This window comes from Amphibalanus amphitrite, unplaced genomic scaffold, assembly GCF_019059575.1.
Source record: "Amphibalanus amphitrite isolate SeventyFive unplaced genomic scaffold, NRLGWU_Aamphi_draft 000031F_arrow, whole genome shotgun sequence".
NCBI lineage: Eukaryota > Metazoa > Arthropoda > Thecostraca > Balanomorpha > Balanidae > Amphibalanus > Amphibalanus amphitrite.
This window is the reverse complement of record NW_024881527.1, coordinates 1-524,715: the sequence shown is the minus strand read 5'-3', so window position 1 is coordinate 524,715 and position 524,715 is coordinate 1. Positions and strand designations below refer to the sequence as shown.

At 51.7% G+C, this 524,715-nt stretch overlaps 26 protein-coding genes, 1 long non-coding RNA gene and 1 other non-coding gene across 57 annotated transcripts; 11 read left to right on the top strand and 17 right to left on the bottom strand.

The window, feature by feature from the left end:
* The first annotated feature begins 10,733 nt into the window (after nt 1-10,733).
* Nucleotides 10,734-24,107, top strand: LOC122367496 (tetraspanin-9-like). 2 transcript variants are annotated; one of them, XM_043340607.1, is made up of 7 exons: nt 10,734-10,905; nt 18,940-19,023; nt 20,676-20,777; nt 21,100-21,174; nt 21,926-21,994; nt 22,299-22,433; nt 22,839-24,107. In XM_043340607.1, exons 1-7 carry the CDS (start codon nt 10,783-10,785, stop codon nt 23,028-23,030), a joined length of 780 nt encoding a protein of 259 aa, XP_043196542.1. In that variant the 5' UTR covers nt 10,734-10,782; the 3' UTR covers nt 23,031-24,107. The 2 variants fall into 2 exon arrangements, with proteins under 2 accessions (XP_043196542.1, XP_043196550.1); XM_043340615.1 differs by lacking the exons at nt 20,676-20,777; nt 21,100-21,174 and having other exon boundaries at nt 10,742-10,905.
* Nucleotides 24,108-25,661: 1,554 nt separating this feature from the next.
* Nucleotides 25,662-32,559, bottom strand: LOC122367485 (vesicular inhibitory amino acid transporter-like). The gene is made up of 3 exons (XM_043340598.1): nt 32,227-32,559; nt 29,318-29,443; nt 25,662-28,887 (listed from the first exon to the last, which is right to left on the bottom strand). Exons 1-3 carry the CDS (start codon nt 32,497-32,499, stop codon nt 27,832-27,834), a joined length of 1,455 nt encoding a protein of 484 aa, XP_043196533.1. The 5' UTR covers nt 32,500-32,559; the 3' UTR covers nt 25,662-27,831.
* Nucleotides 32,560-35,623: 3,064 nt separating this feature from the next.
* Nucleotides 35,624-40,538, top strand: LOC122367470 (ankyrin repeat domain-containing protein 39-like). 3 transcript variants are annotated; one of them, XM_043340587.1, is made up of 3 exons: nt 35,624-35,806; nt 39,402-39,526; nt 39,634-40,538. In XM_043340587.1, exons 2-3 carry the CDS (start codon nt 39,403-39,405, stop codon nt 40,107-40,109), a joined length of 600 nt encoding a protein of 199 aa, XP_043196522.1. In that variant the 5' UTR covers nt 35,624-35,806; nt 39,402; the 3' UTR covers nt 40,110-40,538. The 3 variants fall into 3 exon arrangements, with proteins under 3 accessions (XP_043196522.1, XP_043196512.1, XP_043196502.1); XM_043340577.1 differs by lacking the exon at nt 35,624-35,806 and adding an exon at nt 36,502-36,831 and having other exon boundaries at nt 39,634-40,527; XM_043340567.1 differs by lacking the exon at nt 35,624-35,806 and having other exon boundaries at nt 38,585-39,526; nt 39,634-40,527.
* A 52-nt stretch (nt 40,539-40,590) lies between these two features.
* LOC122367453 (cyclin-dependent kinase 12-like) lies at nt 40,591-58,420 on the bottom strand. Of its 4 annotated transcripts, none has more exons than XM_043340539.1 (14): nt 58,290-58,420; nt 54,058-54,820; nt 48,392-48,484; nt 47,907-48,150; nt 47,119-47,599; nt 46,581-46,717; nt 46,041-46,149; nt 45,533-45,696; nt 44,847-45,043; nt 43,049-43,250; nt 42,360-42,631; nt 41,926-42,081; nt 41,240-41,477; nt 40,591-40,944 (listed from the first exon to the last, which is right to left on the bottom strand). In XM_043340539.1, the coding sequence occupies exons 2-14, from the start codon at nt 54,771-54,773 to the stop codon at nt 40,756-40,758; spliced, it is 3,198 nt and encodes a 1,065-aa protein (XP_043196474.1). In that variant the 5' UTR covers nt 54,774-54,820; nt 58,290-58,420; the 3' UTR covers nt 40,591-40,755. The 4 variants fall into 4 exon arrangements, with proteins under 4 accessions (XP_043196474.1, XP_043196491.1, XP_043196481.1 ...); XM_043340556.1 differs by having other exon boundaries at nt 46,581-46,714; nt 58,290-58,413; XM_043340546.1 differs by lacking the exon at nt 58,290-58,420 and adding an exon at nt 57,452-57,699.
* Nucleotides 58,421-69,767: 11,347 nt separating this feature from the next.
* LOC122367444 (probable chitinase 2) lies at nt 69,768-89,222 on the top strand. The gene is made up of 7 exons (XM_043340518.1): nt 69,768-69,959; nt 82,545-82,754; nt 84,463-84,622; nt 85,854-85,950; nt 86,256-86,459; nt 87,356-87,670; nt 88,497-89,222. The coding sequence occupies exons 1-7, from the start codon at nt 69,899-69,901 to the stop codon at nt 88,776-88,778; spliced, it is 1,329 nt and encodes a 442-aa protein (XP_043196453.1). The 5' UTR covers nt 69,768-69,898; the 3' UTR covers nt 88,779-89,222.
* Nucleotides 89,223-89,691: 469 nt separating this feature from the next.
* Nucleotides 89,692-90,874, bottom strand: LOC122367272 (thioredoxin domain-containing protein 17-like). The gene is made up of 3 exons (XM_043340227.1): nt 90,727-90,874; nt 90,207-90,288; nt 89,692-89,839 (listed from the first exon to the last, which is right to left on the bottom strand). The coding sequence occupies exons 1-3, from the start codon at nt 90,872-90,874 to the stop codon at nt 89,692-89,694; spliced, it is 378 nt and encodes a 125-aa protein (XP_043196162.1).
* Nucleotides 90,875-94,398: 3,524 nt separating this feature from the next.
* On the bottom strand, nt 94,399-98,246 carry LOC122367435 (heterogeneous nuclear ribonucleoprotein L-like). Its single transcript, XM_043340509.1, has 2 exons — nt 98,041-98,246; nt 94,399-96,999 (listed from the first exon to the last, which is right to left on the bottom strand). Exon 2 carries the CDS (start codon nt 96,983-96,985, stop codon nt 95,387-95,389), a length of 1,599 nt encoding a protein of 532 aa, XP_043196444.1. The 5' UTR covers nt 96,986-96,999; nt 98,041-98,246; the 3' UTR covers nt 94,399-95,386.
* Nucleotides 98,247-98,416: 170 nt separating this feature from the next.
* LOC122367407 (beta-ureidopropionase-like) lies at nt 98,417-104,502 on the top strand. Of its 6 annotated transcripts, none has more exons than XM_043340478.1 (7): nt 98,417-98,477; nt 99,928-100,045; nt 100,319-100,423; nt 100,767-100,921; nt 101,244-101,338; nt 101,870-102,076; nt 102,544-104,502. In XM_043340478.1, exons 2-7 carry the CDS (start codon nt 99,945-99,947, stop codon nt 103,039-103,041), a joined length of 1,161 nt encoding a protein of 386 aa, XP_043196413.1. In that variant the 5' UTR covers nt 98,417-98,477; nt 99,928-99,944; the 3' UTR covers nt 103,042-104,502. The 6 variants fall into 6 exon arrangements, with proteins under 6 accessions (XP_043196413.1, XP_043196405.1, XP_043196421.1 ...); XM_043340470.1 differs by having other exon boundaries at nt 98,437-98,445; XM_043340486.1 differs by having other exon boundaries at nt 98,448-98,464.
* Nucleotides 104,503-134,173: 29,671 nt separating this feature from the next.
* LOC122367399 (lysine-specific demethylase 3A-like) lies at nt 134,174-172,279 on the top strand. Its single transcript, XM_043340444.1, has 7 exons — nt 134,174-134,608; nt 153,785-153,953; nt 162,855-163,215; nt 163,658-165,834; nt 167,071-167,193; nt 167,702-168,637; nt 171,250-172,279. Exons 1-7 carry the CDS (start codon nt 134,202-134,204, stop codon nt 171,691-171,693), a joined length of 4,617 nt encoding a protein of 1,538 aa, XP_043196379.1. The 5' UTR covers nt 134,174-134,201; the 3' UTR covers nt 171,694-172,279.
* A 36,168-nt stretch (nt 172,280-208,447) lies between these two features.
* Nucleotides 208,448-222,390, bottom strand: LOC122368184. Its single transcript, XM_043341890.1, has 4 exons — nt 222,290-222,390; nt 214,114-214,221; nt 210,104-210,234; nt 208,448-209,217 (listed from the first exon to the last, which is right to left on the bottom strand). The coding sequence occupies exons 2-4, from the start codon at nt 214,214-214,216 to the stop codon at nt 209,143-209,145; spliced, it is 309 nt and encodes a 102-aa protein (XP_043197825.1). The 5' UTR covers nt 214,217-214,221; nt 222,290-222,390; the 3' UTR covers nt 208,448-209,142.
* Nucleotides 222,391-225,018: 2,628 nt separating this feature from the next.
* LOC122367268 lies at nt 225,019-253,000 on the bottom strand. Its single transcript, XM_043340226.1, has 10 exons — nt 252,898-253,000; nt 248,316-248,501; nt 241,991-242,204; nt 240,856-241,045; nt 238,866-240,254; nt 238,532-238,618; nt 238,057-238,221; nt 237,721-237,826; nt 233,334-234,419; nt 225,019-226,123 (listed from the first exon to the last, which is right to left on the bottom strand). The coding sequence occupies exons 2-10, from the start codon at nt 248,495-248,497 to the stop codon at nt 225,958-225,960; spliced, it is 3,585 nt and encodes a 1,194-aa protein (XP_043196161.1). The 5' UTR covers nt 248,498-248,501; nt 252,898-253,000; the 3' UTR covers nt 225,019-225,957.
* Nucleotides 253,001-262,565: 9,565 nt separating this feature from the next.
* On the top strand, nt 262,566-275,722 carry LOC122367261 (neurofilament heavy polypeptide-like). The gene is made up of 8 exons (XM_043340214.1): nt 262,566-262,626; nt 263,262-263,328; nt 265,580-265,787; nt 268,316-268,443; nt 269,365-269,473; nt 269,815-269,890; nt 271,926-272,768; nt 274,586-275,722. Exons 1-8 carry the CDS (start codon nt 262,566-262,568, stop codon nt 275,425-275,427), a joined length of 2,334 nt encoding a protein of 777 aa, XP_043196149.1. The 3' UTR covers nt 275,428-275,722.
* A 63-nt stretch (nt 275,723-275,785) lies between these two features.
* On the bottom strand, nt 275,786-278,307 carry LOC122368165 (dynein light chain 2, cytoplasmic). 2 transcript variants are annotated; one of them, XM_043341866.1, is made up of 3 exons: nt 278,147-278,307; nt 276,789-276,909; nt 275,786-276,201 (listed from the first exon to the last, which is right to left on the bottom strand). In XM_043341866.1, the coding sequence occupies exons 2-3, from the start codon at nt 276,894-276,896 to the stop codon at nt 276,040-276,042; spliced, it is 270 nt and encodes an 89-aa protein (XP_043197801.1). In that variant the 5' UTR covers nt 276,897-276,909; nt 278,147-278,307; the 3' UTR covers nt 275,786-276,039. The 2 variants fall into 2 exon arrangements, with proteins under 2 accessions (XP_043197801.1, XP_043197792.1); XM_043341857.1 differs by having other exon boundaries at nt 276,789-276,906.
* Nucleotides 278,308-279,932: 1,625 nt separating this feature from the next.
* On the bottom strand, nt 279,933-304,161 carry LOC122368206 (mucin-19-like). The gene is made up of 9 exons (XM_043341929.1): nt 303,855-304,161; nt 302,958-303,089; nt 302,587-302,803; nt 301,649-302,178; nt 301,312-301,384; nt 301,005-301,042; nt 285,944-286,024; nt 283,633-285,166; nt 279,933-281,019 (listed from the first exon to the last, which is right to left on the bottom strand). The coding sequence occupies exons 2-9, from the start codon at nt 303,084-303,086 to the stop codon at nt 280,952-280,954; spliced, it is 2,670 nt and encodes an 889-aa protein (XP_043197864.1). The 5' UTR covers nt 303,087-303,089; nt 303,855-304,161; the 3' UTR covers nt 279,933-280,951.
* A 487-nt stretch (nt 304,162-304,648) lies between these two features.
* On the top strand, nt 304,649-317,803 carry LOC122368190 (tubulin polyglutamylase TTLL4-like). 4 transcript variants are annotated; one of them, XR_006254200.1, is made up of 17 exons: nt 304,649-304,765; nt 306,888-307,578; nt 307,848-308,020; nt 308,250-308,362; nt 308,521-308,714; nt 309,009-309,120; nt 309,765-309,933; nt 310,176-310,278; nt 311,117-311,324; nt 311,838-311,964; nt 312,447-312,663; nt 312,948-313,208; nt 313,506-313,591; nt 313,770-313,965; nt 314,415-314,465; nt 315,428-315,531; nt 317,038-317,803. XR_006254200.1 is itself a non-coding variant. In XM_043341910.1 (16 exons), the coding sequence occupies exons 2-16, from the start codon at nt 306,922-306,924 to the stop codon at nt 317,411-317,413; spliced, it is 3,096 nt and encodes a 1,031-aa protein (XP_043197845.1). In that variant the 5' UTR covers nt 304,649-304,765; nt 306,888-306,921; the 3' UTR covers nt 317,414-317,803. The 4 variants fall into 4 exon arrangements, 2 of the variants coding, with proteins under 2 accessions (XP_043197845.1, XP_043197839.1); XR_006254199.1 differs by having other exon boundaries at nt 309,744-309,933; XM_043341910.1 differs by lacking the exon at nt 314,415-314,465.
* A 690-nt stretch (nt 317,804-318,493) lies between these two features.
* Nucleotides 318,494-365,364, bottom strand: LOC122368211 (diacylglycerol kinase eta-like). The gene is made up of 28 exons (XM_043341943.1): nt 365,252-365,364; nt 361,521-361,709; nt 359,333-359,443; nt 358,764-358,841; nt 358,242-358,346; nt 355,194-355,296; nt 353,024-353,160; nt 352,477-352,568; nt 348,345-348,475; nt 345,301-345,469; nt 337,651-337,753; nt 334,655-334,800; nt 333,850-333,999; nt 332,231-332,612; nt 330,903-331,205; nt 330,433-330,793; nt 328,744-328,872; nt 324,084-324,186; nt 323,608-323,782; nt 323,245-323,345; nt 322,832-323,019; nt 322,375-322,481; nt 321,971-322,104; nt 321,277-321,424; nt 320,891-320,986; nt 320,560-320,682; nt 320,065-320,309; nt 318,494-319,874 (listed from the first exon to the last, which is right to left on the bottom strand). The coding sequence occupies exons 2-28, from the start codon at nt 361,701-361,703 to the stop codon at nt 319,790-319,792; spliced, it is 4,188 nt and encodes a 1,395-aa protein (XP_043197878.1). The 5' UTR covers nt 361,704-361,709; nt 365,252-365,364; the 3' UTR covers nt 318,494-319,789.
* Nucleotides 365,365-365,901: 537 nt separating this feature from the next.
* LOC122367370 (protein AF-10-like) lies at nt 365,902-378,258 on the top strand. Of its 2 annotated transcripts, none has more exons than XM_043340392.1 (13): nt 365,902-366,216; nt 366,568-366,647; nt 367,746-367,910; nt 369,389-369,583; nt 369,860-370,252; nt 370,527-370,661; nt 370,967-371,166; nt 371,580-371,739; nt 372,006-372,167; nt 372,598-372,745; nt 374,886-375,039; nt 376,397-376,637; nt 376,964-378,258. In XM_043340392.1, exons 1-13 carry the CDS (start codon nt 366,108-366,110, stop codon nt 377,078-377,080), a joined length of 2,259 nt encoding a protein of 752 aa, XP_043196327.1. In that variant the 5' UTR covers nt 365,902-366,107; the 3' UTR covers nt 377,081-378,258. The 2 variants fall into 2 exon arrangements, with proteins under 2 accessions (XP_043196327.1, XP_043196335.1); XM_043340400.1 differs by having other exon boundaries at nt 365,913-366,216; nt 369,863-370,252.
* Trnav-uac lies at nt 372,203-372,275 on the top strand. The gene has a single exon. It is a non-coding gene; the product is annotated as a tRNA-Val (tRNA).
* Nucleotides 378,240-404,924, bottom strand: LOC122367379 (eukaryotic translation initiation factor 2A-like). 4 transcript variants are annotated; one of them, XM_043340433.1, is made up of 13 exons: nt 404,855-404,924; nt 385,203-385,266; nt 383,065-383,206; nt 382,524-382,642; nt 382,246-382,345; nt 381,682-381,865; nt 381,311-381,391; nt 380,880-381,030; nt 380,212-380,552; nt 379,672-379,843; nt 379,343-379,447; nt 378,932-379,128; nt 378,240-378,610 (listed from the first exon to the last, which is right to left on the bottom strand). In XM_043340433.1, the coding sequence occupies exons 2-13, from the start codon at nt 385,231-385,233 to the stop codon at nt 378,485-378,487; spliced, it is 1,749 nt and encodes a 582-aa protein (XP_043196368.1). In that variant the 5' UTR covers nt 385,234-385,266; nt 404,855-404,924; the 3' UTR covers nt 378,240-378,484. The 4 variants fall into 4 exon arrangements, with proteins under 4 accessions (XP_043196368.1, XP_043196348.1, XP_043196372.1 ...); XM_043340413.1 differs by lacking the exon at nt 404,855-404,924 and adding an exon at nt 392,087-392,111; XM_043340437.1 differs by lacking the exon at nt 404,855-404,924 and adding an exon at nt 392,005-392,029.
* Nucleotides 404,925-405,510: 586 nt separating this feature from the next.
* On the bottom strand, nt 405,511-409,012 carry LOC122367253. Its single transcript, XM_043340201.1, has 4 exons — nt 408,709-409,012; nt 407,888-408,041; nt 405,787-406,510; nt 405,511-405,527 (listed from the first exon to the last, which is right to left on the bottom strand). The coding sequence occupies exons 1-4, from the start codon at nt 408,948-408,950 to the stop codon at nt 405,511-405,513; spliced, it is 1,137 nt and encodes a 378-aa protein (XP_043196136.1). The 5' UTR covers nt 408,951-409,012.
* An 827-nt stretch (nt 409,013-409,839) lies between these two features.
* Nucleotides 409,840-412,164, bottom strand: LOC122367245. The gene is made up of 4 exons (XM_043340188.1): nt 412,154-412,164; nt 411,593-411,859; nt 410,294-410,655; nt 409,840-409,862 (listed from the first exon to the last, which is right to left on the bottom strand). The coding sequence occupies exons 1-4, from the start codon at nt 412,162-412,164 to the stop codon at nt 409,840-409,842; spliced, it is 663 nt and encodes a 220-aa protein (XP_043196123.1).
* A 426-nt stretch (nt 412,165-412,590) lies between these two features.
* Nucleotides 412,591-415,269, bottom strand: LOC122367360. The gene is made up of 4 exons (XR_006254048.1): nt 415,144-415,269; nt 414,581-414,664; nt 413,861-414,016; nt 412,591-412,704 (listed from the first exon to the last, which is right to left on the bottom strand). It is a non-coding gene; the product is annotated as an uncharacterized LOC122367360 (long non-coding RNA).
* A 2,150-nt stretch (nt 415,270-417,419) lies between these two features.
* Nucleotides 417,420-427,725, top strand: LOC122367336 (transmembrane protein 164-like). Of its 2 annotated transcripts, none has more exons than XM_043340380.1 (8): nt 417,420-417,438; nt 417,766-417,979; nt 420,092-420,224; nt 421,749-421,865; nt 422,533-422,611; nt 423,255-423,355; nt 423,728-423,883; nt 425,398-427,725. In XM_043340380.1, exons 1-8 carry the CDS (start codon nt 417,429-417,431, stop codon nt 425,629-425,631), a joined length of 1,044 nt encoding a protein of 347 aa, XP_043196315.1. In that variant the 5' UTR covers nt 417,420-417,428; the 3' UTR covers nt 425,632-427,725. The 2 variants fall into 2 exon arrangements, with proteins under 2 accessions (XP_043196315.1, XP_043196316.1); XM_043340381.1 differs by having other exon boundaries at nt 417,426-417,445.
* A 1,553-nt stretch (nt 427,726-429,278) lies between these two features.
* On the bottom strand, nt 429,279-430,967 carry LOC122367238 (leucine-rich repeat-containing protein 71-like). The gene is made up of 2 exons (XM_043340177.1): nt 430,704-430,967; nt 429,279-430,586 (listed from the first exon to the last, which is right to left on the bottom strand). The coding sequence occupies exons 1-2, from the start codon at nt 430,965-430,967 to the stop codon at nt 429,279-429,281; spliced, it is 1,572 nt and encodes a 523-aa protein (XP_043196112.1).
* A 588-nt stretch (nt 430,968-431,555) lies between these two features.
* LOC122367328 (lisH domain-containing protein ARMC9-like) lies at nt 431,556-450,599 on the bottom strand. The gene is made up of 18 exons (XM_043340369.1): nt 450,181-450,599; nt 449,703-449,873; nt 449,130-449,275; nt 446,796-446,913; nt 443,918-444,141; nt 443,571-443,727; nt 442,764-442,925; nt 441,387-441,589; nt 440,974-441,078; nt 440,266-440,482; nt 439,768-439,880; nt 439,440-439,554; nt 439,006-439,102; nt 438,342-438,624; nt 438,022-438,117; nt 433,304-433,626; nt 432,560-433,172; nt 431,556-432,236 (listed from the first exon to the last, which is right to left on the bottom strand). Exons 1-18 carry the CDS (start codon nt 450,229-450,231, stop codon nt 432,110-432,112), a joined length of 3,321 nt encoding a protein of 1,106 aa, XP_043196304.1. The 5' UTR covers nt 450,232-450,599; the 3' UTR covers nt 431,556-432,109.
* A 1,716-nt stretch (nt 450,600-452,315) lies between these two features.
* LOC122367295 (glyceraldehyde-3-phosphate dehydrogenase 2-like) lies at nt 452,316-462,671 on the bottom strand. 10 transcript variants are annotated; one of them, XM_043340300.1, is made up of 5 exons: nt 462,483-462,671; nt 455,003-455,106; nt 454,589-454,712; nt 453,465-454,191; nt 452,316-452,773 (listed from the first exon to the last, which is right to left on the bottom strand). In XM_043340300.1, exons 2-5 carry the CDS (start codon nt 455,078-455,080, stop codon nt 452,704-452,706), a joined length of 999 nt encoding a protein of 332 aa, XP_043196235.1. In that variant the 5' UTR covers nt 455,081-455,106; nt 462,483-462,671; the 3' UTR covers nt 452,316-452,703. The 10 variants fall into 10 exon arrangements, with proteins under 10 accessions (XP_043196235.1, XP_043196218.1, XP_043196270.1 ...); XM_043340283.1 differs by having other exon boundaries at nt 462,496-462,519; XM_043340335.1 differs by having other exon boundaries at nt 462,466-462,508.
* A 1,269-nt stretch (nt 462,672-463,940) lies between these two features.
* Nucleotides 463,941-467,058, top strand: LOC122367288 (DNA repair protein REV1-like). Its single transcript, XM_043340260.1, has one exon. The coding sequence runs from the start codon at nt 464,130-464,132 to the stop codon at nt 466,866-466,868; it is 2,739 nt and encodes a 912-aa protein (XP_043196195.1). The 5' UTR covers nt 463,941-464,129; the 3' UTR covers nt 466,869-467,058.
* A 430-nt stretch (nt 467,059-467,488) lies between these two features.
* LOC122368176 (vacuolar protein sorting-associated protein 13D-like) lies at nt 467,489-511,522 on the bottom strand. The gene is made up of 60 exons (XM_043341878.1): nt 511,386-511,522; nt 508,928-509,118; nt 508,400-508,582; nt 507,904-508,128; nt 506,711-507,660; nt 503,522-505,195; nt 503,205-503,431; nt 502,855-503,126; nt 502,050-502,642; nt 501,551-501,728; nt 501,085-501,223; nt 500,723-500,809; nt 500,274-500,496; nt 499,813-500,012; nt 499,356-499,591; nt 498,759-499,075; nt 497,098-497,263; nt 496,581-496,780; nt 496,246-496,345; nt 495,740-495,938; nt 490,141-490,292; nt 489,670-489,877; nt 489,311-489,476; nt 488,929-489,062; nt 488,515-488,648; nt 487,711-488,080; nt 487,389-487,495; nt 487,041-487,118; nt 486,708-486,901; nt 486,292-486,486; nt 485,792-485,905; nt 485,556-485,653; nt 485,137-485,288; nt 484,621-484,771; nt 484,055-484,243; nt 483,605-483,740; nt 482,878-482,948; nt 482,369-482,547; nt 481,647-482,051; nt 481,202-481,298; nt 480,854-480,984; nt 479,404-479,582; nt 478,761-478,905; nt 478,206-478,426; nt 477,819-477,909; nt 477,414-477,527; nt 477,011-477,191; nt 475,692-475,867; nt 475,115-475,256; nt 474,566-474,843; nt 473,243-473,334; nt 472,207-472,324; nt 471,657-471,839; nt 471,121-471,295; nt 470,672-470,865; nt 470,328-470,440; nt 469,925-470,065; nt 469,379-469,570; nt 468,911-469,052; nt 467,489-468,468 (listed from the first exon to the last, which is right to left on the bottom strand). The coding sequence occupies exons 1-60, from the start codon at nt 511,480-511,482 to the stop codon at nt 468,379-468,381; spliced, it is 12,885 nt and encodes a 4,294-aa protein (XP_043197813.1). The 5' UTR covers nt 511,483-511,522; the 3' UTR covers nt 467,489-468,378.
* Between the last annotated feature and the right edge of the window lie 13,193 nt (nt 511,523-524,715).

Genomic DNA, 524,715 nt, shown 5'->3' with positions numbered 1-524,715 from the left:
GCTTCAGGGTACTCGTGGGTGTTTTTCCCTTTTTTCCCAAGCTCCAAAATGTTATCAGCAGGGATGCGGAGCCGTGGAAATTTCAGACGGCTCCGGCTCCGGCTCCGGCTCCGGAGAAAAAATCGGCTCCGGCTCCGGCTCCGGCTCCGGGTGAAATGTTATGGCGGCTCCGGCTCCGGCTCCGGCTCCGAGTAAAATGGTCCGGCTCCGGCGGCTCCGGCTCCGACTCAGTACATCCCCTACGCAATCAATTAAATACGGGTGGAAGAAAAATTGGATTGGTTATACGCGTTACTCTTTGCCATGACCGGCTCACCGCGTCCCCGCGCAAACGCACCTCGGAGAGAACTGGCAGAACAAAGGGCTAGGAAGCGATGGCATTGGAAACGCAGTCGCCGCGAATCGGAGTTCAGCGAACCATCGTAAGCTGACACCCGTCTCGGCTGCATTGGGGGGTGAGGGGTGGGGGGTGTGTGGGATGAGACGGTGCTGGGAGTCGCAGTCCACTGCACTGGTTTGAAAACAATGGCCGTCACCTGATGACTGGTCCTCATGTTCTGGGGATGCAGTAGACGTGGGGGGGGGGGGAAGAGCAAACAGGAAGTTGTTTGCGTACTGTGGGATACTGGGGATATTCGGATTTTTTCATTCACTTGATGGCCCATGACGTAAGCACCATATGTTTTACTGCCTTGTACTGTCAAACCGAACTAGGTCAATTATTTTTTTTCCTCTTCAAAAAATAAAAAGGAGCCGGAGTCGCCCCTTTTTTTGGCGGCTCCGGCTCCGGCTCCGGCTCCGGGCTATATTGTTTCACGGCTCCGGCTCCGGCTCCGGGCAAAATATGCCGGCTCCGGCGGCTCCGGCTCCGACTCCGGCTCCGGCTCCGCATCCCTGGTTATCAGGCTTGCCATTTTCCTCGCATTAAAATGAAACGCATATTGTTCCGTCTATAGGTAGGTATGTCCGTGTATAGCGATCCAGTCCAAGACCAGCGAGGCTGCGACCAAGATTTAATAAGCTGAAACTTAGGTATCGCTAATGCCTACATATGATGCCTTCCTTTTCTTAGGCATTGGTTTATTTGATCTGCCGATTGACCACGGTTCTTTATTTAATTTCATATGCGCTTTATTCGGCTTGAGCATTGCACGGCAGAATACTTGGTGCACCTATTTCATTAGACCTGAGACCTGGCCAAGAACGTGAGCCTTTTTTGCAATGTAAACTCCCAGCAAAGCAATTTCTTAACCCTATTCCTGGCGGGCTCCGCCGGGACAAGAAACTGGCGGGGGGGGCCGATTCGGCCCCCCCCCCTGAGATCTCGAGAACGAAGCAAGATAGCGACAAGCGGTAAACGGCATCGGATACGCACGGCCAAGATCTACAATTTTTACTAAGATCATTTTCAGGTCAGGTCAAAGATGACGTCACAGGGGTCGAAAAAGTCAAAATGGCGGCACTAGATATGGAGAGAGTTTTTCTCGAATAACTTTCGAATTAGTCAAGATAGGAACAAACTAAGGGCATCATCGTGATCCTCTCGTCAATCCGCATCGAATGATATATATGTTGACCTCGAAAGGTCAAGGTCAAAGCTTGACCTCAGGTCACGTGACCTCGAGGTCATCATGTATATCATTCGATGCGTCTTGACGAGCTGAACACAATGAGACCATCCACGCGTCTGTATCTTGTTCCTGTACGGAGTTATTGGCCAAAAACCTTTTGTGACCTTTGATGACGTCACATGACCTCACAGCTGCCCAACAGCAAAACAGACCTCAAGGTAGTGAAGGTTGATCGTATATGAAGTCATGTATGGTATATGGGGCCATTCCGACCCGTTTTAGTGGTAAAAACAGGGAGTTGATTTTTCCCCCATTGACTTATAATGGGGAGGTCGCGAAATTGACCTGACCTTAGGTCACCGATATCAAAATTCCGAGATATACAAATTGCACATACTGGTACCCTAACTAAACCCTGAAGAGAAGAAATTGATCGGTCAAAAACTCTAGCTCTGGCGTGATTGCAAACTTTTCTGAGGTAGCGTCACCAAACCGCCTCTGGTGACCTGACCTGAGGTCAGATCAACTCAAAATTTTCAGACATGTTGCGTAGAAGCCTTTTAGGAAAAGTCAGAAAATTTGAGCTTCCTAGCTCAACGCGTTTGGGAGATATAACCAAAAAACCTCAGGGGGGGCTCCTGAGGCCCCCCCCCCCCCCCGCCAGGAATAGGGTTAATTCACCGCCACTGCTGAATACTGAATGGCGCGGGGACATTCCTTCACGCTCAATGTGCCTACGATAAGCGCCAACTGAAAAATGAGTAAACACTATCCGCACTCGGCACTTTTCATAAGGTCTTACAAATGACATTGAGATCGATGGAGAACAAATGCTTGTTGGAATCAATACTTTCTATTTCATTTTCGGTGACTATCTGACCGGTAACAAGTCGGATTAACGGACGCAGTACCAAAGCCTGGGAGATCGCAGTGACGAGCAGTCAGGACTCGCCTCTTATCCAAGGCTATAATAGAACTCCACAATACCTTTGCCTGGTAAGTCATGGGGATGAGATTAAAAGGTTCGCTGAGGTGTGTTGTTGCGAAGTTTTGAACGGGGTGGACCCATTGTGAGACAATTTTTCACGACGTCCATCTGGTACACATTTGGTGCACATCTGGTGCAGATCAAGTGCAGATTTGGTCAAATGAGGTTCAGTCTGTCTCTTAGTAGCTATCAGCTAGGGTTACTCTAATTGCTTATATGCCTCCTTTGTCGTATTATCAGAGAGCATCATCGATTAAAACACTGAGATAAATTCATAAAATGAAGATATTTGCTGTAAAAGAGATTAGGTGCAGAATTGGTCAAATTAGGTGCACTCCGCCGGATAAACCGTCGTAAAACGGCTAATATTTCTAATAATGATCGATATTCGATAGTTATTGGTACCTAGATGCTTCCCTTTGACTATTTATCTAGTACTCGTACACACTATTGTGTATTTGATTAAACCATCGTCATGAGACTATTGAATAGGTAGGTATAAGATAGGTAGAGGTACCTATTCTTCAATGACAAAATCGCTTTAATTATTGTTCGAAGCTAAAATCCTCACCAAATACCAAGCTGAGGAGCTGATGTTTCAGCTTTTTTTACGTTTTCGATATATAAAATCGCCTGTTAGCTCGATTTTTGACGATTTTTCAAACCTTTATCATTTTGTGACGCAGTATGACTCATAGTGGGGCTAGTAAAATGGGTAGGTATATCTCAAAGAAAATGTGATGTAATTGCATTAAACTTACACAACCAAGGGCGCACACAAGGGGGGGGCACACGGGCCCGTGCCCCCCCCCCCATTCGAGTTGGGGGGCCCACCTCGAAGGAATAGGGGCCCATTTGAGGCGGCCGAAGGCCGCCTCAAATGGGCCTCTAATTAATCCTTAGACCACCGAAGACCGTGTACAAAGGGCCCTCAAATGGCCTTAAAGGGCCCTCAGATGGTCTCAAAAGGCCCTCAGTTGGCCTCGAAGGGCCCTCATCGTCATAGGGCCCTCATCTGGTGTCAAAGGGCCGTTAGATGGTGTCAAAGGGCCCTCAGATGGCCTTAAGGGGCCCTCAGATGACCTCAAAGGGCTCTCAGATGGCATTAAAGGGCCCTCAGATGGCCTTTAAGGGCCCTCAGATGGCCTCAAAGGGCCCTCAGCTAACGTCAAACGGACGTCAGAAGGCCTTAAAGGGTGTCAAAGGTCCCTGAGCTGGCGTCAGAGGGCCATGCCCTTGCGTCAAACGGCTCTCCGAAGGCTCTAAAGGGTCCTTAGCTGGTGTCAGAGGGCCCCCAGCTGGTGCCAGATGGCCCACAGCTGGCGCCAAATTGCCATCAGAAGGCCTCAAACGGTCCTCAGCTGGAGTCCAACGGTCCTCAGCTGGCGTCAAGCGGCCCTTAAAAAGCCTCAAATGGCCCTTAGAAAGCCCCGAGGGGCCCTTAGAACACCTCAGTGGGCCCTCAGAAGGCCTTAAAGAGCGTCAAAGGACCTTGAGCTAGCGTCAGAGGGCCCCCCAGCTTATGTCAGAGGGCCCTTAGCTAGCGTCAAACTTAAAGTGCCCTTAGCTGGTGTCAGAGGGCCCCAGTTGGTTTCAGAGGGTCATCTATTGGCGTCTAATGGCCATCAGAAGGCCCAAAAACGATCCTCAGTTGGCGTCCAACGGTCCTCAGCTGACGTCAAGAGGCCCTCAAAAGGCCTCAAAGGCCCCTCGACTGCTCAAAGGGCCCTTAGCAAGGCCTCAATGGGAACTCAAGAGACGTTAAACGGCCCTCAAAAGGCTTGAAAGGACCATCTGCTGATGGCAAAGGGCTCGCACCTGAGTCAATAAGAGCCTTGTCAAAAACGGACCTGAGAAGCCTTGCCGGCCCTGGTTATCTGCGGGACTCCTACACTTACCTGAGTGGCCCCCGCTTACTGAGGGGCCCTGGTTATTGATGGGGTCCCTGGTTACTTGAGGGGCGCCTGGTTACCAGAGGGGCCCATGGTCACCTGGTGGGCCCCTGATCAATTGAAAACCCCTGGTCATCTGAAACGCCCCTGATTACCTAAAGGGTCCCTAATCACTTGGATTCAGTGACATAGCAAGGGAGCGAGGGGGTACGTGCCCGTTTTCGGGTTTAGGGTTCCTTCGAAACCGAGGGGCGCTGCAGCGCCAGTTGGTAGCAGAGGGTTCGCGCTGGCCGCACTTCAACTCGGAAGGACACCACAGGGCTTGTGGGGGGACGTTATTGGCTCCTATGTAGCCACAATTATCTTCATAAAGGCCCAATGCCGGTTTCTGAGAGACCTCAACGGCCGCTCAGGGCCCTAGTAACGGCCAACGAGGGATTGGCTGCTATGGCTCCACATCCGTCTGTGATAGACACACGGTCCACACCAGTGTTTCTAAAGGCACCCACAACGGCAACTGCGAGGCCCCTCGCCCCACCTCCAAGGGACCCCCACCAGCGCATCTTAAGGGCCTACATCGGCGGCTCTGAGAGTCCCCCACCGACGCCTCTGCGGGCCACGTACCAGTGACTCTGAGGGCCTCTTACCAGCCTCTGAGTGTCATTGCCAGCCTATGACGGGCCACTTTCCACTTGCAGGCCATTTTGCAGGGCCACACACTTGCCAATGATGGCCCCACCAGTGTCTCTAAGCCCTAAGACCCCGCAACAGTGCCTGTGAGGACCCAACACCAGCGCATCTGACGGCCTTTTACTGGCACCTCTGAGCGCGCCTCACACCGGTGACTCTGAGGAGCTCGCTCGCTTCGCTCGCTCGTAAAATACCATGTAAATTAGGCATTAGTGTACATTAGGCACACTCCTCGGACATAAATGATACTTTTGCTTGCCCATTTTCCACATTTTCTCATGCAAAGACCGTTTTAAAGAGACCCGTCTGCCAGTGAGACTGGACCCACCGTGCCTCCCTCCTCCCATCGAAAGGTCCTGGATACATAATGCCTGAGCTGACCCCGGGCCCCCGGGTGACTCGCGGGCCCGGGGTCAGGTGACCAGCAGGTGACCCCCTCTTGGGCGAAATTCTGGGTACGTGTCCGACATGCATCGTACATAGTCCTGTTGATTTGATTCATTGGTTAAACATTAAATATAAGTTATAAGCTGGATCTCTATTCTCTAGTCTGTGATCCCGCATCGTATCAGATATAATGACATTTCATGTCGATGTGCCTAAAAAAATATGCGAATATACGTAAAAAAGGAGTGCTGCTCCCGCTCCTACACATCCGGGCCAAACAGTGACCGGCCCCTGCTTCTAGCCACCCGGGGCCGGTCGGCCGGCCGGCAGTCAGTCGCTGCCCGGGGCTGATTTCTGAGGGACTTGTAAAATGTTTATTAATGAAATGTTTTACGTAATAAATTAGATGATTTTTGAAAATTAAGCTAGTACCGAAATAATTGTTTTACCATGCATTGACAAACCAATTGCTCAAGCTTCAAACCAACCTAAATATAGCCCCGTGAGCCGTATTTTTTTTTGGGGGGGGCCTTCGGCATGGGGGGCCCAGTTCGAAGGTCGTGCCCCCCATTCAAAAATCCTGTGTGCGCGCCTGTACACAACCCACGACAAATGGATGTAACAGAAGTTATGCATGCCACGTCTACGTTGCTAGTTCAAACGTTTCATGAAAAAAGACAGACGGGGTCGGATTCATTTCCCTCCTCCCCTTCCCCATGCGACGTCGTGGCTCAGAATTACCGCAAATCACGTTTTCAGTAAGAAAATCGATCAACTTACAGTGGCTGTCACCAATTTGCCCCCCCCCCCCCCGTGGTTTTTCCTGAATAGCAAGAAAACGGCGGTGCGCAGCGCCGCCAAATTTTATTACCTTCCCGGGCATTAATTTGACACCTTCACACCAAATTTCAAGTCTTAGGTCACCTTAGGTCAGGAGTTATTGAGGTCAAACTGAGGTCATGTTCGAGCAAAAATGAGCAAAAAGCATGCAATCTTGAAACGCTCACCAAATCTACAGTTACCAAGCAATTTCAAAGTTCTTTAGGTATATGGTCATGTAGACAAAAAGCGGCGCTACAAAACTGTTATCTCGGATTTTCAAAATTTTGGGTTTTTGACCCCCAAGAATAAAAAAATTGTTTTTTTAGAAAAACTCAAAAAAATCACACAAAAATCCGCATTTCGAAAAAAAATCGGAATATATGTGATAGTCCCTGCACTTTTCTATATACATACCAAATTTCAGATCGATATCTCGTGTTTTGGCCAAGTTATAGCGAAAAAAAAAACTGTTCAAAAATGATGACGTCAAATTTTTTAACTCAATTTTTAGCGATTCTAGACCACGTAGGGCAAAACAAAGACCACCATTGAACTCCCCGTGACGAGCTGCATCGAATCGATACCCATTTTATGCAAAAATATCAACTTTGAAATTTGACCTTATTTGACCTGACCTTGACCTGACCTTCACCAGAACATAATCTAAACTGACCCCAAAGGCTGCCTGACCCACATAATCGTATTTGGCATATAAAATGGACCATAATACATGCATCACATGATATTTTCATATTGTGACCCTCAGTGACCTGACCTCTGTGACCTGACCTGGTATCAGTGACCTCAGATAGCAAAATATGTGTTTGAAGAACATTCCCTTATCGATGATTTTCAATGAAATGCATTTTACTCGATTTTACAACGCATTTCTTGAAATGCCTGTAAACGGTGAAAATTCGACCTTTGACCTGACCTGTGACGTCATCGGTTTGACGTAGGTCAATGAAATTGGGTCACAAGGTAGTTCCCTGATGAGGCTATCCAACACCGTTTGCTGCTTGTCGCTACGTTGCGTGGTTCTCGAGATCTTGGGGGGCCAAATTGCCCCCCCCCCCCCAACATCGGCAGAGCCCAACGGGGAGTGGGTTATTTACCAAACCAAGCGCACCGATGGGACATAGGACCCAGCCGGAGGTCCGCGATGCGCTGCTCGCTGTTGTGACGCAGTTGGTGGCCGTGTTGCAGCGATGGACGCGCTGTCGGAGCCGGCTGTGTGCCGGTGCGTGGCCGAGCTAGTGGCGCGCCTCCACTGGGGCTCGGTGAGTCTGCAGGCGCCGCCGGGCGCGGCGCTGCTGCTGGCGCCGCTGCTGCTGGCCGTGGCGCGGCGCGGCGTGTTCGTCTCGGTGGCGCCGGACGCCGACCGGACCGTCGACGGCGCCGTGCTGCTGACCGACTCGCTGGCCGCCGTGGCCAACGGGCGCAGCCGGCCGCTGCTGGTGCTGGCTCTGCGCGGCGCCACCGAGCGCCGGCTGGCCGGCCTGCTGCGCCCGCTCGGCGGCGCGCTCGTGTACGACGTGCTGTCGAGCGCCGTGTACCGGACGGCCCGCTACGCCGACGTCGGTCCGCCGGTGCAGCGGCTCGGCACCTGCCACCGGCGCGTCGTACGGCTGAGCGACGATATCGGCCGGCCCTCTCCGATCGGCTGGCAGGACCTCCGACTGGTCAACACAACAATCAAAGCAGTGGGATACAAGTCGTTTAAACATATTGGTGACTTTGGCCACGGTTTAACTCTTAGCCTGACTGATATGATGACTGTATTGGAAAAGGTCATGCTTTTTAAGTTAGAATATTTGAATTCTCGCCAAATGACCTTCGCCGAGTCCCTCCTGAACATCAGAAACGGTAGCATTCACACAGCAGTCGATTACTTTATCAACACTCCGGAGCGACTTCCACATCTGAGATTCCCCTTATACCTGGGCGAAGTGCACATCTGTCTGTTTTTCGGTCAGCCGCCTGCCGTCAGCCGCGCGTCGCTGCTGGGCGGGCCGTTTGCTGAGGCCGCTGGGCGTCTGCTGCTGGTCGGCCTCACGCTGCTGCTGGTGCTGCTCAGCTACCTGGCTACCCGCGGCAGCAGCGGCGGCCCGGCCGGCAGCTGGCTGCAGGCGGTGGCCCTGTTCAGTAACCAGGGCCTGGCAGCGCGGCCCGGCCGGCTGTGGCAGCTGGTGGCCGCCGGTGTCGGCTGTCTGGCAGCCCTGCTGACGGCGCAGCTCTACACGGCCGGCCTTCTCAGCCGCGTCACCACGGAGGTCACCGAGCTGCCGTTCGAACAGCTGGACGATGTGCTGGACGCGCCCGGCTGGCAGTGGGGCTTCGTCAAAAGCGGCGCCTTGGAAGAGCTCCTGCCATATTCATTCCGCCCCGGTGCTAATTTCGCCGGGAGAACTGCTGCCATCATGAACAAGCCATACATGAGCTCCCCATGGACCTTTTTCGAGAAGAGCGAGCGAGAGAAGTTCGCCTTCTTTTACGACGATCAGATGATGGCTAACAGGTGTAGCTGGAAGTCTTGTCCGAAGCTCTGCTATCATCCTCAGATACTGGCTACGGTCAAGTACTCTGTGCCGTTTCACCGTGACGATCCGACCATCCCCGCCTGGTACGTGGCGTTCCTTCGTCTGTGGGAGACGGGCGTCTGGCACCGTCTGAAGCGCCAAAACGAACCGAGACTGGAGGGAGTGCAGCTGGCCTGCGACGTCGAGCCGCGGCCTCGCCAGCACTACGCGCCGCTGGGGCTGGAACAGTGTGTGGCCGCCTTCACACTGCTTCTGGGCGGCATAGCTCTCTCGTGTGGTCTCCTGCTCTGTGAGATGACGATCGCCAGGCTTAGCAGTTGTTTATACATCACATGCAACTGATTTTAGGTCCAGGCTGAAGTGACTGTTAAGTGTTGAGGTCCCACGATTGGTCTGAGAAAGTGTGCTGATATGTAAGGCTGCTTACATTCATGATATGTAACATGGAAGAGATAAAAATTAGCTAGTCGGTAGGTACATGCCGATGCCCACGAAAACAGCAACATACATATTTGTATAGCAATTAAAATCGCATTCCCCGGCCCCTGCAATTTCGCTCAAATTCATACAGGAAATTGTTATGGGACCCTCACGGGCCTCATCAAAACTGTGCAATGTCGTCCAAGTATAGTTATTTTCCGTTTCGAAGTCCGGCAACCGACCGACAGCCGGTGCCCGGCAATCGACAGCATACAGATTACACAGGCTACATATGTGTCGGCGTGAAAGATATAGGTAAGAATCGAATGGACTTTAGAGACATCCGAGAAGATAAAGCACTGTTAGCATCATCTGAGCGACGCTGCAACCGATGTAACAGAGTTTCGAAATTTGGTTTTGTTCAGGGGACAATGGCATCCTCGCGTTGCATCAACGTCAGTCGTCAACACGTCGTATTGAAACGGGACGATGAGCTATGCCATAACAGTGACACTACATACAAGATGTTTATCTGCAATTACACAACACACCATCATATCTATCCCGCGCAGCAAGCACGGGTTAGAAGCACGGGTTAGACAAGCGAAGGTGATGTGCTTCACTCATCAATCCGACTGTGATGGTCTGCAGACTCACGTTGCCAGTCACGGCCCTGTCAATGGCGCAACGGTCGTTAATAATGGTGTCCGTCTCTGACCAGCAGGAGGTCTCACTGGCGCGGCGACTAAACTGGGACACATGTAAACCCGATATTGGCATCCTTGGATAGGTCACCAGCCACACAAAGACGGCGGTGTCCCAGTGATACCTATAGGCTGTAGCCATAATGGAAAACCGCACTATCTGGCTGTTTTGTGATGTATGTCAGTTTCACTCACGCATACCTACCTACATGATCTTTAGTGATGTACTGATGTAGTGATGTACTGATGACATGATGTACTTTGCCATGATCGACATCATGTCAATATCTCATGTCTGATCACTCTGCATGCCAAATCCAGCCTTCATTTTGAGAGGCTTTGTGTTTCGGCTTTCGTGTCAATATATTTAATTCCCTAGTATATACATTATGGTATTATTTGACATGTGTACGTACCTACTACACACAAAGCCCATGGGTATCCAACTCTTTTTGGTGCCATCTTCTTTTTGCATTTGAGCAGTCCTGGTAAGGGCATTATATTGTGTTTCATATCACCCTCACTTATCACTCGCTCGCGTTATCCCATGACGCACTCGCAGAGCCGCACTCCCGGCTACTGTCCCCGCACTACACACACGCGCTCAGTCTCTGCCTGTCCCAGTCTGCTCGCCCCGGTCGGTAGCTCGCACCTGTCGAATTTTCACCGCGCGCGGCCGTGGCGGCGCGGCGCGGCGCGGCCGCCGGCAGCCGGTCAGTCGTCCGCCGCTGCTCGTGCTGTGTGCTGTGTCCGTCGGGACGTGCCGCCATGGGATCCAATTCGTACCGAGTGGGGGGCGGGTGCTCGCCCGGTTCGGCGCTACGCTGCGGCAGGAAGAGCCGCTTCGGATGGATGCAGCATGTCATCACCGTGCTGGCCTTCGTACTGTTCGTAAGTAGTCGATTTAACGTGGCACGAGCTGTTTTTCTTGTGTGTGCGTAGCTGTTTGAAGTGGCGTATCTGCCCGGCACATTTTTTGGGGCAGCGCCCACGGATATAACGCCTTGCTTCTAGATAATTTTGCGGTTTACAGTTTTCATCCATGCTTATTTGTCTTGCAATAATGAATCGTATGTGTCACATAACTGCGGCGCTTTATGGTTATTTGTTTGAGGCTGAGACATATGCAACTTGGTACAGATGTTCAGGAAATACTTCGATAGAGGATAATCATCACACCGTTGTGCGAACTTCGACAGTCGACATGTCATTAGTCATACACTACATACGCGGTGTATAACATACCCATTATACAACGCAGAACGCTTGTGAACAAAAAAAAAACAGAAGCAATGAACATAATGCAGAAAATATTTGTTTTTGCATATCAGGTAAAAGTTTTTATGTTACATCGCTCATTGCCCTGCTCAGCTGCTGTACTATATTTTCAAAATAATGGTCGATCGTGAACCTTTAAAAACTCCAGTCACCATTACAATTTACAAAGCATCATCATTTTCAACGTCATCAATCCTTCAAAATAGCCCCGTCTGAGAGGCGTCTGTTCTTCGTCTCGGCACGCTGAGCTGAGCATCGCTGAGCTGCATTTACGTCAGGTGGTGCACATTGTTCCGGCATCCGACCGTGCTGCTATTACGTTCTCCTCACCCGACCGTGGGACTCAATCTCAAAACGATCAATGCCATCCGCAAGCGGTTCTCTAGCACCGAGCCTGACGTGTACTGTGGGAAGGGAGGCCATTCCACGGCGCCATGTTACGACTACACACACTGCATGTCTCGGCGGTTTATAGGCCGACTTTCGCTTTTTGTAGTGGTTTGAGTGAGTGCCCAGTCGGTAGTCATCACTGGCATGTACCGCGTACCGTGACGTGTCGGTTCGTGGGCATGAAGAATCGAGCGTACCGGCAGTCACGTCTGCAATGTCCAAGCGTGCGTGGGCATTCGTGTGAACACCCCAACAGCCTGCCTGCTATAGGGCTGCTGAGATGCCGAGTCCGCCCATTATAGTGACCGTTATGAGTGTGTGCGTGACCTCGAGGAGGTGGCGTTTTTAGGGATAATTGAGGTAGCTGGTTTAAATCGAACGGAACGCATAAATATGTGTTGACCGATATGAGTTGACCGACCTTGTCAGGTGTCATCACTGGAAGCCAATTACGCATGGAGTCGGATCATTGAGCTCGTGGCATCTCCACACGTGTGTTACTTCCGTGTTTGTTTACGCAGACCTTATTTACAAAGATTTTATTTACATATCCATGCTCGTCTACGCATATACCTAAACCTATCCACGGGTGGAGAATTGTGCTGGACAGGGGGTGCTCGAGCTCTCCCAATTCCAGCCGGCTTGGCTTTGGGGCCGCGGCCGGGCGGCGCGGGTCAAGGTCACCGCTAGGCGGCGGCGGATTTGCTGCGCCCGAGCACCCCCAGCTGGTCACAATTCTCCACCTATGAACCTATCGTTGGAATGATAAAGTTAATTTAAAGAGTTCACAATATCAGATTTGCCGCTGGTTTTGACAAAAGAAAAAACTTTGTGTCCTTATTATAAGCAACAGTCGACTACTGTTTTCATCACAAACTTTCTGGGAAGTGGTGAAAGCAATTAGCTACCATTCGGGCACCAGTCCAGTCAGTGAAACTTTACAAGCCACTTTTCACAGTCAATCAGAGAAAACTCGTCTGAAGATAGGCGTTGTTCCCTTTCTCCAATCCTCAACTTCAATTCAATCAATCAAGTCAAGGTCTCTGTCCTTTTGGTGTGTTCGTGTCTCCACTTATAAGAAATCAGTCATCAGCCATCACTCAAAAGCACCCTACAATATATATATATATAATAATATTCCCTATAATAATGCCCTATAATATTTCACTGTTCTGCTTTAGGCTTTAACTTCCATCAGAAATTACTGGTTATCTTCTTAGGGAGAAGTGAAATCAGAATAGAACCTTTATTTTAGCGTATCATGATACACTTAACTGTGTCCGTCTGCCCGTCTAGCCGTCCGTCTGTCCGTCTGTCTGTCCGTTTGTTCGTCCGTCTACCCGTCTGCCTGCCTGTCTGCCTGTCTGTCCGTCCATCTGCCCGTCTATCTTCCCGTCTGTCCGTGCATCAGCCCACCCGTCCCCTCGGATCTATTCCAGCGGTCCCAATTCCCATGCCATGCTATCTGTCCGGAAGCTCGCCACCCGGCGCGCCCAGGGTCGCCCGCGCCGGTGTGTCGTGTGGCGTCCGGATGGGAGGGCGGGGCAGGCGGTATGTGGGGGCGGGGGAGGGATGTCACGGCCTGGTGGTTGCTGGGTGGCGGGTGGCACTGCCGCGACGGCTCACCCAGGCTCATAGCCGGCGGCTCACCTAGCTGCTCGCCCGGGCTTGGAGCAGGAGAGCTGGATGTGGACACTGGACAGTCACCTGCTGACTGATTAAAAGGACCAGCCATGCTCATTAGGTCATTCAGCGACTATTTTACTCTGAGTTATGATGAAAGGTGCAAGGTGACAACTTCTACCTATTTTAACAAAGTACCTTTATCCCTATCTTGCAATAGCTTCCCGACCAAAGTGAGGCCTTATTTGAAATTGAATAAAATCTGTTCAAGTGCTCATTTTCATATTTCACGAGTGAAATGCGTAATTGCTCGCAGTTAGAAAGCTGTCGCGCAGCAGTAACAGCATTGCCAGCCAGCCATATGGAACAATTTGATTTACCGCGTTATTATTCAAATGAAACTTTCCGCCACGAGCGGCGTCCCATTTGCATTCATTCAGCGATCCCAGCTGCTTTTAAACGGCCACATGAAACAGAAAGTCGTTTCCATCGTTCACGGTCGGCGGGCGTACAACTTTTGCACGGTATGGAGCGCGGTGGTCGCTGCGTACAGAGCGTTCCCCCCCCCCCCGCGGGAGGCAGGACCTGCGGCGGGCCCCGGCCGGCCATTCCGCGTGTGATCTCACCTGTGACAGCTCACCTACTCACGGCTCAGTTGGCCGTGACGACGCCGTGGAGAAACTGGCAGCCGCTACCGGCCGCGGTATCATAGATGGTGTGATGACCGACACACCGGATCGGGCCAGGCGGGACCGCACTCAGGCGGTGCATACAAACGTCGAAACAAATTGTCGATATAATTAATTTAGAGAATGGCACTAAGGTTGTATATCAGCGATTTTGAACGGATCACTGAAGATTGTGGAAGTCCAACGTCACGTCACTTTGTATCAAAATAACCGCATTGATGCTTGAAGTGCTCTAAGTCACTCCCTAAACATTTTGGTGCATTAACAATAGCATAATTCAAGAGAAACCTACTTATGCGCTGTGAAGAGGGGTGGCAACGTGCATGGCTTCAAACTATTCGTTGGAGGGGGGGGGGGGCATTGATATGACCATATATCGAGTGTTTATTCTAAATAGGTCATATATTACCGAAACAATGCATATCGGGTAATTTTTTAGTCATGAGACAAAAAAATGCCTACCTAGTTGAGAAAAATCTACACGTTCTGTACAATTTATATGATCATGATCTAGTGCTATACATGCTGCTATCCTGCCCAGATCTAAAGAAGCTTGTAAGACATGCAGGGGAGTCTCGAGTGAAACTGACCGTCAAAAGTAGCCTCTGCGCTTGGGTGCGCTAATCAGCAAACAAAGCAGTTCGGCCGGCCGTGAATAGTTTAGTGTTCCGTGACTAATTACGAGCACGTCCCGTGGTGACCAGCACACGCGCTAAACCAGCACAGTGAACTGCGTCCGTACGACGTTGCCATTGTGTGAAACTATCATATAGCATTGGTATTTTCAAGCCATGATTCGTACAGACATTTTGGTGCACTGCGAGCATTGTTTCAAGCATCGAAACGGCGTCATTTCACGGCGCGGTCGTATGGCGGACATCATTGCATATATAGCGGACATCATACCGATCCACACAGCTGCAGGAACAAGTGACAAGCCTTTTATTAGCCCAACTTGACAGAGACCAACAGGAACGTTGCAACCTGAACCTTTCAGCATATTTCACCCCTTGCGACGTGTCCATCGTTCGTGTAAGTGACAACAATCGGACTACTGGTGTAGGTCCGCACTAAAATGGATAAGAGCGGTACTTGGGAGGGCGTGGACGCGTACGGTCGACGTTGGTTGATGTCACGCACCTCTGACCTTTGTGGTTTGGGTGTGGTGGACCTAGCTATATTCAGCCATTGCATACGGCAGAATTGCTTGTGCAGTGCATGGTTAGAAATATACCTTTACATGCATTTATTGTGTGCACTTTCCTATTGTATGTCAGCACTTTCCTTCTGAAGGTGGTCATCCTTCGATTGTCCTCTTGTATTATGATCCATAATTTCCCGCCTTATTATCTGAGCTGTAATAATTCACAACTATACGACTGCATCCCTCGCATTAAAGGAAAAGGGCTACCTTCGTGAAATATGAAGATATCGTTGTTTTTCATTTTGACATTATTATTTTTCATTTTCTTTTTAAAACTGGTGCCAGAAGTGCACAATTCGCGAAAAAGTATTTAAAACTATTTAACATATTGGTACTATGTTGATACTCTCTACGGCACCTACTGTATGATGGCATAGCGATGACGTCACACTCAAGCCAATCAGCGTTCAGAAGACAGACTCGTCGGATTGTGTCAGATAAGCTGATTGGTTAAAGCTGAGCTGATTGGAGCTGATTGGTAAAAAAACCAAAGCCTCGCCGCGGGTGGCTGTATTAAAGGGTAAGGACGCATTCCTGGGATAAGGACGCATTCCTCTTTAAAAATTGCCGATACCTACGAATGGAAGCCGAAATCGGCCGTAAGGAGATAGACTGGAGGGTTTTCGGACACGGGCTACAAGATGGCTATCTCAGTTTCAATCCCCATGTTTAAGGTGGCCTTTTTCCTTTAATCTTTTGGTTGGTTCACTTTTAGCCAGGCGACCTCAAATCCACGTCTCGCTAGAACAAATCTCTCTCCGAGCATGACCTAATAGACCCGCTCCCGACAGCATTGTAGGACGTAGGCGGCATTAAACAACTCGATAAGAGGCACTGCAAGCAGCGGTAGGCGGCCATAGGCAGCGGTAGGCAGCAATAGGTAGCGGTGGGTGGCAATAGGCAGTGGCGATATATAAATGACAGCAATAGTAGAGCGTTCATAAGGAGCAGCTGAGCGTTGATAAGCAGCATTATGTAATGCAGAAGGCGTTCACAGGCAGCGTTTAGTGGCGATAGGCAGCGGTAGAGCTCTGATAAGTAGCGGTAGGCGGTGATAGGCATCACTTGGTAATCAATAGCTTAGATCTATACCATTGCAAGCGGTATTGGGCAATTACTTCCAGCATTATGCAGCGGCAAGCAGTCAAGGTAGCAGTAGGCAGTACTAGGCAGCGATAGGGAGGGCGATAAGCTACGGTAGGTAGTTGCCAAGCAGTCGTGGTTGGCATGGCCAACGCGGCTTCGTCTGTCATTTAATCTCGAATATGAATCACTACGGTTATTGAATCGACAGAAACGTGGCACGATCTCGGCAAATCGTTAGAATATGTTAAAACTGTAACTGTCGTAGCTTTTGTGCTAGCCAGTAATTATCGAGCATGACAATAGGTACGTATTATGCAGGCGCACGTTTGCTGGATAATCATTCTTAGATCTAAATTGAGCTAACCCTACGTACCTACCGTCGGTTGTGTCAACTTGCGTAAAAGGCTGCATCTAACTATATTGTGCTGTTTTTAAGCATATTCTTGGCACTTTCAGCTAAATCAAGCTTTGCTTTTATGCGACATTTGAAATTGAATGCAAAATACAGACTTCGATGTTTACAAAATGAAAATATCACGCTTTGTTGATTGATCGCAGCGCTCTTCATAAGTCGTTAACACTATAAAAGATCCTGGACAATTAGTAAATATTTATGAACTGTCATTGCCTTTATCAGCTTATGCAAGCAGAATCCAACAAACTGGAGTAGTCGAAAGATATCTTCACCATTGCATGTCTAAGAGCACTTACATACAGTGTGCACCTTACAGCCTGGGACGAGGGTTGGATAAGACAGGATCATCTCATGGAGAGAGCAGTCCAGCCCAGAGCTGATCTCCGAGAAACGGCGTGAAAACAAAGATCGAAATTTAGATTGGACCCACCGAGATCACTGTCGGCTGTTTGAAAGTGGACGGGCGGCTTTCGGGCGAGGGAAATGGCATCTCGTCCCACACATATCTATTGGTTCTCCACTCTCACTTTCAGTCGACCGCTAGTCCCATCGTCTCATTTATGTGCGAAGGGAACTTCGAGTTTCGATTGTGGAAACCTTGTTCGCCTGTTTATCTTCATACCAATGCGCCTCACGATCTTTCTATCCACAAGGCACAGGAAAACCATGGAATCGAAATATTTACTCGAGCGACACGGAGCCCGTTAGACATCTACCGTTCTCTGGCGATTCGTTACTATACACCGTGCAGTTGTTGACACTGCAGGTCTGTCTCACGCCTATCAGCGTGCACGGTGCGGTGCCACGCCACGGCAGTTAACACTTTCACCCAGCGACGTACTCGGCGTGGCCGGCCGGCCGTGGCCGCTGCCGACGCCTTGCCGGTTCGTTTCGGACCGCTTCGCATGGCAGACTTTCGCCGCGCGGATCCCGCCTCTGTCGACCCGAGCCATCAGTGGTGCGCTTACGTCAGCGAGGTCAGTGACGCGCAACGTCACACCACGTCAGATGAAGTCGCGTCACGCGGTGTTACGAATGTGTCTCGCAGCTGCTGTGGTGATGCAGCGTGATCGAGGTGCAGTGTGCCAACAGCGCCCAGTGGGGTGCGGTAAAGGGCGTGTCACCGTCTCCCCACTATACGGCACGCTCTGAGGCGATTGGAGACCTTGCGTCGTGCCCGTCCAATTAGTGTGAAATACCAAGACTGGCTTGCCTACTGGTTCAGTGTCGGGGCTGCCCAGCGATTAATCGAGCCCACGTGTATATGAGTTTGTTTTTACAATTAGGAAAATGCTATGATGTCAATACTAGTAGTCTGCTTGTTACTACTATCAGCCGTACATACATATGAAATTAGTTGTATTGTCTGTAACATCTTTATGCAGAACAGTTTCATTGAGCATCCTCGAGTCACGCCTTCAAAAACATTACAATTTACCTGCTGCATCCAATGTATGACCTTCACATAGCATTTCTCTTTTTTTACGGAATGATGGTCTGTCAATAGTAACAGATGGCACTGCATTTCGTACTTGTCTTCTGCATCACTGCGATGCAGCATGTCTGAGAACTTTCCCACGAGCCGTCTCCAGTCAGAGGCCCGACTATAGTCGCACGAGGCTTACCCCGACGCAGCCCAAGGGCAAAAATACGACTTTGGAGAATTCGAAACACTTGCCGTATACAGCGTTGTGTAAAATTTGGCTAGAGAAGACCATTTATCGATCCCGTGAAAATGTCACTGGAAGAATGTTTTACATTTATTTTCTCCGCCAGTTAACAGTGACTGAAACATAGCCATCGTGATAATTGCTTTGCATAGCGCAGATTTTGTACTAAGAAAAAGAGAGAGAAAACTTATCAACCCAGTGCGTGTCCCTTATGACAATGATTGACACCGCACCAAGTTTCGTGATATCCGGCATCAAACCACATTTTCCCACGCCATGAACTCGTGAGTGTGTTGCCCTCCAGATTGCTCCCACTATGCCTCGCCAGTCGGTGGCAATTTGAGTCAGATAACGGCTGACTCAACCCTGCACCCCACCCCTCGCTCCCGGCCTTCAGCCCGCCCAGTGCCGGCGGGCCGGGGCCGCCCGGTACCGCTGTGTGCCGGCCGGCTGACCCCCGGCCCGGGGCGGGGCGGGCGGGCGGGGCCGCGCGGCCGGGCGGTGCTGCCCGGACCGTTTCCGGTGTGTTGCCACGCTCCGCTGACCGCCACCACCCTGCCTCTGTTTCAGGTGGTCGGCTGTACGATGATCGGCTACATGGGCTGGGTGCTCTCCACGTCAGTGACCGTGGCGCGCTTCATGTCTGGAGAACTGGTCAGTGCTGCACGTTAGAGCAAAACACAAATAATTAACGTAGACTGGACCAAGAGCATGTTTCATGACATGAAATGTAGGTATGAAATAGTTAGATGAAGCTCTAGAACCCCATTCGGTGATTAAGTAGGTATGTGATCTGGAGTGGTTGATTTACGGAACTTTCCTCGATAGTTACTTCATTTCAAACGGAACAATTATCGTTATTGACGATTAATCTTTCCATGTCTTCCGCATATCGCATTCGATCCTTTGATATCGATCGAGTACAAATTATGCGACTCCGCCCGTTGTTATGGCGCGTTCTTCGATCGATATCATTGCCCCACCAGCCACCAATACCATTCGTGAATGAGTCGAAGGCAGCCTTCTTGTCACGACCCACACAAACAACTGGGCGTGGTGTCTGCATGGGTAAGACGCTTCTTGTTGCTCTGGATGCTCTCTGATCGCGAACACAAAGGAATGAATTGGATTAGGGTCAAAGTTTAACCCTATTCCTGGCGGGCTCCGCCGGGACAAGAAACTGGCGGGGGGCCGATTCGGCCCCCCCTTCAGATCTCAAAAACTACACATCGCAGCGACAAACGGTAAACGGCATCGGATACGCACGGTCAAGATCTACAATTTTTACAAAGGTCATTTTCAGGTCAGGTCAAAGATGACGTCACAGGGGTCGAAAAAGTCAAAATGGCGGCGCTAGATATGGAGAGAGTTTTTCTCGAATGACTTTCCAATTAGTCAAGATAGGAACAAACTAAGGGCATCATCGTGATCCTCTCGTCAATCCGCATCGAATGATATATACATATGTTGACCTCAAAAGGTCAAGGTCAAGGGTTGACCTCAGGTCACGTGACCTCGAGGTCATCATGTATATCATTCGATGCGTCTTGACGAGCTGAACACAATGAGACCATCCACGCGTCTTTATCTTGTTCCTGTACGGAGTTATTGGCCAAAAACCTTTGGTGGCCTTTGATGACGTCACATGACCTCACAGCTGCCCAACAGCAAAACAGACCTCAAGGTAGTGAAGGTTGATCGTATATGAAGTCTTGTATGGTATATGGGGCCATTCCGACCCGTTTTAGTGGTAAAAACAGGGAGTTGATTTTTCCCCCATTGACTTATAATGGGGAGGTCGCGAAACTGACCTGACCTTAGGTCACCGATATCAAAATTCCGAGATATACAAATTGCACATACTGGTACCCTAACTAAAGCCTGAAGAGAAGAAATTGATCGGTCAAAAACTCTAGCTCTGGCGTGATTGCAAACTTTTCTGAGGTAGGGTCACCAAACCGCCTCTGGTGACCTGACCTGAGGTCAGATCAACTCAAAATTTTCAGACATGTTGCGTAGAAGCCTTTTAGGAAAAGTCAGAAAATTTGAGCTTTCTAGCTCAACGCGTTTGGGAGAAATAACCAAAAAACCTCAGGGGGGCTCCTGAGGCCCCCCCCCCCCCCGCCAGGAATAGGGTTAAATGAAGCTTTGGACATGTCACAATGAAGAAATGAGCTTGTAGATTGCAAAACGCTAAAGCACTTAGTCGTTATTCTATGTGTTCAGGTGTCAGGTGTTCGTACTCTTCCTATAAGGTCCATCCTAATTAGCTGTTAACGTTGAGCATGCTTTATCGTATGTTTCAGATTTTCACCTACGTAGTCATCTCACTGGGCTTTGTTTATTTCTTCTCTGGCCTGGTCGGCTGGGTGTCGTCCTTCTCTGAAAACTACTGCCTTCTTCGACTGGTGCGTCGTCGTTATTATTCCGATAAGTTGGGCAGACTAGTTTCGGTAGGTAGCATTTTCAAAGTTCGAACTATGTATATAATTTCACTATGTATACAATTTCACTTATTTATTGATATAAGTCAGTGATCAGTATGAAGGAGATTTTGAAAATTTTGCGGTACTTGGACGGATAGAGCAGCGGCGCGCTATTTTGCTGTTAGCAGATTTCTTAAATGCGTCATTCGAGAACGTTTCTAGCATGCCACTAATGCTGTCATCTATAGAGACATATTGAAAATAATTGTTTTTAAATTGACCTGTGTTCTGCCGCTCTCCGCAGTTCATGTCTCTGGTTCTACTACTGGTAATTGGTCAAGTGGGAGGACTCATCACCCTTTACGCCATGCAATTCAAGGTCAGTACCTCCAACAGGGGCGTTGTTCTATAAAGATATAAAGTTATCGATATATCCAGGAACCTCAGTCCTTCTTAAGGTTTCTCTTTGTTTGAAAGGCAAAGAACAGACTGCTAAAGTTTATTGCTGGCATTATTTCTATTGTACAACTGATCTTATGTGAACCCTGCGGGATGTTTTCTCTGTGCCCTCTATATTATTCGTGCTCGGACCCTTTGTTCTGCACCGTAATCTACTTTCAGATTGGGCTGATAACCTCGGACCGCGGCCTTGACTGTTTTGCCCGCTGTTGTCCGTCTGAAGGGCCACTTACACACGTGCAGTGCAGGTGTTATTCTGCTGCAGGCACTGGCCCGCCCCAAAACAGTCCAACGGCTGGAACACCCCTCCCCTACTCCCCTCCCCACACACACAAACGTGTTGTCCGCTCACGGATCTCCGTACGATACGATCCCACGGTGGCCACGGTGTGGTAAGCACACAGCGTCAAACGGGCCCTGGGCGACGGGCGTCCCTACTGCTGATCTTAGTGGCCCTGTAACCGAAGCCACCGATCCTCGACCACCACACTCGGCCAATGGTGACACCGGTGGGGGCGAGAATGAGTTTCAGCCGCCGTGAGCATATTTTCAAAGTATATTTTAGCTTTGTTTTTTACACGTAACTGTACGAGAGACAAGACTGTGTTACCGTCAAGCCTGCACTGCTAAAGGCTGAAGTTGACTTTCCCGATTCTGTTGTGTGATTTCAGCTGTACGACATGCTCAGAGTAAGCTGGAACGAGATCAACCAGGATACCCGTAATTTCGTCCAAAAGTCGGTAAGAAGCTGTTGATTATTTGAAAAGGCTGCATGACAGAACAAAAATGTTTTAGCTGAAGACTGTAATTCCATATCACCGATTGCATAGTTTTATCGCTACTGCTTTACCTCCTTCTGCAGTATCTTTGCAAAGCAGCCCTTTGGCACACATGTGCACTGTTCTGTCGCCTGCAGTTCTGCTCGCTGGCCTGGCCGAATGCTGATTGACCGAATTCGAATGTTGGTGTGTCAAACCGTGCTCGACCAATCTTGGTGTGTCCAGGACGCTCTCACCGTCTGACCCCTCCCCCCCCCCCCCGTAGCTGGAGTGTTGCGGTTTCACGGGCCCCAAGGAGTTCGCCTACACGGACTCGCTGCTGGACAGCACGTGCTACGAGGAGACACCTCCGGAGGGAGTCTATACGAGCGAGACGCGGGCCGTCCAGGAGCTCCGTCAGGTGAGACCGGCGCCCGGCGCCCGGCGCCCGGCGCGTATAGAGGTCGCGCGCGGCGAACAGCCGCTGGGCCTCTCATGGGCGTGAGACGGACAAAAAGGCTTCGTATCGAAACTTACTGACGGATTTCCTTCGGAATATTTTTTCCTTATTCACCGGCGAATATTGCCGAATATGAAATATTTTACAGCTTAATGAAAATAAAGTCTATTTGTAGTTAAAAATCAATTTTTTAAACGTTTTGTATAGGTACCATTGAACGGTTCTTTTATTCGAATGTTAGATATAGTTTACTTAAATCCTCATTTCAGAAAATAAAGTTCTTTTTTAACATTCACTTCGTATCGCAACTCTCCTCGAAGAACCTACGCACACCGGTAATGACCTTCCCGTCTCTCGTCTGTGCAGGACGGCTGCGGCCCGCTACTGCAGAGCTGGCTCGAGACCAACAAGGTGACCTGGGTGCCGGCGCTGGCCTGTCTGGCCGGCCTGCAGATTCTCACTCTCTGCATCACCATCTACGTCATCAAGCGGAAGCGCAAGTCACACCGCGGTTCGAGGTCCAGTTCAACGCGGCAGCTGCACGATTATATCGAGTGAGACTGTATCGAGGTGGAGCGACGCCGGCAGTGACTGAGACGGAGTGGTATCTTAGTGATGTCGGTGGCAAAATGAGGACCCTGAGACAGCGTCAGGTGTGGTAGATGCTACAGAAATCATTGGCTGGAGCTGACCTCGTGCAGCTGCAAGTGGCTTAGTGGTTGGTGCGAGCTGCTGGAGATATGAACTACAGCGTGGAGTTAAACCTGATAAGTCCATGACACGGGGGCCTCACCGCAGATGCGAAACGCTCAAGGAAAGTGAATGTTGATGATGGAACACGGCGTGAGACGAAACTGATGTAATCGAAATCGACAGTGCTCTTTCTGAAAATAATCAGATAGATAAGTGATGTCGATATCTCTTCCTTGTAATGCGCTTACGGCACCCAAATTATTGCTAAAACATGACGATGGATTTTCGTTTATCAAATTCCATTATAACGGATATGCTGGCCTTTATAAGATAAAAATGATTTATAAACGCCATTTAAGGTGTATACAGCATCAAGTTGAGTGTATTGTATGCGAGTATTTTTTATCTAGGTTTTTTTTCACCGATCGATCTTTGTATTTATTAGCTCGTGATGATTTGGTGAACTTGTAAAGTCTTTCGTGTTCCGTCATACAGTCAATGATCGCTACTGAAATGTCCTTAATTTCATTTTGAGACATGACTTGTATTTATTTTGCACCAACCTCTCGTTACACATCCGCATGGTTTTGGCTTATGTGCATGCATATTGTAAATTAAGTGGAAATGGCGCACTGAAACTGTACAGTTAGCTATGCGTAAGTCCGATGGCCACTGTAAATATGTATGGCTTAGGGCCTGTCTTTGAATACGTCAATGAGATCATTGAAATGTAAATGAATGTGAAATGTATATTAGTTACGTATGCATGGTTCATCTCATTTTCATTTACTCCCCCCTCAACGAACTTCAACGAACCTGCAACATCCATATGTATGTTTGTGTGTGAATCTGTTGCATGGAAGTGTCTGAGGTGGTCGTCGCTTAGCGCCCGTATTTGCAAAATCTGTACCATAACTAATCTTAATAAATATGAGCTACTTATGAACGTTTTATCCTGTCGTCTTTCGCGTGTCAACTACTTATTTTCTTGTCAACATAAGGACTTAAGCTTGTGAGAATTAATAATGTCCCAAGCAAGACATTATAAGTTAATTAAATTGTTAGGGATTATCGGCCTTCTGAGAACCGACCGAAATTAGGGCATGAAATGAAAGCTAGACATAACACTTAAAAAAGCTCGACTCAAAGATGAAACTAATCATGGTGATTAGCGCCATTAGGTACATCGTGACTTCGCTCAACAATGCGTCTCAACTTGTCTGATATTTAACATAATAGATTCCTATAGAATAGAACATAATAGATGTATGTAACCACATTTCCCAACTAATGAAGATGAAACTTGAGCCTGCAGATGATGCAAGGACAGCAGCGTGGCGACACCAGAATAATGTTCCAAACGTGCGTCATATTTCAGACCAGAGAACTATGCAGTGGTCGGTCTAAGATTGGAGCTATTTCTGTAACATAACTCCCAGCTTGAGGACCGAAGTGCTCAAGTTACCATATCGCTTCTGTAACCATGCGCCCACGCACTGATGGCAAATGTCGCGCAGCTATTTCGAGCACGGGTCGAGGTCGTTAAATTTCCAAACTAGCCTCGCCCACTGGGCAACTTGTTGCCAGTGACCTTTGGGAACGCCCCCGCGCTGAGACTGCGTTCGGCTCATGGAAAGTGCGGGACACGGGTGGGCTAGGTATTCCAAGCAGACCAATTAAAATTATGAAGTGGATAAGGGTAGGGTTCAGAAGAAAGCTTGTTAAATTTGGAAGAGTTTGCGAGATAGCTTGTCTTATGCCGACTTTCATTTTGGTATCATAGCCCTAACGGCTAACACATACCTTATTTGTGGTAAGATCCTTTAGCTCTATGTATCAGTAGTCATTCGTGTATGTAATAGACGGCCATGGGCCAGTTTTTCTGGATGTTGTCGACCACCGACCAGTCAGTTAAGTCCAGTGATCCCGTTAATCCAGCTGATCTTTGACCGGTCATCCCTCTCCAATGACCCCGGTCAATCCAGTTTAACCGGTGACCGGTCAGCTGTCTCCAGTGACCCGCGGTCCACCCAGTTGACCTTTGCGGTCGGGTACGGGCGGGGTCGGGTCTCGTCTCGGAGAGCGGCAGCTATATATCCCACCGTCTGCTCCGGCCAATATCGGCGGTCCATTCATCACCGAAAATGGCACGACGGCTCCAGTTTAGAGAGCCGCCCTGTAGCATCATCGGCTCTGATGGGACCAGAGCTCGCATAGACAGACGGCTCCCTAGAACGCCCGGTTTAATCTATCACTATCGATGGTATGTTTCCGAGAAGGACGGCCAAATGTGGGCGGCCCACCCACGATCACGTTAGCTCACAAGATTGGCTGACACAGGCGCGATTATATACATGTGAGGCCTATATGTATTTGGAGTCGACCTTCGAGAGTTTCATTTATCACCCATGCTTCGAAGAGACTACTGAGTTTTGCAGTTCCATAAGGTGGAAGCGCTACATCGATAGTGATTCCCTCCATCCACGAAAACACGGGTCCATTTTGTGATTTTATTTGTGTTTTTTGTTTGGCGCTGACCCTGACCTGACCGCTGTCTACTGGGCGGCCAGTAGGCGGGGCTAGAGGGAGGGCGGGGCGTTAGTGGCGGTTAGACCACGCCCCATTGCCACACACACGCCAGGGCGGCCTGACCAGGCGCCGGAATGACACTCAACAAAACACCAAACATGAACAAATCCAGAGCTAGCCGAGATGAGAGGTCAACATGACCAATTCAGACTAAATAAGCCAAAACTTTAATGATAATTAAATGATTGATCCACCTAGGTTTAATTCCACATCACATCATCTCCATTCCATTATGATAGGTAGCAGGGTAGGTAGTGGAATGTTAAAAGGTCTTATGAAGAAGTTGCTGGTGGCTCCAAGATATCACAGTATCAAGATTAACTGACGTTGCACAAATCACTTACGCATTACAAGAACAAGTTGGATATAAAAGATAACGTGAATATGACACGACAGTAACAACTTTACAATAAATAATGAATATATGCGTATTATAAACTACATGACCATGATATTGCACTTATCAAAACGCTATACGCCCGTGTTTACATTCACATAACAGCGTCTAATTGTTATCGTCATGAAACACATCCACACAAACATACTTATTTTATGTGCCTTTACCAACGAAAAATTAAAATATCGAGAACAACCACTGCGCTGGCACCGTGTCACAATGCCTAAATGCCTGTAACACGCAGTAGCAATGGTTACTAGCGTGAACAGAATCATTAATCTAAATTTCTTTCAGTGTCAGAATCTGCAGCCGACTTGTAGCTGTCTTGTTCAGCCTTTTAGGAGCGGTTCAGCCATCATATTTAGCCGTAGCGGACAGGCGGGGGTCGGTTTCGAGCTGGCGACGGCGGATGGGCTGTGGACCACAGGCCGCGCTCGGGCGGCGGGCGGGGAGGTATCGACTCGCCTCGGGCGGGGTCGGGAGAGGCCGGAGAGGCTGGCAGAGGGCCCGGAGCGGAGGAGCCGGCTCCGTATTGATCTGCCGACGGTCGGGCGGTGGCACCAGCCTGCCGGGCGCCCGGCCGCCGGCCGACACCCGCCGCCGGCGCCGCGGGCCGCAGAGAGACACCTCTCGGAGCTCGGGCGCCACCCGGCGCCGGACCGCGGGTCTGGCCGGGCAGAGGAGGGGAGCAGGGCAGAGGAGGGAAGCGGGGCAGAGGAAAGGAGTGAGGCAGAGGAAAGAAGTAGGGTAGAGGCCGGTCTTAGGTTACATGAGATGGTATCTGATGCCCGGCTTGTCCCGCTGCGTCGATGGTCCTTCAGGACATGGCTCTTTGGGTCATTGACATGCTCGGCACTTGAGGGTGGGGAAAAGGAAAAACTGACGGCGATAGCAAGGGTAAGCTGTTACCAGTCACATATCCCCGGTTCCTTCTGGAGTTGGATGCAATTTATAAAAACTTCATCAAAAAGTTCCCTGCAACGTGCTATCAAAAATTGTCCTACCGACGCCTGTTAACAGCCCTACAGCGATGAACTCTAAGAAGTAAGCTCTCAGCGAGTCAGCGGAGATACTGCTGAGCCGGCTTGATAGCTGCACGGATTCTTGTCAGTCAATAAAGCGTCAAAGTTTTTTGCTCCAGCGCTTGGCCGGGCCGCGGACTCGAGAGTCCGGCGGCCGAGCCGCCCCTGTCAGTGTGCCCCCAGCCCGCACTGGCCCACCCTGGATATACAAAGTTCACAACGAGACACCAAGCATTCTACCATAGACATTACAACATCACACAGCATCACACTCAACAAAGGGAAGACTTCATTGCACTAATTCCTGGAAGACTGGTCCGGCAGCATGGCCACCTTTCTGCTTTGCGCACTTAAACTGCACGCAGTCGCACAATCCCAATCAACATCTGGAAGACTCGTTACCTGGAAGTCTCGAAAACTTGTGAGACTCAACTTGGAAGACGGTGTTACATGGAAGACTCGGTCTAGAAGACTAGACGCGTAGTCTGGAAGACTCATCGTGGAAGACTGATTGTCATTTCGGCAGCATATGCCTGCTTATTGCCGATTACTGCTTTCATGTTGCTTCAATCGGTCATTGCATTACTTCTTATCCCAACTTCAATCGGCCCAATCGCTTATCCTCCGCCACGGGCGGAAGCTGAAGGGCGCAGTGCCTCTAGAAAGGCAGTCCGATGCGGTAGGCCTCGACCAGGGCGCGCCCTGACGTGTAGATACCGCACAGGCCGAACAGCACGCCCAGAAAGATGACGAACATGTCGTACCCCCGCGTGAACCACGACAGCGACTCCCACTTGAGCTTCAGGTGGAAGTAGCAGGGCCAGATGAAGCTGAGCATGACGCCCGTGATGCTGCCGATGAAGCCCATCAGGATGGCAAAGTGCGGGATGATGACGGCCATGATGATAGTAAAGACGACCACGATGACGCGGAAGGCGAGTCCGATGGTGCGCAGCTCCCCGTCCAGCGCCCAGATGGACGGCAGCATCGTGTACGGCCGGCCCTGGAAGAAGGTGCGCTCCAGCAGCTCGCACGCCGCGTAGTACGGCAGCGGGTAGCTCAGCAGCGCCTTGACCACCAGGAAGAAGTTGATGAGCTGCTTGAAGCTCTGTGACGGCAGGTTGTTGGTGATGACCTCCTGGGTGGCGCCCTGCCACGTCAGGAAGCCGATATAGCCGAAGAGCGACTTGAAGGCGGCGGCGGCGATGTGGGACCAGTCGAGCATGCACTCGAACCGGCTCGGGTCGCGCATGTTTCCCTCCAGCGACGGCAGGAAGATCTGAGACGTGTACGAGAACACGATGATGCCCAACCCGATCGGGAAGTGCAGGAAGTCGATGCGCAGCTTTACCTTGGACCAGCCCCAGTCGCCGGCACAGGACAGGCAGTAGCAGAAGATGAGCACGTTGATGACCAAGTGCGCCATGGTGCACCAGAAGCTGAGTGTGCTTACGTGGTGGAGGTTCTTCAGAAATCCGCACGGGATGAGCAGCATTCCGCAGAGCATCATCCAGGAGCGGGTGTCGATCTGGCCCTCGGGGAACATGCCCACCAGCAGGTCGCCGCACAGCACCACGTACAGGATGCAGGTCATCAGCAGCTCGATCAGCTGAGCGCCGTTGACAATGCGCGCGCCCCACCGCGGGCCGAAGCACATCTTGGCGATGCTGACGTAGCTGTCCCGCACCCGCACCAGCTCGCCATCGGGAGTTTGCTGGCGGAGGAGAGAGAAAGAGAGGAGATGACGATAAGATCGTGCACCAGTGAGAGCATATTGCTTTCAACGATGACCACTTGATAATGATTAATGACCAATGATAACTACGTGGCTTACAGCGGATACGCGCTAATCGCATTGTATAAGGAGAGCAGAGTCGTCAGCTTCTTTTGATAGCAGCTGAATTTGTATCCATGGTTGCAGCACTTTAGCACTCGCTGGTGTATTTAAAAGAAACAGCTTGATTAGTAAAAGCATTTATGTAGTTATACCGGCTAAGCGCTTCCCTTTAGAGCTGGTACTGGTTGGCAGAACGTTTACCGCTTACGAATGTATTTTTACGTACAACACATGGCTGCTGCCGTACGAATAAGTGGCAGGAGTATTCTTAGGTATCCCTGTTGGCCGACTAGTGGATGGCACTTACCTCGTATAGGCAGTCGACCAGTATTTTGCCGGTGTAGCAGCAGATGTAGGCCACGCCTATCATGGCCACAATGGCCCAATAGCCGCCGTGTAGTACCGTGTACGGCAGAGAGACGATGAACATGCCCTGCAACACAGAGACCGATAAATCGCTGCAGTCACGTACACAGAATGGTGATGCCATTCACCCATGTTCCGACCACTTGGGTGGGATTAAAACAGTGGTTAATGCGACATTTTACACTGAAGAACATTGAAACCCCTTTTATTGTACCTATATGTTGATAATTAACGCTGAACGGTGTTTGTACGTTCATTTTTATTGCCTATCGTAGGCTAGGCATTTTTTCGTTGATTTCATATTTACAATGACATTCGATCAATTCGATCAATATAATGTTGGAAAAAGTCGGATGGCAAACTGCAATCCTGGAAAGCATTTTTTCTCCGTTAAGATTGGCTAAGTGGGTATACCTATTAGGTGCCTCAGCATACAGGTCAAGGAGGTATCCTATAGCGATGCAGCTCTAGTACACCGTATCTACGACAGTGCAGCTCATGGAGATACACCGTGCCGCAGTACAGCTCATTGAATAGGTACACCGTGCCGCAGTGCTGCTCAGGGGGCATACTGTCGCACGATACAATTTGGAAGGACTATACCGTCCCGCGGTGCAGCTTGGAGAGAGATACTGTACCGCAGAGCAGCTTATGGGGGATACTTTGCCGCAGAGCAGCTCATAGAGATACTGTGCCACAGTGCAGCTCGGGAGATGTGATATGTTAAATACATGCCGCAGTGCAGCTCATTAAGTTATACTGTGCCGTAGTGCAGCTCATGGAGGATACTGTGCCGCAGAGCAGCTCATTAACAATAGAAGTCCCCTTGCGAACAACAAATGCTTGAAATCAATTGTATGTCGGCTATTTCCACATTACATAACTTATGCTCTGTGTGCGGACTGCGGTGTGCCTATCATTGTAAAAATGTCAAGATGTGTTTGGAACGAACGTGTGGGATTGTCTTGTTAGAAATGAGAGAGCAGCCTGAATGTGATTGCGTATGACTGTTAGATGGATGGATGCTGGTCATCGTCATCGTCATGCGTTTTAGCAAACATCACCAAGGCCATTCTTTGACAACTGTGATTGTGTCGCATGAATATATGAATGGAGGATACTGTGCCGCAGCGCAGCTCGGAGAGAATTGTGCTGTAGTTGAGATCGCTCGATAGGTACTGTCCCGCAGTGCAGCTCATGAAGTTATACTGTGCCGTAGTGCAGCTCATGGAGATGCTGTGCCGCAGAGCAGCTCATGGAGCCTGAAGGATACTGTACTGCAGTCAGTTTAGTTAGGGAAATACTGTGCCGGAGTGCAGCTCAAGTAGATACTGTCCCGCAGTGCAGTCCAGGGAGGATACTGTGCCGCAGTGCAGCTCATAGAGATACTGTGCCACAGTGCAGCTCGGGAGATATTTATTGTGCCGTACTGGCGTAGTGCAGCTCAGAGAGCTTATGTGCCACATTACAGCTCATACTGTGCCGCAGTGCAGCTCGGAGAAAGATTGCGCTGCAGTGCCATTTTGGAGATAACTGTGCCGCAATGCACTTTATGGAAGTGTGTTTCGCGACAGTGCAGCCTTCACAGCTACATATTGCGCCTCGGTGTAGTCAGGATACCTGCCTCTCAATGGTCCCGCATTGAAGCCCGTGTAAATACTGTGCTGTTATGCAGCTCAGGGCGATAAGCTGTCACACAATAAACATAGTACCAACCTCCCCATTACTTCACCACGTCTTACTCTGTTTTATGGTGTCCCTCTTCCATTAAGTACGTCATTACCTAATATAAGTGGCAATTGATCTAATGGCCTAAAAATCAAAAGACAGCTACTTCACTTTTTCTGCGTGAGGGTTTTTGCCTTGAGCTCAACAATTCTCATGTCCAAAGAACGGTGAGCACTGAGCAGCATGGCATGTCTGCCATGATCGATGAAAACCGAGAGGTCTGGATTCGAGGATCATGCACGACTTCGCGGTAAGTTGGCTCAATCATCAGAATTTCCGTCGTCCGTCAGTCATCTCAAGAACATGACAGACATGCCAACATGAAAGCGTCGTATGATGTCCGTCTAGCGAAAACGGGCCACTGACACATAGCCGTCCATTTATAAAAGCCCGTCTTTCATCACAGAACCTCATATAAGCCCAAAAAGCAGGAGCCTGTACAAGACGACGTGCATACTGCATCAGCTTGACTCCAGGTGGCTGTCGTGGGACGTAAAATGCATACCACATTACGATTAAGAATATTGAATAATGAAAATATTGTATCTTTTAATGGCTGTCAAAGGCGGCGGAGCGGGAAAGAGGCACGGAGACCGTGACATACTACAATTTAAAATTTTACTGAAGCGTTTAGTGTATCGATATTACGACTTCAATTAGAGTAATTTACCTATAACTCATATTGCCTGCATATGATTACCTGCATATTGCCCTGGATGACGTTTTGTTCACGTTTCTAACCCTCGCCGGCCGAGAGTGCAGGTGCCACCCCTTTAGGTTTTTTTCGCGATATAGCTCAAAACGCGCCGGCGATAGAGAGTTGAAACTCCACACAACTGACGTTTGATTTAAGCCGGATCTTTTAACACCAACCGCATTTTCAGTTCAGGTCAGGTCATTGACCTATGACGTCATAAGTGAGCCTCTATACAGTCCTAAAATGTCGCAACTTCGCAATGCCCTCAGTGCCAGAGGAGCTTTCACAGGGAAATGAAACTTACAGGACAGTATCCTTCAGATGTCTTACAATTTGCAAATCTCGGACTTTTTTAAAGGTCATATGAGGTCAGGTCGCTCACGTGACCCCTGACCTGGATGGCGTTAATGACATCGGACACTGACCTGGATGGCGTTGGTGACGTTCCAGCCGGCCTGCCACTCGTCGATCTTGTCTCCGGACGAGCCGCCCTCGCCGAGCTCGTCGCCGGCGGCGCCGTTCGGACGGCCGCCGCCATCTTTGCCCAGGCCGGCCAGCTCTGTGTCGCCCGGCCGGCGGCCATACTTGGCAAAGTGCAGACTCTCGTCGGCACCAGCCAGACAGGAGTCGGGCAGGGCGGCGCGGGCGCGCGCCCACAGCGCGGCCACCTGCGGGCCCAGGTTGGGCACCAGCGGCATGGCGGCTGGCCGGCGCCCGGCTAGGTGACCATGCCGCGGCGCCCGCGGCGCCCGCCGAGTGACGCCCTCGGCCGCCGGCCGCCGCCGCCCGGCGCGCCGGTCGATCGCAGCTGCGCGCCTCGGAGAGGAGCTGCGCTCTGCAAGTCACGTGCCAGAGGACACGGCGACCGGCGTGTGACGTCTCCGTTTCCAGAGGACATGACAGACTGAATGTGGCGGTTTTCGTCTCGAGAGCACACGGCAGTCGGGATGTGACGGTTATCGCCGAGTTACCGCTGCCATCCGCTTATATACAATTCGCTTATGTTATAATTGGACGAACGGTGTTTAAGTTAAAGTGACAGTAACGAATACCGTTTCACTCTAAAGCCGGTAATCGAATTATCATCGTTGCCGTCATCAGAAAAGGTGCGGTAACCGGTGCGACGCTCACCACCGAATACGGTAACCAGCTCGGTTACTTATTACGACAACCGCCGGCACCGTGTGACGTTTACCGAGTATGACAAGCACCACAACCACCGCAAACAAAGCAAACGCTGGGTACCCAACGAGTATGGCAAACACCATGTACCTAAATCTATGGCAGCTGCCAGCTACCGTGTGACGGTTACCGAACATGGTAACTACCATACCTATAACGGCTACCGAGTGCGGAAACCACCTCGCTAAACATGGTTCATTGCGCTCGGATGTGCACTGTGCAGTGAACTGAAAATCAGTGCACGCGACCGTAACGCTACGTCGCAACTATAAACTATTGGAAGTTATACAGATTGCAGATAGGTATTCTTGACGCAGATTCGCATGGCTTGGATTTGCAGCTACGGGTAGGTACATTTCCAACTTGAAATAAAAAAGAATTATCACCTTCATCGTCCAATGCATGTTAACGCTTTTCTCAACTTCTTCCGAACTTCATTCTTCTTCCGACCTCCTGAAACCGTCCGGAATCCCGGCTATAACACGCTTCACCAGCGACGACGGTCGGCGAGCATGAGCAATGCGGCACAGCCTACAATCAGGCGTTACAGCTAGTGCCATCTAGGAAGAAGGAAGAGAAGTAGCAGTTGCGTGGCGGAGTGTCCATGACAAGCTGCTGCTGAAATGCACGTTGCATTCATTTCACCAGATAACGTCATGTGAACCAGCTATGGTTTTAAGCATGTTGGTTTGCGACTGTTGCTTCATCCAAACTGTAATAACGAAAAATCACTTCGCGAAAGTGTGAAAGAAATAGGCTCCTGTAATGGAGGCAAGCAGGATAAAATTAGGTTATGGCAGCATTTTTCTAATATGGACGCATTCATGATCGTTTGCAGATCTTGCGCATCTGCGACAAAATGTAACCACTGGAGCAATTCCTTCTACACTGACGGCTCATGTCTTTCAAACCAAACGGGCGCGGCAGCCGTGGGCCCGAATATTAGATACAAAATACGCCTGCAAGACCATGCCACTATTTTTTCAGCAGAAGTTCACGCTATTCAAACGGTAGTCCGTCATATACAAACACTTCACATTGAACAGGCAATAATCTGCACCGATTCCAAATCTGCCCTTCAGGCTCTAGAAAGAACTGATAACGTCACCCACTACTGCATCCAAAATATCCACAAAATGCTACTAGAACTAGACGAAAGTCAGCATATAACTTTTCTTTGGGTGCCAAGTCATTGTGGCATCGCAGGGAATGAGCTAGCAGACACCCTCGCTAAGGAAGGAGCAATGAGAGCAGACCCTAGTGGGGTGCCTCTCTCGATCGGGGACGTCAGCCACAAACTCCGAACAAAATTTAATACCTACCTACAAAACAAATGGAATCAAACCCACTCTCCTCATTTATATGCGATCAAGCAAAATCTTACATACTGGACAACTTGCAACCAGCCAAATAGGATTCGCGAGGTTACACTGGCAAGGCTACGATGCGGACATACTCGTTTCACCCACTGTCATCTTTTCGAAAGGACGGACCCACCAATATGCCAAACATGCAACACACGCATTACGGTTGAACACATTCTAATCGGATGCACAGCCCTCCGCAACGAACGAAAACATATCAACAACCACCTTACAAAATATCGCCTCAGAAACGATCTTCCGACTCTTCTCGGAGATGATCCAGCACTAACTGATCTAGTACTTGATTTTGTCTTAAACTCACCTTATTCCGACAAACTGTAAAGTATGCACCATGACTTGACATCCTTCTCGCTATCATCGCAAGGGACTGTCCACATACTCTGGGACTGTCCTTCACCCACTGCACAACGACGAGCAGCGGCCAAGGATTCTTCAGTCACGGACCCGGCCGCTGAACAGCGGCAGCGGCCGGGTTTGGATGACCACAGGCCCGGGTACAGCAATCGGCCTTCAACAACGGCAGCGACATATCCCCCACTCTTCAAACCATTCCTATCATCCAACTTTCATCGTAACATCGTAACCCTACCATTCACAAACTTCCTCCTTCCCTCCCCTCACAAACACCAATTTAACGGTAAGTCTCACTGTCATTTATGTGTCTTAACGTAAATTCATGGGTTTTTTCCCCATATTCATGGCATAGTACATGGATATGGGTTTTCCCATGTTGTCTTGCAGTAAAAGTGGCCACCGGTCTTAGTTAGGACGGCCGGTTTGTTTTGCGCGGCGTAGTTAGGTCGCCGCCCTCCTCGCGAGGCCGGTAACGTAAGTTAGGGCCACTAAAAAAAAAAAAAAAAAAAAAAAAATCCGTGTAAAGCCGCTTGCTTGTGTGTGTTGCTGAAATAAAAGTTGGGACCGTGTATATCACACCACGGTGAGATTTACACAATACCGGCCATTTGTGTAAATCACACCCACCCCGGTGTGATATACACAAAATCTACTACGTAGTGTAAATCACACCCGGGTGAGGAATACACAGAGAGGGCAGCTGTGTGTATATCTCACCACGATGCGACGTCATAGCAACGCTGAACGTCCATTGGTCAGAGCAGTGACTCTGCTCGCCCATTGGTCAGATCAGACTAAGCACTACGAATATTCCGGCGGCATTCCGGGCGTCCTCTCTCCCGGAATCAGCTGACCGCCTGGCCTAGTGGTGAAGGTGCTTGCACCATGATACGAATGTTGCGGGTTCGAGTCCCGTCGGTGCAGGCGCTTTTTCCCGCATTTTCGCTTTTCCTTGGTAGCGGTGGGTTCGCTGCCGACCGACAAGTTTAAAAGCACCAATACAATATGGAAAGCGACGTCTGAATGCTCGTGGCGAAGCGGTGCAGTGCCGAAGGCAATGCCTTAGGAGAGATTACAGGCAATGGTAAGTCAAATATTTTTAGGTTAAGTGGTTGTGTATCTGGCTTCAGGCCGAAGGCCTGAAGCCTGATGCACAACCACTTAACCTAAAAATATTTGACTTACCATTGCTTGCAATCTCTTCATGCGAGTACCTTCTTCCTCATCCACGGGTAGGCAAAAATCAGTAGGTCAGGTTAGGTTAGGTTAGGTTAGGTTAGGTTAGGTTAGGTTAGGTTAGGTTAGGTTAGGTCAGGTCAGGTCTAAGGTTTGGTTAAGTGTCTTGTTACCGTGCCTATTGTGTAAATCTCACCCAGGTGCTGCGTGGTTTGACACCCAGGTGTGATTTACCCACTACCGAGCACACAGTGTATATCACACCCTGGTGAGATTTACGCATTTGCCGGGCCTACTGTGTAAATCACACCCAGGTGCTGCGTGGTTTGACACCCAGGTGTGATTTACACACTAGGAGCACATTGTGTATATCACACCACGGTGTGATTTACGCATTGCCGGCCCACTGTGTAAATCACACTCCGCGTGGTGTGATATACACAAGAGTAGTGTATTGTGTAAATCACACCCGGGTGAGGTTTACACTACAGTGCGATGCATTATGTAAATCTCACCGTGGTGTGATATACACGCGTCCATAAAAGTTGATAGGTGGATGAATTTCCTATAGGCACAGTGATCGTTCTGTGTTATTATGAAACTGTTTATCCTGTGTGCCAGTGCCCAGCATCATCCCTACATATGAAGCCACTTACCAAGTTACCAATCCTACATCGACATCCCAATCATGGATTCACATCCCATTCGCCTTGCGCACTCCCGTCAACATAAACATGAATTGGCTGCATTCATAATTCAAATTCATGATTCAGATTTCATCAGTTTGTAGAATCCTGTCGGTGAACGTTCAGTGGTAGCTTCAGCTCTTGAATCCTCATCCATTTGTTCTTCATCATGGCATGTCAGCTGACCCTGCTCAGCATTTGTTTTTAATATTCATTCGGTTCTGCTGAGGCTATTTCACCTTCAATGGTATGACAAGGCCTGCTGGCTGCTGCATTACATTGTATTAAGGAAGATTTTTGTATCATTGGAATTTTATTTTACATTGGTACGTTGAAGGTGCAGAGGAGTCAGAGGCAACACACTTCTTCGAAGCCACACAAAATGCCTTTTTGAGCCAGCATGTTGATGTTGAGACCAGATTCAGAGAAGGATGTGTGGCATCGAGACTTGACCTGATATTCACCAACAGAGAGCATCTGGTTGATGAGTTGGAGGCTGGTCAGCCTCTCGGGAAAAGCGATCATGTGGTCCTGACTTGGAATTGTATGTACAATGAAGATAAAAAAGAAAAGCTCAAGCAAACAAAGGCAGCTGAAAGGCGCGACTACAGAAGAGCCAACTATGCTGGAATGCTGGGTAGCCTCAGAAATGTCGACTGGAACGCGCTGGAAATAATGAGCGTTGAAGAGACCTGGAGCTGCATAAAGGAGAAAATCAATGAGAATATTTTGATGTATGTGCCATGCATCAAAACTAAAGAGAGGCGTACAAAAACAAGATGGTGGAATAGAACACTTACTAAAGAAGTAAAGAATAAACATAGATTGTGGAAGAAATATGTACAGACCAGATCAGCAGAAGACCATGCAAAGTATGCTCAACAAAGAAATAGGACAACTAAGGCTATCCGTGATGCACGACATGCCTATGAGAACAATCTGGCGAGAAACCTGAAATCCGATCCACGGAAGCTGTACAGGTACATCAGATCGCAGCAGAGAGTGAAAGCTAGAGTGGGTCCGCTGATGACTAGCTCAGGTAAGCTGACCTCCAATGACAGTGAAGTTGCTGAAGAGCTTAACAGTTTTTTCAAGTCAGTGTTCGTCTCAGAGGATGCAAGTAATGTGCCCGACTTTACCAGGGAAACAGACAATATGCCAGTACTGCAGGATATTGATATTGATGTCATGGATGTGAAGAAGGAACTTGATATGCTTCAAATGGACAAAGCACAAGGCCCTGATGGAATCCCAACAAACATTCTTAAATGTTGTTCAGATGCTCTGGCATGGCCGTTAACAATTCTGTTTAAGAAGTCCCTCAGTGCAGGAGAGATACCGCATGACTGGAAGAGTGCTACAGTGATACCACTTTTCAAGAAGGGTAAAAAGTCATCTCCCAGTAACTACAGGCCTATTAGTTTGACGAGCCAAACAGGAAAGGTTATGGAGAGGATAATCAAGAAACGCATCATGCAGCATATAGAGGAAGCTGGATCACTATCAGTACACCAGCATGGTTTTGTACCCAGGCGATCCTGCCAGACCAATCTACTCGAAACTTTTGAGGAGTGGACTAAGATGCAAGATGAGGGCGAAGGAATGGATGTGATTTATCTGGATTATAGTAAAGCCTTCGATACTGTACCACACAAACGGCTTATCAAGAAGCTGGCTGGTTACAACATATCCGGAAATGTCTTGAAGTGGATAAGTGAGTTCCTTCATAACAGAACGCAAAGGGTTTCTGTCCAGAATTGTTATTCCGAATGGGCTGAAATTACAAGTGGTGTTCCCCAAGGTTCGGTGCTGGGGCCCGTTTTGTTTGCCCTGTATGTAAATGAGCTCCCTGACCTGGTGAAAAGCACAATGAAAATGTATGCGGATGACTCGAAGCTGTTTGGAAAGGCATCAACTGAAGCAGACGCATTGCAAATACAAGAAGACTTGGATGTTCTGTCCAAATGGTCGGAGAAATGGTTGCTTAAATTTAATGTAAGTAAGTGCAAAGTTATGCACTGCGGCCGGCAAAATCCAATGGTAAAGTATTACATGAAGCAAACAAATGGTGTTAACATGGAGATTGAAGTAACTGAATTGGAGAAGGACCTGGGAGTTTTCGTGTCCAATACTTTAACGGCCTCTGTCAACTGCGCAAGGGTGGCTAACAAGGCTATGGGAGCCTTGAGGCTGCTGCGGATATCATTTGACAGATTAACAGTTGAAAATTTCAAGCCATTATTCACAACTTATATCAGACCTCACTTGGAACATTGTTTACAAGCAACAGGGCCATACATGAAGAGAGACCTAAAGATGCTGGAAAAAACGCAAAGAAGGGCTACAAAGCTTGTGCAAGGACTACGGGACAAAACATATGAAGAAAGGTTGAAAATTTTGCAGCTCATCAGTATTGAGGAAAGGTACAGGCGTGGAGATATGATAGAAACCTACAAGATGTTGACAGGAAAAACCAATGTGGATCCGAATCAATTCTTTGTCAAGGAGCAAGGTCACATGACTAGAGGACACTGTTTGAAGCTCAAAGTGAACCGAGTAAAGACCAAAGTAAGGGCAAAATTCTTCTCAAACAGAGTGGTCCCTCTCTGGAACAGCCTCCCATCAGAAGTGGTAGAGGCAGAAACAACAAACGTTTTCAAGAACCGGCTCGATAAGTTGAAATATGGGTACCAGTGACGCTTTCCTATCTGTCTGATTCCTGATCATTAGTCTCCAAGTACTTACGATGTGGGCACTGAATAGCCTGCCTAAATCAGCCCACTATCCCTAATCTAATCTAATCTAATCTAATTTCAGCATGACTTCAAAGGATCATAATCATGGTGATGGGAGCAGCCACTGCTGCTCCGTCCAGTCAGCTGTCCCATCAGTTTCACAGACCATGGATGAAATGGACTGGGAGAGAGGAATCTGGCCAGCAGGTATGTGTTTCATTTCTAAATATTTTCAGATGGCTTTAGCTGGAATTAGTTTTGGCAGACTGTTACCTACAAACTACCCATGTGCTAACTCTGTCGTCTGTTCTCAGCTCTGGAGGGCGACACTGCCCGCCTGGAGCGTCTGCTCCGCTCCGGAGTACCCGCTGACCGGCCGGACCGCTCCGGGTACACGGCGCTGCACTACGCGGCGCGCGCCGGCCAGCTGGAGGCCGTGGAGCTCCTGCTGGCCGCCGGCGCCGCGCCCGACACCCCCACCGGCGGCGGCGCCACGGCGCTGCAGCGGGCTGCCGGCGCCGGCCGGCTGGCCGTGATCCGCCGGCTGACGGCCGCCGGCGCCTCGCTCACCGCCCGGGACCAGCGCGGTCAGACGGCGCTGCACCGGGCCGCGGAGGCGCAGAGGACAGACGCCTGCCGGCTACTGCTGCAGATGGAGCCCGCGCTGGCCGCCGTCAGGGACGAGCGGGGCCGCCGGCCAGCCGACCTGGTCACTGGCGACGGAGAGCTGAGGCAGCTGCTGATGGTTGAGCCCGAGGTGTCTCCCAACGGCTCGGCTGAACCCGGCTGATGAAACAAGGCTGCGTTGGGGGTCTGACTAATGCGTCCCGTGTTAGGAGACCGAGCTCCGACTGGGATAGAAACGACAAACCCATTCATTGCAGATGGAGACTGCCTTGCAACGTGGAACCTTTATTCGCATGAAAGTTACGCGCGCATGCGAATTAAGGCTACCTCGTACGTTTGAAGCATTTCTCTGGTTCAAGCCTTTTATGGCCTTCCTCGAGCCATAAGCTGAAGTAACGTCACGGCTGTGGTGACTGGACCCCATGGGGTCCATACTCCAAACTGTCTTATCCATACTGTCTTAGCTGGCAGCACGTCTTATCTGGGAACAGTTTTGTTCCAGTCGAGGTGATCAGAAGGCTCGTGCCGTAGCGAATTTGGTGTTCCGCTTTACAAAAAAAAGAATACATGAAGCACGTCACTTAAACATCGTGTGCAATGTGTATCGTGTATAGTGTTCGGGGGATGAACGCCAAAACCACTAGAACGCTTGCGGAGACGGCCGTCAACCAATTTATTAACACCTACGATACAGAGCAGTCACGCAACAAGCAAGAGAATGCAGTCCCGGGCGCCGCGGCTGTCGGCGCCCGCCGGATCATCACAATATAACAGTGCGGGGATGGGGGGGGGGACGGGCCGCCGGCCGCTCAGGGCGGCAGCGGACCCAACCCGCAGTGGCGCACTAGGGCTGCCAGCGCCAGGCGCAGCTGGGGCGCCGCCAGCCCGGTGCGGCCCAGCACGCGCAGGCCGGGCTCCAGGCGGGCGCCGGCCTCTGAGGCAGCCACCAACAGCTGGGCGTTCACCGGCTCCAGCAGCCGCTGGGTCACGGCGTCCACCTGGGAACAGACATACGCAGAGGTCAGGGTGGGGTGTCAGAGGTCGGAAACGATTTATGCCAGCAACGGGTGAGGCCCTTTGACATTCGGATCTGACGGTAATTAACGTTCAGCAACAATCTTATTACCGTCTTGTTACCCAAAAACGAAACGCAAAAAGGCAGCAGTTCCCCTTCCCCCCTCCCCCCCCCCCCAGCTTGATGTCAATGCAAAGCATTCATTTGTCATTCACTGCCTTCCAAGCAGTTTACAACGCTGGTAATGCGAGTCGCGGCGAACGTTGCTGGCGACTCACCTCACAATGCACAATGTTGGTGATGTGTTCGCAGGTGACCGGCTCGCCTTCTGCCAGCAGGTCTATGAGCTGCTGAAGCAGGGAGCGTAGGGATCCGCTGTCGGCGGCGGGCGGTGGCGGCGGCGGCGGTGCGGGCGCCGCCGGCGGGGGAGGTGTGTGTGGAGAGGTGGTGGTCGACACCGGCTGACTGTCAGAGTTGTCCCGCGACGACTCGGGCCGCGCCGACCGCGGCGACGTCCTGGTCGGTCACACAGAGGTCACAATAGACACAGCGGTACAGTGATGGATTAGTCACACAGTGGTAACCGGTACGGACGAATCGGACTCATCACAGATCGTCAAAGCGGTGGAGCAAAGTACACGCTCAAGGGCAGACGGATGCGGGGCGGGATCGTTGGTCCAAGAGGCTCATTTAGTACGGCAAACTGGCAACAGACAGACAACTGCCGCGATAAAGCAAGTACAAACACATAATTATGTGAACCGCGGCAGTCGTACCTATCAATATTGTAGCAAAGACGTGATCCAACGTGATCATGCGGATGGAGTGCGGACTCCTCACTCAATTCGCATAGAATATCCTCTTCCCTTTCGTCCCAATAGACACAGCCGATCCCACCATCACCGCGGCATCTCACCACCATTCCAGCCCCGTCCCGTCCGCGGCTGTCCGCGGCAGTTCTCACCGTGCCGAGTCGGTGGCCGGCGCCGCGCCCCGCTCCCTCGCCGAGGCGGCGCTGTCCGGTCGCGAGCCCTCCATCTGGTCCCGCTGCTGGCGGCGCCGGTTCTTGGACCACATCTCGTGACAGTCCTGGCCCTCGGGGAAGTTGGGAGGAGGCAGCCTGTCGACACGGAGGGTTGGGGTCAGTCATACGGAGAGAAAATGGGAGGCATAGCGGCCTCACGGTAAACGAACTAGCTAACTAGTTGAAATGTGGATCTGAGCAGTCGCATGGAGAGTCGGCCAGAGTGTTTAAAAATGAAGGGACCAAGTTGATCCCCGCATAACGTCGTGTGCAAACCATGAACAGTCACTCAGTCACTCTAATTTCGCATAATAACAAGCCTAACATCTCGTATTCAAGCATAAGTCCAACCCCGAAGACGGCCCATTCCTCACTTGTCCGAGTTGATGTTCTTCAGCCAGGGGCTCTTGAGCGCGTCATCGGCCGATATCCGATTCTTCGGATCGAGCTCGAGCATCTTGTCCATGAGGCTGAGCGCGGCCGAGGGCATGTGCCAGAACTCCTCCTTGAGGCGCCGCCGGTAGGGCTTCTTGGGTCGGAGGGTGCTCCACAGGGGTAGCCGGACCACCTCCGGCCAGACGGACGGACACGGGGAGCCGCACAGTCGGGAGATCATCTCCAGCTGGGCGATCTCCACGTTGGCGCCCTGTCAGACACAGGAGATGGTATAAGGTGGCCGTGAGTGCGGTCTAGAAGACCGGCGGAGGGTGAGTGCCTTTCGTCTCGAGGCAGCGGCCTAAGGAAAACACCACTTTCAAGCTACGTGAACTGTGACGAAATGGTGTTCAGGAACCGTGGGCAAAACAAAAAACAAAATACACGCTCGACATAACGAGCGTAGTTAAGGTACGACATACTCAAATATTACAGGCTGGCCAGTGGCGATTCATGTAACGCACAACTCTGCCACAACTAGCTGAACATCATCCAAACCGCATAGAACAAGTGCCCCATGTCGAACGATCTTTAGTTAATTCACTAATGCCAACACTCTATCACTCCACCCAGCAATTCTGTCCTCCACCCCGCCGTCCCACCGAGACGTCGCGCACCGTCCACCCACCTGGAAGAGCGGTTTCTTCTGGAAGAGTTCGCCGAGAATGCAGCCGCAGCTCCAGACATCGACTGCGGGCCCGTAGCGCTCCTCCCCGAGCAGCAGCTCCGGCGGCCGGTACCACAGCGTGATCACCTTGTTGGTGTACGGACGAGACTCTTCGGCGTTGTACAGCCGAGCCAGACCGAAGTCGCCCAGCTTCACGTGACCCCTGTGACGGCCAGCCAGGAAAATGCATGGTCATGGCGGAAATGACGACACAAATGGCTCATTAAGGAAACATCACGATACAGGGTGTCCCATAAGTTCGTTCTCACCTAAATTTTACGTTTTTAGGCTCTCTTGCTTAAAGGCACGCTGAAATTGGTTCGTAACTGAGCTTACGTGGTTGCCATGGCTGGTAGAAATATGCTCCACATTAGCTAATTTCTGTAGACAAAATAGTTTTTGCTATAGAGACCGCTTCCTACAGAGACGGCTAACGCCGCAACATAGAGGTCTCCGATACGGGTACGTCTCAGTATTTAGTCAGCACGTGACCATTCGCGACGATTGAGGGTGATTGAGGCCTACCAGTCTGTAGCCAATGCCCATCGCTAACTGGACGCACAGTCAGCAAGTGACGCCGATGATTTGTCGGGAGTCAGTCACTACAAGTTTATCCTCTTTCCAGTCAGCCCTCAGGAGTGAGCCAAGTGGCCAAAACTGTGTGGCGCCAAAGTGGCCATCAAAAAGGTCAAAGGGTTACAAAGTTGGTAAGCAGACTTTTCAGGATGGATTACCAGCTGTCTAAGAGTGTTCTTTCGGGGTACATAACTCAAGGTGACTTAAGCTTTGCTTAACGGAGGGCACAAAACAGTCAAAAACGTCTTAAAATGGCCAAACATGAGTTTCGTTATGTCTGAGGCTAAACAAAACAGAGGGCTGATGACATCAACCAGGTCATCAGGACTAACTAGTCCACGTTCGAGATGAAACACCCGTCCAAACCCGAATACAACCCCATAAGGGCGAAGGAGGAGGCCTCCGTTTCGTCCCGTTATGTTCCTATGCAAAAGGCCAGGTCACTGTGTTGTGGGGTTATAGGCGTTCTGGAGTTGACCAAGTTGCAAGTGGCAACCCAGAAACAGTTTTGAGAAACAGAATGCTTTTCCAAGAACATCTAGGAGGAGTTTCAGCCCTCAAGCTGAACTCGAACCGCGAGTATGAACATATTTATAGAGGAGAAAATGGCATCCGGGAGGTCGTAGGCCCATCTTCAGGCAAGACAGTGCATCAGTGCACAGGTCAAGCAAAGCTTAAAAGCGGTGCAAGGAGACTGTGACAGGCGTTTGTGGCAAGATCACATGCCAGGCACCTCATTGGATCAAAATTTCATAAAAATTTGTTGGTTATGCTGAAATTGAGGCTCGTCGAAGCGTAGCGCTGTTCCAGCCTCGAGGAGCTCACGGCGCATGTCAAGTCAGTCTGGGTTAACTTTAAGCCTGCTATGCAGCCAAACATGCCGTTTGGCATGCCGCAGCATGCATTCATGTGTTTGCCAATTAAATGGGGAGCACATTGAGGGGTCATAAATATATTAAAACGCAATGTACTCTGTTTCACATGCAAACATAATGTGAGAAGGAACTTATGGGACACCCTGTAGATAAAGAAAGTAAAAACGTTACGAAAGTATGTCTACAAATAAACTTGATGGCAGTAAATCGACACAGCACATGATCTAGGTCTGAACTGAAGTGATATTGGATGTGAAGAGAGCAGGAAATGCCTCACGCCCGCAAGATGACCACAGTAATTGGCTTACTTGTTGTTGAGCAGGATATTGCTGCACTTGATATCCCTGTGGAGGAAGTTTTTCCGGTGGCAGTAGTTGAGCCCCTCGAGCAGCTGTCGCATGATGCTGGCGTTGGACGGCTCGTCAAAGTCCACCATCCCTGACTCGAGCAGGCCCATCAGGTCGTGGTCCATGTACTCAAACACCAGGTAAAATGAACCCTTGTCCTGTAGGGAGACAGAGTGAAGGTGGGTGAGCGCGGAGCAGCGGGCAGACAGCTGGTGGTTATCGTCACTGGTAGAATTCAAACGTAGATACTCGGCATTAGGTCTGTCGGATCTCAGGACCATCAGGTCTCATCATTCAGGAACTGATGAGTTTGGCGTTTTGGACGCCCGGACTGCAGAAGTGCAGAGACAATGTCATTCATATGTGTGTTGAAAAGATCATGCTCGTCAAGACCGGTGAGCAGAGTATTAGGCACTAGCCGGCCGACTTTGTAGCATACATATTGCGCGACATTGCACACTTTGGCCAGGTAATAACGATGCCGCCTAAAAAAAAGAAAAATATGAGAGGCTGAAACTGGTGACGTCAAGTCATTAACATGCCACTGGCCCGGACCAAGTAAAAATACAGACAAGTGATATTGTTTCGTTGCACTGCACTGAGTGCACACCTGACAACCTATCACAGCACCGTGAGGCGGGACTTACCTTCCGGAAGTCCACCGCAGTCTGCTTGTCCGTAACAATCTCCTTAATATTAACTATGTTCTTGTGGTTTAGTTGTCGCAAGATCTTGATCTCTCTCACAGCCGTAATAGGAAATCCCTCCTTCTCATTCTCCAATCGCACTTTCTTCAACGCAACAACCTCGCCTGTAACGATAAAAGCATGTCACATACAGAAAATCGAACACGGTGAAAATGTTAACACCGCGACAACCAAAACAAGTGGGCAGAGTCGCACTACGAACACTCAAGTTAGGAAGCAACGCAACTTCAAACTACTCTGCCTCAGTCCTACGGATATACATGTATGTGTGAATACACCGCTGCCAACACGTTGCTGAGCAAGGAGACTGTGAGGCCGCGGCAAAACGTATGGTGGCTACGTCAGACCACGTCATAGTTGCAGTCAACGCCGACTAGTAACGGCACCATTATCCTTCAAGCACCCGGCCCTGACACAAAACAGACACTTTGTGTCGCTCTAAACTCACCGGTCTCGCAGTCCCTGGCTTTGTACACCTGGCCGTAGGTACCCTGGCCGACCTGGGCTATCAGCTCGAACGCATCCACACACCGATCACCCCACGTTTTGTTCTCACTCTGAGGATAGACAAAATATGGAGAAGGTTAACAGCGAGAAGTGGTTCATAATATCCCCTACGGACCAAGCGTAGGCATCATATGTGAGCCAGGTATGAATCGTAGTGTCCTAGGCAGTTCTTCGCAATACATATACGTAAGATGACCACAGAGCTGTTGTCATCGCACAAGCAAGCGTCTTTGGTTACGGATAATTCCACCTTTATTGCCACCTTCACAGGACTGAGTGCAGCGCGAGGGTGGACGGCATGGGTGTGAATTTCCGCCGAGCTGGGGTAGCCCGAGCTCTCCCAATGCCCCGCCGGCTTGGATTCGGAGCCGCAACAGACGGCGCGGGTCAAGGTCATCGCTAGGGCAGCGGCGGTTTGCTGCGCCCGGGCACCCCCAACTCAGCGGAAATCCACACCCATGGTGGACGGGACGTGGCTCACCTCTCGCCGCCTGTGTATGATGTTGGGCCGCTGCAGGCGGGGCTGAGGCGCGCGGCTCGCCGCTGCTGACGGCCGCGGCGGCGGCGGGGTCAGAGGCCCGTCCTCGTCCGGCGAGAGCTCCTCAGTACCGGGCACTACTGGGAGGAAATTGGGCGGATGGTCAGAAGGGACGTACAGGACAAATCAGGCATACAGCCACTGATATTTCTGTCATTCTTTGTTTGTTTATTGGGCTTTAGGGCGCGCCGACTGCAAATTTCAGTCATTCTTTTGAAAACATGTTTCACTAGAGAAAAGTAAACGCGAGCAATTTCGACGGAAAACGAGCGAGCAATTTCGACGGAAAACGAAACAAAAGCTAGTTCCCATCCTAAATTGATTTCTGGTGGCAGGCGACGGCTAATCCGAGTTCTGAAGCTCCAAAAACAGCTTCAATTATAGGATCAGACCTATCACCAGTCCATTTCTCATTTAATCAGTACATATGACACCTGTCACCAACGCACGGTCCTCCAGCGGCACACGGTCGGTGACTAACCTGGTCGGACGGCGGCAGAGCGGCCCTGGCGGTTAGGCGGAGGTAGCGGCGGAGTGCCTCCTCTCCTGTGGCTGGGAGGCGGCAGTGGCGGGGTGCCCCCTCTCCTATGGCCAGGAGGCAGCGGCGGAGTACCTCCCCGCCTGTGACTGGGCGGCAGTGGAGGCGTGCCTCCCCTCCTGTGACTCGGGGGAAGTGGAGGCGTTCCTCCCCGTCTGCCGGGCGGCAGGGGCGGTGTCCCGCCGCGCCGGTGCGAGGGCGGCAGCGGGGGCGTGCCTCCCCTCCTGTGTCCCGGCGGCAGGGGCGGGGTGCCGCCCCGTCGGCGGGACGGCGGGCTGCGCACGCGGCCGCGCCCCTCGGACCGACGCGGCTCCTGTTCGGGCGTGTACACCTCCGGCGAGGACTCGATGGTCTCCAGCTGGTCGGCGCCGTCAGCCAGGTCTCGGCCGGAGCCGTCCCCGTCCGGGTACACGTTCTCCTTCTCCTGAACGCACGAATGCAAGGGAAACGTCAGTGGCACACAATGAAGATTTTGCACTGCGCACAGAAACGGTGAACAAGTTTTACATAATCGGCTGCATATTGGGCCTAACCAAAGCACGCATTCGGAGAAGAAAACATCACATTCCCTGTCTTAGTCCTACAAGAATTAAAATACGACAATTAAACTGTTAAAAGCAATAACAGATTACACTAAGAAGCCATAACTCACTCAAATATCAAAGCGACGTAGCGATGACAGCTATGGCAGTTTGACAACTACTAGCTGATTTGACAGCCGGCTCCATTACCTTGCCATCATCCGACTGCTGGAAGCCAGACACCACACGGAGAGCCTTCTCTCGAATCTTCTTCTGCTTCACGAGCTCAGCGTACAGGGATGTCTCGGACATTTTGTTAAGCGTTTTGGCAGAGGTGGCGCCGCGACGACCGGACTGGGGCGGCGGCGGCGGCGGGGGCGGCGGCGGGGAGTACCGTCCGCCCCCGTAGGATGGCCGCCCTGAGTAGGCAGGGACGGGGGAGCGGGACCGCCGCCTGTTGACACAGACCCACACATACACCGGTCAGCGAGTTGAAGCTCCTTGAAGGCAGTTACAAACCGACAGCAGTGTGGAGTCACAAACCGCAGCAGATGTACGTACCCAATCATTTAACAATTAGCTACTCGAGACACATGTCTCAAATATTAATTGTTCACGACGTTCCCGTCACATAACAGAGTTAGCTGTATAAATATGGCAAAAACTGCTGAAAACATTTGAGAGTAGACTCCTACCTTGGCCGTTTTCTGTGGTAAGGAGAGCTGCGGGAGCTGCGCTTCCCTCTGCCGGGACTTCTGCTCCGAGATCGGGAGTAATTCCTCCTAAACCTGAAACACACAACCCAAGCGTGTTACGAAATTGCCTGATATTCATATTCGTAACAAAATATCAACCGGCCACGTACTACACCTTACGGTGCGACAGAAAAGAGAGCTAGGTAAAACAAAACACTCTTATAGGATGGAAAAGGAAACGAGGTCTTAAGTGATAAAACAGGTAAAAACAATTGAAGAAAAACATTCACCGATAATGATTAAATGCATTCGCAAGGTAAACCCAATATACCCTGAGGTAAACCTCCCTTGCTTCATAAAAAATGTCAACTATAAATTACGAAAAGAACAATCTTATTAGATAAGAATTCGAAACATTTGGTTCAGACTAGAAGCGATAAATAGAAGTGCACAAGGGACAGTGTTACAATTTTGCAGCATGCTTACGACATAACGCGTAGCGGAGCTAGCCTCTCAGTAGAAGGAATGCAATTCCAGCCAAACGCCAAAATAAGCATTGAAAGAAATGAACCACCAAACCGCAACATCTAATTCAAGAAAATGTAGCATGGAAAGCAGCTGGCATTCAAAAATAGTATTTGGCGTTTTATGCAGAATTGTCATATTTGCGCTGACCATGCTTTAGGAAAGCTATAAGAATACCAAGCCACAAAACTGGCAATAACTAGCGGCATATATAGGAAAAGAGAAAGGACTGGCAGGGCGCCCACCTGTCGGTGGAGGATGAGGCGGAGGAAGGCGGCGGCGAGTCGCACCGGCCCGCCGGCGACTCCTCGAACTGCGAGGCCGGGATCTCGTCCTCGTCGGGGGGAATATCGTCCTCATCGGCGCTCATGTGGGCCAGCGCCGGCGACGACGCACACATCCTGGTCAGCTGGCTGGACATGAGGTGTCGCGCGCGCTCCAACAGGCCGGCCACCGGCTCCGGATCACCGCACTCCGGACCGGGACTGCCTGGCGGGCTGGACCCTTCTGAGTCGCGTTCATCGAGAGGAGAGCTCGGACAGTCTGAGAGCTTGTGATGATCATCAGCGGTGGCAGGAGCGGCTTCTCCGCCCGCGTCCCGATGTGTTGCAATGTTATTGGTTGAAGCAGCTTCTGTATCGCAGGAAGTCAAATGATCGTCGGTTGATGAAGGTTCTCTCTTTTCACGAGCATGCCCTTCGTCTGCACCAAGTACTTGATCTTTTAAATCGTCAGAGGTACTCGGAGCTTTGGCAGAGTCGTTACTGGCAATTGATGACTTCTCACCGCAGACTTTGACCGACTTCGTTTCCTCAGGTCCCGAGCAATTCGTTTCATCTGCTTCAACTGCATCGTTTACGGACGCACCAGACGTATCGAGCTGACCCGTTCGCACATTAGCATTACTTTCAGACTCCCCCTGTCTGCCGACCTGTCCGACTTTAGGGCCGGGCTCGCTGCTCACAGGCAAGTCAGCAGTGCTGTCGCTCGGAACGGCGTCATCGTCGACCGGTGCAGTAACATCAGAGCCATCCTCCTGGCGAGGGCAAGGAACGACACTGTTCTCGGCAGTACTGGAGCGTGTTTCCTCTCGGCCTGTCACTGTGACGAGCAGCCCCTTTTCCTCGTCTCGCTCAGACATACCCTTTTCTGTCTGTTTTTGATCCGCATCCTCGTCTTTCAACACTGAGCTAACTGCACTTTCTGCAACTGCACCCTTGACATCACGTCTGGGCTCGCCTTCGGCTGTCTTGTCCATCTCCACTGGGCCGGTTGTCTTTGATAAATCTCCATCCGCCTCCAAGTCGCTCTCGGAAGGGTCCTTTAGGATATCCGTAACCGTCCAGTGTTCCGCCGATACTTCATCATCGTCGTCCTCGCCACTGACCGAGAGTGAGATGTTCGGACTGGGCAGGGACGCCGTGTGAGACTCGCTTTCACTGCTTGAAAAGCTCGCCTCCGATGAGCTACTGCCCTCAGAATCTTCAGAATCGTCCGACTCCGAGGTTGATGAGTCACTCTCAGTGTTGTTCTTGTCATCATTGCTGCTGTCACCACGGTTCTCACCTTGCTTTGATAGAAAACTTGTTTCCGTGTTCCAGCCGGAGCGACGAGACGACCGACGAGTTGGGCTGTCGGACGCGTCTCTTGTTCGACGTCTGGATTTCTTCTTGGAGGTAGAACGCATTCTGTCATATGGCCCATCTGAGTCTTGGTTTCCTACTTCAGTATCCAAGAAGTTGCGCTCCGACTGTGTCCACCTTTCTCTTGCCAGTCGAGGATCGGCGACCTGTCCTCTCTGACCAGCATAGTGCCGATCTCTGCCCCCATACATCCTTCCAGCGGTTTCGCGACCTGGTGACCCCAGTTCCTCAGCGAAGGGCTTTGAGCTGCTTCGTGTCCCCCTCCCCTGAGCAGGTGGAGGGCTCCGGCCTCCCTGAGGGTCCGACAGACGCCGTGACCTACTCCTCGTCAACCGGGCGCACGGCGTGTGCCCCTGAAGCCAGCGCTCCTCGGCATCGTCTCGTTCGGAAGGGCTTCTCCCACTGGAGTTGGTGCTTCGGACAATGCGTACAGAGCTGCGGAGACTTGTTGGACTATGAGGGCTGCAACCGGGACTAACTTCACCATGTCGAGAGCGGAGACCGCTCCTTCTACCGTTTTCCTGACGCTCATCGTCATTCGGGCTTCCCCAACGATCACGCGGCCCACCACGAAGAGACCAGTTTCGTGCGCCTCTAGGGAAGTAGCCGCGTCCTCTGCGACCTCGGTAGGACCCACGACCCCGTCTCCCTGTTGAGCTCTCCTCTCTCGCGTATCGCCTCGCACTTGCTCGAGGCGAGTCTCTATTCACATCCACTTCGATACGGTAGCTTTGAGTGTCTGTAGACCGTGTTCGATAAACTCTTCTTCTAAAGCTGGCGATTTCTCGATCATCATTCGAGTCTTGCTTTTCTCGCTTGTCCTGGCGTTCTTCAGACGATCTTCGCCTTTCTTCATCACTCCCGCGACGAGGACTAGCTTTCCTAGTTTTCTTGGCCTTCCAGCGCCAGGGATTTTCCGGGCTGTCTTCGCCTTCCGCACCACTGCGATTCCGACTTCCGGTCTCTCTATCGCGTCTCCAGTGATACGCGTCATTAGGCAAGCTGCTCTGCTTTGTCCGGCTCCTGGTTTCATACCAAGGGCCTCCATTGCGCTTCTCAGAGTTTTGCATTATTTCACGCGTCCTAAGTCTCGTTGTTATTCGCTCCGGCGTAGTTCTTCCCTCACGGCCAGAGTGTAGCTCCTGACGTCTCTCATCTCCCTGTAAGTTGTAGTTAGGCTCTCTCCCACGCGCAATCGTTCGTGGGTCTTGAGGAACGTTTGCAGGGGAAGCGCGCGGACCTGTTCGAGGATCTGTGCGAGGATCTGTGCGCGGATCTGTGCGAGGATCTGTGCGCGGATCTGTGCGAGGATCTGGGCGAGAAGCTGTACGAGGATCCATGCGAGGATCTGTGCGAGGATCTGGGCGAGGATCGGTGCGATGATCCGTGCGTGGATCTGTGCAAAGATCTATGCGAGGATCCGTGCGAGGATCCGTGCGAGGATCCGTGCGAGGATCTGTGCGAGGATCTGTGCGAAGGTCTGTTCGAGGATCTGTGCTAGGATTTATTCGAGAAGCTGTGCGAGGATCTGCGCGAGAATCTCTCCGATCTGTACGAGGATCAGTGCGAGTATCTGCGCGAGGATCTATGCGAGGATCTGTGCGAGGATCCGTGTGAAGATCTGTGCGAGACTGCTTGCGAGAAACCATCCGAATGTCTGAGCGATCATCTGATTTACTGTGCTGTTCTCCACTAGGATCTGAGCGAGAATTTTTGCGGACGTCTTTGCGAGGGGTTTCTGGAGACTTAATGCGAGGATCAGAACAAGAACCGCATGCACTTATGCAAGGATCTTTCTCAAGCGCTGCTGCTGGACTCTGTTTCCCCATTGTCCTTGGATCAAGTCTTCTTTCATTTACTTTTCGGTCTACTCTTGGCTCCACAAGACTTTCCATCTCTCCATCGCTATCTGACCGAGATCCTAGGTGTGTGTCTTCTCTTGTAATAGTTTTTGGCGCGCCACTTTTGTCCTTTGTCGAGGTTTTCTTCGAGCCTAATCCTTTGCCCGTCTTGCGACTTGTCTGAAGATCTGAGTTCGAGCGCTTCTTCGTCGATTTGAGACGCTTCTCAGGAGAGCGTCTGGTAGTATCTTCAACTGAATCGTCGTCTTCCGCTTCACCTTTTAACTCCTTTTTTGGAGAGCTCTCAGAATCCTCGCGGTTGTTTCTGCGTGCTTTTCTTCGCCGAGTTATTTTCGCACGGTCTCCTCCATCAGTGTTCTCTTGCTTGGTCTGCGAATCTCTGCGATCAGGCGACTCGGTCAAATTCGGCGAGTCTTTCGCCCTTCTACTCGACTTTTGCTCCGGTGAGCTAGAATGCATCTTCGAACTTCTGCGAGATTTGTGTGAAATCTCCTCCGAGCCTTCAGCCACAACCTCACACTGATCATCTGAAGACATTGCATCTGAATCTGTTCTATGACCTGACGATCTTTCCCTTTTCTTTCGCCGTTCCACCTTTTCCTCGTCTTTTCTCCTTTGTCCATCGTCTCGCGGGGAGCTTGAACGACCGTCTCTGTTCTTCTCTCTTCTACGTGAGTCATGATCGTGACTGCGATGTTTGTGCGAACGTTCGCGAGTGGAGCCCGACTCCCGGTTAGTGTCACACGGCGTCCCGAACTCCTCCGGCTCCGACTCTCGCTCTCGCTCTCGCTCCGGTTCCGGCCGATCTTGACCGTACCCGGGGGCGAACTGGGGTCGCGACGGCCAGCAAGGTCCACCGGGACCATAAGGACCACGCGGACCAGGCGGTCCGGGAGGACCAGGAGGACCAGGACCCATCGGACCGCGAAACGGCGGCCACGGTGCGCCCCAGCGCGGCCCGAACGGTGGTCTCGGCGGCCCGAACATGGGTCCGCGTGGTCCCATCGGGCCGGCCATTGGATGCATGAACGGTGGCAGGCGGGGATCGAGCGGGCGCGGCCCAAACGGACCGGGCACCCACGGCCGGCACGGTCGGAAGGGCAGCATGCCGGGCGGTAGAGGCGGCGGCGGCGGCGGGATCAGGAAGGGACCGTCCCGCTGCAGCGGCGGCGACGGCTCGCAGTCGTACTCGACGCGATGCCGCGACGATCGGCTATAACACAGCAATGTGAGCGAGGATTAGGCAGGAAAGGAAAGGCAGCGGATGAGTGGAAAACATTTGAGGTCGTTAATAACAAAATCATGGTAATTGGTTATGTGCAAACAACGATACAGAAAAGACATTGCAGTAACAGTTCACATTGAAACTTCGCTAACAAAACTAATTTCATCCCAAAAGGGCAGCCACACGGTGCAGTGCAGGTGAGGCATCAAATGGCAGGCCACGGTCAAACCAGATGCTTTTAATTCACGTTTCATATGGGCTTCACATCCACATAATAGAAATATGTGATGTCATACTTTGCACAACTTACTATGTGTTCTGTTTGAATTAGCTCTAAGAAATAGACGCCGGCAGACCTCAACATTAGACAGCACCGTTCAAAAGCCCTTCAGCACCTGACGATTCACTCACCTGGGCGAGCGGCTGCGACTGCGACTGACTGGTGAGCGCTTCCTCCGCTCGCGCTCGTGGCTGCGGGAGCGCGACTTGCGGCGCTTCTCGGCCGACGGTGGCGTCAGCCGCCGCCCGCGCCCGCCGCGGCCTCCGGCGTCGGCGTAGGACGGCGAGCGGCCGCGGCCCACCGGCCTGGCCACCTCACCGTTTGGCGAGTCGGGGATGCCGCCCTCCGAGTTGGAGCTGAACGGGCTGGCGCCGCCGAGACTGGCGCGGCGCCGTGCGGGCGGCGGCGGCTGCTGCTGCTCTGGGCTGAGCGCGCCGTCCCGCGGCGGCAGCGCCGAGCCGACGTCGTCCCCGGAGGAGATGGGACTGGCGCTGGGCAGCCGGGCGTCCGGGCTGGCCGAGTAGCGGCTCCGGCGGCGACGCCGCTTCGCGCTGCCGTCGCGCTCGCGGTGGCGTCGTTTGCGCTTGTCGCGCGCCCGCTGTCGCTCGGCGCTCGGCGAGCGAGACGGTGGCCGGCCATAGGCGCCTGGGGCGGGCCCCAGACCGGGGGCGGCCGGCGGCGGCGGCCGGCGCACCGGAGGCGGGACCGGCGAGCCGGGAGACACCTCCCCCTCCGACAGTTCGTCATGGACGCTGTCGTCACTCTGAATCTCGCCGGCCTCCGGCTCGCTCAGAGCCTCCGACGAGACGTCCGAATATTCGGCGGGAGATTTACCCACCTTCACCATGATTAGTGTGGCGACAGTCAGCCCTGGTGCATTTCAGGCTGCTGCACCTGTAAACAATACACACAAATGTTGTGAGTAGGATACCGGGGTCGATCTACGCCAATCACTCGACTGGATGCACCGACGGCGACGTTTGAACATACAGGGTGTCCCATAAGTTCGTTCTCACATTATGTTTGCATGTGAAACAGAGTACATTGCGTTTTGGTATATTTATGACCCCTCAATGTGCTCCCCATTTAATAGGCAAACACATGAATGCATGCTGCGGCATGCCAACCGGCATGTTTGGCTGCATAGCAGGCTTAAAGTTAACCCAGACTGACTTGACATGCGCCGTGAGCTCCTCGAGGCTGGAACAGCGCTACGCTTCGACGAGCCTCAACTTCAGCATAACCAACAAATTTTTATGAAATTTTGATCCGATGAGGTGCCTGGCATGTGATCTTGCCACAAACGCCTGTCACAATCTCCTTGCACCGCTTTTAAGCTTTGCTTGACCTGTGCACTGATGCACTGTCTTGCCTGAAGATGGGCCTACGACCTCCCGGATGCCATTTTCTCCTCTATAAATGTGTTCATACTCGCGGTTCGAGTTCAGCTTGAGGGCTGAAATTCCTCCTAGATGTTCTTGGAAAAGCATTCTGCTTCCCAAAACTGTTTCTGGGTTGCCACTTGTAACTTGATCAACTCCAGAACGCCTATAACCCCACAACACAGTGACCCTGGCCTTTTGCATAGGAACATAACGGGACGAAATGAAGGCCTCCTCCTTCGCCCTTATGGGGTTGTTTTCGGGTTTGGACGGGTGTTTCATCTCGAACGTGGACTAGTTAGTCCAGATGACCTGGTTGATGTCATCAGCCCTCTAGTTTTGTTTAGCCTCAGGCATAACGAAACTCATGTTTGGCCATTTTAAGACGTTTTTGACTGTTTTGTGCCCTCCGGTAAGCAAAGCTTAAGTCACCTTGAGTTATGTACCCCGAAAGAACACTCTTAGACAGCTGGTAATCCATCCTGAAAAGTCTGTTTACCAACTTTCTAACCCTTTGACCTTTTTGATGGCCACTTTGGCGCCACACAGTTTTGGCCACTTGGCTCATTCCTGAGGGCTGGCTAGAAAGAGGATAAACTTGCAGTGATTGACTCCCAACAAATCATCGGCGTCACTTGCTGACTGTGCGTCCAGTTAGCGATGGATATTGGCTACAGACTGGTAGGCCTCAATCACCCTCAATCGTCGCGAATGGTCACGTGCTGACTAAATACTGAGGCGTACCCGTATCGGAGACCTCTATGTTGCGGCGTTAGCCGTCTCTGTAGGAAGCGGGCTCTCTAGCAAAAACTATTTTGTCTACAGAAATTAGCTACTGTGGAGCATATTTCTACCAGCCATGGCAACCATGTAAGCTCAGTTACGAACCAATTTCAGCGTGCCTTTAAGCAAGAAAGCCTAAAAATGTAAAATTTAGGTGAGAACGAACTTATGGGACACCCTGTATATCTAACTGCATGTCAGCAAAAGGAGTAAACAACAAGCATTTTATAGAAATAATAGGGCATGGCTGAGATCCATTACCCATATTTGATGTTATTCAGCCTTCATCATAGCAAGAGCTAGACTCCATATGATAAGGATTAAATGAGATGACCAATACATGGATGAGGCTCATGAACAATGATGAGAGTTTGATGTTCAGATCTTCAAGAAAACCTCCAACTAGTTAGCAATTATCTAATTGATTATCAAATATATTAATCAATCAATTAATCATATTATCCAATCATATCCAATTTAGCAAAAGCATGTCAAAAACCTTCATTTTAAGCTTCAATACCTTTCTTAGCTATTTACAAAATGACCTAATAGGTATGTCTTTTTTCTCTCCTGAGCACAGCAAGGAGCAGACATTGGATACATCCATTACTTGTAGAGCTATTGACTGCTAATTGGTACATATGAACTAATAACAAGATATGTTCAACAAACTGGAATCTTTTCAAATTAAACTCAGGGATCCAAATAGAAGCTAATTGCCTTTTCTTTTCTGGTTCCGGGCAGAACAGCAATGCTTTTAAATAATGTAATTCTCTATGGACAAGTTTGCTACTGTTGCTTTCTACTCTTCCTTACCACTGTGTGTTGGATGTATAGCACAATCTGGCATTAGCCATGTTTATTTCATGTTTATTTCACATACTGATCTCAGAATATCTTAACACAGATTCAGCCCAACAACAGCTTTATGAGGTGCCACAGGTGAGAAGACTGCCAAAATCTTGAAAACATGATCCCTCTTTCAGTAATGGATAAAATATCCTGATGAATAGAGCATCCTCAAAGCCAAGAACTCCTAATTCAACTAGATAAAAAGGTCTTTTAAACTTTTAAATGTGTCATGAAACAGAGTAAAAAAGTAAAAAAAAAGGAAAATCCCTAAAAAGAACAAAGAGGAAACAACTTTGAAAAGTACTTAAATTAGGATGTAAGGTAATTTTTATTTGGTATGAAAACACAAAAGAAAATTGAACTGCCACTACCTGCAGTCTTTTATTGTGTGAGATACCCTCACCCTGTTTGAAGCAATATATGAAAGAGAAACAGGATACACATAACATAACTCTATAATGCAACCAATGTGTTTGATGAATTTCCATGCAATCTTGATATGTTATACCTGATAGGATGTGAATACATGTGTCCTTTGTGAGTTGGGCCTGGATCTTGGATGATCCCATTTCTATTCACAGGACTATTGACTTGCATAGGTTTTCTTTGAAATTATCTTTCCAATTGCCAAAACCTGCTCTATCATACAATACACCAGGCCAGGCAGTGCTTTCAAATCTAAAGTGGCTCTTGAATCTTGAAAACCTCCATCATCCGGAAATTTCTTATTTCAGCATATTAAGTCTTACAATCTGTAATATTTGATAAACCTAATAAATAATGGCTGAGTGGAGTACATTGAAAACTGCATATTTTTCAAATTGCTGCTTGGAATATTACATTGCTTGCAGCTCCAGTGCTTGCAAACTATCTTCGGGCAGGAGCTCTGGAGATTGTAAGATCCAGGAGGACGAGGAAATATGCTTGACGACCACCAGTCACCACTGCCTACTCTGACATAGTCTGAATTTGAATTAGTGGGCAACTTTTAAGGAATGAATTGCTTAAATTGTAACTTCATTGCAAGGCAATATTTAAGCTTTTGTATAAACACATTTTAAATGGATGCAACATACTCTCGGACTAAGCTGTACAGTCACAGTAAAGCTAATTAAGTTTTATAGTTATGCTGGTCTAGAAGCAGGCCATTCCAAAACAAATTATTTAAATGAAGCTATGGAATGTTCTTGTTATCATCCATGTTGCTGATTACCAACTTCAATTACTTATAAGACCTCTTAAATCATCATGAAAATCGTAGCCAAGAATGGCGCATGATGGCGCACTGATCCGCACCAGAACACTGAATGAAATGAGCAATGCAAAGTTTAAAGAGCAATACGTACCCTCAAAGTTAGGTACCATATATACAAAATCAATTATTTTTCTTGATTAGCAGACACTTGAACGCATCAAAGAATCTTTACAGAGAAGATCCCTACGGAATAACCGCAACCGCCTTGCCGCAACCACACACAACACGCAGCAGCTGACTCGATTGTTGTCCTCGTCAAGGTTCATGAATATCGGAACCGGTAATATTTCTTTGCTATTTTACTGCACTTTTTCAAAACGCGCAGCATGCGAAGTAAGAAGCCACAATCGTTAGATATTATTATCAGGGGTGTAATTTCATATCTCTTTGTGGGAGGCGATGCATCCAGTACCCAAAATCCAGAATTACGCCCCCTGTAATGATTAAAATGCACACACAAGTCTTTTACAACTTAGAAGCGCCCTTTCGAAATTCGAGAGCACGGCGCCCTTCGCATGCTCCTGGAACGCCGTCCTCCTGACGTCTCGCGCTCCTGGATAATATATTGTTTTTAATCACTCGGCGCCCTTTTCTTTTGGGAGAATGGCTCCCTTTTGACAGCACTGCGCCATTCTCATGGTCTAACGGCGCCCTCCTGACCGTCTCGAGCCCTTCTGTTTTTGTCCACCTTGTGAGTTGCGGCTTGCATCCCTCGACTGTTCGGCGCCCTTCTGGCCTCACAGCGCCCCTAAACCACATAACGTTTTCAATCGCTCGGCGCCCTTCTAGGAGAATGACAACCATGTTCATGGTCTCACGGCGCCCTCGTAACCGTCTGGCTTCCCGATGTCCCCACCAACTTAGCACTACTGACTGTTCGATGCCCTTTTAGGCTTCTAGCCTATCAGCGCCCCTGGACCACATAGCGTTTTCAATTATTCGGCGCCCTTCCAGGAGAATGGCAACTTTTTAATGTCCTCACGGCGCCCTCGTAACCGTCTGGCGCCCCTACGTCCCAACCAACTTAGCGTTACTAACTATGGCGCCCTTCTGACCTCTCTGCGCCCGTGGATCATATAGCATTTTTAATCACCTGTCGCCCTTCTGGAAGAATACTGACTGTATGGCGCACTTCTGACCATTCTGCGCCCGTGGATCATATAGCATTTTTTTATCACCTGTCGCCCTTCTTGAGAATGACGCCCTTTTGACAGCACTGCGCTCTTCTCATGGTCTAACGGCGCCCTAATGATCATTTCGCGCCCTTATGTCTCTGTCCACTTATGTCCCGGTTAACCTTCGCCCCAGTGGGGGGGGCATATGTTACCACCCTGTCGCGTTTTTCGCGTGTGAATAAAAAACCGCGGCGCGTAGCGCCGCGCCGCTTGGGGTAGCTTTTGGTACATCAATTTTGGACAATGTGTGAAATTTTTGACCCCAGGTCATGTCAGGTAAGGTCACCAGGTCAAGTTAACTGACCAAGCCTAAAATAAAGTTTGCAATCATGTCCAGCCTGCAGTGTTCGTCAGAAAGGTTTTAAACTTCGTGGATTGCATGCTGTTATGGGCGCCTACAATTTGTATATCTCGGATTTTTTATATCCGTGACCTAAGGTCAGGTCAGTGGCGTGACCTTTCCATTACAAGTCAATGGAGAAAAATGAAAATGCCTCTAGATCCGTGTGTACGCATAGGAACAGTCCAAATATTTCAGAATCACAATGATTTAGTCCACTCGTGATGACCAAGGTGTCATTTTTGCTGCTAGCCTCTAGAAAGGTCATCTGAGGTCATTTGAGGCTACAAACAGCTTTTTCCCAATAACTCGCGATTGGAAAGAGATAGAACGCTGGGGATGGTCTCATTGTGTTTGTCTCGTTGAGACGCATCGACTGATATGCAACATGACCTTTTCCGGTCAGGTCATGACCTTGACCTGAGGTCAAATTTTCAAGTTGACCTTTCAAGGTCAAATTATATTTCATTCGACGCGTCTCGGCGAGGGGAACACGATTCTGGCAATAGAAATGTCGTGGCTTTGTGTAGTCGAAAGTTATTGTCGAAAAACACTTTTCGTAAAAACAGCTATTTTTGGAGTTTTTGCCCTCTGGAGGCTAAACCGTTGACCTGAGGTCAATATTGATAATGACCTTTTCAAAAGAAGAGTTCAAAATCTATTGATTGCTCTTTCATGCGTTTTTCTAGCTACCATAGTTCCTGAGATAGCGGCATGTTTTCTGAAAAATATAATGACAATTGGCAAATTTTGACCTTTGAATACCTCTGGTGACCCCAATATTGCTCTAAGGTGAAAAATGACCGAAATACTTTCAAACGTACGCATTGAGAGCTATCGACTGCTTTTTACTGCGTCTTTCTAGCCCTCTTAGTTTTTGAGTTAGAGGTGGGTGGTAACATATGCCCCCCCCCCCCCCCCACTAGGGCGAAGTTGGCTGAGACCGCCACTGGGGCGCGGGTTAAACCGGGTTAAGGACTTAGTCTATGTTTTAGAGCCTTGACTTAGTCACTTAAAACGTGTGGTCTGATTTGAATAGGAAAAAAATGAGAAAGGCTCCGGGTCTCAGAGAAGGGTCGATGTTCTCACTTTTTTCTCAGTGTGCCTTCCAGCAATGAGAATGGAATTCCATCTCATACACGTCCGTGCACGGGTTTCACTTGAGATTGGTGATGCTGATTTGCAGACTCCTTGCGTAGGTAGGCTGAGGACACCATTCAAAGCTTCTATGATTTCTATCATAGAAGCGTTTCTATCAATACGGCCGGAAAGCTTCTATGATGACCCGTTCATGACCTGAGCATGATCGTTTTTTTAACCCGCGCATGACCGGGGTATTTTCCATAACGCGAGTGACTGAGGGGGGGGGGGGCTCTCCAGAGCCCTCTCCTATCTCCAAAACTACTGGGCCAATCGTCAAAATTCAAACGGCATCTGATAGCCCTGGAAAAACTGTCCAGCGAAACCTATTTTCATTGACCTCGAGGTCACCGATGACGTCACAGGTCAGGTCAAAGTAAAAATTATCGGCATTTTTGGTTGTATACAATCTAGGCTCTGGCCGCCGACTGACAAGTCCCATCAGGCTCATTTTTTGTTTACGCACTCCTTGATATATTATGCCTAAGATACCCTTAGGGTACCGAAATTTTACTTCGAATTTTTCAAGTCAAGGCCAGGTCATCTTAGGTAACGAAAATTGTATATGTATCGGTCACGTGACGCATGTTTTATGGTCCATTTTACACGTAGATTTAAAAAATAATGTCGTCTGTGTCATTTGAGGTCATTGTCATTGTCAGCTGAATTTACCGGAGGGCAGATTAATTTCAGGTCAGAAAAGGTCTAATTTTGGAAATGACATTTTTCAACAAAAAAGATGCCAATCAGATGCATTTTAAGCTCAGGAACACGATGGTGCCATTCATATTGCTGTACAATGTCAAAAACGTACTGAAAAATGGTTTTGAAAAATAAATAACAACAAAATTTTGACAATAATGCAAATGACTTGGCTATTTTTGAAGATATTGAGCTAAAACTTGCTAGAGTAGTTCATCATTGTGTGTTCTATCACATATATTCCGGTGTTTGCGAAAAATCAAAAACTTTTTTGAAAAAAAAATCAAAAAATATATTTTTGTAATTAAAAAAACATACCTATTTTTCCAACTTTTCAAAATTTCGAAAATTCGAGATAGCAGTTTGATAGCTACGTGTATTTGTAGTCCATTGATGCAAAGAAATTGGATCTAGCTTCAAAACTAAGCTCTTGAGAGCGTTTGCCGTAATTCAATATTTTGCATCAAAATCGGCCGACATGACGTCACTCTGACGTCATTTCCGGCCAAACTATGGTAGCTAGAAAGTTGAAATTTTGACAAAAGGTGTCAAATCGATGCTGCTGAGGGTACTGCAAGTTTCGTGTAGATCCGTGAAACAGTTTAGAAAATATTGCCGAAAAACGGGAGGGGGAGTTCTGTAGAGCCCCCCCCCCCCCAGTCATGCGCGGATTAAGGTGTGAAGCAGGGTCCGGACCACCCCAGCCGTTCGCCACGCCATATGTGGATCGCTCATGATTGTTAACACATGCATATATACATACATACATCTATGCATACACCGCCGAGCCGCCAGCGGGCCACCGCGCGGCGCGCGACTGGCACGGTCGCTGCCGCTGCACAGTGCACCGTGGGGACTTTTGCTATCCTAGCACGCATTTAGGGGCAAGTTACAGCATTTTGAATTCCACTTTTTTATTATCCATTCAACGTAGAATTCCCCAGTGCATCCGAGTTTGACCTTAAAACATTTTTAAAATGGTTGATTTTACCCCAAAATAGCTCACAAACTACAGTTCGAATGGCATGCATTGTACTGAAAAGCATGATGCTTCCCGGATTTAGCAAAAAATTACATGACAACGAAACGCCCGCCCACTCGTTCTTCGTTTGTTTATTGGGGCTTTAGGGTGCGCCGACTGCAAAGGTCATTTTGCGCCCATCCACTCGTTCTTCTGAATAGGAACTTAAAAGTTGCGATATACATATTTCTATTATCTGGAGCATGATAGTGTGCAAGAAACTTTCCAATGAAAAATCCGCAAAATATGATTAAAATTAAAATTGTTTTACCTGCAAGGTTGAATAAAATCAAGGAAACAATTGTGCCGTAAATAAGGGCACGAGGCGTTTAAATTGCACTAGGGGTCTTGTAGGGTTCTCCCCTACTCATCGGGTCTACCTCCACATTTTGTTTCTTGCAAGGATTTTAGAACGACTTGTCTACGAAACAGGTGCAATGGTGTTTCCTCTCACTGAATTACCTTACCTTTTTGGGAGGCGATAAACTAGCCTGACTCAAGGTCACCGGTATCTAAACGCACGTAGGGCCATAGGCGGCGGAACGGGGAGGGGACCGGGGCACCGTGCCCCCCTTTGATTTAGGCATTTTAGCATTAGCCCTATGGGCGTTGCATGGAAAGGATGGGACCAAAAGTCGGCAGTGCCCCCTTTAATTGAAGGTGTTCCGCCGCTACTGCGTAGGGCGTACGAAGTATAGGTACAGTCACCAGCAGTTGCTACCCATCACCCCCGGACGGCGGGGGAGCAAGCTACCACCGCCCCTGCGAGACTAGCGCCGCCATAGGGCAGGGTCACGTGATGGAGGGGTGGAGCATAGTAGCTTTTGCGCCCGACACTAACTGAAATGCGGCGCTGTGATTGGGCGCCTTAGCATGAATGAAGCCCCGACGCCAGAATCAGCCGTTCGCCTTATATGGAAAGTGAGCCTGTGCGTCTCACTGCTCTGTGTTGGTTTGAGAGCCACGGCACCATACGAATTGTGAGCCCCTTTGAACGGGTCACCGCCCGAGGCACTGAGGCGACGGCTGTGCCGAGCAGTGACCTGGCCCACCTCTCCTGGCTGGAGAGGTGGGCCAGGGCCCAGGAAAATTGCGATCGAGCAGCCACTGGGACTTGGATTGGTATTTGGTATTATTATCTAATCGCGGCAAACGATGTCAGCAGCCTCTACTTGTGTCATAGACAGACAACGTGGGCAGTGCCCAATCAAAAGCTAATAAACGATTCAGTCAAGAAGTTGGCGAGGTAACCAGACCCAATAAAAAAATTAATTCGATTTTGGTTGACAAATGACACACAAGCCCGCTGTGATGGACCAAAAAAAGGAGCTGAACAGTTCATACAACTTCTAAAAAGCTCAACGGTTTGAAAATTGTAAAGTTTAATGTTAAAATTCAGCCTGAATGCTTAAACTCTGGTCCGGAGCTGGCAGGAAGCTTATATCGCCACTTGCAATTCCACTGCGTTGTAATAGGTATACCTAACCAAGAGTTCTGTGAGAGCAGCAACTGAAAGCCTCGAGCCTCGTTGGGGGGGGGGGGCGCAAAACGGCCCCCTCTCTACTTTTCAGTCGATATCTCCTAAAGTGTAGCAAATGTCGCCACCAAACTTTCAAAACCCCTCCGGGCATCATTTTTACACCTTGTGACCAAATTTTTCCAGAGCTCTTATAAAAGGTTAGTCACAAATGACGTCAGAGTGATGTCATGTTCTGTCATTTTCGACCCAATAAAAGGTTTAGCGGGAAGAGCTGTCGCCTGTCACACTTACAGTTTTGAAGATAACAAAACCTATTCAGAGTCAAAAAGATGCAAAATAAACAGCGCTACAAAACTGCTAAATCTGATTTCTAAACAAAAATTGATTTTGACCATCAAACTACCTATAGAAGTATAACACCCCGAAAATACCAAAAACTTTCAAAATTTGAACTGAAATATATGTTATAGAACTATCTACTCTAGATATGCCAAACTTAAACTCGATAGCTCCATTTTTAGCAAAGTTATTGCAATAAAAAACTACTCAATTTATTACGTAAAGTTTTCAAATTCAATATTTAGCCGTTACAGAACACACAGACGAAGCCAAAGACCACCATTGGATTTCCCGTGATGAGCTGCATCGAATAGATACCCTTTTATGCAGAATATCAACTTTGAAATTTAACCTTATTTGACCTGGTCCTGACCTTGACCTGACCTCCACCAGAACGTAATCTTAACCGGCCCCAATGGCCGTCTAACCCACACCATTGAATTTTAAATGTAAAATTGGTCATAAAACATGTATCACACGACCCTTGCATAGTTGGATTCGTATTTTGACCCTTAGTGACCTGACCTCTGTGACCTGACCTGGCATCAGTGACCTCTTTAGGCAACATATGCATTAGGCAACCAACGCTCCATCGATGTTTTTCGATAGCATGCCTTTTATTTGATGTGTTAACTCAGTTAACCCGCGCCCCGTAGGGCTACCGGCGGACCCTACCACCCGTAGGGGGGGGGGCCGTTTCGGCCCCCCCCCTAAGACCTCGGAAAGTTACCGGCCGATTTTCAAAATTCAAACGGCGTTCGATAGCCCCACCCGGGAACTACCTTGTGACCAAATTTCATTGACCTAGGTCAAACCGATGACGTCACAGGTCAGGTCAAAGGTCAGATTTTCACCGTTCACAGGCGATTCAAGAAATGTGCTGTGAAAGCGAGTAAATTGGTAATTTATTGAAAACCATCGATGGTACATTGTTCGTCAAACACATACTTTGCTATCTGAGGTCACTGATACCAGGTCAGGTCACAGCGAGGTCAGGTCACCGGGGGTCACAATATGAATGTGTCGTGTGATACATGTTTTATGGTCCATTTTACATGACAAATGCGATTATGTGGGTTAGGCAGCCTTTGGGGCCAGCCTAGGTCATGTTTTGGTGAAGGTCAGGTCAAGGTCAGGTCAAATTAGGTCAAATTTCAAAGTTGATATTTTTGCATAAAATGGGTATTGATTCGATGCAGCTCGTCACGGGGAGTCTAATGGTGGTCTTCGTTTTGCTCTACGAGTTCTAGAATTGCCAAAAATTGAGTTTGAAAATTTGACGTCATCATTTTTGAACAGTTTTTTTCGCTATAACTTGGCCAAAAAACGAGGTATCGATCTGAAATTTGGTATGTGGATAGAAGACGGTAGGCACTATCACATATATTCCGGTTTTTTCGAAACTCAAAAAACTTTTTGGATTTTTTGGCGAATATATCAAAAAAATGCTTTTTTGATTTTTGGGGGTCAAAACTCAAAAATTTCAAAAATTCGAGATAGCAGTTTTGTAGCCCTGTCAATTCTACACCTTTTATGTTTGGATCATTTTTCTGTATCTTCAAAGCTGTAGTCCTGACAGGTCTTCTCGCGAAGGTCTTTTTTCGGTCGAAAATGACAGAACATGACGTCACTCTGACGTCATTTGTGGCCAACCTATCATAGCCCCTGAAAAAATTTTTGGTCACAATGTGTAAAATTGATGCCCGGAGGGGTCCTGAAAGTTTGGTGGCGATATCTCCAGCCGTTTAGGAGATATCGACCGAAAAGGACAGGGAGGGGCCGTTTCGGCCCCCCCCCCCTACGGGGCGCGTGTTAACTGACTGTAACGCATTCCCTAGACTAAATCGGTGAAAAACGCTACCTTTGACCTGACTTGTGACGTCATGGGTTGCACCTAGGTCAACGAAACCTGGTAACAAGGTAGTTCCCTGGTGGGGCTATCGAACGCTCTTTGAATTTTCAAAATCGATCGGTAACTTTCCGAGATCTCAGGTGGAGGGCGAAACGGCTGCACCACCCCATCAGGTGGTAGAGTCCGCCAATAGCCCAAGGGGGCGCGGATTATTTACTCACTCATAATGTGTCATTTATTTTGAGAACACCTTTCTCAAGCCATGACATGGTCCTCTTGTAATAGATCGAGATGAGGAGAGTGTTTTCACGCCTCCTTATGCACGGCTCTAGTGTCATTGAGCTATCAACTGTCGGCGGTTTTCGGACAATGAAGGAAGGCTTTGGGTCGTTTTTAGGTCAGATCTTTAGTCAGATCATTTTGCACCCATCTCAATTCGAATCCTTCAATAAATTTTGGTTAAGTGTGTTATTACAATTTCACGTCTTATTTTTTCACATCCGAGGCGCACTTTTCGTGAAAGAACCATGCTGCTTATCAGCTGATCTGTAATGATGATATGAGCACATCAGATGTCTTTTCATATGCCTTTTTATACATTGGATCTAGAGCTTAGAATATGCTTTGAACACGAATCTAGCGTATGTATTTAAAATTGCAGTATAAACAATCGCTCATGATCTTTCCTGACATTAGATGACCTAGGATGTAAAATAGGTCTCTCCCTCTCTCTCTATCGGTCTCCCTCTCTCTCTCTCTCTCTCTCTCTCTCTCTCTCTCTCTCTCTCTCTCTCTCTCTCTCTCTCTCTCTCTCTCTCTCTCTCTCTCTCTCTCTCTCTCTCTCTCTCTCTATCTCTATCTCTCTGCCTCTCTCTCTCTATCTCTCTCTATCTCTCTCCCTCTCTCTCTCTATCTCTATCTCTCTTCCTCTCTCTCTATCTCTCTCCCTCTCTCCCTCTCTCTCTCTGCCCCTCTCTCTCCCTCTCTCTCCTTTCCTCAGAATATTCTCGACTGTCACAGCGTTGTAGGGCTTGTTTCCAGACAGGTCCCGGCGCTCCCCACTCCGCAGGCCGAAGCCCACACGGCTCAACCGCCCAAATACCCTCCAGTGGATGACCTCTGACCTCGGCGACCTGACCCCAGCCGACCGATCGCGTCCCTCTTCACGCCTCCGCCCCGCTTCCCCCACTACAGCTGCGTAGTAATTGTAGCGTGTGCCAAAAGTCACGTGACATTATTTACTTCTGCGGTTTGTTCGGCTGACAAGAGATGGCACTAGTGGTCTGTGAATCAGAGGCGGGGCTAGGTTCTACGACTTCTTGGGGCACACTTTAGGGCAGAAAAGAGTTTTTTTGGCTCCTCATCCCAAAATGCTTCGAATATACAAAAACAAGTTAGATATTCGAAAATCAGAGGACCAAACCGATCGTTTGACGCATCTTGCTCGACTGAGAATTGATCGGTCTTCAAACTACTGAACAAAAACGAGGTGATTAGTAGCAAGTGCTGGTGACTGTACCTACACGCACGAAGTATGGACCGTCCGAACACTCCGGAATAAACACGTTTCAAGCATCTTGTCACCATCAATTATCAAAAGTGGTTACTGAAGCAACCGCGTTCATTCGATGTAGCTGGCGAAAGTCAATGCTCGTCGTGCGTGCACCGTTCGCGTTGCCACGTACCTAGTGCTAGCCTTCTGTGACAGAATGCAGTCTCTCTTCTATCCAGTGCTACTCTCTGATGTGAAGTTGCAGTCACCGTATTAGCTGGACAGACACAGGAGCGTCTAGTTCTCTCGGATAGTACAGCACACAGATATCATGTCAGCATTCTGTGATGTGCATAGGGCTCAGGCTGATTCAACAAAAGTACATCAAAGGCAACAAAGGCTGGTATATCGTATCAGCATTTATTTCATGTTAGTTATATTGCAGAATGCATCCATGATCCTTGCGTGGGCCTAGGTTGCAGCAGCCTATGTTCCGCACAGTGCACATACGAGTGTCGTTCCAAGTCATTTGAATTGGCTTCGCTTTGATTATAACCCGCGCCCTGTTAGGGTCTGATTATAACGCGATCCGGTGGGAGAGGGGGCGTTTTTTTTCTGCCCCTCCCCTCGTATCTTCGGAACTACTGGACGGATTTGCAAAACTAAAACGGCGTTCCTGTGAAAAATATCCAAGAAAAGTAATGTCATTGGCCTCGGGGTCATCGATGACGTCACAGGTCAGGTCAAAGCTCGCATTTTTCACCGTTTAGGCGGGCCTTCTAGGGAACGCGTTATAACATCGAGTAAAAGGTATGTTATCAAAAATCATCGATAGAGCGTCGGTTAGTGGTTACCTAATACATATGTTGCTTAAAGAGGTCACTGATAACAAGTTAGGTCACAGAGGTCAGCTGTCAGGTCACTGAGGGTCAAAATATTAACCCAACTATACTAGGGCCGTGTAATGCATGTCTTACGGCCAATTTTACATTTGCAATTCAATGGTGTTGATTAGACGACCGTTGGGGCCAGTTTACATTACGTTCTGTTGGAGTTCAGGCCAAGGTCAGGTCAAAAAAGGTCAAATTTCATAGTTCACATTTTGCATAAAAAAGGGTGTCTCTTCATTGTAGCTTATCACGGGTAATCCAATGGTGGTTTTAGTTTTACTCTACGTGGTCTATAACGGCTGAAAATTGAGTTTGAAAATTTAACGTCATCAATTTTGAGCAGTTTCTTCGCCATAACTTTGCCAAAAATGGAGCTATTGAGCTCAAATTTCGCATGTCGATAGCAGGCCAATAGTTCTGTGTAACATATCTTCCGTTTTTTCACAATTTCGAAGAAAACATGGCTTTTCGGGGTACCTATTGTATCTAAAAATTCACTTTTCTGAAATTGGGGGTCAAAATAAGATTAAAATAAAAATCCGATATAGAAGTTTTATAGCCCTGTTCATTTCATACTTTTAATTTAAACATTTTTCTCTAATTTCAAAACTGCAGGCGTGACAGCTCTTCTCGCAAACCCTTTTTGTCGAAAGTAGCAGAGCAGGACGTCACTCTGACTTCATCTATGACCAACCTATCACGGGCTTTGGAAAAACTTTTGGTCACAAGGCGTCAAATTCATGTACCTACAAGAGGGTACTAAAAGTTTCGCGACGATCGGCGCATTAGTTTTAGACATAGGTTTATGATCAATTAGGTCTATCTTATCAATTCCCTTTTAGTGTATTTTGACAAGGCCTTGCATTTAGCACGTGCATCTGGATGCATCTTGGTTGTATTTCATCGATGTTTCTCGGGTGTCACCCCCTGGACAGTGTGTCTGTGTCTGTGTGTCACTGAGAAGCAGCGGCGGCAGCGGGCCGGCCGGACCGCCCCAGTCGTCACCGCCGAGCCGGCAGCGGGCCGCCGTGCGGCGCGGCGCGCGACTGGCACGGCCGCCGCCGCTGCGGGCCGTCCGGCCGGCCCCAGGCGCCGGCCTCCGCGGGTCGAGCGCTGACGCAGCGGGCCGCCGCGGCAGTCCCGCCGCCGCCGCCGTCGCAGCAGCAGCAGCCGCAGCAGTGAGCTGATCGCAGACGGTCGCCGAGGTACAGCAGCGAGTCGGGCCGGGCGCGGAGGGCGCTGTCGCCAGTGACGGTGCAGACGGTGGAGATGACGCCTCTGGGCGTGCTGCTCGGGCTGCTGCTGACGCTCGCCGCCAGACACACGACAGGTGAGTACCTACATCTCACTGCTGTCTCACAGCAGTGAGTGAGACGGCCGCGGACGGAACATGGCGCCGCCCAGTCGCCCCGCGCCGCGCTCCCCGGACGCCGCGCCGGTGCCCGCGGGCTGCAGCTCGCATTCCGGCGGGACGCCGAGATATAGCGACTCTGTGTCCAGTCCGGTGGAGATGGTGACTCGGTGCCGGACCGGACAGCGCTGGCGATTCTAATATCCACCCGTCCGCGGGTCAAAGCCATGAATCATCGGCATCACTGGTCTCTAAGACTCTGAGTAGTCACCGATCCCCCACTCTTCGGGATCCGCCGCACCGCGCTGGCGGCGCTCTGCTGCCGGCGGCGCCCCGTGCCAGCGTGCGACGTCCGTTGCGCAAGTGGCGCAGTGGTTTCTCGCCTGCAGGCCGGCGAGCGGTGATTCACACCGGCAGCGCCTTTGTTTCTGGAGCTGCGCCGCCGGCTACGACGGCTCGGATCGGGCGAGCCCCGCTCTCCCTCGCGGTCAGCCTTGCGTCGACCGCTGACCCCCGACCAGGTCACCGACCTCGGACCGCCCCGCCCCGCCCCGCCCCCAACCGGCCATTACAGCACTTACGTGCTGCGCTGTTGTAATCTTCCGAAGCTCGTGAGATCACATTCGCTGTAGAGTGAACAGCAATGTTGTGGGCTACACCAAGAAGTTGGTAAACAGTGCCGTATCACCATGACTGTGGACGCGCGCTGACCTCTCAGCCGCTCACCGGGGCGGGTCACCGGGCGCGTTTCACCTGTCGATCTCTCCGCGCAAGGGCACGGCATGACACCCAACCCTGACCTGACGGCCTCCCACGCCCAAAGCTGTGGGCCAGGAGGCCTGCCTCGCGTACCTCCGGTGCCTCTCACACCCTCCCTATCGGTGTATCGCGACCGCCCGCGGCAGGCGGTGGCATCTCCGCCACTGAGGACGCCGAGACGCTCCGTCCCGCAGCCGCCGGAGATAGTCCGCGCGTTTCCCGAGCCGCCGGCGCGCAGAGCTTTCACCCGCGGCGGCCCGGCCGCACCGGCGCGGCGGCGCCGCGAGCCCGGTGCCAGCGCAGCACGAGGGAGGGACGGGACGGGACGGAAGTGGGTACGCAATGCCTGCAGAAAGAGCAGTGCGTGACCTCTCGACTGACATTGTTTGCAAAGCAGGGTAGCGTGCGTCAGTTGCAGACGCAACAGAGGAATATGGGAATTGCGAATATTTCTGCTTCGCAAACCACGCCAGCGATTTCATTTCACGTGCTATTCAATAGCTACTCTCAGTAAATGTTGATAAGAAAAGGGCTGGGTTCCTTTGCCTTTGCAATATCTATATAACCGCGGGATATCTGACCTCTTGCGGCGGTCTATTGCGTCCGATCAACGTGACACTGACCTCCACCCATTGTGTGCACATGGGAAAGGGTGAGAGGCGGGCACGGGCGATTGTGCCGGTGATAGTTTCACTGCGCGCCGATCGGCACCGCTGGCCACGCGCCGGGTGGGGCCGCCTGGGCGTGGCGAGGGCCGGCCCTGGCCACGCTGTCACGCGGGGAGGCGGGCCGCCGTTCGAGGACGGAGACGACAGGGACGGAGACGGAGACGGAGACATGAGGAGACTGAGGTTAAAAAAGGCGTTGGATACGGAGATAAATGAGGGAAAAGAGATGAGAGACGGATGAACTGAGACGATGGAACGGAAGCAAAGATACAGAAAAGAGATAAGAGAGACGGAAATGGGAGACAGCGCAACAGGAAAGGTGGAATGGAGACGCAGGAGACGTTGGTAGCCGCTTGACAGACTATTATAGAGGAGGCTGTCGTGCGGACACGGTGGTAGCCGAGAAAATCAGATAGGAAGAATATCGAAATGGAGAGAGATGATGTATCGAAACGGAGATGAAAGCGAAGTGAAAACAAAGGTATGACACAGATGCGTGTAAACAGAGAGAGAAAGGACGAAAATGAGACTTGGGCGTTGACAAGTTGAAAAATGGGTGAAGAATAAAGAGCTAAAGGGGTTAGGAAATGCTTATACATCCACTTTCATGCCCAACGTTGACTGAAAACCAGTATTTGTATTTGTATTTGTATTTGTATATTTAAAATCGCCAACAGACAATAAGTCCACTTAAAAGGCGAAGTCAAAGAGACAGTAAAACAGCACACACCCACACACACAACACACACACACCTACATACACACACACACACACTGAAGATAAAAACACGTAGGGTTATAAACACAGGAGATGTAAATAAATAAATAATAGCCTAAAAAGCCTAGTAAACAAGAAACACTAAAAGCACAGCGGATGCGATCACGCTGCTTCCAGCCCTTTCACATAGTTTAAAACGTGTCCTCTAAAAGTGTAGAAACTATCGCTAAAGACATCAGCGGGACTTCTAGTTAAAAACACGTTCATGGCCCTCGGTAGTGAACGTGTGAACGGGCGAATATCGAAAATGGAGGGTTATAAACGACTAGTTTCACCAGTGAGTTATAAGCGAATTATGCATACCTACGTTAAGTATTGACATTGAGGCGACATCACCCCTTGCCACTGCGTTAAACATGTCTTTAATGAGCCACGACTTCGTCCAGTTCTATCTATAGAGGAGCTGTGAGAGAGAGACAGAGTTGGAGCGAATCTAGCTCGTCATGTGGACAAACCATCTTGTCATCTGACGCCGCCGGCTAGTGCTTAGACATGACGTCCGGAAAGGGGTATTCACCCGTGCCCGTCGAGGAAAAGCGACGCCATCTGGCCCTGCCTGTTATGCAGAACACTCCCGACTAGTGACGGTCCGATGCAAAGCAAAACGGTCTGCATATTAGGCGTTGAAGCGTGAATTGTTCCAATTTAGTTACATAGCTTATATGTATAGCGAAGCATGTTTGATTGGGCTTAGGCCAAAAAAACGGCCGTATGCATCGTTTGAAGGGTCGTTTGTGCAAAAAAGAACATCTGCACAAATTCACAGGGCCTCCCAAAACCACGTGCTAACGTTGCTTATTTTGCCTCATGTGAATGCCTTGATGCCCCAAGCTGTGGTGAGTTCCAAGTTCCCCGCCAGTCGCCAACTTTCAAGTAATTTGGCGGAGAACAACAAGCCACATAGTAACAAGCCGTTGCGAGTATCCACACCAAAGGTGATGGAAGTCGATTTGTTTTGCGGCGTCAGATAGGCATAGTCAACGGGTAATGACGCTAACTTTGTATGCAAAGTTCCAATTTATTCATCTTTGTGGCGCAGATTGCCTGCCATGGCGGTGATTCCATAAGGTAGGTACTGCGAATCCGCTGTGTGGAAAACTTAGACGCATGCTGCGCCGCAATACACCTGCGTATTCCGGCACAGTAGTAACAGCTCTATCAACTCAGGAGCCTTGCTTACAAAATAAGTTGAATTAAGGTGTCGTTGGAGACATATCAAACCTGCTTCTGTTACGCGGCGTTTCCGATTGATATTTTTATTGATATTTCGATGTGATGTCGATGCTGATTTTTGTCGTGGTACCGTGATTTTCTTTCTGTTTTCTTTGTTCGACATCATCGCCGCCGCGTAACGCCTCTCACGCTCGCCCGTCAGTTTGTCGGCAGATCATTAAGCAGTTTAGATTCCCAAAGCCCAAAATGCATAAAAGCAACAAGCTGTCGTGACTGACTAATTTTGTTAAAGTCTGAATTGTGCCAATTTCCACTCTCATATCTCGGTAAACGTTCAGTGCCTACGCATCATAGGTAAATTAAACCAAACAAAGTGCCAATAATGCCAGGAAAACTCAATAGCCTCATGTACTGTTCCGCTACAAGCACGTTACGGAACTATGAAGACAGAGGGAGGGAGAGGAAGAGTGAAAGAGAAAGAATAAGAGTGAGTGAGTGAGTGAGTGAGAGAGAGAGAGAGAGAGAGAGAGAGAGAGAGAGAGAGAGAGAGAGAGAGAGAGAGAGAGAGAGAGAGAGAGAGAGAGAGTGGGAGAGAGGGAGAGAGAGAGAGGGAGAGAGAGAGAGGAGGCTGTTTAGTTTCGACAACTATCGATTCGGCGTTCATGCCATAAAACGGCTAGCGGACACGCCGAATGATCCCGGCCGCACCTGCTCAGTACTACTGTCTTACTTGTAAAACTTGTCGGCCCGGGTGACCTGACGAGACTTTGTTAGACGCGCGGAGAGAACAGGCTAAAAGCAAGTTACTAATTCGTTTCGTTACGAGCCAAAGTTGTATCAGTCAAGTACGTGGTGGTGACACTTGTCAATTCTGTACTGGGTGGAACGAGACAATAGTCACAATAAAATGACGCCTCGCCGGTCCTGCCGGCGCGCGCGGCTCGGCGCGGTTGTAAAACGATTACCGATTTGGATTGTTACCAAGCGATGAGTGCAGTGGCACCTGCGCATTGTCGGTCGGCCGTACTGAGAGCCGTGCTATTCTCTCTGGGGTTGAGTATCGATTTCACTGTTCAGCGTCATAAACGAGCAGCTGGTGATGCTGTGCGACTGGTGGACACGCCCGGGCAATACAGGCCCACTCAGAGCGGTCACAAACAATATCGATCAAGAGTAGTTCATCTGACTTTTTGGCAAGTGTTAAATGGTCGGGGTGGGCAGCTAGCATCATTATCTCTGGGCTTCCGCAACTGACATTATTACATGCATTCACCTCTCGTTCATTATCCAGGTCATCCTGGAAGCAACCTATAGCCGAAATTGACCACAGAGTCGGCCTACTCTGAGGGCAATTAGGAGCTTCCGGAACGAGCTAGTAATAATCACATTCGCACGACAACCATACTTCGGAAGTGGATCCCAGAAATTAGTAGCCCCCTCCAAGCGGCTAATCATGGCACCACCATGTAGCCCCGTTACATGAGATACCCTTTTGTCGTGATTCCTTAGACTCACGGAACTCTAACCACCTCGGGGTACGTCCGGAAAACCACAGCGGACTACTCCCGGAATCCGTAACGGGGTACGTCTGGAATACCACAGCAGACTACACCCGGAAAACCACATCGGGACTGTCCGGAATACCACAGCGGACTTAACCCAGCAACATAACGGGGAACGTCTGGAATACCACAGCAGACTACACCCAGAAAACCACATCGGGACTGTCCGGAATACCACAGCGGACTTGACCCGGCAACATAACGGGGTACGTCTGGAATACCACAGCAGACTACACCCGGAAAACCACATCGGGACTGTCCGGAATACCACAGCGGACTTAACCCGGCAACATAACGGGGTACGTCTGGAATACCACAGCAGACTACACCCGGAAAACCACATCGGGACTGTCCGGAATACCACAGCGGACTTAACCCGGCAACATAACGGGGTACGTCTGGAATACCACAGCAGACTACTCCCGGAAAACCACATCGGGACTGTCCGGAATACCACAGCGGACTTAACCCGGCAACATAACGGGGTACGTCTGGAATACCACAGCAGACTACACCCGGAAAACAACATCGGGACCGTCCGGAATACCACAGCGGACTTCACCCGGATATCTATCAACGGCGTCAGCGTGATGCATCACCCTACATCCGGGTTAGCTAATCAGGCACGCACCCTGCACCGCCGCTTCTCACCAGCGGCAGCACAGGCAATCGAACAACGACGCCTGCCCGTTTCACTGCCGGCTCACGACAGTACGGGCCCCCAAACTGGATCTGACCTTCAGCCAGCCAATGGCACGTCTCCAACCATTCGAAAATGTGTGGAGGCATGCAGGTGGTATCTCCATGCAACGACCAACACTGCCTTAAGTACAATCGCACTACCTTGACCGGGACAGGGAGGACAGCACTTATTTCTCATTCCCCGACAATTGAAAAAGTGTAATCCAGTCGATTGTGTATACTGTACCAACACGCTTCAGCTCGCTTCCATGGAGAGGTAATTACGGCCACGCATGGCCAGCCGTCGCTGTCTCATTTATGGGGGCAGTAAACCCAGCGCTCACAGAGCAGTCGGGAGATCTGGGCTGGTGCTGTAGAAACTTTACAGTAAATAGGCGTCATACACTATTGCATGTGTCCTAGAAGTGGACTCGTCGCAGCTCTCACTGGTGCGGGGCATGATGCCAATAATGACAATTAGTAGTAATAATCTACCCCATTCGATATAATGGTAACGACTGGACTATTTTCCTGGTAAGGGCGGCTGGTGTAACGCCAGGCCGTATATGTATCTCTTAACCACTACAATTGTTGTCCCGTAAATTAGTCGCTGAATAGAGGAATGGAGCCAACTGACAATGATTGTTTATCTTATTGACTTGGTCCCAAAATCGTTCGGTTATCTGCTGCACTAACAATTTACATAAATGATAACGATGCGGCGTCCCCTACTAAATGGCTGACGCTAAATAGGCGAACCGGCGCGCCTGGAATTCAGTTGAGTTTGGCGGAGTGATATTGACGTAGTTTACCAAATATGCCAGACGCACTGAATGTCAATTAGGTGAGTGGTCCTTCAGCAAGTATAGGACATTACTAAATGATAATGATACGGCGTCCCCGAAACTAAGCGGCTGCCACTAATAGGGTGAACGGCGCGTCTGGAATTTTCTGAATTAGGCAAAGTTATATTGACGTAATTAACCAAATCTACCAGTCACACTGAATGACGATTATAAGAGCGTTCTTCAACAAAGACAACAGAACAGGTTGACAATAGAATAAATTGACTTCTACGTAATGCCCCTTTGGCATCAATTTCACTGCTGAGAGCCACTGTACCGAAATGTAGCATTCATCACAAAATTAAAGCGGGCGTCGCTTTACGTTTTAAGGGGAAGTTAACTAGTAATAAAACTAGACACTATATCTGTTCCTGATCATGCGTTTTCCATGCCTGGGTTTCATCTAGAAAACGTGCCTTTACCGAGAATTATAGTAAGGTTGGAACCCAACGTACTCCGCACTTAACCATGCCGCATTATATGAAATAGAATGCAAAACGTTCAGCCGCAAAACATTGAATGCGTGAAAGGTGTTTCATTTTGGACCTCCTTGAGCTGTAATTGATGAATAAGCGAACTGAGACCTACTAGCAAGTAACAACTATCCGGATAATTGCGACTGCATACAGGAGAACTACCGTCAAATGGCATGCTGAGCACTGAAGATTTTTTTTTTTAAACAAGATATTGATTACTGAAATTATCTGGTATTGTCAGTTGACGTCATCCAAGCGTTAATATGAGCTAATGACGGCAGGTTAATAGCAAAGTAATAAAAGGACAACCCCCAGATCCTCAACGCTCAAATCGACCCACTCCCCTTGATATTTGACCGAGATATATCATTTGTTAGCCTTGCTACCCAATTATAGACCACAATTTCCGAACCCCGTTCTACTCTATCATCTACCCGACCTCGTCAACCCATTGCTTCGATCATCTCCCTTTCGTTATAGCCCCTCATTCGCCATCATAGTCTAGTTTCGTCAGTGGGTTATATTGTATGTTACGTGCTAATTTCAGGAGGAGGGAGTAGGGAGGGCAGTGGGAGCACGACATATTTGACATGCACAATCCGCATCATACACACGTGAATGCACACAGACATAAACTAACTTCAGAGCAAGCGAAGGCGTTATAGTGGGTACGAGATTTGCACAACTCTTTATGACGACGTTAACAGTACGCACACAAAAATGATGCAGAAGTCTGAACTCCACGAGTAAGTGACCATTTACCGAGATATTTGAATCAATTGACAGACTCAGATTTTATGTTAGTGGGCCAAAAATAAAGCATTCGATAGGCTGGAGAATCTAATGCCGCCGAATGACCGGCGACGCGCTGCCGGACTTACATGATAGTTGTCGGTCGCAGGGGGGGTCAAGAAGCCGACCAGTCAGCCCGGTATCGACGGCGATTCTCACACCGAACGATCACACACCGCGAATGACTGACAGTCCTCCAGCGTGAGTGAACGAATGCGTAGTGTCTTGACGTCCGGGACGAATGTCCCGGACCGAATGGTCCGGCGACCCACGCGGTGTACCGCCACCAGTAGAGTCCAGTGACGAGTGTCCGACTGAGAGACAGAGTGTGTGCGCGCTCGTGTCGCCGCTGCTTTTATAGGGAGCAGCGGAGCGTATCGATCGGCATCGATCGGCAATCGGCCAACACGGCTCGGAGATAGGACAGTGTGTTACATGAAATTCGGTTCGAAAGAAAGTACGGCGTGTCACATCAGAAACAATCTTGGAAAAATTCCGTCCTCGGAATTTCGAAAAAAAAGGTGGTAACATCGATATCGGAAGAAAGTACGGCGTGTCACACTTCCAAGTTAAAAAATTATACGCGACTGATAGCGAATGAGAAAGCCAGGGACAAGCCACCAGGGACCGGACCACCCATCCAGCCAGATTGACTCGGTGACTTGTCCCGTACCGTCCGGTTCGCTGTCGGGACTGCAGAGTCGTGTGTCGACGCGCCTCGCCGACACGGCCACGGGGTGGCCGGTTTTCCGTGACGGTTCACCGAGCTGACACCGTTAAGACACTGCGCCAGACGCCACTCGGTGAGAATCGACACCACTAAATTATTACTCCGTTTTGAGGATGGCGTTTTGATATTGTTTATGGGTTTTATTTATTTGGTACGTTTATGGCGTGTGAGTCTCTTTCCCGTCAACATATGAGTGTGTCGTTGGACAAGTCTACAATGAGCTTTCGCTCTACGATGTTTTGATAGATTTGGCACGGTAAGTACCTAACTATGTAACAACCATGACCAAGCAAATGGAGTTATAGGTAATGAACGTATCTTATAAGTACCTTCCTATAGCTATTTGCCTACGTAATTTTCCATCCATCAATTGTTTCTGTGGAAAATGATTCTACCATTGTTAGTGATAAGTTACCCTGTGCTAAAGAACATCATAACAAGTCCGTAATTAATTACTGAATAATAATCGGTGTTTTCTACTGGTTCATTAGGTCATAAATTTAAAAGACGTGACTCAGATGCAGTTCAATTGGACATTTGAAAGCATTTAATCCGTTTCACAGAATAACAAGCAAGTCAGGCGGGATTTTATCTGTAATTCCACGTACTGCAACACGCTCCTGCAACGGAACTAAGGAAACGTTATCACCAAGTGATTTCACAGCGTCATTTCCGCTGAGCCGGCGTGTCCTTTTCCAACTACGCTCGCATCAGCGCCGTTCCTCCGAAGTGTCGGCCGTTCCCGGCGGCGGCGGCTGCAGGGCGTCCCTCCGCCTCCGTCCGCCGGCCGGTATGTGCCGCCCCGCAGCCAAGGTCACAGACTGGGCCACTTTCATGTGCGGCGCGGCTCGGCCGGCCGGCCGGCACCTGACGGCAGCGGCAGCACAGTGGCTGGCCTTCGTCCGCCCCGCCGGTCCCGCCACAGCCGACTGTGACGTCATCACAGACACGGTGTGACGTCACTGGTACCGTGCTGCAGACAGGGAATGACGTCAGGGAATAGAGATAGCGTCACTGGTCTCTCTGGCGTCCAGCCGACGCATTCAGTTGCTGGCCTGCCTCTCGCAAATCCCCATCTTCTAGTTTCTACTTCGACCTCCTCGATCTCAAGCAATTCCCTCGCGACCAACAAAGATCTCAGTCCGAACTTAGTCTGGGCCCCAGTGCCAGTCAACTCAGTCCGATCAGTCTGTCTGACCCCAGTGACAGTCCCAGCTCCTCCGTCCAAGTGACGTTCCCAGCCGGGATTCCACCGATCGCCGCTCTCAGGGTGAGGCTCTGACTCACTGCAGTCAACAGTCGGCGGATAACCAGACAGATCAGCTGATTCATCTGTACTTGGACTGGTCTTCCCTCAGCACTCACTGCAGTCAACAGTCAGCGGATAACCAGACAGATCAGCTGATTCATCTGTACTTGGACTGGTCTTCCCTCAGCACTCACTGCAGTCAACAGTCAGCGGATAACCAGACAGATCAGCTGATTCATCTGTACTTGGACTGGTCTTCCCTCAGCTAGCCGTACAGAGGAGGTTGAGCGAACTCCAGCAATATGTGGTGACTGGTGGATGACAGAGGGCAAGATCTAAAGCTACCCAGAAGCTACTCTACGCTAGCGGAGCAATGAGTGAGAGATACAGGCAGCAGCTAGAGCAACCATCAGACAGCCGCCTATTTCATCTTCGCTCAAAAACCCAGACCTCTTCACCTCTTCATACCACACACCACACATGCACACCATCCGCCATCCGGACCGGACATCGCTATGGACCACGATCCGGACCGTGTAGGGACCGGACGGGACCGTGTAGGGACCGGACCGTGTTCGGACCGGACCGGACCGCGGACCACCACACCGGTCAGCTCGCGTCGGACCGTACCAGGCGGCGGACGGCACCGCGCGCCGTGCCACTAATTTGGACCGGCCGCCGGGGCGGTGGACGGCACCGCGCCGGTCAGCCGAAACGGTCGGCGGTGCGGCAGCTGGCGCAGCCGTGGGACCGTGTTGAACGGACCGGACCAAACCGGACCGATTGGACCAGACCGGTGTCACCAGCGCCGAGCCAGAAATAATGGCACAGATTTCACACGGATGACGATTGAACGGTAACGTAACGTGTCATGTGTATAACTTGATTAACGATAACGAGTGAGGCGGCCGCACAGAAGGTGCCCGTGGTCTCAATCGGCAGGAAATGGCGATCAAATGTGATCAGTGACGCAGTGTTGACATTATTTGACACTCTGTGCAAATGGAAACATACATATAGCTATGTGACAGCATCCATCAGCTAGGGCATGTCGACAGCATATTATCAGTGATACTATAAAGGCTTTCCCAAATGAAATGTTCATTGAAAATTCGGAGAACAATAAATGGAAATACTGACAACGCCGCTTTGTACAATAAAATCCATTTAGTTCCGGGACGACCTTCCGGGCAGAGATTCACACCATCCATGTGCGTCTCAAGGTTTCGGTGAGTTACAAAAAAGAATCAAAATCGCACAAAAACGTTCATTTCCTTTATCTTCTCCGCACTAGACATCACAAAAACAACCTCGAATCCCCGACCATTCCGTCGTCATAATTAGACGTAATATCGAAATGATTCGACATAACACCGAACCCTAAGTAAAGTCACTGAGTCGACCGTGCCCAGACTGAGGCGGGGATGCGCATAAACCAGGAAAACTGCCGGTCCCGCCGACCTTGGCTAGAATGAGGAAATAAGCGGGGTCGACTCGGACGACCGGCGGTGACTGCGATTGGGCACAGAACAGCAGCACCGGAGGTGAATCAGGGCCGCGCTCAGTCGCCGATATAACGAACTGATACAGCGTCGTGACAAATTGAGTTTTCCTTGTTCAGCAGACAGGTGCATATATGTGTGCGGTGTGCGCCATCCCTCCTCCCCCATACACACACGTGGAGCGGTGCGTGCCGCTGACATGATCACAGACACATGGTAGGGTTTACTGAGCGGCTGAAAATGCGTTCGGGGTTCACTGGGCGGTTGAAAATATGCCCGACACTTATCTCCTGACAGATCGTAAGGCCTACGACATCGTCAGACCGCCTCATTTTGTTAAATTAAATAAAAGGTCGTCATTTTAGCTTGTCAATGCAATTAAATTTGCATTTTAACTGCTCGTGAAATGTAAAGCACTGATAGCGATTAAAAGTGCGGACAACATTTTCGTGATGAGCTTATTTACATGCCATTAGCCAGCATTCGGTGTCCTAATTGTCCAAGGCTCAAAACCACAGCTCCTTGCAGCGCCGACTGGCTGTGGCGAGGCTAGCATGTGGTGGCACCAGGAATCGTCCTTGAGCAAAAACATCGATACATGAAGCCCTTCAGTTTTGTGCGGCCTCGACTTTGGCCTCAAATCACGCACGAGCTGCAGCAGGCCACGGATGATCGGCCGACCGCCACCAGAGGCCTGCCCAGGACGAGCGGTGCGACAGAGTCAAACTGCGCTGACGGTGTCACGGTGCCAGCCTCACGCTGTCCCACACATCGGCCGCCGAGCCAAACCTAGTCGGGCCTGATGACACCGGGAAAAGATAGCCACCCGATTCGGCGGCGGCGCATGCAAAGGCGCGGGCTTTTCCCCATGTCGATCGGCGACGATGGGCCACGTCGGTGCAAGGGGGAAGGGGGCGGGGTGTGCCCAGCACGAGGACAACCACCTAACGGTGTGGCCGGACCGGCTCTGAACGGCCGGCAGGCGCCGCCGTGCGGGCCGTTCGCACGGCTCTCGACGGACGAGGACAGGTCTCCGGAGCCCGTAGCGCCTATGAAAACATGTGTGTGCAAGTGTTGCATCGTAATGGCATTAGCACATTGAGCACACGTCGCTAGTTTGGTGTCTCCAGTGACTAACGCTGATAAAAGCTCATTTTTATATACGGCTCGTACAAAATTGGCGGTTTGTAATGAATGTGGCCAGTGGTGAATTGGTGATGCCACTATGCTGGTACTGATGTAGCACGTAAACAACCCAGGATCAGCCTGTGAAAGTCGCACCTCGCCAGTGATACCTAACTACCCACACTTCACCTCAGCTCTGACCCGTCCCTGTCGCCGTGTTTCAGGCCAGGATGTGACGACCCACGACCGGGTGGTGGTGTGCTACTTCGGCTCGTGGGCCTTCTACCGGCCCGAGGAGGGTAAATTCACCGTGGACAACATCGACCCGCAGCTGTGCACACACGTCGTGTACGCGTTCGCCGGTCTGGACGAGACCAGCCACAAGATCCGATCGCTCGACCCCAACCTCGACTTGGACGCCGGAGGAGGCCACGGTCAGTCAAAGCTGCAACATGATACCGGTGCTTATCTCTGACTTGAACGGAAGGGGGTGGGGTAAGGACTAAGGAGCGACCGTTCTGTATTATTTCCAAAATGTATCATCAGCAGGGACAGGTCAACAGTGTCGAACTTAGACATGGACTGTAAACATAGAAGTCCACAGTTTATTGCCAAACACCAGGCTGTAGGGTATCTTGTTTAATAGTTAGTTTGGCAGTGCACCAGAGCCAGGCGCATGGGTTGTACAAACATTTGTTCCTAACGGGGTATTATGAGCTGATTCACGAACTCAACAGGAATATACGTTCAGGCTAGCGATGTAGTAGGTACCTAAATTATCCGTCAGTTTTAATAACTGCACGAAAACGCGTGAAATGGGTCGAAAGGTATGCAGTTATGCCAAACTAAATCAGAAAAAATAGAAAGCAGTCCCCTAAGAAATGGATACGTCTAAGGGTGGCCTATAACTATTGCCAAAAAATATAGGATATAACTAATCAGCCAGCCTCCTACCGCCGCCCAGGTCATCATGTGACCGTTATAATACAGCCGGAATAAGTGCGTTTTCACGGCCCCACTGTCCCGCTATTCAGACGGCTATTGAGACGGCTGCGGCGGCGGTACGTAGCGGCGGAAGTAACAGTCGAGCGGCGGCGGGCGGCCTTCACCGCGGCCCGCTCCGCCGGCCGACTCAGTCAAGTGGGGGGGGGGAGGGGGACGGTACCAACCGGCACAGGCGGCCGACTGGCAGGGACGGTGTGAAACACGGACACCAGAGCTGGTAACAGGAACCAGACATTGCAAATTGTCAGGTAACTCTAGGTGAGGGGACAATCTTGCTAAGAACAAACTCAAGGTGGAGTCTGGAGATAAATAACATAAGCACTGAGAACAGCGAAAATGTAGCTAACAGGAGGACACCTACATAGATATCACCAATAAAGGTGAAGCCAGAATGGGATAAAGTGCACCGAAATTCGCCCTATAAAAATGCTATCAAAAAATTAACTCGCTGTTAGTGGGAAATATAAATGTCCATGATGCAAAGTGCAAACGAATGAATTCAAACCACATTAGCTGAAATTGTATTCATTTTCTAAAGCTATGAAGCTATTTCGCTAAATATCACGAACCAAACATTTTTCATATTTTTTTATAGGCGAACAGTTAGACGGTTTTCTCCCGAGTGTCGTATAGCGCAATAAACCAAATACCTACGTGTGCTAATGCATGTGCATTTGCAAGTCAATATATCACATAGGCACAACACGTGACAATTTGGGCTAGCCTGTTATTACGTCACTCACATAGCTAGCACGCTTGGCATGCTGGTAGTTCCGATAAGTAGTTACATGGATTATCCCAAATTGGAGCGCCCAATTTGGCAGCACAAGCCCATTTTTACGCTTGGTTCGCGTTTATGACAGACTTTTTGTACGGTTTATTCCTTGCCAGCAGCATTTTTGCAACAAAATCATTGCGCTACTTCAACTGCCTACTTTTGATTGTTACTCAAGGACATCTGATACCGAAAGTTCACCATTGCATGAAGACTGGTGGATGGCGTGATGTGTGTAACTATCATTGTATATGCAGGCAATGCCGGTGTTTGATTTGGTTAGTGTCGTAATGTCGTCTCCCAGTGTTCCACCATCAGCCAGTGTTTATTCTATTCACCCCTCTCCCCGTCCTCATTCGCAGGTTACTACCGTAAGTTTGTCGAGCTGAAGCGTCTCAACCCGCGACTCAAGGTCACCATTGCTGTCGGCGGCTGGAACGAAGGCTCCAAGAAGTACTCAGACATGGCCAAGGACCCCGTCAAGCGGGCAAAGTTCATCAACAGCACCATCGACTTCCTCACGTAAGCAGCCGCTGCACCCGTGATTGCTTTGTAGTTTGTACGACCTATTGTGTTTGCAGCTGCCGGGAGTAAATACCGCGGAATAGGGAGGTGCGAATTACGCCTCAGCAGTGTAGCGCCGCCACTGTATTGGACATCTGCTTGAGAAAGGTTTGGCCTCAAACTCCATACTCATTATCATAGGACGAGGTCGCTAAGTTTGGCGTGGAAAATACCCAGCAGCCAGTCATTGCTTACGGTGTCCGTTTCGGGTCATACGCTCGGACCTGACTCATCCTGCCGTCGTTCCCGCGGCTGCAGCCGACCTGGGACGGTGTACCGGCACTCAGTAGCGGCCGCGGCCACCTGCAGTCGCTGTCCTCCGCTCGGCGGCACGTGTGGACACTCCCCGGCCGGCCGGCGGTCAGTGCTCCCGGCGCAATCCTGTCCGTCCGCACACCCAGACGGCGCCAACCGGTTCCGATTTCCGCGCCAACAGGTCAGCCGTCTCGGCGCTGACCTAAAGAAGCACCGGCGCGTGCGAGATGTCAGAGGCTCGTTGTGCAACTGTGGCAGAAACAAGGCCGCAATAGATGAGCTATCTATCGGACGGCGAGCAAACTGCTGAGGCTGCAAGGGTGGCCCGCTCAGAACGGCTACCGGAGCGCCCACTGGAGTGACGTCATTCCACGCCACTTTTGACGTCATTGCACGCCACTTATGACGTCATTTCACGCGGTGCGCCGCATCCGTTATCACCATCGCGTGCTGCGCTCAACCGGACTAAATCGCGTCACCGTTTTCCGTTCTGGTTACTATTACCGGATCTTCACGTCCGTCAAAACTCAAACGACTTTTATGAGCTCCGCCATCCGCATCCACATCCGTATGGTGGCGTCTTTTAGCATGCCTCTCGTCGGTCTCCGTACTTTCCGTATTCCCAGCTGACTGCCCGCCCCGGATTCGGTGCTCAAACTCTTCACAATGCCGAATGCGGTGTGGTTCTAACTGGCTGGCTGGTTGGCTGTTGATCACCTTTAACTGTTCACCGTCCGCCTCTCGCGCCATCCCGGCCGACCTTCCTGTTCACCCGACCAGTCCTCTGTCCTGTCTTGCATCCTGTTCATCGACATCCTTCGAACAGCCAGTGAACGGACTAGCGCTATCCGTCGGTTATCGAACCAAACCTAGCCCGACTAATCAAACATTGCATAGTGACTAAAGGTCTTGAAAGGTGACTTTTCCGCCGCAGGACGCACGGCTTCGACGGCCTGGATCTGGACTGGGAGTACCCGGCCCGGCGGATGGGCATCCCCGAGGACAAGCAGAACTTCGTCAAACTCGTCGAGGTAGGTTACTGGCAGTGAACGGGCAACGTTGACCAGCGTCCGATATAGAAGGACCAGGAACAAGCAGGCTCAGAACAGATCACCCGGACGCCCGGAAATGTGAGGTCATTTTGCTCGCTTCTAACTTAAAATAAGGTCAGAATAGCTTTGGGAGGCTGGATCTCCCATTCTACAATTAGCGCATGCAAGTCATACGATCCGTCTTTCCTCGCTGTAAGGGGCCTCTAAGTTATCTCATAGCAACTTAGTCTGACTTCTGTCGAATCTCTGTCCGATCCCGTCTGACCTTTGACTTCTGACCTCAGGAGCTGCGTGAGGCGTACGAGCCGCGCGGCTGGCTTCTGACGGCTGCCGTGGCAGCGCCTCAGTCCATCATCAGCGTGTCATACGACGTGCCGAAGCTGTCCAAGCTGCTCAACTACATCCACATCATGTCGTACGACTACCACGGCAAGTGGGACCAGGAGACCGGCCACAACGCGCCGCTGACCGGCGAGGAACTCAGCGTGGTGAGTGGCAGCGAGACGGCCGGATAGTATGGGTGTTACCGTGTGTCCGCGAAATCCTTGAGTTCGCGGAGTCATTGGTTACGAAGTCACGGGTGCTGGGACTGCTGCAGGGAGGAGGGTGGAGGGTAGCTGTGGACAGCGAATAGCTTGCTGACGGCGGGATGGAGATGGGCTTTAGAGGAGCGTGGAGTGGTGGGATCGAATGGCAGAGGTATGGCGTAGAATAGAGTCAGGCCGCCCCACACTGGACCTCGCATGCGGGTTGCGAGTTTGCGGGTTTTGAGTTTGCGGGCATAATACTAATTCATAGAGTAATTAGACCGTATCCTAATGTTAACTTCATGAATGCAGTGAAGCCGGTACACCTTCAGAAAATTACATATAGTCGCAGTACCACCGCAACGAACCAAAATTCGACTCCAACGAAAAACCCGCAAGCCTCGCAGAACTCGGAGACCTCGCAGCGAGGAAAATCGAAGGTTGGCTCAAAATCAACTTTTGGAATGCGATGTAAGGTGGCTCGCAAGCCAAAAACATGCAGACTTGCTTGTTAGATGGTAGTGTGGGTCACTCAGCTTGTATTATTTGATTGTGAAGAAACTCGAAAACCCAAAAACTCGCAACCCGCATGCGAGGTCGCCTTAGCTGCAGCAGTGTAGAGCGTCACTGGTGTTTCAGTGGAATGCATCACCTTTGAGTGGAAGAGACAAGATTGGGTGGTATTGCGAGCTTAGAGCGAATGGTCCGAGACCAACCAATTACCAAGCTGTCCGTTGCTTACCACGAACGATATGTGGATCGTGACAGAGAGCATAGCAACGTTGGCAGATCGGGCCCAGCTTCACAAAGGACGAGCCATCTTCGCCATCTGTCTGACATCTCACATGTCTTCCCAGAACGCCACGCTGAACACCTACCTGGAGCTTGGCGCCGACCCTGCCAAGCTGGTCCTTGGCGTACCTCTTTACGGGCGCACCTTCAAACTGGTCGACGTCGACCGGCACGAAGTGGGCGACCCGACCGCCGAGAAGGCCTTCAAGGGCCCCTACACGCGCGAGGACGGCTTCCTCGGCTATAACGAGATGTGTGAGATGCGCGCGGCGGAGCCGATCGCCTGGACCACGCGATGGGATGACGAGGCCAAGGTGCCCTACGTGTTCCACAAGAACATGTGGGTCAGCCTCGACGACGAACAGTCCATCACAAACAAGGTGAGGGAGATGAGGGGACGGATTGGAGGGGAGACAGTGCAGGGGAGAGGGGGGGGGGCGGTCGCGGGATACGAACTATTTACTGGCGTGGACAGTGTGATGAGAAAGCGTACGAACGACGAGTATGACGCGGAGGAGAGCAGGATTTCAGATGTTCTGAGGTTCTGAGTGCTCTCGCTAATCAGAGAAGGAAAATGCTAAGCAGAGACTGTACTTTCATCGGTTGCCGTACGTTAATAGCTATATCTCTCGGGATATCGAGCATGTCCAACAAACCAACACAATCATGGGGGAAATTGGACTGCCCTCTGGTTTGATACCCGTGTTTGATCACCTAGCATGCCATGTGAAGCCCTTGAAATTTACATGTACGGTGCATGCCAGACGCACTATCACTGAAAACATCCTGAAAAGTATTCCGTCACTGCTGATGGCACGGCAAAGTGTTAAATATTTACCAACTGCCCATCACCGGCTCAGGCTCCGTCATAAACAGATCCTGCTGAGAGACTGTTGCCAACCGAGGCCCCATTCCCGACCCAATCACAGTCGCCCCACCTATCGGTGACAGTGGCTCATTGACATCCTAAACAACATCGTCATCCCATCCATCGAAGACAGAGCTCAACCTCTAACCAAATTCGACCAGCCCGTCCCCCGACTATTTAGTTTTCATGGTTTTCTGAAGTCGGGTTTGACTTCAGAAAAAGCGTGTGCAGTCGATGTTCTTCTCTACCTACAGTCCCCACAGTAAGTACTTTGGCCTTCCCGTCCCCCAGTCCGTGCCCTGCGGCCACATTCCACTGACGCCCGCTATGACCACCAGGTGGAGCTGGCGATGCGGTACGAGCTGGCAGGAGCCATGGTGTGGACACTCGACACTGACGACTTCCGTGGCAACTGCGGCACCAAGTACAAGCTGATGCGCGCCATCAACCACGCACTGAGCACGGCACAGCGCGGCACAGAGCCACCGCCCACCGAGCCGCCCACCACGCCCGAGCCGGAGCCGGAGCCGGAGGAGCCCAAGAGCACAGCCGCCGCCGCCGCCTGCCATCTACCGGCGCTGCTGGCACTCACAGTTCTCAGCCTGGCCGCCAGGGGGTGAGCAGCAGATCGGGAGACGAACTGAGGAGAACTGAGAGGTGCCCGTCCGCGGAGACTGAGAGGAGAGCAGAGGAGCGGCAGGTCACACAGCGGGCTCCGGGACGATAGCGACCCGCGCCGCCAGAGCGGCTGTGGCTGAGCAGCGAGGGTGGCGGCTGAGCGCCGGCGCGGCGGTCGTGCCGGGGCCGCCGGCGGGGCGGCGCGTCCGCCCCTGCTGTGATATCGTGATGGTGTGACATGACGTAGTGCCTGCGGAGTGCCGGTGCCGAGCGGTCCCGGCGAGCCCACTCGACTGCCACGGGCTGACAGGGACAGTCACAGTGTAACGCTAGAGGTTAACTCGCCTGCCGAGGCTCGTTCGATCGACGGTGTGACAGTCGAATGACCGAGTGGAGCATGTCGTGTGCGTGTGTCGGAGTTGAAAATATACTTATCTTTCGCTTCATTTTCCACCAGTGTCATATTCATAGAAGTGAAAAAACGAAATATGATTTCAGTGGCATGTATTTGGAATATAACTATCACATATTGTTGTAACAGTTCAATAGCGAAGCATATCCACGCCTATTCGTCTTAAAATTCACTTGAAGTGCACACTTACAGCACTCAATTGTTGATCTTTGTCAGAGCCAATATGGCATGATGGGTTCCAGCATAGCTGGGGATCAAGTGTCCAACTTTGGAACAAATCACCATCGCGTATCGTAGCGATCTTTGGGACGAGCAGGGTGACGATTGGAAGGGAACCAGGCGAGGCCGATCAGCTTATTAGGCAGCAGCCACCTAGCTGAACACAGCACGCACACAGCTCCGACCCAGCGAGCTGTCCCGTCCTCGCTCTGGCCTTGGGTCACCATCCACCTGTCCCTGAGGACACTGACTGTACAGTCGGCCCCAGATCTTCCCCAGCCCGCTCACTCAGAGAGCAGCATCTCCACAAGATCAGCCTTCATCAGCTGCTCCTCTGCCAGCCGTTCCGCGGTGCCCAGCTTCATCAGCGTCGGCACTGACTTCAGCCGAGTTCGCTCGTCGGTACGGAACACGCAGTTGGGGTCCTTCCAGCTGGACGAAGGTGGGGGGGGGGGGGGGGGGAGAGACTTGTTAAGAGGGGTTGATGCGAACGTAGTATTCTGTCAGTGAGTAGGCGTAATTCCGATCTCGGTGAACCATAAAGTGCATGAAACTTCACCGCTCGTTCTTCGTCCAAATACCCAAATGCCGATCTCGAGTGCGCGGGAACTCGATTTCCAATACAAGACTTAACTGATCAACAGCTGTTGTTGTTGATTGGGGCTTTAGGGCGCGCAGACTACTAAGGTCATTTTGCGCCCAGTAGCAGCTGTCCCGTATTTACAACCCATTATGCCTTCGTCAAACGACTACACACGTCAAAAAGTCCGCCCTTTGCTTCCCCGGCCCCGCTACTCACAAGTCACGCGGTCCGACGGACACATGCACGAAGACGGCATCTTCCGGCGCGGAGGCGAGTGCCTTCTCAATCACCGGCTCAGCTGCAAAGGGAAATCAGAAAGGACGTGTCAGAACTCAGGGTCTTGAAACACCGATCAGTGGACAAAACCTAATAGGAAGTAGTCACTAACATTACAGTTGGATAGAGCATAACAGGAAGACATCATATCTGTAGAGTTTCCGCTCCTAACTACATGGACGCTGCTGCATAACTGCTGTCCCCTGACACTGCAAAACGACGAAGACAGCGCGGACACCATGGCTCACTGGCAAAACGTACATCGAGCTACACATATGTTTGCTGTAAAGACGTAAGACATAGACGTGTTATGGGCTGATCATTGTTCGTCATTGCAGTGGGCAACAGCGTCACCACTCACCGTCGTCCGTCACCACTAACGCAGTCGGGGCCAGTATCACCACTGATACCACTGTCACCACTACACTGATGGACAGAGCACCAGATTGTCACCACTCACCACTGACGCAGTCGGGGCACCAGCTGTGCCCGGTGGCCGGGTCCACGGAGCCGCTGAACAGTATGAACACATCCTTATCGGAGCCGTTCAGCTCGGAGTACACCTGCTCGAACGCGGCGAACCCCTCGACCTGACGCCGCTGCACCATCGCTGCCGCTGCTGGAGACCACGCTGGGGACTATGACGCCCGCCTGGAACATCGGCAGGTGTCACACAGGGGACTGGGCCGAGAGGTGGCACACGGGGAGCCGCCAGGTGAAATAAAGTTGATAAGCCATAAAGATTCGCAAAGATAGAGCGGTCTATGGCTTGGCCGGACATGTGTGTTGCCGTGTGCGATTAATGACGAACTGATATTCCGGATATTTCAACTGGAAACGTTCCACCACAAAATATGCTGCATTGTGCACAGGCCTCTTAAGTTTAAACCCCAAAAGCACTTTTCTTTATCTTTGGTTTCAAACAAAGAGCATACAGATTAAAGGCATTCAGTCAGGGGAGGTTGGAAGAAACACTAGTGACTTTCAGTCACTAAACGCACAACAGCACACACATGTCTCGACCTTCCACACGACCATTAATCGCAAAAGCGAACAACTTTTGCCGATGATCAGATGGAAAAGGAATGATCAGGAATACAGATAAAGATTAATCATTTCCGTGGCCAGCAAGAAATGGTGGCCAGAAGGCTGAGAACAATCGGTGCTTTGAAGTAATTTTGTGTGGTGACTGGATAACGGCGAGCACTGAGCACCAAAATGCAAGAAGATAAGGTGGAAGTGTGAAGCGCCACTGTCCCTGGTCATCTGCTTATTGTGACTGATTGACAAATGGCTGCGATAGTGAATGTGGGCATGGATAATTGAAGACAGGACATCACCAGACATCAGCATTATACCGACGTGAGTAGACGTGACTACTGACTACAACATTGCCTGTGCCTACCCCACTGTACCCATCGAGCTTCGGCGAGCTTTCTAGCCCATCGCCGAGGGAAGCTGAAACATGCATTTGAGGATAAATGTTCCAGTAATCGCATATAGCCCACAAGTTAAGAATTTATCTGCGAAATGCGATGTCTCAAAGATGCATTAGTCATAGCTTGTCGCGCTGGGGTCTGCCAATGCATGTCAGAAGCTGGAGCGGCACCCTAGCTTACTGTACTAAGACGCTGCGGTGGCAGGGAGGTGCGTGCTCCGCTGCAGGGTCAGTTCGCGGGCGGCACTGGCCGGCGACACCGTACCTGGATGGTTGTGCTCGTGGCCGTGGCTGTGGCGCCGCAGTGACTCTAGTGCTGGCACACCGTGTGGCTGCCGCGGCGGACCCGTGTGGAAGACCGGCGAGGCTCCGTGCGCCCTCGTGGCAGGTGCAGACTGATACTGGGTGCAGGTAAGGAGCTGGGTGCATATTTGATTGGATGGACACCAGGGCAGGGTACACGATGCAAATTGGATTGAGTACAGACGGGGACTGTACAAAGACTGCGACTGGGCATAGACTGAGCATGAATCAAGACTAAAAATGGGCATAGATCGGTACTGGGCATTGGCATTAGGTGAACGGGTAAAGGATGAAAATGGCCATACACTGGAGGAAGTAGACAAAAATGGGGAATAGGTACAGTTTAATTACTGCGTTGAATAGGAGTTTGACACTTTACAGTGGACAAGGCACCACACGCTGAGACTAGGTGCAGACTAGACTGGGTGAAAACACGATTTAGTACGGTTTGTGACTGGGTAACTGGGTACGGATGCAGACTGGAAGTGACTGGGTGCAGACTGAACTGGGGGCAGACTGGGGACTGGCGCAGACTGAACTGGAGGCAGTTTGAGCAGCCGGTGTCCTGGCAATAGGGGTGTGGTTGACACGGGTGCAGGTCTTCATCAGTGTTCACTGTTCACTGCGCGGCCGCCCACTGTTTATGAGCCGGTCGAGGCGGCTGGAGCCGGGTCTCTCGCTTGGCCCGCTGTTCTGTGAGCCTGTCCACAGTGGAGTGCCGCACTCTGGTGACTGTCGGGACCCAGTGCCTCGCGCCCTGAGTTCCCTGGGCGTCTGGTGGTGCCGGCTGATGAGTGCTCCTGTGATCTGGATCTGTCAAAGCTCGTCTGGTGGCAGACGCGCATGTGACCTGGCAACTGGGAATCAGCATGGTAATGTTATGCATGGTGAGATGATAATGCAGCACAGTTCAATGCACACGATGTAAATGTCAGATGCGGTGAGAATTATCAGTAATGAGACATGCTGTAACAATGCGTTGATAATGCGATGACAGCGTAACATGTTGCAATAGAAGCATCAGCTAATGCAATGACAATGTATCAGAATGTCCAATAGTATGATTGTGAAGCGTAATAAAGGTATCTACGGTACGAGTACAATATGTTACCGTGTACTGTAGTGCGGCTGGTGCTGCGGCGAACGGTACTGGAACTGGCACTGGACTGGTCTAGCTGACGAACTGGAGTGGTCTGGTTGACGAACTGGAGTGATTATTCAGCTGCTGCTGCTGCCAAGTGCCAGCCGGGAGCTGGTGGGATTGAGTGACCGACTCAGGTGCCGACTGACAGCTCAGTGGTCTGCAGTGAGTGGTCACAGAGCTGCTGCTGCTGTCCTGAACTGGTCGCCCCATAGCCATACCCTTGCGTCTTCACTATGCATGGCGTAGTAACCCTGAACTAAAACTCAATAACCTAAATCGCTGTAACGCTGCTAATTTAGCGTAGATCCCGCCTTTGCATTTTCGAGCTAAAGGCCTGTCGCTGAACGCACGATAAGACACGCCTACCCACTACACTCAGATCGCGTACTTATCATGTAGTAAGTAGTTACAAAAACACAAATCTCAGTACCTACCGAAGATAAGCGATCGTGATCATCGACCGCAGGCCGGGTCTCAGACAACGTCCGTATCAGTCAAGACTCAAGACGCTCCACTGGATCTATCGCGCTTACAAGCTGCCTATTCGAATCACTATTTTCCCAGGAAGTATCCGTTTGGATAGGGCCCAAAGAAGCGTGCCGAAACTGTTTTGTAGCGGTGAGAAATCTATGCAAAGGTCCGTATGTGTATCTGCAAAATGCAGCAAAAAGAATAAATGCAGCGCAAATAAGATGGGTTGAAATGGATAACATCTTAATGAGACAAATAAAAGTAAGAAGGTGCGCGTCACCAATGAATGAGGCAATAAGTAATACGATAACTCAACTATGTAATTTATGGAATATTGAGTGGTTGTCGCCTGAAATTCATCACTTTCTCATCCGCCAATTACAGTGAATCGGCATCACGTTAGGGCCTTGGGCCTCACGCACTTCTGACGAACACTTCATTTTACGCGTCCGCGTCTCTGCCTCGGCCCATTAAACGTTTGAATTTATCCCCTCCCTCTTCGGGCCCCACCCACCTGCATAAGTAATAACACGTCTGAACCAGAGAGCCACGCCACCCACTAAAAACGGTGTTATCCGACATCCGCGATATCCCCTCCCCCCACGTCCAAATATGTGATCAATCTAGGCATGTCTAAATACGTGCAACTGCCCCGCCCAATAAACGAGCCGGAATCCGTGTCGCTGTCCCACCTAGAAACATGTCAGTCGTGATCCTGCCCCACAACTAGCCATAGCGTCAGAATCCGTGCCCCTGTCCCACCCAGAAAACATGTGTAAGCCGGCAGAGAGTGTAATGATCTGGCGCCACATGACAGTGTTACAAATTGACATGACAGGGAGGTGTTCGGTGCACCGTCAGCTCGTAAGTGATTCTGTATCCTGACGACGCACCAGTCAGTGTGAACAAAACCGCCAACGCGGACCGCCAGCGAGTGTGGTCTGTGAGACCGGACCGGTTCGCGTGACAGGTGGGAGCACATGCGCGGCTGGGTGGTCAGAATGGCGCGTCTCACGCAGTACGATACAGTGGATGGTTTGTCCGAGTCAGATGACAGTATGAGGCTGCAGCGTGTAACTACTTGCGCTCGTTCTCGCGTACATTGTCAAGCTGTCCGTGACCAGAGCAGTATTTTTCGAATGCTGCTTCTGTCCTGAACGGGAGAGTGAAGGATGTTGAAATTTGAATAGATATTATGTTTAACCCTATACAAAAAGCAATTAATAGGAAGTTAACGATTATAAGCGGCAAGAACAGGAAAGCTAATCAGGGGTGAATTTTTATCACTATACAACGAAATGGATGACTCAAATGGATGAAGTCAAAAATGGAAGGGCATCCGAACATGGGAGACATACAACACAAATGACGAACATCTATGGAGACTGCTCCTCTCCGCACACTATCCTAGGTTTCGCCGAGGCCTCCCGCAGACAGCTGGAGCCTCTACGGGGGCTCCGGCAGGTGGCCGACCCGCCCCAAAATGAGTCCAATGTCGGCGAGTAAAACTACCCAATCCGCACTTTCGACGAACCGTTCGGACGTCCCCGGTCGGTGGTTCGCAAATGACCATCCCAAATGATACTGTGGCACCTAGTTTTCCGTGCGCGACCCAGAGATGAATGATGACCCGCGATTGGGATAAGTTGGAGCCGGCGCGGCTCGGCAGGACAAAACTTTGTCCGCCGAGCGACTACATCTACCCCGCCCGAGTGGGGCGCCCCGAGCGGGCGCTCTAGGGCGCAGCGCGACCACACCTGGCGTCTAGTAGTACTGGTCGCCGTCGTCGCCGCCGCGGCCGCGGTCATCCCGGTCGTCACCGCGACCGCCGCGCCCCTCGCGCGGTCCGCCGCCGCCGCCGCGCGTGCTCGAGAAGCACAGCTTCAGCGTGTAGGGGAACTTGCTGTTGGAGTGCGGCACCGGCAGGTGGTTGATGACGGCTAGGCCTTCGACGGCCTCGGCCACCGAGGAGAACTCCATCAGGCCGCTGCAGCTACGCTCCGAGCGCGCCGGGAACATTTTGATGCTCTCGGGCGGCGCTAGCTCGTGGCTGGTGAACAGCTCGTTAATCTCGTCGTTGGACATGCCCGGCGGCATGTTGTAGAAGTGCAGGATGCGCGACGGCCCCTGGATGCGGTTCTTGCTGGCCTTGGCAGGGTCCAGGAAGCGGTTGTTGCGGTTGCGCGAGTAGTCGCCGTAGCTGGACGTGCCGTCGGGCAGAGTGTGCGGCTGCTGTACCTCGTTCAGGTACGGCTGCTTGCTGTAGCTCAGCTGCATCCGGCAGCCGAAGAACTCGACGCTGTTCAGGTTAGCCAGCGCGCGCTCCACAGCGATGGCGTCCTCCAGCTGGATCATAGCGCAGCCCTCCTTCGTCTTGAGGAACTTGATGCGCACCACGTTGCCGTACTGACAGAAGATGTTGAACAGCCGATCGGGGTTCATGCGGTCCTTGTCCATATCGTACACCATGAGGACGGCGCCCTGCTGCGGCCCGCCGCCGCCGCCGCCGCCGCCCATTCCCATGCCGCCGGCCACACGGTCGTCTCGGCCCCCGCGCCGGTCTCCCATGCGGCCGCCGTAGTCCTGGACGGGTCCACCGTACCCGCCGCCGCCGCCACGGCCGCCGTAGTCTGAGCCGCCGCCACGGCCGCCGTAGTCTGAGCCGCCGCCGCGGCCGCCGTAGTCGGATCCGCCGCCGCCGCCGCCGCCCATGTAGCGGTCCGAGACGCCGCCGTAGCCGCGGTCGGCGCCGCCGCCGTATCCGCCGCGATCCGAGAGCGGCGCGGCCATCCGGGAGCCGCGCATCGGCTCGGCTGGCGGCAGGCCGCGCGGCTCGGGCACGTACCCTCCGCCGCCGCCGCCACCACCGAACGCCGCCGGCGGCTCGGGCAGCAGCGGCGCCTTCTTGACGGGCGGCACGTCCATCTCCTGACCGGGCCCGGGCACTGTGTAGTCCCAGCTGCGCTGGTCGTTACGGCTCACGTTCAGCCGCTCCGGCTTGGCGAACTCGATTTTGAGCGTGCAGCAGCCCGAGTAGATGTCGGCGCCGTTGAGCGCCTCGCGGACGGCGCACGCCGCCTCCACCGACTCGAACTCGATCATCGCCTGGACGCCGTTCTTCTGGAAGATGACGATGCGGATGACGCGCGCGTGCGGCGAGCAGATGGTGTGCAGAATGTCCACCGTGATCGGGTACACCGGGTTCATCACGGTGAACAGCAGGATGTGGTTAGGCGGCATCGGTTCGAAGTCCTTGCGCTTGCGCGGCGGGCCGTGTCCGCCGTGCATGCTGTCGCCGTGGCTTCCCATCTCGTCGGAGCGATGCCTCTTGCCGCCGTAGCCTTCCATCTGCATGCCGTTCATGCCAGGCCGGAGATCTGCAAGGACGGACGGCCGGTCGACACACGCTCGCTCTCGGGACGGCTCGGGTCGGCGCGCAGTCCGGCCAGAGTCGGGCGGGTCACCTTTCCCGCACCGGCGGCAGATGTTGCTGCTCCCGTCCGAGAGTCCACACAAACACCCTATGACATCATGAATATAGAATAGTATTGTAAGTTAATCCTATGTTTATCCTATAAACATCTGGCCACATTTTATTCTTTCAGGCATATGATAAGTACCTATGGTGGAAAACAAGCCTCATAATGATGAGCATAAGTAAATAGATATTGCCTTCAAGGATTGAACTTTAACAAACAGGTGAAATCCCTCTTTTGCACCCTAGGTTACATGTGGTCAGGTGAAGCTTATATATGTTTTGTATAAGAAGTATTACAAGTATCAATGTGTTATCTCCCTTGTTAAGCTTAGGAGGATGTGTGCTTCCTACCATGTTCTTATTTTGCCAATTTGTCCAGTTAAAGAGGGTGAAAAAGGGAAAATGACCTTCAAATTGATTCATGGACTAGTTTGAACTTGTTTCATAGAGTAACTAACAAATCAAGATCTAATCAACTGATATGAAAATGATGATAATTAGGTACATATTTCAACAGTGGCAACTGGCAAGTAGCTTTCCTGTCATGCATTCTCACATTGCTGCACCCAGCCAATTGTATTTATTTAATTATTTTCTAAGATTGTTATCAAAATTCCCATTAGCATCCAGGTATTTACTACACAGAACGTCAAATTAAGATCACTTTCCGCACAGTCTGAGCATTCCGTGTTAACAATAACTGGCAGTCCATTAATTTAACCAATTGCGCAAAATCAGTTGTTTAAATACTCTTGAATGCTCAATTTTTTGAAATCATTGGAACCAAACCTACAAAAAACTAAATGGGGTCTGGAGAGGACAGACAAGCTCGAGAAACACGGGGCCGCTCGCTTGAGCCTTGGAAGCCGCTGAGGCCGTGGGTCCGTGGGTCCCTAAGTTCAAGTTTTCAAAAATAACATCAACATTGATTGATACATACCGATGCGTTTAGGTCGTTTGCTTGTCTTGAGCCTTCGAAGATAATAATTTCCTTTAAAAAACGTACAAATCCGGCTATAATGACAACCAATCGCACCACAAGCGGAACGGCAACAGAAAAGACTGCCGGGACGCCGGACACATTTTCATTAACTTCCGGTAAGGGATGGTTGACAACCTAAAATCACGTGACCTATTGGAAATATATTAGATATCCTTTTTTATTGAGTTTGATGACATTTCTACAAAACGTTTTTTGCTGTTTTCTTAAATTCTAGAAACAAAGTTTTATTCGAATTGAAACAAATAACATTAAAACACTCCAGCAAATATCTCATTTTTGAAATCCACGTGATCAACTACCAGAAAAAAATTATATACGAATGTAGCGCACGTAGCCAAGCACGTAGCGCATTGGAACTATTGTAACATATAAAGGTGTTTTGGCCTAAATCACTAATAATTCCACTTATTTGAAAATAACATTTGCGTGGGTTTCCCTATTCTGCCTTAAAAAGTGGCCACCGGTCTCGCTTCACGAGCCGGAAAGCCTCCTTGCGAGGCCGAGGATATGGGCCTGTTCCAGCGCCTCCAGAAACCTCCAGAAAGCTCCAGAAAGCTCTAGAATCCTCCAGAGAGCGTTCCAGCGCCTCCAGAAAGCTCCAGAAAGCTCTCGCCAAAGCTCCAGAAACCTCCAGTAGCCTCCAGAGAGTTGAGAGGTCCAAATTTCTCTGGAGGCTCTGGTCTACAATTATGGTGCACATGTGACAATCACGAATGTAAACAAAGGACATTTGACTGATTATTTTACAACTTGAATGTAAAGAAAATTACATTGCTATAATTTTATTTATCTTTTTAACTAAAATTGAAAACAAATTTTGCGTTTCAAGAGAGAACAATCGTCATTCTTTTGGTATCTATGACGCCAATCTCCAGAAATCTCCAGATTGCGTTCCAGCGCCTCCAGTAAAACCTCTGGTAGAGCCTCCAGTCAAGAATTTCTTCTGGAGGCGCTGGAACAGGCCCTATATAAGGCCACTAAAAAAAGGCCCTATATATCAAGGCTATATAAACCCTATATTGATATACCGTGTAGATCAAGGTGCAGATCGCATTATAAAAGAAATAAACCTCGTGAATTGTGGAGCCTCGTAAGCAACTCATAAGCAGCAAAAAAATAAACCATATGAGAACGTGTCAGTGCGGTTTTATTATGTTCCACGGACATTTCAATTTTGATGGAAACAGTCAACGCGTGAAGGTTAAATATTATATTTTTTCCTATCATGTTTAAAGATCCTTCAAAGGTTGTTGCTCTGAAATTTGCAATACAAATCAAATCAAAGCATTTTATAATTTATTTTGTTTGGTTGCCACAAATGATGATTGCTTGCCTTTATTTTTTCTATGATAAATAATTGAATAATAAACCTATGGACCCACTGGCGTCTTTTCCGCTTTATTGTTTAATAAGTGCAGATTGTATTTTGCATGGTTGGTTAAGACTTAAGTTGATATGCACAGCATTAAAAGTAGATCAAGATAGGTACCTACCTACTGAGGGCATATTAAATGGAGAAACAATCACAAATCTGTTGTAGGCCAGACCCAGTCCATGGCATAATTAGTGTTCTTACTCTTTTTCAAATTTTGATCTGCATGGTAAATGTAGCATTACCTATCAGTTGAGTTTTGGCTAACCATTCCAACTTTCATCTTGATTCTGGAAAGCTGTTTGTTGTGTGCTCTTTTTTCAGTTTCCAGACTTGGAAAAATCTAGGTTTTTGTTGGCATGTCCTGATACACTGAATATATCCACCATTATTTTGTTCGATGTTTTGTTTTGTTTTTGCAGAAATGTATGCATAATGCTCACATTTTTCAGATCATACATTTTTCAACATGGGTGATGTCATCAAGAGTGTTGAAGATGTTTTGAACAACAGATTGGAGGGAAATGAGCTCTCAGAAGTGAAAAGGATCTTGTATGGAAAAGACCTTGAGTGAGTAAATACATACTAGTTAGTATCATTCACATTTGTCATTTTCCAATCCATGATAGTTGACTAGGATATGTTATAATTTTTTTCACAATTTCATTCAAATTTGTTTGTCATATATGGCTGTTAAAATTGGAATGTGTGCAACAATTAGATGGTTCAACAGTAATGTAGGCTGACAATGGTGTGTTCACAGTTGCTCATTGATGATTGATATAATAACAGTGATATGCACCACATTTTCATCTGCACAAATGGCGCCATTTCTCCTGACAGGAAGCTGGATCTGCCAACTGAAGCCAGGGCGGAGGCGGAGAAGGGCTCGTTCGAGCTGGCCGGCTACCGGTTCACCGCCCTGACGGAGTCGACCCGGCCGCCCCGGTAGGTTCACGCTCATGTCACGGATGTATGAACGACCGCTGCATGTCAAGCCTCTGTGATAAATGGCAACTAACGGAGGTGGAGGCAGGCGCAAGATGCTCAGGCGAAATCGATCGCGTTTATCGTGACATACAATACAGCTCTGCATGTACATGTTATGTACAACACATTCCTTTTACAGTCAGCTGTTCCAGCATCCACCATTGGTGTTCACTCCTTGGCTTAGGGATCGATGTCTCGATTAGCTGCCGCTGAACTTTCGTACATACGTCTCCCTCGCCCTAGTCTTTCATACGTCCTAGGGAAGTGCGTCTCACCCGTCCCCTCTGCACCCCGTCCACAGCGTGGTGCGAGCCGCCGTGATCCAGAACCAGATCGTGCTGCCGACCACGGCGCCAGTGGCCGACCAGCGGCAGGCCATCTGGAACCGAGTGGCCGAGATGATAGCCACGGCCGCCCGCTGTCGAGTCAACGTCATCTGTCTACAGGAGGCCTGGAGTGAGTGGACTGCGGAGTGCGGGTGGCCAGTGGCAGGGAAAGAAATTTCTATCAAATCAAGGGGCGTTCAGAGGAGCCTGAGTGGGAATGAAGGTCTTGGGATTTTGTGGTCGTGACTGAGGGAGTTTTTTTTCTGAAAAGGATTAAAGTAGTCTGACCGAGTTTGATTTTGTAAGTATGTATCCATCGTTGTTGCGTCGATCACGCATTGTGTCACCACGCTGTCAAACATGTCTGGGTGCCGTTAAAGCTGCCCTGCTCAGTCCGGAAGCGTCCACGTGACACTGTTTGCGATGTAACCTAGCCTCGTCCCGTCCCGCAGCCATGCCGTTCGCGTTCTGCACCCGCGAGAAGCAGCCTTGGTGCGAGTTCGCCGAGAGTGCCGAAGATGGACCGACCACGCACTTTTTGCAAGATGTGAGCACGCTTTTGTTCATAAGGGGAGCTATTTATACGATTAAAATAAAATGCACTGCACAGATAACTTGCAGTATTAAATTTGAAAGTTCAGGACTCTATGAGTCGAAGAGTCTAGATTAAGCATCCAGCACAATATTCCTCCTATTGTTTTAGCTTATATAAAACCTGGCTCGTCGATTTTCAGGGGTCATAGATTGCAATTTGTAAGCGCCTTCGCATTGATAAGCTATCGTTGTTGCTACCCGTGCGCCCGACAATCATAGCGTTTTTTTTTCGGTACTTGCGTGTATAGCGAGCTGCTTAGACATGGGTAACTTGTTACATTAATGTTTATTTACCTGGTACCTAGCTAGCTCTGTAATAGATGTGTAGAGGTCATGTGTGGCTTATGCATGCTAGTGTGTAGAATCCTGTTGTTGATCATTTATAATTATCGGTAGCCATCCGTAGCGTTCTCTGCTTCGCTTCAGCACCCCGTTCAGAACCATCTGACCCAACTGACGCCGTCCGTCCCTCTCCCGTCCGCAGCTGGCGGCCAAGCACAACATGGTGATCATCTCGCCGATCCTGGAACGTGACGAAGCGCACGGTGACGTTCTGTGGAACACGGCTGTCATCATCTCCAACCACGGCCACGTCATCGGCAAGTCGCGCAAGAACCACATCCCGCGCGTGGGCGACTTCAACGAGTCTACCTACTACATGGAGAGCAACCTGGGACACCCCGTGTTTCAGGTGGGTGAGGGATGCCGGCTGGCAGGACACACATTTGGGAGCCATAGGGCGTGTTCGCTGTCTCCCGGGCGACGAAGATTCTACGTCGTTCGGCCATTCCCGTTCGATAGCCGCATCCCAGCCCCCGCCGACCTCGAACGCCATTGGCCGGACGACGTAGAATCTTCATCGTCCGGGAGACATCGGGTCCGGCCATAACCTTCGCAGTGCTCACCACCAAACCGCACCCCTGTCGGCGTACTAACTATGTACTTTTGGCTATGGTGATCACCTCACCGGATGATCTTGGCTATGTACATTTGGCCTTGGCCGTAGTTACTTCACGACTCGCCAGGTTTTATTGTAGGCGGCGCTTTTCGCCAAGCGGTGAGCCAGTGTCGTGCCTTCGGTACCCATCGGCGGCAGTTGGTAATCGCTATGTTCGATCAATCTGTCCCAGAACTAGCGAACACTCTGCCTTCCCTCAGACGGAGTTCGGTAAGATCGGTGTCAACATCTGCTATGGCCGTCACATGCCGCAAAACTGGATGGCCTACGGTCTGAACGGCGCCGAGCTGGTGTTTAATCCCTCCGCCACCGTCGGAACGCTCAGCGAGCCCATGTGGGGCATCGAGGCGCGCAACGCTGCCATCGCAAACTCCTACTTCACCTTCGCCATCAACCGGGTCGGCACGGAGACATTCCCCAACGAGTTCACCTCGGCCGACGGCCGGCCGGCGCACCGCGACTTTGGCCACTTTTACGGCTCGAGCTATGTGGCCGCTCCAGACGCGAGCCGCACGCCGGGTCTGTCGCGCCTGTCGGACGGTCTGCTGGTGGCCGAGCTCGACCTGAACCTGTGTCGCCAGGTGCGCGACAGGTGGGGTCTGCGCATGAACCAGCGGCTGGAGCTGTACGCTGACACGCTGGCTCGCGCCGCCAACCCCGACTTCCAGCCGCAGGTGGTGTATGACTACTCCGGCTAGGTGGGGCTGTCCACTCCACCAACCGACTGACCAAGGACTCCGGACGGACCAGCACTTTGAACTTGGACTCTGAACTGGATACGCGGATAGGTTATGACGCCACGGCGGACGGCTGTTTGCTGCCTCTGAGACTGCCATTCAACTCGCAGGGACTGCTTCCCGGCCTGCCACTCATTAGACCGGTGCGCGTTCAGTGGGCTCATAGACGGCAGGTATTTTACGCTCATTCAGACTGGATTCAAGATGGGTATGTATGGGAAAGGTATGAGGTAAGGGGTTGGATAAGGAAACAGAAGCCCTACAAAAAATACCCCAGCTTTGGGGTCGGCCATGCGACGCGTGCAGCGTAGTAAAAACGAAAGATCTGATGTTATTTCCAGTTGTCAAGGAGCGGAATGTATGCATTTTATGACAGTGCCAGCTTTTGACTTTCCAGCATGGCATAAGCATAACAATACGCCATTGTTAAAACGTTATGTGGAGATTCTTCATCTAGATGAGTCTCTAGCAGGTTAGCTCAATAACCACTCGAGGGATATTTGTCCTTAACTTGTATTTTGTACACTGAATGAACCCATTCCGAGGGTCAAGGGCAGTTAGAACTACTATCTCGCTCGAGAGCGTCAGCGGACTGATAACGAGGACGTACGGTATTGGGACCAAAACTGTAAATGGCCATGACAGCGGTTTTCTTAGTTCTAGGTGTGATGTGCCGTGAAATATGACCCGCTATCGGATGTGAGATCTTATTTGGGATCATGCCGTAACTGCGAGACTATCTAGGGCTTACAGTTGGTTCGTTTTGTCGGTTTAGTGTGGGTAGATCAGGTGGGAGCTTCCTGGTATAACCAATAATCATGCATGCGGTGTACTTTTATATACTATGCTGTGCATGCCTCGGGGATTGCCGCGACTAATGGGACCTGTTTGCAATGCGATACGAAATTGGGTAGTCTACAAGGTCAAGTTGAAGCGTCCTTGCTTGAATTACGTGTCATCTTTGCTAAAAAGATCTTATGCGTGAAATCAAATGTCAACTGTGGACAAATCGTGCTAGCCACGCTTACCGAGATATTTCGTTGTGATATTTCGAGGCTAAACGAAATGAAGTATTTCTACAGGCATGTTGATTGATCGTGGGTAGGACATAAGGTGATGTGTCGCGATCTTTCAGCAACTTTTGTATCAACTGTGGTGCTGAATTATCCAAAAAGGTACTGGATGTTCTATGCAAGTGTTTCAAGGGGTACATATTTGTATATTAAAGGCATTTATTAGACTTTATTATATTTGCTATTATCGGAGAATGTTGACTGATGCAGCGATATTATAACGTGCAATGATGTGCGCAATGATGCATGTGTGCAAGCGATTCATGAGTTTCATAATAGTGTACCATATGCCTGTTACACTCCATTGTGCTCATGAACTTGTAGAAATAAATAGAACAATGCAAGCAATGCGCTCTGTTTCCCGCATTTTACAGTAATCAGCAGGCCGAAGTCTGAAAGGGTACCGTGGGGAGGGAGGATCAGGCAGGGCATTCGAACATGCGGTTCGAGTGCCCACCTAAAAGCTACATTGGCATCTTTGTTACGGGCATGAGAGTTGCAGGTAATGGCACGAAGCATTTCAGAAGATTGGTGGCTCGTGATAGCTATCGATGTGCGTTATGATTGCTAGTCAGCGATCAATGGCCATCAAGTCGTTGATTCAGGATGTGGCATTCGGATTGAAGTAAGTATTCAGGATGTGTCAAAGCATAGATAACAGAATTCATGTATGGTATCTACCTATGGTCATAGCAATCGCAAATTGATGGAGCCGGTGATCATACACGATTGTTTTGAGTCATTTCGGTCCCCTTCTTTATGACTGTCGTCTCCCGGAAGAATTTTGGAATGCATGCCCGGCCGTCTTTCGCTGAATGAATGCGTTGTGGCGTAAGAAGTCAAGTGTAGTTTATTCGCTAATATACCTACCTACTTTTTCCGATTCGCTTACATATTATCGCTTATTTCGTGAAATGTATTACATCAGAGATCTCAGCGGAAGCCGCCTCCTCAATCGATATCTGACTGGCCACCTTTCAGTTGAGTCTTGGAGAGGCCACTGAACGGAGCACAGGCTGCAGCAAACAGGATTTACAGGGGTGGTTCGGGACCTCATAACGCCATACCATCCACGTGTGGCTATGCATTCAATATGATCTCAAACGGTTGTCCCCTTCTCATGGTCCTTGCAACTTACATATGTCGAGGTAGGATTGTAGAAATGGACAGCGAGCAGCAGGATACCTATCCCGATTCTTTAACCCGCGCACCGACGGGGGGGGCGGATATCCGCCCCCCCCCCCCCTGAGGTTTTTCGCGAATAGCGGGAAAACCGCGGCGCGTAGCGCCGCGAAATTTGGTATGACTATTCCCCTATCAATTTTACACATGGTGTGCAAGTTTGAACCTCCTACCTTTCAAGGTCAGGTCACCAGGTCACTTTGAATGACCCAACCTCAAGTCACTTTTTTGCAACTTTGTCACCGTGCCAGAGCTACAGTAGATGTCGGAGGCCTTTGAAAGTCGCAGGATGTTATTAGGTCATTAGTAGCTACAATTTGTATATCTCGGAATTTTGATATCGGTGACCTAAGGTCAGGTCAATTTCGCGACCTCCCCATTATAAGTCAATGGGGGGAAAAATCAACTCCCTGTTTTTACCACTAAAACGGGTCGGAATGGCCCCATATACCATACATGACTTCATATACGATCAACCTTCACTACCTTGAGGTCTGTTTTGCTGTTGGGCAGCTGTGAGGTCATGTGACGTCATCAAAGGTCACCAAAGGTTTTTGGCCAATAACTCCGTACAGGAACAAGATACAGACGCGTGGATGGTCTCATTGTGTTCAGCTCGTCAAGACGCATCGAATGATATACATGATGACCTCGAGGTCACGTGACCTGAGGTCAACCTTTGACCTTGACCTTTCGAGGTCAACATATATATCATTCGATGCGGATTGACGAGAGGATCACGATGATGACCTTAGTTTGTTCCTATCTCGACTAATTCGAAAGTTATTCGAGAAAAACTCTCTCCATATTTAGCGCCGCCATTTTGACTTTTTCGACCCCTGTGACGTCATCTTTGACCTGACCTGAAAATGACCTTAGTAAAAATTGTAGATCTTGACCGTGCGTATCCGATGCCGTTTACCGCTTGTCGCTATCTTGCTTCGTTCTCGAGATCTCAGGGGGGGGTGGTCATCCGCCCCCCCCCCCCGTCGGTACTAAGTTGGCGCAGACCCCCGTCGGTGCGCGGGTTAAAATGACGTTTACGATCTAAAATTTCAATCGAATATTAAAATTTGACTTCAAATGTGTAATGCAATATTGCCCAAGCGACAATCAGAGCTACGTTGACCCCACATATGTCGGCTGTCGCTGCTGCTCTAAAATCAACTTTGATTTGTAAAACTCGATGCCTCAAATAAATAAACATGTCGATCCGAATTCCGAATGTCACCAGCTGCTCCTAACCATTTCGCCAGCAAGACCGTGCCACCTTTTCCAGATTGGGCACTGGGCAGTTATGTTTCAGGATGATCATTTCTTATTTCCATTTAACATTTAACATCTGAAGACGGAATTTGCTTCGGGGCACCGTTTCATCTGACTTGTTATTCGAATCGCATAATCAAAGAACGTTTATGTCGTTTTCAGCGTATCCCGAGGCTGTCTAAGAATCCGCTATTCATGATGCTGTGACGATTCATAAGCGCATTGGAGTCATATAACGCCCCACTAATCTAATATTTCCGTTTCCGGGCCCGCCTGCCTCCAGTCCCGCTCAGTATCCCATGCCTCCGCCGCTGACTGACGTAGGCACACTCGCCGGCCCGGCAGACGGACCGACGGACCCCGGACGATCGGTCACGACTCGCTCCGTTTTGGCCTTATGATGCAATCACGGCCGCCGACCGTCCGTCGACAAAGGAAGAGAAGCAGACCAGTCTCCGATGGCTTATCACGGCCGTCATCGCGCTCCGGGCTGGACCTGCCGAATGCCTCCCCGGACCGGTTATGGCGGCCGCGGGCCGGTCTCGCTCGCCCGGCGCCGCTTATGGTGAACAGCGAAACGCTCCGGCAACGATTTCCAAGTGCATGTTTTTCACACAGAACGAATGTTTTTACACGAGTCGCATGCTTTACGAAATCAATACCTACTTATGAAAGTTTACAAGACTGGAAAGTTGACTGCGCCAATAGGCATTAGGTATGTGTCATGCTTTTACATTGAACTCGATAGCAAGTCCATAGTTTTAGGCTGGGGGGATCCATGTAATCGCAAGGCACCTCGCAGTTGCGATCAAACGTAAGTTGAATCGGAACAGATATTGGAGGGATCCATCACATCGTAGGCTAAGTAGATACGCAAGTTGTATCGCAAATGGTGAAGATACGAACTAACTTTACGAATCTTCTCGGTCGATCGGAAGGCCGATCGTAGCGAAGCTTTACCTCTTTCTCAAGAGAAAAATATAAGAAATTTTCAAAATTTTCACAAAACCGAAATATATGTTAAACAAATATGGTTGATGAACACGTGTGCAAAATTTGAAGTCGATTTCTTCAAAAATGGCTGCGCTAGAGCGTTTTAAATTTACACGTTGAAAACGGTCACTTTCACGTCCTTTTTGTACTTATTATTTTTTTTAATTTTGAAATTTAAAAAGTGTTTTAAGCAATTTTTCGCGTTAATTGCGAAAATCTGACCAAAACATGTATCGCACCATCAATGATCCGATACGCCATCAGAGGCCGCGCCGCGGACAGGTGGGCGCGGCGATACCTAGGCCGCGTGGGGGTTACACTGGTGTTCGGGAAGGGCTATGTCAACGCGAGGCAGGCCGCGGGGGAGCCGGTTGCGGCGCCGGTCCGTATTTGTCGGCGCCTAGCAGTGCAGCGGTGCGTTTATGGCGGAGGGAGGGGAAGCGGTGTAGTGTCGGCAAGGCCGCACACAGGAGAGGGCACACGGGCCTCCCCCCATTCGAGTTGGGGTCCCTAATCTTTAGACCGCCGAAGACCATGTAAAATGAACTGAAATGATGATTAAAAAGACCGGGAGGGCCCATCTCGTTCCCCAGCAGGCCCATACGAGTCCATAAATGCCCAGTAGCGCAGCCAGGGGTATTGTGGTGAAATTTCAATGGCCCTCAAAAGACCTCAAAGGGCCCACAGATGGGGTCACCGGGTCCTCAGATGGTCTCGAAGGGCCCTCGGTTAGCGTCAAATGGCCCTCATCTGGTGTCAAAGGGCCCTCAGATGGCCAAATGAAGGGCCACAAGATGGCCTCAAAGGGCCCTCAGATGGGTTCAAAGGGCTCTCAGCCAACGTTAAACCTACCTCAGAAGACCTTAAAGGGCGTCAAAGGGCCCTAAACCTGCGTCAGAGGGCCCTGAGCTCGCGTCAAACGACCCTCCGAAGGCCTTAAAGAGTCCTTAGCTTGTGTCAGAGGGCCCCCAGCTGGTGTCAGCCCTCCTCAGCTGGCGCCAAAAGTCCATCTGAAGGCCTCAAACGGTCGTCAGCTGGAGTACAACGGTCCTCAGATGCCGTCACGCGGCCCTCAAAAGCCTCAAGGAGCCCTTATAAGGTCTCAAAGGGCCCTCATTTGGCCTCAAAAGGCCCTCCGCTAGCGTTAACCGGACTTCAGAAGGCCTTAAAGGGCCCTTATCTGGTGTCAGAGGGCCCCCAGCTAGTGTCAGAGGGCCCCCCGGCCCTCAGTTGGCGCAAAATGGCCATCAGAAGGCCTCAAACGGTCCGTAACTGGAGTCAAACCGCAACGGTCCTCAGGTGGCGTCAAGCGGCCCTCAAAAAGCCTCAAAGGCCGCTTAAAAGGCAGCAAAGGGCCCTAATATGACCCCAAAGGGTCCTCTGCTGGCGTCAAACGGACCTCAGAAGGTCTCAAAGGGCGTCAAAAGGCCCTGAGCTCGTGTCAAATATAAAAGCGCCCTTAGCTGGTGTCAGGAGGCCCCCAGTTGGTGTCAGCGTGCCCTCAGCTGGTGTCAGAGAGCCCTCAGTTGGCATCTACTGGCCATCAGAAGGCCCCAAACGGTCCTCAGATGGCGTCCAACGGTCCTCAGCTGACGTTAAGAGGCCCTCAAAAAGGCCTCAAAGACCCCTCGGCTGCTGAAGAGGCCCTTAGCCTCAAAGGAAACTCAAGAGACGTTAAACGGCCCTAAAAAAGGCTTGAAAGGGCCCTCTGCTGGTGGCAAAGGGCTCGCATATGACATCAATAACAGCTTTGTCAAAAACGGACCTGAGAGACCTTGCCGGTCCCTGGTTATAAGGGACTCCTGTCTCTTGCAGTAACCTGAGTGGCCCACGTTTACTGAGGGGCCCCTGGTTATTGAAGGAGTCCCTGGTTACTGGAAGGACCCCTGGTTATCAGAGGGTTCCCTGGTCACCTGGTGGGTCCCTGATCAATTGAAACCTCCCGATCATCTGAGCGCCCCCTGATTGCCTTGGTCTTGGCGTTGGCGTACAATTTAAAGTCGTCGGCACACTGCGGCCTCCTCTTTCTCAACAAGTCCCTCTATTTCTTCTGCAGCGAGGGCGATTTCGTCAAAATACTCCTACATCGCGAAGCCTCGTGCGCAGACGCAGTCTTCGGGGCGCTCGCTGCGCCAACTCTTGACGCCAACTGACGGGCTCCAAATGGAACAGATGGACTCCGAAACGAACGTGGGAATGCCGACACATCATCCCTCCAAATTTACAGAGGAGGAGATGTCCCTGACAGCCCATTTGCAATAGGGGTCACTTTTACACTATAGACGTATGGGGAATTCGACCTTATCGACATGGTACTACGAGGTCAGCTGATCTGCTTGGCATTTAAATCGTAGTAAAACGGGCATTTAAACGCTGCGAAACAACTTACGTATAACGTAGCTCCGATTTGCCGCTCTTTCTTTTTCATCCCTCCGATTTTCTTCCGATCAAGAGAAGTTTCGTACCGAGAGAAGTTTCGCAGCCACGTCCGATATAACTTACGATAGCACGGATCCCCCCAGCCTTAGAGTAATATCGCTTTATAAAGTCTTGCCCTGAGTTCAAGTGCGATGTTAGAGGACAGGACCGAATCCCCTTTGTGGTTCACCTGACAGCACCACTCGGCCCAGATTCTCGTTCGGGCTGGTCGCCAGTCCAAGGCTGTTTCACATAACTCGTCCGGCCAAATGGCGTCGGTCTATCGGGTATTCCGTCGGCGCGCCGCCGGCTCGGTAATGCATTCCAATGGCGGCCTCTAGGGCCGACCGGGCCGACCTCGGAGTCAGGGCTCCTCCGCTTCCGGAGCCTCCGACACCGACTCCAACATTCGGTGCATCAGAGTCGCATATGAACCCGCGTATACCATCAGGGCCTTCAGCAAATCTGGCGCAAAATGACCGAACGTTTTATGCGCTGAGGCATTTGTAATCTGCTTTTCACATAAAGGACGACCTACGGACAGTCCGTTAAAGTATGTACATTGTACGTTGTTACTTTATTATACAATACATGGTCTTATTAGGCCACTTGAAATATTGACGGGCATTAGGTGATTTAGGCATTTATGCCCAGGTTTGACAGAGCTAAATACTTGTCTAAATAGGCAGCACTCGTTTAAGGTTTTGGCAATGTGGTGTGTTTGCATTTTGCAATGCAACTACGTCTGTCGAACGTTTAAACGCTGATACGAACGTTACGAACTTTAACGTAAACGTTTAACGTTTAACGATACGAACGTTTGAAGTTCACTCGGATCTAATACGTACGACTAACTTCAGGATCAGGCTTAGCGATCAATATGCGGTTACTGACGAAAAATGCAGTTGCGTGTATAAAACAAACTTCTAAAAATAGTAATTTTGCGAGTTCTTGTGAAAACCTTGAAACACATATTGGTAATGTTTGCGTGACTTCTTAGATCGGTTGCTTGCAACCATGTTATTTGTAAAGCGGATGATTCCAAATAGCAGTTGTCAGTTATCAGTCCAGCCCTCAACGGTGTGAATACCTATGACTCACTTTTGGGCCGCCATAGACCCAAATTCCTTCAAACACGTAAACGAACCGTCTTCTGTGTAAAACCATTTGATAGGAATTAGGTAAAGGCGCCTCAATATTATCAGTTTACTGCTAAGGACGCCTAACAAGGCCACCCAACAAAGGCTGGACCCATTTTATGGACCTGTCCCTTCGGCGAGTGAATGTGGAGAAACTGGGTCATGATATCCATATCATGTCGCGCCTGTCGAAGACACCGCAGCCGGCGCCGGATCGATTCCAGCCGGCGGCGAAACTTTCACTTCCCGTCTCTGCTCCACGTGGGGCGGCCCCGGAGCCAGTGGTTAGACACAGGCTCTCGACGATATGTCGTCAGACACGGACGGTGCTAATACGGCTCGCGCCAGCCGCCGGTTCGCCGGCGAGGGATTTTATGCATTATCCACCGCCCAGCGGCCCACCCAAGCCGTTTGTTGTCCATGTAAATAATTTATGCTATTGCGTTGCGACTCACTGCCATCGGACGACGGACATCGAAGCTACGGAGCGAGTGCGAGTAAAATGACTAGGCGCAAGATGACTAATAAAAAGTCATCCCGCTTTTTATGATCCCTCGGTTGTCATTCCAAGAGAGCTCGGCCAATCGATTACATTGACGTACCCGTTTGGGAGCTCAGCATGGGACGCATTTGACCGCGGGAGTGCGCCAGGCCTGAGGGGTGTTCACGGGCACCGCACACTGCTGCGTGCGGTGTGTGCGGTGCGTCCAGCAGGCGTGGGGGTAGGGGATGGGTAGGCGGCTCTGACGTCACGGCTGCGTGCGGTGGACGGTCCGCTGTGGCCAGTCCCGACCGGCCACAGCGGTCGCTGTGTGCGGTGACGGAATGCTGACGTAGGGACGCAGTGGGCGGAGCTTGGAGGCTGTGTGCGGTCCAACCACACACAGGGCCCGTGAACAGCCCTCAGGTAGATAGGCCCGGAATCTGCGGATGGTAACACCCGGTCATTACCATCGGGTCATAAACACAGTCGGTCCCGTCCCCCACAGATCACCGCCGGACCGGCCGGGACCAGCCGGCCGTCCGCCGACCGCCTGCTACAAATAAGGCACTGATCGCCACGGTACCTAATACTTTACCTATAGAGCCTTGGACCGATCGTGCTGGGGAAGGAGAGACAGGTGAGAGGTACCTGTAATGTTCTGGATTTCGGTAACGTGCAGGAAAGCTATACGGTCTCGTGTCTTTGAAATGAATCAATCAAGCTATCTTGGATTTATAAGCAATCTCATAAATTTTTTTGCATTCCTTTATGTTATGAGGGTCCCTAGGCCAGAAGCTCGGCTTTGTATGTGTGCTTAGACAAATGAAAAAAGGAGCACACTCTAGTCTCCCGAGCCAAATTTATTCCATCACGTCAAAATATCATGCTTTGATTCCTTTTTTTGTAGAATAGGCTTTCGCACCGGACCGGAAGCCGAGCTTACCTGCATAAATAGGTACATACCTGCCCTGCCTACTATGTATACATTCCATTCGAACTGGAATCGTAAATAGGCACTCGCGACTCACGACATTTGTTCAGAAATCACATCTGCCTATCCAGTTACGTGCGAATCAGTAACTTGCAAGTATCTTTCATTGCAAGTTATCAATCCCTTTATAATTTAAACGTTTCGAACGTTTCTCTGCCGTTAGTCGAATTATTAATTTAAACGGTATGTTAGTCGGTACCCGAGCATATTCGGCGGTATGCTGTGCGCATGTGTAATGTGAGCCTTTCGACTGGTTTGTGTGAATGTGATATAGCGGCGCACCATACACGCTCAAATCCAAACCATGTTCCTCAATCACAGGGAAGTCTCACATTAGCCGTGAGATTCTCCCGCGCTCATCCGTTGGGCCCGCCCGGGCGGTCTCACGGCAGTTGGCAACCATCCGGCCGATCACTGAGTCACCGGATCTCACGGCCGCTCGCGCAGCCGGTCGGTTCGTGAGCGATTATACCGGTGAGATCCTGACGCGATGGTCTCGGCTCACCACTCGGTCACGGCGTTTGGGCATTGCAGAGGATGTTTGGAATCGTGAGCCGCACGTATGCCGCTCTGCAGATCAACGCCAAACAATCTCCGCCGCGGTGTGCGATGCAGGTTGCCTGGAACATTATTTAGCGGGCTGTTTTCTATTCTTTTGCGTCACATGTCGTGCGAATTTGGATGTGGAGGAATACACTTTTCATTGGATAACAAAATATTGTGTTGATTAGGAGCGAGTCCCATTTAAGCATACAAAAGATCTCAACTTTGTCTGCGCTAAAATAAGAGACAGTTAAGTTTGTCGCACACCGTACCAGTTTTGGTCAGACGGATTTCGTCGTTCGCTCGCGCTCGCCAGGGTCGCTGCCCCGCTTCGCCTGTGAATGTGTTGAGCCGACAGCTGCTGCATTTCTCCCAGATTCCGTTAATTTGGGCCTGTTTGCAAGATTTCTGCCGCTGATATCTACAGTTCCTGTAAGTACCCTATTGGTGATCCTGAAGGTTTCGTTGCGCTGAGCCTGAGCTCAAAGCCCAGGCTGGGTCAGGGATTCTGATCCAAGCAAGGGCGCCAACTGCCTATCAGGCCGATTTTAGTTTCCCCTTGCTGTTATGAGTATATTTGTCATTTCATGAATGGTATGATAGAATGTACATTATAAAGACTCTAGCGTTGTGGTGGCACTGCAGTTAATGGTGCTGTCAGGGCTGAGTGTTTCTCTGGTCATACCGTTTACCTACCTAAAGGCTAAATGCTTGCTTTCCTACACTTTTCTGTAACTAAATCATGATGAAGCTGGCCTGGGATTGAATGCATTTGTCTGAGCCGTGTTCTATAGCCAACTTTTTTGACAAAGGGGGAAATTTCATTGGAAAGTCAAACGGCCTTTGGTTTTTGGCTTTCGCCAATCGGTTCCGCTGAGGTCCCTCCCGACGTGACCCCTGCCCCGGGCCGAAACCCAAGCCATACATCGGTTTCCATGGCAACACCTTGGTGTAAGTGGCTGTAGCAATATTTGTGTGATTTCGTGATGATTGACGGATCCATTTCACTGGTGCGACTATCCAGTGCGTTACATGGGGACTAGGCGACCGATGTCGTTTGAGACTGTTGTCCTCTGAAAGTAGGTTGCCTGCGGATCGCACGACCAATAACGAGCATATCGGATGGACGATCGAAACCTCTATCGTCCGATCTGTTGTCAATTAAGATTCGTATTTTTTTGTTAACAAGGAACACTAACCGAATGATTCACATAATTCAAGGCATACCTGCAACCCATTTCTTTTCGGTAATTGTCAGAGCAAGGCTGTCGATCAGCGATCGTTGCATACCAAACATGTTACATGTATTGATATGACATATAAGTGCATGTATGGCCTAAACTTAGGTATATGTCTCCGGCTCCGAAGGCCCTTTGACTTATATGTCACATCTGCTATTTGATAATCCTCAACATGTATTGATATGTTTAGCGTGGTGTCTGGTGAGTCCTTGACAGTTCACTTACCTGAATTATCCGTATACTTAATCGTTTGACATACCGCAGAGTGCAGTGTTAGCGAAACGTTGAGACTCGTGATGATTCGCGAACGGGCGAAACGGGTGAACACGAACGGTCTTGCTGACCTCAGCACCCGTCTATTTGTTGGCATGTTTCAGCGGCGGTTCTTCGTATTTCTCCCCTATCACCGGCCGTGTCCGGCATCTCCAAATGTTTGACTCCCCGTTCGACCCCGCGGTGCCGTTGGTGGAGGCGCCGGTGATGCCTCCTTTCAGCCGCTGTTTGGATGGCGCCTGGGCCTGGCTCGTTTGTTAGTGTTGGACGGCCGGGGCCATGCCGAACCGCACGTGCTGGCAGCCGCCGGTGCCGGCCGGCCGCTCAGCCCGGCCGCTGTGCGATCTGCATTGATCCCGTGACTCAGAGGCCCGCCAGAACGGCCGCCGACTGGTTTCATGCCCTAATCGCGGCCATATTTTCAGCGGCGTCGTCGTGTAGGGAAAACCGTGCCGTGTCCAGGCTGCATGCCCGCTCCACAACACGTTTTGACCAATTTTCCCCGTGAGCGCCTAACACCGCGCCAAGGCCGCGTCAGGCTAAAGAGGATGTGTCTGTCTTTTGTAGAGCCGGCCAAGCTAGCGACCATCTTTAGTGAGGATGAGTTTTGCTTATGCAGATTTATGTAAAATGGTTAAAAGTATGTTGCTGAGCCCTAGACTCGTGTTTATCCGTATTCACTATTTTACTTTTGAGTTGGAAATCTACCTCTTCACTTTCTTGGCGGATATCTTTTGCTATGTGCCTTTCACACTAAATCATAAGAATCCATTACGCAATCTGTGCGTGTTTTGGACTCGTGGATGGCATCAGCTTCTAACGATAGCAATCAGGACAGGCCTACACTCGAGCCTCGAGCTCTCAATCATGATTCCTCTCTCCCGCCGTGGACATAAGATAGCGCCCCACTCTCTCTGATATCCAGTAGGTATCGTGACGGCGCGCGATTACGTCGACTTGCGCTGAGATGACCGGCACTCCATCTCTCCATCTCGAGTAGCTCGGAGTATCTGCCGTGACCTGACGGCACGCCCGCGGCGACCACGGCCGGCGGGCCGGCGGCCTCCCGCTCCCGGGCCGTGTTTGTTGACCTACCGGGGTCTGGCCGACCTGTCGGCGTCGCATCGTTGCCGTGACGTCAGTCCCTGGCCACAGCCTCTCCATAAACACTGGCACTGCGCGAGGCTGGCGCCGGGAGGGCGGGGGAGGGGGACAAATCGGATAAATCCTACTGTCGAGTGTCGACCTGCGACCACTTGTCAGCGTGTTTGTCTCAGATGAAGATAAGCGATATGTTTCTTTATCCCGTTGGTAAAGGATTCCCATTTGCTAGGCGAACCTCGTTTTTGGTCACCTGAAGATTCACTTGCCAGGACAACTGTCGGAGTTGGCCCCTGGTCTGGATGAGCGGAAACCATCCACTATGTCTTTGGCTGCCACCCTCGAGGCAGGACGTACCTCGTCACTTCATGACGTCATTATCACGTCACGGTGGCGATCGAGGCCCGATATGCGTCTGTGAACATCGCGTGGCGCTTCAGCAATCTAGATGAGGGTCAGGAGGATGTCATCGGGTCATTGCATAGTCTAAAGTGACGCACCAATCGCGAAGCCAAGACGAGTGCGCTGGTGTGGTGCTGGTGCAGAGAGTCGCTGCGTGATGCCGGTGACCTTCGTGCCTGCGTGCTCCCCTCCCAGCCTGAGGCGGGGGCACGCGCTGTGCAGTGGTTGTCGAGCCTGAGAGGAGCTCGCTGGGGCTGTCGGGCCGGCCGGACTGGCTCCGAGAGGCCTGGTGGCGGTGTGACCTTGGTCGGTGGCCGGCTGGGATGGCCGTGGAGCTGGCTGCGGCGCTGGCTGCTACCCGACGGTGCCCCTCCGCCCGCGCCGTGCAGCGCAGCCACAGCACAACTCCAGCACCCTGTCTCCAGGTGGACCTGGCCGCGATGGCGATATTGATTCTGGAACGATGGTCCTGATCGATGAATGTATGTCATGCGGCTGTCAGTCCTCTTCTTCCCTGTTTGGATCTGTTTTACTCTCTTGTATCATGTATGAATCTGGTCTGGGCCTGGTCTGGTATGATCGTCTGGTCTGAATTTTGAACGTCATGAACTGACATGGCCTACTTTAGGCTACGTGTGATCTGAGCTGATCTCAGCAGCTTTGATGTGGCCTGGTGCTTTGTGATGTGGCCTGTGCGCCTGTGCCTTTGAAGGACAACGGAGGACTGTTGAACTTCAGACGTGCCAAACTTGTGTGTTGAGCTTGGGGCGTGTGCACTTTGCAGTTTGACAAGCCCTCCGATTATCGTGTGAGATCATCAGTCCACCCATCAGCTCGACTGCTGCTACTGTACCCGTCGGCTCGAACTGTGGAGCGCGCCTGCACTGAGGACAGCCCGTAGCCACTGCACCGCCGCTCGCGTGCGCGCTAATCTCACGGACCCCACAGGTCCGCCACTGCTCCGGCCGTGGTCCGACCACGGCAGCCCGGCTCACTCCGGCCGCTCGCTCGGGCGCCGCTCAATTTAGCGGGAATGTGCGCCGGCCAGCCCGGTTCGCTGGAAGCCTGTGATTAGGTGCGTCGTCCCGCCGGCGGCCGGCTGCTACACGGCCGGTTAGTTGTTCGCGGGCGGGCGCTGCATTGCCTGAGGCGACTGGGGTCCGCCTGCACACCCGACCGACCGACCGACCGGCCGGCCGGCGTCAGTCCGCCCCCTCAGACCAGGTGCAGTGCCGCTAACTGCCCCGCTGCTACCCCTGCTGCTGCTCGATGCACGATTTTCGATACTCGATGCTGCTCGATTCTCGATGCTCGATGCTCGATGCTGCTTGATTCTCGAATCTCGATGCTCGATGCTCCATCCTGTCCAGTGTCCACCCAGCCGAGCATGTTTCGTCCTCAGCGGCTGGTCTGATGTGTGCAGATAATCCCTGCTTATGCATTCAAATGCAAATGGATGAACTTTGCCTGATTGAAGTTCACTGTCTCGAAGTTTGTTTTCATTGTTTCATTTCGGGAACTGAGTCAGCCGGTGGACTGGAACGGCTGGTCGATGGCACCTGGTGGGCAGGACCGGCGCGGCGTCGGCGCGACCGGTACGACCCGTTGACCTTTCGTGGGAGCAGGCTGCGAGGAATGGCAGCGCTCGCGGAGCGCCGTCATCTGAATCCCGCCACCGGCTCTGAGGGCGACTGGGCGGGAACGGTGGATTTTAGATGGAGAGAATTGTCAGTTGGTGGGTTAGTAACATACTCGCACGCATGACGGGGTGTCGTAGCTAGAGTCGTATTAGTGCAACTGAAACCAATTACAGCTACATCACCACGGTCCGTCGGCCGTGACAAATTGAATTCCAAGTGCGGTGGAAATCTTGGAATGGCTGCAGCAATATCGTACTGATTGACTCACGCCCTACCGGGAACTGTGGACTGCACTACGATTGGCCTGTTCGAACTTGGCCACACGGCCTCAACAGTTGGCCGTGGCTGCGTCCTTCAGACTGTTGGCTGGTCTTTCAGTCGGGTGCCAATCACAGATCCAATCTGGACCGTTCGATTGACCTTCCTGGACGAGTTATGGCATCGATGCGTCACGGGGCTCAGTTCGACCCTGGATTCCAAGCATCGCCAGCATGGCGTCACTGCGGGAAGCTATGAATAGGACGCGGAAATTACTGCCATCCGAAGCGGCCCGGAGTTGGGCGACGGCGCGTCATCGTCGCGCCCGAGTCGCTGCTGTCTGGATGAGTCCGCTGAGCCGATGTAAGCCAGCGCCTCGGGCGGCCGCGCGATTCCGGTCAGGCGTCGCCGGCTGGCCGGCAACATTACGTCAGCCCCAGGCGCCGGCTGATTCGGCCCGGCCGATCGGCACCACTCACGCGCGACCCCGCTGACCCCCGTGACCCCGGCGGCGCCGAAGGTCACGCCACCGACCCGCTCCCACGGCCGGGTCACGACCCGGCACCGAGCCGGAGCATCGCGCCAACTTCGGTCATCTCAGGCAGCAGGGACGCAGCGCTCGCGGTGTCAGCGGCAGGCCGGGGACGCGGAGGGGAGGGGGAGGCCGCGGTGCCTGATTTGGATTCGGAGGCTGCAGCGCCGCCGGCCGACCGGTCCGGACAGATGGACAGATTGCGGCCGCCCCACGACAGATGACAGATGGCAGATGCCAGATGACAGGCGGCGGAGAGCCAGCCGACCGAAGCGCCGCCGGCGGAGCTCGGCACAGAGATGCCTACTGACCCGGCGGCCGGCCGGCCCTGGGATCCACTCTTGTCCTAACCCGAGTGGCCCTAGTTTCTGTGCTAGTCCTGTCGACCATAGTTTCTGTCCAGGTCTGGGCGCGGCCTTGGTTTTCACGCCGGTTTGAACCCACCCAGCCTGGTCTTTGTGATTGTCCCGGCGAGGACGGCCGCTGGACGCCGAGGTGACCTTGGTGTCAGCTGAACTGGTTTAGATATCGCCCAGCTGGTCAGCTGCTAGAGTCGTGAGCGGCAAGGGGAAGTCGTGAGTCGTGAGTCTTGAGCCGTGATCCAGGAGTGGCGTGGTTTATGTCTTGAGCTGACTTCCTGACGCCGGAGCGTGCGGACAAACATAACGCTCGATCATATCATTGGTTGGCTGCTGCTCGCCGGTGGCGCCTCGCCGGTCGCTATGGCCGCCGGATCGGTCCACTTTCTGCCCTCGATCTGCGCTGAATGATGCGGCCCTCCGGCTGACATCCGCTGGATTCCGATCGACACGAACTGCTGCTGTCTCGTGGCTCAGTAGACCATCGATCGGCTACTGTTGGCAGACGGAGAAACTGCCCCCAGATGACGCGGCGCCGAGCTTCCTACACGGCCAACATGTGAGTCTGCCACGGCTGGAAACTACTGTAGTTCCGTGGTGATACGTTTACCGGGATCGGACAGCTTTTAAATGAAAATGATTAATCGTTACGTGGCTTCAAACATGTGTCACACGTTTTTGAAGACATGGAAATCCGTGTTGTGAAAGCATGACTGGTATTCATGACATTGTGGCTTATCGATTTTTGTGCTGGTAGAATGGCAACGTCCGTTTATGGTGCCAGGACACTACCGACTCTCGGAAGCTTTTAGTGTGATTCCCGCTTTTATTGGAAGAACCAGTATGCAGTTTCCTTATAGGACTATTGGAGCGTTTTCCTCACCTGAGCGGCATCGTTAAGTTACCACACGATACTCGGTGCTATAGCACACGAGAGCCGCGGTGCGTTTGACAAGATAGATACTGTGAGCATCGTGGAATGCAGGTGCCTTTGAGGCTGCTGTAACCGGTTTAAAATCCCTGCAGCAGCATACGCATTACCCTTGTGCTTGTCCAATGTCCAATGCCCTTGTTATCTTCCGTGGCCTCCGCGACAAGGCATATTCACCTACGGTACGGCATCATGAAATCTCCCTTGCCCATCCATGTCCATTGTCTATTGTCCACTGTGTCTGTAATCGTTTCTTCAAATGGTATCTCAGCGTCCTAGACAGTGGATGTCCTCTACACGGCATCATGTAACTGTGGGGCGTGGAACCCACGTCAGCGGCCGTCAGTGGGCGGGGCGATGTGAATGTGACGCTGACTGACGCTGACTGACGCTCCCATTCACCGCTGGTGGACGCCGTCACACTCCATCTGATGTGCCGAGGCCGACCGGCCGGCCGCAGGCACCGCCGCGCCCACAGACTGACTGACTGACTGGGGCCGGCTGTCTGGAGGGCTGGGCACTGTCTGTCTGTCTGGGAGCCTGGCGGGCAGGCCGGCTGTCTGGAGGGCTGGACAGCTGTCTGTCTGTCTGGGAGCCCGGCGGGCCGGCCGGCTGTCCGTCTGGCTTTTCCGTAACGTCGGTCTGGCCCATCTGCGAGGCTCATTCCGGCTCGTTAGGCTGTCCAACTCTGCTCCACGGGACGCGACTGACCCTTGCTGCTGTGTGTTGCCCTTTACTCGGTCTGCAATCTCTCTCTCCTCTCTCTCTCTCCCTCTCTCTCTCTCTCTCGCTCTCTCTCTCTCTCTCTCTCTCTCCTCTCTCTCTCTCCTCTCTCTCTCTCTCTCTCTCTCTCTCTCTCTCTCTCTCTCTCTCTCTCTCTCTCTCTCTCTCTCTCTCTCTCTCTCTCGCTCGCTCTTTCAATACCGCAAGTTTTGTGCTCGCTCTCTTACTCCGCTCAGCCCACACATTCTTCCTCTCCCTCTTCCCTGTCGACCCGTTCTCTCCCGTTCCCTCAGCGCTGCTCACCACCTGCCTTAACCTGTCTAGCGTCTCCCACTGCGTCCCTTCATGCCCGCTTCCCTGGCGGAGCCTGGCGACAGCCGGCCTGCCCCACCGGTCCAGCCTGTCCGGTCCCCGCAGGGTCTGTCTGTCTGTGTCTGTCTGTCCGGTCGGTCGCTGCCCGCTGTCTCAGACAGTCTGGCCGGCGGAGGTGCTGGATTGGAGCAGAGCCGCGGGGCTGGACCCGCTAACGGGACCAGCCGACTGGCTGGCCCAGCGCGGCGCCGTCTGTGGGACGCGCCGTCAGCTGGGGCTGTTCACTGCGGGACTGGGTCAGCTGGTTTACAGGGCTGGGCGGTCAGGTCAGCTGGGGCTGCTGCCCGGACTGGGTCAGCTGGGCTTAAAGGGCTGGGCAGTCAGGTTAGCTGAAGCTGTTCACTGCGGGACTGGGTCAGCTGGTTTACAGGGTAGGGCTTAGTGGTTCATAGAGACCGCGCAGCCTGGTGTAGGCTAACTGACTATGGATGGCGGGGTCAACTTATATCAACTGCGGCTGCACAGGACCTGGCAGGGTTGCGCGGTCCAAATCACCATGAGATGGATGGGATCCGTGCTGGCACTATTCCACTACCAACGGGGCGCGGCCGAGGGATGGGACCATTTGGCATCACAACAGGAGGCCGGCTGGCCGGGGGAGAGGGCTGCTCCCGGGCTGGTGCGACTGGCGACGGGCCAGGCGGCCGGGTCGACCCCACGCGACTCGCTATCACAACGCAACGGTGCCGTGGCGCCGGGCCAGGACGCGAGCAGTGTGTGAAGGCTGCTGACTGGACGGAACTCTGCACGGAAGGGATTTGTGGCGTCTGGAGGAAATGACAAACTGATATGAGAGTGGGAGTGACGGTCGACGGATTGGGACGGATTTCCTCGAAATCTACTCAGGATATTTGCCCACTCGCTGCAGCGCATCCATGATCGCAGCGCATCGATATCGCAGGTAGTGCATCGGTTTAGCCGCACACATGTGCAATTCCATGAAACAAAGCTGCGGCAATATTCATCACATGGATGTAAAACTGTGTGCATGTGCAGCTTCTGACGCTCGGGCGGCAGTTTTCGACAATGGACGCTGCTGATCGTAGCGTGAGGCGTAAGCCCGGGATTAGGAGACACGACATAAGACGCTTTACACGTGCCAGTCTCCCTCACGACAGTGGTGTGATCCCGCCGAGCCGTGTCTGCTCTCTGCGGTCGGACTGCAGGATTTGATGTGTGCTTTGGTAACGCTCTGCAGCGACTAACAACACTAGTTGCATCGCAACTATTTTGCGCAACTATGGGCGCAAAATGACCTCTGCAGTCGACGCGCCCTAAAGCCCCAATAAACAACAAGTTGCATCGCAGCGATGTGTGATAACTGATGTCGCTTATTCTATGCTATCTGGATGGAGGAGGTGGAGTCGGCTACCTCTAGTCTCTACCTCGTAGCGAGTTACATATAGCGACCCAGTGTGACGTGGAAATGCACCGGAGTTCCACCATTGCGTGGGAGCTACTCAATTATTACAGCATGAGTCTGGTCTCTGGAAGATTTCTCACTACACTGAAAAAATTTTTTACTCACTTTTCTGAGTAATGACTGAGTTGCCATTTTGTCCAATGGTAAAACTCACTCTAAATCCGCGTACTCAGGTAAAACTCAGGGCGGAACGCAGGTAAAACTCGGGCAAAACTCATTGCAAGTGAGTAGCATGTGAGTAACAAAGTGAGTTGCCATTTTGTCCGATGGTAAAACTCAGATAAAACTCAGTAAGTACTCATGCGTAACTCATGTCCTACTCAGACAACTCAGGCCAAACTCAGGTATTAGTAAGTCATTACTCATGAAAAACTAGGAAGTAACTCACATGTAACTCAGCTGGTACTAATGTATAACTCAGGTGGTAGTACGGCCATAACTCAGTTGGAACTCATCGGTTATTCAGTGAAAACTAGGGCTGTACTCAGGACGTACTCACGTCGATAACTCATACGATACTCGGGTGTTACTCAGGCGCCGCCTGAAACGGCTGATCTGATTCGTTTTATATTGGCTCAAGCCAATGTATAGGCTCGCCGCCCATGATAACAGCTGCCGCATCAGCATTATGCAATATGCATGCATGATGCTGATACAACAGCCACTACCAGGCAGCTAGTCTATATATTGGGATTGGCCAATATATAACGAATCATTGCCCAAAACCAGCATACATATCTGTATTATACCATGCCCGACCAACGTCTAGTCTTGCACTATTCGCCCCAGCCCTTACAAGAAATACATGTTTGTAGAAACGGTCGCATTGCGCTGTATTTCAATTCTGACACACGCCAAACTGCGTCGGGGGGGGGGGGGGGATCGACTCCACGTCAGCTCAGCTTCACTCTTTTGCCAGCTTCTCGACCTCAGTCTTCGCGGCTACAGGTGGCTGGCGCTCAGCATTGAATGGTGTGTGGAGCACATGGATACACACAAACCACAGCGTGTTTCGCACTTTGTGCGCCGTTTGTTGACTGAGCACAAAGTGCGCCGTCGCCCACAGCAAAAGACTCCCTTCCAAACCATGGATCCCCACAAGACTTCCGTTCGCTCCACGATGAGGCGGCACCGTTCGTTTTCTTCGGACTTGTTATGATAGGGGTGATCCAAATTTTCGTCACCCGTGTACGCCACCACTAACGCCTTCTCCGCCAAGATGCAGAGGAGGCTCAATGGGCCGTTCCCTGAAAACACAATAAAAAAGTCAGATTTTCTTTTGCCAGTAAGAGAAACGGAAGTTATAGGGCATGCAAGGTGATTGAAATATCAAAAGTTATCAAGTTACTTCAGCTCAAAATTAATGTTAAACCGCGCCGTGCTGGTGCTCTGAGTTTACCGTGATGTACTGGGGGGAGGGGGTCGTCTTCACGTCCGCTCTTCTAACTCGGCTGTTGGGGTTGGGCCACGTAGCGACACGCCGTAAGCGGCTTTCGAAAAAGCATTAAAGATATTTAAGGAAATACTTGGGTAATTTTAAGGTCAAGTCAAGTGCCAGGTCACCAGAGGTCAGGAAAGGCCAAATTTTGCTTATTTCAATATTTCCGAAAAACTGGGGTTTAACTCGGAACCAAAAGAGCTGCCCGCGGAAAAATGCAGTCAAAAGCCCTTTCGACTTTTTTTTTTTGCTGGCGTTTGATCTCAGATTTGACCTCAGGTCAACAATTAAGCCTCCAGAGAGCAAAAACTCTAAAAAAGCCGTTTTTACCAAAATGTTTTCTGTAATACTTTCCACTCAAGAGTCACGACATTTATTTTGCCGTTAGCATGTGTTCCTCTCGTCGGGACGAATGAACTATAATTAGACCTTGAAAGGCCATATTTAAAACTTGACCTTAGGTTGACCTGACCAGGTCATGTTGCATATCAGTCGATCCAAACCGTCAAGCTGAACACATATGAGGTGTTTTATTGCACTAGCAAATATATTTTGTACATGCCGTAAGGTTGATACTTGAGACATGGTGATGGGACAGTATCAAAAACGCTATACAATGAAATCCGTTCGATATTTTTTTGACATTTTACCTCAAACTGGTGTGAAATCGAGCGGTGAATTCCCTGAGCGAAAATGACAAAAATATCGAACGGTTTCCATGGCACGTTGCGAACGGTGCGATCGTCAGCGACCATTGAAATTTTTCCGATGTTAAGTCATTTGACGTGACCTGACCTTGAACGACCTGGGTCTAAAATTTCTTCATATGCAGAAACAAATGTATGAGCAGGTGTGCCGAAAATGGTGGCGCTGCGCGCCGCCGTTCTGAGATATTCGCGAAAAACCTGAGGGGGCGGGGTGGGGGGCGTAAAACGCCACCCAGCACAGCGCGGGTCAAGGTCGGATGGTCACCTTAACAGTCGGGTTTTAGTCTCGCAAAACACTTCCATGGGCGTCCAATATTAAAATCAGCTTGAAACAATCACATAAAATGTGTTATACTTAACAGTAATGGAAATAAGTATGTCACGTCCAAACGCGTCTCGCCGCGGTATCTAATAATCTAATATGTAAGGAAGGTTGAAAATGCTCGCTGAAATCGAATAGTGTACGAAAATATGTGTGTAGGCATTAAAAAAACAGTCGGAAAAAATAATAACAGTGGAAAAATAATAAGCACAAACGAGACAAAAGAATCTTAAACGGTTCAGCGAGTGGAGACCATGGGCTCCACCACCGGGGGGGGGGGGGGGGAAGGGTACGGGGGACGTGTCCCCCAATATTTTACATTTTTAACATTGTGCCTATGGAATATGGATGCTGCATGGAAAGAATCGACTTCAAACAACCTTCGCCCCCCCCCCCCAAAAAAAAAACATCGGGTCGTGACGGAGTTCTTGTTTAAAGAAGTAAAAAGGGTCAAATGAACGTTCTTTTACGATAAGGACAACATTATCCCACAAACATGTTTTTTTTTTTAACCCTCGCATGTGTAGGGGGGGTCGGATTGACCCCCTTTCCCCATGGTTTTTCGCGAATAACTCGCGTAAAAAGCGGCTGATAGCGACGAAACTTTCAGTACCATCGCATTGATCAATTTTACACCTACCCTGAAACTTTCATGACCCTGACCCAAATGACCTTTGACCTGTGACCTCTTTTCCGAGACCATGTTTGGCCGGAATCGCGATTCGGCGTACGTCGGCTCGCATTAGCCGCGCGTTTGCAAGCTTTTCGTGGTTTCAAACGTTCAAACATGTGATTTGATGCTGCTCCCATGCATTAGGGTGGGTGTCAAGGTCACCTGAAGGTCAGGTCAGGTCATTGACCTTTGGTGACCTCGGGTGACCTCGGTTCACTTTTTCGAGTTTTACATGTTTCTAGGCTAGTTTTTGGAGCTGAATTCGAATTTAACAACCATTTGAACATTTACGAAGTAGTTTTGGTGCCTTCGTAACATGTTACGAAGCTGTCAGAGGCGGTTGACACGTACTACGAATACCCGTCACGACGCCTACTGATTGACCTGACCTGACCTGACCCGACCTGGTCTAAATGCTTAAAGACATCATCTGTGATCAAAACTAACACGATATTCATGATCAGTACCCCGAAAAACCCCTAAGCAGCCACACTTTACGACTTTCTAATAGGTCCCGATTTTCCCGACTTTGGGTCATTGACCTGACCTGGAAGGTCAACCAATGACCTAGGACCTTAAAATTGGGTATCATCGGCTTCCTCTCGTCACGGGCAACACGCTCGTTTTTTCCGCGAAGCTCTAGCTCGATCAGGGGCCAAACGGCAAGGGGGGGTCCAACCGACCCCCCCCCCCCCCTACACATTAGAAGCTGGAAAACGCCGTACACATGCAAGGGTTAAATTTAAATATAACATAACTCACCTCTTCTTTTTCGAACTATGCCGGGTAGGTATCCCTCAGTTTCTCGATCGATCTGCTCCGCCGTTCACGGTTGGCACCGACCTCCTGACCCCGGCGGGGAATGTCTGCTGGTCCATCAGTTCACCTCCCTGTTCTCCGCGGCGCATGCGATTGATAAAAGCTTCATCGACAATCACCGAGCTCTTCACAGATAACTTGCCCGTCCCATCCTTCGCTGCACGCCTTCCCCGCTCCTGCACTCTCCCGCACAATTTCACAATAGCCTCAACAATTCAACGTGAACTACGCGAGTCACCGCGCCACAACGGACTGAAGCGCGCGCCGCGGTTTTCGAACGCAACGGCTATAATACTCATCACGCGAACTCACGCATCACGCAGGAAACTCAACCTGCCGCGCATGCGCGCATCTTCAAGCCGGGGGTACCTCACGCACAACTGCACGTGAATTCGCGAGAACTCATGCATTGCGCAGGAAACTAGATTTGCCCAAGCAAAACTCATTTCCGACTCAGTTCGAATTCACGAAACTAAGCACTCAGAACTCACGCATAACGAAGTCACCCTGGTGATGTGAGTTAGATCAGCCAATAAGTGAGCACCACTATCGTATTCACTGAGTTTCTTCATGAGTTATTACTGAGTTATGCCTGGCCTGAGTAAATTTTTTTTTCAGTGTACCCTTTTCGGTCGCGCTGAAGTGCTCCTCGCGGTGCCCATCCCGCGATCTACAACGTGCACTGTGCAGTGTGCAGAATGCACTTTGCAGCGCTGCATGCCCGTCTCCGGCCGCCCAGCCCAGCCGGCCGGCCGTTTTTAGCTGAGGTCCGACAGTGCTGTCTGCTGCAGGCGAGCTCTGGCGTTGTGCTGGAGTAAATACGTGCTACATCACCCGGCTCGGTGACATCTCGTGTGTCGTCCGCTCTGTCCCCAGTCCCCGGCAGTCTGTCTCTGTGGTTGTACCGTTCCTAGCACTGCTCACACCGAACACCAAGGTCGGCAGTTACCGTCACAGTCTGCTGTTTGTTCCACAGTGCAGTCTTATAATTACGGCTATATTGTCATTTGAGCCTGAACGTTTCCATCTCAACCCTACTATCCGTTTCCAGCATTGCTCCGTCAGCCCCAGCTCAGCCTACCGCTCCCGTCCGTGAGTTGAGCTTTGTTGCGCCTGTCCAAGTCTGTGGCTCCCGACCGGTTCCTGGCTATGCTGGTCGATGACGTGATGTGAGGGCTAACCAGGGCAAAGCGTGTTTGTTTGTGTTTCACCTCTGTTCAATGCCAGACATGTTTCTGGTACTCTTGCTATGTTGGCTTAGCTCCGCCTGTAGTTCGCGGAAGATTAATCGGTCTGTAGCGTGCCTTCGGGTCGGTCGGGTCTAATCTCTGTGAGTGCCACTGGGAAGTTTTTTCATTTAGGTATGCTCTGTGAGGCCAGGTGGTTACAGTGGAGCGAAAGTGCCATCATGTGGTTCACCTTTACTGTATTGAATATCATCTGAAATTATCTGCCTGAAGAAATCCTTCGCTGCTAAGTGGCAGCATCCTTTGAGACCAGATAGCTGTCCCAAGACAACTCGTTCTGCGAGCCCCTGAAACAGCTACTCGAGAATCCTCAGAGCTGGTGTGCTCGAGATTCATAACAATTCAGTCTCACGTTGTGTGTGTATCATAACCAAACAGACTTCTGTATATTGTTCTGGGGGAATTTCCACTGAAGTTTCTCACCCAGAATGGCAACACTGTTTTTCTGCAACTGCTCCTAGTTTCCAAGTTTACCAAGTTGCGAGGCAGGGCTGCGGCGCATAGTTCTGCATTTTCCCCCGGGTGACTCTGCCGACTGGCCTGTTGTCCTGTTGACTCGCAGCTGCCGCCACCGCCGGCGGACATCGCCCCAGGCCGGAAACGTTAGGCCGTCGGCGCGCAAGGTGTCTCGCTCGGGGAAAGCCGCGCGCCATTGTCATGACGCGTTTTTCCCGCGCTCTCCGCGGCGCCGCGTTTTTGGCGCGCCGTTTTCCTGCGGCGGTCGTCCAGCGCGGCTCGCTCTGTAGGGACGGGGAGAGGGGGAGGGGGTGCACGCCGCACAATGTGGCCGCTGCTGCGGCGCCCGGCGAGCTGTGGCCTGGCCCGACCGGCCCGACCGGTACTGCCGGTTTGACGACCGCTCGGCGGCGCGGGCGGGGCGGAACCGGTCGGCCCGGCTCGTCCGCCGCGGCCGACCAGCCAGCCGCCCAGATGGCCGCGCTGCCGCCAGCTCCTCGGCCGGCTTTCGCCCCCTGTGGTCGGACCGGTCGCCGCGCCGGCCGGCTCGTGCTGCGCCTACTTTCCACGACGCTGGCGTCGCGTGGAACTGAGGAGCTCGTCTGTTTCCGAGCGGCCGTCGCCGCCAGGATTGATGAGCGTCGGCAGATGGTGGCTCCTCCGACTCCGGCTCCGGAGCCGACTCCGAGTCGGTCTGGAGCTCTGACTCGCCTTCTCACCACCGCGTCATGCGGGCACAATGACTGGTGCCGGCGCCGCGTGACGTGACGCCGGCTTTCCTGAGCACGTCATCAGGTGTCATCACGATGAGCCGACCGTCCTGAGCAGTCAGCCGAGTCAGCGTGGTGCTGAGTGTCCGACACCGGCGGCATGCCCCATTCGCCAGGTGCTGCCCATCCCGCTCCGACCCTTCCTCAGTGCTCTGTCCCCTCCGCCCCCGGCGCGGCGCCTCCCCAGCCATTAGCTCTCTCCGGCAGACCCGGACGCCACGTTCCTGGAGTCCCGACGGACGCTCCGAGCCGGTAAACACGGCGGTATTTGGCGGCCGGCGCTGCCTGCCGACTGCTCCCGGGAACAGCCGCCTCCAGACAGACAGAGAGAGGAGGGGGGGGGGGGGGGGGGCTGCAGCCCGGAGACGCCCTGGGAGGTCGCTCCGGCCGCCGCTGCGGGAGACGGCAGGTCGCACCGGCGCGGATGGGGCTCGGGGGCCCGCCACGGGCTGCCGTCGGCTCCGACAGGCAATCCACTCAGTGTGACGCAGTGCGCTGACACCCGGCGGCCTAGTGGTGCTCCGCCGCTGATATATCCGCTCCCAGCGGCCCGCCAACGGTCTTTCTCTCTCTCTCTCTCAGTAGGCCGAGATCGGTCGGCAGGCAGCCGCCAATACCATCCGCCGCGACCGCACGGTAACTGGGGCAGATGATAGCGCATTTTGCCAGATATATCCTAGTGCAGTTAACTTTGTAAGATTATCGCGCAACTCGTCACGCTTCGACCGCGGGCTGGAACAAACCCAAACGGCCAGCTCAGAACTTCCGGGTGAGTCATTATGTTGACACTGTCAGTAAATTGAGCGAAACTCCAACGCCGACGGTCGGTATGTTGAGTGAATTTGAGCGGCCGAAACTCGAGACGGTTGTGCGGCAGTGTGGGGAGACGGATCGTGGTGTCTTCTTTGTGTGATTCTCAGCTTTGTGAAGCTTCGAGTGCAGTTGAATTTCGCCGTTCGCTGTGGATTTATAAATCCAAGAGGCCGGCATATTTTGCTGATCTCTACATATTTGATACATGCGCGACCGTGTTCAATATAGACAGGTGTTGAGGTTTCCTGTGAGCGAACTTGTGGGTCATGTAAAATGTAAATCCGTAGAGGCAGCGATTAAACTATGCCGGCCCAGGGACGTGCCACGGACCTTATTTGGCCCTGATCTCTACCTGTGTCCCCAGGACACCTAGCGTTCCGCCGCCGCCCTCCCCGGTTCGGTGGTGAACAGCGGGAAGCCGGCGGTTCTGGGACGGCCACCGGGCGCCATCCCATCCCGCTGCCGCCGCCGCCAGTGCCCTGTTTACGGCGCTCAGTTCCCGCGAACCGTTGTCCGACGCCGTCCGTCCCGCTGACGTCAGCCACCGGCCAGCAGAGCGGCCGGATTTGCGCCCGCACGCCCGACGGACGCGCCGCTCGACTCTGTCGATCGCGCTTTTCCACGGTGTTCTGTGAACGCTTGGCACCGATGATTTTATGAGATATCACGAAAATGAGTATTGAATATAATGGGAGTTATTTTTGCCAAAATCGCTTTTATTTCCACTTGTCGGTTTGACTCGTCGGGTCTGGTGTTCGTCGTGGGGCAATACCGCCGGTCTGGGGCGCCGGCGGCGGCCGCCGACTGCGCGCCCGGCCGGCGCGGCGCGGCGCGGCGCCAGTGGTGCTGACGCGGTGTTGGGGAGACCACGACACCCGTCAACGCTCGGCTGAGACCGAATTGGTGCCGCTGAGACGCGCGCTCGGTGCTGTCGACTCCTGTGACGTACGTCTGCCCACAGTCCTCTGAGCTTGCTCTCTCGGGTGAGTGGTGTATTGGGGATGCACTGATGGCCTTTGGAAGAGGAGAGAGGTTGAGGTTACAGAGGGAGTGGGGGGGGAGGGGTGGCCCACCTCCTTCAGTGGTGGGCTATGGATGACGGGATGTAGATTGTCTTCCATGGTCAGATGACAGTGTTCGCTCGTGTTACTTTTAGTCTTATTCCGAGCGGCGGACTGGTCTGTGTATCGATAGGGGCATGTCGCGTCTCAGCGGTGTAGGGACGCCGGGCGGCGCCCGCCCGACTCGCGCTCCGCCGATAAGGCCTGCCGCGCCGCCGTGACGTGACGGACGAATCAATCTCGACCCGTCACACCTGCCGCGCCCGTCAGTCGTCACAGCCGTGACGCGTCACGCCGCGGACGAGCTGTCGGCGGTGACGGCACCGGTTCTCGGTAGGCGACCTCGGTCTCTGTGCCGCTATCGCGCTCTCTTCCACGGACCCGGGGGAGCGGCGGGAGAGGGGGAGGGAAGGGGAGGCAGACTCTCCACTTGACAGACTCCTCGTTTTATATCGCATAACCGTAGCTATATCGGTCGACCAGCTTTCATTATTCCTACCGATCGCGATCGGGACTACCGCCGTCCGTAGCGCCGTGTGATGACCAATGACCATCCATGCGGCTGCCGTTCAGTTTTCCCTGTCGGCGTCTTGCACGCGGCGGCGTGCACCGGGCTGACACGGTTGACAGAGTTCGCTAACCGCAGCCCACCAGGCAGCACCGGCCGACCACAACTGCGCAGCGGAGCTCGACCTTGGTGCAACGACAGCCGGCCGCCTGTCCGTGTGCCAGCCCAGCGCCTCGGCTGAGCTTATTTGATATACAAGCCGAACAAAGCTGGCGGTTCCTCTGGCTTCAACTATACGAGCTGTGGTGCGATGACGGGCGATGATAGCTGCGTTTTGAGCCACCGCTGTCATAAGGGATGGCTTTAAAACGACTGGAAAGATCAGACGGCAGACTCCTCGGCAGACTCACTATTCGACAACGGCAGCCATTTTGACCATTGTCTGCCGGGCTGGTTGTTGTTGGAACTCGCCTGGTCGGACGGACTGACACCGGGACCTCACCAGGCCTCTCGTCTGCTGTCAGCGTCTTATGTCGCTTGGTGGAGGGTCTCTAGTGTCGGCGTCGGCATCTGGACCGCTGTACTATAACCCTTCAGAGCCGGGGCAGCTGGTCGGCCGCTGCTGCCTCACGCGGCCCCGACATGTGACACGACCCGCGGCGTAGCGTCCGACGGACTTCCCATGCCGACGGCTGAGCGCACAGCTGGATTATTCAGCTTACGACGAACCACCGGCCACTTCAGGGCCCGCTCTGAGACCTGAGTCACGTCATGGACGCCATCACGATCTCGGGCAGGATTAACGGGGAACCCGTTGTCACTCGGACTATTTTTGTACATCAGCGAAAGTATCGTGCAGGTTCGGTTCTCATGAGATCCGCACTTCATCCGTAACTGGTGACGCTGCCCGATTTCTGTCTGCATGCATTTTCAATGATTGTGCACAGTGGACAACGAGCTCTAGTTTTCCTGATTCCGGTGTGTGAGCAGAGAATGTTGCCACACTTTCCGCCGGATCCGCCACAGTGAGTCAGTCCAGTCGGTAGTCGGTGTCGTCATAGTGTGTGTATGAGACCTAAACCAGTGTCCCGGCTCCCCAGCAGGGCTCGGTACCGGTAGGAGGGGGAGAGAGGGCCCGTCACGGTCGGCCGGGCGGCGCGGTCCCTATCGGCGGAGACCATCACCGGTCCGCGGTCCGGTCCGGCGACTGGTCCCTGCCGGCGGGCGGTCCGAGACGGTCCCCACACCTGCCCGGGCGGCATACCGGCGCTCCCCGTCCGCTCGCCCTCTCCCTCCCGGCCGACCGTTCCTGTAAACTGACAAAACACGAGGGAGAAAAGAACACGACTTCTATAAACATCCTGAAACGGTGGCATGTGCGATACATAAAACACTCCCAAGAAGCCTGTGGGCATTTTTCTGTTCCTAAGCTAGAAAGAAAAAAAAACCTGAATAAACAAAGGCATGTGGTCAGTATCGCTGCCGCGGCGGCAGCCGAGTTCCGTCCGTTTCAGGGAGCTGGCTGGCGGTTTTTGTGGCCGCGGCTCGAGGCCGTGTACCGGCCTGTGGCGGCCGATAGACCGGGGCAGAGTCCGAGGGACCCGCCGGCTGGTAGGATCCCGCTGGGTCGGAGAGAGCCCCGGTCTATCAATCGATGACCAGCCGTGCTGATTGCCTGGAGAGTGGGTCCGGTATCTCGCCGGAACACGGTCCTGGTGACGTCACCCCACTGCAGACCAGTGACGTCATCACAAAGGTCAGCGGCGGTGACGGGTGGCAGGAGGCCAACAGGATTATTCTGTCCCATTCCCAGAGGCGGAAGTTCAATCCGTCTTCTGGGACGAATCACTGCAGAATTTACCGACCATGAACTCCAGTAGTCTCAGTCGGGGCCGCTTTGCTCTTGATTATTTCCAAAGTTCAATATTTGCCAGTTAATTACGTCGCGCTCAGCGCTATCAACTGAGGCGGTGTTGGCTCGGCTCGGAGTGGGCCCATCCGTTGTCGGTCCGGTCGTCATTGGTCCCACGCCGGAGCGCCTCGGCAGCCTGTCGCGCGGTGGACCAACGCTGATGGACTCGGGTCGTTAGGTCGCCGTGTAAAATACGGCACCGTTTTTACGGCCGCTCACGGGCCGCTATCGCCGGCGCCGTGTGGCGGCCGCGCGCTGACGTCGGCCCGCTATCGGCACCGGCAGGTGCGGCGTCCCTCGGCCGGATACCGGTCCTGTCACCGGGGCGCCGTCAAGTGGCTGGGTTCGCCACGGCGGTCGTGACCGCTCCGAGTTTGTGAACTGGGTGAGTGTTTACGACTGGAACAGGTGTCTGCGGCTGGTCTCATAAACCACTGGCCGTGGCCGGGCCTCTCCTGGGAAAGTCAGCCGCTGCGCTCCCGGCGTTCGGGCGGTGAGATAGCGTCTGGCTGCCCCACTTCTCAGTCACGCCATATGGGTCAGCGGCTGCCGGTTACGGAGCGGCGGTCCTGAACGGCGCCTCCTCCCAGGGCGGAGAGCCCGCCCGCGGCACGGCCGCCGCCCGTTCAGCGTTTATGTGTGTGTCTGTGCCCGCGGTGTGTCGTGTTGTCGGTCCGTTTGGCGCTGTTATTTCGTGCCGTGTTCGTGCCTTTGTCCGAGCCGGCTGCTGGCTGAACCGGTTGGAGCGGCGACCGCCGACTCACCAGCGCGCAGCCACGTGCAACTGGTGCGCCGCGCGGCCTCAGAGAGCCTCGATCAATATTGGCCGCATGGCGCGCAGTGGGGCGCGGCGGCTGTGGCTCGGCGCCGCCGCCGCCGGAGCCAGAGCCGGGGGACGGGTGGGTCGGTGGAGACTGGAGAGACGGGAGTGTGACCCGCGCTGTTTGTCTGTTTGCAGGACGCCGGAGCTGCAGCCAACCGCGTGGCGCGGCTGTTACAGTGGACGTGCGCCGGCGTATGGCGCTCGGCGGCCGCGCCTCAGTGCAGTGACATGGCCGAGGACTTTTCCAAGTCGCGCGCGGCGCCGCCGGCCGGGCCGCGCGCCTATGAGCCGCCGCCGGCCGGCTGGCGGCCCGGCAAGCCCAACTCGCCGCTGACTGGCGAGCGGCCGGACAGCCGCGGCCAGGCGCCGCCGCCGCCGCGGCCGTACCCGGCGGGCGCCGGCGGCCTGCCGTTACCGCACCCGTTCCCCGGGTTGCCGCTGACGCACCTGATGCAGCACTGGGTGCCGACTCCGGTGTCGCGCGCCGGACTCTACCAGCTGCCCGGAGCGCCCGGCGGAATTCCAGTGGCCGAGGAGCTGCTGCAGCAGCAGCTGGAGCGGGATCAGCGCCTGCTGGCACAGCACCGGCAGCAGCAGGCGCAGCAGCAGCAGCAGCAGCCGCCGCCCATCTCCAGGTAAGTCCCACTCGTTGTCCGGGAGAGTTGTCGAGTGTCACCCCCAGCTGCAGTATGTCGGATACAGTCGCGGGCTGTGTCTCCCGCCGCGGTCTGCCGGTCGGACGGGCCTCGCGGTCGGCCTGCCGAGCGGCCTGGTGTATAAATAAACACAGCAGCGTCCGTCGGTCCGTCCGTCAGCCAGTCTGTCGTGTCTGCCAGCGCGGGTCCGGGAGTGGCTGGCCGCATCGCCACAATCCGTCCCTGGCCGGGAGCACGGGCCAAATACCCTCCCCTCACCCACCCCACCCGCTGTCGAGCTGAGGTCAGCCGTGGCGGCGGGCCGCGCTCCGGCGAGCAAAGCCTACCGGCTCTGCGGCGCCCTGCAGCGCCATGAGGCTGGCGTCACGGCCTGGCAGCTGGCCGTAAACTGTGGCCCTGTCGGGTGCCGAGTGGCCGGGGTCGGCGGCCGACTAACGACGGCGGCTCGTCACTCCACCGGCGGACAAAGTTCGCCGACGCGTCGTGTCAGGCAGGCGCTGCTGTCCTCTGCGACGGGGTATCGGCCGCGGCCGGAGAGAGACGGGGCGGATACACCGTCCCCGTCTGAACGAGCGTCACCCCGGCCACCAAACCGGTCTCACAGAGGCCCTACTGAGTCACGGCGCTGGGAGAGAGGGTGGTCGGCCGAGGAGAGAGGGCGGCTGGCCGAGGAGCAGCGGCCGCGGGTGAGGCGCTCCTCCTCTGGTGCAGCGGACGACTCGGTGCACCGCCGCGGCTGCTTTCATGGCCCGAGGGCGTGCCGTTGGGGATGACCTCTGACCGGCTGTCGAACCGCCCAATGAGTGGGTCTGTGGCTGTGCCGACGGCCGACCGTTACTTCCATCGCCGGCCCGGCCGCGCCGGTCAGCCCATCAGGCGGCGTTTGCGGCGGCCGCAGTGGCGGAGCGGGGCCCACCAAACGGCCGGCGCCTGCTGAAGACCGGCCTGGAATTAGTCGCCGCCACGGAACTTTTTCACTTCACGTTTGAAGTTTACCTGTCGTTTGCTCTGATAGCTGGAGCGCAGAACTTTGCCAAAAGTTAGGTGATAACAGTTCATAACTCGTGTGTCCCTTGTGAAATGCCGAAATTAGTTTCTCTGCTATGCTGTAGTGGAAATTTATTTCTGAAAATACCGTGTTGAGGCGTATTTCAGGTTGAACTCATCGTGGCTTGCATCATAGGATAGTTGCCAAGGAAGCGACAAAAGCCCTTGAAAGAAGTGCTCCAGTAAGCGGATTTGGAGCAGCATCAAAACCAGCAATAGAAAGCTCTTTAAAGCTTTTGAATGCATCAACCCACTCCAGCATGCAATGCGTTGTAATTTGTATCGAAGCTATTATCGTCTGCATTAGATTCGAGTTCCACCGTTTTCCCAATTTATAGCCTCTGGGACCAGAACTAACACCTACGCATCAGTCCAATGGAGCTCCGTCGTAGTCTGTGTGCTGTATGTCGAGTGGTGCTACATCGGTTTCGTGTCACTCCGATGTTGTATATTTACATCAGGGCCGGGCTGGAATCCGGCGGGCCCCTGGCAGCCGGCGGCCGAGCGGGCCCGCTGACACTGACCGGCCGCCGCTCGATAGCCGCCGCACAGTGGGCCGATATGCCATTCTAGCGCGACAGGACCTGAATCTTCGAACGGAACCCTCGGTTTTTCGCAAATAATTCGCGTAAAAAGCGGCCGATCGCAACGAAACTTTCAGTACCATCGCGATGATTAATTTCACAGCTAACCTGAAAATTTCATGACACTGACCTTATGATCTTTGACCTGTGACCTTCTTTTGAGACCATGTTTGGCCGGAATCGCGATTCAGCGTATGTCGGCTCGCATTAGCCGCGAGTTTGCAGTCTTTTCGTGGTTTAAAGCGTTCAAACATGAGATATTATGTTGCTCCCATGCCATGCATAAGGGTGGGTGTCAAGGTCACCGGAAGGTCAGGCAAGGTCATTGACCTTTGATGACCTTGGTTCACTTTTTCGAGTTTTACATGTTTCTAGGCTAGTTTTTGGAGCTGAATTCGAATCTAGAAACCATTTGAACATTTACTATGTAGCTTTGGTGCCTTGGTAACATGTTACGAACGAAGGTGTCAGAGGCGGTTGCCACCTACTACAAATACCCGGCAAAGCCCTTACTAGTTGACCTGACCTGACCTGACCCGACCTGGCCTAAATGTATGAAGACATCATCTATGATCATAAATAACATTATATTCGTGATCAGCACCCAAAAAAACCATAGCAGCCACCCTTTACCGTTTACGACGTTCTGACAGGTCCCGATTTTCCCGACTTTTGGATCATTGACCTGACCTGGAAGGTCAACCGATGACCTAGGACCTTACAATTGGGTATCATCAGCTTCCTCTTGTCACGGGCAACACGCTCGTCTTTTCCGCGAAGCTTTAGCTCGATCAGTGGCGAAACGGCAGGGGGGGGGGGTGTCCAACGGATCCCTTCTATACGTTCGCGGCTGGACAAACACCACTAGGGGCGAGGGTTAAGCCAAATCTGAGGGCTTATTTCAAAAAGACCGCTAAAAAAGCAATTGAATGCACTTTTCCGCGACGATGTAGCTCTATTGGTCCCCGAGGTAAGGGCCGGTGTTTCGAGAAATGTTGTATGCAACATTTTACCTTTGATGACCTCTGGTGACGTGACCTTTGACCTGACCTAGAAATGACTAATTACTCTATCTGGAATTTTGGGCGCTCTTTCAAATGTCACTTACTACGTGTCGCTATGTGGCCCAGGAGCCGAGTTAGAAGGGGAGTGTTCAATCAACACCTCCCGGCCCGGCGCGTTTGACGCCAAGCACCGGTCCGGCGCGGGTTGAAGTTTGGCTGCTGACATCCAAAGTCGCAAAAAGTCGCAAGAAATGATTGTTGGATCTCGTAGTGCAATGACTCATTGACATGTAGCGAGATTTTCGAAGCGGTACTCTGCGGTACTTTTTTTAAAAGTCTATTTGTGTGTGACATCAATGATGTGAAATTATATTTTCGTCTTTAAATCTTTGCGGTGCAAATACATCATAACCAAGTAAGAGCTCGCCTTTTTCATGTGGTTATGTGTGTTCTGCAGACCCGGAGCTATCGTTTGATGTATATTAATGTGGAATTCCTCCTCAAATTGTGATTGTTTTCGTGGATCAAAGATACGTTGTCGAAGAGTGCGGGGGACGAGTTCGGTCCAAACGATTCCGAAGTTCGTGTTTAAGCGGAGTTTTCGCCATGAAATAGCAATTGTGTTGGAAAACAAAGACCACAGCAATGTAGTATGATCATTTTTGAACAAATTGGTATAGGTTTCATTGCACATACACAACGTTCGATTTTTTTACCCATGTCGTGCTAGACCTGGCGATCGGCCCAGTGTGCGCCGGCCGGGCATGCCGTGCTTCTCGCCCTGTCTGAATAATGCATGCGGCCGTCCCACCTGGCCGAGCCGTGTTTGACGCCACGCTGTGCCCGAGCACGCCCCGCGGCGGGCCGAGGCCGCGCTCGGTAACCCGTGGGAATCACTCAGTTGGTCGGCCGCGCCGTATCGCCGCCCCGCCCGTCCTCGCGCGGCGAGGAGCGTGCCGTGGCCGGCGGACCGCGGCCGGCGTGCCGGGCGTGCCGCCGATAGCCCGGCCATGTTATCGGCGGCGCGGCTATCGCCCCGCAGCGCGGCCTCGCCCGTCGACTGTGTCGCCGTATCAAGACACTGACCTGCCTGTCCGCCGCCCCCCTCTGAGGGGGGGGGGGGGGACCGGTCGCGGCCGCTCGATGACAGCACATTGATTGCTGGCCCGGCCGGCTCGGCCAAGTAATGCACAGCACGTGACCGCCGGCGTGATACCCGGAAAGCGGATCGCATCAAGGATCGGCAGGGACGTCGCGATGGATGCTGCAATATGAACGGCGCATGTCCGCGAACGTGGCCCTTATTATGTGTCTCCGTTATTGAGCATGGAGTAATCGCGTCAGACATGATGGGATCTAGATCGGCGTGTCGTCAGATCAGTTGTTATATCTCATATCAGTCGTATGTCTACTAGCACGCCGCTCAAAGATCGTTTTACAAATCGGAGCAGCATTGACAACGCCAGCATTCTTCTGAACTCACTCATTGTGAAATCCGATTGCTGTAAGAAACGGTAAACAATGCAGAGCATTTCTCTATGCGCCCGCCTTATCCATTAGGCGTCCCATTTCTGTCGCGATATTGCTCGCGTCTCCCTATCGCTGCGCGATTGGGCCGTCCCGGCTCGCTGGTTACATTAGACGACTCTGCGTGTCGCCGCTCTGTGTGTGGAGGTGCGCGGATGGACGCGGCACCGCCTTTGTGCGGGGGCCGAGCGATGTACGCCGCGGCGCAGTCTCATCTCCCGGCGGTACGCCGAGTGGCGTATCGACCCGACCCGCCTGCCGGCCGACCGTCCATCTATTTCTGTCGACAGCTGTGCAGGTGCGTGACGGCCCCAGCGCCTGCCTGCCCGCCTGCCTGGCCGCCTGCCTGCCTGCATCTCTTGCCTTTCCATCGTGGCATGCCCTACCAGCACGCTGAGAGCGATGGCTGTCCGACTCTCCCCAGTTGTCACCAGCTGGAGACGGGCCGGTCCGTCGCCTTGGGCTTCACTGTAGTGGAGAGCGACGCGACCAGAGATACCACAGAGATGCGTGAGGCAGGCAGACAGCATTCCTCCTTACGTCGGGAAATTCCTTGTGGTTATTCTACCGCAGGCTCTGAAATTCTCCGGAGAGTTGACGTAGCGAGACAGTGTGGACTTCACGGAAAACTCGGCCGCCTTCTCTCGGAGCATTTGACGCGGATTTTCTCTCGTCATTTGACGCTGATTTTCCTCGTCCTGACGGCTGGTCTGGGAAGCTGGCCATATGGTCCTGTCCCAGACCGGCTGGGGCGTCCAAAAACCGGGCTGTCTGGATTCTGGAGGCACGTCGCACCTGGCTGCGGGTGCTGAGTCGGCTCTGCTGCGCGTGACGCAGCTCCGACCGGCCTCCCTCCAACTGGTCCGTGTCCGAAACTTTCCCTCGGTCGCCAGCTTCTTTGTGCGAGTTTCTCGGCGAGTTTTCGTAATCGTGATGTTGGCTTTCGTCACTTGTTCGCCATAATATCTCCTCGGGCAGGAAAGTCGCCCGAGCGGTTCCATCAAGGAAAAGAGCGTCGGTAAATGGACGTAGGATTACCTCTGGAGACCGCTTGTCATGCTGTGCCGTATCCCAGACTGAGCTCCGGGGAAGTCGCCGCCTGATTGGCATTCGCCGCAGCCGGCGGCGAAAGGCCGAGCACTCCTCTGAAAACAAGCCGCGTCGTCTCGGACGGCCGACGTGGCGGCGAGCGGCGAATCGATAGACCCGCCGACCACCGCACCGCGCGGTGCCGTGACGAGCTGTGTTGTGCTGTGCTGTGTTGTGTTTTGTTGCTGTGCTGTGCGGGTTGCACCGTGTAATGCTTTGCTGTGCCGTACCGAGCTTTGTGTGGCTTTCCGTTATGTGCCGTGTGCTGTGCTGTGCCGTGCTGAGTGCGCCGTGTCGCGCCGCGTCATCCGTCTGTTCGTCACTCGTCACGCCCGACTGCCGCGGCCGCAGGCGTTGACTGTACAGTGTACAGGTGGTGACACGGCGGTGGATCGAGGGAGCGGGCGGGGAGGGGAGGGTTACGACAGGCCCGTCCCGGGCCAGCCACACGTCTCTCCGCACCAAGGTCGGCTGCATGACATCAGCGACCATCTGTGCAGACGCGTGGTGCGGTAAACAGAGGGGCGACACCTGCCGCCGACGGCGCCGGGCGGTGGCCGACGGCGCCGTGTGCCGCAGACGGCAGGGGGGGGGGGAGGGAGGAGGCTGCTGGGTGACGGAGACGGAGAGGTGTTGTGTGGCAGAGACAGGGGCGAGTTGCTGGGCGAACAAAGACAGCGATGTTTGGGCGTATTTGAGAGTTCCACAATCCACACATCCATAGCGGCTTCCGAAGCGTTCGTCAATACGGCAGAAGCCTAATGAAAACATTACATGAATTAATACTGGCCGGTCAAAAGCCCCTACTCAGAGTTGGCCGGTCAGCAGCCGCCGCAGTGAGCCGGTACCATCAGCCCGTTGCTGAACGATAGGGGACGATATATGTCTGTAGCGTTGGGGAGGAGGGGGAGCAGTCGGCGGGCGGCTGACCGAGATGTATGGGCGCAGTGATCGGTGACTGACCGGGCGCGGCCCGTGTTTACGGCCGGCAGACGTCAGCCGCACCCACCCCGTTTGTGGCCGGTGCAGCACGCCCCAAACGCTTCCGGCTGCCTGGGCGACGGGCTCAGCGTCACGGGCTCAGCGTCACGGGCTCAGCGTCACGGGCTCAGCCCATTGTTGGCGCGTCTGTGTGACGCACCGGGAGCCGTGACGGACCGGTGTCAGCGAGCCGGGACCATGGCGGAGATACCGTGCGCTGGAACTGGGGCGTGCCGAGACCGCCGAGCACGGCCGCCCCGTCACGGCCGGCGCTCTGTCTCCAAACAGAGGTCGGAGGCCGCCGGCCGAGCAAACGGTACCGCTGGGTGTTTGTGACCGTCTGTCAGAGAAGAGCGCGGGTCACGCCGCCTGGGCTTTACTTCGTTATTTCTTTACTTGCTTGATTTAAGATTGAAGTGAAATAAACTAATAATTCAACAGCAAGGTTCATAAAACATTCCACCATGGTTTTAAACCACTGCGTATTATGTAAAACAAGCAATTCTATCGTATTGCGTCATTTCGTTAGCACCGATACATCCTTCCAACAAATCTCCCCACATACCACATCCTGTCATCCATTCTTTGTCGTCCACCGTGGTCAACCATCCCGCCCCTCCCCTCCCGTCCCCACTGGCCTCTATCCCGTGCGACCGTCTCCAACTGTCTCCTGTCTCCGTTATCGGTCTATGTGAGGAGCGCGGCGAACCGAACAGACGACCGAGCGACGGACGGCGCGGGCCGGGCAGGCGCTCTGCCGCAGCACACATTATGTGGGCTGGCTGGCGCCGGCAGCTGAGGTCGTCGACCGTGGACTGCACGGTGCCGGGGCCGAAACTGTGCCGGAGATGGGTCGAGAGCTGGGCCGAGAGAGGGGTGAAGATGGTCTCAGACGAGAGACTAGATCCAAAGTTGGGCTGAGAGGCCACACAGTCGGGCTGATAACTAGACCAGGAGGAAGTCGATGCTGGCCGAGGGAAAGAGAGGGGAAAGGAAGAGATAGAGAGGAAAGAGAGAAAGAGAGAGCAGTGGAGTGAGAGAGTGGCGAAACGTGCAGACCAGAAACGATCGTTGTATATTACCAGTCCAAGGCCGCCTTTCAACTGGGACTACATGGTGCATAATGCAGATAGGGCTTGGTGGCATTCAGCAGTTGACACAAGTGCATAATTCGTAGAACTCCACATGTGTGCACGGACTGGGAATGGCAGCTGCTACCTCTGCCTGGTTATACCTATTTATTCAGTCTCCAACAAACGTATGCGGAAGATGTGAACAAACCTTACCACCAAGGACCGTGTATTTCTTTCCATCCTTATTAGCCCTGCCGCGTCGGCCGTGTATTTTACATACACTCCCCAGTCGGACACGGTTCGCTGCTCATCTCTCCGTATCGAGGAGCGGCCGCTGATCCGGGCTGCCTCTGTCGGCTGCCACGCTGCTCGGCCCCATGACCCCTCCCCCCCCGGCCCCGGTGGAACCGGTCGGGCCGGGGCTGATGAACGGCGTGCCACTGCCGACCAAGGTCACGCCGGAGCGGCGCGGCGGCGGGCCGGGCGGGCCGGAGCTGGCAGCACGCCCGGACCGGCCGACCCGGGGCACGGGAGAGCGGCCGCGCTGGTACGCCGACCGATCTTGGTCCAGCTACTTGGACTAATTGGTCTAACCCACGAGATCTTGGTCTAGCCCATCAGTTCATATTCAACCGCTCCCGTACCCCGGTCATACCGATGATGGTTGATCAAACGGCAACAGTTCTCAGTCCTGTCCTGCACTGCTGTCCGGCTGCCATCCGATGTGTTTAGTTGACTGGTCGACTCCAGCCTGCTGCCGGTGATAGCTCTTCATAAAGACCGTGTCGCTGGGTCCGCGAGGCCCGCGTGTCTCCCGGACGCCGGTCTTTGGTCGCCGTCGTTGATCTATGGTGAGGGTGTGTTGCAGCTGAGTCGGTGGCCGCCTGTGCCGCCTCGCTGAACCCCGCCGCCGCCGGCGACCGCACCGACCAGAAATGGCGAGAGTCTGCGGCGCTCGGTTTTTGCGGTACGTTCGCTTTCAGCGGGAGTTCGGCCGTCTTCAGAAACAGGCGGCGTCTATATAGTCGGCACGATTCGCGAGCCAGCCCCGCAGTCTAGTGGCTCAGTATTTCACGGATGTCATGTTCCGGTTGTAACGGTGTTCGCAAATCGTGTCTAATTTGCAAGTGTGGGAAAGCCGTTGTCGTTAGCGTTTCCTGGTCGGAGGCGCTCGATGCGGTGGTTTCACACGTGGCGGCGTTGTTGCGTCACTGGATGGGCGGCCGGTGTGGAACTAAGGCCCCAAATTACGGGCCGCCACAGACGCAGCGGCTCGCTCAGCTTTTGTTGGAGGTAATAGCCGGCATCGTTACGAGTATGCTATCCTTGGCCGCGGGAGGCTTGGCTGATCGGGAAAATTGCTCCACGAGGACTGACAGCACTGCCCGAGCTGGCTGTCTTCGCGACGCTGATCTAATACTCCGTCAGCAGACCTCGGACGCTTCAATTCGACTGTTTATTTCTGGGCAGCAGTCCTTCTGGGAAGCCAGTGTTGTTGATTTGGTCGACATCTTGTGAGTGATAGCGTATGTGTTTGCCGGCCCCGACTCCCGCGGGACTGGTGCGCTGAGGCGGGCATACGGGTAGCTGCCCATCCCCTCTCCCTGCTTTCCGAGGTAATTCCCTCCCACCCGCCACAATGCACGCTCACCAGAGAGCCGGGGATAAGTTACATAACTCAGCACTGCAATGAACTGGACATCTGGCGATTGGGAGGCTGTTTGCCCGGATTTTAAATAGCTGCCGGCGGCGGGCGGGTCGGTTTGAATGGTGGGACCGTTGTGATTGTGTAGCGGCGGCGGGGCGGGCCGCGGTGGAGGGAGCCACAGGTGCTGGGCTCGGCGGCGGCGGCGCGCACCGCCGCCCGCGGCCGCTTTATGGCCCAGCGGCAGCTGGCGGCACCATTTCCCCGTCCGGCTGCGCCGTTTCCGCCGCACGCTCCAGCCGGGGACGGACGGACCGCGAGCACGCGACTGGCCGCCAGCTGCCCCTCCCCTGCCCCGGACCGAGTGCCGGCCGCAGCCGCCGCGAGCTGCCCCTCCGGACCGAGTGCCGGCCGCAGCGGCCGCGCCCATCTCCCCGACGATCGATCGGGTGCCGCCCACGCCGCTCCTCGGCAGAGCCGTGCCGCCCCCGCGGCGGCCCGCCCCGCCTCCGCTGAATGACATTTCGTGTCAAGGACGGCCCATTCGGCGCCAGCGAATGAAGTATGTCGGCGCGGGCTGGAGAAAGGCGGCGAGCGTTATCCACGATGGAAAAGGACGGGCTCAGAGCTGAAACGTAGCCAACTACGTTGCTTGTTGAGCCAGATCATGCATCATGCATTAAGTGCTGGTTAACGCGGAGTGCTGTTCACGGCCGTTTGGTGTATTTACTGTGATGACAAGTCAATCGTTAACTGATTAGCGTTGGCATTGAAAGTTCCTGGTAGGTAGCTGTGATAATCTGTTCAGTGTCTCTCAGGGCAGATAATTCTGGCTCTGACGTTATTGTGGTCTTATGAAGCCACATCGCTGCGCTGAAGCGCAGTGGGGCGGAATGTGCAGTTTGCGCGTGCAGTATGTATTATGTAATGTGCATTTTGCACCACTGTGCACCGTCGTTTAACTCATTCCTCGTGCGATGTCTGGAGAGCACCTGGCGGCACGTTACCTGGTGCCAAGCCGGTCCGGTCACGTACCCAACCCCAAACAAGGCGCGCCGGATCTCTGAGGGCCTCCGAGCAGCAGGTCCGGCCTCTCGGTCAGGCTGGGAGGGCTGACACGATCCCCTCCATTGCTGAGGCGGCGGCTGACGCTCTGCTATATGTTGGCAGCGCTCTCCGCCCCGGACGTGTCTCCCCTTCCCCTCGGGAGAGATCTGGCGCCGTGACAGCGCCTTCCCCTCCCTCGCCGAGCTGATTCACAGGTGACAGCCGCCAGCCAAGGTCAGAGAGACCGCCGCCAGTCACGGGCCGCGCTGTCGGTCACGTACCAAGGCTGTGTGCGTGAATGGCCCAGCCAATGGGATTCCTCCGCTGTCGGAGGTCAGCTCGCTCGGAAATGCCGTCTGTGTGGGACGATTAGTGAGAGCCTACGTGGTCGCGCTGCGCAAGGGATGGGGAGATTTATTTGAGCAGCTGTAGGCTTGATTGATGTTGCTCGGACTTGCTCAATGATTTCAGCGGTGTTGCTGGCTTAGCTCTTTGGACGGATGCCTTTTGCTGTGACCCTCAGTGGGTGTTCCTTTCTGAAACCCCGGTGGGTGTTTCTCGTTGTGACCCTGCTGGGTGCCCGTCGCTGTGAGCAGCTCAACCATCGACTGGTGCTCCTCGTTGTCGTGTTGGTCGGCCGCGGTGGTTAACGCTCCGTTTGGTTTGCCGTCGCTCGGTGTTTCATGTTTGGGTTAGCAGAGCTCGACAGGCAGTGGAACCATAACGTTTCCGCTGCGTCACGCAGCCGGTGTGGTGCGACGTGACGGTGCGTGACGCTCCGCGGTCACGTGACTCTGCACTGTCACGTGCTTTGGGAGTGGCGACTCACAGCGTTTACCGGGCCTGGCCACGTGATCACGACTACCGAAAGTTGCAGCTGTCCCGCCCCTGGCAGTTCGCCAGAAGCTAATAGTGAGACATTCATCGACTCAAAGTTGGACCACTGACACTAACGTCTCCAGGATTTATGGACAATATCAACGGAATTGTGCCGAGTGGATAAGAATTTGTGTTGGCGAAGTTCCTGAACTTGGAGCGTTGTAGTTGGACGCTTACGACCGGTAGGAAAATGTACGAGTTATGTTTGGACATGGTATTGTTGCACGACCGTACGATACACCACGCGGTTTGAATTGCTGCGATGGCTTGGTGATTGTTTTATGCTCATGAACTCAAACGACATGTGCTCGGTTCTCCACGTTCCATCATTGCGACTGACGGGATTTACCGGCTCAGCTTCACCCAAAGCCGCCGTCTGAACGCGGCGTGAGTACCATCTTTTGTCGGTGACGTGAAGGCGGACAGGATTTACGACTCTCAACCACCGGCCACATGACAGAGGAACGGCACGCTTCCACGAACGGTCGGCTGGCAGCGCGCCGGCTCTTAGAAGACCGCTATCAGTTACACGGCCGAGCGTGCCCCGCCGCTCCACGGACTGAGCTGAGCTCCGCTGTGGCCGAGCGGGTGTTGAGCGCCGGGACGGACCGGCTGTTTGGCGGCTGTTCCGAGCACCGCCCGCTGGGTAATCCGGCCGCGGGTACAGGGATCAGCCCAGCGCTCTCTGACCGGTTTGTTTGTGTGATTCTCGTGACCCTGTACTGGACCGGCGCGGCGGACGGGCCGGCCTGGAGCCCCGGCTGGCCGGCCGCCTACGCCGCCAGTTTCAGCTCTGTTGATTGCCTTCGTGCTGCAGCAGCAGCCGCGGCCGGCGGGGGCGTCACCCCACGACCCGTCCCCTGCTGACCCGGGGCCATTCAGAGGGCGGGACGGGCGGCCCGGGCGGACGCACCGTCAGCTGTCCGGCCGCGGCCGCTCTCACGCCCCCTCCCCTCCTCCCCATGCCGTGGGAGCGGCCGCCGCCGCGCTCTCACGCAACAAGGCCGGCGCGGCGCGAGTCCGCCGGGCGGCAGATCGCGCCGCGTGAGCCCGTGTGCCGTCACAGACCGGTTCGGTGGGTTACTCAGACGCGGACGTGCCGTGTCATTTCGAGAGGGGTGGGGATGGGATCGGAGCGAGCCTGCTTATCGGGAAGGCAGGGCTCGCCTGTGTGTTTGGCAGCTATATGCAGCAACACGCGGGGAGATCCAAGGACGCTGTTGATCGTACTGCTGTGTGGCGTGTGCGTGGTTATGAAGTGGATGAGAAACGTGCGCCGTGCAGTCCTGATCCCATAATGCTCACAAGTGAGCCGTGCTCAGTTGTGGGTACTTTCCGTCGAACCCGCGTTCAGACTTGGATCTGGAGACGTCGATCGACTGCTGACTAAACACTCCACGATCCCGCTTTAGTAACGTCTGCCTCCGTCCGCAGCCATGGGTCTGGATCAGCATAGAGGACAAGATAAAATAAACACATCGAATTTAAATAATCATACTGGACAGCACGCCGGTACAGTTGTCGGCAACCAGCCCTCGACGTGGGGATTATATAGTCGCAGTTTTTTTAGCGTCTCTTCATGACTGCGTCGCGTCACTTACTGTACCGTTCTGTATGCTGTCTGAAGCTCGACTGAAGGAGTGCCCACCGAGTGGAGTGCGAGGGCGCACTCTGACGCTGTGGCGCTGTGGCGTCATCCATGCGTCACCGTTGACCTCCGACCTGCCATCCGGCGTGTCGGCCCCATCTGTCTCTCTCCCTCCCCCTCCCTCCTCCAGTGGGGGTGGGTAGCGTGCAGTGGCGGAATGCACCCGTTGGCGCTCCTCCGGCCTCCGCCCAGTCACGCTGATGTAGACAGGTTTGCAGGGTAGAGCGGCTGAGGTGAGGAGAGAACAAGACACAAACTCTACCCGGGTGAATGAGTCATGCATTGTCGTAAATGTAACGCAAACACTGACTACCGCGGTGCGGTGCTTGGAACAACATCGCCGCGCCTGTAGCAACACTGCGCGGCGTACCGGGCGGCTGGCAGCCGGCGCGGCGGCCACCGTTGCGCCACGGGGCCTGTCGGCTGGCGGAGGAGCGGTTGTTTACCTGCCCTGCTCGGCTGGCAGTGGGGCGGAGGGAGGGAGGGGCTGAGCCCATTCCGCGGACTCGATCGGCCTTTGAACGGCGCCGGGTGGCTGGAGGAGGATGTAGGCGATGCTGAGTCTGAGGCTGTAGCGCTGCACTGAGTTAGTGCTGCGGAGGTTAGCTGCGGGCTGGAGCCAACTGCGGGCATCTGCTGAGCCGAGCAGCTGTGTCTGTATGGCTTCAGTAGCGCTGCTGAGTGTGCTGCTGACGACGCGGTCGGCGTGGTCGGCTGTGCTGACGGTGGAGCTGCGTCAGCGATCTCAGAGAGGCCGTCCGAACCCAGCCCAGACAGCGCCGGTGTCCGACCGTCTGAGACGGGTGGTCTGGTCGGGAGGCCGGCGATCCCGTCTCGAATATGAATACGCTTTATACACTAGCTGATATGTGACAAAATTTGGTACCGCGTGGTGCCGTGCGATGCCGTGTGGTGTCGTGCGGTGCCGCCTGTTGCCGTCTGAACAAACTGTCCGGCTTCTCTTGGTGCCATGTGATGCCGTCTGGTGCCCCTTCCAAGTCCAATGCACCTCACGATGCAGCCAGGTGCGGCCGGGTAGTCCCGCGGCGGCCGTTCGTCGCAATAAGTCGGCGTGATGGAGAGCGGGGTGTGCAGTCCCGCCAGCCTGGCCCGAGTGGCCAGCTAATGACGGGGAAGTCTGAGCTGACGGCGACGACGCCATCTCAGCGCCGACCGCGACGGGCTGGGGTGACATCACGGATGGCGGCAGCCAGAGCCGTAGATGGGGGAATGATTCAAGAGAAATCGATCAATGGCGGGGGCGCTGCAGCCTCCGGCTTGCAATAGAGCATGTGGTACGTCACATCCTTCAATGTTGTTGCTTCTGTGTTTTGATTGGCGTCTAAACTCATAACCAGTTGCGTCATCTGCCCTTCGCAATTCCGTTTTGTTATAAATCACATGACGTGGCTGGCTTTGTTTTGAGCTCAGTGACGCAGTAATCTCTCAAATCCTGCAGCGGCCGTATGTGTCAGTCGGCCGCTGCGGCCTCGGACACGGCCTATCCGCTATCACCGGCGCTGATTGATCATGGCAGCGGATGCTCCGGAAGCTGCCGCACCCCGCCGCTGGCCCGATTGGCCCGGCCGGCCGGCCGGCGATTGGGAGCCGAGCCAATGTCTCGGCGCCGCTCGTCGACGCTGATTAATCGGCCGAGTTGGACGGTCCGCCGGCGGTCACGGACGCTCTCTGGGGCTGCGGGTGTCGCCGGCCGACCCGGCTGACCCAGCCGACTCCAATCCCAAGTTCGGAACGCCACTGCGAGCATGCCGCTGGGGATGTATTCTGTCCGGAGCAGCGCGACGAAACGCCATCTGGAAACGTGCCATCTGTCTGGCTTAGGGAACGGCGGTGGCTCTGAGCTCATTGGCCTTGAAACTGTGATACACAGCCGACGAGTCCGGTCGAGGTTGATTTGGGCCAGTAGGTATGTAATCACCGACCACGCTGGGGGAGCGCCGTGTTTCGACGGCCGCTGCCGACTTTCGTGACTAGGGAACATGCATACTGGAGCCGCATGCCGACAGGGCTGTATTACGATCGAACTTTGCAGCGCCTGCTCCGAGTTGCTGGCAGTAGCACCGCTGGCGTAGGAAACTCGCGGCGGTTCTCTGTTGTATCGACATTTCCCGTGCGCTGCGCTGAACGGGAAATGGTGTGGCGGTTGGGTCGTGAGAACCGTCCGCCGCACGATAACGGGAACTGCTCGCCGACTCACCAATGGCAGGCGGCGCCCCACCTCAATGGTCAGAATCGGGCTATAATCGAACCTCAAAGCGGTCACCGATAAGCGGCAGAATACCGCGTCGTATTTATGTGATCCGGAGTTCTGCGACTGTCTCAGTATGAGGTATGCGATAGCTTTACCACAGATGAAGAATCCTTACAGAATGCGGGGGTAAAATGTTTCGTGTAGCGCTATCAAATGCTTCGTCATAACACGGTTGTAGAACTCCAAATAGCATAAACACGGTGAGCTATTATGGTTCGTTGTGATATACGGGGCTGAAAAAGTGGAGCATGTTCCACGTCGGATTATGTCAGCTTGTTGACAGGATAGAGGGTTTTGCCTCCGGTTCTGTCAGCGGTCGGTACATCAGCCCCGTGACGGGTGCATTAGTTGCCGACGTCGGCTGTCTTCCTAGCTGGACATGCTCCAAGACAGTCCGGCTTACGATCAATGCCGAATGGCTTTAGTCCGTGTGCGTGGTAGCCAATTATAGCCGGCGGCATAGCTGTCGTGTGACAGGCCGCACGGTGGACCATATTGGCACGATTGTTTTGTGCCCGTGCACATAGTGTGCATACACACGGTGTGTGACACGGTAGGGACCATTTGTCAGCGGAATCGCGTCCGACCGCAACGGCGTCTTGGCAACGGCACACAGCGGCCGCCAACACCTGACCGCCGGCTGACCCCCCCCCCCCCCCCCCCGCTCACCTGACACGCTGGCGCCGCGCCGGGCCCCTCTGGTCCAAGGTCGTCGGCTGAGTCACGGCCGACCGCCGCCGCTGTGACTTGTGACAACGCACTGCGGGCCGCTGCGCGCCGCCTGTCGCGACCACGGTAAATTGTGGCCCCGTTCGTAGAAGGCTGGCGCGTCTGGTGGCGCACCTGGCTCATCCTCTGGCTCTCCGGGGTCGGTTGCACCCAATCCCGCTGTTGCCGCTGCTGGCTGGCGCTGGGCGCTGGTTCAAGGCCAGGGGCCTTCCCGGGGCGCGGCGGGGGCGGTGTGGCCATCACTGACGACAGAGGCGCGTGTGAGTCGACCATCCGGTGTGCCAGCTCTCCCCGAGGGCCGCGTTCGACTCAGTCCGACCCCGCAGTGATCGGCTGAGGTCGGACCCGGGCACAGACTCTCAGCCTCGCAGTCTAGGACTTCGCTCAACGAACCCTGATGCGGTGAGAACGACTATATGGAACTCCAGTTTGGTAACGTATTCAAGCCTTCGTGGTCGGATTAGTCAGAAGTTTGAATGGGAACAGTCGTGTCCCAGTGAAAGGTGTGGGTTCCTCCGTGCATGACGCCTTTTGAGTGGCGTTTTTCAGCGCCGAGGTTCACTGGCCCGTCTTTCATCTACGGCGTGACTGGGTCCGGTGCCACGTCATTTCCATTCCTTTGCGGTCGGTCGTGGCGATGCTAATCGGGACGAGTGGATGGCGTGCCGTATCGCGGCTCTCACGCCACGCTCCGGTTTCGTTGTCTGCAGGTGGCCTTCAGTGTTAGCTCACATTCTCCCGTTATTGAGCTGAAATTTATTATTCCCTGGCTGACTTGTTTGTGAGCCGTGTGAGAGTTTTTAAGTGATAGAGTGGGTGAGGCTCCGAGTGTCATCGCTGCGGCGCTGCGTGTTGTGGCGGTGGATAAGGTCGCTACACACACGCATGCCGTGTTGCTCTTTATGTATGCCGATAGTGCAGGGTTTCTGTGCTCGGTGTCTGCTCGGCTCGGCCGGCTCAGGACTTAGCTAGTCAGTCGGGACAGGCCGAGCGCTGCACGCTGTGCACGTGTGCAGTGCACGCTGGCCGGTTACAACCCGCAGCACAGAGCCGGCCGGTTGTCCTTGAGCGTGCGATCGAGTGCCCCCCCCCCCCCCCCTCCCGGCCGGCGCTCGACAGTCACGGTCAGGGCAGTGCAGTGCCGATTGCATCTCGGCTCACTCCCTGTGCATTTGGCGTGACCGGCAGCGGTGGCGGCCTGACATTGCTGACAGTCATAGCACGCACGGGCACCGACCGCCGAGTGGCCAGCAGTCAGACCACCTGATGAGCGCGGAATGTTGCTGCTGGGTGGCCGGGCTATCTCACATGTCATCCGCGTGGAGCGTCCCGGAGCGACAGGACTCGGGGTGTGTGAGGGAGGGAGCGCCATGACCTGGTCCGCCATCGTCCCGGGGCGCCTCGCCTCCACGTGGCTGGCCGTCCAGGTGTGCTGACGTCACTGTGCTGTGTCATGACGTCACGCTGCTGTGTCACGGTCGCGCGAAAGGGCCAGTCACGGCCGCCTCTCTCCACGGGCGTCTCCGAGCTGAGGTCTCAGAACAAATTCTACCACAGTCTGCGTGCCGAGCGAGCGTGCCGGCTGGCGCAGCTTAGAGAAGGGCTGCTGCTTGATCTGTTGTGTCTGCTACGGCGTGTAGGCGGGCTCGCGTGAGTGCCGTCTGAGCTCTAAGCCGTTCTTCGAGTCGACCTCGCTCACGTCTTTTTGCCAGCCGACAAAACAACATATTTTTTCGCCAGTGGCTCTGACAGTTTGTGTTTCTATGCCGGTGTGGGGACACAGGTGCTTTGTTCCACTCTGACTAATTGAGCTCTTCTCTTGTTTATGAGTTGTTTTATGGTCCGTGACCCGCCCGAACGTGTCGTGCGGTGATGACGGCTGGCTGTGGCGTTTTCTACTCAACCTTCTCACTCGACGACCCGTTGAACCAGGGCGCAGGTGGCGCCCGGCCGCTGCCAGAGGTCGGGGGAGGGTCCCTGTCACAGTGCTGATGGATGTTCCCGAGCTGCGGCACAGGTCGTGCGCTCAGTCACTGTCGAGCGACGACCTCAGCTCGGTAGGACATCCGTCAGCGGCGAGCGCGGTCTGCACGTCGCGCGGACGACAGACCCGGCTCTCTGCAGGGTAGACAATATCCTCTTCTCTCGGACTCTGTGACCCTGACTACATCGCGGCAGACATGCCCACGGCGTTCGTAATAATGCATGACGGATGCTCGCGGTGAACCCCCGAGTTCCACTCTCTCGCCTGTCCCGCCGGGCGCTGTGGGTGACATCGGCGTGACATCCGCCCGCTCGTTCCTGCCCGTCTCTCTGCAGTTTGGCCGACGGGATGGGGGCGATACGTCTCCCGCTGCAGCCGGAGGGACAGGCGCCAGCTGGGACGGTCCGAGGACCACCAGCGGAGGCCGGCCTCCCGTCCGTGTGAGCGCAGCCGGCCGTGCCCGGCGGTGGTGTCGACGTGTGCAGCCGGCGCCGTGTGATACAACACGGCCCCGCGGGCCCGCGGGGCTCCACACTGCAGCGGATGGTTACCGAGCACGGAGTGGGATGTCAGGCGGCGCCGACCGGTGCAGAGAGCTCTTACAGCGTGGAGCCGCGGCGCCCACCAGCTGCTCGCAGCACCGACCGGCGTATGGAGAGCGGGCGGCGGCCTCCGCGGTCGTCTCTCTCTCTGTCGGCGGGAGGCTGTTTTTGCGGCAGGTGTCCGCCGCACGGCGCTGCCTGCCGATGGCACTGCGATGGAGAGCGTGATTGTCGGGCCAGATTGCTGGGTCAGATTGTCGGGTCTGAGTCGTGGAGATTGCTGTGTCAGTGACATGCAGTGACGCCGCGTGGCCCTGATCGGCCTTATTTATGACTTTGCACGAGCTTAAACCAACCATAATCGAAGTCTGTTCAGACCGGGGTAGCACTGGAGCATCCTTGACTCGTGACATTTTGTCTATCCCATCCCACCGCTGCCGTGGTCTCCGTGGTCTTGGTCTCGTGCAGCTCCATGACACTCACACCAGTCCTGCTAACACCGGCGTGCCGCGGCGCTGGTTCGATGCCTCTGAGTGTTTTCTGGGCGCTGTCGCCGTCCGTGCCGCCGCGTGTGCCGTAGCCGAGGCGGCGCACCCATTGTCCGCGCCAAGGTCGCTCGGGTGCCGATAGCGCGCTATCCTGCACTGCCGACGGCCCGGCCGTGGCGACAGTGCCGGTGCACGGGGTTCGGCGCCCGGCCCGCGATGGCCGCCGATACCGCGGTGATGTCGGGTCACGCCCCCCGATAACGGGGGATGGTATTACAAACCTGTGGGCGTGGCGTGTAAGCTGCAGGCGTGAAGACTGCCGAGTGGCTTTCGGTGGCGTGCTGCGTGACATGACGCCCGCTGGCGGCGGTTTGTGCTCCCACGGTGATTCCGGGACCGTGTGGAAATCGTGACGTCAGAGGGGCGCTGTCGGCTCCGCTGGATAATCGCATTATACTGTCATGCATGTTAATCCCATGTCATGCTAATGTCTCTGTTTGGCTTTGTTTATATCCAGCTTTAACGGCCACTTCCATGTTGATTGCGTGGTTAATGTGCTTTCAAAGTTCGCCAGTCGGTTTCACCCTCCTGACCCTGACGTTTCTCTCGTTCACAGTCGGGAAGCGGCCGAGAAGCAGCAGCGGGAGGCGGAGAAGCAGCAGCGCGAAGCGGAGAAGCAGCAGCGCGAAGCGGCCGAGCGGCTGCGTCAGGAGGAGGAGCGCAAGAAGCAGCAGCAGGCGGTATCGCAACACTTCGCTGAGAGCATGCGGCTCATGCAGCAGAAGGTAGGTGACCTTTTGAGAGCTGCAGCGGGGCCTTTTTCAGCCGGCAGACACGGGTGGGGGAGGAGGGGTCCGCCTGCAGCGGTCGCAGCCCGTCGGAGTCCGTGTATGGTTTGCGGCCGGCCGGTGAGGCCGCGGCGGTTGCGGTCAGTCCTGTTGACATGACCGCAGAGTGGACCGATTTGGACTGTCCGCCGGCTCTGTGTATGTCGTTCCGAGCCAGACAGCTGCACCGAGTGTGTTTGTGACTGTCGTATACCGAACCCGTCCGAGAAGAGACGGTCCAGACCCAGAGCGGACCGGCCGGCCGGCCAGCGCTGGCCGCGGTTTGGAAACGGCCCACCATGCGCCAGACCTCTACTTTGATACTTTGATTATGCTGATGCGGACTGATACCCTTGAGGCTCTGTTGGTCCGGTTTTGCAATATTGCTGGCAGCCAGCTGGTGCCGGTGGCGTGTTACAACGTGGAGTCATTCGTGCGGACGACTAGGGTGGACTCAATTGGATCACAGAAGTCACTGTGCTGCGTCATAACTATGCTGTCGTTACAGCTATGCTGCCACAGCGCAGTGCTGTCATTACCGCTGTGCTGCTGCGACCTTTGTCCCATCTGCAACGTACCCTGTGACACCGGGCAGCCCGGCCGGCGAGCTGGCCTGTCCCCCGGGAACGAATGGCTCCACTCCAACTGGCCCCGAGCGGGCGCGCCCATCAATCGGTGCCGAGACACGTGGCGGCCAAGGGGCGACCATGGGGAGGGCTGACGACCATGGACGGTCGTGGGTGGCATGTGTCAGCCTTGGGAGCCGCAGACGTTTTTCCGTTTAGAGATCGATTTGCGATTTCTAAATCGGGCTTTGTATATGACATCCGTGAATGTATTGCGCAGTTCGCCAGGCTGCGTTGGTGGAGACAGACCGCAGCCGTGGGAGGCGCATCGTCTCACGTCACCCATCGCGTCACGCGCGGCCGCCACGGCCACCGCCGCCGAGCCGCCACTTTCTCGGACCAGCTGGCGCACCGCCAGCGCGCCCGTGCGGAGCGGAACGGACCGCTCACGAGCGCCCGCTCGACGCCCGGCGGCGGCCGGCTTCCGCTCGTCATCGGCCGATTGCCGACGCGGTGGGACGCGTTGGCCGGCGCAGCTGGGACGCTCTAAGTGGCCGCCGCCGCGGTAGTTACACCCAGCTGCCCGACGGACCGCTGACAAGTTTGGCGACTCTGGGAACTAACTCTGTCCGGCTGCGGGAAGTTGGACCAAATGCCACCGGACTCGGCAATCTGCGAGTGTGGTGCTGAGGAGAGGTTTGTAGACTGGGAGAGTCCTTGTCAGACGGTCCGATGGCCAAAAGTCTGTTGAGTACGCGCGATGAGAGCGTCTGTTCGTCCGTCCGCTCTGATTCGTTCTCCATGCCCCGGAGGCCTGTGCTCGCTGCGGCGCACGGCATATCCGCCCACAGCGTGTCGGTCGTTACCATGACAACGGAGAGTAGCGAGAGACGCCGCCGGGGAAAGGTCATCGGCTGCGAGCTCCATCGCAATGGCCTGGGTCGGTCGGCCGCACCGGCACTCAGCGCGAGCGGTCCGGTGCGTCGCAGATCCTGTCTGCAGCGGGAGCGGATTCATCGGAGAGATGGGTCGCCCCACGCGCCGGACTCCCCCGTCATATTGATCAGGCGATAGTCTCCGGCGATGAGATTGACTGAGATGAGATTGAGAAACCTGAGAAATTTCCATCTATGGTGATCGTGTTTGATGCCGCTGAGCTGGCGGCCTTCCGTTCGGCCCGCTGTGAGCTTTTATCGGAGCACAGCTGTGTGCTAGCGGCAGGCGGATGCGAACCAGGCCCCCATGTAGGACGCGATACGCCGGACCCACCGGATGTTCAGCTCGCGGCTGAATCCCGGAACGGAAGGCGACGTTCGGACGGACCGGCGGCCCCGCGGGCAGGTGCACGTAGCGACGTGTGTCGACAAAGGCCGGCGGGCGGCGGACGGGTGACGGCCCACCGGCCCGGCCCCACCTGTTGCCGAACCGTGCCGCGGGTAGCTCGTCATCGCTGGTGATCCCCGGCTCTTATCGTGATGCGGAATTAGAGGTTGACTCGGGCACTCGGTCATTGTTTGGTCAGGAAGTCCGGTTGCGTCATCGCGGCTCACTACCGTGCGTGCGGCGCTTCGTGACGCGCCGTGCTACTCCGCTCGTGACTCTGTCACGCCGTTCGGTGATATTTGGACGACGAGCCGCGCTCGGCGTGGTCATGACATATCGTGCCGCCGTGCCGCGGCACGTCGCGTCGTTTCGTGTCGGGCGGGGTCGCGCCGGGATGGAAATGGTCGACCCGGCGGCACGGTAGCGCGGCAGCGGTGGCCGGCCGCCGGTCAATACGGCTCTGTGAGTCAGGCCGGCCCGGAAGTCGGCCCGTGGTTCGCCGGTCGACGCGCCGTGCTTCCGGGACCGTGAGTCACGCTGTTGGACAGCGTGGGGTGGCGTCAGCCAGTGGACGCTGCCGCTTAGGCGGACATGGGGTGAATATGATCGCCATATGATTGGCAGTTATTCGCGGCAGGTGGAGCTCAGCTGCCAGTCACTTCAGCAATCTTGTAACGCTGCTTTGCAAAATCAATATCCAGTGGAAGCTATTTACGACTGTGAGAGATATGTTGCTGACGATGCTTGTGTATCGTGCGGCTCGCCGCCTGTTCTGTACTAATCCGCCGCGCACCTGGCCCACGCGACCTACGACTGTCGAATTAGTCGACTGATTTTATCCGAGACCGGCCTGAGCAGAACAGGTTTGGCCGCCGATTGTGGGCTGATATACCCGAGCGCAGACCCTGTGTTTGTCCGGCTCGGTGCAGCTGAGGCTGGTGGATTTCCAGTCGTCCCTCCCCGCTCCCCACTCCCAGTGTCTCGAAAGGCTGTGTTCCATCTGCGTGGAAGGGTGCGAGCGGCAGCGTGCGTCTCCTGGCGCCCAGCTGTGCTCGGCTGGGGTTACGGATCGGTATGAGGAGGGGTGGCTGACCGCGGCCGGCCGACATACCGGCGCACTCCGCCCCTCATCCTCTAACCCTCCTCTCCACCGAGCGGCTGTGGTGGTGTTCGACCTCCCGTCCCTTTCTCTCCGGCTCGTTCTGTCTGGTGGCGGGGATGAGGCTCCACCGAGCGCCACTGATGACTCCACTGCCGGGGGCGTGTCGCAGTGACTCAGCGCGGCGCGGGCCGACTCCGATCGCCGCTGACCGGGCCGCTGCTGCTCCGGACAGGGCGCGGTGCCGACAGCCGGCGGCCGGCCGCTGCATACGAATGGCGTGTCCGGTCGCCGCCGGGCTCGAACAAAGGAGCGCGCCGCGCCGGAGGAGGACCGGCCGCCGCGTCCTGTCCCGATCTGCAGACCGCCGCCGCACGTGGCCGGTCCGCTGGGAGCGGGCGGGCCGCTCGGCGCAGCGCGGGCCCGTGTTGTGTTGTCGGTCGAACCGCTCTCCTTTTGTGGCCGGCCCAGCGACCGACTCCCCCGCACCGCACCGCGCCGCGCCGCGCCAGCCGGCAACAAAGACGGCCGGCCGGGGCCAAAAGTCAACGGCCTACTCCCGTGGGAGTCAACGCCGGCGGCGGTGGAAGCGGACCGAACGAGGCTGGGGCGGACGACGGCCGGGAACTGATGAGCTGGAGAGCTGGTGAGCCGGTGCTCAGCGCGCTCAGTGAGTCGTGTCGGTGCTGAGTGCCAACGCGGCGGCTGTGGTCGCCCAAATCACACCATGCCGGACCATATCAAACCGTCATGGTCATGACAGCAGTCTGCCGCGCCATCTCGCCGAATCGTCGTCAGCGCGGTCCATATTGAGCGGCTGACTCGCGCGGCGCGCTGGCCCCTCAGCAGCGACGACCTCGGGCAGCGCGCGGGCCGAATCGATGCGGGACGCGCCCGCGCCGCACGCCAATGGCATCGATTGTCGCACCTCGCAGTCGAGCCGGGCCGCCGACAACCCCTCCGCGTGATCCGTGGTGGGGAGGAGGGGAGAGGAGAGAGAGGGAGGCGATCAGAAGAGATGGGGAGATCGGGGAGAGGCGGGCACTTTCGCTGCCGACTCGGCGCCGGTCGTGTGCCGTTTCTCCGGCCGCCGGCGGCAGTGCTGACAGAGCAGTTCGAACGACGGACGCTGACGTGGCTGGCGGCGCCCCGCCGGAGCCTGAGAGGTGCACGGCCCAGAGCACATCACAGCGCAGCGCAGTATTGGGGCCGCTTGGCCGTGGACGCATTGAGGTCAATTCCGATAATTTGAAATAAACTGAAACTGTCCGAGCGAAAAGGTCTGTAATTGGTTTCCAGCCAGAGACTGAGATGTATGACCGATGCCTGCCTGTGTGGCAGATTAATGTCCGATGCACGGGTCGGACCGCAGCAGGGCACCTCCTGCAGGGAAGCCACTGCACGGCGGCGGTTACCATAGTTGAGCGGGAACCCAGTGGGCGGTGCCGGGAGGCGGGCCACCTCTCAGCGCCCCCGGCGCTCCTGGCAACTTGCCAACGCCGCACCACGGCCGCCGCGCGCGGCCGTCTCCGGTGACCTGTGGCCCCAGCGCGACCTGCGGCCCTAACATTACCTGTGTGACTGCCCTCACCTGTGGCCGGTCCGCAGGGATTGGCTCTGCCATGAACGTGTGGCCGTGTGAGCGCGGCGAGAATTTTCCACCGCGTCACGCGGCCAGCTGTGCCGTTCGGAGAAGGCGCTGTTCCGCTGACTAACGCCTCCCGCTGGCCGCTGCAGTGGGTATCGGTCAGCCGTCCCGTGCACCCTGCAGAACCCGCCCCTGCCAGCGGACCCCTGCCGAGCCCGACCGGTGGCTGACTCAGGAGGCGCTCCTCGCCGCGGTGACGGCCGCGGTGACGGTGGTTGTGTCTTAGGTCACCGATCGATGGGGAATCCCTTCCGCATGTGGCGCAGGATGCTGTCTGTGCGCCACCTGTCCTCGCTGCGGTATGGATGTTGATAATGCATCGCCCCGGCCCGTTTGTTCAGGTGCCGTGTGACATTTAACGCCATAGGTCGCGGTCAAGTGACGGCGCCATTGATTTGGTAACCTTTGTTTTACGGTGAAGTGGGATGCCTCCATATGGCCCTGGCTATGAGCTCTTCTGATGGCGCTGGAGTGCGCTGTGATTTGGAGCCGATCGATGGCCCAGTTTGGCAGCGACTCTCGCCCGCCTTATCAGCGCCGCGAGGAAGCCCGCTCCCGCCGCCTGGCTGGGACACTGAGCGTGGTTTTGAAATGTCAGCGATGTGCCACACTGGGTTCAGTTTACAGGCGTTGACGTGAGGTCGGCACGCCCGCACGACGGAGGCGGTGGCTCAGTGAGGAGCCTCACGCCGTGGCACGAGCGGGCCACGGACGGCGTGCGGCCGTGCATAATGGCACGTGGCAGGAAGGGCAGCGCACCGCCCCCTGTTGCCGGCCTCATTCACCCCACTCGGCTATCGATAAAGCACCACTCAGGCGTGAGTGGGACGGGGTCGGAGGGCGATATGCACCAGACACGGTATACGTAGACGGGCGTCTGAGGACGCGTCGGCTGAGCGACGGGAATGGGGACGCGCCGGGGACGCGTCACTTTGTGGCGGCTGTCAGTCCAGCAGTAAAGATCGGCCTCCGCCCCGTCCCCGTCCCCGCTCCCGCCCGGGCGTGGCTGATACCACATTCAGACGCCATGACGTTGGTAAACATCGGCCCCAGTGAAGACCGGCCAGAATGCATTCCTCGTTTATACACAATGAGGCCGCCGCGAGCGGCGCTTGCTGGAACGAAGAGCGACCGCCGCGCGACGCCGACTCGCCATTATTCATAATGAAATGGCACGTGCGACGCCTCCGAATACAAAGCGAGCCGAGTGCGTTCGATGGAGCCAAATGTGGACTGGCTCCAAATGGATGTCGCGCATACATAATGCATGTCGGTCTTAGGAAGTGTCGCGACACTACACCGCGATGGGGTTGGTGGAACGCGGTGTAAGAAATTAGAGCACCCAAGCACCTGTCATTGACAGACATTATGCGAGCTGCTACCTGCTGACAGGCCTGCTTCTATCGTTACAAATCGCATGCAAGATAGCAATCTTCGCTCCGTATTCGAGGGACGACGGTCTGCATGCGTGACCAAATATGGTCGCAGGCATCCAACAGCCGTCGGGTCCCAATTTCACTCGGCAAACGACACATAGAACGCCGGGCTCTCACCGTCTGACGAGCTCTCGGCGGGAACGGCGGGCCGCCGGCGGCCACCGACTGTGTGGTTTGTCCTTGAGCCGCTATCGGTCGCTCCATGGCCGTTGTCGGTTTCAGGACGCCCGTCCATTGCCGGCGTGTGTTGCGACATGACGCTACCGGCAGTGGTGAGGAGTCGCCGCTTGTGGGATAGAATGAGGAATCTGACAGGTCGCCTGGGAACGCTGCAGACTCTGGTGTGCCGGGCACAGTAGCCGTGGTTGGGGGGCTGTCAAGGAGGATGTCACCTGAATAACATGATAACAGAATCGTGCTGCTGGGTTTGATTATAATCCGTGTTTACTAACTGGCGATTGGCGCGCCAGTAAAACAGCAATATCAGCGAATTGCCGCGGCTTACACATTGGTGGTGTCTCTGTCAGTGTAACGTTATTTCAGTCCTCTGAAGGACAAAGGTGGCTCATTGACAGCCTTCACACGATCCTTGGATGATATCAAGCTCTCCAGCTACCTGAGCCGTCCAGGTCGGCTCCGACTGCCGTCCAAGGGGCGATGGGTTCACTTGTCCGCGCGGCAGGCCCTGGCTCCAATCTCAAGGCCCGGGTGAAGTCCACGGCGGACGCCTTACAAGCACCAGGCGGCACGAACCCAGCGCGAGGGTGTGTTTACTCCGGAGTGTACCAGAGCCTGTCAGCCAGTCACTCGCCCGACTCTCTCCAGGCGATCCGACGCACTTTCGAGCTGACAGACGAACGGAAGGTTTGATTACCTTGGTTAGCTTTCAAGTTGATAGATCGACTGGCGGTGGCGAATCTTCATGCGCAGACTGTTGTGGTGAGTTACGAGCGCCATATAACTTTATCGCTGCGCCAGCCCTGGCACACAAATCATCAGGTTGCAGCGAGTTTCGTTTGGGGTCGTCCAGGAACTGATAATGATGCTCGGTTGTAAAAGTCCACTATGTGACATTTCCTCGATATCAACACGGTCTGCTCCGTAGTGTGACCATTGACTGCGCTTTGACGGAACCGATGCTATAACACTGATCGGTCGGCATGCAACAAGTGCCCTGGAACGTCGTTGTTTTGCAGGCGGCGCCGCCACAAAAGAGAGATCTGTTTTTCCGCCGCCGACCGATTTCCTCGCTGGTGTTTTCCTATGGCGATAGCCTAGCAACTGGCCGACCGAAACTTCGCCGGCTAGACTGACTGGCTTCACAAGGAACTGACTGTGAAAACAGAATTGCAGCGGTGAAGCCACATGTTGGCCTGCTGAATATGAATATGTAACACGCTTATTTAGCGCGCAATAGCATCGCATTTTATGCTGTATTCGAGGGATGAATGCTGCGTATAGTGTGTAGCCACCTGGTCCGCCCGATTTCTGGTGTAAGGCGCAGTCCTTTGTTTCACTACCACGTGCCAGAGTGGGCGGGGTGCAGGTCTGCGCGCGCTCTGCCGTGTATCTGGGGTGGCGCTGACTCCTGCGCCCCGTCCGTCCCGACCCGTCCGACCGACCGGCGACCACTGCACGACCTTGGCTGCGATCGTCCGGTGTTTGTTTACCTGGTGCTCGGTTGGTGTCGGCGGCGCTGCCAGGCCAGTAAAAGCAGGACGAGGCGCTTTGTCCCCCCCCCCCCCTCGCCGCTGCTGAGGGCTCTTGACGACTGTTGTGGCGCCGACCAGCAGTGACTGCCAAGGTCGTGCTGTGTGCGTGAGGCGCACGGGGCACACGTCTGGCCGGCGTGCTGTCCGTCTCTCCTCAACTTTGTGACCCTGCCCCGGCTCTGTTGTCGGGCCCGCGGCGCCGGCGGGCCCAGCTGGCCTCGCTCTAAGTGCCCTGTTTACAAACGGGCTCGACCCCACGACCGAGTGAGCGCGATGCGGGCTCTCGGCGAAGGGCGTCTGCTCCGGTAAACCCTGGACGCTCGGAGATGATGTCGAGATACGGACAGGATCGGTGGATTGTGGAATGCGGACGGTGGGCGAGGTAGACTGGTGGAAGCGTGGTAATGATTAGACGATGCCCGGTTGTTAGTGGTTTTGCGCTTCTGAATTCGTCGATAGAGGGTCAACGGGTCCAGTTGAGTTTGGCCCATCAAAGTGTAGCAGAACTGACAGGTTCGGGGTTGCGTGAAATGTTGAGGAAATATCGGCATGCTTAGCTGCACCGAATAAGGCACTTGCATGTCTGAAACAATGCATCAGCAACAGAAATTTACCTGTCGATGTAATGAGTTACTGTTGCGTCAGTTACGAGACAGTGAGAAGGAAGATCGCCGAGCTATGTTGATTGGTGGTGGCTTTTGACGGACGGGCGCTGGGTATGGAGCAATATCCCAGTGTGGGTCAGCGGGCGGCCAGCCAGCCCCTGAGGACGGAATGAGCTCTAGGGTGTTAGTGCGTGCCTGCTTCTGTGTGAGTTGGTCTGTGTTCAGCGGCCTCGGTTCGACCTCTGTGCACCTCTAGAGTAGGGTGGGTCGCAGCGGACCGCGGAACCAGGCCGACACAGCCGGGGGCGCGTCTGTGAGTTTACGTTGTGTTGTTTGTATTGATCACCTCTGTTTGGACTGCGAGTTGTGGGAACCAGGCCAGCTGAGTCATGTGATCGCTGACTGGTGATGTTATTGTTGTGCAGTCGTGTGGTATTCTTCACTGACCTGTTTGCCTGTCTGTTCCTCAGGGTCGACTGGGCTCGGCTCCCCCGGGCTCGTCCGCCGGCGGCCTGCCGGGCTTGCCTCCCGCTCCCCCCAGCGGCCGGTACAGCGACCTCCGGCCGGGCGACGTCTCCTCTGAGCCGGAGCGGATGATCCACGACCGCATCCACCGGCTCTACCAGAGCACCGAGCCGGCCGGGCAGCACAAGCCGGAGCCGGCCGGGCCGGCGGCGGCCGCCGTCCGCCCCGGCTACCCGGGCCCCGACTACCTGGCCTCCTACTACGATCAACTCAAGGGTGTCCAGATGCACGCCGCCAAGCCGCCGCCGCCGCAGCCGCAGCCGGTGGCCGACCGTCACAGCCCGTACCTGCCAGCAGCCCCTCCCGGTACGTGCCAGGGCGCGCTCAGAGGCCGGGGATCTGCCGTGTGGTGGGAGGGAGCGGTGCCAGGTGGCGCCCCGGGTCTGGCGCCGCTGGGAAGGCATTGTACAGGTGGCGTGCTCGTCTCGGGGCTTGCCAGGGTTGGATAGCGAGGCAGATGGTGTCGTAACACGGATGTCACATAGCATACCAAAAGGTTTATGCTTTGTTTAGTTTCTTTTGCCGTTGGTATGCATTGGAAGTCTGTATATGGCTCAGAGCGCTCATGTTTATCGATCATGTGACTAAGGGATACGAATACCTTTGATCTGATTCATTGATATCATATCTACAGGAAGCGTCATCAGAATGCAGATAGTAGATCGGCTTTGCGTATGACGTGTAACTCGTGACGCGTGGTTTATCTATGCTGTGTTTCTGATTGTCGCCCCTCCCTCTCCATCCACAGGTCAGCCGAGCTACAAGCCGCCGATGTCGCACCCTCCGCACGGCCGCTCGCCGGCGCCACCGGAGGCCCGTCTGCCGCCGCCGCCGCGGCCGGTGCCGGCACACGGCGGCGAGCGCAGCTGCTCGCCGTACCTGCCGCCGGCGGTGCCGCCGCCGCCGCACCGCTCCGTGTACTCGCCGCCGGCCGGTCTGACGGGCGCCGGCAGCCGTCCGCCGCCGCCGGCTCACGGCGGCCGCCGGCCGGCCACGCCGCCTACTCAGCACCAGACACTCGACCTGAGTGTGGGCTCGCGCTCCGCCGCCGCCGGCCGCGAGTCGCCCAAGAGGCCGGCCTCCACCCCGGTGCTGAACCTGGGCGTGTCGCCCGCCAAACGGCCGCGTCCCGAGGAGCAGCAGTCACAGCAGCAGCAGCAGCAGCAGCAGCAGCAGCAGCAGCCGGCGAGCCGGCCCGACGAGCCGCTGGCTCTGGTGGCTAACCCAGTCCGCTCCTCGGCCAGCCCGGCGCCTGTGGTCCGCGAGCGCGACTCATGGTCGGCGCCGCCCGCTCCGCCGGCGCCGGCGGTCATCTCATCGGCCTCTGCGCCGCCGTCAGGCACCTCCTCGCCGGCGCCGGCCGACGTGGCTGTCAAGGTGGAGCCGGCCGACACCAGGCCGTCCACCTACACGCACAAACTGAAGAAGAAATGGCTGCAGCGTCACGCAGGCGGCGACACCGAGTCGACACCGTCCAGTGTGAACGGTTCGTCAAACCCACCGGCTGAGCTGCCCAACGGTAGCGCTGAGGGCGTCAAACCAGTCATCAAGGTGTCGCCACCGAGCAGTGTTAAGTCTGAGCCGGCCGAGTCGGAGGCTGCCGCGTCTCCGGCGCCCACCCCCACCGTCAGGTCGACCCCGCCGTCACCGCCGTCGGCGCCCGAACCGAAGCCGGCGGCGACAGTGAACGGTGACGGTGACTCGGATAGTTCCGACAGCACGCCGCCGGCCAAGCGTAAACCGGCACCCCGCCGCAAGCCGCCCAAAAAGGCCGCCCTGGAGATCGCTGCTGCAGTGACCCCGCCGCGTGAGGCCAAGCGCCAGAAGGTGTCGGACGCCAGCGATTCGGATAGTGATAAGGGTAGTGAGGAGGACGACACGCCCACCCGTGATGTCAGGAGACAGGACACCAAGTCGGCCAAGAAGCGCGGCCGACGCACCAAAGAGAAGCCGGCCAAGACACCAAAGCGTCCCGCGAAGCCGGAGAAGAAGGAACCGTCTCCGCCCAAGAAGGTAGAATCCTTCAAGAGGCCGTCGATATCCAAGCTGAAGAAGTCAGGCGCGAGTTTTGTGCAGAACCAGTCATGCTGCGACCTCTCGTCGAAATTACCCAAGTGTCGCGAGTGCCGTATCACACAGGGTCAGCGGAATAAGAAGCTGAGCAACTGCTGTCGGTTCACGTCGTTCCGCCGGCTGCGGTACACCAAGTCTGGCGTGCTGACTGTGGCCGGTTTCTGCGACCCGGAGAAGGACGCTGAGGAGGAGGACAAGCGTCTCTGGCTGCCGGCCGAGCGCGGCCAGTCGCCGCCGGCTCCGCAGATGCAGACTGAGGTGGCCCGCCTCCTGTTGAACCACGCCAGCAACCAGTTCTGCGAGCTGGTCGGCGTCGAGCAGGAGGCGGCGCGGAGGCACATGAACACCGACAAAACAGTCGCCTGGAAACGGGTCGTGCACGGCTACGGCGAGATGTGTGACGTGTGCGAGACGAGTCTGTTCAACGTGCACTGGGTGTGCTCCAAGTGCGGGTTCGCCGTGTGCATGGACTGCTACCGCACCCGGCAGGAGGGCACGGTGCGGGCCGGGGTCGAGCCGGGCCGCGACCGCGACCGGTTCCAGTGGATGCTCTGCAGCAGCCGGCAGCCGCACGACCAGCAGCGGCTGATGCTGACTCAGATTGTCACCGGTGACGCGCTCTCGTACCTGGGCAGCCGGGTGCATGACGCCCGCCGCCGGGCCGGCCTGGCGCTGGTGTGCCAATGTGAGTCGGCCCGCCGCCCGGAGCCCTCCGAGACGGCCGAACTGTCCAACGGAGCGCGCCACAAGCTGGACGAGTACGACGGCGGCGACCAGGACGACGACAAAAAGGGCTCGCCGCTGACCCTGCTCGCCAACGTGGCGCTCTACGACTCCAAGAAAAACTCTGACGTGAGTGGCCGTGCATATCATTGTCAATTTAATTTCTCTATACCTTTTTCTCTTTTTTTCTTCTGGATTTAGTTTTTCAGCGTCATTTTTTTCGCTCATGCCTATAATTCGCTTGCCACCGTGTTTTGACATTTGTTTGCTTGTTTTTTGTTTTGTTGGGTTAGGCCCTTTCGGTCCAATGAGACCATTTCAGAGCCGGGAGGATGATAGGATATAGGGGGAGACATTGGTCTGGGCAGGCACCCTTGTGAGTCGCCGGGGATGAGCCCGTCCAGAGGACAGGCCACCCAGCCCCAAGGCACTCACTGCACCCGGCTACGGGGTGCGCTCCCTCGGGAGCAGCGGTGCCGCTCCAAGGGAGCAGCCCGCATGAGATAAAGTTGCCTGTCCAGCCCGGAGAGGGTTGTGGCGTGGAGGAGAAGGATTTCAGCATCCTGAGGATAGAAGCACGGACGGGGGTGATGTTTTTTTTTTTACATTTGTTTGTTTGTTTGTTTTGTTGGGTTAGGCCCTTTCGGTCTGACAAGACCATTGCAGAGCCGGGAGGATGATAGGATATAGGGGGAGACATTGGTCTGGGCAGGCACCCTAGTGAGTCGCCGGGGCTGAGCCCGTCCAGAGGACAGGCCACCCAGCCCCAAGGCACTCACTGCACCCGGCTACGGGGTGCGCTCCCTCGGGAGCAGCGGTGCCGCTCCAAGGGAGCAGCCCGCATGAGATAAAGTTGCCTGTCCAGCCCGGAGGGGGGTTGCGGAGTGGAGGAGATGGATTTCAGTATCCTGAGGATAGAAGCACGGAACGGTGTTTTTTACATTTACCGGTTCAAGTATTGTCTAAACTCTGTTTGGTCTTTATCTTTCGTATCAGTTCAGGTCTATCACGTTTTTCCAAACTAGTTAATAACTTATCAAGCTGCGGCCATAGGAAGCACCCGCCGTGGCCAAAGTGGGCCAATTTCTGGACTTAACCGATGACAGGGCGGCGCCGATGTTGGCGAAATTGGATGCTTTATGGGTGTTGACGTGGCCCTCTGTCGGGTGGCGCTACCCATTTGTTTGGCGGCGCCGGCGGCGCCCGTGACACGGTACCATAACAGGTCTGTCGGCCGCTGATGGTCCGCGCCGGGCCGGGCACCGCGCGGCCGCCGCGCTGACAAATAGCGCCCGCCCGGCTGTGTGAGTGCCTGTCTCTGTGTCTATCTGTCTGTGTCTGACGTGTCCGTACCTCGCCCGGCAGGTCTCCAACAGTGAGAGCGAGACGGAGGGCGGCGACAAGGAGGTCGATCTGTCCACGCTGCGGAACCTGCTGCTAAGAACCACCGAGGGAGGCCAGCTACAGGAGAAACCCAACTCCAAAAATGTGAGAGACGCTCGGCTGTTGAAGGAGGGTTTGGGTGCCCGCATGCGGTGGCTTTTCAACGACTTTTTTGAGTGACTAGAAACCTGAGAGGTTAACGTTAACTTTGCCTGACTAGGTCAGCAAGTTTCGTGTGTATCACTCGACCCTTCAATGTAGCTGCATGAGTAATGGTAGCGGCGATTTGCTCCGGGCTTGAAGGGCTTAGGTTTTGGCTCCAGGGGTCGCCGTTGTCCCGCCGTGTGCCGGTGTGCGGTATTGCGTTCATTTGTCGCCGGCCTGGCACGCCCTAGCCGAGTCGTAACCGGGCCGATGGTCGCTCGGGAGTCATTACTGCGTGCGGGCTAAGCCCCTCTAGGCCGCCCTAACTTTGCGACCGATGCCCCGGCCTTCTAACCGCCCACGGGGTGGCTCGCGTCACTAACTTTGCGGGCGGAGGGGTGATTTACAGCGTGTTTACTGTTCCTTGTTGTGCTGACCGCGCCCTGACCAATACCTCCGCCTCTCGCAGGATCGCGCCAAGACACCGGGCGACGCGGCGCTCGCCGCGCTGGAGGAAACCTTTGATAAGTCACCGAGTGGTCAGCCGGGCTCGCCGGAGCAGCCCGAACTCAAGTACTTTGTGCGTCGGGATGCGCCTCGGCCGCGCGCGGCCCGCCTGCCGCCGCGGGTGATGACGCCGAGTGAGTCGCAGCGCCAGTATCCGGACGTGCGCCACGGCTGGCTGTGTGACGGCCGGCTGCTGCGGCTCACCGAACCGGACGCGGCCGGCGCGCTGCGCCTGTTCCGCGACCAGTGGCGGCGCGGCCAGCCGGTCCTCTGCTCGGGCGTCAGCAGTCGGCTGGACGCCACCATCTGGACGCCCGACTCGTTCTCCCGTGAGTTCGGCGAAGAGCAGTCGGAGACGGTGGACTGCACGAGCGGCGCGCCGCAGGCAGCGCAGCCGCAGCGCCGCTTCTGGGACGGCTTCACCGACCGTGCGCAGCGTCCGCGCGACGACGCCGGCCAGCCGCGCCTGCTGCGGCTCCGCGACTGGCCGCCCGGCGAGGAGTTTGCCGATGTGATGCCGGCGCGCTACAATGACCTGATGACCGCGCTGCCGGTCACCGAGTACACCCGGCGGGACGGCCGCCACAATCTGGTCGGCTGTGTGCCCGAGTGTTTCGTGCGGCCTGACCTGGGGCCGCGGCTGCACGCGGCGTACGGCAGCGCGGCCTCGGCGGCGGCCACCTGCCTGCGTCAGGACGTGTCGGACTCGGTCAATGTGCTGGCGTACGTGGTCGGCGCCGAGGCGAGCGGGGAGGATGAGGCAGAGGTTCAGCGCGCTGTCGAGGAGGCCGGCTGTGACCCGCTCACCAAGCGCCGCGTCAAGGAGGAGCGCGCCGGCGTCATCTGGCACATCTACCACGCGGCCGACGCTGACAAAATACGAGACCTGCTTAACAAGGTGAGAAACGCTTGTTGCACTGGTCTGTGCAGTGACGTTCGCGATAGTTGGGAGTGGGCCAGACTGGGAATGGCGAGATTTTGCGTCACGGTTGTGTTAGACTTTGTTGTTCCTCAAAAGTGTGATGGCTGTGAACAGGGTTATATTATTATGTAAGGCAGTCTCGCTTGCTTTAGCATTCGCTCGGATATTCTAACATCTTTGTGCGGTTTCGGTGAGTCCATTCCGTAAGGCGAGGGACCTTAAAATGGTGCATTGTGTGCGAGCGAAAAGTGCAGTATGCCGGACGTTATCCGAAGTGATGGGCGTTGTCCCATATGGTTATCACCTTAGCCGGAAATCTTTTCATTGATTTTGCAGTGAATAGCTGCAAATTGGCTGCTCAGTTATTCATAGCCATGGACGATGAGTGCCATGTTTTCCACAAACGCGACGCCATTGCGTGCAACCAATTTCCATATTGTGTGGTGACCTTCACGAAAAAAATGCGCATACCCGTTAAACCGACGCCGCGAAACAGCGAACTAGGTACTGTGTCTCTCCCCTGAGCCGGCGGCGCGGGTCTATTTCAGTTTACATGCCTATCCCCGAAGCCGTGTCCCTGCGAGCATGTAACGGCATATAGATTGGACATTGAGCCGCGGCGGCGGCCGATCTCAGCGGCCCATTTCGGCAAACAGCCCACTTGGCCGCCGCGCCGGCCTGGGGCGGTCCCCGACGGCGCTCCCCGGCGAACGGGGTCCCGGCAAGGCAGACAGATAATTTCCATGTAGGTAGTTGTGAATTCAGACTGGTGGGGTCTGCGGGCAGCGGCGTGCCTGTAGACTCCGGTGGTCGCGGGCGACGGCCGGCCGCCGCCCCCGGTTCCGGAGAGTGTCGCTGACGTCCAGCGGTTCCGCGTGTGACCGGCGGCCGTTCGTCTTGTGGGGACGTGCGCCGTCCGAGCTGAGCCAGCTGCTCCCGGCTGCTGCTGAACTCGACACGCACCGGCCGCCCCCGCCGCATGCCAAGTCACGCGGACATGCCAAGTCACACGGTGGGCGACGGTACATTTCTGGCGGCTGGTGAACACGGGTATTGAGTGGGTGTATCCACTGCGCTCTGCTGCAGAACGCAGACGATCAGGCATATATAATGAGCATTGTTTGCATATTTTCTGGTATTCGAAAGACTCTTCAACAAAGTTGAGAATGGTTGTTCTTACGCGCCCAAAATTGGTAATAATAGCCGGATCTCCTTTTGAGAAGCCAAAATCATCTGAACTATAGCGTACGTCCGAAACAAAGCCCGACATTTTGGGTTTGCTGACTCGGGCTCAGTGTTCTCAGTGTGGCCGTCCGTTCCGTCCGCTCCGTCTCTAGGCTGATGAGCCGGCGCTGGCGGTGGGCGTTTGACAGCTGCAGCGGTGATAGACTGGCCATCTCTCTCTGTCCTCGAGAGCCGGAGTGACTATAATGGGGGCCGGATCACCGGGTAGACGGCCCCGACGTCAGCGAAAACCGCCGGCTCCAAATGAACGGGCCCTACATGGGCTGTCCGGTGCGGGCGGATCGTAGAATTTGTGTGCCTCGCGGAGGACGGTGCTGTTGAACTTCACGCTGACCGAAAGCGACGCACCGGTCAGCGGCCGCTGGTGTCGAACCGTCCGCTGAAACTCGCGGTGACTCCGGTCCGGCGGCATTCTCATGCAGGTCGCGGTCTCTGCGACACCTCCAAGTCGGTCTGACGGTGACGCCTTGCGCGCTGTCACTGAATTATAGGTGCGCGGTCGCGGCGACCGGTGGCTGCATTATGTAGCCGTGTTAGCACCAGTTGTCCCCGGCGGGGCGTGGCGGGGTGGCCCGCTCAGATGACCTCCGACCTGTGACGAGCGGTGACCGCTGGGACGGCGGGGCGTGCCCCAGTGACGGGAAAGTGGAGATGGAAGCCGGGTTGAATACCAAGGGGGAGTCATGAGCTGCTGCTTTATGAGGCGTTTGCTGGACACTTTAGACGTCGCATATACTTGCCCCGGGCTGGGGATCAGGTCTGGCCGTATGCCCTTGGTGACTCACGAGTTTCGAGCCGAGCTACTAAAGCCTTCATCGTAGATACCTATATCACCAGAGGCAAGCATTTACCCTGGGCTAATGGCCTGAGGATGCTTTATAAGTTTATCTTTCATTGCTTTGGCGACTCGCACACAGGCGCCACGCTGCTTATATGCAAGATGGTAATCGTTGTGTAAAGATCGTAAACCTTGAATGCTGAATGCCATTACTGTAGAACGCTGCTTGCGTTTCTGTCATATTGCCGTATGCATTTAACGTATGACTGGTGAAGCCCCGTGACAACGAGCGTCCTTGGGACGTGCTGTGGTAGTTCACTGTAGCTCATTTATGCTGCCGCTCGTTGCGAACCCGTGTCAACTGCCTCATCGTTCTCAGCAGTCATCACAAATGCCGTGAACTTGGCTAAATGGGCTCATTTGATGGACTGTTGAGTGTGCCTGGCTTTAGGTCGATCGAGCGCGGTCGTCAAGCTCAAGAGTGGTTCCGTGATCCGGTCGACGGGCTGTCTGGCCGCCGCCGTGGGTAAATACCGTCGACTGACCTCCCATCGCCTCCCGTCAGGTGTCTGTGGAGCGCGGCGAGGAGGCCGACCGGGAGCACGACCCGCTGCTGGAGCCCACCTGGTACCTGGACGGACCGCTGCGGCGCCGGCTGCACGCAGAGTACGGCGTCTCCGGGTACGCGGTACTTCAGTGCCAGGGCGACGCGGTGTTCGTGCCGGCCGGCGCGCCGTACCAGCTGCGGCACCTGCGCTCCTGCATCAGCGCCTCGGTCGAGTTCGTCTCGCCGGAGAACGTCGGCGTGAGCTTCGAGCTGACGCAGCAGCTGCGCGCGGCAGCCGTGGCCGCGGCCGCTGCCGAAGGAGCCGGCGCGCAAACCGCCGGCCACGACGACAAGCGGCAGATCAAGAACATCATCTACCACGCCATGAAGGAGGCGGTGTCCTGCCTGCTGCGGGGCGGGGGCGGAGGCGGGGGCGGCTCGCCGCCGGCCGGCGCCAGCTAGGGATGATCTCTGGGCAGTGGAGGCCGCCGGCCGGCGCCCGGCCTGCCCCACCGGTGATCTCTCGCGCGCGGCCCGCGCACTGGCCGCACCGCGCGGCGGCGTACAAAATGGGGCCGAGCCGGGCGCGCGGCCGGCGGCCACAGGCAGTCTTTCAGCGCCCGCTGGCCGCGCTGGCGGTCGGACCGGCAGATTCCGTGTGTCCGTCGGCGCTACCATTGTACCGTGCTGTGTGTATGTATGTGTGGGTGCGTGAGTGTTCTGTGTGTTCGCGCGCGTCGCTGTGGGTTGTTTTCGCCCGGCCGCCGCCGGGGCCGGGTCGGGGAGTTGTTTCGATGTTGGGCCGCTGTCGTTTCCAGAGCCGGCGCTCGGCCGGCGGGCATTGTCGTTACGTTCTGCAGCAGATGTACTGCTGACGCGTGCTGTCGTCACGCCGGCCTGTACAATGTACAATGTACAGAACTCCGTGTATGTACCGGGCAAGGCCGCGCGCGCCGCGGCGCGCCGGTCACCGCCACCGTTCTGTCGTCTGTGTTCACTGTATAGTGTGGCTCGTGTAGTTTTCCAAAATATATGCTGTTCAATTGGACGTGCGCCGGTGGTGAATGGGCGTCGTTGGGTGGAGGAAACGAGGCAGCGAGCTGGGTACTGTAACGCGTCAGTGGCCCTTTGCCAGTGAAAACCAGCATTTCCAGCGGTCTTTGACAGAACTAGCCTCATGACGCATTTCAGCAGAGTCGCTATTGAGGCTTGGCTTTTGTCATTGGTATTGGTTCGTTTCTATGATCATTCGCAGCCATATTTCGGCCTATTACAGTCTCAATTCGCTTCGATACGTTTGGGGAGCCAGTGACCACAGTTACTGTATGGCGTAATAACCATTCGATCTTCATGCTTGAATGTGAGCACCGGCACAAATGCATACACTGTCAGCCATGTGATACATTAGACGACGAAATTTGGTATTATTTTGCTGACACATTTTTACTTTGCGCTGGCGTGGCTTTTGCATATATGAATGAAGAAATGAACGATGGAATGAAGGTGACGCGGCCTCTTTCAAGTAAGCTCGTCCTTGCTAGACAGGTGCTACGAAAACGGGCCTGCGATGTTTCCTTGGAATTGTTACCGTTGGTAGTTGCAACTGCAACAGCGTCAACTCATGCTGGTTATCACCGGACCATAAACAATTGAACATCGCGCAAGAAATGTTTTATTTCACTCACTACCAACTTTCTCGACTAACTTCCATGGCATATGATCTAGCTGTGGCATGTCCTGAAGCCGTAACAGGTTAGGCTGGTATGATGGCCGCTCCCCACCATCCACTGACCCGATATAGACCGACGATCGCTCACATATGCCAACCTTTACCCGCTGCATCCATTACCAATCTGCCTACTCGCTGCACGGGACGGAATATTATCATCGTTTTCCTTCATCCTACCGGCACGTTCAGCGAGAGAAGATGATGCATGCTGCCATGACGGTGTACCGTCCGATCGACCGGCAGACTCCCACACCAGACCCACTTTGTTGGCTCTGTGTTAGATGTTTCTGTCTGTGTGTATGTTTGGCGTTTGTCTGAGTGCGTCGTTCCCCAATCCCTCTGCCGGTCGACGGGCCGGGACAGTGTAACAAACTGCGATGGCGACTTCCCCGCCCGGTCACGTATTGCACAAACAACTCGGGACTCGGGAGGGCGTGACTAGGGCACGCGCTCAATTCGGCTGACAATTCACTTGCGCACAGGCAAATTGATGTCACGTCGGAAAGGATGGAAGTAATCAAGCTGAAAAAAATCGCCGTCCAAAAAAGATATATTCGCGATTTTTGTCGAGGCCCTCGTCCTGAATGCATGCTACCGTGGAACGATAGGTACGCACTATAGGTGCGATTGTCACCGCACGGGGACGATCGTGCCTCGTGGCCTCATCGTGGCCTCATGAATTTATGCTGCCCGCGCATCCAACTAGCGAGGCTGCACTCATATTATTATCGAGTAATGAGTGAATCGTAACGTAGGTACTTATTCTATCAAAAACGCTGCAGCTGTTTAGCAGGCAGTCTGGGTGAGGGGGAGGGGGGAAGGGGAATGGCGGAGGTGGGGAAAGGAAGGGGAAGGGAGGGGCACCGAGCGATCCCTTGCGCATGCGTAGTAAGCGCGAGTGTGTAGTTACAGGTGAAAATCGCATGTCACCGCACGCTACGACTCCCGAGTTTGTGTTGTGTGTCTGCTGGCGGACCGTGTCACCCGATTTTCATCTGTTTTGCGACGGGTTATTTGAGTCCCGTATTCTAGTGACTCGAATCTGATCCGGGACAAATGGTGAGTGTGAGCTGTGCCCTGTGAGAAACTGTAAGGAAGGCTGCGCTGCAGCCGACCTGAACCCGATGAGACGCCAAGTCGGAGACTCGAATGGACTTCCGGATGGATGGACCTCCAAAGGTAAGCCAGCCTTCTGCACTGACATGAAACTGAAACAACTTGATTGAACTTGAAGTGTTGAATGATTTTTTTTTCGTTCCTTCAGACTTGTTAAGACACATGTATGCCCTATGCCAGTACCTAATCCGGCCCTGTATTGCTCGAAAACGAAAATGCTATAAAAATAGACGCTTCGATAAGAAAGCATAAGAATTGAAGAAGTCAGGTCAAAAAAGGGAGAGGTACCGGGCTGGAACGCACACCGGGCTCGACTGCGGCCTCTCTCGGCCCGCCTGGCTCCATTCCGGTTGGCCCGCCCATCGCTCGACCCGCCTGGGCCATCGCCCGGCCCGCCTGGGCCATCGCCCGGCCCGGCTGGCCCATCGCCTCTCTCTCAGCGCTCTTACAGCGTCGACACTGTGTGCAATCTGCGCTAAAGGCGGATGGCCGTGATCGAGGCGCGCCGTTTGGTGGATTATGACGTGATTCGGTGAGAGCATGGCCACATGGTGCGCCATAGGCGTAGGAACGTTTTCGAAAGTGGGGGGGCCAGGGTTCCAGAGGTCCAAAACCTAACCTACCCCCAAATTCCAATTTCTCCTCGGATTTCGGCCACTTTGTTTTCGCAAACGGCAAACATGCTCAGAGATAAAAAAAAATCGAGACAAAAACAAAAACAAAATTGATTAAAATTTCAGGGAGACTCCCGTCCATAAACTCAAACTGATGGACGCGTTCCCCTGTCCTCCGCAGCCGTTGGCACCCGTGCAAATTCCAGAGGCATCCAGCAACTTTTTCATTACGAGCAAGCGTGAAACGTGCAAAGCGAGTCTTTTCAATATAGGTACCTATAAAAATCAGCATGAACGGCCCAGCTAGGCTCAGCCAGACCTATGACGTTTTTAGGAGGTTTTATATCAGCGACCACTGCAACTGGGCTGATTGACTATCAGAGGCCGGTGTGGGACTTTTAGAGGTCGGTCTGGGCCATCAGAGGCCAGTTTAACCCTCGACGGCCCGGATCTATAGGTTTTCTACATACGCGCCGGCCGAGAGGGCGGGGGGCGGGTACGACCCCCTCGCCGTTTCGCCCCAGGTGGAGCTAGCGCGTCGCGGAAAAACGAGCGTATGCGCCGCTACAAGACGCAGAGATCGATACCCGATTTTAAGGTCCTAGGTCAACCGGTGACCTCTGAGGTCAGGTCAAGTGCCTCAAGGCACGGATCCGTTTTTGGTGAATAACTTCGCAAAAAAACGGCCGCAGAGCGGCGATTTTGCCAGCATCGTGTTCGCCTCTCTCAGGCGCGTCGAATGATTACTTTTTGTTTGGGTGAGGTAAACTGAGGGTGTTGACCTCGGGTCACGGTCAGGTCAGCGCCCCCAGGTCACGAAATTGGTCGAAGGAGGTCATGTCGCATAGCATTCGATTCGGCAGGTCTTCCTGAGTCCATTGATGGCTTTCCCGACTCGCTAGCTCAATTTGATCGGTAGTTATTGACGACAAACTAATATGACCCTTATAACTTCATAAATGACGTCGCGCAAGGTCAACATTGCAAAAGTGACGCATCGAACCTTGCAAGGAGTGCATGAAATCACGATTCGGTGTGCTTGAGATGGTTGGAGATCGTTTCCGGCGCCAGAAAAAGTGTTCAGTTTATCCCCATTGACTTACACCTAATGGTGAGATCACGAAAATGAGCTGACCTCTGACCTCATATGACCTTTAGGAAAAATCCGAGATGTACAGGTTGTGAGACTCCTAATGGATACTAGGTCCTCTAAGGTTCATTTCCCTGTGAAATCTCCTCTGGCAGTGAGGGCGTTGCGAAGTTGCGACATCTGAAGACCGTGCAGAGGTTCACTTATGACCTCATGGGTCAGTGACCTGATCTGACCCGAAAATGCGGTTGGTGTCAAAAGATCCGGCTTGATTCAAAGGTCAGGTATTCAAAGCTTCAGCTCTCTATCGCCGGCGTGTTCGGGGCTATCGCGAAAAAAAGTATGGAGGGGCGGCACCCGCCCCTCCCCCCATCGGCCGGCGAGGGTTAAGGCCCTTAAAGGCCAGTACAGGGCCTGCAAAGGGCAGGATGAGGCCTTTAGATGCCGACTTGCGCCATCAGAGGCTAATGTGGGTCCTTACAGGCCAGCATGGGCCCTCAGAGGTCAGTGTGGGACCCTAAAATGCCGGCATGGGCCGGTGTTGGACCCCAGAGGCCAGCAGAAGGCCCTCAAAAACCAAGATGGGCCTCAGAGGCCAGCATCGGGTCTTCAGAAATATCCAGTGCAAGGCCCTCAGAGGCTAATGGGGGTCCTTACAGGCCAGCATGGGCCCTTAGAGGTCAGTGTAGGGCCGTAACAGACCGGCATGGGCGGGACCTGGAACCTAGAGACCAGCGGAGGGCCCTCATAGGCCAAGGTGGGCCCTCAGAAGCCGATACAGACCCTTAGAGACTGGCATCGGATCTTCAGAATCCAGTGCGGGGCCCTTAGAGGTCAATGTGGGACCCTAAAATACCGGCATGGGCCGGTGTTGGACCCCAGAGACCAGCAGAAGACCCTCAAAAACCAAGATGGGCCTCAGAAGCCGGCATCAGGTCTTCAGAATCCCGTGCAAGGCCCTCATAGGCTAATGTGGGTCCTTACAGGCCAGCATGGGCCCTTAGAGGTCAGTGTGGGGCCCTAAAAGACCGGCATGGGCCGGCGTTGGACCCCTAAGGCCAAGATGGACCCTCAGAGGCCGATGCGGACCCTTAGAGGCCGGCATCAGGTCTTTAGAATTCAATGCGGAACCCTCAGAGGCACCTAAAGGTTAGTCTTGGGACCCCAGAGACAGAAATGAGGCCACCAGAGGCCGGTGTGAGGTCCTCAGACGCCGGCTTGGCCCTTGAGGCCGGTTTAGGGGCCCTTTCAGCGGTCAATGTGGGCGCTTGACCGCCACTGAAGGGCCCTCCGAGATCAGTGTAGGACCCTCAAAGACTGGTTTGGGAGCTGTTAAATAGTTAACGTGGGATTCTTGAGCCTCGTGACAATCGAATAAAGGCCAGAGCCCCATACGCCCATGGGGGCCTATTGGTTGTTTGGGGGGGGGGGGGCAAAGGATATGATGGCCCCTTGATTAGCCTTTGGAGAGGGGAAGGGCATGGCCCTGATCCCCCCTCTGGGACCGCCACTGCACTGAAAAAGGAAGGGGGAGGGACAGATACAGACATTGCTGGCCCCCAGCCTGTTTGAGCCGAGGCGGGGTCACGGTCACCCTGGCCTCCAGCTAGTACGCCTTTGACGAACTATGCCGACCCCAAGCAGATCCGGTCAAGCCTTGGTCGTTTGTATACGCATTCTCCTGCACCGTGCTAGTATTGTCTTATACCTTTTCAGTGCTCGCTGTCCCGCGCCTCGCATTCAACAAAATGCTGTCACCAGGACCCACGGTCTTGTCTCTGATATGGTTTCCTTCATTGAGTGAAGGAAATTGCGGTCAATAACGCTGTAGAAACAAAAGGGAATCTTCATTAAAGGGCAAGCTGAATAGTTGTCAAGTTACCGGGTGGTAGGTACCGTAGGTACAGACACTTAAGTCAGCAAAAAGTGGGGGGGGGCAGTTAACATTGCTGGCCCCCCCACCTCCGAAAGTGGGGGGCCATGGCCCCCCCGGCCCCCCCCCTGTTCCTACGCCTATGTGGTGCGCGAAGGACCCGATCAGCCCATACAAGGGAAGAAACGACGGTAAAACGATATAATCCCGACCCGGTGTGCTCCATTAAAGGGACCCTCCCACCTTCAAAAAAGTTAATGAATTGGCATGAAAGTGATGTCGCTCGGTTCAGAAAGAGCAAAAACGAATATCTACCAAATTTCATCGAAAAATATTGACCGTTTTTCAAGATATTAGACTTTTATTTTTGCTTACTTTTTGGGATCTCCGCTGTTCCTAGCGACTTTATTTGAAAGTGCGGCATTTGTTGCGCGCAAAGCAGCATATACCATCGCGTGCTACAAAACGTTTTAGTCAAACATTTAAAAATCGTTAGATATCTGCGCTGACGTCACACATTCAGAGGGGTATTCCTATGCATTAGCCCCTCTGAATCAAAATGCTGCAATTTTGAAATTCAATATTTCCGATTTAAGGCATTTCTCGATGTTGTGAGTGCCGAAACCGGTAATTGTGAGCCAGGGACCCCATTTTGGCTATCTCAACTCAAATCTAATGTTAAGGTGGGAGGGTCCCTTTAACCAAACTGCCGTAACATTTGGAGCGAAACGGGCCGTAGCTGACTGACCCAAGATGCTGTTATGCAGAAATGATGTACCTAGGTAGGGCGGCATGTCAGCCTCAGGCAATGGCTCAGGCTAATCCGCCCAGCCGTCTTTTTATTCTGAGGACCAAACCATCTTCCCTCATACTTGATCGATGATAAATCATATTTGCCTGTTCCGGACGCGGGCCGACGGTCATCCCACCCTTTTTACCATCGTGACCGTTGGGCCTGCAGTTATGTGCGTCAACTGCAGTACAGCTGACTGAAGTTCACATATTTTCACTGGCAATATGTTCAGCTGTGAGACGTGTCGGGAGCGTTCATAAAGACCGCGCCTTCACATTCATAGGTCAGCGCTCTTCATAACTGGGCTGGCCGGCGAAAGGGCGGTATGGCCGGGGCGCGTGGCCCGGACGGACCGGGCGCTCCCGGTAAGGCCTCGCCCTCTCCCGTGGAGGGCTCGCCCTGTCCCGGTGAGGACTCGCCCTCTCCCCACCCTGCCCGGCGCTCGGCCGCCGCTCACACGGCCGGTAAATGTCAGAAACCATGGCGCCGGGGTGAGAGGCGATCAGCGAGAAGGTCCCAATATCGGCGACCGTAATCAGTCCAAATGGGATCCGCGAGGACGCTTAGATTTCATTTGCATTTTCCCGGGGCTCATCTCGGTTGGCGGCAGAAAGGTCAGCCATGCAGCAATGTGTGATCACACGGGCGAGGAGTGATCGTCATCTGTATAAATTTAGGGGAAGCCGGGGAAGCCCGGCATAGTAAGCTCTTTTTCATTTTTATTACATACCATACGTGCTGTATAAAATGTTGATATCCTGTTAGCTAGATAAGTTAATTGGCCGTGTTTTCCTAAAAATTTCGATTTCGTGGAAATAGTTTAAGGTTGAGAAAATCGAGTTTTAAAAAAGCATTGATTTTTCTGGGGTAAGCCCGGCATAGGGGTAACGCCGGCCACCTCCCTAGCGCTTTACAACGAGTTGATGAAACCATTATGTGTCTTCCAAATATTGACGGAAAGTGAAATATTAAGGTACTGATTAGCTCTGGACATCTTAGAGTTTATGTCACTACTGGTATTTTAGCTAGCATCTACCACATATACAGTACAGGTCGATGAAAATCGTGATGCAAAATTGACAAAAAATGTGTATTTCAAAATTCCTTAAAATTTATTTTTTCATTTATCTAAATGCATCATATTGCATATCATTCGCCTCGGCTGATGAAGAAGAACACAACGACACCATTTTTGAAGCTCTAGCTTCATTGTCTGTCGCGTTATCTGCAAAAACGTAGTTTGACCCTAGTTGACCTCAAGTGACATGACTGTTCCTGTAGCATACAAACATAATCTTAGTTACTTATTGATATAAACTGATGGAGGGTAACTGAAAACCGTTAAAATGGAGCGGATATCTCCCATATTTTACAGTAAAAACCAGGCAAGCAATCGCCCTTCATCCATACCTGATATTTATAGGCACTGGAATAGAGCGACAGGCCGAAGAGGCTTTGTCTATAACATGTTTATTTTCGAAATTTATCTTTGATCTAGGTGTAAGCCAAACCTACTCAGTACTTACCTCATGGAAAACAGTGGTTAAGTGGCATTGCTCTCGGTTGGGGGTAAGCTTGGCGACTCGCCCGGGGTTACCACAATGTGCTAATTTTTATTTTAGAACAGCGATGTTCGAAAAAATGTCATACTTAAGCCAGCCTGCCTCGTCACCCCTCACTACAAACACTTAAACGGTCCTTACATAACATTCTATGTAATACGAGAAGTAGTAGCCTTTGCTCATATTAATGTTCAAATAATGCACAAAATTGAATATATTAAAATAATACTGATATTTCGCCTTGCGGCATCATCAGAGTACACACATACAACTTTAGGTTTCACAAAATGCAAGAAAGAAAGAGACACGTGCGACTTTACCACGGGAACAAACGCCAGCCGATAGTCAAATCTTGTCCTATATAAGAACATTGGAAGAACCTATAACATACGTTGACTACATTTTATACATATGATAACAAATACATGTAACAGTACGGTAGAGCGAAGAACAAACACACAACAGCAATAGGAGACGATGTGCAGACTGTAGAGGCCAGAGACCTATACCACACACCATGTCGGTCAGACACCAGAGGGCTACCCTAGTAGAGGCCATGTATCTAACTGATTGTTCAGACTGGGACGCCTGTCCCGAATGGCCAAAGCCTCTGCTATCTTTCTGTCTGCTGCATCTTTGCACCGGCGTATGATGGAGACAGACAGCCGTGGCTCTGACACATTGGGGTGACACTGTTCCATATGATCACCAAATGGGGTCTGCCGAGTGCGATTCGCGCCGTCACGGAAATGCTCATCGAATCTATATCTGATACACCGTTTGGTTTCACCGATATAGATTTGCGGTGGTCCTCCCAAGTCAGCACATATGGTGCACGTGATTGTGTACACCACGTTCTTAGTGGTGCACCGACCCGTCAGACCACTGGTGCACGTGCGGCATGAACGCTTTCCAGCGCGGCATGGAGGTGGGTCTAACGCTGAGTGAACAAGGCGTCTTTGGATGGTGTTCTCGTTCTTCCAAGACGCCGTGAGACTCGGATTGACTGATTTTAAGGCAGCATCTACTCTCCTAGTCAGGGTGTCGTCTATGAAAGGAAGGGTAACGTATATCCTGTCTTTCTTCTGTGGTCGTTTTGCACTCGGCAGACCCCATTTGGTGATCATATGGAACAGTGTCACCCCAATGTGTCAGAGCCACGGCTGTCTGTCTCCATCATACGCCGGTGCAAAGATGCAGCAGACAGAAAGATAGCAGAGGCTTTGGCCATTCGGGACAGGCGTCCCAGTCTGAACAATCAGTTAGATACATGGCCTCTACTAGGGTAGCCCTCTGGTGTCTGACCGACATGGTGTGTGGTATAGGTCTCTGGCCTCTACAGTCTGCACATCGTCTCCTATTGCTGTTGTGTGTTTGTTCTTCGCTCTACCGTACTGTTACATGTATTTGTTATCATATGTATAAAATGTAGTCAACGTATGTTATAGGTTCTTCCAATGTTCTTATATAGGACAAGATTTGACTATCGGCTGGCGTTTGTTCCCGTGGTAAAGTCGCACGTGTCTCTTTCTTTCTTGCATTTTGTGAAACCTAAAGTTGTATGTGTGTACTCTGATGATGCCGCAAGGCGAAATATCAGTATTATTTTAATATATTCAATTTTGTGCATTATTTGAACATTAATATGAGCAAAGGCTACTACTTCTCGTATTACATAGTATATATAACGATGCTCATCACAGCCATCCATTTCATTTACATAACATTCGTATAAATATATAAAATTAACAGTGCAACATATCTCACTTTTTAGCTAAAAACCCTTAAAATATCGTTTTTGCTCTGTAACTTAAACAATATACAATTTTTGTTAGCTTTAACTTTTTAGCTGGCGTTACCTTAGCTGCCACGCTGAAAGGACAAACAGTTGAGCATTTTATTGTGAATAATTTAGCCGGAAACGGGGTGGCCGGGCTTCCCCCGCGCCCGGGCTTCCCCCGGCTTCCCCTACTCCTTTCCTTATTGCTGAAACGTCTCTATGTATGTACAAATGCTCACGGTCATCGGCTTGCCGTTTCCTTATCTGTATTCGTTTCATTATCTCGGGCTGTTGACCGATCTGCTCGGCGTCTAGCGCCTCTGCATTGACCGAGAGCCTAGGCACCAGGCACTAAGGAGATATCTTGAGACCTTATAACAGTAAGGGAAGCGCTGTAGCCCGTGGCAGTTTCGGCTTGAGAGGGAGAGACAGCGCCGTAGATATCGTTCTGTACAAGCTAGTTATGTGTAGCATCTCGTCCGGTATAAACAGGCGGTGTGTTGAAAGTTAACCCACGAATTGAGTAGTTATTACATAGGTAATACCTGCAGCCTTGCAACGCGTATTTTGAACTAAATGTTTTAAGAAACTTTGGTGTACAAGGTCAAGGTGCGAGAAGTGAGGCATTAGTAAAGAAGTTCAGCATTGAGTTTTAGGGTAAACTCCATGCTGGTAGCTATTTATTTTTATTTGAGTGTTCTTTCTTAGACGTTTGTGTAGGGGAGAGTGGGGTAATTTGGCCGTTTTTTTTTTAGAAAACGATGTAACTAAAAATCGACAACACATTTCTGCATTTTCTCAACGCTGCCAGGTGTGGCATACATTTTACTTTCCTGGACAGTAAACTTGAAATGATAGAGTAACTACTTATATTGAAATTGTGACGTACCTATTACAAAGGTCTGCAAAGCGGCCAAATTGCCCCACTAGCAGGGTTATTTGGCCGGGGGTGTGTGGGGCAATTTGGCCGGTGTTAGTTTCAGGCCATGATTTTTGTTAAAGGCGAGTCAGCTTCACATTCAGCAATGACGCGTGTCCTACGACGCATTTGAAGCATCTTGGAGGTTGACTCAGCCGTCACAGGGGTCGAAAATAGTCAAAATAGCGGCTCTAGATACGATGACAGTTTTTTACGAATAGCTTTTGAAGTAATCAAGCTAGGCCACAACTAAAAGTACCATCGTAATTCTCTCGTCATTCCGCATCGAAACATGTATGTGTTGACCTCGAGAGATCAAGGTCAAAGGTTGGCTTCAGGTCACGTTACCTCAGGTCGCTTGACCTCAAGGTTACGTGAGTTCAAGGTCATCATGTATATCATTCGATGCGCCCTGACGAACTGAACACAATGAGACCATTTGCGCAGCTGTATCTTTTTTCTGTAAGTATTTATTAGCAAAAAAGCGTTAGGTAACCTTTGATGACGTCACATGCCCTTACAGCTGTCCAATAGGAAATATGGCATCAAGGTAGTCAAAGTTGGTCATGAATTATGTCCTTTATGGTATAATTGACCATGACAACCTGGCCGTCCCAGCATAGTGACTCTGAGCGCACCGGCCAAGTTGCCCCGCTAGTCCCGGCCAAATAACCCCACATTGCCATTCTGAAAATTTTTGTCTATAAAGTCGTCATGGCTGTACAGAACTAGATGAAATTGCTCTTGGAACCGCTGAACACCCTCAAGAATGGCGCTGGCGCTATAATGTTGGAATTCGTTTACAGCCCAAATACTACATGTTATACAAATTTTTAAACTGAAGTAAAAGTTACCATTTTCTAACGAAATTCACGTTTTATTAATTTTGAATAAAATTAAGAGGGGAAAGTTTTGACATTTGTTCTGGAGTTAGTTCTGACGATGACAAATGAGTAGAGACTAAAGTTATTTCATTCACTTTTATCAGCTTTCGTACAGGTGGGGGCGGCCAATTTACACCACAGGCCAAATTACCCCACTCTCCCCTACTTTGTCCTGACTCAAAGCTCCATAATTGGTTGATGTTTTATAGGTGAGATTATATGAGATATTATATAGATTAGGTATGGCGTCAAAACGGCAATGGCATAAGCAAAATCGGCGTTGAACATTATCAGATCTTATCAAGCTGTAGTTTTCCCTCAGTTCACAACAGCAATCAAATGATATGGTAATGCATAGTGTATGTTCAATAGCTCCTTTCAATATCAAACTATGTCAAACTTCTCTAACATCCCACACGCTTTAGCTTCACCAGAATACCTAGAAGGCGACAAAGTGGTTGAACCGCGGATGCTAAGTTCTTAATTACTTGAGAGGTCGCCAAAGTGGATCACAGTTTCAGCACATTTGATCCCCTACGCCGTCGGTTAATGGTTATCAGTATTAATGTGATGAATTTCAAGTGTGTTTCAGACGAGATTATGTCGCTATAAACTGACGCTAATATTGTTTGTGCCACGCCGTCAATGATCCAGTTACTCGCTTGCTGTCGGCGCGCGTTCAAACTCGATATTAGCCGTTTTCACGACGGGCTATCCGGCGAGTGCACCTAATTTGACCAAATCTGCACCTAATCTCTTTTACAGCAAATATCTTTATTTTGGCCGTTTTCACGACGGAATAGCAGGCATCTATTTGATACCAATTTAATCCTTTGGTTCCTCAGGAATTTTAGTAGTTCTTTTTAGTAGGTTTACCAGCTTTCGAATGAATGGCGCGTTAGTTTGCTATTTTTCTATTAAATATCACATCGATTTACTTTATCTAAGGATTTATCACTAACATCAACATAAAGCGTAAGCACAATTATAAAATTATGAAATTATTAAATACTAGTACAATAGTTAAAAAAAGATACTGAGTTGCCACACTACAAAAGATATATTCATTCATGGCGCACGACAGACATTTAGAAAGCAGCGCCCTGTTTTATTGCACGCTGCTAGCCGCTTCCATTGGGTTTTGCAGGCCGACGTCATTGGTTGTTACACGTATGATGTCACGCGACTTGTGGCCTATCACGGCTCTTTAATGATCTCCACTAAATGAATGCAACAATGGCCTTTTAAGTTGATATCTGTGGCCATCTGTCTATGGAGCGACCAATATGAAAGTTAGATGAATTTACCGGGGTTACATGACTATGAGCAAGCAAATGTGTATCAGGAATGGATTCAGGTGGAGAATTGCGCTGGACCATGAGTGCTCGAGCGCTCCCAATTCCACGCCGGTTTGGCTTTGGAGCCGAGACAGACGATGCGGGTCAAGGTCACCGCTGGGGTAACGCTGGATTGGCTGCGCCCGAGCACCCGTAACGCGGCACAATTCTCCATCTATAGATTTTCCTATTCGCTCAGCATTGTGATACCTATGTAGGTGTTCGTAATAGCAATTACTCTGCTTATGTACTTATCCCCGGTTATTTAAAAGAAGTTTTTGTGAGGGGATATCACGTCTTTAGGTAGGTACTCAGTTGCCCTATTCACGACTTTCAAAGAATGCTCCGATATCTAAATACCGCACAGACCTACCGCATTGGTGAATCTGACAAAAGGTCTGTGGAATTACATTCCCCCTCACCACACCCCTAAAAACTCATCCAGTGTCCAAAATCACTTTTATCGACTCGCCAAAAAAAAAAACACACACACACACACAAAGCATGGGGCATGTCAGCTCTCAGTTCATTTATCATTGTCTTTACCATGGTTCAATTGCATTGCGCGATTCAAAGCACGTGAGTGCCTATATAGTATATATGTAGAAAATAATACCTACAGCAAAACATCAAAAATTACAAAGGCTACAATGCTTAAAAAGTAGGTTCATCAAGGAAGCCCATTTTAGCTTGCGTGGTGTTGCCAACCATGCGATTCCAACGCGGGCTATTCACAACGTCTGCAAAGGCACGTTAACAACTGACAAGCCGCCACCGCTGCCACTTATTCATAGATGGTTGATATCGCAGCTTGAGCGTCAGCAGCGCGGCCCACAACGCGTCGGCGCCAGCGCACGCAGCTGTTGGCACTCGGCAGCCGGTGTTGCGACTTAACGGCCGGCCGGCCCCATGAAGGAGAAGCTCTTGCTGAAGCTTTGTGATCGCCTCATAGCCGCCTTGGATGTCATCTTTCTTGGCAGATCCATCCGTTCAGATGGTACGGTGCAGTCTGGATAAAGGACGAAGTCCAACGCCGCTAACCCCGCGACCGCCACCCCAGAACGTGGCCGCAGACCGAACGGGCGTGAGGGCCGTAAGGGCCACCCCGCCATCCGGTAGGTGGCTGAGCAGCCGGGCGCAGCGGCGCCTGGGCGGCGGCCGCGCTGAGATGAAGTCCCAAACCGCCATGTCGCCATCACCGCCATCACCATTGCTGCAGCTGTTCCCAACCGCCTCCATTGCCGCCGTTGTCAGGTATTGCCAGCAGCCGCGCCGCGGGATGTCAGAAGCCGCGCCTCCAGCGCCCCTCTCCGCACGTGTGCAGGTGCTCTGCGGCCGCCGGGTCCGACGTCCAGGCAGAACATGATATTTCCATGCTGCTCCGACGGTGGGCTGGTCTTGTTTGGGTGTTCCTCCACTGTGACGTCGGTCACGCCTACCCCGGCCAGGGCGCAGAGGCCGACGTCTCACCATCCGGTTGCGGTCCTCAGTCGGGTCGCAGCGTGTACCTCTACCGCAGCGTGGAGCGCGCTCCCGCTGGGCAGCGATACAGCCAAACGTAACATGCGGGCGGCCAGCGCTGCGCCGGACAGCGGACCCATGCAGGGGGTATGCCGGTCTCGGCCATTAGCGGGGTCGTCGGGGCCGAGGCTGTACATACAGCTGGTGACCGCGTGAGCCGCCAATCGAAGCTCACGGCTTATAAGCTCGACGCGGGCATCACACGTTGTCCCGATGGGAGCTCCACGACGCCGCCGCGAACTCCAGCAGCGCGGCTCGCAGCGCGAAGACCGGTACGGACGGCCGGGGCGCAAACGGCGTGCGGGAGTCGCAGGCGACGGAAGACGTTCTGCGGACAGAAAGGGTTGGGCATAAGCTGGTCGGCAGGACACTCTTGAGCCGAGCCTTTGATGTAATTACAGATGATCCAGAAGCATGCACAAAAATTCATGACACACTATTCCCATTTATGTATTTGCTACATATGATATGATATACCAGCTCATGATCAGTGACGCATTCTGGGCAATATGTTCTAAAGTGAAGTAACTGAAGTTACAATTGACAGCTTAAAAAAACACACACACGCACACACATTCGATAGCTTATGAGAATAACATGCCTTGTCTGTTTAATGCAGGAAAATATTTTTCACTTTTTTAGAAACAGCAAAACCGTTGTCAACATGCCATGTCAACTATCAATTTTTATGGAAACTGCTCTCACCTGTTAAACTCACCTGTTAGGTTTCCACAACCTCGGCTCGTAAAGGAAGGAGAGGAAACCTATTGCGTGCAGAGACGCGCCAATTCCTTGGGTGGGCAGATGGCTGGACCTCAGGCAAGGAATTGGAATGGTGCGTCTGCATTTGGTAAAACACTGAAAAAAGAAAACTGGTGCGTGTTTTAAGTGCCAGAATCCTAGACAAGATGATCAATTATGTAAATGAGAAAAGAGGGTACCGAAATGTGATACGTTCTCGGAAGGAAAGGTCAGGAGGATAGGTAGCCTAGGTTAGTCCACCCGGTCCAGCTCGAGAAGGGCGGGCAGCAGCTACCTAGGGGGTAAGGGCGGAATATGATAGGTAGCCCAGGCGCGTATAACCCCGCCCCAACTTGGGAAGGGTGGGGCGCTTACCTGGGGGGGGGGGGGGATGAAGGATGAGATGTGAATCGTTTGCCTTCTCTTATCCTGTGTGTTCGAACAATCTACTTCCCAGTGCGGCTTTCAGTCCCTTTTTAAACTGCACCAGGGACTCCTCGTTCACCAGCCAATCTGGGAGGGCATTCCAATCGCGCACGACTCTGTGGGTGAAAAACCGTGACCTTGCATCTATGAGACTCCGACACGTTTTTATCTTTCTACTATGCCCGCGCGTTCTGTTGTCGGCCTCCAGATCCCAGAGGATCTCCGGGGATATCTGACTGTGGCCGTGAAAAATCTTCCAGCATTTGATAATATCGGCTCGAAGGAGGCGTCCCTTCACAGAGAATAGGTCAAGTTCCTTTAGGCGATCACCATATTCCATATTGCGGAGCCCAATCACATTGCGAGTCCAGAGCCTTTGAACAGACTCTAATCTTTTGAGATCCTGTACATAGCCACTGTTCCATATCGGTGACGCGTACTCGAGAATGGGGCGAATGTGAGATTTCAGTATATGAGTCATAAAGTCAGGCGAGCGACACCTGGTCGATTTCAAGAAATTGTGAGCAACTCCTCCAGCCTTCGCTGCTATGCTGGCACAGTGTTCATGGAATTTCATCTCGTTGTCGATGATAACACCCAGGTCACTACATGACGTAACGCAGGGAATTGTGTCACCAGCCAGTGTGTATGCACCGGGCTCGAAGTCATGGAATCGTCGCCTAAATCGTATGACGGCACACTTCCTGAGGTTCATGCTGAGACCCCAAGACTCTGCCGTAGAGTGGAGCAAGTCTATATCCTTTTGTAGTGCCTCTTCACTAGTGTTGTGTTTATCGTTGTCTAATTTGATAAATACTTTAAGATCGTCAGCAAAGATCTTATAACTGCACGACAAACTGGACGCAACGTGGTTGATGTAAACCAGAAAGAGAATGGGTCCTAAAACCGATCCTTGAGGAACGCCACTCCGAACCTCCGCAGCTGAGCTCGTGGTGCCCTTAACAAGAACCTGCATCGTACGCCCCACCAAGAAATCTGTCAGCCATGTGATAAGTCGCCCTTGGACACCGATTAACCGGAGTTTTTCTAGCAGAATGGTATGGCGCACCACATCAAAAGCCTTTGAAAAGTCGAACAGGACTAGATCAACGGGATGACCCAGATCCAAGGCTACAGTTACCTCATCGTAGGTCAGGAGTAGCTGGTCTTCCGTGGATCGTCCTGGACGAAAGCCGAACTGTTCGTCACTGAGGATCTGATTTGCAATGAAGAATGCGTAGAGCTCTTTGGAAATTATCCTTTCAAGACTTTTGCAAGATACAGACGTGAGCGATACTGGTCTGTAGTTCATTGGGTCGTTACGAGAACCCTTCTTAAATATCGGTACGACGAGCGAGGATTTCCACGCCGAGGGCAGCGCTCCCTCCAGAAGAGACTGCCTGTAAATCATGAGAAGTGGTGTGCATAAAGTTGCAGCACATGCCTTAAGCAGGGCTGGGTGCAAGCCGTCCTGGCCCATTGCTGAGTTCGGATCAAGGTTACTGAGTGTAGAATGTACGTCAATTAGGCTAATGTCAATGTCAGCCATGACAGTATCACTTCGCTGGTGAGCAGCTGGTTTATCTGGAATCGTCGTAGCGTGTATGCCAGTAAACACATCCAAAAAGCAGTCAGCCATCTCCTTGGGGTCGTCAGATTAAGTATATAATATAAGATCAGATTAAGCTCTAGCTAGCTTAAAGTTCCACAACGTTTCCGGAGCACTGTACCCAAACTCAGTTCATGTTGCAAGAAAAAACAGTAATAATGCCTCCTAATTTTGAATGAAATATAGGTATGAGTAATTTGATTTGGAAATTGGAAAGCAACAAATCTCCGCACATCATTTTAGCAAAATTACTATTTTCTTCAGCCAGCAGGTTTTGCACAAAACTATAGTAAACTTTATGATCTAGTTTACACAAAACCAAAGCCCCTTTTAACAAATGTTGAATAAATTTTAACAATTTTAAAAAATGTATCGTGGAAAAAATGAAAAGTGTAGATTTGTAAAGCCGGGATATTTCACGGATTAGGCACTTAAAGAAATATCTTCACCTTTCTTTGAGCCACCAGCCTTCACCAAGTTTTACACGAATGTAGTGAACCAGACAATGTGGCAACTCAAAATTGTGATGGTTTGAGATAATTACAACGGTAAAAGAAAAAGCAACACAAGGTTCCTTACCCTCGCTTTTTTCACTAGTCCAGATGAGGCTTCAACTGTTGCCGACCTGAGGAGCTATAGGGACTTGAGCTTTCCAAAACTCAATTTCTAAGGGCACTGAGCAGTGTTTGGGTTTCACACGTATGCGATCGTAAGTTATATTAAGTTGACAAAGCAAGCAAAGCAAAGCATGATGCCCCGCGCGTCCACCCGCGACCACGTCCCGCGTCCGACTCCCGACCGCCGCGTGACCCGAGGCTCCCGGCGGTCACGTGACCTACCGGCCGGGACTGCAAACGGCCTTCAACACCATTCTTGTATGACGTCATATCCTACTGAGGTGCTGATTGGTTATTTCCACCGTAGTTATTTTTGTTTCATTGTTTTGCGTGTTTTTCTTATGTGAAATGTAATTAAAAAATTTGCCATAATACCGAAGGTTGGGACTTTTCAATTAGACAATCACTATTCTTTAGAATTGTGATTTTCTATTGAAAATCCTAACCTGAGCTACCTCTCTAGGGGGGTGTTTAGCGTTTCTGCCGCGATTTTGGTCATTTTGAATCCCGTAAAAACGGCTCCATTAATTTTCTTGCCATTTTCAGCGTCTGGTCCCGTGTGGGGGAGCTACCTGCTAACAAAGTTACAAAAAATATACTTGACACGTTTTGGGGTAATCGGCACGTGCATTTTCCCATAGGGTTAACATGGGGGAAAATTTGAAATTCGATTTGCGAAAAATTTCGTCAATTATATTTGCTGATATTTTTAGGGTCGGATCTAGGGCTGGCGCCTCAACTTTTGGTGTTAATTATTTAAAAATCATAGGGTACAATTTCGGGGAATCTTGATGAACAGTTACCCCATGCTAAGCCTATGGCGATTTCTAAAAATTATTTTCAAATCGATTTTGCCAAAAATTTCCACGTTAGATTTTGAAAAAGTTCCAATATGTTGTGCACCGGGGTGTCGGCTACCGCATGGTATGGGTCAGATATGGGGCGATTGAAAAGCACGTGCCACGTGCAAACGTGTTTGATGGGGTAACCTCCGGGAAAATCCGACATTGGCCAACTGGGGGTCCTATGGCGTGGAAACCACTCCACCTAGCGACACCAAATCAACGCAGCCGTTGAGCAGATGAGTCCAGCTTGTCGCTCCAGTGGTCACGTTGCGCACGTGCTATTGCACGTGCCGTGGCACGAGGTCAATTTTTGTGCTTAAATACACCAACATTGTAAAATGCAAGGAATGGGGGAAATAGCCGTCAGACCGTCAGTTTTTATGATAGGGTCGATCTGAAAACGGGTATGGACACAGAAGGAAAGGGGCTAGAAAACTGCTATCTCGGATTTTTTTATATTTTGCAAATTTCGAAATTCTGGCGAAATTATATATTCGAAATGTGAAATTTCCCTAAATTTCCCCCCTTTTCAAGTTTAGCCGTCCACTGTTCAGTGACGGTGACACCGGCCGGGGTCATCTCTTACATGCTAATGGCCACGTCGATGGGTCATCACGTGGCGTGAACGGTGAAGCTATCAGAGGTCCGGCACGTGCCACGTGGCCACGTGTTTGAGTCACGTACCTCCCAGATTATCGTGTGTTTGCCGATTTGTGGCCTTATAGCACGAAAACAGCACAAGCCAGGAACACTGAAATGGTGCAATCAGTGAGGGGACAAGTCCTGCTTGCACCACCGGTGGTCACGTGGCACACGTGCAAATCTGGGCACCTCCGTTGCGGAGATATTTTATAGTGAAAAATTCAAATGTACATAACTTTTTCAGTTTAAGTCCGATTGGGCTAGAATTTGGTGGATGGATGAATTGTTAAGCGACATGAACGAATGCGCCATGTTTGTTGCAGTGCGCCACGTTTGTCTCAAAGCGCCATTTTTGCCGCAAAGCGCAGAATGTGCGTAACTTTGTCGAACATTGGACGATTAGGATGCGCTGTAAATAAGGGATGGCTGCTTAAACGGCAGATATGAATGCACCACATTTGCCGCAGGGCGCCATATTTGTCTGAATGCGTCAGTGTTTGCGTTTTGCCTACGGCTTGCGTTTTTTGCGGCGGTGTTTGCGTTTTTTTCGGTGTTTGCGTTTGACGGCGGGCGGCCGTTTTTGCGTTTTTGGCGGTGTTTGCGTTTGGCGGCGGGCGGCCGTTTTTTTGCGGCGTTTTGCGGTTGGCGGCGGGCGTGCGTGCGTTGCGGGCGTTTTTTGCGGCGGTGTTTGCGTTTTTTGCGGTTTTTGTGTTTGGTGGCGGGCGGGCGGGCGATGCGGATGTTTTTGCTGTTTGCGTTTGGCGGCGGGCGGCCGTTTTAGCGGCGGTTTGCGGCGGGCGGCCGTTTTTTGCGGCGTTTTGTGGTTTGCGGCGGGCGGCCGTTTTTTACGGCGTTTTGCGGTTGCCGGCGGCCGGCCGTTATTTGCGGTTAGCGGCGGGCGGCGGGCGGTCGTTTTTTGAGGCGTTTAGCGGTTTGCGGCGGGCGGCCGTTTTTGCGGCGTTTTGCGGTTTGCAGCGTGCGGCCGTTTTTTGCGGCGTTTCGCGGTTGGCGGCGGGCGATGCGGGCGTTTTTTTGCGGCGGCGGTGTTTGCGTTTTTTTGCGGTGTTTGCGTTTTGCGGCGGACGCGCGTTTTTTGCGGCATTTTGTGCGTTTTTTCTGCGATTTTCGGCGGGCGGGCGATTGTTTTTTTGCGAAGTTTGCGTTGGCGTTTTAGGCGTGCGTTCTGCGCGTTTTGCGGTGTTTGCGTTTGGCGGCGGGCGGGCGGTTTTTCACAATTAAAGTCCCAACCTTCGGATCCGCAGTGCTGTTCGACAAGCGCTGCCCGGGCCTATATTAAGTTGACAAAGCAAGCAAAGCAAAGCATGATGCCCCGCGCGTCCACCCGCGACCACGTCCCGCGTCCGACTCCCGACCGCCGCGTGACCCGAGGCTCCCGGCGGTCACGTGACCTACCGGCCGGGACTGCAAACGGCCTTCAACACCATTCTTGTATGACGTCATATCCTACTGAGGTGCTGATTGGTTATTTCCACCGTAGTTATTTTTGTTTCATTGTTTTGCGTGTTTTTCTTATGTGAAATGTAATTAAAAAATTTGCCATATTTTAATCACCATTAAAACATAACTGAATAGGTATAAAAGAGAACTCGATAAATACTTTCATTGTTTTTAGAATTCCGGAATTAGATACCCGAGGGAGCAAAGAGGGAGCAAGTTGCCACGCTGATTTGATACCTCATAGTCGAAAGGTGGGCTACTAGAACCGAAAATTGCTGTGTTTGTAAATGAATAAGTGATTTGAGGGCAAAGAATGCCCGGATTTAAACTTCTAAAATTATTTTGAACATAAAATATTTCAGTTTGAGGGATGTTAAGGCCTCAAAGAGTAGGTACTTTTCAGGTATCAAATAAGTTCCTCTGCGAAAGTTCCGTCGTGAAAACGGCTTTTATGAATTTATTTCAGTGTTTTAATCGATAATGCTCTCTGGTAATATGACAAAGCAGGCATATAAGCAATTAGTGCAACCCTAGCTGATAGCTGCTAAGAGACACACTGAACCTGATTTGACCAAATCTGCACCTAATCTGCACCAGATGTGAACCAAATGTGTACCAGATAACCGTCGTGAAAACGGTTATTGTCGGTGGAGTCCCCGCGCAGTAGGTATGTGCTAAATTCGACGTAATATTCAGTTTATCTTCTGACGATGTTTGCGCTGGCGAAATGTGCGTTTTTCTCGAGACACATTGCAAGTAAAGGCCTAAATCATGTGCGTGCTCGGTGAGTGTAGCAAAACATGCATCTATGCATCTCGTACAATAGTCGAATTCCCGGTTTCGAAAGCGATACTGCGTCGATGCGAGAAGAAACACCCGTGCTCCGTAGGGGGGGGGGGGGGGTGGCGAAACGGCCCCCCCTGTTCTTTTCCGTCGATATCTCCTAAACGACTGCAGATATCGCCACCAAACTTGCAGGACGCCTCCATGCATCAATATACACATTGAGACCAAAAATGATACCAGAGGCTATGATAGGTTGGCCACAAATGACGCCAGAATGACGTCATGTTTTGCCATTTTCGACCAAAAAAAAAAAGGTTTCACGGGAAGAGCTGTCAGGCCTACAGCTTTGAAGATAAAGAAAATGCTCAAGACATAAAAGGTGTAGAATTAACAGTGCCAGGGCCTATTTTAACATGTTAACTGGGGTGGCAAAACCCACCCCAGCAGTGGGGATTTTTCCGATCTAGCACGTATTTATTCGTAGAGGGCAAACCATAGGTAGAATTGTAGCCAGATTGTGCACAGATGTTGGCTGGTGTGTCCTGGTGAGAATTTTACCTGTAAATGTGCATAATCAACATAGTATAGGGGGTTAAATTGGACCCCCCGCTCAGCCGTTTGGCCCCTGATCAAGCTAGAGCTTCGCGGAAAAGTCAAGCGTGCTGCCTATGACGAAATTAGGCCGAATATATCCAATTTCAAAGTCCAAGGTCATAAGCTGACTTTCCAAGTCAGTTTAATGACCCAACTAAAGTTGGGAAATCGAGACCTCTTGAAACTTCGCAAAGTTAGGGTGTTACGGGGTATTTTGGGGTGCTGATCACGAATTTCATGTTAGTTTTGATCACAGACGATGTCTGTATGCATTTAGGCCAGGTCGGGTCAGGTCAGGTTAGATCAATATGGATATGGATAGCCGGCGTCCTGCCGGCTATCCATAGAAGTGTCACCTACTACTGATAGCTTCGTAACATGGAACGAAGGCACTAGAACTACTTCGTAAATATTCAAATGGCTGCTAAAATCGAAATCAGCACCAAAAACTACCCTAGAAACAAGTAAAACTCGAAAAAGTGAACCAAGGTCATCAAAAGGTCAATGACCTTGACTTGACCTTCACGTGACCTTGACACCCACCATTATGCATGGCACCAACATCATTTCACATATTTGAACGTTTAAAACCACAAAAAGACTGGAAACCGCGGATAATGTGAGCTGGCATACGCCGAATCGCGATTCCGGCCAAACATGGTCTCGAGAAATATGCCACAGGTCAAAGGTCAGTTGGGTCAGAGTCATGAAATCTTTAGGTTAGATGTAAAATTGATGATCTCGAGGGTACCGAAAGTTTCGGCGCGATCGGCCGCTTTTTGCGCAAGTAATTTGCGGAAAACCATGGGGTTTTATCCGACCCCTTCCCCCTCCCCCTCCCCACAAGTGCGATGGTTAATAAGGTTACGGTATGTATAATTTACGCTTGTCATCCTATTCCTAATGAATGTGTCTCAGAAAATATGCATCATATAAATCACGAAGTAAAATTATTCGCCTATGTCTGGAACATACCTATATCGTGCTGTTTGCCCTAGCGCTCCTCGAGTGGGGTGTTAAGATACTCTAATGTGAATATTCTGTGTTCAGGCAAGTTTCGGCAGCCAAACTAGGCGTTGTCTTGTGCAGAAGAAAGTGGCGAATTCGATAGGATATATTTCGGAGTGGAAAAGTGTGGAGAACATTGTTGATTTCCTACATTTATTTAGAATACCATTCCTTCAATATGGTGTCTGTAAGGGTTTTTTGTAAAGGGCATTTTTGTGACCTTAGTAAGGTTGTGGCATACTTTCTGTTTGCCATTCCATTCCTAATAAAGGTGCCTTTCAGACGATATGCAACTTTAAGACCTCGGAAGATTAAAACCAACAGGACAGGACAATGAAATTGAGCTATACTTTCGGGCCTTGCTGAGCCCATTGAGTAATCACGCATGAGTGTGAACTTTGGGCGCATTTTTCCTAGTTTTGCTGTGGACATACAGATAAAACAATGCCATATATGAAAAATTCAGACATTTCTTAGCCCTACTGACACAAAAAATAAACAAAAATCCAAAACATATTTTTTGAATTAATAGGCGCTAGATCGGAAAAATCCCCACTGTGTGCAGTGGTGCGGTTTTCCACCCCAGTCGTCTTACTTTGCCACCCCAGTGAGAAACAGCCCAAAAGTCTGCCCACAGATATTAGCTGCCGACAATCACGGAGGCGACACATTATTGAGACGCAACTCAGCTTGACAGGGGGAAAAGGGCTGGCACTGAGGCGCTAACACCACCAATGGGATGATGCCCTCTCACTATTGGGGGCGCCCTGCCGCAACTGTGGCGCCCTACTTTGATTGGGACACTTTACCGGTAATAGGGCACCCTACCACGACTGAAGAGCCCTATCAACATTGGGGCGCCCACGGTGACTATAAATAGGGCGGCGCCCAGACACGATTGGGGCGCCAGCCACCTTTGGGCGCCCTATCAGAAATGGGACGTCGTACCACTACCGGGGCGTCGTAACACTAATGTGACTTTCCGCTGGTGCTGGGGCGCCCTAGGTTTCTGGTGCACCCCACCGCCACGAGGCACCCTACCACCACTGGGGCGCCCACCACCACTTGGGCCTCCGGCGCCCTGCTACAACGGGGCGCCCTACCATAACTGGGCACCCTGACACGGCTGGGGCGCCCATCACCATGGGGCACCCCACTACTCCTAGGACACCATCCCACTCCTAATTGGGCGCCCTTTCACAATTTGGTTCCGTACCACTCCTGGGGCGCCCTGCCTGTAGTGGAGCGTACTTAACTACTAGGACACCCTACTATCACTGCGGCCTTTACTTGGGCGCCAACCACTATTGGGGCGCTTCCCACTATCGGGGCTTCCTATCACAGCGGGTGCACCTTACCACAAATGAGGTGCCGTACCACTACAGGGGCGCATTTACTGATAGCAGTAAGTCAAGTACAATGCCCTTACTGCCACTACTGGTCGCTATGCCACAACTGGGACGCCTTACAACTAATGGGGCGCCCTCCGCTCTTTGGGCTCAATGCCGCTACTGGGGCTTCATCACACTACTGAGAGGTGCCCCGCCACGCCTGGGGCGCCTACCGATACTGGGGCGCCCTGTCACTACTGGGGCGCCCCTAAGGGACGCCATACCGCTACTGGGTCGTTCTTACTTTTGAGGCGCCTTACCACAACTGGGGTGATATGTTGTTGTTGTTACTCCTCCCGGTCACCGCCGAGGCGGTGACGTAGCCACGCGGCTCTTGTGGGCCGCGTAGCCGGCAGCTAAAGCCGCCACCAAGGGGTGATATGTCGGTAGGTATCAACGGCGCATCACTGACAAATAGCAATACCTATACAAATTACAACAGTGACGGCGGAACACCTTCAATTAAGGGGGCACCGCCGACTTTGGTCGCATTCTTTCCATGCAACGCCAATAGGGCTAATTAGTTACGGAGCGAGCGAAGCGAGCGTAGTCTTTCCTTAGATTAACGGAAATTTCTGAGTATGAGCGGCCGGCCGGCCGGCCGGCCGTGCGGACGCTTTTGCGAGGCTTATATCTCAGCAACCACTTGACCGATTTACATGCGGTAATTTTTGTAGGGTAGCTTCATTCCTTCTACCAAGTACTGGACTATTCCCGATGCATGTGGGTGACCCCTTATGCACTGCCACGTGCAAAACGAAGAGGTGTCAGTTTTGTAATTGTTGCAATATCTCGGTAACTACTTGGCCGATTGCGCTGAAAGTTGGCATGAAGGTAGGCACCCACTAGGCACTGCATATCCATGTGCCAGAGTTGGGGTGCTGCTGCACGTGCGCACGTGCAGGGGTCGTTTCCAGATCTCGAGAACGGCTCGACCGATTGCGCTCGAATTTGATACACAATTAGGGACCGGTTAGTAGGGTGCCGTGCACAAGTCAGTTGGGACCCATTTTGCACGTGCGCACGTGCAGGGTGCCGCTTCCAGATCTCGAGAACGGCTGGGCCGATTGTGCCCAAATTTGGCACATCGCTAGAGACCGGTTAGTAGGGTGCCGTGCACAAGTCAGTTGGAGGTACCCCCTCGCAATTTTGCACTTGCAAGGCCCACCCTCTCGCTCGCTCCGTTAGTCGCCCCAACAGGCGTTATACTGGTGATATCAATTACGGAAAATCGGAATACCGATACCAAACCAAATACCAACCAAAACCACGGGAAAATACAGAAACCAAACCAACTTGGGAAACTGAGGGAAATACCAACTTTTTACCGATTTCTTAGCCTCTTATACATTAGTGAGGGCTTATGATACCAACAAAATACCAAACACATTACGATTGAAATACCAAATACCAAGTTGGTATCGGTTTGGTATCGGTATACCAAAAAGTTGGTATCCGATTGACATCTCTAGGGCTAATGTTAACCCGCGCCGGGCAGGGGGGGGGGGGGGGGGGTGGGGTGGGGTGTTTCAACACCCCTGCGGTTTAAAAAAAACGGCGGCGCTCCGCTCTGCCCGTTTTTGGCACACCTGTTTGTGCATCTTTTCCGCACATGTTGTGAAAATTTCAGACCCAGGTCGCTCAAGGTCAGGTCACCAGGTCACCCCAAGTGACATCACCTCAGAAGAAAAAACAAAATAAAATGCTCGTCATAGCTACACCGACTGAACGATTGCCTTGAAACTTGAAGCGGTTGATAATAGTAGCAATCTCTATAACCCTCGCCGGCACAGGCCATTTTGCGTCCTTCGACGGCACAAGGGGGGGGGGGCACGACCCCCCCTCGCGTTTGGCCCCTAATCGAGCTAGAGCTTTGCGGAAAAAACGAGCGTGTTGCCCGTCACGAGAGGAAGCCGATGATACCCAATTTTAAGGTCCTAGGTCATCGGGTGACCTTCCAGGTCAGGTCAATGACCTGAAAATCGGGAAAATCGGGACCTGTTAGAAAGTCGTAAAGTGTGGCTGCTATGTGGTTTTCCGGGGTGCTGATCACGAATATCGTGTTAGTTTTGATCACAGATGATGTCTTTAAGCATTTAGACCAGGTCGGGTCAGGTCAGGTCAGGTCAACCGATAGAGGTTGTGACGGGTATTCGTAATGCGTGTCAACCGCCTCTCACAGCTTCGTAACATGTTACGAAGGCACCAAAACTACTTCGTAAATGTTCAAATGGTTGCTAAATTCGAATTCAGCTCCAAAAACTAGCCTAGAAACATGTAAAACTCGAAAAAGTGAACCGAGGTCACCCGAGGTCACCAAAGGTCATTGACCTGACCTGACCTTCAGGTGACCTTGACACCCACCCTAATGTATGGGAGCAACGTCAAATCACATGTTTTAACGTTTGTAACCACGAAAAGCTTGCAAACGCGCGGCTAATGCGAGCCGACATACGCCGAAGCGCGATTCCGGCCAAGTATGGTCTCGGAAAAGAGGTCACAGGTAAAAGGTCATTGGGGTCAGGGTCATGAAATTTTCAGGGTAGGTGTAAAATTGATCATTGCGAGGGTACTGAAAGTTTCGTCGCGATCGGCCGCTTTTTACGCGAGTTATTCGCGAAAAACCTTAGAATCAACCCCTAACCCCTGTGCCGGCGAGGGATAAAACGTATATCTCATAATTTTGATATCGGTGACCTAGGGTAGGTATACTTGCGACCTCTCCATTATAAGTCAATGGGAGAAAATTGAAAGGCGTCTGTTTTGCACGAACGCCATTCTAGACACTCAAACATCGGGGTGCAGGCAAACTTGACACACTGAAGTGGAAAATGGCACCTGTGATCCCTAATCATGTTCCCGAGGTCATCTCAGGTCACGAATAGTATCTAACATTTTTTCGCTAATAACTTCTGATAGAGGCATGCTAGAGCGATGAAAACGCCTTAGATGTGTTCGGCTCGACGATGTGGATCGACTGATATGTAACATGACCTTTTCTCAGTGGCGCAGCCAGGGGGGGGGGGGGGTGAAAGGGGTGAGATCTCACCCCCGTCTCTTATCCTAGGGGCCCACCGTCGATTCGAACTGTAACGTTATGCAGCCTGACAATTTTTTTTGTCACTAATGTCAAGGTCCGTCATAGGACTGAAAAACAGTTTTCAGGCCTGATAGCCCCCCCCCCCTTAGGATTTATAGTCCCATTTTATGATTTAAGGGGGTACATCCAAGGCCCGATTGAACTAATCGAAGGCCTAGGAGGGCCCGTTCCATGGCATGAGAGGGCCATTTCAGGCCTGAGAGAGCCCATTTCAGGTCTGTGAGGGCCCATTTCAGGCCTGAAGGGCCCAGTTGAAGCTTGAGAGGGCCCATTTCAGGCCCTAGAGGGCCTGTTTGAGGCTTGAGAAGGGCCTATTTGATGCCTGTGAGGGCCCATTTCAGGCCTGAAGGGGCCCATTTCATGCCCTAGAGGGCATGTTTGAGGCCTGATAGGGCCCATTTCAGGCCTGAGAGGGGTCCATTTCAGGCCTAAGGGGGGCCCATTTCAAGCTTGAGAGGGCCCATTTCATGCCCTAGAGGGCCTGTTTGGGGCCCGAGAGGGTCCGTTTGAGGCCTGAGAGCCGAGAGGGGCCCATTTCAGGCATAAGAGGCACCATTTCAGACCTGAGAGGGCCCAGTTACGGTATGAGGGGGCCCTTTTTCGACATGATAGGGACCATTTCCGGGCTGAGGGGGCCCATTTCAGGTCTGAGAGGGCCCATTTCAGGTCTGAGAGGGCTAATGTCAGGCCTGAGAGGGCCCATTTCAGGCGCTTGAGGTCCTATTTGAGGCCTGAGAGGGGCCCATTTCAGGTCTGAGAGGGCTAATGTCAGGCCTGAGAGGGCCCATTTCAGACCCTAGAGGACCTATTTGAGGCCTGAGAGGGTCCACTTCAGGCCTGAGAGGGGCCCATTTCAGGTCTGAGAGGGCCCAGTTCAGGCCTGAGAAGACTCATCCCAGGAATGAAAGGATCATCCTATGTGTGGGAGAGTCCGTACTCCGTGCGTGGTCTGGGTCTGAGAGGGCCTATCCCAATCCTGATTGAGCCGATATCATGTTTGATACAGGTCAACTCACCACATGTATATTGATGGCCCAGTTCATGTCTAATGGGCCCATCTCAAGACTCAGAGATTTTATGCTTCAGGAAGCCTACCCCAGGCGTAAGGGGGCCCATAGAGGTTTTTAAGGCTCATGGAGCTCCCGCAGTACGATATGTCAGCCTCTGAGAAAGCCATGCAGGGCCCTTAAGATGCCAAGCCGACATCTGAAAATTCCTCTTCTCTTCAGGCCTGTGCCTGCCTCACCGCCCGGCCCCACCCTGTCGTCTAGGGGTTTGACGCCTAGGCATTCATCAGGACTCCACACCGGTCCATAATGGCTCCAAACTGACACCTGAGGGTCCTGCACCGGCTTTTGAGGGGCCCACCGACCTCTGATAGCCACCACGCAGGTCTCAAAAGACCATGTCGATTGTTGATATCTAAACCCCCAAGTCTTGGAAGGCCTGTGCTCTATGCAGATTCTTGAGGGCTTTACGTGGGCTTGTAAACATCCCGAGCTGGCTCTAGCCTAGCTCGACCGCGCCCCGCAGAGCAGGGCCCCAGGCTTTCCAGTTTTACGCCCCTGAGGGGTGTTTGAATATTCCCTTCTAACCTGACTCCAGGGTCACGTAGCGACAAGTGCGGCGGTAGGCGGCTTTCTATCATGGAGAAATTACTTCAGTCATGTTGCAGCTCAGACCAAAGCCCACGTCATCATGTTCATCGAAGGAAAAGTTTCGCCTAATTCGACACTCGAGGACATATAAAGCTATAGCGCGCTGAAAGTGGGTTCGATAGCTCTCTAACGCGTGCAATCAGCCATGGGAGGGGGGGGGGGGCGTATCGGCCAAACCCGATCATAATTTGAAGGCTAGAAAGACGAGAAAAGCAACAGATAGCTGTAGGATGCTTCAGAATCGTACAGATCATTTTTCGATTAGGTCATCGCTGAGGTTATTGAAGATGAAATTATGATAAAATTATGATAAACACAAAGACAAGATTACGACGAAAATATTCTTGTTTTTTATATTTTCACAAATAACCGTATAACTCGTGAACCAAAGAGCTAGAGCTTCGCGGAACAACTCATTCGATAGGCCTTTCAAAACGCTTTCGCATTTAAGACTATTTGACCTCAATGCCTCATGTCAATGGTTTGGCAACAGAGCAGAGGGCAAAACCATCTAAATAGTCGCATTTTACCAAAATAGTTTTGCTAAGAATTTTTGCAAGAACTTTGGTGAGAAAAATTATGAGACACTTACTTTGTCATCATTCTCTCGTTAACATGCATCGAATGTTAACACCTATAATTTCACATAAAAAGTTCAACTTCAAAATGTGACCGCAGATCAAGGTCATGCCTTTACTTGAGAAGTTCATGATGGTCATCAACTGATCCGTATGGATGATTAACGCCTTCAAGACAATTTCATTACTATACCTCGTCTCCTATATCAAAAGTAATAACGAGTTGAAAAACTGATGTTAAGCTTTTTTAAAAGCTTTTTGACCTAGCCCGACCCATTTGAGCGGCCGCTGGCCATCAATTGCACGCTGTCCATCAAATATGGGCAGAATGGTCGTGTTTCTGTAAATATGCTGTTGTTTTTAACGTGCCTCTTCAGATCAAGAGATATTTGTTCTTTTCCCCGATTTGGCTGGTAATGATCAGGACAATGATCTGACCTTTCGTTGTTGGTAAGGGGCCCCCATTAGGTTGAGGGGCCCACTTTGCTGGGGGGCCCATCGCGAACGTCTCTCACCCCCGTCGCCAGAGTTCTGGCTGCGCCACTGCCTTTTCTGGTCAGGTCATGACCGTGACCTGAGGTCAAATTTTCAAGTGACCTTTCAAGATCAAATTATAGCTCATTCGACGCGTCTTGACGAGAGGAACACGATGCTGGGAAAAGTAATGTCGTAGCTCTTTTGAATCAAAAGTTATTGCCGAAAAAAGACACTTAATAAAAGCGGTTATTTTTTTAGTCTTTGCCCTGTGGAGGCTAAACCGTTGACCTGAGGTCAAATCTGAGAACATTTTACAGAAAGGCCTGTAAAAGAGCTATCGATTGAGTTTTTTCGCTGCGCTTTAGCTCTTATGGTTCCCGAGTGCCAACTGCCAACGGTTCCCGTTGGTTCCAAAATTTTGAAATAGCCAACATTTTATCTTTGATGACCTCTGGTGACCTGATTTTTGACCTGACACAAAACATGACCGGAGTGTTTTCGTCCTTATTTTGGATATTCTTTCGAATGCCGCTTATCACATGTCGCTACGTGGCCCAGGAGCCGAGTTAGAAGGGGGGGTGGGTGTTCAGACCCCCCCCCCTGCCCGGCGCGGAAGTGGCGGAGCACCGGCCCGGCACGGTTTAATGCCAAAATCAAAGGGGGAACGGTGCCCAGGTGCCCCCCCCCGTTCCGGCGCCTATGAATTAGCTACAACACTGGTTACCTTGCATCTTTCTTGGCATCAGGTACAGAGCCATAAGCGATTCAAAATCTGGAGAGCATCTCGGGGCCGTGGCGTGACGAGACATTTATATTTACCTACAAGCAACAATGGGGTGAAGTTGGTTGGAAGTTAAGTTGAAAGTTGGAGGGGGGGGGGGGGCGCCTACACAAGAGACAGGGGCGCCACCACTGCCTGGCCACCCCAGTCCATTTGTCTTAAAATAGGCCCTGAACAGTGCTATAAAACTGCTACCTCGGATTTTAGACATTTTAGGATTATCACCCCAAAAATCAAAGAAGTTTTTTATATAATAGCCAAAAAATCCCAAAAGTTTCTCGACTTTCGAAAAAAACTGGAATATATATATATATATATATATATATATATATATATATATATATGTATATATATATAATAGTTCCTCTCTTACCTTTTAACCACATACCGAATTTGAGATTGATACCTCTTTTTTGGCCAAGTTATAGCGAAAACACTTCAAAATTGATGACGTCAAATTTTCAAACTATTTTTTAGCACTTTTAGAGCACTTAGCGCAAAACAAAGACCCATTAGACTCCCCGTAACGAGCTGCATCGAATCGATACCCATTTTATGCAAAAATATCAACTTTGAAATTTGGCCTAATTTGGCCTGACTTCGACCTGATCTTCATCAGAACAGAACATAACCTAAACTGCCCCCAAAAGGTTGCCTGACCCTTATAACCTCATTTGTCATGTAAATTGGACCATAAAACATGTATCACACGACACTTTCGAATGGTGACCCTCAGTGACCCGACCTCTGTGATCTGACCTGGTGGCTGGTATCAATGACCTAAAATAGCAAAATATGTGTTTTATGGACAAATCCCCCATCGATGATTTTCAATTTAATGCCTTTTACTCGATTTTACAACGCATTTCTTGAAATGCCTGTAAACGGTGAAAATTCGACCACTGACCTGACCTGTGACGTCATCGGTTGGACCGAGGTCAATGAAATTGGCCCGTAAGGTAGTTCCGTGGTAGGGCTGTCCAACGCCGTTTGAATTTTGAAAATCGGCCGGTAACTTTCCGAGATCTTGGGGGGGGGGGGGGCGAAACGCCCCCTCTCCTACGGTATTAGGGTCCATTGATAGCCCTACGGGGCGCGGGTTAATACTTTGACCTAGCCACTGTAAACTTACAAGCATCTTACCCTTAACCCTCGCCCGCACATGCCATTTTCCCATCCTAGAACGCACATGGGGGGGTTGCCACCCCCCCCCCCGCGCCATTTCGTTCCTGTTGGAGACAAAAAGATTCTTTGGGAAGAGATGAATCCAATGATACCCAGTTTTACCTTCTCAGGTCAGTCATTGACCTTCCAGGTCAGGTCAAACTAAAAAATGTTGCTGTTTTGGGTCACCGTTGGATATCAAGTGCGCTGCTTATCATATACCGATGACGATGCCGTTTTCTGGTGCCAAGCCAGCTAGAACCTCTTAGTCACACTACCCGACCAGGTTTTTGCTGCTGAGGTCATTTCAGGTCAAGTTAGGTCAAGGTCAATTATATGTGTTTGTATGTCTGTGTGTGTCTGTGTGTACATATACTGATGTGTGCACCGATTGTTTATGTGTCCATATTACATGAAATCATGATCTGAGAAGCTTTTACCAAAAATGCAGTCAAAAAATCACAAAAAATAAATTCCGCTTGCCTCAAACGCAATTATCTTAGATGACCTAGGTTGACCTTGACCCTGACCTTGACATCTGTACATCGTCGAACAACATGTTCCATGATAGGTGGGAGGTAAGACTGGCAAAAAAGGCCGAAATCAAGGTGTCAAAAGCTCACAAGGCCCATAGCCAACGCAAGATGTTGAGAATTGGCCATTTGGGTCATGACATGACCTGAAAAACAAGGTCATATCCAGGGCTGCGGAGTCGGAGTCGGAGTCGGAGTCGATTTTAGAAACCCGAGCCGGAGTCGGAGTCGGAGTCACCGAAAATCTGTCGACTCCGCAGCCCTGCTAGGTCTGCGGAGTCGGAGTCGGGAGTTGGAGTCGGTCGGAGTCGACAATTCTGCCGGGAGTCGGAGTCGGAGTCGGAGCTGGTTTTTGAAAGCCGGAGTCGGAGTCGGAGTCGGAGTCGCCGAAAATTCATCGACTCCGCAGCCCTGGTCATATCTCTGAAACCAAAAACCACAGAAACTTGAAATTTTCAGTGAACATCAAGAAAGGATAGAGGCGCAGCTATGCGAAAAATCAGCCTCCTAGCTCTAAAAATGTTGAGTGCAGAGCAGAAAGACTACCTGGGGGGGGGGGGGGTGGCAACCATCCCCCCATGTGCGGGCGAGGGTTAATGACCTAGCTTGACATGGCCTTGATCTGACCTCGATCTAAATTACATCATATTTCGTTCTTATTCACTAATTGGGTGTTCCATCCCCATCTGCGAGTATGTGTATAAATTTAACTACATGTGACACTCATATCCCCTCAAATGACTAATAATTGATGAGCTCGACCTAAGCTGACCTCACTTTGACCTTTAGCTTTGAATAACATCTGAAAACTGCGCCATGTCTTCATGGCATCCGGACGCGCTCTGGGACGAGAACTGGGAAGCTTATATTGTAGAAACTTTTCAATTTGACCTTCGGCCTGCCCTTGAACCGGCCTTTGACCAATTTGGCAAAAATTGTGCTCTTAAAATTCAGTTAATTCAGTTGGCTGAGAGCTGTTTAATGCCTTTTCGCCTTTCTACGACATCCGTTCAGAAGAAGGACGGTAGGGTGTGGGGTGGGAGCAGAATACATATGCCCTGGCCAGCGCGGCGGGGCGTGTTCGGCCGAATATCCCAGCGGGGATCGAGTTATTCATAAGTGTACTGTTTAATGATATGCACATTGCACGCACATCACTTTTTGCGCCATTTTTATTCTCATCATTAACTTGGCAACTGATAATGTGTCTACCGACTGAACATCTCATACACATTTGTCCAACATGTCGGCTAAGCCAATGGCATTAATGACACCAAACTATTCAGCGACGAGATTCTAGACGGATTCGTCGGGTGCCCTCTGTATAGAATGTCAGGCACCGTCAATATCCATGAAGCTGAACTCTCGGCTCAGGTACGTATAAATAGTACTTACATAATCTCGGGGATGTCCTATATCTTTGTGCGCTCTTGGTCGGGTTAGGAATTAAGTACTGTTAGTAACGATTCATTGCGCTAATTTTATCACTCCTTCAGGCACATCTTTTCACGGTAGGTACTCCACCTTCTACGTGATATGATTCCTTTGCTCGCTCTCTTGTTTGACTGTTGTTGATTGACGATACCTTCACCTATTCTACACGATAATGACCCCATTTCACTGGTGTGCAACCCTTACTGAGCCCGCTTCATTCATCCGCTCAAAATTCATTAATAACGTGAAGAACGAAGGTGAATTATGATAATTTGCTTTAGTTGGAACACTGCTTTGTCCTTTAAAGTGTGCACGATGCATTTGGCTGGCATCAGTAATCAAATTTATATCATACTGTCCCGCAGCTCTAGTTGGTGAAACGTCGGATATCTGGTGGTGAGCTAAGTTCGAGTCGCTCCCGCTCACGTTCTATGGAAACTCTTGACGTGAATGGTCTGCGGTTGGGAGGGAACAGTCGCAGGTAGTTTCAGTCAGTGGGTGGAACAGACCAGCATGTGGGTGTTCAGCACGTTAAACTTTGGCTTCTAAATGCTCCTGACCACCCGGAATTCCTGACGGCACGGTGGAGGTCAGGCCCGCGCAATCAACCCTGCTTAACGAGGGCCCGCGCCTCGCCAGACTATTTAAAACATTCAATCCCTGAAATAAAACTGTTGACAATGTGTTTTACTCATTCTCTCAATGTTTTATGAAAAGGTAGGTAAGCACACATTCACTATAATGTAAATGTGAAGATACTGACCTCAGGGATGGTCGGGGTCCCGAAAATGCACGTGGAGGGGCTTTTTAGCGCCTCACGGCGCAACGCTGCTGATCAGTAAGGTATTAACTTAGCCTACACGAAGAAGATTTATCACACCTGAGGCTAGGCTGGTTACAAATGGTATAAATTATTTCTCGAAGCGGCCGGGAACAACACAAGGCAATGGAAGCAAATATGCAATGGTCAAGAAAGGGCAAAAATTTCAGAAAAAGGTCGACCTAATTAAGGCAGAAAAATCAGGTTTTAAGCTAAAAGGCCACAATTAACTAGACAATGGAGTGTTCTGTAGTGATCCTATCGATGACACAACAGCTAACGTCCATTTAAGTGTCAGTATGCAAGTTAACGCTGGATGCTATGGTGTATGTGTTATTTTAGAGCATATCATCAGTTCGACTTTTTTCCTCCAGGCTGGTCCTTTATAATATGATACTTTCTGAGCCAAGTGTATTACTTAGCACTAGAGGTTCATACACAACAACATAAGTAAGCAGAAGATGATCATCTGGTCCGATCTCGCGCCAGCACACTAACCAAGGGGCGCCTTGAGGGCCCCGGCTGATGTAAAAATTCCAGTTGGAACGAGGCCTGATGAGCCATTTGCAACGCCTGAAATTTAACAAAGAAGCATCTAATGTGTTTTGCCGAAGGCTATAGCGTATGTTGGTGTCTTTCAATTTCATACAAAATATCATCTGGTAGCTCGTTACCGCCATGAATTGGCCAAATTCACGGTCCACTGGTGCCAGAGCCTGTGAAAACACTACCAAGCAAATGCCCAAAAAATTACCTATGGGGATCAGGCAAATCTGTGGACGCTCTACAGCTTGCAGCCGATGCAATACGCATTGCAATAATGGCTTGTTAGTTTAAATCGGTACATTTTTACCGAAGATACAGCCTGCTAAACTTTGTCTCAATTTTTAGTGAACACATATTACGCTGTTGTCATGTCGTTTCGATGTTATTTGAGAAGGTATCTCATTGCATTTTGAAAATAAGCCATTATTGCTTTTTAACTGTGATGCAGCCATACTATGGGCTATTTTGGAAGATGCTATGCCACCGTGCATCGTTATGTGATGTGTATCATCAGTGAGTGGCCAACAAGTAGTTATAGGCATGTCTTTGCAATGAAGGCATTTTTTTTATAGCTGAGCCACGGTTTTATGTGATTGTGTCACATCCGGTGATGTGATTGTGCCTCATCTTCGATGGCTAGGGTGCCATTATCTATTCCATCTCACGTCATCTCGTCTCATTTCATCTTATCTCTTCTCATCTAATCTCATCTCGTCTCATCTCATCTCGTGCGATACCTAGGTATTTCAAACTCTTCTGTCGATCAGACCTATACGACAACACAACAGCGCGGAATCATAACCAGTTCGTATATTTGCTCTCTGAATGTCATACACGGCCAAGTACGGAACATACGCGACGAAATATGTGTGTCGGCGTCGCGGGACTGCCTTCAGGATTCACCGATCAGCAGGGCCCGCCGCGTGTGACGTCATGAGGGGGTCGCTGACCAGCAGAGCCCATTAGTTATGTACTGCCGACCACCGGACGCAGCCGGCTGTGACGTCACCAGGGGGTCACCAGTCAGCAATCCCAGAGCCACCAACTACCGGCCGGAGCTACAATGACGTCATAATAGTATGACGCCATACTGTCTTTGGTCGGAAATTCGGCCAGCAGCGCGACACTTTCGGCGGCATGCGCTCAAAATACGCCGAATCTTCACGCTGACGGAAACATATTAACCGCGCTCGGTTTAAACCAATACTTTATCGGACTTTCTGGGGCGCAGTAGCAATAACGGCAGCAGCGACAGCAGCAGCAGTAACAGCAGCAGCAATAGCGGCAGCGGCAGCTACAGCAGCAGCAACAGCAGAGGTAGCAGCAGCGGCGGCTTCACGAGCGCTGCGGCGCGTGTTTGCACGAATTTCTGGTCGGCCGAACGGTCCGGATGACTATGCTCTCTGTGGCGGCGGGCATAGTCCGCCGCGGGGACATGCTTTTGAGATGGGACGCGGAGGGTTTTCTACAGGGCGGGTGGGGTGTTCACACCGACTTGGAGAGGTCGTCGGGGCCGTATAGGTCTGCAGAGGCGCGCCGCTCAGCCAGCAGCTCGGCGATCTGCGAACACAAGGGTGTAACAGTGACTTAGTTACATGCTTGCAAGTTATACGATCTGGTTAATAGGTAGTCATTGGTCAATGTTAATTATTGATTGTTTAATAAATCAAGATGAAACAGAGTCCAAACAGAGCAATGATTGATCACTTCTCTGAAAATGCTTATCTGCACGATAGATAGCTTTGGAATGCTCCAGGTCCGTCATTCATCAGATGTCGGGGAAATTTTCTTCTTCTTCTTTAGGCTGCCGTTTGCAACATCAGTTTGCCAGTTTCATATAGACAATTTGACACCTTTTAGTTACTTTAGGGCGATGCCTATCATTACAGTAACATTCAATTAAAATGATTTCACCAAAACTTAACGCAACCTGATTTGAGAGAACATTGCTGATAAGTGCCGAAACGAGATTCGTTCAAATGTCGTTAGGTCGCCGTAAGGTAGTAATTTAAGGCATACGAGTATGACAGAACTGGGGTGATCGCATGATCGCTGACAATATGTCGCCAGATAATGTTCTTCTTTTGCTACTTTCGAAGTCCTACTATCGGAATGCAATAAATCAGTATTATGCTACACCAAGTATCCGAAAAGCCTTGCCAAAAGGTTAGACAGAAAAAGCGTCACTGACCGCAGGAGCCATTGAATATCAGTCGTCTTTTCCCAGCCGAGACTCGTCATTACGGTGGCTAGATTGAAACTATTGCAATCCTACAGCAGAAGGAACGATCGGACCACAGAGGCGCATCCTCTGCTCGCAGCCCAATGGACGTATAATATGCCGCAAACAGTAACCACCACAAAGAAGAGCTCTAATCCACGTTAGCTCCGTTCGCATGTCTGTCCCTCCCTTGTCCTCCCCGGCAGAATCCCTGCGGCCCCTTACCCGGTCTCCGAGGGTCCGCTTGCCAAACCGGAGCCGGAGGGGGCCGGCAGAGCTCTTCCTGATCAGCTGGTGGTCGTAGGGCGCCCGCGCCAGCTTCTGCATCTGCCACATGTCGTACAGGCTCTCCAGACCTGAGGACAGATTGTGGATGTTCAATACAGACTGTCCAGACCTGCAGAGGACAGACGGCGGGTGTTTGCTGTTCAGTGGTTGGTACGGGCTCTCCAGATCTGATGGAAGGCCACTGGCATTTGGCAAGCGTTCAGTATGCAGTCTTTGATGGAGATTCTCTGGATAATATGACTCGGATATGGCTCTCTGAGACCTGATGAAGGGCGAGTGTTTAGAGTCTCTATGTAGGTATTGAACTGTTGAAGGGCGGCAGCCGGCAGGTATTCAAAACAAGCTTTTTATAAATGTGCTGACTCTTCGGACCTGTGGAGAGCGGTGGGGGCCCGGAACAAACATTCCAGACCTGATGGAGGGGCGGGCAGTGATCACTGATCAGTACCAACTCCATTACTGAGGGGGGCAGGTGTTCAGCACAGGCCATCAATCCGATGACGCCAGGTGCTCACTGTTTACTGCTGATCCGAACGGGACTGTCATCCAGGTTCGGTACAGCTGGAGTTGAAGAATCACTCCGGTAGCTGGTTTAGCCCCAACGCTTGCCAATATTACCCGATGCGGCCTGCCTAGGCAGCGGCGGAACAGCTTAAGCTGCATAGATGTGGTGCCACTATATAAGGTGTGACGCCGGTCATGCACGCATGTCCTTCTACCCTTTTCGTTGACACGCTGTCCAGCTTTCCAACAACTGACTCCACCAGTCAGCACATAAAATTTAATACAATCTTTGGAGCTTATATACATACATTCAAGCGAGTGACAACAATTATACAATCCTAAAATACAATGACAGGCTGTTGTCACTCGCTCGAATATATACAATCATGTCTGATAATTCACTTTGGAGCTTACCTGGAATATGGCAATACGAGGATAAATGATCGAACTAGTTAGCTGATCGTCCTCGTCTTAAATAAGCATGCATCTACATTCTACAAACATTGCTGTGCAGTTTGTGAGGATGCCGTTGCTAATAATGCCTGAGAAGTCAATGTTCCGACTTCCGTGTTAATACTTATTCTTTCTCAAAGAAAAGTGTTTTTTTCTCTTTCTCTGCGTCGTTTCATGTATGCTTGACATCATTCGTAGTTAGTTCGTTGGAGTTTGTAAATTAGTATCAACCATGCTCCCTCCAAGCTGTTCATTTCCAAGCTTCTCGACTCCCAACTTAACATTATACCTACAAGGACAAGCGTTCATGGGGCAGTGTGCACCACTGCCAGCTGTCACAGTTCGATCAAGCCGAACTTTGATTAAAGGTCTTCCTAAGTATTCAGGCACATAATTGCATACCTCTTAAGCTGCACATTCCAATAAAATTTGCATTTGGAGAGCGGTCCATTTCGTCGAACCGTCTTCGGGCTGGGATTTTCTCTCCGCTTGTCCACCCTATTATTGACGACGTTAGGCAGTCTCTACTACCTTATTACTAAGCCCACATATTCCTGCTTATCCCCATACCATCTGCATAGCAAGGCATCAGTTTCAGGAAATGTGTTCGACTCTTATTAGTTATTACGTTTGTCTTTTTGCGAAAATTTGACTAACGACATTGTCGCCGAGTGGAAAGAACCGTGAGGCTCATAGGCTCATAGTCATAATGATCGAATGACGTACTGCTATTTGCGACTGACTGCTATTTGCCGATACAGCCCACATTGCAACCAGACTTTACCCGCGCCGTGCTGGGGGGAGAGTGTTTTTAGTTTTTATGCCCCCCCCCCCAACTTTTTCGCGAATATCTAAAAAAAAAACGGTGGCGCGCAGCGCTGCTGTTTTTGGTACACCTGTTCGCACATCCTTTCCGCACATGTTGTGAAAATTTCAGACCCAGGTCTTTAAGGTCAGGTCACCAGGTCACGTCAAGTGATCTTGCATGAAACAGTTCAAAGGCTCGCTATAGTATAGCTACATAGCTACACCGACGGAGCGATCGCTTTGAAACTTTCAGCAATTGATAAGAGTAGCAGTATGCATAAAATGTATGCCTCGGATTTTTTATATCTGTGACCTAAGGTCAGGCCAATTTTGCGACCTCTCCATTAGGTATAACTCAATGGGAGAAAACTGAAATGCGCCTCTTTTGGACGAATGTCGTTCTAAACCCTCTCAAACAAGCATGACACACTGAATCGAAAAAATGCACCTGTGACCCCTCTGTGTGCCCCTGAGGTCATCTCAGGTCATGATAGGCCACCAGCAGTTTGTTGACTACAACTTTTGATAGAGACGTGCTAGAGCGGTGAAAACACGTCAGCTGTGTTCAGCTCGACGATACGGATCGACTGATATGCAACGTGACCCTTTTCCGGTCAGGTCATGACCTTGACCTGAGGTCAAATTTTCAAAATGACCTTTCAAGGTCAACGTATAGTTCATTCGACGCGTCTCGACGAGAGGAATGCGTTGCTGGCAAAATTGTTATGTGGCTCTCTTGAGTCAAAAGTTATTACCGAAAAACATGTCTCGTGAAAACGGCTATTTTGGCTTTTTCTTTTAAAAGAATAGTTTTTGCCCTCTGGAGACTAAAACGTTGACCTGAGGTCAAATCTGAGAACACCACTCAGAAAGGTCTGTAAAAGGGCTATCAAATGCGCTTTTCTACGGCGCTGTAGCTCTATTAGTTCCCGAGTTAGCCGTTGGCAGTTTCCAAAATTTGTTGAAATGGACTAGATTTGACCTTTGATGACCTCTGGCGACCTGACCTTTGACCTGACCTAAGAAATGACCGAAGTGCTTCCGTCATTATTTTTGACGCTCTTTCGATTGCCGCTTACCGCGTGTCGCTACGTGGCCCAGGAGCCGAGTTAGACGTGGGGGACGTGACCCCCCCTAGCACGACACGGAAAACGCAGGCCACCAGCACGGCACGGGTTAAAAAGCATAACGAAGCTTAAAGTTTCTCGCTTAAATTTGCGCGTCTCTCGCCAAGGAAGACATTTCACTGCGGCCCCCCATTACAGATTATGCACTGCCAGTCAATAGTGGCACGCAGAAATGCTGAACATCATTTCAGTCTGTTGATTTGGGCCAACCAAGGCAATCTTGTTCTATTGATGAATGTATACGACGCCCCACTAACAACTAGTTTGTCCTGTCGTTCCATTAAAATCTAACAGATATTTCGTTGTGGCTTCCTTTCATATCTGATCTTTGACATTCTATTTCGAACGTTGGTTGGTGCTGATGCGAGCAGCCTGAAGTTTGGCGACATTGAATAGGTGATTAGCGCATTGTGCGACTGGGCCGAATGCTGGTTCTCTCATAGGTACAAAGTTGTGATGGCCACAGAATGGGCAGCACAAGTGGCCTGATGGGCCAATCACGTACTCTCGCCTCCGTCAGCCACTTGGTCGCCAATCGGGTCTCCCGAGGACTGACGCAGAAGGCCGAGCGACAGAACATTGCGAACTGTGTCTTTGTTTGCTTATTTATTGGTTTCGGCAACTTTTTTAGGTTGTTCGAGCTCAAACGACGACCTTTGTAAGCTGTGAATGGCTTGAACTTATAGCACAAACATCTATTGTGTCAGAGTCTCGCGCCGCCGCTGAGCATTTGATGGCTTGGTTTTTGGTGCAGTTGTGGGAAGTTACGGGCTTGATTCCTGGTGGTTGTGACTGCTACTGAATAGTGAAGCTCATCACGCTATACTGATTATCTCCTATGACATTGATCTTCGGTAACAATGAAACAAGCATATACCTAATGACAAATTCGAAGGCTATGAAGGCTATGATGAGCTGCGTGTATCGTATCTGGAAAAAAAAATCCGATCTTTATGAATATGATAAACGGAGTTGTTAGTGAGTGTGGACTGTCCCGTGCGCACTGCACACCCTTAGCACATAACCATGCCATGAACTCACACTGCCCGTACTCACTTTGGCTCTGGTCCTGCGCCTTGTGGTCGAAGCCGCACACGCTGGCGGCCTGAGAGCTGATGACCAGTCCGACCAAAAGGCAGCTGACCAGCATCGTGTTCATGACGTCTGCCGGAACACAAACGCACGTCGGTCAGTTTCAGGCATTTTACAGAATCAATAGGTACTGTCAGGTGAGACTGCCAAATTGTCCATGTAAGTTTTCTCATTAATCGGAAGAAATGAAGTTTGATTGTCGTAGGTTTTGGGCGAATGAGATTACGGTAAGATGCGTGCACGGTTTTCCTGTTCTAGTCACTCATTATCGCCTAAAAGTTATTCCGGTTTTCTGCGGAACTATTGAGGGTTGAGTGGACCATTGCGAGGTCTTTTCATGTGTAGCTTACACAACAAAACCAGTCAGTACTTTTGCCAAGTTGTGATACATTTCCTGTTATAACAGTCTTCTACAACAACTTATCTAAAAAGTATCGGTGACTTTCATACTTCCATTTACGTATATACAGCTATAGATCCAGGCGGTTTCAAGCTACTCGTTTTGGCTGAATTTATTAACAATCCCAGCTTTCTTCGAAGTTCGGCATTTCTTGTCAAAAACCAGTCAGGAACGCGATTATGTTTCAGAGGTGACGGCTGTAATTCTGTTCGGGTGAAACGTGTCTGACAAACGAGTTAGCTCTGTGAAACAGTAGAACATGGCCGCGGAGTGAATGGCAAACAGGCGCACAAACGTTGAAAAATATCGCCAGCACCAGCTATTATGGCAATCTCTTGTACAACTACTATTACAAATCTCTTGTACTTATTTTCGTGGGAGGACAGTTGCAAAGTTAGCTAGATGCTGCTTGATGATGACTAAAATGAATAATAAGTATCCTCGTTACTGTATATTTGAATACGCGAACTGATTCACTGCGTTCAAAATTTCCATAATATTCCATTTCAAAGAACAGAGTCGCCTGACTGATTTTCACTAATCGTAATGTGCATTTAGCAGTAAACGTCACACGACACCTTAATGGAAAATTTATCTACCACGAAGCACGGAGGTGAAGAGAAACTTCGTAACGCTCTCATTCATGTGAGATTATGAGCTGCCCGATGGTTGATCCATTGGTTTCGCGTCAGCGCCTAATAATCAGTTTGGAATGTTTAATCACCATGCAACTTTGACGGACCACCGCGAACCCGGAATCAGAGCGGACCGTGACCGACGTAATGAAAAGTTCCCCGGTCAGTGCCACCTATTCTGTTCCTTGCGACAGAGTTCCACACATCCTACAGGGAGCAGTATTTTTATTCGTTATTATCAACCAAAAAGCTTCAGGAGTACGATTTCTGAGTGCAAATAATCAGTGAAAACTGAAAAGCCGACTTAATCACGATTCTATTAATATATCTATCTAAATAGCATGTAATATGTGTGGATCAGATTCCTAAGCACCTGTGTGAGCCTTCTTCCGTCAGGAGGTAATAGCCGTTTTCACGACGGGCTATCCGGCGATTGCACCTAATTTGACCAAATCTGCACCTTATCTCTTTTACAGCAAATATCTTTATTTTATGAGTTTATTTGTGTTTTAATTGATGATACTCTCTGATAATATGACAAAACAGGCATATAAGCAATTAGTGCAACCCTAGCTAATAGCTACTAAGAGACACACTGAACCTAATTTGACCAAATCTGCACCTAATCTGCACCAGATGTGCACCAAATGTGTACCAGATGACCGTTGTGAAAACGGCTATTATTCCCGATTTACTTGGCCACAGGCTCAAGAATTACGTGAGCTGTAACTGCATTCTTCTATCCAAAGAACCTTAGTACCTGCAGGTGACATTTCAGTAGATTATTACAAAGTGAGACTTGATGTTCATTCAGATTGCTGACCGTTCCACAAACAGCGTTATTCTCCTCATCCATTTACTTTTATTAAGAAAGCAGGTTGGGTCTATTTTTCTTCATGTGTATGAACTGGGAGGCAAACATTATCCTGATCCATGCTGCGTGTCAGTTCTTTGGCCGGGGTTCGGATGTTCTCTAATATGCCGGGCTCGAGGATGACCTTTCCAAAATGTCCAATGGCCATGCCAGACCAGTCGGTCGGGTAGCAAAAGGAGTGTATTGTCTGCGTAACACATGCAGAATGACATGCTGTAAAGATGTTATTCTGGTAGGAAAATGCCAGCGGTGAATATAATAGACGCCATATTGTCTGCATAAGGCATGAGCGACAACTTCGGCGCACCTGGCACACACACATGTGTGGGCTTTTGAGGATTACTTTGTGTTACAAATGGAGGCTTTCGTGTCATGATCATGGGCCATCCATTTAACTAGCCTGGCCTGGCCCAGAGGAAGGACTGTTAGTGAATTTCATTTTCGTTCTGGCAGGCCTGAATGTTGATAAATAATATCACATATGATTTCTGGGTAACACCGTATGACATAGTTAAGAGCAACGTTATCTTTTGAGCTTTTGAAGCACTTGCGCTCTTGAGCTCTTGAAGCACTTGCGATGCATCACAGTCTCTCATAGTGAATGTTTTGCAACGTGCTGCTAATTTATAAGATACCCTTAGCACGTTACGTCACATCATACCATTGTGATATGACGTATGTCCGGTAACGTTAGGTGAACCACGGTTTCGACGTTTTTGGGGAAGTAAGTTAATCTATAATTTTTCAATAACTAATACTTTAGTAACTGAGCGATGGCATATCAGATGTATAAAAATGGCATATACTATATGACATATTCCTCCAGTTTCGCGAGGCCACCCGATGGGAGATATTTGCGACGTTTCGCCGTCTGCGTAACAGTTATGGTGTGACATTTATGGCGCGAATGTTGCCGCGTGGGTGGCATCCAGGAGCGGGCGTTTGTGGGCCGGGACGTGGGAGCAGTGTACGAATGACATCGGTCGTTAGACGTGTACGTACAGAGAGTGATATGTCATGTGAGACATGACACTCACACTGCCGTCTGTTTAAAATACATGTATTTTCGAAATCATCAGAAATACATAAAGTTCCAGATGAATAGTAAAGTGCGTAATTGCTATGGTCGCTTGACTTCATTGTCTAACATCCAGCGGTTGTAACCGCATTGTGCTTTGTTTTATCGTGGCAAGTAACTACAGAAAAGAAATTCAAGTATCATTGTATATTTCCGAGTTGTGCCGTTTGCAAGGCAGGGCATGCGCCTTAAAATTCCAGAGAAAAAAGATGGCGGACCAATTGTGACTAATGAGCAAAGCTATCAGAGCTCAATATTGCAGAGTGCCGTTTCTATCGAGTGTCGAGCCAGTGTTAGTCGTGCCTGGAAGGTAAGTATCCCGCAGTGCCGGCGAGCAGCTGCGGCGCGTGGACGGCACCACCCGACCCTCCGTGCGCCGCCGTATGGTCGACCCCGCTCTGCAGCAGCCGGGTCCCACATCTCCCATAGGCTCTATCAATAGGCGACGGTACTGGAGGCACAATGGCAGCCATGTTAGCTGACGTATCGCGATATTTAGCCTCGTAAGGAACTTTTGTTCGGGAATGATGTATAAATAGCGCTTGGGAACGCCTTTAGAAACCTCTCGATATTGTCCTGAAAGAATAAAAATACATTACCCACACATATTTTCATTTTTTAACGAAATAAGTGTTGAAAAATATTCGCTGCCTAACCAATGAAATGTACTACTTTATACAATCGTCGCATTTGCTTTTTAGCGAGCTGGGATATTTGGACGCGATCTGCTTCCAACAACGTAAAGATGGAGTTCGCTGTGTCCCGCTGTGTTCGTCAGCGCATAAAATCGCAAATGTGATGGATTTCAAAGCTGAGAAACGAAAGCTTATTATCACTTTCCAGAAATTCCAAACATACCATATATTAGGTATATAAACATAGGTATATGCATTTATATTCGTCCATAAAACCTTCGTTTACAGTAACTCTCGATTAGGTATCGAGATTGCTGTATAGCGTGCACTGCTCACCCAAACAATTACGACTTAATTAGCTCATAGATATAGAAGAATCTAGATTGATTAATCACGAATCGCAATGAATTGCCTTTGATTTATCCACTGTCCATCTTCATCCAATGTATAAACGGCAAAAGCCGCCACTTGGTATTCATGAAAGATCTGTCTCGTTTATTGGCTCGCGTTCTTTCTCGTCGTGTGTTGTCCTAAGGAATCAGCCATTAGGAAGATAGAGACTGAGAGCTGAGAGGAGCTCTGGGAGCTGATCTGACGGCATTGGAGCAGTGGGAAGATCAATCGGGGCCGTCCATCGCGATGGAGACGGGCCTGCGGTGGGCTGGGCTGACCCATTCTCCCTGTGTGCATGCGAGTGTATCGTAGGGGACCGTTCCGGGGTGGCCCAGACTGACCATGGTATAGGTATGCGAGTACCTACAGTCGCTCTTAAAAGTCGCTCAGCCGTTCCTCGGTCGGGCTTGATGGATCCAACGCACCAATGCGCGGTAATTTCAAGAGTGACTGCATGCTTTCCTTATGAGAGGGGCCCGGGCCCAGGATGGTCCTGCGGACTGCGACTCCCTGTGCCACCGGAGAGACCGGCCCGCGCGGAGGGACCATGGTCGAGTGTAGTGATGTCAATTACGGAAAATCTTGATACCGATGCCAAACCAAATACCAACATTAACCATGGAAGAATACCGAAACCGAACCAACTTGGTAAACTCAGGAAAATGCCAAGTTTTTACAAAATTCACAGCCTCTTTTACATTAGGGACGATTCACAATACCAACAAAATACCGAATGCATTAGCCTTGAAATACCAATTACCAAGTTGGAATCGGTTTGGTATCGGTATACCAAAAAGTTGGTATCTGATTGACATCTCTAGTCGAGTGTGATTCTGTGACTTAGGGTGTAAGACTGCTCGAACAGCCCAAACTGACCCGGTTAACCCTCCAGCAGATGGGACCGCTATTGACGACCCTGGGTGACACCGGTTTTGCTTTGGCATGACTTGTCTCCCGGTGTCGAAGTGTTCAATGCAGCTGCACAGATCATTTAGCCCATTTATTGAGTACCTAGATGAGCTAGGAAAGAACGTTTATTGGTCTGTACTCTGAACAAGTGATTGTCTTCGCAAAAAAATATACCAAAGAGGCAATTAGAAGGGATGATGCAGAAATGGATAGAAAGCACAGTAATCCATCTTCCTCGGCATGCTAGCTGGCTATTATATGTCAGCGATTAGGAAAGATTAGGAAGCGCGCGCAAATAACGGCATACCAATTCATTACTGTTGGCCTTAAATACCGCGAAATATTGTATGTGAGGGTATAGATAACATGTGAGGGCATAGATAACATGATTCAGGTTATCTATGGTGAGGGCAATCTGCGTGTGAGCTCAAAAATATCACGATATGTACAAAATCAGTTTCATGAACGGCACGCATTTTAACAGACTGTGCAAATGTGCAACGAAGTATAATGGGCCCCAGTGGCTCTTTGTTGTAGGTACTGCAAATTTATGTCTTTATGTCTTTAAGTCACTAATCGTTGACGAATTTTGTCCTCTTGAAAGCATACTTTCTTTTGTTTTTACCTGCTGTTTCATCACTTTTTGCCTTAAATTTTTAAGTTATTCCCGACTTCTGCTGAAGCTCTTTGAACTATTTCGTTTCCTGTTTGCTCACTAAAGCTGCTTTTTACGTAAATCTTCCCTTGTCACAAATTTGTTTTGTTTTACCCACCTTGCGTTCAGAGATTCGAAGTCCTATGAGTTCGTCTTTTAAAGTTCGTTGTCCCTCGTGTTGTTGTAGCTACAATACTAAAATTATACGGAAGTTGAAAATGCCCTCAACTCAAACATTTTGGCTATGTCAACGCTTAACCCTCGCAGGTAGTCTTCCTGCTCTGCACTCAGCATTTTTAGAGCTAGAAGGCTGATTTTTCGTATAGCTGCTCCTCTATTCTTTCTTGATGTCCACTGAAAATTTCAAGTTTCTGTGCTTTTTGGTTTCGGAGATATGACCTTGTTTTTCAGGTCATGTCATGACCCAAATGGCCAATTCTCAACATCTTGCGTTGACTATGGGCCTTGTGAGCTTTTGACACCTTGATTTCGGCCTTTTTGCCAGTCTTACCTCCCACCTATCATGGAACATGTTGTTCGACGATGTAGGGTAGACCGGGGCAAGTCGCCCCGCCGAGGTAAAACGCCTCACCGATGTTTCTCGGAACTGGCAGAGTTCTGGGGAAACATCCTCTCTTCTATAAAACGTGCACTATATGATCATTATATGAGCAGACTGGAAAGAAATTGTGATGACTCTTTCGGGAGATATAGCCAAAAATGTGTTTTTTGAGTGATTTTTATGTTTTGTTGTCAGATTATGCATCATGGCGTTCTTTTATGGTCCACATCAGGTTAACGACTTTTATGTATTTTGAACAACTATTGTCTAACGCTTATCATGCCGGGTTGTTTCGTGTTAAATTATGTCTTGCTGGAGTGCAAAGCGTTGTTCTCTGACCGAACTACGTGATGGGGTAAAACGCCCCAGTAGGTCGTGGGGCAAAAAGCCCCATGGGGCGTTTTACCTCATGTGTTGTTCGGGCTACCCACTTTCTAATGTTCGGTAGCTGGCGAACAGTAAGTTTCTATGCCTTTATGTGTATTTTTCTCAGCAACTGGATGGCAAAGGAAGTATTCTGTAAACATTTGCATTGCAATAATTTATTATTTGGTCTTATGAGGCAGGTGAAAAACCTGCTCATACAATAGTATCATAGCTGAACACCTGACAGGATGGAATGTGCTAACTTCAGAGCCGTGCCTCCAGAGGTCTAACGGACCTCTCACATAAGATTAAGCCAACTACCATGTTAAATCTGTAATCTAAAGTATGGGGCTACTTGCCCCAGGCCGTGGGGCGTTTTGCCCTGGGGTTGGGGCAAAATGCCCCATTTGCAGTTGCTTCACAAATCACTTCCTAGCTTGGAGTCCGATCATAAGTGAATGAATTTGAGGGGTGCAATTTAAAGTAAAATGTCCAAAGAACGCATTGAGCACAAATTTGGCCTTCCAGGTGATGTGGGACAAAATTTATGTAGCAAAATAAATTATCTGGGGCGTCTTGCCCCAGGCTACCCTACAGATGTCAAGGTCAGGGTCAAGGTCAACCTAGGTCATCTAAGATAATTGCGTTTTAGGCAAGCGGAATGTACTTTTTGTGAATTTTTTTGACTGCATTTTTGGTAAAAGCTTCTCAGATCATGATTTCATGTAATATGGACACATAAACAATCGGTGCACACATCATTATACACACAGACACACACAGACATCTTGACCTAACTTGACCTGAAATGACCTCAGCAGCAAAAAACCCGGTCGGGTAGTGTGACTAAGGGGTTCTCGCTGGCTTGGCACCAGAAAACGGCATCGCCATCGGTATATGATAAGCAGCGCACTTGATATCCAACGGTGACCCAAAACAGCAACTTTTTTTAGTTTGACCTGACCTGGAAGGTCAATGACTGACCTGAGAAGGTAAAACTGGGTATCATTGGATTCGTCTCTTCCCAAAAAATCTTTTTGGTCTTTACCGCTAAGCTCTATCTCCAACAGGAACGAAATGGCGCGGGGGGGGGGGGTGGTGGCAACCCCCCCCCCCCCCATGTGCGTTCTAGGATGGGAAAATGGCATGTGCGGGCGAGGGTTAAGATAAGGGGGCATTTCACTTTCCGAAAAAATTTCACGTTATAAATTTTGCCTACAAATGTGCTCGATATCTGCATACCCAAATTAAAGCAAGTTTGATTTTGCTTCGTTTTGATGTAGGTGTGCTGTTCCTGTTTAATAGTTATCCTTATGCTTAAACCTTTTGCTGGAATCGACCCGAACCACCGTTGGCAGAATCACTTATGGTTGAAATGTGGAAACTGATTGAATCGAGGCATGAATCGTAATTTTTGATTTGCGTGTTTTTGGACAAATATCACCTACTCCCAGATTCTTTTCCTTCAAGCTGCTGGTGTCAATTCCTTTTGAATTGTTAATTTGGAAGTAAAATGTACTTTGAAAGCTAACTTTGGTTTAATTTGGTGTGCAAAATCGTCGAACGCCAACACATGTAATTTCCAACACGAGGCACTCCCTGCCTTACCGGCGCCCGCGCGCGGTCGCCTCACCTGAGATATGGGAGGGTGCCGGTATCGGGTGGAGGGCCGCTCAAACAGAGGTGGTGCCGCTGCGGAGCCGGGACACGGACAGTCTGAAACGGGCCGACTGCGCTGCTGGCGGCCGGCGCGCCTTATATTGGCGGCGGGGGCGCGCAGCCGGCGGCGGCCGCGGCTCGGGCGGCGCCGCCCCCGCTCCCGCCCACGGGCGCCGCACATACACGGCCGGCGGCACGGCGCGGGTCGGGTCGGCAGACCAGCATAGGACAGGGACACGACTAAGGTCATTGGCGAGCTTGAGAAGATCTAGAAAACTTATCCTCCCCCCCCCCCAAAAAAGAGAACCCAAATGTTTTTTTGAGGGTTCATCATACATGTGATCGAAAACGTGTTTTAGGCACCGAGACACAAGCATGAAACCGCTTATACCTAATCACTGAAAACACGTATTGCAGATATTATTTATAAATCAAGCGACTGCTAGGCATGACAACAAACAACTGTTAGACACTAATACCCGTAATTCTGGTAGTTTTGAGATTAGTGAACGCGTTCTTTGCTTATGGGCAAAATAAAGATATCCCAGGGAATTGCATCAATTGTAGGTGCTGCGTGTTTGCGCGCCGCTTTTAAAATTATACGGTAATATTCCGCCCATCAAAGCTGAAAAGTGTGGAGCGTCTGCTCTTCGTTGGGTTTACGCGTGGTACTGTATTATTTTCGGCTGTCCATTTGCGAGTAGAGTATAGTGTTTCAGAACTGCAAATGGATGCCGTTTCGAATGATCCGACGCTTATATGACAAATAACTTTCTTTGTCAATCTCAAGGCCTTGCCTGAGCCATGTTCGACGGTTGCTTTGATTTTGCCCCGTCTGTGATACATGCTACCTGCCTTTAGCTCCGTTCCTTCAGGCGTGAATAACAATTTATTCGAAGCAATGATAGTTGACGTTTCAAAGAAATTACCCGCCCATTCATTGAACACAATTTGTTTATGCTTATATTCATTTTTGGGGCTGGTTCAGTGGTGTTTGTTCATTGTTGTGATGCCTACATACCTGTCGGTGGACTTACGAATAACATTTATTTATTTGCAGCATACAGCGTGTATTTGATTCTAACGAAGGGAAGCTTAATGCCCAGCCACTGCCTAATGTTAGGAGCGGTTGGAATCCATTTTACTGAATGTAAAGTTCCGGTGATAGAATGTTTGGGGCTATATCAGGCGCAACAACTTTTATGCACCGATGTCTCGGAACTTAGCAATATATCCTCGCCAAAACTTCTTTTTGCGTCACTGCCCGTACTCAACACAGGGCTGCTTTAATTTTGTTCTTTGCTCTAGCCTCGAAGCAGCAGTGTGGATGCATCTCACTACCCAACTCTATTCCAACTCTCCCAACATATCCATACATAATAACACATTGGCTTTATGCTTACAACTTACTACGCAAACAAAGTTAAACTATGCTACTCAATGCTTTGCTACTCAATGCTAAAAATGCTTTTTCTTACTTAAACGCACCAGCCACACTCATTTCATTCATTTCCGTCGTTTTTGAATTTTGCCACTTCCGAAATGAATGTATTCTTTTACACATTTTTCGGCTTCCCTTGAGATGCAAATCGCCGCAATGACGTTGCAGAAATCTACCGTCGACGGGCAGCTGCTAGAAGCGTCCCTCGGTGTGATGTTTACCGGAATCTGGAGCGGCGTGAGGTCAGGACACCCGTCGACAGCTTGCATCCACGATTAGTGGCCTGCTGGCTAGCCGTCGACCTCTAAAGGTCATTCTCCTTTTCACCCGAGTCACGTAGAATTGGAAGAGTCACACCGCACATCAAATCGGCATTTGTCGGCAAACGCCCATGTGGCCGCTGCACTCAAACGGTTCGCATGGAAAGGGCGGTTTATGTATGACTGGTGCTCAGCATATGCCGCATGGATCTTGAGAAGGTCAAGCATTACATGCTCTGAACAGCCGCAGACAAAAGCAGCTTCAGAGAATGTTTACTTTTTTGTTGATGGCAAGATTAACAAGAAGTCATGAATTACAATGCATCGAATGTCAAACTTTTTTGTTAGACGACGGTTTGGAATTGTTCTAGACGAGAATGTTACAGTTTTCTTTACAGTTTTCTCCGTCAAAATTCAACTTCTTCTTAGTTCTTTGTAAAATTGCAGTGTTTAGCCGTATTGTTTACATCGGCCCATATAGGTTTGCAGCTTCCATTTTTTTCGGAATTGCTGGCGACTGATTGAAGGCATATGTTCGATAGCTACTTAATTTATTGGAATTGTTTTTTTTTTAACACGAGATCGATATAAGGTGAGTCCAAAGCTAGCTACCTTGGATCAGTGCCTACTTCTTCATACCCGAGATAGCCTTAAGTTCACGCTCTGTGATGTCCTCTCATTGGATAAACATTGACATGCTTAGCCTGTAACGTTTACTAGCCAGCAGATATTCGGATTTTTATTTGATTGAGACCTTAGTGTGACTGTTTGGCCAGAAAGTCAGGTATTTAGGGGAACTGGCGCGACTTACGTAGGTAAAAAATGTGAAAAATGTTCTGGCTTCCTTTTTCTCTGCCAGATGACTGACTGAATTCAAGGTGCTCGAACAACGATAGAAAATTAATTTTTTTTTGTAAAAAGTTGGATAAATTTAGTCGATGTTTGGTCTGTTACCTTGGGATATGTTACGTCACGTGTATTGCGTTTATTCTGCTTATCGCCGTTTTAAGCTCACTTTTAAAATCACCGATCAATGTAAACACCACCATTTGGTTATGCTTTGAAATGTATATGTATTTTCTATCGATTGCACTTGGAACGGCATAAAATAAAGTGGAGCGCAGTCGTGAAGATATGCGGAGATCGGGTGACTACCTGGCGGCTCGTTATACAGTGAGACCGGGGGAGGTGTTACAGAGAAACGGACCATAATGGGGGCGGGGACAGTCGAGATCCACTGAGATCCGAGATCCACTGAGATCCGTGTCGGTGAGTACGTAATGCAGGAGATCACTGCGACGTCAGGTAAGTGACGCCGCGCTACAAAACAAAACTGCGAGACCGGCCGAGCCGGCGGATTGCACAGTGGGCCCCGGTGCCGCCGCGGCTGTGTGGGAAAAGTCTCCCGTCCTCCCCCGCGCTCGATCGCACGATGAAGAGAGGCCGCCGCCAGCTGGGCACCTAGCTACGCTCTACGATGCGCCGGAGCTCGTATATCGCTCCGGCCGTGAGGGAACGAAACGCGCGACCACCGACCGAGCCATCCGTCGCCGCGACTCAGTCCGCCTCTCACCGACGTCAGTGGGCGTACCGGTGACATCACCACACGTCATACTCAGCCCAGCCGCGTCGGAGCCGCCCCCCGTCACAGAGGCCAGAAACAGACACACACACTCGACACGGGACCACGGAGACGGCAGCGCAGCGCGCACCCCGCCCTCGACACAGCGCACACGGAGAGAAGCTTTGGCCACGAGGTTTGAACCTGGCCGCCGTCGCCCTGTCGGACTCGTCCTGGCGGCTCGGCGCCGGCGGCGGAGAGCGGCCGGAGTGTCCGCTGGGCGCGGCCGGCGGCACACCGCAGGGGCTCGTCCCGGCCACTCCGCGGCACTCAGCGCCCACAGGAGTGACCGGGAGCGCCCGGCGAGTCGCGCGCGCCGCCTACAGCACGTCCAGCACGTTCTTGCGGGCGACGAGGCCGACGCGCTCGTTGCGCGCGCAGAGCAGCCAGTCCTTGTCGACGACGCCGACCACGCTCATGGCGTCGTGCCGGTTGTAGGATAGGTAGCTGCGGTCCGAGGCGTGGTAGTGCGCCAGAGAGCGCACCCTGTCGGAACAGAGGTCAACAGGGGTCAGTAGAGGACAATAGGAGTCAGTCCGAGGCGTGGTAGTGCGCCAGAGAGAGCACCCTGTCCGAACAGAGGTCAACGGGGGTCAGTAGAGGACAATAGGAGTCAGTCCGAGGCGTGGTAGTGCGCCAGAGAGCGCACCCTGTCCGAACAGAGGTCAACAGGAGTCAGTAGAGGACAATAGGAGTCAGTCCGAGGCGTGGTAGTGCGCCAGAGAGCGCACCCTGTCCGAACAGAGGTCAACAGGGGTCAGTAGAGGACAATAGGAGTCAGTCCGAGGCGTGGTAGTGCGCCAGAGAGCGCACCCTGTCCGAACAGAGGTCAACAGGAGTCAGTAGAGGACAATAGGAGTCAGTCCGAGGCGTGGTAGTGCGCCAGAGAGCGCACCCTGTCCGAACAGAGGTCAACGGGGGTCAGTAGAGGACAATAGAGGTCAACATACGCTAAAAATGTTGACGAAAGTTAAAAGAGGATCATCAGTTGTCAACAGAAGGCAATCACAGGTCAAAGTAAAGCAACAGAGGTCCACAGAAGCCAGCAGAGGTCAGCAGACTCTGCGAAGGTCAGTGAGGTGTGCAGAAGTCAGGTAACTTAGCGAAGCCTTGGGCAGAAAGGTCGTCGAACTGGTACTGGTCGCAGGGTTCAGCCGACACTGTCAGGGGTCACACGGTCCCCTGGACTTGACTTTACTGCATGGCTCTGTGGCAATGAACGGTGCTGACCTACGAGCTCAAATATCTGCTCCGTGCTGATATCCTTGCTGGTAACTAGTATATTACCGCACTATCGCCAAACAACCACGGGGAACTTGCTTTAAAACGAGGCATCGATTTATTACTGCCTGTTTCAATCCTTAGCACGCTCCATCAGATAATGACAAAGACGTGTTGTTTACGTTTAGTGGAATCCTCTCCAGATGAGCTCACCAATCTCACTTCATGAACAGTTTTCGATAATGATTAGCCCAATGACTCGTATGATGAACGTTTAAAAGAAGTTCCTTAAACTACGTGCTACATAGTCCACCATAGCCTGTCGAGTGAGGACAGATCCATAACATAACTGACAGTGGACAATGGGGTATGGCCTATCAGAAAAAAAGTTATCGATCTTCACTTGATGTAAATAAAACAGCAAATTTTGCAATATGGTGTGCTAGAAACGACTTTATTTGCATTGTAAAGTAGGCCTTTCGTTAGTAAGATATTCAGATATTTCATGTCATTAATGATTGCTTCTGCTTTGATTTTACAAGGACAAAATATTATCTGGCTGCTGGCGGTCTCGGCTCTGAGCCAGACCGACCATATTTTGACAGTGGTTTCAATACGATTACGTGCCTCTGTAAAGTTGTTGAAGCTACCTTTAAAACTACAATCCTGGACGTCGGTATTCAGACGCACTAGAGTGCGAAGCAAAATGCAAATACCGGAGTTCATCCAATCTGGGAGGATTAAACCGCCCAGCGCCACAAACTGGTCTAACTTTAGACGGGAAAACTAACTTCCTCATGTCCCATCGGCTGATATTGCTATTACGTTTGTTATTTTGGGCGCTTCTCAACTCATGGATTAGGATTGTGATTGAATTAAAAAAATATAATACGAGGCACCGCAGGCAAAGATAATATTTAAGGATTGAAAAGCGTATATCTGGCATCTCTCACCCTGTTCAGATGTGGAGGACGTGAAATGATTTTTGCTGTAGTGTTTTATAAATCATCAAAGCATTTTGATATGGATAGAGACAACAAACAATATTTTCTCATGCGTAATAATGTAAATCGCATACCTACGAATTACGCAGCATTATTTAGAAATGCCATATGACCAGTAAAACGCCTTTTGGGCGAAGAACGAGCGAGCGAGATAGTGAGCCCTGCACGTGCGGAAGGGCGAGAGGATGCTTCCAACGGGCTTACGCAAAGCACCCTTCTAACTGGTCGCTAGCGGTGTGCCAAATTTGAACGCAATCGGCCCAGCCGTTCCTGAGATCTGGAAGCGGCATTCTGCACGTGCGCACGTGCAAACGGGGTCCAAAATGACTTTTGCACGGCACCCTACTAACTGGTCCCCAACCGTGTACCAAATTTGAGCGCAATCGGGCCAGCCGTTCTCGAGATCTGGAAACGCCCCCTGCACGTGCGCACGTGCAGTAGCACCCTAACCGCAACACATGGGAATGCATTGCCTGGTGGGTGCCTACCTGTATGCCAAGTTTCAGCGAAATCGCCCCAGTAATTACCGAGTTACTGGAATGGGAACAAATTTGGCACCTCTTATTGTTGTATTTTGCACGTGCACTGGGGGTGACCCACATGCATCGAGGGTATCCTATTTTGGGTAGAAGGGATGCTGCTACCCTACAAAAATTACCGCAAGTCAATCGCCCAAGCGGTTGCTTAGATATGAGCCTCTCAAAATCACTACTTTTGCAAAACAGCTTGAACACCCTTGACTTTTCACGTGGCACGTGCCACGACGGTCACTGAGATGTATCAAAAGTAGTCAATTACGGGGTAGAAGAGATGGGGTACCCGACAAAAAAGACCGCAGGCCAATCGGTCCAGCGCGGCGGTTGCTGAGATATAGGCCTCTCAAAAGCGTTACAGGCCGGGCCGGGCCGGGCCGCTCATACTGAGATTTTTCCGTTATATTGAAAAGACTCACTTCGCTCGCTGCGCTCGCTCGCTCGTAATTACGGAGCGAGCGAAGCGAGCGTAGTCTTTCCTTAGATTAACGGAAATTTCTGAGTATGAGCGGCCGGCCGGCCGTGCGGACGCTTTTGCGAGGCTTATATCTCAGCAACCACTTGACCGATTTACATGCGGTAATTTTTGTAGGGTAGCTTCATTCCTTCTACCAAGTATTGGACTATTCCCGATGCATGTGGGTGACCCCTTATGCACGTGCAACGTGCAAAACGAAGAGGTGTCAGTTTTGTAATTGTTGCAATATATCGGTAACTACTTGGCCGATTGCGCTGAAAGTTAGCATGTAGGTAGGCACCCACTAGGCACTGCATATTCATGTGCCAGAGTTGGGGTGCTGCTGCACGTGCGCACGTGCAGGGGTCGTTTCCAGATCTCGAGAACGGCTGGACCGATTGCGCTCAAATTTGGTACACAGTTAGGGACCGGTTAGTAGGATGCCGTGCGCAAGTCAGTTGGGACCCATTTTGCACGTGCGCACGTGCAGGGTGCCGCTTCCAGATCTCGAGAACGGCTGGGCCGATTGTGCCCAAATTTGGCACATCGCTAGAGACCGGTTAGTAGGGTGCCGTGCACAAGTCAGTTGGAGGTACCCCCTCGCAATTTTGCACGTGCAAGGCCCACCCTCTCGCTCGCTCCGTTAGTCGCCCCAAAAGGCGTTATATTGGTAGGTATGTTCACTCGTACGCTTGTGTCCTCTGCAGATTTCACAATTTACATTGACATATCATGTGACTCATGTCACTGCTGGGAAAGCTGATGTGCTTAGCGGTCACTTGCCAGCTCATTTAATTACCAAGTTTGCTAATTGAGTTTATTACGGAGCGAGCGAAGCGAGCGGAGTCTTTCCTTAGATTAACGGAAATTTCTGAGTATGAGCGGCTGGCCGGCCGGCCGGCCGTGCGGACGCTTTTGCGAGGCTTATATCTCAGCAACCACTTGACCGATTTACATGCGGTAATTTTTGTAGGGTAGCATCATTCCTTCTACCAAGTATCAAGGGCGGCGCCACCGTGGGGGCAGTGGGGGCAGACTGCCCCCACTGGCAGGAGGCCGTGGGGGCAAGACTATGTTTTTGCCCCCACAAAATTTGGCTGATGTATGGGAACAGAAGACCGGTGCAACATTCATTATAGGCGGTTATAATAGTACGCCTGTTTTGACGGTCCTCGTATCAAGTGCGTCAGCAGAACGTTCGTTCTCGGACGGTCTGTCGCATATCTCCTACTCCCACTCATTCTCCTGCTCATTTTCATTCACCAAAAGGCTGCCCTCGAGCTTGATCTCGAGGAGATTGAGAAGCAGTTTATCAAAAGTCGGCCAGAGAAGAGATCACCCTCTTTTGGGAACCCTTAGACTGAGACTGAGCTCAGAGAGGTATGACAAAATGTGATAGGTATGTAGGTACCGGGTGGCCCAGAAAAAACGTTCCCAATTTTAAATCAATATTTCTCAGAAAGTGATAAAGATACAACCTTGAAACTTCCAATAGTCAATGCGGCATATATTTTCAGTAAATGGTATGATATTTATGTTATTCGGTTGATTACTTTTTAAACGGTTCGTGTTTCTAGCATGCCATGTAAAAATCACTTTTTTTGCTCAGATGTTTACTAAAAATGTCAGTGAACGGGCCACTTCCATCTCGGCACCACGGCCTGCAGCCATGACTGCTACTGGCACTATAGTCTCATTGATGGTTCAGGCCTCAGGGTGACACATTCCCTCTAGCATTTATCCTTATTCGGTCGTTTTACTATTTGATCTTGAAAGGAGGGCGATCAGCTGTAACCCATGCACCGTGTCACTCCTTTTGCTCGAAACAGAACTTGTGTTGAAACGAATGGCATCCATTAACACAATTTTGGCTTAGTATTTGGATATTTAGTACATAAGTGGGACAAAAATATTAAAAATAACAACACACGTGCTGGTATCATTCACGTATTCTATTTTTTCTATTTTTTCCTAACATGGTACGTCTAAGCCAATCATTACTACCGTTCAACAACGGCAAAAAAAGCAAAAATGTCTTACTTAATCCAACATAAGATTGCTGGCTTGAAAATGATAGTACAGTGTTATAATTTGGCATACCAATGCGCAAAGAAGTGACGCAAACTTGATGAAAATTTTGGCTCGTTATTTGCACTAGAATTTGAGATATAGGCCTCCAAAGTTCGGAACGTTTTTTTTGGGCCACCCGGTATATCCCGGGTTATCTGGAATTGTATGTGGGTCGCCCTTATGGAGCTTATTCTCGTACCTATATCAATCGTATGTGAGAGAATCGCACATATATACGTACTACGGGGAAAAGGAGAAATAGGTACTGACCATAGTTTTGAGGAACACACCATTTTACATCTCAACGAACAACATAACGTTTTCACAGGTTTGTGTCTCGCAATCTAGTTTTATAGTTTTATTTCGGCCGGGTCCGGGGGTAATCCTAACCACCGCAGCCCGGGGTAGCCCTCCCCCCCGTTTAACTCTGTTAATAAGGCAGCTACGGAAACAAAAATGGTACCAAACGAAAAGTATCTATGAGAAGATTCTAAAGCACCTAAACTTTTTGACCTTAGGTCAGTTTTCAAGGTCAGAATTCAAGGTCAAAGGCAAAAACCGGCATTTATGTAGTGGTCTCAAAGTACGTGTTCCAGAGGACGGCATGGTGCATAAAATCGGCTAAAAGGGATGTTGAACAAAAGAAGAGAATCCGTGGATTCCGATGATGTGCATAACATTCGAATGCAAGGTCACGATCATGCTCAAAATTGACCACAAACTTTGCACTTTTTCTTATATCTTGTATACTAAATTCCGAGATGTTTTGATATGTTTTCAAGCTTAGCGGACCCCTATTTGTGCTTTAGCTTACGATACAAGGCTGCTACAAGGTCAAAGTCACAAGAGAGTACCTATCCTTGCTAGAGGCTATTTCACTATTCAAGTCAGGCATAATAATTAAGACATGTTTTGCCATACTGAGGCTCTAAATGAATGCTTACAGCAAAATGGATGCCAGAGGCCCAGAATCGTGATCAGCAGCTACGAAATCATCACAAATGACCTTCCATGTGTAAAAAATCAACCAAATGTCATTCGAGGTCACATGAGGTCAACATAAAACTTGACCTTTTCCAAACAATATATATGTCATTCGACGCGTCTCGACAAGGCTAATGCGAAGGTACCACTGCCGTAGCTCCAGGACCATTTTTGTTGAAGTTATTTGCGAAAAAAAAAGAAACTAAACCCCAGCTCGGGGTCGTTGCCCTGACCTCTGACCTCAGGTCACCAAAGTTACTTAAGTATTTTTTTTCTAGGTCAAATGCTACACAACCGTGCTCGTTATTTGTCTTTATCTCTAAAACTCAATTTTTGGCAGCTGGTTGAAGTTCACGTCTGTGACGCCGAAGTTTGCCGTGCAGGAGCCTAAAAAATCGGCCCTGAGACATTATCAAGGAGGCTAGGTTCAAATTTTTTGCTTCAAAAGATGTCAAATTAATGGGGGATAAGGTACAGCAAGTTTCGTCTTTCTATCCCTAAGCGTTCGTGAGGTATCGCAAATATTCGCCAGGGGGAGGCGAAAAACGCCCCCCCCCCTTCCGGGCCCGCGAGGGTTAATGGTTAAACTCAATACGCCTATGCATGAAACCTGAAACCAAAATAATTTTGAATGACAACATCTAGGGACAAGGTGCTCATGGATTTTGCAGATCGGCGTTATCAGACAACAGTCGGGTCAGTCTCAAGCTTGCCCCCACTGGCGAAAATTCGTGGCGCCGCCACTGCCAAGTATTGGACTATTCCCGATGCATGTGGGTGACCCCTTATGCACGTGCCACGTGCAAAACGAAGAGGTGTCAGTTTTGTAATTGTTGCAATATCTCGGTAACTACTTGGCCGATTGCGCTGAAAGTTGGCATGTAGGTAGGCATCTACTAGGCACTGCATATCCATGTGCCAGAGTTGGGGTGCTGCTGCACGTGCGCACGTGCAGGGGTCGTTTCCAGATCTCGAGAACGGCTGGACCGATGGCGCTCAAATTTGGTACACGGTTAGGGACCAGTTAGTAGGGTGCCGTGCACAAGTCAGTTGGGATCCATTTTGCACGTGCGCACGTGCAGGGTACCGCTTCCAGATCTCGAGAACGGCTGGGCCGATTGTGCTCAAATTTGGCACATCGCTAGAGACCGGTTAGTAGGGTGCCGTGCACAAGTCAGTTGGAGGTATCCCCTCGAAATTTCGCACGTGCAAGGCTCACCCTCTCGCTCGCTCCGTTAGTCGCCCCAAAAGGCGTTATACTGGTAGATTATCATTAGACTTCAAGACTGTGTATAATTTAATGCGCTTTCTATTTTAGGTGTTTGGCATAGTGGTATAATTGGCAGTTCTCCCGAAAACACACGAGACGTTCGTCGTAAACAAGGCACAATGTTCGACTGGTTGACCCGTTGCTCCGGCTGACTGACCTTTTCGTTGGCTGTTTTCCGTCGGCGGGCGACGAGTCGTGTTCGACGGCTGCCCGCTGTCGCTGCCGCTGCCGGGCGCCGGCCGACGAGGCGCGGCTCGAGCCCTTTGCGCGGTTCTCCTCGTCCTTCTCCTGCTTGGGGCTGAGCAGGCGCGCCGAGGCGGGCCCGCCGGCTCCGGCCGAGGGCTCACACCGACCCAGACGCCGCCTCAGCGTCCCGCTGGCGTCTCCACCGGCCGCAGACGACGGTTTGGGGATCTGGGACGGCCTCCTGGGGACGGGGCCGTCAGCGGCGGCGGTCCGCCCGGCGGACACCGGCCGAGGGATGCGCGACTCGCGCTTTGACGACGGCGTCTGGCCCTTGGCCATCTTCTCCCATTGCTGCTGCAGCTTGTGGAACTTGTCCTTGTTGGTGCGTGGAGTCGGTAGCCCGGACTTCGGCGCGGGGGCGGCCTCGGCGCCGGCCCGCAGTCGGCTGGCCGCCGCCGGCTTCCGTTTGGGCTCGCTGCTCGGCGGGGGCGTCTTGGCGGCGGGCGGCGGCGGCGTCCGCGGCTTCGGCTTCTCTCCCTCCATCTCCACGTCTTCGTCCTCTTCCTCCTCCTCGTCCACCTCGTTCAGCTCGTTGTCGTCGTCGTAGTCGTCTCGATCGTTATCGTTGTCGTTGGCCACGCTCTCCGACAGAATCGCGTCCAGCGCCTGCAGCAGCTTGGAGCTCAGATCCAGACCGCTCCACCGTTTTTTGTCTGTTCGCGTCTCCTGGCCGCCGTCCACAGCGTCCACCGTGCTGCGCGGTCGTCCGAGCCGCGGCCTGCGGCGCGCTCCGCCCTCCGCGCGGCTCCAGCTGCCGGCCAGACCCTCCAGCCGGCGGCCCAGCCTGCCCAGGCTCTGGTACAGCATGCGGCTCTCGAACAGCAGGTCGATGCGGAACGAGAGCTGCGCCAGCCGCTGCAGCTGTAGGAGCAGCGTGTCGTACTCGGCGCGCGCCGCGCAGTTGGCGTGGTAAAGCAGCGCCTCGGGCGAGTAGTGTTTGCGCACCACCGACTCCCGGGTGCGCAGATAGGAGAACCACGAGTCCAGCGACTGGGTGCTGTCGGGGTACAGACGGGACCGTCAGACACCACCACCGACTCCCGGGTGCGCAGATAGGAGAACCATGAGTCCAGCTACTGGGTGCTGTCGGGGAACAGACGGAACCGTCAGACACCGGCTCCTGGGAGCCGGCGAGGGTGGGATGGGTGGCTAGTTTGTGCTATAAGACCTGCGACTGGGTGCTGTCGGGGAACAGACGGAAGCGTCATACACCGGCTCCTGGGAGCCGGCGAGGGTGGGATGGGTGGCTAGTTTGTGCTACAAGACCTTTTCTCTGGCTACAGTTAGGTGCTGGTTACTATGCTTTTGAAAGTCGCTTACAAGGCGACTGTGGGCGCTGGTTTGTCTCATGGTCCTATTTAATAAGTAGTTAGACTAACAAGCTGACATAAAATTAGTTTTCAAGCGGAAAAATGTTTAAACAATGGTCATTTTAGTGTCGTTCAGGCGTCGTGAGTTTTCCAGCATACCAGCACACGTGCTGTCAGACAGAACCCCGGCCCGGCTTGGGGCTAATTTTGCTGGGAGTCGAGGGCGGCTCTCATTGCGTGACGATAATAAAACTATATGGTGATACGATGTCACCGAAACCAGCCGAAGGAGATCGTTAACCGATGCTAACTGAAAGCCAGGCTCGAAAAAGCATCGCTAGTGTACGGCGAACGGCATAGTGCATTTGTCGGGCACACTAGTGTTATGATGCTAGCCGTGTGCGTGTAGACGGTGTGATTACGAGCGAGCGAGCGCAGCGAGCGAAGCGAAGTCTTTTCAATATAACGGAAAAATCTCAGTACAGTATGAGCGGCCCGGCCCGGCCCGGCCCGGCCCGGCCTGTAACGCTTTTGAGAGGCTTATATCTCAGCAACCGCTGGACCGATTGGCCTGTGGTCTTTTTTGCTGGGTAGCCCCATCCCTTCTACCCCGTAATTGACTACTTTTGATACACCTCATTGACCGTCGTGGCACGTGCCACGTGAAAACTCAAGGGTGTTCAAGCTGTTTTGCAAAAGTAGTGATTTTGAGAGGCTCATATCTCAGCAGCCGCTTGGGCGATTGACTTGCGGTAATTTTTGTAGGGTAGCATCATCCCTTCTACCAAAAACAGGATACTCTCGATGCATGTGGGTCACCCCCAGTGCACGTGCAAAATACAACAATAAGAGGTGTCAAATTTGTTCCCATTTTAATAACTCGGTAATTACTGGGGCGATTTCGCTGAAACTTGGCATACAGGTAGGCACCCACCAGGCAATGCATTCCCATGTGTTGCGGTTAAGGTGCTACTGCACGTGCGCACGTGCAGGGGGCGCTTCCAGATCTCGAGAACGGCTGGGCCGATTGCGCTCAAATTTGGTACACGGTTGGAGACCAGTTAGTAGGGTGCCGTGCAAAAGTCAGTTTGGACCCCGTTTGCACGTGCGCACGTGCAGAATGCCGCTTCCAGATCTCAAGAACGGCTGGGCCGATTGCGTTCAAATTTGGCACACGGCTATCGACCGGTTTGAAGGGTGTTTTGCGCAAGTCCGTTGGAAGTACCCTCTCGCCCTTCCGCACGTGCAGGGCTCACTATCTCGCTCGCTCGTTCTTCGCCCAAAAGGCGTTTTACTGGTAATAATATTGTCATTGAAAAGGTCACCTCTGCATAACACGGGTTCATAGACAGACAGTGGCTTTAGGCCCACAGGCTCTCGAGCTATAATGTAATGTTAAAATATTATAACTAACAACAGTGTCTGAGAATACCACAGTCAATCTGTCCCTGCCCTTTACTGATTCAGAACGACCTAGTTTTGACCTTAGCCGTTTCGAGTAGTTCGAGCTCCTGTTATAGCCCACTACCGCGATTTTAATCGTCTTCGTGTCACATATGATTTTAATTCCAACTCGTACTCAAAATTAACTTCCGGAAGGCTAATTACCTCGGAACAAAGCACTGCACCAAAATAATCCTTACGCAAGCACTGTAATAATCGGATCAGTTCTATGTTGTGACATAAACATAAAGTTTTATGCTTGCCTATCCGACCACACGATTTCGGAATGATTGCACTTGGATCCTCGAACGGGAAAACGAAAGCAACACGCCCATTTTCACCCATAGACTTTTGTGCCATCTTATTTTCCGAGCATGGAACGAATGATACCAAGCCAGCTTGAGCTCGAGCATTATCCAGCTTAAGCGATTTCCAAGCGACGCATTGATATAAACGTGATCCATCCGACAACAAGGTTAAACTTTCAACTTTTAAAATTGTCCGTTGCAGCATAGTTGTATTCTACGCATAGTTTTATTGTCCTACGCATAGTTTTCCGATTGATGGGTATGTGTGTCCTTGCATCTTGAAAACTTGCCCGTTTAGTGAGTTTTGCTCCTATTTCTGTTAAAAGCATCGTAATGTTATAATGGTCCTGCTACTTGTGTTTTGTACCATTAAACCGTTCCAAAACTCCAATATTTTCAAACTCTCATTAAGATTTGATAAATGATATACAGCCACCAACTGTTTTGAAAACATCGGATCACGCTGCAGTTGCACCGTGGAAACAGGGGCTGTTATTTGATCGCAGATATTCGGCTGCGCGTTTTTTGCTTTTTCCGCGGCGTTTGCGTTGTCATTGTCGGCGGCCGGAGTGCGGGCGTTTCTTTTTATACATTTGCTTTAATTTCTCAGCTCATTTTTTCTTTTTCTTTTCAAGCCTTCGGTCCGGCGATGCTAGGTACCGCATTGCCACTCCGTGTAAACAGGAATCGGGCCTATGCGACCGCCCTGCCGTGAAAGTGAACGTATTCCGTGTTCACATCGCCTCTCGATTAGATTCGACTGGTGCACGAGCCGCTCTGTCTACCTGACTAAGTATCGGCGTCGCTTTACAACTGGTCTCGCTGGTAATCAGGAGATAGGAGAGCCGTTACCGCCGGCTGTTCGGACAGCTATGACAGCACTGACACGTGGGTCGATCGTATTGAAGCGGCCCCGCTCGGTGTCGCGCGCCATGATTGAATGGCACACGCGGCAGAGGATCCCAGGGGTGTGTGAGAGGCACTGGAGCGCGCTGGCCCGGCGAGGACAGTTGCACAGCGTGGCACCGACTGCAGTGATGACATGCGACTATCGAAGAAGGTTGCTAGCTGATGGGTTTCGTTATTGTTCCTGGCATCCATAGGTCAATGGAGTGTTGCATCGAGAAGCATGCCATTGACATTATGTTCACTGAATCAGGAAATATTCCGAAACGGCCGATAAATATTTTCGGAAAATGTAACGGCGCGGGGTGAGTTCAGGGCTCAGGAAACTTACTTCAGCAGACCGAATATGAATGCATTGAATTTGAGAACTCCTTCGGAGAGCCCCTCCTCGTTGTTTAACTTCATCACTAGATCTTGCAGAGCCTGCGGGCACGTTCCTGGAAACCAATGCCAAGTTAGTGTCACAACATCGGGCGATGGTCGAGGCGGAATATTATTCGCAAGAACGTCTAAACAAATCTACCGCGGATAAAAACCTGTTGATGTAAAGTTGATGCTAAAAACATTCTTTTATTTTATGAATACATTATCCACTGTCATTTAGACAAAATGGTCTTCCACATTTCATTGTTGCGCTAGCTAGCTTATCAATCACATCGGCACTCACCGAGGGAAGTGACGGACTCGACGAGTCGCCAGCCGCTGTTGGGCACCTCTCCGAAGGCCGTGTCGAGTGAGGTGACCAGGCCGTGGCTGAGGATGGAGTAGAGCGCTGGGCAGAGCCGGTCCAGCACCAGGTACCCGCCGGCCGGCCGCACGCTACTGTCGCCCACTGCGGCACGGACGGAGGGGAGGGCATGATAGGGACATTCTCCTTCTCATTCACACCTGTTGTGGCCTCGTGTAATTCCTTTTTGGTTCACCAATCATCGCAACATGAAATACACCTGTAATAACAGGCCTCTCTCAGTTGATATAATTAGTGTCCGGTTCATAAATTGGCAATGTTAGCCTTTCCTTGCAAAATAAAAAAATAAGAATACAAATCGAGTAAAATCATTGTTCCGTGTGGAAGTAGACTGCCCGCTGCCCTAATGTATTTTGCTCTTGTATCGGCCGCTGTCCCTATTATCGGTTCTTACCTGAGTCATCCTGTTTGTTTGAGGAAGAGTCGGACTGGAAGTACGCCACGATCTCGTTCACAGCCTCGATAAGAGGCTTCAGGAGACCTGGCGAGACACATTCATCCCGTTGACTATCTTACGATGGTATGGCGGTGTGTACATCGACTACAAAGCAATTGCCTTTTGCTTGAAGACATTAAAACCGCAATTAAATGGAACGAAGAGCTACAATGGTTTGTATAGCATGTATGTATATTGTATGATAATCGAATCTTTCTATGGTGAATCTATGTCAGGGCTACCTTTCTTTATTTTCAAATGAAAATTTACTCAACACAGACATGCATCGTACCTTTAAAGCTCTCTTTTTCGACGATGATGACCCGTTTGGGATGCGAAGGTGATGGCGTGCGTGCCTTGACCACGCACTCGGACCGCTCTCCGAACACGAGCCGCATCTTGGCGTCCTGCCCGTCACCTGTTGAAGGCTCCTGCTCGATCTCCTGGTGGCTATCGGAGAAGCTGACCCGCTTTGAGCGGCTGGCTTCGCCCGAGTCGCTGAGGCGCGCCGACGTGCCGGCGGCGGACATCCTCTCCAGCTCTCTGGCGCTGCTGGCGGCGAACGTGGCCGCTCCGTGCAGCCACTGCTGCAGCGGCTCCTGCAGCGAGAGCCGCTTATCGGCCGCGCAGGCGCCGCAGCGCGCCGCGCCGCCGCGCCGCAGGATGCCGCGCCGCTGTGAGTCGGTGAGGGGCGCCGCGTCCGTGTGAGGACAGACGGTGTGCCGGCGCGCCGCCGCCTCCGAGGCGGATGCGCACTGCCCGCCGTGCAGCCGACCGGCCGAGCTGGCCGTGCCGGCCTCCGACGAGCCATAGCCGAGCTCGTCGACCACCTGCTGGAACTGACGCGGCAGCAGCAGCCGCAGCGAACCCCAGTCGCGGATGTGTGACAGGTTGGCTCGCCGCAGAGTCTCGGCGTCGCTGCAAGAGTACGGCCGGCGCGTCTTGCGGCGTACGGCCGCGTCGGTGCGGGTGGGTGCCGAGGGAGGAGGCGTGGGACAGAGGTGCACAGACGCCTGGATCGGACACTGCTCCAGGAACTGCAGGTTCGGCATTGAGTAGTGTGGGTAGCAGACGTAGAGTGAGGTGCGTCCTCCGCTGGACGGGGATGTCCTCTCGGCAGCGCCGGCCAATGAGACGGACGTCTGGATCGAGTGGTCCACCCGCTGAGGAACCAGCCGCACGCCGTCTCGCCGACTCGCCCTGATCCGGCCCGACGAGTCGCTGGACGATGAGTCTATCTTGCCGGCGGCGGGGGCGGTCCGGGGCGGGCGGTACGGCGCCGTGGGCACCGGGTCGAGCAGCGAGAGTCGGGCCGGCGGCCGCTCGCCGCCCGCCTCCGACTCCGACTCGCTCTTCATGGGGCAGTCGGAGCAGCTGTCGCTGTGGCCGGTCAGCAGCTCGCTGGAGGACTGACCGCCGCTGGAGCCGCACTCGGGCCGCTGGCGCAGGAACAGCCGCACCAGCGATGAGCTGGCCTCGCGCTGGTTGACGTCGTACACGAGCACCGAGCCGGACATGGGCGCGTTCATCAGCGCGTCCGGCATGCTCTTGGACTGGACGTCGGCGGCGGCTGCGGGCCGCGCGCGCTGCTCCGACCAGGTGGTCAGCGGGCCCTCCGAGTGGTGGCACATCCGACAGCGGCCAGAGGCCGGCACATTGTCCACGGCAGACGGCTCACGACCTGGCGTCAAACATCAACGGCGCCGTAATTGGTCGTGCTTTGATTCTGCATTATTGAACAACAGACGCATTCTTTTTACACCCTTCATTGATTGATTGCTATTGAGCTATGCAAGTAACAGTCGGGTGCTAACTACCTACGTGTAATCTCATCAACTGTGGGTAAACCGGCCGTGATAGCTGTGATAGCCATGGGAGCTTATGAGGCAAGAGAGAATGTGTAAAATGAATTTTAAAACATGGAACTTATCACTTCCAACAAGAGTGTTCATACCCTTGAAGCTTGCAAAATAAATGAGTTTGCTATGCCGATGGGTTATGAGCTAGCTCTTATAAATCTGTCTATTACGGGGGCAATGACATCATTACGTTAGCATGTCACAGGATAATAGCGTGCCATCAATGAGGTCATATCGTTACAGCCTTCCCTGCTCCCAGAATACTTCCCCGTCCCCATCGAGCTCGTCATTATCCCAAATGACTCACGAATCCCCAACACCAGACATGTCAACAAGCGAATATCTGAATAGCGACTACGCTCTATATTTGTGGAAACTGAACGGCCCACTCTACCCTTTTCCCGGCGAGATCAGAAAACTCACGGTGGTCCATGCCGCTGCCCGTCATGCTGGCCTCGAACGCGATCGTGTAGTTGTTCATGTTGGTGCGGCAGGAGCGCGCGATTGTCTCTGGCTCATACGATGAGCAGTCGAGGGAGTCCATCGAGATGGTGTTGAACACGGGCTGCTCACGAGTCGAGGAGAACAACGGCGACGAGTGCTCCTTCTCGTCCTGAAAAGATCCCGTCAAAATAGATAAGCGGTCTTGTGCTATGTTCATAGGCGGCGGAACGGGGAGGGCACCGGGGCACCGTGCCCCCCTTTGATTTTGGCATTTTAACATTAGCCCTATGGGCGTTGCATGGAAAGAAGGGGACCAAAAGTCGGCAGTGCCCCCCCCCCCCCCGCCCTTAATTGAGGGTGTTCCGCCGCTACTGGCTGTGTTGTGGGTAAAGCAAGCTTGATTTTGATGGAAATTTGTCTGCTATGTGAAAGTAGATTAACTCCTGTGTTCGACACAAAATATTCGGCTGAATTTGTAATTCTGACTGTGATGTAATTGAAGCATGTAGATGAAGCATCCAAGAACACTTATCAAGGTTTGTCAGCTTCCAGCAAGCTTTATTAATTGTTATATAACACTCTGCCGGCACGTTGGATTGTCATTCCTTTGGGACCGCGTCGGTGACTCGCCACGGCGCTGCGGGTAATCTGCCGCCTGACAGATTCGGGGTAGGCTGTTCCGCACGACATTTGAGCCAGACGGCGCAGTGGATATTCCAGGGATTTGCCGAGGATTTTCGATGCGGAAGATTTGCCCTCCATATTGCGATCGCAAAGCTCTTGCAATCTTATTGCAAGAGCCCAAAATCATTATTCGCCAAGATATTGAATAAACATTATCATGTCTTATTCGACGAAGTGTCGAGGCTGGTGAGCTACAACAGTACCAATCTTGGATTGGTTCCTATCCACATACCCGCATTAGGGAATTTAGTTTCACCAATACCGATATATCTGCCATTTGATTTTATCCTCTCTTGGTCTGCTATTCGATTTCATGTGATTTATAGTAAGTCGACTTTTCCAACCGTACAATTTTCACCTCATTCATATCAGAATATTGCGATCCCCGCAGGATGAATAGGCCGAAAAGCGGCGGCGCCGCCGGTCGCACCTCCTCGTAGAGTTCCTCCTGATCTCCGTATCCGGATATTTCCAGTATGCGGTTGATGTCGCCGCGGTAGTATTCCTCCATGTCTACCTCTGCCAGCGTGGCGTCCACATGATAGGAGAGCTCGCTGTAGAGCGGGTCGGCCAGTGGCTCACAGGCCGGCTCGCCCCCTTTGGCGCCGAAAGGCGCAGACGCCCGAGCCGGCCCGCGGCCGTAGCTGAAACGGAGGGGGAGCGCACGGGGTCACAACCGCGGCGGACACATTAGAGAGGAATACACGGGGTCACATGCACACAGTCACATCGGTGGATACAACAGTGAGGAGCAAACTGGTTCAGCATTGTGGAGAGCACACGGGTTCACAATAGCGGCATGCACACGAAGTCAGAATAGTCGAGGGTGTACTCATAACAGCGGGGAACATATGGTTACAACAGCGGGGAAGACAACAGTGCTGAGCACGCAGTATCAACTCTGTCAGTCGCTTACTGCAGTGCACTGCCCAGTGCAAAGAGATGCTGGCCGCGTTGCTACACCACGGCGCTGCATCTCTGTCCCATTCCCATCTCCCCCCTACCGCCGCTGCCTGGTGTTGGGGTCACCGTACACGGAGGTAGTAAGAACAGCACCGACCGCGTGATTGCCTCCCGATCGGGAACTCCCGAGAGCCACTAATGGCCACGGACCCCAGACGAGCCGCGTGGCTAATCGGGAACCAATCAGACCCACCGCGATTGCCGCCGGGAAAATAATCACTAATTGACAGTAACCATAATTGGTATGCGTCGGAATGATTATACCTAGGGCTGTGTGGTTCTCTGAAAAAGCTGATAAAAGTTCATTTCTCTCCATAGAACGGCCATAGAACAGTGTTTTGCTTGTGGCTGGTTGCATTAGAGTGACGGTACAGAAAAAAGGCGTGCCCAATGTGAATAAGGTTGCACGAGCTCGTACATCAATGTTACTGATACTGACCAATTTCATTCCAAAGCATGAGTTTAATATTTGCAAACAAATTTCATCCTAAGCTGTTGATATTTAAACAACTGCGCCTTTCCAATAAACTAAACCATTATCTATCCAATCAAATACTGCCACATATAAACACAATTTCCTGCTTACATGTAAAGGGCAAGGCACCATATGTAAAGGGCGCCGACCTTTGGCAGATGGCTGCCGCCGCCGTGACGTCACTCCCCGCCCGGCTGACGTCACAGCCGGTCAGCCGGGGACCCGGATACGAAGTCTATCGGTGACGCCGTGCCGAATATTGAACAATATTCAGTCGGGGTCAAACGGCTCCCGGCGAGGATCAGGCGCTAATCCGCCGCCGCCGGCACAAGATATATGAGGGCATGATTCTCACGTGGCTTAGTGGGCCACGTGCATGGAATGGATTAATTCCGGGCCATCCCTGAGGCGCGCCGCGACTAATGTGGCGCTTAGACCGACCTGCCACCGACCTGCCACTCAGCAGTGCTGAATAATGCGCATAATAGATTTGCCATGAAGTTGATGCACCATTATTCTCTGCATATTTGGTGTCATAGTTTGTGATTTTTCTCGCATTTTGCGATAAGGCTACCGATGCTTCGAAAGCATGGCTTATGTGACCCTCATTTGATAACGCAAGAAAAATAGAAGCCAGAGAGAAAGTGTGGAGAGACAAAGAGAGAAAGGAAGGAAGGAAGGAGAATAGGAAGGGAGGGAGAGGCAAAGACGTTATACAATGTTTATAATAATGAAGGTTCTCACCTCTCACACTGACTATTAATGGTCAGTATTGGTTATGACATAGATTGTTATCTATGGTTATGATAATCACACCTTGTTAAGCGAAAGTAATTCCTTTCTCTGGCGGCACTGGGCAGTAGCAGAAAACATTAAATATAGGAACTAAGTTGTCATGCCCGCAGCAAATGAAGACGATATAGCAACGGTTTGCGACAGTGATAAATGAACTTGTACTTTTGATAAACATTTAAACGCTAATGAAACTAATGGGAATTTCGTTTCCAATGCCCCACGATAGAAAGTAATTAAAAAAGTCAATCGTTAGTCTTGCTAATTTAACGATTACAATGCTTCAGCATTATTACGGAGCGAGCGAAGCGAGCGGAGTCTTTCCTTAGATTAACGGAAATTTCTGAGTATGAGCGGCCGGCCGGCCGGCCGTGCGGACGCTTTTGCGAGGCTTATATCTCAGCAACCACTTGACCGATTTACATGCGGTAATTTTTGTAGGGTAGCTTCATTCCTTCTACTAAGTATTGGACTATTCCTGATGCATGTGGGTGACCCCTTACGCACGTGCCACGTGCAAAACGAAGAGGTGTCAGTTTTGTAATTGTTGCAATATCTCGGTAACTACTTGGCCGATTGCGCTGAAAGTTGGCATATAGGTAGGCACCCACTAGGCACTGCATATCCATGTGCCAGAGTTGGTGTGCTGCTGCACGTGCGCACGTGCAGGGGTCGTTTCCAGATCTCGAGAACGGCTCGACCGAATGCGCTCAAATTTGGTACACAGTTAGGGACCGGTTAGTAGGGTGCCGTGCACAAGTCAGTTGGGACCCATTTTGCACGTGCGCACGTGCAGGGTGCCGCTTCCAGATCTCGAGAACGGCTGGGCCGATTGTGCCCAAATTTGGCACATCGCTAGAGACCGGTTAGTAGGGTGCCGTGCACAAGTCAGTTGGAGGTACCCCTCGCAATTTCGCACGTGCAAGGCCCACCCTCTCGCCCGCTCCGTTAGTCGCCCCAAAAGGCGTTATACTGGTTACATTTTCCCGTCAAAAGCATCGTCAATCATGTGACGATACTTATAAGTGAGTTAACCGGGTGCGGGTTAGACGGCCCATGGGTTAGACCAGCGGGCAAAGATGAGCGGTCTATCTTCCATTGAGCTAATGAGCAGGAAAGCCGTGCGATCTTGGATGGATGACACAATAAATGTTTTGCGTTTGTGCACTGTGACTTTTTATACATAACATGTAATTATGTAACTCAATATACTCAGTAAACTTATATCAATAACAGCAATCAGTAGCACGATCAGTAAATAATGCATCAATTAGCTACCCACTTTTTCCCATCGACTAAATATGGGGGTGTTTAACTTTAGCAGCGTGCCTTTTTGGCTGCTGACATGCATTGCATGATTTAATGTTGTTCTGACAAATCAGTTATCACTAGGAAATGATAATGAACTCTCCCTTGCCGCGTTATGAGACGGGCAGGCAGCTACTGCTCTGCTCTAGCCAGTGTAAGATTGCATGCTGGGTATAGTATACCAAACGGATATTTGAAGTGACATGTTGAGCAAACGTCTAAGGCTAGTCAGAAAGCGAGCACTTCGAAGACTTTGTCCCGCCCGATACCCTGATATGCCTTACCTGAAGCCTTGCAAATATGTCTGCTGTATAATATACTCGTATACTAAATTATCTGTGAATTCCTGTGAGGACATCGCTTGATATAATTTCATATACGCGTATTATTTGAGTACACGTAACACGATATTGAGGGCTGTATGTACAATGAAAACCTCATTTCAGCGACCTTGCTTGCATGAAAATGCAAGTTGAACGATTAATGCGACCGAACAAGCTAATGCGATGCAGAATTTGAAAATATTATCCCTGTGCTATAGCGAAAAACTAACGATTATTCGAAACACTTAAATATACGTGTTAAGTACTAAGTAGGCATAGCAATCAAACATCTTTTTAGCTATGGACACGTGTGTTTGTTTTCATAATCATTTTGTTGGATGGTTGTTATAAGCATAGGTATCTGAATGCATGCATGCATGCTTGTGTGCCTGTTTTTAGGTATGTATGTACATACACACAATACACATGCTAGTGTGCAGGGTGGGCTTATAAAGTGTGTCACTTTTCAGTAGTAATTTCTCTAACGTGGTAAAAGATACGAAGAAGAAACTTCCACAACTTAAAAAAAAAATTCGTTTGCCAAATTATACGATACCCATTTTATGGAAAATTTCCTATCGAACTGTTGTTGCCATCATCATTCCAAAAAATGGGATATGTGCGTCTCTCTTTTATTTGAGCACGCGCTCGAAGTGGGCACCTCCACGCTCAAGGCACATCTGAAAGCGCTCCAGGAAGCTGGAGTCCTCTCTCGCCGTGTCTCTCGCCACTGCACACGGCCCGAGAGACGCTGCAGCTGCTCTAAGAGCTCTTCGGTCGCCGCGTGATCTTCAAGGGAAGTGAAAAGCAGTGAGCTCCTAACAATCCTGCCCTTAACCCGCTGGACTACTGGTTTTGGGGAGCCTGCAAGTACAGCGTCTACCGCAACAAGCCCAGAAGTCTGGAGGAGCTGCGTCTCAGCGTCGAGTAGTACGTACGTGAAGTGCCAGCTGCCACGCGGAGAGGGTGGGTGTCAGCTTCCTGGAGCGCGTTCAGATGTGCCTTGAGCGTGGAGGTGCCCACTTCGAGCACATGCGGAAATAAAAAAGGAGACGCACAGATCCCATTTTTTTCATGATGATGCCAACATCAGTTCGATCGAAACTTGTTCATAAAATGGGTATCATATAATTTGTCAAACGATTTTCTTCAAGCTGTGAAAGTTTCTTCTTTGTATCTTTTACCACTTTTGAGAAATTAGTGCTGAAAAGTGACACACTTTTTTGGCCCACCCTGTATGTATGCTTATGTGCACCTATGTATGCAATCGTGCATGCATGCATGTACTCTTCCATTGGATATGTAGATAACCAAGTGCTCCCGCACAGCAACGGCAAAACACAAACGCTTGCTTGTATTGCAGCCTTCGCTTGCCCTTGCAGCAGTGTTTAGTAACTGGTATGAGACTTTTATGGCGTGGCACTTCGCCTGTTTTCTCAGTATGTAAACAAAGTTTGTCTCCGCCTGTTCATGTCATTGTAATCGAGAACGAATTCCAAACAAAAAACTTCAGTGAGTTTGGACTAAAAGTGTTGATTGGCTAGTTGTCTAGCTGATCGTCTGCTCCCTATTAGACTTAGGTAAAATGCGGAATGCGGAAGGTCGTCAGTTAATAAGAGAGGTAGATCCTTCAGCAAAACGAGGCTGGTTTGCTTCAATTTAGAGATGCTACAACTCTCTTTCTTATCAGCTTCAAGTTGACATAGGGGGGCCACATTTTACCTCAAGAGCACTGAGCAGCTCATGACCTCACGGGCTCGGTAAATTAGCCCTGAAAATTCGTTATCACCGAACAGTCTGACGCTACCGATGCGTAAAAGCGACTGAGATCGACTTGTAGGAAAGGACTCAATACGATTATGGTAGGACAGACCATCCAGCAGTGCAGTCACCGGTATACATAGGGGCACGCTCCTACTGGAACTGTCCTTATCGATTGCCCTGGTATATTGGCTCGTAGTCAGGAGCATAATGTTTGTTCCAACCATAGACCTCTGTATACAGAGGTCTATGTTCCTACATATGGCTATCATCATCGAAACCCTTTTTCCTTTGTTCGATGCTGACCTTCTTGTCTACCACGCCGAAAAAATGACAACCACGCCGAAAAAATGACAACCACGCTTCCCAGTAGCCTTCACAGGCCAGGGCTATTCGCTATTTCTTTGTGTCACCCCATTTCAGCCATGAACAGACAGTTGCAGCATTAAAGTAAACCTGCTGACCAGTACGTCCGCAGGTCACAGCAGATCACACCTGCACCAGTAGCGCCAGAGACGGTCCAGAGTGCACACCAGTGCCACCTCGAGTCGATGGGAGGAGGTTTGATGCCAGCCCCGACCACCAGGGGTACCAGAGGAAGCGAACCGTTTCATGATCAGAAGTCAGAACCGCTCGATTTATTTCGGTGTGTCTTCGTCTGTGACTGCTTAACAACTTTTAATACCAATCATCATAAGAGTCTCTTTTTAAGAATACATTATAAGTCCCTCTGGTTTCTCCTCTCCTTCATCCGATTCTCCCTAGTGTTGGACCTTAACCCTACCCCTAGCTGGACGGTCAACGGAAACCAAGAACTTTAGAAGGAAAAGGACAAAATATTTCAGAGTAAACAAACCCCCGCCTCGGCGGCTGTTATATCTTGACTCGATGGTTGCAGGGGTTATGAGACAGTCAGCCAAGGGGGTGCGACAAATGGTCTGCTACTGGCATTGGCCAATGACCATACCACCGTCCCAACCCAACAGTCATCTCAACGCTACCCATTATCTGTCATCGCGTGACCCAGCTAAGCATGCCCAACAGAGACCAACCCAACAAAACAAAGCAAAGCAAGTCTCTCTCTATCTCTCTTCCACCACACCGGTCCAGCCCCAGCCTGCGGCCTGACTCACCCGCAGAGCCACTCGTAGTCTACATCTCCAAGAAAGTCTGTCTCGTTGATGGAGCGGTCGCTGTAGCCCGAGACGTCTGGCTGGCACCAGCTGTCCTGACTGCGCTGGCCCGAGGACGGCGCGACGGTGACCTTCTGAAGTGGAGGCTGGCTGGCGTTGTTGTTGTATACCGCCTCGGTCATTACACTGAAAATGAGAAGGGAGAGATTCGTTGAGAAGTTGTGCGGGGTACGGCATGTCGCGACTCGAGAGGCCGGGTCTGGTTCTGCTCGTATGGCACTGAAACAGTGGTGAACTAGTAACCCATGAAAAAGGAGAAAGCAAAAAGGACAGTTGCGATAAATTCGTCCCGGCTGTTGGGTTTGTCCCCGTCCGCTTTATCAGCGTGCCCCGGTGGCCGCCGCCCGAGTGTATCTGCTCATAGATGGCGCTGGTAGTCGAGACCTGAGTGGGTAGACTGCACCGCACAGCTCGGAAACTTTAGCGAGTGGACACGAGGGGAACAGCGTATTAGGGCAAACCGCCTTCGCGGTCTAACGATAAAGGAAACTGGGGGAACAAATTGCAACCCAGGACCGACGCTGAGAAGGGTATCTGGAGGATGTAACGAAACATGTGAAAGGCCTTGTTGGTTTGATTTGCGATTCATTGGAAAACATGTCACATGGACAACTTTGTAAAGGTGTTTGGTGATTGCCCGTACGAGTGTCAACGTGCTGGTCGGGAAAAAACATTCTTAACCCTCGCCCGTATAGGGGGGGGGGGCGGGGTCCAACGGACCCCTCCCCTCGGTTTTTCGCGAATAACTCGCGTAAAAAGCGGCCGATCGCGACGAAACTTTCAGTACCCTCGAGTTGATCAATTTACACCTACCCTGAAAATTTCATGACCCTGACCCAAATGACCTTTGACCTGTGACCTACTTTTCGAGACCATGTTTGGCGGGAATCGCGATTCGGCGTATGTCGGCTCGCATTGGCGGCGCGTTTGCAGTCTTTTCGTGGTTTCAAGCGTTCAAACATCTGAAATGATGTTGGTCCCATGCATTAGGGTGGGTGTCAAGGTCACCTGAAGGTCAGGTCAGGTCATTGACCTTTGATGACCTCGGTTCACTTTTTCGAGTTTTACATGTTTCTAGGCCAGTTTTTGGAGCTGAATTCGAATTTCACAACCATATGAATGTTAACGAAGTAGTTTTGGTGCCTTCGTAACATGTTACGAAGCTGTCAGAGGCGGTTGACACCTACTACGAATACCCGGCAGGACCCCTACAGGCTGACCTGACCTGACCTGACCCTACCTGGCCTAAATGCATGAAGACATTATCTGTGATCAAAACTAACATTATATTCGTGATCAGCACCCCGAAAAACCTCATAGCAGCCACACTTTACGACATTCTAACAGGTCCCGATTTTTCCGACTTTTGGGTCATTGACCTGACCTGGAAGGTCAACCAATGACCTAGGACCTTAAAATTGGGTATCATCGGCTTCCTCTCGTCACGGGCAGCACGCTCGTTTTTTCCGCGAAGCTCTAGCTCGATCAGGGGCGAAACGGCAAAGGGGTTCGCGGCTGGAAAAACACCAATACGGGCGAGGGTTAACCCGCGCCCCGTTGGGCTCTGCCGAGCAACGCGCCCTGTTGGGGGGGGGGGGCAGAATGCCCCCCCCCCCTAAGATCTCGAGAACCACGTAACCTAGCGACAAGCGGCAAACGGTGTTGGATAGCCCTATCAGCGAACTACCTTGTGACCCAATTTGATTGACCTAGGTCAAACCGACGACGTCACAGGTCAGGTCAAAGGTCGAATTTTCACCGTTTACAGGCATTTCAAGAAATGCGTTGTAAAATCGAGTAAAATGCATTTCATTGAAAATCATCGATGGGGAAATGTTCTTCAAACACATATTTTGCTATTTGAGGTCACTGATACCAGGTCAGGTCACAGAGGTCAGGTCACTGGGGGGTCACAATATGAAAGTGTCGTGTAATACATGTTTTATGGTCCATTTTACATGACAAATGCGATTATGTGGGTCAGGCAGCCTTTCGGGCCAGCTTAGGTCACATTTTGGTCAGGTCAGGTCAAGGTCAGGTCAAGGTCAGGTCAGGTCAAAATAGGTCAAATTTCAAAGTTGATATTTTTGCATAAAATGAGTATCGATTCAATGCAGCTCGTCACGGGGAGTTAAATGGTGGTCTTTGTTTTGTCCTACGTGGTCTAGAATCGCAAAAAATTGAGTTCAAAAATTTGACGTCATCATTTTTGAACAGTTTTTTCGCTATAACTTGGCCAAAAAACGAGATATCGATCTAAAATTTGGTATGTATATAGAAGAGCGCAGGAAATATCACAAATATTCCGTTTTTTTTTCGAAATTCGGATTTTTTTTTGATTTTTTTTAGTTTTTCTTTTAAAAAATCAATTTTTTGAATTTTTGGGGTCAAAAACCCAAAATTTTGAAAATCCGAGATAGCAGTTTTGTAGCGCCACTTTTTGTCTACTAGCCCATATAAAGAACTTTGAAATTGCTTGGTAACTGTAGATTTGGTGAGCGTTTCAAGATTGCATGTTTTTTGCCCATTTTTGCTCGAACATGACCTCAGTTTGACCTCAATAACTCCTGACCTAAGGTGACCTAAGACTTGAAATTTGGTGTGAAGGTGTCAAATTGATGCCCGGGAAGGTACTTAAAATTTGGCGGCGCTGCGCGCCGCCGTTTTCTTGTTATTCAGGAAAAACCACAGGGGGGGCCAAATTGCCCCCCCCCCCCAACGGGGCGAGGGTTAAAACGTTTCACCGTAAATATCATAGTTCTCGAAGGCTATATCTCAGCATTTTTATATCCCGAAATAATGAAAGGCCCTGGTAAGTACATACCACATGATTGAAGAACAAAGCCCACATTCCTCGTTGTTTTGGCCAATAGCACAGGCTGTGTGACCAACTGTAAGCTCTTGTGAGATCAAATCGTTGTCTAGACTCAGAGTAGATCGATTTCTACTTGATGATCGCTATTTATAGTCACCGTGATGATCGCCATCAGTTGTGTGCTAAGCAGTTACGTTCATAAAGTTACCCACTGCTCGATGCCTGTAGCAACGACAATATAAGTGACGGGCGACGAGTCTTCAGGGTTCTAAAGTCAGATGCTTAGACATCGTCGGCGTTCACTGATACGAGTTAACCGGGCTAAGTTACGCAGAGTAGCAATGACGTATGTGCTATTTTCAGCTCGTATGACAATCAGCTTCCTGGTTCCGAGGCGCTCCGGTCAATGGTGAATGGCGGAGTTGGCCATCCTCCATTAACCGCCAGCCATCGCATCATTGAAATTCCAGTTAGGTAATGGCCGCACTCGTATTAGAGCAGTCATGCGCCATTAACTGTGGCACAAAGACGCCTCAACTCAATAAAGGGATAAGGTAGGTGAATGGTGTAGGCGAACAAATAGCTCAGGCAAACATTTTTGCGGTATAATTATTAATTATGGATGAATGAAAGAGTGTCATCACAGATTAGCCAAAGCAGTGGAAATAACTTTGTTTTGAATGCGCTTTGCATCCGCTCAATACCAGTCCTGCTTTTGAACTTTGTCAACTAGATAATCTAGATTGTCTACATAGATAGAGCTTCACCGAAAAACAATTATCTAAATAATCCGCATAGCGAACACAGCGACTGCCCTCTAGTCCGTGCCTTCCGACATATTCGCTTGATTACTCAGAAACTTGGCACTGGGCGTGCCATTGCAGGCATCACGGCATTGACGTCACCTTATTCTGAAGGTCAAACATTGCTGCACCGTGCCGCCAACAGCTCTTAATAGCTCCAAGCCACGAGAGGAGCAATCGATAATCCGCCTTTGACTTGTGTATTTATGCATATTTACAGAATTTATGCAGAGTTGACGGAATTTCTTCAGTGCTTAGTCACAAACATATCGAGCTTTTTGTCACATTAAACTTAGCATTTGCATAAGCTATGCGGCATGGTGACAATTACCCCGAGGAACGCTTGACAAACATAATACCGTTTACCGCTGGAGGCACCCGCCATTCTGCATCGTCTCATGGGCCGAAGATCAATGAATGACCGCAAGCCACAGTGGTAATGGATCCGATAACGTAATCGATCACGTATATGCTATAAACCAGTGTTAGCCACCTTCTGCTGCCAAGACACACACTGGTAATGAATTTAGCGCCCCACAATGTATCGTCATAATATATTTAGACCGGACCCGCCTATAGAACCCGCCCTTCCTAGTCAATGAACTGAGGAACGGTGACGTCACAACGCATGTGCGTGCGTAGGCGACAAAGACGACATTTTCTTAAAAGAATGCTGTTCAAACGTTATAAAAACTCACGGGATGTGGCAAAGACTGCATTGTGCCACCAACTTGCATATTTTACCACCAAAGCTACCATCACCAACGTCTTCAGCCTTTGCATACACCCAAACAAAACAGAGACCCTTACGGAAGCGTCTACTGCACACATAAGACTTCTTAGGGGGATAAGATTACTACCAGATGGAAAGTACAGCATTGTTGTGTTTCTGCGGGCCACTCACCGTTCTGCAGAGCTGCGCTGGTGCACCGGGGCGCGTGTCGGCTCGGCGGGCGGGTCGGGTCACAGAGCGGTCTCGGCCGCCATGCCGCCGGTGGTGCGCGCAGTTACCGTCGTCGATCGATGGGGCAGGGCGCGGCGGCGCGCAGAGGGCGCTGCGGTGGCCGCCGGCGTCGTGACGCCACCACAGACAGCTGGTCGGAGGCGGGTCACTGGCGGCCGAGCGGCACCGGCTGGCACGGACGCTGTGTGCTGACATTGGGTGACACGGGGGACGGACACGAGCACATGTAACAGATGGTACTAAAGGGAAGTGATGAACGCTGCCCTGAGTTCAGGCGATACCGGGTGGTTACCAAGTCCGAGTGACAGCGGTAGGTATCCCGTATCAGATGACCCCGATATAGCCTCCAGGTGACACGAGCACCACATAGTATCGGTGGGGCCGCAGATAGGACCGGCTGCAAGGTCATGGGATGATACTGAATGAGCACTGTGTACATATGCCGACTCGTGTATCACTAGGAGTTGCATCATTAGTGTTGAGCTGTGACAGGCATTTGCGAGACAAAGCTCTGCTGCGCTGTATGTATGTGAGGGAAACTTTCATTGCAAAGGATCAGTCTCAGTTGAAAGTTTCCAAGTCCTCCGCTCATCGATTGAGAATGACTCAAGCAGCGCCAAGTTTTTCAATTCGTTCGTGTCAGCCTGTGTGGACAAATGGAACCTCTGTGTAAATTGTCACGGCTGGGCGTCTCCGGTCTCGGGCTGTGATGGACGAGACCGCTAATGGGACAGCCGCGGAGCGCCGGCCTCGGTCTGACTCGGAACAGTGCACCGGCCGTTCTGAACCAATTCACATCGCTGCACGCTTTACTTTGAAATAAATCTGACTAATATACGATCCCAGATCCTTTCTGAATCGAATGCAACCGATCAACGATGCAGCGAACCGAATCGGGCCATTGGCGGTTGCACCACGAATCGGGCACGAATCAGGCCGGGCCGGACGCATCAGAGGTTCAGAGGGGCCTTCTGAACCAACTCAGACGGATTTTTTATCAGCTCTGAAGCAACTCATAGCAATGTTTCCGTTTCTCTGAATCTTTTGCTGCAACGTCGGACGCCTTTGGCCCTCTGACGTCTCGGTTTGCGACTTCTGGCTTCCTGTCACTGACCCCGACCAACGACCTCTTAAAGGGACCCTCCCACCTTCAAAAAAGTTAATGAATTGGCATGAAAGTGATGTCGCTAGGTTCAGAAAGAGCGAAAACGAATATCTACCAAATTTTATCGAAAAATATTCACCGGTTTTCAATATATTAGACTTTTACTTTTCTTTACTTTTTGGGATATCCGCTGTTCCTAGCGACTTTATTTGAAAGTGCGGCATTTGTTGCGCGCAAAGCAGCCTATACCACCGCGTGCTACCAAACGTGTTGGTAAAATATTTAACGGACGTTCGAAAGCCTGATGACGTCATCAGATTCCCGTAATGGTTAAGAGATAGGGACCACGCTGGTCCCACCCTGCAAGTAAAGGGAAGAAATTTCTTGAACACCATAAAGCTGCGGGGGTTGCGACCAGGATAAATGGTGGTTTCTGAGCCTGGCCGCGAACTTGGCTATCTCAACTCAAAACTAATGTTAACCCTCGCCGGACCTATTGGTTTTCTACATACGCGCCGGCCGAGGGGGGGGGGGCGGGTACGACCCCCCCCTCGCCGTTTCGCCCCTGGTGGAGCTAGCGCGTCGCGGAAAAAACGAGCGTGTGCGCCGTTACGAGACGCAGAGATTGGTACCCGATTTTAAGGTCCTGGGTCAACCGGTGACCTCTGAGGTCAGGTCAAGTGCCCCAAGGTACGGTTCAGTTTTTGGTGAATAACTTCGCAAAAAACGGCCGCAGAGCGCCGATTTTGGCAGCATCGTGTTCGTTTCGCTCAGGCGCGTCGAATGATATACTTTTTGTCCGGGTCAGGTCAACTTGGGGTGTTGACCTCAGGTCAAGGTCAGGTCAGCACCCCCAGGTCACGAAGTTGGTCGAAAGAGGTCATGTCGCATATCATTCGATTCGGCAGGCCTTTCTGAGTCCATTGGTGGCTTTCCCGACTCGCTAGCTCAATTTGATCAAGAGTTATTGACGAAAAACTAATATGACCTTGATGACGTCATAAATGACGTCACGAAAGGTCAACATTGCAAAAGTGACGCATCTAACCTTGCAAGGAGTGCATCAAATCACGATTCTGTGTGCTTGAGATAGTTGGAGATCGTTCCCGGCGCCAGAATAGCAGTTTTCATTTTTCCCCATTGACTTATAATGGTGAGGTCACGAAAATAACCTGACCTCATATGACCTTTAGGAAAAATCCGAGATATACAAGTTGTGGGACTCATAATGGATACTAGATCCTGCAAGTTTCATTTCCCTGTGACATCTCCTCTGGCAGTGAGGGCGTTGCGAAGTTGCGACATCTGAAGACCGTGCAGAGGTTCACTTATGACGTCATAGGTCAGTGACCTGACCTGACAAAAAAATGCGGTTGGTGTCAAAAGATCCGGCTTGGATCAAAGGTCAGGTATGCCAAGTTTCAGCTCTCTATCGCCAGCGTGTTCGGAGCTATCGCGAAAAAACCCTATGGGGGGGGCGGCACCCGCCCCCCCCCCTCGGCCGGCGAGGGTTAAGGTGGGAGGGTCCCTTTAAGTCTCGACGGCAGCCAGTGACATTCAGCGGAACTGTTCGCGTCACCCCCCGGAGCAGTGTTATAGCCTTGGATATAGCACCTTCTTCCCATTATGGCTGCTGACTGGTGACCTTTATCGAAGAGCCAAACATCCTTTTTCGTCTTCCACACCATTCTTTGGCGTCCTTCGTGTGCTGACACATTTCCTTCTTTACATTTTTACATTCCCGAAACGTCCGTCACTCGTCCTCGGTTTGTAAGTATTTTTCCGTCAGCTCATATTTCACAGTCATATTCTCTGGTAATGGCCTTTTTGCTCGGTTCTTCCCCTGCCGTTCCACTCTCTCCCCTCCATGGCAGATTCTGTCCATGGCTTTTGTACGGACGCCCATGGCTGAGCCCCGCTCAATCCGTGGTGCCTTTATGGACCTGCCTGAAACAGCGGGGTGGCATGCAAATGCAGCGTTTGTCTAGTCACGGCTCCGTAAATACTGACCGTATACGGGCAGCACCGGGCGCACTGGCAACTCCGTGGTGGAGCCGACCTTAGCATGGGCTGACTTGGCTTTGGTATTTTACGGCTATGCTAATGAAATGTATGGTTGATATTTACGGTGCTCGTGTCATGGGATATTGTGTTATCGAGCAGCCAGACTATCATAGATAAAAGTAAATTTTCGGACTTGATCTATCAAGATGGCTGGCCTGAGATGTATTGGTACCTATATTACATTACCTACTGCCAGACTTGTAAACGACTCAAATTTTTTTTTAGTCGATTCTTTGTTTGAGTTTGGAAATTTGAATCGATTCATCAAACGACTCATGATGTTAAATTTAATTGATTCGAATCAACTCATGACTCATCAAGTTCCTCGATGAAATGATTCCAATCAACTCATGACTCGAGCAACTAGCCAACGGAATGATTCGAATCAACTCATGACTTACACATTTTGATGAATCGATTCAAATCAACTCATGACTCACACGACATTGTTATTGAACTTATTTCATTCAACCCATGACTCACTATATAGGCATTTGTTGATTATTTGACTCAAAGCTATGATAAAATGAATATGCCGCATACCACAATTGTATTCCTTTACATTCCGCTCCTTTACATTATTCTGAAGATTCTATGATGTCATAAAATAAGTTTCTTTTTAAACTTCTATTTCATGGAAAAATGTGCATTTTGTGGTTTATTGGCAGTTGAGCATCGCAATTTTGCGGTTTATAGGTGAGTTTATTTATATCATAGCATAGCCTATAGGTAGTTTATAGGCTATAGGTAGTTTGGGCGTATTTGACTCTATAGACGCCCAAACTCTTATGCTGTTGATTGATTATTGGGACCAAATTGGGACTGGGAGAAGGGGAGGCAGCCGCAGGTGTCAATTCTGACTTCTGACATGTAAAATGTAGGTAGGGGAGAGGCGGGAGAATTGGGACTTATTTCTCAGGCCATGTTCATTGAGGTATTATTTGGCAAGTATCGTAGCCAAGCTGCTTTGCGCAGCGCCAATAAATGGTCCACCATTTCTCTGCATTATGCCATCATAAAATAGCGAGCCTGTGCAATGATGTAGCTATATGTGGACAAAAACAAAAACACTCATTTTCAGGAGAATAGGGACACATGCAAGGAGACAAGGGACAGACACGAAGCTGAATTGGGACATATAAAAATCGGGTATTGGGATGACTCTATCTCGAATTATTTGTCGTGTCTATGTTTATAGGCAATCATTTGATACATTGGAACTTATCTTCACACTATCTGTTTCGTTAAATGCCGGGATTGTCTTTCACGATTACGATGTTCCCATAAAATGCACATTTTCCTACCAGAATAAGACTTTCTGGTCTTCGCTTTGATGTATTTGTGGTAAAGGGTGCAGCTGCAACCCCTTCCAAAACACGAAGGTAAAAACACATATTTTTGCACCACTTTACCGTTTTTACCATTTGGTGTCCCTATTCTCCCACAACACCGCCATAACAAATCACGCATTTTTTTGTCATTTATCAGTTACAGAGCGTGTTCATACAAACTAGCAATCGCATAAGGACGGTGTTAATCTAACATCGTGACATGTTGGAAGAAAGATAGTTTGTCATATGCAATGCACAGACAACTCAGAATAGCACTCGAAAAAACAAGTTTTTTGGTGCTCAGCCAGCACAGCCCAAACGACGCCCACAAAAGGGTTGCTGAGGCTTCCCATCGTTGCATGACACATAGAATCAAAAGGTAAAGGCAATAATCGTGCAAGGATGCTGTGCATTTTTTAGATATTGGCGTGTCCCTATTCTCCTGCGTCCCAATTCTCCCGCCTCTCCCCTACCTAGGTAGTGTAGCAGGCACTTGGTTTGGTAAGACTAAGTACCTACCAACTGCCAAATGCTTTTGGCTCATTAGGCGCCTGTGCCTGAGCCTCTGAGGCTCTTGTAAGTCTGAAATATGGAGTTAAGTGATGGCTAAAGCTGAGGGGTTGATCTAGCATTGATTATTAGGGTGTTGATGGTGACTTGTAAACGACTCAAATTTTTTTTGAGTCGATTCTTTGTTTGAGTCTGAAAATTTGAATCGATTCATCAAATGACTCATGATGTTAAATTTATTTGATTCGAATCAACTCATGACTCATCAAGTTCCTCGATGAAGTGATTCGAATCAACTCATGACTCATCGAAAAACGGTTTGATTCTGAGTCGATTCACGAATCAACTCAGAGTCGTTTACAAGTCTGCCTACTGCTCTGTAAAGCAAATAAGATTTGTCACTATCTACTGAGAACCCACTGATTGTTTTGTTTTATTATGTCGTGGAGCTAGATATCATTTATTTTCCGATTATAGTTTATGAGATACAGACGAATGAATATTTACCAATTTAGATAGGGGAGAGCGGGGAGAGTTGTATCATGTCCAAGTTGTATCAGGGCGAATGGTGCCAAACTTATCCAATAGATAGCGCTCGTGACACGACCAGCCGACGAGGTTTCCGGGCGCCATCTTTCCCTGTTCTGTCGTGTGGCTGGGTGGACGCGTCTCGAGTTGACAGCCGATTTTATGTTTTTTTAATGTCATTCTAAAAAAAATGAGTTGCAAGAAAATGTGTGTTTTGGGCATTTAGATGTGCACGAATTTGAAAGATCTCCGTAGCCATGGTGAGGGTAGGTTCTAAGGCTGCGTGAGTGAAAATGGATTTCTCCAGCTGTCCGCTGTTTTTGAGCACGAGGATGTTTTTTTCCAAGATGGCGGCGAGGTACATGTTGTATCAGAACCGGGTGGGGTATGTTGTAACATGTATGTATGTATGGGTATGTTGCTTTTGATCGCGAAAGCTAAGCCCTGTCTCGCGTTTGTAGGTAGCTAGTCAATACTCGTTCCATTTCGGCACAATGTGTTGGCTTCTTTGCTCTTAACGGGCCACTTTTGCATCTAGTCTGTTAATGTTTCGTTCGTTTCGATGTTTCGTTCGGATTGCATTGACCTAAGCTTGGTCTAATAAAAGTGAAGCCTTTGAGCATATACATTGTATTAATACCATTTAACCCGCGAGTTGCTGGGGGGGGGGGCGTTAAACGCCCCCACTTTTTTCGCCGGGCCATAGCATAAAAACGGCGAAACGGCGCGCCAAATTTTGGGTACCTGTAAGGAATTGATTGAAATTTATTGTGACAAAGCTTAAAAAAAATCGGTCGGAAAATTTTTGAGGTATCGAGGTTTTAGTGACGTCATGATTTCTGAGTTTTCGACCAAAAACGGCATATGTTCAAAAAATCATATAAAATCACAGAATAGACATACAGACATGCCGTAAACGCCATTAGACTGCCAATACCATGAACAATCAAATGGCTATCTTCGATTATTGATTATCGTTCCGCATTTTCCAAAATCTTGAACTGAATCTTGGCAATTTCTCGTGACTACTTCACGACCATGATACATGCATTTCTTAAATTGAACTTTTTGAGCCAAACAAGTACACATATGATAAAATGAATGTCACCATCGTGTTCTACGCCCCAAAATACCCATAAAACATGTGTCACAGGCTGCGAATATCAGTTTTGATTTTCGAGGATATGTGCCTACCGGGTTGACCTGACCTTGACCCTGACCTATGCTTGACTGACCCCTACATGGCGCTGACACTCTTGTAGGCCTTATATGATGGATTGTGCACCGTTTTGACAGAGTTTATGACGAGAGGCGCCCATTGCGAAGTCCTGAAGTCCATGCTACTGAAAGCCCGATTTCAGGTGTTTGACCTGACCTTGACCCGACCTGTGACCTCAAAATTCAACTTTAAAGTACTCATCTGAAGCGTCTCGTCGCGTTCTTTCGTTTGCCGCCTCGTGCGTTTCGCTGCGCCTATTGGTTCTCGAGTTATCGGCTGGGGGCGTTTAACGCCCCCCCCCCCCCAGCAAACGGTGGGTGGCGAAATACCCCAGCAACTGCCGGGTCAATGTTGCTGTTATGTTCAAAACCAGTAGCAAGCACACTCCCTGAAACGTGAAATACCCAGTGATACAAATTACCCCACCATGTGATACAACTCACCCAAGCCATGGGGCAAGTTGTATCAAAAACATTGTTCTATTCGGCAGACCGTAGCAGAAAAACTGGTAGAGGTAGCGGAAAAGTCACTTTGCACAAAAAAGCAGAAGAATCAAGGAAGGAGATAGTATGGAAATAATGAGTTTATCACGGATAGTTACGAGGTTATGGGTCTCGGAGTAAAAACTGATACAACCCACCCCACTCTCCCCTATCACAGAAATGACTGTCGCTGCCATCAGGATGTGTTTGCTGTTTTTGCCACAATTCACTTCCAAGCTGTGTTTTCCTTGAGTAACTATCCCTAGCAAGAACACGGGCGAAACCCAGCCGTGTCCATCTCCATGGCTCTGGAAATGTCAGGAACAAAATCGCCTGGTCACTGTAGGTTTTCTCAAGAGTGGGAAATTTCTCAACAGTATGGTTTTGAAGGCTTGAACGTTGGAACACTTTAGTTGGACCTCTTGGAAATTACATCAGAGTAAAACAAAATGCACCATCTTATCTATTGTACTGCTTTTCTCCACTATCGCTCATTATTTCGTGACATTCAATGCGTTAGAAGAATCGCATGGTCACTAGTGACAGCTGAGTTGTGGCCACTGGCTGGTATACTGCACCGCGCGACACACGGGTACTGCGGTACAGTCTACCTTCCAGAGCCACAGCGGCGGCTGCTTCGGGACCAGAGCCGACCTGTATCCCGCAGGTTTTGTGTTCCTATTAGTTCGTCTCACAGAGCCGATGATGAATTCAAACTCGAACCGTATTGCTGGTTCTGTGGTTAGGCTGGCTATTCGGTAAGGACGAACATGCGTGCTGATGAGACTCCTTGTCACTTAATGGTCGAAGCGAGAATCTCGATAACGCCGCTATAAAACGTATTCTTGTCATAACGTATAAGTTATAACATGCCTGTTCATAACAATTGTCATTAATTATGATATTGACACGCTTCTGGTGGGTTTCGGGCCTTTAAGTGTTGTTCTTCAATCAACTTACAGCGATTCGCTGAAATGCCTAGATCAGTTGCATTTTAACGACTATTCTGTAATCTTACTTTCATCAGATCAGAATCTCTTCAAATTTACTGAAGCGAGTCTCAATTGGAGTTCAATAGACCGAACTTCTCTTAACTTCGCAATCGAGCCAAGGAATGCACGGCACAGGGTCTGAAGTTTCTTGACAGATGCAAAAAAGTCGATGGGATGAACTATCTTTCTACAAGCTGGTGAAATATGTTACTCAGCTTAGGGCTACACCGTGTAGAAATATGCTTGAGAATTACAACTCACCAGTTGCATTTAATTTGGAAATTGCGACATTGGCTGTCAAGACAACGCTGATGCAGCAATTTAATTTTCGGGAGCTGAAGTGCTGCTTGTCTGTCTTTTGACGCAGACAGACTGTAATAAGACGTTTAGGTACTATGGTTTCAGACTTCTCCCATAGTTTGACTTTCCTATCTTCCTATTCGCAGGAAGGGATGTCTGGCAAATGCTGATGGCGTGTTCAGGTGACCTATTTACTGTCTGTTCTTGTTGCAAGCATAACAGCAAAAAGTTAATTCCGTCGCTGGATCGATGGAACAAGCTATGCTTTTTGTAAGGAACTAACCACGAAGAGTTAGCGTGGTACTTGCTTTGAAATTATTATGGCTTAAGAGGATATTGCGATGAAACTTTGCAGCATACGGCAATTATTCTGCTTCTTCCCTATGTCATAGAAATGGAGGACTTTCTATTTATAGTCTTTGCGTGCTGGCAGCCAGTGACGCTAACCAAATGATGCATGCCGCCATCACGGATTCAGTGAGCCATCGCCACCGGGCGCCGGGCCGACTGTTGCATCCCGGCGGTCTTCTCCCCCGGGGTATCGTAAAGGTCGCGTTTCTCGGGGCGGTGGCTCCGGTGACCTCTGTGCGGCCACTGCAGAGCGGCGGTGGCGGCGGCGGCGGCGGAGGCGCTCCCCGCTCCAGCCGGCGGCTCCAGGCGGCCCATATCGATCGCACCGACACGGCACCGGCGCGCGCTGCACTGGGCCCACAGCCGGCGCGACGCAGCATCGACCAGCACGCGCCGCCGACCGGCACGCGGCCCGCGCCCCGGTGACTCTGTGCACGGGATGCGGCGGACAGACCGCCTCTGAGAACCACCATGTTACCAGGTGAGTGTGACCCCTGACCCGACCCTGACCCGGCCCGGCGTCCCCCCAATCCGGCGGCGGCGGCTGGAGCTGCGGCGGCGGCGGCGGCGGGGGCCGTTTCGATCGGTCAGTCGGGGCGGCCCCTGGCGGCGGCTGGCGCGGCGCCGCCCGGGGAGGGGCCGCCACTGGCGTGCCGCCGCCCCGCCCGCCCGCCGCCGTCGCCGCTCGTCTTTGTGGCCCGCCGCCGGCCGGCCGAGCAGTCCGCCATGCTGCGCTGTTTCGACTGTAACGCCACGGCGGCGGACGCCGTCCAGCTGGTCCAGGACGGTGAGTCTGCTCTGCCGTCCCCTTCACTGCCGGTCAGTGCCCTCCGCTCCTCTCGCGACTGTCTGCCCGGAGAGGCCTGCCCCGCCCCGCCCCACCTGGTCAGTCTGGGCTTCTACAGTCCGTTTGTCGCCCCCCGTTTGTCGCCCCCCGTCTCTGCTACCACCCACCCGACCGACAGTTATGACGCTGTGCCCGACTGTCCCCTGGCTGTGTTGTCCCCTCTTCCGGGTACCCCAGCGTCGTAACGACCGCGCCCCGGCGCCGACCCCTCTCCGTCCCTCCCTCCTCGGCCACCGTATGTCGATATTTCGTGGCACGCTATGCTTTAATGATGTGTTGGTTTCATTCAGGGTAGAGTTGAAAGAATGATCAGCGTTCTGGATTGTTTACAAATGTATCTGCTCGCTGCTATCGCTGTAGTCTGCTATAAAGTTGTTACTGATTTTAACAGACCGATCAATGTGAAACCCGTTACCGCCTGCCGGCCGCTGTCAATCACAGGGTGTGGCAGCAGTCTGTTTTGGTGCAGCACTGATTCTGTGTTTGACATCATACAACCATTGATTGTTAGGCACGCCCTGCGCCATCAATGCTGTGCACTGACATGACCTGTTTTCTGTGCCGTTTCATTGCAGGCTCGTGGATGGGGCCCACCCCGTCCAGGGCGGCCGACACACAGGAGCCAGTCACCACCCAGAAAAGGTGCGCGCCGTCCCCCCTATCGATTTTGTATTACGGTCTGGAGCGGTGTCGGTGGTTCGACCGCCCGGTCGGGTCGGGTCGGTCGGTCGGACGTCGGTTAGTCAACTCACAGGTGACCAGTATGGTATGGACGGGTACGGCAGTGACCTGAGTCACCCGGGGGCCATACGCACAGTGAGTCATGCCGGCCACAGCTGCCGGGTCGGGGTAGTAAGTAACGTAACTGCAACGGCAAGGACCCGCAGTGGGGACATATGCAACGATTAAACGAGGCTGCAAGTCAAGATCAAGGTCTAAGATCTGCATTGGGGCACATAAGGCTCTAGATGAAACGGTTTCACTGCACTATTAAAGTTAGCGTGGCGACGATTCATCTGGGGAATGCTAACTACTCGCATCAAATTTGTAATGCCACTGCATGTTTATTGCACTTCGGTGAAATGCCGTTCCCGGAATCACTGTTGTGTTTTAATCAGCGTCTCCCGGCGCCTTTATTCACCAGGTTCAGTAAAAACGCTATGCATGTCTATAAATATTGCCTTTTATGGTAGACATGATCAACGTTTCGTTGCCGCAACGGCAATAACTGACGAGAACCTGCAATAACTGACGAGAACCCCAAAGGTTAGGCAAGGTTTTAACCAGTGACGAAGTCATGTGGGATTAAAGGGGCCATTCATAGCTCTACCTCAAGCTTGGGATCAGCAATAGTTTGCAATCGGTACAGACCCGATACGCACTTTTTTTTGCGTTTGGTGGAAAATACATAAGCTTTGGCCTCTATTGAGGATTTTCACCAAATCACATTTTGGTGAGTGCGAAAATACCCTTGAGGTCTGGTAGTTGGTACAAAGTTGACTTTTTCGAATTGTATTCAACGTGGCTTGGTGCGATACTTTTTCTTACCAATTTTGCTCTATGTGGCTGCTAACTTGCAAGGTTTTATATCTTCTTTCAACAGACGATCTTTCAACCTCTGCCTGGTCGCGAGGGCGGTCTCATCAGTCTGATCGTAGCCCTGTTCTCAGCGAGAGCCGCCGGAAGCCGTTCCACTTGGTTTGACAATGTTTCCGCAGAGAGCGAGTCGGCGCGATCAGTCTGTCGGTCGTTAGGGCACATTAGACGCACCACGTCGGCACAATGGGCGGCCCTTTCTCAGCGCTGGAACGCTGAGTGAAGTGGGAGCCGGCAGCGGCTCGTCAGAACTCCCAGAGGTGGTTCTGCCCTAATTACCCGACTGGAATCTGATCTAGCCCACTATGCCTTACCGGTGACAGGTTTATGGGGCCCTTGAAGCCGTTAGTTGAAGGTAGAATGTCCTTCCTTTTGCAAGGTCATGAGTCGACTGCCAGAAGGGTCAACATAGGGCTTCTGTTCAGAAGAGACACGTTTGGCTGTTGCAACATCGCCAGTGGAAACGGTAAAAAGGCGTTTTGTTTCAGCAGATGTTGATTTCAAAGTCACTGATTCCTACCAATTTTATCCATTTTTATCGGTTCATTGATTAGTCTTTTATCAGTCTTTTCGGGAACATTCGTAATTTCATTACCTTGCTAATGCGGAAATTGGGATTGAGCTCAGGGTTTCAGAGTAAATTGCATAGTGCTGACGGTACGACGTACATGCTTATGTAATGCGTACTTATTCGAAGCTCACCAGCAGCAGTGAAGCGAGTAATTCATCAGTACATGAATATTTCACATAGTCGTTTTACCTCTGGCTGGTTCCATGAGGCTGTTGTTCCTTCGCGTCGTGAGGACCGCATCAGAGGGTTATTGTGTGTTGATTGTGTCGCTGTCTGGAGACGTCGCCTGCTGCCTATACTCTCCGCCGGCGCTGTGTCGAGCGCGGGTCGCGTGCCGGCAGACACAACCAATCATTGTCCCCGGTATCGAACCTCGATAACGGAGAGAGCCCAGCCAACTAACACGGAGAGCACGCAGGCACAGACACACAGGCAGAGTCTCATACATGGAAGGCAGACAGACCGACAGACAGACCCCAGACATGGACATAAAACAGACATGAATGCTTGCTGCATGCAGTTGCGGAAGAGCAGACACAATGTGGCTCCAAACGCTTAGGTACTAAGATGTAAGGAGATAATTGTTATTGATGATATAACCTGGCTTGTTAGCTGCCTAACATTCACTCACCCGTTTGGACGATGTATCACCCATGCTCTATCAGGTGATCCGCCCATTGCCTCTACCGAATCACCGATAACTAACCTGTGTTCTCATACCGCCAGGTCGGCGCTCAACACGGAATACAAGCTCAAGTTCCGGCCGTTCTCCGACTACACGTATGTCGACGGCCACTTCACGGGCGCGAGGGACGCCACGGATGGTGGCGGGGAGGCGGACCGGTCCTCCGCGGCCGCCGGGGCTGCTGGCGCGCCGCCCACCCCCTGGTACGAGGAGGTGGTCGAGCTGCGCAGAAAGGCCTCCAGCTATAAGGTGCGTCGGGGGGGGGGGGGGGGGGGGTGAATGAGCCTGTGTGTGGGGCAGAGGGAGGGGAAGGGAAAGGCCGTTTGACCACTTTGGTGAATCAGAGCGGTCGATCATGGCGGCGTTGGTTTACGTAGCACATTGTAATGTTATCATTCGTGGTAATTCTGGCAGAATGAGAGTAGCATGTTCATTGTCCACAAGTGCCTGCATATAATGGGCGTAGGCACAAAGCGGAGGGGGATGAGCAGAGGAATTGTGGTCTCCTTGCCCCGGCAAAAGGTTACCTTTTCAACCTTTAAAGCTTCAATGATAAAACTAAAACTTTTACCTGCTCATGAAAGCCAGAGGAGCGTTAGCCGTTAAGCTAAATGAATCAGTTAAGTAAATCAATGACGAGGCTGCCAATGCTTCAAAGCAGCATAAAGGGCTAAAGGGGAAGAGACAAGTGTGAACAAAAGGTGATCAAGCAGCATAAGTGACATATCGGCTTCCTCCCTATCGTGACGCCCCTTCATCCGTGTAACGAATATTCAGTGTTCTTGGGCTAAATTGTACTCATGTGAACAAGTTTGCACTGTTGTGGTTTTCTACCTGAATTGCTTTATGATTCTGACAAAGAAGGATCTTTATGTAATATGTCGGGTCCCTGTCATGATGGTGAATAATTGACATTAGGTATGCCACTCCTACTGCCCCGTCGACGCTCCCCGGGCTGTCCAGTTTCATGAATTTGGCTGTAACCTGCCCCGACATCTCAGCGTCCCATGTTCTTCCCAGGTGGCCTATCTTAGACAACTCGCTAACTTTTCTGATGACCTGCCAGGTCTCAGATTTACCTGCTCCATCCGAGGTGCGGGACAATCCCCGCCCCTCCAGACCCACGTGGGGCTCTCCCGTGGACAGCTCCTAACCATCCCAGACAGTCCCGCGGCGTCCGACAGACCCCGCCCGGCAACCACTGGCCACAGCCGGAGCGGCCGGCCGGTCGGACGGTCGATATTGCCGTCTGTGACCGGCCGACAGCCCGACCTGACCGGGACGAGACAGCACCGCTCGCTTGGTGGTTCACGGCAGTGTCGGTCCTGATGCGCGGCTTGGTCTCAGACGAAATCGACGCCGCCCCGCGCGGAGGCGTCGTTTAGAGGGGGTTCTTTTGAGTGGATCGGGTTGGCGGCGCCTGTGTGAAGGTCAAATAGCCCGGGAGGAGAGAGAGAGTTCTGAGAAAGGCTTGACTTGATATGCCGCTGCCGCAGTTACAGTTTGAAATGTCGGGTGTGATGCCTATTACCCGGTGGGCCTACTACATCGGACATTAGGACGTAGGAGTGACCTTTGGTCGCACATGGCATCGAAATAACTGCCTGTTGATATGAAACTCAGACTACCCAAAAGGCCCGTTTCTGGTTACTTTATGGTACAAACTAGAAAATATCAACGGAAAAGTAGAGGAAATTTAACTCGAGCCATAAAAGGTGCATCTCTAAGATCAGCAGAGCCAGAATCCTGGACGAACGACTGAAGTAAGTGTGGTTCGTGCCCAGTTACCTATAGCGTTGACCCAAATGGTTGCTGTTAGCTAGTGTTGAAAGCTTCGCTGACCCATGCACCCATAACGTTTTCTTTAGAGCCAGTGCGCAAGAAGTGTGTATCACTCTTTTTTCAGCATCAGTAAATGACATTCATGTCTTAACAATCATGCAATGTCCTCATCCATGGCTCGCACGAGCAGGCAGTCAGCACATGATTGTAGGTCCCTATGCTGTGCTGCCACACCCGCACGGAAGGGTCTTTTCAGTCTCTGCTCATAGATAACGCTAGTAGTGAGCGCCTGAAGTTAGGCTGCGCCGCACGGCTGGGTGTTTTCAATCTGTGTGCATAGATGGCGCTAGTAGTGAGCGCCTGAAGTTAGGCTGCGCCGCACGGCTGGGTGTTTTCAATCTGTGTGGATAGATGGCGCTAGTAGTGAGCGCCTGAAGTGAGGCTGTGCCGCACGGCTGGGTGTTTTCAATATTTGTCCATAGATGACGCTAGTAGGAAGCCCCTGAAGTTAGGCTGCGCCGCACGGCTGGGTCTTTTCAGTCTGTGTCCTCGGGTGGCGCTAGTAGTGAGCGCCTGTAGGTCGACTATCCGGCAAAGCTGGGTCTTTTCAATATCTGTCCATAGATGGCACTGGTGGTAGTCGCCTGAAGGTAGACTGTGCCGCATACTCCCGAACATAACATCGCTGCCCCTAAATGACTCTTTCGGTCGACGGGCGGAGCTCGTACTCCAGGATTCGGGATCACGCAGCATGAATTAAAGATTCACGGTCTGCTGAGCAATATCGTTAGGATAAAGAAGCGTGGTGTCGCCATTTTCCGAGTACACGGGTAAAACAGTGCACCGATGCTCGCTAACAGATAGGCCGACTACCGAGAACTTCCAGCTCATCCTGCAGCCGGCCCGTTTTGTTCTTTGTTCGCTTATCTAACTGTCATGCTCAGGTCCTATTACTTGAGCCAGCTCTAACTTCTGCGTGTTTCCGCTCCCGACAGGTCCGAGGATGGGGCAAGGAGATGGCGCAGCCTCACATGGCCCACCTGTACGACAAAGAAGAGGACTCTGGTCACTTGGCCGAACGAAAAATAATCTCAGCACTCTACCTGGAGACGCTCAAACCTGGGTCAGTGAGTCAGTCAAATTTAGGAGGGTTTCGTTGCAGAAAGGGAATTCCGTGGTACATTACGATTATTTTGTTTTGAGCACCACTACCCATCGGTAACATTCAAATCGTGCCCCAACATGTTCACGGATTTATCCAGCCTCATGACTCGTGAAAAGCGGCTTTTCGTGACTGGCGTGGCGAGCCATCTTTATCGTGAGGCGGTGAGGCTACTCATTTGGTTGCGTGATTGTAGCTGTTCGTGCTGTTTTTTTTTTTCGTTTTGTCATGCTGAAGGTTGTTAATGCCTACGGGTCCGCCATCATGATGAGGTCATGACCCAGGACGGTCATTATTGAACCGAAAGGCCACGCTGACCGGTCCAAGCCAGTAGCCTGACTGTTTCGTTGGTCAGTTTGTTATGCTTTATTTTTTAGTCCGTTTGCCGCTTGAAGGCGTGCTGCCGGTGTCCCTGTCTGCAAGCCTCACTATCTATGTCTACCTGTGCCCCAGGATGACCTGTCATTTCTTGTTTTGTCTGAGCGATGTTTGTCAAAGCCACCTGGCTGGCTATCCGGCTCGTTCAACCTGTAGGTAATACTAAGTAGGTAATAATAAGTAGGTAATACTTGTCGGAAAAATTGACCATTAGTCTGTGGGCCTATCTGTCTGTCTGACCTGCCATCTCACATACGAGTATGACGGGTTTGCATGGTGTGACAGGTTTGTCCGAGAGGGGCGGGGCCTCAGCCCGGTTACCGCCTGTCTATCCTGTCTGCCCCACTATCTGTCTGTCAGTCTGTCTCAAACGGTTGAATTGGTCGCAGGTTTGTCTGGGAGGAGCGGGGCCGCAGCCCGGTCACTACCTGTCTCTGTTTGTCTGTCTGTCTGTCTGTCTGTCTGTCTGTCTATCTCTGTCTGATATGGTTGTGTTCTTCCCAGCTTTGTCCGGGAGGAGCGGGGCCGCAGCCCGGTCACTACCGGGGGCGCCTCTGTCCGACAACAGTCCCATCCGCCGCCCAGCAGCAGAAAGTCGCCAGGGGCAGCCAAGGTAAGTCATACACACCCTATGCACCACTCAGTATACCGACTGGATGTGTGGGATTTGAGTTTGTCGTGAAGCCCGTTTTAGCATTCCAAAGTGTTCTGAGACCAGACTGAGGGCGACTAAAGCTAACATGAATTCATTAATGTTTCATGAAGTTTGACATTCTTCATGGACACAATGCACGCCTATTTACATAACTTTGGCCATGATTTATCTCCCGGACCCCATCGATTGTGCCTAAGTAGTCAGTGTGAACGTGGTGCCACCAGCTTCGTTTTCTACCAGCGCCGGGGAGGCTGGTGGCGGCCGGTCTGAATACTAACACTCTTTCCCTCTCCCGCTAGATGGCGTTAAAACTGCACGCGGTGGAGGGCAGCAAGCGACCCCACAGCGCACAGCCCTCCACCGATCGGCACACGGGTGAGTCTGCCGTCCTGTCACCGTGACTCTCAGACGTGTCTGATTATTGACTCAGCAGCGGCTGCTGAGTCAACACATGGATGGGTCAGGGTGAGCGCGCCAGGACAGGGAGGCCATGAGCTCAGAGCTGGTCCACCGAGACCCACAGACGGCTCTGAGCTGAGCCGCCCCCTCACTGCCGCCAACGGCCGTCCCGAGATAGCTGTCATCAGGGAATGAGATCAAAAGCTGTCAGAAAGTTGACGCCTTGCATTCAAAGGAGCGGCATGGCCGCATGAAAGCCGTTGGGGAATTTGTTCCTGAGCTCCTGGAGTTTTCCCAATCTTAGGGTGAGACTCGATTCGGCCACAAATGATATGATTGGGTTTGGGCTGTCTAGACGGCTCTTACAAAGATACACCTCCAGCATTGATTGATTTCCGAAGCTGTTACCCGAATAAAACATCGTCCAAAGGGTTTCTTAAAAATGTCATTTCTGGGCTGAGTAAACGTTCCCTGCCTAAGTCATGGCCACTAACATGCGAACTCTCTAAATGTACCCATCGGAATGTTACGAAATGTAAACCATCGTTCCTCAAACTCCGGCACTGGTTGAAGGATCATAAACACCGAATGGTCGCGACTGACACCCGGCGCTACATACGGTTGGTTTGGCTCGTAAAACATTTATGATGTTCGACCCTTCGGGTGCGCTTGCCATGGCGCAGAGGCGCCAGCTTGCCGGCTGTGTTGCTGATATACAAAACAGACGCCGTCGTGCCTCAGTGAGCCGACAACAGCCCCTCGATGGCTTCCAAGGGCAATTCGGCTCCCCTTCACGCGACAGGCCGGCCTTCGATTAGCGCTCCGCATTGATCGTGGTAGGATTGGATCGGCCCCAAGATATGACGGCCGATGGAAATATATGATCGACCTGCAGGCCATAGGAAGCGCAGGAAACTGGAAATTGTTTGGAAGTTGGCGTCATGAATACCTATCGTGAAAGATGTGAAGTCAAGTAGTTAAGAAGCTGGTGTTAGGGTTCAGTGGGCTGTACTCCCGCTAACCTTTCTGAATACCTGAGTAGGCTAAATTGATCCATCTCTGGCCATCTGAAGCTCCCTGTGGCGTAACTTGACGAGACACTGACTGACGCGACATTAACGCGCTGCCAGAGCCTAATTAACAAACGTCGGTGCTGGGCCAAAACATGACGTAACAAATACCCGGCGTGATAACTTCCGGCGCACCTCAGATATCTGACGTCACATTCCGCTCGGAGACGGGCGGCCACAGGCGGGCGGCGGTCGGCGCTGGGTCGGCCGGTGCCTCCGGGCAGGGGTCGGGCGGCTGGCCGGTAGTGAGCGGGGGTCCAGGGCTGGTGGACAAACACAAGGTGACAGCGCCAGGGCAGTCGGCCACGGTCCGTCCTGGTGATGGGAGACAGCGCAGCTGACCCCTCCCCACGCCGGCGGCGCAGTGGCCCGCTGACACGGCACTAGCACAGCGTCGCCGCCGATGGGGGCGGGTCGGCGGCGTCGGAGGCCGCCGCTGCAGTGGGCTGGCGGCCGGCCAACCGGCGCCCCGCCCCGGCCGTCCGTCCTGTAATCTGTCGGACGGCCTGTTTTGCCGTCCGTCTGCCGCCCATCAGTGGCGGGGCACGGCCCGACAGACCCCCGTCTGAAACTGCCCGCCCCCGACCCCCGCCTGCGGCTCCCACCGAGCCAGGCATCAATCAATGGTCGGAGAATCTGAGCGGGCGGGGTCGCAGGCCTGACCTGGAAATAGTCGAGTGATTCCGCTGTGTTCATTCAGTTTTTTTTTCGTCGGTTGGTTAATGGGTCAATCAAAAGGCATGATTTTTTTTCGCTTGTCTATAGACATGGCTTGATTATTCATCGGACACGGTCTGGCTCATCCCATCTGCGCTCCAGATGACGTTATTTGTCCGCTGCTCGACCCCGTGTGGTAGCCGCCTCTCTCTCCCTTTCCTTCCCTCGGCTAGAGCGCGCTTCTGTCCACTCTGCCCCACTCTGACTGGACCCTCTGCCCCCAGGTGACGTGGTCGATCGCCCCAAGGGTCGCACTCCGGCCACGCCGCGGACGCCCACCTCTCGACCGGATGGTGTGCCATCGGCGGCGGCCAAGCCGCGCAAACGGCCCACCGAGCGGCCGCCCAGCGTCGACAAGGCAGAGAAGGCCGCGGCGGCGGCAGCTCGGCCCCCGGCAACCCGACCTCCCCCGGCGGCGGCGGCGGCGGCGCGGCCGGAGAAAAAGGTGGACCGGCCCAGCCGCCCGCCGCCGGACAAGCCAGAGAAGAAGGCAGAGAAGACACCGCGGCCAGCCACGGCCAAGACGGAGCGGTCGAGCCGCCCGCCGCCGGCCGCCGCGGCCCCCTCCGGCACCCCGGACTCGGCCAGTGGGAAGGGTATCCGCGGCGGCACCCCACGCTCGCGCTCCGCCCACCGGCTGGCCGCCAAGGCCAAGAGCCCCACCAAGGCGGAGAGGCCGCTGTCGACGGCTATGACCGCCAGCGCGCCGGCCGGCTCGGCAGAGGAGGCCGTTAAAACAACTCCCGAGCAGGACGGACGCGTTGATGAAGAGAAGAAGCCTGCTGCTGAGGCGGCAGAGACGGCGGCGCCGCCTGTCTCTCAGCCGCCGGCCGCGCCCGCCGCTGTGGAGAGCGCCGTCCCGCAGGTGGACACCGCTCCGCCGACCGACGCTGCTCCCGAGGAGCAGACCAAGTCGGCCTCGGAGGAGGTGGTGCGCAGCGTGCCCGAGCCCACCCGCGTCAAATCGCCCGAGGGCATGGCGCCGATCAAGTCGCCCGAGCCGGTCAACTGGACAGTTCCGTTGGACACGGGCAAAACGTTCACCGTGACGCAAAACGTCATGGGAGGTGGGTATTGATCGACCTTGAGCACTCAGCGTGGCGCGGTGCGCTGTACGGTCGGTATGCAACGTCAGCGCAATGTGCACTAACGGCTAGCGCGCAGTGCCAATTGAGGTAGGTGGTTTTCCGCCGAGCCGTGCAACGGAGGGGCAGCCACAAATCTACGCAGCATTCTTAGTTGCATGCACTGTAAAATATCGCTCAAAGTATCTCACAGGGAAAACGTGACATCATGAACAAAGGAAGGCACGCTAGCAAGAACTTTGCGAGTGTTAGGATAAATGATAACAATAACACGTCAAATGTATATTTAAACACACTGTGTGTTTAAATATACATTTGACGTGTTATTGTTATCATTTATCCTAACTGTTATGGATATTCTACATTTGCGAGTGTTCGTTATTGTCCACAATGAACAGAGCAATGCCTGCTATTACTGTTGAAGGATATTTGCTGACACGCCAATGGCAGTCGCACACTTCATATTCGGAGGCCAGTAGTTCGGCTCATTACGAACCAATCCCAGCTAGTCCGCGTACACATGGCCAATCGGTACACTGGGATTCACGTCATATCACACAGCGAACTAGCTCACCGCGCGCCAGGGCGGGCGTGGCCTCTAATCCCGGCTCAGGCGTGGGACGGGCGGCGCCCCGGAGCCGCGCGCAGTGGGCACGCACGCAACCACTCAGGGGGGCGAACATTGAACAATGCACCCGTCCTCTGCTGTAATATGCACGCCAGTTGTACCGCCATGTCGGGGCATGTCGAGCTGACGTGGCTACATTTTTCAGCGGAGAATTCGCGGCGGAGCCACATCGTTTGGCTGCGGCTGGCCGGGATTTGGGTCGTAGATTATCACACACTGGTGGGTGAGATATGACCCTAGAGAGCAGCTCTATGGGCTATAAATGACCCGGGATGCCACGCCCGCGCGGTCGGCCCCGGGATGGCGCAGCTATTATGGGCGGCGGCGCCATCCCGGCCTTAATGAAAGCGCTCGGTAACCGCCGCCGGCCGGGCGCCCCTCGGGCGTTTGCCGCGGGCGGTGTGTCGCTGAGCCTCGGCCGTGCATTGTGAGCAGTACGGTACCAACGCCGTTCCACCAGGCAGTAAACAGAGCTCGCCGGCCGGCCGGCCAGGGGCGGAGCTCCGGTATTGACCGGCGCCCCGGCGGCAGCAGCCCGGCCAAGTTCACCCGCTCACCGCCGGCCCCGCCGGCCCACGGAGCTGCCTGCCGGTCGGCCGTCACCCGAGGGCAGACGGTGAGCTCCGTGAGGCTTCCAGACGGCCGGGGTCACGACCCCCTCCCCCGCGGGAGCGGCGGCCGACCGGCACGTCTGAACCGGCGCGTGATGAAACTGGGGCCGCCGGCTGCAGCACTGCTGGCACGGAGCCACAGGCACAGTCGCCGGGCGAGCGACCGCAGTTCCTCCGGCACCTGCCGCCGCGGTGCACGAGTTAAATCACCCAGCTGACCTCACCATGAGCCGGGCCGAAAATACACAGCACTCTGGAAAAGTACCAGACTATACTTCCCACTTACGCGGCTCTCCTCACACCACGACCCGTCTGTCGCCGTCCCCGGCACATTGAATACGCGGTTGCTAGGCGACGGCCATATCACACGTCCTGGCACGGCTGCCTGTGACGTGCAGCTGATATTCAAAATAGCGCCGCCCGGCCGGCTAGGGACCACAGGCCACTGGGCAGCCGGGCGGTGGTCGAGACTGCCAACACGGACCTGACGACGCCGCTCCATACCGACTGCCCACGACTACGGCACGCAGCTGACGCCCCGCCCCTCCCCCCTCCCACAGGTCACGGCAGCCCGATGTCGTCACGGGCCGACAGCCTGCGCTCGCCCACGGAGGACGCGGTCCGGTCGCCGCTGGCCCGCGGCGTCACGGACGTCTCGCACCTCCGTAACGGCGAGCCAGCGCCTCCTCCCGTCGAGAGTCCGCTCACCAACGACCTGCCGGCGACCAACGGACGCGGGGAGACCAACCACGAGCCGGATGAGGAGCTCATGAGCGGCTCGTTCCACGCCGATGTGGGGTACGGAGGGGACGTCAGGAAGGCGCCGCAGGACCCCATGAGCGCCTCGATGGCCGGCGAGGATCTCAAACGCTCGCTGATGGCCGAGGACCCGATGGCTAGGTCCATGACCGGCGAGGATTTAGAGCGTTCGCTGCACGACCCCATGGCTATGTCCATGACGGGAGAGGACCTGAAGGGGCCGCAGCATGACCCAATGACCGCGTCCATGACCGGTGATGATCTGAAGCGGTCGCTGCATGACCCCATGACAAGTTCGATGACCGGGGACGAGCTGCAGCGCTCGTTCCATGCCGACGAGCCGACCAGCGACGCGGCCGTGACTGGGTCGTTCCGGGCGCAGCCGCCGCCGCCACCGGTGCCCGCGCCGCGGCCGACGCTCGCCCCCGCGCAGCGCGTGCTGGACGACCCGCTGATGGCGGCGGCGACGTTCAGCCGTCCGGCCGAGCCGCCGACGTTCTCCGAGCGGCCGGCGGCCAGCAGTCTGTTCAGCTCCGGCTCGGCCGGGCCGCCGCGCTTCTCTCACGAGCTGTTCGGCTCGTCCGGCCGGCCGGCCGAACAGAAGCCGGACACCACCGAGAAACCGCTCTACCGCGTTATTTAACCGCCGCCCGGCCGCCACGTCGTGTGCTTTCATTTCCGTGTAGTCCACCGCGCAGCCGGCGAGCCAGGCCCGGCGGCGGCGCGGCCCCGCTAGTCATTGCCGGCCGGCCGGGCGCGCCCACCCCGCCCTGCTGGGGGCGGCGCGGCCGGCCGGCGCGCGCCGCAGGTCACTCCAGTCCCGGTACTCTGCTTCTACTGTCCGCTCCGTGAGAAAATACTCCGCTTCCCATAGTGGTGTTGCAGGGCTGCATACCAGCGAAACTGTACGATGTGTAAAATAAACATTTCCAGAAACGGTTCAGCCTATAATTGACTCCGCCCAGCCAATTGTACCGTGTGACGAATGAAACACTCGATGCTTATATCACCGGTCTAAAGCTGTTTTATTAACGTTAATTGTTAATAATCCCGACTCATGAGTACCGCATTATTTACAACAAAACAATCACTAAAATAATCACGTACTTGAGAGAGGGAATGAAAGCGTTGTGATCCGGTGCTACCATGATCAGCACTCGACGTTTTGTCTGCAATAACTTAAACAGAACACCTCCTTGGCAGGACAGTTAGTACACAAGAATTTCAAAAACATAGCACATGACCTGGCACAAAATCAACCCGACTTGAACAGTAGGATAGCGACTTGTCCCAAGTAGAAGTAGATGAAGTGCTTGGTCTCGTGCGTCACGTAGCTGCCGAAATTCCGTCCCACGATGCAGTGCCACGTGGGGTTGTACTTCTTGTCGAACTCCTTCTTGATGAAGGCCGCGATATCCTGCGGGAACGCATTCACAGCACTCAGGCTCCATCCTCAACACGCCTCTAAACTCGAGCCTGGCAGCTGCAGCAGCGCGGCTTGTCACCCTGCACATTCTTGGCGTTACAGACCCACCCATTCACCGGCCGGCATGGCAGAGCCATTCGCCGCCCCGCGGTCCGATAAACAGTGCACCGGACAAATATACACAGGTGGGACTGAGCTCGGCGCTGGGGCCCTGCACTCCGCCCCCCGGCGTACCAACCGGTGTGTGACTCAGCGGTGTCCGCACCCTGCCTTCCCCCCCCCCCCCTACCCACCCCACCCCAGCACAGAAGGGTCGCCCCCCGATCACAGGAGCCCACAGTGCATATGGGAAGGTAAAATGTTGAAAGGACGGGTCGGATTATAGCTTGCAAGGTACATGTGTAATCAGAGCTGTAATCGATAGTACGGATACCATAGAAGAGTCACCCTGCTGCCATTTCTGCAAATTCAGTTTCAAGTCTTATGAAAGCGATAGTAACGATATCACACCACGACGCCAGCGTGAATGACCCTACTTCAAACGAGCGTCGTCATTTCGCAATCGCAGAACATCTCACCTTCTCGATGTTGTACTTCTCGAGGGCCTGTGTGGCGCAGTCGACCGCGTCCTGCTGCATCTCCTCCGACATGTCGGCATTCTTGATCACGGCCTTCCGGTCGGTCATGGTGACGTCACTGCTGCCAACAGACGGGGGGTGATGGAGGACCGGCCGCCGGCAGCACTCGGGGACAGATCGGGGCCTCTACTGAATAATGCAGGACTGGAAACGTAATGGTTATCTGATGAATGTGAGCAATATCCTATAAAATCTGAAGAACACAGGGTTTGGACATTGAAGCCAAAGCCAATATGATCCATGCAGCTTCAAATGAACACGTAACAAGATGTTATATAATTTTGGTGACATGATATTGGTAAAACCATCTTAGCTTATGATCCACTTAATGTTAAAAATGTTTGATGACACCTAGTTTATCCCACTATGTGGACAAAACCATTCTTGTCTCCCAGAATACTGTATGTATCCTACCAGGTAGTTCACCTTACATTCAGACAATCTAATGTCCAAAATTAAACATTCTTTTACTTCAGATCCTGTCAAGATCCTAACATGAAATTGCACTTGATCAATTGGTGTTGAAAATGGTGTTAGGCCCTCAAGGAAGTGGTCTAGAGAACTCCTCAACAAGTGATTAATGTAGCTTGGGTAAATCAGGTCATGTGTAACATTTTGAATATATGTTACCATGGAAACGGGATGGTGAAAACAGGGCACTGGAGGACATTACAGTCACATGACTATTACAAACTTCTCCATATAATGCCTTCCACAACATGATTATTACGTGCTCATTTCGAGAGCCTTGCTCAAATCAGGCACCGTTTACACTGTCCATCCCATGGAAGCATAATGCCAATATGCAGTAGCGTCAAGTGACAGATTGTGGTGAAAGCCGAGCCCAGTCTACATTCTAGGTAGTAGGTATAGGTATTTGCCCTCCAGGTAAAATCTTACTTCATCATTTTCTTTGACTGAAGCACCTGTATCTTGTGCCACAAGGTACAGTTACAAAATAATGGGCACACCAACTTAATTTACACATTTTATACATAAAAAACCAAAATCTTACTAAAAGCAACCAAACATCAATACATCAATCATGAAATGATAAACCCAGCATAATGCAACTTGAAACAAGTCCCATGTCCAGTCCACACTCCGCTTAGGTTGTGAAGATAGCTCCTTGGGTAAAAAATCATGGCAAACTCATCCAAAAGATAGCAAACATCAAATGACTTGAACTTTGTGGCAAATTCATTAGGTATGTTACACAATATCTTCAACCCCGACAAAGCACTTTTAGATCGAGATTCTTTCAGAAGCTGATGGCAGACAGAAGCGAAATGTCTTACCTTGCTTGGTGGATCGAAGAAATGAAACAAATCCAAGGAATTCAACCCCCCTACAGGTCCCAAACGCCTCAAATACGAACACGATCAAACCGCCTCAAACACGTGAAGAACACCGCCTCCCAGCGGAAAGCGCAAGTCGGAGAGCGCACTTTGGAAGGATTGTGGAGCCCAAGTGGAGCTGGTAGTAACAGTCGACAATAACTTAATGCTTAAGCTATAATGGCAGTTCTGATGAATTTGTACGTATTTTATGATCAGAAATTTGTTGAAAATTGAAAAGAAATAAGTTGAATTGAAATTCCTGAAGAAACGTTGAAATTACAAAAAAAAATGAAATAAATTATTCTACTTTCCATTCCTATCCTTTGAAACCATAGTGCACCATCAAAACATGCCCAACGATCCTGCCTTCTGATTGGTCGAATCCAGGAAGGTTCTACGGAAGTTTCTGACCGATCAATCTGGCGCGAGCGAATGTCGCGGGGAGGGGAAGTGGGACTGGGAATAGTAGGGGACTGGGGTCATGCCGTTTGCTTTGAGCAAGGCCGTATAAGAGGTCTAATGTTGATGAGGGGTGAGTGAGTCAAATTGACAAGGCATGAGAAAAAAAATTATCTCAAGTCGAGTGAGCTTGGACGGCGGCATGGTATTTAGCATTCCTGTTGGTGTTCAGTGTTCACTGTTCACTTCGTTTGGCTTTTTAAACAAAATATTCTGGAAAACTTGGCACATTTCGGGTATCATTACACAAAAATATGATTCGTCAATGATTCAGCTTCAATTGCGATTCGCGTCCGATAACCACTGCCATAGACAGCTGCCACAGGATGGCGGGGTAGCTTTCCAAGCCATCCGGTAGAGGGACATTTCTTCACCGCTAGATGACGCACCTGTCAAGATAGCCCTCCCCCGCAGAGGTGAACCGATGGTGCTGCACTGGTGGTGATTAGAGGCCAATTGCTAAGATCGCACGAACAGCACGGGTATCGTAACTATTGAGAAGATAGTTGCACAACAAACCCTTGTCCACCTCCACTCTCCAAATTTCTAAAGGAAGCTCTCGTTTTTTTCCCAACCGGCCATTAGAAGCGACAGCCACTAGCCAGGCTCGCTCATGTCTTCTGGGCGAGCCTATCAGATGGAGATGGATCCAGTAATAAATGCAGGGAGACATCGCTTATCGCACCAAGCCAACGATCAGGCAAAGCATCCATATCCCACTGCCCAGTGCCCCTAACCCCACACTTATCTGGCTCAATGATGCAAAATATGCATATCCGATAGAGCCGTGTCGGCGCCTGTTCTGGCTGGATAACCGTAACACCACTCTGCTGGAGGTCCTCATGGACAATGCCATAACGACCTGTCTCACAACTTTCAACATAAAACTAAGTAGGTAACATATAACGCGAGGCTCATAATCCCGGCAATCAACGGAGTGTGTGGACTGTGGTTGAACGACTGGCACCAGATCTGGCAATTTTTCGACTGCGGGCGATGGGGGAAAGGCAGGCACGGCTTTGAGCAGTGCCCTCTGGTGGTAATGTCACATTAGGTGAATCGCTTGGAGATCAAAGCGTGAGCTTTTATTGTCCCTCTGTAGCCAAGGCAATTATGAGCAAGTGAGATATTTACGTTTTTTTTAGCTGACACACAACGCCAGCTTGAACCTACCAATCACTTTTCTCGACTGGAAGATGAACACCTCTATAATAATGCAGTTCTGTTCACACCGTCCCGGCACTCCTGGTATTGTTCATGAGCCGCTACGGACAATAGATACACGTTTCATTATGCAATCATGTATTGACGTTGGAGACAGTCCCGGAGTCATAACTCCGGAGACGCAGCTCCAGAGGCGCAGCTCCAGAGGCGCAGCTCCAGAGGAGCAGCTCAGGAGGCGCAGCTCCAGAGGCGCAGCTCCAGAGGCGCAGCTCCAGAGGCGCAGCTCCGGAGCCGCAGCTCCGGAGCCGCAGCTCCGGAGGCGCAGCTCAGGAGGCGCAGCTCAGGAGGCGCAGCTCCAGAGACACAGCTCAGGAGGCGCAGCTCAGGAGGCGCAGCTCCAGAGACACAGCTCAGGAGGCGCAGCTCCAGACGCAACGCAGTTCGATGGGGCTGAGTGGGGGGCCACGGTCCGGGAGCACCGACCGTGGCCAGCGCAGGGCGACCTGCTGAGGCCGCCCAGAACTTCACAACCGGTGACTCGACAGCGCCCTGAGCAGGGGCGGGGGCGGGGGCGGGGGCGGCACAGTGACACACAGTGAACAGCGGGCGGCGGCCGCCGGGGCCGACCGGCCGGGGGGCGGAGACAGGCTCTGCCCAGCGCCGACAGCGGCCAGCCACCGGACACGGCACAGCCGCGGCTCACGGATAACTCTCACAGAACACACAGAACTCACTGAGCGCTCACCACTGACAGACCTCGCGTCACACTCCCACCACGTAACTCACAACTCACTGAGCGCGCAGCACTGACAGACGTCTCACTCGGCGGGGGCGGCCGGGCGCGCTGGCGGGTGTCCGAACTCGCGCCGCTCACACTCAGTCTGAGGCGCGCCGCACGGCCGCGCAGAGTATCACAGAACGTCCGCAGTCGCAGTCGGTCAGCGGGAGGCGCCTCCCTCCTCTCAGTCCTCTTTCCACATCAACGATAACAACTCGGGCGGTCGGCTGACCACCATCCAACAACACACACCTCTCCGCCGGCCGGAGGAGCTCGGTCACACCAGAGGGGACCGGGCGTCGGCCACACAGTCTCGATCACAGCGGCGGGCGCCGGCCGACCGGGGCGGCCCGGCGGCCACATCACAGTCGCTGGGCACGCTGCGGCTCAGAGGACGGCGCGCCGGTCACCCTCACAGCCTCGGCGTACACTGGAACACGACAGAGGGGGAGAGGTTAGATCAATGCTGCGCGCCGGTCACCCTCACAGCCTCGGCGTACACTGGAACATGAGGGGGATGGGGTCGGATCAATGCTCTGGGGACGAGCGTCAGGTAACTTCACAGCTTTGGCGTACAGTGGAACGTGACAGAGACGGGGAGGAAAGTTAGATCATTGCTCTGGGGACCTCACAGTCTCGGCATACACTGGAACATGACAGAGAGGGGTCAGCACATTGCTCTAAAGACGAGGTTCAACCCCACAGCTTTGGCGTACGCCGAAATACAACAGAGAGGAGCTGGGTCAGATCACTGCAACATGACTTGGGGAGAGGCTGGGCGGCATGGAGTAGTCTTGGGTTGGTATATCATCGATTACAACACAACAGGAATCAATATACTGCAACACAAGGGGGAGACAGAACAGCAGACCTTAGCAGCCAGAGAAACTGAGTTTAATGACGAGCAACACGGCTTGGTAAGGATTTGTGCATTCATGTGTGTGACGATGAGGGCGGTGTTAACAGTGACAGTTGGTGAGAGCAAGAACAAACCGCACAAGAAAGCATAACGCCACAGTGAAGTGTGGCAGGGCAGCTACGCCGAACAGCCAAGCGGTAAGTTCAGCCCGGAAACCTATCACCTCATCGGTAAAACTCCTCTCCCGTAACACGCCGCAGCTCAAACAGCCACAAATGGCCATGTAAATACTAATTTAATGAGCGAGAGGCGACGCTCCAAAAACAGACGCAATGAAACCGTGACGCTCCGCACATCACCGTGACCCGATAATCACGACAGGGGAGACAACTCCGCGGTTCACTGCGCTATGGTGCATGTGAAAGGTAATTGTAAGTTGAAATGTAACTACGGTATGTAACAATTTACATTACTGTACGCCCAAATGACAAACCACTTGAGCATCATCAATCTTAAGAGCGTTTTTATTGTTATTTTTAGGTTAGACGGGTTCAGTGGTGTGTGAGGCCCGGCACAAACTGGATCCAAAACACAGCTTGATATGGATATAACAATATGCTGCCTAGAAGCTGTTAAACTTTCCATAAAAATGGAGGAAAAAACATAAAAATTGACCTGGTTTGTCGGATAACTTATGTCTGAGATATCGAATAATCATACCGTACACTATCTACGACGCTTAGCGGCGCAACTACAGGGGGGTGCGGTATAAGTTCTGGTACTTTTTCTTTTATCAATTAAAAGAGTTACAACAGGTTTACAGAGTTGAGTATTTCAGTAGAGGATCTCTATGAAGTAAAGTCAAAGCACGTGTGATATCATGAACAAATATTTACTAGCTCAGCCTTAATTAAACAAATGGTAACTGACCGCCCGACAGCTAAGTGCACACCATGCCGCCTTTCTTCCCAACAAATAAGTTCGCGGGGCCATCGTCTGCATGAAGATGGCGGATATCTCGGTAACAAAGATATGTCGCACGCTTCGCTGCACGCGGAATCTTGTGTATCGGACGTGGACCCAGTACCTGGGCCCAGAGACCCAGAGTACCGGAGACCGATTCCGTTCCGGCCGCCCCCGGTCCGGAGGAGCTTGAGAGCGTTTTCCTTCCGTTTGTGGCGCTGTGCAGCGTTGAGAGAGTGAACGTGCTTCTTGCGGAGGCTTTTCAGGCACATATCCTTAGAAATGAGTCTGCGCATGGAATGCTCGGACACATTTAGGTCCCGGGCCATTTGGCGCATGCGCTCGGGGTTGCAGACAATCCGGCTTTCAGCTGAGGCGTGCGGGCGGACCGGGGGCGGCCGGAACGGAATTGATCTCCGGTACTCTGGGTCTCCTGGTACCGGGTCCACGTCCGATACACAAGATTCCGCGTGCAGCGAAGCGTGCTGCATATCTTTGCTACCGAGGTATCCGCTATCTTCATGCAGACGATGGCCCCGCGAACTTCTTTGTTGGGGAGAAAGGCGGCATGGTGCGCACTTAGCTGTCGGGCGATCAGTTACCATTTGTTTAATTAAGGCTCAGCTCGCTCAGCTAGTAAATATTTGTTCATGATATCACACGTGCTTTGACTTTACTTCATAGAGATCCTCTACTGAAATACTCAACTCTGTAAGCCTGTTGTAAATCTTTTAATTAATAAAAGAAAAAGTGTACCAGAACTTATGCCGCACCCTGTAGATTATTTGATCAGTTCAAGTGCACAGGTATGGTGAAACTTTGGTAATGTTTCACAGCTTCAGTGCCTTGATGATAACTGGGAGTGAACTTACGTGAACTACTAGACAAGTTACGGACAGTTCAATTCGTCATAACAATCTGCCCTCAGAAATATAATTGAGTTCACAAAACACATGATTTACTACTAGCAATACCGATAAACAACGATAACCAAAAGCAGGGTGCAATACCGCTCGGAATGTTACGTGAATACCCCCGATGCGCTCTGCAAGCGAAGCAAATATGCAGTTGCACCGGTTTCGGCTCCGATTACATAACAGCACACGAGCCCTTCGTGCCCAAATCAAGCTGTCATTCGCGATCAAAAACATCACACAAACACGTACCGGCCTGCAACCAAACCAGACACGTTTGATAAGGCACGTCCGCAGAGCCACTCACCTTTAGAGAGGAACACACTGACTTCCTTCCAGTTGAACTGAGACACATCTACCGGCTGGGCGCGGAACCTTCGACAGAAGCCGTCCACACCAGGCGGCGCTGCCTTGGACTCGGGCTCCTGCTCGGTCTGAGGCGACGGCACCGGGACGGCGGCCGGCGCCTCGACCTCAGCTGGTGAGGAGGCGGCCTCAGCACGGGGAGTGTCAATGTAGCCGAACTGAATGTCGGCCACCTTCTGTATGCTCGCCGGCCCGGCAGCACCGTCCCCGGACAGCACGGCGGCCGGTATCTCCACCACCGGCGAGCGCTTGGTCCGCGTCACCACCGCCGCTGCTGCTGCCGCCGCCGCCGACGGGGTGACCCCGTTCACCCGAGCGGCCACTACCGCAGTCTGCGCACTGGTTGGTGCTGGCACTGCCGGCGCCACGGGAGAGCTCGCTGTTGATACACGGGACTCAGACGGCGTGACAGTAGCGGCGGCCGGCGCCGGCGAGGATGCGGGGGCCACCACAGCTGCCGTGGGCGCGACCGGCGCCACCGCAATGGCCGGAAACTCCTCTCGCCGCGCGCTGCCGACCCGGGAGTCGAGCGACTCCGCCCCACCGCGCAGCAGGCCAGCATGCGCCGGCGGCCGGTCACCAAAAATGGCGCCCACACCATCGATAAAGTCTGTCTGGGCGGTGGCATCGGCGGGCTTCGGTTTGGCCACGTCGGCCCAGGAGGCTGCCGCCGAGGAGGACGCCGAAAATCCCGGCGATGAGGACGAGATCGAGGAAGCCGACGACGCCGACGACGACGCCGAGTTTGAGGAGGCGGCCGACGCGACGCCGCTGTCGGAGGGCAGCGGAGCGCGTCCGGCCGGCGCGCTGGCGGCACCGTCACTGTCCGCGTCAGAAGTCTCCTCCGAGTTGGTCACACTGCGGGCTGAGTGCGTCTGTCTGCTGGCGGCGCCCGGCCGGCTCGGCCGCCAGCCGGGCGGTCCCGCCGGGGCGTGCTGCGTGTCCAGTGCGGGGCCAGAGCTGGGCCGAGCGGCCGGCCGGCGCCGCTGCCGGCGCGTCACCACGTGGAACTCGCTCTCCTCAGGCACACCGGTCTCGTCCGTCACACTGTAGAAGTCTCGCACGAACCCGTCCCCGGCCGGCGCCGGCGCGGCAGACACATACGTCACCCCATCGCGGGCCCAGAGCGCCGCCGCGCCGGCCGCCGGGTCACCACTGAGGCGGCTCTGGTCTGCACCTTCCTCCTCAGCCGGCTGTGACTCGACACTGGAGCTGCGCGAGGCGGCGGCGGGCGCGGCGGCGGCCGACTTGGCGGCCTGGCGGCGGGCAATGCGCCGATCCTGCCGGCCGGGCCGCTCCTCGGCCGGCCGACGGCCCTTGACCTCCCGGCGGCCGGCGCGCTCCGCCTTGCGACCGTTCTTCTCGGTCGGCGCCGTCAGTTTGGAGCCGCCCGACTCGATGAATTGGATGAGGTAGTCGACATTCTTGTCGCCCTGGTAGTTCTCCACGGACTCGGTGGTAACCAGCGGCTCCACCTGGGGATGGATACGGGCGGGGGTCAGTCACCGGCACACACGAACAGCGGCGGAGCGGTCACCGACACGCCGCTACAGACATCACCAGCGTGAGTGTCACAATCGGCCCCAGACGACCGCCACACAGCACGAGACAGGAAACCACTCCCACACACCGATACAACACAGACATAGGTCCGTAACACCGTCCCATATACAGTCACTCCGTCGACAGATATCGTGCACACGCCCTCCCACAGCATTCGCGCATTGATACCGACCCGTCTGGCCATATAAGGCGGTATGACGCGGCGTCAGTGCGGCCGGCCAGCCCACCTCCTCAGCCCCTGAGCGCCGGTCCACGGTCAGGATCGATGGCGACCGGCGGGTCTCGACACGGACAGCACCATTACGGACCGAGACGGAGACACAATGGGAACGGCGGGTCAGAACGGAATGAAACACGACACCGGGACTGGAGTCAGAACGGAGCACAAAAACACCGCAAAACCTGCGAACGAACTGACTGTGAGATACTGTGGGAGAGAGGGCACAGAGGCATGAAAAGAGGAACTACACACAGTTGGCAGTCTTTGACCAAATATGGGAATGTTTATCACTCAAAGTGAATGAATGGGCCAGCAGCCGCTTGTCAAATGATGGTGACTCATGATCTCGAATCATATGATCACGGGACTGCATGATAAACAAGTATGGTCTCCAGCTGATAGCGTGGCAAGAGCTGTGCTAACAGCGGGTGGATAGGTCGGATGACCACCCGTCACTAACGTCCCTTACCTTTTTCTTGTTCTTTCGCCGGCCGTTCTCGTGTCGACTGCTGGTGCTGGAGTTCGTGCTGGCCGCGCTTCCGTCCAGGGTCTGCAGCAGAGAGAGCACGGCTGAACGCTGCTCGGGGGAGAGCCGCGGCGAGGGGGCGGCGGTGACCGAGCCGGCGCTGCTCGGCGCCGTCGACCCCACCGCCAGACACATGTCTGAGCTCAGTACAGACGCTACAGGTCGGTACACGCGGCCCACAGACGGCGGAACACGTCCTCCAACGTCGGGCGCCCGGCGCCGACTGACTACCCACTCAGCTGACGCGCCGCCGCCGCCCTGACTTGCGGTTTACAGCGCGCCCGCGGTCAGCACGGGCGGCGTCAGGTAGGGCAGGTCGGGAGGCGCAGCACGCCACTGAGCGGCTCCCTAGACTAAATCCCTCCCTACACTATACTGGAAAGAAATCCCGATTGGTCTAGCATCATGTCCATTGTAATCGCGTCTCCGAAAAGGCCAGCCCCAGCACCAGGCGATCACACCTGCTCAGCTGTATCGACCGCGCCCCGAGCCTGTTGCATGTTCCGACCCCGTCCCCGTCAGCACTTTTACACCGCCCGCGTCCATTGGCAAAACTAATCAGCATGACCATCGCACCCTGGTGACCAGCGACCGAACACACTTCAGCAGCTAATGACGGCGAACTATCCAGAAAGTCGCCAGCCGCGTGTGGGTGGTGTGAGTCAGCGGGCGGGAGGCCAGCGTGGCCGCCGACAGGGGGACGCGCCGCCTCTGTCCAGGTGCGACTCAGACGCGACGACAACGACGCATCGACGCGACGGGAACAGGGTCGGCCGGGGTGGAAGGAGCCAGGCGCAGTGAATCACGTGAACTGTGGAGGGGAGAAGTGCAGAACCAGCCAAGAGCAGACAGAGTCCGAGAGGCGAGGAGGGTCCTCTCGAAGCGGTCAGCGCCGGACAAGTCCGAACAGGCCGAATCAGGGTATGGCCGTATGACGAAGCTAGGGGCGAGGTGGGGTGGCACAAGACAGGACCAGCGCCAGAACGGCGGGGCTGCCTTCAGGAATTTGACATGACGCAGGCGAGGCAATGACCACACCGGCGGGGTCGTCCTTTGGTACTGACAGGGGAGTTTTGGCAAACACAACACCGGACGTTCCCGGTAATGTCCGTGGGTGGATTACAAATTACTCCACTCGGCATCGCGTTGGCTGTCCGCAGGCCGAGACCCAGCCCTACAGCTCATTAGTCAGCATACGAGAAACCGCTGTATCGATATCGATTCCAACAATATTGATTCCGGCATCGGGTCTGTCGCATCCCTATCTACCTATGGATTATATGCAGCAGGCGCCGATTCCAGTGTCGTGTCTGCCTGATTTGTAGGCAGTAGGCAGCGATTCCAGTGTCGTGTCTGCCAAATACGCCGACAACAGACACCGATTCCAGTGCGCGCACAACGGACGTGAGTCAGCGCCGCCAAGGCCAGTCTAACCGCGTGTGACGTAACATTGCGTGCGCCGCAGTCAGCTGGCGCCGTCGAACACGCGGCGCTGAGGCCTTGTGCTGGCGGCGGTACGGTCGCTGTTCAGTGTTCACAGTCAGCCACGTCAGCGAGTGGTCAATACAAGCCGCGGGCCGATATTGATCACGGAAACAAAGACAAGACGCGATTTACCAGCTGGCTACCCTGCTGATACGGGAGGGGCATGTCAGTTTAGTTTGTGCAGAGCAAATACAAACGGCGGAAATATGCATATCGTAAAGAGCTATGTTTGCCAGTAGTCTGGAGAAAGAGATCATATCCAACCACAGACCCCAACAAGGTCGATTGTGGATTCTGGAACACTGGCCTCGAACCCCCACAAGCTGTATCTGACCAGCGCTTCCAACTCGGCCGTATCTGGCCTTTGGTCCCCAACCGCGACTTCAAGAGTCAAAGGTGAACTCTGATAATGACATCGCCGTGAGAATTCTTATCATCAGACAGCCGAACATGATTGTCGAAGAGAAGACGACAAAGACAAAGCAGATAAACCATCGTTTTAAGTGGGACTTGGGTCACGATCCTGCCAATATTGCAGATCGAGCTTTTCGTTCCGACAGATTTCCGATGACTAAAAGTGATAATATCTCGTAAAATAACAATATCGTAAAAATGCAGGCGTCTGTTATGTCCTCGAGCCACTTCCGTTATCACGATGTTAAAACCAAAATTACTTATACCTCTAGGTAGTACCTCGGTTAGGACTATAAGCTAAGTACTTCGTGGTACGGACTATGTCAGTAACATAGCATCGCGGATACATCCAATCCAATCCATCCAAATTTGAACGATTAGCCCGTCAGTAAGGAACTACTCAATTTCGGGAAGAGGCCGGCAGAAACGGGTTCAAAATGAACTACCATTTACCGCCCAGGTGCCATTTATAGTGTTTATAAATAGTGCAGACTGCAGGTAATACGCATAATGTTGGAACCGTGCTACGCTGTTCTGTTCATACATTTTTAAAATCGCACGGTCCTCGGGGTAAGTGAAATAGTGAACTCATCTCATCAATCATACTTCTCAGTCGCTTCATCTCAGATAGAGCAGGCCGCAGGGTGGGATTATTATTTTCCAAATTTCAAGGGAATGTTCACTAAGTTCATGGAACCAGTGAATGATGTTCAGGGTGAATGTTCAGGGAACCAGTAAATGGTGTTCACGCAGCACTCTATCCACGGAGCACATCAGCGTGACGGGCAGTGGTTGTTCGTGACGGCACAAGGACAGCGTCACCCAGGCCACGTCACGCCGGACCACGTCACCCAGCGTTACACTATGACCAGCCACGTAACACCAGGCCTAGCCACATCAGCCACCAGGCGGCGCCCGAGCGACCACGTGGGTCCCGCCACGGGACCGGTCGGGCCCACCTCCAGGGAGAAGGGACGTAACGGCCCAAATAATGGCTGAAATGACGTCACTACAGCCGTCCAGGAAGGAGCTGAAAAGCGGAGCCACGCCCGAAAAGCGGTCAGCATCTGAGGAAAACCGGCGCTCACGACCTTCCCCTGTTTCACAAACAGCTAAGCCGAACAGCACGAACAAAGTATAAACGACTGTGACGATAAGTAGGTTGGATTTTTCATCATCGATAATGTCGGGCGATATGTCACTCGTGACGATCGGACCACTAACCATGGATGACATGGCTTTATGTACCTAACAACTCCAACATCGACAACGCAGGGTGACGTCACCGACCGCAGATCAACTGTGACATCATCCCAACGAGAGCCGACGGATGACGTCACAATCGTCAGCGTCGGTGACGTCATCAAGGTCAGTGACGGCTCGCCGTCCTGCTGGAGTCATTGCGCCGAGTCAGTGAGTCAGAGGAGTCGGTGACTCAGCACAAGAGTGGAGTCAGAGTGGCGCCTGGAGCGGGGCCGAGTATGTAGCTATCTATCACCTGTAAGCGGTGTGCGGTCTACGACTGGGTGTGATAACTGATAACCACATGACTGCTGATAGGGAGACCGTCGGGCAGGGCCATCGGATATCGCCATCCGCCACCATCGCGACTGGGGGCTGGGGCAGGGCTGGGGGCAGGGGCGGACACCGGGCTAATGGTACCATCAGCCGGTGCTCGAGTGGGGCCGCCCGACTCCACGCCCAATGTCGGTCAGATAGACTCGCACACAGCTGATAGACGGTTAGACGGATAAGACCAATAGACGATAGACGGACTGTGTCGTATCGTATCCGTGAAGCGACCGTTAGGCATATTAGCCCGACGGCTGTATTGACGCCAATGCGCTGGGTCGGGTCGGGTCGGGTCACATCGATATCGGTCACGGATGAACGGCCAAATCCCGCCGGCAGCGCTGAGGGGTTTCGCCGGCTTCCTTCCTCACAGCCGTCCCGGTGTCTTTCCAGCTGTGTCCGGAGGCATAGTGGCAAGTGGCAACGGGAAGTGGCAAGGCGGCATAGTGGCAAAACGGAAAGTGGGAAATGAAGTGGAAAGTGAAACCGAACTACCAACAGATACTACACTACGGGTCAAAAGTTATAACTAAGAAGTCAAAGGACAAAGATGATCGATAATAGGAAATTGAAAGTCGATAGATTGATATAAAAGGCAAGCCAAGTGATCAATAAAATGGTCATTCAATCGTCGCTGGCCCGCTTCAGCCAGATAAGGATTGCACATTTGTTGCACGGCCTGCACGGGGTTTGCAAAGTAAACTGCCATTACAACCAGAAGAAGTTTCAAGGTGCTCCATTTACCTCCCCCAAATGTGCGCCGTTTACCTCCCCTAAACGATCGACCCACCGATGTTCATATCAAGGCCATCCGATGCTCGTCTGCTCCTGAAGCTCCGGGCACAGGTGTGTCGGGGGAGGGGGGGGGGTCGCCCTGAGGGGAGGGAGGGGAGGGAGGCCTGCTGCCGCTGTCGCTCAGCGTTTGTGCCCGCTCGCTGATCTCTGGTGGCGCTGTCAGTCCTGCCAGCTGCCTCCCATCCACAGCTGCCGGGACAGCACGGAGGGGCACGGACACAGGCCGGACGGCGAGCCGTGTGAGTTCCGAGGACCGGGTGCGTAAAAGACGGCACCAGGAAGGGGAACGGAAGACATCGAGAGGGGGGAGGGCGGCACCAGGGACTAGGGCCGGTGTCGACCAACCCTCTGAGCTCTGCAGACCGTATACACTGGACAATACACACTGAGACAAAGTAGTGAGACGAGGGTCGCATCGGGCTGGGGGAAGCCAACACGGTGACAATGTTGTGTAAAATCAAAGGAAAATAAGTGGCCCGCTAGTGTAACCTTTGGCAAAAAAATACCTTGTTAATGATGGAAGCTGCTGACGCTTTCTTTACGCTATGGCTTCTATGGCGTTATAGCTTCCAAACAATTTTTACATATTTCACAGGTCCCAGAGAGGCTCATTAATGCAACTCATCATGTTCCTCAGTACAGCAGTGACTGCAGCGGCTCCCTCCGGCCATAAAAAGAAGACGGACCAGCGTGTTTACCCGTCTGAATTCGGCTCTCACAAAAACGTCGAGCGCCCGGGCCGGGCAGCGGCTGTTTAGACTATCGACTGCGTGAAGGGCGCTCTGTCGGCGGTCGACTGGGCGCCGCACACGGCACAGCCAGTCAGTGGCGACCGGTCTGGTATGAGTCTGGACAGTCACCCACCCCGTATCTAGCCATGAAATATACACCAGAGGCGAGCCTGTCATTAGTCACTGCAGCGTCTAGTTCCAATGCACTGGTGACAAACCAGCCATCATACGGTCGCTATAAGCAGCCTGCGCTTTCGTATGATCCAACCATACCATAAGACAATATGTGCCGCTATACCGTCAAACTTAACTACTATGGGCTCTGCCCCCCTCCCCCCCCCTCAGTTGCCAAAGATGACGTCACCACCTCCAGCCAAACGCAGGGGTGTGTCCGGTGGCAGCCGGGCCTGTCGGTCGTCCAGTGACCCCGGCACAGACTGCTGAGTGGGGTGCGGGCCGCCCATCACACTCCGCTCAATGTTAGCTCTCACAGTAAACAGCAGTGATTGATGGCACTGGCGCGTTTCAAAATATATCAGAAGACATGTGCGCTGTATCAAGTGTCGTACAAGTCAGCAAGCCACACCAGTACTATAATTGACATCTCTGAGTGCCATTTAAATTCTAACGCACCCTTGCCTTTTAAACATCCATGTAATTCAAGGCGAGAAGCTTTTTTTGCCATCCCCACGTAGCATTCTTAATCATGGTTCGTGGTTGTTGACCACCAGCATTGCCCGGAAGAGGGGTTAAATCCATGGGTCGTCCACCGACATCGGCCCCTACGGGAGCCGCCCGACTCCGAACACAGCCTGAGAGTCATCGACCCGGTGACCGTCACACCTCCTACAGTTCCAACACGGACGGGTGACGGTGATCAGTCAGCGAGCGCGGTGACGAGCGACGAAAGACGCGTCACGGACGGCGAGAAACAAAGACGTGACGAGGCGAGTGACGAGTGACGAGAGGCAGTGGCGACCGTGAGCCACCCATCGCTGCGCCACCCGGCAGAGACTTGTCAGCTCAAACTGACAAAATTAATGATGCCGAGCGTTCTGCCTAAATGAAGCTGAGCTTTCTACCTAAATAACACCGGGCGTTCTGCCTAAGTGACGACGAGCGTTACGCCCAAATAACAGCGAGCCTTCCGCCCAAATGACACAGAGTCGACGAAGGTTCCAGAGATTGGAGAACGGGGCAGCCTACCACCAATGATGGGTAACGGACCCGAAACATGGACGGGAGGCTGATCAGTATCACTAACAAATGCACACAGCTATTTATCGGTCAAAAACCAGGGCGGAACCTGAACGCCCGAGTGAAAAACTGGCAGGCTTGCCACCCGGCCATTTTAACGAGTGCAGGGTACAAGGTCCTGCACCCAGCACAAAAGCTCGTAGTCAATTACTGTTCGAGTCTGAATGCTGTGTTACGTGCATGAGCAGCATGACCATCGGAGCAGAAAGGCTGCGGCTGTGAGACTGAGAGTGCGCCGACGGCTTCCGCCGTTTGAAATGAGATCATATACCCGTCAAACGGCACAAGGCCGGCGCGTGAGACCAGATACACGTCCTGAGAAACATAGGCGGGAATAAAACAGCCGATTTGAACACAAGGTAGCATTTCAATTCCCAGACACTGGCGAAAGAAGGTACTGAAAAAGCTCAATCAGCAAACCTTCAACACCTAGCCATCCTCTGGCCCTCTTCCCCCGAGCCTCATGCCAAAGAAACTCAGGCCTTCGTCGGTGAATAGCTCCGTATCCGACCTCGGACAAAGAAATCAGCTGGTCCCGGCCGACGGACGGCGGCCCCGGTATTTTCCGACCACATGGGCGGAAGCCGGGGCGAGGCCGGGTCGGGGCCGGGCGTGGAAACGACCACCGAGGACCAACGGACTACGGACTGACGGACTGGTCCTCGAGGACTCAGGTCATAGGGCAGATTGGAGGCAATATCTCGGTCAGGGAACAGTCGGACCGAGCCAGGGGACGAGACAGGATTGGAAACACGGTCATATGAGGACAGAGTGATAATGTAGAGCATGGAGTTTCGGTTTCATGGCTGGCGGCAACGGAACAGACATCTATCCCCAAGATTACGGCAGACGGTAAAAGATAGCAGCACAAGTTACGGCCTCGATAGCTCAGCAACAGCGTGTCAGCGTGGCCCGCGGCGCCGATCGTCCGGCGGGGGTAGCGGGCGGGGCGGGGACAGAAAAAAGCGTCTCTCTCCGGGCGGTCGGCGGCAGACGGCTCGCACAGCCGCCGACTGGCCCCGCCGCCAAGGCCGCCATGGAGCGACCGAGCAGACACCGCGCTATCGGGACACACTACCGACAGAGGAGGGAGGGCGTAGACAGAGCAGCGGGGAGCCGCGCACCAACTGCCACCGGGCCGGGCAATGGACTCGGTTTCCAGTGGGGATGGCCCAGGATGACAGGGGGTGCCCCTGGCTTCACCGGCGGGCTGAAGGAGAGATGCAGAGCAGAGAGTCGCCCCCGGACACGCCGGCAGCGGGAGGCTGCAGAGTGCAGTCACGTCCACAGAACGGGTCCGGACGGGCCAGGGCAGCCCCACGTGGTAACCACGCCGCCGAATCAGGGACGGTGACCGCAGCGACCGCACCCCGGCAGAGCGGGGAGGAGATGGCGGCTAAACGGAGCCGTCGTTACAGATATAACGGGTGAGATTAGTATGCAGTGTGCACCCTCTCTCCGTCTCGTGACTCACAAATGGGGCTAGTTCGGAGCAGCATGTCTGTAACTCTAAGACTCAACAGCCAAGACAGAGAAGCAGAGGGAGTCACACTAAAAGACGATCTATGCTCCCGCATCTCCTCACTCCATAGTCCAACCACGGTCACCTGACTCCGCGATAACGGCTGGCCTGGGCGAGTCGGTGCCACCCGCCAGTCCCACTAATCGGACCATCAGTTCCTCTCAGAACGGACACCGATAGGCGCGCGAAGAGCTGCCGCTCCAGTGATTGGGAACAGGGTCAGATTGTTCAGCGAACTGATCAGAGAGGAGTGCGGACACCAAGGACGTGTTTCCACGGATACCTGTCGATTGATCATCGCCAATATCGCATCAGGAAGTTTCCCGGCGGCAATTGTTGAACTTATTCGATACTTCACGGGCAGTCAAACGCATACAGCTAAAAATGAGGAGTCAAGTTCATCAAGGTATTCTAAATGTAGCTCCAATCACATTTTAGACCAGTCCTAATCGTCTCAAGGAGGACGAATGTATGGAGTGTCGCCACCAGCTTTTGATCTACAAGAACAGGAATATGCAATTTACCGTGTCTCAATCAAATACATTCACCACAGACAGCCAATATCAGACCTACACTCAGTCTACAGGTCGGTGGGCGGTCCCGTGCCTCAGTTATTGATGAACGTCCTCAGTGAAATGACATCCGTGTTCCGCCGACGCCAGGCTAGGCCGCGAATTAATGCCGGAACCCACCCGACCGCCTTCAGCCCGATCGATTTAATTACAAGGATTACGGAGAAGATTAAAGCGGTCAGATAACCTGAATATAATTTAAGTGACACATAATCATCGTCAGAAGTTGAAAATAGATTGCCAAAAATAGATCACAGGGCTTCCGCCTTCCATAGCCCCAAAAATGTATCGAAGATACAAAACCAGACCGTTCCGGCTCGTAAAAGCGTGGACAGTCCGGTCAGGTCGGGTCAGTGTCTCCTACCTGGAAGAAGTGCACCAGATTGGCCGGGTGGATGGCGGTGCCGGCGGGGACCAGCCACTGCAGCCGGGGCGCGGAGGACGTCTCTCTGACCACGGCCGTCTCTCCGTCTTCGCTGCGGGCCGGGCACATTGTCTCGGCGCGGCCGGCTCGGCCGGCGCCGCACAGCCTCACTGCCGAGACGCCGCCCCGCCCCGCTCGGCCAGCGACCGACCGACCGGGCCGCCAGCGGCGCCCACAGGCACCGGCGCAGGGTCGGCGCAACGAGCCAGGGGCGCGCCCAGGGGGCTGAGTGAGGTGGACGGGCGAGCTCCTCACGGCGCAGAGATAACCACTTGTGGCACCCGAAGCCACAGGTCAGTCAGGCCACACAGAAAGCACCGAACCGGGTCGGAAGGGCGGGTCGGCCGGCGTCGAGACGGGAGCGCCGCTGCCGCCGGCGGCGCTGTTACCAGCTGTACGGAGCGGCGCGGCGCGCGGTCGGTCGGTCGGCCGATGCCAGCTGATACCACACGAGTCGGACGGGCAGAGGCCACGAGCGGCGCGCAGACACACCCCCTGTCGGCGCGGCCGGGCGGCGACACTCGCCGCTCCCCGCCTGGGTATCAAACCTCCCACCGGCCGGCGTGCCCCGCGACAGCCGGAGCCGGCCCAGGGCAGCTGCTGCCGGCCATCGGCCCCGCCCACCAAACGGACTGACGGCGCCGGGGGCATCCCTTGGTCGGCGTGTGCCCGGCCGTCCAAAAGCCAACGGTAGCTCGCGTCATGCGTTCGGCGGCGACCGGCTGCTGCATAAGACATGTAATATATCCCTCTCGGCAAGGCTGCAGCTCATTTCACAGTCAAGCAGGGCGGTGTGGTTTATATAACGTTCCGTTTGAATAATCTCTACGGCACACGGCTGCCGTCATGGATTTATGATGCTCCCATCAAAGCGTATAAATCGCAGGTAGGCGATGGAACGACATAAGCGCTCTACTATCTGGATTCACCCGGTGCTATCTTGTAAGTCGTTCTCGGATCCTCTGTGACACATGCTCGCTAGGGTCAGCCTTCTGACGGCTGGCCGTGACACGTGGCACAGTAGCGGTACATACGGCCACCCCGGGGCCGACGGGGCGTGGCACCGGGTCAACCGCACGCTCCCACCACGTCCGGGAGACGCCGCCCGAACCCCAGCCGGCCGCGCCTGACACCGTGAACCGAGCGACCGGGTAAAGACGCGGTGGCACCGGCCGCTCCAGCGACCGGGCTGAGACGTGATGGCAGCGGCCGCTCTCCCGGCGTTACCCGCCGAGTGGAGGTATTGATCACGGACCGACTGAACTCAGCTGGAGTGAGAGTCGGCGAGAGATCACTGAGTACTCACCAGGTCGGGACGCCAGCCGTCACACGGCATGTCAAATGTGACGCCGAGCCGTGACTTCCGTGATACCGTGACGCCGAGCCGTGACTCCCGTGATACCACCGGCGGTGTGTCACGAACCGTCACGGACTGTCACGGGTCAATGTAAGGAGTGGCGATCGGGTGGGCGCGGCAGACTATCACATGAGTGATACTCAGAGCATCTCGGACGGACTGCAAACGGCTCCGACTATCGTACTATCGGATGGACCGGCACTTGAGATAGTCATGGGAGTGGCCACTTCTACTCAGGTCAATGGCGACGAGACATGTTACGGTGTGCAATATTTGGATCGTATTGGTGAGATCGCATTCGGTAAAAACCGACTGATCCCATCATGTTTCGGCCGACGATACTATTTCAATTAATCATACAGTAGTATCTCGTTGATGAAAAGCGATATGTTGCTATTTGAAAAGATCATTTGCAACTGAATGAGTTGAGCTCCTTCGGCTACTGATACACAGGATATTGAATCACCGCCTCTAACCACAAGTGGCTAACATGACACTCCTTTCGTCAGTCTGCAACCGCACCCTTTACAGCAGTCTTTGACAGACCGACAAACAGCCTCACTATATCAATGCTGCCGTACAAAGCTGAAAAAGCGTATCTCGCATTTAGCAAGTTTTACAGGAGAGCACTTTTCGTCTTTTGCTCAATTAATTGAAAACCAAATGGCCAATCACCATAAGACTGATATCATGATATTCCTTGTTACACGACCAATCTCATCAGTGGCGTTATACATGAGAATTATATTGTTAATTTGATATAAACATCGAAGAAAGTAGATACGCTTATTTCACCTTTGTTCGGCTGATGCCAATGCAGATACGCTTCAACCGTATGTACAAACAATGAGCGCATCTTCGTTTCTTGTCTTCGATGCACGAAGCGTATCTACGCCGATTCTGTAAAATTCATTGAAAGTGCAATGAATAAAAAACGTATCTACGCAGATACGCTTTTCTGATGTGGCACAAAGATATTCTGAATATCAGATACGTTTCTTCATTTTGCCTTTCTATGACCGGAAGTGAAACATTTGCGCTACCCAGGATTATTCTTGTCCTGAAAAATCGTTTATTGCAAATTTATACTTCCGTCAATATGTGTCATGTCAGCCTAATAGGCCACCGAAACAACAGCTTTCGAAAACATGTCCATGTATTTCACACGAAAGAGAAAAATACAAAAAAAAAGAGGTCCATGCAGTTCACACGGATTAAAACAATGCTGCTTGCACTAGAACCTTCAGGAAACCGTTCAGTTTTTTCACAGGGTTTGTGAGGTAACTGAACATGAATGTCCCCTTTTAGTGCTAATGACCTTCACGAAACAAAAACTGCTCTCTTCTTAAAGCATGTACATGAGCACACCGATGGTACTAATAATGTGCTGTAATATGCACCGGCGGGGCCGGGTCCTGCGGTGCCTGCAGTGCTGGCGGTGCCGGGTCCTGCGGTGCCGGCAGTGAGGGCGGTGCCGGGTCCTGCGGTGCCGGCGGTGCCGGGTCCTGCCGTGCCGGCGGGGCCGGGTTCTGCGGTGCCGGCGGGGCCGGGTCCTGCGGTGCCGGCGGTGCCGGGTCCTGCCGTGCCGGCGGGGCCGGGTTCTGCGGTGCCGGCGGGGCCGGGTCCTGCGGTGCCGGCGGGGCCGGGTTCTGCGGTGCCGGTGGGGCCGGGTCCTGCCGTGCCGGCGGTGCCGGGTCCTGCGGTGCCGGTGGGGCCGGGTCCTGCCGTGCCGGCAGTGAGGGCGGTGCCGGCGGTGCCGGGTCCTGCGGTGCCGGCAGTGAGGGCGGGACCGGGTCCTGCGGTGCCGGCAGTGAGGGCGGTGCCGGGTCCTGCGATGCCGGCAGTGAGGGCGGTGCCGGGTCCTGCGGTGCCGGCGGTGCCGGGTCCTGCGGTGCCGGCGGTGCCGGGTCCTGCCGTGCCGGCGGGGCCGGGTTCTGCGGTGCCGGCGGGGCCGGGTCCTGCGGTGCCGGCGGGGCCGGGTTCTGCGGTGCCGGTGGGGCCGGGTCCTGCCGTGCCGGAGGTGCCGGGTCCTGCGGTGCCGGTGGGGCCGGGTCCTGCCGTGCCGGCAGTGAGGGCGGTGCCGGTGGTGCCGGGTCCTGCGGTGCCGGCAGTGAGGGCGGGACCGGGTCCTGCGGTGCCGGCAGTGAGGGCGGTGCCGGGTCCTGCGATGCCGGCAGTGAGGGCGGTGCCGGGTCCTGCGGTGCCGGCGGGGCCGGGTCCTGCGGTGCCGGCGGGGCCGGGTCCTGCCGTGCCGGCGGTGCCGGGTCTCGTGGTGCAGGCGGTGCCGGGTCCTGCCGTGCCGGCGGGGCCGGGTTCTGCGGTGCCGGCGGTGCCGGGTCCTGCGGTGCCGGCGGGGCCGGGTTCTGCGGTGCCGGTGGGGCCGGGTCCTGCCGTGCCGGCGGTGCCGGGTCCTGCGGTGCCGGTGGGGCCGGGTCCTGCCGTGCCGGCAGTGAGGGCGGTGCCGGTGGTGCCGGGTCCTGCGGTGCCGGCAGTGAGGGCGGGACCGGGTCCTGCGGTGCCGGCAGTGAGGGCGGTGCCGGGTCCTGCGATGCCGGCAGTGAGGGCGGTGCCGGGTCCTGCGGTGCCGGCGGGGCCGGGTCCTGCCGTGCCGGCGGTGCCGGGTCTCGTGGTGCAGGCGGTGCCGGGTCCTGCCGTGCCGGCGGGGCCGGGTTCTGCGGTGCCGGTGGGGCCGGGTCCTGTCGTGCCGGCGGTGCCGGGTCCTGCGGTGCCGGTGGGGCCGGGTCCTGCGGTGCCGGCAGTGAGGGCGGGACCGGGTCCTGCGGTGAGGGCGGGACCGGGTTCTGCGGTGCCGGCGGTGCCGGGCCCTGCGGTGCCGGCGGGGCCGGGTCCTGCGGTGCCGGTGGGGCCGGGTTCTGCGGTGACGGTGGGGCCGGGTCCTGCCGTGCCGGCAGTGAGGGCGGTGCCGGGTCCTGCGATGCCGGCAGTGAGGGCGGTGCCGGGTCCTGCGGTGCCGGCGGGGCCGGGTCCTGCCGTGCCGGCGGTGCCGGGTCCTGCGGTGCCGGCAGTGCCGGCGGCGCTGGGTCCTGCTTTGCCGTGGGGGCGGTCCTGGGCATCTTAGCGGAAGGCTCGTAGTCGGCTTCATCTAAGAAAAAGCGGTACAAGGTTGTCAAAGACAGTAATGGTTTCGGATGCCGGAAGAACTCTCGTCAGTCCTGAATTTCAGATGAAAAAAGTTAAACATCGTTACGGAATGTCAATGTTTAGATTCAACTAACAATTAAAAGGTTGATTCCTAAAATTCCGGCTTGCGTGCAGGCCCAGCAGCTTACACCAGTCACCTGGGAATCATGGAGCATGGTACCATGTCTGCAATGCTATTCAACTACTTAGCACTGTCAAGTCCAGCATAACCCAGCCTGTGCGAGGAATAAGGTACAGCACAAGCCATACTTGGGCAGGCGCAGTTAGTAAGGTTCCTATCCAAGTCCTGTGCCGAAACTACGAGTGTGATATTCAATTAAACACTTCTTGTGTTTACTTTTACATATATATTAAGTTAAGTGTGCTTACCTTGAACGAGGGAAGGTGCAGCCTTGTGTCGTTCGCTGACCGAAATTGTACGCTTCGAATGCCTCATGGTAACTCTTGCGCCACCTTCAAGGGGTGTCGGACAGCGCAGCTGGGAAATCGGTACGAAATGCGATTCTCCCTTGCTTTGATCGTCCCACGTGACAAGCACATGCACCAGTCCATTTCGCCTCTTGCACTCAGCTCTGGGTATTAATTGGGACCGCTTTCTTCCAGTCATGGCCGCAGACACGCCCACACGGCGGCGCTAGGACGCCGACACTGCAGCGAGATTTAAATGTCCAGATTTAAAGATCCGGCGTGCACGCGCTGGCATTTAAATGTTTTATTGGCTGGATCTAATTACAAAAATGTTAATCCGATACGCTATGCCTACCGCACTAGCCCAAATTTATACAATTTATATTATTATTCAAGGGTAGATACTAGATATAAAATACTTAATTTTATTGAACAATTAACGTACGACAAGAAATCGCTAACTTAAAGCACGTCAACTTATGTTGTGTGATGTAACGGAAGTTCGCGTTGATAAAAAGCGCATCATACCAAAGCTGTCGGCAAAACAAAGCAATAAAAGCGCAAGTACAGACATACGCTTTTTTCCCGTTGTTTTATCGTTCGGAACTATGCCGTCTAAAAAGCGCATGTACGTTCCCCCAAAGGGACACAAAGCAAGAAAAGCGTATGTACGCACATACGCTTTTCTTCTTTGGGATAAACGTCCATTGTGATCATATGCGCGTTATTTTAGTGAGATACGCTTCTCTTCCTTGGTTCCTGCTGCTCCCGTTTTGCATATACGCTTTTTGGATAATTATAAACCCAAAATTTGGGGAAATGTAGATTTTATTTTTTTTCTATAGGTATGTATGAGATAGAGCCTAAAATTCTGCATCTAATGATATAAAAAAATAAAATTCAGGAAAATGCGAGATACGCTTCTTCTCCTTTGGACGGCAGAATGAAATCCATCGGGCCAAATATTTGCTCAGGATCGTATCCCCTATCGTCGAATCACCCGTCCAAACAAACCCCGACCGACCGCTCAGTCATATCATCTGCACCGGCCGGCCGGGAAGAACCTATACGGACAACACTACCCCGTACCCCAGGCGCTGTAAGTTGCAACAGAGGGAAGAAGACAAACTTGACTGCCAATACGGCACGTCCAAATGCTGGCACGACCATTGATGACAACCGACCTCTATCTAAAAGGATCCAATGCAGGCATAGTACTGGCTTCCAAACCGATCAGTAAACTCTCCCAAACCGATGTTGTGGTTTGGGAGAGTTAAGACGGCTGAAGATTCGGCAGCTCCTTACCTGTACCTGTCCACAGCTGCGAGCCATCAGCAGGGCGGCTGGAAAAGAAAATAGAGAATAAATCAGCGCGATCGAACCGAGGATCGGACAGGGTTATTCAGATCAGTAATATGCAATTTATGTATATAATATTGATCATGTTACTTGGAAAAGAAATCAACAAGGTGAATGCCCATGAAAGCCAAGCAAAATGCAGCAATTAAGTCAGTGCTTTACCGGACACCATCACACATATGTACAACACGCCCAAACCCCCTCACCGTCTGCCAAAAACGCTTCTCGCCATAACCGTGCACAATCCACTCACCTTTAGGCAGATCCTCCGCGTTCACACAGCGCAGCACGCCGCGGTCAATGGTTGTGGGGGCCGTCGAGCGCTTCTGAAAACGGCAGAGACAAGCACACAGGTGAAAGGGGGGCGGCAGCGCTCTGCAACACGATGACAGCTTAACAGCATCTTACACCTCTGCAAGCGAGGCCGCTTTTGCAGAGGTGATTCCTTTAGCACCTACCAAATCAATATTTGCCTTGATAAACCTGAAAGCTGTATATAACAAAAGTACATGGCATTCAGTTCAGCGCCGACACTTAACCATTCTACTCGTTCTCCCCACACACCATCAGCCACTGAAGGCGTCACTGACCCGTTTGGGCTCCAGTTCGGAGCTGGCCTGGCGCCGGGCGGCCGCGGTGGCTACCTCGGCCGCCACCGCCGCCACGGTCGCCTGCAGCGCGCCGCCGCCCTCCTCCAGCGACAGCGTGTGCCGCGGCCGCTCGCGCAGACTGGTGCCGCGCTCGGGCGCCTCCTCGGCGGCACATGGAGCGGCCAGGGCGCGCACGGCCAGCCGGGCGGCCGAGTCGTCGTCACTGTCCTCGCCGACGCCCGACATCTGGATGACCACGGTGGCGGCGGCGTCTGGACGGCCGGGCGCCGCCTGCTGCTCGGTGGGCGCCGCCGTGCCGTCAGGGCTCTGCGCGGCCTCCGCGGCCGGCGGCTGGTCCGCCTGCTGGCTGAGGTTCTGCAGACTGCCGCCCGACTTTGCCGCCGACTCCAGACCCGTTGTGGACTCGTCGATGGCGCTGAGGTCCTCCAGCGAGCCGCCGGCCTGCTGTATCCGCTGACGGCGCAGCGCCGGCTCGAACGAGCCGCGAGACAGGTTGAAGCAGGAGCCGCCTGCCACGGGGACAGACACATGATCAGTCAATGACTGGCAGCTTCACGGTACGGTACGGTACATCGACGGTACGGCTGAAAAACGTGAAAGCAACTACCATTTACTGCTAAAGCGACTGCCAAACTTCACATTTGATTAAAAATGATAACTATCGCCGGAAATTAAGCCAACAATGCAACTACAGTGCAAGGTCAACGACCATGTCGCAGCTAATCTATAAATCAAAAAGTTATAACAGACAGCAGAGTACTGCAAGTACTCCTCCTTCTCTTACCAGTCCATCTATCTGCCACAGAGTGGAATCCTGAGCACCACAGCAAGACTGTGACGCCACAGCCCACAGTAGCAAACATCAATCTAACTACTCACCCACATCGAACACACCCCAGTTCCCCTACCGCCCGTACCTTCGGCGGTGCGTCCGGCCACGCCCTTCGTCTTGCTCTCGGCGGTACCGGCGCGGCTCTCCGCAGCCATATTGTCCAGCGAGTGGCCCCGTCCGGCGGCACTCTGATCGGCGTCTCGGCCCCGGCGCCGCTCGCGCGGCCGGCGGCCCTTGAGCCGGCGGGCGGCGTAGCGCGCCTCCTCGCGCGCCTGACACTCCTCCTCCCTCCGAAGCAGCGTCTGCCAGTCAGCGGCCGCACAACGGTGAGCGACGGTGCTCAGATCACTGACAATAATAACTCAGGTAGCGTAACAATACAATACAATGTAAAACATGACATGACATGACAGTATTGTATGATGTATAAAGTGGTTAGCACAAGATGCTACACACCTGAACCTCTGGGGACATTTCTGACATATCTCCAGCATGTTTGTAGCTGACCAGCTCCTTCAGCATTGACTCCAGCTTGCATGTGGACTTCTCATCCATGCTGGCCTCAGCTGCCTTGCCGTCCTCCATCCTCTGTAAAACAGCACAGCGTTAGCAAATAGCACCTCAATATTGAGGCTGCTCAATGCTCAAGGTCACTATCTAGTATCTCAGAAATGTTTCATAAAAATCGCAGGAGCTTAATTCATAGATTCCATAAAAATGATCCACAAAGTAAGTAGTATCACTCAAATTAGCTTGCTTCCCTTAATGACAACTTCAAGTTTAGAGGTTTGCAAGACACTCAACCTGTCAACTCATGCTTCTGGTGCATAGGTATATAGAGAAAGGAATACTACTGAATGTCTTGTATCTCATCCATACCTCATATACATATTCAATGGCACAAAGCATTGTAATGGTTCTCTACATGCTTTGACCGACATCTTATCAATACCATTTTGGGAGTTCAATGCATTATCAAGACTGGCAATGCAGTTATATTTCTTCCTTGACATGCTTACCATCTTTCAGTATTATTGGCATCAATTACAATTAGGCAACTCATACTATTGAAGATCATGCTCAGTCAGCTAGTCAAGGGCACTGTTCTGCTGTAGTTTTTTATCAGCAGGCTGCGAGGCCGTGCAGGCATACAGATACTGCTGTTTCTTGGCTCCTCATTGGTCGAATTCATGTGGTCTATACATTTGACCAATGAGAGGCCAAGAAGTGCCAGCAATAACTTCCCTATATGGGAAAACCAACAGCATGCTGATAAAAAAGTGACCGAACAGAGCTCGGGACATGTTACAGTTTCCCCACATAAAATTCAAAACAAAAGAATTACATACTTACCTCAAGACGATAAGTATACAAATACACACTACTTCACTCTATTTAAATATTTCATATGTCGCCAACAAAAGATAACAAAATCATCATGACACGGTAGCCGGTATCAGTGTGAATTGAAGTTGAAATGTCAGTGTCGGACTGCAGACACTGAACTGGAGAGCCTAGGCAAAATAATTAGATCATCTGTCACATTCACAGATGGCTTTTGAAATTTACTGAGAACTTTGAACAATTTATTGATGAATTTACCATGCAATTTCACAATAAAGGTAACAAAAGACTCTAGTTAAGGGTCCCATGTTATCAATCTACAGCTATTTGCGACAAAGAGATACAATCCTCGTCGGAAACGTAACAATTTCAAGCCTTTGCCTATTGGCCTTGAGATCTTTTGATAATAGTTAGCCGGGCTATAAAATATGTTTTTATTTACCATTGTTAGGCTATTTTCTATAAATTGATGAAATGAAAAATGAATTTTGCAGTTTGTGTAATTTAAAATAAAATTACCAAACATTTTGAAAATAGTAACAAGTTAGCGTTTTCCATACGTCTGGCGTTTTCTGGCTAACGATGACCTTGAGAAACAGAATGCATGTTTAGCACAAAAATGTGGCTTTATAATTTTGTTGGATTTATTTATTAATAAAATTCGAATTCCATACAAAATTTTACAAGACCTAAGACAAATCAATTTTAACTTTGTATAAACATTTTTTGCTATAAACCACAACAGCTGATTTATTCGGTCAGCTGTTCCAAACGAAGTGCAAAGTTCCTGAACTTCCGTCTCCGAGGCAATCTGCGCGGGATCCGTCACGAGAGTTGTGCTGCTGGAAGGCATGGCGGTATAATCCGTTTTCCTGTTAATTATTTCATTGCTGGGGCCACGAATCCTGAAGAATAATTTGGTAAGATTCATAAGAATTGCTGTGTGTACATTGTTGCTTCAGTATAATCAATGATTCCCGAGTATAACCGAGGACGATTCAGACGACTCAGACTGGCCTAAGCAAAACAAAAACGGAAGCGTATTTTTGATCTTGCCATAAATGCAAGAGCTTTGTCATGTGGTAGGAGTAAACTTTACATTGATCATGCTGGATATGTATCAAAATTCACTGGGAACTTGTATTTTCAAATGCTTGATCTGTATCAACTTATTTTTTTATTATTGAGTAGAACAGTTGGGGAAACTACGAGGAGCCAAACAAAAATTGGATTAGCCAATCAGCGGCTGGAGTGGGCGGGGCGATGACCATATATGGTCATAAAATCAGACAACTTCATCTTTTCAACAAATTTTAGCATTTAAATGAAAAAATAAGGCATAAGAATGTTTTTTAACCACACAAGGCCTCCACTCACCCGGTGCATAATTAATTGGCGGCTCTAAATCGCAGAGTTACAACGCAAGGTCAAACCGTGATTAGCAAATATGGCGGATTGAAACAGACGCGCCAAAAAATGTAAGCAGTACCGTGGCTTAAAAATGTCATTATTTTTATTATTTTGTTTATGGTTTTTCTAATTGTGGTTAAGTTATTATTTTAAAATTAAATGTCTTTGTTTATTGTAACTAAATTAAATCTTTTAACAATTTTCTTTCATAAAACCAATCTATTTATTGAATGGCCAGCTGATTGTGACGCCCAGAACCTGCAGAAAAGCCGTTTTCCTATCGTCATTTTCGGGTCAATTCGCCGAATGTAATCAAATCACGCTAATTCCTAGTGAAAAATGGAAGCTTTTTCTCTCCAATAAGTGGACGCCATACCGCAAGTACCAGCTTGTTATACCGTTTTTCACCCTTAGTAGCGGGGGCTGCATTTATGCCCATATATGGTCATCAAAAGTCCATTTATTGACCAATCCATTTTTGACATTCGCCTCGTAGTTTCCCCAACTGAGAAGGGTTGTAGGTACTCGTATGTATGGTCTTGCAATTCTGAGTGGCCACTATAAGACTGAACCTACCTGAGTTACAGGCTGAGGTGTAGAAGGAATGCAGTTCAAGATGTAGGTACTCTGTGTTATAATTTGACCATTTACCAAATTATCTAGTCTTAAAAGATAAACTGAAAATTGTCTAAAGACATGCCTGTTTATTCTACTTCCTATCATGCTGCTGATGGTAATCAAGTATGTTTTAGCTGATGTACAAAAGTTTGCTGAAAATTCATCCATTTATTGTCAGTTTGGTAACCATTATTGCCAAAAGAAATTCAAGTGCAAAGGTCAAGGTATCTAATACTGCTTTGTTGAGAGGCACTCATTATTTCCCTAAAACCTCTGATTGCTCTGGAATGGCTCCACATTCAACTTATTTAATGGTAAGAATGTAAAAAGTTAAGAAAAGGAAAGTTAGTAATGATGCTGAGAAAATTGAATGTGTTAGGGACTTCATTTTGGTTTTGCAAATTTCATGGCCTCTTTATTAATCAACTGACTATATGTAAATTTTGATGTAAGAGCCCAGTTTGGCACTGCTACTGTTCCTACCTACCTTATGCATCTAATGTCACAAGTTTATACTTTCCTAGTCACAAATAAGTTCATAACATCTAATCCAATTTGCAGGGAAGGGTCAACTTATTTTTGATTAATGCAGATTTGATAAGCATAAAAAAGTTCATATGATTATCTAATGCCTAAAAATCTTAACATATTCATTGATCCAAGTTTTTTTTGGGAAGACCCTATTTAGTTTTTTTATGGAAATAAAAGTAAATAGCAGACTTGATCAAGTTGTGTTTGTAATGAACTCTTGTCCCTTGATGGCATGCTTGTGTAAGAGTTAATATTGCTATAATTTTTCCAGATGAAGTCTCTTAAATGTTTTGCTTTGAGTGAAACGAATGCATTGAAGCTAAAATCATCAAGATGGTCTTTTTGGGCATAGATGATGGGATGTATTTTGCATGCCAAGTGTTTGGGCTGCTAGCAACCACATTCTGAGCACTTAATGTCAATAGTAATGTTAACCGACAGCAGACTAACTGACCCACTGTTCTGTCGTCTGCTTGCTGGCAGAGGGTTGAGTTGGTGCGGCGTCGGTGGCTCCTCCATGTCTGCCTCTGTGGTCACGTGCATCGGCTGCCTGCAGTGCGGCGCCACGTGCGGACAGTGCGCCAGCCGCGCGCGCTCCGAGCTGGCGCTGCCGGCCGCCGGCATCCCCGTCTGCCTGAAGCCGCGCGTGCCCGGCTGCTCGGTGCGGCTGGCGCGCGAGCCGCGTGTCTCGGGCTCGGCGCCGCAGCTCGGTCCGGCCGGCCGGCCGCCGGCGCCGCTGGCCGCGCTCGCCCCCAGCACGCGACCGGCGGCGGCCGAGCCGAGCGCGCGGTCGGCCGGCCCGCGGGCCGCCCCCACCGCCAAGGACGGGAAGCGGATCCGAGACGTGTGCGACTTCGGCGACTCGGCCAAAGTGCCGGAGGCGGTGACGAAGAGGAAGAAGGACGACCAGCCGGCGGCGACGGCGGCCACGCTGGACGGACCGAGCGCCGAGCCGGAGATGGACGACAGGCCCGAGGCGGCGGCTAGTAACGGCGTCGGAGACCCGCCAGCCGCCGCGCCGAGTCCGACCCCAGTGGCCGAGACGCCCCCGCCGCCGGCGCCGGTGCACAGTCCGGCACCAGCACCAGTGCACAGTTCGGCACCAGTGCCGGTCCACAGTCCGGCCTCGGCACAGTCGCCGCGGGCGTCCGCGCCACCTCGGCTCCTCTACCAGGTGAGAGAGGGGTGGACACTGACGGGATGTGTTTATTGTGCTTTGTTTTAACGAGATGTTTGCGTTGCATTGACATCTCTGTCGTTTTCATGTGGCTTTCAGGTATGACCCTTTATCATCGTCGATAAATCTACAAGGGCGTGTATGTTTATCAAATGCTTATATAAATAACTATATCACTTTGGCACAGTCCCTTTTGCTCCTAACTTAGGCATGAAATATGTTCCAATGTCATCCCGTTAAATGTTCTGACGTTTGACGCGCTCCAGCCGACCCAGCCGCCGTCGTTCCTCGACTCGGATCCGGCCAGCGTCCTCCGCAATGTGGGCGTGGCGCAGCCGGTCGAGCGCGAGCCGCGCACCAAGGCCAAGACCGGCTCGGCGCCAGCTGAGAAGGCCGACACCAGCAAGGCGGACTCGTACAGCGACTCGGACCTCGGCAGGTAAGGCGAGAGCTGCTGAGAACGCAGTGGCGTCCCGGCGAAACTTTTTGCCATAACTAAATGGTCGCCACGTCAGTACTTAGCCTTGTTATCTCAGTCTTCACCGCTTGCTTAAGAACTGCTTAGACGAGAGTTGTGTTGCTCAGTTGAACTTGCTAACCATGCTGTACGTAGTCACGCGTGTGATTTCCACTGCAACACCTTGGGTAACGCATTGTTGTATTTTCAGTGACGAGGACGATTACTCTGATATTAGCGATCTGAGCGACCCCGAAAACGCCGATGACAGCTCGAAAGCGAACCCTTTCGCCGATGGAGACGATTCCGCCTCCGACTATGAAGGTAAGCGTTTCTGCACTTTCTCAATTAGCTGAACACATTTTCCAAAACGGAACATCGAATTATATGTAGCATTGTATTGGCTCATAAATAAGTCTCGTTCGAACGTGCGTCTTCCCTCCGAGCCGTGAGGTTGAACCTCGCGTCCCGTCCGTCCGCAGACAACCACTCTGTGATGAGCGGCATGACGGTGGCCTCCGTGTCGTCCCTGACGCCCTCGCTGGTCGGCGAGACGCTAGGCGGCATCTCGCTGACGGAGACGCCGGCGGCGCCCGGCACCGACCTGCCGGCGCTCCACCTCAGCCTGTTCCCGCACGTGCCGCCCACCATCAACTTCTGCCAGTACAACGAAAAGGTACGACACTGGATTCCAATGTTTGTGTTCTGATAGCCGAATCTTTGCGGGCTGCTAGGGTGCGGCGAAGCGGATCGAATGGTTCAGGATTGAGCCTTGGGAGGGTAAATACTAAATGGCATAATGTATCAGTGCACTTCGGTGGATCTGAGCACTGAGCACTGAGCAGCCATCTTTGTGGGTGTTCCCTCGGTAGTTTTCTCGATTGTTACTAACTGTAGGGTGTCACGACTTTGTCCCTGTGATGCGAGCTCGTAACTGCCTAGTTTGTGATGTGTGCTTCTGTCCGTACAGACGGAGGACCTACCGGCGGCCGTGAAGCGGCTGCTCCGCTGGCGTCTGAGCACCATCACTCCGCAGCTGGTGCGACAGACCATCACCAACTCGGGCCTCCGACTCACCAAAAGTGAGTTCCAGTCGCCCGGCTCTCCGCGCTATACGCCCTCCCCATCTCTCTGCTCCACTCTCAATCCTACTCCTCTCTCCGACACCCGGTGATGCTACCTTCTCCATCAGTGTAGTGTCTTCTTATTGTCCTTTCACCCGGCAGCTGCTGTCGCCTGTGCCACGCCTTACCCCTGCTCTTCATTGAACACTGTCGATTCACTGTCTAGTTAGATTTGGTATATATTTTAACTGTTTGGGTAGTCTTGCTTACGTGACGAGCATTTATACGGATAGCATATTGATTGTTGGCGTAAACTCGGTGCAGTTTTGATGTAATTTTTGCTACCTGACTGACGGATAACGTTTGACACGCAGTGGCGGAGACCTGTTTCGGGGAGGTATTTGATGAACAGCCTGCCGTCGGGTAACGTCCCAGGTATAACGCTCCTTGCCGCCGCCGCTAGCAGACGCAGTAACACTTCACTCGGGGTTCGGTTTGGTTTGCCTGCCTCTGAATAGATAATCTAGCGTTATCGCTTCGCCTCAGCTCAGCTTTCTGTTGTTTTTATTTCAGCAGCTTCCGGAGGTCCGGCCGAGTGCACTGTGCGGATGGCGCTGACCTGTGAGTGGCTCTGTCCTCAGGATACCTGCCCTCTGCTGCAGAGACGCCGAACTGGGTCGGCACCTGGGGCAAACACATGAAGGCCGAGTGCTTCAAGGCGGTGCGCGACTTCCAGAAGGTCAACCACTTCCCGGGCACCTTCCAGATCGGCCGCAAAGACAAGCTCTGGAAGAACATCTCAGCACTGCAGATCAAGTTCGGCAAAAACGAGTGAGTGAAAACTATGGTGCAGAAATGTGAACTTAGAGCGATTTTGACTGTGCGTTGACTACAAGTCTTCATGCGGGTCTTTTGCAACTGGCTATTTACAGACAAGTTTAGATTCGATGGCATGGCTGTTCGTAATCCTATAACTGTATAGTAACGTCTGGCCAGCGACATATGCAGCTCGACGCTGTAGTTTCCACTATGTCTGAGCGCGGGCCTGACCTCTCGCTACCCCCCGCCTCCAGCTTTGGGTTCGTGCCGCGGACGTACGTGCTGCCCACCGACCTGAAGGAGCTGAAGGTTGCGTGGCGACGGGACGGCGGCAAACGGAAGTGGATCATCAAACCGGTGGGTAACTGCCACGGTCCAGCTTAAGAGCGGCGAGCGCACTTTGTTACTGTGTGATAAACGTACTCTTGTCTGGCTGTCTGTTTTCGTCCGACTTCGGGCTTATTGGTTGTATAGCATAGGTCACCCTCGTGTCTGTTACGTACTTAGTCGTGTTGACATTTAGGTTAAATTTACCGTCTGATGAATCCTGTTCTTTTTGGGGAAAGATGTCAAAGTTCGGTTGTGTATGGCCATAGACCACTATATATCTATATATAGTGGTCTCTGGTATGGCATAAGAGGAATCGGAAATTTTATTCCATGGACATCCACTTTTCATGCACTGGCGTGACAACGGTTCATTCTTTGTCTATGCTGAAACTTTTGAAAAGTTTAGTCCTATCCAGAAACAACGGTAGCGTCGACTCCTACAAGTAACTACCGATGGTCTGCCTTTTCCCAGAATGTCACGCATGCAATATGACACTTGTAAAGCTTTTACGTTGAAGTAAATGATAGCCTTTAAATGTCACAGTTGCATGATTTTCCCTCCCTACATCTAACATGCAAAATGTAATATGTTTTGTTCTGTGATGCTTTAGCAAAGTTTTGGCTGTCGTTCGATCCTCACCCTGGCTGAGTCTTGCCCGGCACATTTTCTACAATCTGTCTCCCTCTCCTTCCCCGCCTCTCCTCCCCCCGACCCATTCCCTAAAGTTCGACCTGACCCTCAGTGACCCCGACCGCCTGACCAAACCCCCTCTCCTCGTACCCGTGACCGTCGCCTCTCTGACCGTCCGGCCTCCCTGACTGATCGTTCTCTCTCTGACTGCTCCGCTTCCCCGGCCGCCCCCAGCCGGCGTGTGCGCGCGGTACGGGTATCCGCGTGATCCAGCGCTGGTCGCAGCTGCCCAAGAAGAAGCAGCTGATCGTGCAGCGGTACGTCAGCCGGCCGTACCTCATCGAGGACCGCAAGTTCGACCTCCGCATCTACGTGTACGTCACCAGCTTCCACCCGCTGCGCGTCTACATCCACGACGACGGCCTGGTTCGGTTCGCCTCCGGTGAGCGGCGGGGAGGGGGCGGCGGTGGCTCGGACGGGTTTTTGTAGTGGGTGGAGGCGGCGTTTTTGTGGTGGCTGACGCCTTTCGAGTGTCGTATTGCTTTGACGCGCAATTGAGAATGTGCGCTATCATATTAACGTGACAACAGGTGCTCTCATTTATTTGAATCAACTGAATGTGAGTGAAAGTAAATGTCATGTGCGTATTTCTGTGACATATGATGGCTATGGGCTGGCTTAATTACAGTCTCATTATTGCAAATATTTTTTGTTCAGTGTTTTTTTCATCCCCTTGATATGGTGAAGTGACCGGTATTATTAGACAATAAGGGAACAATTACTTTGTTCAACTGAGTTTCTCTATATATACTTATGATTTTTTTTCCAATATCACAATGAAATCGGATTCAGTCGCCGGCCTCGGCAAATTTGGGAAACAAGTATGCCCCGCCCCTGTCCCATCCCTTTACTGTCACCTGACACCGTTCTGTCCCGCGACTGGTCCGTATTGCAGTGAAGTACTCAAATGTCGGGAAGACGCTGTCCGATCGGTTCATGCACCTGACCAACTACAGCATCAACAAGAACTCGGACGCCTACCAGCCCAATAACGACGCCGAGCTCTGCCAGGGACACAAGTGGTAAGACGAGGGTCAATTATGGCAGGCTGCCAGCCGCAGTGCTTTACTCTGATACGACATAGCATTTGCCTTTAAACACAAGCATACAAAATGTCGCAGAGTCAGATCCGGCATCTAGCAGGCTAGCTCAGTTAACATCCATTTGAATAATTTGGTGGCCGTTTAATGCGAGGTCGATGTACTTTTTGGCTTAGATCGTTTCCTGAGGCCTCTTGCACCAAAATCCTCTTGCACCAATGCTTGGATTATTTTGCATCGTATACCCAGTCCAAGTCTCAAATGCAACAATTTGCGTGCAAAATTTAGCAAGCACATGTAGGATTATGTATTGGGCTATTGCAAACAAATTTACCACCATTACATTAGCTTATTCTGAAACCGGTTTTTCGATTTTACCTAGCTAGGTAGTTTGGTGCAAGAGGCCTCTGATCGTGAAAAGCTGCAGCCCAATTCTCACCTAACCCCGTTGCGCGGCGTTTCAGGACGCTGAAGGTGTTCTGGGCGTACATGCGCGAGCGGGGCGTGGACACGGACGCCCTGTGGCGACGCATCATCGACATGGTGCTCAAGACGCTGATTGCTGGCGAGCACCACATCCTGTCGCTGTCGCGGCAGCACGTCGTCTCCAACTACTGCTGTCACGAGCTGTTCGGCTTCGACGTCCTCCTCGACGAGAAGCTGCGGCCCTGGCTGCTGGAGGTAAGCCGAGTGAAGTGGCTTAGATAGCGGCGATTGCAGCTGATTGTAGCATTATTTTCTTCAATCAGCGAAAAGCTTTGAGTGCAATGATCAACTGTGTATTTGCGCTGTGATTTGGCTGTGGAATTAAGTTATGCAAAGGCAAAAGGTGATTTGTGGTGATATGTGGTGAATGAAGGTGATATGAAGATGAAATTAGCTGTGACGGTGCGGACCTCGGCGATGTCCCACCTAGAAGAATGTGTGAACGGCACCGTAACATCTCCCCCTCTCCTCCCCCGCAGGTGAACATCAGCCCGTCGCTGCACTCGGCGGCGCCGGTCGACCTCAGCGTCAAGGGCCCGCTGGTGAGGGACCTCTTCAACATGGCCGGCTTCCACGTGCCCAACAAGCTGTCTGCCGAGCAGCAGCGGGAGGTCATCGGGCAGCTGTCGTGCGGCGAGGCGCTGCAGCGGCTGGTGCTCGACAAACGGCTCTACACGAGCGTCTGCAGTCAGGAGGAGCGCACCAAACAGACCGAGATGCTCAAACTGGACAGGACGCAGGTGAGGGGACCGCGGCGTGGTGAGAAGGCATCTCGGTGTGATGGTGAGTCAGCAATCCACGACGAACTTACAATACCGTGCATTGTTGAATACATTTAGCTAAGACTGCGTATTGTCCGTGTCCAGAAGAAATAAGGCCTGGCCTTGGCTGTTGTTGTTTTTTTAATTAATAGAAACGCAGCAACATTCAGTTGAGTAATCTTTGAACTGCACTGTAGATGTTTCCCATTGCTGGTATTGTTATTGAACGCATTCTTTTGGTTATGTTTCGCTGACCGTGTCATCTGTGGTCCACAGTACCTGACCAAGATCCTGGAGTGTCTGACGCCGGACGACGTGCGCCATCTGGTCCGGTCAGAGGATGAACTCAGCAAGCGAGGCGGGTACGTAATTATCAGACACACGGCTGCTGGCGCGAGCGGGCCTGCCTGATGCTTGAACTGCGGCCTGAAGCTGGTCGTCTCATGCCATGTATTGCAAGCTTCTTCTCTGTGGATGCCTCTTCGTCTTACGCGGCCTCAAGCGTATTGTCTTACATCACTCATGTTCGTATCTCCACAGTTTTGTGCGCATCTTTCCGACTGCGAGCACTCACCACTACCACCAGTACTTTGACAAGCCGCGCTACTACAATCGACTGCTGGACGCCTGGGAGACAAAGTACGGCCGCGACCGCGAACAGGGCCGCGGCCGGCTGCGCAGCCTCTGTCAGGACAAGTACCACCTGCACGTGCCCAGCAACTACCTACGGAGAAAGGTACGGATCAGTGGTGTGGACGAGCCGGTTAGGATAGAAGTGACAAACATTTAGAGATTTAGATGCGGCCAATGGATGCCAACTGGTAGTTTTGCGCGCTGATGCGGATAGAACTTACGACTTTCGTGCGTCGTTGGAGCTTTTACTTGGCGTGCTCTGGGGTTAATTTCTTCGGCTTCCTGTGCTATCCTATGATCCAATTCATTCAGCTGGTAATCATTTTTTTCAAACCATGGTAGCATGGTTCTTCACTTCCTTCTATGAATCTCACAGCTGTCCATAAAAGCACCGCCGTGCTCGATGCTAAGCCTGAGTTTCTCTTTGCCCGCGAGACAGGCGAGTTTCTGTTTCTGTGTTTGAAGCAAGTCTGTGTGAGCGCTGAGGTAGTGTCGTCGGCCGGCGCGGCGCCGGACCGTGCCGACCGCTGGACGTGTTGTCTGTACCGCCAGAGCTGGCTCGACGTGCCCACCATGGCCTTCCCGGAGGATATCTAGCCCCCAGTGAGTCCGCTACAATCCTCCGACTTACCTATCCCTGTCCGCTTTCAGTTTCGCTTTCCGCTTTTCCGTCCGTTTCCGTATTTAGCTTCAGTGCTTCCTGTCGAGTTCCTTCACATTTCCTTTCATCCCTTCGTCATTTCTTTATTTCTTCCCTCATGCTCTGCTTCCAGTACCTATTGACTCGCGCTGTGGTCAGCGTTAACGAGACATCCTTCGGCAGTGTGGCTCTTCTAGCGTTTTGTTTGCTTGCATGAAGTAGTTGCCAAGTTAGTAGTTTTTTATGGGTATTTATAATATTTCGCACCGTCGCGGTCTCGCGGCACGCGCCCGTCACCAAGTGAGGTAGGTTAAGTTTAAGGAAAAAAAGTTACTTGATAGCGTAGTAACTCATACCAGCAATTTGCCTGTCTTTGTATGCTCGCCGAAGCTGATGGCTGGACCAAGCTGAAAGTATTTGATACCATCAACGTACTTAAGTGAGTTTGAGTGAGCGCATCTGTTATCGATGACTGTGAGCTGTAAATGTAGACGCCCTTGACTGGAGGCCTTGGTGTGTACTGTGGGTCATGATTTGCGACAAGTGTTTGTCACCGTTGTGTAGGAGTAAATGCTATTACTTGGTGGTAAGATGTTATTTTATAATTTGCAAGGTCGGCCTCGTTGGGACTCCCAGCGATTTATCCGCCGTAAATAAAACTCGCCAAACCGTTGAATTAAGTAGATGCTGCTTTACCCGCGCTAGTTTAACCGCGATATCTCTACTATCGAAAGTAGCGCATTTGCGTGGCGGAACGAGGCACCAATTACTTGTGTGCTACAAGATAGACGTTTGCACTCGCCGCCTGCGTATAGAAGTCACTGGTGAAGTTCCGGCTCCGCCGCGATCCGAACACACCCGAATTTTCCGTCTGATCCGCCGGGAGCTGTTCAGGGTTCCATACTGACGCCACCACTTTTCACAGACGTTCACGGCTGAGGTGGTGGCGGCGGCCGAGGCGGCGCGCAAAGCCGCCCTCCTGGCTGCCACCAGCATCTCCACCCCGGCCGCGGCCAGGACCACCAAAAGGTGAGGACAGCACACTGTGTCCATGTAAAACTGGGCGACTATGCTAGCTGTCAAACAGGACTGTTATTCGCTCGAGCTATCTGGCCTGGACATGTTTTCCACATATTCTAATGAACATTAAAAGCATTTTTGTTTTTGATAGCGTGCACGTATAAAACTATAATCCTGTTAACCCGCGCCCCAGTGGCGGTCTCAGCCAACTTCGCCCTAGTGGGGGGGGGGGGGCATATGTTACCACCTACCTCTAACTCAAAAACTAAGAGGGCTAGAAAGACGCGGTAAAAAGCAGTCGATAGCTCTCAATGTGTACGTTTGAAAGTATTTCGGTCATTTTTCATCTTAGAGCAATATTGGGGTCACTGGAGGTCATCAAAGGTCACAATTTGCCGAATGTCATTGTATTTCTCAGAAAACATGCATTTATCTCAGGAACTATGATAGCTAGAAAAACGCATGGAAAAGCAATCGATAGCTTTTGAACTCTTCTTTTGATAAGGTCATTATCAAAATTGACCTCAGGTCAACGGTTTAGCCTCCAGAGGGCAAAAACTCCAAAAATAGCTGTTTTTACGAAATGTATTTTTCGAGAATAACTTTTGACTTAAAAACGCCACAACATTTCTATTGCCAGAATCGTGTTCCTCTCGCCGAGACGCGTCGAATTAACTATAATTTGACCTTGAAAGGTCAACTTGAAAATTTGACCTCAGGTCAAGGTCATGACCTGACCGGAAAAGGTCATGTTGCATATCATTCGATGCGTCTCAACAAGACAAACACAATGAGGCCATCCCCAGCGTCCTATCTCTTTCCAATCGAGAGTTATTGGCAAAAATCTGTTTGTAGCCTCAAATGACCTCAGATGACCTTTCTAGAGGCTATCAGCAAAAAAAAAAAACACCTTGGTCGTCACGGGTGGTCCAAATCATTGTGATTCTGAAATATTTGGACTGTTCCTATGCGTACACACGGATCTAGAAGCATTTTCATTTTTCTCCATTGACTTATAATGGTAAGGTCACGCCACTGACCTGACCTTAGGTCATGCATATAAAAAATCCGAGATATACAAGTTGTAGGCGCCCATAACATCATGCAATCCACCAAGTTTAAAACCTTTCTGACAAACACTGCCGGCTTGACATGATTGCAAACTTTTTTTTAGGCTTGGTCAGTTAACTTGACCTGGTGACCTAACCTGACATGACCTGGGGTCAAAAATTTCACACATTGTCCAAAATTGATGTACCAAAAGCTACTCCAAGCGGCGCCGCGGTTTTTTATTCACACGCAAAAAACGCGACAGGGTGGTAACATATGCCCCCCCCCCCCCCCACTGGGGCGAAGGTTAAACCTGTTGTTAACCCTGCTATAATCCTGTTGAGTGTTCTGTAGAGTGCTATAATCCTGTTGAGTCCGACAATCACTGTCGTTTGGGTGGCATGTTTCACCTAGTGTTTCCCACTACCCTGTAGTGTCTGACCGTCCCCCTCGTATACTCGGCAGCTCGTCATCTCTGTCGGCCAGCCGGACCGTGTCTTCCGACTCTGGCCTCAGCTCGATGGAGACGGAGACGGCGGGCCGGCCGCGGCCGCGCACCGCCGCCGGCCGGCCCTCGCTCACCGCCCGGCCCGGCTACAAGAGCCTGCCGGCGCTGAAGCGGGCGCGCCCGGCGCGGCCGCCGTCCACCCCCGCCCCGACCCCTGTGCCGGTGGTCAGCCCCGACCCGGCGGCGGCGGCCATCCTGGCGGCCTCGGCGCCCGTACCGGTGGTGGTTCTGGAACCGGCGCCGGTGCCGGTCGGCGCGCTGCCGCCCACCAGCCCGCTGCGGGTACAGGGACAGCAGATCGAGCCGTGCAGTCGGCCCGGCCACCCGTCCTGAGCGGTGGCCGCCGTCCGCCCAGTGACCAAATGACCAGTGACTCGCCGCCAGTGACTGACGAGCGGCTCAGTGACGAGCCGGCAGAGCCGCAGCCAACAGAGCGGCACGTGATCTGTAGTCAGCGCGCGCCACGCACCGCGCTGGGGAGGGAGCCCGTCCGACCCGCCCAAATTGGAGAGCATGAGCGGTGCTAAGAGCGCGGGGACCGCCGGCCCGGGCGGACCAGGCAGAGGGCACCCTGTGCCTTCGCGTCTCATCCTGACATCGTTTGTGCTCGCCATGTTCGATGCGTTCTCTTCTCGTTGTGTGAGACAGATTCCACGCCGGAGTTGTATCGATAGAATATTTATATGGGTCGTTTGTAATACATAATTTGGCATCAACTGAAAATGCTGACTTGTGGATGAAGAGGAGTTAAGGTCAAATCAAATCAAATGAGCTCAAATGGGCTCATTTGAGCTGCTGGAGGATGTTCCTGAGAGATCGGCCCGTTTTTGTACGTTAACATCACCGATAAGTCGCATAGCGTAGCGAAGGCAGCCAGGTCCAGGTTCGAACTCTCGGTCGGAACACCTATGCTCTGTTTCTTGGCACGCCGCTGCAGTGCGCTACAGTATTGGTGCGGCGTTTGCGACGAATTCGCCACGACCCTTCAGCGTTGCGAGCGTCCTAGTTTGTTGATGTTTCCTTGGAAACCCAATACACCGCTACTCGTAGCGCGCTGTAGTGAAACACTGCCCAGGAGTGTTGACAATTGACATACTCGCCGATCCCCATTCATCTTAATCTCGGTGGGTTAGGGCAACCTCTTTTGCCGTTTTCCGTCTAAACCAGGGGTCAACGCGTGGAACTGTTGCTTTATGAACTGATTCGAGGCCCGGTGACCAAAGTTGCCGCCAGCGAGTGGGGCGAGGAGAGTGGGACGCGAAACAGAAAGGTATGTTTAAAATGGAGGTCCGGCGTTAGTGTTCCGCGTCCATGAGATAAATCTGACCCGACGCTAGCTTCAAGGAGTTCGCAGGCTGCCAATCAGTTGTCGGGAACGACGTGTTCAAAATTCATCCAGAGCACATCCGCTCACATAGGTGTCACGTATATTGCACAAACTGCGTAAATGGGTAAAACCGTCGGCGGGCCGGTACAAAGTCAGATGACTAAAACGGTAATAAATATAAAGACCCACAAACCCCAACAGTTATAACCGTACATAGATTCCCACACATACAAACGGCGCGTGCATGTCAGAGATAGAGAGGCACTGGGCCCAGATATAGGAGTAGAGTGGACCGCTGTCAGGCAGCCGCACAACGATCACTGACGGCCATCATATCGGTGGTATGAAACAACAAGGCGTGCAGCCGGCACCGCGGCCGGTCCTGAGGGGCACAGGCGTCCGGCGGGGCCGCCGCGGAACACTGTATGTCGGGTCTGGATCGCCGGGGAACACAGGAATCCCGAGCCGCACCTCTCGCAGACAGAGGTCGGTCAGAGGGACCGTCAGACGCCCGAGCGGCGGGCGACCCGGCCTCAGTGGGCTCAATTCACATCCCCGGTAACATTAACTTCACCCAGACACACTCCGTTCCGCCCGTAAAGCTCGCTTTTTTACACTCCCACTGCCCCCAAACACACTCATTTTTACAACCCGGTCCGCGGTCATTCTCAAAAACATACTAAGCGTAGGTATACAGACAGTGCGCACACATGCTTATTGCCAGCGAAGGACCGAAGCGAAGGCGGCACCGTGGTTGAGTGGGGTACACAAAACCCACTTAAAGACCATCAATGCCGCGCACCAAAGACAGCACGGTGCACCGGGGCGAGTTGTGCGACAGCGCGGTGCACGCGGACGACTGTCCTCCATCTCCCGCTCTCTCTGTCATTGTCGGGCTACGAGGTAGATGATGCGGGAGCGGGGGCGGGGGCGGGTGAGGCGGCCGCCGGAATGTGCCACCCCACACGGCGGCGCGGTGCCGCCGACTGAGACCAAGGTGTAGGAACTGGGCACGAGTCCCACTGGTGGCCGGCGCCGGGCCGGGGAACAGACAGCCCTCTCCGGCGCGGCGCCGCCGGTACCACTCGGAGCGTCCCACACGGGAACTAAAACCACCGCCGGCGCTCAGAGGAACGCCGGCGAATGTCACTAAACTGGTCCAGAACGCGACGGTGAACATGATCATCATCGATATAAATAAAACAGACGAGGTAAAAACACTCAATTTACAATTAGAAATTGGCCCAACCGTTTCACACTTTCGGCTCACAGGCCGTTTCTGGTCATACGAAGCAGTCTCCGAATCGCGTCACGCACACAGTCAGGGTAAATGAATAAAAACAAACTAGAAACCACAGACAAGTCCCTGAGAACGATTACAGCTAAGGGGTGTTTCGAATTTCCTTGATGGCTTGCTGTATTCGCTTGATATGGCCGATCTTGACGATACCGAGCTCTTTGAGGTCCCTGAAACCGAGCGCAGCGCGTCAGAATATGCCAAGGTGAGGTTAATTATCTAATTCTATGATGCATATGTTAATACTGACAATGAAATGTTGACATCATACTACGCGATGCCCCGTGCTCGAGTAAACTTTAGTCTGTCTCAGCTGAGCCGAACCGGCCGGAGCGGCGGTGGCGGTAAGGCGTCGCTCACCTGCGCTCCAGACTGAGCAGCTCCGGGCCGCGCACGTCGTGCCGGATGAAGCTGTTGCGGTACTCTGGCAGCGCGATACTCTCTAGCCAGGCCACCACCTCCTCTGTGGTCCACGCGGCCACGGCGGCGGCACCGGCCGGCGGCGGCGGACCGGGGGACGGCGCCGCCGGCGGCCGGCCTTCGCGCCGCAGCCGCCGACGGAACAGACCGCCGCGCGACTGGCGACGCTGCTTCTCCGCGCCCGGCTGTGGAAGGGGAGGGGGAGGTTACAATGTAAACTCAGTCTCCAGGGACCGAGGAAGGCGACAGGCGTCAAAGTTAATTTCATTACCTGCATAAGAGACGTGTCAGGTTAGACAAACAATGCCCAATACATGACAACCCTCTTCATTTGTCTTAGATCGCTAACAGACCCCGGTCAGGTGAATCCTACCCAAGCCTGAGAAGCAGCATCAGTCCCTCGGTCTCCACAATGGCTCTCTACTAGTCTCTCACCTCCGCCGGGTCTGTGGCTGCTGTGAACTGGACGGCTCCGTGCACGGACTGGGCGTGTCGTAACTCGGCCTCCAGCTGGGACATGGCCGTCACCAGCTGCTCCTCCAGACCGCCGCACTGGTTCTGATCAGGGAGAACAAACACAGACAGACGGTCAGAAGCTGCAGCTGCAGACATATCACATTCAAGTTACAACTGCTGTGCTGAGTTAGCCTCAGCTCAGTGCCCATTGATGTCCAGAACATCTACATTGCCAGAAATTAGTCAAAACTTCACAAACAAACCCTACAATTAGATCTACTCACAGCCAACCTGGACGTCAGCTACTTACAATGTGTGAGCCACACTCGTGCAGGAAGTCGGCCATTTGCGAGTGGAGGGAGCGGACCGAGGTCACGAGATCGGAGACCTCCGGACGGTGAGAGCCCTGCCGAGACGGAACACATTAGGTCAGTCATGGGAACATCGTGTCAGACATACGAACAGCAAGCAGGCCACACTTGCGGTCAAAACGGCGGTCGCTGCTGCCAAAACAATTAATTGGCCGAATGCATTTTATACTGAGTTCGACACAGAGCTCAACAAAACCGTATTTGATACACATCAACCTCGATGCCTTCAGCGCTCTCCCAGTATGTCACAGCTCAGCCAGTCCCCTCCCTCTCTCCAGACTACACCGGGCCGGCCAGAGCCCCGCTCTCCATCCTAATTCCGTACCAGTTCGGCCAGTGGCGGCGCTCCGGTGCCGGAGGAGCCGGCTGCCGGCGCCAGTCTCTCCAGGACGGCCGTGGTCTGTCCGACCGCCTGCTGGAGCTCCCGACCGCCGGGCAGGCCGCCGTACCGCTTCATAAACAGCTTACTGGTCCTAAGGGGGGGGGGGGGAGCGGTTAGATGTGTGGAGGGAGGGAAGAGAGAGGGAGGGCGTTATGGAGAATAAGAGAAAGGGTCGGACGAGAGAATAGGGCATACGAAGAGGAAGGTGAGAATGACCGAAGGGCTGAAGCGAAAGCCTATTTCCCGAGCATTGGGTGCCCTTCCTCTTCACCCTGAGAGCTATTTTCGGCTGGCTATTTCATAACGCCATGTAGCATAAAGTCATTAATTCAGCGACGGTGGGTGCCGCACTGATCGCTGGCCACAAAGTTTCATCATTTATCTTACTCTTAGCAAGAAAGTGCAAGGTGTAATTAACCACGAAATCAACCTCGCTCCGTCTCAAGGAACGAGACTCAACCCTTCATTCTCAACCAAAACGTAAGCCCACGCTCCCTAGCTCCATCCTTCCAGACCGACCAGACGAAGCACGACCTCTCCTCCTTCCCCAAGCCATGAGTATGGAAAAGTACCAGTTCACTCATCTCCCTCCTAGACCCAAGAATAGCCCCCATATCCTCCCCCCTATCTGACGAACCTGACGAAGTGCAGCGATGACTCGATGAGCTCCCGCAGCAGAATCTGCTCGTCGTCGGTGAGCGAGGCGCTCAGGGTGACCGACTGGCGCCGCTGCTGCTTCTCCTGCCAGGTGCGCAGAGACGCCTCCAGACTCTGTGGGCGGGGAGAGGGGGGAGTCAGACGGGGTGACACGTCAATGGAGTGACACATCGAACAGACTTGCACTGTTGAGACAGACTGCTACAATCAAATAAATTATACGACCATTTAGTTTCGACAGCAGTTTACGAAAAATCATTTCAAATTCTAAATTGCACTGAACAGTGTCGACGCATTAGTTTTAAACGCATACTCATGAGGACGCATCACATAGAGCTGGTTGATGACGAGTTACCTAGCTATAATTTTACATTGATCACGTACCCTGTTTCTGGCGAGCATCTGCACCCGGTTTTTGTGGGTGATTTTGATGACGCCCGGCTGCTGCACCCAGGCTTCTCCGTCCACCTCCACGGGCACCTCCTCGTCACCTGTGGGGCAGACGGACGAAAGCGCATCGTCAGCAAACGCGCACACATGAGTTTACGGATGGGGGTCTGCTGCCCATTTCGGTCAGAAATATCACCGCAGAATTGCGAGGCTGAAAAGAAATCATTAGTTATTCCATAATTTAGAGCTCAATCATACATCGGTCCAGGAGGCATGATCACTAACGATAAGCTAACACCACTTTCATTTGCATGCCTAGAATTTTCGTGAACCCCCCAGCCCAGAATAACGCTTTTCACGGATCAAATCACTGCCGAGTATTTGCTGCCCAGCTGTGCCGCCCTCTACAACACGATCTCACACACCTCTCCAATCCCCTCCCCTCACTGACCGAGTATGGTGATTTTGACGGTCTGGCACTGGGCGATGCGGTGATGCTGCAGGTTGATGATACGACTGGCGGCCATCTGAACGGTACCGAACACCGCCACCACCTCCAGGATTCGATCGTCGAAACTGGGCAACAGGAAACAATCCTCCTCGCGCCGACGGCCCCAGAAGTTGGTGCCGCCCATGAAACTGACGAGCAGAGGAAGGGGGGAGGTAAGTGGGGCCAGTCGACGAGATTGACATTGCGTCACAGATAAATGATATTGCGTAAAAACTAGAAGATGCTACGTCAATGAAGAGTATTCAATCATTCCATGAAACCACTAAAACCGGAAAATGCTGACATCAAACTAGCACAACGATTGAACACATCCCGTCATCGGCGGGGCCAAATCCAGGGCTACATCAGCTCACCTGGGAATGTTGAGCACCACGATTCCCTGCAGCGACGGCAGCGGGATGACGTGGCCGTCACACTCCAGCTTCACGCGCTGCTCCAGGTTCTTGTAGGTTTTCTGTCACGGATAAACGCACACATGATGTGTTCAAATTCATGTAGGTACAATACATAAAAAACGATACAAATGAAGACATTAAGCCGGGTGGAGATTGGTACCTGACCAACCAGTCGTCAGTCAAACAGCCGAGTATATTGAAATAACGCAAGTAGCAAAGGTGACCGCTTGTCTTTTGTGTTAGATCTTAATGGGACATCAAGTATGACCAGCAGCCACGCAACAATCTGCATTCGCTGACGCTCCTTGAAGTAGCCCTCACCTGTATCAGTTCCTTGCTGCCGAGCACGCCGTACCACATGAAGTTCTTGGTGCGGCTCCGGCACTTCTGAGGGTTGCCCTCGCGCTTGTTGTGAAAGTCCAGCGATATTTTGGCGTCGATACCGATCCCGAAGTAGTTGTTCATGACGCCCTTCTCCTCGAAGCCGTTGCTGTACCTGTCATCGGTGTTGGAGAGATTGATGAAAAAAGAATGGGTCAGAATGGGTCGAGGCCACGGAGGGAAAAACGTTCGATTTGTCGATCCAAGTAATTTAATCACCTTAAAGATTAGACTAGAGCGAGGAGGCAACGTTACTGTCACTAACATTACAGCCATGCCCTGAACGCAATCTGGCTGGCACTTGGGCCTACAACCTTACCAGCGTCTTCTTCCGACAAACACTACTTTACAGATGTCTCCCCTTCCCAACAGCTACCAGACACCCATGCCACAGCCCCTTCTGCCGTCCCACTCACAGTGTGTGCTGCATGGCGACCAGCGGACTGGCGGCGGCACACAGGGCGTCAGCGTGGGCCATCAGTACGTTCTGGATCAGCCCGCCACCGGAGCTGGAGACATCTGGTGACCAAACGGGGAAACAGCCGTCAGCCGACTGCGTGAAGGGCTCGCGGTAATTAATCGTCAGGAACTGTGACAGCACATAAATATCTCAGCGGTGTCGTTAGGAGTATAAGTAACCGTGTCAGTGATTGCTCACACCCAGGTTACGGGTAGGACCAGTGAGCGCCCAGGCATCCCGCAATAAAGCAATACACGCGGCAGAGGCGCGCCAGAAACCGGGTGTTCGGCACGATATTGCCCGAAGAGAGATGATATGATCAATTCGTGATCGTGAATCAACTTTTAACGTGGCGTGATTACAGCCACCGTTCCAGTTCCTTGTCAACGCACGATAACAAGACACCGGAAAGATCCACGACTGAATTAGAGAGTGTAGTTTAAATGGACATGACCCCTCGTGCAGAACACCCGATATGTAGCGGGTAAGTTTAGCCAGCACTGCATCGGGAAATGAAGCATAAAACTGGCACTGAAAGCAGCAACATTGACGTCGCGGCTGCGAGGCGGCAGCATACAAACGATATACACAGAAAACACGCGGCCAAAAAGAACGCAGGCAGTCAAGCAAGAACCAGCTTCGTCAGTTACTGATACTGTCCTGGGCTAAGAACGAGCAACACAACGGGGACACGAAAACAGGTCATATACATACATCATCGACTAATGTTGCATTGTGAAGACATCAGATGCTCGAAAGGCATGGTGAACTTCGACTTCGATACTGTGTACCATACAACGGTTCACTTGGGAAAACAAAAACAACCCATAGTAAGGCAGAACCTTAAAAAAGGCTGACCGGGAAACATTCATAAAACGTCCTAAATGCCCAACCGAAAAAGGCATAAAAATGGAGCATGCTTCCTATTACATACAAAATAATCCGATACCAAACGATCATGACATGCAAAAGTTCTGAAACAGGCAATAATCGGTCATGAATAATCGAAGGAAATTTACAGGGTGTCCGGAAATTATTTGCCCCTTGTTCATTCAGCTATAATCCCACCGTGCACTTTAAGAACTGTTGAAAATTTGCTATGACCGTGCCAGGCTATCAGTATCCGCAGCTGTCCGTTAGTCACAATATGACCTAACCCGGTCACCTGACCTTGACACTTGCGAGGCGCCAGGGGCCAGTGTTTGGCAGGCGTAACTCGCACCTGAACGTGGTGTCTACTATGACGAAAGAAATTCTTTGACGAAGCGTCATCGCGCTGAAATTATGGCGAGGACCGGAATGAAGTAGGAAGTCAAATTGAATCCTCTGTCCTAATCTCAACCGAAAACCTATGGGGAATCATGAAGGAGGAGCTCAGCAAGATTGAACCAGCTCCCACAGAAAACGGACTTTAGTGGAACCTGTGAAAGGTGTGGCTGAACATCAGCGCGGATACTCTGGACATCTTGATCTGTAGAATGCCAAAGCGGATGAGGGAATGGGTAGGACAGGGCAGGGGATAAATCGGTAAGTAAACCATGAACCGGGGGCTCTTTGTTTATTAATTATGGCGGCGAGCTGATGGAGGGGCAAATAATTTCCGGACACCCTGTAGGCATGATGAAAAAGAACCACGACAATGAAACAACCCACGTCACTTACAGAGGTCATGTCAACACTTTGACGTGAATAATCAACAGGCTCGTATGGTTTAAATAAACAAAAGTCAGCCTAACGACAGCAGACAGCAAGCAGGTTTCGAACAAACCTATCGAAACCGAGCGATATACAACAATGACACTAAAAAGGTTGAATATTTCTTCTCTGAAGGCACATACGTCACAAAAACGACATATACAACTTACAAGACACGAATCATCAGGAACATCGAGCCAAAAACACCAAGATCATCTCAAATGCCATCTGATAGCACAACCAAAAGTCAGCGCCCGCTAGCCGCGAGCGTTATTCCCAGCACAACACACAAGCAGCCGCTCGGGGTATCGGGGCGGGCAGCAGAGAGAAAGAGAGAAACGCCAAAGCAGAGCGGTCAGCGAGGGGCGCGCCGCCGGCCGCGGAGGCGGGGTGGACGCGGCGGCACTCTGCTGGGTGCGGCGGCAGCGCTACCGCGACCAGCTCCGCCAGCAGCGGGCGGCGGTTAGCGGAGACTCACTGGGCCAGGCCGGCAGGCAGACCAGCGGGTTGATGATGGGCGTGCGCCGGTGGTGGTCGGGCGAGGACCCGGCGGCGGCCGGCGGGGCCGGCGGCTCCAGCGGCGCCGCCGAGACTGCAGACAGCGGCAGTGAGCTGACACGGCGCGCGGCCACACTACACCGCTGGCGCCGAGCAGGCACACGGGGAGCGACCAGCGGACGCCAGACGGAGACACGGGAAACCACCAGAGGACGTGAACGGTTAACAGTCACCGGACATAGACGCGGGGAGTGACTGAAGCTCACCAGACGGTCAGCGTACAGAGACACGGGGAGCGACCGACAGACGCCAGACGGACATAGACACGGAGAGCGACCAGCGAGCGTCAGACGGCCACCGCACATAGACACAGGAGCGACCAACAGACGCCAGACGGACATAGACACTGAGAGCGACCGATGGAAGCTGAACGGTCACTGGACAAAGACACGAGGAGCGACCAACAGACACCAGACGGTCACCAAACAGACGTGAACCAGCGGAACGATGTTGGGCGGTCGGCAATTAACATAGACAGGAGCACCGATTGATGGACGCAGCACATATGGGCCTGGAAGAGGGGCGAAGCAACAAAGCCTTCAGCTGACCATAACCCACAGAAACAAACACAGCTACAAATGTACTGAGCCCGTGGAGGGAGGCAGTGAAGTCGACACACTCGACACCCGTAAAGGAGAATCGACGTGACGTCAGAGGTACAGACGGTACAGTATTAATCTTCCTTCTGTAAGCAGCTTCAACAATGCAATACTGAATGGAACACAATAAAATGCAATAAGCTCGTAAGTTTGATGGAGAGTCTCTCCTCCATTAGAAGCTTCAGAAACACGATTATGAATTATGGTACACACTAGAAACCAGTAAAACGCCTTTTGGGCGAAGAACGAGCGAGATAGTGAGCCCTGCACGTGCGGAAGGGCGAGAGGGTACTTCCAACGGGCTTGCGCAAAGCACCCCTCTAACCGGTCGCTAGCGGTGTACCAAATTTGAACGCAATCGGCCCAGCCGTTCCTGAGATCTGGAAGTGGCACTCTGCACGTGCGCACGTGCAAACGGGGTCCAAACTGACTTTTGCACGGCACCCTACTAACTGGTCCCCAACCGTGTACCAAATTTGAGCGCAATCGGCCCAGCCGTTCTCGAGATCTGGAAGCGCCCCCTGCACGTGCGCACGTGCAGTAGCACCTTAACCGCAACACATGGGAATGCATTGCCTGGTGGGTGCCTACCTGTATGCCAAGTTTCAGCGAAATCGCCCCAGTAATTACCGAGTTATTAAAATGGGAACAAATTTGACACCTCTTATTGTTGTATTTTGCACGTGCACTGGGGGTGACCCACATGCATCGAGAGTATCTTATTTTTGGAAGAAGGGATGCTGCTACCCTACAAAAATTACCGCAAGTCAATCGCCCAAGCGGCTGCTGAGATATGAGCCTCTCAAAATCACTACTTTTGCAAAACAGCTTGAACACCCTTGACATTTCACGTGGCACGTGCCACGACGGTCACTGAGGTGTATCAAAAATAGTCAATTACGGGGTAGAAGGGATGGGGCTACCCAGCAAAAAAGACCGCAGGCCAATCGGTCCAGCGGTTGCTGAGATATAAGCCTCTCAAAAGCGTTACAGGCCGGGCCGGGCCGGGCCGGGCCGGGCCGGGCCGCTCATACTGAGATTTTTCAGTTATATTGAAAAGACTCGTTTCGCTCGCTGCGCTCGCTCGCTCGTAATGATGCAAACTCGCCAGGTTAAAAGGGAATTTTGATGAAAGGGGAGGACATAATTTAAGCTCTGGCGAGCTGCGGTCTAATAGCAGCCTTTGATGTTATCTAGCGACGGAGGATGATTACCGCACCGGCTGTACACAACTAGGAGAAGACTGGGCATCCCCACTGTCCCATTTCCCGGACAGATCAACAACACGACGCAACAAACGGATATAGGCCAACAAAATACATTGCCTGCCGGAACATCTGGAATCGAGTCAGAAACAACGTCAATAACCACCGAAGCTTTGAACAGCACAACGCACCTTTGACGCATCTAAAAGGCCCGATTTAGACAGCTCTCCAGACGTTATGTCCATCACAGACACTTTAATCCCACAGCTCAGCGTCAGTCGAACTCACAGAGACGCGACTGGACAGGCCAACGCGATCACACGAACGACCACCGAACCCAACAAAAAGCCGAGGGATTTAAGCCAAAATTTCCACTGTGCAACACAGACACAGGCAGCGACTCGGGCAACGCACTGAAGCGCAGCCTGCCAAGACACGCTGCCAGCGGCGCGGGCCAGCGCAGCACAGACAAGACCTCGGCGCGGGCCAGCGCGGCGCGGCACAGACAGAGCTCTGCGCAGCGCGGCGCGCGAAGCGGGCGTGACACCGTCGGGCTCACCTGGCTCCGCGACGGCCGTCGTCCCGCTGAAGTCAGTGCTGTCACCGTCTCCGTCCAGCCGCTCCAGCTCAGCGGCGTGTTTCGCCATCAGCGGCGGGGTGTCGGCACAGCTCGACTCCCCGCTGCCGTCTGTTGAGAGGTCGGGGTACGGTCAGCGGTCAGCGATCAGCGGTCAGAGGTCAGCGGTCAGCGGTCAGCGGTCAGAGGCCAACAAACAGCTAGGGTAACGTAGTCAGGGTCACGGCCAGTCAGCAGTCACCAGGGTCAGGGGCGGTTATGAACGACAAAGGTGAGCAGCAAATGGCGACATCCAGACGGGTCAAAGGCAATTTCGCTCTATTCTATTCCTGCATTTCCAGCCAGTTGTCTGAATAGCGCACGGTTCGAATCATTCTAGACAGACCACTCCCTTCGCACCGCCTTCCGTCGGCACCCATCGCGCCGCGGCAGAGTTATGGTGAAGTCCGGCACCCACACACATGTAATGAAATTCCGCGCCGCCGCCGCCCTCCGATTGAGAAATGCGCTCTGCCGCGCGGCGGTCGGTGAGTCGGTTTCGTCACACTCCATTCTGGCGCGCTCTGACGGCGCGGTATTTCAGACTGACGCCTTGCCTCAGCCAGGATAGGACGTGGTAAATGCTGCACCACAACACAACGACGCCATCCAATATTGGAATTCCGGGATGATTGCGGTGGCAATAAAATAAATACACAAACGCAATTGAAATATTGAACTATGCTGGGCCCTTTGCATTTGCTATTGCGGGCGTTGGAGCGGAATACCTACGTCAGACTGTTCCAGTATAGCTCAGACAAAACAAGCTGGTTTGTTCCAATACCAGCCTGCGAGATAGAATCTCGCCCCCGTATATAACCTTTCAAACACCTCACAGCCCCTGAAACTGGTGTCGCCCGGGGGCGGCCGTCCAATATACCGACCGGACGACGCTGTCCATACGCTAGCGCTCTCACCAGTTCCACAAACAGAGGTATCCCCGCGGGACTGCCGCCACTGAGCTGTCACTAGCCGGTCCAATCTACCGCGTCGAGTCATTTGCATAAACCATTACACAGGCGAACGGCCGTGGGGGTAGGTAGGCGGTGATAGACCACTCATGGGCGAAAAGGACGGATAGGCAAGGTGGTGAGGTCTACTTTGTTACCGGGGACTGCGCTGCTTCAGTATGTACGGCCGGATCCCAGCATTAGTGAATTTCCTTTGTTCTCATCCGACCATGAAAGAACGGAAACAGGACTTACAATCTAATTTTGTTCAGCCGTCAGTTCCTTAGCCTAACAGGTGTTTTCTTACCAGCAGGATCTTACAACCACAAACACGAACTTTGAAAAGTTGACACGGCATAGTAATGAATCTTCGGCAACTTTGGCAATGCATCAACTTTCCAACACTCCCGTACTAGCATCAGCTGATACGACGCCAGAGCGTCACAAACTTCAGAGAGTCTCAGCGTGAGCGATGCCCACAGGGAAGCCCGGAGAGCAGTCGCAGAACCACCAAATAATGGGTCGAGGGGTACAAGCCGGCAAGCTGCACCCAAACACAAGACGAAATGCCATTGGCGACGGCGGGCAGCCCACCCCTCCTGCTGTCTGAGCTAAAGATTCATGATATCCACAATTATCACCTATCCCGCCAGCTCCTCCGTGCACAGAAGGCACCACCCACCTCTGACGGATTTCTGCTCCACCAGCAGCGGTTCGTCGTCGTCGAATCCATCCAGCAGGCTATCGGCCGACGAGTTGATCCTCAGCTGGACAGTATCGGAGCCGAGCAGGCCCGTTAGCTCCCTCCCCGGCTCCGGCTCCGGCTCCGCGCTGGAGTCACGCTCGCCGCTCGGCTCCCGCTCGCCCTCGCCGCTCGCCGGCCCCTGCTCGCCGACCGCCTCGACGTCTCCCTCGGACGGTCGGCGTCCGTCGGCGAACGGCGTCGGAGCGGGGATGTCGGGCAGAGGTTCCAGCTCACTGGGTGTCTCGCCGCGCACCGCCGGCAGCGGGCTGATGGACAGCGGGTTCGGCGGCGACGGCGTCTGTGAAACGGATAGAGGTCAGAGTTGGACACATGTTCGAGTAAATAGTTAATTATAGCGTTAGGCTAGGTTGCCCCTTCCCTTCAACAGTCTCTCTCCTTCGCCTTACCTTATCCCCGTCGCCGTGTCCGGCGCCGGCGCTGGCCGCAAACAGCTGCGATATCTCCTCGCTGGGTCTCCTCTCGACGGGCGCGTGGGTGGGCAGCGGCGAGTCCTCGGGCGAGGCCGGCTCGACGGCCAGCTCTGGGACCGTGCACGCCGGGGCGGCGGTGCTACCGGAGAGTAGAGGTGACGGCTGGCGCACGGTCCAGGGCGGCGCGCCGCCGGCCGGCCACGGCCGCACCGGGAACGAGGTGGTCATCGAGCCGGCCATTCGGTACGGCGAGGCCATCGGCGACGGTGACGGCTCCGCCTGTGCCACGCACGGAGAACGGCAAGGTTACGCAGGGGCACGGGACGGTCACAGCGGCATGGGATGGTCACACGAGGGACAAAGACGGCCACATGGCATTAGGGTGATCACATGGGGACATGGCGGTTACACGATGACGGGACGGTTACACGGTGAAGGGACGGCCCCAAAAGAGAAGGGACGGTCACATATGGTACGGGACGCAATGAGTTGCAAGGGAACCCAGCTAGTCACACAGCTGCGACAGGGTCGGTTATACGGACATGGTAAGGCTACCAAATCGGTCACTGTAGCAGCCAGTACAAGGACTGACGCATTGTTGACAAGAGGCGTAGTTGATCAAAACTAACTAAAAAAGCATACTATCGCAATGCAAGAAAAACCAAAGAAAAAAGAAAGAAAACCGAGAAAACTGCATTCGCATAGCCTCATCTTCATTTTACGCTAATGTGCCGTTCGATCAACATTCAGTCACCGTTGGGTTAATCCCCGTTCCGCTGGCAGAGGCTATTTACCCATCTTCGTTAGCGCATGGTCACGAAAATACACCCTCGCACCGATAGGACGAACAAATTTACCTGACCTAATTGTGGGTCGCAGCGTACGCGACTGGCGCAACAAGTGAGCAGAAATAGGCAAGCAGCGCACACGAGCGGTGAAAATTGATTGTTACACCCGTTGAACAGGCCGAATATAAACAATAAAAGCGAGACCGGAGCTACAGAAATAGACAAGCTGCATGCAAGACACGCGCATCGCATCTCCTTTATATAATCGGGAGCGTATCTCGCTGCGCCGTATTTCTCCAAAACTATCAGCAAAACCCAGCAAATCCCTACAAGAATAGCAACAATTGTCTTCTCCGTGTCACCAATACCCAGGCACGCATCTCGCTCCCCCACGCACCTCCCATATGTCCCACGCATCTCCCATCCCACGCATGTCATAGCAGCCTCCTAAGCCATCTCCCCTCTCCCTCCCACATATCCCATTTCCCTTCCCTCCCCACCCATCCCGTCCCTCACCTGCCATTCCGCCGTCTCCGTCTCCGTCTTTGTCTCCGTTTCTGCCTCGGCAGCCGCCGTGGCCGCGCCGGCCGCCGCCGTCCGCTCGTCGATCGTGTGCTCGGCGTGCGCCATTATCTCACGGATAGCCTTCTTCAGACTGTTGGCTCGCAGCATCAGTGTGTCTCGCGGTACGAACGCAGCAGGAGCGGGCGCGGGCGCAGTGCGCGCCCGGCGACCGGCGCTCGCGGGGGGCACGGCTGGTTCCTCCTCCTTCAGAGCGGCCATTAGCAATGAGAGCTTCTCGTTGAGGACCTCACACTTGCGTCCGACGGCAGGCGTGGAGTCGCCGGTTGAGCTGCCCACCCGAGCGATCAGGTCCCGCACGGTCTCACACAGCACACTGAGAATGACACATAGATGAGGTGGTGTCAGCGGAGCGGTCCCAGCCACCTGGGCACGGAACGTCGGGGACAGACAGCTGTTACACGTGGGTCAATTGGTCAATGGTTATGGCCTTAGACAACACTGGCCCCACTGACCTCCAGTAATCTCACAGCGTTGAGTTCAGGATATGAAATACAATCGTAGGTGCTATTTCTGGTGGCATATGCGATATCTAGGATGCGTTAGCCTACATTGCTTGTCAATGGAGCTTGTAATTCACTCAAACCTTTCATATTGGAAACATACTGGGATCCAGCGCAACGGACAAACTGACGCGTCAGCCCCACTGCCGCTTATAACGGACAAAACACACCTCATCGCCGGCACGCCATCATAAAAATAGTCCAGCATCCATTCACAAATAGGACGCCCGGTAAGGGGCCTCGGGTTCCGGCAGCTGCCACTATTACTGATCCTGACGCGGTGGAGGGGCATCTCTGGCACCTGATACCGGCCGACGGATGACGGCGCACCATCACAACGCGTAATGGGACTACTGAACCGATACACAATCACCGGAGCGTCCGGGAAACAGGGACACGATGGCAGCACTCGGGATACGACAGCGCGCCACTCGACATCAGGTCACGAGGCCAGTCTCTGGCGAGGCATATGTCTTCACAGGGGGAGTTATATAACTCGGCCAGGGTGGATGAGAATGCGGGTACCGCGCGGGAGATTCTCAGATGCGGGCGCTTTCAACTGAAGACGTGTCATCCGCAGCGCTCTGTCTGAATGGTAAGCAGCAGATGCTGCGCTGAGCTGGGATGAAAGCCCCGGGCGAGGGGCTCTTTAGGTCGGGAACGCCTTCCGACTGAGAAGTGAGTTCGGTGCTGGGAGAAACGGGGAATGAGTGATCCCGTCAGTGAGTTACTGCGTGGACGAGTGCTGTAAAAGGCGAAACAAATTTAGTAATGGAATAATGAAAGTGTTGAGAAAGAGCGCGAGTGTTTTGTGGGAGAAAATGGCAAGCCGGGTGAGCAGCAGTGAATGACCTTGCGAGTGAGTGAAAAAGTGCTTGAGCGACTGAATGAATGAAAAAAGGATTGATTGATTGAGTGAGTGAAAGAAAGCATGCGTGAGTGAGTGTGTGAGTGAGTGAGTGAGTGAGTGAGTGAGTTTATGAACCGGTAAGTGAGTGCTTGAGTGTATGAACCAGTAAGTGTGAGTGAGTGTGAGTGCCCACTCCGCACCTGGCGGCCTGCAGCAGCTCCGGGTGCCTCTCCGAGTGCAGCAGACGCGCCAGCTGGTCGCTGACCGACTCCTCGTAGGCGGCAATGGCGTCCGCCGACGGGACGGCTGCCTGTAGACGCACTGTGGTACTCATCGCGCTGATACTCCACCTGCGGAGAGAGATGGAGCGGGAAGGGTCAGACGGTCGAAGGACAGTACGTATCCGATGAGCCTGTGCTTTGTAAGAAGGTAGTCATATTACTAACTCCCACTTTAGAACTATTGCAAACTCATTTAACGATTCCAGCGTGTAGAAACTACAAATAGAACGACTGCTCTCCAATTCAAAGACAAGACACTGAAACGTCTATTTACCGGAACATTTGGCAGAGAAGTTGTAAAGCGCTCTTCAGCCTTGGCTGACACAATAGTTTGCGCCCGTGTTTATCACGGGAATTGGCAGAGGAAGGATTTACACGGAGCTGCGTTTACACCGGGGAGGAGCACAAATACACCCGCAGTCGCAAACAAACCAGCCGTGTCCGCCGCGCGGCCCCAGCGGCACCTCACCGGGACGGCGTCTGACGTCACTGTCTGACGTCACACACAGGAGGCCGGCCGGTCACGAGGGAGAAGACGGCCTCCGCGGCATAGAAACAGCGCCTAATGCGCTCAGTTACCTGATGACCCCAATGTCATCCCGAATAAACAAATGACAAGCTGGCTGAGTCACGTCATACAGTCCATTCGTCATCGGTGCTTACGCGCACCACTTTCCTATGATGTCAACAAAGCCCGGAAGAGCCCCCTCCCCCTCCTCCTCACCTGTCCAGCATCTTGATGGTGGCGCACTCGTACTTTTCCAGCATGTGCGCCAGGTTGGCGTCGTCGTCACAGGCGCTGCCCCATCCTAGCACGCGCGCCAGGTCGTTACCGGTGCCCAGGGGCAGCACACCGACCTGGCACTGACGCTGAGGACATTGCGGGGGCAGGTCAGAGCGGGGGAGGAAGTAGAGGGCGAACAGCAAGAAGCGGGGGCAACTGGTCAGGATGCGGTGTGCAGGTCAGAACACGATCAGACCATAGACAAGAAGGAAGGTAGAAGGTAGACGAGAAAAATCGTCGTAAGAATTATGACGGCCGGGTACCATTCTTCCCTTCCCGCCCTTAACGTGTCTACCGCACCCCACTTCACCCTCATTCCGCCTACCCGTGCGGCACCAGTCTGGTTTCGTCCGGAGCGAGACGATCAATGTCTGCGGAGCGCAACTATCGCCTCCCACCGCCGCACAGTGGGCGATCCGGCCGGTGTAGCCTCGCGAAACCTATCGGCATTTATAACATCCATATTTTTGAAGCTAGAACCACAATATTTAGGAGCAACCTTCTTGAATATCCAATGAGCATATGTTTTAAATAAGGACTATCTCTTTTAGGATTTGTGCTCTGTGGCGAGCTTGCAATTTGCCTAATTGCCGCTCGAATAACGCATGAATACTTTTGAGGGTAGGTCGAAATTAATGACGATATGAGCTGGGTAGGACATCGAAATGGTGTGTACCTCCGTAGAAAATTGCTTCCAAGCCAACTTTTTATTCAAACGATTATGCCCTACCAATTTATACATACCATGAAACAGCGTAAATCTCGCCCGGCAAGGCCCCATTTCATAACGTGACCCAAGCAGCGGGTTTGGTTTTTGGTAAATAACTTCGCAAAAAATGGCCGCAGAACCACGATTTTGACATCGTCGTGTTCGCCTTGCTCAGGCGCGTCGAATGGTATACTTTTTGGTTCAGGTGAGGCCACCGTAAGGTGTTGACCTGTTGACCTCGAGTCAAGGTCAGGTCAGAGGTCTTCAAATCACGAAGTTGGTCGAATGAGGTCATATCGCATATCATTCGATTCGGCAGGTCTTCCGGAGTCCATTGGTGACCTTGTCGACTCTCTAGCTCAATTTGATCGGGAGTTATTGACGAAAAACTCGTATGACCCTAGTGACGTCATAAATGACGTCATGCAAGGTCAACAATGGAAAAATGCAGCATCAGATCTTGCAAGGAGTGCATGAAGTAACGATTCCATGTACTTGAGACAATCGAATATCATTCCTGGCGCCAAAATAACAGTTTTCATATTTCCCGATTGACTTATAGGTGAGATCACGTGACCAACCTGACTTTATGTGACATTTAGGAAAAACCTGAGATAAAAAAGTTGTAAGACCTCTAAAGGACAATAAGTCCTGCAAGTCTCACCTCCCTGTGAAAGTTTCTCTGGCACTGAGAGCGTTGCAAGGTTGCGACATCTGAGGATCGTGCAGAGGTTCATTTATGACGTCATAGGTCAGTGACCTGACCTGACTTGAAAGTGCGGTTGGTGTCACAAGATTTGGCGTGCATCAAAGGTCAGGTATGCCAAGTTGCAGCTCTCTATTGCCTGGGTGTTGAGCTATCGCGAAAACACCCTTTGGGGCATTTACCACTTGTGCTCAAGTGCACCAAGCCACGGCCAACCCTTAGAAGAAAAAGGTGTCTGGATGCCAGGGCTGCAAGTGGCTGCAAATTTTCACTGGCTCCCCTAATAGATAGTGTCTTAGTGCATGCGATACAGCATTATTTTCAGTTCATCCTCGTAAAACGTTTTTTGCTGGGCTTGGTTAATTCAGTGAACGTAATGTTCAGTGGTAGAAAAAAATATAAAAAGTTAACCTAATAATTATAAGACATTTTGAACTGATTTTGTCTACTTGCTTTCTCTGGTGGAATCGTCTAAACATCTAAATTTCACTTTCCATGCAAAATGGATGCTCAACACCTAGCAACTTCATCGTTCCGCAAAATATTCAAAGAGCGTAAAAATCGGCTGTGATTATCCCCCCTATGAAGTGTTACGGAACGCTGTCTTTAACGATACTTTTGTCTATGAAAAAATGTCTCCTGAGCCATGCAAATGCACTAATCGTAATCTTTGATGAATTTTCTGTCGACTAGTATGCGTTGTTTTCCAATTTTCGGAAAAAAGTGTCTTTGAGGTTTCGCGAGGCTAGACCGGCCCGATCGCCTACCGTGCGCCGTACAGGCGCCCGTGCATAATTCCGGCGGTGACGAATGGAGCCCAGTCAAGGCGGCGATTATCCGGGCCGTGCAGCGCCCCGGCAGCGGCACATATTAACGCCGTAACGTCGGCCGTGTGACACACTGAGAGGTCACAGTGCTGAGCGGAAACGGAGTCGGCTGGGTTATATTAGCTGCAGAGAACACGGCGCCGTTCGCTGCTTTATGAGAAATTGTGTAAAGGCACAAGGTAGAGACGCTAAATTTAAAGTTGTATCTAGCGTGTTTAACAGAGCGTCCGAATCGCGCTTAATGCGAACCGCAGAAAAAACGCAGTGAACGGGTTAGACTATTAACAGTGAGCCTCTTTGCTCTAATCTAGAATGTTTTTTTCAGCTGAAAGTATCCGGACCTTATTTGGCTGAAGCATCCTGAATGCTCTCTTTGAAAAGCACTTGAAAACTCTAGATCCCTGCCTGGAAGCCGTTAAAACTAATTGGCCTAATTAGGGAAAAGGTCGAGGGAAAGGCCCACGGCACAAACAGGGGCATATATAAACACCTCACTTAAAGATCAATGAGTTTATAAAAGGAGGTCCCAAAAATATTCCCTCAACATTCAATGCATTGGACCATTTCTGGCGAATTCCGGCTCTACAATTATATGCGATAACGATTAGCATATCCACTACGCAGCTCAAAGACGGCTAGTGCTTGCGGCAGGGCATGTGGGTAGGGAAAGTCGACGAACTTCGGGGTTACTCACGTGCATGTCCAGTTTATCGATGTGAGATAGTACCCAGCTGACGGAGCCGTCGCCGCCGCACACAAGTATTCGGAACTGGTCAAACTTCTTGAACAGCCGCAGCCTGCCGACACAGGGGCGGCGTGACGTCACACGGAATACCCCTGAGCTAGACAGCTGCATAGTGCATACCACGGGCAGCTCAGGCGCTCAGCGAACACGCATTGTTGGACATGAATGATATAGGTATACTGCGGAAGGAAAGCATGACATACAAGCGATCAAAGAGTGACGAGTACACAGGCTACGGAACTAACAGAGCGACGATTGAAGTCACTGGGATATGAATCGTGGGGACAAGTTTGGAAAGGAAAACATGGTCTTATTCCAAATTCCGTTTAATATCCTGATCATAATCTTCATTGTGACATGAAAGGTGTGGAAAGGACCGCCGCAGCAGCCCGATATTACCAGGTCAGCCGTAATTTCGCCTTTAGTCGATCACAAAGTGTCTCGCGCCGCCGCATTGTGGAGAGCTCATTCTGAGTCGAGTTGACCTTTGCAGAGCACCCTCTGGTCGACTCATTATAACTCTAGCACCGCTCTTATTCTCAGCTGCTCTCAGCTGCCGCGGTGCGAGGCTGGTGTTGGGCCTCCATCGACCCGGCAGGTCGAACAGGCCGCCGGAGCCGGTAGGAACTTCCAGCGGCTCGTCTTGGCCTCCATCCGTCGTCGAGGGTGACCCGGAACGGGACATATCTGTGACCGGACGGCTCAACTCCGCACCTCCGTTTCCCCTCCCCCTCCCCCCGGCCACATCCGCTCCATCGTCTTCCGGCGCAACCGACCAGCACTTCCGCTGTGACATTTGGACAGGGTGGCCTTTGGAGCGGCGCTGACAACTCCGGTCGGTCGCGCGGGCGATGACTGCTGATGAGGAGGTGGTGGTAAAACACCGGGGCACGGGGAATCAAATCGCGGCCTGGTAACTCCGAATGCCACAAGCTCCTCTTTCAAGAGTTCAATGAAGCCGCATCACATACATATCTACAAAATACATATCTACAAACTAGAGTTGCAAAATTTCCCTACCGCACTACCGGCATGCCGGTAATTTTTCACTACCGCAGGTTTTTTCGTGGTATCTGGCATGTCTTGCCGGTAGCATGCCGGTATTTTTGATTTTGTGCAAAAAAAAATATCAGCAAAAGATTCAAACTTTGGACACTAAGAGGCTCTCAAATTGTAATAAAACAGCAATATTAACCACTGCAAGATACATTTTGTGGTAGAAGTTCCATTGCTAAGGGTAGGGGTAACACATGGACCTCAGCATTTCTCAGGCTTGGTTATAATTAGAATTGTCAAGAATCTACTGTGGTCTACAAAAGGAAGAATTGGAATGGTACTCATTCATGTTGCAAAAGCACGATCAATTAGTAAGTCTAATGGTAGGTAATATGTATAACACAATAAAACAAATAAATGTTCATGACAAAATTCCCTAGGGGAAAAGGCAGAATCAAAACACCAAAAAACACATTGTTTGGAAACTGGCCTTGAGTCTTGAGATCATGAGATGTGGTCTGAGAAACTCTACAAAGAATTTGCACTGACAATCCAGCTGAAAAGGCAGGTGTTAGGTAGCCCTGAGCCTGACTTTGGTCCCATAATTAAATGAAAATGGATTTGAACAGACATTTTGTCTTATCTTTACAAGAAAACACATCATGAAGGCAAAATTGACACAAAGTGACGCAAAATAATACAACCAAGGATTTACTTTTAAGATTGAGATGCTCTCTCCCCTAATGAATGGATGTAATCTGATGACGTAATAGGTATTATTCGTATACCCTTTTTTGGTTGAATAACTGAAGAGAAATGAATTTTCTTGTAGTGAGTTACACTCACATTGTTGATTTCATTACAATTTAATATTGTGTTGGATAATTTTTATTAATATAATCATTCACGAGGCAGTGGCTTGCAGTCGTAAAACTTTTTTTTGCAGCGTTTTATTCAGCTGGTTAAAAGCCTCTGCTATGGCGCATTTGTTTTTGTTCCCGTTTGAGGTTGGAGAGGATGGAAGATATCGTTTTTATACATATTATTTGGTGACTGTTCTCAGGACCAGTGCGTTATTAGCTCATTTTTTTTACATGATTCGTATCTTATTCACGAACCAGCAAGCCATGGTGGATAGGAAACAGTAGATGTTGATCTCGCTTCCTCAGTTAAGAAGATGGCCGAATCTGTACTTGTTTATGTTTTGACCATCTAGATTTTAAACATTTGGCTGGTGCCTGCAACATTTTAGGAGAATGTGGAAAAGTAGAACACCTGTGAAATGTAAATGTGATTACTGCTCAGTGCTCACTGTCCAGTCTTTAGAAACACATTTCAGTAATTCAAGTTCTTTTTGTCCTCGCCTTTTTACTGAATGTGTTAGTTTTTTGTAGGCAATACCGCTTTGATTACAGGTGATATTTTAACAGTTATAGACTGAAATTGAGTTTCAAAATTTTGGGTATTTGTGGGGCCAACTCAGCCAAAATCAGCCTGCTGGTATTTGTGGTTGGACAATGGATGGCTGCTGGGTGGGACAGGTACTGCATGCCAAAATGTGGCATCTCTTGTAGGGGTAAGCTAGAATCAAGAATGCAGGTTTTTTTTAGTATGCCGGTAATTTGGCGGTTTTTTTGCTTGGGGCGTGGTAGCATGCCGGTATCCCAGAAAATTTTTGTGGGGCGGGGCGGTGCCGGTAGCAGCCTTTGGGGAAAACTTTGCAACTCTACTACAAACATCATCCACACAGAGCTAAAAGACGCCACTCAATCTAAAACATCCACGACTGAGGGTGTCTCTGTTGCGATACATAAATACGCCACATTTTAGCCTGTATCGCCCGTAGCTGTGAGTGACGCCGTTGTCGGCGGACCCGGATCCGCTGTAAATAGGCGATGCGGGGGGAGTGTCTAAAAAGCAGACGAGATTAGCAGACGAGCCCATGCTCAGTAACTACTGGACCGATTTTGATAATTCTTTCACCATTCAATAGCAGGGAACTTATATAGGTGCCGTTTTTCGTTTTTTGGCGATTGGTTCACTCTGACTGGACCAATCGGACCAAAATGGTCCAGAACCATACACCCCATTAAAAGCAGACGAGCCCATGCTCCGAAACTACTGGACCGATTTCGATAAAACCTTCACCATTAGACGCGCCGTGGTCTGAAACGGTGCCGTTTTTGATAATTTTTCGATTGGTCCACCTTAAGTGGTCCAAATCGGCCCAAAACCCCTAAAAACTGTTGCAGACGAGCCCATGCTCCGAAACTACTGGACCGATTTCGATGAAACCTTCACCATTAGACGCACCATGGTCTGAAACGGTGCCGTTTTTGATAATTTTTCGATTGGTCCACCCTAAGTGGTCCAAATCGGTCCAAAACCCCTAAAAACTGTTGCAGACGAGCCCATGCTCCGAAACTACTGGACCGATTTCGATGAAACCTTCACTATTAGACGCGCCGTGGTCTGAAACGGTGCCGTTTTTGATAATTTTTCGATTGGTCCACCCTAAGTGGTCTAAATCGGTCCAAAACCCCTAAAAACTGTTGCAGACGAGCCCATGCTCCGAAACTACTGGACCGATTTCGATGAAACTTTCACCATTAGACGCGCCGTAGTCTGAAACGGTGCCGTTTTTGATAATTTTTCGATTGGTCCACCCTAAGTGGTCCAAATCGGTCCAAAACCCCTAAAAACTGTTGCAGACGAGCCCATGCTCCGAAACTACTGGACCGATTTCGATGAAACCTTCACCATTAGACGCACCGTGGTCTGAAACGGTGCCGTTTTTGATAATTTTTCGATTGGTTCACCCTAAGTGGTCTAAATCGGTCCAAAACCCCTAAAATCTGTTGCAGACGAGCCCATGCTCCGAAACTACTGGACCGATTTCGATGAAACCTTCCCCATTAGACGCGCCGTGGTCTGAAACGGTGCCGTTTATGATAATTTTTTGATTGGTCCACCCTAAGTGGTCCAAATTGGTCCAAAACCGCTAAAATCTGTTGCAGACGAGCCCATGCTCCGAAACTACTGGACCGATTTCGATGACACCTTCACCATTAGACGCGCCGTGGTCTGAAACGGTGCCGTTTATGATAATTTTTTGATTGGTCCACCCTAAGTGGTCCAAATCGGTCCAAAACCCCTAAAAACTGTTGCAGACGAGCCCATGCTCCGAAACTACTGGACCGATTTCGATGAAACCTTCACCATTAGACGCGCCGTGGTCTGAAACGGTGCCGTTTTTGATAATTTTTCGATTGGTCCACCCTAAGTGGTGAACCAATCGAAAAATTATCAAAAACGGCACCGTTTCAGACCACGGTGCGTCTAATGGTGAAGGTTTCATCGAAATCGGTCCAGTAGTTTCGGAGCATGGGCTCGTCTGCAACAGTTTTTAGGGGTTTTGGACCGATTTAGACCACTTAGGGTGGACCAATCGAAAAATTATCAAAAACGGCACCGTTTCAGACCATGGTGCCTCTAATAGTGAAGGTTTCATCGAAATCAGTCCAGTAGTTTCGGAGCATGGGCTCGTCTGCAACAGTTTTTAGGGGTTTTGGACCGATTTGGACCACTTAGGGTGGACCAATCGAAAAATTATCAATAACGGCACCGTTTCAGACCACGGCGCGTCTAATGGTGAAGGTTTCATCGAAATCGGTCCAGTAGTTTCGGAGCATGGGCTCGTCTGCAACAGATTTTAGCGGTTTTGGACCGATTTGGACCACTTAGGGTGGACCAATCAAAAAATTATCATAAACGGCACCGTTTCAGACCACGGCGCGTCTAATGGTGAAGGTTTCATCGAAATCGGTCAAGTAGTTTCGGAGCATGGGCTCGTCTGCAACATATTTTAGCGGTTTTGGACCAATTTGGACCACTTAGGGTGGACCAATCGAAAAATTATCAATAACGGCACCGTTTCAGACCACGGCGCGTCTAATGGTGAAGATTTCATCGAAATCGGTCCAGTAGTTTCGGAGCATGGGCTCGTCTGCAACAGATTTTAGCGGTTTTGGACCGATTTGGACCACTTAGGGTGGACCAATCAAAAAATTATCAAAAACGGCACCGTTTCAGACCACGGCGCGTCTAATGGTGAAGGTTTCATCGAAATCGGTCCAGTAGTTTCGGAGCATGGGCTCGTCTGCAACAGATTTTAGCGGTTTTGGACCAATTTGGACCATTTAGGGTGGACCAATCAAAAAATTATCGAAAACGGCACCGTTTCAGTCCACGGCGCGTCTAATGGTGAAGGTTTCATCGAAATCGGTCCAGTAGTTTCGGAGCATGGGCTCGTCTGCAACAGATTTTAGGGGTTTTGGACCGATTTAGACCACTTAGGGTGAACCAATCGAAAAATTATCAAAAACGGCACCGTTTCAGACCACGGTGCGTCTAATGGTGAAGGTTTCATCGAAATCGGTCCAGTAGTTTCGGAGCATGGGCTCGTCTGCAACAGTTTTTAGGGGTTTTGGACCGATTTAGACCACTTAGGGTGGACCAATCGAAAAATTATCAAAAACGGCACCGTTTCAGACCATGGTGCCTCTAATAGTGAAGGTTTCTTCGAAATCAGTCCAGTAGTTTCGGAGCATGGGCTCGTCTGCAACAGTTTTTAGGGGTTTTGGACCGATTTGGACCACTTAGGGTGGACCAATCGAAAAATTATCAAAAACGGCACCGTTTCAGACCACGGCGCGTCTAATGGTGAAGGTTTCATCGAAATCGGTCCAGTAGTTTCGGAGCATGGGCTCGTCTGCAACAGATTTTAGCGGTTTTGGACCGATTTGGACCACTTAGGGTGGACCAATCAAAAAATTATCAATAACGGCACCGTTTTAGACCACGGCGCGTCTAATGGTGAAGGTTTCATCGAAATCGGTCCAGTAGTTTCGGAGCATGGGCTCGTCTGCTTTTAAGGGGGTGTATGGTTCTGGACCATTTTGGTCCGATTGGTCCAGTCAGAGTGAACCAATCGCCAAAAAACGAAAAACGGCACCTATGTAAGTTCCCTGCTATTGAATGGTGGAAGAATTATCAAAATCGGTCCAGTAGTTACTGAGCATGGGCTCGTCTGCTAATCTCGTCTGCTTTTTAGACACTCCCGATGCGGGCGCCGCCGCGCCGTCAGTGAGCCCGTGAGTCACATCTCAGGGACCGGGCGGGTCGGGCGGGTCGGGTCGGCCGTCAGCCGTCACCTCATCCCTCCGCCGCGGCCGGCCGGGAGCCCGGCTAAACAACCTCCGCGCGGCATACGGGCCGGTTAGCGCAGAGCTGACGCCAGCGGCAGGCGGGTCGAACAGACAGGTGGGCGCGCTCCCCACGGGAGAGGCAGCGTACGTTCAGAGGAGGCGCCGGGCGCTGTGTATACAATTAGCCGAGCTGCCGACGTGTCATAGCGCGTCGACAGACTGAGCGGCCCGCTCCTACCTCGTTTCGTCCCAGATTCCGTCCTGCCCTGTCCCATTCTATCCTACCCCATTTCGTCTCGTCCTTCCTGTTCCGTCCTGTCTGTCTCCTTCCACCCTATTCTTCCGTTCTGTCCGACACATGCTAGAACGTCATATTTCTCAGTAGTCCAGTGGGCGCAGACAGCAGGACAGACGACGCCGGATTCACGGGCCGCTGAACCCATACGACGCACAACCTCGTCACATCTGACATTATTGACAGCCCTGCGCAGAAAAGCATGAGCTTTACTATTAGACACCGACAATAGCTGACATACGCCAAGCACAGTTACTCTCCGATCACCAAATATGAGAAAAAGAACGTCGCACTATGTTGTTCTCAGAACCTTGTCCTGACCCCATCAGTTCCGAAGACAGAGGAGTGACAGCTATGTCGCAGATGCACACACAGAATGTCTGTTAGGTCAGTGACCGTGATGGTGCGTGGCAATTTGTTCCATAGTTAGCACCACTACTCCGTCGCCGCACTGTGCCAGTCACTCGGCGGCGTTGTAACCGGTGGAATCTTACCCACACTCGGGTACCGTGACGGATACAGTGCAAAATAAAAGAGCGACCACGCCGGCACGCCAATGCATATCATCGTACTGTATATCCGCCTGCGTAGGTTTAGCACTGCTCAGAGCAGTGATAATGTCCCCATTCCGCATAGGTGGATACTGGAGGTGCTCAGATAGCTAATTGGACTTTGGAGCGCACCGAACAGAACAGCAATACTGTGCACCGGGATGCTGTCGCTACCAACAAAACACACTTGAATTGACCTGCTAATTATTACATGGGCAGCAGTTTCTTCCGCGATAATTAGGAGATCTACAAAGAATCAGTTCATTAATACGTAACGCGATCCGGCATCACTGACGTCACTCTGCATAATATTATGAATTTAGTGCCCTGTGTCCCGTATCATGTTCATATAAAGGTACGACATTACAACGCTGGCTTCCTGCCTGAGAGCAAATTTAGTTGGAATGAAGGGTTTCAGATTACTGCAAGAAACCCGTGACGTCACACTACATAACGTCACTGACTGAACAACTAACTAAAACTCACTCACTCACTCACTCACTCACTCACTCACTCACTCACTCACTCACTCATTCACTCACTCACTCACCCGAGTGCGGGGCCGCTGTTCATCAGATCAAACACCTGGGCCGGGTTAAGCAGCTGCTTGAACCGTCGCAGAAACTTGATGCCCTGGTGGTCGCCCGACTTTGAGTTGACGAACACCAGTAGGGGCGAGCAGCCGAGCGGCCGGGCAGCCTCCCAGCTATCGTCCGCACCTGTGGAGAGTGGTAAGGAAAGGTTACTGGCTGCAATAAGTCATCTGCTCAAAGACATCAGCATCAGGTGGTATCAGACCACTGCAGCGCCCGAGCCATACCTCGCCCGCGCGGTTGGTCGAATCCCTCCCCACCCTCCCCGGGATGTTGAGTGTTGACACATCTTCCAATATCTCCACGAGCGGCGGCCGATTGATTATTGATATTTGAGTGACGGTGCCGGCGGCGGCCGGCCGCGCGCTTCCCCACAAACATGTGACGGGCGAAATTGTCAGAGATTGGTGTTTTCGGTGGCGCACCATATGGTGGCTGTCCGGTCGATGGTGGCTGGGAGTTTCGATGGTGCTAGTTTAAAATGTCAATAAATCATTACTTATATTAGTTACACATTGAAAGTAAAGTTTGGCTTATGAAAATTAATAAAGCTGTATTTAAAAGTATTTTGCAGGCTGACCAGGACCAAGCCAGTGGGACGTTACATTTGCGCAGACAGCTACCATCTACCATCGAATCGTAAGCAGGTAATAGCGGCTACGTGAGGGCCCATCGGCCATTCCCTGGACCATTAAGCTTGCCAACCTATTCAACTAATTTATTTTCCAATTTGCTGCTATCGCGGATGCCTGCAGCTAAGTTGATAGCAGCCTGTTCCTCAGACTCGCTTCGATATGCATGAAGGCCGAACTTCTCCCGAGCCAAGCGACTTCGTCTAAAGGTCGTTCAAATATGTAAAAGGCTTAAATGGGGACGAACTGAGATCGTAATCGAACTTCGAAGACGCTTTTCACTGACAATTATATATTTCCGAAATGACTAGTGAGAGTGGCGGATGAAAGCACAACGTTGACAAGATAAATAGCACATTCAAAAGTTCTATTCAACCTTTAAAATCCAGTCGTTGTAAACCAGACGATATAAATGAAACTTAATTTTAATATGAAATGAAAGCAGGGAAGCAATCACGGCAGCAAAGCAATCATTTGCGTCGTTAACAAAGAGAAACTTGAAAACTATTTTCTTAATAAGTACAAACTATTCACTCAACTCAAGTTGAAGGAAAACATACGATGCTAATAGCTAGAGCAGCCTGGCCTGCCTATAACTGGCACATTTCCGCATAAATCAACCATCCCCGGCGTCTCCAACGCATTTATATTTGCACGCCGGGGCGGTTTCGCACACGGCAAATGGTCAGGCGTTCGATTGGTTACCGTTTCAGGCTTCAGCGCAGCAGCCGGGGTTGGCGCTCCCTCAGGGTACAATGCGCATTTCAGAGCAGTAAATCACAGCATCCGTGTGAAGGGGATAAAGGATTTCTCGCACGATGCATAAAAACACCATTAGGCACTCCAAATACCGGTGCAATGGGCAGGCGCCGCGTCCGTTTAGTGTTTATTTATTTGCGATGGCACTGTTTGAGAACAGTCTTTCCCTTACCATAAGAGAAAGACTGTTCAGTTTTATCGGTAGGTAGGAGAGAGTTGAGAGCTGGCTACGCCCCGTATCGCTGCGATGTAACCTTGGAAAACAACGCGGCATTAATGCCGAGCGATGAAGGGTGAGGCCACTTTGCTATTCTCACTCTAACTCGAGTACGTACTTAGCAGATGAAGCCCGCATGGCCCCATCAGTTACTCAGATGTGAGCCCATTCCCATATCGGCTGATCTAGTACTGGCCTATCACTCTTTGAAATAGCATTGCATGTGTTCTGCATATAACTCGTAATGATGGAAACGAGAGCTTCACTTCATTTGAAGCAATATCACCGGTAAACACCGGGATCTCTGAACGTTTTCAACATCTTCCCACGCATATACGCAACACATCATACCCGGGACTGACGAAATATTCGCGTGCCGCCCGTCGGCACTTCACTTTCAACACATCCTGTAGCGAGTGTGAGCCATTCGTCAGGAACCACACCATAGTGGGTGGAACCATTCGTCAGAAACTACTGCGCGCGTCTCCCGGCGTTCTGTCCGCCTCCACCAGCGCTGTGTCGGCCCTCGATAACTGAGTTTCGTTCGGCCTTGCTCCGCTATAGCAGTGGGACCACGTGTGCCGTCCCAGGGGAACCCTCTGGCTCTGGCAGCGCAGATCGGTAAAGAGCGACAGGACGGGGCAGGCCATCGACCGAGTGCCGCGGTCACAGCGACCTAGCTGAGCGATACGCTGTCCGACCCGACGCAGTCACTTGTGAGGAGACTGGTGACCAGTGTCGGCCTCGAAATATGGTTTATGTAGCTGAATGTGGCTGAAAAACTGGGATCTGGCTGGAACATAGAGGACGGGAAGTGGCGTACACCACGTATGGGAATAAGTATGAGAATGTGAGTGTTGATGTTTATCCAGTGGTGTGTTTTGGACTGTTAATAGTTGGAGAGTGGTCAGCGAAAGTGAATTAAACGCTCCGGATGGGAACTCCGCCGACCAAGGACGGACAAAATTGCCTGAGAGACTGGCGACACGTCTGAGAGCGTCCGCACAGCCCGCTCCCGCGGTCCGACCGAACGGTAGCCCACCCACCCACCGACCACTGCGCTCGGTATGCGTCCGAGCACCACCAATCGCCTCAATCAGATCAGCTGGCTGACGTCAGCCGTTGCCAATCACCGCGCTCCGGTGAGCGGTCCTCTGTCAATACCGGCGGCCGACAATGGACCCCGACAAATGGGAACAATCACGCCGGCGTCCTTATCATTCACCATAAATCACAAACCGCAAGAAAACATCGACACGAAAAAACGCGCTCCCTGAAATACCAAAATACGGACAGTCCCACGGTAAATTATGACAAATGGGTGTTTTATCAAGCAACAGGTAGCTGGTTAGCAGTAGCCTATATTGAGCGCAGGGAGGCACTCAGCACTCACCTATGCTGTGGAGCGCGATCGGAGGCACCACAGACACCTTGCAGACTCCGAGAGGACAGAGCGCCGGTACGGTGGCTCGGCAGGCCGCGTGCACGGTGCCCTTACACCAGAGACACCGCCAGTCCTGCAGCCTGAAACACAACGGCACGTCTGTCAGCTCCGGATAACTTCAACAGACAGCACTATTCAGCATTCAGTCATGAAGCCTGAAGCACACAGAAACTTACTCGGCAGTTGTGCGAGCGCCATAGGACGGCGGGAGCACAGCGGCCGCAGGAGACAACAGAGCAGACGACAGAACACACAACCAAACATGGGAAGACGTGACGCTTGACAGAGACATGGGGCTACAGCGCAGACGGCCGGTCAACCCATATGCAACAGCCAACAGGAGATCTCTGTCTTTGAGTACAGTGGAGTAATGCGCACTGCCAAATCTTATAAATCAATCCCAATCTTATAACGAGTCTCAGGGGCCGCCCGTCACGAGTCCTGACACCTGTGCACAGACCGCCGGTCCCGTCTCGTTACAGGGGTGATTGAATCTCAGCTTAGCTAAGACCCTCACCGGAAACATGTGCGATCAGGCGAGGTGCCGGTTTCTAGTGTTCCAAAGTGTAATGATTCTTAGTGGAGAATATTCGTGAAACTGCATGCGAGTCGCACGCAGCAATCGCGCATCAGTTAGCATACGTAGTTCGATACGACGGCTTACCGCACCCAGCCGTCGCCGGAGATTAGCGGCGCATCGCGATCACGAGCTAATGAATAGCGGGTCCAGGTAAAGCCCTCCACCTGCAGCGCAATACAGCCGCATCGAGCCGCACCCACCTGGCGAATCATCCCTCGCACCGCGGTAACCGGCATTTCACACCTGAGCGCGACAATGAGCTGCTGGTGCTGACACTGGCACACGAGCGCCGTGCCGGGGCCCTGGCGACGAGCGCCTCTTACTCAGCCCACTGCACACAGCGGTGTCTGTGTCGGGCGGGAGGCGGTCGGGGCGGCACCGACAGAGGCCCAGAGCAGGTCGTTAGCTGCTCGGGGGCGGCAGACCGCTCGGTCCATTGGACCACACCTCATCAACGGCAGGCAGGAGAGGGAGAGGGAGGGGAGAGGGAGAGAGTAAGAGCGAGAGAGGTAGAGGCAGAGGGAAAGGAAGAGATAATCATAAATAACAAGGTGTTGAGAAGCCGCCAATACACGTGATTTCTGTATGGCAAGAGGAAAAGCATCATTAGGTACGAAGCTAAGCTGCAATACATGCATGAAATCAACTGTGTTACATGTAAAAATGTTTTTAGTGGCAACATCGTGTAATAAATAATTATAACGTAAATATTATAAGAATAATGTTAGAATAACATTATGGTAGCACGGTGGGAATTTATTTAACGTGCTTGCAAATAAAAACGCGACAAAAACACAAAACATCCAGGGTGGTGGAGCGCACATTGCCATTGATCTGATGTCGGCCCGCGGCGGAGGCAGAGGGCGTGGGACGGTGCAGAGGCACAGCAGGAGGAGAGGAGGCCGACCCGGCCCGGGCCGGGCCGGGGACCGAGGATCGATCAGGACTTCCCATGTGCCGGAGGTCAGGCCCAAGGCCGCCAGTTGGCAGTCGTCCCCGCCACGGCCGACCGCAACAAGTGGCGGGGCGTGGGTCAGTGGCAAGTTCACCGAGTCCGCACTTCGCCCGCCCCTTCAACCCGCCCGATACAGACAACGCGTGAGCGGCCAAAGCCTTAGTGCAGCTACCTGTTTTACTCTAGGCCTTTTTACTGGCTCTAATCAGAGCGTCCGACCGCTCCGGACAGTGAACCCGCCTGCATATCGGCACTTCACACCGCCTGTACAGCCGAGCCGCCCCGTCTGGTGTAGCGACCCCCCTCTCGGCGGCCCACCGACGCGTCCATCCAGCCGCGTACGACCACTCAGACCGAATGGACGGCCCGGCAGAACTGGGCCAATGGGGTCGGGTCACCGGCCCTAATGGACGGGCCAGCGCCGCGGGGTGTGTCCGCGGGTCGGGGGCAATCGGACACGCAGCCGACCCGGCCGACCCGGCAGTGCTCGGCTGCAGGAGCGGATCCTGTTCGAAATCAGAACAGCGATACTGTAAGCAAAGACGCGCCTATCTCGTCGTACCCATATCTAAAAAAATAATGACGATGGAGGAAAAACATTTCCGCTGCGGCGCTGTTTCTTAGAAATTGAGATGTGGCAAGATTATCTGGTCCGTCCAGACATAAGACTAGAACAGATCTGAGAGCATTGCGCAATTGCCGACTTTTTTGTCCCGTCGCATAAAACATTCACTTATAAAACAGCAGCAGCTGGCAGCCACTGTAATGCTTGTTCCTTTTCATCTTTCCGTTTCTGATCCGAATATGTAATTCCACTACTTTCCCGGTGGCCTTCCCCAGGCTGATCTCTAACGCTGACTAAACACGGTCAAAGAAGTCAAACCAACTATGCCGGACACTGTGCTGCGGTGACCCGAGCCTATCTCACATCCGGCCAGCGACACTGGTCAACTGGTCAGTTGACTGCATGGGCGCACAACTGCACAGTGCACACCACTGAGTGCACAGTGCACACGTCCGTCCACGTGGGACGGTCGGCGGGCGGCGAGCGGTCGGAGGACCGTGCATACAGCGCAGGGACGTCGCTCAACAGTAGCTCATGTGTTCGCAAATTTAAGTGCGCTATTTTAGAACGTCTAAAAACAATCGAGACTATGTCGACGGTAAAAATCATTTCCTGTGAAACCTTAGCATGAAGCCGGGTCTTCAGACTTCAATTACTCGTAACGTCAGCTGAAATCATCCCACCAAAGTAAAGCCAGCATTTATATCAGTCACAATGTACGAGTAGCGCTGGCTATTCGCGGCATAGTTTGACACACGACCACTGACCGGTCGGTAGTATTAGACATTGCGTGACCTGAGCCCAGCACCGCTGCCGTCACCCCGCGTCCCGATCCGATCCCACCGATCTCAGATCGTCTGCCCGCCGCACCCAGCCGCTGTTACGGCGAACACGTCACGCCGGAAGGCTATTACGGCGAGTGGGCAGTGTTCAGGCCTGGCCATCCCTCCCCGGTACACTGTTCAGCCCCTCCGCGGTAACCTGATCCCCCTCGGGCGACAGACGTCAGTGCAACAATTAGGACAGCAGCTCTGTTCAGTGTGTTCAGACGGCGCCGGAGCGGCACGGCGGCAACCATCGTTAGTGCAGTTTACAGACGGGATGTTGAACAAACGGGGGGATGTTTGTGTTCTCTTGGAAGCGGGGAGAAGCAGATAAATAAAAAAAAGAAATAATTCCAGAAATGTATGCGTATAAAAATATCGGTAAGCAAATTAGGGGAATGAATACCATCATTTCACTCTTAGTCTTAATTGCACTATTATTATTTTTATAAAAAAAAAACAAAAAATACATAAGCTATGTATACTGGATGCATATCGGGAATACTCTCACGGTGCCATGGAGTGATCCATCTCGTTGGCAATGGTTGCCTGTGGCGCCGGTGGCCACTGCAGTACGTCATCGATTACGCAGTGGTGTGTGGACTGACGCGTCGGTAACGGGGTCCGACGCCCTCCATCTCCAGAGACCAGGGAGCGGGGGAAATAGGGGCCCCCGTGGCCTGAGAGATACCATCCCTATAGTCTGGGAACAGGGGCCCGCCGTGACCTGAGAGACCATCCTGAGAGATTCAGGAGGAGGGGGAGTAAAGGGCCGGCCGTGACCTAAGATCATCAATCCCGAGAGACCGGGGACAGAGACCGGCCATGGCCTTTAGATCATCCCGATAGATCGAGGAGCATATGTAGAGAATGTCACATCAGAACTCTAGGAAAGCCGACCCCACCCGGGTGTAGAGCACTGCTGGCGTTGATGTCCCAAAAATGAAGAAGTGAGCGGTGGTTCACGGTTTTGGGAGTTTGACCGGCGCTGGCTATTGGCTGGACAGTGGAAAATTCTCACTCGAGCACGGAGCCACAGGTTCTGAGCCCGAAAGCAATGTTTCCCCGAGAACCCTGTTCTTCCTCATCCAATTACGGAGCTACAAGTTCTGTCGTCGGGAGATGACATCCTCCCTGAGAACCCTGCTAGTTCTCACCTGAGTACGGAGCCACAGGTCCTGTCGCACACCATGCAGCGGGCGGATACGGACAGGTTACCCTCCAGCCACTGGTGCGGCATTGACAGCGTCTGGCGGTAGAAGGGAGAGTCAGTGTCAGACAGACCTTTAGGGACAGACACCTCCGGGGACAGACAGAGGGTCACAGCAACACGGAACAAACACTGCAGTAATGGTGCGGAGAAAGCATCAGAGTTCTCTGGGGACTCTGGCTTATGGTGGCCCACCACAGAGACCGTATAAATCATTGTCACTGGTCGCGAGTCTACTGCGACCGATGCTCGTGCGCCGTGGGTATTGCGGTGGTCTTGAGAAATGTTCCGAAGACATAGTCAATATAGTCATGTTCTTCACACATTCATGCCATAACGGACGAGTTGTCAAACATCACCTTCCATAAAATTGTTGAGAAGCAGCTTCAACTAAATATTTCTAGTAATTAACCATACGATATAAACGGGTAAACCTTCCGACAACACGGCGTCGCCGCCTATAATGTGTCCCGTCCCTGTCGGTCGGCACTCACCCCGTCTTCCTCCTCGATGATGTTCCTCCCGACACTGGCCAGTGTGGTCCACTTGCACGGCGTCGACTCGTGCGCCGCGCATCGTTTGTGACACTTGAACTTGCAGACCTCACAGCTGAGTCCGTGTGAGGTCACCCCTGCAACGGACAGCAGCGTAAACAACGGATGGTTAGAAAGCGCCGGAATAATAAGCCGAGGACAAGTAGGATGATGACGTGGGTGGAACGCAGGTGCACTGGCCTGTGTTACACAGTACACACAGACCGAACAGGTCAGCGCACCGGTCTGTTTTACTCTCACCACTGCAGTGGTGACAGTGAACAGAGAAAGAGAAACATAGAAACACGACAAATGAAGCACACATCGACCAATTAACGTTCCATCGGTAGCAATAGTGCATCAATATTCCATATTCGACGGATGCAATGTCCGTCGTTATCCTGCAGACCATTCGCGCCCCGAACGGTAGCCCAGGATCAGTCAGCATCAGCGCCCGCTTAGTCTGACCACACCGGTGCTGTTCCTAGGTGAAACACAGCACGATGCTGCATCCTCCTACCACTGCCTCCTACACCCAGACCGCGCCGTTCGCCGAGTCAGCGTCTGCACAGCGCCGCCTCTGCTCCTATTATTGGCCAGGCCGCGGTGGTAGCGCGGTACCACCAATTTCTGCTCATTAGGTCGAGCGTATCGGCTGGGTCGTCGGCCATGGGTCGGGGGCCGTGCTGGGGGCAGAGAGTACCCAGCACCGCACCAGACCAGTGCGAGCCGGTCTGTCTGCCGGTGGCAGCCACACGGTAACAAGGTACACACGCCGGATGAGTTGGCGCGGCGGAATATTGGCTCCCTGCTGTCGGGAGCCGGAAGGACGACGGTGACAAATAGAAGGAGGAAAAGGAAAGGACAAGGAAAAGTACGGAATGGCGGAAGACCGGATAAGCGTCCGACTTACAGGAGCACAGGAAAAAACGCGGAGGATCAGACGAAGAGACCGAAAGTGGAATGAATTGGTAGAAAGGACGTGAGATAACAGCAACCGCGTGCCCGATAAAAAGATGTGAATCAGAAAAAACAAGGACACATGCTTCATAGCTCAATCGAAGAACGATGTCCCGGTGCCACTAATCTCATGAGTCCATCCGGCAGCTTTTATGAGGAATCTTATTCATAAACTGACCAGTTTTGAGTTGTCGTAAGTCTAAAAATTAGCGGTGCCGACATGCCGACACCGCTCGTCGTGTGTCTGTGGGTTTCCGCGCGGTCTCTCAGACCGGTGCCGCCCGCCGATGACTGTGCGGCGGCACTACATTATCTTCCAGTCACGTCGGCGGCGTCATAAACCGGAAATCCCCCGAGTGGCTTCATGTCTGCGGATTTCCGGCCGTGTGTCGCGCCGAGGGAATTTTAACGGCCGGCCATCACAGAGCAGTCGTTGGCCCTGGGGCAGTAACCTCCGACCTCAGTCGGCGGGTGACGAGCCGGGGGAGGGAGTAGAGGAGCACTCCGGGCCGCCGTTAGGGCAGCGCGGTGATCCGGCTCCGGGGGTCGGTCGGTGCGGGGGAGACTGAAGGCCACAGGAGAGGGACAGGCACGGTGCAGCTCTCACCGGCAGCAGAGAGGGCGGGGCACAGCGGTGACGTAACGGGGATAACCCAGGGGCGGAACCCGGAGCTGGCCCCGCGACCGGGCGGATATCCGCGCCCGCCGCCCTGCCCCACTGACCGCCACTGTGCGTAATGTAACCTACACCCTGCCCGGCCCCGGTGAATGTGTGCCCAGTCATAAGCGACGACCGATGTGGCGCCGTGCTAGGGGGTCGCCCTCGCTCCAATGTCGTACCGTCGACGGGTGCGTGGCCGCCGCCGGACCCATGAGCATTGAGCATCGTTCTGTGAGTGTGCGGACGGGGATCCTGTGTCCCTGGGACTGTAATCGTACCGGATCGGCCAAACCACGAACAAGCATCATCGTCAGGCAGCTGCAAATGAGCTGCATTGCCTATCCGGACCAAACATTATCCTTTTCCACGTAGGCTGAGTCAACGAAAGGGAATCTCCCTAAGCCGAAAAAGCCTTAGCATTATTTAGACTCAGTCCAGCACGGACGATATGCGGCATAACAGCATAATTTACAGGAATATCAAACATGAGAACAAGCGCCGCTGACTGACCTGATAGCGCCTCTCTGCAGACGTTGCAATAGGTCGGCCGGGCGTGTGACATGACATGCCAGTTGTGCTGGCCCGACAGCAGCGAGTGAAGATGGTCCATGCCCTGCGAACGGAGAGACACAGCCGTTCAGTCGCAGTGGTCTCATAGTCTCCATCGTAGTCACATTCCCGTCAAAGTCACATAGTATATTGCATGCATTACATGCATATCGCATGTATTGTAAGTCATATTACACAATGTTATCAACATGCAACAGTCCAACAGTCCGGTCTGAGGAACCAGGTGGGTTCACCCACAGCTGGTGCTCACCCCATACGCTCCTCACCGGCCCGCACGAAGTTAAAAACGGTTCTCAAACGTAAGTCGGTTCACCCAAAGTGTGTGTAAGCCGACCGGCAAGCACTCACCTATGTCAGAGTGCACCGAGCCGTCTTTTTCGGGCACGAACTGAGATCGTTTGGGCTATTTCGGGCACAGACACACGCTATTGCCTCGCATGATCCGACCTCAAATGGTTCGAAACTGGTGAGGGGTGGAGGGGTTGAGTTAAGCGGATCGTTCGTAAAGAGGCCAGCGGCATGCGGTAGTCACACGGGCGACCTTTCACGCACGAGTCGCGTGCAGTGTGATCCTGCCCCCTGGGTATAGCCAAATCTACTGTCACAATCCAATTGCAATAATGGATATCGGGGACACGGATATCAGCGTGACCAATTCGAACAGACGCATTGGAAACTTCCCGATGGTGTTCGTTGCTCAATTCAGTTATGTTAGATCCGTATCCCACATATGCGATATGATTGGCCGACAGTACTGCGGCAAAAAGTTGGCACCACAATATATTTTCCGCATTAGTTATAAGCACATATTGTTCTTCCGGTATTCGGCAATATGCTTCCACCACTGCATTTCAGATGAGCAATAAGCCCTACTGTTTGTTGTCTACCGTACCAAATCACTCAGTAGCATACCGGTTTGGCCCGGTATAAGCCAGGGCGCACCGGCTCCACACTTTGATCTTCGCCAGCGTCTCAAAGCCGATGTGCACCGACCTGTGCTGACAATAACTAGGGGCGAGATGGGCCGATTTAGACCTAGAACCGATCGCCGGCACGGTGACTTCCTTCCGCGACAGCACGGGAAGGTAACAGAGGACACCCTCCTCAGGTGACAATTCGAAACCCACGACGGTAGTGTGACAGATATGTTAGGCAATCACCGGTAATATGAACCGACACCGCGGCACACTCTGGAAGGACTATACGGAGCTGCGTAATAATCCCGGGGTCCGCGTGTGAGTCGACATCTATCAGTCATTATCCCGCGCCAATGATCAGCCACGGTCCACGTTCCGAAAAGTTCTTGTCAAGGTCCGAAAAGATGAAATACAATAAAACAATCGTCGCACTAGCCCAGCTGACGTCACGCACCCCCGACGCTCAATTAGAGTGGCCGCCGCGGCGCGCGGAGGGGCAGTCCCACTGACCGTCCAAGGCCCTATAAAGAGCGGCGCGCGAGCGAGTGCCATCCGGGATCGGATCGGCGAGATACGCGAATAATCAGAGCCGATAGCTGACAGTACTCGGAAGAAAGACGACACCTCGTCATTAGAGATCTCCGTAAACTCGAACAGACATCCGGGAGTAGCATTGATGAACGCTTCAATTGACGATATAAAAAAAAGATCAATGAAACCTTTAATGTCTAATAGGCTAACATCTGGCTTTAGCTTCTGCTTCAAACGGGTATCTAAAAACAACAACTTAATATCAAAATTAAACATCGATACCATAACAACCATAGCCTTCCAGGATCTGAACTGTCACTGAAGCAAAGTCTTTATGCCACTTGGGCCCGTTCCAGTGACACTGACACATTTTCTCCACTAAAAACCGCATCGAAGCGACTCACCGGGCAACAGAGACTGTTCCAGCAGGTATAGACGAAAAAGCACGGCCAATGGTATTAAATGTGATCTCTATTTTGAGCTGAAGTTTGAAACAGTTCTGAACACACTGCACGAATTGAGGAGGACAAATGCTCCAACAGTGACTAAAAAACTTCCCGACTCTAACATTCTGGGCCTACATATTTACGGATTCCGATCAGTACACTGACTGCGATGAAAGCTTCGGGCCTTTACAATGTATGCCATGACTCGTTGCCTTACACATTGTACATAGTTTCTGCGATGAATGCTAATTAATAACTATACGGTGTACATAATGATGCCATTTTTACCATGCGCTTACTTGAAATTACTATCGAAAGATACAAAATGCAAAGATTCAGTCTGAAGGAGGCATCAAAGTCATCGTTGGTCTACTGACTACTCTGTAAGCTCCGTTACCATGGCGTGAGGTTCTTGGGCACGAGATTATGTGCAGACTGCAGAGGGTTCGATTACAACAAATAATTCACCTGCAGAATGTTCCAGGTAACATAGTCGTAGTTTGTCCCCGAACCAACATCAGTTTTCCGAAATATTGCAAGCTTTTCTTCCAGTTTTGAAAACGTATTAAACGAGTTGGCATCCTACGTTGATTATTCTTATGCAAAATAAAGCAAGATGAACACAAAAAGAAAAATCAGCTAAAATAGTCCTTGACAGAATATAACATTCGAAGATTTAAAAACGTTTGTTTAAGTTGCTTCCGCAAAGCACAGCATACCATATCATAACAAAATGCGGGATCATCGAAAAGCCATCCGGTCTAAGGATCCGTTTTCCTTTCATTAAAACATTTACTTCTTTATTGCTTATCAGTCTTGACTTGGTGTGACAGCATGCACAATCGAAAAAGCAAATGATGCGGAAACAACTATGCAATTCCATACCTACCGTCATTTCTTCGTACTCTTCGCAACGTGACAGCAAATAAGCCAGGCTGGCTGATCTAAATTCCACACAAACACACTTGTGGACACATCCTGACCCGGCCCATGCACTCGTTTGCGTTCTGATTTCCATCGGCATCCATAAATCCCCTCAGTACACACGGAGCCGCCAGTACACACAGAGCTGGCCGGCCGGGCCGCCCACTCACCTCATAAAACTGTCGTTTGCTGGCGCTCTTCAGCGCCGCCGTCCACTCCTCCATCTGCCTCCGAGTCTCTGCCCGCAGCGTCAGGCACCGGAAGGCGGTGATCACCTGGGGGGCACACCGGCGCGGTCAGACGGTCCAGCGCCGACCGCCGCCGCCGCCACACTCGGCACCCCCCGCCGCCGGCGACGATGACTCTGTCGTCGGAGCCGACGATTCGCCGGCGGCGCGGCCGACCTGATTGGCTCCGCGACGCAGCGTGCGTGCGTGATTGGAAGAAAAGGCGGAGGTGCCGCACGCAGAGCGAACACGAGACATAAAACTAGAATTGGTGGCGTGACTTTGACGTGAATGACAACGTCAGAAACGGTGATCACAGGTATGGATAACTTGCGAAGTGCGAGGCATGTTCCGGTTCTTAACGTCAAGCGTTACTTTGAGGAGTAAGAACTAAAGCATGGCAGCGCAGAACTTTTCCTATGGCACTTGTAAGTTGATCGGCAGCATCAATGCCGCGCGTCTCACCTGAAAACAGTGACTCCCACCCGTCTTGCTCTCGGCGATGCTCAGGTCCGTGAGTTCAATCTCGTCGAACACGACGTACTGAAACGCCGGCGGGTTGGGTCAGCGTTCACCGCCGGCCGCCGCTGACACCCGTACCCGGTGCGCCGTCACCCGGCAGCGGTTAGTCATCGACGTAACCCGCCGGCGAGGGCCGAGCGACCACGTCAATCACCACATCCGCCAACCGGACGTGTGAAAGGACACGGACAAAACCGGACATCGGACGTCACTAAAATAGATATCGTAAAACGCTGAGTCGTCAGTGCAATATGTAGCGAATTGCACGAGCGTATTGAATATGGTTTGAATGATGGTCCATGGTATAATGGTAATATCCTGAACCGCCCATTGATAACGCCCTTACAACATTCCCGTTGCCCGTTTAGTTACGTTCGTCTGAAATACATCCCATTACGACTAGGCGGCCGCGTTTTTAGTTATAGCGGGATAGGCGCTGATTTTCTGATAGGCGGGATAGGCGGGATAGGCGCTGATAGACTGATTTTCGGACTCGCATGGTCTGCTCTTACCTTCGTATCTTTTGCATAGTAGAGTTTATTGCCTTTGAGTTTAAAATATCTCCGTTTCCATCGTTGAAATGAAGATGTCTGTTTCATCAGGTACCCCTCTTTTGTACACACCTGAAAAGGTACGCAGGTAACAATTAGGTAAGATCTAGGTAAGAACTAAGAGAGGTTCAAATCATCACAAAACATACATCTTACTAGAACACCGAGGGCTTCCAATGCATGAAAAAAAATGAATCGGAAGAAAACCCGAACTACACAGTGTAAACGTCCTATAATTCGCGACTGAGAACTATGCAACATGGGGTGAGCGGCTGTGGTTGGTGGGTGGATATGAATTATACCGTCCTGTTCAACTGATGTATACCTATGCCTGCTAGCATACCGAATTTTCATCAATATCCTAACAACACAAAATGCGAGATAGGTTGACCTATCTAGGACCCGTGGTGAAAACTCGGTTGACTATTCGTCAGTGGGTATGTACTCAGGAAAACGATGATGATGATGATGATGATGATGATGATGATGATGATGATGATGATGATGATGATGATGATGATGAATTGGGGGTTTTGGACGCCTGGACTACAGTGGTCATCGGCGCCCATCAGGAAAACAATGTTATCGATTCTAAGCCTACGGACTTGGAATGTAAAAATGCAAACCGCTATGGTGCCCAGAACGCTTAAAGCGACTTGAGGCTCTTCAATCATTTAGGTTCCATAGATTAGTGTAACAAAGATTCAAGGACTGACTTCTCGCACTGGCTTTCATCAATATCCGACGTGGGCCGATGAATGTCCAGAGTCTATGATTGATTCATTTTAGGAAATTTTGCCATAAAAGTAATCTTCTTTGTTCACCTAGGCTATCCAGTGAAAGCAATCCAGTGTGTGATGAAAGTTCAATGTAAACCTTAACCTAAGGTCAATCCGGCCATGTCAAAACTAGTCAATATACATATCAAACGATTGGGAATGATACGTGTAAAGTTATAACAAGACCTACGTCACGTGTGCCATTGTGTGTGAACAATATATAGGTTAGCAGTGTGTTGTTGCGGTGTTTCCCAACGGGAGGGGTCCCCAGTGACGCACCGCTTGGATCTGATAACGGCATACAAAGAGTATCGCTCACAGCGGGGCTCGGGGGATATCAGAACTGATCAGAACAATGCAACATGGAAAAACGTGCCAGGCTATCAACGGTGACATCTGACGAAAAAAATGACTTCCTGGCGCTGTTTAACAACGACGGGCATACTAACAAACAAAACACTATCGCGTCCGCTCTGACAACTAAATTTCTTCAAATTTCCCTAAACATCAAAAGAAGGTTCATCGTAGCAAGGGAACTATTCGGCACCCGTGATTCTCTCCGCAGCTTGCCAACCGTTGAGCCGGCAAGCAGCTTGGCTCTGGGAACGTAAAACATCCCACGAACCGCGGGGGTATCATCGTCCCGGAAACCGACCGGCACCGGTGCGCGTGACACGATGTTCCCGATAGACAGTCAGACAAGGCGTCCCGGCCGCGGTGGGAGAAGGGGGAGGGGTACTGCACGGACGGGCCGGGCCAAGGTCGTTCGGGGTGGGGGGGGGGGGAGATACCGGCTCATATGTCAGCGCTCATCACACACAGGGCCGATGGAGAGAGACGATGCGGGCGGCAGCGCGGTGCGCAGAACCGGAAAAACGAAAATGGAACGATACGTTGCGAGAAGTAGAGGGCAATACGACCAGACCCATCTCATATGTTTCTGAACACACGATAGAAAGGCGTTAAAAAGAGCTAAAATAACGAATTGGATGAGTCATCCGGAATGAAATTTTCAAATATATTCCGAGATTATTCGCCAATACTAGTCGGCTTAGCAAAAACCTAATAACTGCGCGATTGGCAGCCATCTTAACTCGGCAGAATATTTCCCGTTCACGCCTGGTGGCAGGGGTATTTACAGTCGGAGCTTTGTACTCACCAAACGCAGGTAATTGCAGACGGATGATCGAATATCACACGTTTGAGGCAAATCACCTCACAGGCAGATGTGAGCGTTTTTCGCACCTCCCATCTTTATCATCAATATGAATATGTTTAATGTACGGTGACGGCCATTATCACACCATGCATAGAAATACTGCCGGTCTGCAGCTAGTGCCATCCCTCAGTGCGCCGAGTCGGCGACTCACCGAGCACTTGATGTCCTTGTTGGTGGAGATCTTACGGTGGAAGGAGCGCGCCGGCTCCGTCTCGCCGTCACTGTCGGAGGACTCATCGGCGGGCGAGGGGCCGGCCGCGGCCGCCCCGGGCTCCTCGCCCTCGTCTTCCCCGCCCTCCTCGGCGACCCCCTCGCCGGCCGGCCTGACGCTCATCGCCGTCTGCCGGTACAGAACAGCGTTACAGTCGACAGCAACGAGAACAACAACAGCACCAGCTACATACTGTACAGTTAGTCTAGTTAAAAGTACCGCGCATCGGTGCAGCGGATCCATCAATGAGGAAGGGCTGCCAACTTTCAGAGATACTGAACCAATTAACCAGTAGAATGGATGAGGATGTCAATTGGTTCAGCGACTCTCAAATTTAGCAGCTTTTCCTCGGTCGGGCTAGATGGATCCACCTCACCGATGCGCGGTACTTTCATGTACAGCTACAGACAGTGATGCACACACACTGTCTGTCGGTATGACAGAGCTCAGGGTCATAGCCAGTGGTCAGCGGTCCGTGCGCCAATGACAGACTGCGAGACAGACTCGTGCTTGGAACAAGATAACGGAACGAATAATTTGCATGTTTTATCCATATCACGACAACGGTTCACCGCCAAATAATGTTCAAGTTATCGATCAATCGTGCGATCTGTCTGTTACGCCCATCACGAATTCATGTGCCCAACCGATTTATATGAGGACGATAAAGGAAAATTCCAGCCGAATAGATAGATTAAAACCGCAGATGGCGTCGAGAGTAGGCGTTCAAGCCGGACCTTCTCGAAGCCCCCCCCCCCCCTTCCCTCCCTCTCACGTGGGAACGGTAGGACGTGAGCTCGGCTATCTGCGTCAGAGCCCAGATTGATAGCCCTGCCTCCTGCAACAATGGCTATTTTCATTTCGTGTGGCCCTTTATAAGCATTTTATATTTTAGACACGATCAGATGATCAGAAGAAAATGTATCTACGGCTTCAAAGGGCTGAAGAGGTTATCCTTTCCAACTACACATGAAAATGCAGCTGGAATTACTAGAAAAGTCGAGTTACTGGAACAATACAGCCGAGACTAAGAGATGTATGCTAGAACGTAAGCATTCCATTAAATTTAACGGCGCTAATCCATTGGTTATCTTCTGTCTGATTAAGCCTCCTGTCCGTTGGCAGCAAAGCACGAGACTCCAGAACACGGAGCAAGTGAGCGGGGGGGCAGCGGCGGTCACCAGGGACCACATCAGACACCATAGCGGTAATGAGGTGACCGCAGCAAGACACCATCACGTTCATGAGGTGAGCGCAGCTGAGACAACGCCGGATACCGGAACGCTGCTCACACTGACACGTCGCTGAGTTTTTTTTTTTACAACTAGGCTTCAAAGTTGTGCTAGCTAAGGAGTTCGGTTCATCCGTTTCATCGACTGAGCCTGCACATTGCAGCCAGCATATGACTTTTATCACCCGCGCGCTGTCTGTAGCCGCCTTTTGCTCACTGCCGCTGCTTCCGTGCCGTCAAGACCGGATGTTGAGCGATGACGTCACGGCCGAGGTCAAACCGCTCTGGTTTTGCAGAGCCCTGCGGCGAGCGCGCGCTGGCCTGATAAGTGGGTGGCCATCTGCACCATACGACTCACGCAAACAGCTCGAGGTCACTGACGCCGCAAACAGCCACTCTGCTGCCTTCCGGTACCGGCAAACGGGAAAACGGCCGAGAGCTAATTTGGAGTGGCGACATTTTCGCAGACGTAACGACCTCACGGTCCAATACGCACATCTGAAGCTGCCATTCAGGCCAGGGCAGCGTCCAGTATGTGTATAACTAATGAGAAAGTGCGCTGCTCACTATAGGATGTCTCTCACATTACATCTATGGTGTTATAACGACATGCGTGTCCTGTTATAACGTCATTTTCTCGCAACAGTCCGTCAACAGAACCAACAAGGGTTTCAAAACCCTAGTCGGTTCTGTATTCTGCAGCTACGATTCCCGCAGTACAACAGAGCCATTTAGTGAGAGCTTGTAGCCTGATGTTCCATGATATCTGATCTGATCCCTTCTATGATTATTACGAGCGAGCGAGCGCAGCAAGCGAAGCGAAGTCTTTTCAATATAACGGAAACATCTCAGTATGAGCGGCCCGGCCCGGTCTGTAACGCTTTTGAGAGGCTTATATCTCAACAACCGCTGAACTGATTTGCCTGCAGTCTTTTTAGTTGGGTAGTCTTCTTCCTTCTATCCCGTAATTTACTACTCTCGATACATTTCAGGGACCGTCATGGCACGTGCCACGTGAAAAGTCAAGGCATAGACCACTATATACCACTATATAGGGGACCACTATATAGGTATATAGTGGTCTATGGTCAAGGGTGTTCAAGCCGTTTTGCAAAAGCAGTAATTTTGAGAGGCTCATATCTCAGCAGCCGCTCGGGCGATTGCTTTGAGGAAATTTTTGTAGGGTAGCTGCATCCCTTCTACCAAAGGTCGGATATTCTTGATCTATGTGAGTGACCCCAACTGCACGTGCAAAAAAAAAGCAAAAAGAAGAGGTGCCAAATTTGTTCCCACTTCAATAACTCGGTAATTACTGGGGCGATTTCGCTGAAACTTGGCATACAGGTAGGCACCCACCAAGCAATGCATTCCCATGTGTTGCGGTTAGGGTGCTGCCGCACGTACGCATGTGCAGGGGGCGCTTCCAGATCTCGAGAATGGCTGGGCACCAATGGAAGTATAGCTCTAAACATAATCTTGGCTCAGAAGGTACAAATAGCCAGATTGAGATGCAGCTGGACACCATTGAAACACTCATTAAAGTACCTATTAAAAAGAGCACCACACTCAGCATTTGGTCAAAATCATGAGATCATGATCATCATGAGATTTAGATGACTGAAAAAAACTGTTGTATATGTGATCAGAATGATTTAACACTGTTTTAAGAATTTGAAAAGTTAAGGGCCAAGGCCATGTCAACAGAATATCACTGCAATGATGGGTGTTGGATATTGGTTATCCCAATCCCATCCCAAGGCATGCTAGGTTAGGTAGTAGGTACCTACCTACCTAGTTACACAGTAGATACACTTCCTATTTTGATTTGGGATAGTTGCCATGGTGCACATGTAACATGAATTCATAAATATAAAAACTAAGCACCTGCTTTACTAAGGTCGGCAGTATTGGACATAAAGCTATTCATGGCCCTGTTCGGCAGCCGGCTAGTACTCTTGCCGGCGCTCACATGTGCCGGTTGCCCCGGCAATGGGCTATTGACCAATAAGAGGTTTGGAAAGTGCAACGTCACTGCGATTTTTCATGTAACTGTGCCCCCCGGAGCACGCTTTTCATTAATCAATTGTCCGTTGCCAGGGCAACGAGCATGTATATGTGCGCCAGCAAGAGTACTAGCTGGCCGGCGGCCGCTGAACAGCGCTCATAATGGCCACAACGAGCATGACAGCCAACTCGTCTCCATCAGAAGAGGATGAGGCAGTGCACCTTTCGAGTGAAGGGTCTTATAACTCGAAGGGTACCTGATGATTTTTACTTAAGGTAGGTTAATAATAATAATAAAATAAGATGTTATACAAATGGTCAATGGAGCTCATGTGACAGAAAATGCTGATGCCGAAATAAGCAGCATAGGATTGGAATGATATAGGGCATGGAGAATATGCTTAAAGCTATACCCTTCATGCACAGAAATACGTACCTAATAAAATTCAAAGCAGTGTGGCACTCATACAAAAATAAAACATTCAGCCCACATCCACCCACTTCTCAGCGCTCCGGAACCGCAACAGACTGTTCTGCTGCTGGCAAGTTTCGCTTTATACAATTGTGGATCAGATTGAATAGCGTCCTAAGATAATATGTGACGTCATGAAAATTTAGACAAGAAATGCATAACTCGAGCTTAATTCCTTTCTTTCTCACCTTCAATCTGCAATAGTTTTCATAACTGCAATATATTAACATTAAAGAAAATATTTTCACGGAAAATAATTATTAGTTTCTTTTTACATTATTATTTTTGGTAAAAAAGATGAAAGGTTGATAGCATAGGTTGATAGCAGCTCATGACGTAACAAAAGCAGCCTATTAAAAAATATTTTCAGGCATGTTCAAGTGGTAATTTTTATTACCCGATCATTCTTCATAGTACGGTTTATGTCTTGATATATTTACTCACAATGATTTACTTCTTGCTTTACATGATGCCAAAGTTCTAAAAACTTTAAAACTATAAATTTTCTTCAAATTCGAGTCAAATTTTGCAAAAACGATCTTTCGTTTTTGCCTCTATCAGCAACGTAAAAATAGCCCTGTAGTAAAATATGTGTACATGAGCGTAATGCACTCAAGCTAAAGAATACGTTCCTATGAATTCAGACAATTGTGGGGGGAAGAAAGCAATTATAGAATTAAATTGAATTGAATTTGAAGGGGGATAGTTGGTTGTGTTACGTTTATTTGCTCGCCCTGTCCGCATCTTGGTGTCAGATTATTTCATCATCCACATGTTAATTTTCTAAGTCCGAAAGCTAACTACGCGAATCTGGGGTGACATGAAAGAAATGGTTGGAGGATGCTGTGTCTGCTCCGATGAGAGCGGATGGGATGAAAACCCTTTGGTGTACTGTGATGGTGATGGGTGTGATGTAGCTGTGCATCAAGGTAGGTTCATTAAATCAATCAGACCATTTACATGATCTGTTAGGCTTATGCTGCAGCTGGCAATGGTGCCGAGGCCTTAATTACAGAATGCGGAAGAATGTGACGTTGCTGGGGTCACCTTTTTTCTATCGCCCCTTTTTAGTTCTTGTTTATCGGTGGTTCAGTCATGGTATTGCTTTTTTATTAGCACTGGGGTAAACAACTAAACTTTTATTTGCAAGAAAATGGATGTATATAAAGAGTATAATAAAATATCAGTAAGTACAACTGTTACTGCATTACGTATGTCATAATTAAGTTATTAAATGCATCAAATACACTGATATTGTGTTCTTCTGGTGTCTGTTCTAGCCTGCTATGGAATTGTCTCTGTGCCAGTTGGACCTTGGTTCTGCAGAAAATGTGAATCACAAGATCGCTCAGCAATTACAGTAAGTCTTTCGACTCGGGTAACTAATTATTTTAGTTCTGTCACACTCTAAACAAAATGCTAGTGATATCTCATATGAATAGACAGCAGCTTTACAACTCAAGCTGCCCTCAACCTTTCAGGTAGATTATGATTCCTACACAGTACACACATGTTCTGTATGAGGCTATGAACAGAGATATGCTGCTGACTCACCTGTACTATTGATTTATCTCAATGCTTGACAAATAAGTAGCATTGATACTTCCTTCTCCTTCCATCTTTTTACTGCTTTAGTGACAATGTAGTGTATTTCAGCTGTTTTGGTTTTTCTTTTCCACACCTCTTAGCTAAAAAATGAATAGTATACTGCTTAAAACCAAGAAATAGAGTACCTACCTAGTACCTATAGGTACTAGGTAGGTACTCTATTCACAAGACTCTACAGGACATATATGTTCTGTAATGGCATCAAGTTTGGGTTTGGTAAATTCTGCTGAAAGTTGTTAGAAAATATCAGTTGAACATATATAGATAGCCATAGATAACACAAAAAAATATTTCCCAGACCTGATGAAGGTGTTAGACTAGACCTGAAATAATGCCATCCGAGTGAATGCTTTTTGCCATCAGTTGTTTGGGTGCATTCCTTTCCTTTTGGTGCACTTTTAAATGCAGTCTGCCTTTGTTAAATCAAGAATGATCATTGATCAACCTACATATTTTCGATCTGGCTCAGTTGTAGCCAATGTTGGAATTGTGAACTTTGGTCCTGGTCCCGGAAAATAAAATCTGTCCGGAGAACCGGCCAGCTGTTAGGACACTCATCAGGAAAATCATATGTTTGGCCTACTAACTAAATGTAACAGTTGATAGAATGTGTCCTCTCAATGCTATGACTGCATGTTTTGGGCATAATAATATCAATTTTCATCACACAGGCTGGGAAATTAAGAGATTTCAGGTGCCGAAGTTAAATTTGTAAAAGAGAACAAAATCATTTGGACCCGACTGGGACCAGCAAAGGCCCTTATTTCCGACATTGGTTGTAGCCCACCACCCCCTCCCCCTCTCCATCCCCCTCGCATCGCGCTTCTGACGGCCTGCCTGCGTCCGGCAGCGGTGTGAGCTGTGTCCCGGGAAGGGCGGCGCGCTGAAACAGACCGACTCGGGCGGCTGGGCGCACGTCGTCTGCGCACTCTACATCCCCGAGGTGCGCTTCGGAGATGTGGCGACCATGGAGCCGGTGCTGCTGTCCCACCTGCCGCCTGACAGATTCGGAAAGGTACGGTGCGGATGTTACAGCTACACGTGGTGTACTCTGATGCTTGATAAGGCTATTCTCGTCACATTTGATTGATGCGAATGCTAGGGCTGTGGATTGATTTATGTTAAATAGTTGAACACTCGGCTCTAATGTCATATTGGGTTCGGTATGCGTCGTAATTCGCTATTTTCGATACACTCGTGAGGGTGTTGTTAAAGGCCAAATGTCTGACCATGTTTGGGATGGTGTCCGTCATCTCACGCCGTGTGTCCGCTGGTGACGCCGTATATCCGCTGTCTGACGCCGTGTATCCCCCGCCCAGCCGTGCTGTCTGTGTGAGGTGGCCGCTGTCTGACGCCGTATATCCCCCGCCCAGCCGTGCTGTCTGTGTGAGGTGGCCGCTGTCTGACGCCGTGTATCCCCCGCCCAGCCGTGCTGTCTGTGTGAGGTGGCCGCTGTCTGACGCCGTCTGTCCCCCGCGGCAGCCGTGCTGTCTGTGTGAGGTGGCCGCTGTCTGACGCCGTATATCCCCGCCCAGCCGTGCTGTCTGTGTGAGGTGGCCGCTGTCTGACGCCGTGTATCCCCGCCCAGTCGTGCTGTCTGTGTGAGGTGGCCGCTGTCTGACGCCGTCTGTCCCCCGCGGCAGCCGTGCTGTCTGTGTGAGGTGGCCGCTGTCTGACGCCATCTATCCCCCGCCCAGCCATGCTGTCTGTGTGAGGTGGCCGCTGTCTGACGCCGTATATCCCCGCCCAGCCGTGCTGTCTGTGTGAGGTGGCCGCTGTCTGACGCCATCTATCCCCCGCCCAGCCGTGCTGTCTGTGTGAGGTGGCCGCTGTCTGACGCCGTATATCCCCCGCTCAGCCGTGCTGTCTGTGTGAGGTGGCCGCTGTCTGACGCCGTGTATCCCCCGCCCAGCCGTGCTGTCTGTGTGAGGTGGCCGCTGTCTGACGCCATCTATCCCCCGCCCAGCCGTGCTGTCTGTGTGAGGTGGCCGCTGTCTGACGCCGTATATCCCCCGCTCAGCCGTGCTGTCTGTGTGAGGTGGCCGCTGTCTGACGCCGTGTATCCCCCGCCCAGCCGTGCTGTCTGTGTGAGGTGGCCGCTGTCTGACGCCGTATATCCCCGCCCAGCCGTGCTGTCTGTGTGAGGTGGCCGCTGTCTGACGCCGTGTATCCCCCGCCCAGCCGTGCTGTCTGTGTGAGGTGGCCGCTGTCTGACGCCGTATATCCCCCGCCCAGCCGTGCTGTCTGTGTGAGGTGGCCGCTGTCTGACGCCGTGTATCCCCGCCCAGCCGTGCTGTCTGTGTGAGGTGGCCGCTGTCTGACGCCGTCTGTCCCCCGCGGCAGCCGTGCTGTCTGTGTGAGGTGGCCGCTGTCTGACGCCGTATATCCCCCGCCCAGCCGTGCTGTCTGTGTGAGGTGGCCGCTGTCTGACGTCGTGTGTCGGCTGTCTGACGCCGTATATCCGCTGTCTGACGCCGTCTGTCCCCCGCCCAGCCGTGCTGTCTGTGTGAGGTGGCCGGCCGCACCAGCCGCGCCACCACCGGCGCCACCATGAGCTGCAACAAGCCCGGCTGCAGACAAAACTTCCACGTGACGTGCGCTCAGAGCCAGGGCCTGCTCTGTGAGGAGCAGGTGCAGAGCATGAACGTCACCTACTGCGGCTACTGTCCGCACCACTACGCCAAGCTGGTCAGTGGAGTGATGTGTGTGTAGGTGGGAAATGAAGAGAGGCTCGTAGAACTGATAGAAGGAGCGGTGGCGATATAAGGCTTTTTTATTTGTGTGATAATGATCGTTATCAGAGTAATTTGAGGTTATTAGAACATTGCTAACCAACTTATAATTTATTAGACGCCGTGCTAGAGTTTTTTTTCGTTTTACATGGAGTTGAACCATTTAGGTAAGCGAGGAACTCTATACACATGCTTATCGGGTCCCGTGCGTCTGTTCCAACTCCTCCGTCAGAAGCGGGGCCACAACCTGAAGCCGATCCCGGCGTTCAAGGCCAGTCACGACCCGGCCACGCCGGACACCTCTCCGGAGAAGCAGCCGCCGCCGCCGGGCGGTGACGGACCGCGCGTCGAGCGACGGCACAAGAAGCCCAAACAGTCGCGCTCGCCGCGCGCCGCGGCCGCCTCTCCGCCGGAGGTGGGCGCGTCGCCGGCGGTCGGCGGACAGGGCGCGGCCCCGTTCCCGCAGGCTGTGGTGAAGCTGGAGCCAGTGGGACCACTGGGGATGGATGGAGCCGCTGCTGTGCACTCTTCGTTAGGTGGAGCAGGAGGAGGGGAGGTGACACCAGCGCGTGCTCTCGGCGGACAGGAGGGCGGCGCGCCGGACTCTGTGTCGGCCGACAGCAGGGTACGTGACCGGCAGAGAGGCCGGGTCCGGGGCGGGTCCGTGGTTCAGTTTGGTGCTGGGCGTTGATATTGGGGGTTGTCGTGATGGATATTCATTATTCAACTGATATGTTCGAGCTCAAAAGGTACTTGCTATCATGTCAATTGGTGCCACTGCTAACGGTTGTTTGATTTTGTTTACACCGTCGATGATTGTTTATGTTCCTATTGCCCACGCTCTCCCCGAACGGCGCACTCCTCCCCTAACCTCGCTCCCCTGCACCCACCTCCGCCAGGACGGGTCCCTTATCAAGCAGGAGACTGGTGTGGAGCAGCCGCCGCCGGTGGCGCTGCTGCCGGCCGCCGGTGGCGCCGCCGGTCAGGTGGCTTCTCTGCCGGTGGCCACCAGCACGGCGCTGCCAGCCGCCCAGGTGGGTACTGCTGGATGATTAGGTAATCACTGATCAGGTGGAGGCATAGGTCAGGTGCTCGTTGCCGCTGATACAGGTCTGGCGCAAGGGGACGTGAAATGAAACCGACTGTGGTGGGAGTGGTGCGTTTCTACAGCAGGCCGTTGACGACATAGTGATATCAGGCTAGATAAGAAAATGTACTTCAATGCGATGTCATACCGACCGGTCTCAGAGGGACTCTAAGCTGTTCGTTTCGTCCTTAGCCGACCTTCGTTAGCCCATGTCACTCACAGGACTCCCTAACCGGCTCATCCCATCCACAGCAGGCCGCCGATGTCGACTTGGCGTCACTGAAGCGGCCCGCCGTGCCGGCTGACGGCGACGCCCGTAAACGGAAGGCGACGGGCCGACCCCGTAAAGGCGCGGCCGGCGCCGGGTCCCCGGAACCTGGCGCGGACGGTACTTGGAACGGAGCAGTGGGGACGGACGCCGCCCAGCCGGCCGGCTCGGCCACGGCGCGCGGGTGAGACCGATGGAAGGGACGGGGGGGGGGAGATGGCGGGTGAGACCGATGGGAGGGACGGGAAGGGGACGGTGTGCGGGTGAGACTGACGGGAGCGACGGGTATGGTTATTGGGCTAAGACTGGGTACTCTAGTCATTATATTTAGAATGGGTGGAGAATAATGATGCCGTTATTAGGAAACTTTTGACCCGCTAGGGATGCAGTGTTGGACAATGATGTGGTGGGCGAGGACGAGTTTATAGAAGAAACCCGGAGACATTGGGAATTAATCACTAATATATTTCGTGTTTAACTCACCCTGCTTTCATTTCCCTTGCCACCATGGGTTACTAAGCAAAGTTTGTATAACGTCCACTACATTAATGTGTAGGTAGGTACAGCGTGTATAACGTGTCTCCGTTTGTCCGTCAGCGGCGCGGCGGCGGTGGCCCCGAGCGGTCTGACGGCGCCACACATGATCGGTAACCACCTGAACCCGGCCACTCCGCTGGGTGACTCGCTGGCGGCGGAGATGGCCGAGCAGGCCGACTACCTGGAGCCGACAGGGAGGATGGCCGCTACTCCAGGACAGGTGGGCAATGGGATAGGATGGGGTATTGGGTGAGCAATTTGTTGATGACGTGTGTGTGTCTGCAATCTGTAGGTAATGTGAACAGTGAAGGTAGGTATTTGGGGTGAGTTTTACTCATGCAATTTTGTATTAGAGTTGAATGAAGATTGACACCATCGAACATCAAGGCCAGTCTGCAATCGTCATCCATTTGTCTCGCCCCGTGTCTCAGTTTCAGTTGCTTATGGCTCCACCTTCTGATCACTCGGTCCCCTCTGTTTTCCCAGTGGCGACCGGACACCGCGGCCGCGCCCTTCCCCCGCTCTCTGACGGAGCTGTTGGAGCGTCAGTGGCAGCAGGGCAGCCACTTCCTGATGGAACAGTCGCAACACATGGACATCGCGGCTCTGCTCAGCTGCCTGTATCAGCTGCGGCAGGAAAACGAACAGGTATCAAACTGGTTTGCTGCGGCCCGTCAGCCGTCGGTCGCGTTGTGTAGTGGTTATCACATCTGCTTTACACGCAGAAGGTCCTCGGTTCGAACCCGAGCGCGACCACTTCTTGCGTTGGTTTGGTTTGTTTGGTTTTTTTTGCCTACACAACGAACATGCGGCCTTTACAATATACCGCCGCGCAAGCATGGTCGTCATTCCATGTTCTTGACGGGATCATGCCATCGCGCAGTTGCGTATAATAGGTCTGCTTGTTTATCACGAGACCCGATAATGTGCCGGGAAATGGTCTGGTTTCGTGATATGCTCACCTAGTCAATGCTCAGGCAACTGATGTGTGGCCGGCTTTTACATCTGATGCCCATCTGTTTCGAGCATTAGCAGTCACTCCTATCCCTGACTCCCCTCTCTCTCTCTCTGTCCCCAGCTGGAGCAGCATATGGGCGTGGTGTCGCAGCGTCGCGACCACCTGCTGGCGGTACACGCCCGTCTCTCGGTACCGCTGCAGTGCGCCGCGCCGGGCGTTGTGTCGGCGCGGGCCGCCGCCGTACGACAGCAGCAGGCCGCCGCCAACGGTGAGTTCCAGGACGGGTATGGCGCACTCGTTGAGTGCTGGGGCGAGTGTGGTGCACCCGGTGAATCCCAGGATGGATACTAGACCGGTAGTAACAGGGCAGGAAGCTGTTAGTGGCAGAATATCCCTCGCCAGGCGAGGGCCTTTTCCATAAAACGCAGTTCACACTTGCCCGTAAGGTCTGCCGGTGACGGGCCCGACACCGTCAAAACGGCCGAATCTGACGGAGCGACGGCCGTCAGGTCGACGGGCATGTGTGAACCGGCAGCGTTTGACGGCCGGCAACAGCTGACTGCGCCGGCGCCGGACCTGACGGCCGTCGCTTTGGAAAGTTCAGCAATGTTCAACTTTTGACGGTGACGGGCCCGTCGGTTTGAATGTCTGCGTGTTGGAGGAAGAGGAAAAGGAATGTTCTCATGCAGCATCAAGCTTATATGCATTTTTAAGAGCATTTATATCATTTTCTATCCATTTGTTGAGATGAAAGTGTTAATTACGGCACGATATCTTGAGATTCGATCCCTGACTTAAATCAGCGAACCAGTGTCTTTCATTTAAATAAATTTGCAGCAATATTTGACATAACAATGTAAATGCGTAGTATTTTATCTCTGTAATTCAAAGAGCATTTTTTACCTCTCGGCCTCCCCCCTCCCCCATCCCCTTCCCCCATCTGCGTCAATCTCGAAAATGGTGCGCCATTTCTGTCACAATATATGGCAGCCAATGGGAGCTACCAAATCTCAACTTTCGTTCGACGGGCTGTAGGCCGTCAGGTCGACGGTGACGGGCCCGACACCGACAGACTGACGGTCAAGTGTGAACTGCGTTAACACGGACGGCGAGGGGGGTTGGTACGACCCCCCTGGCGATTGGCTCCTATGGCACTTAGAAACACCAAATTTACAGGGTAGATGGGTCTATAGGAGGTCTCGCCCCTGTGCAAATTTGGTTGCTCTAGGTCAATATTTAGGGAGGGTTTTGGGGGTATAAGTGTAAAATTTTTGCTAAAACAGGCCAAAAGTTTTTCGCTGATAACTTTTGATCTAATTAAGATAGAGCAAAAAGAAAAGCACCAGTGAATTCAGCACGTCAAGGCGCGTCGAATGATATACTTGTTTGCTTGCTTAAGTGTACTTAAAAAGTTAAGCACATCTTAAGTACATCTTAAGTCTTAATAATGGTCGAAATGCTTAATGTTGCATATCATTCGACTCGGCTGTTCAAGAGGAACAGAATGATGCCATTTTGAAAGCTCTATCTTTATTGTGTGACAAGTTATTGGCACAAACGTCATTTGACCTCAGTTGACCTCATTTGACCTGACCCATGGACAAGTACACCAAACAAAGAAGCACCAAGTGACATAATTTTAAGTACTGTTGTTTCAGAGCACCAAAGTGATAGAAAGAAGCGGATATCGCCAGTATTTTCCGAATTGAATATTTTCCCATAGGCTTAACATTACGACGTAATGACCTCAGGTCAGCGACATGAAAAAAAACAAACTATATGTTATACAACTCGGTGAACTTAGGACATCCTGAAAGTTTGAAGGAAATCAGTTCAAAACTGTGAGTTGGACAGGTGCATAAAGAAAATTGAAATTTGACCATGACCTTGTACCGGTTTTTCTGACCTGGTGACCTGACCTGAAACGGCAGAGACCTGAAATTTTCAGGGAAGGTGTAAAAAGGTTGCCCCAGAGGGTATGCCAAATTTGGCGGCGCTACGCGCCGCCGTTTTAACGTTATTTGCGAAAAACCTTAGGGGGGGTTGCATCAACCCCCCCCCCTCGCCGGGCGAGGGATATAGTGTCAGTGCCGTCAGTACCGACATTAAGGACTGACTGTCCGGTTAGTTTTAGCTCAGGGTCGACAGCAAACGTTGTCATTTAAGGCTTCCCTTGGCTCTCTGAATCGTTAGCTCGGGCCAGCGCTGACAGGAGGCGAATATTTATTACTCGTTTTCTTTATTTCGTTACCTAAAAGTCGGATGGTGTTACGTTCACCTCTCTTTTACTATCGGACGTCCCTTCAAATTTATTGCCGTTATTTCGATAGAGGGACCGCCGGCCGTGCGCTCCGGCGGCTCAGTGCAGATACCGCCCCATTCTGACAATGTGACCGCCCCACTCACAGACGCCGAGTTGAACGGCGGACCGTTCGGTCAGCTGCGGTCCACGCCGCCCCGTCCTGCGCCACTGGCGAACGGTCAGCTGACGGAGGGAGGACAGCCGGCCGCCCCCGCCCCCGCCCCCGCCCGAGCGCCGCCGCAGACCAACGGACGGAGCAGGTGGGTCAGCCGCCTGCTGGGAATTGGCCGGCTCCCGAACGACGTTTGGAGTTATCGTTTACCCAATATTGCGCTGTCTTTGATGCAATCATCAGGCAACTGGCTTTGAAATATATGTAGTGCACGGCTTTTATTCGTTTGTTGAATAATCAGATGATTTACTCTTCCAACTCACAAAATATGTACCAAGATCCACCCCGCGTTCGCAGTCTTCCGGACGACGAAGATTCCACGTCGTCCGGCCATTCCCGTTCGATAACCGCGGCCCAGCCCCCGTCGACCTCGAACGGGATTGGCCGGACGGCGTAAAATCTTCGTCGTCCGGGAGACTGCGAACGCGGGGCGAGTGTGCAACATTTTCTCCTCGTCATCCGTTGCATACTTTTTGTTTAACCAGTTTGGAATAATCGTCCTGTGTTGCTGGAACAGATAAATCGACTTCATCGTCTCTGTAGTTGTTATTCTTCGACGGAATCGCCAGTATTTCATCTATAATCCACCCAAATTTTGTAATATTTGTATTCCCACAGTGCCAATTTTAACATTTTGTCTTTCATTTTTTTTTCTGGCTTTTCTGTATCGGGCTTAGCTGCTGATTGTCAAGTTGTGTGCAAAGTCGGAGGTAAGTCGGTAAGGCAAAAGTATGTTCCAGCTTGGAGTTCGTTCCTTCTCAGAAGGCTTTGATTGTTGTCTCGACGGGGATGCTTCCGCGAATGTTCGGAGTCGGACGGTTGTGTTGTGTATCTGTTTGTTGTCTGTCGAAATCGGTCTGTTTCTGGTTTGATTTAGTGTGGACGTCCTTATCAGCTTGAATGGAAGAATGCCCTAAGATCTTCATTGCATGTCGGTTGCTTATTTCTTTTAAGTCGATCCACAGTGCGTAAATATAATTGTTGTTTAAACCCTGTACCAGTGTATGTACATTGAGAGATAGTCTAATGTCTTGCACACTTTCCATTGGAAACCGAATCGTGCAAGATTGCATATAATTATTTGTAATGAAACCACTCGCACTATGCAGTCAGCATGCCTAGCCTATAATTTCCTATTGGGAAAACGTGTTTTTGGCGTTGTCTGGTGGTCCCTTTTATCGCTGCTTTTTGTGTTGTGTTGTTTGTTACAAAAACGGTCTTGGGTGCTCGAGAAGTTTCCATATTTGCTGAAGGTAGTATGTATGACGTTATGTAGACTGACAATGCTATGACATTCGTCTTCCCGTGCACAAATACATATACAACTCAGCGCAAACGTTTGTAGTAAATCAGCACAGGCTAGCGGATCATCACAGCTGTGTGCTACCCCTTGCTCGCCCTTCCCCTGGCCTTTGTCACCGCTGACCCAGTGTTTCCATCGACAGCGGGCCAGCCAGCGCACCTCAGCCGGCGCCGACCGTTCCACAGCAGTCACTGGCACACGGTGGGGTCAGTTCCGGCCGGCCCGGGCCCGCCCCGCAGCCACCTCCGCCCGCCCCCGTCAGCCGTCCGCCCGTGTCCACCTCCGCCCCGCCGCCCGCCAGTCGCCCGCAGCCAGCTGTGAGCCGGCCGCAGACGTCTGCCAGCCGGCCGCCGCCGCCCGCCAACGAACACCGCACTGTGGAGGTGAGTTTGAGACGGGAATAGCAAGGAAACTGAGACTGAGAGACGGTAATACACGCCCCTGAGCAGACGAGAATGGAGCAAAGCTCGAGTGTCGAGTGAGGAGATTTATCTCGAGTGGGCGTTGTAAATCGTTTCATTTACAATATGCGGTGTCCAGTAACCATAACTGGAGATCCAGCAACTCCCCAAGACACGCTGCTGCCTTTCATTTCGCACTTGCGAGTTTTTATGCATGTTTTCTGCATTATAAATCCTTGACTGCTAAGTGTAGTGACAAGGTGATACGGCATGATGTCTACCGTAATTAACGTATTTTGCCCACACAGGCTCTGCGACTGCGGGTCTCTGCCACGTCTAGCGGCGGTTTTCCGCGGTACCAGTTAGTTTCGCCGCCGTCAGATGGTAGATCGGGCTCGGGACGATCCCGCGCCTCCGATGGATGATCCGACGAATTATCTCCCCGTGATAAGCAACGAAGACTAAACAATGACGCAGTGATGATGGTGGAGCTTTCCTGATTACGACATTGCAATGAATGCCCCTTTCACCAAGCCCCTTTCGGCATTCGTGCGGACTGTGGTGTACTCAGCGGAATGACTGATCTGAAGGCTGGTGCTCGGTTGTGGACATGGACTGGGCCTTGGTGCCTCGCGGGCTGGCAGGCCGACCGATCGAGTTGCATTCAGTGTTGCGTTGCGTTGCGTTGTGTTGCGTTTAGGGCTGTCGGCTGAGTGTTGATCAGTTCGGCCAGTGTTTGCGTGTTTTGCGGTCAGTTGATGTGAACGAGATGTCTGGTAGCTAGTGCACGTGAGAGGGATTGGTACTTGAGCGACTGGCAGTAGTGACGTTTTACTCTTCCGTGTATGCACTTCGCCATTCTTTTTTAGCGCTGTGTGACAAATTAACTCGTATACGAACTTTTACACCGCTTTTGATGATCAGTCGTGCGCGGTCATGATTTTCTCGTAGCAACTTCGTGTCGTGTACGCGTAGTGGTTTGTGATTGCGCTTCAAGTTTTGAAGCGGGGCGAAGTGCAGTAGTTTGACGATTTACCGCTCTGGGCTGCATAGCTCTGCCAGTGGAAATCGCTGAGTTGTGATGCAATGTTGGTGCAAACAGTCGGTGGGCCGACGCTCGGCAATTCAGCTGACCTGGACTTCAGTAAAGGGCGGTGCGCCCCCTGACCGTGATACGTTCTGCCGTCGCGGGTTTACAAAACGATCTCTATCCGATTGCTCAAACGCCAACGGACCGGGTCTCTGTGCCGTGGGGTGGACGGGAGCGCCGGGGTCGTGAGCGGTCCGTCGCACGTCTGGACTATTTGTGCTGTGGCATTGAGGTAGGACGTGCAAGGACTGATGATTGTTTCTTGAGAGGGTTGGACGGGCCGCTGTCGTAATCAATGCCTGTGTCGGCGTTGCGAGTGTTGAATGTTTCAGGTGTTCAGCTCGTTCGCCTTTCCGTGTCCGTCTTCGTCTCCAAGCCGCGCGGGTATCTCCCGTCCATCGATACCGAAGCTTCTTAGCTGCCGACTCCACTGTGCAGTCCGGCGCCGGCCCGTCGCGTTTTGTACCTGTTCTCATTCTAATAAAACACGCCAAGCAAACGGCAGCTTTGTTACCAAGTTGTATAGAGGGTGTGAGGTAGGCCTCATTCGTCGCCGGCCCGACATTGGCCCGCCTCATCGGTCCGTCAAAAACGCAACAAACACGTCGGAACGCGGGACGTAATGCACAGTGCACACAGCCGGTATCCGTCGGCCGCCCGGCGCGGCGGCATAAAATCCTATCAAACAAGGGGTGGGGGAACGGCGCGACCCCCGCGGATGACCTAGCGGGAGCCTTCGCTATACGGTCAGCTCCTGCAGCTCACGGGTTAGGTCTGCCTCGCGGGATATCTTGTCCAGTTGCTCCTGGTTCATCTCCTTGCCCGCCGCCTGGTCGGATTTCAGCTTTGCGATGTCCTTCAGCTTCTGTGGGTGGAAGAGGTGGTACGGTACGGTCACCACACTGTTCACAAACAGGGAACGGGAGAAGGGAAACCATCCTTCCGTGCTAGGTCGAAAAGGATCAGAAGTAGAAGCTAACTTTTGGCGCAAAGGTCCATTGGGTGAATGTAAACCATACCTATTAGTATTACTTTGCACTGTGTTGTTTGATCTCAATGATGATTAGGAGGGGGCCCGGACCGCGGTGGTCATCGGAACCCATTGCCGAGTATATCTGAAAGACTAAATCCCGTCAATCCAGCGGCAACTCGATAATGTCGCCCTGACGCATCGACGAGAACGTACCTTTTTCAGGTTTTCCCGTTTCTTTTTCCTGTCGACGTTGGCGGCGGCCTGTCCGCTCTGCGCGGGGGCGGGGGCGGGCGTCCGTTCGGCGGCAGACGGCGGCACAAACGGCTCATCCTCGGCGGCCGGCGCCGACTCCGGCTTGGCCGAGCCGTCACCGCCGCCCTTCTTCTTGTTCTTCGATTTTGTCTTCTTCTCTGGAAACGGTGTAAACATGTTGACATCCGGGCTCAATGGGATGCTCGTACATTAAAAACATACTTAGATCATTTAGGTACTGACATACGTGATACGGACAACACAACTGTTAACGCAGCGTTATTTCGAGCAAAACACAGCTTCACATCAGTAAATACGTATAAGGTAGACGGTGACGGGCCGACTGAGAAGTTTAATTAAACCACCACTGACCTGGCTCAGGCTCGCTCATTCCCGGCGGTAGCACCTTCTTCCTCTCCGGCTGGCCCGTCTTGCTGAGGCCACGCATGTTGGGTGGCACGTATGCCGTCTTTGCCGCTGTGGAAGGAGCAAATGGTCAACCGTCAGACTAGTGGTGGTCGCCGACCGACAATTGAAAATGTCGGTATTGTGTTTTATAACACGATGCTTCAATGTTATTATCGTTACCAGAGTAAGATACAGACACCCCGCATTAAATGTATTGTCCAGTCGCACTCTCGTGTGCTACAGCCACAGCTGGTTGTACGGTTCGGTACCCCGCCAATACCCTCAATACTCACGCGGTGGCTGGGATGGTTTGGTGCCCTTCACTTTTTCCGAACCCACCACCGGCTTGGGGAAGGTGCCGCTCGGGAACGGCTGCCAGTACGTCTCGTACAGCTCGTGCTTCTCGGCCATGTTCTTCTCGTAGATCATCTGCAGAGTGTAGTGCCACACGCGGAAACCGTTCCCCTGAAACGCGAGGATCCGCCGCGTCAGACCGTGTGGCTACTGGCCAGCCATCGATTATTACCCATCAAATGATTGGATACTCCTTGCGTCACTCGGGGACAAAACGATCTCACTGTGAGAACAATAGAATAACAAACAATCCGTGGACCTTTAAGGAGCTTATCACGGATTGTTTGTTATTCTATTGTTCTCATAAGTAAGAACTGTCAATAATTTAATGTGTGTTGTATTCAATTGTTGCAAAATAACTGGACCGAACACATTTTCAGACATCGCTCTCTGATGCAGACACCGTTATTAAATGTAAACCCTTCACATCTTGTCCGTCCGACTCCCATCATCCCCGTCCCCAGTGCCACCCCTCCCACCTGTCTGAGGCGCGGCGCGCAGGTGGCCACCGTGAAGTGGCGGCCGTCGGGACACCAGCGCAGCTCAGTCGTGTCCGGACAGTCGCCGGACGCCACCTGTTTCCTCGTCTCCATGTCCCACACCTCGATCTTTCCGCGCAGGTTGCCGAACCCGGCCAGCGCCAGCAGGTTGCCCTGCGGGTTGTAGAACACGGCGTTCCGGTGCGCCGGCTCAAACTCGAACACCGGGTCGGCCTTCATGTTGTAGAGCGTCGCCTTGGCCGGCATGAAGCCGTACACGAGGCAGAACTCCGTGCCCAGCGGACTCCACTCGAACGCATAGACCGGGCCCTTCTTGCCGCCTGGGACACGGGAAACGAACAACGCGGTCAGCGGACTGGAGATGTATAGGGATTGAGAAGCGGGAACCCCGACTCACGGGTTAACAAATTTCAGGTCTAGGTCGAGCCTATGGTGGTAAGCATGCACTGCGACACAATATACACTTCTAGTTTGTCCTATACACGAAACGTAATTCTTCGACTAAATATATTCGCATTACATTACAACTTTCCAGGAACAAAACTCAAATAATCCGTCTCTCAGAATTTCCCTGTTCTTTGAGTCAGTTACTGTATCGCACAGCGTCCCTTTCTCCCCTCCCTCTTTCCCACACACGGACCACCCACCGGGCTGGAGGTGCGCCGTGGCTCCCTTGGTATCCAGGCAATAGATGGACGTCTCGCCATAGTACGACTGGCCCGTCTTGTCGACGTCAGTGGATGTAAGCAGGAGGCACGTGTTGCCGCGGCTGTTCCACTTCATCTCCACCGAGTTGGCCTGCGTGGGTGGGGCAGCGTCAGTGGACCGGGGCGGGACGGTCAACAAGAGGGAGGGTCGAAAACACAGCGGTGATCTGACGAACTGACTCCCACATACATCTGATCGATATACGTCAAAAGAGCTTATAAAGCGGTTAGGCTATTAGAGAACTTTTTACTCCTGGCAAGACAAACTCAATTAAAGGAATCAAAATCTTAAGCAAGCACTTTAGATTCGCAACAAACACGATATCCAAGAGGGTTTTCGGTTTCCCGCCAGGTGATACGTTTATACTTACGTTGAAGAAGCTCTTGCGTCCTACGGCGGCATCCTCTGAGAAGTTGGGGTACTTGAACATCCGTGCTCCTGCCGGCCGGCCCTGCAGCAGTCGATGTACGGAGCGTTATGCACTGGACCGATCGGTATAAGTGCGGGCGAGCGAAATAACGCCCCAGAGCTAGGTACAGCTACACATCTCCCTCAGCCAGACGGTGCTGCGGTTCAATCACATTTTTCACGGTATCCACTGTTAATTCACGGTGGGCCGGTGTTATAGGTAGCAGCTACGCATACCTTCAAAAACCAAAACCACCCTTCCTTAGGAAAAAAACAGCAATCCTTCCTCGCCGCACACAAACTCCATCCCTCTGACTCCCCGTCCCCACTCACCCCCACGGACGGTATGAAGGCGGCCACGTGCGGGTTGCGGCTGCTCGGCGCCAGGCTGTACTCGGTGAGTCCCTCCAGGCGCAGCTTGTGCGCCACAGAGTCCAGCTGGCCGTTCTCGAAGAAGTGCACCTCGTTGGATACACTCCGTCCGCAAATGGCGTCGTCCGGACTCCACTGAATCTCCCTGAGGGAGGACGTACGGGAAAGGGGTGTTGTGGGTACGTGGGTAGACGATGTGGTATTGACACTGGCACAGGAGGAAGAAGGCGGAGACCAGTTAGGTGACGGTGGGACATATCAACATGTGGAATGTTTGCTGGAGACGATCGAGACAACCGACGAGTGATGTTGACTCCACCGAAGCAGGAAACAATGAAGATCGTAAAACCGTGCGACAATGGAATTAACATGGTGCTCATCTGACTACTGAAAACATCTAGTTAAAACAACTTAATACCAGTGAGACGCCTTTGGGGCGACAAACGAGCGAACGTTCCGGCTAAGGTGACAGGAAGTTGACAAAGTTTGCAACTGTTCCTCGTAGATATTACTACGAGAACTCACCACGACTGATACTTCTTATGTATGAGTGACTTGATGCACTCTTTCTTGTCTACGTCATAGACGTACATGTTCGTCCCGCCTTGGGGATTCTCCTTTGACACTGAAATCATACGTGGTCGGACATCAGTCATTTAATTAACGCTTCTGGGTTGAAAAGCAGCATTGATATTGAAAATATAGCCGAGAAATAGATCATTTACTAGACGAGAAGCGGTGTTATTTTCGTGTGTATGAAAAATGTCCTACTGGAGAAGAATATCAAAGCTGAATGAGCTCACCGAAGAACGGATGCCAGATGCCCAGGTACTTCCCGGTGGGGGAGAACTTGACGGCGCCCACCTTGGCGATGTTGGCCTCCATGATGACCTCCCAGTTGGTCGTCTCCGCCACCTTCACACTGAAGAGGTAAAAAGGCCGTTAAATCACTCCTCAAATCACGACGTGGTGAACCAACCATATCACACTTACAGCCGTCTGTTACTGGCGCAAGATAGAAAAGAATGTCGATAAATTTAGTGCCGGAATCAAATATCGATCAAACACAAAAAGGACGTTAAAATAATACACAGATGCGATTCATTCATCAAATAAATTTTGCATCACTCGGACAAAAAATCGAGATAAAATTTCACAAAACTCGCCGACGATCCCGATCCCAACTTTGAAATAAATCGTTATTCCAAACAAGCCCAACAATGTCATAGCGGCGTCTGTCCTGTATGATATCGATTGAGGACACACTATGCGAGCTGCACTGATCCCCTGTAAACGTGTATTCCCCGGGCGGTCGTGAGCAGCCCTCCGCGACTCGGTACGTACCACTGACTGGTGACCCATGCGATGCGGGAGCCGTCACTGCTGAACTCTAGGCCGCGGACGTCCGAGAAGTTCTCATCGGGTGTGCCCGAGAACGGCTGACATTTGGGCCCCTTGGCGAAGTACAGGCCCGGCGACCCGCGCGCTGCATGGGCCGGGAACAGTGGCGGTTAGTGTGACAGTGACATGTCAAGTGAACGTTTTCACGTGCACCTGAACATATTTCAACATGTCACTGTCAGAAGAAGTCAATTGATAAATCATTAACTTCAATCAAGGATTAAAGAGTTTGAATTACTTCCTATTTTCTTTCATCAATTTCATCATCAATCAATTTTTCAGCTTTCATCAACAGTAATATTGTAAATTGAAAAATACAAAATCAATCAGGTGAATGACTTATTGGGCATTTTTCTACCAGCACATAGACCCGGGAACAGGGGGGGCAGCGGGGGCGCTTGCCCCCCCCAACTTGAGAGCGGAGGGGGCGGCGCCCCCTCAACATTGAGGCAGCGTGAAAGGATTTTTCCTCCCTTTTCCGGACTTCTTTCCTTCTTGTTTCCTTTATGCGTCTAAACATCAACACACGGCATTTTTCTAGCCATCTGAATGGTTTCTGCTGATACAGTATAGTATCGATTTGACAACATCTGCTATTGTCATCCCGCTTTGGTTTGGGCCTGACATTAGCCATAAGTTTGGCAGGCCAAATTTTATACTGGACCATTTTGAGTCAACTTTGAGACATACATAACGTACAACGGTGGTAAAATCGTTGCTTTATGTACCTATAACACAGTTTACCCGCTCCGGGTGTGAGGGAGGGGTGTGAGGCATTGAGTGCACCGACTTGGCACCCTCGGAAGGCCGGTATGTTAAAGCTCAGCGACACTAAGGGCTTGTGTGGTGCCTTCGGTTATCGGAAGCACCCTCAGAATCACCGGCGTAGGGCCCTCAGAGCCGCCGGTAAGGGGCCTTTAGAGGCACTGGTGTGGGGCCGCCATGCAGGTGCCGGTGTGGGCGCTCAGAGGTGCTAGTGTGATTCTCTCAGAGGCGCCGGTGAGGGTCCTTACAGGCGTTGCTGTGGGCCCTCATAGACGCTGGTGTGGAGCCGTTACAGACGGGTGTGGGGTCTTTAGAGCTGTCAGCTGCTGACGCGAACCCTCTACAAGCCGGCAGGGGGTTCTCAGTGACCGGCAAGGGGCCCTTAGACCGGCAGAAGAAGTTTTGTGGGGTCCTTAGAGACCGGCATGGTACTGTCAGACGCCGGTGGGCCGTCAGGGCTCAGAGTCACCGGTGTGGGGCCCTCAAAAGTCACCAGTGGGTGGCCTTTATAAGCGCAGGTGTTGACTGTTGGGTCCTCAGAGCCGCCGATATATGGCTTTAATAGGAACTGGTGTAGACATTCAGAGTTGGGGGTGTGAAACGCTCAGAGACACCGGTGTGGGCCATCATAGGCGCCGATGAGGGCCCCCACAGTTGCCGTAATGGGCCCTCAGAAAAATAAGTGTGTGACCATCACAGGGGGAAATGTCCCTAGAACTGGCCCCTCATAGGCCGGTAAGAACTCTCAGAGGCCAGTAACGGGCCTTTGGAGACCATTGAGGGGCCCTTAAAATCTGCAAGAGGCCCTCAGAAGACGGCGTGGGGCCCTTATGGAGATCTTAGTGTGGTTATTTAGGGCTCGTGAGGTGCTCTAACGAGCCCCATGGGGTCCTTCCGAGTCGAAACATGGCCATCGTTAACCCTCAGCGGTCAAATGGCGCCGCAGGGCCACTCGGACCCGAGGATCCCTTTGAACCCGATGGGGGGGGGGGGGGGTACGTGTCCCCTTAGACCCCTAGCCACGCCACTGCTTCATATGCATCATGTCAGGTATTTTAGACTCGCCCCCCCCCAACTTGAAAATCGTTCCCGGGCCCCTGTACCAGCATGACACTTCTTTAGGTAACTACATTGCATGAGTAACAGTGATGAAGTCCTCACAAATTACAATATCTACAGCTATAAGATATTCATAATTCAACTATTTCAAACAGTTTTTTTTTTGTGTAAGACAATAATGAAAAATAAGATACTCTATCTTTTTAACATGCCTAAAACAACAAGCAACTTGTCAATCATACCCCTATGACACATACCTATAAAAACTGGCGTGGGCAAATTAGCCATCTCTAGAGACTTCTCCTTGTTGTAGCTTCTTTCCTGTAAAAAAAAGTTTTATGATGGTAAACAATGTTGACAAAACAAGCTGATAAAAAAGGTGTCAAAACCAGGGGTGCGGAGCCGGAGCCGGAGCTGGAGCCGGAGCCGCCATGACATTTCACCCGGAGCCGGAGCCGATTTTTTATCCGAAGCCAGAGCCGGAGCAGGACCTGTCTGAAATTTCCACGGCTCCGCATCCCGGCGCATAGGGGATGTACTGAGTCTGAGCCGGAGCCGCCGGAGCCGGACCATTTTACTCGGAGCCGGAGCCGGAGCCGCCATGACATTTCACCCGGAGCCGGAGCCGGAGGCGGAGCCGTCGGAAATTTTCACGGCTCCGCATCCCTGGTCAAAACTGCACTCGGAATTTGAGGGGGAAACATTTATAGGCCACACCTCAGTGTTATGATCAAACCAGCATATAAAGATGGATTTGCATGCATAAAATTTAGATATTGAAAAGTAATGAAAGAGCAGTGTCCACACTCACAGAGGACCGCAAGCCTTTCATTGGTCTCATAAGTTTATAAGTTATACCCTCTTTAAATTTGTATATTGTAAGCAGTTCTTCATCACATGTTGAAGCCTGAAGGTCTTGTTGCAAGTAGCCAGCAGCTGACAAGTTACAAATCAAGACCCCTTCAACCAGATCACTGGCAGATTCAGGAGGCAAAGGGCATTTCAGGGGCATTTGCTTTTTCCAGCTCCCGCAGCAACCAAAGTTGATATTTACTGTTCTCATTGCATAATAAGCAAACCTTACAGAAATGAGAATGAATGAATGAGAAATAGGACAGCAGGGCAGAGGTTCTCTGGGCAACTGAATCAATGGCTGGGTGCATCATGTTTGACTGCACAGCTTCAGGCTTACTCATGAGTGTGACATATGCAAACAGCAGCATTACAGGGAAATACGGCTCCTTAATCGGCCACTGGCTCATGACACAGCGTGCCTCTGATGCATATAAAAGGGCCATGATATAATACTTTAGCTTCACAACCAATTTCTGCAGTCCCTTGCTATTCTAACCTTAGGTACAGCTTGAATGGTGAAAACTTTAATTGAAACTGCATAGGGACTAGGGAGGCACAAGGAAGTAAACCTGAGGATTTCATTTTTTCTATAAATTTAGTCCAAACCTTTTGATAGGAAGGATTCATAAGGACAGAGCCACCACTAAGCGAAGCTTGTTGCGGTGTTAGTATTTGTTACATCTTTACGGCCGCCGGGCCGTCCGGCTGGCCGCCGCTGCTGCAGCGAGCAGCGCTGCGGCGCAGTCTACCCGGCGGGCGCTCGGTCGCGCCGCGCGGCGCGTTCGCTGATTGGTGACCCGTAGATCATGTGACCGGCGGTCGATGTGGGGCTGGTGCTGCGGCGGCGGCGCACTCTCGCAGGAGATTCGGGCGGGACCGGAACGTTGTCCGTGTGGTGTGGCTCTCTGAGTCGGACTGATGTGCCGGCTTTGTCAGCTCGCTCCGCGGCAATGTGGTCAGCACAATTTGTTGCACGCTGTTGAGAATGGGACTACTGTCCTGTTCGAAGCCCACCAACTAAATTGCGCCGAACAGCCAAAATCTTAAGAGGTGGGATTGCAGTCCTGCCTCTAACATCAACCTCGTTCGGCTACCGGTACCCGACGCCTGGCCATGTTAATAAGCTATATTAACATGGCAGGCCCCCATTAGGGATTTACTTACATTTCCTCGGCAATTATTTTGTATACACACGGCCTCACCGTGATTCAAGGAGGCCATAAACGAGTAGCGACTGCGCTCATGTCGCATTCGAGTCACATTGTAATATCAAGTCATTGCATTGCACAGTTTTGTTTGCCTGTTTGCTTGACCATATCGTGGCAATAAGACGTGAGGAACCAAATCCAATGTCTTTTGGTTAGATCTGATTTAGACAAAAGGCCAGAGGCGAGAGGGAAACCGAACAGTCGGGCTGAGTTCCTGACATAAGTCCTCCGGGCCGGATCGTCTTTTCTTTCGTTGGGACTTCCGTCTTGGCGATTGGACTGGCTTTCGTTGGGACTTCCGTCTTGGCGATTGGGCTGGCCTTCGTTGGGACTACCGTCTTGGCGATTGGACTGACTTTCGATTCCTACATTGCTGTAATTCTCCTCTCGTGAAATTGAGTTTTGTTCCGCTTGATCGGATTGATGTCCGGTTAGATGGTTTTGCTATAATTTGTTTTGCATACAGTCCGCTTTATATTTGAATTTAAATTGAATTTGATACCTGTCACATCATGGATGAACTTTTGAGTACGAGAACAAAACTTCGTTCAAAGGCCACGAAACTGTGCAATGAGCTACGAACTTACCGAGAAGGTGATCGTAAAAACTTGGACCCAGACCTACTTGCCCTCAAGCTCCACCATGTTCAGAAGGTGCAGAGCGAGCTGCACAGCACTCAGGGTGAGCTCGACAAGCTAGGGCAGGCAGATGATTCTGGTCACATGCAGACCATGGAGGATGAGGTGTTTCTTGGCTCTCGCCTCCTCACCCGCCTTGAAAGGGCTGAGGAAGCCAAGGAAAAGGCTGAGCCACCGACTGTGTCGGGAAACGCTGATTTTAAGTCTTCCATCTCCGTGAAAATTCCTACTTTTCACGGGGACATCATGAAATGGTCTGAGTTCTGGGAACTATTTGAAATCTCGGTCCACAACAATCCTGGCTTCGCGGATATCCAGAGATTTATGGTGCTCAAATCGCACCTGGCTGGAGTTGCACTCAAGTGCGTGCAAGGCATTCCCGTCTCAGGTGGCGGGTACGCTGAAGCTGTCTCGGCTCTCAAAGAGCGCTTCAAGCGTGATGACCTGGTCCGAGAGACCTTAATGAGAGACATGCTGAGCATGCCGACGGTCCCACAAAATGACCTGACGGCGATGAGGTCTCTCATAGATCAGTTGATGGCGCATACTCGCGCGCTGAGTACCCTGGGAGTCAGTTCTGACAGTTTCTCCAGTCTGATGCTGCCGGTCGTGAGAGATAAAATCCCAGAAAGCTGGCGTCTCGAGTGGGCCAGACGAGAGAGCAGCGACTTCTCAGAGTTTCTGGAATTCCTGCAACATGAGATGCGAATCCGCGAGTCGGCCAGGGGAGGCAAGACTAGTGCCGGTTCATCCGACACTCCGATCTCGGCGCCGTCTGCCATCAGCAGTTGACCGGTCGACCTTGACCCGGCCGGACGTGTTTGCGGCCGCTCCGTCCGCACGCGCGGCTGGTGGAGCGAGAGCACCTGGCCAGCTAGTGTTTTTGTGTAGCGTGAGTCGCTTGTGGGTCTAACTATGACCAAAAAGCGAAAGGCGTGTTCTCCAACAGAAGGAGGACAAAGTGAGCTTTGCGAAGAGTTGAAGAAATTCATCGTGGAAGAAAACGCGAAATGTGTTCGTGAGATAAAGGCCGCAAGTGACGGACGCTTAGTGGCGATCGAGGAGTCACTGTCTTTCACAATGGACTCGATCACTGCGGTGTCTAACAGGCAGTATTCCGCTGATCTGGACATTGTCCAACTGCGTAAGGAGACAGCCCACCTCAGACGGCGAGTTCAGGAGCTGGAGCTGGTGGAGGATAAGCGACAGCAGGAGCAGAGGCTGGCGTGCCTGTTTTTCTCCGGGCCAGCGGTTCAGACGCACACCCAGCGGGACCAGGCGGTGAGACAGATTCGGTCCGTGGTGCGACAGTATCTGAACCACACTCTGGACGACAGGCAGGTCAAGACCGTCATAAGACTGCAGAATGGAAAGATACTGCTGGAGTTTACCTCCTTTGCAACAGGTTCCGACAGAGACATCCTTTTCCGGTCGAAGGCAAGGCTGAAGGGTTCCGGCCTCTTTATCGCCGAATCACTGACGCCACGCAGGCAGGCCATGTTTTTGGAGCTGCTGCGAATGAAGAAGGAGGGAAGGATCCATTCGGTTTTTACCCGTTCTGGAGATATCCTCGTGTGCCGGTCACGTGGATCGGCACCGATATGTATCGCTGACCCGGAGGCGGTACGCCAGCTTGCCGGCGGTGACCCGCCGGAGCGCCCCGACCAGAGGCGCGCCCAGGGAGAGCGCGGAGCAGCACCGCCGTGCCCCGCCCCTAGCGGGGAGCGAAGAAGTTCGGGGCGGGCAGCGACCTCGCCTCGAAGCACCGACAACAACATGGCGGTGGAGACGCATGATCCCGTGGATACTAACAGTCCGGGTCGTCGGGGTTCGTACTCCGGGCCGTCACGTGTGGGGGCTGCTGACGGACTGGAATCAGCAGATTCCATCGGAGTGCAACGTCAGAGGACCGCATCGTCGCTTCTGGAGTGCGCCCAGACACCATCAGTTCGACTGGTGCAGCTGTCTCCGCCGCTCCGTGAGGTGCCGTCTCCGGGCGCACCTGCTGAGCTGCTGACCGACGCGGCTGATGGCGGCCGCGCGCCGCGGCGGCCCCCCGCTGCCGCCGTATCGGACGCGCCCTTGGCTGTGACGTCAGAGACCGGTGGACCTGCTGGGGTGGCGCGGGATTCTGATGGGGATGGGGACCATCGAGGGGCGGCGAGTGCGAGCTCTCGGCCGGCTACAGATGTCGCCACTGTCGGGTCGAGCAGGACCGGATCGGGGCGCGGTCCTGCTGGTAAGGACCGGTCGTACGGAGCTCGTGAGGCGCACCCTGCCGCTCCTGGTAACCCGGCAGCTGGTTCGCGTTCCAGAGATATCAGGGAGTATTTCTAGAGAGAAGAGTCGGGCATAATCAGTGTAATGATCGCTCTAACAGTAGTTACCCTGTTTTGCTGTTTTTCATATTTGAACATACACAATGTTCCCATTCTGTTTTTCTTTACGAAATGTTTTGAGAGCAACTTATTCGATAGACTTAAGTCAGGAAAACCCGTGTTTCTTGCACTAGCTTTCATCGTAAGTGTTTTGCTTGTCATGCTGTATGCGTCGCTAAATTACCGCTCGCGTACCCCTCAGCTGTGTTTGTTAACTGATTTCTTTGATATTTTTGTTAGTAACTGGCATAAACTTTCTATGTTAAAGCGGTTTGTCGTCCAGCCTGCCGGTGGCGGGCGCAGCGTTTGCGGCGGCGGCGGCGGCGGCGGCGGCGGCGGCGGGGTCTGCGCTGTGGCTCCTGTGCGCGGAGGTGTGGAGGGAGACAACGTGATGGGCGGTGAGAGAGTCGGCGTCGGCCCCTGGCCGAGCGCCCCTCGTGCGACCTGGATTTGTCGCTGCCGGCCTAGTCGGGTGGCCCCTCCTGCCCGTGGCCCTGTGCGCATTATATTAGTTCACGGTCAACTATTTTCATTTGATGTATCTCCTACCGTTCATAGCAACAGCTGTTTAGCTGTGTATATCCTGGCTTATGTCCGAGCTCAAAGTTGCGACATTTAATTGTAGAGGCCTAGGAGGTCAAGTTAAAAGAAGAGACGTTGTTAATTATCTGCGAAAGAAAGATTATGATATATTGCTATTGCAAGATACACACTTAACAACACAAACAGTTAACAACTTTAACCACCTTTGGAGAGGGAAAGGTTATCATTCTTGTGGCTCATCAAACAGCCGGGGCACATCGATCCTGTTTAAATCCAACGTGCAGCATGAAATAATCCATGAAGAATATTGTAAAGACGGTAATTTTGTCATACTAGTTTGCAATATATTTCCAAACACTTACACATTCGTCAGCATCTATGGCCCAAATGATGACTGCCCTAATTTTTTCGACCAGCTCCGTATGAGGCTGAGCGAAATTGGGTCGGAAAATTTATTAATCGGAGGGGATTTTAACTTTGTAATGAATTACCTACAAGACTCAAATTACTCTCAGCAGAATAACCCCCGTGCCAGAAATGTATTTGCTAGCCTCATTGAACATTTTAGTCTGTTAGACACCTGGGATGAACTTCATCCCCAAACGAGAAGTGCCACCTGGACTCGTCAAAATCCATTCAAATGGGGACGGCTAGATCGACTATATATTCAGGAACATTTGTTGAATCATGTTACGGAAGTTAACGTTCAAACAGGGTACAGATCAGACCACTGTATGGTGTCACTAAATTTGAAGCAGCCTAGAAAGAAGAGTGGTCCTGGGCTTTGGAAGTTTAATGAGTCATTAATAGACGATGACTCATACAACACCTTAGTGGTGAAGGTCATTAATAGTGTAATAAAGCAATATGCGGTTCCAATTTATAGTGATTGCTTTATATGTGATCCAAAGAACTTTAGTGCGATAGAGTTTATCATAAATGATGGGTTATTTTATGAAACCTTACTTATGATGATCCGTGGAGAAACAATACGCTTTTCAAAACAAAAAGCTAAAAGAAATAGGATAAAAGAAAAAGAAGCAACAATAGAAGTCAACAGCTGCGATGCATTGTTTAAGATGAATCCATCACATGAAAACCTTCGCCGTCTAGATGATGCTAAGCAAAATCTTGAAAACATACGTAAACCTATGATTCAAGGCCTAATAACTAGGTCTAGAGTAAAATGGTTCGAAGAGGGAGAGCGATGCACAAAGTATTTCCTGTCGCTGGAAAAAAGAAATGCAGTAAGAAACTCAATACAGTCGCTCAAAATAGGTGATTCCATCATTAATGATAAAGAAGAAATAAATAAGCACTTTTCAAAGAACTTAGAAGAAAAATATAAGAAAAACAGCAACGCAAACCCCACCACGTATCTCAGAAAGCATATTACGCGAAAGTTAAGGCAAGACCAACGAGATGCTTTAGACATGCCTCTAACGTTAAACGAATTACATGGTGCTTTAATGAGCATGAAGAAAGGCAAATCGCCAGGATCGAACGGCTTCACCTCCACCTTCTTTAAACACTTTTGGGAGCTCATAGGAGTATTCTTGTTTCGCGCTACAAACGAGGGACTTCTTTTTCAAAAAGTACTGAATTCGCACAAGGAAAGCATCATCACGCTTATACCAAAACAAGGGAAACCTATGGATTCAATCAAGGGATGGAGACCAATTTCGTTACTTAATGTAGATTTCAAAATAGTTTCTACTGCAATTGCAAACAGATTAAAATCAGTATTAAGTTCATTGATATCTCCCTCGCAGACGGCTTATATCCCGGGTAGATTTATAGGCGAGAATAGCAGGTTGATGTATGACGTCATAGAGCACGTGAACAATGTGGGATCGTCTGGCTGTGCAATGGCTATTGACTTCGAAGCTGCCTTTGACACAGTTTCCTGGCAGTTTTTGCTAGAAGCGCTTCATTATTATAACTTTGGACCATTTTACGTAAAAATGGTAAAAACGTTTTATTTGAATTCAAACAACCATGCTCGTATCCTGCTTGACGGAAAATTAGGCGATAAAATTTATATGGAAAGAGGCATAAGGCAGGGTGACCCGATATCAGGCTACCTTTTTAATTTAGTTGTCGAGCCCCTAACTAGCCAAATGATAAAATCGGAGATCATAAAAGGAATTGCATTAGGACGAGGAACAGAGGCGCGTGTTTCGCAATATGCAGATGATTTGATAGTTTTTTCGCAGTTGAACCAGCCATCAATAAGAGGGGTAATCAATGAACTTGAACAGTTTACAAAGGTCTCAGGCTTACGAGTTAATGTAGACAAAACTAAATGTTTACCGATTGGTAAAAGCAAAGATAATGAATGCTTAAGCAATCTAGGCGTAAATGTAGTCAATGAGTTAAAAGTCCTTGGGATTGTGTACAATAGTACAAATAACGACATTGAAGATAAAAATGTAAGTCTCGTTATCCCTAAGTTAGTGCAAGAGATTGCACAGTGGAGACGGCGAAAGCTAACACTTCTTGGCAAAATCACTGTGGTAAAAGCAATGCTATTATCGAAGTTTGTACATCTTTTCACATCTTTGCCGAATCCATCTTGGGATATTATTAAGAAAATTAACTGTTTACTGTTCAATTTTATTTGGGATAGTAAATCAGACAAAATAAAGAGGAGTAAACTGGTGCAAGACTATAATAGCGGTGGACTCAAGATGGTAGAATTAGAAGCATTCATTAAAAGTTTAAAAACATCGTGGTTACAAAGACTGTACTGGTCAAGTTGTGACGCAGTTTGGGCAAGCCATGTCAATAACAACTTGCCATCCGTTGAAAAGCTTATCTGCTTTGGTGTCTCTAAATTGAAGGATGTGACTGCAAAACGTTTTAAGAATAGGTTTTGGAAAGACGTATTAAACGCATGGGTTTCGTTCTGTGCCTCAGTGCATCTCGCCCCTTCCGAGCTTCTGACAGAATATCTGTGGTTCTCCGACCACACGAAATTCAGGAAATCTATAGTGAAGTCCTGGGATGAAAAAGGCCTACGTTTTTTGTTTGACCTATTCAATAGAGAGACGGGAGCGTTGCGTGGTAGGAGCGAATTATGTGAGCTGTTTAATGTAAAAATGACATTTTTATGTCATGCCTCTCTTTTAAGAAACATCTCAGCGCTTTTGATAGCCGCTCAAGAGGTAAAAAACGTAGCACTCCCAATTATGCCTTTCAAATTAACTTTATTAGGGAAAACTCGCAAAATATCACACGAAGTATATAAAGTATTAATAGCCAAACTTAAAAGTAAACCGAGCAATATTCAAAGCTCAGTCAAACGTAAATGGATAAGAGATGTTCAAATACATGAAGAGACACTGGACGATGTCCGTCAATCAACACGCAGTACTTATTTACAATCATTTCATTATCGCTTTACATCTAGGATAATGGCAACAAATACTTTCCTACATCGGATAGGAATAGCTGATAGCACACTTTGTTCCTTTTGTAATTTAAACGACGAAACACTAATTCATCTTGTATGGGAATGCGATGTGACGCAAAAATATATAAAGGAGATCATCGACCATTTAAAGCACAAGTATGAGTTGTCGTTTAGATTTACAAATCAGTCATGGGTTTTTCCACGTGTATCTATGTTAGGATCCTTAGGCACGCTAATATCTACAATAGCGAAGTTAGTAATATTCAAAGCAAAATATACCTCAAGTATTCCACACCTTCATCACTTTTTATCCTTAGTCAAAATTGAAGCATCAAATGAAGAGCGTTACGCTTTGAAATCAAACTCAATGCAGTCACATGTCTTTAAATGGGGCAGGCTTGCAAGCATATCAAAAGAAACAGATAATTCACAACCCACTTCGAATCCTTGTTCCTTGACAACTGAGTCCATTGTTCTCCCAGCGCGCACCGGGTCCCGGGTGGGGGTGGGGCGCTGGCTGCGCCGGCCGTCTGGTCCGGATTCGCCCGCCCTCCGTTCTCTGCCCGCCCGGTCCTCCGCGTCGGCTGCCCGCGGCGGCCCTGTCGCTGCTGCTGCCGCCGGCGCGGTCGCCCTGTGCTCGTCCGCTGTGTTGGCTAGCGAGCGACGACAAAACGTGTGATTAAAAATAAAAAACCTGTTAAAAAAAAGACGCACCGCCTCGTGCTCGTATAGCTGGCCGAGTGGCGCCGTTGTTTGGGATGTTTGCATGGGTGCGTGTGCGTTGGTTGCCCGAGGCACTACCCGGGAGTAATCGTCTGATGTATGGTGACTCATTGTCTTCTCGCCAAAGAAATACACGTGTTGGAAAAAAAAAAAAAAAAAAAAAAAACTGCACTCGGAATTTGAGGGGGAAACATTTATAGGCCACACCTCAGTGTTATGATCAAACCAGCATATAAAGATGGATTTGCATGCATAAAATTTAGATATTGAAAAGTAATGAAAGAGCAGTGTCCACACTCACAGAGGACCGCAAGCCTTTCATTGGTCTCATAAGTTTATAAGTTATACCCTCTTTAAATTTGTATATTGTAAGCAGTTCTTCATCACATGTTGAAGCCTGAAGGTCTTGTTGCAAGTAGCCAGCAGCTGACAAGTTACAAATCAAGACCCCTTCAACCAGATCACTGGCAGATTCAGGAGGCAAAGGGCATTTCAGGGGCATTTGCTTTTTCCAGCTCCCGCAGCAACCAAAGTTGATATTTACTGTTCTCATTGCATAATAAGCAAACCTTACAGAAATGAGAATGAATGAATGAGAAATAGGACAGCAGGGCAGAGGTTCTCTGGGCAACTGAATCAATGGCTGGGTGCATCATGTTTGACTGCACAGCTTCAGGCTTACTCATGAGTGTGACATATGCAAACAGCAGCATTACAGGGAAATACGGCTCCTTAATCGGCCACTGGCTCATGACACAGCGTGCCTCTGATGCATATAAAAGGGCCATGATATAATACTTTAGCTTCACAACCAATTTCTGCAGTCCCTTGCTATTCTAACCTTAGGTACAGCTTGAATGGTGAAAACTTTAATTGAAACTGCATAGGGACTAGGGAGGCACAAGGAAGTAAACCTGAGGATTTCATTTTTTCTATAAATTTAGTCCAAACCTTTTGATAGGAAGGATTCATAAGGACAGAGCCACCACTAAGCGAAGCTTGTTGCGGTGTTAGTATTTGTTACATCTTTACGGCCGCCGGGCCGTCCGGCTGGCCGCCGCTGCTGCAGCGAGCAGCGCTGCGGCGCAGTCTACCCGGCGGGCGCTCGGTCGCGCCGCGCGGCGCGTTCGCTGATTGGTGACCCGTAGATCATGTGACCGGCGGTCGATGTGGGGCTGGTGCTGCGGCGGCGGCGCACTCTCGCAGGAGATTCGGGCGGGACCGGAACGTTGTCCGTGTGGTGTGGCTCTCTGAGTCGGACTGATGTGCCGGCTTTGTCAGCTCGCTCCGCGGCAATGTGGTCAGCACAATTTGTTGCACGCTGTTGAGAATGGGACTACTGTCCTGTTCGAAGCCCACCAACTAAATTGCGCCGAACAGCCAAAATCTTAAGAGGTGGGATTGCAGTCCTGCCTCTAACATCAACCTCGTTCGGCTACCGGTACCCGACGCCTGGCCATGTTAATAAGCTATATTAACATGGCAGGCCCCCATTAGGGATTTACTTACATTTCCTCGGCAATTATTTTGTATACACACGGCCTCACCGTGATTCAAGGAGGCCATAAACGAGTAGCGACTGCGCTCATGTCGCATTCGAGTCACATTGTAATATCAAGTCATTGCATTGCACAGTTTTGTTTGCCTGTTTGCTTGACCATATCGTGGCAATAAGACGTGAGGAACCAAATCCAATGTCTTTTGGTTAGATCTGATTTAGACAAAAGGCCAGAGGCGAGAGGGAAACCGAACAGTCGGGCTGAGTTCCTGACATAAGTCCTCCGGGCCGGATCGTCTTTTCTTTCGTTGGGACTTCCGTCTTGGCGATTGGACTGGCTTTCGTTGGGACTTCCGTCTTGGCGATTGGGCTGGCCTTCGTTGGGACTACCGTCTTGGCGATTGGACTGACTTTCGATTCCTACATTGCTGTAATTCTCCTCTCGTGAAATTGAGTTTTGTTCCGCTTGATCGGATTGATGTCCGGTTAGATGGTTTTGCTATAATTTGTTTTGCATACAGTCCGCTTTATATTTGAATTTAAATTGAATTTGATACCTGTCACATCATGGATGAACTTTTGAGTACGAGAACAAAACTTCGTTCAAAGGCCACGAAACTGTGCAATGAGCTACGAACTTACCGAGAAGGTGATCGTAAAAACTTGGACCCAGACCTACTTGCCCTCAAGCTCCACCATGTTCAGAAGGTGCAGAGCGAGCTGCACAGTAGGGTGTGTCACTAATCGCAATGCAAGGTGCTCCATCGATTTTATTGTGCTCCACTCATGTGGAAAGGGCGTGGCATTGTTAATTTCCCGCAAATTTTAACCCCCAGGCGGCGCCGAGCGAGAGAAGTTTGCCCCATCTCACAACATAGGCGACCCTAGCGCCCCTGGCGGCTGTTTGTGAAACTAACAGGCCGTTGACTGTATGGGCTTAGGTATCCCTGCTTTCTGTAAGCGCGTCTAGGGACAAATAATAGTATGGGCAGATTGCAGAGAGTGCAAGCTAATGACGAATACCTATAATGAATACAATATATTGTCACAGGGGCCTAGGAACATTCTTCAAGTTGGGGTGCAAGCCCAAAATACCTGACATGACGCATATGAAATAGTAGCGTAGTCAGGGGGTCCCAGGAGGCACGTGCCATCTAGTCCCCCCCCCCTATCGCATTCAGAGGACCCCTCGGGTCGGAGGGGCTCTGTGGCACCAGTTTATCGCTCAGGGTCTATGCTGGCCATATTTCGATTCAGAAAGAATAGGGCTCGTAACAGCACCTCGTGAGTCCAAAGAAGCCTCACTAAATTGTCCATGAGGGTTACACGCCGGCTTCTGAAGGCTACTGGCGGCCTCTGAGGGCCCTTTACCGGCCTCTTATGGCCGCTAGCGTGCCTCTGAGAGTCCTTGCCGGCCCAAGAGGGGCCATATCTAGGGCCTTACGCCAATCTGTAATCAGTAATGGCCTCACACCAATGTCTCAGACGGCCCCATTACGACGACTGTGAGACTGAGGGCCCTCACTGGTGCTTCTGAGAGCCCACCCAGCCATAAAGACCCCTGCGGTACCAACTGACCTCTGAGGGTCCACGCTGACTATATTTCAGCTGAGAAAGACCTCACAGGTCTCGAAAGAGCACCTCATGAGCCCCTAAGTAGCCACACTAAGATCTCCGTCAGGGTCTACGCCGGCTTCTGAGGATCCCATAACGGAGACCGTGAGGGCCCTCAGCAGGGCCTCTGAGGGTTCACAACCAGCACCTCTGAGAGACCCACACCAGTGGTTCTAAGGGCCCATAAGGACACCACTGAGGGTCCCCCAAGCCAGTGCCACACCATTTATGCAACCCTATATTGGTGGCTCTGAGGTACCCACACCTGCGCCTGTGAGGGTTCGGCAAAAGCATATCTGACGGCCACCTACCTGCAACTCTGAGGGCCCTACATCAGAGACTGAGGGCCGCACTGGCGTCTCAGAGTACCTTGTCGGTATCTAAGGACCCCACAGGGCTTCTGAAGATGCCGCCGGCCTCTGTGGGCCCCTTGCCGGTCTGAGGTCCCCCTCCCCGGTCGTTGAGGGCCCCCTGCCGACTTTTAAAGGGTTCGCACCAGCAGCTCTAAGGGCCACACACCCACATGTAACGGACCCACACCAGTGTCTCTGAGGGTCCACAACGGCGTCTGTATTCTGTGAGGACCCTCACCGGTGCTTATGAGGGATTCACACTAGCACCTCTGAGGGGCCACACGGGCGTATGTGAGGACCCCACACCAGTGCCTCTAAAGGCCCCTAATTGGAGGCTCTGAAGGCCCTGCATCGGTGATACTGAGGGTCCTACCAAAGGCACAACACAAGCCATTAGTCTCCTTCTGAGTCCCACACGCCGCCCTCCCACCATAGGCGGCGGAACGGGGAGGGCACCGGGGCACCGTGCCCCCTCTGATTTGGGCATTTTAACATTAGCCCTATGGGCGTTGCATGGAAAGAATGGGACCAAAAGTCGGCAGTGTCCCCCCCCCTCCACTTAATTGAAGGTGTTCCGCCGCTACTGCCTCCCACCGGAGCGAGTAAACCTGTATCAATCAACGACTTTACCACCGTTGTACGTCATAATGTTCTCATCACGCCAAATCAAATACCATCCGGAACCAAAATGGTCCAGTATAAAATCTGACCTACCAAAGTTATGATCAAGTTCAGATAAAATCAAAGTGGGATGATAATAGCAGGTGTTCTTAAATCGATGCCGAGTCAGCAGAAACCATTCACTTCACATGCAAGAGAAATACCTTGTGCTGATGTTTATATAAAAACAGACATGTAGATTGTAGGTCCATAAAAGGGAGCAGAGATCCTTCATCGTTGCATCAATGTTGAGGGGGCAGCGCCCACTCGGCTCTCAAGTTGGGGGGGGGGGGGCAAGCGCCCCCACTGCCCCCCCCGGTTCTCCGGGGTCTATGCAGTGAACGACGCTACAAAAAAAAAAACATGTGACACCTAATAGCAGGCACTATAAACATGCGCTCATACGTATCCCGTCAGACGACGGGGATCGGGGGTAGTACTATGCAATATACATTAACACAGAACTATTTCGTGCTTTAAGATGCATAACATCACATTTTCACCAGCATTCTGAGTGCCAGACAAGCCAACAGCAAGGCGTCATTTCGGTAAAATGCATTTAATGATGATCGTAAGCTCACAAAGCATAGCGGGCGTGTTAGTTCAAAACATTGCCGCTAGGGGCGCTGAGGTCGCTAATGCTGAGAGATAGGCCAAAGTGTCGGCGGTCGGCGCCGCATGGGTGTTAATATTTGGGGGAAATAAAAAATGTCACACGGTTTCTACGTGTCTGGGGCACGATAAAATCAGTGGAGCACCATGTTTTGCGAAAAAAGTGCCCAAAATGACACACCCTACTGCACAGCACTCAGGGTGAGCTCGACAAGCTAGGGCAGGCAGATGATTCTGGTCACATGCAGACCATGGAGGATGAGGTGTTTCTTGGCTCTCGCCTCCTCACCCGCCTTGAAAGGGCTGAGGAAGCCAAGGAAAAGGCTGAGCCACCGACTGTGTCGGGAAACGCTGATTTTAAGTCTTCCATCTCCGTGAAAATTCCTACTTTTCACGGGGACATCATGAAATGGTCTGAGTTCTGGGAACTATTTGAAATCTCGGTCCACAACAATCCTGGCTTCGCGGATATCCAGAGATTTATGGTGCTCAAATCGCACCTGGCTGGAGTTGCACTCAAGTGCGTGCAAGGCATTCCCGTCTCAGGTGGCGGGTACGCTGAAGCTGTCTCGGCTCTCAAAGAGCGCTTCAAGCGTGATGACCTGGTCCGAGAGACCTTAATGAGAGACATGCTGAGCATGCCGACGGTCCCACAAAATGACCTGACGGCGATGAGGTCTCTCATAGATCAGTTGATGGCGCATACTCGCGCGCTGAGTACCCTGGGAGTCAGTTCTGACAGTTTCTCCAGTCTGATGCTGCCGGTCGTGAGAGATAAAATCCCAGAAAGCTGGCGTCTCGAGTGGGCCAGACGAGAGAGCAGCGACTTCTCAGAGTTTCTGGAATTCCTGCAACATGAGATGCGAATCCGCGAGTCGGCCAGGGGAGGCAAGACTAGTGCCGGTTCATCCGACACTCCGATCTCGGCGCCGTCTGCCATCAGCAGTCTGCACGCCCAACGCACAGCGTGCCCAGGGAAACAGCCCAGCGCGCCAGTGTGCGGGTGCTGCGGGCGCGGCTCCCACCGGCTGGATCAGTGCGCGGAGTTCCAGGAGCTCTCGGTGGAGGCCCGATGGAAGAGCGCCAGGGCTTCCAAAGCCTGCTATCAGTGCCTCGGGACGGGTCATGTGGCCGGAGTCTGTCGTGGCGACTCGTGTGCCATCTGTGGCAACAGGCACCACTCGCTGCTTCACTTTGCGAGTGCTGCCCCACATGAGGAGATCGGTGAAGAGACGCCCGGGCTGTCGCCTGAGGCTCCACCTTTCTGCCTTGTGGAGGCCACAACTGAGGGTGGTCAGTCCGATGCCGAAGCTGGTGACTCAGGTTCCCAGAGCCACAGATGTTACAATGCCACAGGCATCTCTGGAAAAGAAACGTTTTTCCTGACGGCATTGGTTGATGTCGAGGGACCGGAAGGCAAGCGAAAGGCACGTCTCCTCATTGATGGAGGTTCAGATGCCTCCTATGTCAGAGACTCTCTGGCCAAGGAGCTGGGACTCCCTGTAACAGGTACGGGCATGTTTGCCTGTTCCGGCTTCCAGGAACAGACGGAAGCAGCCAGACCTTACGAACAAGTTGAAGTGACGCTCCGAAGTCGGTTCGGTGGCGATCCCGTGACGCTGAAGATGTGGAGCACAGAGTTGCTGTGCTCACCCCTCCCAGCCACCTCACCGCCCACTGGGCCTTCCGGACTGCCGGATTTGATGGCCGACGATTTTGACGGTGGGGAGGTGGATCTCCTAATCGGCATCGATTATTTGTATCGTGTCGTGTTGTGGAGGCAGATCGAGATCGGAGAGGGTCTGCGAGCCATAGAGACTGTCTTTGGCTACGCACTGCACGGGTACTTATGTGATGATTCGCTGAATCAGCCCGGTCACCAGAATTCCCACTGTCGTCAGCTGAGACAGGTGAGGAGTCTGGCTGAAATGAAGGTCGGCCAAAATGAGCCAATGGAAGTGGATGGCATGCTGCCTGATCCACACTGGAACGAGCCAGTGGACTGTTCCAATGACATGAATTTGACATTGACGACGGATGAATACTCATCATCCGATCATGGTTCCGCAAAGGCGCGAACCTCGCAGCCAGAGCTGCTCAATGCAGGAAAGACTCGCCTGAGCGGTAAGCAACATAACACGGTGATAAACAAAGACGGGGAGATGACTCTCTCTGTCAAGGGGTCAAATGAGGACCCAGAGCACAGTGGTGAGGGCAGAGCCGGGCTGTCGCCGGGCGAACACAACTCCTGGGCTGTGGCCCGGAGTCAGCGTCTAGGGCCCTCCTCGTCTCCCCATGGGGAGATGGACACATCTGCTGTGAGCGGGATGGGCCGGAGCCGGAGTGCTGTAGCGCCCCGGCGGTCCCGACGGTGCCCGTCAACGCCGACACTGGGTGACTGTCGGCAGCCGTCTCCGAAGAGACGACGTCTTTGGAGCCGCTGGAGGAGCGACGGCCCAAGACGGAGGTGGAGCCGGAGCTGGAGGACGCCTGCACCACCGGCAGCACCGCCTCACTTCCCAGCGTTCCCACGCCTGTGGAAGAGGAGGAAGAAGAGGACGTGGCAGATGACGCTGGCCTCCGGTCCAGGAGCCCATGGTCAGCTGCGGGAGGAATAACGAAACCCGCAACGACAGCCGCAACCAAGTTCGAGTGCGGCCAGTGAAGTGAAGTGTGCCTGCTTGTGAATGTGTGCGCGTTTGTGTTGAAAATGTGTTAACTTTAGAGTTCCCACATTTTGGTGGGGAGAAATGTTAGTATTTGTTACATCTTTACGGCCGCCGGGCCGTCCGGCTGGCCGCCGCTGCTGCAGCGAGCAGCGCTGCGGCGCAGTCTACCCGGCGGGCGCTCGGTCGCGCCGCGCGGCGCGTTCGCTGATTGGTGACCCGTAGATCATGTGACCGGCGGTCGATGTGGGGCTGGTGCTGCGGCGGCGGCGCACTCTCGCAGGAGATTCGGGCGGGACCGGAACGTTGTCCGTGTGGTGTGGCTCTCTGAGTCGGACTGATGTGCCGGCTTTGTCAGCTCGCTCCGCGGCAATGTGGTCAGCACAATTTGTTGCACGCTGTTGAGAATGGGACTACTGTCCTGTTCGAAGCCCACCAACTAAATTGCGCCGAACAGCCAAAATCTTAAGAGGTGGGATTGCAGTCCTGCCTCTAACATCAACCTCGTTCGGCTACCGGTACCCGACGCCTGGCCATGTTAATAAGCTATATTAACATGGCAGGCCCCCATTAGGGATTTACTTACATTTCCTCGGCAATTATTTTGTATACACACGGCCTCACCGTGATTCAAGGAGGCCATAAACGAGTAGCGACTGCGCTCATGTCGCATTCGAGTCACATTGTAATATCAAGTCATTGCATTGCACAGTTTTGTTTGCCTGTTTGCTTGACCATATCGTGGCAATAAGACGTGAGGAACCAAATCCAATGTCTTTTGGTTAGATCTGATTTAGACAAAAGGCCAGAGGCGAGAGGGAAACCGAACAGTCGGGCTGAGTTCCTGACATGCGGTGGCCGGGGTGACCCTGCCCTCTACTCTACCCTCTGATCGCTTAATTCCAGTTCTATGGCAGAATTTAGAGTCCAAAGTTCAACGTGCGCACATAGCTGCACACGGCCCATCCGCTCCCTGACTTTGCCTGGCTACCACCTGCCACCAACCGCAACCATACCTGTCAGGAGGCCCATAAAAGTCAAGTGCCAGTCGCGCTTCGAACCCGTCGAACCTTCCCGGTTGACTGTTACAACCGGGAACGCGTGCTATCATCATGCGGAGTCCAACACTCCACCAACTGAGCTACGGGACCGGCATTTTATTGTAAAACCTTTTTTTGGAAAAGGCAGGGGTGATAGATGGGTGTGATTACGAGCGAGCGAGCGCAGCGAGCGAAGCGAGTCTTTTCAATATAACGGAAAAATCTCAGTATGAGCGGCCCGGCCTGTAACGCTTTTGAGAGGCTTATATCTCAGCAACCGCTGGACCGATTGGCCTGCAGTCTTTTATGCTGGGTAGCCCCATCCCTTCTACCCCGTAATTGACTTTTGATACATCTCAGTGACCGTCGTGGCACGTGCCACGTGGAAAGTCAAGGGTGTTCAAGCTGTTTTGCAAAAGTAGTGATTTTGAGAGGCTCATATCTCAGCAGCCGCTTGGGCGATTGTCTTGCGGTAATTTTTGTAGGGTAGCTGCATCCCTTCTACCAAAGTTCGGATACGCTTGATCTATGTGAGTGACCCCCACTGCACGTGCAAAATGCAAAAAGAAGAGGTGCCAAATTTGTTCCCATTTCAATAACTCGGTAATTATTGGGGCGATTTCGCTGAAACTTGGCATACAGGTAGGCACCCACCAGGCAATGTATTCCCATGTGTTGCTGTTAGGGTGCTACTGCACGTGCGCACGTGCAGGGGGCGCTCCCAGATCTCGAGAACGGCTGGGCCGATTGCGCTCAAATTTGGTACACGGTTGGGGACCAGTTAGTAGGGTGCCGTGCAAAAGTCAGTTTGGACCCCGTTTGCACGTGCGCACGTGCAGAATGCCGCTTCCAGATCTCAGGAACGGCTGGACCGATTGCGTTCAAATTTGGCACGCCGGTAGCGACCGGTTAGAAGGGTGCTTTGCACAAGCCCGTTGGAAGTACCCTCTCGCCTTTCCGCACGTGCAGGGCTCACTATCTCGCTCGCTCGTTCTTCGCCCAAAAGGCGTTTTACTGATACCTAATACCAAGGCCCTAAATACACTTAAAGGGACCCTCCCACCTTAACATTAGATTTGAGTTGAGATAGCCAAAATGGGGTCCCTGGCTCACAATTACCGGTTTCGGCACTCACAACATCGAGAAATTACTTAAGTCGGAAATATTGAATTTCAAAATTGCAGCGTTTTGATTCAGAGGGGCTAATGCTTTTGAATACCACTCTGAATGTGTGACGTCAGCGGAGATCTAACGATTTTTAAATATTTTACTAACACGTTTGGTAGCACGCGGTGGTATAGGCTGCTTTGCGCGCAACAAATGCCGCACTTTCAAATAAAGTCGCTAGGAACAGCGGATATCCCAAAAAATAAACAAAAGTAAAAGTCTAATATCTTGAAAACCGGTGAATATTTTTCGATAAAATTTGGTAGATATTCGTTTTCGCTCTTTCTGAACCTAGCGACATCACTTTCATGCCAATTCATTAACTTTTTTGAAGGTGGGAGGGTCCCTTTAATACAGCCTTGGTGTGATACGTCCCTCGCTGATCGAAAAAAGCGAAAAACTTTTGATAGTTTGAAAACGAGTTGATAGCAGTAACATAAAATCTCACATGATATAAAATACTTAATTTCAATCAATCATTTATACCTGAAACTCGTCGAAATGTGCTAAAAAATTACAATTTAATCAACTTATCTTACCAAACGCGTGCCGGCTGACGGCTGTTATCAAAAGCTGTTGTTTTACAGCTATCGCGCATCTGTGACAAATAATACGCAGTTGGGTAAGCTCCAGTTCATACAGCTACAGCTTGTTAAAAGCTACCAGATCTTTTCCCAGAAAGTAGACTAGTTTTAATCAAAGTTCTGAACAAGTAGACCAGGTTTAAAGTTTCTTTTTTTTTACATTTTCATCCATTGGATTATCCGCGTATTTACAAATTGCAACCGAGCTCCGCCGTGGGATATTTTATTTCCGCCGTAGGGTATTTCATGTCGGGTATTTTTTGCCCGACAGTGGGCAGAGCACGGGTTGTCGATGACATTTGAAATTGCTATTAGATTGCCTTGGATTTTCCACTTGTAGGTTAGTATTTGTTTGTGGAGGAAAGCGTAACTAAATTATAAATATAGAATTTCTCAATCTATTCACGATAAAGTTAGCACAAAGTAGCACCAAAATAGGAGGTTAGTATTTGTTTGTGGAGGGAAGCGTAACTAAATTATAAATATAGAATTTCTCAATCTATTCACAATAAAGTTAGCACAAAGTAGCACCAAAATAGGTCAAAGTAATAAGAGAAAAAAACATGTTTGTATTCAACTCTAGAAACAATTGCTTTTTGCACAAATGGCTCTCACGACTCGAGAGCAGCTACTCGGCGGAACGTACGGCCACAGGCGTACGAACACAGGTGGAACACAACGCCTGATGGTAGGACTAGAAGACCTCAAGCGTCAACACCACGGCGGAGCTTTATTAACAGTTCGCAGGTTCCGATGCGATGAGACCCCTACAAACGCGCTTTGCCCTGCCAGTCCCATAGTGACCTTTTAACGGCCAAGAGCGCGCCCCGCGGCCACACATGTTGCCAGGGAGTGTGGGGCCGCGGAACGGCGGCGGTCAGAGGCACTGTAGCCGTGCTCGGCCGTCCGTGACGCCTTCGTGGGCCGACCGGAGGGGACGCGACCCCTTCCCCGCAGCACGTCTGAGCGCCGCCGAGCGGTGGCGGTGGGCTGGACGCCGATACGGGTGCCGTACCGACCCCGGACCGGCGCGGCACCGTGGAGCAGGGAGAGCTTGCCGGCGGTGGTGGAGTCCTGCCAGCGGCGCATAAAGGTTCTGAGACCGCTGGCCCAGGCATCCCGGTCGGGACCGTCACGGACTTGGTGGAGCACTTCATCCTTGAAGGCCACCAGCTGCTCCTCCACAGCTGCAGCCGCCTGCGCTTGGCTCGCGGAGGGCGAAGTTGACCCTTCGCCATGGGGCGCCTGAGGTGCAGCCTCCTCGTTGACGGCCTCGCAGCCTGGTGTAGCATCGCACTCGCTGGGCGCAGCAGATGGGCCGGCGGGCAGGGCTGCGCTAGCCCCAGGCTTTTCCGCAAGAGGCGCAAACCACCCTGCAGGCCAGGCCCGTTGACCGGTGGCAATCGTCATCAGGGCCAGCCTGCCCGACTCGGTCAGATGAGCATCGGGCATCTCGTCGCCCCTCTGCTCCAGCACCGCCAGGAGATGTTTGCACAGCACTCTCTTCCACCGGCTGCTGGCGCAGGAGCAGGAGGCGATGGCGGCGTCCACCACGTACGGCGTCTCATGGGCCTGCTGGGACGACCGCACCTCGTAGATGTCATCGGATATCTGTGAAATAAGTTACAGATGGGCTCATTGACGAACAGGATAAGGTATGCTGAAGGATGGCTAGTACAAAACACCACCTATTTCTACCCGCGCCCTGCTGGGGAGCGGTGCTTGAAGACACCCGCTTGCGGTTTTTCACGAATATCTTAAAAACAGCAACGAGTTATAGCACTGCTGTTTCTCTTTTTGCCACACCTCATCATTCATCTTCTCTGCACATGTCACAATTTCAGACCCCGTCAAATGACAATACCTCAGGAAAAATTTCAATGACAACCATAGCTAGATCGACTGCCTGATGGCTTTGAAATTTCAAGCGATTGGGCAGGACAATAGTGTGTATGAAATGTACATCTTGGAAAGTTGATATCGATGACCTTTGTCTTGTCTTGTCAAATTTTGCCATCTCCCCGGACAGAGGGAGAGGGAGACAATTCAACTGAGCTTTTTGACGATAGTCATACTACATCTATTCAAGCATCTCGGCACAGATATATTTTATGAAGTCTAGAATTTGCACCCGTGACCCCTCTTTGTAGCCGTGAAGTCAGAGATGAGGTCAGCGGTAGCCGCGTAAGCCGTCCTTGGATATGCTCAGCTCAACGATACAAATCGACACGCGATATGCATCATGACTTTTCGCCGAAAATGCAAATTGACCTTATATTTTCAAGCTTACCTTTAGGGTCAATGTATCTGATGCTTGAATAATCGAAATGTCTCTTGCGGTGAAGAGAGGAGGGAGGTTGAAGCGTAAAGGATGAAGAGAGTACACAGATTTGATTGAATGCAGGTGAAGATTGGTCATTAGAAGGAGAGCTGAACATGAAGATGGAACTGAAGATTACGCTGCACAGCCAGACCATCCCTGATTCATAGCTGCTTATATCAGTCGTGGGAATCGAACCCACATGCCATGCTATGTAATCTTCAATATGTTGCGAAAATGTGGATATGAGTTGCAGAATTTGAAATAAAGAAATACAGATCCATACTGCAACTGGAGGATTAGGCAACAGGTGTGGAAATTAATTTTCACTCCCGCCGATTTTCATCACATCTTCGAAGCTGCTCTTCAGCATTATGCCGTATGCCATAATCGGTATTCACGCACCTTTATTCAGCGATACCTGATTAAAGTCAGCAGATAACGTGAGATCAATTGTGAGGCCACCAGATAAAATTACTTGCTTTTGGTCCACATTCGCGTCCACCCACATATACACCAACAGCGATCCACGTCCGACAAAGGTATGCAACTAAAAAAAAGCAACTGCATAACTTTTTTTGTAGACGGTTACTAGATCGATGTTATGCTAAGTTATTAAACTAGTGTTCTATTTAGCCAGTCACCAATCTAGCGTGATACCACAATACCTGAGTGATCTCGCCGGTCGATGGTGCCGCTGCCCGCTGCTGTCTTTGGCGAGCTCGCCTTCCATTGGCGACGTCCACCAGCCGCCGCTGGTAGTAGGACTCCAGCCGGTTGGTCAGGAAGTCCACCAGCTGCACGGCGTTGAACGCGCGCGTCCTGTTCAACAACAAAATTGTTTACATAGGTAGGTTCGTATGAAGGATTGCCGGTTCCGTTTGAAGTAAGCAATATCAGACAATTATGTGTGATTGATACAAGTTGAGCTCACTTTGTGCAGTTGCCAATGCTACTATAATTTGACCTATCAAATTAATGCTTGTTTCCTTGTAACTCAGTTCGATAACACTCGTGCGAAATTCTGTTCAAATGACGATAACGCGGACTCCGATATTTTCACGAATTTGTTCGCAGTCTTGCCAGTTTTGGGCATGTGGGTACAAACTTAGATCAACTCACTCAATACAATGTAAGGTAAATAAATGCAGTGTTCAAGCCCGTACACACCTAATTGGAGGGGTTCTCCGTTTTTAGCTGAATAATTTGGGTCAAACAGGTTATAACAAAGTAATTATATCATGTGTAAAGCTCAGCCGCGCACCGTCTGTAGTCCAGGCCAAGGTCCTATATACCAGGTCTAGACGAAGAGACCCTAATGTTTGACATACAAAGTGCCGACACGAATTTTGGGAAAATTAAGTTTTTCACTGTTACCGAGGTCAAAATCAAGCAAGCGGCTCTGTCCGTGGCAGTCATGCATAACATTGCATCGTGTCATCGTGTCGTCTCATTTGCCACGGGCTGACATGCATATGATATAACATACCTGTACAGCACCGAGTCTTTTACGACGCGGAAGGCCGACTCCACGACGTTGTTAGTGTTGTGGCCGTTAGTGGGGATGTCATCCCTCAGGCACAAGGCCCACTCTTCTCGCCGCTGGTAAAGTCCCATCGCGTAGGACAGGAAGCTGGGGTAGATGTCTCCCCACTCGCGGTCTAGCACCTCCATGTGCTGTCCCATCGACACCTCGCTCTCGGCGTAAACGATCCTCTTCAAGGACGCCATCAGTGTCTGCCGGTCCTGTCCGCAGACGCAACGTGTCACAAAATAACCAGCAAGAGCAGAGCTCCGAGAGACAGTCTTATGTCAAATAACATCTTGTATAATGTATATCAAGGTGACCATCCAACCTAAAGATTAGTTTTGAGTTCAGATAGCCAAGTTGGGGTCCTTGGCTTGCAATTACCGGTTTTGGCACTCACAAAATCGAAAATATTTTATTTCAAAGTCGCAGCAATTTGGATTCAGAGGAGCCAATGGATTTGAATGCCCCCTCTGAATGTGTGACGTCAGCGCAGATCTAATTATTTCAAATCTTTTACTTTACTATGACGTTTGGTAACTGGTGGTGGTATATCCTGCTTTGCGCGCAACAACTCTCACACTTTCAGGATGCCAAATTATTGCTTATAAATTACCTCGTAGGAACTGAGTGGAGTTCCCAAAAGTAAACACAAGTTTAAGTGTAATATCTTGAAAACCGGTGAATATTTTTCGGTGAAATTTGGTAGATGTTCGTTTTTGCTCTTTCTGAACCGAGCGACATCGCCAATTCATTAACTTTTTTGAAGGTGGGAGGGTCCTTTTAATACTAATACATGATATTTGGCGATTGAATTAGCAATACGAAGATAAATGCAAGACGACGATACATTTAAACACAAAGTTGAACACAACGCAACGTTGCAGAGGAATATTGCATTGTTATCTAGATGAAAAGCTCAATAGAATGTTATTTCGATGTTATTTGTATCTAATAGAAAAATAGCAAAAAATCAATGTTCAATTCTTGCACTATATAGTCACGTTCGGGTTACTCAACATATAAATCGTTTTGTGAAAAGGAATCAAGCTAGACATAAATCAAACCTTCATGTGGACACCGTGGCGTGCGTCAAACAGCCATCGCCACGCCGCCTGCAAAACGTGAAAGAGGCAGAGCAGCAGCCTCGCGGAGGGCCACGTCTCCCGAAGAGCGTTACGCTCCGCGGCGGAGTCATCAGTCATGAAGACCGCTGGTCCCTGGCGTCCGCGCCCACCAAAGGCAGCTACAAGGAAGAGGGAAAATGGTGACTGGATTATTATGAACGGAAAACGAGAAACTGGTTTTGGATGATAACGGCTGAGAGTTAGGACAAGCGTAAGCCACGCCCAAAAACAGTGAGGCAGCACCACCACCACTCAACTCCCAGCACAAGCATTGCCAGTCAACAATCATACTAACCAAGAGCTGAAGTTGGCAACCCCAAAATAGTGACATGCGACATGCTCAGTCCACAACCACTTAAGACACAGTATAGCCATTAGCCATGCACAGTGCACACTGCATCATTGTAACATTAACGTACCATCGGGCAAGATGTCACACAGCATCTTCAGACCCTTCTCGAGCGTCGTCTGGGCCTCAGAAGTGCTCAGCATGACGCCGAGCGGCAGACCTCCCGCGACGCTCCACGTCATTATGAGGAACACGCGCAGGTTGTCCCGGTCCATGTTCCCAGATGCGTCGATGAAGACGATTTCACCAGACTCTCGGAGGGTGTGCGCCCGTTCCATCAAAGGCGTGACCGCTGCGACGATCGTTTCGCCGCAATGCTGCTCGACGGCGACCCGCTCGGTGTTAGTCACCACCTTCTTGATGTTATCTAGGCTACTGAGACGCTGGTTCGCGCCAGTGCCGTACTCTTCTTTGAAGAGCTTCTGGTACAGTCTGAGGGAGGAAACGCGAGTAGCGAGCTGTCATGGCCTACACTTAAATGTAACGTTTCACTGGTGTCGCCGCCGTGGACCGCGCATAACATATGGAATCGGGGTACCCGCTAACGTATGCGTCAATTTCTCCTCTACCACTGCTTCTTGGACGCACAGTCTGCCAGCAAGACACTTGAAAACTGCAAAGCAAACACACTCGGACTATTTTTACCATTTAGTTTCCAGTTCTTTTTTATCTGACTCAATATGCAATTTTTCGCTATCTTTAGTGAGAAGCTTTGTCATATGCTAAAGGCCGCCATCCACTGTGACGGAATTCCGTCCGGAGTCGGTCAGGAATGTCGCCGCTCGCTGACCGCATCCAGACCGCAGACGGAAAGCTAACGGACACTGGCGAACACTTTGTGAAGAGCAGTTATCAGTTATTACAAAAGAAAATATAACAATTTACTAGCATCACATAGTGCTGCCATTTCAAGGACATTATATTTACTTACTTCATCTAAAAAGTTGTGATTTTATCTTAAATTTGCAATCGAAAACTCGAGGACGGAAGACGGTCCCTGTCCGCGTCCATTCCGTCTGTGTTCTCCGCAGAAAAGTTCAACATGTCGGACGTTGTTATTTCGTTTCCGTGGCAACCGCGTCCGAAACGCTTGCGGAGAGCTGACAGAAAATCAACAGCTGATTGCCGTTCGGATGCGGTCCGCACGGAGCGCACATGATTTCCGTACGGACCGGATTCGCCCATAGGGCTCTGTGTTAAATTCCGTACGGACCGCAAGCGTTCCGCATAGTGGAAGGCGGCCTTAAGTGTAAAAACAAAATATCGAAACCGATGCGACGTGTGCTGATGCTTATGTAATGCTCATTAATGTCTCGTTCCAACTAAAACGACACCCATAGCAAATCCGGTTCTCGGAAAGAGCACTTACTCGTAGGCGTAGCGGCTGTCGGGCACGATGGACCGGTCGGCGGACACGAGCGGATACTCGTCCCCGTACTCGGCTTGAAGCTCCACTCTGAGCGTTTCCAGAGCTGTGGCGACGGAGTGATGATGGCGGAAGAGCTCAGTGAGCCTGGCCCGTGCGGGAGAGCCCACACGGCGATACTTGAGGGCGGCCGCCGAATCCGTGGCGTGGTTGTGCCGCTCCCCATTGGCCACCACCGTCAGTTCGTAGCCTGCGTCGGGCTTCTTGGACCTGTCAATCAGTACAGATGGGTCTTAGCAACGCTTTGTATATTGTACATGTATGAAGCCAAGGGTTGCACGAAGCAAAGACTCCATTCCGAAACTTGGGTTGGACGAGACAGCCTAATATGTACACAACTACTAAACATTTATTTACATACCATGGCGCGATTTTACACACACCATTGACGTTGGGAAATCCCGATCAAAAAGAGACCGCACAAGATGAGCATCAACTATCAATTATAGACACTTCTCACACCTTATGCTTAGTATCACTCAAATTGGGCGGTCCGTACTCCACATTGGACCCATTTTCCTATACAAAGGCAATACACGATTACATCAGGTCAAAGGTCATTGCGTCAGGTCAAAGGTCATTACGTCAGGTCAGAGGTCACCCTAACGCAGTCGTTTTTGCCTTAGCACGGCAGCATGGGTTACAAAAAAACTGAGTCTTAATGGTCAATAGAAAGTGTCACAACATGCTAACAATAACTGGAAAATACGTCATCATAATTATGACTACCTTCCATATGCCGCCAATTCACTCTTTAACATGTTGCAAGACACACACGAATACAAGATCCCCCGCTACTCGCAAGTATGCAAAACAAGTCCAAAAGGTACACTTAAAGGTAACGAGGCCACCGTAGCATGTAGAGCCCACTCAAACCAGGAGGCAGGAACATTGCACAAAACACATCTTGGACGCACAAACCTGCTCTGTCGGTTCTCCGCCAGAACCACTCTCCGGACTTTCAGTCTCAGGATGACGGAGCAACCGGTATCTCGTGGCGACCTTCCTCTTGCGCCCTCCTTGGTGCGGCCATAGTGCTGGCACCGCACGCGTTTCTGTCAAGCAATTATATTCATGTTAAAAAAGCAAAGCCACCCAAGCTCAGGCAGAGGCAATCATTTGCAAAGAGATATATAACGGCACGGGGGGGGGGGGGGATTGATGCAACCCCCTAAGGTTTTTCGCGAATAACTCGCGTATAGAGCGGCCAATCGCGACGAAACTTTCAGTACCCTTGCGTTGGTCCCTTTTACACCTAACCTGAAAATTGCATGACTCTGACCCAAATGACCTTTGACCTTGACCTACTTTCAGAGACCATGTTTGGCCGGAATCGCGATTCGGCGTATGTTGGCTCGCATGCAGCGCGTTTGCAGTCTTTTCGTGGTTTTAAGCGTTCAAACATGTGATTTGATGTTGCTCCCATGCATTAGGGTGGATGTCAAGGTCACCTGAAGGTCAGGTCAGATCATTGACCTTTGGTGACCTCGGTCCACTTTCTCGAGTTATACATGTTTCTACGCTAGTCTTTTTTTTGGCTGAATTCGAATTTAGCAACCATTTGAACATTTACGAAGTAGTTTTGGTGCCTTCGTAACATGTTACGAAGCTGTCAGAGGCGATTGACACGTACTACGAATACCAGGCAGGACCCCTACTGGTTGACCTGACCCGACCTGGCCTAAATGCATAAAGACATCATCTGTGATCAAAACTAACAAGATATTCGTGATCAGCACCCCCAAAAACCCCTTAGCAGCCACACTTTACGACGTTCTAACAGGTCCCACTTTTCCCGATTTTTGGGTCATTGACCTGACCTGAAACGTCAACCGATGACCTAGGACCTTAACATTGGGCAGCATCGGCTTTCTCTCGTCACGGGAAACACTCGTTTTTTCCGCGAAGCTCTAGCTCGATCAGGGGCCAAAGACGAGGGGGTCGTACCCTCCCCCCCCCCCCCCCCTGTGCCGTCGAAGGAAGCAAAATGGCCTGTGCTGGCGAGGGATAATATACGTAATAAATAAACCAATAATATATACATGCAAAGAAGTGCCAAACGAGACCACATTTTAACCTGAGGCAAGAAAAAATATTAAACTTTAAAGATGCGATATAAAGGCAAGATGTTACCTACAAATGACAAGTAACTGAAGATCTCCCTGTTCCAATATGAGCATGACAATAATAATGTAACTACGCTGTGCATACCTGGTGTAGAACCCAAGCATTTTTGCTCTTTTCACCATCCGTGGCCATGACACTGAAGGTAGTGCCAGTCTCCTTCTCGAAGAGTCTAAGCCACTCTGTGGCGCTTTTCTCCTCCGACGGGCATCGAACCGAAATAGTCGCCCCGGAAAGCAGCTCCTGACAAGGAAGAAAACATATTCAATATTCATACCGGATACCCGTTGCAGATTAATACCCGTTCCAGTTTCCACAGACTCGATTTGTTTGTGGGGAACACATGGACAATTAACCCATTCAGTTAATACAATATTAACATTTTATAGAGCACGCAAGGTATGAGGTAAAAATTAAAGAGCTTACTGTGGTGAGCTCCCCCAGGATCCCCCTACTGACAACTCCAATCAGTAGCAATACAATGACTTATGGAGAATCTCATTTCGGCAACCTGTCAGCCCGACATCACATGCACTTTTCTTTTCTCCTTTTTTTCCTTTTCTCCTCCTTCTTTTAATATCTTACTGGGCCAGGGCAGCGAAAATTCAAATATAGGAAACGTGCACACTGTACACTGCTCAAGCATGAAGTTGAGCAAAATCACTGTCAAAAATTAAAAACTGAGCAAACAAGCATGAACTTGAGGACAACCACTGTTACAAAATGGAAACTAAACAAACAGGAAAATAGCTTCCAGAATAAAAGATGACTTGGACCAAATCATGCAATTTGCAACCAGCCACAAACCTCTTCGATGCCAGGAAACATGCCCAGGCGTTGACAAAGGATGTATGGCTGGCCATTGCCACCCAGCACCTTGCAGTACTCCTCCTAAAAAGACATAATTTGGTTAACAGGCATGCATATTGTTGATCAAGTGGCATAAAAACAGTTGGAGGCCAAACGATTAGACATGGCAAGGTAAAAAAGCTTGCAGTGCGGTTCAAAGTGCCATAGAATAGAAGAGCTGGAAGTCGATAGTATGGCAATGACTGGCAAATGAGTGCAAAAGTCTACCATTAACACCAAATAATATGCCACACGGCACACACCATTGATATAGCCATCATAGTAAATCTGCAAAACACAGCCACATCAAACGACAGCCCCCACACAGGACAAGTGACAAGAGCCCATTAAAATTGTCATGCTTTACAGATTGGGTTCTGGAGGGTCATGAGAAAAGCAAAGCCAAAGCTTAGTTTATTGGCACAGACCAATCAGACTTGCCTCACTCACTGAATATTTACTCAAGTGGTTTATCCAAAACTGATGACCGATAAAATTGACATGATAGCATAACCACTCACCTCAGAGAGCATCCTCCTAGGCAGTCATTCACCAAAAGAGCTGTTTCCTATAACAAACCTTATTAAAATAATGAGTTCTGAAACAGAAAACAATTCTTAGGTAAATAAATCTGAGAAACAGGTAAAGTGGGGTTTCTCCTTAGTGCTCAGCAACAAAAAGGGATAGGCATGTTGCGCCTGAAAACAAAGCTCTATGCTAGCTCTTTTTTTATTTTCCTTGACAATTGACATGATATTCTTTGGCTGAGTTGATTAGCCAATATTGCTTTCATGGATATATTTGCTTGAGATATAGGTAAATGCTGCAAATCTGCTATGATTAAATACTGGAATGGATATCGAGACAGTGTGTTGTGGAGGCGAGCAAACCTACATCACTTGATGTAGTCTTTCTAGATTTGAAGAATTTAATGAACAAATATTTGAGAGGGAGGGCATTATGCAGAAAGAGCTATAACAGAACTCCCAAATGTGCTTTTCTGGGGTGCTGTAGCTCTATCTGTTTCTAAATTATGCATCATTTCGTTCAGAATTGTCTCGATAGTCTGAATAGTCTCAATAGTTTCAATAGTCTCAATTGTCTGAATGTTTTTACTGTCAACTATCATGTGTATGTTCATAGGTAATATGTATGTGTTCAAATATGTTCTTACTGTGCAATTGACGTGGACGCCAGAGAACCTACACTTGTGCAGGGTCCCAATAAACTATCTATCTAATAGGACCTGGAAATAAACAAAATACTCTGGAATTGGGCATAAATTGGATTTCAATACCTTAGCGACCTGACCTTTGAACTGGCCTTGAAAATGACATAAGTATAATAAAAAATGTGTTTTTGAACTTTGCCTACAGCCCAGGCTCCATTGCAAGATTTTCTGTGCCATTTTGTGATAATGGCATAATGCAATGCGATTGGCGATGTTAGAAAATGCTCATTTAGTGCAAACAGATGCACTGAGCCACACTGCTGGAATCGCATTGCTAAATCTTGCCCAATATCACTAATGCATTATCACATTATCACAAAAAAGTTCAGAATTTTGAACTTTTTAACGATGACGCGATATCGCTTTATCACAAAATCGCAACAACCCACGGAAAAATCCTGTAGTGGAACCTGGGCTTAACAGTATCCTAACACATTTAATCGGTTTCATCTAACCATTTTGGGAAAGTATATTTAATAAGGTTTGCTTGCCAGCTATGATACATTTTGATTTGATATTTGAAACAGATTTAGATGCCCAAATGTTTAAAGCAATTATTTCTAATCATTCCAATCAATAAACTGTTGTTGTTATTTGGGTTAGGGCGCGTAACAGCTTGGCAATCCATAAACACAACACAGATTTGCCTTCCTATGTAAAAAATATAGGGCTGATCTGATGCAGATAATCGTAATGGTTAACATCATCCAACATCACCCTCACTCTACGTACGTTGATAAATGATATTCATATAACCCAGACTTCAGACAACTGCAAAACTGCAAACCATTATAGAGTTCAGTGCTGCAAACACGCAGCAAACAAGCATTGCGCCAGATTTTACGCGCCATTATCCTAACTTCCATCAAAAAGGTAGTTCAAAACTGCATGCTCCAGTCATTCCAACAAGGTACTATGGAACATCAAAGCAATTTTGATTTGTTACAACAGCTTCAGATCATGATAGGCTTGCAGTTTGTTACACTGACACCATTTGCCAGACAAACCTCTACAAAATGTGTATCAATTACCAAACTAAGCAATTGATTATATCAGTATTTGAAGTTTCCACACAATGTTTCATAATATTATTCGATTTTTATATCAAGAAACTCAAATAATCCACAAATTGTTATTGAAACACCTCCACTTCAACATTTCACAGCAATAACAATACAAATTCAGATGCAAACAAACATTGCGCCAGATTTCGTTTGAAACGCGCCATCATCCTGAAGTTTCTACCACAGACGGTAGTTCAACCGCAGCCGTAGTGCGAAAACCCCTACCCACCTTACCCCACGGCGGAGCTCGGTTGCAATTTGTAAATACGCGGATTATCCCTATAAAAATATTTTTAAATTTTTGTAATAAAAAAAGTTTTACTACACTAATCGCTGTAATTTTCTGTTTTTCTGTTTTTTTACAAGCCATTCTGGCAAGAATACCTTGGCGCTTTGGTTCTTTAATAGCCAGGGTTTGGCCAAGGTGATGTGTGTTGGGGGCTCAATATGATCCCTTCCTTAGGCTTCTGCAGTTATTTTGTGTTGTATGGGGCGGGCCGAGTCTTGCTTGATGATTGGCGGTGATGGGTGGTTGCGAAGCGATTATTTATTTCGTTTATCCGTACTTAAGCTAAAATATGAATTACTTGCATGAAATGAAAATTATCCATGTACCACCTCAAAATGGGAGGGTTCAGATGAGCTGCTGCATCTTATTCTAACATTTTTGTACAACTGGTGGCTCTCCTTTTCATTTTTTGTAGAATTGTTTGGCGGTTTCCGTGCTTCTTGGATTTAAGTAGCTGTTTTGACAATTTTCTAGATCAATTTATTGTTCCTGACCATAGCAGGATGGCTAACCTTACATCCAGTAACATGTATATTAATATGCTACCTTTTTATTCCAGCCACCATGTTTGGTTACTCTTGGGCCGGGCTTGCTGACACGCTGTACGGTGGAGTCAACTTTGCTCTGCCGGGCAATGGCGGTCAGGAGTGCTATGACTTCCTGCCTCCTGTGGCACGGCTCATCGAGACTGTGGTAGCGGTGGGCATTAGCCTGCTCTACTTTGTCTGGGGATATTCCCAGGTTACCGTACCACGAACCAGCACATACATCAGGTGAGTTCCGAGTGGGTATGCTGCCGTCACTGGCAGCTGGGTAAGTTGGAGACTACAGGGCTGTGTGTCTGGGTGAGCTGACATTAAAAAAAAAAAATATGGATGCTTTGAACGAACGCATTGACAGAGCCAGAGCCTACGTAAGATGAGCTTGTTGCGTAGACCCCGACCCCTACTGTCCGATCGCACATTCCAGGTAACCGGAGAATTTAGATGCCCTCAAAGCCGGACACGGCCTGTCCACTCAACTTATTTTAATTGGCTGCGGCTGCTCCCACCAACCGCAAACCATCCCGGACAGGAGATTAAAATATCGAGCGCCGGTCGCCAGAGCGACCCGAACCCGTTCCAACGCGCTACCAACTGAGCTACGGGATAGGCGCTGAGTTTTTGTGTTTGCTGAGTTGGTCATATCATGTGGAAAGTGTCCTCAGCCTGGGGCTTGTTATTCATGGGATTCAATTCATTGAGGTACCATTTGAGGGTTTGGGTATGTTGTGTGACTGTACTTGCCTATTTTCTGTATGACCGTTTTAATATGGACTAATTCTTTAGTCTTGCTAGCACTTAGCAGTCAATCCTGCACATTTACAATCCTTCGTTAACGTTAATCCTTTGAATTTCCCATAATTTTCGTAGGATGGGGCTAGATACCCACGTATTGGAAGTGTCTCTCGCAGTCACGGACTCGCAGCTTGAGGCAGTCTGCTACAGGCCAGCCACAGGCTGCAGGTGGCATCGAAAGCCTCAAGAAAATACAATGAAGGTTTTTATAGCTTTGATAATGTATAGCTTTTACCTAAGGTCATTTTGAAAGGAGTGTTTCCCAGTAAAGATATTTTCGATTGAATACTGTGTACGAGTAACTTGTGAACCTGAAGAACTGTTAAAGGACGCGACAACAAAATTCTAGCCCAGAGTTACCTCCTAAATGTACAGTCCTCAGCAGACTGCGTGGTAGGTATTCTTTTTTCGACAAAACCAGTAATAACTCAAAGACCATGTTGTCAGTCGGTCGAAACTCACTGAAAATAGAGGCGCCATGTTCTACTCCTTCGATTGGGTATATCACTAAACAAAGTATATGCCTTGTGTGGCAACAAAATGCAAAAGTTTGTTTTGGGGTAAATATAAACTTTTGGGTTTTGTTGCCAAACTGGATGGAAAATGAATGCGATGGTAATGCCAATCTAAGGTGCGGAGTCTCGCGCATCTTGCTGTTATGATTTCCGAGCGACCGATAGCATAGTATCCGCGTTATTCTCGGTTTTGTCGAAGAAAGAATACCTACCACGCAGTTTGCAGAGGGCTGTACAATGCTGTCGGTGCGTTTAGGATACCTATCTGCAAATGTGACTTCAGTCACTTCGCTCTTGGGCAACCAGTTGAGTAATTTGCATACCTGGCATGTCTTTTTCCATATGAAATATTTTGAGTCCCTGACACGAAGCCAAACGATTTTCTGCTGTTGTTTCTCCGAAGTCCGAGTACTTATGTCTACATAGTGCCCACTCGAGGCGGGCTTGCTTAATCAGATAATGCTGGGCCGACCCGTCTCATTGAAGACAACTTATCGCAATCAAGGCTCTCACAGACGCTGTAATTCGCCGAGCCGTTTTCGCTGCTCGGACCTCGCGACCCCACTTGTGGCGGATACGGAGCCGGGTCATTCGATTGGTGATTAGGTCGTCCAGAGTTTTTGCTTGCGTTTTTGTTTGCCCAGTTTTAATGTTTGGAAAGATAATATGAGTAATAGACTTCACTGTGAGCTACCCTGTTACGCACGATCTTGCCTTTATCGTTCAATGAAGACAGTCGTGGAAAGCGGCGTAATTTATTCCAACGTCTCTCGTTGGTAGTTGGTACGCTTTGCAGGGCTTGCCCTGACTTATCGACCTTTGCAACCTACCGGCCGCAGTTTTTATTTTGAAAAAGAGCACTAGATCGGGCTCTCACCTCTATTTGGTTCCCATCGCTTCCCCTATCTGAGCCACTGATGTAGTAATATGGTTATCAGCAAACCGCTTCTTAGCTACTTTTGACTAGTTTTTATCGCAAGCAGTCAATTTTGTAATTGTCAGTATTACCTGGTGACGATTTTTTCGTCCCCAGAAAGGACCGTGCCGGCCGGAGGATTCTGCTGGTCATCATGTCGCTGATGTTCGGCGCAGAGATCGGCTTCAAGCTGGCCACGCGCCAGCTCATCTATATCCTCAACCCGTGCCACGTGACCACCGCGTTTCAGGTGAGGTGCCGACACCGGCCTGTCACGTGACTCCCCCTGTGTAGGTAAAGTGCCGATACCAGTTTGTCACGTGGCCATCTCACGTCACGTAGGTGCTGCCTGGACGATGACACGTGGCTGGAATCGTATCATGTGACTGCTTAATTTGGCGTGAAATGAACGATACCGGTATTGTATGACGGCAACGCGCGCACGCGACGGTCGGCTGAAACCACGCTGTAAGGCGCCACCAACGAAAACGCAAAACACCTCCACTCACACGCCATGTAAAAATAGGACGCCTGATGTCTTCTTATCGCTGTAATCATCGAGTCGGCGGTGGTTGCCGAGTGCTGGCAGCAAAAATAAGTTGCAAAAACGCGCCCTCTGTTTCTATGTGAAATTGGTTGCCGGTTGGCATGGCCCGAGGGGAAATTTAGCCAATGAAGGCATTTTTCGCGTTAAGATATTGCAAGAAGCAGAGTCGTTTCATCTTACTGAAGGACTAGTGTGGCTGCTAAGTGTCAGTACGTCAGACATCGAAGTCACTATTTTTACAGCAGTACCTGGCATGTTGAACGGTTTGATTAAGCTAGTGATCGTTTCGTGATTGATTTGTGTTGGCACTTATCCAGCGTCGATTGGCTCACTTCACAGCCGCTTAATCTGCTCAGGTCCCGCCAGTACAGTCGGGATAATTATTCCTAAAAGCGAATCGCCTTCACTGCGATGTAACTGACGGAAATTCCCATGCGTCTTAAACGTTAGTTCTCTCATTCGATCATGTAGTTATGCACGATAACGGACCGCTAGGTTTCCCGAATATCAGTGCTGAGATGTTAAATCAAATGTACCGAGCCGTACCGGAAGTGTCTTAAACGGTCGGTAGGCGGGTCTCGTAGTGGGCCGGGCCCGTCTCGCCTGAAATTACTGCCCGGCACTACTCTGGTGTCGGAAAGGGATTGGCAGTTCCGATTTGGTGTGATTTTTTTAGCATGATCTCTAATGGTTGTGAATGAGCTTGGAGCTTATTATTTGGATATGGACTAGAAGGGTGTGTCATAAAACTGTTAGGCGCGTTGCAATGGTAGACATTTAGATAGGCGTAATCAGCCGTAACTGCGTTCTAAATTAAAGCGTCTGGATTCGACCGTCGATCAACTCGTCATCTTGTCCTTCCATTGGCTAATGCTGTGGCCTGTGGAAGCTACTACGAATAACGACGCAGTGCAACTGCAGTGTTTGGTTAAGTTTGACAAGCCCTGCTTACACATATGCATTGTTTAATTATGGAAACGGCTCTTTTTAAATTATTGACCGGTATGCTAAATTTTGCTTTCGATGATGAAGAATTCGTTCACAGTTTGCATGAACTCCCTTTGAATATCGATCAATGTCGGCTTAGCAATTGTCTACGAAGTATCTAATTTCATATGTTTAAATTCATTCTGTACAAAGATCACGCTCTAGGTCTCGGTGATTGTTTTTCTTTCCGCAGAACCTACACACATCTCTCTTCTTATCTAACTTTATGTTTACTTTCAGATTGTGCTGCTGACAATTCCACCGAGTAAATACTCCACCATCATATTTCGGATCCACCTGAACTTTATGAACGGCGCCGTGCTGGCACTGCTGTTCCCCGTCACCAACACACGCCTGGTGAGTGGCTAGTTTACTGGCTAATTTACTCCCCTCCGCTACTCTAGGCCTCTCATAACCAACCCTCTTTCCTCCCACCCCACGAGCATGGCATCCGACACTTACCTCCCCTCCCTTCCCCTCCCTGCCAGTCATCGGCCCCTTCCCTCCCCTCCCCTTCCCTCTCGCCCACCACTCAGCTATGATACCGCTCCACGCGACACGTTTAGTGCCCTCCCTCCCCACCCTCCCCCTCCGTATGGCGCGTGGCTCGTGCCGCGTCACTCGGGCTACACACCCCCGCGGTCTGTTGTTACCAGGCGAGTAACGTCCCATACACTATTGGTCCCGGCCAACTATCGATTTTTCCTGGGTAACCGCCGCTTCCATCTATTATTTATCGGCATTGCGATGGTACGGTCATCAGCCGCGTAGTTGATTTTGCAAAATAGTGTGTAATTGGCCCGTGGAAAATATGACGATTTAATTAATAATTATCTATGTTGGCTTTTCTTGTGTTGCTGCTGGTGGTCATGAATAATATGCTTCTACTATCAATACCTAGTTAAGTAGCGTCATATTTTCAGCATTGTTCTGCTCCTTTTTAACTATACCCTCAGCACACTCCCTCTCCTGACCTAGCACGACCCCGTAAACTAACTGTACTGCCTGTCTGTTCCACCTTTAGCTGCCCTTTGAGGCGGAGCTCTACTGGATTCAGCACATCATGATGCTGGTGGTACCGTACTACCTGCTCCGACTCGGTGGTACGTGATACCCGAACCGTTGTTTGATACGGTGATGCACCTTCGATTGCCTGATACCCGTGGAATGATACCATCTCCCCTCCCTTTACTTGCGAGCTGGGGTTATGAGCTGTGATTTCTGCTACCTTCCTGAAACTGAGACGAGTCCTGATAGAGAATACTGAGGCTTGTCAGAACTGCTATGTGACGACAATGGTAAAGTTACCGGTAATTTGTTTGTCGAGGAATAGACCATTTTTCTTTTTGTTTTGGTAGGCGAGAACAACCTAAAATACATCGCATCGGTGCACCATGGTATCTTGTTTCCTGCCTACGGTTTGTGTCTGTTTGGGAAGCCTTAGTCATTTCTGTAAGACACACACTTTCGTGAAGCCACACAAACGCGACAGTCATCAAGAAGCCGGTGACTCTTGACTTCACATAATCCAGTAACTCTCCCGCGTCAATCACTGTCTTATCGTGACGTTCTAAGTGTCAAATGGCTGGACTCTTCATTTCGCGACCGGTACATTTCTGGTTCTCCAGCAAGTAACGGTTGACACCGAGGAACTAGTGTTGCTCGCTAGTCCGAATAGGCTTATGATCAAATAAACGAAGCTCTAATTAACGGAGAGGTTTGCGATATGCCTGTGCTGTCCGGCAGGCGTCTACACCATCGAGAAGCTGCACGACTGGACATGGTCGGTGATGTCGCTCGGCTTCTCCATGCTCTACCACTTCATCGTCCTGCAGGGCATCAGCGTGGTAAGTCGCCGATGTCGGAAAGTGGACAGTCCTGTCACTGCCACTGGCGCCTAGCTCTGACCAGTGCAGTGGGGCTGGGGAGGGGTGCGAGTTCTCCCGGGAGGTCGAAGTGATCAATACGGACTCCGTGCCGGCACTGGACTCGGAGCTGCGTATCTGTTTGATGTTGCGGTGCGTATATAGAATCTCGTCAGCCTCACTGTCGTTACTGATTTACCGAGCGTGACTCCTCGAATTAATTTTTAGTATGCGCTGGTTATCAACTGTAACATTGCGTATCAGGTTAACCTATTATTTGCGCACATTACATTGCCGTTTTTATACACCAACACCACTCCTTTAACCCTTTAACCCTCGTGTCTCCTCCCGCAGACGTTCATGGTGAACCTGAACTGCATGCTGTGTCCGGCCATCTCGGACCCGTTCTACGGGCCCTGGTACCGGGTGGCCGCCTTCATACACCAGTCGCTCTTCATCCCGCTCTGCGGAAAGACGTTCTGCGTCGTCGCCAGGTTCTTCCTCACACAGGTAATTGGGGAGGTCGAGGTCGCTATCATATGGTGTAAAAGATAATGCGGTAGAGGAGTGTATGCAATTTACGTAAGGAGTGAGCAGTAAGGAGCGTACTTGCCTGTTCATATTTGTAATACGGGCTGTACCAGCATGTTGCGTTTCCCGTCCAGTTTTATTTTCAAAGTTAACCCGCGCCCGGCTGGGGGTCCTGGATTTCCACGCCCTGCTGGGGGGGGGGGGTGTTTGAACACCCCCCCCCCTTGTAACTCGGCTCCTGGGCCACGTAGCGATACGCGGAAGGCGGCGTTGTAAAGAGCGTCAAAAATAATGACGAAATCACTTCGGTCAATTTTTTGGTCAGGTCAAAGGTCAGGTCACCAGAGGTCATTGAAGGCAAAATTTCGCCGATTTCCAGGTCGAATGTCAAAAATTTCCAAGAAGCCAACGCATAACTCGGGAACCAATAGAGCTACAGCGCCGCGGAAAAGCGCATTCGATAGCCCTATTAACGCCCTTTCTGAGTAATTCTCTCAGATTTGACCTAACGTCAACGGTTTTGCCTGCAGGGGACAAAAACTGCAAAAATAGCCGATTTTTTGGGAAACAGTTTTTCTGCAATAACTTTTGACCCAAGCCTTGTACGAGCTTACTTTCACCGGCATCGTGTTCCTCTCGTCAAGACGCATCGAATGAACTATAACTTGACCTTGAAAGGTCAACTTGAAAATTTGACCTCAGGTCAAGGTCATGACCTGACCGGAAAGGGTCATGTTGCATATCAGTCGATCCGTATCGTCGAGCTGAACACATCTTAGGCGTTTTCATCGCTCTAGCATGCCTCTATCAAAAGTTATTTGCAAAAAACTGTTAGATACCATTCGTGACCTAAGATGACCTCAGGGCATAAACAAGGGTCACGGACACCATTTTCATGTTCAGTGTGTCTAAACCACTTGTTATTCGGTGTTTGGGAGTGTTTATAATGTCTTTCGTCCAAAAGAGGCGCATTTCAATTTTATCCCATTGACATGACATTGACCTCTCCCATTGAATGGGGAGGTCGCAAAATTGACCTGACCTTAGGTCATCGAAAGCAAAATTCTGAGATATACATTTTGTACATGCTATTGCTCTTAGCAATCGCTGAAAGTTTCAAAGCGATCGGTCACTCGGTGTAGCTATGGCAGACATTGAAACTTTTTATGAGGTGAGGTCACTTCAAGTGACCTGGTGACCTGACCTTGAATGACCTTGGTCTGAAATTTTCACAACATGTGTAGAATTGATGTATGATAAGGTGTACCAAAAACGGCGGCGCGGAGTTTTTGAGATATTCGCGAAAAACCACAAGGGGGGGGGGGTGTTCAAACACCCCCCCCCCCCCCCAGCAGGGCGCGGGTTAATTCAAGGCAGATTGTTTGGTTGCTGCCGACTCAGTCATGAGGCATGTGTTGTGAGTTAACCGAATCATAAACCGACTTGTCCTGTCCACCCTCTGCTCACCGCCCCTGGCTTTGCCGCTGTCACAGTTCAAGCCGACGGCAGTGAAGTCGCACCTGTGGAAGGACGTGACAGAGGAGGCCAACCAGCGGAGTAACCTGCCGCGGTGCGCCAGTTGCCATCGACTCACCGACTGCTGCGGTAACCGGCGGCCGGCCGCGCCCTCCCCGCTGGCCGCCGCCGCCGCCGCCCCCGCCCCCGCCCCCGCCCCGGCCGCGGCTGGGGGTGGCGCGGGCGACGGAACGCACTCCAAGTCTGACTGAGGACCGGCGGTCGGCTGGATGAAAAGTGAAAAGGCCAGAACAAGAGGATGTCGGCAGGGAAAGGCGTCAGAAACGGTGAGCCGGCGGATAGCCTCTCACCGGGTCCAGTTGGGAGGGAGCTGACGGTATCGACGGTAGAGGCTAATTGTGACTGGAGGGAACGGTCTGACAGTGTCGGTCCGCTGTATCTAACAATTTAGTGCGGGCCGGTGGGTGGGTGGGTCTGTCGGTGGGTTGATTCAGTCAGTGGAACGCTGCGCATTGGAGACATTAGCAGCGCGGGACGGCAGGACCGTGGGCTAATGTGACTGCATGCTTGAAAACGTGAAAAGGTTAAAGTGTTGTGACATAGTTGAGGGAAAATCAGGCCAGTTGGGATATATGAACGTCAAAGACAGACGGTATCACAAAATTTGATGTGCAATGCGGGTTACAATCTTAGGAATCTCGCCTCGTTGATATTTAGTGTGTTTCTTTCCAGAGGACGCTCTCGTAATTGGGAGAAGTTTGATTTATTTGTTAAAACTTTGGAAATATGGCAGGTGCAATCCGTCAGGCTGACCAAAGGAGATCGCTTATATTTTTATCTACTCGGTACGGACATGGAGCAGTAAGTTGTGAGCAGTTTTTGTGCGCTTCTCTCCCCAATTATATCTTTCGGGACAATTATATCTTTCGCCGCACTGATTAAGCTGACTCGTAACTTACTGGCACACAGAACTTGGAGCTCAATGATCAATCCACTTACGAACATTGGATTGCGTATCAGGAGCAATTCACGAATCAGGGACGTACGTCGTTGGACGATCAGCTGTTTTTGTTTTTTAAACAATCGAATTTTTATTTCCTAGTGGTCATTTGGACAACATTCCATAAAGGCGTTATTTCAAGAACGTTATGTGATATGATTTGTATGGTTATTCGCCGATTTTGTTTGCCACTGATGCAATTAATGCTGGTAGCTCTGGCGAAAATATGCAACATGCGGGGGGTAAAGTTCCTTATGTGGAGTGCTGGGTCACTCTATCGCGCTGAATCAAACCACCCTTTTCTCCATAATCCTTATCCGCACACTAGCAATGGGCGCTGAATGTGTTTTCAGCCAATTCAGCCGAAAATTGAGCCCTGTTTTGTTTGTTCACCAATCAGTTATCAATGTAATTTAATACATACTCATTTAAGCCGATTTTTTCGTTACCCACGTTTCTGCTCTTTACACCTCTGACACGTGTGCGTTGACCGCTCCTGTCATGCACTGGCTCCTATATAGGTCCTAATAACTGGCCCGGTGTTCGCTGTGCCTCGTACCGGTGCGCTTGGTTTACATCACAAGCAGGGTATTAGTGGGTACAAGGATGGTGACGTCTGAACAAGTGTGCGCGTAACTGGCTGCTCAGGAATAGGTCTTGGTGTAAAATGCCATGGGATTGTTTTCGGCGAGATTTATCTTTACTTAATGCGATGTGTTTATTTCTATGCGATTTCTTATAATTTCTTCAAATGAAGCGAGTTTAGGAAAAGTGTTGGAAATAATACAAATGATACCAACTTAGAATTTAGGTCAACGCCTTGACGCATGAGATGGAGTTATTGGGGGGAGGGGGGGGGGGTAGCATGGACAAGAATTGGGTGTGATTGGTAAGGGATGATACTTGTATTTGACTCTGGTAAACACATCTGCAGCTAGTCGACTGATTCGTTAGTACGCGGGACCGCTGATACAATGATCGGAGCATGGCATGTTCGCTCTGTATCAACACATGACTATTCACGTATTTAGCACCCGCCATGTATTGTGACAATCCACCGTCAGTGTGTGTTTCGCCTGAATATGACAGTGTAACAGACCACGCGCAACTCGTGAGTGCATTGTGTGAGTGTATATGACTATTGTATCGTTATGTTATCGTCTGTGCCGTCGGGACGTCGGGACGGGAGCTGAAGCGTTCCTCCCGGCCAGCCCAGTGTGTCCTATCATTTATGTTATTTGTGTTTGACTGTGAGTGTTCCATCGGTCGTTAGCCGTTTTGTTATTGCATGACTCATTTATGCGCCGGCATGTGGTAATCAATAAACTCAGCTCATCGTGCAATAGTCGGTCGTGTTTGAAGTTGATTCGCTTGTTGTCAACTTGATGTTTTGATGGTCGTTATAAAAAATGTTTTCTTATGATTATCATAGCTCACAGAGCAATCCACTTGTTGGTGTTAGAAAATCAAGCAGTGATTTCAGGATTCGGCGCTGTTGAACGGGTCTCACTGGGTAATTGATCACACTGCATCGATAAGAGTCGGATCCCACGTATGACGTATTTGCACCAATGCCGGTCGGCAGCCGCCAATGTTGATCTGGGGTTGCTAGGTGACCGTTGCCGTCCTGGTGTCGCCAGTTTTTGTGTCGAGGGGTGAACACTATTAGCTGTAACCGGTCAAGTTTCTCTGGAGTGAGCTGAAACTTCAGCCCCAACTGTGAACTAAGCTGGGTATTGATTGCTCCCGAAATACCATCTCTCGTAGCTGTGAAGACCTGGAAGAAAGGATTATGGACTTCGTGGCTGGCTGGGCGTGATGCCATAGAAACCGGCTGCGTTACTTCAGTGGGCTGACACGCTGCGTTCAATCGAATCGTAACTGGCTGGGCGAACTTGTCCACCTATTACCGTAACGAGCATCATTTGTCCCTGTCCCCAGCGATCCCTCGACAATCACCAGATCCAACGCAGTGGATGTCAGTGGTTCAGTCCGCCCTTACATCGAAACGGCCGTCCCGCAGCCTGCCTAAGTTGCCCAAGCACTGAACTTGCTCGACCCCCAGTGAACCTCTGGCCAATATCAAGCCTGTCGCTGCGATCCGACCCATCAGTTTGATAGATGCGACGTTCCGAAATACTAAATCGAACCATCCCAGGTTTTATGAACTCCAGACCATCACCAGATGCTGAATGCTGGGGCAGTTTCAAACACTCTTCTTGAGCCCACCCTGTCTCAGCCTGATTGGAGACTGTTCGGATCGATCAGACCTTCAGTCCGAATCCAAGAGAGAGCTCGTGTCGGCTCGATCCCACCAGAGGCTGTCCCAGTGTCCTGTCCCAATCCAGTCCCAACAGTGTTCGGGCGAGGTCGGACAGTTCCCGGTCGACACGTGTCTCTGGATCCGTTCAGCCGAGCGGCGGGCCCGGGTCGGAAATAGACCGATCGCGTATCGGGCGGGTCATCTGTCTGACACTGGTAGGCGGGCCAACCGGTGTGGCAGTGACATCTGAGGTCGCACCCGTCTGATTGAGAACGGATGGGACGTGATTAAGCTATTCGTACGGATGCAATCCAATTATCCAGTGCGCCCAACGGTCAAGAGGGGACGGGACCCGTTACACTGAGTCTGAAGTTCGACTATTCAATGAAGCATTCATTGGATTTCTTTTGGTGGCTCTAATATCGCAAGTCAACAAAGTCGCAACTTCAACACTGTAAACGATTAGGCATGAAACTGTGAACGAGACATAGTGCGGGATGCAAGACATGTGTTGCATAGTTCAACATTGGGCCATTGGACTTCGAGAGGAATATATGTCAGAATGAGCACACATTTTCCGTTATCTTAACAACTTCCTCATCCACATAACGACTTACTCATCCACATCTTCATCTCTACTTCAGTTTCTTTTTCTTCCCCACGCGCGACGCGGTGCGCCGGGAGGCGTCCAGCGCCAGCTGCGACTGCCGGCCGGCGCGGCCTGTCTTCTTCTCCTCGTCCTCTGCTGGCGGCTCGGGCTCGGCCAGCGCCGGCTGGCGGCGGAGCAGCAGCACCGCCAGCTGCGGGTCCCCGTCGGCTGGCGTGCCGGTCAGACAGAGCCGCAGCAGGCCCGGCCCCAGGCGCGCCTGCTCCTCGGCCGGCACCGACTCCTGGTACCGCAGCGCCTCCAGGAAGGCCGTGGCAGCCGCGCGGTGTATGCCCGGGTTATATGCAAGGCTGAGGCTGGCGAGGGATAGGTTGCCCGGGTTCAGTCGACGGCCGTTCTCGGGTCGAACCAGCGTCATTAGAGGATGCACCACACTCGACATTAGTGATTCCACACTCTCTCGGATGGTCTGCACGGGATGGGCGTCCGAACCGCGTGGTGCCGCCGGAGCGACCGGCGCCGCGAGCTTGGCCGGCGAGCGGCCCGAGCGGGAGCCAGTCCGCTGGCCGCTGCTGCGGAGCGAGCCCGCCGGACTAATGCGGCCGTCTCCAGTGTCTGGCTCGCTGCGCCGGCTGGTGTGGGTACATTTCCCAGCGCAGCACGAGCCGCGTCCCTTCAGCTCGCTCTCGACACGTGCTACGAGCACGCGGCGCGCCTCCGCTCGCGCGCGTCGGCTCACCACCACCTCTTCGTGCGTCATGGGGAACGGCTGCAGGACGGCCGCCAGCGCCAGGGCACCCTTCGTGCCGATGTGGTTCCTGGTCAGTCCGATCAGCCTCAGCTGTCTGTTGGAGCGTAGGATGGTGGCCAGGGTGACAGCGCCGGCGTCCGTCAGCCGGTTGTTTCCCAGGTTGAGGCTGCGCATCGGCAGACAGGTGTACCGCAGCTCGGTGTGGGTATTCAGCTCGCTCAGTATCGGCTGTAACTCGGCCAGTTGTTCGTCGGTGACGCAGCAGTTACGGAGTGAGAGGGACAGAACGTTGGCCGGCGGCGCGAGCAGCCGCGTCACCTGCGTGCCGATGCCCGGGTTCGAGTCCAGGTTCAGTGTGGTGACAGTGGGGCGGTCGGCGAGCAGCGCCACCAGGGCAGCCACGGCCGACTCGTCCAGCGCCGCGTTGTTGAGGCTGAGCGTGGAGAGCGCCTCCATGGCGCTGAAGCAGCGCCGCATGGCGGTCAGGTGCTCGGCCTCGCAGCGCCAGCCGGCCACCTGGACGCCGTGCGCGGCGCTGCCCAGCTGGCCCGACTCGGAGTCGCGCTGCACCACGTCACCGCGCACCTGGAGCCGCACGCGCGGCTGGTAGAACTCGTATCGCTCCGTGATGGCCTGCAGCTGCTGCTCGTACCGGCTGGGCGGCGGCGGCGGCGGCGTCTCGGTGGCCGGCTCCTCGGTGACGGTCAGCTCGGGCGGCGGCGGCGACTCGACGTCACCGGCCGGACTGCTGGTCAGCGGCGCCAGCACCACCAGCTGCACGGCCGGCGTGAACTCGACGCCCATCTCCTGCGTCACGGCCGGCAGGTCCACGGCCAGGTCGCCCGTCAGCATGTACGAACTCGCCGCCAGGCTGGCGTCCCGGTTCATCGCCACGGCGCTCATCAGAGACTTGCGCCGCTTGCCGGCCGACTTGTTGTTCTTGTCCTTCTTGCCACCAGCCACCATCGTATCAGTTGTTTCCGAAATGGTGAAGTCAGAATCATGGAATCCGAACCGCTAATCAAAATCCCAAAGGTGCCAGCAATCACGACAGGTCATCTACGTTTGGAAATCGAAAGATGTCAACATTAATACTTGGTTCCCCTGTTTACATAGCAAATCTCACTTCAATCCTGACTGACTTCATTTATGAGCTACGCCCCGAGCCTTGCGCGAGCCAAGGTCCATAGGGCGCGAGCCCGAGGCTCAATATCGGTCTCGAATTTTCAGGGTCATAGCCACGTGCCGCAGCTGGATATGCTCTCCGAGTTAACGATGTTTAGCATGTTTCTGAGGTGACCTTGTGTTTTACTGACCGAACAGACAAGTTACAAGGCTCATGAAACCCTACCCTTGCATGCATTGTAGTCTGCTACAGTTGGCATTGTAAGTTTGTCTGGGCAGGTCTGTTTCTCAAGTTGCAGAGATGTAAGAGGCTAACGTACACCGCATATGCACCGTATATGATATATGCAAAATAGTTTTCAACAACATCAGGAACGACCCAGCGCAGGCGTTGAGGTGACCACTGACCACCAACCAAAACGGCATGTCTGCACTGGTAACGTTTTAATGCACGCAGGCACCACACAAAGTACATGTTCATCGTCACCCTGCAAGTAAAACGGGTCAGGTCACATCAATGATATGTTCCATTTTTAAATATCACATTCATTGGACATCTAGCATAATTGAACATCACTATCGCATTGAAGTTATCACACGATTTTGAAGATAGATAAACACATCGCCGCATACAAAAGGCACGTTTTTACTTTGACCATGAGCTTTGCGAAGAGCGTACGGAGCACATCTAATGCAGCGAAATGTTTTGAAACACGCCAACAAATCGATATTTCACCAGCAAGTCTTCAGCAGACATAACACACATTCATGGTGTAGCGCTACATTTTGATTACAATGTCCAAGGCACTCGTTATCATCAGAAAACACCGACTCCAGATCACGCAGCCCGTAGGTCACTGATAAAGTCCAACACTGCACGACTCTGGACAGCGTTAGTTAATACGAGGCAGCGCTGCGCCCTGCGTGCTCCTCTGGGGGTCCCTGTGAGGCTGATGACGGCTCGGGTCCCCCAGCTGCGGCCGTCAGTCGATAGGAGGCAGCACAGAGTCCCTCTGAGAATCCCTCTGCGACTCCTGCGGGTTCGCTGTTGGCGGGGGTGTCCGCATTATTCGAGGTCGCGAGCTGAATGCTGCCAGGTAGTCGCTGACTCTGAAACAAATATGAGATACATGTTAGCCAGGAATGAAGTTGTGCAGAATGTCATGGCTGCCGAAAGCGTGCAGGAAAAACAACACAAACTTCAAACTTGTACACGATTTTGGTGAACTTTTATATCTAAGCCAGGTCTGCTCCACTCGAGCCATATGATAAGACTGACTTGAGCCTTCATAAATGAGCTAAGGGCTCTTTAGTCCCCACAATTACAAGATACGTCTATTCTGCTGTGAGCATGCATCTATTTTCCATTGAACTGAGTCTGACACTGTCACTGACTGACTTTGTGATACGCTTCGAACCGTCTATGCACTCACGCGGGCACGGGCAGTCTCTGGATGAGTGGGTCCGTCACCGCCGGCGGCACCACTGGGACCGGCGCAGGTGGCGCTGTGGACAGCGCTGTGGACGGCGCTCCGGCTCTGCCAGCGGTGGTCTGCGCCTGGGGACCGGCCGGCTGGCTCTCCTTTGTTGACACCGGCGCAGCAGTAGTGGCCGGAGCGCGCTCTCCATCTGCTGGGGGCTGAGCCGGCGGCTGACCCGCAGCCGAAGCCGGTGGAGCCGTCTGTGCACCGGTACCGCCCTCAGACGCGGGCAGCGGGCCGGCGGTGAGGGTCACTGCCAGCGCCGGAGTCACCGCAGATGTCAGCGCCGCTGTCGCCGCCAGCTTCCGAGAGACGGCGGCCGGAGCTGATGTTGACGTCTTGTTCTCCGAGTCTTGTCGGTGGGAGTCGGGAGGCGCCTTTGGAGCGGAAGCTGCGGACTCTGAGGTGCGACTCTGCGGCTCCGGAGGTTTGGAGGTACTGCCAGCCGCTCGACGCCGCACCTGAGGGCTCTGGTCGCTGGTCGGGGGAGATTTGACCGGACCGGTCTCCCGCCGACGGCTCTTGGAGTCACTGCTCGGCGCTTCTCCTGAGTTACCGGTCTTACCTGGAAAAAGGAACTGAACAGCTCAGAGGCGTGCTAGAATAACGTGAGACATCGTAGATATTCATACTGTCATTCGCATTAGTCTGTCACAGTCCACAGAATAGATCTGGATTTGTGCTAAGTTCGCTCACCTTGCAATGTCCTCGTCAGTTTTCCTTCGTCGAGCGTCGGTCTGCGCTCCAGCAGTCGCAGCGGGGCCACCTGAGACGGGGGTTTGCTCGTCTGCCGCTGGACGGCGCCGCGTTCGCTGGTGTTCTTCCGCCGGCGGTGAGGGGTGACCTCCGGCAGCGGCCGGACAGCGGCGGCGGCGGCGGCGGCGGCGGCGGGGATCTGCGGCAGCCGGTCCCGCTCTGTCGCCGCCGCCGGCCGTCTGGCCAACTCCGCATCCGAGTGGCTCTTGGTGACCGGGGTCGAGCTGGGATGGGTCGCCGTCATCGACATCGAGTCGTCGCGCCTGGGAACACGTCAGCTGGTGTCACGTCGCGCCACTGAATATTTCGGCACAATATGAATATTTTACCACCTCCTTCCTCGGTGAAGGCCCATAAATTCGTGTTGGCACATGGACGTCCCGTTTAGTCACGCAGGGCACAATTGTGTTGCTGCGCGTTTACCATGCCTCTTGGATCACCCGGCCCGACCTCGCGAGCTTTACAGAAAACTGTCCTACCGAGGTAAAACTCGATTCCAGGACAAAAAGTCAAAAGACAAAATGTCAAAAGACAAAAAGTCAAATGCAAAAAGTCAAAATGGATAAAAGTCAAATGGAAAAAAGTCAAATGGAAAAAAGTCAAATGGATAAAAGTCAAAACGGATAAAAGTCAAAAGCAAAAAAGTCAAATGGCAAAAAGTCAAAATGGCGAAAAGTCAAAAACGCAAAAAGTCAAATGGCAAAAAGTCAAAATGGCGAAAAGTCAAAAACGCAAAAAGTCAAATGGCGAAAAGTCAAAATGGCAAAAAGTCAAAAACGCAAAAAGTCAAAAGCAAAAAGTCAAATGGCAAAAAGTCAAAATGGCGAAAAGTCAAAAACGAAAAAAGTCAAAAGCAAAAAAGTCAAAAGGCAAAAAGTCAAAATGGCGAAAAGTCAAAAACGCAAAAAGTCAAAAGCAAAAAGTCAAATGGCAAAAAGTCAAAAAACGCGAAAAGTCAAAAGACAAAAAGTGAAAAAACGGCAAAAAAGTCAAAATGATAAAAATCAAATGGAAAAAGTCAAATAAGAAAAAGTCAAAAGTAAAAAGTCATATCTAAAAAACCATAAGACAAAAAGTCAAATGATCAATGTCAAAATTCCCAAAAGTCAAAAACCATAAGCCAAAAGCAAAAAGTCAAAACCGCAAAAGGTCAAATTAATAAAAGTCAAATGGAAACAAGTCAAAAATCAAATATGTAGAAAGTCAAAAGAAAAAAGTCAAATATTAATAATTTGTATTGTCTTATTGTAAAACGAAACTAAAAAAAAACCTTAGTCAAAGCCACTTGAAGTGAAAACGATTAAATTCAAATGGAAATAAGATAAACAAGACATAGTCAAAAGTCAAGAGTCGTTCATTAAACATATGCATCAACCCTCGCATGACCAGCGGGTCGATGCGACCCGTGACGTTTTCTCGCGATAGCTTCCGAACGACGCGGCGGATCGTGATGAGAATTTGCAAAGCTGATGGGGCAACCCTTGCGCATATTTTAGTACTAGATGCCGGCATCACTACCGTGTTGCCTTGGACCAGAAACGGAGGCGAAAATGTTTGGAATGAGTGAGATTCGAACCCGCGACCTTTCTATTTGTAAAGAGTTTTTTGGTCATATCACGTGCTACGTTTATGCTAGAGCGCTCATTCTTTCAGCATCTTGTAGCGCTTCTCGAGTTCTATCAGTGTGCCAAGTTTCATGGTGCTAGCTCAATAGATGACGGTTTTAGAGCGTTTTCCGTGAAAAACGTTTTTTGCCTCTGGCACGTGCAGCTTGCACCCCTCCGGGACCGAACCCCCCTAGGATGAAGGTTCACTATGGGGAGCATGTGGCCTGTGAGTATGGCGGCTGTATCATCATCCGTTTGGCCTGTAGCCCTGACAACAAATTTTTGCAGAGCCCCACGTGGCGGCACGTGACACGTGACACGTGGCATGGATCGCCACGTGACTGACGCCATCGTCTTTCCGGCGGATCGTTGCGTCTAATGGTACCAACCCCGTCCCGATCGGACCAGCCGTTTCGGCGCTAGGACCCAAAATGCTCGACAGACAGACACACACACAAACACACACAGACTCACACAAGGCCGTATAAGAGGACTCACAGGCCCGAGCCAACTTCTCCGCAGCGACCTCCCAATGGGAATCTTCGTTCGCTCGGGCGCGCTACGCGCGCCCTCGCTCACTACGATTCTGGATAATAATTTTGACCAGGTCAGGTCACAAGTTATGATGTCATAAGAGATACAGCCTCCGGCTGACTTTTCAATGGAATGGACCTATGGGCGTATGGAAGCCACATAACTATCTGGCCGCTAGCCACATGCCAAATATCAGCGCAATCGGTCCAACCGTTCTCGAGATATAGAAGCGCGGTCTGCACGTGCGCACGTGCTGGAACACCCCTTTACTGACACACTGACATGAATTGGTTGTTGGGTGCCCAGCTGTGTCCCAAGTCTCAGCCCAATCGGTCCAGCCGTTGTGCGGTTATTGAGGATAATAGTTTTCGGGTGTGTGCAAAGTACCCCAAGTTTAGCACGCGCCACGTGCCAAGATCGACACTCAGACAACATGGTGTCCATGCCATACAACTTTTACATCCAAGTGGTATTCAGCAAAGAAGACCGATTGTCGATGCGGCATGCGGTTCTTGAGTTATAAGGGTTTGAAGAGCGTGATGGGGTCGTGTCGGGTCGGGTCGTGTCGGGCCGGGTCGCGCATACTCAGATTTTTGCCTTAAACACGAAAGAACTCGCTCGCTCGCTGCGCTCGCTCGCTCGTAATTAACCCTATGGCGTTGCATGGAAAGAAATGAGTTCAAACTGCCTCGAGCCCCTCCAACATTGAGAAAGTTCCAGCGCCAGTGCTCCCACATGTAATAATAACCTGTGACTCATTTTCATTTTATTACTTAATGGATTCGTTCATTAAAATATGTTCATTTCTTTTAACCAAATTTCTATAAACCCAGCGCGTTGGATGCTGGACCAGTCAGCGATGACCGTACAGAGACCAGAGAGCGTGAGTGGACGGAGGGGACCGCGTCCAGTCTATCGGGCACGTTTAAACTTTCAGATAAAACTTTGCCATAGCACTGGAATTGCACGATGGGGCAGTGGTGACCCGGGAACGTTTGAAAAGTTGATGGGGTAGGTTGAAAGTTGAGGGGACAAAAATTGCAACTCAAAATTTTGAAATTATCTCGTCTTTTGTATTTTTTACTTTAAGTCCATTGACGTCATTTAAGCGTTAATCACATGGTATTTTTTTATTTTGAGGTTTTGGCTTTTCACCAGGGCCTCCTCTCAGGGGCGACACTTTCCGAAAATTATTGGTAGGGCTCTAATGTAAATTTTTGCCAATTCAAAGCGATTCTTTCCACGCAACGCCATAGGCATAATGTTAAATTTCCAAAATTATTGGTAGGGCTCGGGCCCTACCATGCCTATACAAAACGACACCCATGCCTCCTCTAACATGTTAACTGCGGGAGCTGCAGCCCCCGCAGTCATCCTCCAGACTGGTCACTGAGGGGTACCTTAGTCATTTTTTAGTCTTAGACGTTTTTGGTAGGGGTTACCTTAGTCATTGCCCGTGATCGGGCCCCCCAGTCAAAACTGCTTAGAGGAGGCACTGCTTTTCACCCTCTCCCATGGGGGAGGGGCTGCCGCCGCCCGGTGCTCCGCGCACCACGGACGCCACGCGAGCGCTGCTGGCGCGGCGGCGCGCACTGCTCGGCCCGCGCGCCGAGTATACGGTGGTGAACCGGCAGTGTCGAGCGGCCATCAGACGTGACCACGCGGCATACTATGCTGACCAGCTGCGTGAGGCAGGACCGGCGAGGATGTGGACAGTGCTGCGGCCGGTGATCGGGGCGGGGAAGAGTGCCACTGCTGCTGCGCCAGCGTGCACGCCGGAAGCGCTCAACGCGTATTATGTGAGCGTGGGCCCCACCACCGCAGCCAGCGTCCCTGCCCCGCTGCTGCGGACCCCGGTACCTGTCAGAATCCCTCGCGTACTCACATGTTCCTTACAACTTCAGTGGGTAGGGTACGTTGCGCTGTATAATATTTTTCAAAAGATGAAAAGATCGATGCTTCGACTTTTATCCTTTTGACTTTTTATTTCAGACTTTGACTTCGACTTTTCTATTTTATACTTTTTTCATTTTTTGACTTTTTGTCTTTTAACAGGGTTTTGACTTTTTACTTTTGACTTTTTGTCTTTTGACTTTATTCCGTTTTGACTTTTATCCTTTTGGCTTTTACTCGTTTTGACTTTTTGTCTTTTGACTTTTTTCCGTTTTGACTTTTATCCTTTTGACTTTTTGCATTTTTGACTTTTTGTCTTTTGACTTTTACAAGTTTTGACTTTTTGCTTTTGACTTTTTGTCATTTGACTTTTTGCGTTTTTGACTTTTGCACATTTTGACTTTTTGCTTTTGACTTTTTGTCATTTGACTTTTTGCGTTTTTGACTTTTGCACATATTGACTTTTTGCTTTTGACTTTTTGTCTTTTGACTTTTATCCGTTTTGACTTTTATCTTTTTGACTTTTATCCCGTTTGACTTTTTGCATTTGACTTTTTGTCTTTTGACTATTTGTCTTTTGACTTTATTCCTTTTGACTTTTTGTCCGGTTACCGTAAAACTCACCCTGTGACGAGCACTGAGTCGCTGTGGGAGGTGCCTGGAAGTTGGGGCGACTCCGCCTCCTCCTTGGCCTGTTGGGACGCCTGCTCAGGTGGGGGTCTGAAAACGGAAAAACAGGATAAGGAGTGGCTGACGGTATACACGGTTTGAGAGGTTGATTGTATTGTTTCACATTCGTTCATATGGCCGTAAGGTTGTGTATCAAATGAATGGATAGCACCGTGGACGGACATTTTAGAATAATTCGCCATTTATCGTACTGTACGTACGTGTCGAATACAGCTTAGACATGTTACCCCAGTAGCTCTATCGCCCCAACTTACCCCTCGGACTGTGACCGGGGTTTCTGTCGTCGCGGAGTCCTATGCTCCCATTCAACCGCTCCTCTCGAGTCCCTAGGTGCTGTCTCTGCTGCCGCTGGAGCCTCCTTAGCCAGCGGTACCGTCCGCTGCCCTCCCTCCCCGGCTGAGGGAGTCTGTCCGGCCGTCTGACCGCTCCCCTGCCCGACCTCTGCTCCCCTCGGCTCCGACCGACGAGGCCGCCTCTCACGGCGAGCGGAGCGGGCACGGTCCGTGCGGGGCACGGCAGCCACCTGGCCGCCGTTCACTGTGGGAGAACAGGGGTGGCAGGAGTTGAGAAAAGGGTCTACAAACCGAGTCAGTCAGTTTCAGCCGGAATGGACGGCAATGCTTTGCATTGGCGCGAAATATATATTATTAACACGCTAGTTTCGCCGATGAGCTTTTCATTTTATACAATAACACGACATATAAACCTTATCAATTTTCATAGTCTCCTTAACCGTACAAGCCGATTAGTAGCAAATCAATTCACCAGTTTCGTTATACTTACATCGTCAGGTCGCCCAATACGGTAGTTCACTATGCGATGTCTAGTTCATCACGCTAAGATGAACATTTCAAGTTCCACAGCTCAGCCAGGATTCCTCCTCATCTACCTCTCTAATCCCACACCACCCGTGTATACCTGATCCGAGTGCCAGCGTCGCCAGCAGCTCCTCTCCGTCCAGCTCCCCGGCCTCGGCCACCACCGGATCGTCACCGTCAATGTCCTCCTCCAGAAACTGGCACACACACATTTCACCGCGCGTCAATAACGGAACGGGGACACACGGAACGCGTAACGTTTTTGTGGGGATGATCGGCTTGTTTTTGTAAGCGGTAATCTGTCTGCTGGGACGGCTATTACGTGTTGATGTTTTTACGGCCATATTCTGATTGAATGTGGGCTTAGGGTATCATATAGGACAATACTATCCTCTGCTTCACTATTTAGGTAAATATGCTTGCACATTACATATTAAGGTATACACTAAGTCATAACCAAGTAAATATTATGTAATTCTGATATGCTTATCGTTCTCATTGCTCATCTTGGCTTTCCTGTTCTCATCGTCTCACCTCTGTATCCTCAATGTCCTCGTCGCCGTCCTCTGAGTCGCTGGCGGCACCGTCCACCCCCTCGCCGCGGTACTGGCGCATTATGTACTCCAGCTGGCGACGCAGGTCCGTCGAGCTGACGGGTAAAATACCAATCATCAATTGTGGCAGCGTAGATTGGCAAACACTTTCCAGTATTCAGTATTCAAACCAACTACGAGCATATAACTAAGAATAGAGCGAAACAAGATCAACAAATCAAAATATGCGTGCACTGACTACACTGTGACAACATCTCCTCAGTCCTTACACCTCAGCAGAATTCCGTGCTCTGATGAGTCTTACTTACCCCTGTTCCATGAAGTACTCGAGGACCTGTCCCAGTCCGAGTTTGGTGGCCCGTGCCCGGATCTCCGGCTGGCCCAGCAGGCTGTATAAGGTGCCGTTCACGTAGGGAAGCACCTGGCAAAAATGCGAAAGATAATGACCTGACGAGGTCTACAAACAAAACGGGACCAACTCAACATCAAACATTAAACGTGTTATGTTGCCTCTCGTTACACGAACATTCTTAATCAAAAGAACGTACTTCTTATGTGACCCGTTGATACTTTCATGCAAAAACGTGCAATAACTCCAAGTCCATTCCAGTGTCGCAATCTTCGATGTGCGGTGAGATGTGCGGAGCCACTCCAATATCGCCATAAATTTGACGATACTCTTGCCTCTTGGGCAATGTATTGGCAACGCATCGGCAGCCTCTCCGGGCCATGGATCTGCCCTAATCCGTCTCTGTCATACCACGCCGGTAGCACTAGCCGAGCCCCTGCCATCTATAATGACTGACCTGCGCGTAACTGGAGCCGAGCAGGTCAGTGAGCAGTTTGAGCACCGAGTTGACGTGCGGCGCGCACTTCTGTCGGCCGGCCGTGCGCAGACACAGGTTCATCAGCAGCGCACAGCCGTACTCGAGGGTGTAGGGGGCGATGGTGGCGTGGTCCTGCAGGAAGCCCACCAGCCACTCGACCATGCCCCATTCGATCATTCGACTCTGTGCTGCTCGCCTGTCGGGTTGAGGGAGGAGGGGGTGAGAGAGGTCAGTGGGTCACATGTAAGGTCAGCAGGGCGAACCGTCGGCAGTGGCACACATTGCACAGTAGACAGTTAATTAAAGCCATCACAGTAATTACGTCGTTCCCCGAATCGGAAAGAACAAATGAACTGTGTAAATGGTAGTACTACATAGGAATTCCTGGTAACAACGTTCCCGTTGCACCAACGTTAGTTACATATGCTGCGCAAGTCAGAAACAATGTGATGTTGTGATGTCTAGAGAAGCAACCATTCAATTCGAGGTATGCGAAGAACGGGGCACCTTGACCGCATTCCAGCGGCCGTATGCTGTCCTACTGACCGCCGCTGTCACAAAGCGAACTGATAAGAAGTGCAAGAAACGAGCACAGGCTGGGCGGCTAGACTGGCCAGACAGTGTAATGATGCACGATCGATGACACAATTCTGGCACTGAGACATTCTCGAAAAGTTAGTTACATACCTGAGTGAGAGTTTCTGCAGTGTGGCTAGCACCATGTCTAGCGTCACTGCGTCCAGCTTCTGGTACTGCAGCACCTTCAGCAGCGTGTCCAACAGCGGCTGGTGACTGCCGGGTAGCGGAACACACGATACTGAAGATACTTCATTCGCCATGGGTTTACATATTACTTCGCTAAAGCCACTACCCAGGCTACTTCACAATGTGGTGCAGTTCCGAGATAATGATCAACAAATTAACACATCGAAATAATATAGATCGATCTTGTCATTCGATCGGATTTATGAGCCGTACCTGCCGCATCAACCCTAAAGATGAATACTACGTTATGCCTCGTAGCACCGAGACGGAGTCAAGACTCACCTACCCTCACACCCTCCCCTGACCGACATGCTGATCCACCCCCGTCCACGCACCCGCAGAGGTAGGTCCTGCCGGCGCCGAACGAGGCCATACAATTGAGCAGACGTGCCCAGCTCTGCTGTACTACGTGCGGCTCCGGCGGCGTCAGCTCGCTCAGCACGTGGCGCGTGTAGTCGTCCACGTGGCGCAGTCCGACCAGGTCGCCGTCCACGTACTCCTTGACCACCTCCAGACGACTCGAGGAGCGGGTCACACGCTGACGGCGGATGCACGTAGTTAGATGGTGAGTTTTTAAAAGGATATGGGAGCACAAACTACATAGACGCATACATTACGGCGTATCAATGAGTCAGCTTGACAAAATTCATCATGAAAATAAGCATGACATTTGCCTGTAAACGTGGACCGCCCACTCACCGGCACTCACCATGGCAAACAACAGCAGGAGAATACTATGCGGTCCACATAACACCCCTGACCCCAGTGCCAATCACATAACATGAATGCAATGTTCATTGACCACAATAGAGTACTTAATGCGGCCGCTGACGTGAGCTAAAGAGACTAGTTGAAAAGGTCCATCACCGGCCATTGCCTGCCAGCTTATAGTTTCCTCCATAGATGGCGCCACATCCGAGCGCCTGATTGCATGCTGTACCGCAAGGCCCAACATAGTTCCAAATCCTGACGCTAGATGCCACTAGTAGTCTACGCCTGGGAACATACTGTGCCGCAATGCCTGAATCTGGTTATTTACGTTTTTCCTGTTACCTCCGAAGGATTTGATTCTTTTTTTAAATTCCAGGTTGAGACAATGGAGTTTTCAAATCTCGGCAAACAGCGACGTCGCACATATGTAGGTAGGTACTAGCGTTCCCCCTAGTGTCTATGTATTCACTGATATAAGATATTGTAAAAGGTCCAGAGGGCAATGCGACGCTATTTACTCCGTTTTTATCCTATATTTCTACCATGATAAGCCGTCTTTCCGGCATGGACGTAATCACATGCTCGGTCCCCAGGTTCCATGCGTGTTCGACGCATATTAATTAGCGATCGTTTGTCATTGTAATTAACTGACGGTGATCCTACCAATTCACCTACTGCCACACTCAATCAAACAGTAATAAGTCGGGTCTTTAGCATAAAGAGAGCCGCAGCTCCTTTTCAGGACCTGGGTCTGCGTAATGCATTCGACATAGTTCATAAAGATAACCAGAACGCATTTATACAACAAATGGACAATATAGCAGGGGCGTCGCCGAAGGGGATCGTAGGTCGCGAAGGTAGCGTAAGGACGGCCTTCCATCAGGCCCAGAGTAAGTGCGAAAAAGGTAGATTCAACAATATCTTCTTTGACATATGATGTGATACCATTAGTTGGCATGTAATTGAGGTAACTAGAACTAAGGGCTCACTGTGTAACTCACCCGCCTGAGTGCCTGCAATAGGAGTGCCTTGGCGCGCCCGGAGTCTTCGCTCAGGTGGTGTCTCACCGCTGCCAGGTCGAGCGGGAAGCGGGCGGCCGCAGGTAAGACGCTGTCCGCCTGGTGCCGGGCCACCGACTGACGGAGAATCAGCTCCGGAGACGACTGTAAAGGGGGACATTGACTAATGAAGGCAGACCGAGGGAGACTGTGTCGGGCCACCGACTGACGGAGAATCAGCTCCGGGGACGACTGTAAAGAAGAGAGGGGGACTTTGACAACGGAGACAAGCTTAGGAGGATGGTCGGGCCAAGGACTGACGGAGAATCAGCTCCGGAGACGACTGAGAGAGCGGAGAGACATTGACTAACGGAGACAGACCGAGGGAGACTGTTGGTCTACCGGGCCACGACTGACGGAGAATCAGCTCCGGAGACGACTGGGGAGGGGGGTGGGTGGAAAGGCGTGTGACGGGCTACCGACTGACTGAGATAAATCTAAGATCCAGTCCCTATTACGGGACTATTACGGGCCACCGACTGAGGGAGCCTTTGTTTGAAGACATAGGGCTATATCACCTGACACTACGTTTATCTGTAGTGAAATAATGTCAAAGACCAGCCTTTCAAATACCTTTAACTCATAGTAAAATAATTTAAAATAACCTGAATTCAAAGTCATATGACGGTAGATGTTGCTTCAACTAACCGAATGAGATCCGAGCAAATGGATGCGCAGGTGAAATCATTCGGCGGCCGTAAAAGTGAAATCAGGACCTTCCGCACTTTGTTTGCATCCCGCGACCATTACCTTGTTCTGGTCGGTGGCGTGCTGCTGTATGGTCTTTGAGAACAGCTGAGGGAAGATCTGACAGCAGGCGCCGAGTGTGGCCTCCAGGTCGACCCCTCCCTCCCGTACAGACACCTCCAGGGCGGAGGTCAGTTCACCGGTCACACCGATCAGACGCCTGAAATGGGGACGATCGAGGTGGCTTTGACGATGCAGACAATGGGTAAGCCAGTAGCCACACATGTTTGTGGACAGACTTGTCTGTGGTTGGTTAGCACAGTCTGTGGTTAGCGGCAATGATATCACACCATTGAACCCAAACAGTCGCCCGGCTCGTCCCACCGCCGTGGTCTCCGACCGCCTCCCACCTGTAGTCTTCCTGGAGTCTCAGGTGCCGCCGCCGGAGCCGCTTGTAGTGCCGCTGCGTCTCCAGCAGGCGGTCGTGGCTGCGCACCAGTAGGTGGTGCGCCTGACGAGCTAGCAGGTCCCGGCTGAGGTACAGCTGCACCAGCCGAGATGGCGAGCCGGCACCGCTCGTCATCTCGTGCACGAAACTGGACACCTCGGAGCGCAGCGACTCGGCCCATTCGTCCTGGAACGGGGATAAGGAAGGCTCACAAACTCTTCCGGTACCGAAAAAAGGTGGAGTGATTCATAGAGGAGCTGCACTTTTATAATGCTTAATATGCAATCTAGTTCCTCATTTCTACTCGCTGTGCTGCGTTGCGAAAATATCGCCTTCATTGACATATCATATCAATCATTCCTGGCTGACATTCCCCATGCAGCCTCAATGAATTGCCACCGTGACCCTGAATTGCACCTCCGTGACCCCGGTGACGTCTGTCGAACGCCCATGGGCGGGTGTCGGCGTGGGCCTGACGTGCCAGCGGTGCCAGAGGGTGTTTGAACAAACACCGGCCGGTAGTCGGGACAACAGTTCCGATGGAGCACTGCCTAACGGCCAGCCATGCCAGCCGCTTGACATGCTGAACAGCCAGTTAGCCAATTAGGGTAGAATTTAGTGCTGTAGACATTGGGGGCATTTGCATATGAATGGATGTTGCAGGGGTGGAATGTTTGATGTTGAGACAGTATAGAATGATCCGAGCCTACTAACCTAAGCCAGTCTCACGGTTCAAGGTTATCGATTTGATCTACTAGAATCGATACATGGTACACGTGAACTCGTCCAATCCGATCTAGAATGAGCCCGCCGAGGCCACCCCGAGTCCTGACTCCAACCACCACTGATATCCTGATTCCCAAACCATTTCCATCTTGGTGGGACTTAATAACTTCACTACGATGGGCTATACCAATCATAATTCATACCTAGTCGATCCTCAGGTCTCTTTGAGTCTCGAATCCAATAACCGTCCGTTGTCAGTTCCCGCTCCGTCGTGACTCGCGGCAGCACCATATACGCTATTTGGTCGGCTTGTTATATTCCATCGACTGATCAAAACGCACTTCACGTTGCAGAGTGGACTATATTGGTGACTTCTCCATAGCGCTGAGTTGAACGGAAGGTCACCTAAGTGAGCTAAGTCGGTTCAACAGTGCGGCGCGGTCGATACCTCAAGGTCGCCAGCCCGCAAAGCCGCGTTAAATGTGCTCGACTCACTAACGACTAACGAGGAGCCGTGTTCCAGGACCTGGAACCGAGGTCTGGAAACATACAGAGCCGACACGCATAGCACCGCCGGTATAGCGCCGGGACGACGAACTTGACCGCTGTCAACAGCAGGACTGGTCCTGCGACTCTTAAAGAACGTTTGCTGTTTATTGTTGATGTTAAACGTATATAATTTGAAGCAAAATGTCTATCATAATTGAAAAAAGCTATCTGAAACGAACTAACGTATAGTTAAGTGTTATATTGAACGGTATCTCGCTGGGATCGGCCAGTTGATATTGACTCAGATACCATGCGGTGATAACTCAGGTATTGTCGATCGGCATCCCGGCTCCCGCAGTGATCAGCCAGTTATTGTTGACCAGTAGGTATGCACCTTGCAATGCTAAGTCAATGGTTGACCGTTATCGTGCAGTGATAACTCGGTTATTACTGACCGGTGACCAATACCCTGCAGTGATAGGTATTGTTGACTGGTATCCTGCAGTGACTGATCAGTGATCAGCTATTATCGGTCCGTGCACCGTGTATGCACAGAGCGCCGTAGTAACGGACCCCACCGGACGCCGGCGCGGCGGTCGGTTGGAATCGATATCGCCCCCGCCCCCGCCGGGCGAAACGCAGCGTAACCAGATATCCACTGAACCGAACACCGCCGTCAGAGCTCATAGACGCTGAGCTGAGGTCAAAGTTCAGCTCTCGATCATGACAATTGACAAGTATCTGGCTCAGTCAAGAGGCTGGATCGAAGTCCCAATAACGAGTCTGATGAAACACCAGGCATATTGTCGGTGAAAATGCTTTAGCTGAAAACTCATCGCAACAGCTTTGCGGCTTTTGGTCAACATTTTTTTTACGTTCGTCGTTTGTTGCCGTTTCGTCATACGTTCTTCGACGCCCAGATCACGCAATCAGCGGGCGATCCGCGTCATCTGACGCATGACCATGACGTCACATCAGTCAGCTGACGCCACCGCCGGGTAACTGACGGCAGTTCAACCCATCAGCCGTGACTCGGCGCCGTACTGAGTCGGACAATATGCACCATACGTCCTCGTATCGACTGGGGTGGGCCGGGCTAATATCGCCCACACCTGGCGCAGCTGCCGGCCAGCGATTACCGGGACAGCGGCCAGCAAACAACAGACACCCGATCGTCCGGCTGGGCAGTCCATCCATTTATGGTGTGTGGGTGGACTGCCGTCCGTTCTTCAAACAAAACAACGGGGACCATATAACCCAGGAAAGTCAACATAGGGTCAATAAAGCAATGTCCCGTAACTCTGTAATCACGCGAAATGTGAGCTTTTATTGACCGAAAGCTGTCCAAATTGGTCCATGGATGGTGGCTCATGGGAGCTTTGCTTGCCATAGCACGATGACTGTGCAATTATCATAATCCGCGTAATACCTCAATCAGTTACTACGACCAACAGGTTTCATACAGATAGCGTAAACGTATCAATCAGCAGCTGGAAGTCCATGGACGCGTCTGGGCTCAAACACTTCCATCACTGGTCACAACATACATCACTGTCACACACATAATATAACTACTCATGCGCATACAGCGCACGATCTGATCGGTCAGACCTAAGAAAGCTTACCTGGAAGAGCTGTCTGAAAGAGGGGTGCTTGCTGGGGTCCGGGATGTACGGCAGCGCGAAGAACGGCAGCAGCTCCTCGTTGCCGGCCAGCTGTTTGCCTTTGTTCCCCAGATAATCCCTGTAGGTGCCAAAGACCCGACAGTCAGTTCGCAGAAACGACATTTACCGTGCGCACACATGAGTCATGGTAATTTTATGACAGCTTACGGAGAAATAGCAGCACCGTTTCTAATTAGTGGACACGATTTCAGGCTTCTTGGATTGGTGTATGTCGCATGGATTCGTGTTAATACGCGCATGCATACATGATAGCAGGACGGTTGCGGGATTAAATTGCCCGGAGCCTGTTTTGCACGTGGTGCCCATGCAACGCATGTCGGCAGCTAATAGGGTCCGCTATTACATGACTGGGATTTACATATAGCGGATCATTGTTAGTGCGTGTGAATGAGATAAGCGAATGTGCTACAGACCGGCAGTTTATAGCATTGCAACGAATTTGACAACATATTAGCCGTTTTCACGACGGTCATCTGGTACACATTTGGTGCACATCTGGTGCAGATCAGGTGCAGATTTGGTCAAATCAGGTTCAGTGTGTCTCTTAGTAGCTATCAGCTAGGGTTGCACTAATTGCTTATATGCCTGCTTTGTCATATTATCAGACAGTATCATCGATTAAAACACTGAAATAAATTGATAAAATTAAGATATTTGCTGTAAAAGAGATAAGGTGCAGATTTGGTCAAACCAGGTGCACTCGCCGGATGGCCCGTCGTGAAAACGGCTATTAACTTCGAATCCGACCGATGGTCATCGATGACAGGTTAACCCGGCACCGCCTGGGCTATTTCCGTACCCACGACAGCCTGGGGGGGGGGGTCGGATCCGACCCCCCCCCCTGTTATCTCGAGAACCAATGGTCGTATCGAGCCCCGCGAGGCGGCGTTCGAAAGGTCTCTACGAGACCTTGCCAAAGCACTCTTAAGATTTTAAGATTAAGGTCAACTTTCGGGTCAAGGTCAGGTCAAAGGTCAAATTCAGGGGTTTTGCATGATTAGGCTTACGGACAGCGGAATCGATAGCTGCTGCTCGAAACTAACCACAAATGACCTCAAAGACCTGGTGAAGGTACCATGTGCGTATAGGGGTCATACTAAGTACGGGTCAAGGTCAGGTCAGGTCACGAAAGGTCACGGTTTTCACTTTCTGCTACATGGGCGTGCGACACATGTTTTATGGCTTATTTTTCACGCCAAATCCGATGGTAATGGTTATATGTGACCCCAAGTCACTGTGCTGGTGATAAGTGTGCATTGAAAGCATAAAAATCGTTTATACCATACATAACTAAACGAGGGCTAAGAAAAAAAGTCAATTTTTCAACTTTTTATTTTTGACATAAAAATGTTTTTTTCTAGACGAGCTTTGTCCCAGGAATCTAGTGGTGCCATTTGTTTTCATATGCGATGTTTAGAAGTGCCTCTAATTCGCGAAAATGCTTATGACGTCACCATGCCCTACGCATGTTGGAGCTATTTTTTACAATTTGGGGGTCAAAAATCAAGATAGAAAGTTGAAATTTGGGACATCTAATGTTCTAATAGAGCTCTATAACATATATTCCGGTTTTTTGGAAATTTTCAAAATTTTGGATTTTATTAGCTGTTTTCCCAAAAATATAGTTTTTTGAATTTTTAGGGGTGAAAAACGCATTTTATGGAAAATCCGAGATAGCCATTTTAAAGAACTCGTTGAGCTGCGTCTTTTCATGTCCGTAATTTGGAATTTGCTTAAAACCTCGATTTTTGGCGATTTTTTAAACATTTATCATTTTTTGACTGAAAATGCCATGAAGTTACATCACTAAAATCGATATATCTCAAAAATTTTTTGAAAATTTTTCTTAAAAATTGCACAGAAGACGTCAAATTGATGGGGGAGAAGGTATGACAAGTTTCAAGTTGATAGCGCAAGCGGTTCATGAGTTATTTAAGAAAAACGGAGGGGGGGGGTCGGATCCGACCCCCCCCCCCCCCCAGGCGGTCGCGGGTTAAAAAGGCAACGCTGCGACCCGTATAAATCTAAGGGCGCCGTTGTATAGTTACAAGCGTTGTCAGGCTCACCCCTTACTGACCTGAAAGCGGTCATCCGGGCAGACCTCCTGAAAGCTGTTATGTAGCCACGCTAACCTCCCACTGACCTGAAGGCCGTCTTATAGCCCACCTGACCCCCGCATTGACCTGAAGGTTGCCATATACCTTGACCGACCCCTCACTGACCTGAAGGTCGGTCATCAAGAGGCTATATACCGGGACTGACCCCCTCACTGACCTGAAGGCAGTCATGTACCCGGCGGCGCTGCCCGACTGCCGGCTCCGGCGCAGCGGGTACACGGCGAAATAGACGTTGAGGAGGAACTCTAGCCGCCGGTACTGCACTCCCTGCAGCACCGGCGCCGGCGTCACCGACTCCAGCATCTGAAACACAGCGGATCAGCGTCAGATCAGAGTACCTATATAGAACAGCCATCAGATAATCCGCACAGTGTATGTTAATACGATAACCAATAGCCATGGCCACTTGGCCCGTTTATCACCCGAAGGCAGTGAGCAATCATAAACGGAAGGTTACATAATATATTAATATGCTAAAATTTAAACATAAGGCGAGCCCACTGATCGGTCCGGATTGCGTGATAAACGGCCATATTCATGCACGAAAAACATACTGCGCTCAAAGCAGGCGATCATCCGTCACCACCCCCAGTGGACTGAGTAGGTAATACGGAATACCTGACCATCTTATCAAACTGATAGTACGTCCTCGCCAAACATTCATTCAATACCCTCTCATTACCCATCCGCCATCCGTCCCCCACTCATGTGTCCACCATCCGCTACTCGCCTGGAAGAAGGCTGATCTCCGTCCGCGGTCGAACAGGGCCAGGCTCTGCTCCTGTGAGCCGGAGTCTGTATCGGAGGAGGCGGGCGGGGGCGGCTGGACCGGTCGGCCGAGCCGGCGACACTCGCCGGAGAAGGCGGCCGCCGACTGGTCCAGGCCGGCCGTCTCCAGGTACTGAGGGACACGAGGGGGTCGTCAATTCAGGAGTGATGAGCCTACCGAGGGGAAGACGACAGAGGATGAACGGTACAGTTGGATAGACGGTACAGATGGATAAACGGTACACAGGGGTAGACGGTACCTGTAGATTATAAACGGTACAGTTGTGTAGATGGCACAGAGGATAAACGGTAGTCGTAGAGGGTAAATGGTACATATAGTTATATACCCGAGAAACTGATAAGCCCGAGATACTGATATGTCTGAGATACGGATTATAACCTTCGCTAGCCAGGCCCCCGTGCACAGCCGTGGCACTCACCTCTTGTACGAGTCCATTGACGCTGGCCTCGGCGTCAGGCAGTTCACTCATTCGACTCCAGCAGGACGGGGGAGGTCACCGAACTGTGCTGTCTTCGCTGTGACACTGACACCAAGAGTATATAGAACAGCCTGACACCGGTAATTGGCGACGTTACCATCTGACAATAATGACGCCACCTGAAGCTTGTCACGGTTCTATAGAGCTATAGATCTGCCATAGATGACCTTGGTCGCGGTGGTCGCGGTCTTGTGGGTCTCGGCACTCAGGGCAGGCACGTGACAGAGTTATTTAGCGCCCCGATGACTGACCTAATTATTGCCTGTCGCTTTTGAAGTGAGAGTCTACACGTTCAAGTTGTACTGAACCGTATCATTATTGCATTCGGTAGTCAGTTGCCCCGTATTGTTGGTTCAAGTACTGACTAGTGCCTACCCTGCCTACCTGTAATGGAGTTGCGGCAAAATAAACTTTACGATGCAATAACACTGGATGGGACAATGCAGCCTTCGCTTCGAAACAGCTGGATGTCGCATAAAATTTGTCCTGAAAGCTGAGTCAAACAATTTTGAAATCGCTTTAGCACCGTGCTGTACATGTACATTACCTAGCTACATAGAAGTTGACAGTGGTCTCGAATTGAAGTGGTTGATCATGCTGTGAATTATCTTTTATGTCGGAAAATTAATGACTCAATATGAGCACTGAATGCTTCCAATGCTTTGTTCAATAATTTGTTAACGACCTAACCATGTAAGTAATCCCTCAATCGAAACTCAAGCGAGGAATCAAGCATGGGGTTCATTCATCGCACACTGAAACTGAATGCCCGCCTCGTACCTACCACCTCCATGACAGCTAACTTCGTACGCGCCAACCCCGCTGATCACTTCCTGAAGACGAAGAGCACGTCCCGTAAGGATCCTCACATGTCACATCGCATAGTATTTCGAGCTCCTCATCGTAGGACCCATTTGCCGTTTGTCCTGTAAGGACTTACCACGAACAAACGACAGCACACGACTGACCAGAGAGAAGAGAAGCTCCGTGAAACAATCTGGACACCAGGGGAATCTGGCACACGTCTGGCCCCTAAGTATCCCCCTATGGCACACACCCTCCACTCCTGAGCCACCTCGCCATACTGCCGGCAGCGTGACGCCACCGACGGAAGTGGGCCGCCGACCACAATCGATGGGGGGGGGGGGGCGCCCGTCGACCAGCCCGCCCGCCTCCCCAGCACGACAGCTCGGATGGCGGGCGACGTGTCAACTAACCAATGCCTAGGTTCTAGCCCCGAGCTACTTCTTTACGGGCTGGAAACAATTGCATTACTCCTGTTTCCCCTTTCGTTACTGAAGTCCATGCGACTCTGCTTCTGAGCTCATCCGGGATCACCGTTCCAAAGGAGTCTCATCGTGCATACCAAATAGGCAATGAACGCCACGATGGATGACGAAATCCCTGAACGACGCCACCTCAGCTTGAGCTACATACGAGGATATTCTCTTCTACATGTAGTTATCCGCGTGGCTTAGTGCAAATATTGAACAATAGAGCAGTGCAAGTAGGTAATCCAGCGTTTCTCGCTAAAGGAATGAGGCAGTGCGAGTAGGCCCTTGGTACAGGACCACCAGCATTCCGGCAAGGTTCACAAATCGACCGTTACACATGAATACTTGAGGTAATTTGTACCAGCCATCAGCCCGCGAATGCTACTTAGTCGCATAGGGCAAATCCTTTTCCCCAACTATGGGGCTAGGCCACGCAATGAACCGCATTTTTAAGCAAGGGCCATTTTGCGACTAAGGAGGACAAAAGGAGACCCTTTTATCGTCACATCCTTGATGAATAACACAGCATACCCGAATATCTAATTGATAAATGAATTTACACAGCGCACGAAGTTAGATCTGCTACATCCCTGCGGAGCAAACTTCATGCTCTAAAAGCACATTCCACCCTTGTCGGGTCTGTCGGTACCAGAAACGTAATATAAACAAACCTAACTCCGTAGCGGGCGGGACATGTCCGTCCGTTGCGCAACCGGGCCCAGCTGGCCCGCAGCCAGTTGCCAAGTGGTCGATGCCAGGCCCCCGTCACCTCACGTGACCATATTCTCCAAACGTCGCCAACACATTTCATTGTTTTATTCCGGAGAATTCAACATCACGATTCGATAACGACTAGCCCGTCCGCGGGCGGCAGTAAGCTGCTGGGCAGCCGCCGTCCACAGACGGCCGAGACAGCGGCGCTACACCTGAGGAGAGCCGAGGAGAGAGACAAAGACAGAGAGACTGACAGACGGAGAGGAGGAGAGAGGGAGAGAGGCGGCGCCGGCCAGCGGACTACGGCGCGGCGCGCGCCAGGATAGAGTGCGGACACGGAGATGACTGTGACTGGCGCCCGGGGCCGGGCGGGGGCAGGGACGGGGGACAGGGTGCCCTCGGACCGCCCTCAGCCGCCCGCCGGGCCGCCCGACCGACCGCTGGAGCACGCAGCAGAGCAGGCCGCGGCGGCAGCTTACTGCTTAGACTGCATGAACTTGATCAGGTCGACGACACGGTGAGAGTAGCCGTACTCGTTGTCGTACCTGAAACGAGGAAATTCATCCATTAATCCACAGATTAACTGCAACATATCGTCCCATTGTTTCTGAAACAAATCTAGATTAAACTCGACAACAGGATAACACGAACGATAGGGGCTCTAAAAAAAGAAGAAGATAAAACCTAACTTCCAAATAAACTTCAGCTATCTATTTTTTGTAAGAAGCACAACCGCCGAACAATCAATCATGTCAGGACAGTTTTAAGCGTTGCCAAAGCAAGTGGCATGATTCCAACATACGCAGCTCGCCCATCCCGATGAGAGTAAAGGTCACCGTGGGGGCGTTCTTAGCCCGGCACCGGATCCTATCAAAACCTCCGTTCTACACCCCATGTACAGTCTGTCTTAAAAGTACCGCGCAAAGTAACGATGGATCCATCAAGCCTGACCGAGGAAGGGCCTGCTTTAATTTGAAAGTCACCGAACCAATTGACCTGGGGAATGGACGAGGATGTCAATTGCTTTAGTGACTCAAATTTAGCAGGCCTGACCGAGGAAGGGCCTGCTATAATTTGAAAGTCACCGAACCAATTGACCTGGGGAATGGACGAGGATGTGAATTGCTTCGGTGACTCAAAGTTAGCAGGCTCTTCCTCGGTCAGGCTTGATGGATCCACCGTTACTTTGCGCGGTACTTTTAAGACAGACTGTACAGAGTAAGAGCCCCTACTCACCAGGAGACCAGCTTGACGAAGGTGTCGTTGAGCTGGATGCAGGCGCCAGCGTCGAAGATGCTGGAGCGGGAGTCTGTGAGGAAGTCGTTGGACACCACCTGCTCGTCGGTGTAGCCGAGGATGCCCTGCATGGGGCCGTTGGCGGCCTCCTGGATCTTCTTCTTGATCTCCTCCATGGGGGCGGGCTTGGCTAGCCGGCAGGTGAGATCCACCACGGACACGTCCGGGGTGGGCACGCGGAACGCCATGCCGGTCAGCTTGCCGTTCAGGTCGGGGATCACCTTGCCGACGGCCTTGGCGGCGCCGGTCGAGGCGGGGATGATGTTCTGGCCGGCGCCGCGGCCGTCGCGCCAGTTCTTGCCGCTCGGGCCGTCCACCGTCTTCTGGGTGGCCGTGGTGGCGTGCACGGTGGTCATCAGGCCCTCCACGATGGTGAAGTTGTCGTGGATCACCTTGGCCACCGGCGCCAGGCAGTTGGTGGTGCAAGAGGCGTTCGAGACCACCTTCATGTCGGGCGAGTAGGCGTCCAGGTTGACGCCGCAGACGAACATGGGCGCATCGGCCGAGGGCGCCGAGATGACCACCTTCTTGGCCCCGCCGTCGAAGTGAGCGCTGGCCTTCTCGATGGTGGTGAACACGCCGGTGGACTCGACGATGTACTCGGCGCCCGCCTTCGACCACGGAATGTTGTTAGGCTTCATCTCGTTGAAGACGGTGATCTTCTTGCCTGTAAAAAAGGTTTGATAAGGAAGTGCGGAGCTATGCGCTCAGAGCAACCGCAATTCATCTGTTTATTTACGCTTCAAGGCACCAAATATCCAAACAGTACCAAAATTTCAAATTCTTTGGCCATGTGTTTCACAAAAAGTTACAGCTTTGATACAATAACAAACTATTAAACCATGAGCTTTTGAAATGTTCGCTAGTGCGTCGTAGGCCATTGATGTGGCGTGAACTGGAAATTCAATAAATCGGACAATTCCACCCTCGACAGGACGGTTAAATTGCATGTTTGTCATTGAAAGCCTCACTATGGCTCGCTCCCACACGGCGTCAAGCGATCAATACGGCTCCTAGGATACCCGACCACACCCCACCGTCTCAGTTCGAGCGACGTCACTCACCGTCAATGACCAGGCAGCCATCCTCAGCCTTGACCTCGCCCTTGTAGCGGCCGTGGGTCGAGTCATACTTGAACATGTACACCATGTACTCCAGGTTGATGAACGGGTCGTTGACGGCCACGACCTGAAAGGCGATGACGGCGATGGTTTAATGGTGACGCGCTGCCAGCCGACATAAGACGTTAGCGAGTGGGTCGCCTCCGGGTGTCATCATATCCCGCTCAAAATAGATGACACAAGTAATGATGAAATTGGCTTTGCAGAATATTTTTAGCACGTTGCATGCCTGCAAACATTTATGGAAAAGGGCTATCTATATAAAGCACAGAATTGAATGCATCGACTGAAAGCCGAGACAGCTGATTGGATCACAGTCTCAGTTGCAGTGACCTTGACCCATGACCTTTGACTGACCTCGGCTCCCTTCTCGAGGGCGGCCCGCACCACCAGGCGGCCGATGCGGCCGAATCCGTTGATTCCGATCTTCGACATGGTTAGGTTAGGTTGTGGGATAGATTCTGCAAAAAGAAAAATGAATGTTAAATGACAGCTGTAGACCACAAGCCAGTTCTACCATCGAATTGCATCACAGACGTGACTATAAACACGTATGATGTTTCGCATCTCGGTACGAGCATTATCGTTAGTGCATCGTAAGTAAACCTATAAGGACTGAATCGTATAAGGACTGAACGATAGATCTCTGTATACCGAGGCATACAGAGGTCTATGACTGAACATATGAAATGTCCCATTGCGTCATGCTTCAGGAACTGTCTTGAGCTCCCGTATCAGCCACCCAGAGCCATTGCACAATATCAACCAGAGTCTCCGCCTCCCTGCCACTACCAAGATCGACGAGGCTCACGGGAGCATTGGGTTATGTTGAAACTTGAAAACTTGTATATACCAACGTAACATGGTCGCGAGCTAAGAACAGCACCCTCACAGAACAGCGTATACACTCCAGGCGTATTCCATCCGTGACGGGACGTCTGGGAACCGGAGGGCAGTTTCCTCGTTACCGTTACGCCCTCTGGACCATTCTCTGGCTCATTTACCGCCTGCGGTCAGGCGCGTCGCTCAGATGGGTTGTTCCACGAACTCGTATACATATGTAGCTGTGGGAGGCTCCAGGCGGCAGTGCCAGCACGCCGGCCGGACATGACTCGACTGACAACCCTGCCAGATCGGCTCCGCCCCTCTATCCCTGCCATACTTCCCTCCCCCTGCTCAGGGACATGACGGGACGGGCGTGGGTCGAACAAGGATGATCGCCGGGGGTGGGGGGGGGGGGGGGGGGGGTGGGGGGGGGAGGTGAGAGGACAACGTGTCATGCGGGCCATGACGAAAACGCAAAGGTCGGGTGACTCGTGGGGACGTCAAGCCAGGTATAAATAAACCGATGCAGGGTCGCCGGGGTCAGGGCGGGGCGGGGCGGCGTCTGTGGGGGAACGCCCCGTTAGCGTTCCCGGCACTGCCAGCTAAGTGCGGCGGTCGAGGGAGGGAATGGGCCGGCGGCCAGCGGCACGGCGCGGCGGCCGACGGAGTGGCGCAGTCGCGGCCGTGCAACACGACAGGAAGGACAGACCGAGGACGGGGCGGAGACAGCGGACGAAGCAAAGGCGGCGGTGGAACGGACTGAAGCCCAGTGATCAGAGTGAGGCGGAGCGGAGCGATACAGCGGTCCACGGCCGTGACCTAGTGGGTACCAGCCGTCGGTGTGCAGACATTGCGACACCTGTGACGCAGATAGCGGTGTGGCGCAGCGCCAGAACGGTTCCTCAGTGGCATGTGTTCGGCAGGGTGACTCCCTTCGATCCGTCGTCTGAAGCCAAGGAAGCCGACTTTGACCGAGGTTTGGAGTGACTGGGGCGTCGGCCGCCGCGGCAGACAGCCGGCCGGCCGGCGAGGACTGGCGATCGATCCGCGAACCGCCGGTAACCGGACGATGTGGGTTTTAGCGGTCGTATGGCTGCTGGCCGCCGGCGGCGCGGCCGGCGGCTACTCAGACCAGTGCCGGCCACCGGAGCCGGGCGCAGAACAAGTGACAGTCGCAGAGGGGAGCACAGCGCGACTCCAGTGTCCGCTGGAAGCCCACCGGTCGGCCACCACGTGGACGAGGCCGGACCACCCGCGGCGTCACAGACTCCTGGCGCTCGCCACTGGTGGTCTGACGCACGTCGAGCGCCGCCCGGGCTCGCAGCGGTTCAGACTGGCGCTCGGCCGCCACTCGCGCAAAGAGACCCACTGGTGGCTGGTGATCGAGGCAGCGACGCCGTCAGACGCCGGCATCTACCGCTGCTACGCCATGTACGAGCGGCCAGAGCGGCAGAACGCGCACCGTCTGGTGCAGCTGACGGTGGTACCGGCGGGCGGGGCGCGGCTCGCCGGGCCGCGGCGGCGCGCCGTGGTGGCCGGCCGGCCGCTGACACTCAGCTGCACGGGCCGGCCACCGCTCAGCTGGCGGCTGGACGGCGGCCCGCTGCCGGCGGCGGCCGTCACCGAGGGGCGCAACTGCAGCCAGCTGCGGCTGGCCGCCGCCACCGCCCGGCACGCCGGCGAGTACACGTGCAGCGAGGCGGCCGGCCCGGAGACCCGAGAGGCGGACAGTGTTCACGTGGCTGTGGTGACTGAGGTGGCGACTATGGTGGAGACTGGACGTCCTAGTGATGCCAGCGTGCTGTCAGGCTGTGCTGTGATCATAGTATTGGCACTGTGCTGCCACCTATGTGTGATTGAATGGAACTGAACTGACATCACCAAACTGCTTCATGAAACATTTAGCTGTACTCAACCTCAGTATTATTTATATTATAACTATATCACATGCCCTGTTATCAAGTGTAGCTGTACTGCAAATAAACTGACAACACTCACATATCTGAATCCATTTCTTCTCTGATCAGGAATCCACAGGAGAGAGGACAGGATCTTGGCTTGAGCACAGCTTGTCCTGGGCATGGTGGTTGGCCAGGAGTCTTTGTCTTGATGTAGGAGCAAGGACTGAGAACAGAAGGCAAGGCACAAGTGCAGCTAGAGAACCAATTAACATAGCTGATCTGACATCACTGATATCACTGCATCTTTTTTTAATGTCAATGGTCAGTGACCTGGGCATTGCCACAATTCACAGCTACTGATGAAAATGTCAGCTATTTTAATTCACCTCGCAACTCACCAACAATGACTTCATTGCATTTACAATGCCTAATCTCACTCTGTAAATCACTTTCTAGTAGGTAGGTACCTGCTAGCTTTTATTCATTTAAAAAGTGTAATTGCCCATTGTTCTAAATGAGAGCAGGAGCACCTTCAGCAAAAAAAAAACTTTCCTTAAAGAGATTAGGTACCTATCTTCAAAGAGCAGTTGGCAAATCAAAATAGAGCACCTAAAATCACTATGCATAATTATGTGAATGTATGCTCACATAATTCAAGAAGTGACAATGATATCTAGGCTCAAATGAGGGACACCTGGACTGCATTAGGCAATCACATTTCACATTTATGTTTCAGGTGTGAAATAGATGAAACGCATGAAGATGCATTGTTTCAGATACCTAAGTGTCAGAAGCATTCATGCTCATTACCATGTTCTTTTCATGCATTTCAGAAAGCAAAATTAAGAGTAGGCAGGACTTAAAATTTAAAACAAATTAAATTGAAACAGTGGATGGACCATGAACTTCCAGCATGAACAGCAGGATTAACTTGAAAATTGAATGAAGGTTTGATAATTGAATGAATGAAATGAGTCTTAGCAGAATGATTAACAAATAAAAGGATATTAATGCCTTCCAGGCTTGCAATGGTTATCCACCTTCTTATTTTCATGAGGATGTGCATCATGACTTGATTCACATCAGTAGGCGGAACTATGGTCAAGCGTACCCATTTTCGGGAACGCATTTTCGTTCCCATGTTTGGGAACGATAAACCCAAATATGGGAACGCCATGTAGGCATTATTTAAAACAAGAAAAAGAACCGTTAAATGACGTCCAAAAAATATAAAACGATCGTGAACCGCCTGATATTTGTCTCAATATTGTTGGGAAAGAGTTTGATATTGTAAGGCCCATCGTAGTTTCAAATCGTTCCCCTATTTCCAAAGCAGTCCATCATCCGGGCCGCGAGCCCAAATTTGGGAACGCTCTCGTACACTGGCGCTGCAAGCGTTCCTTATTATGGGAACGGCGTAACCAAAATTGGGAACGATTTCACCGACGCCTTTCAGGGGCTCTTTTCATTAACAAGCATCACGTCCAACGCCGCAAATTATTGTTAACGCAACAATCATCAGATGACCTTTCCGGCAAGACCGTCGCATGTTTCGCCCGGTCTTCTCCGCTTTTATTCCCGTCGATCTCGCAGCGGGCACGCCCCCCTCTGCAGGATTACGTAATTCAAAACGCTCAGCGATGTCCAACAAGGTCTTCCATACCTATATCCACCGTCCGCGCCGAGGGTGGAGACATGTCAAGCACCTGTCTGTTTATCACCGATAGTTGACGAGCACCAGTGGCGGATCCAAGGGGGGGGGGTCACATGGGTCATGACCCCCTCCTTGGGGCTCGGGGGCACCACAGGCCCGCCAGGGGCACCACAGGCTCGCCAGGGGAACCACAGGCCTAGCAGGGGCACCACGGACCTGTCAGGGGCACCACAGGCCTGTCAGGGACACCAAAGGCCTAGCAAGGGCACCACGGGCCTGTCGGGGGCACCAAAGGCCTGGCAGGGACACGTCAGGCTTGTCAGGACCCAGGGGCACCACAGTCTTTCCAGGGGCACCAGAGGCCTTGCAGGGGCACCACAGGCCTGTCAGGGGCACCACAGGCCTGTCAGGGGCACCTTGAGTCTGTCAGGGGCACCACGGGCCTGTCGGAGGCACTTCAGGGTTGTCAGGGGCACCACAGTCCCGTAAGAGCCCAGGGGCACCAGCGGCCTAGCAGAGGCACCACAGGCCCGCCAGGGGCACCGCACGCCTGCCAGGGGCACCACCGATCTCGCAGGGGCACCTTGGGCCTGTCAGGGGCACCACGGGCCTGTGGGGGCACTTCATGCTTGTCAGGGGCACCACAGTCCTGTCAGGGCCCAGGGGCAGCAGTGGCCTAGCAGGGGCACCACAGGCCCGCCAGGGGCACCACAGGCCTGCCAGGGGCACCACAGGCCTAGCAAGGGCACCACGGGCTTGTCGGGGATACCACGGGCCTGGCAGGTGCACCTCAGTCTTGTCAGGGCCCAGGGGCACCACAGTCTTTCCAGGGGCACCACAGGCCTGTCAGGGACACCACAGGCCTGGCAGGGGCACCACAGGCCTGGCAGGGGCACCACAGGCCTGCCAGGGGCACCACCGGCCTCGCAGGGGCACCTTGAGCCTGTCAGGGGCACCACAGGCCTGCCAGGGGCACCACAGGCCTAGCAAGGGCACCACGAGCCTGTCAGGGGCACCTCAGGCTTTTTCAGGGCCCAGGGGCACCACAGTCCTTCCAGAGGCACCACAAGCCTGTCAGGGGCACCAAAGACCTAACAGGGGCACCACAGGCCTGTCAGGGGCACCACCGGCCTCGCAGGGGCACCTTTGGCCCGTCAGGGGCACCACGTGCCTGTCGGGGACATTTCAGGCTTATCAGTGGCACCACAGTCCTGTCAGAGCCCAGGGGCACCACCGGCCTCGCAGGGGCACCATGGGCCTGTCAGATGCACCACTGGCCTGTCGTTGGCACTTCAGGCTTGTCAGGGGGCACCACAGTCCTTCCAGGGGCATCACAAACCTGTCAGGGGCACCTGCGGCCTAGCAGGGGCACCACAGGCCCGCCAGGGGCAACACACACAAAATAAAATATATAAAAAAACAAAAAACGAAAATAGGGCACCACCAAAATGAAGTGGCCGAAATCCGATGAGTTTTTAATTTTGGGTATAGGTAGGGGCACCACTTCGATTCATGACCCTCCCCTTGGAGTTTTCCTGGATCCGCCCCTGACGAGCACAAGGAAGTATCCAAAAATGGGAACGCTGAATATGTTACACCCTCAAAACACCTAGTCCCAATGAAAATCTAGTTTTTTCCTTTCTTAATGAGTGTAAGTGGCAAAAGGCCTGGTAGGATGGACACGAGGAATGATCGAAATCAGCATAAAAATTATAAATAAGCCACACAGAGCGACCTATATAAGAGAAATTCCCCTAAAACGATCATGCTTAGAAACACGGAAGACAAAAACCACGCTCATGACGCTCCTTATAAAACAACGCTAAACAGCTAGCATCCAAATAAAATATGTCTTTCAGGGCTGATAGAATACAGCTGAATAATTTTCGACCACTTAAACTGAGTTTACAACAGCAGTTCGGTAAAATCACGCACGTTCTACGCGGTCGTCCGCCTCAACACCAAATGTCAACAATATTACCTCGGGACTGTCCGCGTGTTCGCTTGCATATGTCAGCATCTGGTGTCGCTAGTATGAAACTTCATAACCAGGCGAAAATTATTATACTTGACCTCAAAATGTAAAAAACGCTTCATTTTCCTTAAAATTGCATGTTAAATGTAGTATAACCCATGTTTTCACCATTCCGTCATTTCAAAAAATCATTAAAAATATCATTCGACGGTCAATTTCCTTGTTCAACGGTCAGATTAAAGATAATTTTATAGAGACTTAGTAGGTACTTAAATTAGCGTGCACTTTTTTGAGATGTGATGCACTAATGAGTTTTAGTGGGCGAACGGCCGAAAAATTCAGTCGGGGAAACTATGGTAAAATCTGCTATTTTTAGCAGTCTGCTATTTTTAGCAGAAATCTGCTAAAAATGGGTACGCATGTGACGTCATCGTACCCAAATATAGCAGATTTGGGTACGGCCCCCGACAAAAGCAGATCTGCACCCTAATTGAAGCAAATGCGCATCAAATGCCTGGCAGATTCATGATTAGAATAGTGCTGAGAATGTCCTCTGATATTTTTATTCAGATCCGACTATTTTTAAATAATGAATTTGAAAATAGTCGGATCTGAACAAAAATAGCAGAGAACACTCTCAGCACTATTGTCATCATGAATCTGCCAGGCATTTGATGCGCATTTGCTTCAATTAGGGTGCAGATCTGCTTTTGTATGGGGCCCTACCCAAATCTGCTATATTTGGGTACGATGACGTCACATGCGTACCCATTTTTAGCAGATTTCTGCTAAAAATAGAAGACTGCTAAAAATAGCAGATTTTACCATAGTTTCCCCGACTGAATTACCTTCCGTTCTCATAAATGGGAACGCCCATTCCCATATTTGGGAACTCCGTTCCCAAAAATGGGATCGTTCCTATATTTGGGTACTCATGACCATAGTTCCACCTACTGACATTATGACTGATGAGCAGCAAGTGTGAATTCATACAATTGTGTAAACTGTGCACACAACTCAAAATACAATAGGATACAAAGGAAAGTTGAACAATTCACCAAAATATTAAATCACTAAGGCCAAGATGACAAATGTCAAATAGCGATGCACCACAAAGCAAACGTAAGCACCCACTTGTACTTAAAATAGGAGGCTGCAATGGACACCTGCCCTCCTCACTGCTGCTCCGGGTGTGAGAGGGAATCAAGGGATCTAGTGCTGAGGAAATCTCTCGAAGGTCACCCCTCTACGCTAGAAACGAGGCCGAAAACGACAGCCCCTTCCTCCAAAACTAGCGCCGGGACCCGCCCACAGTTTCACGGGCAAAAAAACATTCTCTAACGACAATGAAGAATGCTCGAACTAGTAGCGGGCTTCAGGGTTTCGAGAGTATTTCAAAATCTGGGCACATGACGGTCAATGCCTGCTGAATGCAGAAATAAATCACATTTTAACATGGACATACGAGATCCGCGCCCTCACCTCCTCGGGTCACCTTCAGGAAGGTCGAGAGGCCGGCCGGCAAAAAGAGATGTTAGCTTTGCAGGTGTGGGAGAACTTGTTTTTTTATGACCTTAATTTTCAGCTAACTTGCTGTATTATTGACTCGAAATAATTGATTATGTATTTTGAAACAAGAACTTAACATATCCATAGGAACATTCACGTGTTTTCGGATAAAATGTAAATGGTTTTCATCTCTTTCCGTGCTCACTCAGACATGCCGCAAGAGTGACAAAATATAATAATTCTCCAAAGTAAATATTGTACATTGACATAGCTAGCGATGGAGAGTTAGGTTCAAGATACCTATAAGAAAATCCTGTACCTATACCTATAAGAAAGGTTAGGTTGACGTAGGAAAGTGATCGAATAACATTTATTTGCTAAGAAGTACAAAATATTTAACGCAAATTGCTAATTTGAATTTCTTTCGATCATCCCTGGGCTAGGTACCTAAACCGTTCATCCCATTTTTGTTTCGACGAACTTCGTTATCTTTGAATGTTTTGTGCTTTACTTACACTATGCGTGACCATCCAGGACAGCAACAGTGTGTGCATTTTCTGCAGACCTGTGCTTGTGGGATTTCTAGTTATCCCTCTGCAGCTTTCCAAAATTTCCGAGAACTGTATGCTGAGTGCTGACTGCATGACAGCTAGCGACCGCTTTGCCAATAAGCGTACATTTTTGCCAAGTGCTATTCCACTAACCTCATGACATATTTAAATAATTATGCTGCAATGCACTGCAATATGATTGGCAATAAAACATGTAAATTGAAACTAATAATTAATAAATATACCTATCACTTGGATTCATATTATGTGCCAACAAGTGCGTCAATAACTCTCATCTCATGCAAAAACACAGATTCTGTAAAAGAGTTTGATGTTTGAATTTTATATCAGTATAGACAATCCTGACTCTGGTATTTCCTGGACTGAGCATCCAGGATTTCCTTCACTGAATAGTGAATATGCAGTTGTTTGCGACTTGCAGTGTTGCCCAGCGAAGCCCACTAGGCACTAAGTGTATTTCCTTTCAGCTGAACTTAATCTGCATACTGATTTCCTGCAAAACCTGACAATACACAGATCACACACATGATTTCCTGGAGGATCACATGTAGTGTAGCTTGGGCTTCACATGTTCTATCCCAATGTGGTAGGACCCCAGATTTTCTGCCATCATTTTTAAAAAGTCTGTGCAGTTTCATAGTAAATACTTATCCATGAGGGCCATTAATTAAAGTCATCTCATGTCATTATGATCTCAATCTGGATGGAAGCCGGTTACCTATGTAATTCTGATCCAAAAAGCCTTGAAGCCAGCTGGCAACATCAGCCTATACTAACTGGACTATAATCTGCACCAGCTTTCACCAAGTACCAAACTGGCTAAGCACCACCACACCCACAAGATCTTGTCCAGCTTGTCTAAAAAGAGCATTGCCAGTGACCTTTTACTTTGTAGTGTCATTACCAAAAACAATGTTTATCAACTAGCTATGTTGCTCATCAAATTGGACATCGTTTTCTACTTGCTGTAGCAAGCAATAATCTGCGCTCAACATACTGTACCATTTTAACTCTACATTTCCTACTGCAGATAGCTGCAATTGGCACAATGGCTGGAAGAGGCTGTGGAAAACGCCACTATGGTGAAACAGGATTTGAAGCCTGGGGTGGCTACATGGAAGCTAAGAAATCAAAACTGGAGAACCAGTTTGACAACATGCCAGATAAAAATAAAGAAGGCATCTTCAAGAACATCTCCATTTTTGTGAATGGACTGACGGAGCCGCCAGCGGCAGAGCTGAAACAGCTAATGCACCATAACGGTGGCACATATCACCACTACTACCGGAGCCGGGGCGAGCGCGCCACCACCCACATCATCGCCTCGAACCTGCCGCACGCCAAGCTGAAGCAGCACCAGCGCAAACTGGTGGTTCGCCCGGAGTGGATCACGGAGAGTCTGAGCGCCGGACGTCTGCTCGACTACCGACAGTACCTGCTGCTGCCGCCCGAGAACCCGCTGCTCTCCTGTATGGGGGCTGCTTCTACCAGCAAGGCTGACGGGGGAGCTCATGTCTCTTCCGGGGTCGCAGAAATCGGAGACGGGGCGGAGCCTGACTATGACGACGATAACGAAGACTGTGAATCGTTTCCTCCCGATTTATCCAGCGATGATGATGAAGTCGGTCAGGAGAGTGATCCTGAACCAATTGCTGATAACGGTGACGAATGTGACGATTCAGCAGAGGCGACCGAGGCGGCAGGCCCGTCAACGGCAGCTCCATTGGCGGCCAACTCAGCTCCTGCACCGGCGACCGACCGCAGCCCGGTGAAACGGGCCGGCCAACCCAACTTCCTGCAGGAGTTCTACCAGAAGTCACGGCTGCACCACATCTCCGAGATGAAGGCGCTGTTTCGAGATTACGTCGCGCGGCTGCAGGACGCTCCTGACGATGGCTTCCCGGAGCGGGCACGTCTGCTGGCGTGGAGTCGCCAGCGGGACCAGAGCGCGGACCAGACCTCCGAACGGGACGGCGATGACGACGAAGACATGGAGCGGGAGCCGGCGGGCGAGGATCCTCTGACAACGGGGGATGCCACGGTGATCGCCCACGTCGACATGGACTGTTTCTTCGTCTCGGTGGGTCTCCGGTCGCGGCCGGAGCTGCGCGGCCGGCCGGTGGCGGTCACCCACTCTCGCGGGGGCGCTGAGCCGGCGGTCAGGCCGGGGGAGGATCGTGCTGCAGAGGCAGATGCATACCGAGCTCGCCGCAGCGGGAAGAGTGCTGGTGATGGCAGCGGTGTTAGCGGTGCCGGAGGCAAGGAGCCGTCCTGGATGGCTGGAGGTCCTCACGGCTCCATGGCCGAAATCGCCTCGTGCAGCTACGAGGCACGAGCCGCCGGCGTTAAGAACGGCATGTTCATGGGCGCGGCGCTGAAGCTGTGTCCCGACCTGCAGACGATTCCGTACGACTTCGCGGCGTACCGTGAGGTGGCCCTGGCCATGTACGACACCGTGTGCGGTCTGACGCGACGCGTGCAGGCTGTGAGCTGCGATGAGCTGTTTGCGGACTGCTCGGAGCTGCTGCGTCAGACCGGTGTGAGCCCGCTGCGACTGGCCGAGTACATCCGACACGCGGTGCGCCGGGAGACGGGCTGCCCGGCGTCGGTCGGGCTGGGGCCGAACATCCTCCTGGCCCGCCTGGCCACCAGCCGAGCCAAGCCCGACGGTCAGTTTCACGTACCGGCCGGCCGCGCGGCAGAGTTCATGCTGGACCAGCGCGTCCGTGACCTTCCTGGGGTGGGACGGACCACCGCCGAGCAGCTGCACCGGCTGGGAGCTGACAGCTGCCGGCAGCTGCAGCGGCTGGAGCTGGCGCAGCTGCAGCGCCACCTGGGACCGCGCACCGGCAGGCAGCTACACGAGTTTTGCCGCGGTATCGACACGCGCGCAGTGACGCCTCACGCGCCGCGGCGCAGCGTCTCGGCCGAGGTCAACTACGGCATACGGTTCGGCGGCGCGGCCGAGATGACCTCGTTCGTGAACGAGCTGTGTACCGAGCTGCAGTCGCGGATGGCGGCCGCAGCGTTCCTGGCGGACTCTGTGACAGTGAAGGTGATGGTTCGCGCAGCGGGCGCGCCGACAGAGACGGCAAAGTTCATGGGACATGGCGTGTGTGATACTCTAAGCAGGTCTGGTCGGTTGGCGACTCCCACCGACCGGCTGGAGACACTGCGCAGAGAGGTGACCGCTTTGCTGGCCGCGCTACACGTGCCACCGTCAGAGGTGCGTGGCCTGGGCCTGCAGGCTGGGAGGACCGCGGCCACGGCAGCGCGAGGTAAACCGCCCGCAGCGGCCAGCGTCACCACCGCTCCTCCTCCGCCGCCTCAGCAGCCGGCGCAGACCTCTGCAGTGGTATACTCTGCCGAGGAGGCGGCGCGGCTGGTGGGCGGCGTCGACCGACCAGTGGAGCGGCCGCCCCTGCCACCAGTCCCTACCTTCTGTGGCACGGCCGACCTCAGCTGTATCCGCAGACTGGTCGTCGAGTGGCTGGGGTCCGGTCCGCGTCCGGAGCGAGAGGACCAGGCTGCGCTGGCTGCCTACCTGTCGGCACTGGTGGACGCCCGTCTACTGGAGGCGGCCCGCGGCCTCCTGGTGCTGATGGGACGGCGACTGACGGCCGACGGGCCGCCTCAGTGGCTGGAGGCGCTCCAGCGGCTCACAGAGACCGTTCAGAGGAGGGTGGGCGCGATACACGGCGGTACGCTGTCACTGCCAGCTCTGCCCCGACCGCCGGCGACTGTCGCTACTACTGCCTCTACTGCTGCAGCCGTTACAGCGATCTGAACGGACTACCGCTACTGACACCATAACAGCGGCCACCGTTTGAACTGGATAGCTACCCGTTGGCCGTTACTGTCGCCGCTATCGACCCGGATAGCCACCGCCTGGTGCTGCTGGCTTTACAGGCCAGTTACGACTAGTGCGGTGTCAGGGGCCATGTGTGAGGGAACTGATAATTTAATGAGGGGAAGAACGATAAACCGCCCTCGAGATGGGACGGGAATGTGAAATGGATCTTGTTACAATATCTGTGATATCTGCTTGTGATGGCTCGTGAGGGTCTCAATTTTATACTTCTTTGTCCATGCGTGTGTCCAAATGTCCATACTATGTATGCATCTGTGTGTGCTGGTATCGCATCCTTGTACTTTATCCATTACTGCATGCTCCGAGTTCCAATCGAGATATGCGAGTGATGTATAACGGAGTGGTAATAGCGACGATTGTGTATCAGTACCGCCACTTACAGTTGTTGATCGGCGCGGCCGGTGATTAACACCGAACGACGGGCGAGCTCAGAGCGGTTCTGCCAGCTTCGACTTGCGCTTTGTTCAGTGAGGCGTTTTGCCTGCCGCAATCGCTTGAAGAAAGCGGGAGGAAAAAGTTCCAGATGAATGACGTTACGCATTGGTGCATAATGTATTATTTCTTATCTTGGTCATGATCATCGAACAAAGACACTACGAAGCGCATATAAGCATGAATCACTCGGACACTCGTGGATTGACCGTCACTAACAGCCACACTTCAACGATAGACTCTTTGGCTACAAAACCCCGACCCCAGCTACAGAACGCAACAGTGCGAGGCGGTGATATGCAAGCTGGTGCACAAGTCAACTAGGAAGCCACTGGCCACGGCGTTTCCCTGCAGTAATTGCGGCCCGGGCCATCACGTCACCTCTCGCATACGCACAGCACACGTTCTAAATTCTGATCACACAAACCGCCATTCTAGGTCTCAGCCTCATTGCATCGTATTGCAGGTACGCTAACGGTCATCACATTTTCCCGACGGATGAACACGGCACTGTACATGGTACTGGCACACACGGCACGGCGTCAAGTGTGCGATCGATCCCGTAAAGAATACACAGCCGGTACAGTATTTGAAGTTACGAGTTGTGCTCCCCAGCGCATACAATGCCTACAATCCCGTGTTTGTTCGATCACATGCCCCAGGTAATTGCAACAAATATAACGGATGCCCGATGAGAGGCGCTGGAAGTCAAGGAACAGCTGCAGATCACGACTAGCCCGTCCCGCAATCCCGTCCACATTCAGGCACTAAAAGTCCCACAAGGCACACGGCTATATCGTCCCCTAAACGATCGACCAGCAAATAAGACAGAAATAACGGCAGCCCAAGACACAGCGGCAGTCTTCCGACCAACCACCCGCGATCGAGCGGCATCCTCAACGGCATCCTCGTGCGACTGATACCTCATTAGAATGGGCCGGTGTCGTGTCTCATCCGTACAGGATCAGCGGCTCACTGGTGTGAGACTGACATCTCACTCGTACGGAGCCGGCGCCTCCGAGATCGGTACCGTGTGCTTCAACTCCTCGTAGCAGCTCTTGCCGAAGTTGATCAGCTCGGTGATCTGTGGCAGAGTGAGGAGGCGGTCAGACGACGGCGGTGAAACCAGCGAGGGGCCAATACGGTGAACCGAAAACCTCTTCAGGTTCCAATGCAGGCGGATTAGGCAATGCATGGTTCGTTCATTAGGGTTTACGGGCGCGTCGACTGCGGTGGTCACGCGCCCGTAAACCCTAATGAACGAACCATGCATTGCCTAATCCGCCTGCATTGGAACCTGAAGAGGTTTTGACGAAAAAAAGAAACAAGTTTTTCAGATGATGAGATCGCTGGCGGAGCTTAGCTGTGACAAATTTTCTATTTACGACCACGTGAAACGGTACATAACTATGTGCATGTACAATATACATTGACAGTTGACACGTCGCGATTGCATTTATCCACCAAACTGACCACCATCCATTGCGCAGAAGCATCCCAGGACCCAGGGCAGCCAGCAGACCCACCTTGAAGGCGACGTTGTTGTTTTGGCAGACGAAGGCCGGTTTTCGGCCGGACCCGCCCCCTCCGCTGACGGTAAGCACCACCTTGTAGATGTGTGTGCCATACGGGTCCCGCTCTATCGACGGACGACACTCGTCCAGCTCACTGCGGGGGAGAGCGACGGTCAGTCAGGGATGGTAATTAAATGTGCCATTCATGACTGAACAGTTGAACACTTGACAGGTTATAATGAATTTGCAGGCTGAGATAGGACCAAGCATATTTCGGCTGCAAGGCGGCAAGTCTGAAAATAAAATATCGTAGCTGGCGTTGCACAACTCTCATCGCTTTTGAGACGGGACTCTGATCGGAGATTTCGAGATGCTGCACACTGGGGCCACAACATAAGTATGAGCGTCTTTGGTCCAACAATCAAAGCCATAAACGAATCGTTATCATCAATTATATCACCAGTATCCTGCGCATCTCACCTGAAATGGACTGTATAGTTGAGTGTGTATGCGCCGGGACTGCTGTGTGACAGCACGCGCACCATCTCCGTCGATATGAGCACGCGCAGGTCGCCGCGGCCGTAACTGAGCAGCTCCGGGTACAGGGTGTCCCGGTCGGAGGTGGGGGTGGCACGCTGCTCGCCGGGACACAGCACCTCGTACGCCACGAACCTGACCGATAAGATGCGAGTTATGGATGAGGCACAATTAATTACGGCCCCTAGTAGAACAGCATTTTAAAATGTCACCAAAAAGCTGATACAGCCAGGTAGATGCAAGGAACCAAACATGCCAAAAATGTAATCTTTCATTCAAATAAAGAAACCCAAATATGGTTAAAGTCATAACTTCCATGATCCTAATCGTCAAAGGCGGTAATATAAGATGACAGTCATCAACAGCCTCCATTCCGTTTGAACTTCCAGCACGAAGTGCCGTACTGAGGTGTACCGAGGTGCCGGTGTGTCTTTACTGTAGATCTGCTGTACAATGTAAGGATAATGGTGTAAACATCCAAACACGCACCTTTCGTCCGGGTGCCGGTCGGTGACCGTATTCAGCAGCTCCTGTCCATCTGCGTCCCGTCCGCTGAAGCGGGGCAGCAGGCCGCCGGCACCCTGCACCACGCGGATCGGACGGACCCGCGGCGGCGCCTGTCGGTCGGAGCTGGGGCGGGCGGAGAGACATATGTCAGGGCTGGGTCGGTGGTGGTTAGGATAGCATTTAGCGTAGATTAATGGGTGGTGATGAGTAGCCCAATGCTCAGAATTTCTGTAACATTACGGCGTCTCTCATTACCGAGGCTGCATAACAATCTTGAAAACACAAGCAGCACCATAGCATCTCACAGTCATGTCGTAAGCAAATGCCACACGACAATGTGCAGGACTTCGGCTCCGTCCACGACTCCGGCTGGGTCGTAACTTACCCGCTGCTGGTGTCTTTGACGGCCTTGGCTGCTCCGGTGGCCAGGTCCAGGAAGCCCACCGCCGGCTTGGTCACCGTGCCCACCAGACCTTTACCGATACCGGAGAAAAATCCCTGCGGACAACAGGACGGTTAGAAGACTGACGTGGCAACAAAGTCACCGCGGGGTAAATAATGGTCACCTAACGACGAAAGCATTTGTAAAACGGAGATTCATAAAAAAAAATGGAATCAGGCATGATGAAGGGAAACCAGCACGAACGCCTGAAAAAAAACTCATTAATACCAACGACTTCACCAAAAAGGGACGGCATCCGCAACTGTTCACCCATACGCGTCACTCACCCAGACTCCCTCGGCGGAGGCGCCCTGGATGGGCTGTACGACTAGCGAGGAGGCGCCGCCCCACAGTCCCAGCCCGAAGCCACGCAGGCCGGTCATCAGGTGGTCGTCTGTTCCGGGGTTGTCCAGGATCCGGCGCCGGCTGTCGTCGTGCTTTTCATCCATGGTCACCCAGCCGACGGCGTCCGATAGGGAGCCTGTGGGGAGGGCGAGAGAGGTTAGCAGAGGTTCACCTTCACACGCATCAGGACAGCCGCTGGATGGCATCAGCCGCTGGATAAGTGCTCTTACCCAGACAACAGCACCTGCGGTTAAGTTGGACAATGACCAGAGCTGATGGCGCTCGCCATCGACCTGCGACTTTGGATACGGCCCTGTAACTTTGAATACTAACATATGACCCATGCCACAAACCCGTGAGCGTGACCTTTGAGATGTCCCTGACCACTAACCTGTGACCTTAGCCGTGGAGTTGGCCACGCCGTGGGTGACGTTTTTCACCAGAGCGCCCACGTCTCCCTCACGCACCAGACCGGACACGCCCTCTGTGACGTCACTCAGCAGGCCGAGCGGGTTGCCCAGGAAGTCGGTGGAGCCCAGGATGATGGCCGCCTGAGACTTCAGCTCCTGAGGACGTGTTCACAGGGTGGTGGAGCGTTAGCGGAGACGGCGAGTGATGAGGACTTCGTGAGAAAAGTTTTCACACTTAAAGTTTCGCGCGAATATTTATTTGTAAAAAAAAAAACGCGAATGTAGGAACTTGACTGGGCAGTTGTCTGTAAAAATCGACAAAGGTAAGCTTACCACCCAAAGAACTACCGAATGCGTAAATGCGTGACCCGTTTCGACAGATACACGAGCGCACGCGTGAAATCATGAGTCCAAAATCCACCCCAGCTGCGTGAGCCGACCGATCGACAAAGAATATAACCAAAACCACGCCCAGCCACAACCTGTGCCGCCGGCTCTTCCCCACGACCAATCTCACCTCCTTGTAGTGTTCAAGCACGGAGTCAGTAAGTTTGGCGGCCGTCTCAAATGGATGGTGGCGCACGAACGGATCCAGCTCGACGTGAGCTCCCTCGAACTGGACCAGTCGCCGGCCGAACTTGGCACGCACGGCCGCCAGCTCGGGCCGCAGCCGCGCCGAGGTCAACACGCTCAGACGCACCTGTCCGGCGCGGGATACGGGAGAGGTCATTAGAAACGCATATAGGGGCTGTACTTCTTAGCTGGATTGATATATGGCCTTGCATTCGTTTGCAATTGTAGTAATGTGGTTGTGGTCCATCATCGGACTCAGGTATCGTATTTGAACTACTTGGTTTACGATATTTTATGATAGACGAGCTGGAAATATGTGTGCCGAAAACGTAAAAACTACGCTGACTAGGCTGCTGCTACCAGCATAACAGTTGTAACGTCTAATATGCTGAGTCGATATCTGTAGTCGATAAGTGACACTGGGGTGGGGGACGGCCATGACACAGTCGTCCAGTCATCAGCCAACGGTCTCCCCCACACCGCGTCGGGCGCACCTTTTTCAGGGCGAGCTGCAGCAGGCGGCAGTAGTAGCGCGTGTTCTGAGACGAAGTGGCCGCCTTTAGGGCCCGCTGCGTCTCGTGGTCAGACTCCTCCAGCTGGTTCACCTCCGATCTGTCACACGGGTCAGGGGTCATATCAGACCAGTCAGAGGGTCAAGGGGTCATCAGAGAGCTGTCACACGAGGTCAGAGGTCAGCACAGAGCTGTCAGAAGGCTCGGACCTAGGCCGTGATCTCACATCTGTCACACGGAACCGGGGAACAGGGGTCATCTTATATATTCTGTAGCAGCCGAATTCATAAGTCACCCAATAACAAATAAGCGATTTGAAGCCATCTCAAGCCTGTCAAGGCCAGCTGCAGCCAATGGTTATGTGAAATCATATTTAGTCGAGGTGTAGCATATTGCAGTTTCAGATCAGGTTCCGCTACGAATTCTCGGCTTCAGTACCACTTCACAGACCGACTGGCGGAAGTGCCTGCTCTCCCCGTTGCCAGGCGTTTTTGTCACCCGGACATCTGTTACCGGGCGGCCGGCGGTTGGACCGGCGCCAGAGAATAGTTTTTGCACACATCATGACTCCTTCCCGGCACTGACATAAAAACTACCGTCTATTTCAAACAGGCAATGCGTTCGCACGTCACCCTCTCAGATCCCAGACTGATGAGATCTCAGTTCTACACTTACTGTGAGCATTATAAACCGACAACTCAATTGAAAACCCGACTGTGGTGCTGTTCGCATTCACCACAGTCGACAACCACAGACAGCCCGTCACGTTCTAATAATCGGACTAACAGCACACGAGGGAAACGGATAATACCTGACTAGGTATCGGAACAACAAAGATATAACAATTTAGTAACTACATTGGATTCGCAACGTTTTATCAGCGTTTTATAATATCCGATGCAGAGCTGCTCACCAGCATCGGACCATGCAGCTGCTGGACATCCTGTAAGCCCCATAATACGCAAACGATTACCTGTGGCCCTATTGGTCCTAGTCCGAAAAAGGAATGGATACTCACGCGTCGTCCTTGTATCCGATGAAGTGGAGCAGGTGGTACAGCAGCCGCTCCTCCAGCGTCAGTGTCAGGTCCTTCACCGACAACACCAGGTGCTGGGTGGGAAAACGGAAAACGTTATCGTTATGTAGGTATCGGTCAAATAAACGGATGAATATGTACCAGTAAAACGCCTTTTGGGCGAAGAACGAGCGAGCGAGATAGTGAGCCCTGCACGTGCGGAAGGGAGAGAGGGTACTTCCAACGGGCTTGTGCAAAGCACCCTTCTAACCGGTCGCTAGCGGTGTGCCAAATTTGAACGCAATCGGCCCAGCCGTTCCTGAGATCTGAAAGCGGCATTCTGCACGTGCGCACGTGCAAACGGGGTCCAAAATGACTTTTGCACGGCACCCTACTAACTGGTCCCCAACCGTGTACCAAATTTGAGCGCCATCGGCCCAGCCGTTCTCGAGATCTGGAAACGCCCCCTGCACGTGCGCACGTGCAGTAGCACCCTAACGGCAACACATGGGAATGCATTGCCTGATGAGTGCCTACCTGTATGCCAAGTTTCAGCGAAATCGCCCCAGTAGTTACCGAGTTACTGAAATGGGAACAAATTTGGCACCTCTTCTTTTTGCATTTTGCACGTGCAGTGGGGGTCACTCACATAGATCAAGAGTATCCGACCTTCGGTAGAAGGGATGCAGCTACCCTATAAAAATTACCGCAAGACAATCACTCAAGCCGCTGCTGAGATATGGACCTCTCAAAATCACTACTTTTGCAAAACTGCTTGAACACCCTTGACTTTTCACGTGGCACGTGCCACGACGGTCACTGAGATGTATCAAAAGTAGTCAATTACGGGGTAGAAGGGATGGGGCTACCCAGCAAAAAAGACCGCAGGCCAATCGGTCCAGCGGTTGCTGAGATATAAGCCTCTCAAAAGCGTTACAGGCCGGGCCGGGCCGGGCCGGGCCGCTCATACTGAGATTTTCCCGTTATATTGAAAAGACTTCGCTTCGCTCGCTGCGCTCGCTCGCTCGTAATCGGTGTTTGGGTTATATACCATTTCCTTGTGTTTAGACGAAGAAAATAACGTCAGTGTCGAGTGCTGTATGGACAAAGCGAGAAGACCATAGCTTCCAAGAAAAAATGCCACATAGAATTCACCTGGACTCTAATTCATCTACCAATGTCAGGCTGTGATCTACGGAACGCTGCGGCATTACTGTTTCAAACTTTTCCCTTCTCGACGCCACTGCCCATCACAAAATGTACACAGCTCTCCCACTCCCTCCTACCCTGACCCGGCCTCTTCTTCCACCCCCCATTCTCACGCACCTCCAGGATCCTCCACCGCTCGCAGGCGCTCGGTACGCTCTGCACAGCGAAACACACGGCGGGCAGGTGTCTCCTATCATCTGTAGCCGCTCCGGGCGTCACATGGAGCACACATGGCGCCTGGGTGTCTATGAGCTGACAGTCGGCCTGCACGTGGCGCACGCTGCCGTCCAGGGAGAGGCGGGACGCCGTGCGCCGGCACTCTGCCGCGATATCACCCAGGTACAGGTACAACAGCTCGGCCGGCGGGGTGGCCGATACCAGGCTGACGCCCACGCCTGTGAGGGCAGCGGAGGGGCCGATGAGGTTAGGGAATGCAGAGCTAATATGTTGTTAATATATGGAAGTCTATGACTTGAGATCGAAGCACGCGTTTCTATCATTCAGCTTAACACCAGCATTATGATACCAATCTTCTGAGACCAATTTATGGTAAAACAGGCGACAAAACTTAGTATCCAATAGCCATAAGGCAGCCAGAGCAGAGACCATCAACTGCCATTAATGCAGTTTTCCAATCGTTTCCCATCCCATCCCACTTTGACCGACCTGCCGGCAGGTGCAGTTTGACGGTGAGCTCCGTCTGCCCAGCGGCCGGCCGCTCCTCGGTGGACCCAGCGGCGGCCACCAGTCTCGAGCCGCTGCTCTCTCCCACCACTAACCAGTCGCGGTCCAGGCGCGCGAACGTCGGCTGATGGTGGAGAGGAGGGGGAGGGGGTCAGTCGTGGTGTGGACTGGGATGGTTAGCACAGCCGGGGTGCGTCTACTGCCAATCCCAAACATGGTCATGCATTGAAGTCAACAGGAATCGCTACTTCCGGCCTGACATCTTATCGCTCATAGTCGCCAGCTTCGAACAACACAGGCTTACACACGAGACAAAATCTTGAAATATAACATGTTACTTCGCTGAGGTGATCACAGCGGTTAAATTCCAGGCGAGGCATTACTCACAAACATTTACGCATAACATGTCAAGCTTTGCCTGCCATACTCATAAAACACTACACAGAGAGCGTATGCATTCGCTGGCGACAACTCCCCACCTAACACGCAATCCGCGACTCTCCCGCTGGCAGCTGGCGACTTCTCCCTGTCCCGCCTACCCGTCACCCCTCCCTCTCACCTTGCCGGTGGGTTTGGCGTCCGTGACCTGTAGCACGCGCGTCGGTCCGTCCGTCACCACCCTCACAGTGAGCTCCCCGGAGCCGGGCCACTGCATCTGCGGCTGGACGGCCTGTTCGGGTGGTATGGGGCTGCCCGGCGGTAGCACTGACACCGGGCCGAGCACTGCGTGCTTCCCTGCCGATGGAGGAGGCGGTCAGGGAGTCAGGACGGGAGCAGAGTGGATCGTACAGACAATTGGGGTGGTGTGCCGATAGGGTGGCTAATGGAGGCCTCATTAGTTTTACGATGCTAAACGAAAAATATGGATAACACGTATCAAGGTACCGTAAGGTGGGGCTATTTGAGACAGTGGGGCTATTTGAGACAGTATTTAAAATTGCTATAAAATAAAAACCACTCATAATTAATGCTTAATTTTTTGCTCAGGCGATTTACTGCTCGATTCCACACCTCCCTGAGCAAAAATATCACACAACAATCAAACGATCTTCATTTTATAGCGATTTTAAATACTGTTTCAAATAGCCCCACTGTCTCAAATAGCCCACTTTACGGTATGTTACTGATCAAACCTGCAAAACATTTCAAGGACTAAACGGTTCATTTTAAACACCATGTATGAGTGAAGATGACCAACCATGCATCGCACTTCAAATGCAAGTCTATTTCATTCGCCACCGAAGACTGCCTGCCTGTACCAATTAGTTTTGTACACACTGGACTCTGGAGCTAAAAAAGATAACATTAGCAGGTTGCGGGGTTCATTATTCCCTTCCTGCGATTCGCGTTACAGGTCACAGCAAGCCATTCTAAATGGATTGCTGACGATAATTTTAGAGCGAAGTACAGAAGAAAACACTAGGGATTATCTACAGACCACAGGAACACACCACACCGGCCACACTGTTACAGCACGCACACCAGGCGACAGCATGCATACAGACATATTATACGCACAGGCCTGCCATCTTAATCCGCCGCCTCCTGCTGAGAACAAATAGGGAACGGAAACGACCATTACTGAATGAATAAAGTAACACAAAACGCACATAACGCGGATTACACAGCGGACTGGACAGGGGCGTGGGCAAAAAGTAGCCGTTCACCGACAGTACATTGTAATTTGAATAACTGAAGAATGTGCGATAGTGAACTTAGCATAATTTCGGGGCTGCACGTGGCCAATATGTGCAATGTGCATTAAAGGTGCCACCTGTTCTGACCAGACCAGTCTCCGATCTAACCCACATATTCCCAGAGTCCACTGAAGTCCCTCCCTCCCTCCCTCCCTCCCTTCCTCCCTCCCTCGCTCCTCACCTCTGCAGAGCCCGCTGAAGCCGTCCTGGGCCTGTACGAACAGGTTGGGGTGCTGACAGCAGAGCCGGCCGTCGGCCGTGAACTGCCAGCGCTGCGTGAACTGCCGGCGCGCGTCCAGACGCCTCAGCCGCAGCGGTACACACTCGTACGGCTGGATACCCGGCGTGGCGATGTCCAGCACCTGGCGACGGAAAAGCGGAGTCACTTCACGGTCATTAACTGCAGTAGGTTAGAGAAGGATGGATCACGAGATAGTTAATAAGGTTATGTTTAGTTCACATCAGCTGCATAAGTCATCAGCATATAAATGAATTTCATGCATTCTCAACACTAGTTTCTCTCCCAACATTTACTCCACCAGACCAGATCAGCGGCGGCTCCGCCCGGTGCCCCGTCCGCTCACCATCAGCCGGTCGGTGCTCTCCGGATGACGGAGGTCCCGCGGCGGGCTGCTACCCTCGTGCACCAGGTGACCGGTGGGCAGGTGACGCCACAGCTGGGACCGCACACCGGGCTCCTGGAGACGACAGATAGAGCGTCACGAGCGAGAAACCAAGCGTACTCGTAACACACAAGTATATTTTTACTTTTTTTATATCCTGCATAGTAGTTCAGTCTAGACTGGTCTAGAGCTCCTCATCAGTACTAAGGTGCGGGATAGTACAGCTGACAGCACCTTCCTAGCGATACGAGACTGTACTTTGCCTTCAGTTTATCGCCCCTCTCGAGCACAGACCCCTGGATAGTTGACAGCTCTCTACCCACCAGGTCCCCCCTCCACCGTCTGACCCCTGCGCCGAGTACCGACCTTTCTGCGCAGCACCACCACTCCGTCCGCCACGTCCAGTACCAGCTGGCGACACTCGACGTTCTGGGGGTCGAACGCCGCGCCAGACGGACTGAGGACGTACCAGGGACGGGTCAGAGGACAGTACAGCAGGTCAAGCATGGGAAAATTCGAAATCGTAAGAATTGTATATCGTCTCACCAATTGGCCACGAACCATATTGTCATACTTCGTATATTGTGAACATAATTTACCACAACTGATATTCTGCATTGTGCTATCATTCCTTTTCAAGGATCTATTCTTTCAGGCAATTACCTTTATAGCATTCATAGAGGCAGTGAAATTCTCTGTTATAAAAAAAAAACTAGCAACTCATTCGTTCTCCTGAGACCATGCGCCACCTACCCTCCGAATGTGCCGGAGAAGGCGATGAACATGAAGTTGTCGTAGTGTAGGGTCTTGCGCTGGTTGAGCTGGTTGAGGTCGAAAGTGTCGGCCTGTCCGCCGGGTGCCACCACGGTCAGCGTGGGTCGGCTTTGCGGCTGGCACGGCGGCATGTCCCAGGCGTAGGGCGCCGAGCAGCGAGGCCGAACCGCACTCCGGCGGTAGTGCTCCTGGGTGCCGCTCTGCAGAGGGCGAAGGGGAGGGAATGGAGACTCAGCACTCAGGTGTCTGGATAGGGCGAGCTAGCAGACAAAGTTCAACAATCAACATGATTTCACGTAGCGATGCGTAACAACCATTGCACATTGAACTACAGAATAGAAACTAGTCAGTGAGCGATCGTTTGAAAAAAAAACAGCAACACATCGCAAAACGTAGCTAATAAATTGTAATTCAATATGACCGCATACCTAGCCGTGTGTTGTGACTTATGCCTAATAGTTGGCGCATAATGACTTCGTGATGTGGAGGTGCCCCATGATAATCCATCCCCCTCTCAAGCAGCTGTTGTCTGACCTGGTAGTAAGTGATGTTGACCTCGGAGAAGTTGTCGACTCGGAACGGGGGCGGCATGGCGTCCGCGTCCATGAACACGACGTAGTAGGTGGCGCTCTGGAGGACCACCTCGACGCGCAGGAAGCGACTCAGGCCGTCCTTGTCCCTGGCACACACAGGACGGACGGCTAGGGTAAGATACAGACACTGTAGGGGCCGGACATTATTTTGTGTGACGGTTGGTAGGAATCAGGACTGTGGTCAGAGAACGAATTTCAACGCGGTGTGACGGGAGTTGTAATGCTAGATGCCAGAGACAGATGCGCACAGGGTGTTCATTAGTACGCAGGTGCATGGCCTGAAACAAAGTCGACAACCGATATAAAATATGTCAACCCTGACCTAGCGACAACCTTTATCTAGACCTAGAGCGTAAAAATCTTGATTTAGGTCATTGGATACATCCTGATCTCAGAACTTGATGTGTGTCTGGTGACCTGGTCTGACCCGACATTTACGAAAACCTTTGCACGCGCCCACTGACTTGACGTTGATGTGTACCTGGACTCTGAACTGATCATAGACCTCTGTACACCATAGACCTCTGGTGTACACAGGTCATGAACTTACATTTACGAAAACCTTAGAACACATCGTGACTGACCTGACGTTGATGTGGAAGCTGTCAGTGCGGTCGATGAGGAAGCCGCCCGACCAGTGACAGTCGGCCACGTCAGCCAGTTTGACGCAGAGCAGGTGGTCGCAGTCGTGGCGCGGCCAGTGGAACGCCATCTGGGAGTCGGGCACGGCCAGCACCCACTGCTGCTGCGCCGCAGGGTTCACCTGCGATTGATGGACGGACGGCCGCGGCGGGGGTCAATGGGGGGTATAATTGGGTAAATTGCGTGTAAATAATTATCAGCATCAGCTAACTAGCTTTCAGACAGCCTTCCGGCTATCCTCTACAGGGTGTCCGGATAGTTCTGGCGCTTTTCAACATTTTCTAAAACAAATGCCATTGGTTCATAGATACTAATCAATGGATCAAAACAATGACCAGGGACACCAAGCCACATGCTTCCGCTACGTGCTCATTCAATGTAACCATCGCCGGCGCCGACGACGGCCTCGACGTAGGGGAGGAAGCGTCTGCGGGTTTTGACGATGCGGGGCATTTCCAGGTCCTCCCATGCTGTCATGATGCGAGTCTTCAGCGACTCCAGGTTGGGGTGAGAAATGGCCTAGATCCTGTTCTACAAAACGCGTAGCACGCCTTAGTCGAGCGGGTCAGGTTAGGAGAATAAGGCGGCCTGATCTCATTTCGCCACGGTGATCTGGCCCGGCAAGCTCCTCTGTCAGTTTAGCTTGAATGGCAGCGGCGTTGTTGGAGGGTGCTCTGTGCTGTTGAAATGCGAAGTGACCCTTAGGGCATGTCGTCTTGACCCTCGGGTTGATGTGGCTGTCCAGGAACCCCTCGTGGGCCAGCCTGTTATTCATTTATTCGACATTGACGAAGATGATGGGACATTTTTGTCCATCAGACCCCCGCACTTTCTTCGATTGCCGCGCTGAAATGCTGCTCCGTTCCCATATCGCGTTCGAAACGGTCTGAGGATATTTTCTAAGGAATTCCCGAGTCGAAATAAACCTTTACCTGCTAAACCATTCATCGAAAAACGCCGCATCGCGCTGCAACTCGAGCCTCGTTCAAGTCGCACCCGGCCGCCGCGCGCAGGCATTCAGCGACAAGGCGCATCTTCGCCCATCTACCCATCACTGAAAACGATTTCAAGGTCATATTTACACGACCTCTGGCTGAGCAATCAACGAGGGGTCATGTCTGTGATGATTGGCTGAATGTCCAATAATCACAGCGCGCGTTACACGGCGTCCAAAAGAAGCGCCAGGACTTTCCGGACACCCTGTAAAACAGATGTCGCGCTGAGTCACACTTCCCTACAGGATATCTACCGCAAAGAATTCAAGCCACCACTAAAAAACGGAGTTACCAAAAGCTGCACATAAATCACACGATCCTATTGCAACCCACCCTTCAAATCTAGCTCTCGCTTCACCCTTGTGCTCTCTTCCGACCCGCGCCGCCACCCACTCACGAATGACTCAGCGAAGTGCAGCTGCGAGAGTAGCAGCCGGTGTGACGACCTGTTGTCGACCTGGAACCGCGGCGACACGGTGATGATATGGGTGTCGCCGTACCGACCGCGGCCCGGGCGAGTCTCGATACCTGTCGGGGCGGTACCGGTTAACGGTCAGAGCGGACGCCGATGGACAGGGAAGGGAAGGGAACGTTATGTTGTAATGAAACTTATCGAATCTACGTGAAAGGTTGAATTGCCCGAGCGGGCATGAATTCAGTCCACGATACCAAGAGACAAACCGCGAGTCAATGCGCGGTGGCAATTTCCCACTTCCATCGGACGTTATCTGTAACTACAACTCACCGACTACGTAGACGATGTCTGGCCGCCGGGTATCGCGGGGCGAGACACGCAGACGCCGGAAACTGAGACCGGGCTGCAGGTGGAAGTGATGACACCACTGGAGACAGAGGAGAGGGCGGTCAGACACAGCTGATGGTAACGCAAGGTGAGGGCAGCATCATCATTGCCATCATTTATCAGTACCATGCAGCAAGAACAACAAAATAAAGTATTGAGGCACGTTTTGATTAATCAATTTCTATAACTCACAAACAATGCAAATGCAATCATGTAAAATTTTACAAATCATGTAAAATAATATCAACGAAATAAAACTGCAACATGATTGCTGGATTGAAATAATCTATGCAGCCAAAGCAGGCATACGAAAAGCCCAGAATAAAGGTAGCCCTGTCCGCGCCTAGCACCATCCGGAGTCGCCTAGACGAGCCCATCGGTTACTCACCCGCGGTAGGCCGTCCGGGTGCTGTCCGCGCCCCAGTCGCGCCACCATCATGTGCGGCGCCTCGGGGTCGCTCAGTGAGAACATGAGCGGCGCCACAGAGCGGGCGCGCTCGTGGTCGGCCTCCTGGCCGGCCGCCTCGGTCTGCTCGGTCTGCTCCTGGGCCACCACCAGCGGCAGGCCGGTGCGGTTCACCAGCCAGTAGGGAGCGCTCACCGACAGACGCAGCCAGCCGGCGGCGCCGTGCCGCAGCCGCGCGCGCAGCTGCAGCAGCCGGCCGCGCGAGTCGCGCAGAGCCACCGGCGCCCAGTCGAGGCCGGCCACGCGCGCGGCCGTGATGTCCAGGGCACGGTCCGGCCGGCAGCCCTCCACGCTGAGCGAGAGCAGCAGCTCCTGCTCCAGGTCCACCTGCGGGAAGGGCGGGACGGGACGGTGAATACAGGGCAGGTGGAAAACGGCGGACGGGGGGACGGAAAGATGAAAGCAGAACGCTACTTTCAGTTGAAGAAGAAATGAATGACAGCCACTCAGCTAAGCCACTCAGTCTGTACTCTCTTTTGCGACTGTAAATGTGACTGATGTAGCTTCACTGCCTCGAGACGATTGGCATGACGCCAGCATGAACGTCTCTAACGATCCTTAAGCACCCTTACTTCAATACTTGTCATTCTTCACCGCTGCTTCTCAGCCACCACTTCAAATTCGTCCCTACCAACTTCACTCACATCGACCAGAGCGGCCTGTTTCCCGGCGTCGATGCGCCGGGTGGCCTCTGGCGGCGGATCGGCGCTGCTGGCGCCGCAGGAGACCGAGTAGCGCAGCTCGCAGGGCAGCAGGTTCACAATGGTCACCGGCGGGAGGAGGGTGATGGTGTGACCTGGCTGCTGGCCAACGCCCAGGCGGCCTGGCAGGGCAGAGAGGGGCAGTATTGCAGTCAGTATACGATACAATATGTGAAGTTAACATATACTTTGAGTTTAATCATCTTTCAGATGGCTAGATAAAAACCTTAAACTGAATGTAACCAAAAACTTTCACAAATAACAGGTGAAGCCCGTGGATCCAAGGACGTGAACTCTGTAAAAAAATCGAGACTTCTGAAGAACTACAGCGAGGCGAGACAATAATACTCGTAAACTCAATTAGTGCGACCCAGTTCTCCGTTCAGATAACAGTCATCGCTCTCATACTGACAAAATACCACCATTCTGCATCCCGTTCCAACGTGACTGACCGGTGGCCGCCTGTCGGGTGTACGGCGCCGGGTCTTCTGGGTAGCTGTCCCGCTCGATGTTGACGCAAAACCTGAGCACGGCACACGGTGGGGTTTGTTAGAAGGCTGTCGAAGAGAAGCCAGCACACCGCGAAACACTGGTAGCTGGGTAACCGAGGCAGAGAGCATCTGCTCCTGGTCGGGAAGCAGGATACGCCGTAAATCACTGTTGGTGAGTTTACGTGGAAATGGTCTGAAGGCGCACCGAAACTGATAAAAATAAAGTAATAGCAAATCATGTTTAATCAAAACTCAAGTGAAAATGAAAACAACACAAGGCGCATTCCAAGAAAAAAGCAAACAAAAAGAAACAAAACGAAATCAAGGATCTCAACACACCCAAAAAGGAAAAGGGTCGTGTCGAAACTAAACCAAAATGTCATTTAATTATGCACCAAATGGTGAGGCCGATGTTCAAAATGGAACACAACCAGGAACGAAAAATTAATGTTGAAGCTGTTATTAGTGATGACGAATCCCACAGCATCTGTTAATAGAGGACGGTGAGAGGCCGGACCGATGAGCGGAGGGATCTGCGACGACGACCGTCTGTCGGAGCGTGCAGGACCGGCCGGATCAGGACTCGGGGCACCGTTAGTGAACCGTCAGTCCGTCCCATAGTGACCTGTAGACATCGGCGGCGTTCTGCCAGCTGCGGCAGCGCCGACGGCCCGACTCTCCGGCCCACCAGCGCCACGGCTGGGCGGTCAGGCTCCAGCCTCCGCCGGCGGCCGACAGCGGCCGGCCCAGCTGCTGACAGTGCACCAGCGCCAGCGGCACGGGCCGCCGCGCCCCGGGGCACACCTGCAGCACCCGCTCCGGACCTGCAACACACGCCGCACCGACTGCCCGCTGACACACTGCGCAGAGCCCAGGGACGGCCGCCGCGGCGGACTACGGCGGCCGAACTACTGCCTACTGCGCCCGGCGGAGCCAGGTCAGAGCGCCTCAGCGAACACCGATAGCCGTTTACGGAGTAAAACGAGAGGGTGGATCACGACAGTGCTTTCAAATAACATTATCCGTGATAATATTCTGCAATCAGTGTTCGCTGGCTGAGGCGGGCTGACCGGCGCCCCCTCTCGGTCCGGGTCCCTCCCGGCTCCCGGTGACCCGTCTGACCTGTAGTCGGTCCGGCCGGCCAGGTGACTAGCCGCCGCCGAGTGCCCGGGCCGGCCCAGGTCGGACGGCCGCAGCGGCCGGCCCGCGTAGCCGTGCGTGAGGCGGTGCGGCGGCGGCGTGGGGCGCCACCAAAGCAGCGCGCCCACGCAGCGCAGAGGTACCGACAGCCGGCCGAGCGGCTCCAGCCGGCGACACGTCACGGCAGCTTGTAACGACACGGCCACTCACAGAAACGGATCGTTTGTAACGACACGTCACGTAACGACACAGCGCCTCACAGACACAGGTGGTAGCAGCACGGCGCCTAACAGACACGTATCTTTTGCTCAATTCCCAACGAAAGACCTGGATCGCTCGCTAATTCGCCAAAAAATTGCCCAGCCAACAATGCATTTGGATATTATGCGAGGATTTACACTTCACTAAAAATAACAACAAATCTTACTGCAATCGTAATGTCATCTCGAGAGCACAAGTCCCTGCTGCCTACCATGGATCCCAACAGGCCCCAGGTCACCTTTCCATAATCACAAGCATTTCGGACCTGTCTCCATCCCGCCCTCTTCAAATGCTGCCACCTACCTCCGATGCGTGGTATGGCGCCCTCCATTTTGACCTCGACCGGGTCGGGCAGTCGGTTGGCGACCATCAGCGCCGATCGGACGGTGACCAGTTTCCGAGCAGTGCCCTGCAGGGTGACGGAAAACACCACCCGCGCCGGCGGCTGCTCCATCTGAGGGAGGCGGGCGAACCGAACGGCCAGCTCAGCGACCGGCGCGCGACAAGCTCGCGTGAACAAGTGGTGATGAGGGGGAACATCGGTTCCTTTTAACTTCTCAGAGCATGAGATGCTTAGTCTAAGTGGTTTACAACCAGAAATACTTTTTTAGCAATTTCATCGTCACATGATTCAGACACAAATTAATTCAAACAAACGCCAGCGAGAAAAGGAAAAAAAAACAACAACAAAAAACCCTTGCAACTTCATAACGATTCCGAGCTCTGACAATACCACACGGGGTGATCGCAATCAATGTTGCTTTCAGTTCATCTTTATAACCTCCCCCGCCTATCGGACTCCCCTCCACCCCCACTGACCCCGCTGGGGTGCCGGCCGGGCACGGGCGCCGTCTGTCGGAAGTACACTCCGACCCTGTCCACAGAGACGGGCGAGGCGGGCTGCCAGCCCTCCACCCACACCACCAGCTGGTGCTGCCGAGTGGTGTGCGTGTCCTGGTGGCGCAGCTTCCCTGGAGACGGAGAACGGACCGTGAGCGACATACACACGCAGGTATGGACGGAGGATGGACTTCCAATTTAACGGTGAGGGCAAACCAAAAGCAACACTCATGAACGGGTCATACCAATTCGATAATTATTTGATGTCTAATATTGCGACAATCAGCATTCGACATTAGGTATACCCACTTCATGAAATAATGCTTCATATTGCGTTCAACAGACAAAAATAACGCAGATCGTTAGTAGGATGGTTTTCCTTCAACCCGGTTACGTACCGCGTCCGCCGAAGGTGAAGGGCACGGCCTCGTCGACGCCCACCTCGGTCCAGCCGCCGGGGCCGCCCGCCGGGCCTGCCTGAGCCGCGTCCTGGCCTCTGCGGGAATAGAAGACAAAGGATCGAATGCACGACCTCGCAATAGAACAATCATGAAAAGATGAAATGTGAATGAATCAATTGACCAAAACAGGTCACCATGTATTACAATATATTTTCCAAATACCAGCAACTGACCCGCTGAACGAGGTGAGAACGGTGCGGAACTTCAGTCGCGATCCGGTGTCGTTCTTCAGACTGAATGGGACGAACGGACTGCGCCGGCGGCTGGCCACACGCGGCCCGCCCAGTCTGCGGGTAAAGTGAAGATTGGCAGGTCAGATACAGCTGGCCAGTCCCGCACATCCTGAGAACAGGATAGCGGGAGGTCAAAAAGGGGGTGGGACATAGCCGAAGCCCGCCAAGCCTCATTTCAAGACGGGGGTCGGGAGGCAAGCCAGACGCAACAGGTCGAACTGGTCATCCCGTCGTCCAACAGACACTGTTCGAACAGCAATTACTGCACACTACCACTCACCTGTCATAAGAGGCACTTTGTCTTCCAATCAATGCACATCATTCCTCCAGACTGCATGCAGCCATCCCTACCTACCACGTCATGAACACACCCTTCTTGTCATACCGTCCCCACTGTCCCAGCGCCTGCGGCCCTCCTCCTCTTCCCCTAGTTACCGCACCTGTGTCGATTGTAGTAGTCCTCAGTCCAGTTGGTGCGAACCATCGAGTACAGCTCCAGAAGCGTCGACGTCACGTTCACGTTGGCCTGGTGCTTGGAGCGGATGTTGACGGTGAGCCGGTCGCTGGAGGTGGGGGACGGTGAGGTGCCCCCGCCACTGGAGGCGGCCGACTCCCGTCGCCAGTCCAGCTCACACCTGGAACGGAGAGGAATAATGTGTGGATATTAAAACGTCAAACTTTTGCTATTCGATTCAAGACTAGGCTCATTCAACCCAGCATGCCGCCGCGAGACTCAAGCCCACAGGGTGAATGAACCCATTCACATAAAAATGAACCCATTTCACAAAATGGTACCGGGCATTCGCTGCGAACTTCAGAAAATATTCAGTATGTCCGCTTGCCATTCGATCCTCACTTGAACGGTTCGATGCACGGTTCCCAACCGGAGAGAGCTCGGTTGTAGTAGTCGCAGGAGAGCTCGCAGGTGGCCTCGCCAGCGCCATCTCTCGAGTGGGACACCAACAGATGGTTCATGCACAGTTCCACCAGAGGTACGTCCGCGTCACCGCAGTCGTCGATCACACATATTGAGAACGATGACGTGTGCAGCTGGAAAGAATGGCCAAGTCAAACCATGAATATCACTGACCATATCGGTGCTTGGTGAAGCGTGTTATGAAAAAGCAGAGTACTGACTAGCATTAGCAACCCTCCGCTGCCATGGTGTGATTCATGAGGCACAACTCACGTTGATTTTGCGCAGGTCGAAGAGTGGCTGACTGGGCAGCGGGTCCGGCGGCACAGCTTCTGTCGTCGGAGACGCGTGCTGAAATAATTGTCAACATCAGCGGCACTGCATCAAGACGTGCTAATCTTATTATACAGCAGGTAGACCGATGTAAAAGTAGGCAGTCTAACCGGAAAATACAGCTGAACACACTTATGCTGTATAAAAGCTCTACGACGGGGTGTATGAAAGCATGAAATAGAAACAATATCTTCGCCAGCAATGTTACACACTGAATGTCACAGCTCAAACTAGTCAGTATCTCAATATCCAAACTAGCTGAAACTCGTCGGCGGGTGTTGTTCTGACCTGTGTGAGCCAGATGGCAGCGTCGTCCAGCCGTCCCTGACAGACGGTCAGCGCCCTCTCACAGTCCTCCTCAGCGAACCCGAGACGCTGCAGCTGACGCAGCGGGGCTGAAACGAGGCAACATAACATAGGGTAAGGATGAGTCACTTCTTAGCTGTATGGTTGCATTATAAAAAACGCATAATTAAATTGAATAAGAGCTGCACCAGTCTTCATCAGCCTTCTGTTGCTAACATACTAACCCAGGCTTAACAAAGTACTGTGAATACATCCGCTTACTATCCAAATCCAAATAGACCAACGACACAAATTCATCACGCACCCTGCAGGTTGACGGGCTGCGCCGAGAGACGACCGCCGGTCTGCGCCACCGCTCCCGTCTGTTTAGGCAGGCTCTCCATGATAGCCACAAACATCTTCATGTCGTGGTAGCTAACCCGCACGTTCAGCTGCTGCATCAGCACCTCCATGTGGAAGTGCACCTCGGTATCGGTGGCGTCCAGGATACCCCGCGCGGCATCCGGAGGCTGCTTGCCGGCTATCTCGATGTTGACGGTGGCCGGGTCTACGATGGAGAGCGCGGTCTCCTGCTCGGCGCCGCCCAGCAGACAGCTAAACAGCTCGCAGTTCTGCAGCTCGCAGCTGAGCGGCTTCTCGCGGCTCTGAGGCCGGTACTGCACGCAAGCAGTCGTCTGCGGAGAGCGGAGACGGACGGAGTCAGTGGACACACAGCTAGGGAAAATGATAGACATAACAAAACATATCACGCATCATCGGCCGCGGTAATCCTTAAAAAGTAAATAATGTGTACGTGACCCAACAGCGGCAAACACACAGATCAGGAATCAACAGGATGGTCTGCTGAACTTTAGAAAGGAAAGATTCCGAACGCAGCAGCCGGAGAGATCACACCAACAAGCCTGAGTAGTGAGCGTTGAACAGCCTTCGCGCCACTTTGAGTATGACCGCAGCCGAGTCGTAGAGGGTGGGATTCACAGTCACACAATCACGCCGCGGCTTCAGCGGTCCTACAACCTCACCTTGAGTATGACGGCGGTCGAGCCTGAGACAATGGAATTCACATAATCAGCCCGCGTCTTCAGCGGCCCTAGTGATCTGACCTCACCTTGAGTATGACGGCAGCCGAGTCGGAGAGGGTGGGGTTCTCGACCAGCACCAGCTCACAGTCGGAGACGTTCAGCTTCAGCTCCAGACTCTGCTGCGGCTGGCCCAGCACGGCCGCCCGGCGAGTCACCACGCCTGACGAGAAACGGAGGATGACAAAGACATCGCGGTAGAGTAAGGTAAAATACAAGCAGGCAACATTGCCAGAGACCACATTGAGCGAGAAAATGCAGACCGTATAGCATATTTACAAGTATTTGCGCAACGCATTAAAAAAGAAGACCGTTGACATAGCCCTTTGTTGGAGAAATACCGCACGATGATGGGAAATGAACAGCTCTAGCAGGTGCACCTATAATAACGCTAGCGTACCCAGATCATGCATGTTTCATTCCGCCCAGTGTAGGGCTCTTACCGGCGCCGACGGCCATGCCGGCGGTGGGCGCGGCTGACGGGTTGGCCGGGACGACCACAGACGGTGCTGACGGGTCCTCCGGAGGAGAGACACCGTCCGGACTGGCGTTTATGAACTCGTTCACCTCACGCCACCTGAGACAAGAGAAGATAAGGGGAAGTTGGTGTGACGTATGGTCAGCCGTTCTATCCACAGCAAGTAGGCTAAAGGCAACCGAACGCATAATTGAGGAAGCAGGAGCCATGATAAAATACGAAAAAGAAATTTCTTCCTCTATCGAACTACCGTTCCCTCACCAGCAGCTCGCTTGCGCTCTAACATCTCCGCCCAACCAAATGTCAAGATGACCATCATCCGCCACCCATCACTGTGTGTAGCTCACCAGTCGAGTACGCCCATGAGCCGCATGCTGTTGAGCAGCACTGTGAACTGGGCGTGTTCGGCCGAGGCCCGGTAATGCAGTTCTGCCTGGAGGCTGCGCTCCGTCTTGGCAAACAGCGGCTGCAGGATCAGACTGAACACGTTCGAACGCTTGTTGGCCGGAAAATCTGACGGAGAGAAGGGCAAAGTCAGACATTCGTTAAGAAACTCCCTAGGCAGTGATGTCTGTGGGTATACCATAATCAAAGTTGAGATTGCTAGCTTCCGCAAACGTTCCAATCAATGGTAATTTATTAGCACCTACCAAGGGAATACAAGATGCAACTGCAAAAAAAAACGACAGTCCGACATGGAACCCACCGGTGAATCGTGTGTCGTGCAGCCGGATCTCTCTGGACATTAGATCCACGTCCTTGGAAGAGTCGGAGAAGCTCTCGAAGAGCAGCTGTGAGCGGATGAAGTCGACGCGGGCCAGCGCGGCGGCGTCATCGGTCACCAGCTCCAGTGAGACGTTCTGCAGGTCCAGCCTGACCGACATGGTAAGCCACACCGTCTCCGGCGCCAGCACCTGACCGGCGGGGACAGGGTCGTGTGGGTCAGAGATGTCGCCCTCACCGCACACACAAAAAAAACTGCCCGGAAGATTTTCGACCGGACCTAATAAATCATAGCTATCTTATGTCAATATAATAACTAAAGGAATACAGCTGTTGGATAAGTAATGTAGCCTAGCCTATAGTATTTAACAATCCTGTTCGTTTAACTTCATTCGAATTCGATTCAGCCACATGACTCATCAATCCGATTCGGCGCTGTGGCGCCACCGCTCACCGGCACGTGGTGCGGCTGGATGAGGTCGGTGGGCTCCATGCCCAGCGGCTCGCCCAGGTTGTGCACCAGCAGGCCGCGCACCAGCTTGTACTGCGGCAGGTCCACCGACAGGTCCAGCGTCGACAGGCTGCCGCGCACGCTCATGTCTGGCACTGCAACGGGTGAGAGAGGTTAAATCGGGCAGTATACACGCTGATTGCACTGCCAGAAAACTGAGGGCGAGGTACATACCTAGAGCGTATCTAGGAGGAGTGTACCTAGAGCGGGTACACATAGAGGCTGAAAACTATGCTTATTGGACCATGTTCGCTACAGCATTTCCCTCTTGAGGTGTTTTGAAGCAGGCGACGTCAGCAGTCGTTTCCGAGTCTAACATGCAAAAATGTGTCGCCACTTACCTCCGCAAACTTACACATGAATACCTAGGTACATTGTGCGAACAGGAGGAGTAGTAAATGAGAATGGTAACGAACGGAAGCAGCGTTCCAAGACCAAACGTAGTATGTAAATAACTTTTAAACAAGATCACATATCCGTATCATTAAAATTTGTTAAGTATCAGAATTTAAACCCAGGACAAGATCTGCGTTCCGACACGTAAACACGTAAATCCACGTTGAGCAGGGCTGGATACACCAGTATAACGCCTTTTGGGGCGACTAACGGAGCGAGCGAGAGGGTGGGCCTTGCACGTGCGAAATTGCGAGGGGGTACCTCCAACTGACTTGTGCACGGCACCCTACTAACCGCTCTCCAGCGATGTGCCAAATTTGGGCACAATCGGCCCAGCCGTTCTCGAGGTCTGGAAGCGGCACCCTGCACGTGCGCACGTGCAAAATGGGTCCCAACTGACTTGTGCACGGCACCCTACTAACCGGTCCCTAACTGTGTACCAAATTTGAGCGCAATCGGTCGAGCCGTTCCCGAGATCTGGAAACGACCCCTGCACGTGCGCACGTGCAGCAGCACCCCAACTCTGGCACATGGATATGCAGTGCCTAGTGGGTGCCTACCTACATGCCAACTTTCAGCGCAATCGGCCAAGTAGTTACCGAGATATTGCAACAATTACAAAACTGACACCTCTTCGTTTTGCACGTGGCACGTGCATAAGGGGTCACCCACATGCATCGGGAATAGTCCAATACTTGGTAGAAGGAATGAAGCTACCCTACAAAAATTACCGCATGTAAATCGGTCAAGTGGTTGCTGAGATATAAGCCTCGCAAAAGCGTCCGCACGGCCGGCCGCTCATACTCAGAAATTTCCGTTAATCTAAGGAAAGACTACGCTCGCTTCGCTCGCTCCGTAATCATACATGAATCATGATCATTTTGCAAGAAGATATTACTTGTTGAGGAAGTTATATATTTTTATAAGCTTGATTTTCCTCGTTCAGAGCTGCATTAACCAGTTCCTCGAATTAAAAAAAAAAACATTGCACAATTTATCACTGAAAAAAATATGCACAACGGCAGCGATTTAGCTGCCAAACTCGTCAATAAATAATGCAGCAATTTAACTCCAACGAGTGTGCGCCGCATTCGCCTACTACGAAGCTTTCTTTTTATTGTTTATAGAAAAATTCTACAGGGTGCGGACGATAAATTAGGACAACTTTCAGAACGCAATTTGACCGATAAAATGAAATGCGAGTGGATATTTGAAGGTGTACATTTCATTAACTGTTCTTTCCAGGCTTTTAGACTGAATTTTGAATTGATCGCTGTGTTTTCAAGCATGGAGGAAGAGAAAAGGGCCGCCATTGTCGTTGGGCTCCGCGCCGGGAGGGCCGCTGGCGAGATAGCAGAGTTCAACAAGTTGCCCAGGAGCCTGTGCTATCGAATTAAGAAGGAGTTTGATGAAAGGGTGGCGGGTGGAGAGAACCACGATGAAGTTTCGGTACAAAGGAAGACCCACAAGAGGAGGCGAGATTCCACCAGGACTCCGGAGTTCGTCGAGCAGCTTCAGAACGCGATTGATGAAGATCCTGGCAAATCAATGCGGTGTCTGGCTCGGGAGCTGAACGTGGATGAGAAGACTGTTCGGAAGTGCGTTCATGAAGACATAAGGTACAAGTCCTACGCACTCAAGAGGCATCAATTCATGAATGAGACTACCAAGGAGAGAAGGTCGGACAAGGCGGCCAGGCTGCTGTGCAAGTTGAAGCACCCTCAGGACACGAACCAGCTGATCTTCTTCTCAGATGAGAAGAATTTCTGCCAGGATCAGAAGGTGAACAAGAGAAACGATCGTTGGCTAAGTTCTGATGTTGAAGAAGTGCCAGTTGTCATGTCAACGAAGTTTCCAGCCACGGTGATGGTGCTGGGAGTCATCTCCAATGAGGGTGATGTCATGCCGCCTTTCTTCTTCGATGAGGGGCTGAGGGTCAATGCTGATGCGTACATCCACGTGATGGACACAGTCGTGAAGCCATGGATGGAGGGCGTTGCTGGAAACCGTCACTACGTCTTCCAGCAAGACGGAGCACCAGCCCACAACGCCAACAAAACGCAAGCATGGCTGGAGGAAAACGTGAAGGAGTTCTGGCCAAAGGACACCTGGCCCCCCAGCTCCCCTGACTGCAACCCCTGCGATTACTTTCTGTGGGGCGTTTGTGAGCGGGAGGTCAACAAACGCCCTCACAACACCAAGGCCTCCCTAAAGACCAAGATCACCGAGGTGATGGCCTCCCTGGACAAGGCCATGGTGGCCAGTGCCTGCAAGCGGTTCCGCAACCGCATCGAGCGTGTCGTGGAGGCTGAGGGGGGATTCATTGAGTGAGGCAGGAAGTGGACATAGCAAGGAGGAAGCGTGAAAAATTTGAAGTCAATACATTGATTTTCGCAGGAGTTATGTCGTTTCTTGTAGCACATGCAAGTTTGTCCTAATTTATCGTCCGCACCCTGTATTTAGGGCCTTGGAAAAATTCATTGACAAGCGAGTTTCGTGCAAGGAGGTTGCGCCTGCTCCGGTTTTATTAGTTTAACGAATATTACAGCTTGGTTTATTGAACCCGTGTGCAAATCAATTGAAAATGGGTTGTGATGGCGGCACCATTCCCCGGAGGGATGAGCTGGTGAGGACCAAGAAACAGGGGGAACAGAAGGACAAGGACTCTGTGAGGAAGTTCAAGTGGCAGAATTGCAGCATTAGTCAGAGCAAATTGGAGAAGCCCATTGTGGCTTGTGAACTGGGAAATTTGTACAGTAAGTCCTCAGTGCTTGAAGTGCTGCTAGATAAAGACAGCAAGCCCATCTTGGCTGAGCACATCAAAGGCCTGAAGGACGTGAAGGTCTTGAACTTATCTGAGAACACAGCTGCTTCTGTTGGGCCATCCAAGGGCGATAGTATGGTGGATGAGGAAGCATCAGAGTACATCTGCAATGTTACCGGTCTTGAGATGAATGGCAAGTACAAGTTTGTGTTCCTCTGGTCCTGTGGATGCGTATTCTCGGAACGAGCCATCAAAATGGTAAAGTCTGAAACCTGCCACAAATGTAACACCCCTTTTACTGATGATGATGTTATAGTTCTCAATCCTGATGATGATGAGCTGACACAAATGAGGGCCAGGATGGAAGAGAGGCGGGCCAAAGCAAAGGCCTTGAAAAAATCCAAGAGGTCAAAGGAAGCAGAGGAAAGTGCATCCGCAAGTGCTGAGCCAGCTGCAAAGAAGAAAAAGTCTGGCACAGAAAAACAAGCAAAGGCTCTTGCAGGCCCCTCCATCAATCTGCCTAACAATGGCAAGCTCGTGGATCCTGCCTTCGCTAAGGCATCTGCCTCATACAGTGTTGCCAAGGACAGCCAGAAGACAGAGGTGTACAAATCCCTGTTCACCTCTCATGAGTCTGCCAAGACCAGGCAGACAGCCCACTGGGTCACATACAATCCCTTGTTTAACTGAATGGCAACTCTCAACCATGAGTGGTATGTTTGTTGGGAGCTTCTTATCCAGCAGTGTCACAGATGCAGGTGATGGATCAGTCCACCCAGCTGTGTTGGCTGATCCTTGTACAACAGAGACAGTGTCTCACTGAGTTTGTGTGTCTGTGACTCAGTATGCTGGGTTTGTTCAACAGTGTATGACTGGGCCTGAATGCCGCTGATGTGCCTGCATGTGTAACAGTGGGTGCAAACTTTGCATACAATGCCACTGATCTGAGGCCACTGGGTGACTTCTGTGAGTGCTGTGTGTGGTTTGTGGACATTGTTGACACATGGTACTTAGCTTAGTGGGTGTGCATTAACTATGTGTAAAGAAAGACTGTGGCATAATTGTCCTGTAACATGTCACCATGAGCTGTATGTCAGTTCTGTTCAGCATATTGTGATGGAACAAATGTGTCATCGTCAACAATAAATGTAAGCCGTGAAGCAATCTCTGCTCTGGGATAGGGGCGAATTCTGATGTGTCGTGCAGAGAAAGGTGGACAGACAAACAATGCACAGAGATCCACCACTGAACACTTAGAGACATGGCACACACAAAACTATTTCCAACATTACACTTATCACCCACAAATGGTTGCAACTCTGATGGCTGTTATCACCAGCAACTATCACTTGAGCTAAATGAAAACAATACTCAGCACTCACATTGGAGCTTCAAAATAAAAAAGGGCTGGAGATCAAAATATTTTTTACCACAGCGAAACGTAGATAGTAAGTCAAATAATATTCAGACCTTACTTCGGAAGTTCAGAACCACCATATCACATCATCGTTACGGAGCCGCTGAACACATCCTTAGCGGTCGGGAGAAAGGGGACATGACATTAACCCCGCGTTCGATGTCTCTCGGACGACGAAGATTTTTCGTCGTCCGGCCAATCCCGTTCAAGGTCAGCGGGAGCGGGGCCTTGGCTGCGGTTATGGAACGTGATTGGCCGGACGACGTAGAATCTTTGTCGTCCGAGAGACATCGAACGTGGGGTAAATGCACACATCCGTCGTAATTGAGCAGATGGAAGTAAATACAACATGAAAAATAAGGCTATTCTGGTTTTGGGAGAAGGCAAACGCAAATTGACTAGCATTGTACCAACCACTTTCCATGTTGCCACTGCATTCATGTCCTATCTCCACATGTAGCTTCCATCGACTCGAAGAACATCAGCATTTATTGGTCGCAGGCAGCACAACAAAAATGACTGGTAAATACTCTATGGAAATGGGTGGATTTCTTTTGTCGCAGCCTACTCAATTGAACAAAATTGGAATACACTAGAGTAGCACAAGAAAAAAGCAATGCCAGTGAAAGAACTCAATCACGCAAAAAAAAAACGGTAGATAATTTTAGAAGTTGAATGTAAATAAAACACCTACTACTCAATTTCAGACAGTCAGTCGTTCATTTATTAGAATTGCTATTTGTCTGAGAACTTAAAGCGAACTCTTTTCTCGGAGCGCGCTGCTTCTCTCTCAGCAACTCCCGGCACGTCTGCTCCCACTCGCCGCCCTCCCCCACTCCCCAGCTGCTCACCGTCGTGACTGAGCGCGGCATGTTAAGCTCATCCTTCCTATAGCCGTGGTGTTGAACGCGCTACCCAGGTTACGCTGACTCCCCCCCCCCCTCACACACTCCCCAACAACTCACCGTCGTGGTTGAGCGCGGCGTCCAGGTTTCGCTCGACGACCAGTTTGAGTCCGGCCTTCTGTTTGAGCACGCGTCCGCCGGGCGTGGGTCGCACCAGGTACGAGTGAAGGTGGAGGTCCGACGGCCCGGGCCGCTCGGCCGCCGCCGACAGTACGTCCAGCCGCTCGGCAGAGTACACGTCCATGTCCGAAAGACTGACCTACACGGGGACAAGAATGGAGTCAGAGGCTGATTGTCAGGCCGGTAGGCGGAGAGGGGATTGGCGTCGCGACTGAACAGTGTAGATTAGTGAATATGTTGGGCTGTCCTCACAGTAAGTCCTCTATCCCCGATGTTGATAGTGATAAGTGATGACTAATTGAAGGCTTTGAAGTGTGCGCCAGGCAACATGCTATGGAGGGTTGTTACTCCGGTATCAGTGTCTGTAATTCACACTAGTGTAATTCATACACAGCAGCCCTGGTCAAAATTTGCAACGAGAGGGCCCCACCGGCACCGTCACTCACCTCCATAACATCCAGCAGACAGGGCACCGGCTCCGGTGTGGCCGGACGGTCGACGCGGCCTGCGCGCAGCACGGGCGACACGCGGCCCCGCGGCGCCGCCCTGACGGACAGAGACGCAAGAGACGTTAGTTCACACCACGGCGGCGGAGGCGGTCGAATACATAAAGCGTGATTGTAAAATGACCACTTTTAATTTGATAGACAAAAATGGTAGCCAAAATTTTCGCTCATGGTCATTTTGCTTTCAATTGTAGACAAATATTCCATTCCTCGACAAATATTTTAGTTAAAAATATGCATCTATCCTCGTTGCAAAGTGCTTACTGCCCACTAACCGTCTAGAGAAGGGTATATCCCTGGCGGTGGCGGCGTCCGGCGGCTCCGAGCCCGACAGACGGAACGCGTTTGTGACGCGCAGCCTGCCCAGGTCGGCCACCAGCAGTTGACGAGAGGTGGCCGACAGGGGCAGGAGGAGGACGGGAGAGCCGGCCTGGACGTCCAGTGAGACCCGACTGCCGCGGCTGCTCACCTCCTCCTGCGGGAGAGGGAAGAGAGAGGGGTCAATTCACCGTCAACCACATCGCAACTGCAGCGAAAGTGGCAGACCAGTGAATCGCAAACCACAGTTCGGACTGAGGCCTATGTGTATTCCTTGTATTGCAATAATGCGTGAGAGCATTCTCTGATTGGGCTGCAAAACCCACTTGAGTTTCTTCGATCACTTCAGATTCCAATCATCATTGGTCTATTTCACACCCACTCACTCCTTTCATTATTCATTTCCTACCACCGTGCCCCCGAGTCTATTCTACCCATCCCAGCGCGCACCCAGTCGTACACGATCTGACGCACCTCGGACTGGAGCCGGTTGAGCAGGTCCTGCAGCTCAGTGAAGTGTGCAAAGAACTGCTGCAGCTCGGCCAGGAAGCGGGCCGTGTGCACGTACTGGACGGAGGCCATCCGTAGTCGCAGCTGGGTGTCGAACTCACGGCGCAGAGCCGGGTCCGGCGACTGGAACCTGTACGACAATGCGACGAATAGTCTGTCTGATGCACCGATTCATAACAAGTACTAACACGACCTTATCTGAGTTACAGCATACAGCAGCCTTAAAGGTAGTGTGCCAGCTTTCCTGGACCGTATGGAGTTAATGGCCCAGATAAGGAGAACCGGATTTTTAGAACTTATCCATACCTTCAAAACTCATGGAAACGTCTTAAATTCTTCAAATTTTGAGTACCCCAGTGCGAAATTCGCCCCGACGGGTTGTCGGTCGTACCCCAACCACATTTCACACCACTATGAACAATAAATGCATACACTGAAATCGCTATTACCGATATGCTCATCCAATCAAGTTTCGATAAACCCGTTCATCATCATCTCCTGCGGTTTCGAACACGCCTGTTAGGTGGTGCGGTAGACCGCGCCCAAAGCCAGGGCCCCGGTAACGTGAGGTAGCCGAGTCGGGGCAGCGTGCGCTGACCCAAGCCGGGGCCGCGCGTCCTCCCGGTGTCATGTGATAGCCCGGGGCTGCCCGCGGGGATGCGGTAGACCGCGCCCAAAGCTGCGGCCCCGGCTTGGGTCAGCGCACGCTGCCCCGACTCGGCTACCTCACGTTACCGGGGCCCTGGCTTTGGGCGCGGCTTCTGCTCATACTTTGTGGTGCGGTGGTGGTGCGTCGGGCCGCGCGCTCTGACTTCGGCCAAGAAAAATGCGTCAGCTGATCATTGTCATTTCTGCCACTTGCGTGTGGTGAAATGGGGTCATAACTTAAGAGACGGCTTTTTCATATCAATTATTTTACATAAAATCATATTTCAAACCATAAATAATGTTCGACAGCCAAATAAAAGAAACAATACCAATACAGGCTTACATTTTAAGGCTCGACATTGTGTTGTCTACGATTAGACAGCTGATAACTCATTCCCGTACGTCGTAACTCTATCCCCGCGTTCGATGTCTCTCGGACGACGAAGATTCTATGCCATCCGGCCAATCACATTCCACAGCCGCAGCCGAGCCCCCGCTGACCTTGAACGGGATTGGCCGAACGACGTAGAATCTTCGCCGTCCGAGAGACATCGAATGCGGGGTATAATGACCTTTGCTTATTGTCACATGTGCGCCGCATTCGCGATTGTTGCCGACGCCTGTTTGCAGGTCAGCCCACTACAGTTGTTATACATATCGAAAAACCGATAAACTTTTAGGCGAAAAAGGCACTATTCCAGGCCCATTTTTGATTTTCTTTGCGATATTAGGTAAAAACAGAAGCTTCTTATCCTAGGAAAAATAAAATGGGAAATCTTTCAAAGGTGGCACACTACCTTTAAGTAAAATTTGCGGAGTGAACATGCATACACTGCAGCTACGAAGGCATATGTAGAGAGGCTATGTATAATTGCCTAACACATAGCAGCTATCAAAGGCATTGGTAAAAAGTGAGCTGAAGCTCCAAGCCTTTACCCCTGTCCATGCCAAAACAGCACATTCCCGTCATGACTCACTTGACGAAGTCGAAGTGGACGGCCTCGGGTCCGGCGGTGACGAATCTCTCCTTGTACAGGGCGCCGTGCGCGGTGAGATCCACCATAGCCAGAGCGCCGAGCCGGCCGGACGTCGTCGCCCGCTCAGCACCTGACAGCGTCCTGCTGCTGTAATCGGTGACTGTGGCGCGCGCCAGCGGACCGCTGCCCGGCTGGTTCAGCAGGAGGCTCAGAGAGCGGACCCGCACCAGGGTCTCGGTGACGGCCCCACCGGCGGCGGCAGCCGACAGGGGCGCCGCGCGAGAGCTGCTCCGGGGCACACCCGACTCCGGCGCCGGCTGGGGGCGAGAGGACGGGAGAGGTGAGCAGTGGGGCGGCTAGTGACGTCGAGGGGTGGTGTGACGGCGTGGGAAAACTAAAAACATCTGACAAAAACAAATATGAACAACGAAAAATCCCGAATGAATTACCACCCCACTAACCTTGTATGTCGTTTTCCCACATGACTATGCACACGGCTGGACGTCAAGTGGTCATTAAAAATATGGATGTAATGGACAAATGCAACAAACGTTCCTAGTGAACCCTTGAGCACCAGTCGACAGTTGCCCCACTGACCGCGGTCGGCGGGTGCGGCTGTCCGTTGAAGAAGTCCAGTACCATCACCCACGACTGCGGGCTAACTACCACGTCCAGACAGTTGAAGTTGAGGTCGACCGTGCGGCTGACGGCGGCGGCACGCGCGCCAGAGCGCAGCGTCACCGTGCACTGGATGAGCGCCTTCTCAGGATCGGGCGCCGGGCGAGTGGGCGAGCTGGGAGGACTGCGGCAGCCCGTCGAACGCACGCCGCGATCTGAGGAGAAAAAAGGGGGAAGGCGAGGTCAGAATAAGCGCACATGATATATGGGGGAGGGAGGGGGGGGGGGGCGATACGGTTACATCCATGGCTACTTCAGACAACAGAAACGGTCCAAAATCGACGGAAAACGTGTTTTACTGTATAATCACAGCTCTGCTATCCAAACAAATGTTTCTGCTAGCTTTTATTCAAGTTAGAACGTTTCAGCTGCTCACCGTATGTGCTGCGGGGAGCGGCCGGCCGCGGCGCCAGGAATCCCCCTCCGTTCAGTCGGTCGGGCAGACTGCCACACAGCACCTCAGCTGAGGTGGGTGCCGACAGCGACAGGTCATCGTCACAGGAGAGCCCGGCAGCAATGTCCGGACACGAGGCCGACAGGAATGGGCCCACCGCCGACGGGCGGCGCTCGCTCACACTGAAACAAAAATGGAGGGAGAGTTTCAGGAGCAGCAGACTTACGTTTTGTAAGGTTTTTACCTGTGACTGAGGTATTGTGCAAGCATCGCATGATTTGGTGGGAGTTGTGCCCATATTGACGTGTTTTGTATGTGCCAGAGACGATTGTGCGAGTTTTCTTTTGCGATTCACTCATTGTTCTGGTGATACTCCGGTTTACGAGTTGAATGCAGAGCAGATAGTTAGTTCCACTGCCCATCCTGATTATTCTCTAGCTCACGTGTTGTGCGAGTGCAGCAGGTAGCGGTGCGGCGCGTCCGGCAGCTGCAGCAGATCCTCCATGGTGACTCCCTGTAGTGTGACGCTCAGCTCGGTCAGGTCGGGCTGGCGCCGCTCGTAGGCCACCGACAGGTCGCTGAAGGTCAGGGTGACCAGGCCGCACGGCCCGCCGCGGCTCATGTCACTGCGCAGCTCCATCTCAAACTCGGACAGCTGGAACGAGCCTGGAATGGGCGCGGGACGGAGAGCAAGGTTAGCTGCGGAACGAACTTCGCTAAAAACGAGTCGCCGTGGCTGCATCAAGGCCAACGAGCAACGAATGACATAGCCCCATGAAAGTGGGAAAATACCACATCGACTTTACAAAATTTTGCCGTGAAAGATTTATGACAATTAATTCGTTTTATCGTACACACAATATGAAAAAAATGATATAACCCTAAAGCCTACCATGTATGGGTATTCCGTGGTTCTGAGCTGGTGCAGATATCTTCCTCTCCAACGGCTCTTTTCCAGGTTCCTCAGCCATCACGTCATCTGTTGGACACACACGAGAAAGACAGGTTAGCCGAGCCTAAAATGATACCAAGTCCGAAGGACTATATGAACATATGCACTACCAGAGAAACCTCTTGGGAGAGACCTGCTGGCGTCCGGTGCAAAATATGAGGCAAACATTCAACAGGATGAGTGTACCAGACATCACTGTCGTAAAGAAAAAGGAACTACGCACACAGACGCACTCTACTGTCTTCCCAGCAGTCTTGACTTTTGACCAAAATCCCCATCACAATTAGTTTCCCCACACATACCTTCCTGCGTTGTCTCCGTCCCCACGTCTTCTGCCCCGGCGGCGCTCGGCACAGTGAGGTTGTTCATAGTGCGCATGATCTGCTCGTACTGAGATTTGAGTACCGAGAGACGGACCGGCGTCACAAACTGACCGTCCACCTGGCAGAACACAACATCGTCAGCGTTGCTGTTGATGATGACGGACTAGGATTTTAGGCACCCAGACCAGACTAAATCGGAGGTCATCGGCCTCCTTAGAGACGCGATGCAGGGCGCTCGACGGTCGCATAATCTTGCCACGTTGATGTTCATGACACGCCATAATTCTGGCCAATTTTCCTCCTACCTAGCCGTAGCAAGACACGCAAGCACTACACGACCAGCACGCTGATATGAATGAAAAGTGCAAAACACACGGTGTTATTCTGGGCACAAGGCTGCCCTTGTCATTATCCACCCGGATCAGGTCGAAGCCGGGTCACCCACCTGAAGTGTCTGCTGGGCGCGGCCGGCGGCGGCTCCCGTCTGACCCGTCTGCCCGGACGGCGGCACCTCCACCGACTGCAGGGTGATCTCCAGCGCCGTGTCGTACAGGATCGGGTCTCCACACAGACGGGCGTCGTACAGCTGGTCGGCGCGCAGCGTGCTAAACGCACGGCCAGGACTGGAAAGGCAACGGAGGTGTCGGAACAGACGTTGGACATAATTACGAATAATGGGTTGAGTTATCATGATATGGATATGGATAAAAAGCCAATACCTTGACGATTTTTCACCAAAAGCGTTTACTGATGTAGGCTGTTATTTATGCGTTCCTCATTCCGTTTGCTTGCAATCTCGCAAATATATTACAAGCGACTTCATTCCTAGCAAAATGTGAGTTTGGTCACTCAGTTTATAACACTGACAAAATGTGAACTTTTATAACACTCCATCAGTTTTAAAAGTCCGCTGAATCAGTGACTAGACTCGTCCCGTTACATACCTGAGGCTCTTGGTGAGCATCACTTTGTCCAGATCCAGCGAGTAGAGGTTCATATCGGTCACGTGCAGCCGATGTTTGTCCTCCGGCCGGCAGTTGAGCGCGATCCGGCCCAGGTGTGCCACCAGCACCCGCGGACTCCCGGCGCTCTCCGGTACAACCACAATTGGCGTCTCCAGCACCACACTCAGCTCGATCCCTGCCAGCGACTGCCCGGCCGCCGGTTGAGGGGACGGCTCGCCGCGCCCGGCCGCCGGGGGAGGGCTCAGGGTACTCCGCGCCGCCTCCGACCCCGTCACCAGCGAGCCGGCGTCACTGACCGAGTCTGACCTGATGTGCACCATCTCCCTGGCCATTTCCGCCGCGGCAGCTCCCACCGAGCGGGCCAGCTCGGTCACGTACTGTTTGAACTCGTCCACACAGCCGCCGAGCTCGACCAGGAACGGCGCGCTGTGGGTGTAGCAGACGGAGGCGAGACGCACCTCGAGCTGAGCCGTGCCCTCGGAGCCGGCCGGCCGGCGGGCCGTGAACTGCAGCGCCCGCGGACACTGCTCGCTGTCCCGGTACAGGTCGGCGTTCAGACGGCGCAGCAGGTCCTGACGAGACACACGGTGATAATTAGCACCGGGAATATCAGTTCACGTGAAATATGCATACAACAACTCACAATAATCCGACATTTGTGCGAACTATGGAAGTTTAAATACGTTTAAATTTTCCCAACAAAATCAAGCAACTGAATAGTCGTCACACATGAAACAGAAGAACGCAAGTTCAATAACGAACATGACCCGCCTTTCGTTCTCACCTGCGACTGCTCCACGACGGGGTCGAAGCCGACCGACAGCACACAGGGATGTCGGTGTGCGGCCGGACTGAGCTCCCGGACCTGGAGACCTCCCAGTGCTCCGCTCACCGCCAGCTGATCGGACAGAGTGGCCTGGATCCGCGCGCCGCTCACCGTCGCCGTGGCCACCTTACGGCCCGTCAGTCCGAACCGGTCGCTGACGGAGCGCAGTAGTAGTACGTTTAGTTTGTGAAAGTCGAAGGTGAGCTCGGTACGACTACTGGTGGTGTTTTCTGTCTCTGGCTCAGCCGGGGGCGGCGGTGAGGAGGCACCGCCGGACAGCCAGTCGCCCAGGGGACTGGCGGCGCGACCGTCCGCCTCTGCGAGCCGGGAGAGCGGCTTCTCTGCACTGACCGGGTCCGGGGGAGTGCTGATGCGGTTCAGAAACCCTGCCAGCTCGACTATAGTCTCCTGGTTGGCTATGACATCCAGCGTGTTGAACCTCATGGAGACAGTACGCAGTGTCTGGCTCGGCGTCTGTCCGGGTGTGGGTAGTACGATCGTCACATCCAGGGTGATTAACGCGTCGTGTGTGTGACTCAGACCCGGCTCGGAAGCGGCACCGGCGGCGGGGGCAGCCGCGGCGGTCGGCGGCGGGTCGGCACCTCCCCCTCCCGGGTCGGGGGACACCACCCGCAGAGTAGCCGACTGCAGTTTCTGACTGACCGCCTGCGTCAGAGAGACGGGCGAGGTCGAGCGGTCCACGCCGGTCGGCGAGGCGGGACTGCACGGACTGCACGGTTCGGAGTCCAGTAGAGAGCCACTCACACTGTCCACACCCACACCGCGGTGGCTGGCCACCAGGATCTCGAAATCCGCTCCGTACGTCTGTAGCGCATCCACCAGGAGCAAACTATGCACAGAGAGCGCCAGCTGCAGGCGGCGGCGGCGACGCGTCAGCTGACCGCGCGCACCACACACCTGCAGTTCAGCCACGGCGCGGCCGCGCGACTGTACCGCCAGTGACATCTGTCCGGTGGCGAACTGCACCACCAGTAGCCGGGCCGCGTCTGAGGCGGGTTCTGACGGCACAGCGCCGTCCTCATCCTCCGCCGGCTGCGAGTGATCCCCTCCCGCGCCGTCACCCTCACCACTCATCTCAGAGAGATTGTCCTCGCCGGCCGTCGGAGAGTCTACCGGCTCTTCCTCATCCAGTAGGAGTCGACTGGCGAGTGTTCGCAGCGCGTGTACCTTCTGTTCGCTGACGTGCACCATCAGGTGGCTGAGGTTGCCGTTAATGTGTACCAGCGGCCACTCTGGGTCGGCCGCAGCCAAACGACGCCGCTCCAGTTGAAGGGAGATGGTGAACCGGTCCAACACATGCATCGGACTGCTGCCCTTGGCCAGAGCCTGGCGCCAATTGTCCCTCACACGGCCCACTAACACCTGTAGGTCGCTGAAGTTGAGAGAAAACTTGTCGTACATCTTCTTCTGGAGTTCGCAGCGCGCCGCTTGCGCTGGTGTCATCTCCGGCGCTGTCGCCATAGAGATGGTATCAGTTGACGGTGACTCGGGCACTGCCGATCCCGCTGTCGCAACCGACTCCGGCTCTGTCTCCTGCGGCGTAGAACACGGCGTGCAGAAATCCTCGTCGTCTGCGTCGTCGTCATCCAGGCCGGCCGCAGCGGCCGCCGCCTGGCGTCGAGCCTCTTCCTCCCAGAACATGTCGTTGTGCAGCTTCAGATGTCCAAAGTCAAGCACGAGTAGCAGACCGGACGGATCCTGCAGCGTTTCCGGTAGGATGATGTGTGGCGCTGAGATGTTGAACATGACGTCCCACGTCTTCCTGGCGATGTTGTCGCCCTCGACCATCTGCTCCCAGGTCTGTATCAGCTCCTCCCTAGTCTGTCTCTTAAGCGACTCGTACCTAACCCGCGCCGCGTTCTCCAGTCGCGCTAACCGCTCGGCGTCAGCGTCTGAACGTCGCGCCGTGAAGAACTGTCTCATCAGCCGCAGCGCCTCGGGGTTATACACCACATCCAGCGATCGAGACGTGACGTGCAGTTTGTAATCGGCGCGACTGCCGGGCGGCCGGCGCTCGTAGTGCAGCTCGAACAGTGGCGGCTCGGCGGCCGGCGCCAGCAGACTACTGAGCCCCGGCAGGCGGCTGAGCTGGCGCAGCGGCGCGGCCGGCGCGGCGCGAGGCTGAGGCGCCACCAGCCGCGGGAACGCCGAGCCGGCCGTGGCGTGGTCGTGCAGGTACAGGGCGCCCAGAGAGGTCTGCAGCAGGTGAGAGCCGCTGCGGGGCCGCGACTCGGCCGCCACCTCCACCTTCTCGAAGGCCAGGTCGAACAGGGGCCGCCTGCAAACGGACGGGGAAGATCAGCCCAGTTATGAAAAAGAGCATTGATCTACAATTATGTCTCACATTAACCCGCGCCGGGCCGGTGCTCTGAGATTCCGCGCCGGGCCGGGGGGGGGGGGGTGTCTGAACACCCCCCCCCCTTCTAACTCGGCTCCTGGGCCACGTAGCGACACGCGGTAAGCGGCAATCGAAAGAACGTCTAAAATAAGGACGAAAACACTTCAGTCATTTTTTGGGTCAGGTCAAAGGTCAGGTCACCAGAGGTCACCAAAGGTCAAATGTTAAATATTTCAACATTTTGGAAACTGCCAACGGCTATCTCGGGAACCGATAGAGCTACAGCGCCGCAGAAAAGCGCATTCGATAGCCCTTTTACAGACCTTTCTGAGTAATGTTCTCAGATTTGACCTCAGGTCAACGGTTTAGCCTCCAGAGGGCAAAAACTCCAAAAATAGCCGTTTTTACGAAAGACGTTTTTTCGGCAATAACTTTTGACTCAAAAGAGACATGACATTACTTTTGCCACCATCGTGTTCCTCTCGCCGAGACGCGTCGAATGAACTATAATTTGACCTTGAAAGGTCAACTTGAAAATTTGACCTCAGGTCAAGGTCATGACCTGACCGGAAAAGGTCATGTTGCATAGCAGTCGATCCGCAACGTCGAGCCGAACACATCTAAGGCGTTTTCAGCGCTCTAGCACGTCACTATCAGAAGTTATTAGCGAAAAACTGTTAGATTCTGTTCGTGACCTGAGATGACCTCGGGGCAAAGCATAAAAACTCCAGAATCGGTTAACGTTCCGTAATTTGCTAGTTCGTTGATGTCTGGACGACTTTGCGCCAGTCGCTGTTCTTTTGCTAGTCACATTTTGACACAGAGGTGCCGGAGTATAAAATTGGTAAGGAGAATAAAATCTTTTGGACCCGCCCGGGACCAGAAAAGGGCCTCATTTCCAACACTGCCTCGGGGACATAACGAGGGGTCACAGTTGCCATTTTCCGGTTCAGTGTGTCCATTTTACCTACATCTCGATGTTTGAGAGTGTCTAGAATAGCGTTCGTGCAAAACAGACGCTTTTCAATTTTCTCCCATTGACTTATAATGGAGAGGTCGCAAAATTGACCTGACCCTAGGTCACCGATATCAAAATTCCGAGATATACATTTTATAGATAATGTTGCTCTAATCAATCGCTAAAAGTTTCAAGGCAATCGATCAATCGGTGTAGCTATGACGAGCATTCTTATTTTTTGTGAGGTGAGGTCACTTGGCGTGACCTGGTGACCTGACCTAAGGTGACCTGGGTCTGAAATTTTCACAACATGTGCGGAAAAGACGCACAAACAGGTGTGTCAAAAACCACAGGGGGGGGGGGGGTGCAGATATCCCACAGTTTTTGAGATATCTGCGAAAAACCACAGGGGGGGGGGTGTTCAAACACCCCCCCCCCCGGCCCGGCGCGGGTTAAGCACTTTAAACCACAGTTAAACAAAACTGCCCGACTCTCACCTCTCGCCCCCGGCCTCTGCGCGGACCAGTTTCATCTCGGCCTGTTTGAGGCTGAAGTTGAGCTGGCTGAACACGGCGTCTCGCTTCAGTGCCGAGCTGTTCTCCAGCGTGTCGGCCATCTGATCGAGCGCCGCCTCCAGCTCCGGGCGCTGCCGCTCCGGCTCCTCGCCGGCGCCGCCGTACCAGCCGCCCCAGGCCGGGAACCACGACTGCAGCAGGCCGCGGCCGCTGCCGCCGGCGCCGGCCGCCGCCGCGCCCTGCTCGCGCCGCAGCGCCGCCTCACGCTCCTCCTGCAGCATGCACCACTCGCGGAGCGCGGCCAGCGCCTCGAACTCAAACTCTGACTCGCAGCGGAATTTGAGCGCCCGCTGCTCGGCGGTGAGTGTGGCCGGGCAGCGAAGGTGTTCCCGATACACGGCTGCGTACCGGGCGACGAGCGAGGCGCGCTCGCACGCCGCCTCCCAGGTGCGGTGGCGCCGCCGCCGGCCGATCCGGTCCAGGTGGGTCAGGATGGCGAACCGCCACCAGGCGGCGGGCGCCTCGCGCGGCGGCCGGTCGGCGCGGTGACGCAGACAGCGGCGCCGCCGGTCCAGCACCTCCATACTGCGCGCCCAGCCGACCGCCTGCTGGAACTGTCTGTCTGCCAGAGAGAGCGACAGACGCTCGCACTGGAGGTCCAGCACGTGTCGCGGCCGGGCCCGGGAGCGCAGCGGCCGCTCGGAGCAGTCGCGCTTCAGCCGGGCCTGGACGGTCACCGGGGAGAGCAGGAACTCGTGGTGCGCGCCGGCGATCATCACCTCCTGCCAGATAGACGGACGTGGATTTGTAACGAAGATGAAGGTAGAAATGCGGCAAACAAAATACACCACAAAAAGAGAACATTTATGTGATGACCAGCAATGCCATAATCCAGCGTTGAGACACCAAATGGCCTTTATCGCCGAGGCGTCCTAAAACTCATGCATGCAATCCAGCGTTGAGTCTAGAAATTGAAGATGCCATCGCTATAAATATCCACTTTTAGGGCCTCGTGTTCAAGCATACTACTACCTACTCAAGCATACTACCAATCGACATAATGAGTTGTACTCCAATCATCGTACTAAGTCGCACTAACATCGTGGATCGTGCTAACTCCTAACATTGTGCTAGGATCGTTTATAACACCTTGCCAAATCACATCGTTGACTCACGGCCAGTTGTCCGATGGTCATATCCGAGTACATCTGCGCCTGCGTGTCCCAGTAGACGTCCAGCTGCTGCAGGTCCAGCAGCTTGAAGCGCATGTTGTCGCGACACTCGGCCACGAAGCCGGGCACCCAGCGTTCGTCACAGCTCTGGGCTGTCAGCGCGCCGACCGTAAGACCGACAGCGAACCCGGGCTCCTCGTACCGCACGTGAACGTCGCGGATCTTCAGCTGCGGGGGGGGGGGGGGGGGTATAGAGTTCAGATTCGCACATGTAGTGATCAGTGACCGGACATACGTATTGAACGAAGCGTCACCAGTCACTTCAGTCTAAACTGACATTCATTTACAATGTCGATGATAACATAGATAGAACAACCACAAAGTAAACAGACCCAGTGGTCATCAGCAGAAGAGTTAATCATTCTTCTTTAGCGATGCCACTTAGAGCAGATATTAAATGGACCAGCAAGCACCTTGCGGGCCAGGAGCCGTCCGTTACCTGCAGATTTGCGACGATGTTTCCGACGATGCTGCTGCCGTAGTTGACCCAGGAGCTGTAGCTGGCCGCGTAGTAGGAGGTCTCCTGTTTGGCCTCGTGTTCAGCGCGCCAGGTGGCCTCGACGGCGTCCAGTTGCCACAGCTGGCGCTGCCGAGCGGCCGCCTCCTCCGCATCCGCGTCCATCTGACCGGGACAGAGGGGACACCGTGAGGATAGGAGGCATGTGGGAGGAAAACGATGGACAACCAGGCATCTAATAAGGTCTCAAGGCCTAAGGGAATAAAAAGTTAACGATCTACTAGAGGTCCTTGGGTTTCTTGAAGACAAAGTCAGCCCCAGATAATTTCAATTAAATTCTTTTCGCGGACATATGCTAATAAATCTCATATCTGTGTTAGCGTCCGTCAAGTGTGAACCACCGAGTTTTAAGTGAGCTACACCACCGACATTCAATATAAGTTTTGGAATCGGTGATCCACCGTTCCCTGCTTCCCGCTGTTCCCTGTCGGCGTCACGCGCGTGTCTCACCTCCTCTGGCCGGACGGGTCCCAGTACCACGTACAGCTGCTCGATGGAGATGGACCACGGCTCGCTGCTCAGACGGCGCACCGGGATCGAGAGCCGGATCTTGCCGACGAAGCCGGCCGTCACGCGCACCGGCAGGTCCAGGCTGGAGAGCGCGTCCTTGCGCAGGGGAACGTTCTCCATTTCCACAGCACCTAAAACAGAGACCGGGTGGTTGAAGATGGCGACACCGCACGGGCAGAGGCATGGTGTAATAGGCTAGCGGTATAGCGTAACGCTCTACATTTAAAAAGCACCTGGAATCGAAAGCGGGTGGTTACGAGCAGAACAAATTGGGCAGCTAGAAACGGAGAGACCGGTAAAAGCGCGATAGCCGAGGAGAGGCCTATAAAAATCAGCATGTTCTACGCGTATTTAAATAAATAGAACATCCTTAAAGTCTCTATTGTAAAATAACAAAAAAAAAAATAAACGTAAGGTATGTAATACGAATGTGCATATCAAGACATTCTAAATGCACGACTTTACTTTTTTGGAGCCACGTTTCCATTGAATATAACACTCATTGGCTTTAATTCCCTGTCCCAGCGCGTGATCCGGCCCTGGCCGGCGAAATTGCTGCCCAGCAGAGGCTCACTCATCATATGGTCGACGACAAAGAGTGCAACATCTGCACCAATGGCCTGGATGCCCTGTTTTTCCTTTCCTTGCACCGAGCGAACCTCACTGCAGAAGCCCTTGCCTGAATGCTAGGCCCAACATAAACAGACGAGCCAGTCGGCATTATCGCAGTCGACCTTGCCCCCTCTACTCGTCCCTGAACGCGGACAATCGGCGGCGATCCGTCCGGCCTGGCCCGGTACTTTGATGTGTGACAGATTCACATGTGGCACGCCGCCACCGGTCACAGTCAGCCCGTCAGCCGTCTGCTCAGGGACACACCCGTTCGCCGCGGCAAGGTGCTGGCGTCCGTCCAGACCCAACCCCATCCGTTCAGGCGGTGTGACGGCAAAGGGCATCGGACGGTGACATGTTCATCCGTGGCGACACGAACGTTCAACACACGTACAGATACGTCGGGAAAGGACAGGAGTTGATTCCTAAGCGATGCGGGGAAGGACAGGCCCAGCCACTGAGTAGTGCACAGGCACAAGCCACATGACTTCCAATGACCTGTCTTTCTAATAAAAAATCGTGTTTTTGGGCAGATCGCAGCCTGCATCAATATGATAAAATATTTATCGTCCGTAAAACAAAGGATGAAAGCAGAAAACGGGAAGGACAAAGGTTAATTTAATGTGAGATATAACATGAAAAATCGGCAATGCAACACTCATCCAGGCAAACCATGGTAGGTACTGATAGCAGGGGTGCGCTTGCAGATATTGCTGAGATAAACCCGAAAAGCTCGATGCTATACTCGATAAAAAAGTCGTGCAAGGTAAGATAGATCAAACTTTGCACTGATGGACTGAAAACAGCTTTTAACGTCGGATTTTTATTCACGTATTTCTACATTTCAAGACCGCACCTTAACGTTTGAACCAACAACCCAAATCAGCAAATGACACCAAAAAGTGCCGTGTTCTCTTCGCTGTACCGAAGGACACACTATTAACATTCTCATTCCCAACAGAGCCATCGCACCAGCCGGCAGCCCACCGTACATAGTCGTCATCGGTCGCGCTGTCGGGTCGGGCTCACGATAGAAGTCATGAGTCGCACTGCCATCTCACGATCGATGTCGTGAGTCATGCTGTTGGCCTACGATAGTCGTCGCGAGTCGCACCGTCGACTCAAGAGTGTCGTCGTGAGTCAGACTGTTATCTTACGGCAGTCGTCGGAGCCATGCTGTCGGCTCACGATACAAATCGTGAGTCCTCAGCTGTTGGCTCACAATAGTGTCGGAGCCACGCTGTGAGCTCACGATGGACGCCGTGTATTATGCTGTCATCCCACAATAGTCGTTGCGAGTCGCAATTGCTGCTCGTGGTATTGATATCAGCTTATCGTGACTCCCGACACTCGTCGCCAGTCACTCTTGTAGTCGTCGAGAGTCACGATGTCGGCTCATGATAGTCAGCCTTGTAAAGTCACTAACCAAGCAGCACACAGATGACCAATACATAGGGCTAACTAACAAAAGATATCATAAGATATAAATAAGTCTGCAATCTATATAGATCAGAGAACAATGGAAAGATACATCAAGTTTACACTGGATGAGAATTACACTTGATGAGAAGTATTTTCATGCCAGCAAGCACAGCTTACCCAATATTAGCTTGAAATTGTTACATATTGAGAGAATCTAAGATCTTGTCAACTTTGAAACATTAAAGTTGGACAATTTAACAAATGGTACATCTGCATCAGCCAAAACTCACAATCATCAACAAACTCTGGAGCAGCAACACTATGTGTGGTTCTGAATTTATTTTGCCATGGCACTTTGGCTCACCTTGCAGGAGGCCCACAGACAGCTGGTCTGTGTTCAGGTTTTCCAGGTACTGGCCCAAGTAATTGTTGAGCACCCATGCTGCTAGACTTTCCAGCATGGTGGCAGTCAAATGAGACTTACACTCTTCTAAACATCAACATTATCCTGAAATAAAAAAAAGACATTAACTTACCACATAAGCAAATCTGACTTAAAGGAAATAGTTCACTTTTAACATGGGGTTTTGAACTGAAATAGCAGTCTTGTAGCTTGCGCTGAGACTAGCACAAATCATAAGCTTTTACGGCCCAACAATCACCCTAAGCAAAAATATTCAATTTCCAGTTCCAAAAACAGTGTCTTAGGCAGGAATGTGGTGTCGTTGGTGTCTTAGAAAGGAATGCAGTCACGTCATCGTGAGCCAATCAGCATGCTGCTTACAGCCAATGCAGCATGCGTAGGTTTGAACTACGCAATGTGATTGGTCAACGCGTAATAAGCTTCCGCGTCAAAACATCGTTCTACATAGAAATATAGTTCTTCCTATATTAAAATACAGAAAATATTTTTTTACAGAAAGTTTTTATTTTATTTTCTGATCATTTTGAGCATAAAAAATCATAAATCCATAGCAAAATACTAATTTCAGGAAAGTGAACTATTTCCTTTAAATATGGATGTTGATATTGATCTAAGCTTATCAACAAGGAAGAATACCTATTTGGTGATTTCCCCCTTTTGTACCCTTCAAAAACTGAAGAAATTCACAAAACAAAAACGTAAAAAGAAAGAACACATCATTCTAAGGTTGAAAAATGAGACCACACATTGATGTTTCAAATACTTTTACACAAAACATTTATGACTAACAAGTTACACCCAACCACACATGACCTTTATTCACTTTAGGAATACATGAGCTTTGCTTATAAAAGTCTCTACTAAAAAAAGTTACAGAACAAGACATAATCTAACCTGAACTAACCTTACCTACTAACCTACAACCTACAGTTACAACTTCCCAATGCACAACCTACCTGGAATAGTAGTAGTAATAGCAGGCATCACACTTGTTTTTTGCAACCAAGGAGAGGTGCTGTAGGTTGTTAGGTTTAGGTTTTAGGTCATAGGTAGGTTTTAGGTTGTAACTTGTAGGTAGGTTTTAGGTTCTAGGTTCTAGGCAAGGTTAGGTCAGGTTTGGTTAGGTTTGGTTTGATTTGGTTTGATCAGAAAGCATATCGGGGGTAGCGCATCTCCTTGGTTGAAAAAAACAAGCATGATGCATGAATTATGACTAAACTGGAATTTGTGTAAATATCTTAAGAACTGGCGTCTTAAGATATTTACCCAAGCTTTTCACAAATGGGTGGCAGCATGTATTAGTATTGAGTATCTATAATTTATATGATTATCTTTCAATTATTAACTAATCTTCCAATCTTCCAGGTTGATATATGATTTGGACAACATGGTGTGGATTTTATGTAACGTTGAGCCAGCCTAGGGTGCAAAAGGACCACTTCACCACCTATTTTAATCATTCATGATAACCACCAGACATAAGAATAACAATGAAAATCAATACAAAATAAGAACAAATACTAAAAATTCAGAATATATGATGCAGCACGGCCCTCCTCTCAGTCTCCCGTCTCAGTCTCACTGCATGGCAATGCAGGTATAGACATCAGCATTGTTTAAAAAAAACTGAGGTTCCCTTTTTGTATATCAGTCCCACACACAAGGGGGAAAAGCTCAAATTATTGAGCGCTCAAAATATTGAGCGTGTGACGTCAGAGGCTCCCATAGGCGTAATGCTGAGGGCTCAAAAAATTGAGCCGTTTCAGGAACACGTTTTGCAAAAGCAACTCGCAACACCTAGGGAGAAATGGCAACACCCTAGGAGAATCACTAATGATGCAAAATAGATTAGGCTTTCATATTTTTCACTGCTCAAGCTTCAATGATTGGGGGAACACCAATTTATAGGTCGAAATCTTACGGCATACCAGGATGACTTAAAAACAGGCCAATAGTTATGTCAAAATAAAAGTAATTTTTTGTCCATTCACGTTTTTTACTAGGGTTCTGTTGGAAAGAGCATTTTTCATACTACCCAAAATGATTGCGACTCAATTTCACATTACCCATATCGGAGAATATTTTTCACAAGGCCCTAAATACAAGGTTGCACGGACTAATTTCTACTAAATCTACCAGAATATAGTTTCACGGTTGGGTATTTTAATAACTATTCAATCAAAACTTCTTTATTATTTCCTCGTTATCATTTATAAGCAATTTTATAAATTGACTATCAATTTGCTTGCCTTTTACTGGCAAAATAACTTTCTAGTATTGGGTCAGCATAGTTGTGTAGCAGTAGGAACCATATCTGGCAAAACCCCAATGCCTACATACAGCAGAAAAGCGGCCACCAGGTGTCGCCACAGTCGCCACTTGGTCGCCACACAGATGTCGCGCGCGTCGCCAATCGCCACACTACCGATTTCCATAAGGACGCATATGTACGGATATGTATTGGAAAGTCGCCCTTAAGGATTACGCTTACATCCTTTGCTTACGAGGTCGGTGGTTGGAAATTGGGAGGGGCTCAGCTATTTTCGACCACGGATATGGCTTTATCACATGATGAGGAACATGCTGATAAGCGTTTTATGTGTCATAACAGCACATAAGTATTTTTAATCATTTTTCAAAAATAGCCGTTCTGCCGTATCTTTCAGTGCAAGGTGCCGTCAGTCATCCCCGACGTTACGTCACGCCGGGGATTGCCAGATTTTCCTACTAGACTTCGACGCCCCCTGATTTTTCATTTGGCGGCGCCGTTTGTTTATTTCGTCGCGACGTCTCCGGTCGCGTGGTTGTCGTCGTCATTGTGTTGAAGGTAAGTTTTTATCGTTTTAGTTATACTTAGATGTTAAAAGGTACACTGAAAAGTTTGAATATGCTGTAATTTTAAATTTGGAGACACGTAAACGTCAATCAATTCACGTTTTCCTCGATTTGCGTGCAGATAGGTAACTGTCGACGAAAGTGGCGCCATCCGATATGATGTTTTGAAGGAAGGAGACACAACATATTTACGTGAATTTTTTTGTTTTTTAGTGGTCTAAGTGCTTCAAAGAGGCTGTGAATGTTTTCTTCACACAATTTGTCATTAGGTATGATGAGGTAAAAGGTAGTTTCAGCCTTAACTTTCATATAATTGACATTAAAACATATGATAGTCCACTGCTATCAGTGATTGAGTACCTTGATGTTTGGCATTTCTTATTAATTTGAATGTATTCTCTATCCATATGTCCTGATAGTAAGTGACAATACTCTGCCAATATGTTTCCATAGTTTTCACATTCATTTTCCAGTCCTTTACATAACATGACAATTTATAATCAACAAAACTCAACTCCTTCGTTACTTCACAACACTGATAGCATGACATACTGACAGTCAACTATTGTGTGTGTGAATGCTGAAACAGGATAGCCACTTTGCTGACTGGCTCATATGAAATAAGATAAAAATGATCCTTTATATCGTTTCCATCTGGAGGATCGGAGTCAACGGAAAAGGAAGGCCACTTTCAAGCCTCAAGGTCTAGGCCGCCAGACGCCAGTTGGCAGTCACCACCAAATTTATAATAGATTAATTCATTATTATACTTTGAGACCCTTAGGTCACTGGATCGGCATCACATTTTCAGTTTCAATATAGTAAAGGTTTTTATTTGTATGATGTGAAATATTTTCCTGAATCAGAATTTAATTATCCCTAGGTACCTGGTAGAGGTTTTGGATTTAATGCTCATTGTTGGTGTGCAGTCAGGATTTTTTGACAGGTCCAGATAGGGAATCCTGAGCAATTTTATAGTAAAGTGGTCTCCTTATAATCACCACACATTTTATCAAAAGCATTTGCAGAATTCATTCAATGAAGAATTTTATCAATGTTGCACCCATTTCTTAGACGACCTAGGCTGCATCTTTTTTTAGTTCCTGTTGTATGACATATTTTCCGTTTTGTTCCACTGCATAAAGAAAAAAATCGTTTGAGATCACCAAACAGCTTTTCTTTTTCTGGCAGGTCTACACAACCAAGCGGTCGCTGGCGAGGACGTCGGCCGTCCCTGTGGGTAAGGTCATCTGCTCAGCCTTTGTGGAGATCAGCAAGACGTCACCAAGATGAAGACTTCGCTGGAGCAGAAGCCGCTGACCCGTGTCCGATCAGGCAGGTCATGCTCGACGGGACGAGCCACAACTTGAACGACTCGGTGACATCAACAACATGGTGGAGCAGGTGAATGAGTTTGGCTACGTGTTGTGCGACTGCAAGAAGGGTTGTCTGCGTGTTCTGGCTGGCGGAGCGGCGACGCTGCGCGGTCTGTGGGCTGGCGGTGAGCAGCTGGCCGTGGTGACCGCGCGCGCCCACATGCGCCGACAACCTGTGCGGCTTCGACGGCCCCGGGACAGCCCGATGCCGCCCACTATGCGACGCCGACCGCGCACTGTCTGCACGGCCACATGGAGGTGTGCCCGCGCCTTTTGCCCGCACGCCGCTACCTCGCAGCTGGTCTGCAACCACGCCGTCGCCGCCTGTAGCCCGATAACAAAACGGCTGTCCGATAATGCCGCGTGTTCTTTGTGATGTTGCTACTGTGATGGTTGCTACTGCTGGTCTGAGACTCGATGTTTCCATTCGTCCTTTACATGTTAAGGATTTGATAATGATTAGCTTAGTCCAAGCTTAGGTCGTTTATATCATTTGTTATATGGCATATTTTGGATCAAAGCAGTACGACACTGCCTCCTGCTTTTGTGATGTATGCTGGCAAGACGCAGGTTCCGGTCGCAGGTCACCCGGTTCCAATGTGGTCGGGCTGGCATGCGATAATGTGATGTTGTTTTGCTCGTCTCTGTGTTCCACACTTGATGATGATTGTGAATCTAACCCACATTGTATAGTATTTTTGTTTGTTTGCGGCCGATGGCCTTGTAAGTTGTAACCGTGGCAATACAGTTTTTCCTGCTATTATTCTCCAATATTCAAGCGTGGGTGGATGTCTTTCTGTATTCACGTATTCCCTTCTCCCAGTACAGTCAGAGAATATCAATACAGTATTCATACGGATTATTCAAGCCCTGTATAATTATTTGAGGTGTGCCGAATCTGAAACGCGACCGATAAAACTACTAGCGGAAAATGTGACATGATGCCATGGGTTTGTGAAAAGTTTAGGTGCCACGTAGCATTCAACTTCCTGCATTTCTGTTTCAACTCAGTTTAACGGATTTCAACGAACAGAACATCAAAAATGGCAGCCAGTACCGGCTTCACCTGTCACGGAGAACGCTCAAAAAATTGAGTGTAGATGCAAGCCGGCACTCAATTTTTTGAGCGCCAGCTGACTGTCGTCTGTCGTGGCGCTCAATTTATTGAGTATCGCGGTCCCGAACGACAAGTGGCGCTCAAAAAGTTGAGCGTCTTTAGGGCATTTTCTTTCCAAAAACACCGATATAAATTATCACGGCGAGTGTTCGAGAAGAAACCTTGTTGCTCCCTCTTGCCATTGATACCTTATTTGGATACGATATTTGCCGTAGTGTGACGCTAAAGGCATTGTAAAATACCATCGTTTCGCCTATTCCTTCATAATGGGGCCCGCTCAATTTTTTGAGCGCTCAATTTTTTGAGCTTTTCCCCCTTGTGTGTGGGACTGATATCAGTCCCACACACAAGGGGGAAAAGCTCAAATTATTGAGCGCTCAAAATATTGAGCGTGTGACGTCAGAGGCTCCCATAGGCGTAATGCTGAGGGCTCAAAAAATTGAGCCGTTTTAGGAACACGTTTTGCAAAAGCAACTCGCAACACCTAGGGAGAAATGGCAACACCCTAGGAGAATCACTAATGATGCAAAACAGATTAGGCTTTCATATTTTTCACTGCTCAAGCTTCAACGATTGGGGGAACACCAATTTATAGGTCGAAATCTTACGGCGTACCAGGATGACTTAAAAACAGGCCAATATTTATATTGAAATAAAAGTAATTTTTTGTCCATTCACGTTTTTTACTAGGGTTCTGTTGGAAAGAGCATTTTTCATACTACCCAAAATGATTGCGACTCAATTTCACATTACCCGTATCGGAGAATATTTTTCATGTGGCGGCGCCGTTTGTTTATTTCGTCGCGATGTCTCCGGTCGCGCGGTTGTCGTTGTCCTTGTGTAGAAGGTAAGTTTTTATCGTTTAAGTTATACTTAGTAGGGATGTCGATCCCGGACCTTTTTCCCGATCCCGGGATTTCGGGATTTTCGGGGAAAAATCCCGGGATTTCCCGGGATCCCGGGATTGGTGTTTTCTCTAATATTCGACTGACCTAGCGTCTAGTTACGTTAAGCAAACGCTTTAACTCAATGTTACAATCGAGTGATCACCCACGCATCCATATTTAGTAACGATATACGATATGATACGATACCAGTAAAACACCTGAAATTGCGTTCAGAAAAAGAATACACGTAAGCAAACGACGTATGTACATGTATTACTGGATTCACGTGGTGCCACTGCCCGAAAGGCTTTTAAATCTCCTTTGGACTCGCACAAGGATAAGAACACACGGCTGTACTGAAGCCAAGCGTAAACAGATAACTGCAAGTTTCCCAGCTCGCCTCTTACTTTACCTATAGTGACATTTCAGGAAGCACAGGGCGTCAACTGTATCGTCATTCAGACGAGAACGTACTTTTGTCACTATGTTACCTACAGTTGAAAACACTTTCAGCTTCGACGCTCGTGGCGACGATGCCTTTGAGCCACTTGTAGGCCATGGTGGTGAGCGGCCCCTTCCCAGAAACAGGAAGGTTTTGTAGTTCCTTTTTAACTGCCTTTGAAAGTTGGGATCTTCCCACCTGTCCCGGTGCGCCAGGCGCACGACTTTTCGCCGCCGTCGCCAGAGCTCGCTGCAGCTGCTGCTGCAGAGTCGGCTCCGCCGCAGACTGCTCGACATGCTCTTCTCCCTCACTCTCAGTCACAGCATCACCGATCCCCTCCCCACTCATCAGTAGTATCTGGGTACGTGTTAAATGAGACCCCATGTGACTTGTGCGGCTAACCCATCAAGCCTGTCCCTAACAGCGTACAAACTTTGAGCTTAATCGGTTTATGTGTGAACGGCCCTTGCACGTCCACACGTGCGGTGCAGCACCCCAACCGTGACGCATCGGAGATGGGCCGTTTCCACCTGAAACGGCCCAAAACGATCCACCTGAAATCTTCAGCACCTTTCCACAGTAACGGCACTTAGCACTTTGGCCGGCTGTATCACGCAGAAAATGTTCCCAGATCGCACTCCCCTTGAACACCATGAAGTCCGTCATCCTGCCGTTCGCACGATTGCTCGGGCACTGAGCTTCTCTGCCGAGCCTCACGCTCATATTGCCCGAAGCATTGTCCCGTCACACTAGGGTCATGTATCGGTGATTTGCTCATGCTCAGAGCCAGACCCCTCCCCCGGCTCCCTTCCACCCCCTACTCGCGTTAGTTGGCATCGGGTGTCGTGTTCAACGTCCCGTTTTGGAATCCGAGACTGGGGCCTCTGAGATAGAATCGTGTGACATGGCTGGCACTGCTGTTTTACTGCGGCGGTCAATGCCGTGGACTGTAGAGCTTCTGTTACCAAAAACAAACCATTGAACGATTAATTGGATGAAAACGTTTGTCTTGTAAAAAAAAACGTGCAGAATTTAGCTGCACAATGTGCTATTTTTTGCCATTCGGGATATCGGGATCCCGGTCATCTTGATCCCGGGAATCGGGACTGACACAGTCCCGGGATCCCGGGATCCCGATCCCGGGATCAACATCCCTAATACTTAGATGTTAAAAGGTGCAAGGAAAAGTTTAAATATGCTGTGATTTTAAATTTGGAAACACGTAAACGTCAATCAATTCACGTTTTCCTCGATTTGCGTGCAGATAAGTAACTGTCGACGAAAGTGGCGCCATCCGATATGATGTTTTACATTAAGATAGGATCCCACGTTGTTTTTGCTACCGGGTTCACATAAACCGGTTTAACGTAACACTTGCTGCCCGGCGAAAATTGCCGGAGTAACTGCCCCCTGCTCGGGAATGGCACTAGGCCGACCGAGCAAAAAAAAAAAAAAAAAAAAAAAAAAAAAAGACACAACATATTTACGTGAAAATTTTTGCTTTTTAGTGGTCTAAGTGCTTCAAAGAAGCTGTGAATGTTTTCTTCACACAATTTTTCATTAGGTATGATGAGGTAACAGGTAGTTTTGGTCTTAACTTTCATATAATTGACATTAAAACACATGATAGTCCACTGCTATCAGTGATTGAGTACCTTGATATTTAGCATTTCATATGAATTTGAATGTATTTTATATCCATATGTCCTGATAGTAAGTGACAATACTCTGCCAATATGTTTTCTTAGTTTTCACATTCATTTTCCAGTTCTTTACATAACATCACAATTTATAATCAGCAAAACTCAACTCCTTCGTTACTTCACAACACCGACAGCATGACAGACTGACAGTCAACTATTGTGTGTGTGAATGTTGAAACAGGATAGCTATTTTGCTGACTGGGTCATATGAAATAAGATAAAAATGATCCTTTATATCATTTCCATCTGGGGGATCGAAGTCAACGGAAAAGCAAGGCCACTTTCAATGTCTAGGCCGCCAGTCGGCAGTCACAACCAAATTAATAATAATTAATTCATTATTCATACTTTGAGATCCTTAGGTCACTGGATCGACATCACATTTTCAGTTTCAATATAGTAAAGGTTTTTATTTGTATGATGTGAAATATTTTCCTGAATTTAATTATTCCTAGGTACTTAGTAGAGGTTTCGGATTTAATGCTCATTATTGGTGTGCAGTCAGGATTTTTTGACAGGTCCAGATAGGGAATCCTGAGAAATTTTATAGTTAAGTGGTCTGTTGATCCTTATAATCACCACACATTTCATCAAAAGCATTTGCAGAATTCATTCAATGAAGAATTTTAACAATGTTGCACCCATTTCTTAGATGACCCAGGCTGCATCTTTTTTAGTTCTTGTTGTATGACATATTTTCCATTTTGTTCCACTGCATAAAGAAAAAAAATCGTTTGAGATCGCCAAACAGCTTTTCTTTTTTTGGCAGGTCTGCACAACCAAGCGGTCGCTGGCGAGGACGTCGGCCGTCCCTGTGGGTAAGGTCATCTGCTCAGCCTTTGTGGAGATCAGCAAGACGTCACCAAGATGAAGACTTCGCTGGAGCAGAAGCCGCTGACCCGTGTCCGACCGGGCAGGTCATGCTCGATGGCACGAGCCACAACTTGAACGACTCGGTGACGTCAACAACATGGTGGAGCAGGTGAATGAGTTTGGCGACGTGTTGTGCGACTGCAAGAAGGGTTGTCTGCGTGTTCTGGCCGGCGGAGCGGCGACGCTGCGCGGTCTGTGCGCTGGCGGTGAGCAGCTGGCCGTGGTGACCGCGCGCGCCCACATGCGCCGACAACCTGTGCGGCTTCGACGGCTGGGCACGCTGGCCCGGGACAGCCCGATGCCGCCCACTATGCGACGCCGGACGCGCACTGTCCGCACGGCCACATGGAGGTGTGCCCGCGCCTTTTGCGCACGCCGATACCTCGCAGCTGGTCTGCAACCACGCCGTCGCCACCTGTAGCCCGATAACAAAACGGCTGTCTGATAATGCCGCGTGTTCTTTGTGATGTGATAGGGTTGCTACTGCTGGTCTGAGACTCGATGTTTCCATTCGTCCTTTACATGTTAAGGATTTGATAATGATTAGCTTAGTCCGAGCTTAGGTCCTTTATCATTTGTTATATGGCATATTTTGGATCAAAGCATTACGACACTGTCTCCTGCTTTTGTGATGTATGCTGGCAAGACGCAGGTTCCGGTCGCAGGTCACCGGGTTCCAATGTGGTCGGGCTGGCATGCGATAATGTGATGTCGTTTTGCTCGTCTCTGTGATCCACACTTGATGATGTTTGTGAATCTAACCCACATTGTATAGTATTTTTGTTTGTTTGCGGCCGATGGACTTGTAAGTTGTAACTTGTAACCGTGGAAATACAGTTTTTCCTGCTATAATTCTCCAATATTCAAGCGTGGGTGGATATCTTTCTGTATTCACGCATTCCCTTCTCCCAGTACAGTCAGAGAATATCAATACAGTATTCATACGAATTATTCCAGCCCTGTATAATTATTTGAGGTGTGCCGAATCTGCAAGGCAACCGATAAAACTACTAGCGGAAAATGTGACATGATGCCATGGGTTTGTGAAAAGTTTAGGTACCACGTAGCATTCACCTTCCTGCATTTCTGTTTCAACTCAGTTTAACGTATTTCAACAAACATAACATCAATAATGGCAGCAGTACCGGCTTCACCTGTCTCGGAGAACGCTAAAAAAATTGAGTGTAGATGCTGGCCGGCACTCAATTTTTTGAGCGCCAGCTGACTGTCGTCTGTCGTGGCGCTCAATTTATTGAGTATCGCGGTCCCGAACGACAAGTGGCGCTCAAAAAGTTGAGCGTCTTTAGGACATTTTCTTTCCAAAAACACCGATATAAATTATTACGGCGAGTGTTCGAGAAGAAACCTTGTTGCTCTCTCTTGCCATTGATACCTTATTTGAATACGATATTTGCCGTAGTGTGACGCTAAAGGCATTGTAAAATACCTTCGTTTCGCCTATTCCTTCATAATGGGGCCCACTCAATTTTTTGAGCGCTCAATTTTTTGAGCTTTTCCCCCTTGTGTGTGGGACTGATATACCCTTTTTGAGCCTTGAACTTCCGAACTTCCTACCAAAAATGCAAAATGCAGCAATAAATTACAATATTCATCTTTCTTCCAACAAGAAACCCATAAAAACATAAGCCCGTGATCCAACAACATTACTCCACGATAATACCCACTCAGTTCTCTATATACCGTGACCCACTCAATTTCGTCTCAGCATCTTGATTTCCCCGAATTCTCTTTGCTAAATACATTAGTTCAGTTCACATCATTCCAACTATCCTAACCAAATCTAGACACCTCCCTAATTTAGAGTACAGCTTGATGAAAAAAATGCAATTTGTATCTTTATCATTATATGCCAATTGCAAAAAAGGAACGACTTACCGCATTCACTTAGAAGTAGAGGATAAAAGAAATGCAAATCTTTCAGCCTTTTCGCCTTTCAAGAAGGTAGTGTGAGTTAGTCCTAAGAAAATTTGTAACAAACGCGCAAATTTCACTTCATCATGCGTTTGGATGCGGCTAGTAAATTGTATAATATTTTAATATCGTATTAGTGTAAGCTAATTTGAATGTTTGATTGTTTTTCGAAACATATAGTCATTTTATTAAAGGGACCCTCCCACCTTAACATTAGTTTTGAGTTGAGATAGCCAAGTTTGCGGCCAGGCTCAGAAACCACCATTTATCCTGGTCGCAACCCCCGCAGCTTTATGGTGTTCAAGAAATTTCTTCCCTTTACTTGCAGGGTGGGACCAGCGTGGTCCCTATCTCTTAAAGGGACCCTCCCACCTTAACATTAGTTTTGAGTTGAGATAGCCAAGTTTGCGGCCAGGCTCAGAAACCACCATTTATCCTGGTCGCAACCCCCCCAGCTTTATGGTGTTCAAGAAATTTCTTCTCTTTACTTGCAGGGTGGGACCAGCGTGGTCCCTATCTCTTAACCATTACGGGAATCTGATGACGTCATCAGGCTTTCGAACGTCCGTTAAATGTTTGACTAAAACGTTTTGTAGCACGCGGTGATATATGCTGCTTTGCGCGCAACAAATGCCGCACTTTTAAATAAAGTCGCTAGGAACAGCGGAGATCCCAAAAAGTAAACAAAAGTTAAAGTCTAATATCTTGAAAACCGGTGAATATTTTTCGATGAAATTTGGTAGATATTGGTTTTCGCTCTTTCTGAACCGAGCGACATCACTTTCATGCCAATTCATTAACTTTTTTGAAGGTGGGAGGGTCCCTTTAACCATTACGGGAATCTGATGACGTCATCAGGCTTTCGAACGTCCGTTAAATGTTTGACTAAAACGTTTTGTAGCACGCGGTGGTATATGCTGCGTTGCGCGCAACAAATGCCGCACTTTTAAATAAAGTCGCTAGGAACAGCGGAGATCCCAAAAAGTAAACAAAAGTAAAAGTCTAATATCTTGAAAACCGGTGAATATTTTTCGGTGAAATTTGGTAGATATTCGTTTTCGCTCTTTCTGAACCGAGCGACATCACTTTCATGCCAATTCATAAACTTTTTTTAAGGTGGGAGGGTCCCTTTAAGAGCACTCTTTGCAAAATTATATGTTTCTTAAAATAATAATGTCATGAAAATTTAGAGATATAACAAAAGTGGAATGGAATGAAGATGCCAGATACTGTTTTCAGGTGATTTTCAGAATTCACTAGAGTTTTCGCCGCATCTCGAGACAAATCCCTCATCAAAGATTCATCAAAAATGTATATCTGGACGAAATATATCTCCTTAGAATCTTGTTATCTGAAAAAATAATTTTCATTAATATCCATGAAGCGTCTTTATTTCTATGCACGAAGCGGTGCTAATTCTATGCTTTCAAGCATAAAAGTCTCAAGAATATTTAAGAGTCCCTTTCTAGAGACTTTATCTCAAATAATCTGGAGACTTTGAAAAAGCCATTGCAGTTGTATCTGGCACCAATTTATATTTCGCCCGTTTTCGATAGTTTTCGATATATCGGATCTACCGGATCTCCGTATATATCGCCACATGCTCTGCTGGGAGGCCGTCGTAAGAGGAGGATATAACTATTTATAAAGTCAAATTAAGGATTCTGTGAAGCCAATATCTGAACTTCAAGAAACATGCAGAGTGTGACTGCGCTTTCTCTGCAGAAGTGCCTCTGCAATATTCATAGAGCAAGATATGTGCGTGTCAGTTCGCCTGTTGTCTCAAAATTCATGAGTACAGAGGCAGCACAGTTATCAACTCCCATCTGATAGTCAGCAGAAGGTGTATCCAACATGTGGAGAATATTGTTAGCCAAATATCTCAGATGACACTGCTGGAGGTGGCCGAACTGAATGAATGTCTGAAGAAGCGCCTCAACATCGCCGACACACCAATGATGATGGCTGGACCTGCAGTGGCAGCACCAGCACAGGTGGAGGAGGAGGAGGATGAGCAGCAAGTCTCGCAGAAGGTGCAAACCAGCTTCACGGTCAGCTGAATTCATTCGATGCAGCAAAGAAGGTGGCACTTATTAAGGAGCTAA

Bases quoted from the DNA above. Each gene is read 5' to 3' on its own strand.
- LOC122367328 (XM_043340369.1), bottom strand. From the start codon at position 450,231: ATGAGTGAACTGCCTGACGCCGAGGCCAGCGTCAATGGACTCGTACAA. The intron at 442,926-443,570 runs GTAATGGTCGCG...CCCCCTTTACAG, and splicing joins ACGCCACCGACCAGAACAAG to TCGTCTCCGGAGCTGATTCT. The intron at 438,625-439,005 runs GTATACACGGGT...GTTCTCCCACAG, and splicing joins GACGCTGGCACTCGGATCAG to TGAACGGCGGCCAGGTGGCT.
- LOC122368165 (XM_043341866.1), bottom strand. From the start codon at position 276,896: ATGACCGACCGGAAGGCCGTGATCAAGAATGCCGACATGTCGGAGGAG. The intron at 276,202-276,788 runs GTGAGATGTTCT...GCGTTCCCGCAG, and splicing joins AGAAGTACAACATCGAGAAG to GATATCGCGGCCTTCATCAA.
- LOC122367444 (XM_043340518.1), top strand. From the start codon at position 69,899: ATGACGCCTCTGGGCGTGCTGCTCGGGCTGCTGCTGACGCTCGCCGCC. The intron at 84,623-85,853 runs GTAAGCAGCCGC...TTTCCGCCGCAG, and splicing joins AGCACCATCGACTTCCTCAC to GACGCACGGCTTCGACGGCC. The intron at 87,671-88,496 runs GTGAGGGAGATG...TATGACCACCAG, and splicing joins AACAGTCCATCACAAACAAG to GTGGAGCTGGCGATGCGGTA.
- LOC122367295 (XM_043340300.1), bottom strand. From the start codon at position 455,080: ATGTCGAAGATCGGAATCAACGGATTCGGCCGCATCGGCCGCCTGGTG. The intron at 454,713-455,002 runs GTCAGTCAAAGG...ATCGCCTTTCAG, and splicing joins CCCTCGAGAAGGGAGCCGAG to GTCGTGGCCGTCAACGACCC. The intron at 454,192-454,588 runs GTGAGTGACGTC...CCTTTTTTACAG, and splicing joins TGGCTGCCTGGTCATTGACG to GCAAGAAGATCACCGTCTTC.
- LOC122367370 (XM_043340392.1), top strand. From the start codon at position 366,108: ATGAAAGAAATGGTTGGAGGATGCTGTGTCTGCTCCGATGAGAGCGGA. The intron at 372,168-372,597 runs GTATCAAACTGG...CTCTGTCCCCAG, and splicing joins TGCGGCAGGAAAACGAACAG to CTGGAGCAGCATATGGGCGT. The intron at 376,638-376,963 runs GTGAGTTTGAGA...TTGCCCACACAG, and splicing joins ACGAACACCGCACTGTGGAG to GCTCTGCGACTGCGGGTCTC.
- LOC122368211 (XM_043341943.1), bottom strand. From the start codon at position 361,703: ATGAGCGTCAGGCCGGCCGGCGAGGGGGTCGCCGAGGAGGGCGGGGAA. The intron at 359,444-361,520 runs GTGAGTCGCCGA...GTACCTTTTCAG, and splicing joins ACAAGGACATCAAGTGCTCG to GTGTGTACAAAAGAGGGGTA. The intron at 320,683-320,890 runs GTAAGTAGCTGA...CTCCCTGATCAG, and splicing joins ACGAGTGTGGCTCACACATT to AACCAGTGCGGCGGTCTGGA.
- LOC122367253 (XM_043340201.1), bottom strand. From the start codon at position 408,950: ATGGCGTCCTTGAAGAGGATCGTTTACGCCGAGAGCGAGGTGTCGATG. The intron at 408,042-408,708 runs GTATGTTATATC...GTTGTTGAACAG, and splicing joins AAAGACTCGGTGCTGTACAG to GACGCGCGCGTTCAACGCCG. The intron at 406,511-407,887 runs GTATTGTGGTAT...CTTATTTCACAG, and splicing joins CGACCGGCGAGATCACTCAG to ATATCCGATGACATCTACGA.
- LOC122367379 (XM_043340433.1), bottom strand. From the start codon at position 385,233: ATGGCTAATTTGCCCACGCCAGTTTTTATAG. The intron at 382,643-383,064 runs GTACGTACCGAG...TTACCTCTTCAG, and splicing joins GCATGGGTCACCAGTCAGTG to TGTGAAGGTGGCGGAGACGA. The intron at 381,866-382,245 runs GTGAGTTCTCGT...GTCCTCCCTCAG, and splicing joins CATAAGAAGTATCAGTCGTG to GGAGATTCAGTGGAGTCCGG.
- LOC122367485 (XM_043340598.1), bottom strand. From the start codon at position 32,499: ATGCCGCTGGTGCCCAACCTGGGCCCGCAGGTGGCCGCGCTGTGGGCG. The intron at 29,444-32,226 runs GTCAGTGTCCGA...TCTGTGTTGCAG, and splicing joins ACGTCACCAACGCCATCCAG to GGCATGTTCATCGTCTCTCT. The intron at 28,888-29,317 runs GTAAGTGCCATC...CTCCTCCGCCAG, and splicing joins TGGTCGACTGCCTATACGAG to CAAACTCCCGATGGCGAGCT.
- LOC122367268 (XM_043340226.1), bottom strand. From the start codon at position 248,497: ATGACCGAGGCGGTATACAACAACAACGCCAGCCAGCCTCCACTTCAG. The intron at 234,420-237,720 runs GTAAGTTTCCTG...GTACCCCGACAG, and splicing joins TTCATATTCGGTCTGCTGAA to CACCCAGTCGCTGGACTCGT. The intron at 226,124-233,333 runs GTCAGTCAGCCG...CTGTTCCGACAG, and splicing joins GGAAAACAGCCAACGAAAAG to GGTGCGCTCTCTGGCGCACT.
- LOC122367496 (XM_043340607.1), top strand. From the start codon at position 10,783: ATGGGATCCAATTCGTACCGAGTGGGGGGCGGGTGCTCGCCCGGTTCG. The intron at 20,778-21,099 runs GTGCGTCGTCGT...CGCTCTCCGCAG, and splicing joins ACTACTGCCTTCTTCGACTG to TTCATGTCTCTGGTTCTACT. The intron at 21,995-22,298 runs GTAAGAAGCTGT...CCCCCCCCGTAG, and splicing joins GTAATTTCGTCCAAAAGTCG to CTGGAGTGTTGCGGTTTCAC.
- LOC122368190 (XM_043341904.1), top strand. From the start codon at position 306,922: ATGTCTGCCTCTGTGGTCACGTGCATCGGCTGCCTGCAGTGCGGCGCC. The intron at 308,715-309,008 runs GTACGACACTGG...CTGTCCGTACAG, and splicing joins TCTGCCAGTACAACGAAAAG to ACGGAGGACCTACCGGCGGC. The intron at 315,532-317,037 runs GTGAGGACAGCA...TATACTCGGCAG, and splicing joins GCGGCCAGGACCACCAAAAG to CTCGTCATCTCTGTCGGCCA.
- LOC122367288 (XM_043340260.1), top strand. From the start codon at position 464,130: ATGGCTGGAAGAGGCTGTGGAAAACGCCACTATGGTGAAACAGGATTT.
- LOC122367238 (XM_043340177.1), bottom strand. From the start codon at position 430,967: ATGGTGGCTGGTGGCAAGAAGGACAAGAACAACAAGTCGGCCGGCAAG. The intron at 430,587-430,703 runs GTCACCGAGGAG...GTGCGGCTCCAG, and splicing joins CGCCGCCGCCCGAGCTGACC to GTGCGCGGTGACGTGGTGCA.
- LOC122367336 (XM_043340380.1), top strand. The intron at 422,612-423,254 runs GTACGTGATACC...GCTGTCCGGCAG, and splicing joins CTACCTGCTCCGACTCGGTG to GCGTCTACACCATCGAGAAG. The intron at 423,356-423,727 runs GTAAGTCGCCGA...CTCCTCCCGCAG, and splicing joins TCCTGCAGGGCATCAGCGTG to ACGTTCATGGTGAACCTGAA.
- LOC122367272 (XM_043340227.1), bottom strand. From the start codon at position 90,874: ATGGTGCAGCGGCGTCAGGTCGAGGGGTTCGCCGCGTTCGAGCAGGTG. The intron at 90,289-90,726 runs GTGAGTGGTGAC...TTCCCTTTGCAG, and splicing joins GTGCCCCGACTGCGTCAGTG to CTGAGCCGGTGATTGAGAAG. The intron at 89,840-90,206 runs GTGAGTAGCGGG...ACCTTCGTCCAG, and splicing joins TCCGTCGGACCGCGTGACTT to CTGGAAGGACCCCAACTGCG.
- LOC122368184 (XM_043341890.1), bottom strand. From the start codon at position 214,216: ATGAACACGATGCTGGTCAGCTGCCTTTTGGTCGGACTGGTCATCAGC. The intron at 210,235-214,113 runs GTGAGTACGGGC...ATCTGTCCTCAG, and splicing joins GGCGCAGGACCAGAGCCAAA to GTCTGGAGAGCCTGTACGAC. The intron at 209,218-210,103 runs GTAAGGGGCCGC...TTGTGTTCGCAG, and splicing joins AGCGGACCCTCGGAGACCGG to ATCGCCGAGCTGCTGGCTGA.
- LOC122368206 (XM_043341929.1), bottom strand. From the start codon at position 303,086: ATGGAGGACGGCAAGGCAGCTGAGGCCAGCATGGATGAGAAGTCCACA. The intron at 301,385-301,648 runs GTCAGTGACGCC...TGCCGTTTTCAG, and splicing joins CCGAACTGGAGCCCAAACGG to AAGCGCTCGACGGCCCCCAC. The intron at 286,025-301,004 runs GTAAGGAGCTGC...TCTCTGCTGCAG, and splicing joins GCAGCTGTGGACAGGTACAG to ACCCTGGACGGAAGCGCGGC.
- LOC122367245 (XM_043340188.1), bottom strand. The intron at 410,656-411,592 runs GTAAGTGCTCTT...TTCCTCCCTCAG, and splicing joins GACAGCCGCTACGCCTACGA to ACTGTACCAGAAGCTCTTCA. The intron at 409,863-410,293 runs GTACGTTAATGT...CACGTTTTGCAG, and splicing joins GTGTGACATCTTGCCCGATG to GCGGCGTGGCGATGGCTGTT.
- LOC122368176 (XM_043341878.1), bottom strand. From the start codon at position 511,482: ATGCTGGAAAGTCTAGCAGCATGGGTGCTCAACAATTACTTGGGCCAG. The intron at 485,654-485,791 runs GTCAGTTGCTGG...CTATTCCCGCAG, and splicing joins GTTCTCACCTCGTTCAGCGG to AGGCCAGGACGCGGCTCAGG. The intron at 470,441-470,671 runs GTGAGTGACGCG...TGTTGTCCGCAG, and splicing joins CCTCCGCCGAGGGAGTCTGG to GGATTTTTCTCCGGTATCGG.
- LOC122367470 (XM_043340587.1), top strand. From the start codon at position 39,403: ATGACTTCAAAGGATCATAATCATGGTGATGGGAGCAGCCACTGCTGC. The intron at 39,527-39,633 runs GTATGTGTTTCA...GTCTGTTCTCAG, and splicing joins GAGAGGAATCTGGCCAGCAG to CTCTGGAGGGCGACACTGCC.
- LOC122367261 (XM_043340214.1), top strand. From the start codon at position 262,566: ATGCTGCGCTGTTTCGACTGTAACGCCACGGCGGCGGACGCCGTCCAG. The intron at 262,627-263,261 runs GTGAGTCTGCTC...GTTTCATTGCAG, and splicing joins CGTCCAGCTGGTCCAGGACG to GCTCGTGGATGGGGCCCACC. The intron at 263,329-265,579 runs GTGCGCGCCGTC...TCATACCGCCAG, and splicing joins CCAGTCACCACCCAGAAAAG to GTCGGCGCTCAACACGGAAT.
- LOC122367407 (XM_043340478.1), top strand. From the start codon at position 99,945: ATGGGTGATGTCATCAAGAGTGTTGAAGATGTTTTGAACAACAGATTG. The intron at 100,424-100,766 runs GTAGGTTCACGC...CCCCGTCCACAG, and splicing joins GAGTCGACCCGGCCGCCCCG to CGTGGTGCGAGCCGCCGTGA. The intron at 102,077-102,543 runs GTGGGTGAGGGA...GCCTTCCCTCAG, and splicing joins TGGGACACCCCGTGTTTCAG to ACGGAGTTCGGTAAGATCGG.
- LOC122367453 (XM_043340530.1), bottom strand. From the start codon at position 50,750: ATGTATGGGGGCAGAGATCGGCACTATGCTGGTCAGAGAGGACAGGTC. The intron at 47,600-47,906 runs GTAATGGAGCCG...TCGTGCGTTCAG, and splicing joins AGCAGTCGGATGATGGCAAG to GAGAAGGAGAACGTGTACCC. The intron at 45,044-45,532 runs GTAAGTCCCGCC...GTCTCCCTACAG, and splicing joins CTGCGGTGGACTTCCGGAAG to GACAAGGGTTCATTTTACCT.
- LOC122367435 (XM_043340509.1), bottom strand. From the start codon at position 96,985: ATGAACGGCATGCAGATGGAAGGCTACGGCGGCAAGAGGCATCGCTCC.
- LOC122367399 (XM_043340444.1), top strand. From the start codon at position 134,202: ATGGCCGAGGACTTTTCCAAGTCGCGCGCGGCGCCGCCGGCCGGGCCG. The intron at 153,954-162,854 runs GTAGGTGACCTT...TCTGTTCCTCAG, and splicing joins TGCGGCTCATGCAGCAGAAG to GGTCGACTGGGCTCGGCTCC. The intron at 165,835-167,070 runs GTGAGTGGCCGT...CTCGCCCGGCAG, and splicing joins ACTCCAAGAAAAACTCTGAC to GTCTCCAACAGTGAGAGCGA.